The sequence below is a fragment of the Chelonia mydas genome, chromosome 9, assembly GCF_015237465.2.
Source record: "Chelonia mydas isolate rCheMyd1 chromosome 9, rCheMyd1.pri.v2, whole genome shotgun sequence".
Lineage (NCBI taxonomy): Eukaryota > Metazoa > Chordata > Testudines > Cheloniidae > Chelonia > Chelonia mydas.
Window position 1 is genome coordinate 96,934,532 of NC_057855.1, and position 576,716 is coordinate 97,511,247.

At 44.1% G+C, this 576,716-nt stretch overlaps 4 protein-coding genes and 3 long non-coding RNA genes across 20 annotated transcripts; 4 read left to right on the plus strand and 3 right to left on the minus strand.

Annotated features, from left to right (window-relative positions):
• Positions 1-259: 259 nt before the first annotated feature.
• Positions 260-51,020, minus strand: PHF6 (PHD finger protein 6). 11 transcript variants are annotated; one of them, XM_037908439.2, is made up of 13 exons: positions 38,357-38,511; positions 37,855-37,977; positions 33,046-33,085; positions 32,144-32,326; positions 31,826-31,927; positions 27,991-28,124; positions 27,669-27,712; positions 13,254-13,420; positions 12,942-13,085; positions 8,733-8,837; positions 7,374-7,507; positions 4,934-5,063; positions 260-4,644 (listed from the first exon to the last, which is right to left on the minus strand). In XM_037908439.2, the coding sequence occupies exons 4-12, from the start codon at positions 32,279-32,281 to the stop codon at positions 4,934-4,936; spliced, it is 1,098 nt and encodes a 365-aa protein (XP_037764367.1). In that variant the 5' UTR covers positions 32,282-32,326; positions 33,046-33,085; positions 37,855-37,977; positions 38,357-38,511; the 3' UTR covers positions 260-4,644. The 11 variants fall into 11 exon arrangements, with proteins under 11 accessions (XP_037764367.1, XP_043378072.1, XP_037764376.1 ...); XM_043522137.1 differs by having other exon boundaries at positions 13,254-13,417; positions 38,357-38,510; XM_037908448.2 differs by lacking the exon at positions 33,046-33,085 and having other exon boundaries at positions 13,254-13,417; positions 38,357-38,653.
• Positions 51,021-56,746: 5,726 nt separating this feature from the next.
• Positions 56,747-60,395, minus strand: CCDC160 (coiled-coil domain containing 160). The gene is made up of 2 exons (XM_027818502.2): positions 60,279-60,395; positions 56,747-57,736 (listed from the first exon to the last, which is right to left on the minus strand). The coding sequence occupies exon 2, from the start codon at positions 57,716-57,718 to the stop codon at positions 56,747-56,749; it is 972 nt and encodes a 323-aa protein (XP_027674303.1). The 5' UTR covers positions 57,719-57,736; positions 60,279-60,395.
• Positions 60,396-86,134: 25,739 nt separating this feature from the next.
• Positions 86,135-100,145, plus strand: LOC122461803. The gene is made up of 5 exons (XR_006283994.1): positions 86,135-86,232; positions 89,979-90,116; positions 95,098-95,246; positions 96,604-96,831; positions 99,695-100,145. It is a non-coding gene; the product is annotated as an uncharacterized LOC122461803 (long non-coding RNA).
• Positions 100,146-145,928: 45,783 nt separating this feature from the next.
• GPC3 (glypican 3) lies at positions 145,929-416,044 on the plus strand. 2 transcript variants are annotated; one of them, XM_043522567.1, is made up of 8 exons: positions 145,929-146,244; positions 161,570-161,731; positions 271,266-271,960; positions 314,079-314,212; positions 318,477-318,602; positions 336,541-336,661; positions 367,306-367,462; positions 368,585-370,281. In XM_043522567.1, exons 1-8 carry the CDS (start codon positions 146,097-146,099, stop codon positions 368,638-368,640), a joined length of 1,599 nt encoding a protein of 532 aa, XP_043378502.1. In that variant the 5' UTR covers positions 145,929-146,096; the 3' UTR covers positions 368,641-370,281. The 2 variants fall into 2 exon arrangements, with proteins under 2 accessions (XP_043378502.1, XP_037765106.1); XM_037909178.2 differs by lacking the exon at positions 368,585-370,281 and adding an exon at positions 414,063-416,044 and having other exon boundaries at positions 145,944-146,244.
• On the minus strand, positions 202,429-214,403 carry LOC122461695. Its single transcript, XR_006283799.1, has 3 exons — positions 214,392-214,403; positions 207,238-207,242; positions 202,429-202,544 (listed from the first exon to the last, which is right to left on the minus strand). It is a non-coding gene; the product is annotated as an uncharacterized LOC122461695 (long non-coding RNA).
• Positions 352,184-354,461, plus strand: LOC122461694. The gene is made up of 3 exons (XR_006283798.1): positions 352,184-352,246; positions 353,248-353,341; positions 354,210-354,461. It is a non-coding gene; the product is annotated as an uncharacterized LOC122461694 (long non-coding RNA).
• Positions 416,045-457,201: 41,157 nt separating the features above from the next.
• GPC4 (glypican 4) lies at positions 457,202-564,875 on the plus strand. 3 transcript variants are annotated; one of them, XM_037908985.2, is made up of 9 exons: positions 457,202-457,621; positions 512,748-512,906; positions 531,497-531,888; positions 547,232-547,397; positions 556,911-557,041; positions 557,681-557,827; positions 558,363-558,499; positions 561,114-561,289; positions 561,672-564,875. In XM_037908985.2, exons 1-9 carry the CDS (start codon positions 457,447-457,449, stop codon positions 561,881-561,883), a joined length of 1,695 nt encoding a protein of 564 aa, XP_037764913.1. In that variant the 5' UTR covers positions 457,202-457,446; the 3' UTR covers positions 561,884-564,875. The 3 variants fall into 3 exon arrangements, with proteins under 3 accessions (XP_037764913.1, XP_043378420.1, XP_043378421.1); XM_043522485.1 differs by lacking the exon at positions 457,202-457,621 and adding an exon at positions 458,501-458,807; XM_043522486.1 differs by lacking the exon at positions 457,202-457,621 and adding an exon at positions 458,501-458,669.
• The last annotated feature ends 11,841 nt before the right edge of the window (positions 564,876-576,716 follow it).

The window sequence follows — 576,716 nt, forward strand, 5'->3', positions numbered from 1 at the left end:
AACTCCACAAATCCTGGCACATAAACCCCCATTGATGCTGCTGCGTCTTGCCCGTTATCCTGCAGCTGAAGTTTCCCCCTGCACATGGCGAGCTATTAGTTTCTGCAGTGAGACTTAATTACAATAATCAGTCCTCTAAGACTCTCATTATGAAATAATATATCACTAATGAGATCCATTGCAGTTATGCATGAAAGTGACATGCGGAAGTGTGCAGTTTTAACATTATGCTTTCATAAAAAGGAGAGCCACACAAATACGAAATTCATAACTCATTTATTGAATATATAGGCAATGATACCAATAAAAGAAACTAATACTGCAAACTACAACTTTGGAAGTAAAGCCAATATAACAAGAACAAAATATACATTATAGATAGGAATGGGTTTACCCTCTTTATACATTCCTTGTCTTGACATCTGATGTAAATGTATGCTAAAGCTGGTCTAATTGGAGTGCTTTTCAATAAGCAACAGTCCTCCAGAATCCTTTCAGGGTTGAGATGTCTCTGCTGACTAATGAGTGTGCATACATAGAAACTGCTTCAGCAAGTATATATAAAATCAAGAGCTGTGCTCTGTTAATCTCCATCATTACTATGGTGGAACCTGTTTATAGTGAAATGGAAGGAGAGTTACGATTTGTTGAAATATACTTTCAGTCCTCTAATAGTTAAGTTTCACTGTGCTTATAATGAAGGTTAATTCCACTAGAATATTGGTTCAACTTTACTGATCTTCTTGGAGTATAGCAATTATCACATCAGAGAAGTGTGACATTTCCGGGGGGTGAGGGGAGGAAGAGATCATCACTTCCTCTGCTCTGGTCTAGTATAAGAAGTTACTTCTTCCTATATGGAACAGTAAGAAGCAATTCCTGGCTGCTGGTCTTGCTAGAGCTGCTGTCCACTAGAACAGTGGTTCTCAACTGGGGGTAGGTGTACCCCTGGGGATACACACAGGTCTTCCAGGGAGTTCATCAAACTCATCTAGAAATTTGCTTAGTTTTACAGTAAGCTATATAAAAGCACTAACTAAAATGTCATACTGACTTGTTTATACTGCTCTATATACTGTAAGTACAATATTTATATTACATGTAATTTATTTTATGGTAAAAACGAGAAAGCAAGCGCTTTTGTATTTTTCTGTCTGATTTTGTAAGCAAGTAGTTTTTAAGGGAGTTGAAACTTTGGGTATGCAAGACAAATCAAGACTTCTGAAAGGGGTACACTAGTCTGGAAAGGTTGAGAACCACTGTACTAGAAGGTGAGATTTAGGGCCAAATTCAGCAAAGCTGGCACATGGAGGTGTAATTATACCTCCCTGAATCAGCAAAGTGCTTGTATGCAAGGGACATTCATCTTTGTGTCGTGTAAGTGGTATAGTCACTGCTGCCCTCTATGGGTGTTGGCAAGTGGAACTCCCACCAGGGCTCTAGGAACAGGTTCTCCTGTTGACGAACACCTGCTGAATTAGTGAACCCTTCAACCACAGTGCCCATGTCCCCTTTCCAGCCAGTGTCACCTACATTGGTGCTCGGCTTCCCTCACAAATAAATCTGTGGCCACTTTGTGCCACTACCTGGAACCTCTTCCAAAGTGTATAAATCAGAGTCTCAGGGAATTTTGCCAATAGCCTTCTAGAGCCCTTCCTCCCCCAGCTGCCAGTATCCTGCAACTGCTCAGGTAGACAGGCACGGCCAGCACTCCCTGAGAAAAGAGCAGTAGAAAGGATCTTTTTAAAGGCAAGCCCTTTGCTGATATAATGAAACTGTTTAATATATTATTTTGTGGAAAAAAATCTTCCATTATAGGAGGGTTCCATGAGTCTCTTGAACAGAGACACACTGTTCTTGTGAGCAAGAAATGCCAAAAAGGCCTAAATTAACTAAATTCAGTTAGATCAGTTTCATAAGACAAGTTCTTAAATTCAAGATTGTTTTCCGATCGTGAGATGAAAGCAAAAGCTGCCTATTTAAAAAAAATTGCCAGGAACAAATAAACCTTATTAATTTAACTAGTTAATTTAAACAAGGTCTATTTTACCTATAAAGCACGTTCGTTTCTTCTAACTTCTGGGAAGGCAGTAAATGCTGCAGAATAATCTTCAATATATGCTTGCAAAAGATTACATTGCTTTACAAAAAAGACAAACCGTCCAAAATTTCAAGCTAAAATGCACATAAAGAGACAGTAATGGCAGTATTTTGTCTTTAAAAAGTGTAAGTGTTGTATACCTGTCATACATTTCCATGCCTATTAAAGCTACAGTTAAGAACATCGGAGATGTACAGTAAATACACTGTTGAGGTCCATTTTTTCTAAATATTAACACCACAACAGAATTACTCCCCAGCCAGTGATACTACTTGGGAATGTATAAATACAATTTTTACATTGTAAGGCACTTTTACCCAGCATACATGACAAGATGAAGTAAATAACATGAATTTGAGGCTTGTACCAAAACACGCTTTCGGTATTGACTTTTTGTTTCCATGAGTTCTGAATTAATGATGGTTTAGTCAGCCACTTGCTCTTCTGCTACTCAAAGGTAAAGTGTTGTTATGGTTGCTAGTGGCATGCGGAGAGATAAATGATTTTATCCATAATGAATTAGACTGAATATTAAATCCAGCAGTTGACACAATGTGAATTAGAACTCAGTGAAAAATACAATGATTATATTGGCAAATCTACCCCATTGTACCTTTCATTCTTCCTTAACCAAAAAATACAGTAGTTGCAAACAATAAAGTGCCTTTATTCCATGGGAAGGCCATGTTTGAGGCACGCAACCTAGAACCTAATCTAGGCAGTGTGACAGACATTTTGCATTCTGAAACCCTTCCGCGTAGCTGAAAAATTTTCATATTCTAGAAAAAAAAGCAAACACCTTGATAAACAATCTCAATCTGTCATTGCAATTCAAGTCATGCCTTTAATTTTGAAAGTTACAAATACAAAATAAGAATGATCAATGGCATGTTTAGAGCAGTAACTGAATATTTTCTGTACACAGTAATATTACTAAAACTGCATTCTTCCCCAAAACAGATTGAATTCTAACATGGTAAAATGTTAGAAATTTAATATACAACAGTTGAGTCCCTTGAGACATTAAGGAAACACATGAAAAGACAATGACATGTTAAATCTTTTAAAAATACAAGTAAAAAATGCTACAGAAACTTGTTTCAAATGAACTGCTTCTTAATATCAACTGCAGATGAACCTTCACTGTTTTTAGTCAAATTGTCAGAGTATCTTGCTTCCTGCTTTACTTCAAATCTAAGTGGTTTATTGGGTATTCAGAAAGAGCCAGAACCCTTCCCAAGCAACGAGGTGCCCTGGAAGCATTAGAAAGACTTACTTACTGGGTTAAGTTTTTGATTTTATTTTAAATGAATCTGCTAATGTGCTTCAATAGAACCAGCAGAAGCAGCTATTTATTAGCAACTAGACATGCCAGAGCTGTATGAAAAAAGTTAGGGAACTGAGCTGGAAGATTTGGTATAATCTAAACCTGATTATTCTCTAATGGAACATCGACCTCTAGACATATGAAGTGCCATGGCATGATCGTTGATTTGACAAGAAAAAAAAATCAAACGCTAAAAGCATTAAGAATGGTAAGTAAATAATTTTATATAGTGGTCACAAGATTCAAAAATAAATACTGATCTACCCAAAAAAAGAAAAGAAACAAAGTTGATTCCTCCTCCTCCTCACAGCACACGGGATCGGTGTCTGTATTTTGGACAAAAGATGAAGTGCTCCACACAACACAGAGCACTTGAGGTCTGGATGTCAGATAAGGTGACTAAATTCCATAGACGTTAAAGTAGTAACCCTCTTCGAAATCTAAAGATGTCGGGTTGCAGCTTCCAAAAGTTAGAGTCACTTGGTACATTAGGAATATAGAGGTGGTGGACTATTGGGGAAAAGAACAAACTACAGCCCTTTGGCATGAGTACTGAAGCTTGCAGCTTGTAACCAACAGCTGCTCAAGTAAATCTCCAGCAAGGAATGCTGGGCGGTAGGAACAATCACAACAGGAACAAACTGAAAGGTTCAAGCATGCTTCTGCATGCACGGAGTTCTTTTTCTACTGTGTGCCTTGCAAGCAAAAACAGAGCAATTTGCCCCCACACACATTTATCCTCCATATTTTGTATAAGAAAATGCAAAATTCATGAGTTACCAGCTTGTTGCCACCATGGACTTGTCTGTCCACGTTGTGAATTAATCTTACTAAGACTTTCCCTTGGTGCATGAATCCACTAAACAACTTACACATTCCAAATCTTAGATTTTTATTCAGTCCAGAAATATAGAGCTTACTTCATTTCAATGTCTGCCTTAACTTTTGACACTGTACATATTACATATCATTTATATAGTGTTTCAATTTTTTTCCAGACACTGCAGACTACAAACTACATAATATTGACATGTAAAACTCTGCCACTTATTGAAGGCTCACACACATGAACGTTTCAGGCAGTTCAATGAAATTTCTAACAGAATCAGGCCGTAAAAAGTTACTAACCCTTTTCTGATCTTAGAAAACAATTTAAAAGAATTAGTAGTTATGGATGTCTTATTCATTCCCAGTTCTCTAACTCTGTCCCTTGAACCTGTTTAAAAAACGATGAAAACAATAGTAAATTTAAAATCATATAAAGAGCAGAGCATCTAACAGATCTGACATTACATCTACATTTATCAACAGACATGAGGCCTCCTTTCTAATGTTATTATAAAATCAGCTGAAGTTTAAAAAAAGTTCCCCATTCTTCTGCAGTACACCAATAAAAAGCACTGATCTGCATATACTAGATTTAAACATTTTACTGTGATTAACTACATCAAATGTATGTTGTGTCTCAGTCTCAGTAACAGAGCTGCCAGGAGTAACTTCCATACCTAGTTTCCATTGAGTTGCTGCTGAGGAATGCTACTATGGTCAGAGCCTGATTTCCCACGGCTTTTGCTTTCTCTTTCTTCATCCTCTTCATCCCTTTCATCGTTTCCACTATGGTTTTTACAATAGAGTCTAAGACAATAAAAGAAACAATGGAGGATTTACCAGGAAACAAGGAACAGATATATATTTTAGAACATTCTGGGCTCTCTCCACTAGTGAAGATGCTCCATTTTAAAATTTTGCTGAATTAATGTATAAGGCACCTGTCCGACATCTGACATTAGAAATAAAGATTAGCTAGGCTACTAGATCACTGGCTAGAACCAAGGGCTCCTGTTACAGGGGCAAACCCAAGATCACTAACCAAACAAAAAAGGGAACAATTCTCAACTGACAAAAGTTAACAATGAGGGGTTAAGCACAAAAACAAAGACAGAAGCCCAAAAAACAGTCAGCGGTACTCATTACTGTAACAGCCACTGCCTCATGTCCTAAAAAGCACCCAAGGAAGAACACCAGCAGACCTCCTTCTGAGAGAGTTCCACCGCCAAGAACCTGAGACTGAGAAAGCTCTATTGACCTGTGCCAACCAACCGTAACAGCTAAGCTGAGAGAAAGATTTAGTTTATGATAGCATTAGCAGATCCTAACAAAGCCTACTTACTCTTTTTTCCTAAAAAGTAACCACTACCTATTACAATAGCAAGCTTGTTCCAATATAGATAAGGCTGTGACAGCATTTTCATTACTTTCAATGGTTTACAACTTGCCTATGAAAACTGACTGAGATGTACCAAGGCATAAGCCTGGGACAATTTAAAAAAACCCCCACTTTAGACAAGAATCAAACTGATGTTATTTTAAAATGCTGTATGAACTGTCTAGGTGTTTAATGATTGCATAGGTAAAGACCTACTTTCTCGTAGCTCTACCATAAGAGAATGAACATGGTTAGTAGTACCAGTGAGTTCTAAGAAGTTTTGTGATAGACTGTCTAAAATCTACATAAAATGGATCAGAAACTCTGTTCTCATGAACATTTACATAACAAAAACAAATAGACACTCCAAGGGAGCATGGGCGCTCATAAAAAAAAGTATGATTTTGTGTGTGTCAATTTGTAATCACTTTCCATTTGTTCATGGATCTTAAGCTATCAATCTGAAACCAATAAATAAGTTGAGATAAGCAGAGGAAAGCCAGGCTCCAGTGCAGTCTTTATAGACTAGCATAAGCAGAAATTTATTTAAAACAGATCACTTCTAGTTCTCAGGAAGCAGGATTGTTATCACACTGCTCACAGAATGCCCCCTTGTGGCCAAAATGAGATGCAACCGGTCAACTTCAATTGGAGTAGGTTTGTGGTAGCAACTGGGAAAGGAGGTTGGAACAGTACAGAAATATGAAAAAAAGATACAGTTATCCCTAAGAGAGTATAAACATGGCAGGAGTTTACCTGTGACTTCAGCAATTTGAGTTACAGATTTTACTAATCAGGGAGAAAAAATTTTTTTTGCTTTTTTTAAAAAACATTTCATGTACTTTCAAGTGGGTATACGGAGGTTCTGAATTAAGCAGGATCACTAAAATATTTTCTATACGTGTGAAAGTTATTTTGAAAATTATATGAGTTATTTTCATTTGCACAATATTTTTCATGTTTATGATAAACTTAACAGAAATACTTCCACTCTTGCATATGTATTTATCCTCATCTGACTTGGTAAAATGAGCTTAAATAGCTTCAGGTTAGAGAGAAAGAATATGAAGTCAGTCCAGTGGTCTAGTGTCAATGATCTACAATGCCAGAAAAAGCCATGGTGTCAATTAGTGGTCCGACTCTATTGCTCCCTGGGTTATGAAGGGCTCAGAGCATTCCGACAGCAGTATGCTGAGCCTCATTGAAGAGGAAGAGCCTCAGAAGTCAAAACAGCAAGACTTTTGGCCAATCAAGTCTGTTGACAGGAGCACCCATCCAATTCTCCTAATTTGTTTGAGAGTGATGATGCAGGGCCTTGGAACAAGAGGAAACGGAAATTAAAGTGGGAAAAATATGAAGAGATTCTCTGAGTTCTGTGCAGAGAAATCTATTTTTGCCTCTGTTATAGGACAGGATTTTTAAAAAAAGTTCTAAAAACTCTACATTTATAACAGAACTTGATTTAATTTTTCTGTGATACTCAACTTGAACAAGATGTTTGAAGTAACAAAATTGATCTTGCACAAGCTTTTACCTTACCAGCTTTTGAACTGCAATATAATCACCTTATCTGAACTTCCAAAGATGTACGATAGTTTTGCCTAGTGCCTGCAATGCAGCTGAGTGATGTGTTAATCAGCATTACTGCATGATCGGAATGTTTTATCTGAACAGAAAAGCAGTTCACAGAGGACATCAGAAAAAATGGTCATTACAGACTTAACTGCTAGGGTTCTTACTTGTAAATGCCTCGTGACATATTCTCAATGTATTTAGCTTTGTCTTGTACTCCACAGTGGTAATGGTAAGTCTTGATACAGGCTTTAATTTCACATCCAATAGTAGCCCCAGGCTGACTGCAAAGAGTGCATTTCTGTTGAGAAGAAAGAGGACAGTACTCTAAATTGTGATGTTAATCCATTTAATCTCTTATCGATTAATGCTCACTTTGATGTCCCCAAATTTTAGCCATAAACATGAAGTAATTTTTCTTGTAGCACAAATTTATCTTAATTTATAGTAAGCCAGAAACAGATTTAAATCTGCATCAATATATATGAACAGAGAACTGTTTTACCTGTCTGCTGCAAAAGTAACTGCATGATTTGTACACATTGCTGCAGTTCTAAGTTCTATTTTGTTGCTGTTGTTGAAGTTGAAGCTAGCTTTTCCAAGTACCTAAACTCATTGAATATTAATTGTGTTATAGTAAATTATTATATTTTTTTCAGATGGTAACAGAGTTCCATATATTAATGAATTCTAATATTCATGAAACTGTGTGCCATATTTTACTTATAAAACATACCTGAGTGCCTGTCACATACTCTGGGGCCCGTATATAAGATTTAGTTTTCCACACTAAAATGTCATGACATACTGCTCAGACCACTCAAAAATATATGAACCAACAGACAAACTGACAAGACACCTCCCAAGTAGGCATCCTCATCCTCATTAAAAGTCCTTCCAGAGGCATGGGAGAAAAGATTGGCCTTGCACCCCCATGCCCAAGAGATTAGCAAATCTGGCCCTGGACCGACTAAGGGCATGTGAATTTGAATCCAAGAGCCATGCTAGTAGCTCCCTCTCTCCTCTAGCTGAAGACTTTAATAAGGTAATACTTTTGGGGCCTTTGAGACCCCAAAACAAGTATTTAAAAGATGCAATTTACCAGAGATACACATGAGATTCATCTTCCTTTAACTGGCAATACAGAGATTCAGTGTCCTTTTAAAGAGTGTTGAGAATGAACTAGCCATCATTTAAAAAAAATGAAACAAGTCAATAATTACACAAATTGACTCCCATAACCTATTTAGCAATTTCATGCCATACAGATTCTGTGGTATGGAAAACAAACCGTCAATTCCTTCCTTTCTATTATGGTCCCCAAAGAGCCAACATACTGCATTCACAAAGTATGCTGTAGTTAAAAGAAAAAACACCACTACCACAGTAACTGTTGAGACACTTTATATCCTGATATCTAAGAATTTAAATTGTTTAAGAAAGTGGAAAGATTTGTTCAGATAAGGAAAAGAGAATCGTACATATACTCCCAACCGAAATCACTGAAGCATTTCTTACAAACATACCATTCTTTTCCCTCTCTTGATCTCCTGGAGTACAGTTTTAATATCAAAATCACCGAACTCTGCCCTTGATGTTGTTGTTAGCTGCACAGTGCCAGAAGAGAACAACTGTAAAGCAAACAAATGCACAATAATGTTAGGAGGTTACAGATGTGGCCATAAGAAGATTAAGGAGCAGGAGCAACAGAAGGGGATGCACTGTACTCAGTTATCTGCTGGTAAACTGTGCATTGCCAATGAACTAGAAAAAAAACTGCAGATTGAGCATATCAGTAATTTGGATATTCCTTCCAATGCCCACTTGATTGCTTCAATTATCTGTGACTGCGTTTCAGAGGATTTTTTTTGAATGACAAAGCAGTAGTTAAAGGATGATGATAATGGAATATACGAAGCAATAAATGAGTACTGCAGTCAATTAAGACACTGAAGACATGCCTTGGTTCTGTTAAGGATATTTCATCCCCACTCACTGCCCCCACCTAAATAATTCAGCTTACTCACACTGCCAATATCAGTGCCCCTGGAAAGCCTGAAATGGTGACAATGGGACATTTCCAAGTAGTTGCAAACCACATATGTTTCCATTACCTGCAGCTTTTATTGGCTGAATGCATTTCCTTTTATATAGTTACACTAACATCACTCACAAGATGTAACTATATAGTATATGCAGTAAAAGCTCTTGGAGGAGGACTTCAGCTAATTTGGACGTTCAAACAGAGGTGGAAAAGAGGTAATGCAAAAGTCCAGCTCAACTTTCAGATGGGGTAATTCTTTTCTGCTTACCTGCTATCTCAGTTGGATGTGTGCCTCTATTTGTAGGGCAGGAAAGATAGTCTTTTTGCGGGTACTGGGATAGCAGGCTCAAGCCCATCCAAAACTAAAGACCAGCCCCCTCAACCAAGGGGGAGGAACCACAAAACCCTGGCCACAACTGAATTTGGGGGACAACAAATGCAAAAACAGGAACGGGAGTGGGGGTTGAAGGTTCATAATCACAGTTTTGGATGGAGACACTGACCAGAGAACGCTGGGCAGTGCCCACTGCTCCTCAAAGTCCAAGGAATCACTCAAAGCCACCCAGAGGAACTCTCATGGACTTGATGATCACGATAATCCTTTTTGATCTTATAGTCGGACTCCGTTCACATTGCAAGCCACCCACTCTTGTAATAGACCCCAAACTTCTGACTGAGTTACTGAAGTCCTCAAATCATGGTTTAAATACTTCAAGGTACAGAGAATTCACCATTTATACTAGTTTAAATCTGCAAGTGACCTGTGCCCCATGCTGCAGAGGAAGGCAGAACTCTGCCCAGATACATGATACAAGGGATTGGAAACAGATCACACAGTTGCAGAGCATCCCCATCCAAGCAAGCTTCCTCCTCCAGGTCTGGTGGATGACCACCTTGGCCAGAGCCAGGAGTAGGCTGACGAAGTCTCGTGACTCTGTGGGGCCCTGGATAGGATGTTTGTATAGAAGCAGGAATGGGTGGGAAAAAGTGCAACCAGAACCTCAACAGGAGGTTACAGAGGAGCCAGAAGAAGGGCTCCAGTCTGACACTATGTAGATATGCACCCGGTGTCCCTGTTGCCACAGAAGACGCAGATGTCGGGGGACTTGATAAACATACCAACTACACACCCGTGCTCACAACACCATGAAAGAGCCACCAAGTCTCATATCTTATGGGTGCTGTAAGACCAGACTAGAGTACAAGCTGGCCACTGAAGTTCCCCTCCATTCCACAGGTTGCAGCAGGTCCTGCCACTTGGTGTCAGGGCAGGACACGAGGGCGAAGAAGTGGATGGTACAGAGCATAAGCATGCAGAGATATTCATGTGATACAGTCTGGAGATGGACTAGCTGGATGGTGTCCAGCCGACTCAGGTGGTATATCACAAGCATCTGGGGGTTGCAGGGCAGGGGCCTCATGACAAGCTCTAGAGGGACGGGTGAAGGGTGTGGAGAGCCCTTCTGCAAGATCTGCCCAAGAAAAGCGAGAAGGGGGATGGAGGGCAAGGCTGCCCTCGCCTCCTTAAGCACGCAACAGGGTATGCACAGGTTGGGCAACCCCATGTGCTGGCCAAGTACCACAGGCTATACCCATTTCCTCCAACTAGCCCAGGTGGTCTCAGATTCTAGTGACAGCAGCCAGGACCAGCCTCTGGTGCATCAATGGGGACTCCAACACCCGTACATGAAGATTGAGGTTGTGTACCAGGGGCTCAAAAGCCAGGAGGTATTCCCCCTCAGTAGCTGCTACAGACCTAGTTGCTGAAACTAGCTTCTGGGTCCTGTGGAGGTCCTGGTAAAAGGCAGCATCTCAGAGGGGTCTCAGGGGAGACCTCTTGGGAAGAAAGGTGATCTTATGTTTAAGGCAGCAGAATGGGATGCAGCAGGATTATATTCTATTCCTACCTCTGCCACAAACTATGTGACATTGGGCAAGTCACTTCATCTCTACCTGCCTCTGTTCCCCATCTGTGAAACTGGGGATAAAACTTAGAGGAATAAAAGGCTCAGATTCGATGGCTAGTGATGGAGGCCACAGAACTACCTAGATCAGAGGTTGTCAATAGACTGCACGCCAAATCTGGACCATCAGATGCTTTTGAACAGACTGCAAAATTTTTTTATTTACTTATTATTGCGGTGTGAAAAATGCTTCTCTGGAGTCTGGATCTTGACCAAGAAATTTGGACCTGGACCAAAACAACAATTGACTACCCCTGCCAATCTCCTATTGGGAAAATGTATGGTCTATTACTACTGTATGCTATTAAAAACAGCGGCTTTCACTTCAGAGATGGATGCATCAATTCCTTTATGTGGTGTTTTGTGATCATTTTGCATGAAATGAACTGTAGTATGGAGGTGCCAGTTTTGCACTTAAAGCACACATTTACTCGGTTATAAATGAATGTCAGTATTATTGTTAAAATATCACTGTATTTTCAGTTTAATCTGCTTCTCAGCATTGCAGCTCTTCTTCCCCAAAGTCATGCATACAATAGAGCAAAGAATTCTCAAAAGCTACAAAAGGTGTGGCTCTCTGCTTAGTGAGACTAGCCATAAGGAGGAAATTATATATATAAAAAAAAAAAATCTACCAGCTGCATTGGCTACTTATTTATTTCCAAGTACAACTCAAGGTGTGGACTTTGTTTTGTACAGCCCCACCTGGATCAGGAACATAACATAAGAATGGCCATATTGGGTCAGACCAAAGGTCCATCCAGCTCAGTATCCTGTCTTCCGACAGTGGCCAATGCCAGGTGCCCCAGAGGGAGTGAACCTAACAGGTAAAGATCAAGTGACCTCTCTCCTGCCATCTATCTCCACCCTCTGACAAACAGCCAGGATGGGTAAGGAATGGTGTCCCTAGCCTCTAATAGCCATTAATGGACTTAATCTCCATGAATTTATCTAGTTCTCTTTTAAACCCTGTTATACTCCTAGCCTTCACAACCTCCTCAGGCAAGGAGTTCCACAGGTTGACTGTGCGCAGTGTGAAGAAGAACTTCCTTTTATTTGTTTTAAACCTGATGCCCACTAATTTCAAGGACCTAGCCAAATGAAAAACTGCATTCTCTGCTCTCGTTCTTTCAGAGCCCCTGAGATCAGTTGATGCACATGAGCTAATAGTTCCCTAGATGTGATCATTTAGAAGCAGAGAGTTTCCAGTGGGGAGCCACTGACTCTGGAGGTCACTTCCCTTCCTCTTTTGATACAGCCTGAATCAACTGATCTTCGAAGCATTGTGCAAAGCTCATCTGTTTCTGCAGGCTTTTTTTTTTTTTTTTTTTTGGGGTGGGGGGGGAGAAGAGGCCTGGGGTTAGAGGGCATTAGTAGTATTTTATTTTGGGGTGTAATCTTTATTTAAAATTATTTAATGTTATTGGAGTTATATTTTTGTTGTTTAAACATTGTACGTACATGCACCTAGGTACAATGAGATCTGTAATAAGATGGAGAGTCTACCTGAGCTAATTCCTCCTTCTCTAAACAGTCAACTTTCATCAACAGTGCCTCTGGTGAAAATAAATGAACTGCTCAGCTCACAACACTTTAGTGGGTCAGAGAGATTACTGGAAGCACAGGCTGTATTAATACATAACTACATGTTCAGGCACTGTACTAACAATGTATCATATAGCAGGACAGTTTAGAAAAATTAAACACTAACCCAATATTCTACTTACCATGCACTTATAGTGTGCTGCTGCCTTTTTGGCATTAAATATATGAAGCTTTCCTCTAGCTTCATTCTCTTCTTCACCTGCATGACAGAATCCACATTTAGGTTTTGTATCACTGGGACTGCTTCTGTGGGGAGACCTGTCTCTCTGAAAGAAAAATATTTTACTAAAATATACTGCTGTGTTCCAAGTAAGGTCATAATTTAACAAGTCTCTGGCCACCAGCTGGATACTCAAACGCCAGTTTTAATCAAAATCTTTAATTTCAAAGACAAACTTTCTAAGAAGTTTAGCATATTTATATTTACTGCTTACATAGGAACTGCTTTCTATTTCATCTGTCCCATGTGAGGATGTAGATCTAGTGTCTTCTGACTGCCCTTTGAGATTTGTTTTTCTTGGCTTTCCCTTCCGACCCCTCTTTTTTCCTTTGGGAGGTAAAGGCTCCAATTCGTGTTCATTGACACCTTCTTCTAAATCTGCTTAAAAATTAGAACACAACGTCAAGTAAATCTCAAAAATGAAAACGGTTTTACAAAAAGATTCTCACCATTTCTTACTCATGTTTATAAAAATTATTTCCAATTCATTAAAATTGTTTTACAATCTTCAACCATATATATGTCATTGAATAGAGCTCTTAAAACTACTGTCTAAAATGTTTAAAGTTTCTTTACAATCATACACAATACATTTAACATTATATCAACATACCATTTCAAGGCTAAAATCTGACTTTAGGTACACATGCTAATCTCCCACTGAAGGTAATGGGAGCGGAGCAAGTATCTGAAAGCAAGAATTGACCATGTCCACTGGTAACCTAATTTCTTCAAGGTAACCTGCTGCTCTCTATTGAACAGCTGAACTACTACTTTGAACCAACAAATGTTCTTTGCCAGAATGAAACAAACACCAATGTAAGTCGCATTTTATCTTAAGCCATTCACTAAGGAATGCCTCTCTCCTTGCTTTAATCCTTGAAATCTTCACAGCTTGTTTAAAAGGAAATTTCACCCATTCTGGTCATTTCAGTGAAATGACCATTTAGAACTGTAAAAATCATTTATTTCCCTGAATAAATTATAAAACAAATTTGAACATAACATTTTAGTTACAACATACTTTTAAGTCTGATAGTGGCAGCAATCAGCTACCTGGAGAGCAACCTCCCGACACTGGAGGTATTACAGCCCAAAGACTTAAGTGGTTTCTATAAATAGACATTTTATATATTTTAACACAAATATGTTAAAGCTGGTTAATGTTGTTGGATTTTCAGTCTTCACATTTTTTGATCCTCCTCTCTTGACATATGGGTACTGCCTGTTCTAAGTAGCTCAACAATCTTATAACTGCATTACCAGAAGAACTTAAAGGAAAGGTTCCCTTAAAGTGATAAAGTACTAAACTTTTAAAAATCATGTGTTATATATTAAGCCTGGGTTCTTCAAAGGGGCCTAAAAGAGTTAACCATCCAACTTCCTCTGGCTCCTTGGAAAACACAAGCCTAAATGTTCAATTGCTTCAGCCAGCTGTAGTCAAACACTGAACATCCCTTTGATTATTCAAAGTGTGTAGTTAACACAGACCTAGGGCAACCCTTTCGGGCTTGTTTACTTTGTTGCCCAACTGACTTGCATTTAATATTAAATAGCCAGTTCTTGTACTTGGTTGCTAAGAGCTTTCCTGACAGTCAGCCATTGATAAAAATCAGTCTTTTATAAAAGACCAAAATGGAGATTCTACATCTAGATTTCTGTGAAACCATGCGCTGTACACGTTGCTAGACCAAAAACAAAAAAACACCACACACCACAAACACAAAAAAACAAAAAACACCCCACACGAGGAGCACTTGTGGCACCTTAGAGACGAACAAATTTATATGGGCATAAGCTTTTGAGGGAAAGCTTATGCCAAAATAAATTTATTAGTCTCTAAGGTTCCTCAAGTACTCCTTGTTTTTTTTGCTGATACAGACTAACACGGCTACCACTCTGAAACCTGTCACCATTGCTAGACAAGCTACTCTTCACAATCCAAAAAACAAAGATGTAGATAAACCCCTAAGTGGAATGGAGTCCAAAGTCAGAAGGTCTGATCTCCCACTTTTTACAATAGTGACAAATGTTGTGTTTTTTTATTTAGGCATTTATTTAGGCATTATTATTATCAGCAGGGTACTCTAGCCTCAATATCTAAGCAGGATATTCCTGTTTCAGGACTAAACACTGTACCACAAATCAGAAGATTCCAATTTACACCATTTTTGTTTTTTCCAGTCCTAGGTTATGACAAAACCTAGTTGCATGTTATTCTACCCTGATGGCTAACCTAATGTACTTAACCAAGGCTTACAATCATCATATCCCATTGCTATCATAATCTAGCATAGATGACAAAGTCATTGGCCTGAGACTTAACATATAATTAAACCATTCCTATCCTACCCTTCCTACTGTAGCTGTTGCCAGTCTCCAATAAAACTAGACACACTTGCACTTCTCTTAAATCAGGAGAAGAGACTAATCCACATGCTTCCACCACAAGTTAAATATAAGCTCAAATATAATGCCTAAAAAGCATTTTTCTGTTGTATATTCTGAAAGAGGCCAAAATTTGAGAAGCTATGTAATTCTCACAAGTTTCTGTAAATCCATTTGGATTAGATTTGCCAGGTTTATCAACAATACACATTTTTCTCAAAACCTCTATGTAAACTTAATGAGTCAACCTAGCTCAACATGACCTACTTTTTAGCAGGTAATATGTTTTATTGAACCAGCCTCTGTTGGTGAAAGAGACAAGCTTTCAAGCTACACAGCTTGTCAAAAGCTTGTCTCTTTCACCAGCAGAAGCTGATCCAATAAAAGATATTACCTCATCCACACCTTGTGTGCCTCATCTTCTAGGACCAACACAGCAACACTGCAAACTACTCTTTAGCAAGAATATATGCCACATTCCAGAGTTTAAGATACAGAGGGGCAACAGAGCAGCACATTATATATATATATATATATATAATTAACAATTTCATTGTTAAGAACAGTTTGACAGCCACAAAAGATGACTGCCATATTAGCCTAGTTTATTTTGCATTTCAGATTAACTGTTAAATATCCACAATCAATACGGTTGTGCAGAGATGAAACCCAAAGGAAACATCACGCTCCAGATTGTGTGTGACAAACTGAGTCCTATACATTTGAGGAGCTCTTCTAAAGAGTAGAACCTTATTTTATTGTGTCCCTTCTCCCATGCATATAATTCTGGGTCCTCTGCTAAAATACTGAAGTCTTTCAAATCCTAGCCTTTAATCTTTCATTTATAGTAATCCCAGGTGTTTTTTGTAACAGTATGTAAAAAAAATTCAGACAGATGTGTAAACTGGTGTCCCTTTAATAATATCAGTGTTTGAAAATTTCAAACTGTTCCTTCCAACGTGCATTTGTCTACACTGGATTTCACCCGCCATCATGCAGTCCATTCACCTAGCTTTGTTAAGTTTTACCAGAGTACCTCAATATTTTTCAGTCTTGACTACCCTCAATAATTGCTTGTCAGCCACAATGTTTTCTACCTCTACATCCACCCTCTGGTCCCGATAATTAACAAATTTGTCCTGATAAACATTCTTGGGACACTGCTCTGCTCAGTACTTTCAGTGCTGAAAATAGGACTATCAATAATTAGAAGAAAATGAACATACATGATGAAAACCAACTTATTTATAAATAACTGTCACAGGCTTGTGACAGAATCCTTCCTGAAATACTTATTTTCTACTTTATTTGCTCTTGTAATAGTTGTTTTAATACTAAACATTTAAACAGTAAATAGACGATACATTTAAAAAATGATTATAACATATGAATTCTCAGCTTTCCTCAAAAACAAGCCCTCTCTGCCCCAAACTAGCATCTCCAACAAAGTTCAGAATTCACTGAAATCCACACATTGTTTCCCCCTTTCCTGAAGGTGGATCTAAGTAAATTAAAAAAAAAAAAAATCCAAAACAGATTTAAGTCTCAATCCTACAAATAGTGTGAACCTGGGGCTTGATTTCGAAGGGACTCTACACAGATGCAGGGGCTTGTGCTAGCACATCTAGTTTCAGGACTGATTCCTCGGGAAATGACAGTTTCTCGCTTATTAACAGCACTGTGAACTAGTTTAACAGTACGGAAAATAAAAACCTGCAACCAGGTTTAACACAACAGCGCCTTGGACAGTCTTTACTATTTAATAGACAATTTGGTTTGTGCCCTATCCCTCCCCTCAAGCCCACTGCCAAGCTTACCCTGTTTCCCTGGCATCTGATGGTTGGGTGTTTCCAACTTCTCATGTCAGCTTGAACTAAGGGAAACACAAAAAGTTGTTCAACACCTCCCTGACCATATGAAGTGTTATCATGGGCCCCACCCATATTGTGAAATCCCCTAAGGTTCCCTAGATGTTCTTCACCTGCCCCCCTCCCTGCCCCATTAGCCTTTCATAATAAATTCTTATGTCTGATAAACTGCCCTCAAAAGTACCTAAAATGCTGTATCTGAAGAAGTGATTCTTACATGCCTGATCCAGTATGTGCTCTCAGAACGACATATTCCAGAGAAGAGAGAGTGCATTTTCAGATGCACTTAAAAATGTTTTAATCAAGAACATACTAACTTCAGATCAGCTATGACAAAATCCAGGAGTGAGAGAGTCCCATATTTGTAGCTTAGAATTCCACTATCATTACAAAGCAGTATAAAAGGCGGATTTATATAACAGTTGACTCCCTGGGTTCTCAGCCTGGAGATCCCAACTCTTAAGCGGTTGAAGGAGTGTCCCTTTTGTTATGGGTAGAAGGAAACTCGGTCCTGAAACTTTTTCCTGTTGTAATGTGGAGTCATGATACTGAAGAGGTTGAAATCCACTAGTTTATTCTTTATTGTGTCATCCTTAATTATGTTGGGGATTTCCTCCCCTTCTTTAAAATCTACTGTTAAAGCAAAGTAACACAGATAACTGTATTAAAGTAATTTTAAGATGGTGACACAAACCAATATAAAGGAGGACATATAAAGCGGAGGCTAAAGCTACTCTAACTACCAAGGGGGGGGGTCTCTGCACGGCAATACATAGCACAGCAGAGCAAGTTACACAAGAGGAAAAAAGACTCAGGATGATAAAATAAGGATGGTACTAAGCAAAACTGATTGGTAGAGTTTTTAGAAAGTGGTACTGTAGATATGTGATTCAAGTTAGATATTGTGGAGATGTCTGAGTGTGCTTACTTTTATTAAATCTACACAAAGTATATACATTTTGGTTTAAAATTGTTAAAGTGCATTACAAGTAAAGAAGGATTTCTAGAAATCAGAGCAAGTCAGTATTAAGTTCTACAAAATAAAAGGGGTTTAAATTAAGGAAAGTATAAACTAAACGATAGCCAAGGATAATAATGTGATATTCTTTAATCTATCAGAGGACTGAAAAATAAAAGAACCACAAGGTGGCAATGTAATTATTTTTACTGGAAAAGAAATGGCAGAAAAACTAAACAGTTTCTTTGCAGCTGTATTTGATAATGAGACTGACTGCATCCACAGATACTAGTGAGGATAAATTAGGAAAGATTGACCTAAAAATAGTGGAATGTATGTATTTGAATGCATAGACACAAATCACCAGGTTACATCTATAAGTGATGCTAAATTACAGATGAAAATGTTCAACTGCTTATTTTCAGGAAATTTTTTGATAATGGAAAAAGTTTCTTCTGGTCTATCAATATGATTCTAAAGTGTAGAGAGATTTTCTGGGGAAAAGGCTTAAAATTCCACACCTGCAAGTCCAATTACTATTTTAGATTTTCAAGTATACTAGATTCCTCATAGCAACCAGTAATGACATGGACCTTGACCAAAATAATTTATAGCCTGAACAGCATTTATATTAGGAAGTGTTTGAGACTATTTCTACGTATAATTTAAGGATGCTTTTGTAAAGTTTGACACTGCTGTCTCACCTGAGAGAGGTGGCAGCAGACTAGGATAATTTGTTAAAATGATCCGAGTCCTTCCTGAAAGGACACTCCCAACAAGTAATGATGCCGTGCACCTCCACTAGTAGGCCCCTCACTCATGGGCTTCCACAAGGATCAGTTCTCTTTCTGGTCCTTTTCGATATCTACATACAACTAGTAGTCACTCTCAGACTCAAGTGCCAGCAATATGCAGATGGCACACAGCTGTGCCTACCCTTCATCACATATAACCACACCACTACCAACATGATGGCCCAATGCTTCAGTGAGATCAGCTCATGGATGAAGTACAGCTGGCTGAAGTTGAACTTGAGCAAAATAGAGGTGATGCTGGATGGAAGTATTTAGAGGAGTTTGCAGGCACCGTACAGTCTCCTTTGGTTGAAGGTTCACATCCACAAATGGTCATTTCAGTCTATAGTCTCGGAGTACTCTTGGATTTCTCACTGACCCTGAGCTCTCTCACTGCAACATTTGTGAGTAATGCTTTCTATCATCTCCAGTTGGCCAAGAGACTCCATCTCATCATGGCAGATGAAGAGCTGGCATCAGTTATTCATACCTTCAGCATCTTTTGGCTGGACTACAACAATGTGATATACCTGGGCATGAAACCTTCAGCACTTCGGAACCTCCAACTACTATAAAATGCTGCAGCAGTCTCCTCAGCAACACAGGCTGCTATGAACACATCCTACTCTCTAAACTGACTCCGGATAGAATTTTGAATCAAGTTCAAGGTATTGGTCCTTATCTTCAAAGTGTTCCATGGCCTGGGCTCAAGATACAAAAAAAATCTCAGAGTTACAAACACCTTGGGAATGGAGGTTTTTTGTAAATCTGAACAAAACATTATGGTTGTTCTTCCAAAAGTTTACAACTGAACACTGATTTAATACAGCTTTGAAACTTTACTATGCAAAATAAATGATGCTTCCGTCCCCTCCTCTTTTTTTTTTTTTTAAAGTAGTTTGTTTAACCCAGTACTGTAGGGGGTGGGGGTGGGGGTGTGTGTGTGCACGCACGCGTGTGCGCGCGCTTGCTGCTGCCTTACGGTGTACTTCCGGTTCCAATGAGAGGAGTAGTTGACTGGTCAGTTCGTAATGCTGCTGTTCCTACCTCTGAGGTTCTACTGTACCTAAAAGATTGTCTAAAGGTCTGGGATTAAGAGACTGTGGTTGACACCTTTGCTCCTCTGGCACAATGGACCTCTCAGCAGTAAGAGAGTAAAGCTCATCTGTGTGAGAGACAGATCCTTCACTAGGACAGTTCGGAGACTTTGGAATGAACTCTCCCACAAACTAAGGATAATCACAAATCTCCCTATTTTCCAATCCAAATGCAACACACATTTGACCTTGCCTAACAGGTATTTTTAAAAATAAATTTTAGAGCCCCTACTAAAACAAGACACTCCACTGCACTCGCTTGTTCCTCTCAGGAGAGGATGAGAGGACAAACAGCATGTGACAAATGTGTAATCTCATTGCTTAATGCACTACTTGAAGGCACTCAGATACTACAGTGATGAATGCAGTGTAAAAAAAGTGTCACAGATTCGAACTGAAAGAATTATGTAAAATCTTCCATAAACACAATGCACTGTTCCAATATCACGGTAAAAGATGCTTCTTTTCCTCTAGTTATCGAGTGGACTTTTTCCATAGGGAGAAGTCTTTGCAAATCAGACTATTAAAACAGTTGCTATGAGGATGTTTGTTCAGACTTCTAGGATGCAGTAACTGCTTTTTGATATAAGAACATGTAGACATTTTGGGGGCATATTTAGAGGAACAGTCTCCAAAAGATACAAAACAAGGTGGCTCTGGTTAGTTGGGCCTAATCTGTCTTCCGCAGAAAGACTATGCAACCTCTCTGCAGTAGGAATGGAAAGACAAGAGGACCTGACCTTGCGAGTTAGGATGCCATTGTAGTTTTTATGTGACTAGAGAAGCGCGTGCATAGTGAGGCAACTATATGGGGTGAAAAGTGTAGTGTGCACCTGACATTAAAGAAAATAAGGCTGTCTCAAGAAATACTTCTAACTAAAACACAAATCTCATCCCAGATGAATCAGAACATTGCCTAAATCTGATGCCAATATGTCTGATGTTTTTCTTGTTGGCATCTGGTTTATGCCGAGCATGGAATAAAATAATTGCTTTGGTACAGAATGTGCTATTTCTGAATGGGTTTTCTACAGAAATGTTGTCCTCATTCAACTCCCTGAATTACGTGAGATTACAAACTTCATATTTGATCCAAAGAAATAAAAAAGCATGACTACTAAGGGAATATTTAGATTTCCATTAGTGGAAAGACCATTCCCCTTAAATCCCCGAGAGCTTTGGGTGCAGCAACAGTGGTAATAATGGACACTTCATTTTCTGACCCCACAGCGTCCAGGCATCTGTTCCAAACATTAACAATGTGTACAGTCATATGGTCTCTTTTATTACAATGTAGCAGATGTAAAAGGAATGAGATGTAGTTGTTTCTTTCTTGAAATATTGCTCATCAGTTAAATAAGTACAGTTTGGAAGGGCTAAGACAATCCATTAGGGGAACTGAAGGATACCAGAGTTCATTTTTGCCCATCAGTAGGTCCCAATAAACAAATATATTTAAAATCATAACTCAACAACATATCAAAGGTATAGGGCCAGATTTTCAGAAGAGCTCAGCATGCAGCAGCAACTGTTCTAATTGGGATGCTGAGCACTTTTAAAAATCTGGACCATATTCTGGAATGAAGAGGTAAATTTACCATCTTTATAGTAATACTAGCAATCAAGGCTATTGGCAAGGAATTCCTCTGAGAAAGCTCTTGTCTACATTCAGAAAGGAGAGAGTTAAATTACTGAAAGTTCTTTTCTTATTCTTGAGGATATTCACAACAAGGTACTTAAGTACTGATATTCAGTAAGCCTTACTTTAGGAACGTTCCTGGAACAGAACACAAGCACCTCAGATAAGTATTGTCCTGGTTTTATGCAAGACCAGGTACTTCTCTGCAATAAAGAAGTGATATCTGTGGGTTGGTTGCATAAATTAGAATACCAGTAGCAAACAAAAAGTGGACACCTACATTAATGCCCTGAAAGTATTAACTGGTTCTAGAAGTAGGCTGTCAAGGATTCTAACCCAATGGCCAAAAACAACAACAACAACAACAACAAAAAACACAAAAAACAAAACACCACACAGATAAGGAACAAGCTTGCAGGAAGATCAGACTGATAATCTGATATGAAGTAGAGTATCGACAATAATTCCGTTAATTTAAGAATATAAAAGTTTAACATTTGAAGGACCTGTAACTGCCCTGAGAGTAAAGCATACAACTGACAATCTTGGTTCTATTCTTGCCTTTGACACTGATTTACTGAGTGACCTTGAGCACATCACCAATTATGTTCCTTAGTTTCCCCAGTTCACTTGGAGATCTGCAAATACAAGGTACTAAAGAAAAATTATTTTTGAACCATACCATAGAAACAACCAAAATGACTGACCAAAACTGCAACTAATGAAGGAAAATAAGTTCGAGTCAACTTCAGCTCTAAACTTCTCAAAAAATAAATACAATTGTGCCAAGTTGCGTAACAATTCGACTAATGAAATACTATGATAACATTTACAAGCCGAACAGAACAATGATAGCAACTCCCCCATGATGCTGGGGGAAAGAAGAAAAAAAAAGTCCACTGTGTTTCCTGAACAGAATGCTTAATGGGGTTGGATTTTATTTTATTTCCTAGATAAAAGATTTCTAAGCAGTGAGCGAAATGAAAACAAGAATCTAGCCAGTTTAGAGGACAGCGCACTTCAAATAGCTCTCAATCTGCTCTTCTGAATAGCTGCCTCCAAACTACTTTAACTGACATGCTCTTCTAGTTAGTTGGAATACAGCATGTAAGATTCCAGCTTGGTCTCTATCCCTATGCAGTGACAACTAGTTAACCCCGGAGATGTTAGATTAAAGATACTGTGCAGAGGCACGCAACTATCTGGTGTACCATTTGGATTTTATTGTGATTACTTCTGCATCTGAGTGAAGAGAAGAAAAATAGATTCATCGCATATAGCTCTGATATCATGTGAATGCAGGACCATAAAGAAATATTAAAGGAGGTCAACAATCTGCAAAACTAGAGAATGACTATGTATAGCTTCTTGTGCCACCAAGCTAAATTTAATAAATTCAAAAACAAACAGAAGACACTTCATATTTCTGGGGGAATTCTGCACCACTACTCATGTACAGAATTTATGTCCCCGCAGATTTCTTTGCTTCCCCACAGAAAAATGACTTTCTGACAGGGAAGTAAAGGGAAGCCACAAAAGCAGTCATGCGACCCTCCCCAGCAGTATGTTTCAGGTACCCAGAGCAGCAGGCAGAGAGGTAAATCACTGTGGGCAGGGGGTGGGACTACTGAAGATCCAGCTGGTGGCTCCCACCCTGTGCCAGTCTCCGCTGCTAGCCCTGGCTGGGCTGGGCTGGGCAGGGCTTCCTCTTCCCCTGCATGACACCCAGGGCCGGGTTAGACCCACTTCCGGATTTCTCTCCCAGCTGGACAGAGAGATCTGGGTCTGGAAGTGGGTCTAACCCGGTCTAACCCGGCCCTGGCCTGCAAATTCCCCCCAGCATTGCTCCTCAGCTGTAGGGGGAGGGATCCCTGCACAGCGAGCTGCTCCCTCATCTGCCCAACCCCTGTGCATCCAAACCCCTTCATACCCAGACCCTCCCACCAAGCCTCACCCCACCGCACTCAGCACCCCAACCATGAGTCCGACTCCTCCTGCACCTGGATCACCCAGATCAGACACCCACACCTGGATCCCTACCCCATTGAGCCCCAACTGGATCCCCACCGCCTCAGCATCTGGACCCTCCACTGAGCCCCAAACACTCTACAGGGATGTCCAGATGAAAGTATCATTACCGTCACACCCAGAACCCCACAACAAGCCCCTGTGCATCCAGATCTCCCCTGCACCCAAATCCCCTATTGAACCACTTGCACCCAGACTGCCCCCCACAGAACCCTCAGCCCACATCTGGATCCCCCCACATTAAAACCCTCCACACTTGGACCCTGCATTGCTGAACCTGCATGCCCACACCTGCTGCACCTGGCGTGGAGGGGCAGGGTCCTGGGGTGTTTCTGGGGCAGGCCCAGTTCTTGCACCATGTGAGGGTTGGGTGTAGCCTCACTGCTGAGTCAGTGTCTCTACCACCTCTACAGTGATCTATGTGCTCTCCAATGCCATGCTCGAACCTCCACATTTGACAAATTAAAATTCTACAGTTTTGCAGAATTTTAAAATAGTGTGCAGAATTTTTTTGGTGCAGAATGCCCTCAGGAGTAACTTCAGCATCTCCTCCCAGACATTAAATGAACAAGATATTGCATTAAATCATGGATTGGTCTGGAGGAGGGAAGCATTCAGCATAATGAATTCTTGGCCCTCTTGGGCTTCATGAGAGATTTGGACATCAAAGAGTAAATATTCATTAGGGTGAACAGGTTTTTAGCTGTTCAACTTTAATTAAAGTAATTTAGCCAAACCTCTGTGCACTACACTGAAAGTTTCCTCAACAGGTACCGGATGGCATACCATTCCTCCAGAAAGGAGAGGGGGACTTGGTAGCAGGAGCATACATTGGTCTCTAACAGCTGTTGGCCCACTAAGCTGGAATTGCTAACAGACACCACAATAAGTACCTCTCAGGCTTTAGCAAGAACTCCAAAGAGAACAACCATTTTGTAGATAAATGAGGAAGAATAAATGCTAGTCTTAATAGTTATTTTGGGGCAGCACTGTCCACAGAATTTAAGTCCCAATCATTTGATTGTCTAAACCGGACATGACCCAAATGAGAAACTATTATTCTATTAAAAATATTATATTCCAACAGCTGCTTCCAAAAGAGCTAAAATAAAAATAACTGAACTACTGCAATTAGATTAGGACACACAACCAGAACTGCTCTACACTGATTAAACCCCTCTCCCCCAAAAACCCAGCCCGAGGGGCAGGGTTCATATCCTTCCTTCACATCTGACTTTCAGTCCCAGTGCCCCACACATAAGCTCTGAGGCACATGACCACAGATTAGCATTAACTGTTCTGGTATGCAAACCACCCCAAGAGTGGAATTCATGAAAACAAAATAATAAATGACAAAAAAGTTACAACAGCATTTGATTATTCAGTCCAATTTGCTTACTCTTCTCTACTTTTCTAGTGTGCCAAGCCCTAGTTTCACTCTACACATTCAACTCCCTCCTTGACACTCACTTTTTCCATGTTGGCCACAAAAAATAAGCCAACAAAATATGTAAGAAAAACTCTGGGCTTCTCAGTATGCCATGTCTTTTTGTGACAGACTCTATATGTGCCTGTTCCAGTCTTGAGCACAATGTCAGCACTTAAATAGTAAACACAGGAGATCCTGTAAGCCCCTTCTCAGAGTGCTGAGGACCACCTGATCTCTCATTCTTTTCAAGACACAGCAACTATCTCTCAGGATATAAGTATCTAGCAGCTACTCTATAGAACGATGTAAGGTGTTTCTTTGCCAGAGACTAAATGTGCTTGCTTTGTGATGGTCATTTGTATATGGCCTAGGAAAATGGACCCCATGCCTGACAAAAAAGTTACAACAGCATTTGATTATTCAGTCCAATTTGCTTACTCTTCTCTACTTTTCTAGTGTAGTAGGCACTACCAAAATACAAACTATAAACACAGTACTGTTTTGTCAGTATAGCATACTCAGTCCCCAGAAGCCTGAGAAGAGAGTCTGATTTTCAAACTTGGGACCCTAGCTAGAAAGAGCGCACACACTATGGCAAAATAAATACTTTGGCCCAAATCCTCCATTTCAATTCAATGGAGTGAAAAATGAAAATCTAAACAAGATATATGGGGTTTTTTGTCTTCAACAACTCAGATAGCTTTGGTTTTTAAAATAGGTTTAAGTCTGTTATACAAAATACTGCTTTTGTATTTTTAAAAAAACTGCAATCATTAATATTTGAACAGCTCTTGCTCTTCTGCAATAATTTTTTTTCATGTCCTTTCCAATACAAATATCCATATTAAAATACAGAGCTCCTCCCAGTAAAGAGTGACATACTAGAATAGGCAGAAACAGCTCTTACAGACTCTCAAATACTAGCACAGACCTTGGCCTTGCAAGGAGCTCCACAAAGGAGCAGAGGTCCACTCCCATCGAACAATTTGCAGGATTAGGACCACAATTAGCTATTGCCATCTATTGAAAAACCTGTGTGCCAACAGTGAGTATATGTACATTATGTGTCTGTCTAAAATAACTATTTAGATGAGAGACTAGTCTAGTCCTTCACTCCAAAATCTTTCCATAACAATTTTCATCCTACAACACTGTTTATAAAAAACCACAAAACAGAAATTAAGATACCAAACTACACTAAAGTAACTGGATCTAGTCTATTTTAAATCCATTAACTATTAATACAAATTCTGTGCTGTTTCTCCAGTCTCCTTAAATAAAGCCTTGTTAGTTAAAGAAGTCATAGTGCAGTGCATGTTACATGCACTGCACTCTATGATATTTAGGTATAACTGGATAACAAAAATCCAGTTTTAGCCTGGAGTTTGATTTACATTGTGCAAAAGGATTTGAGGGGCGATTAAATCAAGTCTCTAATAATTATTTAATATGAATGGCACAAAATAATATGTATATGCTAAATAAAATGCATTTGGTAGAAACAAAATGACATTTACAAAAATATCAGTAAAAGACACAGTAACGCATTTCTTCATTGTTTCAATTTGAGGTTACATTTCAATTTCAAAAGATGCAAAGGTAAACTAATTTCTACTTACCCAAATTCAAATACTATAGAAAAAAGGCAAAAACCACCACCACACAATTGTGCAAATAGTTTTGAATGTGAAAATACAACATATTAAAGCTATTTTTAATGCATTGCCCAACTGCATCACCCATTCCAACAGTCTCCCCTGAGTTATGAGACTGTTGCATGAGTGCTTTCATACAATTACTTGTGTTAATCAACTCAATTGGTCAGATAGCCAAAGGGAGCATTTCAAAGGGTAATCTGATCACAACTCCTTATACATAATACCAGAGCTCTTTTCTAATTTATGAAAAAAATTATCAGGAGTATTACGAAAGGAAGACCTAAAGCTTAACCTTGCAACAGTTAAAAGAAATACTGTGGTTTTGTAGGATTTTCTTACAAACAGCGTAAGATCTAGCCATTGCTTGACAAAACTGACGCATTTAAGATGTAGAATACTTACCTGCACACACAAATCAGATTCTTCCTAAAAGAGACCCTCTCTTCCCCAAGAGGGAACACATTACCTTCACAGAATCTTTATTATGACGGAATATCAGAACTCCAGAGCATTCTGCGATTTAGTTGGGTTTTTTTTTAAAAAAAAAACCAGATGCCTACCTTTTAGCATCTTAATGTCATATGCAAATTCCCTATATGTGTTCAGCTTCTAGATTAATTCTTTCAGAAATGCATCTAATTCTAGTCTAGTCTAATTTGCCCAAAACATTGATTGCATTTTAAATTGTGGAAAACATAAAAGTATCCGTCTTAAAAAAAAAAAAAAAAAGGGGGGGGGGGGGGCGGGGTAATTACATTGAATAGTTTTACCTTCAGAGTTACGTGTAGTTTTCTTGTGTTTTCGGCATAAAATCCTATAAACAAAAGTAGTTGAAAGCTGTCAGATAAGTCATGATTTAGAGCTCATTTAGTTTAATTTAAATAGCAGTACATTTCACCCTATTTACAAGACTCTACAATTCCAACTTGGTGAATATGGAGTTTAATATAACAGTGTGCTAGACTGCAGTTAAAAATGTACACAATTACAAACTTTTTTGTAAAGCCCAAAATGTTTGTAACCCAATGATAGTTTTACAAAGAGGATGAAATATAAATACAAGCAGAAACATGGTAGATAAATAGTAGTTACATGTAAATGCCTTGTGAGGGTTTCTCTCTTATTTGAGCTTTATCATGCAATGCACAGTAGTAGTGATATGTCTTGTGACACGTTTTCACATCACAACCAATGGTTGCTCCTGGACAATGGCATAAAGAGCACATCTATAACAGAAAGGAAGAGAAAAACAGAATTCATGCTAGCAGCAGTTTAATACTTTTGGCTTTGGAAATAATTGGAACTAACAGGCATAAAATAACTCCCCTCCTCACCAAACAGATGGCATTACTGAGAGCAATGTATTTAGTCATACGGTCTTTATCCACATTTTTCCCCAAGTGTCATTTTAAATTAATTTTAAAAGGAGAGATAGATGTGTCAGCTACTCAGTTATAAAATATAACAGTAAGATAATTTTATCATCTTAATTATTAATGCAGTGGAAAAATAATCCAATAACTTTAGCTAAGCAAGAAGTGCCATGCTGGAACAAACTTAATTTTTCACTTAGATGTTATGCTTCCAAGAGTGGGCTATACCAAACACTGATCAACTGTGGATTATACGATGAAAGGAGGAGAGAAAAAGGGACTTTCTTGCTGACCTTAGCTGGCAAATCAGTTTATTCCCTGAAGCATAAGGACTGAATGCTTGAAATTTTACCTTCGTTAACTGCAGCTGCCTCTTTTCCCCCCTACAAATGTCTAATCCTCTTTTCAAATAATTTGCTTCAGTCATATTCCATGACACTATGGTACACAAAAGGAATGTCTCATTCGTATTAATACCACCATCTTTGTTTTTATGCTGTAGAAAAGGCTACATAGAGGGCAATTGCTTTACTCTTCCTTTTCCAAGGAAAGGCACTCTCTCATTTGAGAAATACTTCTTACGCTTTTAACATCTTCATGGCCCTTCTTCATGTATTGAATTAAAGGGGAAAAACATACAGTCAATGTATATAATGCCATTAATATTCATCATAATTTTTCTAGCTTCTTAACACTGCTCAAACTCCTAGAGTTTGACTGATTCTGAGGTATGTTTACTGAGCTATATTTATTTATTTTTTCCCTGCAAATAATCAGTGTATATTGTTCCTTACAATATACATTACCTTGCATAAGGCTACGAAGAGAAAAATTACCCACGCATCCACCATGCCTAACTACCTTGCTTATCATGTCTTTCTACAGTTCTTCCAATTCTTCTTTGGCTTGACTAACCTAAATAAACCTGCCACCAGCAAGTTTTGTAACCCCACAGTTTACCCCATTTTTCATAATGTTAAAGTTAACTGAACAAAACAAAAAATGAGCTGAATCTTGGATCATCCTGCTATTTACCTCCCTACAAATTGAGAAAAAACGGCTCTATTCATACTGTTCCATTGCTCTTAATCAGTTTTTAAATGCATGGTAGGTGTTTAATCAACCCTCTGTATTTCAAGTTTCCTAAGTAACTTCTTGTGAGCAACTTTATTAAAATGTATTTACACTTTCAAAATAAACTTATCAGTTCCCTTTTATCCACTATTTTAATTCTTTCATATATTTTAATAGGTTAGACAAACAATTTACTCTTACATAAGCTGTGAAATCTCTCTAGTGAAATGACAAACTGGAAGAACCTTTATATTGATTTATTGATCTATTTCCCTTTGAAATAAGTTTTTAAATTTGTTGGAATGATTTTTATTACCTGATTGGCTTGTAACATGTTTAATTCGCTAGGTACATCAGGCACATGAAAAGTTCTAAGCACAATAAAAGACCACATTTTAAGGGTTTCTCCTCACATACAGCTAATAGAAGTAATAATGACCTCAGATCAGTGCATTTACTGGGAATTAACAACAAGCTGATGTTACTGGCCTACCATTATAGCTTAACCCCTCAACTATCACCAGAAATATTCTGCATTTCTCCCATCATTGCTTTAATATGCAGAAGTAACTTCAAGTCCTCAGTGCCCATTTGCTAAGTAATAACATCTACCAAAAGAGGACAACTACTTAAACTCTGCCTGCCAGCAAACAGAATTTAGTAAAAATTACCAATATGACTATTAGATTTGGAGAACCACATTGAGTGCTTTACTGCTTCTCCTATAAAGGACCAGTCAAGAATGGAAAGCAATCACTAAGTGCAAAACGTTTAAAGAAAGACAGTGCACATTCAAGCTTATCAGGACAAAACCATTTAGCCTCTTCATATAAAACTTGGACCTAGTTCAAGTGCCTGGTTTCTCTAGATGGTGTGCTTTAAGAATCCATCCTCTTCCAACATGTTACTGATAGAACAAAAAAGATTCAAAAGCACAAAGAAAAATCTATATTCTCATGAATCCCAAACATACAAATCTGGTAAAACCATTTAAAAAGACTTAATCGTCAAGAAGTTTCTCGTTGGCCCACATAGCCATATGCTACTCTGCTCTTTATAAATATCAAATCTCCAATCACACCTATAGTCTCCAACTGCTATAGCTCAATGAACACATAATATATATAATTAGAGCAAATAAAACTCCACACTGAAAAAGTACTGTACTGTTTAGTGATGAGGCTGTATGTAGAATGAGGTGCATCATGTAACTTCAGCCTCCAAATAAAGCATCCCTGGTAGAACCTCTTTCCAGACACAGCCCCCCGCCCCCCCCAAAAAAAACTGAAAGTGTCTAAGGACTGTTTTAGTTATACTATATCACTTGTTAGAAAATATTTGCAAAAGCAGTCATCTCCCAGCTAAGAAAGATGATTGTAATAATACCTAGCTCTTATATCAAACCGAAATCAGCCTTAAAAATTGAGTAATGCCTTGCAAACAAACGGCCCTTCATATCACACAGCTCCATAGCAGTTTGGCGAGGCTATGATTAAACTAGTTTTCAGTATGTGCATCTCATGAAAAATCTGCATCCCAAGGCTCTATCAAATCATTAAAAAAACTGAAGCAATAAGTATCTTGGCAGTAAAGGCCAGTTTTTGGCAGTGAAACCAAGTGCTGGTAAAGGAGCAGTGTTACACTTGCATAGCTCCCTGGAATGAAGGGCTTTGGAGCGGAGCCCACGGAGCAGCTCCAGAGCAGCGGAGCTGCAGGTTTTTGCCTGGAGCTGGAGCGGAGCCGGAGCACAGCTCCAAAGCCCTGCTGGAATGTGCTTCCATTGTGAAATCTGTCTGAAAATATTAAATAGGAAAGTAAATTTAAGAAATGCTCGTTTCTCTTTGTATGCAGCCCATTAAAAAGAACACGTAGTTTATTTTGTTTATGAGTTTTAAAACTTGATTGGAAAAATTATGCCATATATTCACTATAACCATCTTTATTTGTTGATAACGTAAGTACAGTGCTAGTGAAAATATTAAGATTTGCAGTTCATTTTTAGTAATTCCAAAAGTATTCCACAATCTCCAAAATAACCTATTTATATATTTGAATTAGACTATACACATTATGATTAAAATAAAAACAAACTGATTGCTTTAAAGACACTTCCCACTGTTAGTCATTTGACATTTAGAACTCAGTCCTGTTCCTATTGAAATCAACTGCAAAACTCCTATTGATTTCAATAAGGGATCACACCTATTGGTGGCTATCCATCTAGCTACCACCCTACCCTTTAAGATTTACCCCCCCCCCTTTTTTTTAAATGCGTGACCAGTTTTATCTTAATGACTCCTCACACGGGTTAATTACCCATTACACTAGAGGTCACAGACAAAGGGAAAATATTTTTTTTTTTTAAAAGATATGATACAATAACTAACTTCAGTAGTACACTGAATTAGTTCATTAGATACTTTGCAGAAGTTAAGAAAATGCTACTTTTCCATTTTCAAGAGGCAGAATTACAGACTTACCAGTTTAGTGCCTCTTTTTATTTCCTTTTGAACATCTTCAATAGAAAATCCACCAAGACTCTCATTATCAGAGTGTGAAGATACCAATGCAGATGAAAATAGCTGCAAGTTGTGTAAAAACAAAACTTAATTTTAAAGGGTTTCCCGTAATATGGAATAATTATATTTGTAATAAGGAACAATTTCAAAATACAAACAGTGGCATTAGTAACTTATATACCACTGCCACAAGTGGGCTGAAATTATTCAGGATTTTATTTGTTTACATAATGCAGTTAATAACTCACAGCTTTAACTTCCTTTTCCTCCATTACTTACCATACATTTGTGATGTGCTGCCACCTTCTGGTTTTCAGACATCAGTAATTGCCCACATTCATTATCTTTATTAGACCTACAAAAACCACACTTCCGTTGTCTTGAAGACCCTTTTTTCTGTCCAATTGAGCTTGTCATGATTTTTAAAATGGCTTTAGAATGACACTTCAGTCCTCACAAATGCTACAGGGAATAAAAATGTCCAATAGTGATGTTAATTTCAGCTTAAATCAATTTAAATTATATTTACTCAAGTTACTTTGTGTTTCTCTTAAAATACCCGAAACATCCACTACGTCTCAGAGTGGAATATAATTTGTCTCATACACACAGCTAGAGTATAATATATGAACAAACATGTATATCGCAAAAGATGTATTTCCCAAAATCTTTAAGAATGTGGCAACAAGATATATAATGATCCCCAAAGTAAGAGAAGTAATAAAATTTATACAAATGTAAAGGCTGAGAGAGGGGAGGGGAAGGGGGAAAATGAAAAATATAACAAGTACAGGAATCATTTAGGGAAATCCTGATGCAATATTGTCTCTCATTCCATTTATTCATTCATTCATTCCAGAAGCACACTGCACAGGGAGAGCTTTACCTTAGCATACAATAAAACCCATTCTACTGAACTCCTTTAGAATCAGCAATAAAAAAACTGGGCTACCATCCATAAAAACTAATAAGTATTGAATTTAAAAATACTCATCTTCAGCTTTACAAATATGAGTAACTGTCCTTATGAGATGAGAAGATAAGATGTTACCATTTTAGGTATTACACAGATACAATGTGGCTAGTTAAAGTCACGAACAAAGTTTTAGAGGTGAATATTTGTGACTAATATGCTGCAATAAAAACCCTTTAAGATCCAGGGTTGTTTTTCGCAATCTTACCCTAATCCTTAATATGTGCATGACAACAGCTGTTCTTATCCTAAGAAAAGTAATTTAAAATTAAACTCCACATAAATCACATGCTTGTAAAACATAAAAAGTAACAGTTAAAAATACAACACCAAGGACCCAGTTCAGCAATGAGATTCACATAGGTGGATCCACTTCAATGAGGCTTCATACATGAATCTGCCTATGTGGATCTCATTACAAATTGGGTGTTTTAGGGCCCAAACATTCAAGGATACACACTTTTTGGACCCATTTTAAAGTTGAGGTTTGCATCCATTCACCTTTACATCTCTAAAAGAACAAACATGCTATAATTTATATAATTAAATGGTCTAATTTAGAGACCCTAAGTAGTATGCTTGTTTACTGCTTTTCCTCTCTGAAGAGCTGGGTCTCAGTATCGTTCTGGTCACATATGCAATGAATATGGGTTTCTCAGCCTTCGTCTCCAGTAGACGCCCATTTAAATCAGGAAGACCATTACATAGTTCAGAACTTCTGCTAAAAAGAGGTCCTTGGCTACAGTGGCCGAGGCGTCATAGGTCAGGACTGAGTTGCAATGGTACTACTGACTGGTGAAATTTGTATAGTCCAACTCTGCATGGTTCTTGAAAGTGCTACAAGTTCCTCACTTTCCTAGCCACTAATATCACTCCCTATTTTTATAACAGAACGTTGAGGAACACTTGAGTTAATGAAGATCCTTTTAATTCTCATGTGGTGTTATTCACAAATTTTCATAGATATAATTTAAAAACATTTTTTCTTGCCATGCTAATACAAGATTCGTATATCAAAATGTAAATGTATGTCTTATCTCTAGTGCTTGTTCTTTTTACTGTTTCATTTACTTCCATTTTTAAGTATAAAGCAATTTACTAGATTGGTGACACATACTTGTAACAAGAATGCACATATTCTAGATCTAGCTGATTTACACACAAAAAGAGTGCCATGTGAATAAATGAGTCACACCCTTTTGCAGTGGCAACAGAGAGCCCTTAAACATTAAGCACAAAAAAAGTACTTACTATATTCTTCTAAAGAGAAATCAAAATAAGATAACTCTGCACTCCATTTATTAAACAGAAAGAATAGCTGGCTTTTGAAGAAAGTAAAGAAAGACTTTCAAAATGTTCTTTAATTCTTTAGAATCTAAATGAGATTTTGGAAGCAGGGAAAAGGGCTTCAGAAGAACAGTAGGAAACTATATAAAAAGATTTTTTGTTCTTAGGTCACATTCAAAAGCTTCACATAAATCATGCAATAATGGGTTGAAATACTGTAACAATTTAAAATGCAAGAACAACTTCTGTTTTGATATAAATTAATATTACAGTAGTTATATATACACATGTACAAGAGGCTATATGCATTCACTGTGGGTTAGCTTTAATTTGACTTTTCTTTCTTTTTTTACATTTCATTTAATTTTTCTTACTTTATTTTCTTATTCAGGAACTAATTCTTGTAGCAGCAACAATGACAGTCCTAATAAAAGTAACTTAAGACATTTACAGTCAAATTCTGTCCTTGGATGTGTGTTCACAAAGTCCCATTGACTAAAACAGGAGTTATACACACAATCATATGGAGAATTTGGCTTTAGGTATGTCAATTGCTCCTGCTGCTACATCAATAGACTCTCCCTTTTAATCTCTATCTGAATGGCAAACTATAAGATTTTGGAAGATTTGAATAATTCATAACAACCACGGAAGTCAAAATGATTGCTCACTTTAATATTTTGCTTCTTGGAAGTTACTGATAAAGAAATATGTTCACAGGTCACTTGGCCTTCAGCATTATGTTGTACAGTGCATCTAAGACACACACATATAATAAGATACATGATTAAAAGGGTATGTTTGTACTATTGTTTATATTACCTCACTCCTTGAAGTAATTTTGTATTTTTCACAACTTAGAAAATGATGGTAATGTGTGCATAGCAATGTTAGCATCTGTTAGCATAGCAATGAAAAGATGCAATTAACTGGCTGAAATTGTGTTTTGGCATGATTATTCAAATACAGATATTTTTAAAATGCAAGTACAACTAAAAAGCAAAGATTAGGTCAGAAAGGAAACACATTCCTAACAAAAATCAGATTTGATTATTCCCAAAGCATTTTTAAAGGAAACCTAAAAATGCTCTCTAATTGTGCTTTTTGTTTGCACGTGTTTTCTGTATACCTAGGCATTTGTACATTTATACATTGTTAATGCTTGCAAAAGAAATTGATTAGTATCAGAAGTATTTTATCTATACTACTGACTTTAAGTTACATTTGTTCACCCATGATGCATATTAATGCATTTTCATTACATATGACAATCTGGTATGGACTGGAAATTCTTTCCTTCATATCATAGGGTGCACATGGCATCCTGTTCACATGTATATATTTTTTCATAAATTCACATCACAAACCACCATGGCTTGCAGTGAATGTATATTAACATATGTTAAGAACGAGTAAGCTACTTAGCAGAGAAAAACGGCTAGGTTTAGATTTTCGATAAGAGTACTTACAAATAAGAAGTGTATCTGACAGTGTTTCAGAAAAGCAGAAACCTTTATATTTAGCTCTATTTTAACTAATTTACATTTTCTGAAAACAGTTAGAACCAATTGCCCTGCCACATTACAGATCCATAATCCTGAATGCAAACATTTAAAATCTTGCCATTTAATTTCTTATTGAAAATAGTTTATGTCTAATCCAGATTACTGACTAAACACCAACCTACTTCTCACTTGACCAAAACAGGCACAACTCAAAATCAGCAAAATATTCTTCCAATCCACTTTTTAAAATAAACTATAAACTGGGTTGTTTTTTAAAAAAAAAAAAAGTGACGTGTACACATATCCTTGGACTGAAACCTTAGTCGCCAAGTTTCAGTCAGAAGCAAGATTTACAATTATGCTATAAACCCTGTAAACAGAGGTATATCACAGAAACATTGACTATGGACATCTGTACTAGTAATAGCAACCTATTTAAGAGAGACAAATGAGTCTTTTTTTTTGGAGCTGTACTGACAATACAATACTAAGGTCATGTCAGTATCTTCCAAGATCCTATCTAAAGGGGTACCTAATTTCACAATAAAATCTCTTATAAAATGAAAAAAGAAAAGGAGTACTTGTGGCATCTTAGAGACTAACCAATTTATTTGAGCATAAGCTTTCGTGAGCTACAGCTCACTTCATCGGATGCATACTGTGAAAAATACAGAAGATGTTTTTATACACACAAACCATGAAAAAATGAAAGCTGTGATAAGAGATTCTCAGCTACAAAAAAGGATTCTTTTTGTAATTCTCTCTTCAGAATTTGTTCATCTGTGCAGTTTAATTGATGCATATTAAGACAGTACTCAAGGTCATCTTTTCCTTCTTGATATCTTTTTTATTTTTATAAGAGTTTTTCCACACAAACTATGTTAAGCCCTGCACTCTAGTTTTATTGCCATCTTCTATAGGACTAATTCTAAATGCACAACAAACAGGCATACTCCTTGTCCTCACATGAAATCTTGCAAAAAAAAAAAAAAATGAGTTTAGGAGCTTGAATTCATAACTTGGCCAGACACTAAAAATCATGATCTTAATAAAGACGCTCAATTTACCGCTTATTACAACAATCTAGAACTCACTAACCCCTCCTTTTATCCTATGTCTTCAAGGATGTTAACAGGCCACTTCGCCTTGAATGGTCCCTTAGAATATGTGCTAATGACTTATAGTAAACTATCTGTTCGATCTTGCATTTAGCTGTGACACTGAGTACCTTTCCCAGACCTGAGGAAGAGCTCTGTGTATCTTGAAATCTTGCCTCTCTCAGCCCAACAGAAGCTGGTCCAATAAAAGATATTCCCTCATCCATCTAGTCTCTCCAATACTCAACATCTCTCAGGAAAAAACAAGGAGGGCACTTTCTCAATATATGAAACATTACTCAGCACTGAGGGAGGAAAAGACAGATAAGAAAGGAAGTTCAAGAGCTTTTCTTCATGCTCTATTTATTAGCTAAAGTCAGGCCCAAGCTTGCTATTTCTTACATAAAATACTGGATTACAGTTTATATGCAAGGCTCTCTACAGTAAAGTTTAATTGTTTTGCTAAAATCTCTGGATTCTTCAGAATTAGAGGTGCTATGCAAACACAGGATTGTTTTTGTTTTAAAAAAACATGTAACAGAATTTGAGACATGGGAAAAGCACAAGAGAAACATGCCTTGACATTTTTCATTTAAACTTGTTAGAAAAGGGATTTTGGATACTTTCAGATGAAAAAAATAAATATTTAGGCAAGTATTTTTACAAGTGACTGGTGATTTTGGGTACTCAACCTGAAGTACTTTAAAGGGGCCTAATCTTCAGAAAATGCAGATTACTGATCCTCTGCCAATAAGCCTCTTTAAAGTATCTAGTTGAACAATGAGCACCCAAAATCATTAAGCACATGAAAATCTCGGTTTTAAGGCATATGCAAACAAGATTTGTTAGTCTCTAAGGTGCCACAAGTCCTCCTTTTCTTTCTGAAGATTTTCCATGTACCTCATACCTAGCGAAAACACCGAAGGCTGGTGTAACAAGCCTGCAGCAGATAATTTGGATTTACTTTCAGGAAAGTCTGGGGTTCCCACCCATGAAGGGGGCGTGGAGGGTTTGATCAAGCCATGATGCGGGGCATCCACCTCACAGGAGGAGGGTTCAACGCTGGCTTGAATAGTCTGGTGGGGCAGGCAGCTGAGTGGGGTCCCCCTTCTCAGAAGGAAGAGTTACCTCTGCCGTAGCTTGCAGTGTCCCTGGGGTGGGATTCTCACGCGGAAATCGATCCCGACGGCTCCCTGCAAGGCAGGGGCGCTTCCCAGCTGGATTATTAACGCCAGGAGAAGACGGGGGGCCCTGAGAGACGGGAGAACAGTCTAGGCTTGGAAGAAAATGGCCCCCAGCTTTGGGGGTCCCCTTACAAGACGGGCACGAATCGCACCGGGCGCAGGGGGGACCGCTGGGCCCTTCGGGCGCTACCCCGGGACGGGCTGGGGTCCGCCCCTCCAGAAGGGCGAGCCCCCCGCCAGGCTTGGGCGGCTGTTCCCCGGTTAGGCCGGCGCCTCAGGCCTGAGCCCCGGCGGCCCCCCACAAGCTGAAGGGGCGCTCGGCGGGACGGGCTGGGGGGTCTCTCCTCAGGCGGAGGGGCCGGGCAGGGGCTCCTCCGCCGCCCGCCCGCAGGCGACTGGGCCAGCGCCGCCCTCAAGTGTGCGCGGCCGCTCGCTCGCTCACTCACCCAGGTAGGCGGGGCGCCGGGGAACAAGGACTCGGGGGCCCCGCGCCGCTGGGCACTCAGAACCGCTCGCTCGCTAGCGCTGGGACCTTCCCTTTCATTCGGGGCAGGGGACGCTGCGCCGCCGCCGCCGCCGCACGCACGTCTTCGCGCTGGCGCCAAGACGTCACGGCGTTCCAACCGGCGCCTGATTGGTGCACGAGGCTGCGAGGCGCGGCCGAGGAGAACTGGTCCCGGAGCGGTCTGCGGTGCCCACGCAGGCGCACACGAGCAGCCGAAGTCGTCGGCTGCGGAGAGGGCGCTGGGGGGAGCGCGCGCACAAGAGAAGCCGCGCGTGCGCAGCTCTCCCTGACAGCTGGCGGGGATGGGGAAAATGGAGAACCCGCGCGTGCGTAGAATGCCTTTTGGGTACAAGGAAGGTGACCCGCGCATGCGTACAGATCATTTTGAAGGCTGCTATGGGTAGAATGAACTGGAGGTTAGGAGGCTGCGCGTGCGCATGGCGGAGCTGGCTCTGAAGAAGGGCTGGAGGGCATAGTCCCTCATGCACCAGAGATGGGCATTGCTTGTGGCACTCACACCACCAGACCCCCTTAGGGCCCCAGGGCAGGGGCTGTGCTCTTCCTGGGTACAGTTACTTGTAGGGCCTGTGCTAGGTGCTGTACAAACACAGAACAAAAAGGCAGCCCCTGCCTCAAGGAGTTCACAACTTGCCACCCACCATGGCTCTTGTGTCACCTGCTGCTGCTAGTTACATTAATACAATAGCTTTGCTTAGTGACAGATCCATTGTCTCAGGACACAGCCGACCCAACTCTTAAAACCGTGTCTAGAGGAAAAATCTGCTTGCCTTGCCTGCTTCCTGTTTTGTTGGTAACATGCTCTAATACTGGGTAAAGGTTTTATTTCCATCTCCAGTCAATAGCTATCAAAAAAACCAACACCACATAGCCGAGGTCCATTAAACTTGCACTCTGATGCAAACCCTTAACAGTGACCTCAAAACACCCTTGCATCAACAGATCAGCACATTTAATGATCACATTTCCTGGGTATTTGGGAAGTTATTCTGCATTAACATTGCTGAGGTTGCCACTAAGATTTGGTCTTAGAGTGCAAACTTGAATGAAGCTGGAATAATATTTTTTAGTATTTGGGTCACCTGTGTCTGCCCCTGTGAAGCCTACCTTCAGACTTGCCAATGTACGACAAACAAGTGAAATGAAGTATGCATCACACCATAATACACAGATTATAGTAGTTTTTAGGTTAAAAAAGATGTTTTCTTACTGCATCCCCCACTGTGGGCTGTTAACAGGGTTTAACCCTGGCATTTGAGACTCAGATCAGTACACTTGAACTACAGGAGTAATTACTAGTACGTGAACTATCTGCTAGAGGACTTGATACACTTTCAGTGGGTTGGTTGCACAGCTATTTGTTAGTAATAGAATGGAGGTCAGGAATCCTAGGGGCAGATCCACAGCCGGTGTACATTGCATTGAAGTCAATGGAACAATGACAGTTTACACCAGCTGAGGATCTGGCCCCTGGACTCTAACCCTGGTTCTGGGAGGACAACATGGTGTAGTAGTGGTTAGAGATAAGAGAATCAAAGCACCTACATATGGATGAATTGATCTTAAAGGCAACACAGCTAAAAGTCAGGCCTAACCCCCTTCAGGGCTTGTCTTCACGGCAAAGGTTAGCTCAAGTTACTCCATTTGAGCTAGCCACCTGGAGTGAGAGAATCCACACTGCAAAGCTACACAGAGTGATTGGATTAGAAACACAAATGTGCTAACAGCTCACAGCCAGTAGCTACATCCTCACTGCACTGCTAGCACTCAAACTTCAGTCCATATCCCTTGACAGACCAGCTAGCTTGAGTTTAAAGCACCACTTCACTTGAGCTGGAGATGTTTGTGTGTAGACAGGAGTCAGAGTGGGGTGACACCCAAATTATACATTGAGCTGACATTACAGTTAATACAAGACCTCAGAAACTTGAGCTGTATTCCCAATTTATTATTAATAATCATGTTTACTACCATAGTGCTTAAGGGACCAACCTAGAATGGGGTCCCATTGTGCTAAGCCAGTGGTGGGCAACCAGCAGCCCACGGGCCACATGCAGCCCATCAGGTAATCCGACTGTGGGCCATGAGACATTTTCCGATGAAGTGAGCTGTAGCTCACGAAAGCTTATGCTCAAATAAATTGGTTAGTCTCTAAGGTGCCACTAGTACTCCTTTTCTTTTTGCAAATACAGACTAACACGGCTGCTACTCTGAAACCCATTTTGCTGACATTGACCATCTGCAGGCACGGCCCCTCACAGCTCCCAGTGGCTGCAGTTCCCCATTCCTGGCCAATGGAGAAGATTGTGAGGGAGGAGCAGGCAGAGGGTTGGAGCAAACAGCCAATCAACACAGGGCAGAGAAAGTGCATTCAAAACCATTATTGTTCTAAATAGCACAAGTGGAGTAATGTGTAAGACAAAGATCAGATCCCAGAAGGTTACCCATTTTTGCTAAAAGATTTAAAAGAGGTGAAACACCCCATGGATTTCCTAATGCAGCATTCTGTCAGATCCATAGGCATTAAGACCGGTGATCTCTCGCTCTCAGACCTTGACTATGCAGATGGTGTTCTTCTAGTACGAAGCCCTGACAGCAGAGGCGGATTAGAGATTTGTGGGGCCTTGGGCCAGAGCAAGTGGGGGCCCCTCCCCATCCCTTCCACCTGCAATCCCTCCCCTAATCCCCACCCCACACTCCTGCTTGGGAAACAAGGTTGGGGCACGGGGACTTCCACTGCCCCACAGGAGCGCCAGGCAGGCAGGGGGTCAGGGAGTGGGGTCAAAGCATGGGGGCTTCCTCACTCCACCCACCCGGCACTCCTACCAAGGAGCGGGGTCAGGGCACGGGGGCTTGCCCTGCCCCACGCACCCTGCACTCCTACCAGGAAGTGGGGTTGCGGCGCAGGAGCTTCCCCTACTCCTGTCAGGAGTGCCAAGCGGGCAGAGCAGGTCAGGGCACGAGGGTGCCTCAATTAGCCGGGGCCCCTGGGCACGGGTCCCATTGGCCCAGTGGCTAAACTGCCACTGCCTGACAGATTTTGCAAGGCACTCCAGCAAATGGAGGAGTCTGTTAAGGTTGGCCTCCACATTTTGCAGTAAAGGACAAAGCTGCAAAATCTAGGATCAGGTCCACCCTAAGGATGTAAATATTGGTTTAAAAAGTTAACTGGTTAAACAATTAAAATTATATTGTTTAACTGGTTAAAAGAAAAGGAGGACTTGTGGCACCTTAGAGACTAACCAATTTATTTGAGCATGAGCTTTCGTGAGCTACAGCTCACTTCATCGGATGCATGCTGTGGAAATTTCCACAGCATGCATCCGATGAAGTGAGCTGTAGCTCACGAAAGCTCATGCTCAAATAAATTGGTTAGTCTCTAAGGTGCCACAAGTCCTCCTTTTCTTTTTGCGAATACAGACTAACGCGGCTGTTACTCTGAAACCTTTAACTGGTTAATCATTAACCAGGGTCACTCCGGCTGGCCTGGTGCAGCGGAGGCTGGGGCTGGGGTCCTGCCGCATCTGCAGGGCTGGGGTACGGCTGGCACGGCCAGGGCTGTACTGGCCCGCCCGCTGCGGCCAAGGCTGGGGTTCTGCTGGCATGGCACAGCCAGAGCTGGGGTCCCACTGGCACAGCGTGGCTGAGGGCAGTCCAGCCTGCCCGGCGCGGATGGGGCTGGGGTCCCGCCAGCCCGGCCAGGGCTGGGGTTGCTCTTGCCCAGCGCAGCCGAGGCTGGAGCTGTTCCATCCCACCCGGCCTGGCATATACAGGGCTGGGGCCTGCTAGCCCAGCTGGGGCTGGTGTCCCTCTGGCCAGCCCGACATAGCCAGGCCTGCTCCGGCCAGCTGGCCCAGCACAGCCAGGGCTGGAGTTCCTCCGGACGGCCAGCTAGGCCAGCCAGCCACCAGGGTTAACAGTAAGCCCAATGCTTACCGGTTAACCATTTAACCTTTTACATCCCTAGTCCATTCATGACCCCAATCTCTTTGAATAATGAAACTGTTGAAAAAATCTCCAGCTTTTGCTATTTGAGTTCTATACTTACCAGTTTCTCCAACTCTCATATGGAGGTTCTCCACTGGATTGGCATCACAGCATCTGTCATGGGTCATTTACAATTATTCTGTGTATATTAACCCCAGGTGCAGCAAATCAAGATAAAAAAATTCAAATATAATGTGAATTTTAATGTTCATGTTTCATCCACTGCCACTTTTAAAGCGTTTCTTAAAAATAAAGGTTCAACATTCCTGTCAAAATGAAAATGATGCTGCAACCTTAACTATGGCATCACAATCCCTCCATCATAACATTGTCATAAAGAAAGACTCCATGTGAAATCCCCCAGGGTTGTTGTCTCTTTCAGGAGCATGAGTAAAGAGGGCTGGCATAGCTGGTTATAATCAAGCAGAAGAACTTTGAAATCAGGCATAGCCAGAGCTGCCTTGAGACTTGCCATGAAGTCCTAGCTTCCCTCCACCAGTCCCCTAAAACTGTTTTCTAATGAAGACTAAAGTGAACTCCTCGCCCTCCTGCAGCTGCAAACAATAGCCAAAGAGCTATCAAAAGTCAATTAAAAACCCCTTTCTTTCTTGACCTTTCCATGTTATGGGTTGCTATGATCAAGATATCCTGGAGGGCTCATGTGTGGTATTGAGGCCTTGAATGATTATATTTTATAGTTGCTTCAGAAGCAAAGTTTTTATGAGCTTAGATTATATAGCTCAGATTCCTGAGATGCCTCTACTATACTCCAGCATCTCCAGGCACTTTGGGGTGGAACGGAGAAACATGTGCAACTCCCTCCCTTGTGTAATTGCAACTACAGAGCCCAGTAATCTTATTCCAGCTGATGTTGGAGGCTCCTGGTGATTATGCAATTGCCTAATAGAACTATTCTACAAAAATTCGCAGTGGTGAATGCAAATGCCACTAGACATTACTGTACTTGAGGTCATGCTTGATTTTTAACTCAACCAGTGAAATTTAAACCATTTTTTTGCTCTGCATTGATATTATCCCTGTAAAGTTCCATGATATTATTCCTAACTACTCACTCCTTTTTTGAAATGTACATCATTCACTGGGGTTTGTGTTTATCGTCTGCCTACAGACTTTGTTTTACTTTGAGATTCAGTTCTTCTTCAAAGCAAAGACCAAGTTTGTTTTCTGCCTTTTTACAGGCCTTTCTCTGATTTTATGAGGGAAGAGACCCACAGTACGTGTTTGGTTCAACTTATTTAAGGGTGTTATTCTTTTCCAAAGAGAGAAGGAGAAGCAGTAAATTAATTTTGCTGGGCAAGAGGGGAATCTGAGGCAAACCCAAACTGCTGCTTTGGTTTTGGGTGTGAGCCTGGAATTCCAAAATGCATGGAAGATGGATGAAGAGACTATCCTAGAGCACAGGTTAATTCTCCATGGGAAGGCTTTCGACAGAGACCCATATGACATTTTCACAAGCAAACTGGGAAAATGCGGTCTAGATGACATTACTGTAAAGTGGGTTCACAGCTGATTGAAAGACCATACTCAAAAAGTAGTTATAAATGGTTCCCTGTCAAAATGGGAGGGCATATCTAGTGGGGTCCCACAGCGGTCTGTCACTATTCAATATTTTTATTAATTACTTGTATAATGGAGTGGAGAGTATGCTTATAAAATTTGCAGGTGACAAACTGGGAGGGATTGCATGTATTTTGAAGGACGGGATTAGTATTCAAAATGACCATGACAAATTGGAGAATTGGTCTGAATTCAACAAGATGAAATTCAATAAAGGTAAGTGCAAAGTACTTGACTTAGGAAGAAAAAACCCCAAATGCACAACTACAAAATGGGGAATAACTGGCCAGGTGGTAGTACTGCTGAAAAGAATCTGAGGGTTATAGTGGATCATAAATTGAATATGAGTTAACAATGCAATGCAGTTGCAAAAAAGTCTAATATCATGCTGGTGTGTATTAAGACATGGGAGGCAATTGTCTGCTCTACTCAGCACTGGTGAGGCCTCTGCTGAGTACTGTGTCCAATGCTTGGTGCCACACTTTAGGAAAGATGTGGACAAATTGGAGAGTCCAGAGGTGAGCAACAAAAATACTAAAACATTTACAAAACCAGACCTGAGGAAAGCCTAACAACAAAACACTGAGCACGTTTAACCTTGAGAAAAGAAGCCTGAGGCGGGACCTGATAACAATTTTCAAATATGTAAAGGGCTGTTATAAAGAGGACTGTGATCAGTTGTTCTCCCTGTCCACTGAAGGCAGGACAAGTAGTAGGTTTGATCTGCAGCAAGGAAGATTTAGGTTTTCTAACTATTAGGGGAGTTAAGTTCTGGAATAGACTTCCAAGGGAAGTAGTGGAATCCCCATCATTGGAGCTTCATAAGAACAGGTTGGACAAACAACTGTCCAGAATGGCAGTTTACTTGAGACAAGGTGGGTGAGGTAACATCTTTTATTGGACCAACTTCTGTTGGAGAGAGAGAGAGAGAGAGAGATGCTTTTGAGCTTTCATAGAGTTCTTCAGGTCTGGGAAACGTACTCAGAGAGTGACAGCTAAATACAAGGTGGAACAGATTGTTGAGTGTAAGTAGGTAACATGTACTTCAAGGGACCATTCTCTCTCTCTCTGGCACAAGTAGTCTTAAAACCTTTAAAATATATAAGACAGAGATGACAGTTGTTTTGATGTTCTGCTTCAAGTTCTGCACAAGATCATACTATGCATCATGATGCTATATAGTCCAGGCAAACTTGGGGAGAAAAATGGTGCCATGGAGTCAATTAATTTCTCGTTCCAGTTCAAAAGATGAGATCCAAAGGTGGAGGGGACATTTTATGTGCAGGTCTCAGGCTGATATTTGGCCCTATTTTATTTTAAATTTTGCAAACACTAGTGTCTCTACCTCTGCTACTAAAGGAACTTGAAATGAATGTAGCATTTTGCTTTACTTTCTTATTGTGCAGCATTTAAGAGCTCTCTTTGGACTTGAGCCTTCCATGAGTAGTAAATTCTGACAGTTTCTCTGAGAAGCTCAGCAAGGAGAATGAATTAATATTTTATAATCTACATTTTCAGAGCCAGAGATTTTGAGAGTGATGGTCACTTGAAATAGTGTTAACAAAGGTATATTTAAGTTGCTAAGGCTACCAGACTATGGCTGACTGATTGATCATAATGACTACATGACAACACAAGGAGATTCTAACTGTATGTTAACATACATTGACTACACTGGCCAGGAGCCCAGTGAACATTAACAACAATGGGATCTTCTAGAACTTCTCAGTCTATTTGACAAGCTCAGTACACGTAAACTCATTTATTTACTCTCTCCCATTTCAGCAGAACGAATGTCATAATCAAGCATCTAAAACAAGTTAAATTATAAGGCAGAGCTGGTCATTTGCTCACAGACATAGCATTAATCCAGTTGTTTTATACACCACAGATTTGTATGAACAACATTCATCTTCCATCAAAGACATGATCAGTTTCTTTGGATTTTCTATAGGCCAGCTATAGGGGAATACATTTTACAGGAAATCTAGTGTGTATATATAACTTTTGATTACAACAATGGGAAAGAACGCATACTTTATTTTCCTCAGAGTAATGGTTGATTTAAAGAAAACCCCATTACACAGTTCCTTCAGAACATACCAAAAGAGCTATTAAAAGATATTCTGAGACGTTCAATCAGCCTGAAACAGTTACAACTATAGATCTACTTAACTGAAATAAAACTCTGAGCAGCTGGCTTCCCCACCATTTTTCAAATACAGTACACATAAATGGCAGTGGATCAAATCTTATCCCCATCTGGGATTTGGCTTTATTTACAAGAGTAACTTGAAATGAAACATCAAATCCAGCCAAGCCTTCTCTCCAAGGCTGGCAGCTCTCAAGGATCCTCCTCAAAAACTGCTCAGCCCATACCCTAGGTCCTCATTATAAAGCACTTCTACATCCTTTATATTTGTATGAGTATCAACAGACATGCAATAATGAGTCAACAAACCTCACTTACCATTTTCCTGCCAGAAAAGGTGTGTTCTTAACTCAAGTGAGCTAACTCGAGTTAACAAGCGTAGTTAACTAACTCACGGTAAAATCCTTGTAAAGATAAGCCAGTTTGTAGTTTACAAATGAATTAGGAGGTCAAGTTAAAGACAAGCACCCTCACTAAATTTCACTGAGTCTGGTATTTTCTTTTACACAGTCCCATTTATTTACAAGGAATGTACAAAGTCCTGCTTCACCAAATGCAGGAAGCACCAAAAACAAGCGATAGTGTCTTTGCTTAGGGTATGACTACACTACAGCTATGGAGAATCTGCTTACAAGAGGAGACTCGAAGAGTTTGGCTTGTTTATCCTAACCAAAGGTTGAAGGAAGATAGGATTGCTCTCTGTAAACACATCAATGGGATAAATAGCAGGGAGAGAGAGGAGTTATTTAAGTTAAGGGTCAGTGTTGGCACAGGAACAACTGGATATGAACTGGACATTAACAAGTTTAGGCTTGAAATGAGACAATGGTTTCTAACCATTAGAGGAGCATAGTTTTGGAATAGCCTCTAGTAGAGTAGTGGGGGCAAAAACCCTAACTTGTTTCAAGACTGAGCTTGATAAGTTTATGGAGGGAATGGTATGATGAGGTTGCCTATAATGGCATATGGCCCATCCGTGACTGCTATTAGCAAATATCTGCAACTGCTGGAGATGGGACTGTAGATGGGGAGGGCTGAGTTACTGCAGAGAATTCTTTCCCAGCTGTGTGGCTGGGCAGGAGGAGGGGTCTAACTCACATGCTCAGGGTCTAATTGATTGCTATATTTGGGGTCAGGAAAGAATTTCCTTTAGCTCAGATTGGCAGAGACCCAGGGTTTTGTTTTGTTTTGTGCCTTCCTCTGCAGCGTGGGATATGGGTCACTTGCTGGTTTGAACCAGCGTAAAGAGTGGATTCTCTGTAACATGAAGTCTTTAAATCAATATTTGTAACTCATCCAGAGGTTATAGGCCTATTATGGGAGTGGGTGGGTGAGGTCCTATGGCAGAGGTGGGCAAACTACAGGCCGCATCTGGCCCACCAGCTGTTTTAAGCTGGCCCTTGAGCTCCCGCTGGGGAGCAGGGTCAAGGGCTTGCTCCACTCCAGCACGCCAGCTGGGGTGCAGGGTCGGGGCCCGCTCCATATGGCTCCCAGAAGCAGCCGCATGGCCCCACTCCAGCCAGGGTGCAGGGGCAGGGGCGGTTGCACATGACTCCCGGAAGCTGTGGCATGGCCCCCCTCCAGTGCTCCAGCTGGAGAGCAGGGTCGGGGGCCGCTCCACACTGCTCCCAGAAGTTGCGGCATGGTCTCCCTCTGGCTCCTGTGCGCTCCAATGGTCCCCTCCGGTGCTCCACTGGGAGCTGCAGGGGCGGTGCCTGTAGGTGGTGCAGCACGCAGAACGACCTGGCCATGCCTCCACATAGGAGCTGGAGAAGGGACATGCCACTGCTTCTGGGAGCTGCTTGAGGTAAGCGCTGCCCAGAGCCTGTACCCCTGAGCCTCTCCCCACACCTCAACCCCCTGCTGCAGCCCTGATCCCCCTCCTGCCCTCCAAGCCCCTTGATCCCAGCCCAGAGCACCCTCCTGCACCCCAGCCCAGAGCCCACACCCCCAGCCAGAGCCTGCACCCCTCCTGCCCTCTGAACCCCTCAGTCCCAGCCTAGAGCTACCTCCTACACCCCAAATTCCTCATACCCAGCCCCACGCCACCCCACTCCCCCACCCCAGCCCAGAGCCCCCTCCCAGATCCTGAACTCATTTATAAAATGATCAGCAATGAAATAATTTAAACAACAATATTGTAAATATCTTTAGGTTTAAGAGTTATCAATCCAATGAAATTAATTGGTGGTTCTTACTTCTCAGAGTTACTGTTTCAAGCTATCTATAGCCTCAAAAGGACATCATTGCATCATTTTATGGGTGGTACATATTGTTAGGATTATTTTCACAAACATAAGGGCTGGGGAAATTTAATTAAAGCTTAGATTCTGGAGACCATATCTGCAGCAAGGGATGGATTCTACCACTGAATTTGTGGCATGTACAGGGCCCTGTGTTTAAAAGTACTAAGAAAATTATTAAAATACATACCTTACAGTGAGGACAATAAAGACAGACTATTATGACAGCAGCACTGATGTAAAAAATTAAAATCAGACCCAAAGTGCCTCAAGTTAACCATCCAAAAGTTAGTGGACACCTCTGAAACTTTTGGTCTAAGCACCTTGCTCAAGGTCACAGATCTGGGACTAGAATCCAGAGGGCGGATCCTCAGTTCATGTAAATGATCATAGCTTCAGCCTATGATCACTTTCCCCAGTTGAAGATCTGCTCCCACATGTCCCAACTCTTGCATTAATCCTAAGAGTCACTGTATACTAGTATGGGACTAGAACCTTCACCCACACAAAAGGGCCATATCCAGCAGGTAGAGCAATGGAGTCCCATTTCTTTTCTAGGCTTTCCCATAGACTTGTCAAGTGTCCTTGGGCAGGTCTCTTAAATTCTGTGCCTCAATGTTCCCACTTCTGGTACTGGTGTAATACTTACTTTATAGGAATGCTCTGAGGCAAAATTCATTGGGCCAGATTCTCAGCTGCTGTAGACCCATTGACTTCAGTGCAGTTACTGCATTTGACAGCAGTTGAGGATCTAGTTCTGTAATACTGTCCTCCGCTACCACCTAGATCTTCAGTTAGTATAAACTGTCATACCTCCAGCTGCAGATATGTCCCCTGGATTGGACAGTGGTAGGTGCTTCAGAAGTGCCTTGATTGGTGCAAGTGCTGTAAGAGTGTGAAGTGTATCACTGAGGATTAGAGTTCTAAAGCCATTTAATATTCAGCAGCTACGTAATTCAGCAATGCTGGATCCTCTTGGAGAATCAGACTATTGTTGAGCTGTGTTTTTTAACCTCACTGTACCTTTTCCTTTTATTTATGCTAACCCTAGACAGAATGTATTATACCTTTATTTATTCACCTTAATGTCATGGAGTATGGTCATAACATTTTAAACACTTTCTGACACAGGTCTTTACTTTTGTAATTAGCATGTAAAATGTTTGGTTTTCGTACCTGTAGCACTGGACTTTCTAATGTGTTGTACCAATACTATTGTATACCTTTACGATTTACTGTGAAATACAATGCTGACGGAACTGTTTCCAAATTTTGTCTGAAATGTTTCCCCACTTTAAAGGGCACTTAAGTAGAACGGCCAAAAACTAAAATAAGGGGCAGCCTTCAGTCTTCTGTTCATGTAGAAAGATTCAGAAGTGGATATCATCACGAACTACTGTCTGGCAAGCAGCCAGCCCTTTGATAAAAGGTGCAGCTAAAGTGATTTCAGTCATCTCTGACAAAAGTCCATAAACAGCAAAATAACAGTCTTTGGGCTAAAGCTCACTGATATTTACACGCAGTATCATATACGTCATGTCAAATAATTCAATGAGGTCTCCAACATACTATAAGAACACTATAGTTTAGGAAGCCCACTAGACAAAAGTTAAAAGATTTTTTTTTAAAAAAAACCCACTCAATGCAAATAAACTGTGAAATAGATGTGGAAAAACAATGTACCAGTTACAAGTGACATTTATAAGCCTACTTCTAGCAATAACAATCATGCTAAAATATGGCATTTGGGACTCTGACAATATTCAAGCTCAATATACTCTAGCCTGAGGCCTGTAAGGAAGTTTAGCATACTAAAGGCCTGTATAGGAAGACTATAAAGGAGGTTTTCAAAAGTGAAGCATTTTGAATAAATGTTAACATTAATTTTTCAATTGTTAATCCAATACTAATCAAGGATTGATAGTGGTTTAAAGAGTGGAGGGCAGATCTTCAGCTGTTATAAACTGTCACAGCCCTGCTGACTTCAGCAGAGGAGCTGCTCCTCTGAGACCTGCAGACTCAGACAGGGCCACAAAAAGACTTCAGATTATTAGGCTAAGCAAAACATGGGGCATTTTGCATTAAAATATTTACCCTCCATCATGGGGCACATCAATCACCATCAGCCTGGCACCTCCTCTTGTTCACTTTCAGGATTAGCTCAAGGTTGACACCCACATCTGCAGTCTGCACACCATCACTCCTTCTCTGCAGTCTGCCTGCAGCCCCTCTTACAGCATTTAGAACCGCAGCATCCTCTTAGTGACACAGCCCTCAGCCATGTCCCTATCAATGTTCCCCTGACCGGGGGAGTTTAGCTCCTAGTCCAGCAACTTCCCCAGTAGCAACTGTAGTCGATTGTCCTGCCACTTCCCCAGTGGTGAGTGGGGGGACCCAGGCTCCCAGACCAGGTACCCTCCAAATCACAGTCACTTACTGCATTCCTTTGCTTCTACTATCACTGCATTTCCCTGGGCCACTTCCCTGTGGCCACAGCACCCTTCTCAGTCTCAGCAGCCCATCCAGAGCACCTACTCTTCTCCCCGGGTTCCTGCCTGTCCAAGATGCTACTGGGTTACAGCTTACTCCAGAGACAATCCTCCCTCCTCAAGTTCCAAGCAGCTACTAAGCCTGCTTTGCCCTGAGGCTCTTTTTATATTGGCCTGCTGGGCTGACTGGCCACTCCTCACAGCCCCTCTCCTATTGGCTCTATTAACCCCTTACTGGGCAGTGTGGGGCAGATGCCCCATCACACTCTCCTTCCCTCAAATATAGGGAAAGCAATACTGTAACTTATGTTAAATATGTGTTCATCCTGGCTACTTTATCAAGACTGGTTTGCTAAGACACCCAGTCCATGAACAAAATAGCACAGTGCTACAAATTGATCTACTTCCTTTTTAATTAAGTTGGATTATATGCGTGTTTCATGCCCCTCCCTCAAGGACAAGCTTGCTGGAGGGACATGAAACTTATCCTTAAAAATCCTGCACAGAGTACATACTAGGCACTTTTGATCTGGGACTCAAAATTAAAACTGGCCTCCCATGTCCTTTAAACCATGCAAGCAAATTGGGATCCTTACTGTCCCTCATAAAACACATTCACACTTAACACTCTTCCCAAAGTGCTGCATGGAGCACTCTGGCCAAAAAGGATCAGAAAATAACTTTTGTACAGCTGGAAGATAAGAGGCAGAGTCAGCCAGTTCTGCTGTTCAGTGGTGTTTACAAGGTAGAAGGCTAATTTTCATTTTTGGCCTCAAGTTGGATATGCTGCTAAATTAATGTACCCAAATTTAAGTGCACTTCAAGAGCTTGCCTGGTAGGGAGTAGGAAAGGAAGGAGAGAGACAGTAAAAAGGATCCTTTTGCACTGGAACAGGTGCAGTTTTGGTGCACAAAATGAGGGCTGGAGACTGGATGAAGCAGCATCCAGCTCTATGCAAGGTTGCTGCACAGCAACACACAGGGGACAGGGCTTACACGTGGGACAGAGTACAAAGGCCCATGGAACACATCCATATTCACTCCGCAGTCTCCCTCCCACTTCCTAGACAGCAACCATCTCCAAACTTGACTATTCAGGACAGCCATCAGGCAGAATATTTGAATCTACATGATTAAATGTCACTTTCCTGGACCAGGTTTTTGATTCTCTCAATCCGCTGGATAAAAGGGTTCTTCCCAGCCTGCTTTGGAAGTTTGGGAAAACCACTCAGACCCCCATTAACAAAGACATAGCCTCTACCCTTAGGATGGGTTGCGACTATATTTTTACAATTGTATTTATTTATTTTAAACTAGTTATACTAGTACTTAAGTCAATTAGCAGAAACATTCCCTAGTTTAAGGTGGCTTTCTGCACCCCCTCTAAGCTATTCAGTAGAGCATTCATCCAAGGTACAAAACTGTGTTGAAACTTTGGGAGTTGAATGGACCACTCCAACAGAGATTTAATTTCCATTAAATTCCTTAGTGAAAATGCACTCACTCTTAGATCTGAGGGACAGGCAAAACCTGGCCAATACCTTTGAAATGGGTTATATTTAAATGTATCCCCCATATAAATATAAACCACTGAACAGAAGCCCAATATGAACTGTGTAAACGAAACTTAGTTTTAGTGCTTATCTCTGCAGCAGATTAGAAGCAGTCTTTCTGTCAATCAGCTTCTGAGTCCTCCCCCTTTGAAGTTTGGCTCTACCGATGATAGGACACAGAAAATGGCAAGAATTCTGCAGTCCCAGCAGAACTGGGGGGGGGGGGGGGAGAGATAGCTCAATGGTTTGAGCATTGGCCTGCTAAACCCAGGGTTGTGAGTTCAATCCTTGACGGGGCCATTTGGGATCTGGGGCAAAAACTGGGGATTGGTCCTGCTTTGAGCAGGGGGCTGGACTAGATGACCTCCTGAGGTCCCTTCCAACCCTGATATGCTATGAAACAAGCCCATTCCCTACAAGGAAACAAACCTACTTATTACAAAAGAATAAGTGTTGGAGATACACAATATAAAGTACTTCACACTTTATTATAGTGTGTATTATTATTATTATATATTCCAGCAAAATATTTTGGGATGCAGATATACTTGAGAAACAAATGGTTAGAGTTAAAGGAAGTATTTTTTCACACAATGCAGTCAACCTGTGGAACTCCTTGCCAGAGGTTATTGTGAAGACCAAGACTATAACAAGGTTCAAAAAAGAACTAGATAAGTTCATGAAGGATAGGTCCATCAGTGGCTATTAGCCAGGATGGACCAGTATGGTGTCCCTAGCCTCTGTTTGCCAGAAGCTGGGAATGGGCAACAGGGGATGTATCACTTGATGATTACCTGTTCTGTTCTTTGGGGCACCTGGCATTGGTCACTCAGAATACTGGGCTAGAAGGACCTTTCGTCAGACCCAGTATGGCTGTTATGTTCTAACTTTTTGCGTGTTATAACATATAAACAAGTAATACTTATTGTTTGGTTGAAGGTTTAAATAAGCTCAGTTAAAATTACATACCACTTGCTTGACTGATGTAAGTTACATTTATAACCAGACAAAGCATGAGATTTTTCAGGGAGAGTAAATCATATTTAGGTGATAGATTTATAGAAACTCCTAGCCAAAACAGGTAAAATGCTACAATAAATTAGATTTTAGATGTAGCAGTACCCCAATATTTGACATTTTAAAAACACGTAAGGCAACAGGTTTCAGAGTAGCAGCCGTGTTAGTCTGTATCCGCAAAAAGAACAGGAGTACTTGTGGCACCTTAGAGACTAAGAAATTTATTTGAGCATAAGCTTTCGTGGGCTACAGACCACTTCATCGGATGCATAGAATGGAACATATAGTAAGAAGATATATGTACATACAGAAAACATGAAAAGGTGGAAGTTGCCATACCAACTCTAAGAGCCTCTAAGGGTATGTCTACACTACGAAATTAGGTTGAATTTATAGAAGTCGGTTTTTTAGAAATCGGTTTTATATATTTGTGTGTGTCCCCACAGAAAATGCTCCAAGTGCATTAAGTGCATTAACTCGGTGGAGTGCTTCCACAGTACCAAGGCTAGAGTCGACTTCCGGAGTGTTGCACTGTGGGTAGCTATCCCACAGTTCCCGCAGTCTCCGCTGCCCATTGGAATTCTGGGTTGAGATCCCAATGCCTGATGGGGCTAAAACATTGTCGCGGGTGGTTCTGGGTACATATCGTCAGGTCCCCATTCCCTCCCTCCCTCTGTGAAAGCAAGGGCAGACAATTGTTTCGCGCCTTTTTTCTTGAGTTACCTGTGCAGACGCCATACCACGGCAAGCATGGAGCCCGCTCAGCTCACTGTCACCGTATGTCTCCTGGGTGCTGGCAGACGTGGTACTGCATTGCTACACAGCAGCAGCAACCCATTGCCTTGTGGCAGCAGACGGTGCAATAGGACTGGTAGCCGTCATCGTCATGTCCGAGGTGCTCCTGGTCGCCTGTGTGAGGTCGATCAGGAGCGCCTGGGCAGACATGGGTGCAGGGACTAAATTTGGAGTGACTTGATCAGGTCATTCTCTTTAGTCCTGCAGTCAGTCCTATTGAACCATCTTACGGTGAGCAGGCAAGTGATACGGATTGCTAGCAGTCCTATTGCATCATCTTCTGCCGGGCAGGCAAGAGATGAGGATGGCTAGCAGTCCTATTGTACCATCTTCTGCCGAGCAGCCATGAGATGTGGATGGCATGCAGTCCTTTTGCACCGTCTGCTGCCAGCCAAAGATGTAAAAGATAGATGGAGTGGATCAAAACAAGAAATAGACCAGATTTGTTTTGTACTCATTTGCAAACCCCCTCCCCTGGCCCCCGTCTAGGAGACTCATTCCTCTAGGTCACACTGCAGTCACTCACAGAGAAGGTGTAGCGAGGTAAATCTCGCCATGTATCAATCAGAGGCCAGACTAACCTCCTTGTTCCAATAAGAACAATAACTTAGGTGCACCATTTCTTATTGGAACCCTCCGTGAAGTCCTGCCTGAAATACTCCTTGATGTAAAGCCACCCCCTTTGTTGATTTAACTCCCTGTAAGCCAACTCTGTAAGCCGTGTTGTCAGTCGCCCCTCCCTGCGTCAGAGCAACAGCAAACAATCATGCATCTGAGTTGAGAGTGCTGTCCAGAGCAGTCACAATGGAGCACTCTGGGATAACTCCCAGAGGCCAATACCGTCGAATTGTGTCCACAGTACCCCAAATTCGACCCGGCAAGGCCGATTTAAGCGCTAATCCACTTGTCAGGGGCGGAGTAAGGAAATCGATTTTAAGAGCCCTTTAAGTCGAAATAAAGGGCTTCATCGTGTGGACGGGTGCAGGTTTACATCGATTTAACGCTGCTAAATTCAACCTAAAGTCCTAGTGTAGACCAGGGCTGAGAGTTGGTATGGCAACATCCACCTTTTCATGTTTTCTGTATGTACATATATATTTTTACTATATGTTCCATTCTATGCACCCGATGAAGTGGGCTGTAGCCCACGAAAGCTTATGCTCAAATAAATTTGTTAGTCTCTAAGGTGCCACAAGTACTCCTTTTCTTTTTTCATAAGGCAACAATTAGTTAATAGTCATTTCATCATTAGGAGTGAATAGAACTGCATGATTCATTTATTTACCCAATTAAAATTCAAGAAAATGTTATAATGAAGAGGAAAGAAACTATAGGAATTATCCTATACCATTCTAGATTTCTACACTTCTAAATTCCAGAAACTATCCTGAGAGCAGTTTTTTCAGCTTTTGAGAGTTATCCTTTTGAGCCAAAATTAAAATGAGATTTTAAGTGACTGTGTATACCGTACACATCAATAATCAAGATACTTTATTAAATAAATCATTCATATTCATACTCTCAGTAGAGAAAGACCATAGTTATAACACACAGACTGTTGAGAAAAAATTCACTAGCTCCTCTCACATGCAGGTGCACTATTTAATAATTAAACATTTAGTAGTAATATTATTTCAAATTAAGGTATAGATTTATAATGTTCTCCAAAAATCAACACATAATTTTAACATGAATTTCCAAGAGATTTTAAAGAGAAAAAACTTTGTTACAGCAGTTATGAGCAACAATATGAACTGCAAACCGGATGCCTTAGTAACAGCAACATGATTTTTAGCAAACTGTAAGAAAGTAAAATCTGGGTACAGCAGATTTTAAAGGTTTTAGTGGAATTATGCTTCAGAGCTGTGTAGACAGTACACCCTGCTGGGTAATCAAAGGACCTGCATGTGGTATTGTCTAAAGGATTGATACTGTGGCAATGGATACCCGTTCAGACATGAACAATCACAAGCTGACCAAATGGAAAGAAAATCAGAGCTACAAGTCAGGACTATTATATTAAGGTATTTCTCTTAGCATTTAAGATGACTGGAACATGTCAGAATTTGTTTATTCAGCATTTGTCAGTTCATACATCTAAAGAGTGAGGGATATAGAACCCGGCATTCAAATTAAGTATCAAACCCATGATTTATCTCAATACAAACTAGTGTTTCCTCTCTACAAAGCAGTTCTCCCGGGAAAAGGAGATGCATATTACTGCAAGAAGGGTGTAATGGATGTCAGTGGCCTGAAGACTCACAGGGATGCTCTTGTCAAAGAATCAAGGTACAATTTCACTCAAACAAAACTCTGAACAAAGCTATTTTAAAACTAGATAGTGTTTTAGTGTCACACTTGACTGCCTTAAAACTTGAAAATAAAAGTTCAACATTAAAGCAAGAAGAGTTTGAAAAGTAGAAAGTCAAGTAAAACTGCAAATATAGTTACTAGGGCTTTTTGACTACAACTAGCAAGGATTCTCTCTCTTTGTTTTATTTTAAAGAAAATCTACTCTCAGGTTGTCAAATGTATTAGATAATGGTTGGGCTGAAAAATGTTTCCTAAGTATTTCTAAAGCCTTAACAGTCTTAGCATGCAAAAGCTTTTCATCACTCAGCTCACTTTTAACAGCCTCCAGTTCTTTTTGTATGTTTCTTATTTTGAAATCATAATGCAGTTTCACCTTTTCTATGGAGGCCTTATTTCCAAGATCATGTTGCCGTTTTAACTTCTTAACTTCTTGTTGTAAATCCTTGTTCTTTAGATCCAAACTCTGAATTTCTTTTCTTGCCTGAAGCAGCTCTTCATTTAAGCTTCTTATGTTTGCTGATTTTTCATGTAAATGTTGTTTTAAGGCTTGAAGCTCAAAATCTTTTTTTAAGCTGTCCTTTTGAATCTGCTGTAATTGGGTATTTTTGCAGCGAACCTCTTTTCTGGAGTTTAGAAGTTCTTGTTCAGCATTTTCAAAGTCCACTTGTATTTTTTTGCATTTAGCTTTCAATTCCACTAACTCTGCATTCAAGGTGGACAGCTGAAGTTTCAGAGAAACTTCTTCCACATGGTTCTTGTGCATTTCTTGTCGCAAATCTGCTAATTCCTTTGCATTCCAGATACAATGACCCTCTGTTTTCTTTAAGCTTTCTTCAGTCCCAACATCTAAATTACCAGCTCCACAGCAGGCAGAATCCCCTTCTGTTTCCTTCTTTGAAATGTTTATCTTTGCACTTACTATGTTTGGTTCATATTCTTGTACAATGAGTTTGGAAAAACATTCTTTCCTTTTGAGCCTTTTTTCTTCTTGATATTTTTTAATTGCTCTATTGTAGATTTCTTCCACTCTCTTTGCTCTTGCTAAAGCCAATTTTTCAAACATCAGAGATTCAGGCTGATAGACTTGACTAAAAATATATTGTGCACTAAAATGAGGAGAAAACAACTTCTCCACCCAATGTTTACCTTTGTTCTCCATTTCTAAGATTTCCACTGCCTGTTAGTAGAAAAGTAAAATCAATACCTGAAGGAACACATTTAAACTTTGATGTGAAGTTTCATCTGAAAGAAACTAAATTTTTACAAATTATAATTACTAATAATTTTAGAGGGCTAGCTTCAGGTACCTTTACTCATGTTGGGTAACATCTTACTCATGACTTCAGTGGGCCTACTTTTGGAGTAAGGTGCTTTTCAACATGAATAAGAGTATCAGAAACTGGTCCAAAGTTACTAGTGCCATAACATACTAACTATACGGAAGCCCTGCTCTGTTTTAACTGTCTATATGAAATTAAACTAGATTGCTTTGAGGAAACATTTTACAGATTGATCCTGCTAAAGAAAAGCTTATACTGTTCTTATATGGGGCAAATCCTAGTTTTTAAACCAGGTAAATTTTCTATTACCTGTAATGAGAGATTTGCCTGAATCATATTTTCTTTGTTTGTAAATTGTTTTTTTTTAAATTGTATCACTACTCAAACTCTTTAAAGGTGCTTATTCAGTTAATATATAGACAAGGATCTGAATATGTGACGCACTACAGTACGTAAATGCTAAGTGTTTAAAAATTGTGGAGATGTCAGTGCTTATTAGAATAAATTAGTGAAAATCTGCACATAATATGGAGAGACTATACACAGAGTCCTGCAACTCTGACAATTGCCCTGCAAAATTCCTGATATTCCAGTCCTCATCCTCTCTGAGCACAGACTATCAACTGTGTAACAATGGTTAGTTTTGCTAGGAGAATCAGTGTTTTAGGGACAACAATAAGATTCCCAAATTCTTTTCACTAGACACTAAATCAGAATTTGACTCAAGATTGCCAGAGGTGAAAGATTTATGGATTAGTCCACTGTGCTATTTACTCCATGTTTCCCTGCACTATTATTACTGAACTAAGAAGATGAATCTAGGTTTACGCATGGTGCTAGGAATATTTAAGACAGTGACCATTTTTATTTGGATTTACATTGAAATCCAAGAACAATAACATGAGGCAAAATATATTGAAAAGAGATTATGTCAGTTAGCTTCTCTAATGATTTGACTGTCTAAACGTATTGAAGAGTTTTATAAAACCAAGTAGGAATATAAATTGAATATGGACAAGCTATGTCTCAGGCACAAGGGATAAGTTTGTGGAGTAAGAGAGGTAATAATGATACTAGAATAGTAAAAGCACTAATATTTCATTGATTCAAATTCAGAACAGCTCAGTAGTGACTGAAAGATCCCCCTAATTCAGAGGTGTCTCAAGGATTTTCTCATGGAGTCACACTGACTACGACAATAAGGTACTGAATACATAATAAATTGAATTTAATTACTACATGAAGGCTGTATTCTGCACTTGATCTTTGTACAACGTCCCGCTGACATTAGGCCGCGATCTGCCATAGATTGAGGAGAGTATGAAGTTTTAAATTTTTATCCTGGCCCAAAATCCATAATTAAACATGGAACAGGCCTTCTCCAAATAAAGTTTGACCCTCATGATCTAATGGCTATTTGATGAACTATGTGAAATGAGCTTGGTGGCCTCAGTCTAGTTCCTTGTGGACAGGTGTCCATGTCACAGCGAGACCATCACTACAGCTGTTGCCAGTGACTAAAAAAACCTGGAGAGAGGGGCCAGGCATTAACTCAAAGAGGCCAGGAACTTTATAATCATGGAGACAGTTACCCTCTCATTTGAGGTTGTCCCTCATCCGTGTTGAGGTACAGTGGCAGGGCAGTTTGGGTAGACTTACTATGCATTCTGTAGATACAAGTCATCAATCTCCACAGGATTGGCAGCATGGGAAATGGGCAATGGGATGGATCACTTGATGATTACCTGTTCTGTTGATTCCCTAGGGCACCTGGCATTGGCTGCTGTGGGACGACAGGATAGGGGGCTAGATGGATCTTTGGTCTGACCCAGTATGTCCGTTCTTATGTAATAAGTACGGGGGACGTAAACCTGTTTTGGATAATTGGGAATTTCAGATCTTTAAAACAGTACTGTATCCTATTCTGAGGATGAAGTTTTCAGAGTGGTAGCCGTGTTAGTCTGTATCAGCAAAAAGAATGAGGAGTACTAATTTCATGCATATTTATGTGGTATTTCAAATCTCTCTTTTTTAACTCCTGTGTTAAATTGCCCCACATTTAGCACCACTGCGAATCAATGCAGCACACGCCTGAAGAACAATTATTATTTACAAACTGAAAGAGTGCATAGGCCAGATGCAGGGAGGGATGACAAAGGGGACACAAAATAACGTTGTTGGACTCGATTAAGTGATTTTTGAAATTGTTGGGGAAAATCTAGGTAAGCCATACAGATGTCCTGAAGCTACAGACAGAGCTAAATCTCATGCCATCATTAAGGTCCGAATGCTGCAAACTGCTCAATACATGCACATATGAAACCTCTTTGAAGTCAATAAGAGTCTGCCCATGTGGCTGCTCAGAGGATCAAGGTCATATTTAGCAAGTGATCATGAAAACCACATAAACTATGAAGAAAGAGAAAGGGGGAATATTACCTGGAGCTGGGAGATTCTTGATGATATTGTCTAGCAGGGGTGAAGTTTCCTGACATTCCTTTCTCTAACAATATAGGAAACTTTAGGACAGAGACTCATATTAGCAGTTTACCAGAAGCCAGAAATGTTTGTTCATATTTTTACTCCCTTTAAAAGATAAGCAGAAACTGCTTGTTGAGAAGGTTCAATGGGGGTTTGTCCTCACCCTGTGGTTACCCATCATGAGTTTGAGGGTGATAAATGACCCAAGTTCAGGGGATACACAATGTCACAGCAGCACCATCCAGCATCAAAGGCTAACCACAGCAGGAGAAGGGGACTACTGCTTCAGAGGGGGCTACCCAGCACCCCACCTGACTAGCACTGAGGCAACAAAGCCATAATAATGCTAGGAACATCGAAGGGACAGAGTGCCACCCAGCACCCCCAAGCTGTAGGAGAAGCTAACTAGATATGGTTGAGGCACCCTCCAGCACCCCAGGCTATAAGGAAGGGGGCACCCAGCACCCCAGGCTGTAACCCCTTTGGGGGGGGACGCCCGGCGCCCCAGGCTGTAACCCCTTAGGGTGGGGGCGCCCGGCGCCCCAGGCTGTAACTCCTTAGGGTGGGGGCGCCCGGCGCCCCAGGCTGTAACCCCTTAGGGTGGGGACGCCCGGCGCCCCAGGCTGTAACCCCTTAGGATGCGGGCACCCGGCGCCCCAGGCTGTAACCCCTTAGGGTGCGGGGGCCCGGCGCCCCGGGCTGTAACCCCTTAGGGTGCGGGGGCCCGGCGCCCCGGGCTGTAACCCCTTTGGGGGGGGACGCCCGGCGCCCCAGGCTGTAACCCCTTAGGGTGCGGGGGCCCGGCGCCCCAGGCTGTAACCCCTTAGGGTGCGGGGGCCTGGCGCCCCGGGCTGTAACCCCTTAGGGTGCGGGGGCCCGGCGCCCCGGGCTGTAACCCCTTTGGGGGGGGACGCCCGGTGCCCCGGGCTGTAACCCCTTAGGGTGGGGACGCCCGGCGCCCCGGGCTGTAACCCCTTGGGGGGGGGACACCCGGCGCCCCAGGCTGTAACCCCTTGGGGGGGGGACGCCCGGTGCCCCAGGCTGTAACCCCTTTGGGGGGGGCACCCGGCGCCCCAGGCTATAACCCCTTAGGGTGGGGACACCCGGCGCCCCGGGCTGTAACCCCTTTGGGGGGGCACCCGGCGCCCCAGGCTGTAACCCCTTAGGATGCGGGCACCCGGCGCCCCAGGCTGTAACCCCTTAAGGTGCGGGGGCCCGGCGCCCCAGGCTGTAACCCCTTAGGGTGCGGGGGCCCGGCGCCCCGGGCTGTAACCCCTTTGGGGGGGGACGCCCGGCGCCCCAGGCTGTAACCCCTTAGGGTGCGGGGGCCCGGCGCCCCAGGCTGTAACCCCTTAGGGTGCGGGGGCCTGGCGCCCCGGGCTGTAACCCCTTAGGATGCGGGCACCCGGCGCCCCAGGCTGTAACCCCTTAAGGTGCGGGGGCCCGGCGCCCCAGGCTGTAACCCCTTAGGGTGCGGGGGCCCGGCGCCCCGGGCTGTAACCCCTTTGGGGGGGGACGCCCGGCGCCCCAGGCTGTAACCCCTTAGGGTGCGGGGGCCCGGCGCCCCAGGCTGTAACCCCTTAGGGTGCGGGGGCCCGGCGCCCCGGGCTGTAACCCCTTAGGATGCGGGCACCCGGCGCCCCAGGCTGTAACCCCTTAGGGTGCGGGGGCCCGGCGCCCCAGGCTGTAACCCCTTAGGGTGCGGGGGCCCGGCGCCCCAGGCTGTAACCCCTTAGGGTGCGGGGGCCCGGCGCCCCGGGCTGTAACCCCTTTGGGGGGGGACGCCCGGCGCCCCAGGCTGTAACCCCTTTGGGGGGGGACGCCCGGCGCCCCAGGCTGTAACCCCTTAGGGTGCGGGGGCCCGGCGCCCCGGGCTGTAACCCCTTTGGGGGGGAACGCCCGGTGCCCCGGGCTGTAACCCCTTAGGGTGGGGACGCCCGGCGCCCCGGGCTGTAACCCCTTGGGGGGGGGACACCCGGCGCCCCGGGCTGTAACCCCTTGGGGGGGGGACGCCCGGTGCCCCAGGCTGTAACCCCTTTGGGGGGGGCACCCGGCGCCCCAGGCTGTAACCCCTTAGGGTGGGGACACCCGGCGCCCCAGGCTGTAACCCCTTAGGGTGGGGGCACCCGGCGCCCCGGGCTGTAACCCCTTAGGGTGGGGGCACCCGGCGCGGGGCGGGCTCCGGCCCTACCTGGTGCCGGGGGCGGAGTCTCTTCCGCCGGGCAGCAGCAGGCCGAGCGGCCCGGCGCAAGTTCGCCTAGAAACGCGGCCTGGAAAAGCGGGGTTGCCAGGCCTTCGCTCGCGGCCGGCTCCGCCCCCGGGGGCGGGCAGGGGAAGCGGCTCCCTTCACACTAACCCCTCTGAGGGGGACGGTGGCTGCTGGCAGGTCCCCCAGGCCGCGCCGCGGAGGAGGGGACGCCGCTCCCGGGCCCCTCGTCCTGCCCCCGTCGGTGCCCAGAGGGGCCCCAAGGGCGGGGACCGGCTGCCCTGCTGTTCCCTCACGGCCTAGCCACGAGCCTGGCCCCCGTGGGCGAGGTGTCAAGCCAGCGGCTGGGGCCCCGGCAGAGGAGAAGCCCAGAGCTGGCTTCTAGCCCTCCGGCCAAGGGCTCAGCACCCAGAAGACAAATAAACAACCCAACGTGGCTTCCAAAACCCCACAATTAACCTCCTCATCCTTTCCCACCTGGTCTGGCACTGCCTCCCGGGCTCCCCTCCTGACTTCTGAGTGCTCCCGGTTGGCGCGTTGCTGCAGCGGGCGATGCCAAAGGCGCCAAGCAGCGCTCCAGGGCAACTGCACTGACAGGGCTTCGTCGGGAAATGGGGGGCCCACGAGTGACGAAGCTGCCCAGGGCCCTGTTTACAGAGAAATGCTGCCCCATTACTGCCATGCTCAGACAGCTCAACTGGCTCCCACATTCATTTGAAGATTAGTAAGTAATTGCCGTTTCCTAAAAACTCCTCCATGGATTTGCTCCAGATGGCCTCGGCACTTCTTGTCTACTCATCCACATACTTCAGCTCATCTAGCCATGGTAATCTCGGTCCCACCTCACTAGGTTCTGTTAGAACTGGAGGGGCGTCCTCGTTTGCAGCTTCTGCCATCTAGAACAGCCTTCTTGTATCTCAGCCTCAGTGATTCTCCATCTTATTTCCGAGAACCCGTTTTTCCTCCCTGTCATTTCTAATTTATCTTTCACTCTGCTTATTTAGCTCTGCAAGCAGTTTTTTGAAACATACCATACAAGACAGTGTATCACAATATTCAGATTGCTGAAATACTGTGTAGGCAAGGTTTAATATTCAATCAGTGGCCACCCACTGAGGTAGCTGCCCCCGTGCAAATCCCAGTGTAAGCAGGGAAGACTGCTATAAATTAGGATTTGCACCAGTGCATTTTAGCCCAGTTTCAATCAGAAATAAACAGCATTGATGCAAATTGCTTATAGCGGTTTATCTTGTTTTCACTAGGGGTGGAGCTATATGGGTGGCACTGATGGCTGTAACAGGGACAAACTCCTAGTGGAGTTCTTGTATCATCATAATGCCCTGTCCACACATCTCCATATGGAACTTCTCACTTTCTTCTATATTTTCTACAATCCATTTAATGTAAACAACTTTGTGAAATCAGAAAACATCACTATCTTGCTGTTCACATCCTCCTCCAAATATATTTAAACAGCCCCAGCCTCAATACCAACCTCTGGAGGCAAAGCTATTCATCTCCATTGTGAGAAGCAGCCATTCTGTATGACTTTCCTATCGCTAACCAGCTTTTTAATCCATGATAATACTTTACCCTTTACTCTGTCATCTGTTTATCTTCTCTAAATCTTTTATGAGAGCCCTTAGTAAAAGCTTTTTGAAAATCCGAGTATATTTTATCCCCTAGGTCTCCAGTAGTTACTATTTTATTAACTTGAATCAAGTCAGAGAGGCATAATTTTGTCTTTGAAAATCAGTATTGGTTTGATCTTATCAAGTGAGGTTTATCCAAGTATTGGACTATTTTATCCTTAGATTCCAAGTACCAAGGTAAGGCTCACCAGTGTGTAATACCAAGAATTGCCCTGGGCTTCTTTTTTTTTAGAGAATAAGTACCCTGTTTGTAATTTTGCAGCCTTCTGGAACAACTGGGATTTTAAGATTTATTACATGCTTTAGCTGTGTACCAACTATGGCTGCAGCTGCTTGCACTGGTTGTCTTGGAGTTGACTCAAGGTGAGCAATGGACTACCAATCAAGTATTATTATAATGATACACATAAATGGGTAGAGGTCAACAATATGTAGCAAATCTGATCTACAACATATTAGCCCTCTGAAGGGAAAACACTAACAGCTTCAACTGGCCCATTCAGGACCCTTTCTTGCCTTATTAAGGACAAATGAATCATAAAAATATAGTTTGGAAGGGACCTCGATAAGTCATCAAGTCCAGCTCCCTGTGATGTGGCAGGACCAAGTAAACCTAGACCATTGTTGACAGGTCTTTGTCCAGCCTGTTTTTAAAAATCTTCAGTGATAGGATTCCACAGCCTCCTTTGGATGCCTATTCCAGAGCTTAAATACCCTTGAAGTTAGAAAGTTTTTCCTTATATCTAATTTAAATTTCCCTTGCTTCACATTAAGTCCATTATTTCTTGTCTACCTTCAGTAGACATGGAGAACAGTTGATCACTGTCCTCTTTATAGCCCTGAACATATCTGAAGAGTATTATTAGGTGCCTCCACAGTCTTCTTTTCTCAAGACTAAACATTCCCATTTTTTTTAACCTTTCTTCATCGGTCAGGTTTTCTAAACCTTTTAGCATTTTTCTTGCTTGCCTCTGGACTCTTTCCAGTTTGTCTGCATCTTTCCTAAAGTGTGGTCCCCAGAATTGGACACAGTACTACAGCTGAGGCCTCATCAGTGTTGAATAGAGTGGAACAGTTACCTCCCTGTCTTACATACAATGTTCCTGTTAATACACCCCAGAATGATATTAGCCTTTTTTGCAGCTGCATCATATTGTTGGCTCATATTCAGTTCGTGGTCCACTTATAACTCCCAGATCATTTTCAGCAGTACTAGTTCCTAGACTTGCTGATGAGTCCCACTTTGACGACGTGGAAGTAGGCTACACCTACTACTGGATTGGCAAGGCCAAAGGTGAGCCAACACAGTTGGGAGTAGGGTTCGGCATATGGTCTGATGTTGCCTGAAAGTTTGACTTGCTCCCCAAGGGAGACGACTGACTTATGGTATCCTGAATCAACTTACCCAGAGACCAGTATGTCACCATTCATCAGCGCCTACACGCTGACAAGATTCATACAGACAAAATCAAGGAGGCATTTTATGAAAGTCTCAGGAGGGTCGTCAGAGGGATGCCACACCAGGACAAACTTGTTGTGCTTGGAGACTTTACTGCTTGTGTGGGAGTTGACTCTGATAAATGGAGCACGGCACAAGACCATCATGGCATTTGAAGGTCAAATTCCAATGGCCAACTTCTTCTTCCAAGTATGCCAAGTTCAATCTCACTGTTACCAACACAGTCTTCCAAGAGGCAAACAAATATAAGACAAGATGGATGTCTCTGAGGTCAAAACAGTGGCACTTGTTGGATTATGTAATTGTATGGTCTAAAGACATTAAATATGTGTACATCAGTCACTCTTTGAGAAGTGCTGAATGCTGGTCAGACCATTGGCTTGTGCGAGAAGCATCACATCGCTACATTTCTCACCAAAGCATTCCAAAGATTCCTCAGACCATCCAAGAAAATCAATGTGGCTGCCATGAAAGACCCCAGCAAACAAACAAAGTTGGAACAGAGTTGGAGATTGTGGTAGCTGATGTCCCAGAGAACTCCACAGATTTTGAGGCAACCTGGCAGAAGCTAAGAGATGTCACAAATAATGCAACATCCAAGGTTCTTGGCTTTGTAAGACAAGAAATCAATAATGAAGAAGGCCAGATATATCAGACCAAACATATACTACAAACCCGATTAAGGCTAATGAAGAGTCACAGGTAGGAGCAGAAGGCTGCAGAAAGTGGTTGACAAGCATGGCATGAAGGCCCCCCATGCTGCGTATGGCCCAAAATCCAGTGGTACAGTCCCTATCCTCACAGATTGTAGCAGATTGTAATTGGCTGCTCACAGAGAAAAAGTTATATTTTCTGTCATTGAGCAAAGCACTTTGATAGTCTCCTGAACTGTCAATCCATTATGTTCAACGAAGCCATCGAGTCACTCCAACAGTATCCTGTCCTGAAGGAGCTGTCTATGGACCCTTCTATAGATGAGGTTACTGAAGTCATCAAGCAGCTGTCCACAGGCAATTCTCCAAGCCCTGATGGCATTCCCCCTGAAGTGTACAAATGTGAAGGTGCCCACCTGGTCACGAAATTCACCAGTCTTTTCAAGACTATATGGGAACACAGTATCGTGCCCCGGGAGTATATAGATGCTTTCATAGTCCATCTATACAAGAGGAAGGGAAGCATAGATAGCTGTGACAACCATTGTGGAATCTCACTGCTGTCTATAGCAGGAAATATCCTTGCATGGCTTGTCCTCAACAGGCTTGTCTCTCACCTAGTTAGGGTGACCAGATAGAAAGTGTGAAAAATTGGGATGGGGTGGAGGGTAATAGGTGCCTATATAAGAAAAAGCCCCAAATATTGGGACTGTCCCTATGAAATTGGGACATCTGGTCACCCTACGCCTAGTGCACCAAATGTATCAGAGTCACACTGTGGCTTTCATGTTGGCCATGGCACTATAGAGATTTCTGCAGCCTGACAAATACAAGAGAAGGCTGGTGAACAAAACAAGGACCTGTACATTTTGTTTGTTGACCTGACCAAGGCCTTCGATACAGTGAATTGTGAGGGCCCATGGAAACTCCTTCATAAATTTGGTTCCCCAAAGAAGATGATTGCTGTCATCTGCTCACTTAATGATGGCCAGGGTGATGGAGTGGAGTGGAGTGGAGTGGAGTGAAGCCTTCCCTGTAACCAACTGCACCAAACAAGGAAGCATAATGGCTCTACTCCTCTTTGCCATTGTCTTCTCAGTCTTGCTCTTGTTCACATTGCAGGACTCTGATAGAGGCATACACATCCAGTTTAGATTGGATGGGGGTCTATTCTATCTACAATGACTCAGAGTCTGTATTAAGGTAATCAAAGAGCTATTAAGAGAGCTCCTGTTTGCTGTCAGCTGTGTTCTCATTGCACACATGCTCAAGGACATTCAGTTTATTGTGGACTGCTTTACCTATGCTACAAAATGCTTTGGTTTCACAATCAGCCTGAAAAAGACAGAGGTCATGTACCAGCCAGCACCAGACCACCCGCATCACAAGCACCAGGCTCCCATTGTCACATTTGAGAATACGTCCCTCAACTCGGTCAGCAAGTTCTGCTACCTGAGTAGCATACATTCCAGCAATGCTATGTTGGTTGATGAGATCATTCAGCACCTGGCAAAGGCCAGCTTGCATGGCATGTGAGACGTGGACGCTCTACCAATGTCACATCAAATAGCTGGAGAGTTTCCAACTTTGCAGCCTAAGATGCATCTGCAACATCAAGTGGCAGGACAGGATCTCCAATACTGAAGTCTTTGAGAGATGCCAAATCCCTGGTATTGAGAATATGCTCATCAGGGCTCAACTTCACTGGGTTGGACACATAGTCTGCATGGAGGTTTCTTGTATACCAAAAGCAGTGTTCTACAGCTATCTGAGCACAGGAACCTGCTCTAAAGGTCAAGTCAGCCTCAGATATAAAGACACCTTGAAGGCCAACCTCAAAGCATGAAAGATAGACATTAAAACCTGGAAACACATTGCGCTGGACAGACCCAGATGAAGAGGTCTGTGCCATGAGGCCATGTCCTCTTTTGAGGAGTGGTGCATGAGGTCTTTGCAGGAGAAGAGAACACATCATAAGGTCAACTCCTCAAAGCCTCCCCTTAACAATGACTACATTTGCAAGACATGCAGTTGCGTTTGCAAATACGGGATTGGACTAGTTTCCCACGTGAGAAGCTATAAAAACAAATAAACCCAGAACTTAAGTCAGTATTAGCTGAACACTTCCATCAAAGTGGCGGGAGAATCAATTACTGCCTAGCCAATTTTTCCCTATTTTGTAGTTGTGTATTTGATTTTTTCCTTCTTAAATGTAGTACTTTGCACTTTACTGAATTTCATCATGTTGAATTCAGACCAGTTCTCCAATTTGCCAAGGTTGTTATGAATTCTAATCATGTCCTCCAGAATGCTTGCAACCCCTCCCAGTTTAATGTCATCTGCAGATTTTACAAGCACACTCTCCACTCCATTATCCAAGTCATTAATGAAAATATTGAATAGTTCCAGACCCAAGACTGACCTCTGCAAGACCCCACTAGACACACCCTTCCAGTTTGACAGAGATCCATTGATAACTACTTTTTGAATAGTCTTTCAACCAGTTGTGCACTCACCTTATATTAACTTCTAGATCACACTTCCCTAGTTTGCTTATGAGAATGTCCTGTGGGACTGTGCCAAAAGCCTTACTAAAATCAAGATATATCACGACTACTGCTTCCTTGCATCGATTAGACCAACCCTGTCACAGAAGAAAATTAGGTTGGTTTGGTGTGATTTATTCTTGACAAATCTATGCTTGCTATTCCTTATAACCCTATCATCCTCCAGATGGTACATCATGGGAGTTTCTGACCATGGTGCACCATGGAAGTCTGGCAGGGGAACCTGCCCAAAGAGGAGAATGGGGGCCCTGAGGCTACTTGTATGCATCAGCTTCCACTGTGAATGCTTGGTCTGGGTCCAAATGTACTAGAATGGAAGTGATGGTGAAAGTGGCTTTGAGCTGGTCATAGGCATGGTGAGTTTCAGGCATTCAAACAAATTTGACAGCCTCACAGAGAAGATTTGTTATGGGGACTGTTTGCCTTGAGAAGCCAGGAATGAATTGCTGGTAAAAATTTGCAAAGCCCAGGAAGCACTGTAATTCCCAACAGGATCTGGGCACTGCCCAGCTGTGGATGACCTTCCACTTCTGGGGGATTCATCTTAATTTCCTCTGGGGAAAGGATATAACCCAAATATTCTGTGAAATATTGGTCAAAGGTACATTTTTCCAATTTCATGTACAGACTTTGCTTCCATAGTCTTTCCAGGATTGAACAAATGTGGTAACAATGCTGCTCAGAGTTATTTGAAAACACAAGTATGTCATTGAGATAGATGACTACATACTGGTCCAGGATGTCTCTAAATACCTCGTTCACAAAATGTTGAAAGGTTGTGGGAGCATTAGTTTGACAAAATGGCATTACTAAATATTCAAAATGCCTATAGCGGGTTCGAAAGTCAGTCTTCCATTCATCTTCTGTCCTAATGTATAGTAGCTTGAAGGATGAAGAAGCAGTGCAGTGCATCCCTGACGAGCAAGAAGAACACGATGACGAATCAGAATGTGGTGGGAGTGATCTACTGTTGTGTTGGTCAGACAGCCACCCTCCACCCCCACCCCAAAAAAAAGATTTTTGCAAAAAAAAACCCTGGTTAAATGTTAGAAAAGGTAAGCTGGGTTGCAGCATTGGTGCAGAAGTACTGCCTGTCTCTTGGAGATGAGCAGAGGTCACGGCTTGAGGATTGTTAAAGCTTGAACTAATTCTGATATTTCAAGATATGGGGACAGAAAATTAAAACAAATGAAGTCTCTGGGAAAAAAGATATATGAGCACAAAGTCTCAGAGAATCAAAAAGCTGCAGAAAATATTCAGAGTGAGGCAGAGAAAGATAAATTGATAGCATGTTAAGTGCAAGGGCAGTCGCAGCATATTGAAGCTATGTGCAGAGTATTCCGTACTGTGTTACAAACTGGCGAAACAAAATTATCCCTCCTATATTTTGAAACAGAAATTGATCTGAAGTTAAATGGACTAAATATGGGGCGAATTCTGAACCAAAACGTCACCTGCAGTATCACACAGCAGCACATTGCGGAGAAAATGAAGAAAAAATATTTTGAAATATAATATCTTGTAAGTGCAAAATCACAGTAATGATTGATGAGTCAACTAACTTTGAGCCAGGCTTCCACTCTTATCGTTTACATATGATTTGCAATGGAGGAGATGGAACAGCGTATAAACCTGTTTGTTGACCTAATTGAGCTTCCAGCCACTGATGCCTCAACCATTGCCAGAATCTTGCTGCAAAAGTTGGCTGCAGTGGGGTTCACAGAGGCTTACCTGAAGGAGCACTTGATGGCTCTTGCTTGTGATGAAGCTGCAGTCGTGCGAGGTCAGAAAAGCAGAATGGCTACTCGGATACAGCTGTATTTTCCAAAGGTAATTGTCTGGCACTGCTCTGCCCACTGATTGGAACTCTCTGTTCATGACATCATGCAGGATGTTCATGGAGTCAACCACTTTAAAGTGTTTATGGACAAATGTACTCTCTGTACTGTGTCTCCCCTAAAAATGCAAGGGAACTTCAAGAACGTGCGGCAACTTTGCATGTAGAAATCTTGAAAACTGGGCACATTCTGGGAAATTGTAGTTTTGGTGCCTCATGCTTCCATTATCCTCTATAGGCTGGCCTCCCTGGTCAGCAGGGGCACCGGAGCCTTCCCAAAAGTGGGAGGGCTGGGGGCCACAGCTTCCCCCAAAGTCCCTGTCCCCCTCCCAAACTTCCAGAGCCCCCACCCCAGCCAAGCCAGAAGCTGGAGTGAGGCTGGGGAGCCCGCCCCCGCCACCCCGCCTGAGGTGGGATGAGGGCCAAAAGCAGCCCCCTTCCTGTGTCCCTGACCTCGGGTCCCCTGCCCAGGGCAGGTGGAGGACCCACGCTCCCCACAGCTGCCCACGTAGCTCTCCCTGATCCAGCTCTGGTCGCGAGTGGGGCATCAGTGCTGGAGCCCAGCCATGATCAGAGCTGCAGAGGCAGCTGTGGGGAGCCGTGGTGGACCTTCCATCTGCCCTGGGTGAGGTACCTGAGAGCAGCCCCCAGCCTGTGGTGCTGCCCGTGGCGCGGCTCTTACCATGGCCAGGCTGAGGCTCCTAAGCACCTCCCCACCCCCCAGGCTGGAGCTGGGTCAGGGAGAGCCACATGGGCAGCTTTGGGGAGCCAGTGCGGAGTCATGGACCCTCCACCTCCACCTGCCCTGGGCTGAGCGAAGAGCCTAGGGGGTGGGGGACATGGGAGGAAGGCTGCTCTCAGCCCCTCCCGCACCGCCGGCAGGTGCAGTGTCTGCGTGTGCAGCTCCCACAACTGCCCAGGCTCCATGCCCCGGCTGGGCTCCATGCTGGCCTGGCCAGGGGGAGGAACTGGGGAGGACCATGGCTCCCTGACTCCCCAGTTCCGTCGCCACTGCTGGTCAGCCTATATCTCCCATGATGCACCACAGTCTCCACTCTTGGAGAGGAGTTATGGCACATCGTGGGAGCTCTTGACCATGATGCATCATTGAGTTCTGGTAGGGTAGCCTCGCCCAGAGAGGGGAATGGGGGCCATGAGGCACCCTGGCAACATCTCCAAATTGAAATATTTTGGTTTTCATGTGTTCATTTTCTCAATGAAAAAAAATGGAAATTTTCCATAGAAAGCACACACTTTTCATTAAACATTTCATTTGGTCAAAAAAACAGTTTTCCATCAAAAAACAATTCTGATGATAAATTTGTGACCAGTACTATTACTGAAGCATAAGGGAGAGCCCATGTCCTTCCTCTACTGCAAGCTCCAGTCCTGAAACCCTAAACAATGAAGCAGCTGTCCATTCCAGCTTCAAGCATCCCTGATTCACTCTCTCCCCATTCTCCAAGTTTCTGTGCTATTCCCTAGGTTTGCTTTACTTCTCTGTCTCTTAGGCCTTCTCCCCAGACCTTCCCTGGCTTCTCTACATTGCCATTCCAGACTGTTATCCACATAACTCTCCATGGCCACTGTGGTCTCTTCACAGGAGGGTCACCACCAGCATCTGTTGCTCTCTCCAGGTCTCTTAGAAGCTCTTTAAAAACCTCTCCCAGGCCCTTTGGCTGGAGAGTACCAATAGCCAGTCCTTTTTTTTTCTCATCTATCCAGCTCTCTCTCTCAGGGTGCAAGGGGGAAGGAGCTATTTGATAACCTTCCCCCTTTCTAAAAATGCATGCTGCTAACCCTTCAACTTCCATGAATTCTGAGAATTACACCCCCTAGAATTCCGATGTTCTGGGCTGAAAATTAGAACGGACTCCACTAGGCCTGTACCCTCTCCCTGAAATGGCCACCCATGGAAAGGCCTGTCACTCATAGATGGTATTAGAGAGATGCCACTGACTTATCCTACAGAAAAGTGTTGTTGAACTATTAAAGAGAGATTGGTATCCCTGTTAGAGGGATAGGTAATATTAGGCACAGAAATATTCAAAATCAGAACAATTGGCTTTATTCCCAGCATGGGTACACCTAAATAAGAAAAGGCACTGATATCTTTTTAGAAAACCTCCATAATGGGCTGCTGAAATTCCTATAAGAATCTCCATTTTCTTTTTGAAACAACAGAAGGGCTTCTAAGAGCTACAACCCTAAATGGTTAGAGAACAGATATAACCAGGGCTGTTGCGAGAAAGTTGGGGGCCTAGTACATCATGTTCTCTGGGGCCCACCCCCTCCCATTTCTCTTTATTTACACAGATGTTACTGACATTTTGTGGCTGGTATAATTGTCCCTTTTTTCTTTCCCTCTTGTCAGCCGTGGATATAACTTCTCATCGCTTTAACACATCTTAATAGCATTTAAAGTGCAACATCATAAAACACTTCTACAATAATCCTAGAAAATTAAATAACAATTTTTTAAAAAAATTATGGCTAAAGTTGCTTAGGTGCTGCTCAGTGAGTTATTTTTGTTGCGTGGTCTTGTGCATTTGTGTCAGGATTGCTTCTGTAACCTTTGCATGTAGTTTCCATTTTTTTTAAATTTGGGTTTTTTAAAGGACATATTTAAGGACATCTTTTCTTTGATTGCAACCTTAACTGTATTTTAACAAAAAAATTTGTCACTAAAACCAAACATATATTAAAAGCTTTTCTTTAAGCCATGCACATTCTTGCACTTAAAGCGGATCAGATATTTAGAAGTGTTGCAAGAGATAACATAAAACGACTCTTCCACCAGTAGTGGCATAGTTGAAAAATATTAACTTTACATTTAATTGCATGGAATTGTTTAAACATTTCTTCATACAAAGTTTTGCAATACAAAATACACTCCTCCAGGTCTTAACCAACTTTAGGGTCCTTTAGCTGCCTTTTTATACAAATTTTAGGTTAGGAGGAACAAAAGGATGCACTTTTCACGACCTTGGAACCCTGTGACCATTGGGAAATCAAAAGGTTGGTGACACTAAGGAAAACTATTGTCTAGAAAAATAAGCTCTTCAAGGGGCACCAGGAATGCACAATAAAATCCCAGTTGCCTTTGTGTGGCTGTTTATGGCTATGTCTTGGATCATCAAAAAGCTCAACAAAGGCTCAAAATTGAAAAGGAATCTTGGTTTCCAAGAAAGTTCAGCATTTCCTCAAAACCAACTAAATTAAAGAGAATGTTTTCAGAAGCCACTGTCTCTTAACATATGAAATGTGTAAATCCAAGGTAAATAAAATCCTAATTGCTGCTCTGTGGGAATCACAGAGGTAAATTAAATAAGTGCTTCTAGCAAATAGGAGCAGATGGGAATAACCTGGTTTGTTAGGAATGGAGGATTTATAGAATTCATCGTCTTGTATCTTTATCCTTACTAGTACCCTAGGAGCTTAATTACTGAATGAGTTCTTCTTTGACCTGAAAACATTTCAAATACAAAAAGAGGGACCAGCCCTGAAAATCTTGATCAGGCCAAGCTGCCACTGAAACCAATGGCTTTTTTTTTCATAGAGGACTGCAAAATTGGACCCAAGAAGCAGTAATGTAGAACAAGAGCCATACTTAAAAAAAGGTTTCAGAGTAGCAGCCGTGTTAGTCTGTATTCGCAAAAAGAAAAGGAGTACTTGTGGCACCTTGGAGACTAACACATTTATTTGAGCGTAAGCTTTCATGAGCTACAGCTCACTTCATTGGATGCAGCTGTAGCTCACGAAAGCTTATGCTCAAATAAATTTCTTAGTCTCCAAGGTGCCACAAGTACTCCTGTTCTTTTTACTTAAAAAAAGAAATCAGTGTGACTCCCACCCTACATTTTCACAGAATAAGTTTTGTGTAGTTTCAAAATATGTTAGTAGGTGTTGTCATTTTGAAAATCTCACAGCGTAACCTGCCAAAATTGTTTCTCAAGAGTCTTATTCAAATTCTGTGGAAGTCAATGGAAGGAAATACTCACACTCCTATTGATTTCAGTGGGCTTTGGATAAGACCCATATGATTAAAGGGACATTGCCAGGTAGTTTATGCATCAAATTTAGGTTTCTATTTAAATGAAGCAAAAATCTATTACTGGAAATGTTTACAGCTAAAAATGTTAAATTAAAACAGTTTTATTTGGATATAAACAGTCCCCTCCAGCTTTAACTGCTAGTTCACTAGTTATAGGAAGTGAAAATTATCTGATGCTGTAAGCAAAAGTGAAACTGACTAGTGTCCTCACAGTTTCAAAGCCTAGTGAAGTAATAGCAAAAAAGTAAACAAAAGTATATTTGGTGAAAAGTAGTCATAAAATATTTTAGTTTTACATAATAGGAAAGGTATTTTTTGGAAACACATGATTTAAAACCTGACAGTTTCCCTTTACACAGCATAGACGTAATCATAAAAATTAAAAAGAATACACAAAAATAATTTATGGTCATTTTAATTTTATTTCTGAGGAACAATGCCAAGGAAAAGACATTGCAAAAAACACTTATAAATTCTGCTGTAATTTTTGGCCATCTCTTCAGAAACAAGTAAAACTGTTAGTTTAAAGGTGAAATCCATACCCCTGTCCTGGAAACAGGAATTCTTTGTATTTATGATGGCGGTGATTCTTCTGTTGCAGATTATGGAATGGCATTATATTTATTTGGCAATCCATTTTACAGTATACAAAAATGGTTGAATTGATTATGGAAAACAGAAGAAATAACATGAAAGTACAGCCTACCATAAATAATGAAAACTTAGTAATAATACCCAAAAATGACCTATTAGGCAACTGACACTTTAATCTGGTTTGGCAGGCAAAAAATGTATTAAAGAAGAACTGTGCTTACACCTTTTGCTAGCCATCTTTTCAGATACTGTTTTAGTAGATTTAATATACTTCCCATCTAAGCAGAGAAAAAGTTTATAGAGAATTCTATGTAATCTTGCTAGAAAGGGTAAGGAAAAGATAAAGAATAGAAATACTCCTGAAGGATGACACACTTTTCTCACATTTAATCAAGAGTTGATGCTACTGAGGTCAAAAGGAAATTGCAAACACAGGCAAATCTTAAGGGAAATTTTCAAGTTAAAATTCTTATTAATCTCACTGAGTGTTCAACCTTCATAGAGTTCTGCTTTTTCCGATCAGCGCTGAGAGAAGCCATTCATCTTCTAGGCAAGTTAAGCATCTTCATAAAATGCAGTGAGCCACAGCAATGATCAACACTTTGTACTACAGACAACCACAACAAGGATTTAAAAGAAGAAGCATCATTTAAATGACCACATTTTCTGGGGTAAAAACAATCAAAAGAAGAAAAAAACAAAAAAGAAAAGAATATTGTTTTAATATTTACATTGTAAATATGTTTAAGATACAGTATCACTGATTACACTGAACTTTTAAATGGTACAGAAGTTTATTTAGAAAGTCCTATTTCGGAATTCTCATTTCAGTTACATATGGGAGCACATATGGTGACTTTAAGATATAGCTATATTAATTGTATTCTTGCAATTTGCCTTTACATCTCACACCTTTCCTTTTTTTTTCAGGTTTTTAGTCAGACCAGCAAAATTCTAATACAGAGATACATGACTGTAAATATATTTAAATTACTAACGAAAGTTTTTTGGTGCCTTTTTATATACAATTCTAGGTTCATTATAACAAAAGGATGCACTCTGCACGACCTTGGGAGCCTGTGACCATTGGGAAATCAAAAGGGTGGTGACACTAAGGAAAACTATTGTCCAGAAAAATAAGCCTCTCCAAGGGGCACCAAGAATCCACAATAAAATCCCTGTTTCCAAGAAAATTCAGGCATTTCCATCAAAAAAGACTGGTAAGATAAATAGAATGTCCTCATAAGCCACAGATTCTTAATAATACAAAATGTCTAAGTCCATGGTAAACAAAGACCTAACATCTACTAACTCAAGCTTCTCAAGACCTAGGTCATGACCCAGTGCCTAGCCACAAGATACCTCAAAAGCATTTCTTTACTGAAATGGTGAGGAGTTTGTTTTGTATAATATATATTCCAGCTAGAGTTTCACTGCTGTGCAGGATCCATAAAATCTTATGATTTGCTATAAACTTATTCTTATTCACAACTATGATAAGCATGATTTCATTGCTAATAATTGCTGCTGCCATTATCTTTAAGTAGTGTTAAAATGTTTTATGAGGCATTCAAAATCATCAGCAACTGTAATTTGCTAAATTTAATAATGAGTATTTCATTTTAAATTATTTTTTTCTTGATTCTTTTAAGCTCCTTCTAATGATTGCTTGGAAGAAAACATAAAATGTTGCCAGTTAACTGAAATATTAGAACATGGCGTATTTCTAAGAGTAAAGTTTGACGGTTATAATTAAGTATTTTGCAGAATGTATGACATTTTCAGTTTGGGTCACCCCTGTAATACTAACCTAACATTCTTCTCTATGAATCATGTAGAAAGCAGAGGTCAACAAATCTTTCCCTTTATTTTTACAAGGCATGAAAACATTGCAGCTATTGAGTATCATGTTTTTGAGACTCAGTACTGCCAAGAATTAACCTGTAGTTGCTGGAATATAGAAAGTTATATACACAGACCTTTTATAGTTGTTTGTTTATTGAACAATTTGAAATTTCGGAAGCCGCTATAAATTACACACTTAAGTCCCAAAGCTGCAAACACTTACTCATGTGATTAACTTTATTTACATGACAAGTCCCATCTTTACTCACCTACATAAAGTTACTTATGTGTTTAACTGTTTGCAGGACTGGTCCAGAGTGTCCGTGAGATTCTAAGCAAAAACTATTCTCATATGACTTTTCTTCACTAACTACATTACTTAAGAGAAATACATAATCGTAAGACTTGCGAATGAGTTGATTGGTTTATTAATTCTAGTAAGCAATAACTCTCAGTAGGTAACATTACTGCTTCTGAGGAACTCATACATTTGGAATAATCTTTATCCACTGCTTATCCACTGGAGTATAAGAGGGCAAAATCTTATGTTTAAAAAATATATTTTTATACTATGTATCTGCATTTGTTTCAGTGGTTGAAATGTAATAATCAAATGTTTTTTAAAACCATTTTTACAAAGTCTCATAACTTCCATACGCTACTTGCAGCTTAGCTTTGGCTAGCCACATCCAGCTTATTTTTAACTATCAACAGAAACAAATTTAGTATACTGTACGTAAAACCCACCTTTAACAATCGCTGGAATTTACATGGTCTTTGTTGTATATCACTTAAATTAAAAGCCAACTTTTTATCCAGATAAATCCCATCACTCCAGTCCTATTTGGGTTAACAAGATTATCATGTACAAGTCTTAATTAGTTTTAAAATAAGACAGGTAGGTTTATTAATACAAAATGGATGAAATTCATACAAGCACTGAGGGGCTGCCCAAGACCATCCTCACAACTAAAGTCTCAGGATGGGGCTGTGCGGGGAATGATGGCAGCCAATCTCTCCACCTGATGGAGGCGGTTCTGTACCCTCTGAATGTTGAGCAGGAAGGCTCTACACCAACTCTGAACAGATCAGCACAGACCACAGGAGTGCACTGTATCTGAACTTATATGGCCCCAGTGGCTGGGGACACCCACCCAAGGAGATGCAGAGGAGTTGTTGCCTCTATTCCAGACAATAGTTTTAACTATCTGCTGCAGAAGTGCTGTACTACAGCCCTGCAGCATGTTCACAGGTTGGAGGTTGAACTCCATCGCCCGTATTGCTCATGGAGTTCCATGTACCCCAGCTTTGTGGGAATCCTTTCGGCACCGAGAGCTTATATCCAAAATGTTTTCTCCTGAGGTATTTACTAAGAAAAAAAATGCTCAATGTCACTTAATGATTGGAATGCATTGCACTTTTTTCTTAATGATGCACTTCACCCTGCTTGCAGGTTGGCTCAGAACAAGACTTTGAAGCCCACCTGCTGAAGTTCCCATCTATAGAGACAACTTCTACAGGCAGCCGGACAATTTCATACTACTTTCCTAAATTAGAGATTGTGTCACTTTACATAGAAAAACAAAACAGCCTCTCCTGTTGCAGAGGAAGGTGATAATTTCCACTAACAAAATAAATCTGAATCTCTGGATGTCAATTTCCATCTCTGTGTCCAGGCTGGGCTAAATCTGTGGACCTTATTATGCAAAGAAAGGAAATTTTCCAGTAGGCTCAGATAAAATGTTCCTATTCTTCATTGTGCTAATGTAATACCTGGTGGCCGAGGCGGATTAGGGCACAGTCTAGAACAAGTAGCCAAGTGTGCACGGGTGGTTGGGTAGCTAACAGGTCAGTCTGTTTCAGAGGCAGCTTAAGGCAATGGTCTGAGTTCTCACAGGGCTCAGTAGCCAGAAGATCCAATCCAAGGGGCCAGGTCAAGGATTTGGGAGGCAAGACAGCAATGCAGGGCAATCTGGGGAGCAACCAGCAGGTTCGGGTCTGTAACTCAGACAGCATCCTCTTCCTACTGAGACCTTTATATTGTCCAGGTACCCAGTGAGAGTGCTGCCTGTCCATCCAATCAGGGGCCTTTAGCACTAAAGCTGTTGGTCAGAGGCACCCATCCAGTGCATCACTGTGGTGCAGTAGCTAAGGCTGCTGCCTCTGGGACTGGGTTCAAGACCAGTGTCCTGACAGCTAAGGTCCACAGATTTGTTATGATGGGATTGTCATAGCAGCATTGCTCCCGAGTGGAAAGCAGGCTCATCCTTTAATTATGGACATCCAAAAATGTGGCAAAATATATACAAGTCATCTTCTCCTTGGTGGAGCATAGACGACGCTTCTACTGACAAGTAGTGTTAAATACTAAGGTTGAGAGTCTGTGCTATGCCTCTAAGCCCAAAGGGAGGGTATAAGGTAGCCTCAAGCCATTTTTGTGCCCTCCTGTCCTGATCCTGTGCTGCTCTGGGGCCTGGAGAAGCCCCTGGTGAAATTCCGATAGCCCTCGCGAGGGCATCTATTTGTTATGGCTGCCCTATGAGACAAGCACTGACCAAAATCTATGAGCATGGGATGCTTGCCCCCTCCTCCAACATGCCCTCATGCCCCCAGTGCTGGGGCTTGCAAGTGGGACCATTGAAGGGCAGCCTCATGGCTATCTTTTAATATCTGCACCAAGGCAATGCTCTCCTGCCCAGATATGGGGCTTTTAGGGCTGCTTTACACTGCTCTGTCCCTCTGACCTGGGTAAAGGGGCCAAGGTGGAGGTGAAGATCTTGTCCTAGATGACCAATCTGGTGAATGTATGTACTGATGACTATATGGCTACCTTCAAGTCTCCTAGGAGATGTGACTTCTTTGCCCCTGAGATTGTCAGTGGGGCTACTCACGGATGTAAAGTTAATCATGTTTGCAGGATGAAGGCTCTACCAGAGCCTGCCTTTGTATTGCAGTTTGCTTTTATGGAAAGCATGATTGCTACCCAAGAGATAGAGTTTTACTACATTATATAGCCCTCATTTAAGTAAACTGCAGTTTTAAAAGCCAGAGTGCCTAATTCATTTAGAAGTTTTGATCATCATTTGGAATATTTTCTATTTTTAACACCAAAACACATTCTTACTAAATATAGAGAGAGAGACTATAAGAATATAGACATTTATACAAAACCTAAAGAAAAATCAGAACATACACCATTAAATACCAAAATTAGTTTTTGCAGCTGAGTAAATATGATATATTATTACAAAATACATAATTCAGAAGTAATACTTGAGGGAAATATACATATAATAGACTATTTGTTATTATATGCAGCATTGTTGTAGCCATGTCGGTCCCAGGATATTAGACAGACAAGGTTGGTGAGGTAATCTCTTTTATTGGACCTACTTCTGCTGGTAAGAGACAAGCTTTGGATCTCACACAGAGCTCTTCTTCAGGTCAGGACAAAAAAACAAACAAAAAACCTTTTGATAAGAAAAACAATTCTCAAACCATGAGATGCTATAAAAATGTATAAAAGACTACGGTTTGTAATTTAGAGAGGTATAGTCAATGAAGTAGAAAAATAAATAACATGGATGAAAATATATTTAAAATGGAGACATTAGCTTATCTATTCAGAATCCAAAAGAGAAAACACAGGGCCTGATGCTGCATTCCTTGTGCATCCAAAACTCTTAACTGGCTTCAGCGGGATATTTGAATCGGCAAGGAATTCAGAACCTGCTCTACATGGGTTGTATTTTCAAGCACAGAAGTTCAATAGAGCCCTATCCTGAAAAGACAACATGAGTAATTTAGTCATGAGCATAGTAGTACCTTCTTGGGGCCATTCACATACCTGTTTGCAAGATTTAACCCATGACAGTCTGTATCCCCACAGGTCTTAATCCTGTGTGGTTCTGAGTTCCCCCAAAGTCAGTGGGAATTAAGTGCACTCAGCGCCTTGCAGAATCAGCCCCTATAGCAACCACATTTCCATGAAAGAGCAGTTCAGAAATCCCTAGAAAAGAATATAGAATACAGAATAGAACTCAGGATTACAGAGAGCTGCATGCAGATTTCTAACTTCTAACTTTCTAACTAATTTCTAACATTCTGCCAAGCTATGAAAATAAATACAGGAAAAAATAGTGTTTTCATGCTTACCATTTCAATTTTGCTTTCATAAACATACATATCATAAACTTACCAAAGAGTTCGTTAAAAATAATGGCTAAATATTAATATGCAAAAATACTTTAAGGCATATCAGATATGTATCAAGTGTTATATTACATATCATAGCAGCCAATAGTATAAAAATTCAGTCTAAAACGAGAAATGAACTCCACATTACTATGTATACATTTAGTTTGTTTTTCAATTATAATAAAGAACATCCTTTGCATTTAGATTAACTTTATTTAGTAGAATAAAGATTGTATTGTTCCTTTGAAAGATAATAATTCACTTTGTAAAAAATTCCAGGTAACTTGTATGTTAGTAGTATATCATTTTATCCCTAACTTTTGCTATTTTAAATAGCTTGGTCTACAAAAAGAGTAAGGTAGAGTAGATGAAATAGCAAGACAAAAATAATAAATTAGCAATTAAAGGACAAATACAAATTTAAAATCTATAATACAAAAAGGTAACTTCATTCAGTATTTCGTAGAGAATTGTACAAACTATATTTTTAATATATTAAATTGCTCAGAAGTCTAAACATGATTTAATACATTTCATTTTTAATTGACACTTAAGAAAATTTTGAATTATAATCCCAAAATATTTGTTTTTACCCTGTCCTTGCAAAGGGAAAAGTTATTTGATTCTTAATCAGTTGCAACTGAATATTGTTTTAAAACAAGGTAAATTCAGCAGGACATGATACCTCAGACATAGTTTACAAGAATAATTCTTACTGTACAGATATGGTGCAAGAGTCCAAATACGATGTTACTCTCCTGGGCCCCGATCCTGCAAAGGTTTACACACACACACTTAACTTTATTAAGCACTGTGCGTGAAATCCTGGCCCTTCTGACTTCAATGTGACTACTCCCTGTTTGTAAAAGTTAAGCATGTGTAAATCTTCACAGGATCAGGGTCATGGTTTAGATATGTTTGACCATGTTTTATGGACAATGGTTAAAGTAGTAAATCGAACAGTTTTTTAATTTTGTTTTTTGTGATGAGATGCCCCTTGTTGGATACTCCTTTCCAAAAGTAGAGTTAAACTGAAAGACTGCAGACATGACTATAAAATAATCTGGTTTTCTACGGATTGCTTTTATGTGTTAGTTCTACAACTTTAGAAGAAGTCCTTTGTTTAACTTGTAAATATTCTTAGTTTTAAGAAGCAAAGTAGATTCCATTCACTTGACAAAAACATAGTCTCTTCTTATCAGAACAGATATGTATCTAATAAGTGTAGTTTGATTTGAAAGATGATTTTTTTATTCACAGATATTAATCCCAGCTATTTAAATTGTTTCTAGTTTTCACTTCTTTTCTTTTGTGCATCTGGATAGTTCAGCACATTTCACTCAGCATTTCTCAGAAGGTCAGACAATAGTACTAATTCTTGAAGGAAAGAGAAGTGGAGGAGACAGTCCAAGGGAATCTTGAACCTAGCAGTTAGGTTATGAATCAGTAACCAAGCTGAGACAGAACATAAGAAACTATCTGTAACACTGAAAAGAAAAAAGAGCACTGAAAAAAAGTAATATTGCCCTATCTTCTTCTCTGCATGTGTGCAGGTATATAGCTAAATGATATAAAATGCTAAGTTTCTGTATATCTGGTACAAGGAAAATAATTAAACCTAATATATTCACAATAAATTCTGAATATGATGTATAAGTAAACATTACCACCATGTATACAATTAAATGCCTCACTTAATCTTCACAATTGTTTTCTTAATTTAGGACAAAATATTACTTTGGTAAATAATGTATTTTAGTAATGTCACTTTTGTGTGCAATAATCTATAAATCATATGTGTATTTGAAAAGGGCGTCCACAAAGTGCATAACTTTCTTCTCAACTAATTTACACAGCCTGAATACTATCAGTGGACAAAGCTTTATATTAAATAGTCTTCACAGACGTTTTCTGTGATTATTACATTTTTGTAGTATGTGATATATTTGCAATACTAGTGGATTCCATTCCAAAAATAAAAGTTAAAATTTAGCAAAAGGGTGTAAAAATAATGTTAATACCATTTAACCTTATCTGTGCAACATTTTCATATGGATTTATTTCACTGTCTTTCATCTGTGTTTGTTGAAAGTATAAGTTATTTTTGAACTGACAGAAAACAGATGCGTAATTCTTTTTCAGTATTGTGCAAAGCCTGTTGTTCTTATACATTATTTTCTTCTTTGTGTGTCATGTGGCAGAAGAATAACATTACGAGAGCAAATGTTCCATAGAAAATAATTTCAGCTCTTAATGCAGAGTATATGCTACATGCTATTTGTGTGTATTATGTAAAAAAGAAATACTTTCGTTGGATACTTTCTCTGTGGTGTGTGTCCTTCTTAACAATATTTACCTGCTACAAGTTTTAAAAAATTATATTTGACCTTGTTACAATGATTCAGGTTATACTTAATCTTTATTTAATTTTTAGATGCTTTCTATAATAAATTTGTTGAACATACTTGTTAATTCATGAACTTTTGTGATATGTTCATACTTTGAATTATTGTATTTATATCTTACTCTGTTTATGCTGATGTACTCCTAAAATAACAAATAAATATGCCCATGGGTATGTGTTACATGACTGACTTTAATTTAATTAGTTAATTTTTCTTTACCATTGTTGGCTTGTGCTTTCATAAACTTATTTTTAGCTTGTTATAAAAACATTCAGAATGCTACTCTGAGTTGTACAAATATGTTTGCAGTTCAAAATGAGTGGATAATTAATTTTTAGTATCTACATGAGCTATGTTTTAGAATGAATGATTTTAAAGAGCACTTTCACTTGTAATGAAGACACAAATTGCTGTTTCTGGATCAAATAACAAAGTAGCATCTGAAATATTTTTGCTTGTAGGGAGCCCTCCCATCTTGTTCAGGGAGTGCTTTGATATGGTTGCTTTGTTTTAGGCCTCACACACATACTGAAAAGTAGTGAAGCTCTGCAAAACTCAGTTAAAATGTAAAAGAACTTGGCTCTAGAATTTAAAAAAGAAATTAAACAGTAGTAAAAACAAGCTGAACAAAAGCTCTTTTCTAATTGTGTAACCAACATAACACTGATAGATTACTCTCTGGTTTCCATGGGGACCTTTTTGTTCTAAGTTAAGATACCAATGATTAGGGTTAAATGAAGCACCGAATATTATTTCTGAATCACATGGAATGGTTCTCCAACTGGGTGAAATTGTTAATTATTTATTGATATTTTTAAAAGTGATTACATCTAATCCTCTTTAAATTGCTGCCTCTGGCAAGGCACAATTAGCACATTCTTGATCATTCTTGTAAAGTTAGAAACAAATTTAGATAAAAGTTTACAGAATCCACACTTCAGATAATTTGCTGTCAGATTTAGAAATACCTTATCACAAAAGATAAAGGGGATTCTTGTACTCTATGAAGCATTCAAAGCTGAACAGTCCTTATTACATAAAAGGTTACCGATTCAATTTAATCAGATTCTTACAGGAATTTCATGTATTCATAATTTGGAAAGCAATTATCAGCAGAGATGAAATTTTAATGCCTCTTTTAGCACTTATATAACATCTGGGGCTCTATGGGATCAAGTGCTCACAAACACAAATATAGTTTGATTGTGTACAACCTGTTTTAGACGTGTGTGATGTGACAAGGGGGCTGCCAGTTGCTGCTCCTTTATCTCTGTGAGTGCCTAAAAAGTATTGTCCCTGCAACAATTCAGGGAGCTGGCTGCAGCCTGGTGGGAGCTCTGGGCTGTGGTCTGGGGGAGGGGAGAAGGGTTGCGGGGTCACAAGCTCTTAGCTTTTAGCCTCAGCATGACCACAAGTTTTTAAAGCATGAGGAGATCACGTGCTTTACTTTGGGCTGTTAGTTATTCTGAACACATTTTGGTGGAGAATCGCTTTGTTCTCTCTATTTTTCGATTCCCGAAATATTTGGCTCATCCTTTACTGATGTTTAATATATTTCAAGGCGAAAGACAAAAAAGAAAAGAAAAGCAACCTCACTATCATTTTCTCTAAACTGGATGTTCCAAAAAGTGCCCCCCTTCAGCCCACATTTTTATTCTGGTTATTTATCCGGACGACACTGAAACCCATGGGGGTATAAATCCATTGGCATGGGATCTAATTAAGTTATTCAATGTGTTAGTACATGCATGCATTTCTCCTGACTTCCAGCCTTTCCAGATAAAATGAAGGAGCTGCGTGTGTATGTGTGTTGGGTATTGTTCCAGTTCATTGCGGGAGGGAAGTGCTGAGCCGAACACACAATGCCTATTCTTCAGATCATTCCAAACCAGTGCAGTGAGTGAAACCCCTTTGCCCTACACGCATTGCCCGGGAAGGGCATGAAGTTTATATAAATACAAACTAATTTCAAAAGGGAAACATAATCATTAATTGTGGTAAAACACTCCACCAAAAAAATAAATAAATAAAAATCACATACACCCCCTGGATAATTAAATTGCTCAGAAGCTCGGTGCGTTTTTTTATTTACTTTGTTAATGTATTGTGAGGGAAGCAATATTTGAAAAATTTCCAAATCAGAGTAATGTGTCTTTTAAGAAAAATGTAAGGAAGGGGAACCCTGAAGGAGGAGGAGGAGGAGGAGGAGGAGGTTCTGTTTGCTCCCATTGGCCTGGTAGTTTGGGCTGCAGCTGCAGGACACAATTAATTATGCTAATTGTGGAGGGGGGGAGCGGATGTGCTCCCCCCCCTTTATTCCTCTCTCTTCTTTTTGGCTGGTTGGTAAAGGGGAAGGAGACGCCCTGGGCTGGGATCACATGATATTGTCTTCGCGCCACTTTCGTAAACCCTTTTTATTCCAGGTTTCGGCTCGAGCTAAAAGGTAACGTGTTTATCTTTCTGTTTGCTCGACAAAGCCCGCTCCGGGCCGCTTGTCCGGCGCGCTGAGCGCCCGCGGCGACCCGGGCAGCCCTGCGCAGGGCGGCAGAGATGTAATGGTGGGTCGGGGGGCTCCACAACGGAACGCGCCTCTGGGGTGCGGCTCGCCGCAGACCCCCGCGGGGGAGCGGGCTTGCCGGGGCCCCCGGGTCTCGCCCGCCCGCCCGCGGCCGGGTGCGGGTGCGGGGCGGCCCGCAGGCTGGAGTCCGCCGCTCCGGGGCAGCGCTGGGACGCTCGCAGGGCGGCTCCGGCTGCAACGGGCGCAGCGGGGTGCTGGGGGGTTTGCATTCACGCTGCCCGTGGGGGGGGGGGGGGTTGGAAAGTTTCGCGGGGGGGGGGGGCGGCGGGATCTGCGCGGGTGCCCGCGTGGGAGCCGCCGGGCCGTGCCAGGGGCAGCCGCTTTGCGGCGCGACTCCGCTTCCAGCCCCGCTCGCCTTTCTTTTGTCTCCGGCCTCTCCGCGGCGCGCGGAGCCGGCGGCCCGGGGGAGCCCGGCCCGCGCGCGCTGGGGACGGGGCCCCTCGCTCCCCCTGGCCCCGGGAGGGGAGGGGGGCGGCGGGAGGGGGAGGAGGAGACTGGGGGGTGGGGGGGGCCCAAGGCGAGCACATGGCGCCAGGGGTTAAAGCCTCTCCCCCCTTCTTCAGGCCCTTGGAAAGGGCTGGCGTCGCTCTGGGAGCCGCTCACTGCGCATGGGCGGGGGGCAGGCCCGCGCCGCGGGGCACTCTGGGGCGTGTAGTCCCGGCCTCCCGCGCGCCGCGCGCAGGGCAGCAGCAGCGGCGGCGGCACGCGGGGGGCGGGGGGAGCCGGCCATGTGCGGCGCCGGGAGAAGCCGCGCGCGGGGCTCCTCGGGCGGCGGCGGCTCGCCCCGGGGCAGAGGCGGGGGGCGCGCGCTGATCCAGGCGGGACACCCGGCGCGGGCTGCGGGTAAATGGGAGCCGGCGCTGCCGTGGAGACGGGACCGCGGGGGGGGGACCCAGCCTGGGTAACTCGTGGAGACAAAGGGCCCGGAGGGGGAGGGGGCTCCTGCATTGGACACCCCCCCCCCCCGGTGCGCTCCAGGGGCGCGCGGGGCCCGGGGCTGGAACTTCTCCCCGGTGCGAAACTTTCCCGAGTTCGTCCCCGCGGGGCGAGTTCCCAGCTCCCGGGGCGGGGGGGGGGGTTCCCCCCCCCCCGGGACTGGCCATGGCTGGGGGGCAGGCGGCCGGGTCCCCCGCCACCAACAGGTGGGGGGGGGCACGAGCTGCGGCCACGTGGGGCGAGGGGGAGCGCCCCCCCCCCGGCAGCGGGGTTGGGGGGGAAAGAGCTGCACGGCGGGGGTGGGGGGCGGGGCGCGGCTTGGCGCGTTTTTGGGACTTTGAATGGAGGACTCCATTTCCCAGCATGCCTTGCCCCTTTCTCTTTAATCGCCGCGGCTGCAGCACGAGGGCCGGAGCGGGCCGCCCCCGTGCACGTGGTGGGGGGCGGCCGGGCGAGGGGTGCAGCGCCCGGGCCCCCCCTGCAGCTCCCGGGGAGGGGGGGGCGGCGGGGATGCAGCCCGGGTGCAGCGATGCACGAGCCAAAGGTAACGGCGGGGGCGGGGGCGGGGGCGGGGGCGGGGGGGGGGCTCCAGCCCCCCGGGAGAGGAGCCGCCGCCGGGGAATCCGCCCTGGGTCGCAGCTCCCGGCCTTCCCCCCGCTCCCTTTCCCCCGTAGCTGTGGGGCCCACAGAAAATGGGGGGCAGGTGCGGGTCCGATCGCTGGCCGGGGGTGTTCTGCAGAGAACAGGCGGGTTTTTTGTCTGCGGGGGGGGCGCGAAAATCTGCCCAGGGTGCGGGGAGGTTTTTGTAGTTTTTTTTTATTGTCCTGCATCTTTTTATTGTATTTTTATTTTTTGTTGGGGGGGGGGGCGGTTATCTTTAATTCAAGAGAGGGAGCAAGGTTTGCAAACTGAACTTGTGGGTGGCCCTATGAGGGAGGTTTTCAGAGATGTGAAGGACGCAATATTGAATAATGTTATCTGTCTTTTGGCACGAGGGGTTAACCTGGTAGTGTTTCTGAAGCTCTGCAGGCAGTGTACAGCTCTTACCCGTAACACATAGCAACGACAACTTCGCAGCTAGTGAAACTTTTTAAAACAAAACAAAAAAAAATAAATAAAAGGGGTAAAATTATTAAAATCTGGAGGCAACTTTTTTGAGATCAAGTCAACTCTTCATTAGAATTTAAATTTATTTTAATGTTGGCAGTGGAATGTGGCGAGTAGGTCCCTGTTTTACATAAGTGATCTAATGTGGTCTCTCTTTATCTTAAATTATTTAGGCAGTTGTTTGATAACCAGCGCTAGGTAGCTGAGGTAGCATGTGATTGTGTAAGGCATTAAGTGCAAGAAGTGTGCCTCTGTTCATAGACTGAATCCACAGCCACTATAATGTATTCATTTTATTCCATATTAATCAAAACCAGCTTTTCATTGTCACTTAACTGCGTGCAACACTACACCTTCTACTTTATAACCTTTTAGCTGAAATAAATAGCTAGCTGTGGGTTTGTGCTGCGAAATAAACTCGGATATGCTTATTAAGCACTTATTTTATTTAGGGTTGTGTTGTCTTAGTGTGGGTGCACCCAGCTCAATTGAGTGGTCTGCATGCACACAAGGAATAATGCTGAATAATCTCTCTTCCCCCTCCCCCGCCAAGCAGATGGTCAGTCTGCCATGAGATAACACTTATGGCAAGATATGAGTGCCTCAGAGCCTTTGGAAATGGGAGAGGCAGAATGGCTAATGGGGAGATAATGCCCTGTTGGGGGATGGGGTAGGTATTCTGCCCTCATGTGCCTAATTGAGGAAACTGACCAATACATAATTATACTACTATTAAACTTCTGGTAAGACTCCCTCTATTATAGTTCTTAATGGAAAAATCTACTCAAAACTGAACACATCTGCCATATGCTGTATTTAGATTCTAGATAAACCAGATCTGAGGGCATCTTGTCTTCAGCTTCACACTTATACGTGATAATGTAAGGTACACAACCGTAACTCTTGCCTATGAGTCTTACTTGTATTGAGAGCATAGCTTTTGCATTAATTTTAAATAACAGAATATCTGAGGGGTCATCTTGGAATTCTAATCTGTTGTAATTAGCTACAGATGTAGTCCAGTAAATTCTGTCAGTGATGGTACAATGAACGAAATCACATGGCAGAATTTTGTTCAAGCTGCTGGGGAAACAATTATTAACTTTGAGCACATTGGTCAGGATGAGTAAAAGGTAGCTAATGCTAGTATTGGAGGCACTTGGTCAAATTAAAGTAAAATATTTGCTAAGTATTGGGTTTCTTACTGGGGGGGCACCTAAGCGTAGGTGTAGGCCAGAAGACTTAAGAGAACATCACCTGTTTTTTAAACTCCTCAATTAAAAAATAATAATAATAATAAAGCAAGCCATATGATGGGCTTTTTACTTTAGCTTAATTTTGGAATCCGCTTCACTAAATTCCTGCTAAACAACCTGGTTCGACTTTACTGGGTAACTTGACTTTTACTCAAAACCTAGTTCTGAATCTGCACTTGAATGAACAATGGGAAAAGGTTGCACTGAATCCTAAATTCAGCAATAAATTACTCTCAAGGTCTTCTGAGAGTAGGTTCTTAATTGCTATAGTTTCTGTGTGTGGTGTTAATGTTCTGGTTTTTCTCTTGGCAGGTGTTGTCCTGAATGCCACATTGATACTGAAACACGTTTCTACCTGATCTTCACTGTGCTGAAAAAAGACGACCGAAGTCTGAGGAGCTTCATCCTGGTGGAAGGGCCTTGAGTTGTGCAAAAGTGCTTACAGTGCAGGTAGCATTTTGGTATCTACTGCAGTGGAAGCACTTCTAGCATTACAATGGCAGTTCAGTCCCACACGTTTGTAGGATTGTAGCTGTCCCCATAATCGAGCCTGCTTTATGTCTGCTTTGCAAGTGTTCCTTGTGTTAAGGTGCATCTAGTGCAGTTAGTGAAGTAGCTTAGAATCTACTGCCCTAAATGCTCCTTCTGGCACAAGCTGCCTACTGTACATCTTGAAAAAGTTTGTTCATCCTCCATATATTAGATTAACCATTAAAATAGCCTGTAATTAAAACCCAGGGTGTTTTCTCCCTTAAGGTTCTTACAAAAGAAACAAAACTGATTTTTGTCCTAGCAGTATCAAAGTGCTCATAGTGCAGGTAGTTTTTGAATTGGATCTACTGTAATGTGGGCACTTATAGTACTGCCAGATAAAATGCATCTTGGCCAGTGGCTGTCATGAAAAGATAGTGCTGACTACAGTCAGTTTTGCAGGATTGCATTCCAGCTTATTCCAAACGCTGTGCAAATCCATGCAAAACTGACTGTGGTTGCATTCATTCGGTTGCGAGGAATAGGTTTCTGAACATTTTTTCGACGAAGGCTTTTGCGCTGGTTTCTCCATGGGTGGGGATTTGTTGCATTACTTGTAGCTATGTGTAGAGTATTGCACTTGTCCCGGCCTGTGGAGGAAAGGAGGACTTGTCGCCAATTCTGCTGTTTAAAAGTTGCCTGTGTGCTAAGCTTTGTTTTGCTGTTGTCGGGTGGATCACGATGCAATTTTGATTAGTTTAGCAGGAGAAAAATTGCACGGTATCCATCTGTAAACCGCAGGACCTTCATCGCTGACAATGTAGTTTTTGTCAGTACTCAAATGTAATGGTGTGAAAATTGTAGTAATTTGTCTCAAATGGTTTTGGTTTTATTTTGAAAATTGAGGCTTTATGAGGGGGTGAGGTGGAGGGACAGTTGTCTCAAAATTCCATCACTAATCCACTAATAGAAAATTGGATGCAGTTAGGACTGTCCAAGGTGGAACTCGCATGTGAAGAATGAAGTTTGTATGAATACTGAATGTAACTGGCGGTGTAGTGGACTTGTCAATAAAGTGGATTTAAAGAAGTCTTGTCTTTAACAACGTGTATCATTCAAGTGGTTCTGCTGCAGCAGATAGGGAGGAAAATGAGGGAGTCCCCCCTTGGTCGGCCTTTACGTTTGTCTTGCAGCCCCTCCTTCTGTCTCGCCTCCCCAGAAAACTGGATGCTCCCTGGTCTGGAGGAAGAGCCTCCTGGGAAAGCAGGAGGGAGGCAATGTTCTGAAGACTGAGCCGCTGCTGTTACTGCAAGCTTCAGCCCAAGTGGTTCCAAGATGGGAGAAGAGAAGTGCTGGTGGTTCTCTCCCCCCCCCCCCCCCAAAAGGTCAAAGCCCAGGGAGGGAGCTGCAGGACAGATATTGGCAAACAGCAAAGTTGGCTTTCTCAGCACTGGCCTCTAATCAACCTTGTGCTGTCCTTGAGAGGAGGGTCACAGAAATGGTGGCTTTTCCAGCCCCCTCTTCCAAGGTTTAATATGGGTACCAGATTCTTAAGAGGCACAGGCACCTTCCCCCTGCTTAAGACATCAGGGTAGGTACAAGGAAGGCATTTATTTCCCCATATAATGCCTGGCTGAGAGACACCTCAGTCAAAAATATTGTCTCCTACAAAGGTATCTTGAGTGTGTGCAGAGTTTAAGGTTGTCTGGATTCCCCCAGGGTTTTTGCTCATGTTACACAGAGTAAGTATGAAATTAGTGTCTTTTAGGATTTGAGTTTACCCAAACTCCTGGCACGATCAGGCATTTCAAAAATGCCTTGGAAAAATACTATTCACTGCAGTGGTTTGAAATAGTTTGCTTAATTTTAGCTTGACTGTATATGGCAGTTTTGGTATTGTCCTTACTGGGACAATAGAAATTCGTGAGTGGGGTTTTCAGAATTTGCTTATACAACCTGGACTCTAATTGTAGGTTTACTTTCTAATCTTTGTGTAAATGGAGCACTTGTCTGGAACTTTCAATCCACTGCACAAATACTAGACCGTGTTCCTCTCTAACTTTAGAGCATAGTTGCTCTAGGCTTGTTGACATCAGAACAATTGGCCACAATATTCACTCATCGTAACCTTTTTTGTCGTGGAGAAATTGCAATGTCATACACCTCAAACTGATGTGATTGCTAGGCTCTCCATTAAATTACAAGGCACTGGGGGGTGTTCATGCTTAAATAATAAAAATGAACCCTGTCACCATCCTCACCACATTTTAGTATAGCAGAAAAATCTTGATACCAACACTACTAATGGAGAGAGTCCAGTCTAGTAGCAAATGCATGAGACCAGTGCTCAGCACCTGACATTAAATGGAACAATATTTCCATTTAGCTGCTGCAAGACCTCACCATGTCTCTATTGAGCTTTTTTTCCTAAATGTCCCTGCTGTCCTTGTCCTATACATTGCTTTGCTGACAAGGTTTAAAGTATGGGGTGAGATACTAAAGCCACTGCATTCATGTAACAAAGTTGAAATGCAGCCGACAGTTGAAGCTACTGAGGAGCATGTGGTAACTGAGCTAGCTATCTACTAGGTGTTCGGTTCTAAATGACAAGTTCACACTTCTGCAATTTTGGTGTGTGAGGAGAGCTCACTGTCTTTTTGCTTGCACTATTAAAGTCTCAAATGTTGAACCTTTCTCCAGTCCTAAACTACACTGAATGAAGGTCCACGCACTGATGAGTACAATAGAAAAATCCAAGGCTATGTTGCAAGAGGCTTCTGCAAACTGCTTGCCTCGATGTACCATTTACATAACATATGTTTTTATTGTTGGATTACACCATTTAAAGCAATCTAAAGCAGATCAGAATGTTTTTCTGTCCCTGTGTTTCCAGGACTTGTATTCTGTTAGCGGTTGCATTTATCAATGGTGTCAGTTACTAAATGGCAATGTGGGACCAGAATTGCAGGGTATTGGAATACTTTGCAGCAGGAAAAGGGATTTTAAAGTTAAACACACACACACACACTGCTGTCGTCATTCTTTAAAAATCTTTAAAGGTCAGTGAGCAAGAACATTTTTATTCAGAAGCTGTAAGCTTCCACATTAGTTTATCCAAAACACTTGTTTATTTTGTACACTCCAGCTATACATATAATTGGTTAGTCACAGCCTCCTTTAGCTCTTAAAATATGGAAAGTTTAATGGTGTGCTCCAATGAACAGTAGACTAATGCTGGCTTGCTTAGCACAGTTTTTCAGATTCAAATATGCAATCGATTTTACTCCAATCAAAATATATTTGGAGATTTATTGCTGCTGGCAATAGATCAACCTTTGTACTCTGTGCAGGGTGCCTTATGTCCAATTTGTTAAAGAGCTGTAAAAGATGGCTTTATTTTTATGCAAATATTTTGGGTTTTAGTTTTTGTGTTTAATCTGATGTAACCCCAGCAGGACCAAAAATTCAGAAGTTAACCTGAATAGGTATGTTTATCTGAAATCTCCCAGTTTTGTTGTATTGGAAGTAGTTGGGCCCTATGGATCTTCCATGTTTAGTGTCAGGTTTCAGAGTAACAGCTGTGTTAGTCTGTATTCGCAAAAAGAAAAGGAGTACTTGTGGCACCTTAGAGACTAACCAATTTATTTGAGCATAAGCTTTCGTGAGCTACAGCTCACTTCATCGGATGCATACTGTGGAAAGTGTAGAAGACCTTTTATACACACAAAGCATGAAAAAATACCCCTCCCCCACTCCACTCTCCTGCTGGCAATAGCTTATCTAAAGTGATCACTCTCCTTACAATGTGTATGATAAGGTGGGCCATGTTTAGTGAGAGTTTATCATGGGGAGCTATGAAGGTCATCTTACATTTAGAAAAAAAAAAAAAGTGGAAATAATAGAACCTCAAATGTTCCAATTGCACTGAAACTACTCAAAAGACTGAAGTTTCTGTGTATCTAAATAGGAAACCTAGATATGGGTATTTCTTTTCAAAGCTATTCCGTGTCAAAAAGCCTAAATCTAGGTATACCATTGAACTATACATTATGTAGAGGAAAGATAAACTTGTGCTTGAGGGTTTTGTCTGAACACAAAAGCTGGACCACTTTATAGTTAAAAACAACCATGCTGGGTCAGACCAGTGGTCCACCAGCCTGGTATCCTCACCCTGACAGTAGCCAGTACCAGATGCTTCAGAGGGAATGAACAGAACAGGCCAATTATCGTCAAACAACATCCCTTGTTGTCCAGTCTGGCCTGCAATGTGCAGGAGGTCAGACTAGATGGATCATGATGGTCCCTTTTCACCCTAATGTCTATGAGTCCCAGCAGCTGGGAGTTAGAAGTTTAGGGACAGTTAAACCAACATCTCGTGAATGCTGTTACATTGGTATAAAGGTGCTTTATGCTGGTATACTATCTACCCCTTTACACTGGTATAACTGGGCCCACGAGCGGTTGTACAGTATAACTACTTTGGTTAAAATAAATAAATTATTTTTAAAAATTGCACCTGTAACCAAAATGGTTATGCTGGTACAAAAGCTAGGCCGAAGATACTGGCCTGGACCCAAGAGGCTAGATTCAATCCCTGGCTCTCTTACAGACTCCTGTGTGACTGTGAAGTCATTTCATTTTGCTTTGCCTCAGTTCCCCTCCTATAGAATGGTGACAATGCTACTTCCCTGCCTCCTGGGAGGTTCTGAGGATAATTTCATCAATATTTGTGAAGTGTTATGGTGCTGGGAGCCAGATTGCTATCAAGACATCCATCTAGATACCCAGGGCATAGGAATGGATAATTGGGCCTAGCACTATTGCTTTGGCACAGTAGTGGAGGAAGAAATCTTTGTATTTCTACTGTCCTTATTCTTGTAAATTATTTTGCTGTCTGGTTTAAGATATTTATAGTTGCTTTTAAACAAAAATATTTCAAATATATAATTCTCCATTCGAGGTATTGAAGATAATGGGGCTATTTGACATCACCAGTGCTGGACTGTCGGCTGGATTTTAAATTTTAAAAAATGTTTCCTATTATGGAGGACAGGACATCAGGAAGAAAGGCAGGCACTAGGACATTTTGAAGAGAATAAATTGAGAAAGGTACATATTGTTTGAGAAGTAAAAGCTACTTGGACAGAAACTATTCTTGTTTTGGGAATCTCAAATAGCATCTAAAATACAACCTGCAAGCCTATTATTACAGACTGGGAAGACTTCTGTATTATTATTTTCAATTTCCTTTCTTTGAAATGGTGCCACAAAACAAAATCCTGACATAATATACAGATATTACCCTACCCTAGGCTACATTTTGTCTATCAAGGCTATTCACTGAATACAATTTTTTTCTATTAAAAGAAACTGTTAAAATTACTCTTAATATTTCCTGACTACCTTTGTTTTTAAAATGTCTGTTGCCGGTCAATATAATCCTGCCTAAATCAGTGGGTTAACCCTGGGTAAACTTTTTTTTTTGAAGTGTCTTTCAGAATTTATATCTGGTATACTTGCCCCGGTTCATCTTGCATTGTTTCCAAGTTGCCCTGTCCAAAGTAATTACAATGTGTTTCTGTAATAACTGGTTTTGATTTTCGGAGTAGATTACATTTAATCAGACTGTAGTCATTGGACATAAAGGCGCAAGTATTTCTAATTTGCTCAGTCGTCTTGGTCACTGAATCAACTATTGTCCGGATCGAAGCCAGATCTGAGCCTAGTCGCTTTGGAGACCCAAAGGTTCAGGCAGTAACTACGTATTACATCTATCATTACTAACTCTTTTGTGCCTTTTTTCTCAAAAGTTTCATGGTACTTAAGAGTTAATAATCACGTGCAATTATAACATTCATGTACTTTAGTCCTTTTTGGCTTTGTACAGCTACCTATTGTTTTAAATTACTGTGCTTTTGCTGTTCTGTAGTCAAGCATTTCAGCTTCTCTGTTGCATATTGACCACCAGTCACCGGTTAGTTTGCCCGGTATCTTTCCCAGTGGGGGCCATTGATTGTTATGTCTGCTTCTCACCTTTTTTCATAAAGTGGCAACTTTTCAGGCTAGAAAAGCTGTGAAGATACAAACCCCGCACTGGGGGTATAAACACTGGGCCTGCCAGGAAGGAGTTGCTCTGGGCCTGCCAGATGTGCAAGTCATGTCCAGAGTGGAGGAGGAGTTTGAGAAGGGAGAAGGTCAACTGAGGGGTGGGCAACTCTGGGAGGTGAGCAGAGTACAGTATTGAGCTTCCCAGCTCCCAGGGAGAGGCCTGGCGGGGAGCAGAGTCCACTCCCTTGCCTTAAAGAAGGCCCAGATTCTCTGAGGTGAAAGGGGCTGTGCCATATTCTCCTGCTGGACTTTGAGCCTGACTTGGAGTGGTCCAAGGCCCCTCTGAAGGAAGAGAGCCCAGCGGCCCACCTGGGACTGATTGTATTTTCTTGTTTTTGTTAATTTTCCTGTTCCTCAGTTTGTTTGTTTTGTTCTCTGGGACGCTGGAATGTCAGAGGGCTGAGAACCTGTCCCTGGCAGAGTGCTACCGAGCGACCAGACCTCCAGTGAGCGTACAACCCTGTCAAAACTCCAAGGGGATGCTACTGATAAGAGACCACTGTGATCATCTCATCTGACCCCCTCTGAAAGGGAAGTGCCTGTATAATACACACGATGGGGAATCATTATCCTGAATCACGAAAAGGTCAGTCACTAAGGAAATGGTTTTATATATAATTTTTAAAAAATCCCATGAAACGGGAAATGAGCATTTTATTAATCTGATGACCTAAAGCAGGAGTAAAGTGACTGGTCTGTGCATGGAAATGCTGATTGCAGCAGGGGCTCTATTTGATGCAAAAGTAAATGCAAAGTATGGTGCCAGTCTCTGCTGGTAGAGGCAACCCAATGAGTGTCATGAAACGGTGGCAGATATGTCTAAGATTAATTCCGAAACTTTAAAGAAAACGATTCTAACAAATCTGTTGCTACTTAACGACTTCAAAGGTCACTAGTCTTAATGGCACATTAAAGACTAATAGATTTATTTGGGCATAAGCTTTCATGCGTAAAAAAACACTTCAGATGCACCTGTAGATTGCACCGGACTCCTTGTTTTTGGGGATACAGACTAACATGGCTACCCCCTGATACTAGTCTTAATGAGCATTCAGCTGGCAGCCTCAGATGTGAGGAGGACTCGAGCTAGAATACTATCCCCAGAAATAAGAGACATGCTTGAGTCTGGCTTGCACTTTCTGGGCATCTATTGTTGCTGTTTCTATGGATTTGGCTTCTGTTACTTTGGCAGATGATGGTAGAGCTGGTCGAAAAGGTTTTCTTGACAAAAATTCCTCTTTGAACAATACAAAATGTCATGAAAACTTGTATCATTTTAATTTTTCCAATTTTTGACTAAATGAAATTTAGTTTGGAAAATATTTGATTTGGAGGGGAGGGGAAGGAGAGAAAAGGAAAAAGCTCAGCCCACAAGAAATTTGTCTTCATTCGATTTAATTTGGTTTATTTTGCCTCTTTTTGAAAAATTAGAAAATGTGGGGGGAAATTTCTAACGAAACAAAAACTTTTAATTTCATTGAAAAAAAATGTGTAGAATTTTTTTTCCATTTTTTTGAGCAGCAGCTAAGGTACAGGAAGTCTGTATCTTAACCACGTATTTCATTCAAAAGAACAACCAGCAACAACTTAATTTGCGGATTCAAAATGTTTTACTTTATTTGTTATGATGGTATCAGTGGCAGAGATATAGCGGAGATTCTGAAAAGGCAGCATCATGAAAAATCTCTATTTTCAGGACATTGCATCTTCCAAAAAAATAATCCTTATGCTAATTCATATCCTGGAAGTACTTTAGTTTTTAACAAAAAAACAAAACAAAAAAACAAAAACAAAAACAAAACTGAATTTGAGAAACACACACGGGGAAAAAACTTAAGGCTTCTTAACATTCAGCTCAAAATAGCTTAAAAATCTTGGCAAATACTTAATCTTCAGTTAGAGCCTTTGCCATGCTTGAAGAAAGTTAATTTAAAACTAATGAAGTTATGAGTATATGAAAAGAGTGAGCAGATTTTTTTAATGAATTGTGTAAGAACGCATCAGGATGCCATACTCCAGCTGTTCCCGTGTATATTAAATAGTTAATGTTTGTAAAGCACTATATGAGGGATTAAGTAGATTAATACATTACAGACTCTTCAATTCACAAAGGACTCTGGGCGCACCTGAAACTAGGCTGGCCATTCATCTGCTTTTTGTGTGGTTTGTCCCCCGTCCAGTACTGATATAAAACAGGACGTGGTTTTGTCTGGTGTCACGTATGGAGGACACCATTTTGAAGAGTGCATTGCTTCATCCCTGCTGGTATGATGATTGTGTGCGAATGTCTAGTATTCTGGGGATGTGTCAGGGGCCACTGTACCTGAAACCTTAAAAAAAACTGGGGATTCCAAAATTAAGGGTGAAATCCTGGCCTCCGTTACTTTAGTGAGCCAGGATTTCACCCTCCCGGTTGCCCTGAGTTTTACAGAAAACCAGCCAGCTTCTCCAAGGAAGATGTATCGTTTTCAGAACATCAAGCAGCAGTCCACTTAGTGCAGTATCCTGCTTTTGACTGGCCAGGACCAGATGTTTCAGAGGAAGATGCATGAAACCCAACAGTGTGGGATAACCTGGCCCTAGGAAGAGTTCCCCCCCCGAGCTATAAGTTAGTTTGGTTTAAATTCTGAAGCAGGAGGGCTTATATCCTTTCCAAAATAGTTATTGATGTTTAAATTATAACTCTGAATATTCTTGTTGTCCTTAAATGCTACAAGCCTGTATTGAATACTTATTTCTTGCAAAAATGTGGAAGTCTGGTCTTTTTTCTCCCCTAGGTGAAAAAGTCTGAGATCTTAACCAAATAGGTCAAAATTCTCTAAAAATGTTTTCCTGGGCTCCAAGCCTGTATCAAAGTATAGTTGGGCTGACTCATAGTGTCTTGTAAGCAGGTTGATGTGAATAAACCACACCTCCCCCACCCCTTAGCGATATAAGTTACACCAACCTAAGCACTTGTGTACACAGCGCTGTGTCGGCAGGAAAGCTTCTCCTGCCAATGTAGCTTCTGCTGCTCACAGAGGTGGATTTTTTTATGCCAACGGGAGAGCTCTCTCCCATCTGCATAGAGCATCTTCACCAGATGTGCTGCAGCTGCATCCGTACAGCTGTGCCCCTGCAGCGCTGTACGTACGACATGGCCTACGTATAAGTTTGCTAATACAACAGTAAACAAAACATCACCCTTCAATTAGTGCTTTGAGACAGAGCTTCTCTGATAAGGCAGTTCCCAGCGACTGACACAGTGAACAGACCCATTCAAAATATATTTATGTACCCAAACTCTGTTTACGCCCGTTCAGCTTTACTCTCCAGATAGAACGTGTGCCTGGTTTGTTTTAAAAGGGTGATGACAAGTCGATAAAATGGAATTGGAGCCCATGCTCATGGGAGGGCAGGTTTATTGCACTGGGTTTGATGGAGGCTTACAAATGTAGTTTGTGTTGCAGAGCTCCCCAGTGCTGACGTTCCAGCTGCTGGAAGGTTGTCAGCCAGAGAGAAGCACTGGTAGGCCTTTGAACTCCACAGACATGGATTTGGACTTCGAAAAACATTCCCCAACAGAGCAACTCACAGAGCAGAACCTGGTCTGTCGGAGGTTGCCAGGGAACTTTGAGAGCAAGCTTTATCCATCAGATATATGGTGATGAGGGCGGTAGAAGAACATGAAGAGAATAGAATAGTAGGAGGGAGATTGTTGCAACAAGACCATGTGCTATGGTTCTTTGCAGTTTGTAAGAATACTTACAATCTTCATTAATCTTGACAAACAATGTTTATGGTATCTTCAGAGTGTTTTTAAAGGCATTACTATTAATTAGTATCTTGGTGTATATTGCTCCTACGCTACAAAGATGGGATTGCTGGGGGACAGATTGCCGTTTTAAGGACAGGTTTCAGAGTAACAGCCGTGTTAGTCTGTATTTGCAAAAAGAAAAGGAGTACTTGTGGCACCTCAGAGACTAACCCCTCAGACAGAGACAAACACCTACAAGATCTCTATCAAGCATTCTTACAACTACAATACCCACCTGCGGAAGTGAAGAAACAGATTGATAGAGCCAGAAGAGTTCCCAGAAGTCACCTACTACAGGACAGGCCTAACAAAGAAAATAACAGAACGCCACTAGCCGTCACCTTCAGCCCCCAACTAAAACCCCTCCAACGCATTATCAAGGATCTACAACCTATCCTGAAGGATGACCCAACACTCTCACAAATCTTGGGAGACAGGCCAGTCCTTGCCTACAGATAGCCCCCCAACCTGAAGCAAATACTCACCAGCAACCACATACCACACAACAGAACCACTAACCCAGGAACCTATCCTTGCAACAAAGCCCGTTGCTAACTGTGCCCACATATCTATTCAGGGGACACCATCACAGGGCCTAATAACATCAGCCACACTATCAGAGGCTCATTCACCTGGACATCCACCAATGTGATATATGCCATCATGTGCCAGCAATGCCCCTCTGCCATGTACATTGGTCAAACTGGACAGTCTCTACGTAAAAGAATAAATGGACACAAATCAGATGTCAAGAATTATAACATTCATAAACCAGTCGGAGAACACTTCAATCTCTCTGGTCACACAATTACAGACATGAAAGTTGCGATATTACAACAGAAAAACTTCAAATCCAGACTCCAGTGAGAGACTGCTGAATTGGAATTCATTTGCAAATTGGATACAATTAACTTAGGCTTGAATAGAGACTGGGAGTGGCTAAGTCATTATGCAAGGTAACCTATTTCCCCTTGTTTTTTCCTCCCCACCCCGCCCCCACCTTCCTCAGACGTTCTTGTTAAACCCTGGATTTGTGCTGGAAATGGCCCACCTTGATTATCATACACATTGTAAGGAGAGTGATCACTTTAGATAAGCTATTACCAACAGGAGAGTGGGTTTTTTTGGGGGGTGTGGGGGGTGTGGGGCGGGGAGAAAACCTGGATTTGTGCTGGAAATGGCCCACCTTGATTTTCTCCCCCCGCCCCCCCCCCAAAAAACAACCCACTCTCCTGTTGGTAGTAGCTTATCTAAAGTGATCACTCTCCTTACAATTTGTATGATAATCAAGGTGGGCCATTTCCAGCACAAATCCAGGTTATCATACAAATTGTAAGGAGAGTGATCACTTTAGATAAGCTATTACCAACAGGAGAGTGGGGTGGGGGGAGAGAGAACCTTTTGTAGTGATAATCACCCATTTTTTCATGGTTTGTGTGTATAAAAACATCTTCTGTATTTTCCACAGTATCCATCCGATGAAGTGAGCTGTAGCTCACAAAAGCTTATGCTCAAATAAATTGGTTAGTCTCTAAGGTGCCACAAGTCCTCCTTTACGTTTTAAGGATCAAATTCTGCCCTTATATCTGGCTGGCACGTTCCATGTGAAGTCACTGAGAGCTCCTCTGCCCCCAGCCTCTTTAGCCAACCCCATGATCGGTTCTCACATACCTTGTGTCTTAGGTGGGGGCATATGCTTACGGTTAAGTGAACTGAAGGACGAGTTCACACCTATCAATCTCAATAGGGTTTCAACTCAGCCCATAGCAAGGTTTCACCCAGCTCATAACAGTAACCTCTCTGGCTCTGGAACGGCCTCTCACTAAGTATGCATGCAGCACCTAGCACAAGGTGACTATTCTCAGCTGGGGCCTCTAGGTGCTATAGTAATACACATAATAATAATAATGTAAAGAATGAGGGTGATGGTCAGCTGAAATGTAAACAGTTTAAATCATTCCATGGAAGTGGGTTGGGATGGAACCCGAGCACTGGGAATGGATTAATGGAAGGCTAGAGTGCAACTGGGAAGAGAACACTGTGGTACAGCACACAGACGGCTGGTGGGACCACTACAATTTCTAGTCTGTTCTGGCTTGTCTCCAGTGCAGGCAAGTAGCTGTAGCCTCTCCCTTGCATAGGGAGAGTGTTCCAGCCCTTTTTCTCCCCACCCCCAGTCACAAACACAAGCATGTGCACGCACTTGTAACTATAACATGTTCCGCCTATTCATATATTTTAAGGATTGTCTAGACTAACCTGCTTACCACAGATAACTTCTGCAGCAAGGCTGCAACGTCTGTTTGAGCTTTGGTATGTCTTTTTAGAAAGACATCCAGTCTTGATTTCCAGACTGCAGGTAATGGAGAACCTGCCATGTCCGTAGGTAAGCTGTTCTATGGTTACTTACCTTCACTGTTAAAACATTTGCACCTTTTCAGTCTAAACCTGTCTACCTTCAGCTTCCAGCCACTGGATCTTGTTATGACTTTTCCTGGTAGATTAAAGAGCCATTCACTGTCAGAAATCTCTTCCCCATGTAGGTACTTGTGGATTGTGATCAAATCACTTCTTAATCTTCTCTTGCATAAACAAAATCCATTGAACTTTTTTAGTCTCTACCAGGCAGGTTATCCAGATCTGGAATTATTCTTGTAGCTTTCTTCTGAACCCTTTCCAATTTGTAAACACCCTTTTAAAAAGTGTGAACCCCAGAACTGGACACAGCATCCCAGTAGTGGTCTCACTAATGCCATTTATAGAGATAATACTACGTCCCTCCCTCTATTCGATATTCCTCTGCTTCTACCTCCAAGGACAGTGTTCACCCTTTTAGCTAGAGCATCGCTCTGGGAACTCATGCTCAGTTTCAAGTTGGCTTTCTTCCATTACTGCAAGTTCGTTTCACTTCATTCCAGAATACTGTCTTCCATCTTGTGCATGTGAACTATCTGTTTGTTCCTAGATGCATGACTTTGCACTCGGCTGTATGAAAATGTATGTTGAACAAAGGAGCTGTCTTACCAAGCACTGCAGCTCAGGCTGCATTACGGACCTGGATCAACCATTATTTACCAATCCACTAATTTTTTGTGATCTGCAAATTTTACCAGCAATGATTTTATATTTTCTTCCAGATTGTTGATAAAGATATTAAATCGCATTGGGCCAAAACCAGGTCCCTGCAGAACCCCACTAGAAATACCCCCATAGGAAGAGTGTACCTCATTTACAATTACTACTCAGTGAGATCTATCACTTAACCAGTTTTTAATCTATTTAATATGGGCTACATTGGCATTATACAAAAAACAGTTTTTATCAGAATGTCACATGCGACTAAGTCAAATGCCCTACATAAGTCAAACTGTGTCAACACAGTGACCTCCTTAACCCACTTGTAATCTAAACAAAAATGAGCCGGACAAGGCCTGTTTCCCATCACGTACTCGAATGCATTGTATTATCACCATAGACACACATGTCAATGGAGATATGCCCAGTTACCTCAGCTGAGGATCTGGCCCATTATTTTGCACAGTCAGTTATGGGTAACTGATGTCTGCCCAAGAGCCGGCAGAGTTCCCTCGGGCCTTTTGAAGGAAGAAGGCAGCATGTCTGCACCCAATTTTGAGAAGCGCATCGAAAGGGGGCAGCCTTTTGCTGTGCTCTCCTCTCCGCTGAGTGAAGGCAGAACTCCAAACCTGAGTGCACGGGAATCCATGCTGAGTAGTAGGGATCCTCTAACACGTTTTAAAAAAAAAACCCCAGGCTTATCTTCATTATCCAAAAGAGGGTACTTGACTGTCACTCAGAGGCATATAGGAAAGGTAGGTGCCAGAAACCCATTTGGGAAGGGGAATAGGCTCAAGAACAAGAGGGCAGAAGCCAATACTCCTACAAAGATTAGGCATCCCATGAGTTAGAGAATTTTCTGTGTGCAGAGGGACCTGATCTTGACACGGGGAATTCCCAGTGAGGGCAGTGGGAAATTGGTCTAAATAGAGATGGCAGCAGGGTTAGTACCAGCTTATGTACCTCCAGAGGCTTATGCATTTTTAGGCAGAACCCTTCACTGATTTCAATGGGCCATTCTACTTAAAAATCGCTATGATACAATATGGGTCAAAGACTGCAATCGATGCTACAGCAAATGTGTATTATAGAAGAATGAGGGAAGCACTTGGAACCAAGGAGCGGGCACAAGATACAAATATTAGATGGACTCAGGTGATTTCTTTCTACTTCAAACTATTACTGTGCCAAAAAATGCATTCCCGTTGCAGTTCAGATGCCTAACATATCGTTTATGCAGAATCCCTTATGCTGTAATGCATTCGATGTACAACATTTCCCATGGATAAAAAGCCATCAGTCTTTTCTCATGCTCTTGGTTTTTTCCACCACATGAGGGCAGGCTGTTTCTAAATAAAATACACTAAAAATCCCGTCTATTTTGTACAAGAAAAGCTGTGGAGCCCCAACTTACCCTAACTCAGGGCAAAGCCCTGCTGCAATGAACTGGAGTGCTCCCTCAGGATTTCAGGAGTGGGCCCACACACGTCAAGCTGGTGTGTAGCCCACTGCCAAGCCGTGGCTAGAATGCTGCTGCAGATTAAATGTTTGTGTAAAGTGTTAGATGAATGGCATAGAGGCTCAAAAAGAAAAGCACTCAAGGACTTTGGTAGTAAATGTCGTACTGCTTCATTGTTCCTCTCGGCAAATGTCCTAATGGGACTATTTATGCGTAGTAAATGCATTTTCACATCACATTGCAGCACAGGTTGTATGCATTCATTTAGCCACTACATAAATAATAACGTATTGTATTTGCAGAATGTAGGCCAGGGGTGTAGACCAGAATTATCAGTGGCCCTCTTTCCTTTAACTGCTTTTTCAGACGGCCAACAGACCCTCCCCAATTCTCCCCTTGTAAGGCTACTGACCCAGTAATTCTCCCAAAGTGATGTCACCCCATTTCACCATGAGGACTTAATGTCAGAATGAGGATTTACTTTCATAACCCTCCTGCAGAATGAGTGACAGTAATTAAAAAGAAAGGGCATATGACAAAAGGACACTAAGTGGTGCAGTTTTCTTCTTGAAAACTGTTCTCTCGGGCCGCATCCAAAGCCTGTTGAAGCCAATGGAGCGAGAGACTCCCATTAGTTGCAGTGGGCTCGGCTCCTACAAACAGGATCATGGGGACTGCTAGAGGCCTGAATGCCTCATGCTGCTCGTCCTTGCTCCCTAGGGTTTCTAGAGCCGCTGCCGGCATTAGAGTCCGCTAGTACTTGCATGTCTGTAGTGTGAGGACTGAGACTGGGCCTGCCCCTGGCAGAGGCAGAAGGCTGTGTATGTGTAGACTCTTTGTACCCTCTCCACCTACATTTGCATAAAGTTAGGCACAATCCAATCCTCTGCAATTACTTCTGGTTCTTTATTTTCCCCCTCACTTGGCTATAAACAGACATTACAGAGCCAGAGCAGTGGGTGGGTCTGAGCCAACAGGATCTAAACATTCTGTGTCAGGGCAAGGTGAAGACTACCAGATGGCTCAGAAAGTATTTACGGCCCTCTTATGGGGTAAGAAGCCCCAAACAAGGCCTAGCTTGTGCGGGAAGGGGAGTGCAAGCAATATCCAACACGCTTTATAGGGCAGATCTGTATGCAATTTCATCACTATACCTTCCTGGCATGGAATTTATGAGTGTTTCAGCTCCATTACATTACCTGGCAGTTGAGTGATAAAAATGTACAGCTTCTAAAAGAGCTCTGGTTTTCCCTTCCCACGCCATTGGCTAACCAGGCTTCCAGCACATGGATCTTTTTGAGGTTATCTCAGCTAGGAGAATTTGGGAGGGGGTGACCTTATTTCTAAGGTGAATCACCCCATTAAATGGTCCCTCTTAAAAATAAACATCTAGGAAAGCTTCCTCTCCATTCAGCCCCATGTCCTCCTTGCCATCTGTAAATGATTAGCGCTTGTGGTCACTGAATTTAGTTAGACTCCCCATTGCCCAGGGCATTCCTGATTCTGATCAGTGAGTCTCTGTGTTAATTGGATCAACTCCCTTCCAGCAGAGGAGGGGTCACTTCCTGATATAACGCTGAGTTCTGCGAGCTCCCTTTTCCCTTCACAAAGGTGCGAAATTTCAGAACTCCCAAAGAGCCCTTAATAGGTTTGGCTGGAAGGCCACAAGGTCAGTGCAACCCTGGGCTTTCAGTCAGAGAGACGTTCATTTTAGCTTCAGGAAAACAAGAAGGACAAAAGTAAAGTCTTCAGGAGGGCGCACAGCCCGTGTCCCTCTTCTGCTCGGACGCTGACAATTCTGAAGGCAAAATGGCTGTTGTCTGTGCTGACCCAGGCTGACCTTTCAGAAATGCCAGGGTGCAGTGCACTTAAAAATCATAGCATGGCTGTTCCATAGCTACATCGATCCTGGTGATGGAATTCAGCCAGGAATATAGGGAGGAGTTGCAGGCAAGTTGGGCGAGAGGAGGTAGCCTCCAGCCACGCCTTCCTCTGAGAAATCTGGAGCCTTGGGGAATCTTGCAGGGCAATTGTGGGATAAGTCCTTCCTAAATAATTGAATATTTATCACTGCAGCTTAGAAACTTCTTCTCAGTCTTCATGTTCGTCTATATTCTTTATATTATTTTTTCCTTCCTTCCTTCCTTTCTGTTAAGGGAATAATAGTTTGTACAGTGATTGTTATACAATGTATTCTAACACAAACGTTTCTTTGCCTCCCCATTTGTCTATTGCCATTGCTTGCGTTTTCCATCCTGCTCGTGCCCTATAGGCTGCTTCCTGTGTGTTTCTCTTCCCCCTTTCTGCTAATTTGAACTGTGCATCACAGCTGGCTTTCCCTTCAGCCCAAGTATTGATCCCCCTTTGTCCTGTAGCTGCCCAGCTGTCTGTTGCAGAAACCGTCTCAATGTTCCAAACCCTACAAACCATCCTATATTTGCACCTGAATTTTACTTGTGCATTTAGATTTCTAATTGGTGTATATGAGTCTAACCTGTAGGATAGCATATTAATACAGCCCGAAAGTCCTTCTGTTTCACCATACTTCCTGCTTACAGGACAGTGTTTTATACTATATAGGTTCTACACCATGCTCATTGTACAGTATGGTGTGCAGGGTCTGTAATCTTCTTTGGTTTTGGCTTTGGTACGAGCATGAACCAAGACTATTGATTTCTTCCCAGCTCTTGCCTGCAGCTTTTCCATCTGTGGATAGCTATAGATTTACTTATTTGACATTTGGTACACTTAAGCCAAATTCTGCCCTAGTATAAGCAGACAAAACTTCCTTTGATTTCCAAGGGGGAGGTTGATACTGTTAATGGAAGTTGGGTCTTTTTATGCCACAGGTAAATTGGTTACAAGAAGTTAAGACAACTGTAGAAATATTCTGCACCTGACTTGAGTCTTTTTGTCTTCCTTTCTTAAATAATCTTACTTTTTGGGTGGAAACATAGCTTGTGAGCAATAACAGTAAACATACAGGTGGGAATATGTCACTGAGGGTATATAGACACTGGAGCTGGAAGGGGTAAATTTCAGCTCAGGGAGACATACCCTTGTTAGCTCTGATCGAGTTAGTATGCTAAAAATAGAAGTGGTGGGAGGGGTTAGCCGCCCTGAGTACAATCCCATGCGAGACCCGAGTAGGGTTGCCAACTTTTTACTCACAAAAACTGAACATTCTTGCCCTGCCCTGCCCCTCCTGGAAGACTCCGCCCCTACCCTGCCCCTCCTCTGAGGCCCTGCCCATACCCACTCTATCACCCCTCCCTCTGTTGCTTGTTCTCCCCACCCTCCCTCATTTTGACTGGGCTGGCTAAGGGGGTTGGGGTGCTGGAAGGGGTAAGGGCTCTGTCTGGGGGTGCGGGCTCCAGGATGGGGCCAGAAATGAGGAGTTCAGGGTGCAGAAGGAGGCTCCAGGCTGAGACAGTGGGTTGGGATGTGGGAGGGGGTAAGGGCTCTATTTGGGGGTGTGGGCTCTGGGGTGGGGCCAGGGATGAGGGGTTTGGGGTGCAGGCGGGTGCTCTGGGCTGGGGGGGGTGGAGTCGAGGGGTTTGGAGTATGGGACGGGGCTCCGGGCTGAGGAAGGGAGTTGGGATGTGGGACGGGGAATGGGCTCTGGACTGGGGGTGCAGGCTCCGGGGCAGGGTCAGAAATTAGGTGTTTAGGGTGTGGGAGTGGGCTCCCGGCCGGGGCAGGGGGTTGGGGTGCAGGGGGTGTGAGGGCTCTGGCTGGGGGTGCAGGCTCTAGGATGGGGCTGGGGATGAGGGATTTGGGGTATAGGAGGGTGCTCTGGGTTGGGGTTCAGGGGGAGGGAGGGGGATCAGGGCTGGGGCAGGGGGTTGGGATGCAGGGGGGAGGGGGAGGGCTCTGGCTGGGGGTGTAGGCTCTGGGTGGCACTTACCTCAAGTAGCTCCCAGAAGCAGCGGCATGTCTCCCCTATGGCTCCTATGTGGAGGTGCGGGCAGGTGGCTCTACGCACTGCCCCGTCCGCAGACGCCGCCCCCGCAGCTCCCATTGGCTGTGGTTCCCAGTGCTTGGGGTGGGGGCAGCGTGCGGAGCCCCCTGGCTGCCCCTACACGTAGGAGCCAGAGGAGGACATGCTGCTGCTGGCAGAGCCATGGCAGGCAGGCAGCCTGCCTTAACCCCGCAGTGCTGCCAACCGGACTTTTAATGGCCCAGTTAGCAGTGCTGACTGGAGCCGCCAGGGTCCCTTTTCAACCAGGCGTTCTCATCAAAAACTGGACACCTGGCAACTCTAGACCCTAGGTACTCACTTGGCGCAGATAGGTCCTCCCATCACTTGCACCGCCTTGGCTACACTTCTATTTTTAGTAGGCTAGCCCAAGCACAGCTAGCATGGGCATGTCTCCTCGAGCAGGAATCTTTACCGTCCAGCTCCAGTGTAGACATAATCTTAGAGAAACGCTGCTGCCTTATCAGAGCAGCAAACAACAGCTAAGACTACGTGACTGAAAAAAACAAAAACCTTCAGGTAAAAAGAGACTGGAAGGATGATGCCCTGGACTGGAACTGGGGGATATGGTTTCAGGTCCTGCCTCTTCCACAGACTCCCTGTGTGATCTAGGGCAAGTCACTTAATCTTGTTATGCCTTAATTCCTAAACTGTAAAATTGAGATGATTCAATTCCTTTTCCCCACCATCTTCTGTCTTGTCCATTTAGACTGTCATTGTAACCCACTGGTGAATGTGGGTTATAGCTCCCCCTCTGTGCTGATCCACAGGGGATCTGAATGGTTACATCCCCCAGTTACAGAGCTTTGGCTCTTTAATGCATGCTGCAGCAGCTCCAGCTTTTAGCTCTGGAGCTCCTGGTTCAACCAAAAGGGCGATCACTGCATACGCTCCTCATGATAAAGACTGTCCTCTTCCTCTGTGTTTGTGCCACACCTAGCACCATGGTCCCTGACCTTGGGTGGGTGCAAATGTAGTAAACTGCTCAATAAGAATTTGTTTGCAGCTCTCCAAAATCCTCCTTAGGTCTGTGACAAAATGTTTAGCTCTGCAAGAACTTTGTGAAGGGACAAGGTACAACTTACAGTGCATAGGAAATCCCCCAACTCACAATCGGATGATATGGTGACTGGGGTCTGATAACATGTTAGCAGAAATCACAGCAATAGACCAACAAGAAATCAAGATAAAATCCAAACCCAGAGGACTGGGTGATGTTATAGCCCGTGGAGAAAAGCTTATCAAATAGTTTTATGCTTGAAAAAATGGCATGCACATCATTTGGCTGGAATAAAACAAAAGCTCCAATCAATTACTTTGAGCATGATGCAGTCAACTGATACAGATGGGAATCCCAAATGCCACGGACCTGTCCAGCTCTCCAAGAGCATGGATAAATCTTTTGCCTTTTACAATTTTGTAACGTCACTTCAAAGGAAAAAGATGAAATATTCATCCCTTTGTAAACAACTCCTCACAGAAGGATTTACCTCTTGGCTCCTACGCCTCGCTAAGCTGAAGTTATAGGACTAGGGTCTATCATAGTCTTTTTCTTCAGCTAGGGGATGTGTAGGCCAAGATTTTCCAAAGAGGCTGTGGATTCTGAGGGCCCCACTTGACACCTGCAATGGCTGACTTTTCAGGAAGTGCTGGGCACCCACCTATTGAAAATAGGTCTCAAGTTGGGCACCCAAAAATTGGGGCACTCCAAATCATTAGTGATCTTTGAAAATCTTACCATAAAGACTAAAGTAGTGCAACTGCACGACGACTCGCTACGGGCCCCATCCTGCCATCCTCACTTAGCCAAAACTCTCATTGGGATCATTCATTGACTTCAGTCTGAGCTCTTCCTGATTAAAGACAGCAGCGCTGGGATCTCATTTCTCATTTACTCAGCGTTTCATTTGGATTCTGTGTCTCAAATGCTTGGTAATCTTCCCTATTCCCCCAATAGTTCAGATCCTGGAGTCAGATCGGCCCCCACCTGTTTTAAGCAGAGGTAAGAAGTCACAGCTCCCAACTTGGTAGCTGAGTTTGAGGGCTTGTTTGCACTGGAATACTTGAACTGATGTAAATAAATAAAACCCCTAATGTTAGATGTGCTTAAATTGGTTTCACTTTGAATACTTAGAATGGATACAATGCTAAACCATGCTAAACTGGTTTAAGTGTGTCTACATTAGGAGTTTCCACTGGCGTAAGAAGCAGCCCTTCGTCAAGTTTTTATCATCCTTATTACCATTAATGCAAAAGATTTCTGCCGTTACCAAAAGAAAGTGTAGCTTTGCCTGCTTGGTCGCTTACCAGAGAGTAGGTTCAGGTTAAGGCAAAGTGTTTCTCCTGTTTATTCGTTAAAATTATTCTCTAGGGTTTGTAAAGTGCGATCAGGGTGCTATGCAAACAGGAAGCCGTGGACCCTGCCTCAAAGGAATTGCAATCAAACTCGCACACGCGTACTCCGGGCCGGATTCTGATCTTGCTGATGGTGGCATAAATGGGGAGTAACTTCAGAGGAGCTGGTTCTCTATTCTCTCACAGCGTGCGCACACATTTCCAGCTGTGCAAAGGGATTGTAGAATCTGAGCTAATCAGAACGGTTGCATTTGACATTCACTTGAATCAAAGTACATGACAACTCCCAAGGGTGATGCAGTGGGGAGCTGGTCGCAGTGTGACTCCAACGGCCTCAAAACTAGTGTCCGATCAGAAGCGGGCTGTACATGGAGGCACAAAGGGGTGACAATCATCTAGTCTCAGAGCAGTGCACCCACCAGCTCTCTCACCATTAGTGTGTTGCTGCTGGACGGGCCTTTTCCTTCCACAGCGAAGATTTCTACACCTGTGCTTTAAACCTGAATTTGTCTGAATGCTGCTGCTGCTGCTTAATCATCTGTAAAGGAAAATAATTCTCCATGGCAAGTGATCTGAGATCAGGGGCATCCTTGAAAACAGACATCCTGCCACTTGGTTAATATGCATCCTGTGCCCAGGGAATGTTCAGCGCTACAGTACTAATTAACTATCCCAGAGCTTCCCGTCAGGGTGAAGGAATCACTGTTTTAAAACTAGTCACATCACTGCAGTTAGACCCTGGCTGTTCCTCTGCTGAAGGATGCTCTGTGCTGGAAGCCTCAACTCAAATCAGAATGGTTTGATAGCTGGTTACTGGGCTTTTTGCCTCTGAAATGGGGGCTCAATGTCTCCCGCTATCCAGACTGGACCCTGTGAACAGGCTCAGTGTGTCCACACTCACCATTCCAGTCTACTGTACCAGTGCATTGTGGGTCCTCTGAAGTGTGGATCCCACAAGTCCTGGTGCAATTCCCTGAAGTTAGGGCTCATGGGAGTTGCAGTCCTCAGTTGAAAGTGTTGTAGCAATTTTAAGGGGGGAGGCAAGGGGTAAGTGTTCCTTATAAATTAGCTGTGTTCAGTGTAGCAGGTATTTTTGTAACAGAAAACCACTGGTTTTGCATAAGATATCCCTGTCATGTTTCCAGGACACAGCAGACTCAAACTGGCATGGGCCCATGCAGCAGGACTACAGTGCCACCCAGATGTGTGTACCCTGGCTCATGAGCCTTAGAAAGGCATTGCCAACTACGGCATCTCACACTAGTTGAAGGAGCTGGATGGCTGTCCACAATCCAGAGGACATTAGCTGGCCAACACCACCCCCTCCCACCTGGGGAGGGAGTCACCACTGCAGGAGATGGGCATTTTCTTTCTTCCTCTTGAAGTCAGATCAAAGACCTGAAATCCTGACTCCATCCATAAACCTCCCGCCACCCCGCTCCCAAAGGCTGCTTCTGCTGGGAGGCAGGTCTGGAGCTTGGCTTGCCGCAAAGGAAAGAAGGCCTGGAGACTGGAGTGCTCCCTTTGGGGCTGGTAGTAATTTAGAGCAGCTGCTGGGCTGCTCTAAAGGCCTGATCTAAAGCCCATTGAAGTAAAGAGGAGTCTTTCTATTGACTTCAATGGGCTTTGGAACAGGCCCTTTACTATGTTGGGGTTTGGACTGGCCCCATGATCAGGGAAAAGGAAAGGTGGCTTAGAGCATCCACCCTACAAACCTCAGCTGTACTGAGGTTATTTTGGCCACGATTGAGGGTTTGGCCAAGGGATAAGATATGAACAAAAGTGGGCTCTACACTCACATTCCTGGGGTTCAGTCATGTGTGGTTTTGTAATTGTAGGAATTTTCTGTGTGTTTTTTGGGGGGCTCTATGGGATAAGCAGACACCTGGCTTTGGTTAGAATTACAGTCTATTTCGAAAAAGGCAACAGAGCTGAGAAACTGTTAGTTGTTAAAGACAAGCAAATGGAACACAGGAGTGTCATAAACGCTGGACAGCAGCACAGAGTTTTCCCCAAAGTCGCCATTTATATTAAAGAAACATTTACTCTTGGATACATTTTGGTAGTGTACACTTCATTCCGGATGAATTATGAATCTTGTGAGCTGTAGCTGATTGTCTATCTCCTTGCTGAAAACTGAAACCGGAGACTCTTATGAACTGTTTCATGGGAAGCAGTGCAGCCGGTTCTAAATGTCTGTGCGTGTGGCCGAAACCAGTAGAAGAGTTCTCTTGAATCTCCCAAACACTTTAAAAATGGAATATAATTTCAATACGATCACACTGTAAAGTCTCTAGAAGCAGAGTAGCTTTCGTATAACTATAGAAACTGTTCACATTTGATCCTTATCTTCCGTAAGTAAAAGTTCTGTGATTTTTAGCGACACTGATTACAACCAGGGAGGACTGAAGGTATCACACTCATTCAGTTTGTTTAAATGGTCTTTCCGAAGGTTAGGTTCATGACAGCTGGCATGCATACACTAGGCAAGTTGCTATAGGAGAGTAAAAAAATTAGGGTACTCTTAGTCCTGTCTCTGCAACATGCCTCTGATAGAACTGAGTGCAAGTACCTGGGAAAATCTTGATTCACTTTTTTATTCAAAATATGAGATGGCTTTTTTTGTGTGACTTAAAAAACCAAAAATCCATAGTAACATTTTTCTGTTCATCACTGTTTCGTGCTGGGTGCATGTTTCCAGGACAGAGCAGACTCAAACTGGCATGGGCCCACGAACATAGCTAATTTATTGTCAACCTCAGGAGTTTAAAAATCATGAGTCAGGCCTCAAAGAAACCACGAGACTAGATACAAATAATGAAAATTAAAAATGCTAAAGCTGGAATTCTTCTTCTTAGTTTCTGTGCCTGTAGGTCACATTTTCAAACTTTGCTCCGCAATTAAGAGAGCTAGAAATTTACTGTTTAAAAAAAAATGGGGGAGGGGGAAAGGGAGGGGAAGAAAAGAAATCTTAGATTCTCATGTAATCACTTGACTCCAGTTATTGGAGCTATTAGAAACAAAAGCTCAAATATCACAACACTTGCAACCGAATCACAACAGTTGCCGGTAGCAGGTGTGTAAAGAGCAATGCAGGAGAAGACATTTGTGGTGCACAAGAAGTAGTTCTATGGGTCCTACAAAACTCAACAATGCTACATACTCTTGAGTGCCTTCTACGTGCACCTTAGGTATTAACTCACTGTTTACATGTATATACAGGCACCTCTCTTCTTTAGAACACTTCTGTAAATTTGACCAAGGGATCATTGTAACGTCCTCCTTAGGCCACTCGGAACTGTTGTGTTACCTTTCTGCCTTAGCAAGAGAGAGCTTTGCTGGAACTTAGTTTAGTAATAAAGGACAGATTTAAGTAATACTAATGAAGAGAAAAAGCAACAGCTATGGTTACAAACAAAACAATACAGGCTTTCCAGTGACTAAAACTTAATGTTAGCAGCTTACAGTCTTTGCTTAACCACGTTTCTTACTTGCGTCAAGTTACCAGCAATTCCAGGCATTCAGGTAGGAGGATCCACTTTTCACAGACTCAGAGAGTACTGTTCCTTAGAGTGTCTTTTTGCTCCCCTTATATTTCCCGAAGTCCATTGTCTTTGCCTCCAGAGCCAGGAAGACTCCTGGAGGTGCAGACTCTGTCCACTGCTGTGCTGCTTACTAAACTGGTTTCTCCACCACTTGTTATCTTGATAGCTTTGCTTAACTTATCTGTAAATGTACTGTTGTTGTATGCTGCCTGTAATCAAGCCAGTCAGACCTGGACATCCACATTCCTTTGTCTAGGGTGGGCTTGATTCACGCTCTGTCTCCACACTGCATTTTACAAAGGTATTTCCAGCACACATTCATAATTCTTTATATACAACCTGTACATACATCACACAGTGATATTCCTGACCAGTGGGTCACCAGTTTACGTACAATACCTTACAAGATCCCTCTTGGGTACATATTATTTAGAACAGAATGTTGGGGATAGTGTGTGTGTCAGGCCTGATAGGAGTTATGGTATACACATCCAGTCATGCTAGGATCTCTCTTTCCAGCTGGTGTGTTGGGGATGTGATGCTAATGGCATTTACCTGTTGTAAATCCCTTAGGGTACGTCTACACTGCAATAATCAACCAGGGGCACCGAGTCTCAGGGCTCAGGCTTTGGAGCTAAAAATAGCAATGAAGATGTTCGGATTCTGGATAGAGCCTGGGCTCTGAGACTCTTTCCCTGCTCCTCTTGCAGGGTCTCAGACCCTGGGCTCCAGGCCACGCCCGCAGGTCTATATTGCAATTTTATAGCTCTGCAGCCCAAGCCCCATGAGCCCCAGTCAGCTGATCCAGGCCAGCCACGGCAGTGCCACGTGTCTTTTATTGCAGTGTAGACATTCCCTCTGCGAAGGACGAGAGCAGACCCTGACAAATCAAATACAGTCAGCAATTCTCCTAAATATATTTAGATACAAGGTGCAATTAGGCAACATTTAATTTTTGCCTCTTAAGCAGCTTTTGTGTCCAATAGCACATGGCATGGTAACTTTTCCTTCTACTTGCCCCAAGGGTTAATTTGTCTTCTCTTGCACTGACTGCCTCTGGAGGGGTTTGATCCAAAGTCCACAGAAGTCAATGGGAGGGTAGGTAATCACTGGAATAACTTAGCAGGCCCTCTTCGGTGAGCCCTATACCAAAGGGACAGGCTATAAAATCCGTAGTTACCCAGGTGAGTAATCACTCACCTGAGTCTATGGACTCAATGTGACAACTTGAGTCAATCGCTCTCTGTTCTGAGCTGAGAATTCACAGTCTGGCCCTGTGTCAGAAGTGAGCCCTTCAGTTTTTTTTCCTGGTGCTGATAATAGCCCACCTTAATTGATTAGTCTCGTTAGAGCTGGTATAGCAACACACATTTTTCATGTTCTCTGTATATGGATATATCTTCCTACTGTATTTTCCACTGCATGCGTCTGATGAAGTGGGTTGTAGCCCACGAAAGCTTATGCCCAAATAAATTTCTTAGTCTCTAAGGTGCCACAAGTACTTCTCATTCTTTTTGCTTCAGTGCCCTGTTTTGCTAAGGAATATTATGCTCTTGGGATTGTTTTTGGCAAGTTCTCTGGCCTGTGTTATACAAGAGGTCCAACTAGATGATCACAATGGTCCCTTCTGGCCTTGGAGTCTATGGAACTCGAATAGAGACAGTCATTGCCTTGGTGATTTCCTTAAAGCTCTGGAGTCTCTCTAGTTAAGTGTGGAGACACATACTGCTGTCATCGGTAAGAGTCTCCAAGACTGCTTTGTAGTAAGATAGGATGTTGTTTGTAATCTGGGTTATACATGTAAAGGGCTTATGGGAAGATGTGTAGCTTTTGGATTTGCAGTATTTATACCCAACCAGTCACGGATGGTAGAAGGAGAGTGTCGTACAGTGGAGTGAAGATTCACATCAGGCACACAGTTATGCACCCTTTCTGATGATACATGTGGTGATGTACCCTGCTTGCAATGAAACAGATTGCATAAAATTGTTTACAATGTTTAGATTGCTCTGAGGTTATTGCGTTGCTTAAGCTGACGGTCTCGTCTGCGACTGCTGTAGACAATGACTTCTTTAAATGCTTATTCTTGTTCCTCTTTGTTCATTATGTTGGTACAAAAAAAATTATACATGTGATTTCTCCCTCCCTCTCCATCTTCAAATGCATTAGAACAGACATCCTTGATACTTACTGTGAGCAGAAAACGAAAATGATAAACTTCAATTTCAGTTCTAGGCAGGCAGACATTACGATCAGGAGTTTATCCGTTCCTGGCCTCAGAACTACACGTGTCTTACGAAGTTTACTTGGTTAGTCTTTCCTTACAGCTCTGTTACAAGAACTTAATTCTGATGTGCAGAGCCCATCTGGCTTTGGATTGTGTTTTGGGATGGGGTGTTTCAAACACAGAATTGGAGCTATGAGTAAAGGAAAACTCTAAACAGCTGTTTGGAGGAAGTAACTGGGATCTGTTGGAAGAAGAAGCCCTTGGACTTTAATACCTTGACATCAGTCTAGCTGTGGAAGCTTGAACTGTGTGCTTTTGCAGTTTAAAATCCAATTTCTAGTCAAAACCTGATTACATCCGTAGGATCTGTTGAGGTTTTATTTGATAAATCAAAGTAGATTACCATAATCCATTAATCCTAGATTTGATGGCAACAAATTTTCTCTCTGAAAAAACCCAACCTCTTTCTCAGATCCCACTGTGCTAACCACTTGTGGTGAAGTCCCGCCCCATTGAAGTCAATGGGATATTTGCAATCATTTCAATGGGACCAGGATATCACAGCATCCAGAATGAAGAAAGAGTACCATGGAGATTTCCCCTATAAACTACTTTATTATGGGAGAAATAATGGGATGTGTAAATGATCACCTGACACATTTAACTCATAATTCCAGTGTTCTTTTGTCTTGCACTAGCTAGCTTGGCCTTTCTCTTCTCATTTACAGTGAAGTGACTCCACTGGCTACAGTGGAGAAAAACCTCACACTGGTGGTATAAACTAGGATTTATTTCACTGAAGCCAGTCAGGTGAGACTGGTGGGAGTGAGAGGAGAATCTAACTCTTTCTATTTAGCTGTGCCAATTTCCCTGCTCTGTCCATCACATCCTCTCTGAAGCATTTCAGTTTTTTAAAAGATTTCCCCCCCCCAACCCCAGCTATACTGAACAATAATGCTCCTCAACTGCTAATATTTTGAAGTGTCTTCTCCTTTGTCGTGGAACTGATGTGCTGTCACTATTCCTGTGGAACGAAGAGGTTTCACTGACTGCTTTAGTTCTCTCCATTGTGTGCCATCAGTGTGGTAGGTTAACAGAAGTTCAAGACTGAAATGATCAGCTAGTCAATTTCATCCCTCTACCAGGACAGGAAACAGTCCCTCCTACAGGGGCAGTAGAATTTTTTTTTTTTTAAGGTAATTCGTCTCTCCCTCAGTTTAATCGCTCCTATGGATTTCTGGTGGCAAACAGTTGTCTTATCTTGCTAGAGTTTAAGAACTACATCTGAAAATTTCAGTTACAATCCTATCAGAAGAGAGGCAGAGGGGAAAAGGCTAAGTTATGCTGAATGTTTGCTTTTGAGAGTCAAGATTTTATTTTTATTTTTAATTTCACCCCGGCCTGTCACTCTTCTGAACACGCATGTTAGCAGCAGTGACAGCTGGAAGTGACAGGTTGTAACGCATCTGTAGCTTTTCCTCAGTGGAGTCCCACACCACTGAGTGTTATTCAGTATGTGGAACTTCACAGCGCGCTCTGCTTTACCGTTAACAGATTGAAACTTAAAACTTTTTGTTTTTCTTCCCCCCATCAATATTAACAACTTCTTCAAATAACTCTTCAAAGGAAAGCCCCCTTGCAAATACAGGTTTCAGAGTAACAGCCGTGTTAGTCTGTATTCGCAAAAAGAAAAGGAGTACTTGTGGCACCTTAGAGACTCAGCAATTTATTTGAGTATGCATCTGATGAAGTGAGCTGTAACTCACGAAAGCTTATGCTCAGATAAATTGGTTAGTCTCTAAGGTGCCACAAGTCCTCCTTTTCTTCTTGCAAATACATTGGGTCTACTAACAGATAAACAGCAACAGTAATTTGAAGTTTCCGATAGTAATTTTAAAAGAACCACCGTTATTACAACGAACAAATGTCTCCTGCAAAATATATAATCATGTAACAGCATGTGTGGAAATGAGGTTATTCGTATTGCAATAAACAAGTGGGACTGCTTGGTGTGAACACCTGCGTTGCAATCACTGTTGCTAAAGATGACTCTTCCTGGGGCTTACAGTATAATAGCTATATGTGTGCTGTTTTTTGTTAATAGTTTGATATACTGAGTTTCCTTTCAGAGTAGCAGCCGTGTTAGTCTGTATCTGCAAAAAGAAAAGGAGGACTTGTGGCACCTTAGAGACTAACAAATTTATTTGAGCGTGAGCTTTCGTGAGCTGTAGCTCACTTCATCGCCTCAGCTCACTCACTGAGCTCACTTAGTTTCCTATTAGTCTGGTACATTGTTAAGGTCTTTTGAGCCTGATAGCTAAGATTTACAATCTAAAGAAGTAATAAGAACAAAATTAAGTAGGAAATAAAACATAGCTGAGCGACCTTTCTAAGTGGAGGAATACTTTCCATGGACTACTTTGGGTAAAATTCTGGCCTCCCTGACATCAATGACAAAATTTCCATTGACTTCAACAGGGCCAAGATTTCATCCAGGGTAAAGCTGGGTTCTTAAGAGTGGATTTAAACTCTGAGCCAGAAGCCAGCTGAGCCAGTTGATATTCAGATCTGAACTTCTCCGAACTGACTTGCAGTTGCAAGAAATAAAACCAGATTTAGCCACATTAAATCTGACTCTTCTATTCTATGTAGGCTCTAATGCTGCTCCCAGCACCTTGGTAGGTGAATGCCTTCCAGGCAGTATACAAAAGCTTTTAAGAGTTTAAACCTAATTTAAGATCCGTGCGCAACTCCTACTGAATTCAGTGAGAGCTGTGTATGCTCAGCTGAGGCCCTCCCTCGGGTAGGAATAGGTTGGACATAAAAAACAAGATCCTCAAACTGCTGAGAAACTGGCATGTGCCTGAAAACCAAATCTAGGCAGGCAAATAAGTACCACTCTCCTGTGCAAGGATATAGGATCATCACACATTTTTAGAGGGGGTGTGTGTGCAAATCTAAGTGGACAGCAATAAGTCTATAGCCTGTGGAACTCACTGCAACAAGATATTATTGTAGCCAAGATCTTAGCTGGAGTTAGAAAAAGTCTAGCTATTTATACAGAGTAAAAGAATAGGGGAAAAGATTCCAGGCTCTTTTCCAAGGGGAGGATTTTAGCCTGGGACAGAATGTAAATTCAAGTTTATTTTCCCCTTGTTTCTGTGGCTTACAGAATTACAAGTGATCAGTTGTGTTTTTTTCTCCACATTTACTAAAATCGGCAGGGAAATGGGAACTATACAAGTTCTGAAAAGAAATCCATGGTTTAGATGCTGTGAGTTTTCCTGGATTTACTGTTACCTGAGGTAAAAACTGGGGGGTTGAATTTTCAATGTAATCCAGGTAGAGATTGCTGGCCAAACAGAATAGCACTGCTAATATTCTGACCCTACTCAGGCTGTGCTTAGACATCAGAAAACAAAAACCTATAAGAAGTAAAATGTGGAAATATTCTTAATGGTGTAGTCTTTGCCTGTGTGTAGTCTTCACTAGGATAATATATCCATGAAATTGACATAGAATTGATGAGGAATTTTTAACTTGAGTATATACTTTTGGCCCTCACACAGAATTGGTTGATAAAATGCAGGTCAAGGCCTCTAGTTCAGTGTTAAAATCCAACATGATCGATGTATTTTATTTTATCCAATGCAAATAAGTGTTGCTACAAGGTCTTTTAATATCCTATTGTTGGTGTAACCCAGAAGTCGTCAATTATTTTTGTCAAGGTCCAAATTTCTTGGTCAAGGTATAGTCAAGGTCCAGACTCCAGAGCAAATAATAATAATAAAAAACAATAATAAGTAAATAAAAATATTTTGGGGTCCATTCAAAAGCACCAGGGTCCATTCAAACCCGGATTTGGCCTGCGGTTTGCCTATTGACTACCTTTGGTGCAACCCTACTTGACCTTCCCGGGTAGCCAAGATTTCGGCTTGTAGGTTGTTTCTGTTAAGAAGATAAATTGATGATGGAGTCAAGAGTATCATTGATGCAATCTGCTTTGTTGACAATGAGTGTGCAAAGTCCTGTTTCCCTGAACCTGAAGGAATCAAACAGGAGGCACTTTCTTTGCTCACAGTTCCAAGTCTCTTTCCAGCCAGTACTCTGCCCCAAAACTTCCTCTTTTCACTTTCTCTTTGGGCCACATTTCCAGTGCTTCTTTTGCTGTCTGCTTGGCTTTTTTGGCTGCTTCTCTCTGCCTGTTCTTTGGCTGCTTCTGGGTGCTTCTTCTCACAGACGGACACACCCCTCTATCCAACAATACTCTCAAAACTTGCTCCAAAAAGGAGCTTAACTGCTTCTTACTTTTATCCTGAACTAATGGCAGCTGTCTCACCCACCCATTTCAGTGTGGTTTCCCTGAACCTCCATCATAACATGGGCAGATATTCCACTGATAAGTCATCACTCAGGGACCACCACCACATTTTAGGGAAAGAAAATGAAAGCAGAACCCCTTGAGTAATTTTTTAAAGGCATTTAGGTCTATAAAAGGCAATAGTAAAACGCGTACACAGCCTGGGTTTGTTCGCATGTATCACAGTCCGACTGCTGCAGGTCGTAAGAGGCAAACCAAGCCAGGATAGTTACTGACTTTTTCTGCTGTAAAGGTTGTGAATGATCCATTTTAATATTTGATATCAGTACAGTTCAAGGCCCTGACCTGGCAGCCCACTGGGCTCTGCCCATGCCTTGTCACTTGCAGAACTGGGGTCTGAGTCTGCAGAACTTCAAATCAAGTCACTGGTCTCTGTAATTAAGTTAATTAAACGCTCAGTTTTCTCAAAGTGCAGAATGCTGCTGCCCAGTAAATTGTCATGCTACTGCAGTTTAATAAACTCAGTGGCGTTAATCATTATTCTCCACTGCCACAACAGATGTTGACATTTTGCTATTGTTCCAGAATTAAATGTCAAGGTATTCCCATCCTAAATCTACCATTTAAATTTTCAAAGAGTCCATCTGCAGCTGTATTTAGAGTTGACTGGCTGTTTGCAAAAACAGCATTGCTAAGCAGGTTTGTAAATGGGTTGCAGTGGGTTATACATGCATTAGAGACCTGCCTCGGTTAATTAATTCCATTTCCAGACATTATAACCCACACAAGTAGGCCAGCTGGAGGGCAATGTTTTCTTTGAAATCAGTAATTACATGCATTCTGGGATCAAGTTTGGTTTTCTGCCTACCTCTGCGCTCGGATGTGCTGAGACCTATGGATTCAGTGCCATGGGAGGCTTCCTTCACGCAGTGAGAAAGCGAAGTGTAGAGAGGCCGAGCTAGGAAAAGCTGGTAGTGGAGAGTTTAAAGATCTAAACGATACGTGTCCATGATTCATTTGAGGCAAGTTATAGTTCTATCCAAATGCAATTCAAAAACACCTGGCACAGCTTTTAATTTTGTTTCATCTTTTCACTCCTTACATGATTTTAATCTCCAGCAATTTCCCTGAAACGTTTCTGTGCCCTGTGCTGCAATTGCAGCACTTACTTCCAGATGAGAGATCAGGTAAATAGCTCTGTGGATCATCGGGCCGGCGGAAATGTAAGGTATTCGGCATTCACCCGTCGACACAGAGTGCCTGACTGCTGCAAACTGCCCGAGCTCCTTTCCCAGGGTTGTGCTCGGGCCCGCTCAGGCAACATGACATCGGACACATGCTCTTTGCTCCCAGCCTGGAATTTTTCAGGAGACCTCACCCTTTTCCTTGGCAGTGAGCGGTTTGGGGAGGGAGAGAGAACGGAGCAGGGGTGGCCAAACTTACCGACCCTCCGAGCCACATATGACAATCTTCAGAAGTCTGAGAGCCGGAGAGCACCTGCCAGGGCTCGGGGCTTCAGCCCTGTGGGGAGGGGGATTTCAAAGTGTCAGCCCCGCTCCTGCTGAAGCTCTGAGCCCCAGCAGGCATGTACTGTGGGGCTGACGCCCTGAGACTCCCTTCCCTGCTGGGCAGAAGCCAGAGGCAATGCATGGTGGGACGTGGGGGGTCATGAACCCCCCCCCAGATTTTTGCCAGGGTTTGCAGGCCCTACTCAGTCACATGGTGCTATCGGGCCCCCTCCCTGCATGGCAGCTGCTGCAGCTGGCAAGCTAGGAGCTGCAGCTGTGGGGAGAGGCAGCAGGAAACACCTGGGAGCTGCAGGGAGGGGCCACATAGGGTACGAGGGGTGTGTGCGCCTGGGGGGCCCGAACCTTTAAATTGTGCTCCCCCACTCTCAGCAGGCACCAGTAGCCTCTGGCAGAAGCCCCTCGCCCCCGCCCCCCAGCCCACCTCAGGCTCCCCGCCCCTCCAGTCTGATAGGTGGAGAATGGAGGGGTCGGGGGGGCTCCGGGAGTCACACTTTACCTGTCAAGGAGCTGCATGGGGCTCATGAGCTACCATTTGGCCACTCTTGGAATACCGGCTAGCGAGTGAAATCTACCGGGAAGAGGGAAGTGTTGGGCAGTGATTGGCAGGAGCAGAGCGGAAGCCATTGACGCAGGATGCTTATTCCTAGTCCAGGCCCCAGATAAGCACTTTGCCTCATGAACCATCGGTTAGCAGGGACGCTACCACCGTTCTCAGACGTGCACCTCCAAAGTGCCACTGTGCGTACTCAAAGGAGGGCGCGGCTTTAGAACTGCCACCTAGCTGGGGGGGGGGCGGGGGGTGATGGGAGCTCAGAAGCGACCGCTCTTTGGAGGCGGTGCCTGGGGAAATCCATCCGCTTCGCTTGGCCGTGGGGGTTCGTGGGCATGGAGTTTTTCTGTGCTGGGACGTCTGATTCCTTTAAAGGAGGCATGCTGCCAGGGCCATTGTGTTGGGGGAACGACCCTCTGGGATGTAATGGCATGAACTGCCTTTGAGGAGGTAGCATGTTCCACTGGGATCACTTATCCCAGCAGGGTGAAGCATCATTTCCTTGGGCAGTAAAACTTTGCATGACAGATGCTTCCTCTCGATACAGTATCAGCCTCATCTTAACACCTCACCATTCCTTCTGTCCCTACGAAGCTGACACCAGCGTCAAGCTGAACTGAGGCAAAGCTCCTGCTGCCATGTCCTTGAAATTACTACGATATCCGAGAGTAATCCAGTAGCCTGACTCACTTCATATGTTTTTTTGCTGGGAGTCAGGTCTTCAGTTCCTGGAGAATTAACCTTGTGGTCTCATCCTCTTTCGGTCCCCACTTGCTGTCTGATGAAAGTGGAGCTACAAGTGGAAAGCAACGGGGAAACCCTCCCGTGTTTTCTGTGTGAGCTGGGACAAAGGGGGAGGGATGGCCTGCAGAGGTTTGTTTTCAAGAGTCTCCTTCCGGCGGACTAGATTCCTAATTCCACTTGGTGCAGCCAGCTGCCCCACATCCTCAGCATATGTCCCGTGGCAAGGGACAGAGGGGCCATGTCAGAGCTCTGTTCCCTTACATCAATCCTCTACTCTTTTACGGCCCTTACATCAACATTATATGTTACTGCAGCTCTTAGGCTCTCTAATGTGCCAGGGCCAGGCTGGCATAGGCTCAGGGAGCCGAGCGGATACAGCATGGGACTGGGACTCAGGGTTCTGTTCCTGGCTTGGCAACTGGCCTGCTGTATGACCTTGGGGAAATCACATCAATGCTCCATGCCTCGGTTTCCCCAGCTGTGCAATGGGGATAATGGACACTGACCTCTTTTGTAAAGCACTTTGAGATCTACTGTTGAAAACCGCGATATATTTGTTTTTATCAAGACCTTCTATTGGATCATTGCTTTGTTTGTGGGGAGCAGCCCATCCTATTTTGTGTTTCGTTCAACAGCCCTGACAGCCAATTTTACAAAAAATCTTAACAGATGTGAGAGAGAAATTTTATTCTGACCGTAATTCCCTTCCTCAGTTTGGATCAGCTCCTCTGTGTCATGCATCTTCACAGGGAGAAAATGCCCAATGCTAAGGGCTTTTTATGCTAGCAGAGAAAGCAGAAGAAGGACCTATGGCTGGCAGTTAAAGCCAGGCAAATTCAAATTAGAAATCAAGCACAAATTTTTCAGTGAGAGCCATTAATCATTGGAGCAAACTGTCAAGGGGTGGCTTCTCCTTCCCTTGATATCATCAAATAAGGACTGGATTTCTCTCTGGAAGATCTGCTTTAGTCAAGCACAAGTTACTGGACTCAATATGGGGGTAACTGGTTGAAATTCTCTGGCCTCTGAGATGCAGGAGGTCAGACTGGATGATCGAATGGTCCCTTCTGGCTTTAAAATCTATTAATTAAATGCATTTATTTGCAGTGTAGCGATATAAGCCTGAGGTTCTGACTCATAAATACGTCCAGAAAAGAGACGTGTCTTCAGCTGCTGGGAGCTGGTGTCGCTGCAATGGAACTGTGCCAGTTTATATCAGCCGAGGAGCTGGGCCCTGTGGGTGTTCCTGTCTCAGGCAGAAACTCTCCTGTCTTTCCGTGGGACTTTGGGGTGAGCCATGCTCAGACACACCAATGTTTTCTCTTTTCTGAGTGTGATGTGTGTTTAAAACCATTGATGCTGAGATGAGAATTTCTAATTTTTTTTGTTATTAAACTTCGTAGTTGTCGCCTCAGCGCTTGATGTGTTTTTCCACGCTCAATCGGTGAGCTTATGTTACCCAGCAAAAAGCTATAGTTTTCTCAAAGGATTCTCCCTTTCATTTTAAATGGCTAAATTACATTTTCAGGTTGATGGGAGCGCTCTCTTTCATAACACTGACGCTCCGCTAGCCGGGCCCCATTTCAGAATGCCAGGCTATTAGGTACACTGGTTTGAGCTACGTTACTCTGGTTATATCTGGCGCACATTTCTATCAGGAATACTTAATACATTTAGAAAGCCATTTTGGAAACAAGGGCCATCTGCTTACTGTTTTCAAAACCTCAAGTAATTTTTCCTGGCTTCCAGTGGCAACCTGAATGCACCCAAACAGAATATCCTCTCTTCTGAATGAATCTGCAGCGTTAGCTGGCATGTTCAGTAGCTTTATCGAAACCTTTTAAATGTATCAGAATCTAACTCTCCTAATTGTCAGACTGCTGCTAAAGATGATCTTATTTATCTACGTTAGTAAGTTGAAGGGGACATACCTGGTATGTTGCAATTGGGTTGTCATCAGTGTAGGTAATTCTATCACCCTCTTCACTGTGGTTACGGGACATTGCAATTGGAAGAGTCAGTGGGGAAATGGCTGATCTTATTGACAACACTAGGGCCCTTCAGTGGGCAAAGCAGAGTTATGTGCATTCCTGTGGTTACGGGGGAGGGACCGAAGGATGATCTTGATAAGGCGCTGGACCTTTGAGAATCAGGCTTTAGTTTGGCAACACCCTTACACGCATGCTTAACTTTAATAGGATTACTCACCTGCTTGGAGTTAAGCACATGCTTAAGTCCCTTGCTGCACTGGGGCCCCAGAGTGGGACACTTAAGGTCATTCATGTTCCACTCCTCACTCCACAGAAAGTGGAGCTGTGTCCTGTGCTCTGTCGGGGGGGAAGGGGCGGGAGAGGAAGCTGTTGACATCTCTGTGGATGGTGAATGCACTGATTTCTTTTCACTGCCATGCACTGCAAGCGAGAGCTGTGCCGTGCTCCCTCCGCTTTCAGCATCCCTGTCGTCGTGAGTCAAACAAATTGTCAATCTGCTAGGGTTGGGGAGACAGTCTGGAGAATTTACCGGGACTGATCCTGACCGTGTTTTTTGCTCCAGATAAATGGTTTGTGTTGAGAAAGTAACTAGATATATTTTCCCACTAGCCATTTATTTTCCCGTTAAGATGGAGTGATAATCTATTTCCTTGCTAAAATCTTTCCTGGTGACATTACAGTCCCAATAAGGCTGTTAGCATTCAACTCACTAGAACAAAGGCTCCAGTAATGCGCCTTCCATAAGCCAGGAGTGTCATGCACTCTGACAGGGAAAAGTAACTGCCTGTTTCTTAGCCAAGATAAAGCAACACCCTGACACTTACTTTCTGGTGGAGGACAGATCAGAATAATCAGCATTCTCCCAGCCAGTACTAAATATTCGTAATTGTCAGCAGCAGGACAGTAACAAGGTCTTCCTTGTCATGCAGTATCCAGTAATTTTCTTTGTGAGAGCAGCTTTTACTACAGCAAAACATATTTCCCTGTAATGTTTCAATCCCTAGAGTGATGGGCTGTACAAACCCTGCACCGGCCTGGTGAGGGTTAGGGAACTGTTATGGGCTCAAGCAGCCATGGCCTGCCACACCTGAAAGGCCAGGAAGAATGGCCTATGAGAGGGGAAACCCAGATCAATTAGTGGCCAGGCTAGCAGAACAGACCTTCAAACCTCCTTTCCCAGAGTGCTGAGTCTCCTGTCCCCAGATCTATGCTGCTGACTGCCTGGAGACTGAGGACTGGAGGATGGGTGAGTACAGAGCCTGGTCACACCCCAAGGGGGTGCTGTGGGAGGCCAGGCCTGTGACACATGCTCACGTTAGTTGTCCGACTGAAGCCAATGAGATGACTTGCATAAATAAGGCTGACCTGGATGAGGACATGCATGACTGGGCCTGCTCTGCTGAAGTCAGTGGGAGTTTTGGCGCTGACCTCAAGAGGAGTGGGACCGATAAGACGGCGGAGAAAAAAAGTTCACTTTGATTTTAAGTGTGTGTGGCTTAAATTATTCAGACTTCTGTTAAAACAACCACTTGAATAATGCATTGTATTTACTTTCAGTCTAAATGCTTGCAGTTAAACTGAAATTGCAAAAAAGTCTTGCAGGGCCACTCATTTAGGATGCCACTCATTTGTGGTACTGCCTTTAAGTATGTGCCCAGTACTTCCCTGATCTAAGCAACTCCCCCTCTCCCCCAGAAAACCCTCTAACCCACCTGCATTTTAAGGCTATAGATTTTAAACATATTTTGGGTTGCCAAACCAAAGTGTTCAAAAGTCATGAGCCACCCACTCCCCAAAATCATGAGATGAAAAGAATCCAAAATGTGGTGTTCGTTAGTTGCCTTCTGGTGCTTCGGCTGTCAGGGATCCCGCTTTCAGCTAGGATGGCTAGAAACACTTCTGTGTTAAATAAAATCGAGGACTTTCACATGACTCTGGGGCTTTAATAAAACACCAAATATCATGCAACTTGCAATTAAAGTGCAAGAGGTGGCAACACCGTGGTTCTGGCTACAGAAGCTCCACCAATCCTCCCCCTGCCCCCGCTCTCTCTATGCTGGATGTAAAGGTCGGAGCGGTGTAAAGAAGCTCTAAAAGACCTGGATCTGGCCCAGGAAGGATGGTCTGGGCACAACTGCTGCAGATGACAGCCATAAGGCTGCCCTCTAAGGACCCCCTTTGCAAGCCCTGGGGGCAGGAGGGGCATGTCCGAGGGCATGCCATGGAGATTCTGGGCAGCGCTGAGGCTCACCGGGGGCCAGGGAGGCTGCTGTAACATAGACTAGTCACACAGGGCTGCGTTTACACAGCAGTCGGAGCTGCGGCTGCTGCTCACGTGAGCGTACCCTTGACTCGAGTTAGCGAGGCTAAAAGGAGCGGTGAAGACATGGAGGTGCAGGCCGCGCAGTGGGCTAGGAATGTGGACATGTGCCCGGGGTTCTGCAAGGGTGTTGCAGCCTGCACTGATGCCCGTGCTACTGTGTCTTCACTGCTCTTTTGAGCAGCGCTAGCTATATTAAAGCTAGTGTGGGTACGCCTATCCCAGCTGCACTCACACCTCTCATTGCTTTGTTACACTGGGAGCCCCATCCTGAAATGCGCAGAGCTCTCTGCTCCTGACGAAGGCCATGGCAGCAGAGGGCACTTGGTTTCTTGAAGGAGGCATTCAGCATGATGCCAGATCAGGCCCTACGTATCCCTCTGCTGAGGAAGGTATTTAGGTTTACAGAGGCCTCTGTTGTCCTGCACCATGTCTAGTCATTCACACCAATGGACGTAGAACCCTCTGATTTGGGCTACAGTAACACACGGGTTTGGCATGGAGCCTGATCCAAAGCCCATGGAAGACCATTAGAAAGACTCTGATTGCCTTTAGTGGCATTTGGATCCAGTCCTTGGTGCCTGCCAGCCAAAGATGTTGCGGGAAAACAAGCTCAACACTCCAATCCCGGTCCCATTGACATTAATGGGAGTTTTGTCATTGACTTCAATGAGGCCACGGTTTCACCCAAAGAGAGGAAGGGGCAGGTGCCCCTTCGCAGAAGGAACAAGCTTTGGGTGAAGAACAAAGACTCCTCAAGCCCTGGGTGGCACAAGCACCAAGGCAGGTTGGCTCGGGCCGGTGCAAGCTCCGGTGCGCTATTTACAAATGAGCAGTAGTCTGCTGGGGGAAGAATGTCCCTGGCATGGGATGTGTGTCTCTCCTGATCCAAAGACGGCAGGAGCAGCGTAATGTGCTCTGTGTGCAGGGAAGACGTTGATCCAGGGAAGCGGGTTGGCCACGTGGGAGAATCTGCTGCTAGAAGCCTCTTGGAAGAAACATCTGTGTGTAGTGAGCACGTCTCTGCACAGGATGCAGTGAAGGGAACAGGAGGAAGATGGTCAGGACAGGAGCACTGGACAAGACAACAAAAATACCCAGAGACCCGTTTACCTGTTGGCATCCCAGGACCTGGTCACCTCTCACGCTGCTGGCAAACAGGAGTAACTCCACTAAGCCCATAGGTTCTGGAGATGGAAAAGCCCTGACAGACGATCCAGGCCCCTCCCTGCCAATGCAGTTCAGACTTGTTGCTCTTTCTGGGCTGGTTACTGCGAGGTGCTGGGCACCAGGAGGCGCTCAACCCCTGTTGATACCTGCCCTTTGGTCTTTTTCTACTGGATTTCCTGTCTGATGAGCGAGATCCGGTGTGTGAACCTCCTTTAAGGCAGGGCAACTCGTGCAGGTGTTTCACTCACTGTATCCATTTGATAGCCCGTGACTTAGAGAAAGAGGGCCACTGTCCTCAAAGTCTGTGCTACATGCACTCATTCCTTTCCTGCCAGCTGCACCAGGCAAGAACTGAGCAAAGAAAACAAGCTGTCTAATGGATGGAGCACTGGCCTAAGAGTCTGGAGATGTAGATTCTGTTCCCAGCTCTGCCAGTAACCTACTGTGTGAACTAGGGCAAGTCACTTCTCTTTCTCTCTTTTTTTTTTCCACTGCATGCATCCGATGAAGTGAGCTGTAGCTCACGAAAGCTTATGCTCAAATAAATTGGTTAGTCTCTAAGGTGACACAAGTACTCCTTTTCTTTTCACTTCTCTCTGTGATTCTGTTCCCCATCTGCAAAAGGGGAATAATGATACTTTACCTCTCTTGTAAAGTGCTTTGAGATCTTGGTAGGGGAAAAGAATAATATATATAATCTGGAAGTTCCTATCATGTGGGATTTGCAGTCAGCACAGAGCATGCTTGGAAGTGAATGCAATATATGAGCTTGCCAGCATGTGAATTAATTTTTTTGTCTCACTAGAACCACTGTCAATAGCCAAAGATCTCCATCTCGAAGGGGATTAAAATAAACACAGCATTTATCTACGGTCCGTGACTTGCGGGAAGTCTGTGATAAAGTTGATAGCACAGAAGGATTCTTCTGCAAGCGGTCAGAATTTCTGCCCCAGACATGCATTGGCTGTCAGGATGGGCTTGGCTGTAGAACTTGGATCTGGGTTTGGAGCCAAACCTTTTCAAAATTGCTTTTGGGGGAGGCGAGGGGTGGGGAGAGGAATGGTTTCTGCTTCAGACTCAAGTATCAGAGGGGTAGCCGTGTTAGTCTGGATCTGTAAAAGTGGCAAAGAGTCCTGTGGCACCTTATAGATTAACAGATGTATTCGAGCATAAGCTTTCGTGGGTGAATACCCACTTTGTTGGGTGCTTCAGACTCATCTCTCATCTGATTCCCAATCTGGGCTAAACTTGGAATTATTTTTAAATGCCTTCTGTTTGCCAAACCCAGCGTTTGTGGGTGGTGGATTGAAAAACTGTAGTATTTAAAAACCACCTAAACCTTTGCGTGTTCTACGTTGGTGTCGCTGTGTGAAGATGAGACTCATCTGAGAGTTTAATGAGGTTCCTTTTAAAACTCCCCTCGTGATGATATGCTGTCCTCCTCCATGGGGGGATGAAGCTCAGACATGCCTCTGACATTGTAGCTAATAGGATACTGCAGTAATTAGTGTATGTTTGGAAAGCACTTCCAAAAAAGCACAAGTGCTAAATCTTACTGTTTATCTTATGAGATTGTTTTCTTATCACACAAACCAAATAACCTTAACGAAACCCTTTGAGATCTGTTAGTGTCCTTCCAGATAAAAGCAAGGATACTAATAACAGGAACTCCAAAGACGACTTTCAGCATGTGTGCATCTGACTGGCCATGAGGAAGATATTGTAGCAGCTCATTACTTAGCTGGCACTCAGATCACTTTGGAGAAAGGTCAGGCCATAACTGAAGCTTGATAGGAGTTACTTGCCACTAAAACAAATTCAGAAGTCTAAGGTCATGGCTTTAGAATGTGATGGGACGGAAGTTGTCACAGGGCACCAATGAGTTACTGGGTATCCACTGATGGCAAACGCCATCTCTGTGAATTGCTACAGCATTGTCCACTGGTGAGTACTTGTAAGTTTGGCTCACTCAGATCTACATTTGGAAAACTCAAGATTTTCTGGACCTGATTCCCCCACCCTGCCTTGCATCTTGCACTACCATTTACACCCCTGCCAAGTGGGTGTAGAACACAGCCAGGGCGATCTGGAAGCACTTAGCACAGATGTAAATGAGGCAGTGGTGAGGCACACCCCCCATGGCTAAGCTATGTTAGTCTTTTCAAAGCATTGGCTAAATGTGCTATTCTGGGGGATATAGGCCATTGGGAACATAAGGTTTTAATATGCACTAATCCAGCTCGTCAGAGTGATGGCTGTGTTCCTGTGCATTTGTAGAGAACTTAGTACAGTGGGTCCCCAAGCCCAACTTGGCTATTGGGTACCACTGTGACACAGATAATCAGTAATAACTGGAGCAAGAGGACTGTTCAAAACTCTAAGCTATTTCTGGGGACTAGTGCCAGAGCCGCTGATTTCTGTAGGCCCAACGTAGGTGCTTAGGGACGACGGCACAGCCAGCCTTTGTATTTCAAAAGCAGGATCTGGAGAGTGCAATTTACCAGTGTCAGAAAAGCCTGGCATGCCAGCACTGGAGAAAACTGAAACCAGGTGCTGTCATCTGAAGGCGGGGGCTGCTGGGCATACATGAAAAGGCTGGAGGTTGACCTGACAAATAAAGGGGAGCAAGGGAACTTGCATTTCAAAGATGGCCTTGTCACACACAGAACATCCTGGCCATAAAAATACCCTTTATTGTCAATTTGATTGAGACTGTAGGGCCAAATTTTCCCTTTGTGCGCACACATATTGGGCTCTACTTGGCTTAGCTGGAAACTGTGGATAAGCATCCTGAAAATAGGGCTTTGATTGTGGGTTTCCTGAGAGAGACCGTGAGACACAATGCATTTCAGGCTTCCTGGGACATTCAGTGAACGGAGGTAGCATTCTTGGCATGAGCCCTTCAGCTTCTGTTGTCACTCTCGGATATTCTGCGGTGGGGCAGTAGGGAGCGTAAATAAGGCCTAGCACCAGTATGGAGACAAAACCACCTTGGGACTGACTGCTGGCCAGGCCCTGCTTTGGCCCTAGTGACTAGTCTCTGCCAACCAGGGACGACGTTGCCTCTAAGAGGCTCTGTTGAAAGCCATCTGAAGATGAACTTGATCAAGGGCTGTGATGTTATCCTCTCTGCCAGGGAACCTACAGCATGTCTGACTCAGCACTTGCCAAGGAAGTGAAGGAGGACACGGATTTTCAAGTTGTGTTTTTTTTTTAAAATGAATTTTAAATCTATGGATATATTCTTTGGGGGACCAAACCCTGGCCCCGCTGAAGTAAATGGGAATCTTAGCCACTGAGTGCCAGGAGATCAGGATTTGGTCTCTAATGAATGGAGACAGTATAACTGCTCAGAGCTCCGGTATGAAACTGCACAAAAACTTGAGAGTGTTTGGATTAAGTTTAGAAGCATGAGCAACAAGGGTGATGTCATGGTGGGAGTCTGCTATAGACCACCAGACCAGGGGGATGAGGTGGACGAGGGTTTCTTCTGGCAACTAATGGAAGTTACTAGATTGCAGGCCCTGGTTCTCATGGGAGACTTCAATCACTCTGATATCTGCTGGGAGAGCAATACAGCGGTGCACAGACAATCGAGGAAGTTTTTGGAAAGTGTAGGGGACAATTTCCTGGTGCAAGTACTGGAGGAACCAACTAGGGGCAGAGCTCTTCTTGACCTGCTGCTCACAAACCAGGGAGAAACCCTTCAAGCCGTGCCCATGAAACCCACGGATTCACATCAGTAAACGCAGCTGCATTTCTGCTGCTATTTCAATGCAGTGTCACGGGGAGGTTTGATTTAACACTGGAATTCAGATAGTTCCAGCTCACAGAGTTGGGACTCCCAAACGGTCGCATTTTAAGGCAGCTATTGCCATTGTTGGGCAGACTAGACGCCAATCACAGCCACCTGTAACAGGGTCGTTTGCCCCATAAGGCCAGGGCGCTAAGCTGCAGGAAGATGGTTGGCTCCTGCAGCTGTCCTAGAAGGTGAAGGGGAGATGCAAAGGGACAGGCCTCTGGGTCCCAGCAACCTACCGTGATTAGGGGAATAACTTTGAATTTTGTAGTTGAAGAAAGGGCCTGAGCAGACTTTGTGATGCGCTGAGGAGCCAGCCGGCAGCCTACGTCACAGCACTAACGCTCCGATGGAAATGCTCCGCAGGGTTTCAGTTCACTCTAGACGGCTGCCTGTGTTTCTTTTCATTCCTTTCATCACTGATACCCTGGAAGATGCTGCACACTCAGGTTTATGTGCGGCCTCATCCATACTCAGGCAACGGCTGTACTGGCCAATTTAGTCTTCTAGAGAGTGGGCTGGGGACTGGTAGCTTGGGAGATGGTCAGAAAGGATGGGGTTGCTCCCTCTCCTATCTCTGAAGCAGGGGAGAGGATCTGGGGTCCCTGTGCTCCCTGCTGCTGAAATTGCCCCATTAACACTTCCACAAAAGTTTTGCTAGTGAAGAGTCACTAGCAAAACTCCCCAGGCAGGAGAACATCCTCCCTGATAGTGAACTGCGTTACAGGGAGAAAAGCTAATTACCCTACAGCAGCGTTTGATTCTCTCCCTCTTCCTGACCCACATTTCCAGGGCCCGGTGCTGACTGCTTTGCAACTCCCACTCAAGTCAGCATCTCTCAACATGTGAGCCCGAGTGCATACACGGGATGAGTGGATTAATGCAAGGTGAAACTGGTTAGGAGTGGATAATGCTGCTTTGCAATAAACAAATTAAGTATGTCTAGATAATACTTAGTCCTGCCTTGAGTGTGGGAGACCGGACTAGAAGACCTCTTGAGGTCCCTTCCTGTCCTATGATTGTATGTAATAAAAATAAAGCAGCCAATAAATGTCATCCATCTGGGCTAAAAGAGGAAGCTCTTATCTGCCCTGTAGCTGCTCAGACAGACTCTGGGGAGCTCAGATAAAATGGGATCCATAGCAGATACAGTCCCACATGTTGGGTGTTTTTTAAAGTAAAACCATCCTTGTGTTTGTTTGTCTATCAGACACAGGCATCTGAAATCAAATACTGGAGTGAAACTAACCAACTCTGCTGTGAGACACGTGTCCTGGCCCAGCCATCAGCAGCTAAGTAGGACTAACAGCAACACTTGCTGCTGGGGGTTTTGAACAGCGCATGGGAAGGAGGCAGACAGCCTGCATAGAAAAATAGATACAATAGAAATTGATCGTCATCCCCCTACATGACGCTGCCAGACACTGGCACTTGGCTACATTCACTCAGAAGCCTTCCAGCACAGGCTCTGGGACGTGTCAGGGCCCTATGGGGGTCCACGCTCAGGCCCCGCAGACCATTAGTGGTTATGTTTATCCACCTAGGGGTGGGGCAGTCTTTTGTGCAGGCTTCCCTTTTACTGCTACTGTGTTGCTGAAGAACCATTCTGGGTCTTCGCCTTGGCAATTAAGCTTCCTCCTCGTGCCGTGGGATGTTTTGATTCTAAAAATGTTCTGAGAGGGGTCAGACCAGGAGCCAAAGCGGCAGAGAGAGTGCACTTGGTAAAAGCAGTTCTCTTCCAGGTGCCATAATGAGAATGTGTCCCTGCCTCTTCGGGCATCTGGTGCGTGTTTCCCCATTGCTGCTGAGAAAAAGGTAGGGGGCAGGCTCTGCACAGGAAGTTGAGCTGGTATCTCTAAAGGACAGAAATAGTTGGTTCCCTCAACTCGTGCGGAAGACTCAGTCCTACGCTCCTTCATCTCAAATGGGAGTTTTAGCCAAGTAATGGGCAGTGCTGAGTTGGTGATGAGTTTACACTACAGTTCTCGTTTGGCTCTACCATTCTGAGGGTTTGCCGTCGTGCATTTTTCATGTTCTTTTTGCTGAGTACTTGAGTAAGCAATACACCTGTCCTGTTACACACCGGCTGTCTGCACTATCTACAGTGATTGGCCAACAGCTATCCTTCCCTGTCTTCTTTAATTAAACTGTGACCTGCTGGCGAATGTTGAGGTGTAGGAGTTTTCTCCCCTGGAAAGCCTCTTGAAAATATTTGCCACGTGGTGCAATCTGGGCCATTCTAATGGTGGTAAGTGCATCCTTCAGGGGTTTGACTTCCACTGGTGCTGAGCACTGCAGCTCCCATTGTAAAAATATTTGTATGTGCTCCAGAGATCTTTTGTCTCTGGCAGGACCCACTTAACAATAGGTCTCAAAATAGTAAGTAGCTTTTGCAGACATTTTGAAATAAACTGACTGACATTTTGGCATAAGACCTGATCCTGAGAACAATGCATTGATTTCAGTAGGAGCTCAGCAAAACTCGGCATCAAAGCCATAGTTAACGCAGCAAGATTATTATCAGGGCGAGAAAGCCAAAGCAAAACACTCCCACCTCTTAGAAGCATCAGTACTTTTGGAACACCACACTAAAAATATAGCTCAGGGATTGTCTGCTGTCCAGCTGTCACAACGGTGAGAACCATAGCTCTTTACAACTTTCACAAGCCTCTTCTCCCAGCATGAGTACAAAAGGACTTCCTTTGCGGAAGGCAGCTGCATAGGTGCTCTCTGCACCTCAGGGTCCAGAGCTAGTCAGTCCCTGTAGAAATGAAAGAGAAAATGGAATGTTTTGGTGAAATGTTCTGTGTCACCATGAATTCCTCCTTCTCCGTTCTTTCTTCTTGCTCTTTAATTTTCTCTGATGTTTTCCCAATAGAGACCTCAGTAAGATCAGATCAGCTACACATGATCCTGCCTCTTGTTAGCAGGAGTCTGGCGGCCGGTAGACGATTAAAGGAAATTCTTATAGTGCGAGCAGTTATGACAAGGAAAATTATCTTCCTAGATGTGAGACAAAGTACCCACCAGCAGGCATTTGACAGTGTGACTTTTTCTCTGATCTTGGAGGAAATTATCTACCTTTTTCACCAGGATAAACTTGCACTCACCGCAATGACAAATGAAAAGAAAGACATGCTCTTTGGAAAGCAAGCTGGTTTTGTGGCTAAGGTGCTGGATGGGGACTCCAGAGAGCTGGGTTCATCTGACTCTGACATAGACCCCTTGGGCGTATCACTTCAGGTTTGATCCAAAGTGCACTGAAGTCAGGGGAGAGACTCTCTTATGAGTGGGCTTTGGATCACAGCCTTTAATGTCTTTGTGCTTCAGTTCTCCAGTTACAACATGAGGATAACAATAATACCTCCTTTGTCTGTCTTGTCTAGTTAGACTGAAAACTTGTCAGGGCAGGAACTGTCTCTCACAATGAGTATGTGCGGTGAGGAGCCTATCACAATGGGGTCCCAATCTTTGCTGTGGCGTCTATGTGCTATTGCAATATAGATAATAAAGGAGTGGGTGGTACCTGGAGATGGCAAAAGGACACTGAATACAAGGGCACGTGTGACTGACTACTTTGGGGCCTGAAGCATAATACTACCTATTTGGGTCACCGTGTCACTGATGGGCTAAAATATATAGCACTATTGATCTTCCTAAATTAAGAATGGATGGGCAAGGAAGTGCCCGTAATAAGTCATGAGAAGCCCCAAACAAACAATCCCCTGCAATCAGCCTATTGATCTTACTACTCCAAGGATAAATCAATAACATGATTGTGAAAACATGTCTGAAAGCAATGAGCAAAAACCATTCGGCTAAGAAGGAACTTTTAGCTAAAAGTTGAACAAAATTTTATAGTAAACTTTGGAGACGCTGTAAAATAATTGCTCAAGACAAAGAGGTTGCCTTTGGGGAGTGCTCTTTACTAGAGGTTTCATTGTATGTTTTCATCAGTTTTCTTTAACTCATTTCTAACATGAATTTTTGTTGATAAATAAGCTTTATTTTTGTGGAGAAAGTTCCATTGTCAAGACGATATCTGAGCAACTCCAGGCCTGTTAGTTTGACCTCAATTGTAGGCAAGGTCTTAAAACAAATTTTGAAAGAGAAAGTAGTTAAAGACATGGAGGTAAATGGTAATTGGGATATAATCAACATGGTTTTATGAAAGGTAGATTATGCCGGACCAACCCGATTTCTTTGAGAAGATTAACTCATTTTTGTAGACAAAGGAAATGCAGTAGATCTAATCTACCTGGCTTTCAGTAAGGCATTTGATACAGTTCCACATGGGAAATTATTAGTTAAATTGGAGAAGATGGGGATTAATGAGAATTGAAAGGTGAATAAGGAACTGGTTAAAGGGGAGGCTACAGTGGGTCATACTGAAAGGTGAACTGTCAGGCTGAAGGGAGGTTACTAGTGCAGTTCCTCAGGGATTGGTTTTGGGACTGATCTTATTTAAAAATTTTTATTCATGACTTTGGCACAAAAAAGTGGGAGTGTGCTAATATAATTTGCAGATGACCCAAAGTTTGGAGGTATTGCCAATATGGAGAAGGACCGGAATATCATACAAGAAGATCTGGACAACCTTGAAAACTGGAGTAATAGAAATGGGATGAAATGTAATAGTGTAAAGTGAAAGGTCATGCACTTAGGGGACTAACAAGAAGAATTTTCGCTATAAGGTGGGGCCTTGCAAGTTGGAAGAGACAGAGGCTAAGAATGACCGGGGTGTATTGGTTGATCACAGGATGATTATCAGCCACCGATGTGATACGGCCATGAAAAAGGTTAACACAATCCTTGGATGCATCAGGTGAAGTATTTCCAGGAGTTATAGGGAAGTCTTAGTACCATTATAGAAGGCATGACTGATGAGACCTCTTCTGGAATACTGTGTGCAGTTCTGGTCTTCTGTGTTTAAGAAAGATGAATGCAAACTGGAGCACGTGCAGAAAAGGGCTACTAGGATGATCCGAGGAGATGAGATTTAAAGAGCTTGGCTTGTTTAGCTGAACCAAACAAAGGCCAAGGGAGGTATGCTTGTTGATAGAGAGAGGTAAATAGTGGTGTCCCCCAAGGGGTCTGTATTGGGACCAGTCCTATTCAACATATCCATAAGTGATCTGGAAAAAGGAGTAAACAGTGATGTGGCAAAATTTTGCAGATGATACAAAACTACTCAAGATAGTTAAATCCAAAGCAGACTGCTAAGTGTTACAAAGGGATCTCACAGAACTGGGTGACTGGGCAACAAAATGACAGATGATATTCAATGTTGATAAATGCAAAGTAATGCACATTGGAAAACATAATCCCAACTATACATATAAAATGATGGGGTCTAAATTAGTTGTTATCACTCAAGAAAGAGTCCTTGTGGATAGTTCTCTGGAAACATCCATTCAATGTGCAGCGGCGGTCAAAAAAGCCAACAGAATGTTGCGAATCATTAAGAAAGGGATAGATAATAAGACAGAAAATATCATATTGACTCTGTATAACTCCATGGTACGCCCACATCTTGAATACTGCGTGAAGATGTGGTTGCCAGATCTCAAAAGAGATATATTGGAATTGGAAAAGGGCAACAAAAATGATTAGGGGTATGGAACAGCTTCTGTATGAGGAGAGATTAAGAAGACTGGGACTTTTCAGCTTGGAAAAGAGATGACCAAGGGGGGCATATGATTGAGGTCTATAAAATCATCACTGGTGTGGAGAAAGTAAATAAATGAGTGTTATTTACTCCTTCTCAAAACACAAGAACTAGGGGGTCACCAAATGAAGTTAATAGGCAGCAGGTTTAAAACAAACAAAAGGAAGTATTTCTTCACACAATACACAGTGAACCTGTGGAACTCTTTGCCAGAGGATGTTTTGAAGGCCAAGACTATAACAGGGTTCAAAAAAGAACTAGATAAATTCATGGAGGATAGGCCCATCAATGGCTATTAGCCAGGATGGGTAGGGATGGTGTCCCTAGCCTCTGTTTACCAGAAGCTAGGAGTGGGTGGCAGCAGATGCATCTCTTGATGATTCCCTGTTCTGTTCATTCCTTCTGCGGCACCTGGCATTGGCCACTGTCGGGAGACAGGATACTGGGCTAGATGGACCTTTGGTCTGACCCAGTATAGCCGTTCTTATACATCAGAGGGATAAATACCAGGAAGGGAGAAGCATTATTTAAGTTAAGCATCAATATTGAGACAAGAACAAATGGATATAAACTGGCCATCAACAAGTTTGGGCTTGAAATTAGATGAAAGTTTCTAACCATCAGAGGAGGGGGGAAGGATAGCTCAGTGGTTTGAGCATTGGCCTGCTAAACCCAGGGTTGTGAGCTCAATCCTTGAGGGGGCTATTTACGGATCTGGGGCAAAAATTGGGGATTGGCCCTGCTTTAAGCAGGGGGTTGGATTAGATGACCTCCTGAGGTCCCTTCCAACCCTGATATTCTATGAGTGAAGTCCTGGAATAGCCCTCACAGGGGAGCAGTGGGGGCAAAAAACCTAACTGGCTCATTTAGCCAATCTGCAACTCCTAGTAGCAAATATACCCAATGGCCAGTGGTGGGACACTAGATGGGGAGAGCTCTGAGTTACTACAGAGAATTCTTTCTCAGGGGTCTGGCTGGGGGTCTACCCCAAAAGCGCAGGGTCTAACATTGCCATATATAGGGGCGGGGAGAACTTGTCCCCAGGTCAGATTGGCAGAGATCAAGGGTTTTTTGTTTGCTTGTTTTTGTTTTTTTGTCTTCCTCTGCAGTGTGGGATATGGGTCACTTGCTGGTTTGAACTAGCATAAACAGTGGATTCCCTGTAACTTGAAGTCTTTAAACCATGATTTGAGGACTTCACTAACTCAGCCAGCGTTTAGGGGTCTATTACAGGAGTGGATAGGTAAGGTTTTGTGTCCTGCAACGTGCGGGAGGTCAGACTAGATGATCATGATGGTTCCTTCTGGACTGAAAGTCTGAGTCTATAAAGTCAGATCCTGTAAAGAACAATAGTAATCTTTCTTCTACTTGGCTTGAAATATTACAGCACTATAGACTCTCAATAGCTACCAAAATATTGTATATTGTGTACTATATATAATCCCTTATTATAATAGCATGCTTCACAATAGCAATTTACTTATATGAACCAGTATAAGCAGGCTATATTAAATGTATGCATCAGGCATGAAAATAAATACTTGATATGCCTGAACACTTTATAGACCACTATAATTCACACCATAAATATGATATGGATTGCAATATTGCATATAAAGCAATGCTTTAAATACCAATCTTTGCATTTTTGCATTTCACATTTCAGTCTAGCTGGTTCCTCATCAAACCAAACCCTATGGATATTTTGAAAAGCAATATATGATGTAAACATAATATTATCTCAAACAACTTATCATTGTGCTAAAAGTAGAAAAGATTAGATATCTTAGATATCTAAATCAGTACAGCTCATGCAAACCAAGGCATAGAGCAGATCTGATCTTGCCTGAGAATCAGGAGGGAGCTGATTCTCATCTGATGTTGCCAGTTGAAGTCAATAGAGCTATGCTAATTTACATCAGACGAAGACCTACTCCTAAGCCTTTAAATGAAGTTCCCAAACTGCTCTAAGATCTGGCGAGTGTTGTATTTTTACCGGCATGACTAACGCAAGTCTTGTTAGGCATGTTTAATAGATGCAGTGAATGTACAGTAAAGAATGCAGTCTCTAGACAGAAGCAGAGAGAGACAATCCATTAACCAATGACAGAAGCAGCTCATTCTGGTTTATTAGTCTTATATCCGTAAAACATTTTAACAACCTCTCCCGAACCAGGCATTTCCCAGGAACAAACGTGCAGAGCCCGACTTTCATTTTTCATTCCTTTTGAAAATTTGGGAGTAAAAAATAAAAGCTGCTTGGGGAGCCACTTGCAATAATTTGATTCTATATCTGCAGTGGAAAATTTTAAATGGATTTTCTCTGCTCACCCACTTACATTCAGACCCTAATTGTTCTTCTCTCTGCTTAATAGCAGCAGGGTTAGGGACTGGGGTGAGTTTGCTCGCATGAGGAGGAGATCTCGGAGGAAGTCCCACTAACGGGGGCAAAAAAAAAAAATCCAATCTCAATTTGTACATATCCTTAATGTGCACAATTCTGTTTTACAATGGAGTCTTCATTAACTGGAAAGGAACACAACACCTGGCAGAAAAGAATACAACTAGTTCTTTAGGATTTTGCAGGTTCAGGAACATTGTAGACAAAGCTGGTCAGACTATTTGTTGTAAAAAAATGTTTGTGTTGAAAGTGACCCTTTTGACTGATTGCAAATTGTCCACACACAGATTATGATTTTTACAAATGTGTTATTTATTCCAAATTGTTTGATGAATATTTTAGACGACCACATGTCAGTCAGTGGAGTGCACGTGTACTGTTTCTATCGAGTTTACATTTGATGATCTGCCATTTGGAATTTGCTACCTGAGCTGTATGGTTGATCACTAAAAGCATGCAGGATTGGTTGGGATCACTGAGTGGGTAACCTAGCCTTTCAAACTTCTTCTGCCCAAAACAAAGTTAGCTTCAGCACCTATTAATTTCAGCAATGGGCCCAAACTTCACTTTATTTGAATTTTCACAGGAGCAAACCTGTGCTCATACGAATGTTTGCAAAAAGTGAACAAAAACCGAGGTGCTCAAAATAGGATTTCGTGTCCATAGACATGTCTGCAAATACTGTTTCCCGGTATGCCCCCAGTTTGAGTCCTGATCCTGGCTCACCAGGAGGCTAACAGAGCACCAGAAAGTCTGATATGTCAGTCATGAAAGCAAGTAACACCAAACCTACAGCCTTTAAAATGGCCTCAAAACCAGTTTCTCCCCAGTATTGGACTTTCAGCTGTGTGACTCAGGGTATGTCTTTGCTGCAAAAGAGATGTGATCTCAGCTGGGGTTATCTAACTCATGTTAGCTCAATTGGGTTAAAACAGTAGTGAAGACATGGCAACTTGCCTTTTAACTTGGGTTAGCAGCTTGAGTTAAAGCCACGAGGGGTGCCTGGACTTGAACTTGAGCTGCCCACCCTAGTTAAAGCCAGAATTGCAATGTCTTTGCTGCTATTGTAACCTCAGTTAGCTAACAAAGGTCAGCTAACCTGAGTTAAGAGCACATCTTTTATCTGCTGTGAAAACATACTCTTAAAGTGCCCTCTGACACTTCTGGTAATTCCTCAACTGGTGAAACAGTGTCCCAGAAACCTCATTCCACCACGGTTTGCTAGCCAAGGTGTTGCGTGCACCTGACTCTCTCCACCACCAGCTGAGAGGAGCTGGCAAAGAGGAGTGTGGACTGACACCTTTTGTCAAGCACCATTTAAGGAACTGTGAGGACAGCTAGAACAGGGCCAAGTCTGACACGGCCCAATGATGGAATGCTGTTAGTTTGTAACAAGGGTTTAGGGGTCAGAGAGGTCACTTCAATCTCCTGCATTTGCTTCCTTTGGGAAGGGCTATTAGCATGCCCATAAGGTGAAAGTTTCAGGGCTGACTGTTCCACCACTGGCTTCTGGGTAATAATTGACTTCCCCACCTCTCCTTTCAATATGTTGCTGGGATAAAGTTTTGTTTTCTTGTTCCCAAATCTACAGTATATTTTCTTGTGTCAGATTGTCTCTCCAAAATGGCTTGATCCAATATGTTCATACTTTACATCAGTGATTTTCAACCTGCGGTCCGCAGACCCCTATGTTTCAGATTTCCAAAGAGGTCCGCACCTCCATTTGAAAAATTTTAGGGGTCCACAAATGAAAAAGAGGTTGAAAACCATGACTTTACATAACTAGCTAGGTATGTTTCTGATACCTTACTCAGAGGCTGTCTTTGCAAATTTGCAATGATCATTTTTACAAGGAACCCCACCCGCTCCTCAGTTGACTGCAGTTCTAAATTTCTCTAATACTGTTGAATGCTCCCAAAGACTCATCTACAACGAGAAGGGTGATGGTTAGTGGTCTTAGAATAAGAAGAACTATGGTCTAAGTGATGTGATGTTAGATTAATTAGGGGGCCTGGATTCTATTCTTGGTTCCTCCACTGACCCATTTTGTGACTTGGGGGCGAGTCAGTTCTCTCTGTTTCCCCTCCCACCATTGTTTCTGTCTTGTCTATTTAGACTGTAAGTTCTTCAGAGCAGGGACTGTCTCATATTGTTTGTACAGGGCTAGCACAATGGGGCCCTGAGGTCAGCTGGGGCCTATGTGCTTTTATAATATAAATAATGATAAATAGGCCTAAGAGTGAGGAACTCCTGGGGTTTTAGCCCTGGCTTTGATATAGATTCCTTGGTAGCCTTGGGCAAGTCATTAAACTTCTCTGCTTCAGTTCCCCCACTGATAATACAAGGATCCTTGCCTACCTTACAGAATAGTTAATGTTAGTAAAGTCCATAAAAGTGCCAGAGATGTCACAAATCTCACTTAAGTATGAAAAGAAAAAGAGTACAGGCCAAAGGAGCAGTGTGTGGGCATGTAGAAAGTTTCTATATGCAAATCAAACAGGTGACAGTAAACAAGGAGCTCCTGAGGGCTTAGAAGGAGATGTAGAAGCAAGGAGAAAAAATGTTTCTGGAATGATGGACACAAGAAAGCAAAGGCTTGATTGGCAAGATGTGTCTATAAGTGCAAACAAGAAAATATTTATTCTTCAAGTTCTGTTCTCAGTTTCATAGATTACAGAAAAAACCTCTCTCTTTCTCACCCTGTCTCACCTGCCTGTTCAGTCTGTGATGGCTCCTAATTTCACATTCCATTCTAAATCGTTCTCTTTATAGCTAAAAGTGCTGGATCCAGATGTTTAAATCTGCATGTGTACATAATTTGTGTGCGCAACTGGTACATTTACAAATACAATTCATTAGTGCAGAAACAATGCAACTGGTCATTTACCTCTGCAAATTACTCACCTTTGTGGAAACTGGATTCTAATATCAATACCTATTTCAGGATCATTTCCCGATGGTAGAAATTTTAAATAGATTTAAAAATAATAAATGAACTATTTAAAAGCTATACATATATTTTTGATAAGAAATGGTTATTCCCTATAGTGCATCATGTAGGACAGTCTGTACACAAGGTACAGAGAACAGAAATGACTCTTGGGACCTGTTTATTATATATTTATGCAAGCCTAGTTAATATGAACAGGGATGTTTGCATGTATCTTTTAAATGGCAAAGAACACAGTTCTGTTTGGATTTAACATTTCCTCCTGAAATGGTGTGAACAGGAACAACACCATTATACTAGAGCCTGAAGGAGAAAAGTGACCAGAAAGTCACTACCATCAAAAGCGAAATTGACCCATGTCATTGTTTGACTGGAGCATAAAATGTGGACCAAGTTAACAGTCTAGATGCTGAAAAGGAGGTTCGATTTGAAAAGCTGGGCTGTAATAAGGTAAGGGGTGGCCACTGGCTAATGACCAGGGCTGGCCTTACCATGAGGCAAACTGAGGCAGCCGCCTCAGGTGCCTGACTGTGGTGGGGCACCACTAGGACCCAGAGTTTCAAAGTTTTGGCCCAAGCGAGGGTGCATGGGCTCCTCATTTGAGCTCCCTGCCTCAGGTGCCAAAATGTTGTGGGCCAGCCCTGTTAATGACAAGGGAAAGAACTGACAGAATCCCTGATAGTCAAGATGGGGACGGGGTTATTGTTCAAAATTCTTCTGTTGGAGGATTTGTTGCACACCCTTCCAGTGGCAGCATCAGGCCTTTAGGGAAGGGTCACTTTCACATTAATTGCACCTTTTCAAGTCAGCCTTTTGTTCCCAACACTCCTTTTGTTTTTTGGAGGCTTATCCTGGTCCCGAAGTCCAATTTGTCTGTCACCCTGGTCCCCTCATAGTCCAGGGGACTCTGCTGTCCCCAACTTCCCCCAGCTGGCTGGAGCTCGGAGCAGAATTCCACCACTGCCCAGGGAGTCCCATAAAAACTAACAGATTTATCTGGGCATAAACTTTCGTGGGTAAAAAAGCTTATGCCCAAATAAATCTGTTAGTCTTTCAGGTGCCCCCGGACTCCCTGTTGTTTTTGTGGACACAGACTCACACGGCTACTTGACACCACTGCCTAGCTGTAAGAGACTCGAGCCAGCACCGTCTTGGCGCTGGCAGGAACCAGGGTGATCCCCGCCGCTTTTTGCTTCGCTTTGGTCAGTTTTACTCCGTTCTGTCAATACGACAGAGCTCGGGTTTCCCAGCCACGGCGGAGCTGAGCCCAGGCCAGGCGCTGGCTGGGCGCCGGGGATTTTTAAAGCACCGATTTCAGGCCCTCTCCCTGCCCCGAATCCATCTGTCCCCGGCTGCAGGCGCTCCCCGAACTCCTCCCGCCTCTCCTCTAGCCCAGCCGCGGAGTTTTCACCGCAAAAAGAGGGGAGGGCGCGGGACGGGGGAAGGTGTCTGCTGTTCCCCATCCCGCTCGGCTGCAGAAACACGCTGCGGCTTGGACCGGCCGGGGGGCGGCGGGCAGCGGCAGGCGGGTGCTGAGAAGGGGAGGCAGGTTATACCCCCCAGGGTCCAGCCCCTCCCGCCTGCACCTGGCCGGGGCTGCGCGGCCCGCAGAGGCTCGGAGCGGGCGGGGAGGCAGCGCCCCCAGCCCGGGGGTGGTGCCGGGGGAGGGCTGGCGGGGCCAGGGCGCCTGCAAGCGGGCGAAGTCCCCGGCGCGGCGGCCAATGAGCTTGGCGGAGGGGGCGGGCCGGGGAAAAGTTTGCCGGGAGCCAGTGGCGGCGCCAGCTGGCCGGGCCAATCAGAGCGGGGCAGCCCGGCTGGGAGCGCCCGAGACCGGGCCGCCTGCCTGCGCCAGTCGGGGGAGCCGGGCAGCCGCCGAGCGCTCGCCAGCCCCAGGGCGCGCGGGGGGAGCCGGGGCCCGGGCGGCGCTGAGCGCCCGCGGGCGGCTGTAGAGCGCGGCGCCGGGCCGGAGAGGATGGCCGGGGGCGCCCTGCGCCTGGCCCTGCTGGCCGCGCTCTGCCTGCGGGGCTGGGGCCACCCCGACGCCACCTGCCAGCGCGTCCGCGCCGCCTTCCAGCTGCTGCAGCCCGGAGCCAAGGGGGTGCCCGAGAGCCCGGTGGCAGGTGAGCCGGAGCCAGCCAGGCGGCAGGAGTTTGGGAGCGGGGGGGTGGCGCAGCGCAGGGTGCGGGGTGACAGGTGCGAGGGGCCCCGGGAGCTCCCCCCCAGAGGCGGCTGCATCCAGCCTCCTGAGCGAGCCCCGCTCCGCGGGCTCGGCCGGGCTCGGAGGGGGCAGGCGGGTGCCTGGCTCGCCCTGCTGGGGGCTGTGGAAGGAGAGAGGCGGTGAGCGGAGCTCGGCGTCCCCAGGGAGGCGGCGGTAGCTGCGCACCCCTCCCTCCCCCGGAGAGCTCGGGAAGCAGCGTGGCCATCCCCGTTCCCTCGGGCCTGCAGGCGCTTCCCCGGCTCCTGCCCGCGCGTCGCTGCGGGGAAAGTTGGTGGAAGTCTCCGGTCCCCTCCCGCGGGCTCGCAGCGCTGGGTCGGGGTCAGTGCCCGTGTTCCTGGCTCTGCTTTAGCGGCAAACCTCGCTCAGGGCTCGGGCATTCTGCGTGCTCGGCTTTGGGGCCAAACGCGCCCCGGGTGCAGCCTCCTTACACCGGGGATGGAGTTAGCCCTCCGGCTTTGGGTCTCTTCCCCCGCTCCAGTAACTCCCTGGAGCCTGGGGGTGCCGGCTTTGCTGAGAGTGACCTGGGCTCGGGCGACCAGCAAGGGCTGCAAGCGGGTGGGTTTCCTCTCCGGCCGGGTGCGTGGCTCTCCAGCCGCCGGTCCAGGTGCGGGGCACCCTCCCTCTGCCCGGCCGGCGGCAAACGAGCTGCCGCGGCTGCTCCGCGCTTGGCTACTCCGAGAAAACCAGGCGCGTAGCTACGGGAGCGAATTCGGCGCGTGGAGGCCGGAGGGAGAAGGGTTTCCCCGCGTGCGCTCAGCCCCGCACCGCAGCCCGGCGTCCCCGCCCTGGCTCGCTGCTTACCCCGGAGTTACACCGGGCTCTGGCGGGCGGGCGGGCGAGCTCTCCGCCTTGAAGAGCGAATTCGTGATGGACCTGCCCCGGGGCGGGCGCGGCGTGCCCCGAGCGCCCCCGGCAGCCCGCGCTTTGCAGGACCGAGCCCTCCAGCCCCGGCGTCAGGGTTGGGGAGCTGCCCCACGCACTCGCCCCCATCTCCCAGGCTGGAGCCCGGGTCGGCAGCCGCGGAAGGCGAGTGCGCCGAAACGCCCGACCCGATCCCATCCGGGCGTGCGGGGGGCACGGCGGTCTCCAGGCCCGCTTGCCACCTGGGCTTTCGCTTTCCATTTTTGGGGTTGACTAGAGAGTGCGGGGGGCGGACAACAAGGGCGCCCTGCTCTGGACCAGGTCTCTAGGACAAGTCCACGGGAAGGGTGTCGCGCCGGAGATGGGGAATTGCTCGTTCGCTTCACGGGGGCAGCCGCCGCCTTTGAGAGACGTTCTCTGACACTTGCAGAAAACGGGGACACCCAGCTCCCCACGCTCTTAACGGGGCTGTGCTCATTGTGTGGAGGGATGGATATAGACACGGGTGACCAGTGGAGAATTGCCTTGTCTGGGGCTTTCTGCAGTGTCCTGCCTATTCTGCGACCTTGTGTCCTGCGCGGAGCAATGTGTTGGGATGGAGATCGCTTTGATTCCCCTTCTGGAGTTCACAAACTCCGTGGGGGAAAAACACGCTCTTGGAAAGCTTTCTTCACTGTATATGCAATTCGTACAACATCCCTTTCTTGACAAGCACTGGAGAAAAAGCCAATGTTAAGTGTGGGGTTTCAGAGTAGCAGCCCTGTTAGTCTGTATACGCAAAAGAACAGGAGGACTTGTGGCACCTTAGAGACTAACAAATTTATTTGGGCATAAGCTTTCGTGAGCTACAGCTCACTTCATCGGATGCATGCAGTGGAAAATACAGTGGGGAGATTTTATATACACAGAGAACATGAAACAGTGGGTGTTACCATACACACTGTAAGGAGAGTGATCAGGTAAGGTGAGCTATTAAGGGGGGGGAACCTTTCCTAGTGATAATCAAGGTGGGCCATTTCCAGCAGTTGACAAGAACGTCTGAGGAACAGTGTGTGTGTGTGTGTGGGGAATAAACACAGGGAAATAGTTTTACAGGAAGAGGAGAAACAGAATGAAAACCTGCCCAAAGGGTTCATCGGTATTTCCCAGTTCAGTGTAATTGCACAAATTACAGCGTAGCCAGGGTGTAACGAACTCTCTTGTGTAACTTCAAATGGAATAGCTATTCTAGAGTTTGTTGCTATTATTTAATAGTGAGACCAGAGCTGCAAGTTACATGCTAGTTTTTAAACAGCACAGTGCCCACTTGGCTCATATACAACAGCACGCTAATAATGCATTCCTAAGTATGTTGAACTGGGTCAAAAGAAAGACTTTTAAATAATTGTCATAAAATGGAATTCGTGATAGATTAGCATATTTTTTGTAAAAGCTGTTTTAGTTAGGGAAGATTTGGATTACCTGTTAATGATGGCTATTTATCTCTTCTTTACCCAGTTCTTCTATTTGATGTCCTTTATACAAACACTGAACAGCATAAAAACCATGTGTGAAATTAGTCCCCCTGCAGAGCAACTCGCTGCAACCAGAAAGCGACGCTGGGCTCTGACGCATGAGTGAACAGAACACTTAAAAGTCACAAGGTCTGGTTCCCCTGTGGTGATCTGGAGCACCCTGTGTCTTAGTAGTGCCCAGTCACATCCCCAGGGGTCTTGAACCTGTCATCATGTGGTCTAGCCACCTCTTCAAAGGCGATGCTTTGTCTATAAGAATGTTTGCTAGGTGGCAGCTTGGTACATAAAATCAGTACCCAGGAGGAAATCTTTATTCGCAAAGCATCAGTAAGATTAGCCCCGTCATCCCTTCTTTAAGCTGTAGGCAGAGCTCAAGAATGACTTCAGTTTTGAAAAATGAGACTTCGCAAATGGTCAGTTATAATGTGACCTAATGATTTCTGATACTTCAGATGTATAGAAAGAGCGAATGGAGAAGGGGACCTCTTGATCCCGGGTTCTTAAAGTTAGGGGCATCCACAAGAGGGGCCAAACCCAGAACATTTACATCTTCAAGGTGGCTACTATGAATGCATGGGGGACTCCTTCTCAAAGCACTTCCTATGGACTCTTGCTGAGCAGCGTGCAGTGCAGGCCGGCAAGAGAAATTATAAACCGGGTGAAGCTGCACACGAGGAGCCACGGATGCATTTTAGTGCTTACATACAGCTCTACGCATTCAGATTAGTGCCAGCCTGAAGTAGAAGGGCTGAGGCATACCTTTGTCTGAACATGCTGGATTAGTACGTGATAGACTTTTATACATAGGAAACAGCTGTTCAACCCACAGTGTACATCGTACATTTGCAAAATTGCCTGGTTATTCGTTACAGATGGCAATGGCTGCAGAGGGCCTGTTACTCTTCTTCTCAACTCTTGCACTGTGAGAAGTCTCTCTCCAGTTTTATTTACCTTTTTTTTTAAAAAAAATGTAAATGGGGGGGGGAAAAAAACCTGAAATTCACACGCTTCAAAGTCCCACTTTGACTCTCTCAAAGCCAGTCTAGCTCTCTACCTGTCCGGGGTTGCAGCACATAAGGTATGCTACCTATGGTTTGGGGAACCAGACAACAGTGAACCTTAAAATACTATTATTGTTTGTATTACAATAGCGCTTTTGTGCTAGGCACCATACAAACCTATGGCAAAGAGACAGTCCCTGCCCTGAAGAGTTGGCAATCTAAGCATAAAAGACAAGAGACTCCAGGTGCAAACAGTAATCAGGTAGGGGAGTACAAGGGAACAATGGGCTGATCATGAGCAGCATGATAAGCAGTGGTCAGAAATAATTATGCTGTCTTATGTTTACATAGCACTTTTCATTGAGAGTTTCATAGCACTGGCTGTACTATAGATATAAGAATGGCTTCACCTATCTCTGAAATGCAGAACACTTCACAGCCATTTGGGACAGGAAGTGGAGAAGAATACATTTGCATCTAGTTTGAGGCTTCAGAGTATTGGTCTTAATCCCTGTGAGTTCTGAGTCCTTAGCTAGATAGACCTTTGTCATTTTTCAGCGATGTCTTAAATGTGTGATAGTCACTGGAGAGAACCTAGACCCAAGTACCGGTGAGGTCAGGACACGTTTTCTCTCCTGTCTCCCTTCCCCAGATGTTTGTGCTGTCCTGCTGATGTTCCCTTCAGAATAGCTGCAGAACTTTTGCTCCTGCATCCCTAGCTTTTTCATGCGGTTGCACCTTTTGAGGGAGTGTGTTTATAAGCCATGCATGACTATAAATTAATTTAGGACCTCTTTTTATATTTTCTAGTCAGAAACCATGTTTGTTTGAATGGCACTTTCCTCCAGGTACTTAAAGGTAATTATCTGCATCCAGTAGGTGTAATCTGGCTGACAGGCTGGGCTTTGCAAATCCTGCAAACTCTCTGAAGTGTGCTAAAATGAGTTTATATAGATAACAAATGTGTGGTGGGTAGACAGATAAACTAGAAAAGGCTGCAGCAGCTAAGACTGGGCAGAGAAGCAAAGTCTGTTAAAGAGAGGAAACTCTATCCCGTATTGCTCAGCCTGTCAGTCTGAGAGCAGAAAAGATAAGAACCACCTTCTTTGCGGACCATGGGATGTATTTGGAAATCAAGGCCCTGATCTTGTAATGTGCTTCTACAGCCCTGCAGACAAAGAGGGCCAGCTGCAGAAAGCTCATTTGATGTGTGACGCTCCCCCAAGGTACCCCTGGGGGGGAAGACACCTCACCAGTACCTGTCCTGAGTATGAAGGAGTTTTGTCTGTGCCTGCTGTGGATCAGTTCCCTGAAACCACCAGCTTCTGGCCACATTAGCCCTGCCTTCCAAGCCCCCACTGGCCTCGCTGTCACTGTACCGGTAGCAACAGCCACCTGCTGCCCCCCCCACCCCCCGAGCTTTCGGAGTGTTCCCTGAAGCGTCCAGCCCATTTTCTACTGATCACACGCAGAATGACCAGCCCTGCTGTTCCCAAAGGCGCAGGATGCACCCGCATTTGGTTTAGCTCCACAGCACTGAGATATATTTATAGTGAAAAAAATTAATTTATTATCAAAGGCTAGAGAATCAGGTGATAGTGAGTAAGGATATTGGAAACAAATGGCTATGTATAAAACAAAATCATAACATGCTTTCTAGAGACTAAATGTAACTAATAGGCTAAACTCTTGTCTAAAGAAATTTCTCTCACCCAAAGTTCCATTCAATGTTTTCAGCCAAAGCTGGCTGAGACCTTGCTTTCATGAATGCAAACTTCCTAGGTGCAGAATGACAAGGTGTCATTTTTGCCTTTTAGAAATCCCTCCAAAGTTCGTTGTCTTTATTTATAGACAGTCTAACTGCTGATGGCTTGTTGTTTTCCTGTGTACTCCTTTCCTGTAGATTTCACATCTCTTCATCATCAACGTTTGACTTTGTGTGTGTAAATGGAGATCCATTGTGTTAGCTTACGATGTTTAATTGACATCCTGATGGAGAGCTCGATCTTTTGCCTGACGGAACACCTGTTTTCCACCTCTGCTGGTGACTAATGCCTTAATACTGACTCTAAGAACATATTTTCAGTGTGTATATATACATCACTTCTGTGACCTAGTATCTGTACATCCATTTCACCATGATATTCATAACCAGCGTGGCACTGGCTTTCACTGGAGACCTCACTTGATGTTCTTTGGTGAACCAGAATGTACATACCAGAATCAAGTAGTTCTGTAACCCCCTTGCCGGTTGGGGTCACACCAAGATCAGGACCAAAGCTTGTTAGTTACTTGCCTGGAGTTGTTGATGGCAGATTGCTAAAGAGTGACCTCTCTTGTGATCCTGGTGGGTAGAGGGCTCCTTGCAAGAGGCTATGAGAATACTTATTCCTGCCTAGGGAATACTTGTTTCAGAACTGGTGGGAAAGCTGTAAATATTTAGATACAAATGTCACTAAGCTGCGTGGAGAAGAAACTGTTCTACTGTGTGATGGCAGCTCTCTTTAATCTCTGTTCTGAGCCCAACTCTGTGAGCCTTAATCAAGCAATGGAAGTTTCATTTGTGGAATTTGGCTCTTGGGTATTAGGCTGCTGACTTAAATCAATCAGATGCTTGGGAATTGATGGGGAGTGGCTGAGGACTTCCCCTTCCCTCCCACACTGTCCAACCCCTGACATTGTCATGCAGTGGGCAGACTTTTTTTTTTCCCTTGGCAAGCGAAAGACCAGTCAGCCAGGAAAGAAATGTTGAAGAGAGTGATAAGTGCTAGCTCCAAATGGTCTCCATCAGGGAGACAAATTATGTGGCCCCAAAGATTACTGTCTTGTGCTATAAAAATCTGGCATCTGCATAAGAGGCTTCTCCTGGGGAGCTTTTCAGCAGCCTAAAGAAACTTCCCCTTTCTAGCAGGAGATGAGAGAGAGGACTCGCATCTGGTCCTCTTTCCACTGGGGAGCTGTGTTGCATGGAATTCCAATCAGCTGTGTGACCCCAGTGGTGCGGGGAGAGGAAAGGATCAAGCCCAGTCTCAGGAGTGGCTGAATGCCAGGAGAGGGGTGTTTACTGCCCCCTGCAGTTCCTTAACATCCCGGTGCAGAGCTGGGTTGTATTTTGTTCTTCTGTAGCAGGATCAACTTTCCCTGGACAAGCTGGCTTTCATATGCCAGTAGCCATGGCTTTGAGACCTTAAGCCACAGATATGGATGCAAAATTGGTTCATAAATTTCTTCCTATATATACTGCTCGGTGAGCAGGCATTCTCCACAGTGTGCTCTGCAAACACAGTTTACATGCTGTATAGAATCCAAACTTGTCCCCTTTCTGGAGGTTGAATTTATTAATAATGAAATCAATAAAGTAAGTTCAGGTCTTTCATGCTCCCCAGGCTTGGCTGCTCCTTGAGGTTTCTCCATCCAGACTGCTCTGCCCCCACACTAGATCCTCTTTCCCTGAAGAGCCCCTTCCACCTCCCTTATATTCAGGTGGAGTAAGGAGCTGTTTACTTTGGTGAGTCTGCAGAATCTGCTTAACTCTTTACTACCTGGACCAGTAACTGCTAACAGAGTGGGTGTTTACCTGAAACACTGCCCACTTCTTACAATCACAGAGTTACAACTTGTCAGCTGTAAAATGGATTTTCTGTATGCCTAAATACAGAAACTGGATTATAATTCAAGTAATGACTATTTGCGTAGACTTTGGATCTGGCCCATATTGGGTGCCTCTAGAAGAGTAATGACATGTCAGAGCACCCTCTGCTTCTAGTGCCAGCTGCATAAATCTCTCTAATACAGGAAACATCACTCAAGTAGTATTTTCTAGCCTTCTGTTTATTGCTTTTTTTCCCTTTGTACATCTGTCAATTAATTAAAAAAAACAACAACCCAAGTTCTGAAATTCCCAGTCACAAGTCACCAGAAACTGCCTATTTACATTTAAGATCAACTTAGAGAAATTGAGTATTTAAATAACTTACCTAAAATACATTTTTAGAGCAAACCAGAAACAATGATTTCTAGGAACTACGCTTTGCTATATGAGCAGTTGTATCTCATGGCAGACATAGAAGAAATACTCTGGTGTTAGTACTTCAGAACACTTAATGTTACAGGCCTGGGGTCTCTGGATCCATTGTCACTTTGGAGGAGTGCCTTGAAGGGACAGGTGTCCATGCACATAGGCTTGGTTCCAGGATCACACTCTGGAAATGTAAATAAGTTACCCATTGTAACTTTAATACCTCTCAGGAAACAGAAGCAATATTAATTGAAGGCATCCATTAGAGAGAAGAAAGGTGGAGTAAGCTTCCAAATGGCATTATGTTTTGTGTGACACCAGAGCATGTAGTGGTGTATTTGATAGCACTTAGAGACCCTCCTGACCTAGCTACCATCAAAGGGAGTTTATTACTCGAGGGAGTCGCATGGACTAATTTATGCCAGAATTTAGATTTGATTTAGAGAAGAAATTTTTTTTATGTATTGGGGAGTGAGGGGCAAACATTGAACACTAGGGCCTCTCCAGGAAAATCTTAAGATGCCAAATGAGTTTCCTCTGATGTAGAGAGATTTTTAAAGATCTTTTTGAAACAAACATTGAATGCCAAACATGAGCTGATGTGGAATTCTGTGCTGGGATAACTTACATCACTGTACATAAAACAGTAATAAGTAAATTAATTGTCTGTCTTATATATTTTCTTTCTTCTACTATCTTTGTTTAGCTCTGTCTTTGTCATTTTTGTGTCTATCTCTCTCTCTTCCAGTGGTTACTTGGATTCCGTTTTTTGCAGGTGTTTTTAAACCTTTCAGGACAGTTTGTGGATAGGTTGGTGGATTGGAAACTTCTGCCAAAATTTACTGATGTGGGTGTCTGAAGTTAGACTCGTAAAGCCATATGTAGGCACCTGAATAGAAGTGGTCTGATTTTTTTATTTTGTTTTATTTTTTTAAAAAAGTGCTGAGCACCTGTAGCTCCTAGTTACATCAGTGGGATTTGTGGGTGCCTAAGTCAAACCATTCTTATGTAGGTGCCTAAATATGCCTTTTAGCTGTGGGTGACCCGGCTTAGAAAGCTTTGCCTTTGGTCACTAATGCCATATTAGAACATCATCTAGTAGCCACCCACAGGAGCTGTGCCTGCTTAGTAAATAACGTAAATGGCTGAATCTGCATGTTTCACCCAGTTGGGTCTGAGTGTTTAGACTCACTTTCTGCAAAACCACAGAACTCCTTTGAACTTTCCAAGTGGAGAGAGGTCCGCTCCCTGTCCCCTGTAGAAATAACCTTTTCTGACTCCTGTGAAATTTGCTTGGGAATCTTGCCTTTCCTTGCGTGCTGCTGGCAATCTTAGCACAGACACAAGATGTGGGAGGTTAAGCCCATGTTGGTTAGAAAACAGAACGTGGCTTCCTAAAAATGTAATGGCCCAGATCTTATCCCAGTTCTGGTGCAGCTTGCGAACTTTCCTTGGTGGGTGGTCAGTGAGGAGGAAAGAGGGGGGACTTTGAGCCATATGTATCTCAGGGGCACAGCTTCTAAAAATTGTGCAGGGGAATGGCTCCTCTTTCTTGGGATCCCTTTGCCTCGGCCATCCTGGCATGAGCCATGCTGCTATTACATCCCCCAGTGGGTCTGGGCCAGCCCCTGACCTCTCCATCAAGTCCCCTGTGATGGAGTCAGCAGTAACTCCATTGAGCGTTCTCTTGTGGCTTTAACAATGGTAGTCCCACGGAGTCGCTCTCCTTAGGCAACCTACTAAAGCAACAGAGCTCGGATGCTAGGGAGGCCTTCGGTGAGCTCTGTGGGAAGGGGATGGAGTTGCATTGGACCCCCTCCCGTTCCTCTGGTGGTTTTAAGAGTGGGATTTTTGCTCACCCTCCCCACCCCCTCCCAGTATGCTGTAAAGTGGGATGGAAGGGTGGAATCATCACCTTCCCAAGAGTGAGGGCGTGGGGGAGTTTCTGTCTTGTTCCCCGTAAAGGCTGAGGAATATCTATCTGGCTAGAAATATTCATGAGTGATTACATTGTCTTCCCCTCCCTTCATGGAATTCAGTTTCCAATGCTCCTCGGTCCTTCCCTTTGAGAGAGGCAAGCACAGAGGAACTCCGAGGAGGTTAACACCTGGCTTTCTGGAATAAGGTATTAAAAGTGGCGTGCTGAATGGAAAGCCTGGGTTTGTGGGCATTGGAATGGAGCTGGGGAACAGCTTTAAACAAACGTTTCCTGTTGGCCTCATGTGCCATCGCTCGAAGGCGTGCTTGCTTTGTACCCTGTGTCTTTTTTTAAATCTGAGTAGGACTAATGATGCTTTCATCCAGGCTACTTTTCCATTTAGCCTAGCATGATAGTTTAAGATCTTAGTTTACTAGATAATTGAGTTTCTGTTCTTAATTATTTCAGGCCTGCAAGTTGCTCTCTTGATAATGAAGAGCAGGAGCAGAACCCTAGAATTTAGTAACCTCCTAAGGCAATCATTTTATAGTGAGATCATTCCCCCCCTCCACCTTTCCCCCCCCTCTGCTGGTTAATTTTAACAACGTCCTGAATAGTGGTGTTCTGGGACTTTCAGATGCCTCTAGGACACGGTGTGTTTGTGTAATTAAAATACATATGTTGTGTACGCACACCTGTAAATCAAACTCCATGTTCTTGAAGGTATAATTTAAAATGGGCATGGGCTATTGTTGAGTAGAGAAACATAAAATCAGTTTACTTATGTCTTTCTTTACAGCCTCATTAAAAATGCTTTTTATAGCACTGTCATATTTTTTGGCAATTGTGTGCCCAACTTTGCAAGACTTGAATAAGAATCCAGCGTCAGACAGCCCTGCAAAAGAGAAGATAGTAAGGGATAATAAATATCCCATGTGGTAGCCATACTGTCCCGATTTTAATCACCTGTTCAGTGAGGTTGGTTTATAATTTAGATCTTTTTAATTAGGTTTAAAAAAAACAGATAAATGGGCACTTGACCTGTTTTCTGAACAGCTGCATTTCCCTTCTCGCAATGTCAAGCATTAATAGTCAGTGACAGATGCTGAGTCCCTTTCTCATGTGATTTAAATAACTTTTTATTAAAAATAAAATACTGCCCTGGCAAGGGGAAAAATATCCAAACATAAGTTGTTAAAAGTGTGAGCCAGGTTTGTGTCTCTGACTAGTCACACTAAAGTATTCAGAAGAAGAATACTCCTTTTGTGCGGGGTTGGTAGTAAAAACAAGACCCATAAAGGAATTGACTAGAGCCACCAGGAATTCCAAAGCACCAGAACTTGGTGCAGTGCCCCTGACGCTGTGTACAAAACCCTCCTTGGCCTATTGTCTGCGAAGGCTGTTGCAGTGTAACATTGTTCAACTTTTAGGGCCAGATGCTCATCTTGTAGCCTATGCGTAAACCAGGAGTATTTTCAGTGTGGTTACTGTAGCTCTAGGCCATGATGCTGCAATTAGATGTGGATGGACAGATGGATGTTGGTGCCCCTGTAAGCCCTATTGAAATTAGTGGTCTGTCTGCCTGTCTCTGATGGCAGGATTGGGGCCGTACAGTGCTGTGACCAAGATCAGAATTTGGTCCTTAAGCCCTTAATAAGAATTTTGCATCAACTGCATGGAGATGATGTGGCTACTGTAGCCCCTGCTATGCTAAACGCTTCTCCATGGATGCAGCTCGCTCTCTCAAGGAGAATTCGAATGGCGTGCTGAACAGCAGTTGATTGAAGAGTGAATTTTAAAATTCCTGTGTCAAAGTGGGGAAAGTGATAGCGGAGATGGCTGCAGCTCTAGAAATGCCGTAGTTTTGTTTGCCGTGACTGTGTGCAAAATGACTGGAGCGTTTACGCTGCTGTTCCCCAAGATGGCATAAATGCCACAGCACTGTAACATTCCTTCATCTATATACACATCTATCTACCTACCTATGTGGCCAGATCCTGCAGCCCCTTAGCCACATGACTAGTGTTCTGCAGGGTCAGGCGTGCACACCTAATATTGTCCAGCTAGAAATAGAAAAAGATGAAAAGAAGATCAATACATGAACGTCTAAATGTGTTTTTAAATAAACCTGTCAGGGTAACTTGCTAGAGATTTTTCTCTCCACACGAAATTGTAATGATCTATAACAAAGGGAAGAGCTCATTTGCAGTGGCTGAGAATGGCATTACAAGGCGCAGTGGTTTGAAACTTAAAAAAAGGAAAAATGTTGCTTGGAAGATAAAACAATCTGAACTGTAAGGACCATTAAGCAATGGAATGATCTTAACTATCTCCCTAGTCAGGAGTCATCACTGGAGATATTTAAGAGTTAGATAAAATACTTGCAGTATCAAATTTGGAGGGGGTTGGGTTGGATGACCCATTGGACTTTTTACCCCTTTCATGTAGGTCTCCAGGAATATGCAGTAATATATTAAATGCATATCTGGGTCTGACCTTACGCTTGTCATATGTTGCCAGATGTTCATCCCCTCACATCAGTACATTGTTGAATGAGCGGTTCTTGATCCAGACTTGTGTAAACAGCATTTTATGCAACATCAATAATACAATGGTCTTCTGTAGCCCACGCAATTTGTACAGCACCTCCCGCAATGGAATCGTGGCCCACGGCAAGGGGTCCCCTGCAGTAGAAATAAGAGAGGGTCTCCAAACTCTTCCCAAACCAGCCTTAACAGCTGTGAGGTGGAAAAATAGTTGGTTCACCTAGAAAATGGGGATACTAAGGAAGTTGACAGAAGATTTTTCAGTGGCACAGAAAGCAGTTAAATGCTCAGTTCCCGTTGACTCCAATGCTCCTTCCCCCAATTGACTTGTTCCATGTTACACAGCAAGACTGTGCCTGTCAAGAATAGTACCCGAGAGCACCTAACTCTGTCCCATACTGTAGCCACTAAACTATACCCCCACCCTTTGGGCTGTAAACAGCAAAGCCCTAAACCTTCGCGCATCTCACTCTGAAGTTTCTATCCTGCCCTTATTGACCTCCAGGATAGCTAATGTTGTTGGCTCCCACCAGACAAAATTTTGGGTCATTCAAATTAACTTCCAGCCTTTCCCCTTTGTGTTCGCTTTCATGCGGGATACATGTGTCATTTGCTTAAAAGTGTAAAAAAAAAAAAAAAACAAAAAAAACCCAATTCGAGATATGAAATAGCTCAACTGATCACAGTGAGGAGGGGAGGTGCCTAGATGACATTGCTGGTTTCCATTCATTTCTCTCCCTCTCTTGCACAATTCTCTTCACTGCTAGATCTTAGAGATTTTTCTGTATTAGTATCAACTCCGTTTTGTTGGACATTAGAGCACTAACTTACACCCTGGTTTTAATGAACGAATGTAATAGAACTAAGCCCTGTGTTAGCAGTACACTGAAAGCTATGCAGTAGAGTTAAACATATCGTGCTATGTGCTTTGGGTTGCAAATTGACTGGGATTTAATTCTAAACCACCTTTATAAAAGTGCCTTTATGTAACAGCTTGTTTTATTCATATATTTTTTCATATTTCATTCAGATATTTTATTTCATAATATTTTAGTTCTTTAGGCAATTTTACAGTCTGTTAGTTTTCTGCACATACAATAAATGTCATTGTGTTCCCATGAAGTAATCAATCCTACATGTCATTAATACACTTGCATGATATTACTACTTTAATAAGCCTCAGTTTTAATATAAAGTGCAATATCTGTGTTAGTAAAAATCTTCCCTGTGCATAAAACGTGCATTGGCAATGAAATGTGTCAAATCCCCTTTTATAGTGGGGAAAATGTTTCAATTTTCGTTGAATCTCTCTTCTTTTTTTTTTTTTAATCTCCTCTTAGGAAAGTGGAAGATCACGGTTTACATTAATATTTATCTTGTTCTTTAATCATTTTTTTCAGAAGTGATTTTTGACACTTTTCCGTGATTAGTTGAAAAGTGAATATAGTAGTGATATTAAAGGAAGAACCCAACAAATATAAGGATGATTAATCCTCAGATCAGAGTGATAATTTACTCAAGTAATGGCAAAATCAATCAGAACTTGCTTCATTTCCATTTAAAAAAACACATCCTACAGGCTAAACTTGAAACCACTCTTGTGAAACGAGTGGAACTGCTATGTATGCCTTTATTAAGATTGCAGAATCTTTGGGCCAGGGCCTGCATCTTGGTACTGTGTTCGTCAAGTGCGTAGCGCAATGGGAATCTAATCCTTGCTTGACAGCCTCTAGACGCTACTGCAGTACACGTAATTAATAAGTAAGACTTTTTTTCTGGGAGATGAAGTCAAAGGTTCTCATTGACTTCAGTGGTGGCTGGTTTTGGGTCTCTGCACCTCAAGTTGCTTTTTAACAGACAATTAAGTGCTGTGTACCCACCCCGTATTCTAAACTGCAGCAGTGGATTAGATGATTTTTATGATCAAGGCTTTTGATTCTGATAGGAGCTGTTTGTTCTGTTTGCTCTTGTGTGCCTGCAAATGGCTGTTGGAACATAGTTGAGTTAGAGTGAGGGGCGTGGGTGCGTGTAGATATGAATGTACACACACACACACACACACACACACACACACACACACACACACACACGCTTATATAGACCTACCAAAGTGACTTGGTTTTGCCAGCCTCAAGCAGTCATAAAATCATGAGACTTAAACTCCCCCCCCCTCCCCCGCGCCCCAATGATTTAATGAGCTAAAAATGTTGAGTTCTTTTTGTATCGCACGCCCCTAGGAGCTGGGGCTTCTCCAGAATGCCCAAATCGCATGGGCCTCCCGATTAAACTAGGAGACATGGCGCCACCAAGGAGGAGTGTTCTGAATATTTGGCTGGGGATACTGCAAGGGGCTGTACTTCTTGAGAGCAGGAGCTCAGCCTTTTCCAAAAATCAGGCTCCCCAAGAATGAGGTAGCTGAAATGACTCGTTCCTTGGAAACCGGGGGCATCTATTAAATGGCTTTCTGCTCCGGGCATTGCAGTACAAGGCTGCCCAGCGCGTGAGTACTGGTTTTCATAGACTGTGTTGTACGCGCAGCTCTGCCTGGACTTTTGCAAGTAGGCCCTGATCCTGCAGTTGCGTGTGTGGAGCCCACTGACGCTCTTACGGTGCTCCATGTAGGCGTCAGGGTCCATCCACACACATCCTGTTGCCTTCATGGGGCTGGCATGAGCTAGGCAAGCTGGATTTGGCCCGTAATAGTGCTAACACAGTAGGAAAAACACTATATTTGAATAGTCTTCTCTTAGCTGAAAAATAATTAGTTTGTCCTAAGCCCATTCCTGTTAAGGCTGTGGGCTTGGAAGGCGGGGGAGCACATTCAAACAAGGTAACGCTGGGATTTGTATATTCAGTGATTCGCATTACCCCAGTCACCCAAACTCCCCTCTATCCAATCTTTGCTCCTCTTTCCTGTCAAACCCCTCATTTTCCCTGAATCCTCAACCCCGATCTGGTTCTCTCCTATCTCTGGCTCCTTCCACCTATGACATGCTCCCGGCATGCCCACGGCCGTAGAGATGTGAGCAGAATGATGCTCTAACATCACTTTGCCCAACCCAACTGTAGCTATGTCGCTAGGGCAAAGCAGGATGGGGGCCTATGCTTTAAGCAGGGTTTTGGTGACCACTATCCTCAGATGGTGGGGTTCCCCTCCAACTATATCCACCTTGCCTAGAATACCTCTTCCCTCAGCTCTGCAGCTGCTTGGAAGCCCAGTAGGGGATGCACAAAATTGAGAGCGTCACAGGTAAATCAGGAAGCTGAATCGATCCACCTGAAGCAATTACTGCAATGGCACCGGACTATGGAGCGGATTTCCTCTTCCATGTGCTAAGGCCAGCTTCTAACGCTCTCGTCTCCACACAGGGGCAGATCTGCAGGTGTGTGTCCCAAAGGGCTCAACCTGCTGCTCAAGGAAAATGGAGGAGAAGTATCAGGCAACGGCCCGTTTGACCATGGAGCAGCTCCTCCAGTCTGCCAGCATGGAGCTGAAGTTCCTCATAATTCAAAACGCCGCCGTCTTCCAAGGTAAGCGTTTGGAACGACTTTCCCTTGCCCGGCCCTCAGGGCGCGTTATGGCACCCCTGGGTGCTCGGCTTCAGGAATAACGATTAAAGCTGAATGGGACCTTTTGCCCTCTGAGCTCTGCTAGTAGCAGTCCTTGCTGCCTCAGGAAAGAGCAGTGTCTTACCCTAAAGGAGGAGGTGGGGGATATCAGCGGGGCACTGGCTGCTTCCCTGACCTGGGCCAGCACCCGCCTTGCCCGTCAACCCTGCAGCTTGGAGCGTGCTAGCCGCAGCATTCTGCGTGGGGGATGGGCAGAGAGAAGGGGGTCCTCGTGGGCCCCCCCCCTTTCCCGCCCCCCTTTAGTGCCAGTGGAGGACAAGCCATGTAACTTTTGCCTAGTTAGGGCACCTCACTGATGCAGTTCTTCTCAACGGTGCTAGGGAAAGATTTGTGGTGCTAAAGCGCTGGGAGAAGGTAGTCGACTTCAACATGCATTGTTACACCTGTTCCCACCACCCGGAAGGGATACGTCCAATAGCCTCTCTTTGAGGTGGAGTCTCTTTCAGAGAGATCCTTGCTCCGTTCTTTGCGCCCTGGAAGTGCAACCGTGTAGTGCTTCTGAGGCTTTGCTGCTGTGTTCAGGGATCTCTCTTTGATAGTGACTGAAGCATGAAATAAATGCTCACGCGGCTCAGTCTGGGCTGTGCCTTGTTGCCGTGCTGCAGTAGCTACGTGGTCAAAGCACTGTCGGTTTTCAGTGCCTGGCTAATTAATTCATTGTGACAATCTGCTGGGGAAACAGTTTCTTTCTGAACTTTCACGGCGTGAGGTCTCGAACGATCAAGCAGCACAGGCCCCAGATGTGACAGTTACCACATGTGGAATAATTCACCATTGCCAGCGAGAAATGACAAGGCCCAGTAGCCGATATCTGAAAGAGCTACAGGCTTCTGTGCTCCGTTGCTGTTGGCTTGGTGGAGGAAGCGTTATGTAGCTTGCAAATAAACAGCATTTTGAGCCCCAAAAAGCAACGAATGGGGCTTCCTTGCCAGTATGTCTTAATTTTGTTTTAAATCCCCTTTGTCAGATGCTTTACGCCTTCTGGTTCCTGCCCCTTCCATAGGAAGGGTGACTCAGAGCACTTTTGACCTTTAGGCGGGGTTGGGGTTAGAGGGGCAATCAGCCGAGGCAATCAGGCAATCAGCCCGCCCCCACGCTGGTGCTGGAGGGAGAATCTTGCAGTGTTGGAGCAGATTTTGGTGGGAGATGGGGTGGGGAGCATTGTGCGTGGCCCGAGAGATTACCCTGGGGTAATCTCAAGAGTTTTCTTCGTTGCTAATCCCTGTTAGGTGTGGAGAGGGGGTTAGGATGAATGGCTAGGAACCGGCTTCTCTGAGGCACATCTTCTCCACTTTCCAATCCAAATGGGCTGCTCCATACTAGATTCGGTTTTCGCTTCAGAACCTCGGTAAAATTATAAATAGCCTCTAGTTTGTAAAGCGTAAGGGCTCTTCTGCGGCTAATATAGAAGCTGCCCCTGGACCAAGAGGACAGGAGGAGACTATCCCAGGTGTTTCCTTGGTTCTCGTATTGCTGTGGCAGTGATTTCTGATGTGGCAGGTTGGGACCTGTGCACAAGTCCCCTAACCAGGTTTGTTTCCAGAACTGTGTTTGGGTGATGCTGGTGGTGCACCAGCCAGGATGGCCCTGTTTGACACTTTCGTAATAACTTTCCTCTGAGGGTCCCAACGTACTTCAACAGCTTTAACTACTAACACTGAACAGTGCTCCTCTGACCCTATGCAAATAAGTACTGTATTATTCTGACCTGACAGATGGGTAAACTGAGGCACACAGAGCAGAAACGATTTGCCCAAGATCACAAAGCAAGTCCGTAGCAAGGTCATTATTCCTGACTCCCAGTCTCTGGCCCGAACCACTTACAAACACAGTAATTTCAAAGGAGTAAAAAGAGATTTGATCATCCCTCTGATCAAAACAGTGGGTACAGATTCTAAGACCAAACATCTTTCTGTGGCGTGCAAATCAGTTAAAAATCCCTTTGTTTAGAACTAAACAAGCTGGTACTTGTACAGTTTTCAGTATAGTACTTCATAAACCCACCATTAAAGTGTGTGTGTGTGTGTGTGTGTAATAATTTTGCCCATACCTAATTCAGGCTGCAGTCCAGAATGAAAGTCTCATTGAAGTAGCTAAATACTGTCTCTGCCCATGGGACTAGCGTGTTGCTCTATTCAGTTACCCATGTTTTTTCCCCATCTTTAATTTGATGATATGTTGTTTTCTCAGCAAAACTGACCTTTGATAAACACATTTCATTGCTAGAGAATGGCAATTGGTACAGTCATTTATGTTTGCAATTGCTCTTCATGGGCTGTCGTCAAGAAAAATCGTTTTTTCCATGGCTAATGTGAGATGAAATGGTTGCGCGAATGATGACCAACATAGTATTGGTATTAAATCATTCTAACTGAATAACTTTTGTGCTATATTAAAAAGAAAAAAGAAAAAGGCATGAGCAATCAAGCATTTTCCCAGCATGCTAGTATTCTTTGCAGAGTAATCTGCTAACGACAGGCATCTCGTTTATTTTTGACCACGTCTTGCTAAGGGCCAGATCCAAAGCTTAGTGAAGTCAATGGGAGTCTGTAATGAACTTCCGATCAGACCTGAACAAAAGCCCTGCTCCGATCCAGTACTCAGCTTGTCAGTGCATGTGCCACACTTCTTACTTCTCTGAAAAAATAAATGGATAGAAGGGTTTTTGGAGCCTTTTAAATGAGACTGTATCTTATGAGTGCTAAAGAGAATACGGTAAAGCTCCTGGGAGAATGAGATGACGTGTACAGGAGGAATGCGAAGCATAGTCAGAAATGGTGCATAGCTAATGAATAGGACTGGCTGGAAAACAAGAATTTCCTTTTGTGACAAATTTTGAGATTTTAGAATCTGCTTTCATTCTGGGTTGGAATGGAACCAAGATCTTTCAAAAAATTTTCACAGGGAGAGAAAAAGAGCAAGCGAGAGAGAGACACTGACTGCTTGGCCGACCTTTCTTCTACTCCTCTCCCCCAAGAACAGCTGATAAGCGAGCAGCGAGGAGATTCATCTGGACATGTGGAAGATCCACCTCTGGATCAGACAGAGTAGGGACTTGGGTGTGGGAGACCTGGGTTCTAGGTGATTTCCCTAACCACTGTGCTAGGGGCTATTCTGGGAGGTGTCTCTCTTTCATTTGGACCAGAAACTTCATCCTGGACCTGCAAAACCGTCATGAAGAAAGTTCAGCTGAAATTGACATGGATCCGTGAAAAGTTTTAATTTCAATGAATCGACGTTTCCTGATGAGAAAACGTTTTGCTGAAAAATTCCCAACTAGCTCCACTAATGAAACTAATCACTGCTAGAGCAGAGCTCTGGTGATCCCATTATCAAAGGGTGAATTTCAAGCTGGAGTCCAGGAGCAGCTCAGTTTAATTAGCTCTGTATAAATTATTTTGGACTCAAAGAAAACCGATTTACCAATGTTCAAAATTGGGTTCTTTACTTGCCTTTGGATTTAAAAGCTGATATACATTTTATTTATTTATTTTTTTTTAAAGTAGAACATGGGTCTCCATTCCTTTAAAAATATTTTGGTTGGTGAAGCACCGAAGGTTGTGTGAGCTGCAAAAAGTGGGCCTCGACCCCACGTATGGACTTGTAGGCCAAAGAAGCCACAGAAAGGCTGGCTCTCTCTCGGGCAGGAAGCTGTGGAGGTGATGGGGAAGAGAAGTTTCCCAGTCTTTTCTAGGGTTGTACTGCTTAGTGCAGGAGATTTTTTTTTTAACGCGCCCCCCCCCCCCCCCACCAACCTTCTGATTCCCAGTCACAGCTGTGCAATGTGTCTGGAGAATCTGCCATGGGATGGGTGTGAAAGAACAGAGATGGTGGGTTGTCCTGCTCCTGGTGTTGATTACTCCACGAGCAGAGGGCTTTAGGCCTGATTTTTTGGGTGGTGTTTAGGCACCTGAAGGTGCAGATACATCTCTAGGGGCTCGGTAAAATCCACTATGTGCCTATCGGCATCTTTAGGCATCTAAATACCACTTTAAAATCTGTATCTACAATCCATTTGTATCTACTTGGTCCAAAGTGGACTTGGGGGGTGGGGAAGAGGAGGGTTCCATGACTCTGCGAGCTGTGGGTTTTCAAGAAAAAAAACCCAGCATTGTGAGATTTGCAATACAATTGTGAGAGCTGGCAACACAGTTAAAAGAAAAAGCTGAAGTAATGTGTAGAGATGGCTTTAAAAAAAAGTTATTCTGAAAAACTGTCCCTTGTCCTCGTCAATTACTTTGACAAAATATCACAGATTCCATGGGTCTGACCCGCATGTCTCCTGGGAATGGTGTGCTGGGAGGAAATAATTGTGCTCTTGCCTGAAGCGGTGTAATATGTTGGTATGGGAACACATCCTGCCCACTCACAAAGAAGAAGAAACCCTTCAGAGTTCATTTTAATATTTTTAGTCTGACATCTGAAGGGACTGTTAGCCTGACAAACAGTATCTAGCCCAGATGTTATTATTTCGCACTAAATTTAATTTCTTCCTGCTGAAGCTCTAGCAGCTTCTCTGCTGATAAAGATTGGGGAAATTGTCTGGCATTCACAAAAATCTCATCCAGGCATACCAGTTACAGTGTTCACTCAGCAAAATTTATTAGATTATTAGAGTTTTAGACCCTTGAGCTCTTCCTTTATTGCAGTTCTAAGAAAACACAGCAAAAAAAAAAAAAACCCCAAAAAAACCCAGAGCAAAAAAACAATCTTCACCAAATTTAAGTGGTACAATTAGGCCCTGGTCTTGTCTTACAGGCATTTTTAAAATTATGGAGGTGATTTAAATCGTGTTTGTTACCTTAGAAACTTGCTGGGTTTGACCGCATTAAAATTGAATGGAGCTAGCATCCACTGTGGTGTATTCGTGTTCTAGGATTTGTAATGGCAGATTACATACAAAGCAGGATTGTGCTGTGTTATCTGTTACCAAGCACATGTAGACCCTGTGGCTCAGATCCTCAGCTGGTGCAAGTCATTGTTTCTTCATTGTAGTCAAGGGAGCAGTGCTAACACACTAGCTCAGGGCTTGGTCCAGTGTGTTTCAGGCTGCTTTTATTGTCGCACTACGATCTGCGTATTCTAGATCTGATGGCTAATGCCGTGATGGTCCTATGATGCTTGGTGCTTCCCCTCTCCTCTGGCTTCCTGACCTGTGGATTCCAGGTTCCTCTCAGGCCTGGTCTACAGTATGCGGTTATTTTGGAATTAGCTGAGTTACCGCTAAATAAAACTGTCCACACGACCAAACCAGTTTTTTCCATTTAAAGGGCTCTTTATTCCAATTTCTGTACTCCATCTTGGCAAGTGGAGTAGCGCAGCGCTAAAATCGAGATCGCAGTTCTGGGTTACAGGTACTGTGGATGCAATTTGACGATATTGGCCTCTGGGAGCTATCCCAAAATACTCCCTTGTGACCGCTCTGGACAACACTCTGAACTCCAATGCACTAGCCAGGTAGGCAGTAAAAGCCCCGGGAACTTTTGAATTTTCTGTTTGGTCACCACCATCACAGGCGACCATCAGCACAGTCCACCATCACAGGCGAGCTCCAGCATGGTCCGAACGGGAGGTACTAGATCTCATTGCATATTGGGGAGACTAATCTGTTATGGCAGAACTACGTTCCAAAAAAAGGAACACAAATATGTACGCTCAAGTCTCCAGGGCCACGACGGAAAGAGGCTACTCCAGGGACACAGAACAGTGTCGTACAAAAATCAAGGAGCTCAGGCAAGCGTACCAAAAAGCCAGGGAGGCGAACGGACGCTCTGGGTCACAGTCCCATACATGTCACTTCTACCATGAGCTGCGTGCATTTATGGGGGGTGATGACACCAGTACCCCACCACTGTCCGTGGACACCTGCAAGGGGGGAGTAGCACGGAGTGAGGAGGATGAGTTTTTGGAGGACGAAGAGGAGGACAGTGCACAGGCGGCAAGTGGGGAATCTGTTTTTCCCCCTAGCCAGGAACTATTCTTAACGCTGGAGCCAATAGCTTCCCCCTACTCCCAAAGCATGCTCCCGGACCATGACCCTGGAGAAGGCACTTCTGGTGAGTGAGAGCTTGATCGGAGCCACTCGGTAGGGGGAAACCCAGCTGCGCTGGGCTGTTCACGTTTAGTTTAAAGGGCTCATCCCTGGTCAGCGCCTCATCGGAGCCCCGCGGTGGGTGTGTGTGTGGGGTGGGGGGTGTGTGGGGAAGAGGGTGTTGTGTGAAGCGATCATCCCAGAGAGCCCGCAGGCTGCCTGCAAGCTGAATTCTGTTGCCCAGCTGTGTGTGATGGCTTACTCACACCAAAGTGGCAGGCACTCCAGTATAAGAGGCAAAGTGCGACCTTGTACAGAAAGACTATGTGCTGTGTACTATGAATTGCCTGTTTTACTGAGAAACAGTGTCCGCTTTGTTCTCTAAAATGTATCTTTTAAAATACTACCCTCCCTTTTTCTCATCCTGCAGCAGGTGCAAATGTTTCAACGTGGCCCCTATCTACTCCATCCCAGAGGCTGGTCCAGACTAGAAGGTGGAAAAAATGAACTCGGGATGACATGTTCGCCGAGCTCATGCAGTCCTCCCGCACTGATAGGGCCCAGTTGAATGCATGGAGGCAAACAATTGCGGAGTCGCGTAAAGCGTTACATGAATACGAAGAGAGGAGGAATGCGCGTGATGAGAGCAGGCAGGATGCTATGGTCAAGCTCATGGGGGAGCGAACTGACATGCTCCGCTGTATGGTGGATCTAATGCGGGAAAGGCAGCAAGACCACAGACTGCTGCTGCAGCCCCTGTATAACTGCCCTCCCTCGTCCCCAAGTTCCATAGCCTCCTCACCCAGACGCACAAGAACATGTTGCGGGGGGGCTATGGGGACCCACACAGTCAACCCCAGAGGATTGCACAAGCAGCAGAAAGCTGGCATATCCTAAATTTTGATTTGGTTTCTGGACTTGTCCTTCCACCCTCCTCCACCCTCCTAACCTTCTAATCGCCCTGTTGTCTGGCTGTGCGAAACTGGCCGCCAGGCAAGTTGCCTCAACCTCCCACCCGCCATAAATGTCTCCCCCTTACTCTCACAGATATTGTGAAGCATACAACAAGCAGCAACTACAATTGGAATATTGGTTGTGCTGAGATCTAACCGAGTCAGTAAACTGCGCCAGCGCGCTTTCAAATGTCCAAAAGCACATGCTACCACCATTCTGCACTTGCTCAGCCTATAGTTGAACTGCTCCTTCCCACTGTCCAGGGTGCCTGTGTACAGCTTCGTGAGCCAGGGCATTAAGGGGTAGGCTGGGTCCTCGAGGATAACTATAGGCATTTCAACATCCCCAACGGTAATTTTCTGGTCTGGGAAGTAAGTCCCTTCCTGCAGCTGTTCAAACAGACCAGGGTTCCTGAAGATGCGAGCATCATGCACCTTTCCCGGCCATCCCACGTTGATGTCAGTGAAAAGTCCCTCGTGGGCTTGCAGCACCATGAAAAGTACCCATTGCAGTTTACGAACTGGCCGCCCCAGTGTTCCGGGGCCAAGATAGGGATGTGCATTCCGTCTATCGCCCCGCCGCAGTTAGGGAACCCCAGCGCATTAAAGCCATCCACAAAGGTCTGCACGTTTACCAAAGTCACTACCCTGGATAGCAGCTGGTCAATGATTGCGTTGGCCACTTGCAGCACAGCAGCCCCCACAGTAGATTTCCCCACTCCAAACTGATTCCCGACTGACCGGTAGCTGTCGGGCGTTGCAAGCTTCCACAGGGCTATGGCCATTTGCTTCTCAACTGTGAGGGCTCCTCTCATTTTGGTGTGTTTGCGCTTCAGGGCAGGGGACAGCAAGTCACAAAGTTCCATGAAAGTGGCCCTTCGCATACGAAAGTTTCTTAGCCACTGGGAATCATCCCATACTCGCAACACTTTGCAGTCCCACCAGTCTGTGCTTGTTTCCCGGGCCCAGAATAGGTGTTCCACGGCATGAACCTGGCCCAACAGCACCATGATCTCCCAATCGCCCCATGCTGTGTCGTCTGTGTCCATGTCCTCATCAGTATAGTAATGGCGCTGTCGTCGCTTCCTCGCCTGGTTTTGCAGGTACTGCACATGCTGCTGGATAATGCGCGAGGTATTTACAATTGTCAAAACTGCAGCGGAGATCTGATTGGGCTCCATGGCTATGGCGCCTGCACTGGTAATCCTGGGAAGCTGGTTCATGGCTTTTGAACACCTGGGCATGGCAAACTGTTCTATTTCTGCACATTCTCATGCTCCAGATATTAGCTTCCTAATGGGCATGTACATTTGGCTCTAGAGAGGCCTATGTGTGTTGGGATCTCGGTATCCATGGTAAAAATTTTATGTGGCTTCTTTTTCTGAAAATGCTTGGACCAGAATGTTTCCCACGCTGGAGTGAGTGGCCTGCTCCACTGAGTCTGGTGGACCACATATGGAGTGTGTTTGGACGCTGAGAGGATTTTCCGAGCAAATGGTCAGTCACATCCAGGTCCCCTAAGGGCTTTGGGTGCTGGGTGCTCCCAGGGTACAGGGCTGGGGTGTGGCTGAAGAGCTGGCCTCTCGGCTGGGACTGGGACAAGTGCTTGGAGCAGCCACTGTCTGTGTCAGGGATTGGCCGTGCCCATTGAAGCACCAGCTGCATTTCTTGTGTTTTTGTGTGTGCTCTGTGTGTGGGTGGGGATTATTTGCTGATGGTGGCCACCCAGACCTTGCCTGGCTCTCTGCAGTGTGTTTGGGGCCGGGTGTGGCACCTGACAGCAGGTGGACCCAGCTGCGGGTGGATACTGCAGCTTCTTGCAAGAGCTGGCTTCTGAAAATTCAGGCCCAGAACAGGGGAGGAATTTATCTTCCCGAGCACAGACTTCCCTGCAGAAAGATTAACAGCTAGGTTAGTTTGCATTTCCTTAGCTCCCTTTATCTTGCAGAAGCTGAAACCGCTTTACAAATGTAAACTGATACGCAACCGTGCTTCCCTTCAGCCCGCTACTGAAACACAACGGCCCGATGGTGAGATGCGTGAGCGGTTCAGCAACACGCCGCAACACTGCATGGCCGAGAGGACAGCGCGTCTAGAATATGGCGTTCCGCTGGAACTGCAGCAGGGGCATAGGGAGGCAGAACGTCGTCATCTGATTTGGAACCTGGCCAGGGTGCTGCAGTTAACTTCTTTTAGGCCAAGTCCGTCAGTCTTGAAGTGCGGCCTCACCTGGCTCCCATTAAAGCCAGCAGCCATAGTCTCACTATTCTTAGTCGTAACAGAACCGCTGACCTAGACTCCGACCCCACTCCAATTGGTTTCAAAGGGGATTTTGCCTGAGTAAGGACTGCAGGCTTTGGGGATGTTTGAGTATAAGTACTTGGGACCTCTGTTAAGATTTACCCAGAGTTCTCTAGTCTCTTTAAGATGACTATGACTGACTCAGCCCAGATAATCCAGGGCTTTTAATAAAGGGAGAAGAATATATTTCTGACTCCCAGACCTGTAATCTCTCTAGATTGTGTTTAAGCAGCTGCTATAAAGAGGAATCAGACTCATTCCTCTTTGCACTGCAGTAGGATAAACAGAGAGCTGTAATTCTTAGCCCTATCAGGCAGCCCAGAGGGCTGTAAATTTTCCATTAGGCATAAATGCAGATATTTTGGTTACTTATAGTTATTTATGCTATAACCATTCGTATCTGTCAGGGCTGAAGGCAGCTTTGACATTGCGAGCTTCTATCAGGTTATCTTTTATCGGTTTAGCAGTGCCTAAGACACACACATACACATATCAAATAGCCAATCCTAATGTCGGAGTCCTCTCAAGTATGACTGAATTATTTATTTTGTTATGATGAAAATGTCTGGGCTTTATTGGGTTTTCTTTGAAGAAGTTGATTCTGCCTGAAGTCTGGAAGATAAAAGATCAGTGATTGTCTCTCCAAGATTCTTCTTCAGTCTCCTCCAAGGCTTTTCATTTGTCACAAGCTGCTGTTACTACTTTAAAGTGAAGGTGAGAGAGTTAAGCCTCTAGAATTAAAAAAACCACATTAACTATATGAAAAACTCTTATCTTTGCTAATTATGCCTTTTACTGGTAAATCAAAGATATCTGCAGCATCAATTAGGTAAGAAGCGATCAGGCTGGATGTGCTTTGGGGAGTTGTTTTAAGTACTCTAGTCAATCACTGCAGAATGAAATCACTGGTATCAGGGCTGCTGTGTAGCAATCACAGCTCATGATTTGGTATAATTTAATACTCCAGCACTTTAAAACCAATTATGTTTGACAATACAGGAGGGTGTTTCAGGTGTAGGCAGTAGGAAGACTCCTGTATGTACTTTAGTACCACATTTACTGTACTTAAATGTTGAAAGTTTTCAAGACTGTTGCTTATTGGGTTGAAAGGGAAAAGGGTGGCAGGGGGGAGGCATTGCCTGAAAACATGTAACGAGAAGAAGAATTTAAAGTGAAACATAACAGAGGTGACAATCCCAGAGAATGTGAGAGGCCAGGAATCTGAATTAGTCCTGAAGTAGGAAGATCAAGGTTGCAGTCTGGTTCTTTTACCGTTGGGACCAATCTCTGATAGCCATGCAAAACTAACCCATGTTACAAAGCGACTGCACTGACCATGCTGAAAGGGAGTGTCCTGTAGAGTAGACGGGACTGTTGTGCTTAGGAGATCCAAGTCTCTTGAGCGGTTTGTGAGATGCTGACAGCTGAGTTGAACGTCCAACAGAATTTTAGATTTGGTGGCAACTTTGAAAACTCAAATAAGTAAATAATTTCAGGTCAAATTAAACATTTCGTGTCGATAGAATCAGTCTGGGGCTTTGTTTCAGTTTTGACCACTTGGAAATGTTTACGAATTTTTAAAAATTTGAAACAAAAAGACACTTCAGACAACAACAAGGAAAGAAATATTTGGTTTTCAAAAAGTTGAAATTGAAATACCTAATTTTTTTCAGGCCCGCCCCCCCCGATGAACAATGTGATGAAATGGACCCAAACCATTCTGGGGTTGCTGAATTTGCATTTTTCATTTGGGAAAGCTGTGCTAAAGATGCGTAGTGTACAAACGCTTTGAGAACCTGTCGGCTTCTCCAGCCATGTGGACGCAGAGCTGAGGAGGAATTGGTAGGAATTGATTATTTGTATCACAGCAGCACCTAGTGGCCCCAACTGAGGTTGTGGTCCCACTGTGCTAGATGCTGTACATACATAATATCGTAATCGACAGTCCTGGGTTGTGGTGGGCCTGGGGCTGTTGCTCCACTCTCTGCTGGAACTGCAACCATAGAAGGGCTGTGCAAGCCCATGCACTGGCTGCTGTTGGGTGTGGATTATTCCCCTGCCCCACTCTTTGGTCTCCTCCGCATTGGTTTCCAGTGTGTAGGGAGGGTTGAATTTCATTCCCAGCGAAGGGGATGATGGTTCTGATTTTGACAATGGTGAACAAGGGGAAGAACTGGTCATAGAATGGAAAGATGCCATTTCCTTTTCCACCTGGATCTCACCACGGCATTGCCCCTGCCCAGGGCAAGAGAATATCAATATCTAAGACAAATGTTGCAAAACTTTGTTATCCCTGAGAAGATTGAGAAGGCTGTAATTGATCTGCTGCTAAGTAAACATAATATAGCATATGTAGTCAAAAGAGTAGGGGATTTTTAAAGGATAAGCACTAACCTTAAAAAAAAACAAAAAAAACCCCTCTTAGTTACAGTGGGTCTGTCGGGGTCAGAAACACAGCTGTGTTGTGAATGGTGCATGCTGAAGTGAGAGGACTATCTAACTGCTATCCCTCTTGGGTCTTACAGAGCATGTCTGGCTTCTGTAGAAAATAGCAAATTCTCACTGGTGGACAGTCAAATAGTGACTCATGTCATCTTCAGGTGGAGAGGAGAGAAACCGAATGAAATTTATTTTTAGATGACTGTTTAAGTCTCAAACTTGTGCATACAAATATATAAACATTGTGATTTCATCCTCTGTAGGCCACCCGCTGATTTGTATACCTTTATTGTAGCCCCTCTGATTAGTTTAGAAAGAAATTTAAACTCTTGATGCCTCAGTATGTCCTCATCTCACCAGTTTTGCTGTACATCTCTGAAACCCTCCTGTTTGTGGGGTGTGTGAGAGATATAAAGCATAGGAATGGCTAGTTGAGATCAAATCAGTGGGCCATTCAGGCCAGTATTCTGCCCACGTCTTGTGGCAGATGCTTCAGGGAAAGGTGCAAGAAACTTGGTAGTGGTAAACTATGGTGATGGGTTCCACAGATTGATTAATGATTGTGTTTAAAAAGATGTGTAGATTCGTGTTTGTATAAACATATAACTGGTTATAAGACTGACTGGGGGGAAATGTGACCATTCCTTCCAATAACCAGAACTCCTTGTTCATAAATCAAAGGTAATCTGTTTTTTACAAGTCTAGTACAGTCTGAAATGCACTCTAATGCTTAGCTGTAGAAGCAGAGCTGGAATTGTAACAGCAGTGTCAAATGATTTGAAATTTTGGGCCTCAGCAGAATGCAGAACTTTGTTGAAGCCTTGGGCTTTAAGAAATGACTGCTGAGAATTGATGAGCTTCTTTAACAAATTGTAAAATCCATCATGGAGGAGTTAAGGCTGCGTAATTGCCCTCCTGAGTCACATAAAACTTATATTGGATGTATTGCAAGACTATGCTCACTACTAGCAAAGTAGATTTTAAAGGTATTTGTTTCGCATTTTCTCTGCCTGGAATTTACATTGCTGCGCAGATAGCAAAGGTATGGGCCGACAAACACTACAGACGAACATCCTGGACATCTCTCTGCAAAACTGGATGTGGTAGGATCCATGAGGGCTGAAAAGCCAAGGCCCTAATTTCATTGTTTCGGAGGGGTTTCCTTTTTGGTACTCTGCAGATAGGGTGGAAGCTTTCCCTAGCTTCCAACACAACATCCTCTGCTGCTGCTGTTCTCTTCTGTGGGGAGGGGAGCCAAGTGTGTTTAGCACTTCACGGTTCCCTTGTAGACATGGCTCCTGTGGCTAGAGGCTGCACTGGATGCTGAGCAGGGGAGGTAGCTGACTGTGCTGGGCTCGCTACAGATTCGCCGCTAATCACAAGCGGACTAGATTGCTCTGCCCCCAGTGACCCAAATCAGTCTGGAACACTCTCCAGTGCTTCCCCCGGGGCCTGTTTCCATGAGTTTTGTGGCTCCTAAAGGCCAATCCTGAGTGAGGGGGTAGGGATATTGGAAAAGGGAATTATGAATATACAGAAATCTCTGAGGGTGAAAAATTAGCTTAAGAGGTTACCCTGACATTGTAGGGGTCCCAAGGCAACGCAGGGAGAGGGACAAAATGAGCCTGGCTTCTCAGAATAGGGATAAAATATACAGCTCAACTCTCTGTTGAAGTCACAGCGGAGTCCGGCATAGACTAATGGCAGGGTACTGCCCTTTTAAATCTGACAGAGCCCCGGCCTTCTGCATCTCCACCTCTCTTGCGTACTGTTGGGGTGCGAGGCAAGCATACTGCTGCCTGGATAATGTGCAGCTTCTAGCAGCTTTCTGGCAAAACGTTGTCTTCTGCACATGCTCCTCTGTCAGAAAATGAATTGCTAGGTGGTGCTTGCAGAGAGAGGGAGCATTGTACGTTCGTTTGAGCTTTCTGCTTTTGGAGCATTTACAAGCTCAGTTAACGGTCTTGTTTTCTGTAATTACGTCTTGAGTCAGGAGTTATCGTCGATAGTTCAAGTATTAACACATCTAATTCCTCCCCTTAATGCTATAAAATAGTCAAATTATGTCTTCCAGTTTGCACTAGGCAGCCATAAATGTCACGCTACCATCCAGCGTGGTATTTATGGAACTCCACGGGGCTGTAATTTTTGGTATCCCCAATACAAAAATGGATGTGCAAGAGTTTTTCATCGCCTGGCCTGAAAGGATTAAGGAAGGAGATAAATTTTCCCACTGTGCTAAGTATTCAAAATGCAGAGAGGAGCCAGTGTGTAAACATTGCTTTGGAGAGAGGGAAAAAAACACCTAGACCCAGCAATAAAGTCAAGGACAGGAGGCCGCTTGTGGAAAGGAAACATTTCACTAGATTGTCATCTACCTCACTTTTCAAGCTGCAATAAGATGTAGCAATAAAAAGGCCAATGATGCATTTCATCCAAGTGATATGAACTCTTGCTGAGCCAATTAAACTGTCAATATGCTATGGTTTCAGATTCTTTCTCACAAACTGGGTCGCCTCAGGTCTGTTACTCACTTATGTGACTTTTACCGCTGATGCAAAATCAATTTTATCAATTTATAATCTTACATTTAATTATGAAAGTAGATTAATTTGTGAAAAGAGACGTTAAAGTAAAACGTGGGCAGATGGGACCCTCCCCCTCCACTGTGGCGTGCCGAGACATTGTGGTCTGTAGAGTAAAAGTGACGCCATTAGCCAATGTTTGCAGGTCACCGTAATTCTGAGGCACAGTGGAATGGGCCACGGTGGCATCAAATTTTAGAGCCAAATCTTTACTCTTTGGTAGGTTTAAACCGGGTCCTTAATGACTTTTTAATAAGAGAATTTTTTTACTCTGATCTGTCATTAATTTTAAAAGCTTAAAATGAGCTTTACTCATTCCACCCCTAACAAGTACCTTTTCTCTTTTATCAAAGAGGAATAAAGAAACATATGACAGATTCTCAATATGCAAAGCTTTTTCGGGGTAGGAGAGAAACCTGCTCTCAACAGATCTGTGTAGCATTAGCTCTAGTCTAGAGCAACGCTGATAGAGTGGGGTTTGTTCTGTAGATGCAGCATCTGGATCCTGTAGCCCAGATTTGTAAAGGTATTTAGGCTTCACTACGCTGTGTGGCAACGGTTACCTGATTTAGGAGCCTAAATCTCATTTTCAAAAGGGATTTAAGCATTTAGGAGTCTTCTCTGAAGTGGTTAAGTCCCTTTTGAAGATGAGACATAGTCCTGGTCTATGCTTAAAACTTGGGTTTATCCAAGCTAGGTTGCTTAGGGCTGTGAAAAAATTCGCACCTGTGTGATGAAGTTAGGTTGACCTACCCCCATTGTAGGTACTGCTAGGTCACCGGAAGCTACTGCTTCTCAAGGGGGTGGATTTATTACAGGGGTCTTCCATTGCTGTAGCAAATGTCTACACTGCAGCTGTGCCACTGTAGCATTTGTAATGTGGACACACACCCGTAGGCTCCTAAATCAGTTGGGGTTTGCAATTCTGAGTGCAGCAACAATTTTAAAATGTAGGCCTTAGTGCTTGGAGTAGTAGTTCTAATTTAAATTTCCCTCCAGTCCCTGTGAAGGGACTGCTAGCTGGATTGTCAGTCCCAGCTGGTGTGTCTAAGGAGAAATGTCAGTCCAGTCCCAGGTGCTCATCTCCTCAGCGTTCTCCAGATTTTGAAAAACAGGTTGTTGCACCATGAGATGCAGTATCAGGAGTGGCAGAAGGTCCCTAAAAGTGGGTGTGGGGTCAATGGTGGCCCAGTTATGGTCCTGCCACTGCTCTGCCTATTCTCCCTGAGGCTCCCTAGTCCCCCCTGTTCCGATGCCCCTGTGCAACACCATCATTTTGAATAAGGTGATGACTTGCCCAGTGAAGTGTGGGCATCTGGGCCATTTGTCTGATGTGGAAAAACACCTCTTAGATCCTACCCTGGGTACCATAATGGCCACTTTTCAGGTTTTCTATTGTGTTTTGATAGTAGATGTGGGGAGAGAACCATGGAAACGATGCTGTTCTGCTGAAGCTCCCTCTCTACCCCGGCCCCCATGACATTTGCTTCTCCATGAATAAATGACAAGCCTTGACAGCTTTATGGGCTCCCTGAAAATGAACACGTGTGCCCTAAGGGAACTCGGGGCCCTGTTTATCATCTGTGGAGTCACTTAGAGTTGCCAGACTGAGAAGTAGCCTTGCCCGAGAGGGAGGCCTGTGGTTCTGTAGACTGACTTGGGGATATGATCTGCATCGTGTCTGGGCCTCCCTTTTAGAGCCTACTTGCAGGTTTCAGGGATTCTACAGCGACTGGCAGGGAGGGAGGGCCATGTTAAGTGACAACGCTGTTGTAATTTGAGTGCTGTGTTGGCGGGATGTCGATGTGATAACCCTAGCAGGGCAACCTTGAGTTCTGCTAGCTCTGTGTGAAGTTGTTAGCCCTGTAGGAGTTGTTGAAAGATTCTCCCCAGCCCGGCTTTTAACATACGTAGTGGTTTGAATGGGTCTGCGTCATCGGAACACATCAGCTGTAACCTTTGAGGGAAAAGGAAGCCTTTTGTGTACATCCAGTGATTACATCAGTGCAGTAGCTCAAGGGAACAGAAGGCCTCTGACAGGAAGAATGCCCTGGGGCAATGTGGGAAATGCTGTTCACCATTAGGGCTCTATGCTTGAGTTATGCTGCAAGGCCCACTTGTTTCCCTCCAGCTTTTGGGAGGGAAGGTGCCAGGGATGATTGATTTTTTTGCTGCAATTCATGGAGAGTTAGCTGCTGCTTCATCATGGATTGGTTTTTCTACTTGCTAGTGGTACTAGGCTGGCTGTGTGTGTCTCCTTTCTGGTCTCTGAGCACCCTCTCTCAGGGATGGGGTCTCTTGCCCTTATCCATTTCAGAGTGAGATCATGATTCTTATCCACTTAGCCTGGGACCTAACTACACTGGCCCAGGTTATATCAATTGTTTATCACCCTGCAGGTTTGACTGGGTATCCTCCCTTTGTGAGCCACTGACCTACTGACCAACAGCCTTCTTGAAACAAAGGATCAAAGAAAAAGTATTTTAAAACCACAAGCAGCCTACACTCATTTAGTTTAATCTGATTCTAACAACTCTCTCCAAGCCAAGTTAGATAGGCTTTCCCCTCAGACTATGGGAACAGAACCAGTTTACATTCTTGTAGTCAACTAGATCCTCTCGTGTCTGTGGGTCTCTGTCTGATTCTCTCTTGTTCAGACTGGTTTGGGTGCTCCACAAGAGAGTGTGACCCATCAGTGTAAACCAGTGGTTCTCACCCAGGAATATGCAGAGTCCTGGGGATATGAAGAGGTTTTCCAGGGGGTACTTCAACTCATCTAGATATTTGCCTAGTTTTACAACAGCTACATGAAAAGCACTAGCAAAGTCCGTACAAACTAAAATTTTATACAGACAATGACTCATTTATACCACTTTATATACTATTCACTGAAATGTAATGTGACAAAGCTCTGTCCTTGTCTCCGTGGGTCCCACATTTCCTGGCGGATTTTGCTAGCCTCAGAGGCTCACTGTGACCCTCCACGTAACCCTTCTCTCTCTAGAGACAAGGGTCACAGTCTACTGAGCCATTTTCATAATAAGCCAGCAAGGGAGGTGAGGAGAAGCTATCCTCCCTTGCACAGTCTCTGTTGTCTCCCAGTCTCAGTGATTAATCGGGGGGGGGGGGTAAAGGGAGGAGCCCAGGCCCGCCCTCCACTCTGGGCTCCCGCCCAGGGACCCTAATAGTATCAGCTATAGTAGCTGACCTTTTAGAAACATGACACGTACAATTCCCTGGGGTACTTCCCCACAGCAGCCCCCACTTCCTCAAGCTCCACTTCACCCTTACCTCAGGGCCTCCTTCCTTGTGCCTGATATGGTGTGTACTACTCAGCCTCTCCAACAGCGCAACTTCCTCCCACAGCTCCTGACATCCGCCCCCCCACCTGACTGACTGGGAGGCTTTTAACTAGTTTCAGCCAGTCCCTGATTGGCTTCAGGTGTCCCAATCAACCTAGCATTCTCCCTGCCTTCTGGAAAGTTCTTAATTGGCCCCAAGTGTCTTAATTGACCTGGAGCAGCTGCCATTTAACTTATCCTGGTACCAGGGATTTGTTTAGCCTGGAGCTAACATATCTATCTCCCACTACTTTTCTATAGCCATCTGGCCTTGCCCCGTCCCAGTAAGTACTATATTTATATTCCACTTGATTTATTTTATAATTCTATGGTAAAAATGAGAAAGTCAGCAAGCTTTCAGTAACAGTGTGCTGTCACATTTGTATTTTTATGTCTGATTTTATAAGCAAGTAGTTTTTAAGTGAGGTGAAACTTGGGGATACGCCAGACAAATCAGACTCCTGAAAGGGGTACAGGCGTCTGGAAAGCTGGAGAGCCACTGCTGTAAACGGCTTAGTGACTATTCTTACCTCCTCTCGTGATTGCAATGTGGGAGCTCTCCAGTGGTGGCAGCGCTACCTGCATCAGCAATAAACACCGATAAGCACGCTCCCGCTGAGTGAAATTCCCCTGTGTGCAGAGGGCCAGTGCAAGACCCATACCCTGCTTAAGTCCTGATTTCAGACTACCCAGTGTGGGTATAGGGAGGCATAGGCCTAGGCTGTATTTCTGTACAAGGGTGAATTTTCCCCACTGTGAATAGTTAGTCCCAATGCACTACAGGTGTTTCATCTGTAGCATCCTCAAACCTCCCCCACTTTCCCCTCCAATACAGTGTTGCCATCTTTTGCCATATTACAGCGAGTCTCTCCATGTTTAGTGTCTTCTTAGAGTCCCAGCTGCTGGAGAAAAGAGAGAACATAAGAGTTACACCTTTAATTGAAAACGGCAAGTTCCTAGCTCTCATGGTTGCAGAGAAAAGTTCAAAAATGTGACCCAGGTGCACCCTGAAGGTCAACGTAAAGAACCCTGACTCTGTTATTAAAACCAAAGCAAACAACCTAATGGTTTGTGGGCCTGCCTCAATTTTTGAATGCTTGGGATTGGTCACAGAGTTCCAAGCTGACAATCGCAATAGTGAAATTCACTCTCTGGTTCTGATTATGATGTTTTCTAAGCCAATTATACAAGACGGGCTTCGGATACTCCCTTCCCCATTAACTTTACAAAACTTCTGGCTACAAAATCCTGATGCTGAGTTTCAAGGATAGTGCAGCCTATCCCAGGTTGTACGCGTGCTGTGTGCTAATGATGTGGCCTGGGTGGAGGCCTTGAAATCAATTCCAATCAGCCTACAGTGAATTAAAGGCTCGCTTGAGAATATCTTCTTCTTAGTTTTGCATTGCAAATCAATTCACAATTGCTACAAAATGGAGATTGGTGACTTGTGTGCTAAAGGGTAAGCGTCTTTTTTTTTCCTTTCTGTGCTGTAGTGCTCAGAAGTGATGTTGGCTGGACTGTAACGTTTTGGTTGGGCCAGATCTTAAATTTAAAATGTTGGCAGGAAAATATCCCTTGTCTATGGACATGAGTGTAACGACTGTTCAGCGGCAGCCACAGCAACGGTTGGTTTGAATGTCATGCTCCCTTTCACTTGCGCTCAGGGCTGGCTCTGTCTCTGCAGGAAGTTTAGGGCCCCATCTGTAAGTGGGCCTGTGGCTCTGTGATGGGTGGGTCAGTTGTGTGCGAAGGGGGCTGGTTGAGCGGGACCGTGTGTGACCGCAGAAGTGGTGGAGCAGAGGCACCGACTTTGATTTTGCCGGGGGATGCTCAACCCCCTCTCTCTGCCCCAGGCCTGTCCCCACTTCACCACTTTCCCCAAGTTCTCACCCCTGCCCTGCCTCTTCCTGCCCCATTCCGCCCCTCCCCCGAGCATGCCTTGCCCTCCCTCTGCTTCTTCCTCCTCCCCCCCCCCCCCAGCGCCTCCCACCTGCTGGTGAGTCAGCTGATCACCCGTGGGCGGGAGGCACTGGGGGGAGGGGGAGGAGCTGATCTGTGGGGCTGCCAGTAGATGCTGAGCACCCACTTTTTTTTTCTCCCCCGCCCCTCCCCCCCATGGGTGCTCCAGCCCCAGACCATCCAGGGAGTTGGCGCCTACGGGCGTAGGCCTAAGGCCAAAACTGCTCCTGGTATGTCACAAGAAACTCTGCCCGCAAAATGCTACATCGCCGCTGCACCTTTTGTGTGTGTGTGTGTGTGTGTGTGTTTCTTTCCTTTTAAGGAAACTGTGAACTGCTGCTGATACGGCTGCAGAGGGTGCGAGTATTTCCAGATGCTTTTCAAAATGAGGGTTAGCGTAAAGTTTCCAGACTGGATTTTGGGCTGGACTTTGCCTATGTTTGCAAGCCTCTGACTTATACCGGTGCTAAGCAAGGTTTGCGCTCAAGCCTGGCATGCTCAAAAGTGCACATGTGCTTTTGAAAAGCTTGCGTCTTGCACATTGTCAGTAACACGTATCAGTGTAAGGTCAATTAATTAACTAAACAACTCAGATATTATTTAACCAAGTCACTAGAAATTGTAACATTAAGAAGTAAAAGTAAAACACACCGGATAGATTCTGAATTGTCTGTTTAATGTCTTAGGTCAAGATTTTCAAAAGTGGCGTCTGGTTTTGGGTGACAAATTGGATACTCCTTAGGAGCCTGATTTTCAGAAAGTGTTGATTAACCAGCCTCTGAAAATCAGACCCCATTAAGTCGTCAATGGGGCCCTCCAAAACGGAGACACCCAGAAGCACTAGCTGCTTCTGAAAATCTTTACTGTAATTGCATAGCAAATGAATATAGATCTGTACAAAATGAAGATATCTAATAGACCCATGAATCGAACTAATCTTTTTTGCGATTGCTATTCCTGAAATGTAGGCAGCATTAAATATTTGTGTCTACGATTTTATTTCAAGTTATTAGGAATTGTTGTAATCTTAAAAGTTGTCTGAATACGCCTGAAAAACCATATTAATCTAATGGCCAAAAAGCAAGGATTTTAAAAAGCCAAAATAAAGCTATAGGAAGGAAAACATTGATCCATTGTAAAGTGATTCTGTTGCTGATTAGTCCTTCCAAAATTTATTATCTCCCAAGTCAGAAAATCTATGACTAAGTGTCATAAAGAAGTAATTTAAAAGCAGTAGAGAGCAGTAAAGCAGCAGCTAGGACCACAGCTCATAGATTGGATATCCTTTTTTTAAAGGAAATTGGTAAGTAACTGATTATTATAATGCAGCATATTTGTACTGCTGTAGTCTGTCAACTTATTATTATTTATTATTATAACAGTGAAAAATGATGTTCCTTTTTAGGCAAAGGAAATTAATTTGCTTATTAAACCCATGCAGAATCTGGCAAGAACAGGGCTGATAGTGCAGAAATACACATTCCTAAGAAGTGCTAGTCACAAAGTGCTCATGCAAACACATCCCGATATCAAGTGGTACCAAAACATCCCGATACCCAGGATGGTACCAAAACATTCCCTAAGGATAACAGGAACACACTGACCTCTCCTAAAACATAAGGTCAGGATGACAGTACACAATGGAGCTGTATTGATCTAGCCAACATGTACAAGGTGATGGGTGATAACTAGCCACGCCAGGGGGCAGTAACTAGATATGTCAAAGGGGCAGTATGTAAGTTATTTGTATCGGGTATAAATATGTATCTCAGAGGGAGTGTCTTTTGTCTAGCGTAGGGAGGAATGGAAAGTCCTGCCATTCACTGAGCAGGTCCATTGTTACAGGCATACATGTATTAGCGGTCTGGTAGAGTCTACAGGATACTAGTACTGTGTTTCTTCGACAATAAACCTGGCCTGGTGCCTTCACCCCTTGATGGATCTTGTGGTCATTGGGCTGTTTGCTCAATGTCTGCTGTGCCAGCTGTCTGCACAGAGCTGGAGCAGTGCACAGGGAGAACAAAGAGAACACACACGCAGTCGAACATCTAACCACAGCTGGTTCCTGCTCAAACCTCCACCACATCTACACTGAGGGCACAGCACTGTTCCACTCCTCTATGTCAATTCCCACTTGTTGTATGGTTCCCTAGGGACCATAGCCAACTGTTTGAAAGTAGAGCAGTCTCTAGGCTGCTCTAGCTGGCGTTCGCACAGCTTGAGGATCAGGGAGCTCTGATGGGCACCTCCTCACTTTCCAGCACCAAGCGTAGCTTGACACAGGAAATAATCTAGCGCTCAAATAGGCACCTAGGCTGGTAAAATGCCCATTTAAGATGTGGGGAGGGGCAGCTTGGATTTGCCATGTTTGGAAATTGGGATCAGCATGCAGGACTAGGAAAGGAAGGATGGGTTTGTGGGCACATGCACACGCACCCACTTGTAATTCCCTGGTCAGTGAGTGTTTTCCATCTCTCTCTGAGCCTGATCCATAGTGAACATAAGAACGACCATATTGGGTCAGACCAAAGGTCCATCTAGCTCAGTATCCTGTCTTCTGACAGTGGCCAGTGCCAGGTGCCCCAGAGGGAATGAACAGAACAGGTAATCATCAAGTGGTCCATCCCATGCCGCTCATTTCCAGCTTCTGGCAAACCGAGGCTAGCGATGCAAGTCTGTGACAGACACTGCTTATGAATCTCTGCATAATTAGCTTAAGAGCCAGACTCTCAAGTGAAGAGCTGTACAAGCCTCATCCTTTGTAGGGGCTGGAACACACTCCTTTATGAGTTGGGCACAGAACACGTTGACCGACTAGTGGGTAAAGCACCTCGCTTTAAGTTGGAAGATGCAATATAGTAACAAATATGGACAGCACCTGTGTTTGAATGGGTAGCTAAAGTTGGGGAAGATCTGCTGCTCGTTTGTGATGCAGCTTCACGTGTTCTCTGCATAGTTCAAAGATCTGTTTCAATATCGGCTGTTGCTTCTGGTCTGGCTTTAAAAAAGGTTATTTCTTGAATATTTTTTAACCTCGTCTAAAAAGCAGCATGTGCTATAGATGTGAAGGGCTGACACATTTTGTTGAGAAACAGCCCCTGCTGTGCTTTTTAATGTGCAGCGGCTTTAAAGTTGGAGGTGACAGGCTTTTCTTTTTCTTTTTTCTTGATTTATCTAAATAATCGATCTGGAAATTATATTTGTAACCATTTCGATCAAATTCTGCCACAAGCAAAGAGTAAGCAGCGTAATTGACATTCTCTCCCCCCTCCCCCCCCCAAATATTAAAAAAAAGACACGGCTCAGACTGTGATTCTTGAACTGATGGGCAGTATAACCAATTTTTTCTGCTAGGTTACATGCAATTTATTTTAAAGACACAATATGAAGTGCTGTGCCTGACTAGGATTAAGTAAAAGCAGATGTTTAACATCTAATGGGAACGGAGTTTTTGACTGGTGAGAAACTGAAATCTGCTTACATTTCTCACCTTGTGATGTTTATCTGCAACATAAGTTTGCCAATAAAGAATAAACTGTGACTATGAAGTAAATATGGGTCTTGAAATTGATCTTGATGAAGAATCAGACCTGGAAGAAGTTAATCTGTCCAGACACATAATGGGTCTCTCTGAATTCTGACACACTGCAAAGTGCTGTAGAAACAACCTGATTCTGAGATTACACACAACACTATGTTAGAAGAGCATTATGAAGGACGAGAAGTCAGCCATTCGGAAGCTAGGAAATGCCATGATTAAGATTGCTTGTGCAACCTTCGTTTGCCACCTGGCGTGCAGGCATTATGATACAGTCCTTAATTACATGATCACATACTATTTTCCCATGTCTCATTCAGTGCACAGAATGGAGGGAGCTTAGAGAATGAGCAGCTATTCAATATTTTGTTTTCATAGAATATCAGGGTTGGAAGGGACCTCAGGAGGTCATCTAGTCCAACCCCCTGCTCAAAGCAGGACCAATCCCCAATCAAATCATCCCAGCCAGGGCTTTGTCAAGCCTGACCTTAAAAACTTCCCAGGAAGGAGATTCTACCACCTCCCTAGGTAACGCATTCCAGTGTTTCACCACCCTCTTAGTGAAAAAGTTTTTCCTAATATCCAACCTAAACCTCCCCCACTGCAACTTGAGACCGTTACTCCTTGTCCTGTCCTCTTCTACCACTGAATAGTCTAGAACCATCCTCTCTGGAACCACCTCTCAGGTAGTTGAAAGCAGCTATCAAATCCCCCCTCATTCTTCTCTTCCGCAGACTAAACAATCCCAGCTCCCTCAGCCTCTCCTCATAAGTCATGTGTTCCAGACCCCTAATCATTTTTGTTGCCCTTCGCTGGACTCTCTCCAATTTATCCACGTCCTTGTAGTGTGGGGCCCAAAACTGGACACAGTTTTCTCCTGGTTGTTCAAAGTGGGGTCCGAAGTCTTATTTACAGCACACTATACAAATCCTGCTCTGAAGGCAGAATTATTAGACTCTTCGTGGGCTTTTCTATGGCACTTATCATTACAACATCCCAGTGCTTCACAAACTTTAACGAGTTTACCCTCACAGCGCCGTTGTGAGGCGAAGGGGTAGTACGACTCCATTTTACAGATGGGGAGCAGAGGCATAGAGAGAATAAAGTCAAAAGTATCCACTAACTTTCAGTACCTATTCTGAGAAGCCTAGACCTGAGTTTTCAGAGTATTAGCATTATCTAGCACTTCGTATGTTCAAGTACAGCTCCTATTAACTTCAGCGGCAGCTGTGAGAGCTCAAAGATTCTGCAGATTGGACCCCAGGGTATCAAATTGGTCACCCAGAAAATGAGGAATGCACAATTAGCGACCCCATGTGAAAAATTGGTTGAAGTGACTTGCCGAGCATCGCATAGGAACTCGGGCAGAGACAGGGCTAGAATCCAGTTCTCCAGGGCAGTATCCAACTGCCTTCACCATGAGTCAGTCTTTTCTCTTCCTGCCATCCCTTGCCACCTTCAAACTTCTGCAAAAAATGAAGCACCTTTTCTGCAGACAACAGCGTCCTTCACAACACAATCCTGATTCATTTCCAAGGCAGGTCCGTTCTGTGCACTGAGTGAGGGAGGGACGCTGTGGAACAAATGTGTAATTAAATGCTGTATTGTACTGTATACACACAAGTATACACGCAATGCTGTATTGTACTGTATACGCACAAGGGGGCCGAAATAATGTTGCACAGGCAACCTTTAACCAGGCCATCTCCTACCTTTTTGAGTGGTTGAATTTGTGACCTTCAATCATGTTCCTTTAGTTCAGTGTTTGGTGGGTAATTTCCTAGGTTTTAGAAAAGCAAACTATAAAAACAAATTCCATCATGTGGTGTCATGTTGATGCCCCGTTTGTTCATCAGCAGGGTTGGAACCTGTAGATCCACTGTACTGACGCTTGCTACTTGAGCTATTGGAGTAGGTGGTAGCAGTAATAGGTTGTTATCCTCTATGTGGACTAGCGGGGAATGTGACACACACTTTGCCAGTGGGTTTCACAGATGGTTGCTGACTGCAGAGGAATGGTGAGACTCAAGAATCTTGGGTTCCTTTCCAGGTTCTGGAAGGGAGTGTGCTCTAGTGGGCACAGACTCTCTTGTGTATTTCCCTTTGAGTATGACCTCTTCTGCCCTGTCCTGGGCAACCTGGCCTTGACTGGGACAGGGACAGATTCTGGCTTCTTGTTCGAGCCCCATCCTCCTTGCAGTCCCAGTCTGCACTCCTCAGGCTTCTCAGCCCAGTTTCTGGGCTCCTCCTGTAACCTCAGTCTCCCCTCTCCCTGGTTCCTAGTCCCAGCCTTCTTGTCCAGCCCGTCCGTCTCCCACAGCTCCTTGTGCAATCTCAGCATCCTGGCTCGGCTCCCACTCTCTCCATCTTGTGTCTTTCACAGCCCCAGCCTTCCCTCCCCACTGCTTCCAATCTGAGTCCCTTTCCCCCAGCTCCTCATCTGAGCTCAGTGTCACCCCTCCATCATCCATCTCCTGTTTCCCTCGAGCTCCCAGTCGCCTTGCCCAACCAGGTCCAGGTAGGGCTTCCAACCATCCAGTATTGGCCTGGAGTCCCCAGGAATGAAAGATTAATCTTTAATGAAAGATTATGTCATGTGATGAAATCTCCAGGAATACATCTAACCACAATTGGCAACCCTAATTCCAGGCCCAGTTTCTCTTACACCCTCCCCCGCATGCCTCCAGTCCCAATCTCGCCAGACTCCTTGTGCCAATCTACTCCTTGCCCTCCCTCTGGTCCGGCTCTTGTCCTTTCTGCATTCAAATCAGCTGGCTTCTTGCTCCATGCTGCCCAGTAGGGGTGGTCACGGAGATCACAGGAGGGACATGTTCCCTGCTCTTGGTTCCAGTGCCTGGCCTCACCTTAGTCTGGAGCAGAGCAGCTACAGGGAAAGTCCAGCTTTGCTGTGCAGTCCTAGGCTGGAGCATGGTCAGTTACTCTGTGGATGACACATGCACAGTCTGGAGCTGGACAAAGAGCTGTGAGGGATGGAGCATACTCAGTGAGAGTGAACATCTTCTGAGATTTTAGCAGCTAAGATCTAAGCTGTCTCTACTGCGCCTGTGTGAACTGTGACCTTGCAAAGGTTTATAACTTGGTCAAGTTTCGGCAGATTTTCATGAGCACCGCAAAAGATACATCCCTGACACAAACGGTCATCTTCTCCCTGCCTCATCCATCAAAATTCAAGTCCCTGCCCCAAAGCAGGGGGTGCTAGAGTTGTTCAAAGAAAAGGTAGCCAGAATTTATTAACATGAGCAAAACAATGTACTTTTCTCAAGTCTCATTCTTGGAAATGGATGAAACCAGTTTGGCTGAAAATTCCCCCCCTCTCCCCAAAATAAACTGCCTGAGGCAGATACTTGGCATGTATTATTTAAACGCAAATGGTTAAAGTTTTGTCAAACTTACAAGCAATTGAAAACAGGGTCTTATGCTGCTGCCAGCTCCACCTCTAATAATAATTCTAAAATTCAATCTAAATATCTGTTGCCGAAAGCTCTTCTATTAGCTGTTGCAGTACAATCATGGTATTGAGCCACAAACGTGATTATTCATTTTGAGGTTTGTCTCAGAGACATGCATATGCGTGTTAAACTAAGATTCCTTGCAAATCCTAGATGGATTTTTATACTTAGTATTTGGAATATTAGTAGGACATTATTTAATAACTAGACTTAGTTAAAACAGTATGGCTCTGCACCACAGATCTTTTCAGGGTTTTTTTTTTTTTTTTTTTTTTTTTTGCTGCTTTAGTCTCCCTGTAACTGTCCTGTGCAGCGGACTGGGCTTGATTATGACATTTTAATCTTTCTTTCACTTTTTACAGCTGAGCGAGTAGCATATTCAATTCAAATGTTAGCTCTGATCCTGTGAACACTTAAGCATGTGCTTTACTTCACTCACAGGAGTAGAGCCAGTCTAGTCAACCTGCGTAAAGTTAAGCATATATGTACTTTTTTTTTTTTTTTTTTTTTGCAGGGTACTGGCCCTAGAATCCAGCACTGCAACTGTCGTACTGAAGGGAGAAAACCTATGTGAGAAGTCACTTCAAAGTCAAGGAAAGATTACTTATGTAGGCAGTTGTAGGATTAGACCATAACATCTACATAGTGTAACTCAAAATGCATTGAGTGAAGTAATGCATTTACAGTCTATTTTTTAAAAGAGAGAAACAGAGTAGAGTAGGGAGAGGAGAGAAGCTGAGTTTATTTTCAGAAGAAAAGGGCAGAGATAGCCATGCCAGTTTCCGATAGCAGGTGGTGTGCAAGAAGGCTCTTATGTAAGCACTGACATAGTTGTATGGTAGGCTAAATGGGCTGAAGTCCTAGCTGCCACCCTTGCTCAGACTGAGCAGTGCTTGACAGCATGAGTAGAACTTCTGTGCAAGGAGTCAGGCTCTCATCAGTGTGAGTAAGGATTGCAGAGCTGGGCCCCAAAAGAATGGAATGGCTGTCAGGCAAGTTGGAGCAAATCTGTGAGAAGTGTTTGAAAACAAGGAACTGCATTTCAAGAAGTTTGCTGTTGGTTGGGTGGGGGGAGAACAATAAATAGACTTGAGCTAATCTGCTGTTTTCGTAGCAGTAATGCAGGCTTTTGGTAGTAAAACCAACAATTAGCTGCACCTCATGAAGAACTCAAGCAGTGGAATGAATGCTCAGTTCTCCAGTGCTGAAAAGTGCTTGTTCCCTGTAAAAATGGGACCAATGATCTCTTGTGGAGACTGATGAGTAATCTGTGCCAGTTGCTCTCCAGCGTAGCTTTCCGTGTGCTTGTATGAATATATCCTCTCTTCCTTTCAAACCAACATTTGCACTGTGGTTTGAAAATGTGTATAATTCATTTTCAGGCACAAAGAGGAATGACTGTGCCCATGTTGGAGCTGAGATTAGTGTAAAGCAGTATGCAAATACATTTAGGAACAAAGGGGACTGAGAGTCCTGAGTTCTGGTTGGAACATGCCACCATCTCTGCAATCTGCACTGTGTATCACGGTCCTCTAGAGGCAGGATCACCAAAGGTAACCTCCCTAATTCTATTACTGATTGCTAACGGCAATGGTTACTCTCTGTACTAGGCGGAGGGCTACGTTCCGAGCCAGTAGTGTTACCTCTGATGTCATGTGTATGCGTTGCAGCTAGTAAACTGTGTGTGTGTAGCTGTTCCCCTGAGGTGGAGGCTCCACCGTGGTTCTTGCTACTTGGCATGACTTCTCCTCTGTCCTTGCATGAGTTGCATCCTGGGATTCTTTTTTGTGCTTCCACCCAGTGTGACTCCTCACTGTGCCAGAGACCCACGGGAATGCTGCCCCTCGGGAAAATGAATAATGGTACCACTGCGGGCTGGGAGTATAAAACGCCGTACACATGAAACAATAGAACGCATCAACACAAACCTCAGCGGAGAAACGGCACACCAAAACCACCAATACAACAATGGGGGACTTGTAGGAAAATGGGATCTGGGATGGAAAGGGTTAGGGTTCTCTAATAAGTATTAAACATTAACAACGCAACAAGTTCTCCACTTCCCAACCTGCAGTTTCTTCCCTGGCACCCTCCCAGGAAGGTACCACACTGGGGATGAGTCCAGAGAAGTGCTGCAGCATTGTGACCACTGGCTAGCTTAAACAAAGAGAGTTCTCTTACGGTGTCTTCACCCTTGGGTACGGCAGGGTCCTCTCCTGGCTCCCTGGCCTGGAGTCCTGCATGGGTCTCGGCTGGCTCTCGTTAGCCAGCACTGCAATTTCTGTCACTCTGGATGCTGATCTCTGCGGAGCTGGAACTGCCTGACCCATGCACTAGACCTCTCTATAGTTCAGTATCTACCTTTTGAGGGGGGGTGGGGTGGGGGGAGATTAATCAGAGACTCCCCGAGCTGTTCTGATTCTCGCTCAGCTCCAAACCCAAACAGCCCCACACTGACACTAAACCTCATCTCTTTGTCCACAGAGGGCCGAGCCACCTGGGCTCAGCATTGTCTCAGCAAACTGCTTATCCTGATCACCCCATGCAGAAGCCTCCCAGCTGGCCTCGGCCGGAGTTCCTAGTCTGTTCTGTCCCCACCAGTGACTCCAAGCATGCTGGGAAATGGCATCAGAGGGTGCTGGTAGCCGTTATTGTTGTGGCCTATAGGGTTGGACCCTCTAGAGGCTCTGTCTGGCACTCCAGGAGCTGGCAAACTCCAAATGACGGTTACGTATATCTACGGGTTCCTCACATAAACAGTGTGCTCCCCATCATTGGGCTGACTTAGATCTGTGCTGAAATGGTAAGCACAGGTATAAATGAACTGAGCTAAGTGCCTTTTTCTTTCCGTTATTTTTGTGTGTGTGTGTAGAACAGCAGACTATTCACATTGATTTAATTCACTAATAGTTTTCAGGGGCTGTACCTCTTTGTGGGGAGCTAGCCTTAGGTTCTAGTCTAAGCTGCCATAGGTTGGTTGTACTAGGAAGCTTCATGCCGTCCAGCAGCAAAGAGAATTGGCCAAGGTGAAACCGGTCATTGAGAAGGGACCGTGTCACTTTCAAGCATTCTGGGGAGAGAGCAAAACCTCAGCACAGGTGCTGTGTGCTCGTGTGGCTAGGTGTCTGGTCTCCTTCCACCCTGAAAAAGAGCTGTTCATCCCTGACAGGACATTCCGAGGCACGTCCTAAAAATGGGGGAGATCTGGAAATGGTGGGCGTGGTGCCAGCCACTGGCACTTCATGCCAATTCAGATTTCAATAAATGGTCATTTTATACATTATCGCTCTGAAGCGAATTCTTCTCAGCCCAACTCAAGGCCCAGCTTTCTCTTCCTCTTAAACCGCTCGAATGACTAGAACTTAACACTGACTTTAAAAAGACACAAACCCTGCCCTCGGTTACAGACAACCTGAGGAAGTGGGTACACTGCTCCAAAATAACAAAATTTCCTCCTTGTACGTGAAGGCCAAAGGCATAATAGGTTCATAAAAGAATTCGATAAGTTAATGGAGGTTAGGTCCAGCAATGACTATTAGCCAAGATGGTCAGGGATGCAACCCCATGCTCTGGGTGTCCCTAAACCTTTGACTGGCAGGTGTTGGGATTGGGGATCAATCACACAAAATTGCCCTGTTCTGTTCACTTCCTCTGAAGCATCTGGCACTGGCCACTGTCAGAAGCGGGATACTGGGCTAGATGGACCATTGGTCTGACAGCATGGCAGCTCTTATGTTCTTTATATACCAATATTTTTTCCTGTCGCTACGGTTAAATATACCTGGAGTCAGAGAGGAAGGTGAAGGCTGAGGGCTAGGACGCAGGAGATCCCGGCTCAGTTCCCAACTCTGCCACAGACCCCCTGTGTGCCCTTGGGCCTGGATTCAACAGAGCACTGAAGCGTTATGCTGAAAAGGGATGGACTTTATTTTGTGCTTCGGTGCTGTGCTCTGAACTGGGGCCTTAACCTTTCCATGCCTCAGTTTTCCTTTCTAAATGAGGATAGTAATAACACTTCCTTTCTCCCACATTTGTCTGTTAAGACTTTAATTTCTAAGGGCCAGGGCTGTACCTTACACGATATGTATGTACAGTGCCTAGTGCAATGGGGTCTGGATCTCTGCTGGGGTGCTGCTGTAATATAAATAATTGGTGATAATGTGTAAAGACAAGGCAATTTTTTTGCACACCATTCTTAGTTTGTTGAGTGTAAATATTTGATTTGATACTCTTGATTTTATTTTTTTGAAAATGAGTTGCTTTTAAAACCATCCACTGGCCAATATTTGTTAGTGAGCAGTCATTTCATCTTGCCATGCTTTCCTTTCTTCCCCCTCTTCCAGCGGTTGTCCCTCCCTCATCCTGTCTCTCAATGGGAATGTCCAGTTTTCTTTCACTAAGTGAAGCAGTTGAAGAGGTCATGCAGTATTAATAGGAAAGCAGAACACTGAATTTATTTCCACTCATACGTTCTGACATTTTTGACATTTCCTGAAGTGATAGATGTTTCAGAGAAAACAACAACTTGGCTTTTACTGAAAAATTAATTATCTTGGCACTTTCCTCATCACGATGGGCTTTTGTAAGAGGACAAAACCACTCGAGAGGGAAAAAGATTAGATGGTAACAGGATGACAGTAACATTAAAAAGGTCTGCATCAGGGTAAAGGGATCTAATTAAGCATTGATTATCAGCATGGTGCTACATGATGTAAACGCTTTTGGAAAGTGCTACACTCCTTGCAATTATCGTATTGAGTGAATTTATATCCTAGAGTTTCATTTGCATCATAAACTAGTCTTTTCTCTAATTACAGTTAACAGGGTATAGCTCTCATATTCTCCAGTGATGTCTTTCTGTATTCTTGCTGGCCTCTTTACCCATCAAGTGTACGTGGCTGGATGGAAGCGTGTATTACTCCTTTTGGACATGCTTGACTTAATATTATGAGCGATAGTGATGGAAAAACAACAGCTGTTTTAAAGTCTCCAGAGATCTAATTTAGTAAAAAATTCAAGTAGAGGTAGCAATATAGGAGTGCCCTGGTGATCCATTTTGACCTTTTTTTATGCTCAGTTGACTTTCCTTAAAAGAAAAACTTCACCAGAGGGTGTCAGCCCATTATAACTATTTTTAGATTTATATGAACACTAAGTACCAAAATAATAAGGTAGGTTCTTGTTCAAATGCAGGGGTTAGGTGTTACTTGTCCTCTTGAGTGTTGTAGTTTTAGAATACAAACCTTATACACACAAAGTATATAATGCTGTATTATCATATATACTCGACATCTCTTTAAAATGGTCCACTGTTGAGAAATAACCTTAAAGAAGAAATTACGAGCCATTATACAGAATAACAGGATGAGTTCAGAACAGAGTGGCAATTCGTTTTCTGACTTTAGCGTGTTTGTTTGGAACCTTAGCCTATTAACTTTCCCCTGCTTCTTCGATATGGGTGGAGACTTTTAGGCACTAATCCCTCAGAGCTGGTTCATAGCAGCATCCCAAACTGCCCACCAGTTGTGGGAGGAAACTTTGATGGGAGAAGGTGCCCACAGGGAGACATATTGAGACAACCTTAGCTTTGTTTACATTCGAGAACAAACTAAACCAATTTAAGCCTCCTCTCTAGCCACGTGGAATCTACTTCAGCCCTGTTGCAAGTTCTCCCCAGGTCCACGTAAGACCTGTTCCAAACCCTTTCAGTTGCTATGTCCTCTGGGTACCTATCCCACAATTCCCTGCACAGGGCCTCCACAGCATTGTGCTCTGGATGATGTGACAAAGCCACAGGTTCACGGTGTAGAACGGGAATGGAAATCTAGCTGAACTGTTTCATTTTTGTCCCTGTCTATGCTGGTCCAGATTGACTTAGTTAGGATTTAACTATAATTACTAAATGTTTGTTGGTGCTAACCAGATATAGAGCATTTAAGGCCTTTTTGTGTGAACACAATGTTTTACAAGTAATCTAGGGGTTTAAGGAGCATAGTTTCTCTGGTGTGGATCAGTTTGCACAGTTCCCCTTTATTTGGAGCATAAGATGACTAGTGCAATGCTTGTCACAGAACACCAGCAAGAAAGAGTGCCTCTAGGGAAACTCGTGGGTTGATCTGCATGCAAGGCAATGCAGGTAATTAGAAGTAGGGGGTCCTCCATGAACCACAGATCTGATGCCACACTTGGGAAGAAGTGTCTCTGTTCAGCTGATACTTGACTGTTTTGCAGCCAATTCATTGTGACCGACACCTCCTGTATAAGCCTGATAGCAAAAGATATACCTCCCCCGTGAGTTAAAATCCTCCCCTTCCTGTTCTCATTGCTGTGTGGATATCCTGTGATTGGGCGTGCATATTTGGTTTGCTTTGTACTATTTAATAAACTTTTAAAATGTGAATGGAACATTATTAGCATTGTAAAGCCCTGCTAATCACCATTTAAAGCTACAGGTTAATGAATGATTACGATAAGGGTTGTCTAATATGATTGTAGGAGCTAAATAATTAACATTTAAAAAAGGCAATTTAACATCTCTTTGACACACTGCCCAGAGAGTAGGCAGCAGTCTTGTTTTAATCACTTAATGGCAATTTAACAAGTACCACAATGTGGTTGATGTAGGGGAGTTAGGAAGTGCAGTATTGATGGAGTATTCAATTGGATTAAGAGACCGGCTTAGTAATAGAAGTCAGGGAGTGATAGCTGGACACCTGGTGGGAGGGAGCGCAAAAGGGAGCAGTACGCTTATGCTGTACATCAGTGATCTGGAGGATGCAGCTAAGTGTTCAGATGTGAAATTGACTAACAATGTGAAACAAAGGGGACTGTCCAAATTGGATAAGGGACCAGGAAAACAGGAGCAAGAGCTGCCCAGTGACTGACTGCCTTGTAGCGTGACAAATATCATATTGAATGAGGATTGGGCCAAAATTTAGTAAAGCAAACCAGAACCAGAGGGCACAGATCAGGAGAGGTGGTTAGAACACTGTGAAAAGGGCTGGCTGGAGGGTCTGAGCTCAAGTTAGGTGTTTACCGTCACTTATAAATAAAGTTAGTCAGGTTGAAGATCTGACCCTGTGGTTTAACCCTGGAGTACTGGGAAAATAACATTGCCAACTACAGTGTTAATGCCCAGCGGTGTTGTGTGTTGAAAGATCCTACTGCTGGGTCGCCCACGCTGGCGTGAGAGTGAGATGCAACCCATAGAGCACTAAACCACAGGTAGGAGGCCTTCTCGTCAATGCAAGATGAGGACAAAGTTGCTCAGCTGTAGCTATTTGGTGCTATTGAACTAAAATATCAAGCCATTTGTATTCATCAGTGAAAATACCATGTTGCCCAGTCTTGTAAATGCTCAGCATTAGAAACTGACTTACTATATATGGAGCACTTGCAGGATTGGGGCCCATTATGGTTCTCTGTGTGTGTCTTTTTCCCTAGCCTATATCCATGTCACTGTGTGAATGATTGTCTCGTATATAAAGGGTCAGGCCAGTCCAGATCTTGGTTGGGAGATCTAAGTTCTCAGGGAAGTGGTGATGTTTTTGGTGTCTACACTGGAACTGAAGGTGTAACTTCCAGGTCAAGGGGACATACCTGTGTTAGCTCTGATCAGGCTAATGTGCTAAAATAGCAGGGTAGCAGTGCCTTCTCAAATGCCTGCAGCTTAAGCTGGAGCGTTGCCGTGTCTGCTAATTGAGCCATGCGGCTTGCTGCACCTCATTTAATTTTATAGCTTTTTCTCTTAAGTTTTTAGTTATTTTTCTTTTTCTTCTGTTTTTTGCACAGTTGTCATCAGATATTATTGTGGAAATAAATTATGTTCAATCTGCCCAGAGCATGGGACCGGAGGTGTGTGTGGGGGCATGTTTTATGAATCTGTTTAAATAAATCAGGGATTTTCCAAAGAGCTTAAGGGAGTTGAGCGCTCAACCCCCATTGAAATTCTGTGGGAGTGGGGTGGCCAGTTTCCATAAAAACTTTGGCAAATTCCAGCATGAATAAATGTCCATGGGAGAGGGGGGGCTAGTGTGTGTGGTCATTTTTTGGTGGGCTCAGGAACTCCAGGTAGTTCTCCTCACCCCATGTGCCTATTCCACAGACAGTAATATTTCTGTGTCTACATGTGCATAGAACATCCAGAAGTTTTGTTGCAGATTTCCTCAGCCAGCTTTATTATCCCAGAAATTACTACTGTAAGCACTCTTCCTTTTAAAATCTCTCCCTTTCCTCTCTGTTTGTCTTCCCTTCTCCCCTGCTTGTCTCGGTGGTGCCTGTTTAAAGCTAAAGAGAATTATGCATGTGCATCAAGGGAGACCAGAGCCTCCTGAGTTGTGGGGAGCTCAGCAAGAAACTGGCAGGCCTACAGGCTTGTGATCTGATTACGCATGGTTAATTGCACATGGCAGCTAAATGTGTTTTCAATATGTTTTACTTCAGAAAATTGTATGAGACACAAAGCTGTTTTGAGACAAATGCGAAATGAAACTTGTTTTGGGTTTTGTATCTATTTTTTTGTAATAAAAAATGGCCTTTTAATGCTGCTGTCTGAGAGCTGAAACTCAGACCCAGCTGGAGTGTTAGAGGTGAATAAGATTTTAGGGTAGAATCACAGCTCTGTCTACATGCAAAGTGAGAGAGGCAACACCCGATTTGTGTGCACAGGACAAAAGTCAGTTGTGCTACCTGAGTGCAAATGCAGGTCTGCATCCTGCCCTAATGGGCCATGTTTGGGGAGGGGGGGGGGGGGGGGGGGGAGTGCTATACCCCAGCTAGAGTGGCGTGGAGAACCTGCTCCCATAGTTGAAGTGCGATAGTGGCTCTGCTCAATATGCTCCCACAAGGTTCCCTGGAGGCATTTACGCCTTACTAAATGCTGGTGTGTATCATTACCACCATGTCCGGGAAGGTTTAGCTGTATGTGTTACTATTGGGGATTACATCATCATATAATATAATTTTCCTTGACATTACAGCGAACGAATGGAAATGAAGCCAAGACAGTGAAATGAGTCAAAAATGCAAACCTTTGGCTTTTGTTGTTTTTTTGTTTTAAACCCTCCTTTTTCTAAAGGAAATATTTTAACTTGCAAGTGGACAAAATCCTGCAGTCTTCTCTCAATTCCCAGAGCAAGCATGGAAAGATTTGGCCCTTTGTATTACTGGAAACCATACATGCTGTCTGCACGTTTCAGTCTTTACCCTGCTGCTCAAAACTCAACATTATTGTGTTCTTTTGCAGTGATTCAATCCATAGAATTCATCCAAATTCCTGGAGAACTAGTTACATCTGAACAAAAAAGCCAGCATGAAAATATATGGCCTGATTCTTATTTCCTTTAAGTCCCCTTTGACACTGTTCTGGCAGTGTGAAAAGGGTCTTAATTTGTGGATCATTTACATTAGCATCCACTTGGAGGGCCTTCTACATGGCAGGAGCAGTGTAAACGGAAATCATGCTCTTCATAGTAAATGTATGTTAATAAAGTTAAATACAGCCTTTTTCCCGGGGCATTATGGGATGGACATTAGGCAGGGTCCTCTGTGCCTTTACTTTGACTCCCAAGGAGAACTGTTTGTAGCAGAGGGGATCCTCTTTTTGTAGAGGGCCTAACTAGACAGCCTTGTAAGGTGAATGACGGAGAAGTAAACCGTCTCCAAGATATCTGCTCCCTTGCCAATTGGAGGTGAGATCTGGGGTGTTATGATTATTGGTATGGCCCAAATTAGGGCCTAATCCATAAAGTTCTCCATATATCGGTCTCCCATTGAAGTCAATGGCTGCTCTTTTTGGAGAGCTTGCAGGTTTGGGTGCTTCATCTGCAAGTTCCTTGGGGAAGGGAGACAGGACAGTGTTGTCTTACACCTTATGGGTGTGCAGTATGGCGCTCCCAGCCACTGCTCCATAAATATTCCATTCTGGAGGCTCTTTATTAATTCCTCCAGGCCTCAATTCAGGTAAGGCCATGCTTAGAGAGAAACGTGCTTAAATGCTCTCCTGAATCGAGGCCTTTGCAGGTAGAGTCTATTGATACTTGCTTGATAGCTAGCAATAGACTGAGAAAGATGGACCTCTTACAACACATGTGGAAAAACAAAATGAAGATGAATGACTGAGGGGAAAACACACACCACACACACACCACACACACACACACCCCCCCCCCCCCCAGCAGGAAAGCTGTGTCTGTCTATCACAGCTTTTGTATCCTCTTTGAATATTACTCTGCCAGTTCCTATTGTTTTTCTCCTAATGTAGTTTTTTCATTCTAATCAGGTCATATACATATATTTGTTACTCTTTTATTATACTTTTTAATTAACGATTTGAACATAATGGAGAAATTTTGTAGATTTTTTTTTTAAATGGGGAGCCCCTCAAATAAACAGTTGAAAATTAGCACCACAGGTTCATGTTTCTGCAGTCTGCTTTGTGCACCTTTCATCAGGCTTATGTTCCGCTGCATTTTTTGCAATTGAAAATTGGATATATTTTTAAAAGGACTTTTCTTTTGTGTCAGAAGTTTTGCAACTGATAGTTTAAACTATGTGGTTTTTAAATCCTCATCCGTACTTTATTTGGTATTCTATTGGGAGGATAACAAAGGTTTCCTGCGTTCTGGTAAGAGCAAATCTTTCGTTTTAAGCAACAATTAACAGTCAAACAGATTTTTCCATTTACAGCAGTCCACCTGATTTAAAGCTTTTCATTTGTTTCCTTGTTAAACAAACAACTCCCCCCCTCCCCTCCTCCACTCTTCTGGCAAGTTAATGTGATGGTGCTTTTAAAGTTAAGCTCTGCTTCTGAGGTCAAGTCACTTTTTTCGATTTGGATACATACTCTGTGAATATGTATGGGATGCAACAACTTTATAGCCGAGGCATTTAGCAGCGTAAGTGGCATCAGGCTATCAGTTTTCCTTATGACAGACCAATCACAAATTCCAGACTGCTTGCATATCAAGCTTAGTGCAGGACTCACTGCTCTGTTCCTTAGAGGTTCAGTGTGATAACACATTCTTGCCTGTTTGGATTTCCAGAGAGATAAAACATTAAATGGAACTAAAACAGCATTCAAATCCTGAAAGCAGGGATAAGATTTTTATCTTGCTTGGGACTGTGTTGTCTCTGGTGTTGTCTTACTCTTGGAGCCCTACTAAGTGTTTAATAGGTGCAGTGGCTTCTGAGATTACGAGTGCTGTGCCGGAAACCCCATTTTGTACACTGATATGCCTTTAGGGAAAGCAATGCTTAAGAGACTGGATTCTATTTCACTTTTCCCATATTATTACAAATCATATTATCTTAATGAAACCGGGATCTATGTAATATAAATTCTGTTGTGTTTGCAAAAATTAAAGATGCATAGGAATTTTGATCATTTTGCAATAATTGCCTGAAATGTAACATTAATGCTTTTTCACTTCACTTGGTCCTTGTTGATTGAACCTTTTCTGTAGACTGTACATCTCAATGGTTTTAGTAATAAAGATGTAAATAGCCTAATGTTTCCAAATGTGGCAGAACTACATTGTTTTAGGAAATGACAATTTTTCATCAAAAAACCAAATCCAAACAATTGAACGTAAGTGACAACAATTTAACTGTAAAGTGGTTTTATTATAACTAAAGCCTTGATTATTTAACTGCTTTTACAAAACGCCGGTTCAAAATTCAAAAATCAATTGGCATAGCATACAGTAATACAAAACCGTGTCAAGATCATTGAGTCGAATCACCAATATTCATTTTATACAGAAGTATCAGAGCTGCAGTGGGAACTTATCTGGGAACAGAGCCACTTGTGCAGTATATCTAATGCAAATGACACAGCAGTGTAATGTCAGTCATGAAAGATTCAGATTTTCTCTCTTTAGTTGAAAACGGCATTTTATTTTGGAAAATCTAGTTTTCCCCTGAAAGCAGGTATAGGAAACAATCTAACTGCTAGCCGGATCAGCTTTCACCACCTGTCTGAGCATTAGTGCAACTGCCACGGTGTTCCTGGTGAAGGTGTGCTACGTGGAACACTTGAGAACTGGGTGGGGTGGTGCTGGAGGAGGGAAAATGGAGAGAGTTGTGAGCGGGAGATCCATGGCTGTGGGTCTCACTCCTGTTGCTTTGATGTCAGAGCCTGAGCTATGTCTTCCAAAGTGTGGCACAAAGAAATGGACACAACCCAGAACCTGCATGTTGGATCTCTGGGTGCTTGTCTGGATCCCAGATGAGAAGAGGGCCCTTTTTGGGTTTTAATTTAGATGTGATCAGAACTTCACAAGGACAGCTGATCTCATAGAATTTCTACCATCTTAAGGGCCAAAATCTCATGAGAACAATTTGTGAAATTGTTGGTGTTGTCTAGTTTGAATACTAGCCATACATCCTCCAGACCCAACGATACCTTTTAGGGTCAAGTTCCAGAATAGAGGACACTGTGGGGGGGACGAGAGGGATGGGGTTCCCAACTTTGGGTTGATGAATTCCTGGAGGTTTCATTACATGACATTGTCTTTAATCAAAGATTAATCTTTAATTCCTGAATTCTCCAGGACAATCCTGGAGGGTTAGCAACTCTAGAGAAGGAGGAGCTGGAAGGGGTATTTGGAGGGCACTGGAGGGGGTACCTTGGCAGGGGATCCACTGGAGGTGAGCTGCCAAGTGCTGCAGGGGAAGGGGGAGATGGGCTGGCTTAATAGGGGAGTCCCAGCTGCCGCCCCATTTTTGCATCCCTGCCAGCTCTGAGCCCCGGGCGGCTGCCCCTTTCATCCTGCCCTGCTGGGAGCTTACTAAAGAAACAGCCCCAAAGGAACGGACTGTGCATCTTTCAGCTTACGAAAGTTGAACTTTCAATAAAGATTGGGTGTCTTTCTAAAAGAGATGCTCGCGTCCAGTGTGACATGGGCTTGATACAGGAATCGTTGGGTGACGATCCATTGCCAGTTGTCCAGGCAGTCAGACTAGGTGATCACAAAGGTCTCTTGTGGGCCTAAGTTCTGTGAATCTTCTGGATCTGCTGTGGCACAAAATGAGTGGCATACACTGGGATAAGAGGAGTGAAAGAGCAAAATGCTGGCCCAGAATGGGGCAGCTGAGTTGCATCTCCACGTTCTTCCTCTTCCCTCTCCGTTTCCTTTTAATTTCTTTGCTTCTGATGCTGGCGTGGCTGTGGATGGTGGAAGGGGCTTAATATTAAAAAGTTGGTTTGGATGTATCATGTTAAATAACATGCACCATTCTTCAGCTATGGTAGTGGGCTCTGGAGGTGTGATCCCCAGCTGGTAGTTAAAAGGGAAAGGACATTACACTGATTTACACCAGCAGAGGATCTGCAGTGGGTGACGTGGGCTATGCTCAGATTTTCCTTTTCATTGCCAAATTAAACCTTAAAGCCATCTTCAGAACTGGAATGGGTAGGTTAATGGTGAACAGAAAGATCTGAAATTCTCATCTGGAAGAATTCCATATGGTTTAAGAACATGAACGTGTTATCTAGGCAGTCCAGCCATCATTTTTGCCTCTGTGTGTGAAACAGTGGTTAAGCCCATGATTTATTGTCTTGCTTTTTGCTGATAGCTTCAGTACAAGATTTTAAGAAGTAACAAATTGTTATCCTGCAGCTATCCCTAAGGCAAAGCCCGGAAAGTGACTGTTATTTTCAGCTGTTCTATGTGGGGAGTGAAAAGTATCCAGTCCTTTGGAACTACTGGGTTTTTCCAGTTCACTGAATGACAACTTTGCTAATGGTGGGTATCTAACAAGTAACGGCTGCTAGCATACCCTAATCCAACTGACACTATAGCGTAGCCATGCGAAATGCAATAGCGCCGGGTTTTGAAATCATCATTTGTGCAAGGTTAACATAACACTTTAAACATCTATTTTAGTAATGCCAGTCGGTCTGCCCAACGAAGGGCTTGAACGCTGTCATTTCTAATGCCATTGTACATTCTGAGGGGTGAGTGTGTGATATACACTGGTGTGACCAGATGTCCCAAGTTATAGGGTCAGTCCTGCTATTTGGGGCTTTGTTTTACATAGGCTCCTATTCTCCCCTACCCCATCCCAATTTTTCACACTTGCTCTCTGGTCACCCTACTATGCATATATATATGTATCTGTTTATCATACAGACAGACATGTTCAGTTGAACTCTGTCATAGCTCCAGTGACAAATATCAATAGAATGGAGATCCTCGGGACCCTCAAATATTCAAACTTGGGGTAGCAGAAAGTTTGCTCCCCATACGTGTAGCTCACCATGTAGTGTGTCTTTATAGCCCACAGCTGGATTTGAGTGCATGCTGTTTTTTCTTTTAAGTAGAAGACTGTGCTGGAGACTCTAGAGAATTTAGCCTGAAGAGTTTATACCCTCTTCAGGCAAACTGTTTCCTTATCTGCAGCATCTAAATTCTGCAACCCTTGTCTTACAAAGTGTGTATATCAACCAGGCAGCAGTACCCAGCAGATCCCTGTTTATACAAACCCTCAGTTACTGGAATGTGTTTTATTTCCCTGATGACAGATTTCAGAGTAGCAGCCCTGTTAGTCTGTTTCCGCAAAAAGAAAAGGAGGACTTGTGGCACCTTAGAGACTAACAAATTTATTAGAGCATAAGCTTTCGTGGGCTACAACCCACTTCATTGGATGCATAGAATGGAACCTATAGTAAGAAGATACATATACACACATGCAGAGAAGGTGGAAGTTGCCGTACAAACTCTAAGAGGCTAATTAATCCTGTTCTTTTTTTAATTTCCCTTTTACGATTACAAGATGTTTGCCATCCCTTTTCCAGTGAAGTCTGTGTAAACTGAGTTCTCTGGTCTCTCTCTCTGTTTTATGTGGTGACTCTATAACAATCTAGAGGAGGGGAGGGAAGTAGGGACAGACAGCGGAGCAGCGTGGGGTTTTACTCTTAGCTCTGAGGACTTGCGGTAATGGAGACAGCCAGAGGAGACTTGACACCAATGAAAACTGAGATGGGGGAGGGAGAGGAATCTGGCTGAAAACAGCAGAAGTCCTGTAGGGAGAGGAGAACAAATGAATGGGCTGAGAAACATCCTGTGAAACTTTTCCATTAAAGCAGGAACTGGAGGATGCTAAAATCCCTGATCGGCGGCATAAACTAGAGGAGATGGCAGGGGGAGTGAGCTGAGCAGAGCAGCAGTGACTGTGACAAGACAAGGGTGGAAGAGAACAGGAGAATACAAGAAGCAACCAAATGGAAAAAGGAGCCCAGCGCAAGGAACAGAAGATTAAATAGTGACAGATTTAGATGAGCAAAAGTGAGGTAAAGTGCACAGCAATAATGAAGAACCGAAAGGCAGAAGCAGGTGGAAATAGGCACAAAACTATTCGGAAAGCAAAGGAAGCGAAACAAGCAGGAGAAAAACGGGTGTGAAATTGTAAATCAACTCAAGTGAGATGAACAGTGTTACAGAGTGCCAGCTTGAAGGAGAGCAGAGGCTTGGAACTGGGACCAAATTAACAAGATCACTGCAATAAGTGACACGCTAACTAGCTGACTGAGACTGTCAGCCAGTTTCGCTAGGGCCTGGATACTGTGGTAAGGTCCAGGAGGCTGGACTCTCTTCCCAGGCTGACTTCCATGGACCCCAGAGAGTGTCTGTGTGGGTGTAAAAGTCAGTCCATGCATGCAGATCCCATTGGAGTTCCATAAATCTATGGCATAGGACTTGGTTCATATGGGCCTTTGCTTAAAGATGGATATACCTTTCCCAATCCTGCATGTGGGTTCTGATCAGCAAGAAACTTCTACTCTGTGGCAGTAGTTTATCATATGTCTCCCTACACCTTGACACAAATACCAACTTGGAAAACCTGAACTGTAGGAGGAGAGAAGACATGAGTTTTGGGAGTACTAGCCCCAGAAATATCTATGGGTTGTGTTCCCTCAGGAGCCTTGGAAAACTTAAGCTTATCTGAAGTAATGAAATGTTTGTTACACCTACACGTGTTCTGTGCTTGGTCAGACAGTGGCCTCAGGGACGACCCAAGTGCAGTTAAGGTGACACTATCCTCTTTAAGAACAAAAAATCAACTTTTACCGAATGCCCCTTGCGTTCAAATTGAAATCAGTATCTGAGTCAAAGTGGGTAGAGCTGTAGTTACCTAGTGGCACTGTTACCTCTCACTCCCTGGCTGGCAGTTGATACCCTTTCATGTGGGCAGAGGCAGAACGGGTGCTTTGTTCCTAATGATAACGGATGGGCTCCTCTCTTTATGGTGGGGAAGAGCCACAGTCAGGCAATGCAGGGATTTCTGTACCCTGAAAATGCCTGTTAGCATAGCCATTCATTGGCAATGTCGCTGCATTTGGTTCAGCCCATCAAAGCCCGTCTGTTCACCCTATACAAGGATGTCACTCTTCCTTGGTTAGGTTTCTGTTGCGCTTGGATGAGGTGAGGAATAGCATTGGCTAGAGCACAGGCTAAAAGTCTCCCTACCCTGCTCCTGTAAGTGCCTCCCTTCTGGCTAGTATTGCCCCTGTTGTATCCAGAGCTGCTGCTGACCAGGGACCCTTCATTGGACCGAAGTATTCTAGACTGGTCAGTGTGCTGGTGAGGGGCACCGGCATTCATTCCTGCTGCATGTTGGTTTTTAACCAGGAACTAATCTCACTGGGGAGGGGGCTGCTGTGGCCAGTGTTGTTTCACCACCCTGCCCCCAGCTTCATCCCCACTGTTGTCCGGATGCATGCTGTGCGTCTTCCATCTGTGCACAGGGGGAAATGCAGAGCAGGGGAACCTCTAGATCAGTGGCTTTTTTACTGGTGACCCCTTTCTTATAGCAAGTTTCTGAGTGCAACCCCCCATATATATATATTTTTATATATTTATATTTTTTTTATATATATTTAACACCATTATAAATGCTGGGGGTAATGCAGGGTTTGGGGTGGAGGTTGACAGCTCGCAACTCCCCACGAAATAACCTTGTGACCCCCTGAGGGGTCCCGACCCCAGTTTGAGAACCGCTGCTCTAGATACCGGAATATGATTCCTTGATCAGGCTTTGGCTCTGTGGAACTGAACTGTGGCAGCCCATTTCACCTCTGTGTCTGGAGCATGGGCACTCCAGACTGGCTCCACTGGAGAGTTTAATGCACTGGAATGAGCCTTCTCTGGTTTGAATCTGATACTTAAATGCGAATAAATTTTTATTCGTATTTCCTGGGTATTTCTGTATTTTGTGAGCATTTAGTCTTAGATCATGGCTAGAGATTCACCACTAGAAGGTAAACAATGCTGATATATGCATGGGACAAACATCAAACACTGCTCTTCTTGCTCCCAGCCGCAGTGCTACCTGATGAAGGTAAAAGAATGCTCATTAGATGCACTGTACATTTTCCCTCTAGACCAATTCCTCATTGTTATATTTATAATCTAGAAGAAATATGATTTTTACTTGCTGCTTTTGCAGCAGGAACACACTGCTGTCAGAAAATCAAAACTCCAGTCTGTTGAAAGAGCATAAATCGGAATTTGCTGCGAAGTTCAATTTTGTTCGTAATGATACCAATGTGTGCTCTGCAGATTGAACACCAGTAACCTAGTAAAACTTAATGAAAAGCTGGGGAAAAGCTCCTCCACTTCAAAGAAAATTATAGCAATATTATTCTAATATACGATACCAGAATTTTATAAGCAATCTAATATGTTGAACAAGCATTGTTAGGTAAGCTGTTTTAGGTGTCTTTTTTGTTGCGTACGCTATCATGAGTTAGAGAGAGAGCTCTTCCCTCCCCCCCTTGATAAATGGGCTCAGAGAAATAATTTCTTATATTTATTTAAAGATGCCTATTTTGCCTGCATTCTAGTTATATCCTATATTTGCTGTCAATTTACGTGCTGTCTAATAAATGCTCTTCTTTTGAATCCATAGTGTAAAACATCTTTGGTGCTTAAAAGATGGCATTTTGATTAGCTAGACTATAGATTTGCATTGTCATGTCATTTTTATTGTTCTAAAATGTTCTGACAATTCTATTTATATCTTTGGCAGCCAAACAAGCAAATTTGTACATAAAGCCATTGTTCGTTCCAGAAGTGTCATTGCTAAATGAGGTAGATTTTGAGCATTTGATTTGGTTCGTGCAATTGGTACATGATGGGAGGTCCCTTTCTCAATAATGAAAGCAGAGTTTTCGTGTGAGACTCAATTAAACTAAAGATAAAACATAAATCAGACCTGAGCTCTTGCTGAGTCCCCATATGTCCCTATGGCTGCAGTGATAGGCACAGAAAGCATTCATTTTTCAAAATGGTTCTGTTTCTTGATTTTTTTTTTTTTTAATCTAGTGGGCTGAAAAGGATCATGGGATGCAAAACCGGTTTTTTGCAACCTTCTATTTGGGCAACAGCTTTTGACAATTGCTCAGACGAGGGTGAAAAGAATGGTGAAACTCTACTCCACATTCCAGAATATCTGGGGATTTCTACTGAAATATGTAGCAATAGTAGTAAACAGCGCTGATTTGTTCCATGGCCATCATTAGGGTTCAGAGTTGATGACCCATTGAGATGAATGGAGACCGTTGAGCCCTCTTGGAAAGCTAGAATAATATAATCTCTCTAGCTGCAGACTCCACACTGCACATACTCCGTAATGGTTAGAAACTTTCACTTTAAAAGCAATGTAGAAGTTTAATTTTTAAAAGTTTAATTTTCATGGGGCCATTAAGAAAGTGCCATTTTGGCCTATTGCCACAAACTGCCTCAATCCATCCTCTGTTTTTGACACTAAAATTCTTGAGTGGTTATACATTGGCTGAGAAAACGTTCCATCGATGATGGGTGTATTGGGGCTACAGGACATGTCGGTCAGTGCTGTGACTGGTCATTCCTGATACTTTGTAAAATTGGCACTTAGTACTACCTTTGGCGTGCATTTCCTCCTTCTGCTGTGCTAGGCTTCCCCTCAACTCTGCAGAAAACCAGTTGTAGGGGGGAAGATGAAGTAGTGATAATGTAAATCACTAAGTGCGTAATATTACTTCAAAATACTCTTATTATGTTAAAAAAAAAAAAACCAAAAAACCCCCCCAAACCCTCAGAATAATCTGGAAGAGACAGAAATTGTGTTTTACATGAAGGCAAGATGACTTCTGCTCCTACAACTCGAGCTTTGCTGTTGACTGAATCACATGACACTATGAACAAAAACCAGATGCCTCAACACAAGCTATATGAAGCTGGAGAACAAATAAGGTCAGAGCATTTTTAAAAGCAAATAATGGGCCAGCATTCTCTCTCTGGCCTTACTCCACTGAGTTCTGTAGAGTTACACCAGGAATGCATTTGACCTGCTGTACGTAGACTTTACCTGGATAGAACTGTGCTGGGTGAGTTGGCGAGCTTCACTGGAGAGACCGACTGGGAATTTTAGTTTAGAGAGAGAGAGAGAGAGAGAACAATTATGTCTCTGGGTCAGTGACCTCCAGTGAGTAATGAGGCTTTCAGCCTGAGGCTTCAGGCATTACTTCACACTATCAGTAACTTTTTAATCTGGAGACCCGTGAGTTTCTGCTATAAAAGTCCAGTAGCCTTGTATTTGGATTAAAATACACTGATAACATGCATCTCTTCAGCGAAAATGCCAAACTTCACAGCGGATACCATGAAGCCTGTTTGCAATTGAGGAAGTCAAATTCTCCCCACACCTTGACAGAAGAGCTCAGAGTCAGGGTCTTGGTTGCACACTTTTGGTTCACACTCATCTCTCTGTGAGTAGACGGTAGTAGCCCATAAGACATCATAATTGATTGAGTCGATTATGTTCTGAGGGAACAGTAACAGAAAATTAGGAGTAGAAGGTTTTGTCTGAGGCATGTTGTGGCACTTTTAATCCACTATAGTTCAGAGGCGCAACCCTGCCTTTGGATATCTGTGGATACTTAAGACACAAGTAGATGTTATGAAGAACATGCTTCAAAGATGGAAAAATTAGAACTGCCAGTGCTGAAAGTGGAATAGACCAGTGATGCTCTAGCTCAGCCTTTGATAAACATGAAATTCAGGACGAGCAAGTCGAAGTCAAAATTTGTCTTTTTTGCGGGCTGGAGAGACACGTGATACTGTGGTCTCCGATGTATTCTTTCAATCCCTGTAGAATTAGCTGGAAACGTTTGTTTTTTTGTTTTTTTTTTTGTTTTGGACATCCTGATTTCTGCAACCATCACTGCCAAAGCCAACAAACTCATTTAAGATTATCTCGAGAATTTTAAAAAATGCCCTTAGTTCAGCTGTTTGAAAATATTGTTTTCTGTGTTAGTGTAAAATATGAATGGCTAACAAGAATCTATCGGTTAGAATAATCCAGAAATAGATCTTGGAATATCTAGTTCAATTATGTTGTGTGCTTTTAGTGGAGACTATAAATTTTAAAGAATTAAGAGAGCCATAAAGATAGGTGTTACAGGGGAGCGTCTCACTTTTCACCTTCAGAAATTAAATATTCAGTGTGAAATCACACATTATAAGGGTCACTGCATTGCGAGTGGTCATTAATAGCAGCAGTAGGTAACAGTTTGAAGAGCTAAAGGAGACCACTTCCCATAACAGTGAGATTTAAATGTGCAATTTACTGAAAACCCCCTCATTAAAATAGAAAACTAATGCCAGATTGTGCACTAATGGAGACTTTGCTTTATATTTAAAATCTGCATATGCACATGCCATCTACAGTTGCATTTGCTATGTATGAAATAGATAAATTTATGTAACATGAGGTCATTCTATTTTTTTTTAAGTTTGTCCCATTTAGATAGCTGCTTTCTCCTCTTTATTATTCACACTTAACAAAGGTGTAAATATTTGCATATAAGAGTGGATAAGTAGCCCAGATAGGCTGTCACCTATGAAGAAATAACTATCATGTTGTGTGTGTTACGCGCGCTCTCTCTCTCTCTCTGGTCTGCTATTGCTTAGCTAAAATTTGCATGACAAGTAACAATTACTTTAGACAACTACTTATATTGCTCTAAAAACCGCCCCCAGACGTTCATGTAACAACATTTTCCACTAGAAAGATAGTAAAACCAATGAGGCGCATCATGCCTAACCTCCTACTTGCGTTAGAGAGTGGGATGGAGGGAGGTTGTTGATGCAGTGAAATAAATTGCATAATACTCCTAATTGTGTGTGAGAGTTACTTTAACGTTGTAACCATTTTTGCTAGACTTTTGGATGCTGTCTCTGCAGCTGCCATCTTGTTCGCTTGCTTACAGATTTTTACGGAAATAGGGGAAAAAAAGATGAGCACAAAAGATAATCCATGTTAATAATCCCTCTCCCCTGAGATGCAGGCTTTGTGACCCTCTGTAGCATTTATCCCCTAACTTCATTTTTTATAGGTGAGGAGGAAGGGTGCACGATTTACATCAGAATAGATATGATTGATTTTAGAGGTGGTGCTCCCTATTAAGGATGGCATACTGTAATATCCAAGGTCCTCTAGTCATTTCATGGTGCTACGCACCATGGCCTCTTGAAACTTCATGGCAACAGCAGGGGTAGAACCCTGCTCCACCAACTCTAAAAGCAGATGCCCCACCTCTTCCCCTAAAGGAGAATGCCAGGCATAGAAGTCAGTTGAGTAGTTCTGATACTATCCAGATGAGGGCAGAAGTGCATGTAGTCACACACCTACGGATTTTCCAAAAGGAAATGACAAGAGAAGGGGAAATAATTCATATCCAGTAGTTTATTTGGTGAATTTTGTGTCTCTGTGAACTGACAGTGATCAGATTGTGGTGTCCCGCAAATGTATTTGTAGAAATTATTCGAATAATTTCTAACAATTCTGAGTCCATAGATCGTTTGCTAGTAGTTTGTGATGAGCATTTGATATTTGAAATTTAAGCTGCATTGGATGGATGATCTGATCATGTGATCTGATATCATGTGATCAGATTCTGCCCACGTTCCCTTCCTTGAGATCAGTGGGGGCCAAGGATATTGAGCCCTCGTGGTATTGGACCCCATGTTCATACAGCTTTTGTACACATGATAAAAGACTGGGAAGATGTGAATGTCCAGGAGCTTGAAGTAAACACCATTAGCAGTCAGTTAGCCCGTGGCTGGAAAGTCAGGGCTTCTGAACAGGGCAAAGTTGCTCCAATTTAAAATCACACTTTCAGTTAAACCAGAGCAAAGGGCGTTGTGGACACTCTCTTATTTCAGTTTAAAGTAGTCTTACTTAAGCTAAACAGAAGTTTGTTTGGAGCTGGTTTTAAGCTTCAACGGATCTAATCCCTGATTCTAGTGAGCAATACCTTAAGCACACATGGCATTGCTAGAGCAATTTTGTAAAGGATTTTTGGGGTGAAATCTGAAGATTTTGGTTGGAATGGCTGTATCTCAGTGTCTGACAACAATTTCTTTCTCAGGACTGCTCTCCCCGCTCCCCCTGCGTAGAGATTTCCAAACATCAAGTCTCGCATTCTCATTCTACACCCTGAGATTTGTTTTTACTCTATCCCTTCTGTTTCTCATCCTTTACTAGTGATGCACATGAACATGTCAGTCAAACTTTCCTTTTTCTCTGTTTGTTATTTCTTGTAGTAGGTGCCGCATGGAGGTGTGTGTGATAAAGACTCATCCAAGTCGTTATTACGATATATTTATCTGTGCTCAACTGTCTATTTAATCTGTAAGTCTTTATTCGATCCAACTCTTTTTCTTTCTGGCTACTCTCCTCATTATTTACTTTCCTACAGCATCCACTCCTGACTAGGACTCTTATTTTCTACTGAATTTATGAGCCAAATATAATATTAATATTCATGCTTTTCAACACAAAATTCATACGTGATTTTTTATTACTTTCTAAGATGAAGAAACTTGTAAGTAATATTAGAAAAAAATTAATTGCTTGATCTTTATCCGCATTCAGTGTCCAAGTCAACTGGAACCAGATAATCATTTGCAGTCTGGCTGTAACCCAGTGCTGATTCTTGACTGCGTTCTTTCATGGAAAGGTTTGAATTTTGTTCTGTAATGGGAAAATGGCAAACTAAAGTTACTTAATGGTTAAACTTGGATCACTCAAACAATTGTTTAACAAGGAACATCTAACGGAATGTCTTTAAATATATAAGTGATGCCCCTTCCACTATCTCCCTTTGTGCACCCAAGTGGTGTATGGTATCAGTCCTAGAATGAAGGTTTGCACTGCATCCAACAGACAGTAGCAGGTGCTCAATACCATGGATAGTTCTGTAGCTGCTCAAAAGTAAGGTTTTCCTGCTAAGTGTCCATGGACTGGACAAGGTGGCCCTCAAAAGTGTCTCTGTTCTTAAACATCTGTATATCTAATCACTTGGTGTTGGCTGGAGTAAGTGGTAGACTCCACAAACAGACTTCCACTTGTGGCAGGTTCTGTCGTAGTTACCATTGTTTGATGTAGCTTCTTTTCCAGCTATTACAGCAGCACTCAGCATTTCTTGGGTCTCTGTCTAAATCATTTTGCCTCTGAACAAGGCAGCTGTTCTAAATTACAGTGAGGCGTAAGAAGACCGCTCCGACCATCATAGTCCTAGATTTGTGTACTTCATGTTCCGTAGCAATCTGACATGCAGAGCTAGAGCTACTCCTCCTTCGAAATACCTCGGGCTTGTACAGAATTGGGAGGTTTTTACTTTCCATTTTCCCCCACAAGGATTACAGAGATTTTCGCAACAACGTGTGATTTTGGGCAAGTGTAAAAAATGTTGTGTCTAAGATGCAATGAGTCTCTTTGGTGGACTTGACAGAAGACTATGCAAGCCTTACGAAGGGTAACGCAAAGACTGAGTTCAGGTTTCAGAGTAGCAGCCGTGTTAGTCTGTATTCGCAAAAAGAATAAATGGACACAAATCAGATGTCAAGAATTATAACATTCATAAACCAGTCGGAGAACACTTCAGTCTCTCTGGTCACTCGATTACAGCCCTAAAGGTCGCAATATTACAACAAAAAGACTTCAAAAACAGACTCCAACGAGAGACTGCTGAATTGGAATTAATTTGCAAACTGGATACAATTAACTTAGGCTTGAATAGAGACTGGGAGTGGATGTGTCATTACATAAAGTAAAACTATTTCCCCATGTTTATTTCCTCCCCCTCCATTCCTCAGACGTTCTTGTCAACTGCTGGAAATGGCCCACCTTGATTATCACCACAAAAGGTTTTCTTCCCTCCCCCCCCCCCCCCCCCCCCCGCTCTCCTGCTGGTATTAGCTCATCTTAAGTGATCACTCTCCTTACAGTGTGTATGGTAACACCCATTGTTTCATGTTCTCTGTGTATATAAATCTCCCCACCGTATTTTCCACTGAATGCATCCGATGAAGTGAGCTGTAGCTCACGAAAGCTTATGCTCAAATAAATTTGTTAGTCTCTAAGGTGCCACAAGTACTCCTTTTCTTATTGCAAATAAGACTGAATGTGTCTGATTGGCACTATTGTTTGTACCCCCAGTGGGGATATACTGTGGCAGTGTGACTGGATCTGTCTTGAAGGTTTGTTTTTATATATATTTATATATATATGTATTAGTTTTTATATTATTACTAAATTATACATATATATGTTGACTTGGTCAGACAGCAAACTACTCCACGTTCCAGACTGAGCTTGAAATTTGTCCCTGTCTCTTCCACCGACAGAATTTGGTTCAGGAAGAGAGAGAATCTCAGCCACTTTCTAATAGCAAACATGGTCAACTATCTGGATACAGTAGAACAGTATGTTCGTTGGGGAATGATACATGACACAAATTTGTCCTGTGCAGTCCAGCTGAAGCCATGGTTTAAAAGTTAGAGGGAAACATATGAGGGTTCGTGAATTCTGTCATTTGAAGTACAAGTTGCAAAAGTAATTCAAGTTCAGCTGCTAATCTTAAAACTTTCTCCTAGCTGTAAAAACTGAGTAGACTTTTACTCTGCAGATCAGTTGGGCCGCTCCTAAAGCTAAGTACTACAGTTGTGAATAAAGGGTGGCAGAATCTGGCCATTGGAGAGAACTGTAATTTAGTTTGAACAGTGCTTATGTAAACAGTGCTGACCACTCTCTGCTTTTATCACATATCTCATGATATTTGGTATATGTATGCAAGCCCCAGCTCCCCGATTCATGTGATTACAAGAGAATTTTGACTTTTCTTAAACAAAAGAAAGTTTTTAGCCCTCATGGCTGCAGAGATCCTGACCCAAATGCACCTTACAGGCTCAAGTCAGGTGGCGAAACACATCCACAGGGTTTTAAAAAAGCTCATGATTAAGTCAACCTCATGTTTTCTGGGGGGGCCTACTCATGATTTTTTGAGAGCTTGCGGATGGCAATACAGTAAACAGAGACCTTATTTATCATAAGCCATCTGAGGCATTTGCTTGACTTTTTGCCTAATATGGAATTTCTGTGTCTCTTCTGAGCTTACTTTCCTCTGTTTATATTCTTAATTCTGGTGGGAGGCTACTGAGCGTTGTTAGAACCTACGTGATTATACCAGTGCCTTCCCCTGGCACTCCCATCTGTTTTGCTTTTAGTGGCGACAAATTTGCAGATGGGAGGTGATTGACTAACTTGTGTAATGAAGAAAAGAATGATCTATGCAAACTCTTCAGCTGTCCAATCCATAAGGGATTTCATAGCATACTGAATACGTGACCTTATACTTTGTCGTGGGGAATAATTCACGGTACGACTTAATAGTACGAGTAGCAGGCTTCCTACTGTACCAGTTCACAGGACGGCCAGTGTTAATGGGTCAGCATTATTGGAAAGTTGCTGGTAGGGCGGGTATATACCGTGTCAAGGGGTCCACTGGCCTCTAGCAGCACCTCCTGCTGGCCGTCCTGTGAATTAGCTCTGCCAGGATTGCGCTTCCCCTCCGGTGGTATCTTCCCTTGTCCCGTCTCACGGTGCAGCATCTCTCACTCCAGGGGCTGCAGTCTCCTCTTCGTGGCTTGGCCCTCTGGCCAGGTCACTAAGGTCTCTGTCTTCTCAGGAATTCAGTCTTTCCAGACCTGCTGTTGGGCTGGTGTCTCCAAGGCCCAGGCCACTTCCCAGTGGCTGGTAGGGGAACCCGGGGGACCCGGGGACCCTCTAACAAGGTGCCAAGGTCTCTGTAACGTCCTGCCCCTTGCTGCTGTTTCCTTAGTTTCTTCCTACCTCTCTGGGTTTGCCAGCCTACCCACTCCTTCCACTCTGGGTGCGACTGTGGCCTACTTCCCTTTCCCAGCTGCAGCCCCCATGTCTGTAGCAGCTACCTGGCTTTATACAGGCCCCACTTGTTCCTGCCCAGGTGAGCCTGTTCCTCTAACCAGGGCTTTCCTCGCAGCATTCCATCTACTAGGTTAATGGGCCCATCTGGCTTCCATTAACCCCTTCCACTCCTGGGCGGAGTGGACACCCCATCGCATGCTGCTACGTCTACGTTTTTAAAATTGCAGGTCGAGGTATCACCTCTGAAAATTGTACTTATAAGAGTAATACTACAACTTAAGCAAATGCCAACTGAGAGATGCTGCGAAATCTTTCTAGGAAGAACCGTGGAGTGGAATTTATTACGTGTTGTGTATGCACCCCTTGACTTCCTGTTCCCAAAGTGAACCCCAACTCCACCCTCTGTCAGCTCTGGCTCTTGGTGTACTGGTTGAAAGTGGACAGTAATGCTAGATGCACTGGAGGCCCAGCAACATCGTTTGGTTTATTAAGACCAAAGGGAGTTGCGCGGCTACTGTTCTCACTTTGACAGATGCCGCACTTCAAGCGCTAGGAAAATTCATTGTGGTTACCTCTATTGAGAATGCTCAACTGGAGTGTAAAACCCCCCCAAACAAATCTGAACAATATCCTAGCCTGCCAAAGTAACAGAGTGCTGGTGTAAGGGGAAAAAATCCATGTGAAGGACAACTGCCACCATTCCTCTGCTTCATCCTTCAGTTAGGGCCTTTCTGTCACTAAAATTTAGCAACACTCAGAGGCACTCTCAGTCCAGTGCTGCTTCTGGAAAAGTCATGCTTCCCGTCTGTGCCCAAATACCACAAATAGTTGGACATTTGTCACCCCGGGATCCTTCGGCAGTCTTCCTGGGGCTTTCTAGGAGAAATGGTCACAGAAAGAGAAATGAAGAATTTATCTCTCATCTGCTCCTAGCTGCCCAGCTCCTGATAACCTCTCACTGGAAAAATAAAAATAGCTGAACCACAGAGAAATGGTTCAAAAAATATGGGAGGCTGTTGCTACAGGAAAAATTAACACATCAATTATATAGCCAGCAAAATAGTCAGAGGAAAATAGAGATTTGGTTACCTTTTTATTCTGTGCTCAGACAAAGTACACTTACTTGCAAAAAAAAACCTCATTGCGCCTGTCCGTTTTAAAAAAATATTAACATTTGATAGCTTTGCTGGGTCTGTTAAATGTGTGTAATGAGAGATGTCGCTCAATTTCATTAAATCACCTGAAAGATGTCAGAGGTGATGCTTGCTCAGTAATATGGTAACACCTTCTTAAACAGAGTGAGCTGACAACTGTATTTCTGTATAATGTCTTTTTATACAAAAGCTGGCTGTTGTAATAATTATTTTGGTTCTGATATTTACATGGCGAGGATTTGTAAACCTGTTACTAGTTCCTCAGTCAATAAATAGGGGGTTTTTAAAGTCATGCTTCCCTAAAATAGAGTTTCATTGAAACATTTTTTTCCCCTCAAGTCTGCATTCGAAATTTGTGGCTACAGGATACATAACGAGTTGCGTCTCTCTTGAGCACCAAAAAGTTCACTGCACAAACACTAAAAGTTGAGTTGGTCTCTCCTGTATAAAGACACAAGGAATTCTGTGCATTAGTTTGGAGTTTCTCAGCCCTTAAATGGCTACTAGTATTGGAACTACAGAGAAGACTAATGCATTCCAAACTTAGGTTTAAAGGTACTTTTATAGAGTAGAAGTACAGATGGAAAATGTGTGTCAAATTCTGCCTTCATTTACACTCCAAAAGATCAGTTATGTCAATTTTGATCCCTTATGTTGGGCAAAATTTGGCCCATAATCTGGAATTATACTTAAACAAACAGCCTTAGTTTCAGAACAAAGGACAACTATAACAAACGTATTGTTTTATGCTGTTATGTACACATAAACCTTCTGCTTTTGTTATAAAACTGAAGCCTCATCACTGATACCAAGGGAATTTCTCCAGGTTTACCACAGTTCAACTCAGTGCAGAACTTGGCCCATTTCTCTTCATTTTAAAATCCCCTACCCAAAACTTTTCCTGTTTTTTTTTTTTTTTTGGCTTGTGATTCTCTTCATACTTTCCATATCCAGTTGTCTTATTTTTGTGTGTGTGTTAGTTAAATGCAGTTTTATTTCTAGCTGGTCAAGAATCTGTGCCGGTTTGAAATCAAGGCACTCCTTTTCGAAGTACTTTACTTGAATAATGTAAATTATAAGAAGAAAGCTTTTGAATCAAAGCAGGAATCAGCTCCTTTTCAAGTGTTATAAATAGGTGTATAAGACCAAATTTAGAGGAAGAGATTATAAATTACCATTTTGATGAGAGAGAAAAAAATACTCTTTACTGCAGATGGCCAACTGCAGTGAAATGCCCCATATGTGGTATCGTTTGCAATTACACCATTTCATCTTGATAAGTTTCAGGCATTTATGTAGCTGGCTGGTTGTCATTTCCCCCTCCCCTAAATAACCAGGTTTTTCAGTAGCATTTTAGATTCATGTTCTTTTTGGTTTGAAGCAAAGATCTTGGTGTGAATCTTTGGAATGTGATCTGGGTGTTGATTGTTTGTAGGTTTAAAAAAAAAAAAAAATTTGGATAGAAACTCATAAATGTTCCTCTCCGCAGACAGAGCTAGCCTGTCAGTCATTAAGCCCAGTTGTGGGGAGCATGTCTGAATCTGATAATGGAATGCACAAAAGGAATGTTGGGAGTAAAGTCTCTGCTTTAGTTCTGAAGTCTTGGTTTTAAAATGTGATCTCAAGTCTCAAGTGTAGAAACACGGTAGAAAGAATCCATCATCTGTAACTCACAGGCACAAATGTAATACAGCATGTACTGTTTGTTTGGGATGGATGAACTGCTATTAAAAAATAGGGAAAGAACAGAACTCCGTTCCACATGCTGGGAGATGGAAGAGCAATGTGAAGCAAACAAAGGACGTGGTTATCTGAATCTCTGCTGAAAGAAGGTGATTTTTGGAAAGCAAGGTGCATTATTGTACTGGTCTTAATCCAGCCCAGATTTTAATGTAACACATTTATGAGTGGATGACAAAAAAAGCAAACCCATCTGTCTGGCGGGTAGGTGAAGGAACACAGGAAAAGTAGCACAGAAAACACAATATGTACTTTCTCTACCCATTAGGGTGACCAGATGTCCCGATTTTATAGGGAGAGTCCCAATATTTGGGGCTTTTTCTTATATAGGTTCCTATATAATCATATATATAATATTATATAGGTTCACCACCCCCCACCCCACCCCGTCCCAGTTTTTCACACTTGCTGTCTGGTCACCTTACTACCCATACACTATAGGGATAGCCTTAGTCCTCCAGCTGCAGAAAGTTCACTTTGATAAATAAATACCACAGGCCTGTGTCCTGGCCTATATTTTAAATACAGATACATAATTTTTCCAGCATATGATTTCTTCTTCATCCGCCTACAAGTTGGAATGTGGATTTTTAATGCCATTACTATAAAGATTCCATTTTGTCTGCTTGCATGTGGAGTGTGCATTGTCTGGGGTAGTAGCAAAGGTTATATTCTGTCTTGGGCTTGGAGTAGGAGAAGGGGTGAGAAGGCCCTTCTGCAGGCAAGCGGCACGGCAGGCTAGCTCCAGAGTGCACAAGGGTCCTGATTCTCTGTCCATTTCCTGACTTGATGTGTGGGGGTGAAGGTGACTTCAACTAACTTTTGCACTTGCCGCATTCGGGGGCCTTACAGGGTCCTATCTGGCCTCTGGTGTAAGTTGCAGCAGCCTTGTAGCTGCTCTAATCTTATACTCTGCTTCCCTTTGCCCCCGCAGGCTCGGGTTGCCAACTTTCTACGAGCACAAACACCGAACACCCTTGCCCTGCCCCGCCTCTTCTCAGAGTCCCCGTCCCCGCTCACTCCATTTCCCCCCTCCCTCCCTCTGTCGCTTGCTCTCCCCACCCTCACTCACTCGTTCATTTTCACCGGGTGGGCTCAGGGGGTTGGGATGCAGGAGGGGGTGAGACCTACAGGGTGGGGCCGGGGATGAGGGCTTCAAGGTGCAAGAGGGGGCTTCAGGCTATGGCTGAGGGGTTTGGAGGGCGGGAGGGGGATCGGGGCAGGGGGTTGAGGCATGGGAGAGGGTCAAGGGTGCAGGATCCAGGCGGTGCTTAGCTCAGGCAGCTCCTGGAAGCACCGGCACGTCCCCCCTCTGACTACTACCCAGAGGCACGGCCAGGCGGCTGTGCACTGCCCTGGCTGCAGGCACCGCCCCTGAAGCTCCCATTGGCTGTGGTTTCCAGTCAATGGGAGTTGCAGAGCTGGCGCTTGGGGCGGGGGCAGTGCGCGGAGCTCCCTGGCTGCTCCTACGCTGAGGAGCCAGAGGGGGACATACCACTGCTTCCAGGAGCCGCGTGGAGCCATGGCAGTCAGGGAGCCTCTCTTAGCCCCGCTGCACTGCTGATAGGACTTTTAATCACCCAGTCAGCAGTGCTGACTAGAGCTGCCAGGGTCCCTTTTTGACCAGGCGTTCCGGTCGAAAACTGAAGACCTGGCAACCCTAATGCAGGCTCCGCGAAGCAAAGAATAGTGGCCGCTGAGCCTGAATGTCTACACAGCAACTTTGCAGCCTGAGCCCTGCAAGCCCCAGTCAGCTGATCCGGGCCAGCTGTGGTTGTTTAATTGCTGTGTAGGAAACTCTCCACCATGCAGGGAGAGGTGTGCTGGACGTATTCTCAGGGTGCTGTTTCTGCCTGCTTTGCAGTCCCTTTATGCTGGCAGAGTAATGTAAGGGGTCCTTAGTGTAACTGAGAATTGTGTCTGATGTGCAGAACTCCCGTTGTACTCCTCATTGTGGTGTGGTGGGTCAGTGTGAGCTATGGGCCCATTTCTCTGCTGCCCCTATGTACCAGAAAAGAGTGTCAGCGAAAAGAGCTTTTTCCCCCAGTGCTCAGCGTGATGGGATGAAGAGTCAATGGGTCTGTGGCAGATACTGTAGCTTCTGTAGCTACTGCCATCTTCTAGCAGAAGTGTGTCGTAGGGGTTGAGGGTTTTTTGTGAAAATTAATTACACACCATTCCATTGATGCCCTGCAGATCAGAAATTGTCAGGAACTTTTAAGTGTTATAATAGCTTTAAAAAACAATATTTCTAAATGTCAAGTTAATGTGCTGTGGGAGTAATGAGATTCAAGGACCCAGTGTGAGCATCACATTACATCTGCTTTCACAAGTACTTTTGGGATCCTTTCGGGCAAAGGCAGCAGGAGCCTGGTGGGTTTTTTTTTTTTCTATTCTTTTTAAAATCCTTTTTCTTTTGAAAAGAAAGAGTTTATTTTCCTGTTACCTCCTTTTCTCTCCCCAAATACAAACCAAGAACTCTGAGACAGCAGATTAAAAATGAGACCTTCATGAATGAGAAATGCAGCTTGCATTTTTTTGTGATGGGGAACATGTAAACCCATAGAAAGACATGCATATTTTAAAAAGAAACTCAGATAGGTGTGATGTAGCTATTTGTAAAATTTTAATACCAAAGAAACAATCTACCAACAGATTTTAAACAAAAAAAGTCTCTGACTTTTAGGCAATTAAAAATGATTGTTTGTTTTTCAGAGTGGAAGTAACATGGTTTTCAGCTAGCCTTTGGAACACAGCCATTGCTGAATAAAACGTTCAAATGGCGCATTGTATTTCTTCAGTGTAATCGCACTAAATGGACACACTGTGACATGCTGTGTGGATTATAACGAGCTTGAAGCAAAAAGGGGGGAACCTCCCCATAAGCCCCAACGATGGATTTATGACTCTTTTTTCACTGAAAAGAAAAGTTGGAATCAGGGATCCAATAATTGGTAATGTGCATAGTTTATTATAATGAAATTGGTGGGATGGGAGTGTTCCCTGTAAATGGTCAGATTTAGAACTTCAGCACGAGGATGAACCTTATATGAAAGTTTGGGTTCCTCCCCCTACTTTTGGCTGTGATTTTCAAAGAAGGCTAAAGGAGTTAGCCACTGAAATTCATCGGGAGATGGACACCTATCTTCCTTAAATCTCAGCCTTAAACTAAAACTGCATTGAAGAACAACAGGGTTACAAACTCAAGCACACACAACTTAGCATATGCTAGAATTAAGGTTGCTCAATTCACCCCTCTTGAGGTATGCATTATGGTAGCCTTTTTAATTGCATGATCTCACACTTTTCCCTCCCACAGCCAGTCCCAATCTTCCCTCCAGCCCCAGCTTCCCATCACAGTTTCCCCCCCCCCCCCCCCCCAACTCCATACCAGCCAACTCTCAGTTCCAGCCTCCCTGCCTTTCTCTCCCACAGAGAGTCCAGGCCTTGTTTCCTCTGCATTCAAGTCCATTAGTTTCTAATTCTTATTCTATGCCATCTGGGCACCAGCAGGGGAAGCATCAATAGCTTAGTGCTACAATGGCCTCCAGGAAATGGCAGAAGTAATTGCAAGCAAAGTCCTGTGCAGTGTCAGGATGGAGCATGTTCAGTGCAGACAGAATCTTCAGAGAATTTAGCAGCTGAAGTTGAAAAAGTCTCTACTGAGCATGCCTGAAATGAGATTTTTTCAGAGGGTTATAACTTGATCAAAGTTGGGCAGTCTTTCATGGGGACAGCAAAAGACACAGCCTGGACACTCCCGGCCACGTTTCAAGTTTCTGCTCCACAGCATGGAGGTGCCAGAGCTTCTCACTTCCTCCCCGCCCTGCTCATTTTGTCTCTACCCCCTGCTCTTTTTGCACCTTCTTCACCTTCCCAGAATCCATCGCCATCACCATTCAGCCACTCTGCCGTCCCACCTCACCGGCCAGCTGCGGTTCTTTGTGTCTGGGTTGTTCTCCGTGATGTCTCCTGTGCTGGCTGTGCGTTGGGTTGTCAGCTCCTTGGAGCAGGGATCCGTACCATCTGCAATGGGCTGGGCGCACGGAGGGGCTCTCTCAACCCCGCTGAATGCTCCATGCTGATTTCAGCTGGCGAAAGCAGAGCTGCCAACTTCTTGGCCTCTCCCACTCCTCCCTACCTGTTACAGTCAGCATGACGTGCTGCTGCTCACCTTCCTAGCTTGCCCGCAACACCTGTGGACAACAGCGAGTTAAGGGTGCAGGGTGAACGGGGAACCTGACTCTTGAGTATCACATCCTCCGTAAGCCAAAACCTCTGTATCATTTCAGTTTGGTGGAGCTCTGACAGCACAAGGCTGACAGCCCTGGAGGTCTTACCCCAAGAAGAGATACAGCCTGAAAATGGAGCCAAAGGGCTTCCACAGTGTCTGGAGGGAGCCTGCTGCAGAGCCGTTGCTCTCCTACCTCTGGGGGCTCCTTTGGAAAACCAGCTCCCTGATGGTAACTCTGGCCTCGTCTGCACTACAGGGTTAGGTTGATGTAAGCTGCCTTGCGTCAACCTGGCTCTGGAAGCGTCTTCATTTAAATTTTGGCTCCGGGCAATGTAAGTGCCTCTCTGTCGATTCAGTAACAGCACCTCCCTGAGCAGCGTAGAGCCATGGTCGGCGTAGTTAGGTTGACCCTGTGTCAGTGTAGACACTGCATTGCTGATGTCGACTGTCATTGGCTTTCAGGAGCTGTCCCACAGTGCCCCACTCAGACAGTACAATTGATACAAGCACTCTGGTGAGGACACGTGGCGCTGGCACAAGGAGCCAAGTATGCACAGACACAAGTGATTTACTAACTGGTGGACGTAAGTTAAGTCGACATCATTTTGAAGTGTAGACGTGGCCTCTGATAACACCAGGCTGCGTACTGTGACTTCCTCTCTCCATGTCGCCTCCACTCCTCTGAGTTCCTGCTAGCGTGCAATTCGTTACATCTGCCTAATGCTCAAACAACTGGAATTAGTGCAGGTGAAGAGAAAGGGATAAAGCCCCCAATCCAGGGACAAGGCGTGGGACTGCAACACAGCCCCCCTGCAGCAGCTACTTCATCCTTGAAGGGCGTGCATGACGTCTGCAGCCCCTCCCCCACAGTTTGCATGGGGGTGGGTTGTTAGGGCCCCTGGATCCATGCGCGGGTTGATTGGAAGCCGTCATTCCTCCCCATGGTGAGCCTTGCCATTGGCTTATATGGGACTGTCATGGATACCCCTACTAATCTGCAGGACCCTTCTTTACTGTTCCACTAGGCATTCCTATCCACCAATCGCTACCATGGAATGTAAATGGGGCAAAGGGGCTTGGGCCGGCTGTGACCAACAGGTGAATCTGTGCTTCTGATACTCCCTACTGGTATAAGATGGGAAGAATGGTCCACTGGTTAGGGCATTAATTTGGGTTTCGGACAACCTGGATTCAATTCCCTGCTCCACCGCAGACTCCCTTTGTGTCCTTGGGCAACTTGGTCTCTCTGTGCCTCAGTTTCCCATCTATACAGCGTGGGTGATAACATTTACCTTCTTCACAGAGGTAGGTTGAGGACAAATATGGTAAAGAAATGCAGCCTAGGGGGAAATGTAAATTAGGGAAATGCAACCTAGATGGAGCTACTATAAGGTGGGTGCATAACTGGTTGGAAAACTGTTCCCAGAGAGTAATCATCAGTGGTTCACAGTCATATTGGAAGGGCATAAAGAGTGAGGTCCTGCAGGGATCAGTTCTGGGTCTGGTTCTGTTCAATATCTTCTTCAATGATTTGGATAAAGGCATACAGAGTACACTTATAAAGTTTGTGGACTATACCAAGCTGGGAGGGATTGAAAGTGCTTTGGAGGATAGAATTAAAATTCAAAATGATCTGGACAAACTGGAGAAATGGTCTGAAGTAAATAGGATGACATTCAATAAGGACAAATGCAAAGTACTACAGTTAGGAAGAAACAATCAGTTGCACACATACAAAATGGGAAATGACTGCCTTGGAAAGAGTACTGCAGAAAGGGATCTGGGGGTCACAAGCTAAATGAGAGTCAACAGTGTAACTCTGTTGCAAAAAAAGCGAACATCCTTCTCGGATGTATTAGCAGGAGTGGTGTAAGCAAGACATGAGAAGTAATTCTTTGGCTCTACTCCATGCTGATTAGGCCTCAACTGGAGTATTGTCTAGTTCTGGGCACTACATTTCAGGAAGGATGTGGACAAATTGGAAGAGAGTCCAGAGAAAAGCAACAAAAATGAGTAAAGGTCTAGAAAACATGGACTAAGAGGGAAGATTGAAAAAACTGGATTTGTTTAGTCTGGAAAAGAGAAGACTGAGAGGTGACATAACAGTTTTCAAGTACATAAAAGGTTGTTACAAGGAGGAGGGAGAAAAAATATTGTTCTTAACCTCTGGGGGTAGGACAAGAAACAATGGGCTTAAATTGCAGCAAGGGTGGTTTAGGTTGGACATTAGGAAAAACTTCCTAACGGTCAGGGTGGTTAAGGACTGGAATAAATTGCTTGGGGAGGTTGTGGAATCTCCATCATTGGAGATTTTTAAGAGCAGGTTAGACAAACACCTGTCAGGAATGGTCTAGACCAGGGGTCGGCAACCTTTCAGAAGTGGTGTGCTGAGTCTTCATTTATGCACTCTAATTTAAGGTTTCGCATGCCAGTACTAACATTTTAACATTTTTAGAAGGTCTCTTTCTATAAGTCTATAATATATAACTAAACTATTGTTGTATGTAAAGTAAATAAGGTTTTTAAAATGTTTAAGAAGCTTCATTTAAATGTGAATTAAAATGCAGAAGCCCCCCGGACCGGTGGCCAGGACCTGGGCAGTGTGAGTGCCCCTGAAAATCAGCTCGCGTGCCGCCTTTGGCACCCATGCCATAGGTTCCCTCCCCCTGGTCTAGATAATTAGTCGTGCCAGGAGTGCAGGGGACTGGACTAGATGACCTCTCGAGGTCCCTTCCAGTTCTATGATTCTAAGATTGTGAGATGTTCAGATACGGCAGTGATGGGGCTGTATAAATATCTGAGAGAGAAGAAAATAACTCTGAGTTTTGCTTACCTTTTAATTTAAAATCGGGACCAGCCCAAATGTAAATTCCTAAAATTAGGTCCAACCTCTGCATATATTTACGCCCACAAGCCCAGTGAATTCAGTGCAACTGTTCATGTGCAAAAAGTTAAGCACCTGCATAAACACGACTGGAGCCTGAATCTTCCTCCTACCATTACACAATGAGCAGTGCTACATCAAGAAGGCTTCTAGACACTCGATACATTCAGAGATGGTGCAAACCAGCTGGATTTACATAATCCTGTTTGTCTTAATGTTCCAAAGGCAACCTTCTGTTAAAAGTGAAATTTCACTTTACTGCACTGGTCAGCATTGTACATGAAGCTACACCGGTTAAAAGACTTTTGCATCAATTAATAGTGATGGGCAATTTATTTTTACAGGAATAATCAACACAAGTCATTAGACTTTCTTTCCATTTTTCCCTTTTTAAAAATGTATCTTTTTTTAATCTTTGTTAAATGCTTGAGCCTAGCTGCCTTTTCACTAGCTGCTCCAAATGCATATTAAGGAGACACAGTGAGCATGCAAAAATGAAGGTCATATAAATTAATAATTTTCTGAGTGCCTTTCCTCTAACTGCCTCCAGAAAAAACTTCAAACAAAATGCAGATAAGTCTCCAGAACTAGCTTTCTGCCCCACCTGTTTTTGCTGCAGTGTTTAATCTGTACTTTGTCATGTATTTCACTGTCATGTTGCCTCTGTTTGAGCTAGCATGTGAGTTTTCCCTTCCAAATTTGTCTGGATTTGTATTTCATAGAGTACAAATAGATTAATCACGAACCACACAGAACTTGTCATTATCAGTACTTAGAAAATGGATGATGTATAAATCATGACTTGTCCTGGTTTTTAGCAACTAATTAAGTATGTGAATTTAAGCTGTCTCAGTGTTAAGGGTTTTGTCTAGAAAATTTCAGTTAATAAGTGTCACAGAAATGCTATTAATGAAGAGACGGTTTGCTCATAAATTCTTGTTAAGCCCTCACTGGATTTGTGAAATGTTGGCATTACTGGAGTAATTAGGGTTGTGTGTTTGTTGTTGTTGAGTGGAAACTTAAAAGAGAGAGCTGGCCCAATGCATTATTTCTGTGGGACCTTCACAATATTTTTGTTGACCCCTCGATTTGATGTATACTTGAGTGGTATAGTGCAATTTACGGTGAATGTAAGATAGAACTTAAAAAGGAAAAATAGTGAGGAGCAGGATATCTTTTGCTGCTAGCTCAATTGGGCATTGGATTAGGAACTCATGCTTAAATGACTTGTGCATTGGGGCCTAGTTGAATGCCGACTTGTGAGCAATTTCAGATATTGGCAGAAAGCTCTCCTTTAGCACAGAAGGTCTGTATAAGATGCTGTAACAGGTGACAATCCACTGGTTTCCTGTGTACATACATCCCATTTATTTGCACACTCATCATCTTATGTGGTCGTTCCTCCATGTACCACCACTGGGAGGTGTTGCCTCTTACTGCTGTCCGGTCTTTCTCTTCCTCCGTCCCTGCTACTGTTTCTTGCATCTTCTTTCAGGCTGGATGGTAAATGCTTCAGGGCAGGGAGGTGTGTGTGGGTAGAGTTGCCTTTCAGTGGTGTATATCCCAAGATGCTGGAGGGTAGGAGGTCAGTAGGATTCTGGTTTGTCTACTTTCCTGGCTAATGCCTGTGTAAAGCCGGAAAAGGAGCTCATGAAATGTTTTGGCTTGCAGCAATCTGCAACTCCGTGTCTGTTTCATGAAACTCAGATTCTCCTGCCTCATTTGTCTGCCAGTACCTGTCTGTGATAGGGATCTGGATTACAGAAAGCGGTTGTGTGACCCAAACCCAGTAAGGCAGAAGAGATGTGGATTGGCAAAGGAAAACGTGTCCAGGAACAGGCAGAGGTGGTATCGTCCATTTGTGGTTGTCCAGTTTTCAGAGAGAGTTTGCAGCCTCAGAGTCACACGGTCTGTCAGTAGACAAAATAACATTTTTCTTGAGGAGCAATAGGAATTAGGAGCGGCTCGGTCCTGAGCATTGCTAGCTCTGAAATTGTTTTGCTCAGGTTTTGTTTTGCTGCTTTAGAGCCCAGCCCTGCTCTCACTGAAGTCAGTGGCAAAAGTTACACTGGAAGCAACTTACGTAGGAACCACCCTTTTCTTCCATGTTTGGACAGTGCCTAATGCAGTAGGATCCTGCTCCATGATTGGGTGACCATGGTGCAAATGCTGTGATTAACCATAATTAAACGGCCACTGACTTATTAGGATCAAGAGCAAAACCATAGACTTCTGAGGGCAGAGTTATGATGTCTGCAAATCTGTTCTCTGAGGGCTCTCAGATGGCCAGTATCCACTATTTACGCTGAAATGTCAGCAATTCCCAACCAGTACATTGGTTGGTTAGATGCAGGAAACCCAAGGTTTTTTTTCAGTCCAGATCCTTGTTATTTCCCAGCCCATTACAACGCCAAGTATACCGGTGAGGACACTAGGCAACCTTGCCAATGCCTGTTGTAATTTTAAACCACTTTGGTAATGTTCCCCTCAGCTTTAATGTTACACGTCCCTGAATATGTACCTTGGTAATTGAAAGGGATATTGGGTAAATTTGATCTGTCTAGCTTTGACTTATGCTGTCCTTATCTTGGCCTTCATGTCATTAAGAAAAAAATTGGTATCGATCTTAGACTATCCCACTACATTGTGCTGCAATTTTTCTTCCCTGCTAGTGGAATATAAATCGATAAAGGCAGCTGCTTGAGACACAGGCTAGCTATGGTGCTGTCATTTATATATTGTAAATCCAATGATAGCTGATCAAATCAGTGCTTCTACTGTTCCAAACCTGACATGATTGAATTGTCAATAAAAAAGATTTTACAGTAAGGGAAGGAGAGTTGACAGTGTAAATGCCTGGAAGCCCCCACTAAGTTTGATACAAAGTAAACCAGTAAGCCAGGTTATTGTGTTATAATTTCCAAAGCAAAAATATTTGCACACTCTTGGAACTGCAGAGAGAGCGCAGGAAAAGAAAACCTTGCATTATAATTTGTTTTCGAGTATAATTGTTCGGAGTCCATGAAATACAGATGGCTTTCACTGGGAATCTGTTAAGGGCTAATAAAATTGTTAATTTGCTGTAGGACTTCCATACTAAAGCTTTGCAGTTCCATTGTATTGGGAGAAAGGACCAAGGTCAGTGTTACTGTTTGTTCACAAACAAAGGGGGCATTACAGGAATGTGTGGGATTTAAAAGAAACGCTTGCTAAAACGAGCCTGATTCTAGTTTCATTTACTGTCTCAGTGAAAGTGAGATCACAATCTGCCATGAATTGTTGTCTGGGCTGGGAAATGTACTTGTTTATAGCAAAGAAGTGTTTAGCTCTGTGTTCTGAAGTCCTTTTGGGTCAGATCCTTAGCTAGTGAAAGGTGACTGCTGAACATACGGCGGAATGTGGTGAGGTCGAATAGTATTTTAAGGGGAATCCTATAAACGACTGACCGGATACTGCAAATGCTTTCACACATGCTATCTTTGTCCCCTTGAAGCGACCAGAGTGTGTGCAGGACTGGACCCTCTGTCTCTGCAGCTCCTGGAAGAAAATGTTCTTTGTTTTATTTTCTGAGATTATTTTCTGTAATAAGGACAATCAAAATACTTCAAACGTAAGAATGCCTACCCCGGGTCACTGTCGAATGTGTAACTTGGGCAAGAACCCCCTCTCGGTGCCTTGGTTTTCCCAGTGCTTAACTGGTAAGGAAAGAGGTACCGGGGCTCAAGCAATTAGGTGCTGGGGTTCAAGCAACCTTTTTACATTCATAACTGATGCAGCAAGCCCAGAGATGCCGGGGCTGTGAACTGCCAAGCCTAGAGGTGCTTGGGCTCAGCCCTGGCAAGCCCTGGCACAAATTAAGCCCTGGGTTTTCCCAATCATTAAGATGGGGATAACGATACTTAGCTCTTAGAGAAGGAAACTATTATTCTATATGTCTGTGTGACTGATTAAAAACCCAGAATTTATACATACAACATCTCCATATTGTGCCATTCTCTAGTGTATCCTTGATTTAACCACTGACAGTACGTTCTGCATCTTCAAGCCCATGAAAGCTTATGCTCAAATAAATTTGTTAGTCTCTAAGGTGCCACAAGTACTCCTGTTCTTTTTTCAAGTGTGTGATATGTTTGCATGCACAACAGGGCAATCATTTAATAAGTGTTGTTAATTCTCACAAGCCTTGCAAACTCTGTTGCATCCGGGAGGAGACATAGCCCACTGGTTAGGGCTTGGACTTCGGAGACCTGGATTTAAGTCCCTGCTCTGCCACAGATTTTCTGTGCATCTCTGGGCAAGTCACTGAGCCTCTCAGTCCCCCATCTGTACGATGGGGATAATAGCACTTCCCTCCCTGACAGGTGTGTTGTGGGGATAAATACATTAAACACTGTGAGATGTTCAGACGCTATACGGATGGTTGGATACTGGCCCACGCCAAAGCCCTGGATCCTCATTTTTGCGGCTAGAGCTTATTCTTAATTTCAAGATGTAATGTCAGAGCCATAGCTGTATGGTGGGGGTGGGGGTACACCCTGTTGGTGCACCACATGAGCAGTGCTTGTCTGTCCCGTTGCTGCTGTTGTCATTTAGTACAGTGGCTCTCAACCTTTCCAGACTACGGTACCCCTTTCAAGCATCTGATTTGCCTTGTGTACCCCCAAGTTTTGACCCACTTACAAAATCAGACAGAAATACAGAAGTGTCACAGCACAATATTACTGAAAAATTGCTGACTTTCTCATTTTTACCGTACCATTATAAAATAAATCAATATAAATATTGTACGTACATTTCAGTGTATAGTATACAGAGCTGTATAAACAAATCATTGTCTATGAAATTTTAGTTTGTACTGACTTGGCTAGAGCTTTTTATGTAGCCTGTTGTAAAACTGGGCAAATATCTAGATGAGTTGATGTACCCCCTGGAAGACTCCTATGTACCCTCAGGGGTACATGTATCCCTGGTTGAGAACCACTGATCTAGTACATAGGATGAAGACCTAATGTGGGGGAGTATTGACATGTTATGTGCCATGAGGAAGAGCCATTAGAAGGGAGAGCTGTTGTAGACAGCATGATGGCTTGGGAAGAGAACAAGATTGGGGGGGGGAGACAATTACAGAGAGATACCATTGTTTCAGCAGGAAGAGGAGTGAAGAGTTTCTGTGGCAAGTCCCAGGGTAGAGAAGGAGTCAATGGATGGTCTGTTCTGCCATATCATCACAATCTGAGTTGGTTTATTTAATATGGGACAATTCACACATTAATGCCAGTTTTCTTGTTAGTTCAGAGACCTCTACCGTAAGGAGTTTTCCTTTAAAACATGCCAACCCGTATTGCTCTAACATGTGCCTGAAAGCAACAACTTGCATTAATAGAAACTTTAGTTTAATGTTTCACTTTCACTTATTGACCTGACCCATCCATCGACAAGCTCTCCCAGTTGTTTTTATACTGCACCAAGGTACAGCAGACCCAGATACCCCAGTGTACTGTGTTGACACATGGTTCAACAGACCTTTCCCATAAACTAGTCACCTTGTTTGTCATTACCTACCTGAAATGCTGCAGCAGCTTTATTCACTTGTATTATTTATATACATTAGCTCCTAGAGACCACAATTGGGGATCAAGGCCCCATTGTGTATCAATGTAACCCTTGGATGGGCTAGAGATTACTACCCTGCCTTTCTCCTAGTCCTTCAACACAACTCCTACAGAAAAGCATCTGGAGACCCAGAATTCAGTCATTGAGGATTTTCAGCAAGAATTGTACAGGGTCGGCCTCCCTACAATCAAGTCCAAAGGAAACAGAAGAAATGAACTGAATGATAGAGATATATACTAGTAATTTCTACTACATAACAAAGCTGCTTCAGAATCCACATACATTATCTTCACAGCTGAACATAAACAAAAGGAACAAATGAAAACTGAACAGGTCAGTCCCCAGACACACAGTAAGAAGTGACTCAGCGGTTGCAGAAGCTTAGGTTGAGTTCATCTGAGTCCGTTAGTCTTTTGTTCCTCAGCTTATGCAGGCTGCTGAGCCGAAAGCACTGAGGTAATATCTTCCCCCGTGCTTGAGGAAATCTCTGGCTGGATCACATGCAGGCTCCCTCTCCTTCTCTGCTGGACATAAACACACTAAAAAGCTGGTTCCTTCCTTAAGGAGCTTACAGTCTGGGCGCATGGCAAGATCCAGGAGCTGGGGGAGGTAAGGCAGGGTAACCGTGACAGAAGTGGGTTTGCGTAACTGAGCACAGGATAGCTCACCATTCTGAATTACAGCAGTCTGGAACCGCGGTGCCGCACCGCTGTTTATCCCTCGCTCCCATTGAGTGTTCCACGTTGGAGAGGGGAGCTCTGGGTGTGCCGTCAGGCTGCTCTACTGGGCAGGTGAGGCAGAGGAAGAAAATTACACGTGACCTCTAGTATTCTGAATAAACAGCCCCCGTTCCCCGTGAGATGTGCGTGCAGCCTTGCTAACAGGCCTCTCTCATTCCCTGAGTGTTGCTCTCAGCGGGTTGCATGGCATCCTGCTGTTTACTTTTCTTTAATGCTCGCTCGTGCTTCCCATCCTTCCTTCCTCTCTTGCTGCTGCTGTTGCCATAATGTCCGCACACAAAGCTGTACCAGTCCGGGGGGTTTTCTCTTGTGGGTAGGAGAAACAGCCCTGAAAGAGAGGGCGACGGCTGGAGAAAATGCATTGGGGGAAGGACAATCTCTTGAGACCCACAAACAATGTTGGGTTTGTCCAGCTCCTAAGTTCTTGCTCTGGCTAAAGGGAGAGGTGCTTTCACCCTGTTTCTTTTCTGGTGCCAGTGATCCATACACTAGAGTTCCTGACGGCCAAATTAAAGATCAATTAAATCCCATTGTGTTTGGTCCTGTACAGACGTAGAACAAAGACAGTTCCTGCCTCAGAGACTCACAGTCTACACGGCAGGCAGGGTGCAGCAAGTGGCCAAAACAAACTAGGGCAGGGAAGAAATTTGTGTTTTGTTTTACATCGGGCCGTATCTGCACGCACCAGCTGCACCAATTTAGATTAATCCTAAACTGATTAAGTACTCTTCAGCTGATGTAAGTGCGTCCACATGAGGCATTTGTAGTGAGGTAAGAAAATCCAGTGCAATTTTTGGCTGTAAACAAGGCCTTAGAAATTCAGGTGGTGTCTGGGCTGGAAAACTGAATGGTGACTGGAGAACTTGTGCTGGACTGCGGACACCATGGAGTCAGGGGTGTGGATGCAGAGCAGGTGCGAGAGGAAGGGATTTTTAGTCAGACTATTAAACATTGCTCTGTTTTTGTTAACACACATTTAACTTACTAACCAGTCTGCGCTGAGGATGCAGACGCTCACCCTCTCACAAGCTCACGGTGCACGTCTCTGAAACCTCCAAGCTATTCTTCAGCAAAACCAAGCACATAGCCCAGAAGAGGACTAAGGAGGTTGGCTCCTGTGACCAGCCCTGGTAGAAGAGAGAGTCCCAGAGGGGAAAAGCCCTATGAGTCACACTTTCTCTTGCATCCATGCTGATGACTGGTTCTACTTGATAACAATCCAAAGCAGCGCAGACCGACGCATGTTCATTTTCAACATCTGAGTCAGATGCCACCAGCAGAAGGTTGATTTTCTTTTCTGGTGGTTCGGGTTCTGTAGTTTCTGCCTCGGAGCGTTGCTCTTTTAAGACTTCTGAAAGCATGCTCCACATCCTATCCCTCTCAGATTTTGGAAGGTACTTCAGATTCTTAAACCTTGGGTCAAGTGCTGTAGCTATCTTTAGAAATCTCACATTGGTACCTTCTTTGCATTTTGTCAAATCTGTAGTGAAAATGTTCTTAAAATGAACAACATGTGCTGGGTCATCACCCGAGACTGCTATGAAATATATGGCAGAATGCAGGTAAAACACACAGCAGGGGACATACAATTCTCCCCCAAGGAGTTCAGTCACAAATTTAATTAACGCATTATTTTTTTAACAAGCATCATCAGCATGAAAGCATGTCCTCTGGAATGGTGGCCAAAGCATGAGGGGGCATACGAATGTTTAGCATATCTGGCATGTAAATACCTTGCCAGCTACAAAAGTGCCATGCAGATGCCCGTTCTCACTTTCAGTTGACATTGTAAATAAGAAGTGGGCAGCATTATCTCCCATAAATGTAAACAAACTTGTTTGTCTTAGTGATTGGCTGCACAAGAAGTAGGACTGAGTGGACTTTTGGGCTCTAAAGTTTTACAATGTTTTGTTTTTGAGTGCAGTTATTTAACAAAAAAATCTACATTTGCAAGTTGCACTTTCACGATAAAAAGATTGCATTACAGTATTGTCTGAGGTGAATTGAAAAATACTATTTCTTTTGTTTAAAAGAAATAGTGCAAATAGTGCAAATTTTTACAGTGCAAATATTTGTAATAAAAATAATAGTGAGCAGTGTACACTGTGTATTCCATGTTGTAATTGAAATCAATATATTTGAAAATGTAGAAAAACATGCAAAATATTTAATAAGTTTCAGTTGATATTCTATTGTTTAATAGTGTGATTAAAACTGCAATTAATCGCAGTTAATTTTTTGAGTTAATTGCATGAGTTAACTGCAATTAATCGACAGACCTACAAAAAATTCATCCTGAAAAGCAGAGTGGGTAATCGCACTGCTCTGATCTGTGGTGTGGCCATTCAAAGCAGTAGGATGCCCCTTCAATCCAAAAGGCTCCAAGAGGGAAAGGGCCTCTGTGGGATTTTTTCCCCATGTTTTCTCTAGCTCAGGTTTATCAGTCTGACTAATTGTGGGACTCATGCAGATTTTTGGCCTAATGGGGCAGAGATCATGGTGAAAACCAATCTTAAAATTAAAGGTAATCCTGCAAAATGTTGTGCTATCTTGTTAAACTCTAAGAACGTGGGTTTCAGTATTGACAACCCCACGGATCAAAAGTCATGATTTCAGGCCCAAAACCCCATGAACTTGGCGGTAATCCTGCAAAATGTTGTGCTATCTTGTTAAACTCTAAGAACGTGGGTTTCAGTATTGACAACCCCACGGATCAAAAGTCATGATTTCAGGCCCAAAACCCCATGAACTTGGCTTAAGTCATAGCACTTGAAAAATAATACATTGTGGGTTCTTTTTATTTATTTTTATTTTATTCTTTCTCTTGTTTTTTAAGCATTAGGGGGTCGCATTTTTAAGCTTTTCACTGCATCCCTGAGGGCTATAGTCCACTGAGATTTTAATAATTTTTTGCCGATACAGACTAACACGGCTGCTACTCTGAAACCTGAGATTTTAATGTAATCACCTGATTCCAGGAGGTGGGGCTTTAAGAAACAACAAATATCACAGAACTCGTCATAAAATTGTGAGAGTTGGCAATAGTGTTTTGCCAGCCGTGAAACTTTTCTGTATCTGCTACTATGACTGGAGTGAGGAAGAGAGAGGCAATTTATACTTCTGGTTTTAATTCTAGCCCACTTTAAGTAGGACATTTCGCACAGTAAAACATAGTACTAAAAGCATTTTAACATACAAAGAAGAAGTTTGCTCATTAACGACATATTTCATCTCGATTTGTGTTTGAGCCTGCAGTGGGGAAACAGAGAATCTGCCCAGCGTATGTACAAACCAGGACATAATTAAAGCGAAGTTCACAATAGAGGCATGGAAACGCAACAGTTGCTTTGGACAACAGAGATGTAGATGTCAGCACTTCTTTTCTTTTTTCTTTTTTCTTTTTCTTTTAATTGCTGCTGCTTTTTTCTCAGTTGCACCCTCTCTTTACCTTGATGGCTAATTCATTCATATGCAATTAAACAAAGAATGCAGACTGCATGGAGACAGCCCGTAAAACACAAAGCTTAGGAGACCTATTAGCAAGGTTCATCTGTGTGCCTGAGGTACAGGGGATCTTTACAGCTTTAACTTAGTGTGTCTCTGAGTGTTCTTTGTTTAACAGATAGCTACTAATACATGTTGTGCCCTTTTACTGGCCTTGACCTTTTCAATTAAAATCACTTAAACTGAAAGCTTTTATGAGCAGATCCTGCAATCCTGACTTCCATGGGCTCCTTATCTGAGCAAGGACTGTGGGCTCTGGCTGGTATTTGGATTTAACACAGCGTTGCATGTTTACTGACTTTAATGACACTCACTGCGGTGGGATTTTTCTGTGGTGGGATTTTAACAAATCCCCCCATAGGCAAAAAAAGCTTTTTCTGTAGTTTTTTTTTGGAGGGGGGAGGCGAGGAGGGGGTCATTGTCCTTTTTATTGTATTTTATATTGCTGAAGCATATAAAGTGCCATTAAATCAGCGGCAGCAAAGGAAGAAAGGTATACACAAATAATAAACATAACCATGGCAAATCAGGCCAAAATATACACAACACAAACAGGTGCTGAAAGTCACCATTTTGTTGTATTCTTTAGAGAGAGAGGATTCATTTTCACAACGAAGACAGACCCTTGCAATCCACAGAGGGCCTGATCCAAAGTCCACGGAAGTCAATGGCAGCTTTTTCTTTCGACTCCAGTGGACTTAAGTGACCATTATCTGTCTTCATTGTCCCTGAGTATAGGGATTGGGTAAATCATTGTCGGTGGCAGAATTCTCGTTTAGCCATGTATTGTATGTACATGTACCTTCGGATAAACTAATGTACATGGTTTTGAAAGGTTTCAGAGTAACATCCGATGAAGTGAGCTGTAGCTCACGAAAGCTCATGCTCAAATAAATTGGTTAGTCTCTATGGTTTTGAAAAGTACCTACAAATTATGCTGCATATGGGCTGACGCTGTATAGAATGTCCGCACCAGCTTCTTTGGGTAGAGGAGAGGCGTTGCCTGTTTTTGGGTCAGTTACAGTGTGATCTTTAGCAGCTGTTGTTCTGAATATGCATTTATCTGTGTATTTCACTGTCTGTTTTGCTTGCCAGCTTTCAAATGTGCCCAGCTTTCCCTCGGGGATTGTTAGGGTATATGCTAAAGGGTGTCACATTACAGAAGTGTCCAGTATGGCACATTTCTGAGCCTCTTCATTTTCAGTTTAAACCTATTTTTACTGAAAAATTCCTGGGTTTTACAAAAAGTATTATTCATTTTTTTTCTGATTTTTCACCCTTCTTTTGTATCATTAAAATATATAAAAAATAACGTGTTTTATTAGGAAAATACAACACATTGCAGGAGATATATGTAGAATGATAATACTGTGTGTATATGCAAAGCTGTCTGTTGAAGTAAGGCTCTGTATTAGTCTAGAAGATACACAAACAGGCCCGTTCACAAGCTCTGGAGTGCATGCGTCTCTGAACGTACTGATGAATCTTCCAACTGGCCCACCATGTAGACGTTTCAGGCTGTTAGCAGATAACGGTTTAAAGATTTGACACACAAAAATGGGAAGAAAATGAAAATCTGTCTCGGAATATGTTCCAGAACACAAGGAAGTATTTGAAAGTTTAAAAAAAAACAAAAACAGGAGGAAAGGATGAAGTTGAGTGTATGCGCTGCAAATGATGTGGCCCAATTATTAAATAGAACTATTAGCCTATAAATTTTTACAAGTCTACAACAGTAACCTGTTTATTCAAACGAAAAGTTTTATTTGGGGGCTAGACACATGTTTTCTTAAACTCAGAGGTGGCGTTGTGTGTTGAGTTTTGTGTTTGTTCTGGGGCAAACCACATTGATGAACAGAATTCAAAGCATTAATCTACTGAATACCTCCCCCCCGTCTTTCCATCCACCAAATAAACCCTAATATTTACCCAGAAAAATTATTAATATTTTTTGCACTGATTTTCACTTGTTTTTGTTGTGGTGGTAATAAACATGGATAAATTCCTGGAAAAATTAAATAAAATAAAAACTGAAAACGAAAGGCCATACATATTTCATATGATGAATTTTCAGTGTAATGCAAAATTACATCATATTCAAAGTTTCCCATGTCCGTACAAATTAAGAGAGAGCTTATTTGGAGGAAAATTGAAATAGGAATTAACAGCTTTTAAATGTTAAACTTTGAAGCAAAACCAGGACCCTTTAAGGAAGATGGCTTTTAGTATCAAAATGCAAAAAAATGAAATTTTTGCTGTGAAAAATGGCTATTCTCTGAAAATGGTGCACAATATTTAAATTTGAGGTAAATAAAATTACACAGCATAGCAATTTTTGCGCAGAATTGTTTGAGGGGCAGCGTGGTCCAGTGGAAAAGACCGTAAACTGGGATTCAGTTCTGCCACAGACCGGCTTTGTGACCTTGAACAAATCGCATCACTTCTCTGTGCCTCTGGCCCACACTCACGCTTTGTCTTGACACTTTTGGATTGTAAGGCTCTTTCACACAGAATCTGATCCTCTGTGTATGCACAGCTCCTAGCAAAATGTCACCCCCCCCCCCCCTTGGTAAGGCAACTTCCGTCTTTTCATGTGCTATGTATTTATACCTGCCTCCTGTATTTTCCACAGCATGCATCTGATGAAGTGGGTTTTAGCCCACGGAAGCTTATTCCCAAATAAATGTGTTAGTCTCTAAGGTGCCACAGGGACTCCTCGTTTTTTTTGCTGATACAGATTAACAGGGCTACTACTCTGAAATCTGTGCTGATTAGGTATCAACTGGAGTGTTGTGTCCAGTTCTGAGCATCGCATTTCAGGAAAGATGTGGACAAATTTGGAGCAAGTCCAGAGAAGAGCAACAAAAATGAGTAAAGGTCTAGAAAACGTGACCTATGAGAGAAGACTGAAAAAACTGGGTTTGTTTAGCCTGGAAAAGAGAAGACTGAGAGGGGACATAACCATTTTCAAGTACATAAAAGGTTGTTACAAGGAGGAGGGAGAAAAATTCTTCTTCTTAACCTCTGGGGAAAGGACAAGAAGCAGTGGGCTTAAATTGCAGCAAGGGAGGTTTAGGTTGGACATTAGGAAAAAATTCCTAATGGTCAGGGTGATTAAGCACTGGAATAAATTGCCTAGAGAGGTTGTGGAGTCTCCATCATTGGAGATTTTTAAGAGCAGGTTAGACAAACACCTGTCAGAGATTGTCTAGATAATACTTAGTCCTGTGATGCGTGCAGGGGACTGGACTCGATGACCTCTCAAGGTCCCTTCCAGTTCTATGATTACACATTTATTTGTGAAAAGTGAATTGTTCTTCTTAATTCCTGTCACTGTTGCATAGGCCATTTGGAGACAGGAGAGCAGCCCTGTTAATTTTCTTTAGCATTTATGGTTTGCTTTTGGAGTTTTAAGGAGTGCAACTGCATGAAGGGAATATGGTCATAGACTGGGATGGTTTATGTTGATACTATTGTGGTTGCAAACCTCCCTATCTACAATCATTTGTCTTTTCTAAAATAATCCTAAAGCCTTAGACCGGGCTTTGTCTTCTTGACTCTGTCTTCTCCAGTTGCACAGACCCCTAACTTTGCTACAGCTTCAGGCTCCGGGGATCTGAATGCAGGTATTTCACTTTCTACAATCCCATAAGTCAGGCTGAAATAATGAAGGCTTTCACAGATTCTCAAAGACTTGGTAGAAATGTCCAGATAACTTCTGATCTCAGCTTGTTAATTTCTTTCATTTTCACCCTTCTTTTTCGTATGCTTTGGGTCAGACGCTCAGTAGCAACTCCTCGGTGACTGATGCTGACAGGGATCCACGAGTTTCCTTTTGCCAGCACTAGTGGAAGACAAACAGAAAATGATCAGCTCAAGTAGCGCAAAATGGGTCAGTCCTTCTTTTTTCCTCCAGAGGCTGTGAAAATTCTCATCACTGTTACCAAGAAAAAGCCATCTCCGGCTTGCCTGAGTTAGTTCGTTAAGCTCAGACCTCTCAGCGGATATGAAACTTTAAATTCTTGACAGCAAGTCGACAAAGAATAGCTTTGCGGGTTCCTAAGAAACATGTTCTTTAAAACATCCTTGCAGGAGCAAGACAGTGCTTCAAGTCTGAAACACAAACAGAATGTGGAGGGGAGAGAGCGCTGACCTATACATCAGGAGCTCCTGAATGCCACTCTTGGCTCTGATACTGGGTTGTTATGGGCCTGCCTAGACTTTTAAGAACGCATGTGCCTAAGTGTGCATGTGTGTAACTGGTGCTGCTGAGGTAATATCATGGAGGGCTCTGTTACACTGAGGTGCAGGAAAGGGGTGTGTATCTGTGCTGAAGCCACAGCCCAGAGTCCTGCCTTTTCAGAGAGCATTCCTCGGGGGTAAACCTCAGGGCTGTTGTGTGCAAAATGCTGAATGGAGGTTTTAACAGCTCTGTAATGGTCCCTCACTCTCCCGCTCAGAGGGAGGCCACTCAGTCCGTTCTTGTCTGGCCAGGACCAGAGTCCACAGGACAGCCATGAGCCCACAATAGGGCTGGGCAGTCAATAGTCCCAGGCAGGCTTTAGCCTGGTTTTGGGTGGCTCAAGCTGTCAGCCCTTAAGCAGAGTCTCGCAGGGCTGGCTTTGGCCAGGGCGGAGCTCAGGCAACCAGCAAACAAACAGTCTATCAGGGCTGGTAAGGGAAGCTCCTCTTGAGGGCTAGAGCCTCCTTGCACAGTGTAGGGGGTCAGCCACCCTGGGATGGGGTGGCAGGGGGACGTGGGCCCACCCTACTCCACTGTGTTCCAACCCAGGGCCCTGGGAGGGGCAGGATTGACTGCCCGCACGTCAGTAGGGATCCAGCTGCAATACACTGACTGAGCCACACCTGACTCTGCAGCTGGCTGCTCCGTGGCTGACCATGGGCCGCTTCCTGCCACCCTGGGGTTTGGTACCTCTGGCGTGCAGGACTCTTCCGGTTCCTCCGGGCCAGTCCTCGTCAGCGTCTGTGGATCGGGCACAGCCCGGTGAGGGTTCCTCTTGGGGACACGGCCGAACCGGCAGAGCGTCCTTCTGCTCTGCAGGCTCCCCTCCAACTGTGCTGCAGGGCCGGCCTTTTATACTTCTGGCCACGCCCCTGTTCTTCTGGCGAGGGGGGGCGAGGCGATCTAGGCTCCACCCTCCAAAGGGAGTGTAATGTTCCCTCGCTCTCAAAAGAGAGAATGCAGCAGTTAGGGCACTAACCTGGGATTTAGGAGAGTGCTAAGTGCAATTCCCTTCTCTGCCACAGTCTTCTTGTGTGACCCTGGGCAAGTCACTTTGTCTGTGCCTCGGCTCCCCAGCTGTATAATGGGGATAACTGCACTGTCCTCCCGCACGGGGGAGGTGTGAGGATAAGTACGTTCAAGTTGATGATACTGAAGTCATGAGGGCCATATAAGTACCAAAGCCCGAAGCATTTTAATACACACACAGACACTGTAAACCACAGTTTTTGGAATACTTCTGAATAGCTTTTAAACATGAACTGTTAAGTAGTCAATCTACTGACGTGTCTTAGACTTCCTCCATGCTGCTGCTGTTGCATGTATTACACGGTACGGTTTCAGTGTAATATTTACACTTCAGCATGTGCGCGCGCACACACATTCGCATTCCTCTCACCTTTGTTCAGAGCGGGGATCTCCATTTCTGTAAAGGGGGCCTCAGACTGGAGTGCATGTCATCTGGATTCTCTTTGAGGCGTGAGAAGAATGAAAGCTTCTCTCTTCTGTTTCCAAACACCTTGTCCAGGAGTCTTGTCAGTAAATAAAAATCTGGGGGTCCCTGTAGGGTGACCAGATGTACCGATATTTGGAACTTTTTCTTATATAGGCACCTATTATCCCCCACCCCCGTCCTGATTTTTCACGTTTGCTATCTGGTCACCCTAGATTAGGGTACAGCACTCTAGCCCTTAGGTGAATAGTTATCTGGTCTCCTCGGTTTCTGGTGTGACTATATCCAAAGCGATGCGGATACCGCAAAGGACTTGGCGGGGAAGTGGTTTTCCAGTCCCATGAAATTTATGAGATTTATAATCTTTCCTGTTCCTCACTGGGATGAGCCAAGACCTTTAAAAGATTTCACCAAAAAAGAGGTGGGGTCTGTGTATGATGGAGAGACCGCAAAATCGCCAATGGCCCAGCGATTACTGCACTCATTTGGAGCAGGGACTTAAACCTGAGTCTCCCTCATCCCAGTTGAGTGCCCCAAACGCCGGACTTCCTCTCAATCTCTGTTGAAGAGAGACTGACTTTACAGTCTGGTGGCTGGGAAACCCAAGTTCAAGTCCAGCTCTAACTGGGGCCCAAGCATGAGAACAGACGCATTACTTGGTCCTGTTTCAATCAGCCTCTGAGTACACAGCAGGGCTGCCTTTAACTCCTCCCCTGCACTGAGCTCTGATTAGCTCAACTCTCAGTGACTATGTGTGGGGCCTGCAAGACTGCTTGCCTTTAATAGCAACTTTCTAAACCGCTTCAGAAACAGCTTGTCTGGTAATTGCAGCACTCGTCTTCTGGCTGTTTCTGGCTCAGTTTCTCTGTCCCAGTCTCTGAGACACAGAGGATTTAAACACAAATCCATATCTCCTCCTCCTGCTTCTCTCCATTTCTTGGGACTTAAAAATCCACTGTTGCATCCCCTGATCTGTGTTTTCAAATACTTGCATGTGTGCACTTACCCCTATGGGGCTTGCTTGCCTTGTTACCCAAGTCTTCCCTGAAGGAGGGAGTGCTCCTGAGATCTTTGAAGGGTAAGACATGGAATTAAAAAAAAATGTTGAACGTGGGATTGAAAACACAAATAAGCCTCTTGCTCATTACAGCCCCAATTCAGGAGAGCATCCGTATTCAGAAAAGTTGTAAGCAGATGCTAAAGTTCCATTGAAATCACTGAGATTAAGCATGTAGTTAAACACGTACTTAGGTGTTTTCCTGAATCAGGGCCTTCTTGTACCTGGGGTGTTTCCGCTACTGTGCGGTCATGTCTTTGAAAGGACCCTCATGGACTGGCATGCCAGCTCTGTCCAGCAATAAAATAATTCCTGGAATTAACAGGAAAATTCTGTGGAGTGTGAATTTCCAACATAAATAGATCTACAGTAAGTTAATATTTTTTTTCCAGCAGCTGCCTTGCAATTTGTAGTAGCATTTTAAAGTGCACAATTATTGAAAAAATTGTGTATTTTTCATGCCGAGCTGAGAAAAAGCTTTAATAATGAGCATATTTTCAGAATAAGGGAATGTATAATATCAAAGTATTCAGTGCAGTAGTGCTTCTAAATAACAGTTCCCGCTGAAAAGAGAGAGACAGCAATCGTGGAACATTTTTAGGCAGCAGAAGAGACAAGTTGTAAGTAGTTTGAGGTGGATAGTGATGACTGAGTAAAATGTCCAGTGTAATGAGATGAACGTAGTGTGTTGTGAAGAAAACATCCCTGCAGTGGACTGTAAACAGTACAAAACAATGGTGATGGGATGTTAAGGATGAATCGTGATGTGCTCAAGAGTCAGGAAGTTCAACCTTAACTCTGACCCCCGAACGTGTTTGTGATGATATAGTCCTCAATTACATCCCTGCCAGCGGTTTCTCAAATGGGAAAAGCTGTGTGATCATTTACTACAGCTTCAGTTACAAACATGAAGCACCTTGCCTCTTTTATGTTTCAATTTCAGTTTCACTGTCACAGTCATCTAGTATAACTCTAAGTTCTCTTGTCCCTAAGAACTGGAGAGCAATGGGAGCCTAGGCGGGGAACAGCATTGGAGACGTCTGAGACAGAAAGCGTTAGATCACTGGAGGGAGTGGGGTAAGAGAACGGAAAGAGAAAGAAGGGAGTGATGTAATTAGCAGGAAAAAAGGGTGCTGAGAAAGGAATAGAGCTAAGTCTGGCTTTGCTAGATGCTCTTTTTGGGCTCAGCACTGCAAGGTGCTGAGCACTCTTGCCCTGACCCAGCAAAATGTTTAAACACATGCTTAACTTTAAGCATGTGTGCGGTCCCACTGCGTCAGCTCTGTGTGTTTAAGGAGCTTAAAGTTAAGCAGGTGCTTAAGAGCTTTGCTGGAGCAGGGCCAGCATGCTCAGCACCTTGCAGGATGCAGCACTGTACAAGCTCAGAGGAAAATGATTGCAATAGGCTGTTCAGAGGCACTTCTCCATGTGGAGGGAGACTTCCACGCCAACTTTTCCAACCCTTCAGCTCCTGAAGCCGAGCTGGGTTCCAGTACTGTATGTATGTATCACGTGTGGGATGGCGATTATTCAAGAGAGAAACAGAATTTATCCTGTATTTTTGACTTCTCCACCTATGGTCATTCAAACTCATGCCAGCAAAACCCCCATAACTCATCATGTGTGTCTGTGTCTCAGTCTCTGAGTCTCTCTGTGTATGTAAAAATATCCGTTTTCAGTCGATAAATATCTGCTGGGTTGCTGTGCATATTATCAACCATTTTGCCTCCACAGTAGCAAAATACCTGAATCTGAACCTCTTAATGATGGAGATGAATATTTAACACTGTTTAATAATATATTCTGTTGGTTTCCCCACACGTACTTTATGAAATATGCATTCTTTATTTTGACAGGATTACATTTTAAAGCATCAGTATCCTTTTGGAGAAGGCATTTACTTTTCCCACCCCTTTTTGTCCTTGGTCTTTTTGTTAGAATTATTTATAAGTCAAAAGGTGTATTGATCTGGAGATTATACATTCAACCATGCATGATCAGTAGTTGCTGTATTACTGGGAAAGCTGGCAGCCTTATAATCGTGGTAACATATCGATTGATATACACGGCACTTTTCTTTAGAGAAAGACTAAGCTAAATTTTAATTTACTAAGAACTTGGCCGAACATGCAAGCTCCCAATGCAGCAAGGGATTTAAGCCGGTGTATAATGAGTAACACCATTAACTTAAAGAGGAATATTTATATCTTTAAAATAGACATGCGCTTAAGAGCCTCTCTGAATCAGAGCTATCGTACTTCCATCAAAGCACCTTCTGGGCAGGGCATGGGTGCGCCTTAATTTTAAAAGCGAAATGGAATGTTAGGCTCAATGTGTAAAAGCTGCATCAGGTCAGAGCACAGTGGAGGGGAAGAGTCAGTAAAACCATGTTTTCCTTTAAGATTCAGCAAAGAATAATTCCTGTATTGAACTGGACTGAGTGAAACCTTAAACAGCTGGGATGGGGATGGGAGGGCATAATAACTGTTAGCAAAATTGGGGCGCACGAGAGGAGGTCGTCTCACCTTTTGGCCTTTCCTCTGGCTGCAGACCTGCCCACCCCGTGTACTGCTGTGGGTGGAGACTCTTTCTGCTCCCTCGACCTGAGGTTTTTGAATGCTCAACATGAGACTCCATCAAGGAGCCTGGATTGTTCAGAAAGCTTTGAGCACAGCTCCGGAAAGCCAGGTTCCATTTATAGGTCTCAAATGGGGCAATAGTGAGGCACCCCAAAATAACTTTCTTTTAAAAATCTGGAAAAATCAAGAAAACAGAACAAACGTCCTGTTCAGTTTAGGAATAAGAGTGTGACAGGTTGTCCCCCCTTCTGGGGTGGGTCCTAATGTGCTGGGGGCCCAGCTGCAAAGGCACATAGACACTGAGATCAGCTCTGTGTGGGAAGACTCAGCTCGGGGATTGCCCAGCACTCAAGTGCGCATCTCCTGTGGGGTGCAAACCCAAAATGCTATTATCTTGCGCTGTATAGAGATCTGCTTTGAAATTCGCTCCCTCCCTCAATGTGGAGGAAGATATGCACATGTTATGTGCCCCGCCCCCAGTTATGAATTACAGAAACTGGTTATAGAATAAATAAAAAAAGTTTAACTACGAAAGGTAGATTTTTTTAAGTGATAACAAAGCAGATCACAGAGCAAATAAAACTAACATGCAAACTAAGCTCAATACTCAAAAGAAACTGGCTACAAACAGTAATTTCTCAACCTAAATGTTGTTTTGAGCAGATTGCAGAATTTCTTTGTGGACAGACAGCTCTTGCTTGCAGCTTAAAACTCCAGGAATATCCTTCACAGGCCAGACTCCATTCCCAGCCTGGGTTCAATACTTCCCCCCCGCCACTTCTCTTTTGTCTTTATTTCTTAGATGTCTCCAGCAGTCATCTTGGGTGGGGTTCAGTGAAGAAAGAACCAAGATTAACTCACTCCCCAGCCTTAAATAGGATTTGCATAGGGCGGGAATCCTTTGTTTCCCAGTTTGACTCCCACCCCCTCTTAATGGAAAAATACTAGAAGTCCAAGATGGTGTCCAGTACCCGGTGACATGATCACCTGACCCTGCAGTGTCAAAGCAGCATCCCAGGAAACTTCTCAGGAAGGACAGAGATTAGCATCTTCAAAGACCCATTGTTCTCCCTAATGGCCCATCCAGGCTGTTTGCATGCTGTTTGCTGGGCGTTCCCTGGGTGAAAACACAATTGTAATTGTTATAGAGTCAATATTCCTAACTTCAGATACAGAAATGATACATGCATACAAATTGGATAATCACATTCAGTAAATCATAACCTTTCCAATGATACCTCGCATGCCCCATCTTAATTATGTCATATTCATCTCATGAGCATCTCTCTGAGGAATATGGGCTGTAGCGTCACAAAAAGCATCCCAGCAATGTCTGCTACTTTCATTGTGCACGTTATTGTGCAAAATGATATGTCAATTTCAGATGAGCAAGAAGGAAAGAAGCTGGAATTCAGAAATTATGGGCCCGTGACCAAGGACACTTAAGCGGTCAATAGGTGCTGTTAATATTAGAGTGTCTCCTTCGTACTACCGCCGGGGTCAAGAATTTTAACTGCTGCTCTTTGCTGTTCATCAGACAGTTGTGAGTGAACTTTAAAAGAGAATTCGGCCTGGAGAGATAAGAGAAAAGAATCTGCTTCTTAATTGTATCCATCGTCTACAGCCAAGCTCTACGATACAACCGCATTTGCTCCAACCCCTCAGACAGAGACAAACACCTACAAGATCTCTATCAAGCATTCTTACAACTACAATACCCACCTGCTGAAGTGAAGAAACAAATTGACAGAGCCAGAAGAGTACCCAGAAGTCACCTGCTACAGGACAGGCCCAACAAAGAAAATAACAGAACGCCACTAGCCACCACCTTCAGCCCCCAACTAAAACCTCTCCAACGCGTCATCAAGAACCTACAACCTATCCTGAAGGATGACCCATCACTCTCACAGATCTTGGGAGACAGGCCAGTCCTTGCTTACAGACAGCCCCCCAACCTGAAGCAAATACTTACCAGCAACCACACACCACACAACAGAACCACTAACCCAGGAACCTATCCTTGCAACAAAGCCCATTGCCAACTGTGCCCACATATCTATTCAGGGGACACCATCATAGGGCCTAATCACATCAGCCACACTATCAGAGGCTTGTTCACCTGCATATCTACCAATGGGATATATGCCATCATGTGCCAGCAATGCCCCTCTGGCATGTACATTGGTCACACTGGACAGTCTCTACGTAAAAGAATAAATGGACACAAATCAAATGTCAAGAATTATAACATTCATAAACCAGTCGGAGAACACTTCAATCTCTCCGGTCACTCGATTACAGCCCTAAAGGTCGCAATATTACAACAAAAAGACTTCAAAAACAGACTCCAACGAGAGACTGCTGAACTGGAATTAATTTGCAAACTGGATACAATTAACTTAGGCTTGAATAGAGACTGGGAGTGGATGTGTCATTACATAAAGTAAAAACTATTTCCCCATGTTTATTTCCCCCCCACTGCTCCCCAGACGTTCCTGTTAACTGCTGGCAATGGCCCACCTTGATTATCACTACAAAAGTATTATACAAAAACTATTTCCCCATGTTTATTTCCCCCCGCCCCGCCCCCGCTCTCCTGCTGGTAATAGCTCATCTTAAGTGATCACTCTCCTTACAGTGTGTATGATAACACCCATTTTTTCATGTTGTGTGTGTGTGTACATAAATCTCCTCACTGTATTTTCCACTGAATGCATCCGACGAAGTGATTGGAAGCTCATGAAATCTTATGCTCAAATAAATTGGTTAGTCTCTAAGGTGCCACAAGTACTCCTGTTCTTTTTGCGAATACAGACTAACACGGCTGCTACTCTGAAACCTGCTTCTTAATTAGTCTGCTCTCCATTGTGCCAGACGTCACAGCTTGAAAGAGGACTACGTTCTTAAATGAAAGGGAGGCTTGAAAAGCCAGTTTCAGATCGGTGCCTGGCTTTAAAGTTATTGAGGCCAGTGCTTTTCTTAGAACAAAAGATTTTGAATAGAAGCTAAACTTGACTAAGTGGCTTGATTTATCTTGATGAGCAAAGCAATTTGCTGCATGTGCATTTTTCAGAAAGTGCTAATAAATTTTACCTCAAAATAAATTAAAAAACCATACAAATTGATATGCCTGACTTTAAAAATGCTTGGCTATTTAGGAATGCTCAATCATGCTTGCTGTACATTTTTGGAAGGGTATGTAAGGAATCACTTTCCTTCCAATTGCTGAAAATTAGTTAATCATTTAAGAGGCAGTCTTCTTTCTCAATATTATCTTTATAACTCTATTATGTGGGGGAACTGTGGATATTGTCATCTCCAATTACTAAAATATTGCTACAGGATTTGACCTTACAGATATAATTAATTGGCACAATGAGACTGGTGCTGCTGCTGGTTTCCATGGCTTTTGTGCGTGCTCTTTTCAATTCAGAAACACGTCATGCTTGCAAAATACAGTTCTAGTGGTTAGTGAGTGATAAGACACATGGGCCCAGAATGCTCTGGCTATGCTGGGGAAAAGCAGGTTAAACTTCCTGCTGTTTCGTAACTTATTCCTGCTAGAAGGAATGGAAGGTCATTATGCTTGTGAGGATCTTCATAAATGATTTGGGTAATGGCATAGAGAGTGCACTTACAAAGTTTGCGGATGATACAAACCTGGGAGGGTTGCAAGTGCTCTGGAGGACAGGATTAGAATTCAAAAGGATGTTGACAAACTGGAAAAATGGTCTGAAATAAATAGGATGAAATTCAATAAGGACAAATGCAGAGTACTAAGGAAAGAATAATCAATTGCACAAATACAAAATGGTAAATGACTGCATAGGAAGGAGTACTGCAGAGAAGTATCTGGGGGTCATAGTGGATAACACACTATAAGATAAATAAGAGTCAAAGTAATACTGTTGCCCCCCTCGCCCCCAAAGTGATCCTTGTTTTGGGCTGTATTAGCAGGAGTGTTGTAAGCAAGGTATGTGAAGTAATTCTCCCAGTCTACTCAGCACTGATAAGGCCTCAGCTGGAGTATTGTGTCCAGTTCTTGACATCACGCTTTGGGGAAAGATGTGGATAAATTGGAGAAAGTCCAGAGAAGAGCAAACAAAATGCTTCAAGGTCTAGACAACATGACCTATGAGGAAAGAGAAGGAGTACTTGTGGCACCTTAGAGACTAACCAATTTATTTGAGCATAAGCTTTCGTGAGCTACAGCTCACTTCATCGGATGCATCCAATGAAGTGAGCTGTAGCTCACGAAAGCTTATGCTCATATAAATTGGTTAGTCTCTAAGGTGCCACACGTCCTCCTTCTCTTTTTGCGAATACAGACTAACACGGCTGCTACTTTGAAACCTGACCTATGAGGGAGGACTGAAAGCACTGAGTTTGTTTAGTCTGAAGAAGAAAAGACGGGGGTGGGGGGGGGGGAAATGACACCTGACAACAAGTACATAAAAGGTTGCTCTAAAGCAGAGGGAGATAAATGGTTTCCTTATCCACGGAGGATAGGACAAGAGGCAACAGGCTTAAATTGCAGCAAGGGAGATTTAGGTTGGACATTCGGAAAAACTTCAAACTGTAAGGGTAGTTAAGCACTGGAATAAATTACCTAGGGAGGTTTTTATGAACAGGTTAGACAAACACCCATCAGGCATAGTCTAGATAATACTTAGTCCTGCCTTAGTCCTCCCAGTGCAGGGGACTGGACTAGATGACCTCTCGAGGTCCCTTCCAGTCCTATGTTTCTATGATTGCTGTGGCATGGTGAACTCCAGCCATACTCTTTGTCCTCACTGAGGATCTGGCCTCAAGCGTGCAAAGGAAATAAAACCTTCGTGTGTTGTAAAGTCTGTGAAATCTTTGCCAATGAATCAGGGAGAGATCTGAAAGGAATAAAGTAAATACCTGGAATAAAACATTATGAAGGCAAAAGTTCCCTGATGAGCTACCATTCTTTCTGAGAATGCTATTGAAATAATTATAATAGAATGGAAACTCTTTGGGGCCATTTCCAGTTATTTATTTTCTATCCTGCTAAGTTGTTTTAATTAATTTTTCTTAGAGGGAAAGAGGAAAAGAGATTTTTTTTTTTTGGGTGGGGGTCTCCAAAAGCAAAATCTTGTTCTGTCAATTTGTCATTGCCTGCACACCATTCTATTCTGCTGTTTAACCGTTTGGGTTTTCCCATGGGGTCTGCTTCAGGTAGGTCGGTCACTTTGAACCCAGACTTCATGTGGAGATTAGCAACGTTCCTCCTACTTTCTGTTGTACCAATTCCTAACGATCCCAGGAGCCCTGAACAAGGATTAAAAGCTTTTGCATTTGCAACAAATCCTTGCCCCATATATACAGTATACTCCACATCAACTGGGCCTGGGTTGTTGGGATGACCTGGACAAAAGCCATTTTCCCAATCCAAGCTGTGTTTCCACATGGCTTGTGCTGTTGCATAAGGCAAACCGCTAAAAGCGTCCTCCTGCCCTCACAGACACTCTTTAATGTATTCTCACATCCTCTGGTTGCGTCTCTTTCCAACTGTTGTGCTCCTTGTTGCTTCCTGGGATCACTGTCTAGCAAAGCCAAGTCATGTGGACAAATTAGGCAGCATGTCACCATAGCATGTTATAGCAATGCAGGGTTTTAACACTGCTCTTAGAGCCTCATTTTAGGCTTTGGTACCAGGACTGAGGCCATGGCATTGCTAGAACAGGGTTAATCGGGTAGAAAAACTGGTGAAAATCCCTCAGAAATATCCCTCAGAAATGTTGTTCTTCACTGTAAATTGCTGGCTGGCTGGCCCAGGCTCCATCACTTAGTTCCCTAATTGCACATTAGAGAGGGGGTAACAAATTCTTCCTTCATCTCCGAGGGAATGAGATTCATGGTCAGCATGACTGAGCAGAAGACAAGGCTCTTCCCCTGGGCAGTTAGACAAAGGCCCCACTTAACTTGGGACGCAGGAAGTGAGAGTCACCCTGAAGGCCTCAAAGATAAATCTCTTTACACCACTGGGGGGGAGGTATCCCATATTCTGTGTATTTTCTCTGCAGACTCGTGTGTGTGTGTGTGTGTGTGTGTGTGTGTGTGTACACGCCGCCGTTCTCTGGACACAGTGTTGAATGTGCTCATGAATTTATTGGTTCCCTTCGTGTTGGCTTAGCTGCTCTCTTAGCTCGCTTCCTAGGTGAAGTCCTGGCTACAATGAAGTCAATGGGAGTTTTGCCATTGACTTCAGCAGGGCCAAGATTTCATCCCTTGTTCTCTGGGGAGCAGCAGGTCTTGCCTCCTTCCCTACTTATGTAAGCAGTTTGCTGGCCACCCTGGCTTGTGGTCTACGTTCTGCAAGTGGCGTGTTACACAGTGCCTGAGAGTAGGGTTGCCAGGTGTCCGGTTTTCAGCTGGAACACCCGGTTGAAAAGGGACCCTGGTAGCTCCTGTCAGCACAACTGACCAGGCCGTTAAAAGTCCAGTTGGCACGGGGCTGGCAGGCTTCCTACCTGGCTTCGCGCAGCTCCCTGGAAGCAGCAACATGTCCCTCTGGCTCCAAAGCGCAGGGACAGCCAGGAGGGCTCCGCACGCTGCCTCCGCCTGACCACTGGCTCCGCAGCTCCCACGGGCTGGGCACTGCGCATGCCGCACTCCCCGTCCTGTACCCAAACCGCCTGAGTCTCCTCCCACACCCAAACTCCCTCCTGGACCCTGCACCTCAACCCCCTGCCCCAGCTCTGAGCCCACTCCCGCACCCAAACTTCTTCCTGGAACCCAAACCCCCTCCCACACTCCGAACCCCTCGTCCCCAGCCCAGAGCCCCTCCTACACTCAAACCCCTCATCCCTGGCCCCACCCTAGAGCCCGCACCCCCAGCTGGAATCCTCACCCCCTCTCCTAGCCCAGAATAGAATATCAGGGTTGGAAGGGACCTCAGGAGGTCATCTAGTCCAACCCCCTGCTCAGAGCAGGACCAATCCCCAACTAAAGTATCCCAGCCAGGGCTTTGTCAAGCCAGACCTTAAAAACTTCTCAGGAAGGAGATTCCACCACCTCCCTAGGTATCACATTCCAGTGTTTCACCACCCTCCTAGTGAAAAAGTTTTTCCTAATATCCAACCTCCCCCACTCAACTTGAGATCATTACTCCTCGTTCTGTCATCTGCTACCACTGAGAACAGTCTCGATCCATCCTCTTTGGAACCCCCTTTCAGGTAGTTGAAAGCAGCTATCAAATCCCCCCTCATTTTTCTCTTCCGCAGACTAAACATCCCCAGTTCCCTCAGCCTCTCCTCATAAGTCATGTGTTCCAGTCCCCTAATCATTTTTGTTGCCCTCCGCTGGACAATTTCCAATTTTTCCATATCCTTCTTGTAGTGTGGGGCCCAAAACTGGACACAGTACTCCAGATGAGGCCTCACCAATGTCGAATAGAGGGGAACGATCACATCCCTCGATCTGCTGGCAATGCCCCTACTTATACATCCCAAAATGCCATTGGCCTTCTTGGCAACAACGGCACACTGTTGACTCATATCCAGCTTCTTGTCCACTGTAACACCTTCTTGTCCACTGTAACACTGTAACAGTTTTCTGCAAAACTGCTGCCTAGCCATTCGGTTCCTAGTCTGTAGGGGTGCATGGGATTCTTCCATCCTAAGTGCAGGACTCTGCACTTGTCCTTGTTGAACCTCATCAGATTTCTTTTGGCCCAATCCTCTAATTTGTTTAGGGACCTCTGTATCCTATCCCTACCCTCCAGCGTATCTACCTCTCCTCCCAGTTTAGTGTCCTCTGCAAACTTGCTGAGGATGCAAGCCACACCATCCTCCAGATCATTAAGGAAGATATTGAACAAAACTGGCCTGAGGACCGACCCTTGGGGCACTCCACCTGATACCGGCTGCCAATTAGACATGGAGCCATTGATCAATACCTGTTGAGCCCGACGATCTAGCCAACTTTCTATCCACCTTATAGTCCACTCATCCAGCCCATACTTCTTTAACTTGCGGGCAAGAATACTGTGGGAGACCGTGTCAAAAGCTTTGCTAAAGTCAAGGAACAACACGTCCACTGCTTTCCTTTCATCCACGGAGCCAGTTATCTCGTCATAGACGGCAATTAGATTAGTCAGGCATGACTTGCCCTTGGTGAATCCATGCTGACTGCTCCTGATCACTTTCCTCTCCTCTAAGTGCTTCAGAATTGATTCCTTGAGGACCTGCTCCATGATTTTTCCAGGGACTGAGGTGAGGCTGACTGGCCTGTAGTTCCCAGGATCCTCCTCCTTCCCTTTTTTAAAGATGGGCATTACATTAGCTTTTTTCCAGTCATTCGGGAGCTCCCCCGATCGCCATGCGTTTTCAAAGATAATGGCCAATGGCTCTGCAATCACATTCGCCAACTCCTTTAGCACTCTCTGATGCAGCGCATCCGGCCCCATGGACTTGTGCTCCTCCAGCTTTTCTAAATAGTCCCGAACCACTTCTTTCTCCACAGAAGGCTGGTCGCCTCCTCCCCATGCTGTGCTGCCCAGTGCAGCAGTCTGGGAGCTGACCTTGTTCGTGAAGACAGAGGCAAAAAAAGCATTGAGTACATTCGCTTTTTCCACATCCTCTGTCATTAGGTTGCCTCCCTCATTCAGTAAGGGGCCCACACTTTCCTTGACTTTCTTCTTGTTGCTAACATACCTGAAGAAACCCTTCTTGTTACTCTTAACATCTCTTGCTAGCTGCAACTCCAGGTGTGATTTGGCCTTCCTGATTTCACTCCTGCATGCCCGAGCAATATTTTTATACTCATCCCTGGTCATTCCACTTCTTGTAAGCTTCTTTTTTGTGTTTAAGATCAGCAAGGATTTCACTGTTAAGCCAAGCTGGTCGCCTGCCATATTTACTATTCTTTCTACACATCGGGATGGTTTGTTCCTGTAACCTCAATAAGGATTTTTTAAAATACAGCCAGCTCTCCTGGACTCCTTTCCCCCTCATGTTGTTCTCCCAGGGGATCCTGCCCATCAGTTCCCTGAGGGAGTCAAAGTCTGCTTTTCTGAAGTCCATGGTCTGTATTCTGCTGCTCTCCTTTCTTCCTTGTGTCAGGATCCTGAACTCGACTATCTCATGGTCACTGCCTCCCACGTTCTCATCCACTTTTGCTTCCCCTACTAGTTCTTCCTGGTTTGTGAGCAGCAGGCCAAGAAGAGCTCTGTCCCTAGTTGGTTCCTCCAGCACTTGCACCAGGAAATTGTCCCCTACACTTTCCAAAAACTTCCTGGATTGTCTGTGCACCGCTGTATTGCTCTCCCAGCAGATATCAGGGTGATTGAAGTCTCCCATGAGAACCAGGGCCTGCGATCTAGTAACTTCAATTAGTTGCCAGAAGAAAGCCTCGTCCACCTCATCCCCCTGGTCCGGTGGTCTATAGCAGACTCCCACCACGACATCACCCTTGTTGCTCACACTTCAAAACTTAATCCAGAGACTCTCAGTTTCATACCAGAGCTGTGAGCAGTCATACTGCTCTCTTACATACAATGCAACTCCCCCACCTTTTCTGCCCTGCCTGTCCTTCCTGACCAGTTTATATCCATCCATGACAGTACTCCAGTCATGTGAGTTATCCCAATCACATCATAATTCCTTGACTGTGCCAGGACTTCCAGTTCTCCCTGCTTGTTTCCCAGGCTTCTTGCATTTCTGTATAGGCACTTGAGATAACTTGCTGTTTGTCCTGCTTTCTTAGTATGAGGCAGGAGCCCTCCCTTCTCGCGCTCTCCTGCTCGTGCTTCCTCCCGGTATCCCACGTCCCCACTTACCTCAGGGCTTTGGTCTCCTTCCCCCGGTGAACCTAGTTTAAAGTCCTCCTCACTAGGTTAGCCAGCCTGCTTGCGAAGATGCCCTTCCCTCTCTTCATTAGGTGGAGCCTGTCTCTGTCTAGCACTCCTCCTTCTTGGAACACCATCCCATGGTCAAAGAATCCAAAGCCTTCTCTCTGACACCACCTGCTTAGCTATTCGTTGACTTCCACGATTCGACGGTCCCTACCCCGGCCTTTTCCTTCCACGGGGAGGATGGACGAGAACACCACATGCACCTCAAACTCCTTTATCCTTCTTCCCAGAGCCATGTAGTCTGCAGTGATCAGCTCAAGGTCATCCTTGGCAGTATCATTGGTGCCCACGTGAAGAAGCAGGAAGGGGTAGCGATCCGAGGGCTTGATGAGTCTCGGCAGTCTCTCCGTCACATCGTGAATCCTAGCTCCTGGCAAGCAGAGCCCCGTCCCACACCCCGAACCCTTCATTTCTAGCCCCATTCCAGAGCCTACACCTCAGCCCAACCCCCGTCTCAGATTGGAGTCCCCTTCTGTACCCCAAACCCCTCATCCCTGGCCCCACCCCAGAGCCAACACTCCCTCCCCCAACCGGAGTCCTCACCCCCTTTTGCCCCCCAAACCTCTGCCCCAGCCTGGTGAAAATGAGCAAAGGAGGGTGGGGGAGCATTAGAGGGAGGGGGATGGAGTGAGCTGGGGGTGGGGCCTCGGGGCAGGGATGTTCGGTTTCGTGCGATTAGAAAGTTGTCAACCCGACCTGAGAGGGGTAACTAACATCTCACTGTTACTGTTAATTCACCATCCGTGTAAAGCAGAGCCCCCTTGTAGCTGCAGGAGAGCTACGAATACCTCCAATCTCTCCTGTTATGTGTGTATCATCTCCCTTTTGGTTTCTTAGGCACCCCGTGGTAATACTGGGTCATGGACACTTCTGTTTTTGGTGCCCTCATTCATCCCTGTCCCCATGATTCTTTTAAAGAGACTTGTGTTCTTTTACCATTTACTCCAGAATTGACTCTTTGCATTTTTAACTTACTGTTTATTAAATTTTCAACACATCCTCACATCTGTTATACACAGAGCAGAATATTGTTTGTCGTTAGGAAGACCAGGTTTCACAGGAGACATGTACCCCATGCTAATTCAAAATGGCCATGCTGCCAAATCCAAATATTGGGGAATAAAACCACAGGAAATATGTTTGGTATCAGAGCCTCTCCTCAGAAAGCTGGTTTTGTTTTTTGTTTTGGTTTTAAGTGTACCTGTTGTGGTGCTCGAGTGTTAAAACTTTTACACAGGGACATCTGAGAAGGGGATATCAAAGTCATACCTTTTTCCAAACAAGAAATCAATGCTCTGCCCTCACCTGGAATATGGGTTGTCGCTTTCTCTCAAAAGAGAGAGCATAAATAAAAGGGGCCTGCAATAGTAATTAGCACCATGGAGAGACTGCCTTACAAGAGGAGAGAGAACAGCTTGGACCAGCTTCCTGTAGAGATGGGGCATTGGGAGAGCACCCAATGTTAACGAATGCTATAGAGCAGTCAGGTGCCTCCTGTTTAAAAGTTCTCATAATAAAAGAATAAGGGGACATTCAAGGACATTAAAAAGTGACACATTCAAAACTAAAGTTGTTGCTAACTGCTCCATGTGTAATTAACCTGTAGAATTGTGACACCCCCCGGGGCACAAGCTGGACTGTGGGACAGCTGTGTCCCCTTAAACACTCTGGACCAGGGTCCCTCTGACATTGCTCTGCTAGTGACCACCAGCCCTTTTAGGCTTCTCTCTCACACAGCCAGTAGTATGTGAAGGCACACCCAAAGTGTAGGCAGGTTTTCACAGCCACTCAAACTATACACAGGGAGACCCCACCAAATCCCCCCCAGCTCCAGCCTTACACTGCTCTAAACCTTCTTGATCAGTGTAAACTCATTAGTTTGTCACTCCTTCAAAGGGTAGTGGACATGCCCTAGCCTCTGTAATCTGAGCAGATTCCCCACTTTAGACAAAGTAACTGGTAAAGATAAAACATTAAAATAAATTTAACTGCAGAAAGATGGATTTTAAGTGATTATAAGTGCTAGGCATAGAGGTCAGAGTTAGTTACATAAGAAATAGAAGATAAAATCGCAGTCTAAATCTGAAACTTTATCAGACTAAGCAAGATTTGAATCAAGCAGTTTCTCCCCCTACTGGATGTTGCAGGCAGAATTCAGTTCACAGTTCTTAACAAGGTTTTTGTTAACAAATTTAAAATCACACGAACTTGAAAGCCTAGGACCATCCCTTCTCTCCAGTTCAAGGAGGCATCCCTTTGTCTTCCAAACGTTCTTACTTCTAGGTGTTGAGATGGGGGAGGAGAGAGGCCCTGGGTTGATAGCACAGTCCTCAATTGATATCGCCAATCCATATGCATGGAAAGATACTGTCTCAAACATGGAGTTGGGGGTCACATGTTCTATGTCTACACTACTGCAGTAAGTTGACCTACGCTACGCAACTGCTGAGTCACTGGACCTCCATTGTTTACGTGCTCATGGAGGAGTCTTCGGGAGGGGCCCACTGGGAGAGTGGATTGTCCTTAATGGGCCATCAACACATGGCTGGCTAGTCCTGATGTAAATTTGTCTTGTAGGTCTTAGTTGCACCTTTGTTGCCACTGAAAGGCCAGCAGTGGGTATTTTCCAAACTCACACCATATTTCAGTAACACACGCAGCAAAACTTCATAACTTTACATACAACAGTAATACGTACAATGTGATAGGACAGTAATGCTCAACAGATCATGACTTTTCAGATGATACCTCACAAGGCATTGTAATAGAGCCAGACTCACCCGGCAGCGCCTCCTGCTGGTTGTCCTTGGGAATTAGCTCATCAGCCTCTGGAGCGCCCTCTGCCCTCTGGTGATCCACCTTACCACCGGCCCCAGTCCCTCCCAGGACCCGGTGCTGTCTCCCACGGGGGTGCTGCCCCCTGGCAGTAAACCCCAACAATCCCTGAGGGTCTCCCCTCCCCGGGGAACCCCCACCTCACCTCTGCCTTGGCTACTGCCAGTCATCGCTTAGCCCCGTTCCCCAGGGCAGACTGCAGTATATCAGCCACTCATCACAGGTAAGGAGGTTTGGACCTGCTGCCTCTGTCTACCAGTGGGCTGCCCCCTTGCAACCCCAGTACCTAATAGGCCCTAATCTAGGCCTCGCAGCCTGGGGGTTTCCAGACTGGAGCTCCCTTGTCCTTTCCTCCTCAGCCCTGCCCAAATCTAGGTATTCCCTCAGGTCCCTACACCCAGGCCCTTCCCTCTCTGAACACAGAGGGAGACTCACTAAGCTTCAGCCTAGCAGCCCCTGTATAGGCCCAGCTGCGGCCATTTCCCCAGTCAGCCTAGTCTTTCTTGCCCTTAGCCCTAGCTCTCTCTCAGGGCTGGCTTTTAAGCCCCACAGGGCAGGAGCGGGTAACCACCCCACTACAGGCATGCATTGTACAAAACATATAATCCTATAACAGTGGTGAATATGTGCATACAGAGTTCAGAGTAGCAGCCGTGTTAGTCTGTATTCCCAAAAAGAAAAGGAGGACTTGGGCCACCTTAGAGACTAACAGATTTATTTGAGCATAAGCTTTCGTGTAGCTCACGAAAGCTTATGCTCAAATAAATTGGTTAGTCTCTAAGGTGCCACAAGTCCTCCTTTTCTTTTTGCATACAGGGTGTTATTTTGAGGTATGGTGTGTCACAAGAATTCACTGCCAAAAATTATGTTCACAGGAGTCAAAAGAGGATTCGATGTTGTATGGAAATTGAGAACATATACATTAGATAGGGTATAAACCCTGACATGTTAGGGCACAAACCTAGCTTTTACTGATGAGGCCAGGAAGAAGATTCTCTCATGGGCAGGTTATTCCATAACTGACCTCTCAAGGTTTGCTTGTACCTTGCTCTAAACTAAAACATCTGGCGCTCGCTACCGGCACAGACAGGATGCTAGACGAGGCAGACCATGGGTCTGTGCCAGTATGGTAATGCCTGTATTATCAAGGCTTTTGTTAACAATTTTAAAATCACTTTTTAGTCCTTCAGAAGCTTAAAACTGAAATGTGTCCTCCTCTAGCTGTTTTCCCCTTCATCATGTGCATAAGATAGTCTGGCTGTAGAATTGCTGAGAGCAGCCACAGTTCCAGCTGCTATCCGTGGGAGCTGCTAGGGTGCAACAGTGCTGAAAACTGGACTCTAACGGGTGTGTGCTCCAAACTGGTAAGAAGCTGAGAAATGGGATAAGCCTAGCATACGTTCCTCGTGCTTGGTGCCCCTCTCGTAGGCCATGTGAAGGGACAGTGGATGTGAGGATGAGAGAAGGCTGGAGCTGCTACAGCTTAGGATCCTAGGAGGAAATGCCCCTTCCCACCAGTGGGCGGCTTGTGTCCGACCACCACTGTTACAAACCACGTCACAGTGTGCCAGCAGGAGTGTAATGCTTTCCTAGTTAGCGGGAGGGCTGGCAAAGGGATTTGCTGGCGTCCTGTCAGCTTCCTCAAAGTCCCACAGTCCCAGGAATAAGAAGAGGCAGTATAATAACCTGTAAAAGAGAATGTAACGGTAGAACATTGGAGGCCCAGCCATGCAACCCTTACTCATGGGAGTAGTCCCATTGACCGTAGTGAGACTACACGCTTGATTCCGGATTGCAGGATCAGGCCCTCTAGTGTTAAAGCTGTGTCCAGGATTTAGGTGTAAAGCCACAGATCCAGCTGATGCACCATAGATTCCTTGTATAAGGCAAATACAGACAAGACAAGCCGAGGCCTAATTAGCGCTTGTGAAGTGCTCTGGGATCCCCGCACGGCAAGGCTCGGAGAAGTGCGGGTTGCTGCTGCTGTTATTTGGTAGCGTCCTGTTTACTTCCCAGCGTCTGGCTTTATTTAGAGTGTCTGCAGTTAACATGTGCAGAGCCTCAGTCGTGTTCTCAAGGGAGGAGATTTTACTCCCTGCTCTGTGATCTCCGCCGCCAGCTTCTCTGGACTTGCGACAGTTGGTTCATAGAAGGAGTTAAACCCTTTCCCTGAAGTGCCTGTGGTGTCTAAAATAATCTGATAACTCGTGAAAGCTCAGCTCCGTGAGAGCTCTCAGCCACAGTGACGCAGCTTCCGCCGAGGCAGCGCCCTCTCGAGGAGGTGAACGCAGCTGAAAACCGGCGGCTGGCTGATCTCGGTGGTGGTGTTGATGTAGCTGATACTGACTTTACCTAACCAACACCCAAAGGTCAGAAGCTGCCCTTGGCGGCTCCCGTCCTGTACAGCGTCTGCTGGGCCCAATTCTGCTCCCGGTTGAGGTGAATCCAGAGTGACTTCAGTGTAGCCGCTCTGGTTTAACCGTAGCATGTTGAGCGTGAAATTTGGATGCCTTGGAAATGATGCGAGTGTTGATGGTGGGATGGTCTTGTGGTTAAAGCAGTGGGCTGGGACTGAGGAGATCTGGGTCAGTTCCTAGCATCCCTACGGGCTTTCCGATCTGACTTTGAGGAAGCTGCTTCACTGTGTTCTGTGTGGTGTAAGAATAAGGAATAAGAAGGCTTCCCTACCTCCAGGGGTGGAAGTACAGTGATTTACACCAGCTCAGAATGTGGCCCATAGCAGTAAACATGGTTGGAGCTAAGGTTGCCCACTGGCTGCTCCAGATGAGGCCGGAGAGACATGGGCTGTTGTTGGTGGAAGGGGAGTTTGCAGAGTTTGAGACGAGACTGTTGGAAAGCTGACTCAGCCGCTTACTTCCTGGCTCGTACTAGCTTGTGCTGGGGGCTGGAGAAGTCTAGCGGCCTTAACTCGACATAACAAAGTTTCTGTGTGTGGGATATCAATAATAAATGGATGAACTACAGTGGGGTTAATTGCCTAGCAGTCAGACGGTTGCCTAGACTATAATGGGACCACATTTTTAGTGTTCCGAGTGGACCTAATGAGATGTTAACACACTATTTTTATTAGAAATTTCAGGGGCTGTATTTCAAAATGTGGGGCACTGTACGAACTGAACAATTAGAAGTAAATGGCTTCCGAGCCTGCCGTGAGGATGGGCAGATATAATTAGGGGAAGAACATTTCTGACCAGAGAATAATAACAATCAGAGCAAGAGTTAGCTGCAGCTGCAGGAGGCGCTTGCTTTCAAACTTTTTGCTTAGCTCTTAGTGACAAGACGTTGAACCAGGACATGGCTGCTCTAGTGCGGATGAGCTGGTGAGGGAGAAGATACAGGGAGCCCTTCTCCCTAGCTAGTGCACCAGCATGGGGAGCAGACAGAACTTAGGCTGGGGGCTCTTGGAGGTTCATGGTTGTAGACCAGCCTGGTGGTGTCTGGGTGTCACTGGGAGGGATGCCGGGGAGGGGCTGCAAAAGTGAAGCAAGAACAGCCAACTCATTGCATTCACCCTGGCTTCTGTTCCAGCTACTTGGAACCCTATAGCTACACCTGCACCAGGCACCAGTGTCGGTGGCAGGTAGGGTGTGTGTAGCTACACACCACAGTGAAAAGCAGGCTGCATCCATGCTGTGGTGGGTAACTACAGGTACCAGTGAAATACTCTGGCAGTGAGAGACTAAAGATAGCAGGGAGGCATGGCTCAGGTGAGGAGGGAGCCCTGTAGGACACACAGCCTTACTGTCCTAAGCCATGCCTCGCCAGCCACGCGGCTATTTATACCTGTGTGAGGGGGACTCTGGGGGTTTGTATATTACACGCCACCCATAGCAGCATGCAGTGTATACGTACCCTATGAGTGCTGCTCGTCGCTTGCGTGAGGTCCACGCTTGTGCCCAGCAGATGTAAGTGGTGTGTACGTCTCGTGCAGTCCCTCTGTACGGGGTGACTTTCACCTGGGTGAATATAGACGCACCCCGTAGCCTTTGATTTGGCTTCGCAGTCTTGTCCTCTTGCATCTCAGCTGATACCCCACTCTCATAGCCCTTGCCTCCACCTTCTCTATCCTCTTTATCCCCTTCCTTACGTTTCCACCGTAAACCCTATCTTTTGTACCTATTCCTGTTCCTCCCTGTAACATGACTTCTCAAAGAGGTGCACAAATACCCAGATATATGACTTCAGCAGCTCACTAGAAAGTGTGTCCCTTTGCCAGGGCTCCTATGTTGAGCTGGGGTGGAACCGGAGTTATGGGGTGAGCTTGGGAGCAGCTGTAGGAACTCCTTCTTTGCTACTCCCTTGCAATGGGCTGGGGATCATTGGTAATTGCGGAAGATGGGGGAGCAGGTGGGGAGCTCTCCATCTAACTCCTCAGCTCTGTGGACCCTTGCATGGGGCCAGGGAATGACTGTAACTGGTGAAGGAACAAGTCCAGGGGGAGCCCCAGTCCTCCCTTTCCAGATTCCTACATGGGCCTAATGAGAGTCTGGGGAGGGCAGGTGTTCTTCACAGCCCAGGTCTCTGGTCAGGTGTCAGGGAGGAGTTTAGTAAGTATCTTATCTGTGTACAACTGCTGAAGAGGCCACACGGGAGGAGTGGGGAGAAGGAATGAGTCAGGGCATGTACGGTGGCTTTATCTGCCCATTCTTCCCTGCAGAGAAGACCCTTATAAACATCAGCAAGGCAGCAGAAACCTGCATACAACTTGTAAACACTAAGTGAAACAGCATTTGAGGATTAATCATGGATGGAGTGATCTGTCTCAAACTCAAATTCTTAGAATTATTCAGTGCTCCTTTTAAAACACTGGTAGAGATTAGATCTTGTTTTGGATTACACCATATTATGCTCAGAAAATGCAGGGATTACAGGCTTTTAGATCCGAAGGAACAAGAGCAAACATGAATTTTCAATACAAATTTTTGCATATGTAGGAATAGGAATCGGTAATGAAGCTTTCAGTTCAGCCCCGATTCGGCAAGGTGCTTAAGCACATGTGTAACTTTAGGGCTGTGATTAGTGCCATTGAAGTAGATGGAGCTACTAATGTGATTAAAACTATATATTTTCAGTAGAGACAGGGAAGTGTTAGTACCATTATACAGGGCACTGCTGAGACCTTATTTGGAATAGTGTGTGCAGTTCTGGTCTCCCATGTTGAAGAAGGATGAATTCAAACTGGAACAGGTGCAGAGAAGGGCTACTAGGATGATCCAAGAAATGGAAAACCTACCTTATGAGTGGAGACTCAAAGAGCTTGGCTTGTTTAATGTAATCCTAAGAGAGATATGATTGCTCTCTATAAATACATCAGAGGCTTAAATACCAGGGAGGGAGAGGGGTTATTTAATTTAAAGCGCCAATATGGACACAAGAACAAATGGATATAAACTGGCCATCAACAAGTTTAGGCTTGAAATTAGACAAAGGTTTCTAACCATCAGAAGAGTGAAGTTCTGGAGCAGCCTTTCAAGGGGAGCAGTGGGGGCAAAAAACCTAACTGGCTTCAAAACTGAGCTTGATAAGTTTATGGAGAGGATGGTATGATGAGATGCCTACAATGGCATGAAGCCGACCTGCGACTACTAGTAGCAAATATCCCAATCGGTCGGTGATGGGAGGCTAGATGGGGAAGGTTCTGAGTTACTACAGAGAATTCTTTCCCAGGTGTCTGGCTGCTGGTTTTGCCCACATATTCAGGGTTTAATTGATCGCCATATATGGTGGATTCTCTGTAACTTGAAGTCTTTAAACCATGATCTAAGGACTTCAGTAACTCAGCCAGAGGTTAGGAGTCTGTTACAGGAGTGGACGAGTGAGGTTCTGTGGCCTGCGATGTGCAGGAGGTCAGACTAGATAATCACAATGATCCCTTCTGGCCTTAAAGTCTGAGTCTAAAATCTATATGTTTGCTAAACTGAGGCCTTAGTTTTTTTAACAAAGCAGTGAAAGCGGCTGGAGCTCTTAACTAGTTTTAATTAGGTTTTCATTTTTGCTAACTTGTTTTTTAGCCTTTTAAAGAATTGACTGGCGACATGACTCTGTTTGTTTCCTTCCATGTTAATGTCCTAAATTATGACAAGAATTTTCCTCCTACAGAAAACTGTAAAAATTAATTAGGACTTTTTCTGTTCATTGTAACACTGTATGTTAATTAGACCAGAGAAAAGCAACATAAAGTTTTATGTCACAAGAATGTATCTTTTAAAACTTTCTGTATTTGTGTCCATTAATGAAATAAAACTGATCCAAGGAATTCAACAGTGATTTAAAAACTGTTTTTGGCATACATGTGAAACCAGATAACTACACCCTATGTGATGACAAGTGTGAGAAGAGGGAATCCAGACTGGGAGCATCCGGCTTTAATCATGGGAATTAACATGCATGCAAATAGCGCGTTGTTCTGTCATAGCAAGGGGGCACCAGGTCGAAATTTACAAAGATCCTTTCTTCACTGTGAGGCTATTCTGAGAATGAGAAACGGGATTCTTGTACATTTTAATATATAGCCGTTGCCACTGAAAAAAGTCTGTATTTACCGCAGTTACTACACTACCCTGTTCCCTCTTCCGGCCATAGGGAAAGGTAGGCAGTATTGCTCTATGGTAGCTGGCTTAACTTTTTAATGGCAACCACTCTACTACCCATCCACCAGAATTAGCTTGAGAACTGCAGAGAAAAGCACGACAATCATATACCTGCTCAGACACCAGAAAGCAAATCAGATAACCCCAAAGTTGCTGCTTTTTAATTTCTCACAATTAGCTAAACAATCTCATGATTTTTTGGGACCTGACTCTTTTTTTTTTTATGTTTGGGGTTGGCAGTAACGGAAAAAGAACTGCAGCACAGCTGACAAAAGGCATTTTTCTTAGATCTAACACCCAGTGCATGAAGAGAAACGAAATTGAAAAGACCATTTGCAATAGTAGCCCCATCTGGTGACTTTCAATAATGTTACAGACAACGTAAGAATATTATGCCACATATGAGAGGCATAACTTTAGCCTTGCCTATCTGGACGGTGTCCTTTTTAAAAACTTGCAGTAGAGTGTAAATCAGAATGGAACAAGTCTGTTGAATTTTCTTTTATTACTGCCAAGGGAAACATTCTTGGGCTTTATTTCCTTTCTGTTCAGTATATTGAAAACCTTTTCCAAGTTTGTAACTAAATATTTTGAGCAGCTTGAAAAATGACCAGCACTGGATCATACATATTGTTCCTCTAGCAGCCTGGTTATTCTTGCCAGCCATTGTTACTCTCTTAGTAGGGTTTTGTCCATGTCCTTCTGTAATACAATCCTGAGCAATAAGTCTGAAGTTGTCTAGTTCATCAGATATATTGAAGAAGTATTTCCTGCTTTGTCACTCTTCCCATATGATTTTTGCTTTGGTTACATCCTCCAACCTAGAACACTGCAAAAATATGCCCAGTCCAGAAGTTATATTTTTTGAGAACTGCAGAGAAGAGCACTACAATCATATACCTGCTCAGACACCAGAAAGCAAATCATATAACCCAAAAGTTGCTACTTTTTAATTTCAGAAATTAACAAATTGACAGAAAGCAAAACGTTTGGGCATTTTCATGATGAACAGTCAAGTTTCCCCTGTTGAATACATTTTGCTTCAACTGAACATTCACTAGGAAAAGTATCTGTGTTGAGAGTAAATTAATTTCACTGGTGAATTTTTCTCCAACTTTCTAACCCTGAAGCAAAACCTCTGGTTGTCATGAATGATCTCTTCCATGGGCTAAGGAATTCCCAGGGCCTGGTTCTGTGCTGACGCAAACTGCAGTGTCAGTGACAAGGTAGAGAAATGTGAATTGATTTGGCATTCCCTGGGTGATCAAAATGAGTGTTAACGTCGAGGTGACAGAAAGTGTGGCTCAGCAGGGAAAGCTACTAATGAGGGGGCATAAGTTAAAGCAGAAGAGTCCTAAAAATGCTAAAATTTGCCTCTGGGTTTATTACTTGTTCACTGAGGCCGGGTTTTTCAAAAGGGCAAAAGAGTTAGGTGCCCAAGTCTCATCAAATTTCAATGCGAGTTTGGCTTTTAACTCTTATAGTCTCCTTGGAAAATCCCAGCTTGAGTTTCTGATGCAGTTTGAAACAGCCAAGACACAAATCCATGGAAGAAGGATACCCTAATTCTAGGGAGGCTGCTGGGTACTCTCTAACCAGTGTGTATAAATTAGCCATCCTTTGGCCTGTATTTATGTATTTATTTATTTTCATGCTTGTAGAAGACTGGATGGAAATCAGAGGCAAAAAGGCTGTTGTGAATCAAAAATAATCCCTTAGAAGTTAAATTGCAGATTATAAGCAAAGCTAAAAGAAAAAATGTCATGCATTGGGAAATGTTTCCCATTGTTACTACGTGATATATATTCACGATATATTGTTGTGTGGGGGCTATGTCACTGGTGAGGTGTCCAAAATTTGTTTTGTGTTTAGTAACGTTTTATGCACCAGAGCTAGGAAAGTAAATGCACTTGTAACGAAAAACACAACATCTGTTTGTTCGTCCAGTGCATAACTGAAAGCTGCTTATGAATGCCCCATTTATGCACCTGTTTATGCAGGTAAGTAACGTACGCTAGGATAGTTTCCATCTGCAGGACCGCATGCAATTTTTTTCTGCAGATTTGCAAGATGCACCATGTTTGGTGGATTGCTTGTGCAGCAGGCTCTGCTAGAGGTGTTCCCTCATTGTCTGTGCACCTTGTAAATAAACGCTTCAGTGGATTCTGTTTGGTATATACCGAGTAGGAAGTGCTGTACATGTGAATCTACAGTAGTGGAAGATTTTGTGTTAATGGAGAAGTTATCTTGGACCACATAATCAAGAGCATTGTAGTAAATCTGCACAAGAGGCAAGATTAAAGTCACAAGTGCACCTTTAACTTTGGCATTTCCTGACTTTTGAGCAATTAGGTGTGTCACCTTAATGCTTTCTTATGCAGGTTTGTTAGGGTTTATGCAGGGAAACTTCAGTGGATTCTCTTTTGGGACTATAAAGAGGGGGAAACAATGATCTGAGGTTGGGATATTGGAAACTGGCAACAGTATAATTCTGGATGGGATTTATTGTCTCTCTGATTTTAACAAATGTATCATCATTCTTTGACATCTCTTCAGCATTCCCGGCAGCCATATTGTTCCCAGTCAGCTGTAGAAAGATTGACAGGTCCAGTCTTTTGCTTCTGAGCCTTTGTTGCTGGACCCCATTTTGGGACCTGCTCTACTTCCAAACCCTTGACGAGGGAAGACCAGTTTCTCCTGTCTCTCTCCTCCCATCCCATGCCCTACAACCTCGGCAAGATTGCAGCCGGTGTGTACTTCTGAACTCTACCGGAGCCTGCAGCCTGTAGAAGTTGTCAAGATCCTGCCAGTTTAATCCTGAGCCATTCTGACTCCTGCAGCAGACCTTTTAAGTAGCTGCAGCTCAAGGGAGCACCTACCCTTTTCAGAAAAGCTGGCTTTTCAATTAAGCAACATATTTTTATGATCTGAGCTGAGAGCAGAGTGATTTCATGCTTATGTCAATACTCCCCACTCAATGGACCGTTATGACCTTTTTTACTTATTTTCTTTTTTATCATTTCCATTTCATAATGGCAATATGACACTCAATGCGCCGCATTTCTGGGGAGTTATTGCACTTAAGTAGCTGAAGTCATTCAGACTTTGGCGTCATGCCTCACCGTCTACCTGAGCCTTGCAGTAATTCTCCTTAAATTGCTGGATGGAAGGTCTGATTGCATAAATAGTATGTCCATTCAAACCAATTGTTGCCTGCTACCTTCACTCTAAAGTAAGGGGTCAGCTGTTTTTGTAAGCATGTACTCTGCCATCCATGATAAATTGCCCTTTATATCATCCTATTTGTATTACTGTAGTCAAAGGATCATACAGCATAAGTGCATCAAATGTGATGCTGAGGGCTTCGTCCTCAGCTGACAACACTGCTGCTAACATTCTGTCTGAATTCCCTCCATATTTCAATTGGGTACAGCAGTGTTCTTCACTTCTGACCAAAAGTGTCATAGTGCATTGTTAAACAACTCCCATGTTTTACCCCAGAGCTGGATGAAGTGCTGGATGAAAGTGACGTCAGTGTATAATTTGCATATCTATTTGTAAAGCACTTTTGGATATTTTTACATTAAGCATATGCACAACTACTGCCCTGATTAGGGTGACATTCCTGAACTGTGATCCCCTGACACCGGAAAGATGGCTCCATGGCCATCTTTAACGCCTGGTGTTTGATACAATTATTTCTTGTCAGAGAAGTAGTTTAAAAGCAGATTAAAAATTGCACAGCATGATCAAGGTGTATTGTCTGTGCCTTTCGGAATTTATGGTGATACCCGAAATAGAACTTCCCCCTTAAAGAGTCGGTGGGCCATATTTTGTCCTTTGATACCCATGTCCATTGGAAGTTCTGAGGGCATCTCCAAGCACAGAATTTGTGTCACCGCTGTCAGCTCTCAGGGATTTTTGTCATTGTTCTGTTTACAGAACATTGTGCCGTAACTAGACCTGCAAGCCACCCTGAGCTGGTCTCTTAGAAAATGTTTTAGACAGCTTTAGAAAGTTAAATAAAACTGTCTTACTCCAACTAAAGTTGCAAGAGTTTCAACCACCCCATGTCCTGAGCAGGACTACTTTTACCATCAGCAAACCCAGGTCACTGAATTTGTTGGGAATGAGAAGTCTAGGGATCTGCAGCATTACTCCTCCCTTCCACTCTCCCTACTGATCCATTCTTGTGAGCTCACAGGGGATCGAAGCTCAAAAGTTTTCTCCTCTTTGAAGTACTTGGAATTTGACCGTGGGTCACTTGCTGGCGTCAGTTTTAAAACTAGCTGGGGTTTTGGAGGAATATTTTAAAACAGAAAATGTATTGTTATTTTTTTAGCGGGGAGCTGGGAAAGAATAATTTGGATCTGTGAGCCTTCACTGGGTAACTTTTTAAATTTCCTAATGTGGCAGCAGGATGCTGATCAAGGTGCTGACGTGTCCTCAGCTTCCCTATTACTTTCTCAAAGGGGTAAACACAAAGGTTCCAAGAAACAAAAAACAGAGACTCTTTGCCAGTTGTTATGAAAAAAATTAAGTAAGTCTCTTGACCTTAAAGCAGCGGGTCTCTGAGTGCTTGCTCTTTTGTTACACCACTCTCCCTGATTCCTCTCTGAAGCATCCCTAGCTGTAGGAGGTTTGTATAAGAGTTTTGAATATTTTCTAATCAGTGAATATTCCCCTAGCTCTGATGCTAGCTTGCAAAGCACAGAGGTATGGGAAAAGGGAAGAAGGATGACTTTTCTGAGGCAACCAACTGAGAAGAGGTTAAAAGTGAACGGTGAGACACAGCATGAAAAACCTGGTCAAGGTTATACAAGGCGCCCAAAGACATTGGCCCAAAAGGTGCTTTGTAGTTTTTGTCAAGGCAGAAGCTATTTGCCGTGCTTTATTCCAGAATAAAGGAAAAAAGTTTCTTCATCTCCGTGCCCTATTTAAAGAAACTCTTGTTTTCAGGCATTTCTACTGGCACAACCTTAACTTGTCCTCCTTGTGCAGAAGCATTATGATACATGTGCTCTGGGTTGTATAGGGCCCCTGCCATAGGTTGCATCATGAGAGGGACACCAAGCAGTGCAGGTTCTCTTCCTGGCTGTGCTGCAGACATCTTCCATGGGGCTGGGTAGAACTCTCATAATGGATTAATGCGGGTGTGGCTTAAGGTTGCATACGCAATCCTAATTTGGGCATTTCCTAACCTTTGGGGTACCTGAATTTTCAGCCTTAACATTTTTATAATGTAGGTTTTTGCATAGACTTGAAGATTTATATCACAGTAGCATTTACAGATCTCAGTTGAGATGAGGGCCCGAGCATGCTAAGTGCTGTATATACACAGATCAAGATACAGTCCGTGCCCTGAGGCCCTTACAGTCTAAGAAATGATCTCTTTAATATATGATAGTGCCTCTCCCCCAAGTGGGCCCATCTCCTGGCAGAGGGCTGGTCGCTGATCTAGCTGATGGCAGCCATCTTGTGGAAAAGTGACGTAACTTGTGATCCCGCTGGTATCGAGAGCCAGCATTCATCGGTTTCCGTTCTGCTCCAACACAGATTTAACAAATGGGAAAAGAACACTATGGATTAAAAATTAAAAATTTCCTTCAATTATTAAACATGAATAATTTTCATGCAAATCGAGCCTGGATTCGTGTTTCCAGACGGACGCAGATCAAAGCTATTATGCTGTGAAGTATCAGCGACCTGTGAACCAAGAGGCTGGTCGTTATTTTTATCCTTTTATTAATAGCACTCTGGAGGATGAGGGACCTAGAACAATGTAGCTGTTTAGCATAAAAAAGACTTACATTTCTGTCTGCGGGGATCTGTACTCCTCTTTAACTTGTTCATTAGCATACCGAGAGAGAGGAACTGGGGGTGTAGCACCTTGATACCATTTGAGCAGGAAAATACTGATCGGTACACAATTAGACCGCAACGGCTAAGTGAGCCCATCGCCGGAGGTGCTTTTAATTAGTCCTGTTTGTGGTGTGAAGGAAATACATGCAGAATGTCCCTGGGTCCTGGAGAGAGGATGGGAAAATGTGGAATTCTGACTCCAGAAATACATATGCAGCTTTCATGAAGTCAGTGGGAGTTGTGTGTGTATATCTGAAGGCAGTTTGGCCCTGAATACAGATGTCTAAGTACTATATTGAATCCTCTCCAGATAACTTCATCTGAATGGAATGAATAACTTCACATGGAAAAACTTGAAAGGAACACAAGGCGGGAGGAGTTGTCTTTTCAAATAAAGAAACATTAATAGTTCGGTGAGCTCCTCATGTTATGAACCCTTGTTGCTTTAATATTTCCAGGCATTCGAGTAGGACACCCCATTTTGCAACGTAATTCGTGAGGGCTCAGTCTGTTGCTCCATTCACAAGGGCTGGGCTTTCACAGGTCACCTGACTCTAGTTGTCTGCCTGGGGCTGGAAGGTTCCTAAGGAACTCGCCTGGTGGAAAGCAGGTAAAATCCAGAGTGCAAGGAAAGCATGGGAGACACCTTCTGAACCCGGGCAGCCGTTTGTCACAGTGCTACCATTTTGGGCCTGATTCTGGATCCTTTTCTTATGCTGAGTGGAGCCTCACTCTGCAAGTAGCTCTCCCTCCACCCCTCCCACATGCACCAGGCAGGGTTCCCTGAACGCCACCTCTCACTCGCTAGGGGACGCTGCCTTCCCTAGACCTGTCCGCCTCTCACACCAACAGCCACCACAACACCCACTGCTGAGGAGACCGTAGGGGTAGAAGAAGCATTGATTTTTCTCTCACTTGAGAAATGCCACCAAAACCTGGGCAGCTGGCTGGGGTGGGGTGGGCAAGGCGTGGGGTGGATTTGGAGAGGAAGGGAAGGAAGAGTATTTTCCCCAGAAGATGTCACACATGGAAAGTTTTTTTTGAGGAGAGCCCCCTGTTATACTTTCAGCAGCACTTCACTGATTGGTGAACTGAGGGAGACCCTAAACCTCCAATTGCAGAAGCTGGGGCTGGACAGCAGGGGACAGATCACTCAAAATTGCCCCGTTCTGTTCATTCCCTCTGAAGCGTCTGGCAGTGGGCGCTGTTAGCAGACAGGATACTGGGCTAGACGGATGATTGATCTGGCCATTCTTATGTTTTCATGAGCAGCATATAGAATTTTGTTTAACATTTACTTCTGCTTAATGTGACATTAATGTGGTTTAGGGAGCTACAGTGAAATTCAGTGGTATTGGGTAGCCTTTTCTGCTCTGTCTGAACTAATTGGTGGTGTCAGTCCAGAACCTAATGGTGAGCCTCACAAAAATTCACCCTCGTGTTTGGCACCATTGCTGGTTGTTTCCGTAGAGGGATCAGCGATGGATACTCAGCTGACTTCTTTCTAGAAATGCTCCTTCATTGGCCTGTTCCGTGGATAAACTCCTTTTCCAATGGGGAGGAAGTGGAACTGGATACTTAACTGGTATGAATCCAGTGAAGTCAATGGAGCTGTGCTGATGTACACAAGCAGAGAATTTAGTCCCCAATACCTTTCACAAGAATTAAAGTGACTTAAAAAAAAACTCTAAAGAAGAATCAGTGCAGAAAGTTAAATCCTGATAACCATTATGAACCTGTAAATATTTTCCTTTCTGTGGCAGAATGTCAGCATTTAATATTTCCTGATTTGACATACTGTACAGTTTGGTGTCAAGTATGTATCCATCTTAAATTAAGAGACTTGATATAGAATTCCTGTTAATTTCAATTCAATATGAGAGAGAGAGCGAACTTGCAATCCTAGCCCATTTTTGTAATCAATATTTTCTTTAAAAGCTGAAATTTAACTAGATCAGAGCTTTTGTTGTTTGAAATGTAACTGGTGTTTAAAGAGTTTATAGACTCCTCAGATCTTATACACTCCTCTGATCTGATATAGTTCCACACTAGCAGTGACAGCTACAGATGTGGATAGGAGTCAGTGGATGAACAGCAGTGTGAATAGGACCTCAGTCTTAGCAACAAACATATTACAGTATTTGTTCTCCCATCTCAGAGTTTGTCTTTTAATTCCTTGTTTTGTTTTTATTTTCAGAAGCCTTCGAAATTGTAGTACGGCATGCAAGAAACTACACCAACACCATGTTTAGGAACCACTACCAGAAAATGGGGTCCAGAGCTCTTAAGTTTGTTGGAGAACTTTTTACAGATATCTCGCTTTATATACTGGGCTCTGACATCCATGTGAATGACATGGTCAATGAATTTTTTGACAGCTTGTTCCCTTTAGTCTACTCACACTTGAAGAACCCAGGCTTCCCTGACCCCTCCGAAGAAATGATAGAATGCCTGCGGGTAGCAAGGCGGGACCTCAGGGTGTTTGGTAACTACCCCAAGATTATGATGACCCAGGTATCAAAGTCATTGCAGGCCACGCGAGCCTTCCTACAAGCGCTCAACCTGGGGATCGAAGTCATAAACACCACCGACCATTTAAAATTCAGCAAGGAATGTGGACGCGCGCTGCTGAGGATGTGGTACTGTTCTCATTGCCAAGGGCTACTGATGGCCAAGCCTTGTGCCGGATACTGCAGTGTTGTGATGCAAGGGTGCCTGGCCAGTGTTGTGGAGATAGATAACTACTGGAGAGAATATATTCGATCCCTGGAAGGGCTGACCAAAGGCATGTATGGAATCTATGACATGGAGCATGTCCTGCTTAGTCTCTTCTTGTTGATACAAGACTCGGTCGTGTATGTCCAGAAGAATGGAGGGAAGCTGTCCGCAACAGTGAGTTCTTTTAAATATTGCTATGTCCTCTTTGCTACAGCCATCTTTTTCCATGTGATCAGGCTATCCATTGAACACATGGAGCCTCATGTATTTTAGAAAAACTTCCATTAAAACAAGCAACTCTTTCCCCCAGGCTCCCTCCCCCGATTCGTTCTGACTTCTAAGACTTACCTGAACCTGCCATATCGCAGAACTGGGGTTAATTCCCAGCTCAGGCTCTGGGTTGTCAGGAGCTGGGAATGTGCAGTGGTGACTGAATCCCACTTTGGATCTCTCAGCAGCAGTTCCCATCTGTTGATTTCAGGTTATATGAGACACCTGGAGAAAGGAGCTTCGTTCAGTCTGTGTCAGTCTGAGATGTGTGACTGTGATGCTGAACATCTTGGGAAATGAATGGGGGATCCACAGGATTTCAGCCGGGGTGTGAAGCATGGCAGATGGTGGAGGAGGGACCACATTCCTTCCTAGTTTAACAGTAACTGTCTGGTGCCTGGTTGCTCCAAACACCAAGGACGGCACATCCTGTATGGTACAGTCCAGGGCGGTTACAAATCCATGATTTTTTGTCTTTCAAATTTCTTTTATTTAAATGAGATTTTTTGATGTGGGTGTTTAAATTATAATGTTTTCTTTTTAAAAACTAACCCTGTTTCAAATGAAATCTGAATTTAATATAAAATATGTCAAAGCCTAAACTACTTATAATCTCTTACAATATTTACGTAAAAATAAATATGCGGAATCCATGAGCCTCTGTCAAAACCTTTTGAGTGAAAGGTTGCTTTTCTGTAGAAAGAAAGACTGCGGGGCAGGGAACATCTAGTTTTATAAATATATCCGAGTAAATCACATTCTTGTACTAAGGGATTGATCCTGTGAGGGCCCCAGGGTCTGTGCTATTCGGTACAGAAGACTGGCAAAGTCCACACAGGCATTGGAACCTGGCCTCCGACCCCAAGAGACACCATCTTGTCTCTCATTGGCGTCCTCCACTGAGCCCACCCGGGTGGTTTCATACTCCTATTTTATAGCTTCTCCCTATCTGAGCTCTGATTGGCTCAGTTCTCAAATTATGAATATTTATGACTACACCCACCATGGAAACTTTCTCTGCAGCCCATGGAAAAACACGGATCTGCCCAGTAACGACCCGGGTAGATGGTTCTGGGCACTTCAAGTAAGTGGCCTTGCTCTGTCTCCTTGCACATGTACACAGAGAGACACACAAGCAGAAATTCATTAATTTCTGAACTGCCTCCCTCTCTGTCTCTAAACACGTACAGTACTGCAGCGCATAAGGCGTATACGCTACATGAGCAAAAGTCTTGGATTGTTGTTAGTTCTTTTGTTTTCCTGGCGGGAGGGGCGCGGGAGTTATGTAACAAGGGAGAAGGAGCGGAGTGTGCAGCTGGAAAGGAGCAACAGTGGTGTGAAAGCTGTGGGAAGAAGGGACAATATTCTTTAGAGCGCAGCCTCTGGGATTGATTGCAACACCTGGGAACTGGAGAAAAAGCCTGCTGTGTCTGCAGGTCATAGAATCATAGAATATCAGGCTTGGAAGGGATGTCAGGAGGTCATCTAGTCCAACGCCCTGCTCAAAGCAGGACCAATCCCCAGTTTTTGCCCCAAATCCCTAAATGGCCCCCCTCAAGGATTGAACTCACAACCCTGGGTTTAGCAGGCCAATGCTCAAATTACTGAGCTGTCATAAAGAGACCCTCTCTGGGAATATTTTCAAGAATTTCCTGTACATCTGGGTGAAAAAGGAACGGGTGTAATATAAAGTTTAAATGGTGTGCCGAGGAGATGTAAGGCCTGGCTGTCAGAATGAAACAGCATTATGGAAAATGGTCCTCAGATGGCAATGACTTTGAAGATGATGATGTGGACGTGTCTGAACAACCTGAATCAGCTGGTTAGTAAACTTATTTTTGAACCATTCTTATGGACTGCCTAACATGTCCTTACTATGCTAATAGACGATAACTTAGATTGTGGTCATAAGTTTGTGTTTTAAGTGGATTGATTGATTGCTTCTGAATTTCAAAATGTTAGTGTTCAGAATATAATGGGTATGTTAGTTTGTGGGAATATTTATCAAGTACATTTGTACGATTACTGCTGGACTTCTGACATGATTTTTTATTGCTCTATATAATCAAACATCTTAGGTGAAGATAACCTGTTTAAAAGTAAAGTTTTATTTAGGCCTTTATGAATTTAAACTTTTTGAAAACGTTTTTTTTCTGAGTTGTTTGGTAAGTTGCTACAAATAGATTTTGAAAATCCTTATGATTTATTATTAACTGGGTTTAGAATAAATTAAATCATTGAAACAGTGGTACAAACAGCTGCAGTGGGAGGAATCTTTCATTTGCAATCCCATTTTTTAAAGCAGCGCATTGAGTAATACTCAGGGAGTGAGAATGACTTGTTGTTATGATTTTGTTTCAGAGCCCATCTTAGACATAAGAGGTTGTGAATGTCCATCATCTGCAATGTGTGCACTTCAGAATCATCTGCTGCAACTAAACAGGTGTCAAACAGTAAATTACCTGTATCGAAAAAAATACTTTCTTCATCATCCAGTAAAACCATGGCTGAGTTCGTAACCAGGACCGTCAAATTCCAGCAGACTCCTTAGATGAAAAGATTGCTGGGTTCATTTATGCAATAAATTCTCCTTTTCCCCTTGTTCAGAACAAACTTTTCATTGACATGGTTCAAGCATTATGACCAGGTTACACTCCCCCTGGGAGAGAAGACATTGCTGGAAGGTTGCTGGATACAGGGTATGAAAAGGAAACGGAACAGTGTGCAAAAAACATTGATGGGAAAGTCGTTAATCTGAAGGCAGGTCTACGCTTAAGACACTACAGTGTAGCAGTTGCACCAGTGCAGTGAAGCACTTCAGTGAAGACACTATAACGCTGACAGGAGAACTTCTCCCGTCGGCGTAGTTAATCCACCTCCCTGAGAGGCAGTACCTATTTCAATAGGAGAAGCGCTCCTGTCTACACCAGGGGATAGGTCAGTATAACTACTTCGCTCGGGGTGCGGTGAGCGATGTAGTTATACGGACGTAAGTTTATAGTGTAGACCTGGCATAAGCCTTGATGTGTGGAGCAATGTACACAATGATCCAACAATAAGTGCTGGTGTGACAGCGGAAAGAGGTTTCAGAGTAACAGCCGTGTTAGTCTGTATTCGTAAAAAGAAAAGGAGTCGCCGACGTGCACGGGCTGAAATTGTGGAAAAGCAGCATCACTTGCCCCATAACCTCAGCCGTGCAGAACACAATGCCATCCACAGCCTCAGAAACAACTCTGACATCATAATCAAAAAGGCTGACAAAGGAGGTGCTGTTGTCATCATGAATAGGTCGGAATATGAACAAGAGGCTGCTCGGCAGCTCTCCAACACCACTTTCTACAAGCCATTACCCTCTTATCCCACTGAGAGTTACCAAAAGCATCTACAGCATTTGCTCAAGAAACTTCCTGAAAAAGCACAAGATCAAATCCGCACAGACACACCCCTGGAACCCCGACCTGGGATATTCTATCTACTACCCAAGATCCATAAACCTGGAAATCCTGGGCGCCCCATCATCTCAGGCATTGGCACCCTGACAGCAGGATTGTCCGGCTATGTAGACTCACTCCTCAGGCCCTACGCTACCAGCACTCCCAGCTACCTTCGAGACACCACTGACTTCCTGAGGAAACTACAATCCATTGGTGATCTTCCTGATAACACCATCCTGGCCACTATGGATGTAGAAGCCCTCTACACCAACATTCCACACAAAGATGGACTACAAGCCATCAAGAACACTATCCCCGATAATGTCACGGCTAACCTGGTGGCTGAACTTTGTGACTTTGTCCTTACCCATAACTGTTTTACATTTGGGGACAATGTATACCTTCAGATCAGCGGCACTGCTATGGGTACCCGCATGGCCCCACAGTATGCCAACATTTTTATGGCTGATTTAGAACAACGCTTCCTCAGCTCTCGTCCCCTAACGCCCCTACTTTACTTGCGCTATATTGATGACATCTTCATCATCTGGACCCATGGAAAAGAAGCCCTTGAGGAATTCCACCATGATTTCAACAATTTCCATCCCACCATCAACCTCAGCCTGGTCCAGTCCACACAAGAGATCCACTTCCTGGACACTACAGTGCTAATAAACGATGGTCACATCAACACCACCCTATACCGGAAACCTACTGACCGCTATTCCTACCTACATGCCTCCAGCTTTCACCCTGACCACACCACACGATCCATCGTCTACAGCCAAGCTCTGCGATACAACCGCATTTGCTCCAACCCCTCAGACAGAGACAAACACCTACAAGATCTCTATCAAGCATTCTTACAACTACAATACCCACCTGCGGAAGTGAAGAAACAGATTGATAGAGCCAGAAGAGTTCCCAGAAGTCACCTACTACAGGACAGGCCTAACAAAGAAAATAACAGAACGCCACTAGCCGTCACCTTCAGCCCCCAACTAAAACCCCTCCAACGCATTATTAAGGATCTACAACCTATCCTGAAGGATGACCCAACACTCTCACAAATCTTGGGAGAAAGGCCAGTCCTTGCCTACAGACAGCCCCCCAACCTGAAGCGAATACTCACCAACAACCACATACCACACAACAGAACCACTAGCCCAGGAACCTATCCTTGCAACAAAGCCCGTTGCCAACTGTGCCCACATATCTATTCAGGGGACACCATCACAGGGCCTAACAACATCAGCCACACTATCAGAGGCTCGTTCACCTGCACATCCACCAATGTGATATATGCCATCATGTGCCAGCAATGCCCCTCTGCCATGTACATTGGTCAAACTGGACAGTCTCTACGTAAAAGAATAAATGGACACAAATCAGATGTCAAGAATTATAACATTCATAAACCAGTCGGAGAACACTTCAATCTCTCTGGTCACGCAATCACAGACATGAGGGTCGCTATCTTAAAGCAAAAAAACTTCAAATCCAGACTCCAGCGAGAAACTGCTGAATTGGAATTCATTTGCAAATTGGATACTATTAATTTGGGCTTGAATAGAGACTGGGAGTGGCTAAGTCATTATGCAAGGTAGCCTGTCTCCCCTTGTTTTTTTCCTGCAAAACCTCCCCCAAGACGTTCTGGTTAAACTTGGATTATTGCTGTGCACATTGTAAGATGAGCTGTTGCCAGCAGGAGAATGAGTTTGTGTGTGTGGTTTTTGGGAAAAAGGGAGGGTGTGGGGGGTGGGGGGGGGTGGGGTGAGAAAACCTGGATTAGTGCTGGAGGTGACCCACCTTGATTATCATGCGCATTATAAAGAGGGGTTTCAAAGGGGGATGGGCTGTTGCCAGCAGGAGAGTGAATTTGTATGTGTGTGTGTGTGGGGGGGGGGGAAGGGTGAGAAAACCTGGATTTGTGCTGGAAATGGCTCTACTTGAGGATCACTTTAGATAAGCTGTTGCCAGCGGGGGAGTGAGGTGGGAGGAAGTTTTGTTTCATGGTCTCTGTGTGTATATAATGTCTTCTGCAGTTTCCACGATATGCTATGCATCCGATGAAGTGAGCTGTAGCTCACGAAAGCTCATGCTCAAATAAACTGGTTAGTCTCTAAGGTGCCACAAGTACTCCTTTTCTTTTTAGCGGAAAGAGGGGGTCTGTCTTACGGAAATAATTGATACACCAGGAAATGCCCATACAGCAGAGTACTTAAAAGAAATATCAGTGAAAGCTGTCACAAACTGTAAACAAAAATTCAAGTGTCAGTTGTGTAGCTTTGTCACAGACGGTGCTGCAAATGTAGCAAAGATGAGAAGAAGTCGAGAAGAAGATAACAAAGGGAACCTGAAACTTGTAACATATGGGTGCAGTGCTCATTTGATGCGTCTTTTAGCTAGCGTCTTGTGCTGAAATAGCAAAATCCTTACAGGAGAACCACTCTGCTTCAGCCTCGCCGAAGAGAGGAGGTGGAGCCAGACTAATTCTCCCCCAGGTTGTACAGTGGAATTCAGTGGTCGACTGTTCTGAGCTGTGAGTTCAGAACTGGCCCATTGTGATGAAAATTGGGACCAAATAGATGGAACTACCACAGCCAAAGAAGCCAACAGTAGAGGAGAGAGCCATGTGGCAGGCACGCTGAATACACCGAAACCTGCTTCCAGAGCCCTGGACAAACTGCAGGGAGATTGCTGCTGTGTTGCTGATGCCGCTGACATTTGGAAAGAACTTCAAGGGGCCTTGACAACAGAAGTACCCAAGACCACAGTTAACTGGCAGGCAGGAAAGAGGCGGCTGGATCAAGCAAAGTACCAGGGTAGATGCCTAGCTGCTGGAGAAGATGCTGCTATGACCTGGGCATCTAATAATCACCAGCCACTCGTGCCGACCATAACGCCTTTCAGGGCGGGAGGTGCCATTGGAGCAGTCCATGTTTGCTGACGCTGTTTTGAAGCAAGTCACACCACTGAACCTGGGGGAAGTCGCTAGCTAAGCACCCGAAACCACAGGCCGTTGAAGCGCTAACCCAGCTTTGGACAGCAGGAGCCTGTTCTGCAGGCACAGAAGGAATATTTACTTCGTTTGGACAATTCATTCAAAGTTGAGAGATTGATTGGGAGTTGAAAAAGAGGAAAACATGTCTCTCTCTTCCAGTCTGTGAATAAAAATGAGGAGAGAGGGGACGAGATCTCCTACTTTTAAAAGTTTGAAGGGCAGCCTAAGTAACTGAGGAGACTGTTGTTTCATTTTTCAAGAGACTTAGGCGACAGGAACTTAAGCTCCAGTCACTCTCTGTTAGGCATATTTGAAATTTTTCCCAGGCTGACCTGAAATACTCAGTTTAATTCACTGACTACAGTAAATCCCTCTGTTTACTAAATAGTTTAATTGTAAATGTGAATCATGTTTTTATAAGAGAAGTTTAGGTATGCAAACATTTAAGGTTGTTTTTCTTTAATAAAAATAAATTGTAGCTGCTGTTTGTGTGTTTAATTAAGTTCCAGTTACCATCCCAATGCGGCTTGACACAAATTGTGAGCCAAAAAAGAGTTAATTATCTAGTAAATAAGCAATAAATCATTCACCATTTTCTAGCATACTAAATATGTGCAATCAATAAGGATCTGACATATTCAGCTATATAATTGCTTCGATAAATGTATATGGTTATAGTGTACCCTGATAGGTTAGCCCTCCCTCCCCCAAGTACCCAATCTAGTGTAAAAGCTCTATTTAGTTGTAAGTCAACATGGTTTAATGGTTATATCAACCAATGAGAATGCACCTCTAATTAGAAAATAACTGAAGTACAAAAGGAAAAGTGGACTAAAATAGAAGATTTAAATCCAACCACTCTGGTATTCTGTGTTCTGCATCACTACAGTAGGTAAGGGGTCCTCTCTCCTACTAACGCATTCCCAATCTTGGCTACATATCTCAGATGTGGGAATGTTTTATTATTTACTAGAAGTGACCCGACTTTTAAATTATACTGTGTGAATTTCTGAACCTCTCTGGAAACTGTGAGGCTTTCTTGTTCAGAAAATACCATGGCTTTTTTTAAACACCAGGGACAAATGGAATGCAGTAATATGAGACTTGTTTTGCAAAGGAAAGTTGTAAAGACAAGATTGAATTGCTCAGCACAGGTATGGTAGAGTGTATGAGGAGATTGTGAGAATCGTATCCTTGTTTGCTTAAAGCCAGTTATAAGAAGGCCGCTGTTAGCTGTTTGTTCCTGTCATTCTTGACTGCTGTTTACAAAAGAGCTGTATTTATATAGGTCATTGTAGTGCTCTCACTGGAAGTAATTCTTGTCTGTTTTGGGGCCATGAAAATAGATTTTGAGCTGTGCTTGGCATTGTGCCATTTTTACTAATTTAAACTGTGTTACGTGCCCCGTTTGCTCAATGATCGCCTAGCCCTTATCCGTATGTCGCAGATTGAATTCCCCCAAGCACGAAACATGACACGGTCCTAATCCTGGTTGTGAAACTGTGTGGTAGGACCGTGCCAATCCTGTACCTTTTTGTAGTTGGCACAAATAAGGTGTGGCCTATTCCCACTTCTCAGCCAAGATGTAAGGGTCTGACCTAAAGCCCATTGAAATCAGTACAATATTAGCCTTTCCTAATAGCATAGGGGCTTAGTGAAGTCTCCTGGTACTAACTGTGGTCTAGATTGTGCTTACATGTGGATGTGTGACGAGTGTGATGAGGAAGGTAGAATCTCCTATTACCAGTGGTTCAAGGGACGATAGCACCTCCTCCCCCCACACCTGCAATGTCCCAGGAACAATGTTCAGTATATCTTATTTAAAGTTTGTTGCAATTGTCACTGCTCTAGTGTATCCAAGGTCCTCACTGGTGGCAGCCGCAAGAGCTCTCGGATACAGACCGTGCTACAGTGTACTGTATGTAACAGCAGATGTGGGCTAAGCATGTCCTTGCCTGGGGTCAGTGCCTTATTACTGACGATAAAATGGGAAATCCTGCTACTGTACTGCAAATGTAAATAGCACCCTGCCGAGCAGCTTCATTAAATGACGGTGAAACTAACCTGCCAAAGCCTGAAATTCCGAGTTAGGCTGGACACTTAGGTTCTTAATCGCTAGTGTTTGGCTAAAAGGAGCAACTGTATAAATTGAACGCAAAAGCGTTGGCCTTGATTCTTCCGTGCCTCTTTCTTCTGTGAAATTCGGTTCCTGCTTTCGCACCATAAATGGAATTTTAACTAAGTACCAATGAGTTTAATCTTTGCAGCCCCTCTGAAAGCAATGGGGTTGCTAAGGGTGTGTCCGCACATTAACCACGACAGCGGCATGGTGACTCCGCTGCAGCTGTGTCGCTGTAGCGCTTCCGTGAAGACGCTAACTACGCCAAAGGACAGGCTTCTCCCGTCGGTGTAGGTAACCCACCTCCCCAACAGGCAGTAGCTAGGTCAGTGGGAGAATTCTCCCATCGACCTAGAGCTGTCTGCACTGGGGGTTAGGTCAGTTTTACTGTATCGCTCAGAGGTGTGGATTTTTCACACGCCGGAGCGACCTAATTTTTCCATGCTTGAAGGCATGTGACATGCAGAACCTTTGTTATAGATGGTGATACACAAGGAAAGACTCCAGCTTGCCTCTTGGAGCCCAGCTTGAGCTTCCATGGCTTGAAGTTAGAGGAAAAGCTTATTTGTACTTGTAAACTGAGCTCATTTGACTTGGAAATAATGGAGACAATAACCATAGAACCCCAGAACCATAGTGCAGGAGTCGAGTGCCGCAGGAATCTGCTGGCCGCTGCTTCCCGCAGCTCCCATTGGCTGCAACGGTGAACCGCGGCCACTGGGAGCTGCGGGGGGCCGTGCCTGTGGATGGTCAACGTAAACAAAATGTCTCGTGGCCCACCAGTGGATTACCCTGATGGGCTGCGTGCCGAAGGTTGCCGACCTCTGTCATAGAGGGAGCACATTATAAAAGGTTGGCATTTCAGCTGGGGGCACAAGTGTGCCTTTAAGAATATTGCACACCCTTTTTGCACCTGCAAACCTGGACATGCTCATGGGAAACTGCCAGGGCAACTCTCCCTGTGTGAAGGCCAGCTGTGGTTTTGCAGGCATGTGCAATGTGTGTGGAGATTTGTGGCCTTGGTAATTTAAGCACCTAATGACCTGGGTTTTTTCTTCCTGATTTTTTTTTTTTTTTTTTTGCCACAGGAGAGATTTATAAATTGTAAGGCCAGAAGGGACCACTGGGATTGTCTAGTCCGATTTCCTGCCTAACACAGGTCCTAGGGCTTCTCTGAATTAATTCCATGAAGTATCCAGTTCTGCCGCAGAATATGCATTTATCCAGTGGCAGAATATGGCTCTCAGTAATACTGTTAAACATGTAGGTCTTGTCCTTTGCCTGATAGCACACGCCTGTTTGGGTGACTGCGTGGGTGCAGTGTCCCACTGAAGTCGATAGTGGGTGAGGGCAGCAGTACAGTAGTCCCTTTGTGAAGGATTAGAGCCAAAATTTCCTTTTCTAAATTAAAAATCCTGGCGTATTACAACTCCCCCTCCCCCCCAGTGCATAGCGTGCCAATTCTTCAACTCCGTACATAGCTGGACACTTCTGTGAAGTTCAATTTTTCTTAATACCTGAGTGATTTTTTTATTCAGTGAAGACGTGTTTGAATGATAGGAACACAAAAGATAGAATTGAATCCCACAAGCCCATGGCCTTGTAATCGTCACTGGAAAAAGGTTGGCGGGGGGTGGGGGTGGGGTGGGGTTAAAGTTTATTTTTAAAACATTGCTTCTGCCCAGCTAAGACTTTTTTATGTCAAATCCGAGCCCCGAGTAAACGACTGCCAGGGAAGGTATCCGCTGTTCAACAGGTTTATGAGGGAAATGCTGACACAGCTTAACTGTACCCTTGCAAATTGCCCAGCTTTGATACTCTATCTGCATCTGAGATATAGATCTTTTGCCCTTAAGTGATTTAACAATGTTTAAATGGAAGTTTCCCTGTTACATTTATCAGCACACATTGAATTTCAAAGAATATCCCTGGAAGCAAACAGTAATATTTACCGTACCCTCTACGTCTGATTGGTTTTTAGACACTGTTGTCATATCGAACTATAAAATGCCACAGGAGTACTCTCTGAAAGTGAGGGGCTCTGTTGAAATGCTGGCTGTTCACACTGGTAACCTTTATTATTCACTTTGGCCACAAATATTTTTGTAGCCACTGTTCAGGTTATTAAGGATAATGACAAGCAGTTTTTATTTAATTTTCATTGAGTTCTCCATGATTTCAACTAATTTCATCTCCCATGCACATAGGCCCGGATTCACAAAGGTGCTTAAATGTCTCTCTCTGTGGCCCAAAACCTCTAGGTATTTGAAGCTGTCCACTGTGTATAAACTCGTAGAGTCACTGGGCCAGAGAGAGTGGTGGGAGGGGACCCAGGGCCAGTCCCCATCAGCATCTCCCATAACTCAGTTGTTGCAGCAAGGGGGCAGATCCCTGTTCAAATCCTTTCTCCCCCTCAAGCACATCCCAGGCACTGGGCACCACCACCATCCCCTCCTCTGGCCATTGTGATCGTCACAAGAAATGCCCTAGGTTCCAGGAGATTCGTGCCCATTTGTGCATAGCTAGTGGCGGTAAGCACTTCTCTGCAGTCTGGATTTAGGAGCCTATCTCCATGAGAGGGCTGGGCTGAGAGCCCCCCTCCTCTCATCAGCTCCCTGCCTACCATGTTGGCTTTTGTGAATCCCATTCTCAGGTGTCTGTCCCCGTGCATTACATAGGGAGCTTTATGGATTGCAGAGTTGTCCTGGGATTTTTCTAGGCAACTCAACATTAGGCATTGCAACACTCAATGTCACAGTGGCTAAGTACCTTTCGGAATCCAGGCCACAGTACTTAGTCTGCAGAAGAGAAGAGTAAGAGGGGATTTGATAGCAGCCTTCAACTACCTGAAGGGGGGTTCCAAAGAGGATGGAGCTCGGCTGTTCTTAGTGGTGGCAGATGACAGAACAAGAAGCAATGGTCTCAAGTTGCAGTGGGGAAGGTCTAGGTTGGATATTAGGAAACACTATTTCACTAGGAGGGTGGTGAAGCACTGGAATGGGTTACCTAGGGAGGTGGTGGAATCTCCATCCTTAGAGGTTTTTAAGGCCCGGTTTGACAAAGCCCTGGCTGGGATGATTTAGCTGGGGTTGGTCCTGCTTTGAGCAGGGGGGTGGACTAGATGACCTCCTGAGGTCTCTTCCAACCTTAATCTTCTATGATTCTATGCTTCTGTAAAGAAGATGGTTTTGTGGTTAAAGTACAGGACAGGGGCTTAGGAGGAATGGTGTTAACTCCTGACTCTGCCACATACTCGTCATATGACCTTGGACAAGTCACTTCATCCCTCTGAGCCTCGGTTACCCATCTTTGAAATGGGTATAACACTTTCGCCCACCCTATTGTCTATCTGGATTGTTGTAAGCAGGGAATGACTCCTATGTCTATGTATGGTGCATGCCATAATAGGGTCCTGATCTCGGTTGGAGCCTGTAGTTGCTGTGTCATGCTAATAATAAATAATACCAGTGGCTTGGCACATTCACTAATTTGATTAAATCAAGGGATGGTAGCAGACTATAAAGAAACATAGGATATTTCTGATTACAATACTAATAAATCAAACAGAATATTAAAAAAACCAAAAAACAAAACAAAAAAAAACCCTAACCAACCAAACCCTGAAGATGCATGAAGGAAACTTCAGTTCATCCACAACTGTCATACGTGTGTGCCTTAAGTTAGGCACCTATATCTTCATTTTGGGGCCCTATATCAATGGTCTAATTTTTTCGGACATGTTGAGAACTAGGCAGCCCCTGTTGAAGTCTGGGGAAGATGCTGAGAGCTGAAGGTGGTCAGCGTCTTTGAAAATTAGGCCACTCATTCAGGTGGCCTTAGACAGTCACATCTGAACATTTTGGCTAGTCAATACTGCCAAATCTAAGCATTCACAAATCCTGAGTCAGCCCTCCTATGAGCTAGGTTACTTCAAAACAATAATAATGTGGGGTTCTTTTTATTTGCCTGATGATTTTTGAGTCTATAGGGTTCACATTTTCAAGCTTTTCTTCTTAGCCAGGAGAGCTAGAAAGTTAATTTTTGAAAAGGAAAGCTGAGATTCTCATGTAAATAACATGAGTCCAGGAGCTGGTGCTTTTTGTAAAATAGCAAAGATTCATGATGAAATTGTAAGATTTTGCAGTGCCGCCGTTGTGTCCATCTCATCCAGAAATAGATTTGTTGTGGTCCTTGAGGGCCAAATCTTGGTCTCTTTGGGCAGACTGAAAAGTGCAAGGAGGAAATGAAAAGAGATGACGAGGGAGGTGGAGCTAAGTTGTGCAGGGCCTTGCAAGCAAGGATGTGCTGCTTAAATGTGGGGTGAGAATGTGTGGGAATTTCCATTCACATCGTAAATATAGTACACTTTGGAGCGGGGATAAAGTGTGATGAATACTTGTGCCTTACAATAGCTCTCTAATTACAAAGCATTATCTAGAACAAAAAGAGGAGGAGACTTGCCGTTCTGCACTGGGATTAACTCACGGATGAATTGCTGGAACATCAAGGTAAACAAAAGTCCAGATGGATAAATACAGCAGAATATGGGTTCCATCTATTGCAGATACCATCAGGAAGCAAAGCAAGCATATACCCTAGAAAAGGTATACAAAGTCCACACGGAAATATCAACTTTTCCTCTTAAATATGCTGATCAATATTAGGAGCTTTTTTGATTGATAGATCCCAAATCATCTGCATCACCCCAGCCACCACTAAAAAGCAGCCACTTTTGGGGTAAAAGGCAACAGCGTGTGGCAATGCTACACAGCAGTTTCGAACAGGAAACGAAGCCAACCTGAACTGCGGATGGGGCAAAGTTTGGATACAGATTTGGAAGTGTTAGTGTTGGTGGATGCACACTGAAAGATTTGGTACAAGCCTATATATGGCCTTAATCAAATGAAACTGCAGGGGGGGAATTTCAGGTACTCAGAATTTAATTGACCGAGCTGCAATTACTCGGCGTGGGAGGCGGTTTCCTTGGAATCCTGATGGGAAGATCATGAAAGTGCAGAAACGAGAGTTACTGTTTTGGTGTCAATGGCACCACTGAAACGTGCTTAATGCTGGCCTCAATTGGTCGGGAAAGTTGCCTGGAAACTAAATTCAGAAATACTAAATTAAAAGGACTTCTGTAGGCAAGGATGAAAATGTCATCTGTCGCATATGGTGATTCTAAGGTATTTTTGGAGCTGTCGGCCAAGGAGCCTACTGTTCACACAATGGTAGCGATGTAATTTTCACCAGCATTCATTAGATGCTGATTGCGCCTTTTAAAACGTCTGTTTGACTAATCTTCCTTTTGAGATGGCTCTCCTGGTGACCGGGTAGAAGTTGCATCTCTTCTAGGAGTAGGATCACAGTGCCAGGTGTGATCAGTGCACAGCAGGGGCTCTTACGAGTTTCCCTCTCTGCTAATAGTTAGATTTTTCTATACTGGAGTTTGTGAGAAACGTCTAAGGAAAGCTCCAGCAACTGCTTTGAAATTATGGCATCGTTCAAGAAGTCTTTTTTCCATTAGAGCTTCTGAGATCAATTTCTTTGTGCTGTTGCTAGTGCAGGTTCCTTTATATTACATTAGCTCATGGAGTTGTGAGTTGGCCATACTGCCACGATACTTTCCGTTTCATTATCGGAAAGGTTTAATCTTCGAACTGCTCTGTAATTAATTTGTGCAGCTAGTTCTGTTCACTGCAAATACATTTGAAAAATGTGGGATGTTTCAGTGTTCAGTATCCCAGCACCCATTCACTGCAATTCCCAGGTGGGTTTTTCATGCCTGGTTTTGTTGGTCACTTTGTGGTATATCTTGTAACATGACCGATGTAACAAATATGATATTAAAGCAACGTCTGTCAACCCAGCAGCATGAAAAATAAATCTGGTCTTTGAAGACAATCTCAGTAAAATTCCTGTTGCTTCAAAAATATCTTGGCAATGTTAAAATTATTTAGTTAAAGAAGTTTTGATCTTAATGATTTTCTTAAATAAGTATGATAGCACCTTGCAAACACAGTAAACTGTAAGGCATTGATTTTGACCTATAAATTCCTGCTTTGTTTGGGTCCCAGCCAGGGCAGAGAGAACAATGATTGGAAAATTATTCGTGAATACTTTTGTGCAATCCAACATGTTGGTATAATCTTTTTGGCACTTAAATCTTGAGTAAAATTTTTAAAAGCCTCTAGGTGACTTAGGAACAGCAGTGCATATGTCACTTTTGAAAATGGGATCTATCCTCCTAAACATCATTGGCTCCTAAGTCACCTTTGAAAGTGGGACTTGGGCTCCTATGTCACTTATGCGCTCTTGAAAGCTTTACCCCATGTCTAGACTGAGGAGAGAGGTCATTGTTCATCCACCATTGGCTATCAACCATGACTTTGACCCTAGTTTACACAGAATTAACGCCTTTTAACATGCAACTGTTGGTTGTGCTTAATCCTATGATCCCCTGTCCAAAAGCTCTGATAACGCCATCATTCAAATACCCCCTCCCATTACCTCTTTCTTGGTTCCTGATGAGATACACTCAATTCTAATTATCCTTCTTATACCCTTGTCATTTAGAGAACACTAAAAGTACCTGGCTCTTTGGACCTGTGCTGCAGAGAGGGTGCAGTGCATCTGAATTTCCGGTGGGTCAGATTGGACTTATCTTACTTTTGTTCCTGTTAGTGCTAACGTAGTTGGGACGAAAAAGGAGAGGAGTCAAGCTGTGTTTATGACTCCTTTGTTTTGGTTGTGCATTGTACAATATACTGTTAAATTGTTTTTGCGGGATACCACTGCTAAATGATGATTAAACCTGTCAGTATAAAAACAAATAGAGTGAGTTCACTGATAACACGTGTGATTTTTAAATTTCCATCTTAATTTTTTTGCTTCATTCAAATGTCCCCGTCCTTTTGAATAGAAGTGTTCTATCTTCTGAGACCTTGTTCCACTTGAATGGAGTTGGCAGTGGCAGCCACTTAAAAAAAAAAAAAGTTTATTTCTTTTTTTAACAGTAGCTTTTAGAGGTGTCTTGAACACACATCAAGGCCAGTGCATAAAAGTCCCTTTGTTGAACTCAGTTGGTGCCCAATCCAATAACCACTGAAGCCAATAGCAATCTTTCCATTAACTTCGATAGGAGTTGAATCAGGTCCTTGATGACATGCATATCTCTACTAATTTATGCAGTAAGAATAAAAACCGCTTCCAGAGGCTACTGTATTTTAAGGGACAGTGTATCTATCACTTTTTAAATCAGGCATTATGTGCAGTAAGTGCAAGGTTGTGGTGTTTAGGTGCTGCTTTTAATTATTTGAACTGGGAGCACTGGCTGTTGGGAATCTGAAAGGACAGGAAACAGGAAGTAGGGGGGTGGGGAGTTGAAGGGACTGAGTGAGAGCTACCGAGGGTGCAGCAGCAGCTTGGTAAAGAGGTTCCACTTTAAGAATAAAGGCCTGTTGAAGTTTGTTAGTACCTTGCCTGGTTTGTTGCAACAAAGGTGCATGTAGGTTATAAAGAGCAGGATGCCTTGCAAACGTTCCCAGCTAATGTCAGAAGGAGCCTATGAATCCACTTTAGTTTAAAGCTTTTTTTTGGATCTGTGCAGTCATGCCCTTTCCAGTGGCTAAGGAGAGTCAGAGTATACTGCCACTGCTGCTTTACACTTAGATCCTAAGCATTTCAGAAGCTCTTTTGTCCTAATGTGCTCACATTTTGTGGTACGATGTTAGCTTGCACAGCTGTAGACCAGGCTAGAGAAGGCGACTCTCTGTGATATAAAGCAAATAAAAATGTCAGAAATGAAATGAATGTGGTTTTATTGCACAACTTCTTGTACACTATCCAACTGCTTTCACCACATAAAACAAATTTTTTTCCCATCTCATGGTTGTATTTTATACACGGAGACAATTTTGGCTCTCCCGCCCCTGATCTCCCTCCCTCTTATAACGTGATGTAACTTGTGCATTCCTCCTATTGCCCAGGTGGGAAAGGCATTCCTCCATTCCCACTCAGTGAAACCATGAAGGAGGGGCTCCTATAGCCCTGGCACAGGACCCCAGTGAAGTACCTGGTACAGTTCTGTCCCAAGGACTTTCTTGAACTGAAGTCTCCCGTAGTACTGGACTAGTTTGGACTAGTAACCCCCAGGGTTGACCAGAATGACATATTTAACGGCTTGTTTGAATACTTTTGCAGCATTTGAGAAGCTTTATGATTTTGAAAGATTCAGTTATGTTGTCCAATCAACTCCAACATTTTGGGAATCCACCCCATTCAATGTATGGGCCCAGAATGTTCACAGGTGCTCTAAGACATTGTGAGCTTTGCCTACCAGCTGATTAATTCAGGGAGCTTGAAAGCAAGTTGAACAGACTCTTTCGTTCTTCTTTTGGGAGGAAGAAGAAGCAGAAAGAGATTGGGGAGAGGTTAGGGTTAAACAACTGGAGAAATAAATGACTAGGGCTGTGAAATAGACTCTGCAGGGGAGTGGAGGACCATAGTGGGAAAGGGCCAAAATTTTCAGCCTCGGGTGTCTAATATTAGGCACGCAAGGGCATAGTTAGCCACCTAAGTATCTGCTCTGATTTTCAAGGGTGTTGAGCATGCACAACCTCACTGGAGCCAAGAGAAGCTGTCAAGGTCAGCTAATCGGGTCCCGTATTTAGATCTCCAAACTTTACCAAAGTTGTTTAAAAGATGATCCTAAGGGAGATCCTGAATAACCAACTCATCAACTTCTCCCACCTGATTGCCCTACACATTAACAAGCACCCTCGGAGACCCTAATCCCAAGTGCTCACCTGTGGTGTCCATTGGATTCGGGGGGCTTGAAGGCAGAAAGCAAGTTTAGAGCCAGGGATTCTTGAGGCAGCATGGTGTGGCGCTCGTCCCTTCCCTTTCACGCCAGCTGCACAGCTTGGAGCTCTAAACAAACCCTAGCTGTGTGTGACAACTAATGTAGTCAGTCACCTTTTTATCCTCTCTCCTGAGGCTGGTGTGACTATACTGCCTTATGTTTCTTAATTGCCCACATATTCTTTTTTCAAAAAAGGATGTAGAAAATGTATCAGATGCTAATATAGCCGAACAGACAACATTTCTGTGGTTCTCATCCTAATAGCAGTGACCTCCCAATATCTCTATTAATACACATTGCCTATTAAAAATATAATAATAATTAAAAAAAATCTACTTCCCTTTTGTGAAGATTTTATCCCTGCTAAGATCTGCTGCTTTGGAAAGCTAGACTCATGTTCATGAATATCCATCTATTTATGCTTTTTACACTAAAACCTCTTTTGGCCTCATTATCTATGACTGTAATTTCCACTAAGAATTCCATCTGAGGTCAATCACAGGGCATCTCTTGTGTTAGCTGCTCTGAGTTTACTTCCAATGACAGTAATCCCCAGGAGTGCTGCTATCTTAAAATATAACTAACTCTCCAATTAGCAATGCTGCCAAATACGCCCAGAACAAAACAGAAATGTAAAAGTGGCCCTCAGCAATGCAAAAAGAGTATACAGCGCTGTCCACGCTGAGTGGCAGAGTTTTTTTTCTTTTTTAGTCTCTAGAAAATGAAGTTCTGAGTAGCAATGAATTTTCCATTTAAATTAAAATTATCTGTAGGAGTGGCTTGTGTTCAGCACTGTAAAATGTTCTCTCACTTTCCACTCTGATTGTAAAGTGGTTCGAGAAACTGCACGAAAGACATGACATACAAATAAATTGAAATAAAGGCTGGGAAAACAATAAAGGTTGGCTTTCCAGTTATCCACAGCAGTAAGTGCGGGCTCACTGCTAACAGAATTCCGGAATAATCTCTCTTGATTAGTGCCAAATGAGCTCTGAGTTTCTTCGGTGCCATTTTTCATCTCTAACCTGCTTTTGCCCACTAATAAACCCTCGGGGGTGCAAAGTCTCCCCTCAGATATGTGCATGAGGGCAAAGTTTGCCTCTAACTGCATTATTCTTTGACGGGATCGTTTGGTTGAGATGTGACTTCAGGAAGCTGGGTCTATAGCCTACAGCTATTTTGGAAAAGCTATTTCCATTTTAAAAAGAGCAGCCGCTGAATTCAGCAATTATTTGTGCAGGTGTATCTTTCTAACCTAATCGGTTTTCACTCCTATTTCTCTAGCACTCTGGCTCCCCTAGTAGAAATAATGCTTTCTAAGCACTGAGCTGCAGAGACAGTGTGCAGTGCATGAGGCCAGAGCCTTGTGGTTAAGGACAGGAATGCATGGCATGATTTAAATTGTTGGCATTACTTCTTTGTAGAGTTTATTTACTCTTAGACTGCATATTGACCTGGAAATTGAATCTCTGTGACAGTGATTTCTTTGTTTTTCTTTCGTAACTAACTTATGCTGTTATCTCTTACCAATAGGCTGTGGTAGGCTTTAAGGGGTCTGTCTGATCCTGTGAGGTGCTGAGTGTCCTCCACTGCTATTATCTTGCAGTGGAATGGAACATCTTCCAGGATATGGGCCTGGATTTTTCAGCAGCTCTTTCTGATGGTGGCTATGGATTGCTAGCATGCCGTTCTCATATTACATCCCACCACTTTTTGATTTTTATATGAGATAGCGAGGGGAAAAACGGTGCCCATTTCGTTTGGTTGTCAAAGCTAAACACTATTGAGGTTCTAAGCAACCGCAAGTGAAGACGTCCAATTGCAATAGCTTCTTTATGCCTTTCAGAATGAAAGAGAAATGTTGGCTAAAATAAAATAATCAAGAGTTAGTCTGGCCCAGTGCCAAGCCCCTGAGAAGGCTGTGTCCTTTGATCTTTTCAAGCCAGTATAGGAAGAAATAAATGAGGAATCTCTGGGGCAGAAATAGCCAGCGTAGCATAAAAACTGATGTTAGCGATGGTAATATTGTCTCCATTGAAATCAATGGAGTTACAGCAGGGATGAAGCTGACCTAGTGTTTCTTATGTAAAGACAATAAAAGCCATTGACTGGGTGCTTTGTGTCACTTGTATGATTCTGTATGAAAAGAACAAACATGTTTATAAGGTTATAAGCTGGGTTTAGTATTTATCTCAACACATCTACCTTTAAGCAGGTCGAGCCATATAGGTGTTCCCCTCGTACTGCTGCTCAGCCCTGTGTAGTCAGTGGGATTGCACGGGCTCAGCTAAGGTCTCATTTGATTCTTGTTCTATTTTAATAGTGAAGGAGCAAATCTTGCTGGTGGATGTATGCCTTGAGCTCAGAAGCCATGATCGGAGCTCTCTGATGGGATAGACAAACACCGCACCTGCTAGGAAGGCCTTAAAGAGCAGCCCTGAGCTCATTTAGCCGGGCCTGACTAGAGCCGTGCTCCGTGTTTGACATAAGCGGAGGAAACCCAGCAGTCGAGGGCTGTTGGTGAAGGAAAGCAGACAGGCTGCGTTTGTGTGGGATACGGGGCCTGGCTCAGGCATGGGGCGGATTGTGACCTGCTGGATCCCTCGGGAGTAGGTTGGGCTGGCCTAGACGATTTGGCTGGAGAAGAGCCATGGGAGCCAGTCACCGAATGGACAGCTATTGGAGCTGGGTGTCTACCTGCATGGAAGGGGCTGACGCTGAGCCCGTCTGGAATTTGGTTTAGTGTGTTTTTGGGATTTGGACCAAGTGACTCAGGATCTGTCTACACTGCAAAAAACCCCCTGCAGCAGTGAGTCTCAGAGCCCGGGCCAACTGATGTAGCTTGGCGCTATGGGGTTAAGAGTAGCTTGGGCCGGAAGCTGCGCTATGAGACCCACCTCCCTTGACCCCCGGCTGGGTTTCAGAGGCTCAGGCCTCAGGCTCCAGCCTGCGCAGGCATGTCTACACGGCTATTTTTAGCACCATAGTGCAATCCCGAGTCAGTTGACCCAGGCTCTGAGATTTGCTGTCACGTTTTTTTTATAGTGCAGCTGTACCCTCTGTTACCCTGGGCGGAGCTGAATGTGTTAAAGTGACCCGACCTGAGCGCCCAGTCACCCCTATGGCTGAAGCAGACTGAAGATGGTTGTGGGAAAATTGAATTAGAGACCGGGTTCTTGCATGTATCGTGCCCACCACAAGGCGATGCTCAGGGACAGATGCATGGGGACAAATTGGAATTGTCACAAGCGCCCAGGGAGGTCAGTGGAAGCCAGTGGCAGAAACTGGCCCACACCTAACAAGAAGCTTTGTCAAAGACGAGTCAAGTTTGAAAGGTCTGACGGTCCGGGTCCCACTGCAGCTTGAGTGGGATCAAATTGCAGCGTAAGTGGCTCCGTTCCATTGTGTGGGGCACAAGGAAGTGGGGTAAGCCGTGCAGGGGAACTCAGCCCCCGTGTGCCCTTGAGGTGAAGAGCTCCACGGTTGGTGTTCTCTACAAGAAGGGGGAGCAGCAGTTTATGGCCAGCGGGTCTGTGAGCTGTGGCGATATGCTGGTGAGTGGGAGCACACCCCATGGGCAGCCCTAGTTTGTGCTGGTGCCCTCTCTCTGGGCTGGATTCCCCCACACCCCTCAGGCCATTGTTCTGGGCAGGAGTCTAGAATCCCACCTGGAGTTATAATGGGGAGGCTGCGGCAGCTCTGATGAGTAACCTCAGTCTGAACCCATTGGTATCCGTCTGCTGTGGCCTAGCCTGCAGAGCTGCCCCATGCTAGGGAGCGCGCGAGAGGCCTTCTCCCTCAGAGAGACACAACGCTGCCTAGAATTCCCCTGATGTCCGGGAAGGGGAGCACGGCACAGAACACCCCTGCGTCGTCATCCCCTCAGCGCTGCTGGCCCACATGGAGGGCGTGGAGCCATAGCCTGCTAGCTGTCTGCCCTCCGTCAGGTAAAGTGCCCCTGGGGTGGCAGGCTGCCTAAGCAATGACTGCAATGTGTGGTATTGCAGAAAGGCCAGAACCGTTCAGAACTGGCCAGAGGTAGGTTGTGCAGCTGTAATTAATTCAGGAATGTAAAGCCCTTGGATAGCTTCAGATGGAAAGTGCTATCTGTGCAAAGTGCTATTTTCCAGCTGGTCAGCCTGACAATTGCCCTGACAGAGGCAGGGGGGTGGGGCACTCCATAAAAGTGGCTGGCTGGTATTCCAAGTGTAGAAAATACGCATGCATGTTTTCTATCCCAATAACCCTGATCAAAAACCCTGCAATAAAATTTTCCTCAATAATGTACAGGTGGGAAATGTCATGGGCAATGTGCGAACTGAGTTGTGGCTAAAAAGATACACACAGATTTAAAATTCCAGTTTATCACTGAGGTTTTTCCTCTCAGTCCTGAATCATGTAACTAATACTGATTTACTGGAATTCACTGTTGCCAGTTGGGTTTATTACTTACAGGTTGATAAAGTTAATAAAGGTGCTATAAGAAAGTCAAATCCATCTTCCAAAACAGTCGCACGCAAATAGCGTGCTGTTAAGTGTGAGTCACTTTTTATGTCTTAATCCCCTATGCGAGACAGCACCGTAACAAGGTTAAAAGCATGCACAGCTTTCCATTATAAAGATATGTTCAATCAAGCAGAACCTAATCTAATGTTGTATGTCATTCTGTAATTCAGTTGTACTAACTACGGAACACATGAAAACAAGATGTGTGACAACAAAGTCTGAAAAAAGCCCCTAAGAGAGAAACATTTGTATAAAATAATTATTTACATTTTCAATAAACTGGATTTGTCTTTGAAAAAAGAATGAATCCCTTTATCGTGAAAAATCTAATACGTCTTTTGTACCTTGTGTGCCACATTTTCAGTACATTATCTCTGTACTGACCTTTAATTGGATTAGACTGGAACCAATTTTAAGAAAAAATATTTTTATATAGATCTGGTAGCTTCAAACATAAGAAAAATCTTTTTCCATAGGTTCTTTCTTTTTTTTTTCTGTTGAATGTAGGCTTTTGATAAGACCTTCCTTGGCCCTGAATGGATTAATTTTACCAGCAGCTAATCGCTGTACTGAGATTTTTACTATTTTGCATTATTCACAATTGCGACACTTCTATTTTAGGCTTTATTTGGGAAGCATACCTCAGAATAATGAGAGGAACAAGCACCCCAAATAGGGTGACCAGGTGTCTGGTTTTGGACCGGAACACCCGGTTGAAAAGGGATCCTGGCAGCTTTGGTCAGCACCTACTGTGTCTTACACCTGTTAATACATTCCAGAATCATATTAATCTTCTTTGCAGCTGCCTCATGTTGTTGACTCATATTCAGTTTGTGGTTCACTATAACCCCTAGATCCTTGTCAGCAGTTATTCCCCATTTTGTAATTGTGCATTTAATTTTTCCTTCCTAAGTGAAGTACTTTGCACTTCTCTTTACTGAATTTCACTTGTTGAATTCAAACCAATTCTCCAATTTGTTAAGGTCATTTTGAATTCTAATCCTGTCCTCCAAAGTGCTTGCTACCCCTCCTAGCTTGGTGTCATCTGAAAATTTTATAAGCATACTCTCCAGTCCATTATTCAAGTCATTAATGAAAATATTGAATAGTACCAGACCTAGGACTGACCCATGTGGGATCCCACTCAATACATACACCCTTCCAGTTTGACAGAAATAATTGATCATTCCTCTTTGAATACGGTCTTTCAACCAGTTGTGTGTCCACCTTATAGTAATTTAATCTAGACCACATTTCCATAATTTGCTTTTGAAAATATCATGCGTAACTGTGTCAGAAGCTTTATTAAAATCAAGGTACATCACATCTACTGCTTCCCCATATTGACTAGATCAGTAAACCTGTCAAAGAAGGAAACGAAGTTGGTTTGACATGATTTGTTCTTGACAAAGCCATGTTGACTATTCCTTATAACCTATTATCCCCCAGGTGCTTACAAAATGATTGTTTAATAATTTGCCCCAGTATCTTTCCAGATATTGAGGTTAGGCTGACTGATCTATAATTTCCTAGGTCCTCCTTGCTCCCCTTTATAAAGATAGATATTCTGTTTGCCCTTCTCCTGCGTTCTCGGACCCCTTCCATCCTCCAGAATTTCTCAAAGATAATTGCTAATGGCTCCGCGATTGCTTCAGCCTGTTTCTTAAGTACCCCTGGATGAATTTCATCACACCCTGTTGCCTTGCATACATCTAATTTATCTAAGTACTCTTTAACTGTTAAGATTTAAAATTTTGCCACAGACGCCTAAGCCCCCCACTCCACCCCTTCCCCAAAGCCCCACCCTGCCCCACCTCTTACTGCCCCCACTCCACCCCTGCCAGTTCTCTTCCCTGCCTCTTTCTGCCCCGTCCCCCGTGTGCCCCCATCCCTTTCCTCCCGCTCCCTCCCAGCACTTCCTGCATGCTGGGGAGCAACTGTTCCATGGTGTGCAGGAGGCACTGGAAGGGAGGGGGAGGAGTTGATCAGTAGGGCCGGGGGCCTTCGGTATGATTCCGCCCCCTCCCCTGAGCGCGCCCCCTCACCGCTCCTCCCCCTCCCTCCCAGCACCTCCTGCATGCCGGGGAACAGCGGCATGCAGGAGGCGCTGGGAGGGAGAGGGAAGAGTTGATCAGCAGGGCCCACGGACCCCCTGGTCCATGGACCCCAGTTTGAGAGACACTGCTTTAACCTGTTTCCCTATTTTGGCTTGCATTCCTTCCCCTGGTTGTTAATAATAATTGTATTGAGTAACTGGGGTCATTAACCTTTTGAGTGAAGACTGTAGCAAAATAGGAAGTAAACACCTCATCTTACTTGATGTCATCACTTATCAGCTCTCCTTCCCTGGTAACAAGGGGATCTACACTTTCCTTCATCTGCCTCTTGCTCCTAAAGTATTTAAAGAACCTCTTTTTATTGCCTTTTATGTCCCTTGCCAGGTGTAATTCGTTTTATGCCTTAGTCTTTCTGATTTTGTCCCTACGTACTTGTGCTGTTCTTTTCTACTTCTCCTTATCAATTTGACCATGTTGCCAGCTTTTGTTGGATTCCTTTTTGATTTTCAGGTTTTTAAAGAGCTCCTGATGGAGTCATAGTGGCCTCTTACTATTCTTCCTGTCTTTCCTTTACATTGGAATAGTTTGCAGTGTGTGCCTTTAATTTTGTCTCCTCAAGGAACTATCAGCTCTCCTGAACTCCATTTTCCCTTAGATTTTCTTCCCGTGGAACCTTACTGTCCAGTTGTCTGAGTTTGTTGAAATCCTCTTTTTTGAAGTCCATTATCCTTATTCTGCTTCTCCCACTTCTTCCTTTCCTTAGAATCATGAAATCTGTCATTTCATGATCACTTCCATGCTTTGCCTTTCATAGACGTGTAGGACTGGTAGGGACTTCAAGAGGTCATCTAGTCCAGTCCCCTGCACTCAAGGCAGGACTATATAATAACCAACCCATTCCTGACAGATGTTTGCCTAACCTGTTCTTAAAAACCTCCAACGGCAGCGATTCCACAACCTCCTTAGGCAATTTGTTCTAGTTCTTAATTACCCTGACAGTTAGGAAGGTTTTCCTAATGTTCAACCTAAAACTCCCTTGTTGTAATTTAAGCCCATTGCTTCTTGTCCTATCCTTAGTGATTAACGAGAACAATTTTTCACCCTCCTCCTCCTTGTAACAACCTTTTATTATATTTGAAAACCGTTATCTTGTCCCCCCTCAGTCTTCTCTTCTTCAAACTAAACAAACCCAGTTTTTTCAATCTTTCCACATAGGGCATCTTTTCTATACCTTTAATCACTTTTGTTGCTCTTCTCTGGACTTTCTCTAATTTGTCCACATCTTTCCTGAAATGTGATGCTCAGAACTGGACACAATACTCCAGATGAGGCCTTATCAGCGCGGACTACAGCTGAAGAATTTCTACTCATGTCTTGCTTACAACATTCCTACTAATACATCCCAGAATGATGTTTGCTTTTTTAGCAACAGTGTTACACTGTTGACTTATATTTAGCATATGTACTAGTACTTCCAGTTCCTTCTGTTTGTTCCCCATACTTCTTGCACTTGTGTATAGACATCTAAAATATTGATCAGATTCCCCCACTGATTTCCTTCTTGTTTCTCCTTTGACCCAGTTGCAATTTTCCAGGTCACACCCCAACACCGAACTCTTTGTAAAGGTCACCTTTTTTTATACTTACCTGTGGGCTTTTGTCACCTGCCCCCATGGAACCTCCTCCCTAGGTGCGCAAAGATGTTCTTCCCCTTCTTGGGCAAGTGGATCCCATCTCTTCTCATACATACATACATCTGAGGGTGCAGATACATAATATAAAACTGAGATCTCTTTTTACTTGCCTGTAATGAAATGGCCAGCTATGATAGAGTTTAGCTGGTAAGCCACACTTGAGCTGTTTTATATAAATATGTACGCTTGCTATTAAGTTGCTAATCGACAGAAAGAGAGAGAACTAATTAAGAAGATGGGGTATCATCAGTAGCTTTCTTTCTCTGTGGTTTTATGAGCAGTAATTTGAAAAGAGCCTTATTAAAGTCATTGGTGAACAAGTTAATGCTGCGTTTCCGAGAATATTTCCCTTCTACCTGAAGATTATATTCAATAATAAAGAGTGTACAGAAGGTAACTGCTAGCTACGTTATTAAAATGGCCGCATGCTTTCAAAACTGGATCCATCCAGTTTAAAAAGAAAAAAGCCATGAAGTAATTTAGTTGTTTAAAAGTGTATTTCTACTGGAATCATTAAACCTCCCATACTCTTTGTATGGAGGAGCAGAGAGGAAGTGTTGGAGCTAATGAACACAGGCCAGCTAGAGCAGATTGTGTGACCGTGTTGACTCTGCTGTTTAATAATCTCTCATACCCCGTTTCTAGACGTCTGGCTCGCATTTCAGAATGGAATGAGATGATAGAGATCTTCTTTTCTTCTTTAATTTAAATTGCTAGGAATATACAGCTCTTTAGTGGGGAAATACAACTGATTAATTTATAAACTGCTCCTGTAACGCCCTAGGCACCTAGATGATACAATACTAGAAATGCACAAAAGATGTGCAAAGGAAACCACCACTGGTAACAAACTCACCCATAGCTAACTTGTCTCCTGTATCTCTTTCCATGCTCTTTCTCCCACCTGCAGGAACAGACCCTCCTGCCCCAAAGTTCTCACAAGCACTGAGAGACACCCCCTGACACTCCTGCCTCCATGTGAGAGTGCAGCCTTCTCATCCCTACCCGTTTGCCTCCTCATACCTACCTGTTTGCCTCCCACACTAGCTATCCTCTCTGCATGGAGGTGATCTGCCCCCAGGTACTGTGACGCGCTTCGCTCTCCTTTCTGCTTCCTGCTGTGAGACAGAAGTCAGGAAGGCCCAGATCCTCAAAGGTTTTGAGGTCCCTAAATTCCATTGATTTAAATGGAAATTAGGAGCCTAAATACTTTAGTGGATCTGGGCCGAAAGGTTCATAGACCTAGTGTTCTGTCCTTCTGATGTCTGAAATATGTTGCTCTACAGCCATGTCTAACACAGGCTGTACTTGCAACATGTGCTGAATTACCTGCGGTCAAAAGGGATAATTGTCTGGTCATGTTTACTTTGTATGCTATAATTTAGCACCAGGCAGCAAGTGGAAAAGCAGAAGGTTATTTTGGGATACTTCTCCAGTAATCCCTTAGGTGAATTTCCTGCTGTGCTTCTCTGTCTGTTGAGATAGGAGGGTGCTTTTCTTACTGTAACTAGCAGTGCAGATATCTAAAACATTTAACATCCTCGCAGGAGATTTTTTTCATTATTCCATGTCCACATTTCAGAACAAGTGGGTTATTTTGCTGATAATTTTAAGAACATAGGCTGAGATGTTCAAAGCTAGGGGATTTGCGGCTTAAGACACCCAACTACGTCCCCTACCCATCTTTGAAAATCTGTGTAAATATAAATCCCCCCTCTTTCCACACAGTTACAGCAAATCCCTTAGTCCCTCTTTTTTCCACATCTGCCTCTGAATCCCACATCTTGTCTTCATTCTGTTTCAGTCTGTTGGGCAAGAGTGAAAAAAGGTAAGAGACAAAATATCATCAGTTTGATTTGCTTAAATCTTGTATACTGCCAATGTACAATAAAATGGTAAAATGGAAATATTGTAATAAGGAGCCCCAGTTCAGAAAAATGTTTCTATTCCAAAAGGATATTTAAGCATGTGCTTAAAGTTACATACATCCTCAAGTGCTTTCCTGAATGCAGGGCTAAAATACTAATTTCCGGAGCTGCCTGTGATAAATACTAGGAATAACCAGGTAGGTCACAGGCTGCATAGTTTGCCAAGTGCCCCCAGCCATGAGAAATGAAATATCAACATTTTGATATTAAAGAGGGCAGTGACCAAATGCAAAAGCACTATAGGAAATAGACCCTGACTTCAAATGTCTTGCTTTTAATTGCATTTGCAGCATAATATATTGGTTGCAATGATTATCAATGCTGTGAACTTTTATTTCCGTCAGCAGATCTCCTCTGAACAGCTGGCTTGTCAGGCCAAGATGAAATGCATGCGTTTGTCCTGCAATAAGCTGTGATGCGATAGCGGAAATATTTTGTTTCAACCTACATAATAGGAAAAAACAGACTGGACTGGAATGAAATTATTTATTGTGAAGAATGTTTTGATCATATTAGCAGGGGAAAGGCAATGAGCATAAATTTAAACTAGCGTGCCTGAGTATGTGGACAAAACGTGGAATAGAGGGCAGGAAATTAAACTCGCAGTTATTGAATGACCATGAACAAATCATTCTGCTTCTGTGTCTGATTCCTCAACTGTAAAATAAGAACCAAGCTGCTGCTCCTCCCCCTTTGTAAAGTTGTTTGAGATCCACAGATGGAAAGTGCTGTGTAAGTGCTAAGTATGAGGATGATTTCTTGGGCAAACAGGAGTCATCTGGATAGGCACCAGGATTCCCAGCTCCAAATGGTCAAAAACGAGGAGTCAGTCTCCCAAAAACTATGAGATTGGCTTAAAATGAGATTTAAAAAAAAAAAATTATAATAAAGTTTAGACTCTTTTTCTTTGCCTCCTGGTTGCTGAGCCTTCAGGGGGCACTTGGATCTTGTTTTTATGACTTTCTCTGCTACCAGGAAGACTAGGAATGTATTTTTTTTATATGAAAGCAGAAATTCTCACATAACCTGACTCCAGGAGTTGGGGTTTTAAACATCAGCAAGGGCAAGGCTAGCAATGCCATTGTAAGAGTTGGCTCTGGGTGAGCTATCTTCAAGCCCATCAACCACTTCATTTGTATCATAGTCTCTCCACATAGAATTCAACCATAAAACAGTGTAGGAGCATCCATAATGGATCTAAAACACTGAAAATGGTGTCCTCCGCCCCACACGCTCAAAAGGAAAAGACTTACAAAGGTAGAATAGAGACAGAGGCAGTCTCTCACTGCCTTCTGCCCTGATCAGCTGCTGCCCAAATATGCAAACGCCACAGGACAAGAAAACCGCAGGAATTAAAAATCTCTTAGCAGCAAGTGCTTCTTATAATCAAGCCAGCAGCGACATGGAGCCCTGGAGAAATGGTGAGATCTCATTCACACTCTGAATTGCTCTTCACCATTATTATTATGTATTTGCATCATTGTAGCACTTAGTTCCCGAATCCCAGCCCCTCTTTACTTCTGCAGAGGAGACCTGGCTCCGTGGCTGGCAGATCCTGCCGGGAACAGGGACCGTAGGGGAGCCCTCCCAGCACACAGCCCCTAATACCCCACTCCCTGCACCCTGAGCTATGCCCTCCCTGCACCCTGAGCTACCCCCTGCCTGCACACAGCCCCTAGCCATCCCTTCTTGCACACACAGCCACCCCGTGTGCACACAGCCCCAGCTATCCCCTCTCTGCACCTTGAGCTACCCCCTGTCCTCACACAACCCGTAGTTACCCCTGCCTTGCGCCCTAAGCTGTTGTCAAACTTTTTGAACTAAGCCCCCCACCTTTGAGTTATAATTTTTGATTGCAGACAGGTGGGTGGCCTGCTGAAGTGAGTCAGGGGCTGGAGGTGGCACTCCCTCCCTGGACCCCCCCACAAATAGAAGTCAAATTACATCTATGCCCAAGGCCCCTGCCCCGAACCCCCCACCCCTGCTGGGCCCTGGAGTTTTTATAGCACGTCGAGGGAGGCCTCAGAGAGAAGAAGGTTGAGAACCCCTGCCCTAGGTCACACGGCTTTGGGAAGTAGTTGGGAAGAGAAGATAGCAATTAAATAAGCGGAGTTTAGCATAATAAGCAGAAGTCTCAGCTGGCCTTCTTTTAAAACACACAGTAGTTTTCTCCCTTAGTTAAACCCTGAATACTGTGGACATGGAAAAGAAGAAAAATCTTGTTTACATCAAAGACATTAAAAAAAAAAGTTTGACTCAAAATGAGGTCACAGTCCTTGGAACAAAAGTCCATCCTCTGCAGTAGGATAATCGGGTCGGTCTAGGAGTCCGTTAGAATCTCAAATTAGTGTAGACATGGGTCACAGAAATCAAGGGAAGTTTAGGGGTTTCAGACTTTATAGGGGCAGCAGAGCTGAAATTAAGGATTTGAGAATCTCTCAGGGGAGCCGTGGTTTCTCTTAAGGAGAAGGATAACTCCAGCAGGAGTAGAAATGGAAGGGGAATCTCTTTGTACACCTATCTTAAAAAGAAAAGGAGTACTTGTGGCACCTTAGAGACTAACCAATTTATTTGAGCATAAGCTTTGGTGAGCTACAGCTCACTTCATCGGATGCATCGGATCATCGGATCCGATGAAGTGAGCTGTAGCTCACGAAAGCTTATGCTCAAATAAATTGGTTAGTCTCTAAGGTGCCACAAGTACTCCTTTTCTTTTTGCGAATACAGACTAACACGGGTATTACTCTGACACCTATCTTAGTTATTCAAGGCCTGATTCAGTGGAAGCAAAGATATCTGGCTTCAACAGGCAAGCACAGGTTTTCGAAGCCCTTAAGAAGTCCCTTGCGTTCTCCGCTGCTTTTTTGACTCACTGAATTTGCTTCCTTAAATAGGCACCGAAATAGAGTGATTCTGTCATATGCTTAATGCAGTTAACCTTTTAATTCTTTCTCGGATGTCAGTGCTATTGTCATGCAAATATATGCAGTAGCCTAATGAGCAGTCGCATCTGGGCAGCGTGGCAGGATAAGTGCAGAGCAGCCCATTCCTTACGCTTGAGGAACTAAAGCCTTTCTCATTAGCTGTCAAATTAACAGGCGCCGAATGTTCCCCAACCCGTGTCCTTGCTTGCTGGGCTAACAGCATACACAGCCCAATGTAAGGGAGCTAGAGAAGACTCTGATGTTGATAAACTAGGGGATGTCAACACTGCAGCTGGGAGTGTGGCTCTGCTCGAGCTAGCATGCTAAAAATAGCCGTGCTGATGTCGCGGTATGAGCGGTGCTGCGGACTAGCCACCCAAGGAGGGCCCGAGTAGATTGGGCAGGTTTGTATCAGCTGGCTAGACCGTGACCGACATCCATGCTGAAGTAAGAGACTGCAGACTCCTAACAGTGTGTCTGGCTCCAGGAAAGAGCTAGATACTGCTCGCTCAGGGGCTGATCCTGCTTCCTCTGAAATCACTCATAACATGGCTTCAAAGGAGAAGGATCACATTAGGGTGACCAGATGTCCCGATTTTATAGGGACAGTCCTGATTTTTCGGTCTTTTTCTTATATAGGCTCCTAGTGCCCCTCACCCCCGTCCCGATTTTTCACATTTGCTGTCTGGTCACCCTAGATCACCTCCTTGTAGCTTAACCTGTAGAAGAAGGGGAAAACTTATCCAGAAACTCCCTGAACTGCTTCCCTGGAGCTGCCTATGAAATCTCCTCTGGAGGGAGAGGGGTAAATCCGAAAGCTCCCCATGCTGTTTGCAGGATAGTCCCACTTTGCCAGGGAAAAGATGTATCCTCAGAAGGGGCTTTTCTATACAGTATTTGGCACACTGGGGCTCTGTTCTTTGTTTGGGGTCCCTGGGCACTACCCTAATAAATGCAATAAAAACGTGATTGCCTTCAAGCTGCTCCATTTGAGAAGAACATATTTTCCTCTCCTTCTGAGTCCCTCCTCTCTTAAAACACCTCTGCTTTCTATTCCCCACCCCCCTACTCTGGCTAGCTGCGAAGTGTCTACTTTGCATGAAAGGAGCTATATAAAAATGAATTGCATGGTAATATTTCCTCCTATTTAGTACCTGTCGAATCCCACTTCAGTCTGTAGGAGGTTTTAAAGCTGTGTTGATGATCTACAGGGCAACCTAGACCCATATCTGTGATGGCCACTGACTAGCTGTAGCGCATGTTGGTAGCGTGTATTAGGAGTCACTGCGTGAGGTGGCATGACAGAAGCTGTGTTATTCTAAGCATTTGTGTTTCTATGCATTTGACATGGTTAGTGTTGCATTATTTAAGCACAATGTATTATTGAACATTTATTCCTAGGTGTGAAGACGAGGTCACTTCCTCTGATTCCTGATTTGGTGTCCAATGTTTAGGCTACTCTCTCTTAAGTAATCTAAAAAAGAACAGGAGTACTTGTGGCACCTTAGAGACTAACCAATTTATTTTGAGCATAAGCTTTCGTGAGCTACAGCTCACTTAACCCTAACCCTAAGTTGCATCCGATGAAGTGAGCTGTAGCTCACGAAAGCTTATGCTCAAATAAATTGGTTAGTCTCTAAGGTGCCACAAGTACTCCTTTTCTTTTTGCGAATACAGACTAACATGGCTGCTACTCTGAAACCTGTCATTATGTAATCTATGCAGTGATATCTGTATCACTGCAATTGCAGTGCACTGAAGTTTGTTAGTAACATTTGAGAGTCAGTTAATGGGGAATTCCAGTGAAATGTTTGTAGAAGACGACATTTGGATTATCCCACTCGGTTTGTGTCTTTTGCTTTAGTGCTCAGTGTGAGAAGAACAATCATTAGTTAATAATGATGTTCTTCTTAAAATAAAGCATTATACATTCATTTTTATGCCCACAATCATATTTTCTGTCAAGGGGGGAAGACTGGGGAACATCTGCCTACCTCATCTTCATGACAAAATATATATGATTACAAGCATATAACATGAACGTTAGCCCTAGTGTTTATTCACTTCTGTTAATCAGTATTCATTTGAGAGCGTGCCATGCAGTTTGTGGAAAGCAATGCAATCACTTGAGTAGTATGGTAGATTTAAATCAGCAATAAAAGCTCTGGGGAAATTAACAAGACAAAACATTAACCACAACTAAACATTAACATATATTAGCATTTTTATTACACCTGTAGAAATGTTAAATGTGCTTGGTTACTACTATTAAAAAGTTTATGTTCTATATCACATCATTTCAATGTTATATTTTGTTTTAAAGACTTTTGGAGTTTAATTAATCTGATTTATATAGCAGCATTTGAGTAATAGACTTCAGGTTCACTTTTATGGTAACTTTAAACATAAGGAACATGCTTGTTTTGTGTTTATCATGCTAACAATACATCTAACATTTAATAAAGTAGGTCACTAAAACAGGGGGGAGGGGGAAGGTCTTTGTTTTATTGAAATCCTTTGGATTTCTAACAGCAAGAAAATAAACAATAGTCTGAGGGCAATGAATCCAGTTCTATAAATACAGCACATTTTCTTGACGTCTGTGTCAGTCAGTTGTGTGTGTGGCAGAATTCTCTTTCAAATCATCCTTCAAGATACTGTATTCAAATCAGTTCCAATGGTTAATTGCTTTTCATTTTAATGTGCAGTTTCTCCCAGAAGAAACTCAGAAATAGGTATAAAATGACATATGTGAACTTGAGAACAGAGAAGATTGCAGGAGGTAATCTTTAAAAATGAGGCCATTCCCTTGAGGAATAAAACCCTGTACTTTCATGGAAAAGAATCTATAAGCAGGAGAAATTCACACAGAAGACAAATGGAAACTCCATGTAAAGTTTAAGCAAAGGTCAAATGTTGCAAGTTATTCTTTAGAGCAAAGTGAAGCTCGTGGTCTGAATAAAAAGGTAAAATATCAAACATCTAACAGTCCACTCATTTCAATTCCAGGGGAAAGCTGATTATTTTTTTAAAAAATAGCTCCTAGAAAATTACTTTTAAAATGCACTTATAGTCTCTAGAGCAAATCTCTCAATGGCTTTAGGAGTTACAGGTGGATTGTTTTGCAATGATTTCCTTATAAAATTTGCTTGATTTATGAGTAAGACGACTTTTTCCCCTAAACTACCAGCTCTTAACTTGTCCTGTGATCTGAAAGTCAAGCTTGGTTTTCTGTGGCTCACGCGCTATGGGACCAATCCAGAGCTGATTAAAGTCAGTGGGAGTCTTTACACTGAATTCAGTGGACTTTGGATCAAGCCCTATCAGCAGAAATAAAGATTCTGCCCCTGGAAGTTAGTCAACAATCCATTCTGTATTGATGGTGCCTGGAGCTAGAACACAATGCATTCCTGGGCAGATACAAGAGGCCAGAGCTCTTGTACATCTGAGAAATGTGGAACCTTTCAACAAAGGGGGTTGAAAGTCTCTGGAAACTGAATATAGGTGAGAGAAACTTCTCTGAACAGAAAACTGTAGTTTGGTAAGTTGAGTTTTAGTCTGAGGCTACGTCTACACTTAAAAAGCTATAGAGCTGCACCCCTGCAGCGTGTCAATGTGGACACTCACCACACTGACGGGAGGGGTTCTTCTATCACTGTAGTTAATCCAGCTCCCTGAGAGGCAATAGCTAGGTCGATGGAAAATCTTCCATCGACCTAGTGCTGTCAACGCTGTGGTTAGGTTGTTACAGCTACATCTCGTGGGTGTGGAGTTTTCACACCCCTGCGAGGTGTAGCTATGCTGAGGTAAGTTTTCAGTGTAGACCAGCCCTCAGCGGTGTGTTTTTACTTTGGTTTGTTTGTAATCCTTTCTGTCCGTATTCCTTTTACTTGGTCTCACAAATACCTGTGTCCCTTTGTTAATAAACATGTTTTACTTTTACCGCAAACCAGCTCAGGGCTTTGATTGAAGTGGAGGGTTGGTCAACCCCAGTTAAGTTAATAAACTGCTATGTTATGTCTATTGAAAGGAGCAGCCAACTTGGTAAGGTTTGGTGGGTACTATGGTAAGAGGGGCTTGACCACTGCAGAGAGACCCGTTTTGGGGAAGAACTCAGGGCTGGAAGGATGCTGGTGTTACCCTGCAAAGTGAAACCGTGCTGGTGGAAGCCCGGGTGAGGTCAGGGTGCTGGGAGCAGGCTGTTGGCATCAGGCTCTTAGCCAAAGCTGCACAGCACAGTGGCTCCCAGGGTTACAGGGCACATGGTGACACAACCACTTGCTGTTCTGAGTTGAACCCCAAAGCATTGCAGCCAGGGAAGTGCAGGGGTTCCTTTGAGGGAGAAGTCAGTAGCTGATGGGTACCCAGCATACTGCACAGCAGTGAAGACAAGGGACGAGTGTTTGGGAATTGACCAGACCCAGTGAGGCTTGCAGTCCATGGTAGAACTAGTTTTTAAAAAAACAACATTCTTTTGCAGCCATGACTGGCACCATCCTTCTTTTCTCAGGTTTCACAAAAAGTGGCCCCTCTCTTTGCAAATGCTTGTAGAGAAGTTTTCTTCTGTACCAGTTTGCATTTTCCTTAATGTCAACAGGAGGGGCGCAGAACATTCAAATTCAGCTTGCTGTGCCTCTTGTTCGTAGAGCTTGTCTACAGGGGTACTTGAGAACATAAGAACGGCCATATGGGGTCAGACCAATGGTCCATGTAGCCTAGTGTTCTGTTTTCTGACAGTGGCCAGTGCCAGGTGCTGCAGAGGGAATGAACAGAACAGGGCAATTATTGAGTGATCCATCCCCCGTCGTCCAGTCCCGGCTTCTGGCAATCAGGGGCTTTGGGATACCTAGAGCATGGGGCTGTGTCTCTGACCATCTTAGCTAATAGCCAATGGTGGCCCTATCCTCCATGAACTTTTCTAATTCTTTTTTGAACTCACTTATGCTTTTGGCCTTTACAGCATCCCCTGACGACGAGTTGCACAGGTTGACTGTGTGTTGTATGAAGACGTACTTCCTTATGTTTATCTTAAACCTTCTGCCTGTTAATTTCATTGAGTGACCGCTGGTTCTTGTGTTATATGAAGGGGTAAATAACACTTCCCTATTCACTTTCTCCACACCAGTCATGATTTTAAAGACCTCTGTCCCCCTGAATCTGTCTCTTTTCTAAGTGAACAGGCCCCGTCTTTATAATCTCTCCTCATGTGGAAGCTGTTCCAAACCCTTAATATTTTTGGTGACCTTCCCTGTACGTTTTCCAATTCTAATCCATCTTTTTTGAGATGAGGGACCAGAACTGCATGCAGTGTTCAAGATGTGGGCATACCATGGATTTATAGAGAGGCATTATGATATTTTCCATCAGTTTCCTAATGGTTCCTAATATTATGTTACCTTTTTTGAGTGCCGCTGCACACTGAGCAGATGTTTTCAGAGACCTATCCAGAATGACCCAAGGATCTCTTTCTTGAGTGGTATCAACTCATTTAGACCCCATCATTTTGTATGTAGAGTTGGGATATTTTTTCCCAATGTGTCTTACTTGATATTTATCAACACTAAATTTCATCTGCCATTTTGTTGCCCAGTCATACAGTTTAGTGAGATCCCTTTGCAAATCTTTGCAGTCAGCTTTAGACTTAACTATCTTGAGTAATTTTTATTGTCTGCAAACTCTGCCACCTCACTGTTTACCCCCGTTTCCAGATCATTTATGAATATGTTGAACAGTACCGGTCCCACTACAGATCCTTGAGGGACCCCTCTATTTACTTCTTTCCATTGTGAAAACTGAACATTGATTCCTACCCTTTTCTTTTTTGTCTTTTAACCAATAACTGATACATGAGAGAACCTTCCCCTTTATCCCAATTTGCCCAAGAGCCTTTGGTATGGAACCTTATCTGAAAGTCCAGGTATACTATATCAACTGGATCACCCTTGTCTACATGCTTATCGACGCCCTCTAATAGATTGGTGAGGCATGATTTCCCTTTACAAAAGCCATGTTGGCTCTTCCCCAACTTTGTGCACGGCAAACTGAGGAGTGAATCTACAGTGCACTAGCCTGCAACACTCTTACTGGCCACGTGGACCCGGCTTCTATATGCTTAAAGTGCCAGACAGCAGTACATCAAAGTTCAAAGTGCACTAGCGAACTTCTAGTGTGTGGTAGCAGGGTCCACCCAGCTGGTTAGCACGTGGCAAGCTAGTGAGCTGTAGATTCACATCCTGGCTTGCTGTGCACAGTGTCTCTGGGTAGACAAGTCCTAAGAAGAAGGGTTAACTTGAGGGATGCAGCTGTACTCAGGCTTTGTCTACACTGGTGTTTAGGATTTGATTCCCTACTCCCCCTGCACTCTGGTATATCTGCTGCTGTGCAAACCTCTAGTGTAAACCCACTGTACTGATGTGGGTTACCTCACTTTCCAACTAGGGTTTGCATGGGTACTCCTGAGCATGAGCCACCCCATAATAGGTTTCACCCCAGTGCAGCACATGTACACTAGAGGTTTGCTGCAATGCAGTTATATGAAGGTAGCTTTGCTCACGCAGAACAACCCCAGTGTAGGCAAAGCCTTAGAGACCCGCAGGTGCCTGGCCCCTTCTGTCTTTGAAGAGCTCTCCTGGGTGACGCCATTGGCACCCCCCCCTTCATTATGCTTCAGCGTGTTTTTATCAAGTCCTTGATCCAGCCTTACTCGTATCAGGATCAATAGCGTTCACGGACTCAAAGCACAGAGCTGCGAAAGGAGAGGGAATTGCACAGTGTCAGTGAAAAATCAAAGTTAAGTTCTCACAGATGACTGCTTAAAATACCTGACCTTTACCTGCTCCTCTTCTTTGCTTTAAATCCCTTACTGTCGGTGCAGGGATAGCGGTGGACCTTCCATATTTTGTAAAATTACGTACCACATTGCATTACACGGGCACTGGTATGACAGTGTATCCGTGTTGTCCCCTTCTTTCACTTTTCTGCCCACTGCTGTTGAGCAAAGTAACTGTTTTGAAATGTTTTGTTCTGCATGTGGCTCTGCAGGGAAATATACGCAGTGTGTCCAAGAGAAGAGAGAGAGTGCTGCCAGAATGGCTAACTCACTTGCTATTTTATTGTAAGTCTTATCGTCTCTGATTGCCTTCATAAAGCCCCAGCTCCTGGAGTCATGTGAGCTTTTTTAAAATTAAGTTTCTAGCCTTCATGCTTGCAGAGAAAAATGTGAACCCAAAAGGCTCAAAATCCAGAAGACATAACAAATAAAAAGGCCCTAAATGCATTACTTTTTAAAAAAAACATGATTTTTAAGACAGTTTCATGCTTTTCTGGGGGACTGACAGGTGATTTTTGGGCACGTGGGACTTGGCAAGACTAGAAAGGAAGCAGCTCGAAGAGCAGTGGAGTGAAAATAGGGAAAAAGTTAAGTACCAGCGAAGCAATGCCCCAAGAGCAACAGCAGCGGTGGGAAGAACAACGTCAGAAATGGGGACAACAGCGGCAGAAAAGGCACCCGCGACAACATGTCATCCCCGTACGCCTGAAACCAGCAACGAAGGATCCAGGCTCGTGACGTTCCTGGGAGGTTTATCTCTTTCTCGTTATTGTATTGCAGCCTGGGCAAACAAACTGTGCTGCTCTCGATAATGAAAGAGGTGACGGTACTAATTTATTTACCAAGCGAAATGTCGGATATAATAGAATGGAATTAATCTCTTCTTCAGCTTGCTCGTCAGGTGGCGGTAGCACCAGGCAGTGGGTGTGCTTTTAGCCTCGAGCTTGTTGCTAGCTGGTAGTTCAGCTGGCTAGCTTAGTTCACTGCAGTGTGAAGATAAATTAGGCAGTCCTAACAGTATAGATTTAGGAGCCTAACTCCAGGCCCCCAGCTGCCCTTGGAAACAGGATTTGCTAATAATTTAAGTGCTAGCACAATCTGAACTTGAGTGACATTCACCCAGTGTCACCCTCTCAGGAGCAGCTGGATAGGGAAGGCCTGGAGAACGGGGATCACAAAATCAATGAAGTCAGCATGTTGTCTCCATGAATGAACCCGTGGAACTCTTGCACAATAAGTAACACATTATGATTTACTGGCAAGTCCGCTGATGTAAACAAGGAAAACAGAGGGTCAGGGCTAAATGAAGTTGGGACAGGAAAGCAATCTATTACTTTCCTGTCATTCTTCCACAGAGGGATAAGGAACAGATCTCCGTAGGTGCTGTTTTAGAGCGGTCTGCGCTCTGACGGGAGGATCTTTGCCTCATAATGCACACGACAGCAGTGCAACTGGTTCTGTGCTTACCGAGCGACGAAAGTAGCTGCTTTCGTGAGGGGAGAACTGGGCAGGGATGTCAATTTGTGGAAACCGAAATGGTTCCTGAGAAAGGGTCAGTTTCGAGTCATCTTCTGATTAGAAAAATGTTTGGGGTGGGGGAGTTTCTAATTGTCCAAACATCCTGTATTGATGTTTTCAAACCAAAGTTTCATTTTTCAATTTTAAATGAATTTTCATTTTGAAATGTAATTACCGGTAACTGATACTAAAAAAGGTAAAAATCAAAATGGAAACAAAATGTTGAAGACATGTTAATTGACCTGATCAGAATTTTTTTTTCAAATGATCAGTTCATGTAAATTTTTAAGATTTCAACTTTTCATCCGGTATCCAAATGGGTAGAAAAAAATTCAAAATCTCAACCGTTCATGGGATGGGAAAATCACGCCGTGCCCGGCTCTACTTGAGAGTACGTGAGGCACCTCACTTCTTTTCTTGCTACTTGCCCCGTTATCAGATCAATGTCTGATGAGCTAATCTGTGATGTTAACACAAGAGTTCGTGCAGTATTATTTGGCTGCAGCCGTGCTGTTTAATGTATTTATGGTACCAAGTATTTTTATTGGTCAGCATATGAAATACAAACTGAGCTCTGATCTCAAACACCTGTTCCATGGACTTTGGTGTGGCTCTGCAGAGGTGCAGGGCAATCAGGTTGCAGAATCAGGGTTGTATGTTGATGTGAGGAAAACCCTCACTCAGTGGCCACTTCAGACACTAGGGGTTGATGCATATGCAGTTGCCTCAGGGAAGTGGAGATGCCCCACCTTTTAGCCTGCGGTGGTACTGTAGAGTTTTACTGCTGATCATGCTATAGAAATTTCTATCACCAGAGGCTGACAAATTCAAAGAACCAGCACATCTACCAGTTCTTCTTTTTGCCTGTCATAAACTCGTCTAGTCTGTCATTTACTTCTCTCTTGCTTTATCTTTTACAACATACTTTTTTTTAAGTATTTAACCCAGTCCAAACTTCTGCAGTCGGTTGGTCTCACATGAAACCCGTTATCCCTCCAGATTTATTGTCTTTAGCTGGTGTCTTCTTGCATTGGTGGAGAGACCTGCATTATCAAACAAGTCAAACTTATGGCCTCCTGGAAACCAACCAAGCAGTCAGAGAGCAGCGGATGCTGTTCTGTGATTTTCATCTCTAGTTATTTCTGGCCACATTTTCCATACCATAATTCTATCCCATAGGCAGCAATAGGCTAAAATTAGGCATTGTGGCTCTGTGGTTCCTAAGATTCACTGGTTGGCTGTAGAATAGTTTTAAGTTGAAACTTTCCATCGTCACATTCCCGCAAAGTTAGCATGTAATCCATGCTAGTTGCAAAAGCTGCAGGCGGATTATTAGCAACACTGTGACTAAATGAGTCAGATAACTCATTGGTTTGTCATGAGTCTTGCACTTGTTGGTGCTGTACTTAAAGCCCCACCTCCTGGAGTCTAGTGATTACAAGCCAATTTCTGCTTATTTTTTGTTCCTAAATAAATGAAAGTTTCTGGTCCCAATGGTTGTAGTGGATTGCTTAAAAGCATGAATCCTAAAGGCTCGCAAACCTGGAAGACTAGTAAACAGAACCTGAAATGTATTTATTTATTTTTTTTAAAATCTCAGGATTTTTAAGCCAGTCTCATGGTTTATTTGGAGCCTGACTTGTGATTGTTGAATGCTTCAGATTGACAATTGTAATGTCCATTGCGTGAGCCAGGGTGGATGCATGAGGCCCTTCCCCCTCTGCTGCGCTGATCCCATATAAAATAGAGCACTTCTGGTGTAAGAGCGCAAGCTGCAGTTATGCTTTCCAGGGGTGTTCATGTGAGTAACAAGCGAGCACAGCCACAGTGAATCCATTTCTTCAGTCGGAGTGAATGTATGTGGGGAAACTCTGCGGTGTTCCCCCAGCTCTGGTAACAAGCCTGTTGGCTCATGCATGCCCTCATCTGGCCAGACTTTCCAGAGCATCCTGAAGAGTGAAATCCACCCTTTTCCTCTCAGATCCCACTCAAACTCTGTTTTGAGGGCGTAAGTGAGCTTTCAGGGAAGCACAGTCCTTCCACACAGAGGTGAAGCATCAAAGGGGGCGTACGGTCTCGTGGGGAGTGGCTACTGATTGTGACAGGAAAACAAAATGATCTTTTTAAAGGGGTTGACAACCAGAAATATTAGTTCTTCTTTAACTCTGGCCTGGTATCTGTATCTTATTTTGCTCTGACTTTCTAAAAGAAAGTGCAGAGGAACTTCTGAAGCACCACGGCTGATAACACAGAGAATATTTAACTTGTCAGTTTGAAATTCTGCCAGGAAAAGCTTATAGCTCGGGGTTTTGACAGCTGATTGCTCTCTGTGCATTGCCTTCGATCCCACAAGGCCGGTATCCTTACAAAAGAACTATGTGATCTTTACAATTCTCTTTTATGAGCTTATTTCAGTCTTGGAGCAAAACATACTTCCAAGATTGGAGCGCTGTTCAGATGGACTTGTTAAAAAGAAAAACTAGCCCTCAAAGGGCCAGATCCTCAGCATACCTCTGTTGACTTTAATACTGAGTTACTATGGCTGAGGATCTGGCCCAGAAAGGTTAGAAAGGTTAAAAACACCTTGCACTTGGAAAACAGAGCTTTATATTTCTGACCAGGAACTTCTGTAGAGAGGCACAAAACGCATAATCCTTTGACTTTTCCCTTCAGGCTCATTCATCATTTGAGAAAAAGCCTTTGTTACTAGGTGAGAACCAGGACTAGGTTGAGTCCAGTCTCCACAGTGGAAGAAATTGGTTGACATACTTGTTATTCTGCTCCAAGTTCTTTTGCTTTACAAGTTACCCCCACAAATTCCTCTGGGATGAGGCAATGGGTAAAATTTTCAAAAATGCGTAAGTGACTTGGGAGCCTTCATCCGATTTTCACAAGTGTGACATAGGCCCAGATTTTTAAAGGTGTTTAGGCACCTAACTCCTTATTGACTCCCAAGTGCCTAAGTCACTTAGTAGATGTGACATTGGCTTCCAAGTCACCGAGGCGCTTTTGAAAATTTTACCCTGCATCTTTATCATGCTATTTTAAAAAATGTATACGTGTGGTGGACAGTACATCTCTTAGCCTTTTGCTTCTGGTGTGTTGCTTGCTGCAATTTAGCTCATCATGCTTTTGTGTTGCATTTTCAGATTAGCAAATTCTGTGGCCATTCTCAACAGAGACAGTATAGATCAGCTCATGACCCTGAAGACCTTTTCATTGACAAGAACGTACGGAAGGTGGCTCACACAGAACATGAGGAAACCCTGTCCAGCCGGAGAAGGTGAGACCGTTTTGACTCTGAGTATTCATGGCTGCTGTCTTTATGAGGCAGGAAACTACTCTGATGTAAAACTCTGAAATATATCCATGTGGGTGAGGGTTACATGTTTTCATGGCTACTGTGTAAATGTCAATGTGTTTTTCTTTTAAGCATAAAACTGTCTCCTGATTCCCATCTTTGATATTCCAGGGGCTGTACAAAACACTGTTTTTAAAGGTTGCCAAGGCAGATGTTAACCTTAGCCTGAAGCATGGCGCACAAGGTTTCCAACCTTATAGTATGGAGGGATTTTTTTTTATTTAACACTTTAAAAACATCAAGGAATGTTCACAGCAGTTTTCTAAGTGTTTGAAAATCAGAGCAGGCGTCTGTGTTCGTGGCACGGAACCCAGCACTTGTTCCAGCTAGGTTTAACTCGGTAAATAGAAGCTGTAATTTAGTGGGATCATATTGGTATGAAGGGAAAAAGCTCTTCTCCCTCTCACTGATTTTTAAAGCAGACTAGGAGAATTTTGCGTGCATGTGCTTATGTATTTAAATAAAAGAAGAACAGCTGCAGAAATGAAATGAGAAAATTTGATTTTTTTTTGTAAATGTGGAAACGCTCAAAGACAACGTGAACAAAGTCACCTGTAAATATTTACTGGGCCAAATTCTCATTGTCTTTCGGTCGGGCCGTACCAGGGTGGACTAAGAGGAGACTGCTTGTAAGTGTGTTATAAGCATCTTTGTTCCTCCATTATCTTCCTGTGTTGTGGGGGGCACACTGCACAGACTCTGGAAGTGATGCATTATTGTCATTTGAGGAGCATGGGATTTGGAGAAACCCACTGCAATGTACTTAGGGCTTTAAGAGAGGCTGTACGTACTGACATTGGAAACGTTTCTCTCCTTCACTTTGCGACTGATGTCTCCCATCCTTCTGCTGTGAGCAGATGATCACCTGCAGCTTCAGCCGACAGAAAACATTATTCCTTCCAGTGCTCTTCCTGCGGGATCTGGTACCTCAGTCTACATAACAAGATGGGAGCTGCTTTCAGGACAGGACCTGGTAGGAAATTGACAGCTACAAGATGAGAGACCATCCTGGTTACACACGAGGGGAAATGAAAAGGAAGGAGGGATGAAAGATTCTGGAACAAATGATCAAACAATCTGTCTGTAAGACCGAGAGGATAATCAGGTGGTAAGGAATAGCCAACATGGATCTGTCAAGACCAAATCATGTCAGACCAACCTAATTCCTTCTTTGATAGCGTTACTGGCCTAGTGAGTTGGGGAAAGCAGTAGATGTGCTATATCTTGATTTTAGTAAGGCTTTTGACACAGTCCCATGAGACATTCGCACAAGCAAATGAGGGAAATGTGGTCTAGATGAAATTATTATAAGGTCAGTGCACAGCTGGTTGAAAACCATACTCAAAGAATAATTATCAATGGTTCGCTGTCAAACTGGAAGGTTGTGTCTAGTGGGGTCCTGCAGGGATCTCTCTTGGGTCCAGTACTATTCAATATTTTCATTAATGACTTGGATAATGGAGTGGAGAGTTTTCTTATAAAAATTTTCAGATGACACCAAACTGAGAGGGATTGTAAACACTTTGGAGGACAGGATTAGAATTCAAAACAACCTTGACAAATTGGAGAATTGGTCTGAATTCAACAAGATGAAATTCAATAAAATTCAAAGTACTTCAATTAGGAAGGAAAAATCAAATGAACAACTACAAAATGTGGAGTAACTGGCTGAGCAGTAGTATTACAGAAAAGGAACTGGGGATTATAGTGGATTTCAAACTGAATACGAGACAATAATGTGAGGCAATTGTGAAGAAGGCTAATATCATTCTGGGATGTATTAAAAGGAGCATCATATGTAAGACCTCGGAGGTAATTGTCCCACCCTGCTCAGCAATTCAGCACAAAAATCCCATGAGAAGAATCTTGACTTATTTTGGCCTCCCGGATGGCCCCATGAAGAAAATAAAGCCCCCCAGGAAATGCATTAAGAACAAATGATGAACACAAGATATTCTAGTGCCTGCCGAAAGTGAAGACATAAATCTTCCCATGTATTTTTGCAGGGAAAGATGTTCAGGCTTTGTGATGTGTTTTTAATGACATTAGTAAGGCTTTTCTCGTTAACTAAAGCTTGTTTATTGGTGGAGATGAGGCGATAAATAGCAGCACTGACATCTTTCAATAGCCAGAAAAGCTGCATTATGAAAAGGAGTACTTGTGGCACGTTAGAGACTAACCAATTTATTTGAGCATAAGCATAAGTACTTCTGTACTTTCCACAGTATGCATCCGATGACGTGAGCTGTAGCTCATGAAAGCTTATGCTCAAATAAATTAGTCTCTAAGGTGCCACAAGTCCTCCTTTTCTTTTTGCAAATACAGACTAACACGGCTGTTACTCTGAAAGCTGCATTATGTTACTTCCCATCAATACTGTAGGGGAAGAAAAGGGAATCCTCTTCCACTCTATCTCTGTTAGTTAGAGAGGCTGTGTGCACCGGCTGTGTGAATCTGATGATGGGTGAAAAGCTGCATGCCTTATTAAAAATAAAGAAATAAAAAATAAAGGCTCGCTTTGAAAGCATCCAGACATCTTTCTCTTTGTTTTGTCTGCCCCCAGCTGGGTAGGTTGTAGCTCACCGCTAATCTCTGTAACAGCTTACTTCAGTCTGAAGTGGATTCACTGCTTTTAAAATAAGGAATGGTACGTGCCAAAAGGCAGACCATACCAGTCCAGGGATGATTGACATTGCACGAGTGCCTGCAGGCTCCAGGCAGGTTCAGAGGCCCCACTGTGCCAGGTGTCGTACAGACATGCACAAGATAGTCCCTGCTCCCAGGTTGACGACATGCTTACAGATCAGGAGACGGCCAAAATACAAAGGGGGAGAAAAAGGGTGGGAGGAAGGGCACCATCGGCTAGGGGTCTGATGCATACGCCTTGTAGTTCAACAATATCGATGGAAGATATTGAGCAAATCTCAGTATTCCCCCGCCTTCCTTATGGAGCTTAGATCTCCACCTCCTCACCTGGCCCATTAACAGAGCGCTCCTGCAGCCCCAAGCCCCATTGCTTTATAGGCTATGCACTGGTTGTATTTCATTCATTGTGCCTTGATTTATTTTAGTTATTTTCCATTTGTTTTCTATTACTCCCCCTGCCCCGAGTTAAACACACTACTGCTCTGCCCCGGTTCTCCCTCCACCCTTCGACAACCCCTCGGTCCCAGCCTCCAGTCCAGAGTCAAAGGTGCGCTTTGTGGATGGTGCCCTAGGGAGCAAGCAGGAGAGCTTATTGCCACCGCAGGACTTAAATGGAGGTTTCAGAGTAGCTTAAATGGAGGAGGAGTCTCAGTTCTGGGGGTGGAGGGAGGCAACAGAGACGGTCACAAAGTACCCCAGAGCCTAGGGGAAGGTGTGCTGCTCTGAATACAGCCCACTTTGGGAAATGTGTCCAGTACTGAATTTGGCTCATTGTTACATATTAGGTAGCGTGCATTGTCAATGGACAGTAACTGCCTGTGTTATCAACTTCTCCACATTTTACTACAGTAGTTCGTTACAAATTCGGACCGTCACCTTGCAGACACAAGCGCTTAACTTTACATGGGTGAGTAGTCCCATTGACTTGTGAGGCTACTTGTGTGTAAAGTGAAGCACTTGTGTAATTGTAACCTGCTGGCGAGTGTGTGTTACATGTCCCAGTTACTGAGCTTTAACTCTTCAGCTCAGACTGTAGCAGCTTGTGCTTTTAGCTCCAGAGGTCCCTGATGGAATCCTCACCGTGTCAGCCAAGGGGATGACTGTCACCTAGGTGTTTGCAGGATCGGGGCCATCGGGCCCACTGCTTCTTGCAGCCTTTGAAACCAGGGGGAATTGTGCCTGACTAAGGAATGCTTGGATTTGAGAATAGCTGACATGACATGACAAAATGACATAGAGGGTGTGATGCAGAGTGGCAGAAGTCTCCATAAACAAGCCTGATGCTTCACCTTTAACTTGCCATGGTGCTCCTGGCAGGTAGGAAGTTACGCATGACTTCTGGACACATTGATTGCTATAAGCAGCCGTGTGAGGCCTGCTGGTAAAACCTGCTGAACCGATGATAATCTAACATTGGTTAGTCTCTAAGGTGCCACAAGTCCTCCTTTTCTTTTTGCGAATATAGACTAACACGGCTGCTACTCTGAAACCGATGATAATCTGTTCCTCTTTAACTTATACCTTTGTGCTTTCTTTTCAGGGAGCTCATTATGAAACTAAAATCTCATAGCAGTTTTTATAGCAGCTTGCCCGAGTATATCTGCAGCCACGGTTCTGCTGTTCAGAATGACACCCTTTGCTGGAATGGACAAGAAATTGTGGAGAGGTGAACAATTCTTTTTTTCTCCTCAGTGCTCCTCATAAACAGTTAAATGTGCATGTAAGTGTTTGTAGGACTTGGGCCTACTGAATTCATTGATGTCTGAGATTTCACAAATAGCTTCACTGGCGATCTTCGTTATTTATACAAAACTTAAAAACAATCAGGCCAGAAGCTGAGTCTGCTGCGTGATGTTTAGCAGAGCGATGGAGCAGAGGGGGGCCCAAAACTACCTATGGGAAGGAGCAGAAGGTTACTCTTCATGCTTTATTGAGATGTGGAAGCCACTCTGTGTGAAACACACGCTGCTGTGACCCAGTGGAGAATCGGGTGTGTGGGTGTTGACCAGTCAGGAACAAAGATGCGGAACAATTGCTTTACTAAGCAACACTCGCTCTGGAAAGGGTATAACTCAGTGACAGTTTGGGTATCAATGAGGTTGTAGTTACCCTTTTACCTTTGGTGTGGCTTCACGCTGATGGTCATCTGGGCTACTGAGTTTTGGTAATACATCTTCTGGGTTTGTGCTGACTTTCTTCCAACTTGAACATCTGACCTTCATTCTAGAATGAATCATTAACATTAGGAAATAGACAAATGCCACAGTATTACTTGTGGACATGGTAATATCTGAAAAACACTCAATTCTGTCCTCAGGTACACTTCAATGTGGACTGCATAATGCAGGTGTGCATGGAATTCGGTCCAAAGTGTGCAGTTGTTTTCCTTTGCATGATCTACTTGCACTGTAACCAACAGGAGGTTTCTACTGATGGGTCTTTAAATAAAAAGTCTTAAGTGTTGGGCCAAATTCATCCTTGGTGCAACTCTGGGATGCCAGCAGAGTATCAACCACAGTGGTTCTTCCCCATTCTGTTTTCTCCTGCTTCCATATATAATATATTAAGTATATTCATTGCTTCTCTGGGTGTTGTGACAATTATCTGTGAGATTAATGGTGAATGACAAATGCAAGGTTAATATTACAAAGGAAAACGTGTTAATGAAAAAACTTTTTTTTTTTTTTTGGCAAAACATTGGTCCCGAGAAATGTTCAAGAATGTATGAACTCAGCATAGTAATGCTTATTATAATTACACGTAATATCACCAGACTGCTCTTCTAATAACCCTACTTTGCAAAATGTCCTTTACTATTAAAGTAATTTACATAAGGAAAATAATAGAAATAATGTCAAGACATGGCAAAAATAACATAGAGCATAAAGTATGGCTGCTTCTTGGTTGGTAACCTCAGGAAATAATTAACTTGTACTTGCAGTACTGACCTGAAACACTGAAGGGACCAGAAAACGACATCAAACTATTTTTTAAAAGATTACTCAAGCATTGCCGATTATGCATTTAATAATATGAAGTTACTTTGCCTCAGGAAAAATGTGCCCTCTGTCTGTAACTTCTTTTGGAAAAACTTTCATCTCCATGCCTAATGAAAAGTACAATTCAAAAAGGATTAAAAAAAAAATATTTCTCTGCTTCTTAATTAAAAAGCACATGAAATCATGCTATTAAATACTACAGCCTGGGTAATGTGAAACGTTTAAGTACAATGAGGTCTTTGCAGATCAAGATTGAAATTCTATGTTCTTGGTCCTACTGTCCTAACTTAGACCACACAGAGTCCCAGTGAAGCCAGTGGTGGACGACTGTGTTGTCAGTGTGGGTCCTGGTTTCAGACTCAGATGATGACCCATGTGGGCAGGATCAATATGGCTCTGTACGATGGGATTTCTTTTCAGTTTAAAATACCCAGACATGTACATTTAAAAAAAACGATGTTAAAATGTCACCCAAGTTGCAGAGTCACTCACTTAGAAATTAGGAAATACCTGAATGAAGGTTGCCTATGCAATCCTAATTTGGCCTCCTTGCGTGTGTGCATCATGATGCAGTCTTCAATTACAGGCTTACATAGTGTTTGTTCTACAAGACACCTGCCTTAGTCAGGGCACAGGATGGACAATGAATGAGATGGAGGGTTGCAAGAAGAGAAGGGATGCCCTTTTGTGGGTAAGGCATCAGCCCACCGAGAGAAGAGCTGGGTTCTAATCCTGGTTCTTCCAGGCTCTACCACAGATTTGTGATGAGCTATTGTGTACGGCTGTATCATATGGGTAGGGACAAAGGGGCCAAATAAAGGGTGAACAGGCAACCCTAATTCTGACATTTACTTGAATGCTTGACTTTGGAACCTGTGTGTAAATTCTATTATGGCAGTGCCTAGGAACCCCAATCAAGGATCAGGGCTCCCTTGTATTAGGTGCTGTATAGATTAAAACAAAGAAGCCCATCTGTGCCCCAGAGAGCTTACAGTTTTGGTGTAGGACATGACAGGTGGCTGAAAAAGGCAGACAGGATAGGGAGTGGGGTTGGGAGGATGGAGATAACAGTAAAGTGAACAGAGTTTAGCAAAAACCCAGAAGTTTCTCTTCCCACTTGCCTGGCCACTGAATTAATAATGAAATGAACAACTTTGCAGTACCAAGAGCAAAGCTATCTCCTGCAGTGCTCCTCCTTAAGTGAACACACTTCTATCTGCTGTCTTCTCCCTCCCACTCTGTCTTGTCAAACACACACCACCTCCTCTGCCAGCTTATCTGAAATATTGACAACAACCCTCTTCAGAGCCGAAGTTTAAATTTTTCACTCCAAGCCAAGTGACAGCGATGGCAGATGAGTGCGAAAAATCGGATCCCCTTGCAGAGATGTCAGTGGTGTCCTCTGGAGGAAAGACCAGCTGGTCTGTGTAGCAAACCACTTGCTAACTAGTCGTGAATTGGTGTGGATGGCGGCTTGCATAGGGGCTGCTTTGCATCTGTCCTGCTGGAGAGGCTGTACTGAGATGCACAAAACCACAGTGAGGGCCGAGGGTTCATGGAACTCACATACACAAGCAGAAAATAGGTCATCAACATTGTATCTTAGATTTATTTACCTCCTTCCTGCCTCATGTTTTAAGCATATACAACCCTAACATGTCCCGGAATGACTGTCTGATTTCTCACTGGGTTGGGAGTGTGAGTAGGACCCAAAAGTGTTTCCCTTAATGGAATTAGAAATAGAAACTAATCTGAATAAAGTCACACTAATAAAAATAAATGCCTCTTCTCTCCTCATTCCCATTTACAGACTGAGTTTTAAATTGAAATAAGAATCATCACATCGGTTAATTACTGTATCTAAGGTGTTCAAGAGTGATAGTGATTTTTCTTTTGTGCTGCCTCAATTTTGGGGTTACCCAAATTGGGATCCCTTAAAGGGACCTGTTTTCAGAACATGGGTGCTCAGCACTTTCTGAAAATGAGGCCCCTTCAAGGTGTGTCTAGCTGGGCTCCCAAAATCACTAGTCACTTTCAACAGTCTTGGCCTTTATTTTCCCCAAGCGAGGTGAAACCTAAAAACATCAGCTGTATGCTCTAATTCTTCCGACATAACTTCACCTGTCCATGTGCTAGGCTGATGCTCACTTCTGATTTTCCCCAGACCTGGCTTTCAACTTTTTACAAGAAATACTGGGTTTCATGAACCTTGCAGTCAGCTTCCGGATATTAGTCATTTATTGGCTGGTAGCCTACTGGGAGAGCTGAGAAAAGAAAGTCCTGACCTGGGGTGTCCATGTGTGTAGAATGCAAAAATTCTGTGACCTCAGATTTATGTGTCTCTCTGTTTTCCTGGCTTTTTAAGGCTGTAACCCAGATGCAGTGTTCCCCTGCTCAGATACTCATGAGTGAAGTACACAGCAGGCTGGACAAAAATAGACTTCCTTCCTTCCTTGTAGTTAACCTGTTCCATGTACAAGAGTTGGACTGGAGCCAGCAGAGAGACATTCATAACTGCTTCATTGCTAGAAGGGTCCTGATACTACGGAGAAAATTGTCTCGGTTCAGGTTTTTCGATTAATACTTAAGCCTTATCCACATTAGGGATGTTTCATTACAAGTGTCCTACCCTTGCTAACCAGGGGTCGGCACCACCATGTTGTGAGACGGACAGGTGACAGAATTACTTTACTTACTGACGGACATTGGCGGGGGGGTGGGCTGCAGGAGGGGTGGGTTATGTCATTCAGTCATTCAATTTTTTGAAAAGATTACCATGGACCTCAAAATTTTTAGCACAGATACTTGTGTCCATGTACGGACACGTTGCTGACCCCGGCTGCTAACGCTGGTGCATCCATATAGATAAAGGTTCTATGCCTGGAACCGTTCTTAATTCCATGTCGGTTAAAGCTGCTTGAAGCTCTTCTGATCAAGGTGGTATTTAAAAAGGTGCCTGTCCAAAGCCCCGAAGGGGATTGAGCTACTACCCTGAGTGCTGGGGAGCTGTGGGCAGGTGATTCAGTTCCTGGGCTATGATAGCCGCACAGGTACGTGATAGGTTTATTTATCACAGCCATGGATTTTGTATGTGTGAGCATGTTTGTCTGTGGGTAGAGATAATTTCTATAGGAGTTGAGGTTGCTGTAGTAGCCACGTCTCTAATAGGTTTCAGAGTGGCAGCCGTGTTAGTCTGTATCAGCAAAAAGAACAGGCACCTTAGAGACTAACCAATTAATTTGAGCAAAAGCAACAGCTCACTTCATCGGATGCATGCAGTGGAAAGTACAATGGGGAGATTTATATACACGGAGAACATGAAACAATGGGTGTTGCCATACACACTATAATGAGAGTGATCAATTAAGGTGAGCTATTATCAGCAGGAGAAAAAAACCTTTTGTAGTGATAATCAGGATGGCCCATTTCCAGCAGTTGACATAGGACCATCATAGGACCTAATCACATCAGGCACACTATCAGAGGCTCGTTCACCTGCACATCCACCAATGTGATATATGCCATCATGTGCCAGCAATGCCAGCCCCTCTGCCATGTACATTGGCCAAACCAGACAGTCTCTACGTAAAAGAATAAATTGACACAAATCAGACGTCAAGAATTATAACATTCAAAAACCAGTTGAACACTTCAATCTCCGTGGTCACTCGACTACAGACCTAAAAGTCGCAATATTACAACAAAAAAACTTCAAAACCAGACTCCAACGAGAGACTGCTGAATTGGAATTAATTTGCAAACTGGATACAGTTAACTTAGGCTTGAAATAAAGACTGGGAGTAGATGGGTCATTACACAAAGTGAAACTATTTCCCCACGTTTATTTCCCCCCCTACTGTTACTCACACCTTCTTGTCAACTGTTGGAAATGGGCCATCCTGATTATCACTACAAAAGGTTTTTTCTCCTGCTGATAATAGCTCACCTTAATTGATCACTCTCGTTATAGTGTGTATGGCAACACCCATTGTTTCATGTTCTCTGTGTGTATATATATCTTCTTACTGTATTTTCCACTGCGTGCGTCTGAAGAAGTGGGTTTTAGCCCACGAAAGCTTATGCTCAAATAAATTTGTTAGTCTCTAAGGTGCAACAAGTACTCTGGTTCTTTTTGTCTCTAATAGGGTATCTTAGCATTAATTCTGTTGGAAGGGGCCTCTAGGCATTTGTCCAGTGTAACCCCTCTGCATTGTGGCAGGATTTATTGATTATTCTTAACCCATTTTGACGTGGGAGTATCTAGTCCAGCAATGAACAGCAATTCCATACCCTCCCTTGTGAGCTTGGTCAAGTGCCTCGCTCCTTAGGATAAACTGGCCCTTTTGCTTCTTAAACCTCTTCACTTCTTGTCCTCTTGGTTAATACTGGCTCTGTCCTATTTATAATATTGCTTTATGTATTTGCAGACCGCTGTCATGTCCCTCCTTTTCACAGGCTAGATATGCCCAGTGTCTTTAGCCTTCCCAAAGGCTCTCATTTCCAAAACCATTTATCAAAGTTTTCATTTCTCCTCTCTTAACTTCCTCCAGTTTGACTGAACACGACACTCCCATTTTGGCCTAATTATTGCTTAGCAGGGTGGACTGTTTGTCTTGCTTTTCCCTCTGGTGTTCCAGTTAATGCAATGGGACATCGCCGTTGTGCTTTTTACAGTTACATCACGTGGTTGACTCATATTCATCGCTACCGTAGAATCTTGGGAGTGGCAGAGAGCGGTCTGATTGCAGGATGGGGAGCCAGGAATCCCTGAGTTCTAACCCCAGCTCGCATACTAGCTCATTTTTTTGGTCCTGGGTATTTGCCTGAGTTTCCCCATGTGTAAAATGAGATAATAAATACAGTGGATAAAAATCTCATCTGCTATAAGTCATACCACTACTGAAGTCAAAAGAGCTATGCTTATTTACATCAGCTGTGGATCTGACCCAACATTTATCTACTCATGGGAATGCTTTTAGGATTAATAAATTGCTGTGTAGATGACAAGCACTGTCGATTATAAGAGTTTAGTATTCCATTGACTGACTCATCCCATTTTGCATATTGGATTATTCCTTCCATTGTGACCCACTTTGTATTTCCCTTTATTGAATCTGATTTTATAGACTTCAGTCTGTTTCTCTTATTTATCAAGATAGTACTGTCCCGATCCGAAAAGAATTTGTTCTCCTTCCTAAGTTGGTATCATATGAATTTGATTAGTGGGTTGTCATCCTGATGGCCCCTCTCCTTGTCTTATTTGTGTAACATCAGCTGATGCAGCGCTATCAGGAAGTACATGCATCTTGCAAAGATGTGCAGTCTTTGAAAGAAGTTGATTTTCTAATCAGATGCCCTGGGCATGGCCGTCTTCAACTGTGCAGTTGCTACACAGTAGGAGAAAATATGCTGCAAGTATTAAGAAAAAAGAAACGCATAAAAAAGCACTCCTTTGAGGTACATTAAAATGTGTTAGACATTGATGGGAAGCACACCATTCACAGAAAAGGCCCATTTACTGCGCACTCACCAGCCTGTGAGAAGTGTTGCTGGGTTTTATAGAATAACTTTCTGATTTAAGGTTTTTATACAGTGTGTCAAGATTTCACAGCATTTAATTTGCAAAGCCTATTAAAAGTTCAGATTCTTAAAGTTTAATAATCTGCTTATACTGGTATATTCCTTTAAAGCTCTTGTGAATAGCACGTCGGACACATTATCCTTTGCAAAACTTTTAAGCAAATTATGCAAGTATTATCATTTCAAAGCTGTACAAGACAAATTCTACATTAACCTAAGTTCTCCGTGCGTCTCTTAATCCTCACTCCTTTTATACCATATCCAAATTAACATATTCTTAGCATCCCGTTAAACTATCCTGATTTCACTTCCTGCAGGAAAAAGTTTCTAATTTCCTTTTTATTGCCAATATATTCAGGGTTTTTTAATTGTACAAATAATAAACAATCAAAGCACAGCAGGATGTCCGAGAGAAAACGTGTATATTGTAACAAGGATGATTCCACGCCAATAGTGAACCTTCAGCTCATGAAGAGGACAGTTATTTCTGGCGGTGTTACAGAATATCAGACACAATGGCGTCCCAAAAAAGGAAGGGGATTTTATAACTTTTTAGATACATAAAACAAAGTTTCCTAGCATATGTAAGCTTTACTTAGGCCAGTGTAGTAGGTTGTTCCCAGAGAATTTTAAGAATGGAGATCATGGGTCTCTCTCTAGATATATTAAACATACCTGTTGATCCAATGGCCGACCAACACTTCCATCATTAGTATGTCTCGAACGGTATTGAACTAAAGTGAAGTGAAGTGATAAAGGGTTTGTACCATCCCCAGTGTTGCCAACTCTCATGATTTTATTGTGACTCTTGCCATATTTGGTGGGGTTTTTTTGCTAAAAGCCCCTGCTTCTGGAGTCAGGCTATTATCTGATAATCTCAGCTCTTATTTAAAAGAGCGTAAGGAATACTTTACCAGCCAACATGTGATGGAATGGCAGTGCCTGGCGGGGGCAGCACACCCCCCCTTGCGGGGCCGGCCCACCACAGTTTGGCACATGAGGCGGGGAGCTCAAATGACGCCCCCATGCCCCCTCGCTTGGGCTAAAACTTTGAAAGGTCTCAATTCTGCCTTCTTCCCGTTCTACTCCTCTCATGGTGCTGCTCTGCTACCTACCCCAATACAGGAGAACTAACAACTTAAAATGCCTTGTTCAAAAATTGTAAGTAACACTTAATTTTCAAACGCCTGAAAAGCAAATGTAACTTTTCTTGTCTGCATAGCAAACACTGGCATTTTTATCTGTTTGAATAATCAAAGTGGTGCTTTCCGTGCTTTCTGGGTTGCAAAGATTTGAACTGCTTCCTGCTGAAGGTTCACAGTCTGGGCCAGCTCATGCTCTATTGAGATGGTTGCAAGGCCGACCAGCCTCTCCTGTGTCATTGTGGAGCGTAGATGTGTTTTTATTAACTTCAACTTGGAGAAGCTGCGTCCTCCACTGGCAACTGTTACAGGAAGTGTTAGAAGTATGCGCAGAGCAACAAAAGCATTTGGAAAGAGAATGGTCATCTTATTTGTGCACATATATTCCAGAACAGCCTTTGGAGTTGATCCTGCTGAAATGTATCTTGAAAGGGCTTTCAGTTCATCACCTAAATCACTCGCATCAGTATCGCGCATGTCATCAGGTGTCAACACTGTCTCTAGTGCCCTGCATTGCTGGTGTAGGTCTTCTTCGGGTATAGCGAGGAGTTTTGGAATATCATACAACATCCCAAATATACTGCTGTGTTCCTTGAGCTGCACAAAACGTTCTTCAGCTGACTGCATTGCACAATCTGGCACCCGGTTAAAGAATTCAACTTTGAATTGTTGTTTGGGGTCTCTTATGGGATTATCCCGTGCCTCGTAATCAAAATGTCTTCTTTTTCGGTGACTCTTGTATTCTTGAATGGGTGGGAAAATAGCTTCAGTGTGAAGTTCCTCTGCCAACTTCTGTGCACTCTTCAGAACGTTTTGAAATCCCTCATCTGACTGGTAAGACTGTAGGTATGACTTTGTTTTGTCCAGTTGTTCCACTGCTCCAGATATATCAAGGTCAACACCTTGGAGTCTCTTGCTTACAACATTTATTTCAAACAGTATGTCATGCCACAACACTAAGCCACACAGAAATTTGAAGTTATTTATGTTTCTGGTGATTCCATTTGCCTCTGCCACTGTTCTCCCATGAACAGTTCCTGTCATAGCATTATCCTCCAAAGTGGCAACTATGGCATCATCTATCTTCCCAATTTGGTGTTTGATAGGCTTTATCGCCTCCACTCGACTTTCCCATCGTGTGGCACTCAGTGGTTTCAGTGTCAGAGAGGATGTTCCGAGATGTTGCTTCAAAATATGCCGTTGATGAGTTGATGCAGAGAAAAATACATAGATGCTTTGAATTACATTAAAAAATTCAGGAGCCTCACTAGAAGCTGGTGCTGCATGAACTGACCAGTTCAATGAATGATAACTGCATGGGACAAAAAAAGCTCAAGGGTTTATCTCTCGGATCCCTGTCTGCACTCCTCTGTTCTTTCCTCTCATGTTGGCACCATTATTGTAGCCCTAACCTCTCATGTCAGCTATCGCAATTCCCGTATCTTCCAGCTTTTTAAGAAGCACATTTGTCATACCAGCTCCTGTAGTATCATCAAGGTCAATAAATTCTAGAAAATGCTCTCTGACAATCACCACTGCAGGGACATTTTCTCTGGGTTCTGTTGTTACAAAATGCACCAAGTCGTTTGTTCCATATGGCTGATGTCAGGTGTTCAGTCCAGAATAACAGAGTAAGATCTTGCTGACTTCAGATCTGCCACAATCTTCTGTTTGACTTTTGTTGCCAGTAACTGTATGATCTCATTTTGAATTGTTTTCCAAGGTAGTGGGTGGTGACTTCTTAGATGCTCCTGGAGTACGGCATCAAACTCAGCCATCAGCTCCACAATTTTAAGGAAGTTTCCATTGTCTGGCACATACAGCTGATCTGAAGTGCCACGCAGTGCTAGGTTTTGGGTACCAAGCATTCTCACAATGGCAATGAGCCTTTTCAGAACATTTTGCCAGTCAAGAGACTCTGAAGCAATCTTCTCTTGATGCTGATCATCTATGGTGGCCTTTAAAAACCCTAGTCTCATCTCAAGCTCTTTCCACCTATGGAATGCTCTCTGGTGATTTAATGCCTTCTCATGGCATGCTAGATTTTCCCAGTCCTTTGTTCCTGTAGAACCCAAAGTGTCTGGAACATTAGACTGGAAGAGTTTGCAACAAAAACAGTATGCAGCATTCTGGGTTTTCGAGTACATAAGCCATGGCCTGTCCGCTTCGTCCCCATTGGGGATTTCACGCCAGCAATGTGTTGGATGGAAACTTCTATTTTCATTGTCTTTGGGGAACATGAAGTTTTTCACTTGCTGTGCCCAGGAAGTCCCTCAGGCTACTGCTCAAGTGGGTCCACAGTCCTTGATCATTTAGACTTAAGGAACTAAACTCAGCAGCAGCTGTTTCTTGCGCCTCCACCACCCTCTTCTCTGATCTACACTTTTCTTCAGGAATGTGCATGGTTATATCCATTTGAGATGGAGATATGGATGCTGAAGTAGCTGCCAGGTCACCTGCACTCTGACTAACTGGAAGATCGGGCATCTCCTCACTGGGACCGGAAGGCTCACCATGAACATTTGTGTCTATGTGTCTCAGGAGAGCTCCTTCCTGCTTAGTTAGAAAAGCTTCCTTTGCTTTCTTTCTTTTTCTGAATGCTGCCCCAGAGGGACATTTTCTTCTTTCACTCAAGACTGCTGTGCTGTGTCAGCTATAGTGGCTCTCAACACTCAATTGAAGGGGACAAATAAGCAGGCTGGTAGCAGGGCCTGAGCGAGGGAAGAGATCAGCATCTTAAGGGCCTAACTGGCTCCTACTACTTCAGTTGACGGCCTGTTCTCCTCAAGTGGGTTCAGGAAGCAGCAGGAAACAGGAAGCTCCCTGAGAAGCTGGTGTTAATCAGTCCAGGTTCCTGGGCGTGCTAGAGAGGTACATAAGAGGCTCCTCCTCTCTCTCCCTGCAGCTCCTGCTGCTTTCTGTTATTCCCTCCCACATTTTCTCCTGCCTGCCTGTTCTCTCACTTGTGCCCTCCTTCCTCCAGCACAGCACTCCCCCATCTCTGTGGGTCTAGAGCAGAGAGAATCCAGATGCACAAGCAGGAGACACAATTTTCTACACTCTGGGTCCTAGTGGCACCCCGCACGGTCTGGCACCTGAGGCGGCCGCCTCCGCTTGCCTCATGGTAAGCCCAGCCCTTCCCCCTTGGTCGCCCTCTTGCGACAGTCAGTCAATGGGGCTGTACGTCTGAAAAGAGAGCTTTTGTTTGGTGGCCTGGGTCCCTGCAAGAGGCTCTTGGTGTGGCTGACTGGGACTCAGGGCAGTTAATATTACCAAGCAAAATAGAAAAGAACCGCCTTCCAGTTTTGCTCGAGGTCTGGCAATACTGTATCCCACAGAAGAGGGTGAACACTTTAAAGATTCCAGGCCAGGCTCTCAGCTGGTATAAATCGACATAGCTCCATTGGCTAGAAGAGGTCCTGCAATGCAGAGCACCTTTTGATATTGCAGAATGGGTTGCTGCTGTTGTCTCAGGATCCATTCCTATGGGCCCTCTTTCCTTAAAAGGCTTACCTACACGTGGAACGATCGGGTTCTATTGCATTCAGTCCCCCCGCATCACCAAGAAACTAAGGTTCAATGAGCAGCATCAAAGTGAAGAAGTCAAAGAAGACAGAACATTCTGCTCCCCTCTAGCAGGCTTAAAGTGTGCAGCTGCATTTGAATAAATACTTTGTAGCCAGGAGGCAGGCGTAAATTAATTGGTGTTTGAATGAAAAGGTTACTTTCCTCTTTCATATATAGTACTTTACACTTGACTTGCAGGATTATTTTCTGTAAATCATACATTGCACTTCAGTAATTTATCTCCAAACTTAGCACAGCCAAGTCGGCTGCAGCTGTCTCTCTGCATTTCAATGCTAAAGCAGATTCTGTGGGGAAGGAAACACACCAGTACATTTATTATCATATGTTTAAAAAACATTTTGCTGTCTGGACTCCCGTGCTCTGAAACGAAAATCAGGAGGTAAAACTTGTTGGGAACCCCATTGGTTAAATCTAATTGAGCTGGAGTGGGAAAGTATTTGCAAAGGTGAGAGTTTTGGATGTGAGGGTTGGGGCAAACCCCTTATTTGAGTTTAATACCAAATATGTATGACTTACGAATGAAAGAGGAATATGTAACCCATGCAAGGCTTTAGCTTGGTAATGTTTTCATCATGTGATTATCTTTAATGATCTTTAGTGACAGCCATGTATCAGCACACTTTACAACAACGTGACATTTCTCCTTTTGAGATTATCTTCTCACAAACAGTAGCTCCTATCCAGGGAACTATGGGAGGGAAACCCGCCTTACTCTGCTGAATGACATCCTACTACAGGGTACCACATCTGAGGTAGGGATCTTTGGTTTTGTGCTGCTTATGAAGTGGAGGCTGGGCACATGCTCCTGTTATAGCATTGGTGTTTCAAAAGGCAGGGCCCCAGTTGGAGCTCGGAGGACTTTAATAATTTACACCAGTTAGCAGTATATTAGTCAGTGCTGACAGCATCCTTAGAGGACGGGATCTGTATCAGGGCTTGTTAGGGCTCATGTCTGGAACAGAAACATCTGCAAAACAGCTCAGATTCAATGGAGACACCTACACTCTGTAGAGGTAAGTTGGAAACATTCTGCATCCGTCACTAGGTGCCTTTCTTGTAGCTGTCTTGCCTTCATCCCTTGGTCAGTTTGGCCAGGAGACTTCCCATTGCTGTCACTCAAGGCAATGCGGGAACAACCTGGCCCTCTTTGGTCCAAGTTCAGCAAGGCACCTAAGCACAAGCCGAATCCTGCCTCTGCTCCACAAAACACTTTATTCTTAGACGATAAGTTTGCTGTAAATCTATAAGATGAGGTCATGCAGTCCCTGCTTGTGCCGTACCGTGGCCACTTTCGTGCTAATTAACACTCGGTACGCTCACTTGCTGAGTTGAATGGAAAGACAAAAAAGGAAGTTTCTGGCAGGATTCTTCTAACAAGTCACAGAACCCTGGGGAAAAGTAGGGTGTTTTTGCTGTTGGCTTGCCTATACTTTTCTTTCCCATGAGTATGGTCGCAGGGCTGGCTTTAGGACCCAGTAAGCCCGTTAGCTGCTGATGGCTGTCAAGTGGGCGACACCTTGGGAGACCATGCTGCAGGGATGGTGCCCGCTGCCCTTTCCAGGAAAGCTGGGATTTCAGGACTCTTTTTCCTCCTTCCCTTACTGAAGCTAAGTTTCAAACTCTTTTAGCTCACACACGATCTTTGGGTGTGCTCAGAAAAGATGCCCAGGCTCACTTCATACAGTCCTGCCATGCCTTAGGTGCAGCTAGGCTTCGGGAAAGCCATAACCCCTATGTTCTGGCAGTGACTTTCCTTCCAGCTGAACTGAGAGAATGAAAGCCCCGGCTCCGCAGTCCAGCCCTGTTCAGCAAAGCACGCTAATCACAATGAGGAAGATTTTCAAAAGCACTGAGTGACTTAGGGACCTGTCTCATTTTCAAAAGTGACATAGGAGTTCGGCACTTAACCGCCGTTTGTGCCTTTGAAAATCTGTCCCTGAGGATTACTCAAAGTCAGTGGGACTCAGGCTCTTAAGTCACATTGGCACTTTTGAAAATTTTACCTGAGGTGCTTAAAGTTAAGCATGCGTTTAAGTGCTTGCTAAATAGGGATGGAGTGAAACGTGCTTAAATGCTCTCAGAGAATCTGTGTCATTGTCTGCCTGGGGGACCTGACTCCATCCCTAGGCCAAGGAAATGCATTTGGGATGTCTGTTTTCTTTGTGTTAATGATACTTTCACCTTCAGAAAAGCAGGAGATGCACTTTGAGCCTCACAGCTCTGATTGTCAGAGTCCACACTTCCCGTCGGCTCCAATGGGAGTGGCAGAGATTGGGCTCCCTGAAAATCAGGCCTTGCATCCAGTGGGATATGTGGGCTTTATAAACGATTCCTAGATTCATGGGGTAAGGTCAGAAGGAACCAGTCGATCATCTACTCTGACCTGTCTCCTGCAGGCGAGAACATTTCACCCACTTACCTCTGTATTGAGCCCAATAACTGTGAGTGAGGGGGTGACTCAGCCTCTGTCTTTGTGCCTTTCCTCCTTTGCTTTCCTGTTGCCATGTCCTTTTGCATAAAAGCAGGGAATTTGTCCCCTGACAAGGTGTGTTCCCTTTTCCCACGGGTGGAGGCCGGGCTGATCTGGAGTGTAATAGCAGGGCAGGTCTGGATGCTCGTGAGCAAACCAGCTCTCTTTAGGTTTAGTTTTGTGCCCATGAATTCATTGCTCAGGAGAAGGAAGGGCTGCATTGCCTACCCATGGACTGAAAGCCTTGTGCATCTGGGTGCAGCCCAGGTATCAGGACAGTTCTAGGGAGAACCCCACAAGGGGAACATCCCGGAGTTTCCCCCCAACATTCAGGTCCTCTCTTGTGGGTTTTCCTGTGCAGGAGGATGGCTTCGCCATTAGGGTATGTCTACACTGCATCATAAACCTGAGTCTGTGGGACCTTGGCTTGTGGACTCTGTGTTCCCAAGTGCATGCTTGAGCATCCTCACTGCATTGCAGAACTCAGGTTTTACAATTGCTGGACCCACAACTGTGCTAACGTCCATTTTGTGCGATGTAGACTTTCTGACTCGGGTCTGCAGCTTGAGCAGGGTCCCCACTGCAAAATACAGGGCTTGGACCCGAGTCTCAGCAGGACTCAGGCTATGACTCACCACTTTAACACGGTCCTAGGACCCAGGTCCTGAGTGCTTACTGACCCAAGTCAGACTGATTTGTGTGTGGATGGAAGGGGGGCTTGGGCTCAATCCTTAGTGTGCAATGAAGACATATTCTTTGTCTCACTGGTAGCCTATGACTCCAACCCTGTCTCTAATGGAGGTAACCAGGGCCACTCACTGTGCCTTCCATATTCTCCACATTCACTGAATGTTCGCCACTGGACATTATGTCCCATGGCCCTACCACATCTACTGTGCTCCATCATCTATGACATACTAGAGTGTAGAGAGTCTGATCTTGCAGTCCTTGCCCAGACAAAACTCCCATTGACTTCAGTGTGAGTTTTGCCTACTCAGGGATTACAAGATCAGTTTATTTGCATTTGTATTACACTATTCCAGAAGAAATGTATTCCTTTGATTTAGGTATGCTCCAGACAGGGGCTCAGTTCTGCTCTCACTGAAGTCTACAGAACCCAGGAGTTAAATCTCACTGAAACTCCAGAACGCTTTTCAGCAATGTACTTTAATGTTCTGTCTCTGCATTTTAAAATTAGCTTCACATAATGACAGCAAAGGTAGCAATTTCTCAGGCATCTAAAAAGTCCGGCCTTTACATGTTCATGTAGCCAATGAGTTTATAGTTTTATAGACGTGTTGGCTTGGTTTAGTAGTGTTCTGCGATTGTGTGATAAAACAACAGGTCTAGCACCTCAGTCCTGCAAACATTTATGTGTGTAAAGTTAGGCACAGCTCTTGCAGGAACAAGTGTTTATGAGTGTAATAATTGAACTGCAGTAATGCGTCTTTCCACAAGATGGTGCCCTGAGAATATGGATTCTGCTGTAGTGCGTGTTTGTTGAGAGCCAGCTATTTATTTAGAAACGTTTGTTATTTCAGCCTCAGTGGAAATCATGAGCTCAGTCCAACAAAGCATTTCAGCACACGCTTAACTTTCAGCAGGCAAGTAGCCCCTGCTCGTGTGCTGGGCTGCGGTGCAGCGGTGCCTATTGTTTTGTGTATTTGGTACTTTCCCATCATGATTATCCTGCTACAAGACTTTTCAAAATATAAATGGAGGCTTGTGCATTTAACATTAAATGCTGAATCCCACATGAATCGCACTGAAGTTCATTTTTTTAATAAAAGTCGTTCAGGAAAGACACATGATAATTTAATTGTACTTTGGGTAACACACCGGTACAAAGGTGGCAATTCGGAGTGCTACAAGAGCGATTAAATGTATAGGCAGGGTGGCCTTGAGGTGAAGGCATTAGATGGGGACTCAGGAGATCTGCTCTGGCTCTTCACAGACTCCTTTGGCCAAGATACATGGGGCCCAACTGAAGGCCACTTAACAACGTACTTCACTTTTAGCGCGAGCTTCAAGTCAAGCGGTGATTAAGCGATTTCCAGAGTGGTGATCGGTTTTAAAATCGGGTGGAAGTGCATTCTTGAATTGTGGCCTTTCTCTCTCTGCCTCCGTTCCCCATCTGTAAAATGGAAACAGTTGTCTTGTTTGCCTGGCCTTTTTCTGCCTTGTCTGTTTAGGCCGTGAGATGTTCAGTGAGACGGTGCTTCAGGGTACGTCGACACTGCAGCTGGGAGTGAGCCTCCCGGCCCGGGTATCCAGACACACACTGGCTCCGCTCAAGCTAATGTGCTTAGAAATAGCAGTGTGGATGTGGTGACCTGGGCCAGCCACCGGAGGGGTTGGGTGGGCTGCCGCAACCTCCGCGCTTCCCATTTTAGCTCGAGCAGAGCTGGAGCGTGGCTGTCTGCCCGGGCAGGAGGAAACGCAGCCTGCTGCCGTGTAGACATCCGCTGACTGACTCTGGCTATGTCTCTGCACAGCCCCTGCCACCGGGGGGCCCTGGTCTCAGCGGCGGACTCTCATTAACACTACTGTGTGACGGATCTCGCATCAATCAAACGAAGGCAGTTCTGAATAGCCCTTGTCCTGAAACCTGGTCCCTGTTGTATTTGAAAAGCTGCTCAGATTTCAGGCTTTGGGGCCGGGTTCCTAGTGCACTGCTGTAAATCTGGAGGCACTCCAGTGGCCCTGGGGGAACTGAGCACAGACTGTGGACGTCATGCTGTTAACTTGGCCAAACCCTTTTCTGAAGCCCTCTCCCACACAGCGGAACACCCCACACTCTCCCTGTTGCGAAGACTTGTGACCTGGTGTCATCTCGGACGCCGTTCCCCTCACATCTGGCTTGCGTCCAAATCTTGCTGCTGCTTCCTCCGTACTATTCCCAACCCCTGGCCTTTCCTCTCCATCCACACAGCTCCCAGGCCTCCCATCCTGACTGCCGCAGCATCCTCCTCCCTGGGCTCCTGACACCCGTGTCGCTCTCTGCGATCTGCACAGCTCCGACCGTCGCCCCTGCACCTGCTGCCATCCCCGCTATGAATTCTCCGCTGGCCTGGCTCCCCCTCTCCGCTGCATCTGAGCTTCTTGTGATTGCCTCCCAGGTCCTCCCTAATGCCGCCCCTCTCTGCCCTGGTCTGACCTGGTGCTGCCAGCCCCATGGTGGTATTTGCCTGCTTCTCCTGCAGGGGGTCTCCTTGCTTTCTTACGCTGCTGCCCCTGAGCTGGCCCCACCTCGCCTCCTTTAAATCCCCTCTGAAGTCCCACTTCCACTGCAAAGTCTACAAGACATGTGCTGACTCATCCATTCGGCCCGCTCGTTCCTTTAGCCAGGGAACCATTGCTGTGGAGGGAGGGGGCTGGGTCACTGGGGTGGACTCTGGGCCACAAGGGGGTTGAACTGTACAGTGGGAATATTTTTCACGTTTAACTTAAACCAGCACCACAACAGACTTGGACCTACATCAGACACCCGGCGGTCGTCACCCAGCTAACCTGCCTTGTGTGTCGTATCCCTTTCCACACCTTGGGCTGTCTGTCCTCTTAGACTGCACCTGGATTGGAAGCTCTTCAGGGCAGGGCCCATCTTTTTATTCTGTGTTTGTGTAGCGCCTGGTGCCGTGGGGTCCAAACTGGGGTCCTAGGTGCTGTGGTTAGAGAAATAATAACGTCCTCTGCTTCTCAGGGCAGGGACCGTGTTTTCCTCTGTGACAGGAAGGCAGCTAGCATGCTGCGATCTAAGCAATAAATAATATGGATTGCTGAGTCCAGTCCATCACCCAATGCTGTCTTCTGTGTTCACTCGCGCAGGTACAGTCACCAGGCAGTGAGGAATGGGGGGAAAGCTCAAGCTGGCACCCACGAGATGAAAACAAAGGGTCCCGAGCCAGTAATCAGCCAGCTCATCGACAAACTGAAACACATCAACCAGGTGGGTGCGAGGGCAGGGAGTGGGGATTGCTCTGGGGGGGAGGTGGCGTGTTTCCAAATCTGCCCTGCTTTGCTCAATTAGATACGTTTCTTGGATTTTATTGGCATGTGCAAATGACAGCGAAGGAGTCATACGATGTCAGTGGTGAGTATGGGACCCAGGGCCACGACACACGCGTGTGCCCAGCTCCACCACCCTTATGGTCCGGACTGGAACTTGGTGCAGTCTCGAGGAGGGGTGCTCAGGGAGCCAGGCTTTCAGGCAGCTTTAGTGGCATTCATGGGCACAATTGCACCACAGAGACCCCAGAGCTGTATCTCTTGTCCCAGGGGACTCAGCCCAGCTCCCTGCGCTGGGCATTGCAGCCCAGGGACACTAACCACCCACAGCAGCACCACAACCCTCATCCCAGCCCAGTGCAGAGGGAGGGCCCAGCAAGCGGTGGGGGTTCAGAGCAAGCTGCCCCACACTCCCCCCGACAGCAGTGTCTGGTCTCAGTTCTCTAGAGCAAACCCCGCCATGCTCAGCACATTTGATGGCAGTTCTGAGTTGTGCGGATGAGGCTTGTGAAGATAATTGTTATCCTTTGTCCGGGGGAGTGGATCTGCAGAATCTGTTCCTGCATGGAGGCCATGCTGTCAAACACTGCAGCTGCATCTCCAAGGGGATGGGATGGTTTTATGACTGACACATTAACGTAAGGAACATGCTAAGTTTGGGGTAGCAAAACAGTCATCAGATCTCAAGCTTCATGTCACAGACTGATCACCGCAAGGGCCAGGAAGGAATTTTCTTGCCTTGCCCAGTTTTCCTGGTGCTTAATGTGAAGTTTTCATGTGCACCTGGAGTGTTGGGTATTGGTCCTGTTGGAGGCAGTTTATCAGGCATGATGGCCCCAGTCTGAGCTGATGTTTCCACTCTAGATATTCTTCTTGTGACAAATTAAATCAGAATTGCACCGATAGAAGCAATATGGTTCCATTAGTTATTGGCCGTCTTCCCTCTTGCTTCCATTTGCTCTGCCCTGAGTTAGCGGGATGAGGAGTACGCGTCCTTAGCACCACCACCACCAGTCCGTGCCCCAACAGCTCAGGATTAGGTCCTGGGCTGGTTTTCTTTAAGATGACCACTTAACTTCCCCATGTTCTCTCTCCTGGTGTCATGGTTTCTTGGCTTCCTGCCTTGCCCCAGACCAGCAGAGCTCCTGTCCACCCCTGGACTCTGCTCTCATTGCTGTGACACTAGTGTGGAGCGATGTGTGGTTGTTTTAAAATGCAGCCGGGGGCTTATGCCTTTGCCGTTTCTGGGCACAGACTGTTTGGGGGCCTTGTGGGTTCAACTATCTAAGTAATAATAATGTGCCCTGTAATATGGCTGAGTTACCCAAATTAGACCGAAAGCAGAGTCTATGCAGGGAGAGCTTTCTTGTGAGCTTTCTTCCTAAGCTTTTGAACACAAACAGGTTTAAAAAAAGCTCAAGGAGTCTAAACCACACTTTCAAGGCTGGCCTGCAGGTTGGTTTTGCTCTTTCGGAAGTTCCTAGCTGAGGTGGTTTGCTGATGACTTCTTCTTTTCTGCTTCAGTGAACACCAGGGCACTGTATTCATAGCATTCCCTGGCTTGAGTCTTTAGGTCCCCAAGACACACCTCTGTTACCTCCCCTGTGGGTGTAAGTAGCAGGCAGTTTTGCTTAGGAATTAACTCTTTCTGTGCTCTTGTGACGGTGAGCCATGTACACCCTGACACAGAATAGCAGAGCTTACTGTTGGGGTGCAGGTCCAGTTTTCCTTTACATTCATACATGCCAGCTTGCAGTACTTTACAATACAGGGTAACAGGTCTTGCTTATTAAAAGGAGAAAAAGGCATAATCAGCTCCCTATTAAACTGTGAAGAAGGCAGGTTTCAGCCTGCTGCTGGTGGTGATATTTTGCTATTCACAGTGAGAAAGCCACACTGAACAAAACATGCTTATTAGCGTTCTTGAAACTGCGGCTATACAATGATTGTGAAATGCTGGCTGCCAGATTGGGTCAAGTCAGGTCTTTTGCTGATCAGTTCAGGCTGCGGGGAGGCTAAGTTTCCTGGACTAGGAGACCAAGGGTAAATTAGTCACTTGAACTGAACTGTGTACTGGTAAAGCTACAATATATGTAGCTGAAAAAACCAAAACAAAAAAAAAACTCCCAAATTTTTCAGTTTTGAAACTGAAAAAAAGAAATTGAGAAAAAGGAAGTGTGGAAAGCCCAGTGGGGAGCTGGTCACAGGATAGCCACTTACCACTGCTATTACCAGACCAGTAGATGGCAACCAAAGTCTGCAGCTTTACCACTATCTAGTGCAGTTCAACTGCGCTTTTTTAATACATGTAAATATACAGAATGTGAACACTTTGAAAAATCAAACACCTTTGTGAAAATGTTAACTTTTGGGGCAAGGCCGTTTGTCATTGGAAAAGAGTTCAGAAGAAAACATTTTGAAAGCAAAAGATAATACCTGAGAACTAGCTATGAACCAGCTATTCATGCCAAATACGTTAAGCCAAGCTAAATGGCTCAGATCCTGGTAAAAGGAAATCTGGATCTTTCTTAGACTTGAGATTTTGTGGATTGAATCTCACCATTGTGCTTAGTTCCTTGGCCCAGGAAAGTTTCTCTGTCTCATTCACATCTGCACTGACAATGGGCTCCCAAAGAGGAGGAGATATGAAAAGCTGCAATTCTGGCTGGATCAACAGTCATGTTGTAGAATGCAGTGTGGACTCCCAAACTGGAAGAGAGACGAAAAGTAGCTCATCTGCTCTACTTAAGTGGAAAGCATCTTTTAAAGGAGGTTTCTTCAGGCTTTCAGTGTCTGTTGGAGAAGAGGGGCAATGAGTACCACTTTTCAGTGGTTAGCTCTTCGTGCTCAGGTTTCTGAAATGCATTCTCTGTAGGTATCCAGCAGATAGCAACAATGTCTTTCAAGTGGCTCCCAGTCCATTGTTTTGATCAGAGGAGATGCAGCTTTGATCCCAGAGACATATGTAGGCTCCCTTTCCAGTTAGTTGAGATCCAAAACATTTTCTTTAACTCTTGGATGTTGCTAATAGATGTAATTTATGTTTTACAATGTTTTAGCCTTTATTTATTATATGCTGTTCATGCTATAAAAATGAATACTTTTCCAAAAGCATGACAAAGCTTCAGAATTCTCTGGAGATGGTTCAGGTTTGATGAATAAATTGTATAGTTCTGTCACTCATTAATCAATCAGTTTTCTCCCTCTGAATCTAAATAAATGGGTTCATAGCCTATAAAGCGCCCCCCTCCCCGCACTCCACAAGTTGTTTTCTGTGTTGTAGAACTTGCATGCTTTTCAAGCAATCATGTGGACCTCATTCGTACACTAGAATGGAATGCCCAGAGGTTGGAAGGAAAGCAGCCAGTTAAAACTATACAAAAGGGGAAATAAAAAGGTCTGTCTGAATTTATTAGGTTTGGTTTATGGTCTTTAAAAAATAAAACACACAGCAGTTTGAGTAAGTTTAATGTCTCAGGTCAGATCTTTTTGGGGTGAGTGACATTTTCTGGAGCATGATTCCTGATAATAAGATTGAAACACAAAACAGATTGGCGGGTCTTTTTAATGTGTGATTTGTGGGTGGCTCTGTTTATTGTGGGTTGGTGGGTGAGCTGGTTTATCATCATCATCATGTTAGTACTGGGATTTTTTAGATTTCTTTGCCTTTAGACCAAGTTGTGATTTGAGTTGCTTTCACTCTGTGCCCAGAAGCATGGATGGCTTATACATAAACATTAGTGTTATCACATTTGGGAAGTCAGGGATCTTTTTGACGGAAGTGAGTTTTAATTGATCCCTATTTTTATTTCTCAGAGCACCCTGTGAGGTAGGGCACTGCTGCTGTTCCCATTTTGCAGCTGGGGAACTGAGGCATACAGAGGCTATAATCCCTCATGGAGTGTCTGGCAGAGTAGGAACTTGAACACAGGCATCCAAAGTCCTAGGCTAGTGTCTTAACCATTGGACCAGTCATAAGCTTTTCAACCCCCCTGCCCCGCCCCCTTTCTGATGGGTCTATCTCCAGGAAGAGGAGCATTATTTTGAAACAATACTTGGTAAGAATTGGAATAAAACCCCTAAAAGGAGAATAAGTGGGCAAGATGTCATTAGAAAATTGAGAGGCCTGGAAACATATTTTAAATTTCCAGACACTGGAGTGCAGGACTCATTTAAAATATTTCAAATATATTGGAGCTTGACAGATCTTTGGTTTGCACATCAAACAGTCTGTAATTTATTACACTGTGTAGGGACTGTGTTTTTATCATATTGCATATTCTCTAGCCAGAAATATAACAGCCAGCTAAGCTCTTGAAAAAACCCATTTGGGAATCACAGTCCAGGCAATAGGCTTTCACAAACCCTGGGAAATTAACTTTGATTGATTCCCTAGAATATAGAGAGACTATGTGATTTCTAGGAATATTCTTGTTTTACAAGGTGAAACCTTCGTGTCTTTTTCTCATGTCCAGTTTAAGGCCCTGATCCTCCAGTCAGGTCAAGGTATTGAGCCTTCTGGGGTTCTGCAGGGGGAGCTCCCAGGTAGGATCAGAGTCAAAATTTGGAAGTGCAAGAGGCAGTAAAACTCAGCGTTCTCGAAGGGGAAAATCAGGCCCGTAATGATGAGAGGCAGCGCAGTGGCCGACACACACAGAGCGTTTGCAGACCGGGAATCGAAGCTCAAACAGGTTTGTTTAAAGGTAGTTGGATTGACTAAGATTATGTATTCGGTACTTGCTGAGAATGGTTGCTACGGAGGCCGTGCTCGCATGGAGTCATTTGGAAAGTGGCCAAAAGGCTACGATGTTACGGAATCTAATATAAACAAAACAGGCCTGGAAACTGTATCACAGTCTTATGCCTAAGTGTCCTTCTATCCCCTGATGGAATGCCTGAGTCCCAAATAGGGTGACCAGACAGCAAGTGTGAAAAATTGGGATGGGCGCTGGGAGGTAATAGGAGCCTATATAAGAAGACGACCCAAAAATCGGGACATCTCGTCACCCTAGTCCCAAGGGACCTACCAAGGTGGGTTTGTTAGCTTCCCTCCAACTCCCACCTTGGTAAAGCAAGACCATACTGATTTAGTAGCTGGGAATACATCCCTGGCATATACCATGGACACCGAGTAATGACAGCAATGCGTTTGCTGAGCAATTGCTGCACGTCTGTAGGCAAAGGAAGTCAGTCTGTCTGCCCCACCTTCAGCAGATAAAAAACCAGCAAATATGGTGCCCACCCAGTGTTGAGATTGCTGCTCTCCTTACAAGGGCTGGCAGGTGCCATGATGCTACTCAGGGGGAAAAGGGTGGGGTGGACTTAGGGAGACTATCATTTCCTGCAGTAACTGTAGCTCTCCAATGTAAAGTCATCACTGCATTCCTGCAATAATCAATGTGGTTGCCAGGTGTCTGATGTTACCCATTGCAGTGCGTGTGCTGTTGATGATATTTAAGAGGGACCCGTGTGGCTGTTGTAAAAATGACTTTACTGGATAATGTCAGTAGATGGTTTCAAGTGGGTGTCTTGTAAAATGTGTTATGGGAGACCCTGAGGATTTCACAAGTCTTTCAGAAATGTGTTTTCCACTTTGGAGAGCTAGAGACAGATTAGATGAAATCCCCTCCTGATGCATTGTATTAGATGTTGCTATATCTCCCGCTAACATTGCATTTTAATCTGGTAACCATATGATAGCATAAATAATTAACAAAATGTGTAAACTGCCTGATTTTAAAATAAAACGATACCCAATATTTATCAGTGAACATACAATATTTAACAGCCTATAACAAAAGGAGTCCCGGCTGGCTAATTTACCAGTTTTGAAATGAATGTATTAGTGCTACAATACTCAGACTGCTGCATGTACAGAATATAGTTGATCAAAACCTCTCAGGAAATGTAATAAACAAAATAATGATTTGGGCATGCCTTTTGGGGCACCCTTATGAAACTGTTTGTAGCAATTAAAATATTAAAATCACATGCTCTTGAAAGCAACCAGACGTCATAATTATTTATATTTAAAGCTACTAAATAAAATGACAGAAGATTTTTTTAAAATGTGTTTTGGAATGTATCAGCTAATTCCTTTTTCTACTACATGAAATCATCTATAGCTCCACCAAGTCTAGGTCTGGTCTGTAAAGGCTAACCATGTGGTCCTTTTGTGACTCAGAAGCTATTCATTGGCTCTTGTTAACACACCATTGTAAATATTCGCTCACCAAGTCTGACTGCATATGCAAGCAGCAATTACAAGAGATCTGCTAGGCCAGTTAAATTAGGGGATATGTGACATACGTGAATTAAAACAAAATTAGGTTTGAATATATCTGATTTTTAATTCCAAAAATGTTCTTCTTTCCTTGGATATTTTTGTAACATTGGCTTTTACAAAGTATTGCCACCTGTCAGGGCTCTGTCTACAAACATCCCGGCTTTACTGGGTTTAATGTGAGAACCCTCTAAGAATAGGTCACACAGAGTGTTTTGTTTTTTTTCTAAATCAGCCTTGAGTTAATTGAATTGATTTTTTTAAACTACTATTGACTAAGGAATAATCTGCCTCTGTCTGACTTTGTAGTCAATGTATTGAAACTTAGGTTTCTTGACTGTTGTACTTACTATCTTCCCTTACGCGTATACAATCATAGAGTGCTTGCAGCAGTTAAATGTTCTCTGGAATTTGAGGTATTTCCCATCCTAAGTCTACGGGATAGTACAAATGCCATGGTAAACATAATACTATGCCATGGGGCAGTGAACAGTCTTTTGTTTTTGTTTTTTAAACACTGTTCACTAAGGGTGAAGTTCACCCCTGTGCAGAGGACTGGTGTGAGTCCTATTCACCACTTAAAGCCTACTTAGCGCACACACTAGGATTTTAGTGGTGCGCATTCCTCATGTTGGCCCTCTGTACGCATGTGAATTTAACCCTATAGCAGTGAGAGGTAGAAAAGACCAGGGAGGAACCCACTCCTGCTATCATTAAAGTCTATGGCAAAACACCCATCGACTTCAGTAAGAGCAGGATCTGGCCATGGATAGTTTATTTCCTACAAGGATTGGTCAGGGGTTTTGGAAAGAAATAAACATGTCGGATTTTACCATAAAAACCCAAAGCACTTTGAGCCGTTGTCACACCCAGAGTTTTTTACATAATGAGCATGCAGAGGTGGTTTTTAATAGGTGAAGGAAGTATCCTCTTCGGTTGCATCTGCCAAGAGCGCTTTCCCTCAGAATGATCTTCAGAAAGGGATGGGAAGGGACCAGAAAAGGGACAGTCCTGTGCTTAAAAAAAACTAAAGGCAAAAAAGAAAAATCTCAAGTTTTTCCCAAATATTTTCAATCTCGCCTTGTCACAGGGTTAACCACTCACTGTTGGGGTGCCTCCTTGTGGCTCATCTGTGGATTAGTTCTCAACCGGTCTGACGCCCTCCCCCCCCCCCTTGGGTTGCTCACCCTTTCGCCTCTCTCTCTCTGGACTCAGGGTGCTCCCCCTTCGTGACTCAGCCCTCTGGCCAGGTCACTATAGTCCTCCCCTTCCGAACCCGCCAGCCAAACGATCTCTCTGCAGTCTCAGACAGTCTTCCAATCCACTTCCCGCTCTGGGCCACTTTCCCAGTGGCCAGCAGGAGAATCCGGGACTGCCCACTACTCCAGGTTCCAACCCAGAGACCCTATGCCTAGCAACCACAGTCTGCTCAAGTGCCAATTGAGTTCTTTCCTACCAGTCTTCCCTATCTTCTGGCCCATCCCGAAGTTGCCACTGGAGCTTCCTCACCCCCTCTCGGGTTCTTGCCAGAGTCTGTAGTCCAAGGCAGGGCCCCAGGACTTACTCGTTCCTCCCCAGATCTCCTCTTTGCACCTATCCAACTGCCCTCTTCTCTAGGGAGTGACTGCTGCACTCCTCCTGGCAGCCTTGTCTTACCACCAACTTCCTCTCTTTATAAGTCTATCCCAGCTGGCCTTCTTCAGCCATTAGGCCTCATCAGTCCCTGGCCTTCCTTCAGATGCAGCTTATGAGGTCAACCTGCTTTATGTGAGGTGGACGCTCCATCGCACCGCTTCTTGCTAATCACGCATTCCCTTCTGCGGATAATTTGATTTTGCAAGGATTATTTGCCTGTAGCCTAGGATCAAATCTGGATCAATGATTTCTTAGTGGATGACAAATCAATCAATCTTATTTCATTTTCATGGCAAAACCAATATTTTACTAAGCCGGCATGCTCAGAGGGAATCAACAAGGGTTGGATTTTGGGATATAATAAAACTAGCGTTTATAGGGTTTCAGCCCACAGACACCAGGGGAGTAATCTCAGCCCCATGGAAGTCAGTCAGCGTTTTGCCATTGACTTCCGTGGGACCAGGATTTCACCCCATGTTGTTAAGTTTGACATGTTAACATATTACTAGTTAAGCCATTTCACCCTATCACGGCGGCTAATCTATATTGCTCTGTAGCTAGATAATAGCATGAGAAAAGGTGAAGAACTCCATTTTTGTGTTTTCAGTTCTAATATCAGCTGTAGTGCTTAATTGCTGCTCACACAAAGACTGTCAGGTGCGTCCTGAAGAGTGTGTGCTTGAAACAATACAGTGGAAATCATTTGAAAAAATACCTTTTAAACTGGATTAATTTTCTTTGCATCAAAACATGCAGCTGATGCACAATGGCACTGGAAAACAAACACCAGATATCCTGTAAGTATAAGTGGACTTTATCCTGTTATGAAGGAAATAAACTTGGCAATTATTGTTAAATCACAAATCCCACCAACAATTGGATGCATAGATGTCCAATTAAGAGACTACAGTAGTTACTATGGGCCCAATTAATCATATCAAACAGCTTCTTGCTCTGTGTCTAGTCCTCATAATTTAGAATAAAGTTCTCATTGATACTGTGGAAGATAGTTCATGTGATGGATAGCCTCTCAAATGATAAATACATACTTGAAAAACCAGATCCAATAAGCAGCCATATTTGGTGCTACCTTGAGCATGGGGGTTTCACTGTATTTTTGTCCCTAAAAAGGCTGTTGCTTCAGTCAATTTTGACTTTCCAGTAGAAATGATATCGGCTAGAGGTGGCTGGGGAAAACTGTCACAAACAAATGTTGTGGACTTTTTCAACCATTTTCTGTAAACATGAAAATTTATTCAAATTATCAAAATTTCAGCTAGTTCTAGAGTTGGTTAAAAATGGAGATTTGCTGAAAATTTTCCAAATTTAAATTGGGTCAAAATGTATAAGTGTTGACCATCTCTGGTGACTGAATATTTTTGTGTGGAGCCTGACAGCATGGCTGTGTGTTATTGCTCATGGCCCAGGGTGGGCCTGTGTTGCTGTCAATCTGATTTCTTACATTCTAAAGAAAGAGAACCAGTAACAGGAGTAATATTTTTTAAATGAACTTGATTGCATATTAGCCAGTTATTGCAATCGGTTACTCTTAACAACTAGTCTCACGACAGCTGCACTAGGGAGAGCGAGGGAAAAAGCAGGGATGTCCGCTCTCTTCTCAGCAGGCTGGGCAGAATTCACCTGCAAAGTTTCTAAATACTTTCTGTTGCTGCTTCTGGGTCTTTTACTGGGAGACTGCCACATTTAAGAACATAAAAACGGCCACACTGGGTCAGACCAATGGCCATCTAGCCCAGTGTCCTGTCTTCTGACAGTGGCCAATGCCAGGTGCCCCAGAGGGAATGAACAGAACAGGGAATCATCAAGTGATCCGTCCCCCGTCGCCCATTCCCAGCTTCTGGCAAAACCGAGGAACCACCACAGGGAATGGGTCAGGGACAGCCCAAATGGGACAGCCCAAAACTCAGAGTGTCACACTGCAAAGCTAGGCCCCGAAGACAAGCGATAGCTTAAGTTCTGGGGTTGGGGTTGGAGGAGAACTCTAGTTGTGCATGGAGACAGGAAGATTGATGCTAATAGCTGCTTACAACACAAAATGGGTTAGAGGAAGGAGCTGTATGTCTTCATTTTTAAATGTGGTAGGTTTTCTAGTAAATCTGAGTAGGAGAAACTACATAATGATCTGTAACCACACACATACACAGACAGCCCAGCTGTCAGCTAGCTTCATACTTGTGGCCTTGGGGATAAAACCAGTGAGCGTCTGCTCCAAAAGAGCCTTCTGCCACACCTTCCACTAGATCTTCCAGCGTTTATCCTTTCTGTTCTAGTGGCTGGTGTGACAATCCCAAACTGAAACACTAGAATAGGCCAGACCTGTTCCCTCCTCTAGAGGGTTCATTCACAAATCTTGAATGAATGAGCTATAAATCTCATGAATGTGATGTGTCCATTCCTCTAATTTATTCTCTGGTCAGCTGGGGAATAGAATGAGGCGAATTCATGTCTTTCCTGTTCCAGAAACAGTAATATGTATCCTTGTTTGGTACATACCCACATGTCCTTTCCAGATGCTAGCAGGGAATGTCAAAGAGATGAGTCCACCTTCTGGATTCTGTCTAATAACACAGGCTGGTATTAATTTGTTTTAGCTATTTATTATTTACATTTATATGGGCCTTTCATCCTGAATGATCTGAAAGTGCTTTACTAACAATGTATGTTTGCAGTAATCACTTCACTTTAAAGAAATCCCGCCATCTTTAGGGTTTAAACCGTGCATGGTAGGGCTACGCACAGCTTGGGAGATGAAACGAAGAAGAATACGGTAAAATCAGGATTGGATGTTTTTCTAAAAGATCTGCTCTAGTTCAAACAGGAATTATTCTGGGGAAGTCCTATGGCCTATGTTGTACAGGAGGTCAGGCTAGATGATCACAATGGTCCCTTCTGGCCATAGAATCTATGAATCTACTTTAAGCTTCTGGGAAAAGGTAGGGAGGCCAGGACTCAACAACAGCACTCTTGCAAAAGGTGTCATGATCTCTTTAATGACCATACGTGGTCGAGAACTCAGTTTAGTATCTCATCCAAAAACCTTCTGCTCCTGAGCCTGATGCTGAGTGTTGGTTCAGTACTGACTGAGAGAAAGTGTGACACCTATTAAAGAACTGACACCACTTTCTATAGCATGGAGGTTTCTCTTGGAGGTATCCTCTCTACATACTGATCAGACCTGACTCTGTTTAGTTTGTGAGACCTGATCAGATCACAGCCTGAGGTGGAATGACATCAGCCATTTAAGTTTCCAGCCAATCCATATTGTCACCAGAGAATGAATGGAAGTTTTTTCAATGTCTAGTAATGATTGACAGTATTCATGTTCTTATTGTGACACCAGCATATCTCTCAGGTATTTACATTAAAGCAGGTGTTTTGAATCATAACTGACACACTAGCTACTCAGTAAGTCCACTGTAACTTTGGACTTTAGTATTTATATATTACACATTTTCTATGTGTGCATGTGTATCTCTCTCTCACACACACACACCCACCCCAATTATCTTTAAGGCACTGGCGTATACTACCCATAAATATTTTTGCATTTTAACTCTTCAGCTTGGTTTCAACTTTTAACCAAGTGCAAAAGCCATTCATGATACTCCAGTGCCCACGGTATTGGAATGTATGTAGCAGTAAATGGCTTTTGCAGTTGATTAAACTCCTTTGCTTGGTCTCAACATTTAAACTGCAAGAGCACTTATTACCTGTATATGCCCGTGCCTTGAGGATTATTGTTATTGTACAATATTTAAATGACTAATTGTGTTTTTATTGGTTGGTCTTTCTGAGAGCATGTATAAAAAGGCTCTGTGGGAAACACAGAGATCTCTCTGGCTGTGGGATAAAATTGCCTGGGGGATTATACAAGATGCTCCTTAAAGTAGCCAAGAGATCTGATGATTAGCAGGAACTTTTTCATATACATTTCTTCGTGGCCAACTCCTGTGTGTGCCCAGGTGATTTTACTAACCTTGTGCATCAGCAGATTCATTCTCTAGGGCTGGGTACAGGGCATCGCTCTTTAAGTGCCTTTGTTAGTGCATAAGCGGAGGGTATAAAGTCACCAGCACTGAACAGAAACAAAAGTCTGAGATGTTTCAGTTGGATGCTAAAATGATGAGAGCATCAGCTTCCTAGCTGAGCGGCTTGGCTCTGCTCCCATGCATGCAGAGTCTATTTGTTGGGCCTGATTTTGAAAAGGGCCTTCTTTTTGGTCAACAAATGATTGCACCTACAAGTGACTGTGAGAGCAGATACTCGTGCCTAGATGCCGGTCTCTCTGATTTGTGGATCCATCCAGCAGCCCAGTGCTAGCATTTGCACCTGAGACGCTGCATCTATAAAGAGACAAACTGTTTGTAAAAAACAGTCCCGTAGGGTGCGAAAGAAGACTGGGTGATCCCGTCCAGTAAACGGACAAGCTTGTACATCAGCCCTCTTTACAGTTCAGATCGGAAAGATAAATGGATCCATTTTACCCACTCACTTAATTCTAGATCTGTTATATATAGATAAAAGATTATATATATATATATATATATATATATATATACACACACACACACTCTTTTTATCCCCTTCCTGCAGCCCAGCTACTGTACTAGTTGGAGAGCTACTTTTAAAGCTAACCTTGCCCTGGCATAGTGCCACTCTCATAGTCTTGGAGAAAAGAGGCATGACTGTCGGCCAGGCCAGCTGGGTGCATGGAAGACAGAAGGCTTAGACTGGAGGCCCTTGTTTTGTGGAAGAGGATTGCCAGTAGAGCAGAAGGGAGATTGGGTTATGGCGTTCCTATTGGTGAGACTGGGGAGCGTGGGAGAGAGCACAAGTTTAGGATCGCTGGTATAGATCTGATTGGTAAGGAGTGCATGCACCTGTTAGTAGTAGTAGTTATTAGTTAACACTTATATTGTGGTAGTATCAGCAGGCTACAACCAGGTTGAGCCCCGTTGTGCTAGGAGCTGTACAAGTATATAACAAATGACAAGTCCATGCCTTAAAGAGTTGACACGGTGAGGGAATTGCCTCCTCTCCCACTTCGTGTTCCTGTGTCTGATTGTCTAACCTGAAAGCTTAAAGATGATGTTCTGATGCAATTTAGAAACTGGTCAAAATCTAACTGGGGAAGAGAGCCTCTGAAACTATGTCAATTTTGGCTTAATCAACTCTGCCCTTCTTGTGCAGATGTCAAGGTCCAGGAGTCCCCCACAAGTAAAAATTAATGTGGCTTCCTTATCCCCATATATCCAGATATATGGGTAAGACCAAGCGACATCTTAGGCCCAATATAGCGGGTATGTGTAAGGACTGTAAATGAGGAGGAGTTAATCTGCCATGAATAGCACCAGACTCGGAGTGATATGTACAATTTTGTATACTATATTAGAGGAAGGACACTGCTGGATATGAGAGGAATAAAAAGGGGAATAAAGACAACCTGGGGCATTACAGACCAGTCAGCTTAACTTCAGTACCCAGAAAGATAATGGAGCAAATAATTAAGCAATCAATTTGGAGACACTTAGAAAATAATAAGGGCTAAGTAACAGTCAGCAAGAACAAACCATGTCAAACCAACCTAATAACTTTCTTTGGCAGGGTAACAAGCCTTGTGGATGCGGGGGAGTGGTAGATGTGATATATCTTGACTTTAGTAAGGCTTTTGATGCTGTTTCGCATGACCATCTCATAAACAAACTAGGGAAATACAACCTAGATAGAGCAACTCTAAGGTGGGTGCATAACTGTGTGGAAAACTGTTCCCAGAGAGTAGTTATCTATGTTCACAGTTAGGCTGGACAGGCATATCAAGTGGTGTGTCCCGCAGGCATAGGTGCTGACTCCATGGTGCTCCAGGACCACAGAAAAAAATTAGCAGATGTTTAGTTCCCACGGGCAGCTAAGCTCTCCCCTTCCCCCCAGCAACTCCTGCCTGCCGGTGGCCCTGCTGATCAACTCCTCCCCCTCCCTCCCACTGTGCAGGAAGCACAGGGAGGGAGGGAGAGGAGTGGGGAAAGAGGGTGCTCGTGGAGGGGGCGGGAAGAGGTGGGGTGGGGGTGGGGCCTTGGGGAAGGGGTGGAGGGAAGCAGAGCAGGGCTGGGAAGAGGCAGGGCATAGGTGGGGGCTTGGAGTGGGGGCGGAGCCTGGGACGGAGTGGGGGCTTGGAGCAAGGGGTGAAGTGGGGGCAGGCCTGGGGCAGAAGGGGAGTCAAGCACCCCCTGGATAGTGAGGAAGTCAGCGCCTATGCCTGCAGGGATCAGTTCTGGGTCTGGTTCTGTTCAATATCTTTATCAATGATTTAGATAATGGCATAGATAGTACACTGAAAGTTTACAAACTATACCAAGCTGTGAGGGGTTGCAAGTGCTCTGGAGAACAGGATTAACATTCAAAATTATCTGGAAAAACTAGAGAAATGGTTGGAAGCAAATAGGATGAAATTCAATAGGGACAAATGCAAAGCACTCCACTTAGGAAGGAACAATCAGTTGCACACATACAAAATGTGACATGACTGCTTAGGAAGGAGTACTGCGGAAAGGGATCTGGGGGTCATAATGGATCACAAGCTAAATATGAGTCAACAGTGTTACACTTGTAAAAAAAAAAAAAAAAAAAAAGCAAACACCATTCGGGGATGTATTAGCAGGAGTGTTGTAAGCAAGACACGAGAAGTAATTCTTCTGCTCTACTCCGTGCTGATTAGGCCTCAACTGGAGTATTGTGTCCATTTGTGGGTGCCATATTTCAGGAAAGATGTGGACAAATTGGAGAAAGTCCAGAGAAGAGGAACAAAAATGATTAAATGCCTACGTGACGGGGCAGGACTCACCCCTGCAGCGCCTCCTGTTGCTAGTCCAGGGAATTAGCATTCCAGCCTCCAGAGCACCCTCTGCAGGCCAGTGTCCCACTTGCCGCTGGGCCCCGAGTCCCTCCCGGACCCCGGTGCCCCTTTCAAACCAGGGTGCTGCCCCGTGGCAGTACCTCCACAGATCTGGGTCTCCCCTCCCAGGGGAACCCCCATCTCCCTCCTCCTTGTAACAACTTTTTATGTACTTGAACATTGTTACATGTACATTCAGTCTTTGGCTACTGCTAGTCACCATCTAGCCCCCTCTCCCTGGGATGGACTGCAGTATAATTGCCACTCATCATCGGCAAGGAGGGTCTGGACCTGCTGCTTCTGCCTACCCTTGGGCTGCCCTCTGCAACCCCAGTATCCTTTTCCTAGGCCTTCATCAAGGCCTGCAGCCTGGGGGTTTCCCAGGCCTGAGCTCCCCAGCTCCTCTGGCCTTTCCCCAGCCCTGCTCCACTTTAGGTACCCTGCTTAGCTCCTAGCAGTCAGACCCCCTCCCTCTCAACATCTAGCGAGAGACTGTGTTCTCCTGGCCCACTGCCCTCTTCTAAAGGCCAGCTGGGCCCTGATTGGGGCATGGCCACAGCTGTGGCTGTTTCCCCAGTCAGCCGAGGCTGGCTGCTTTCCCTAGCAGCAGCCCTCTTGCAGCCTCAGCCCTCTCCCAGGGCTGATTTCAAGCCCTTCAGGGCAGGAGTGGGTGACCACCCCGCTGCAGTCTAGAAAAGGTGATCTATGAGGAAAGATTGAAAAAATTGGGTTTGTTTAGTCTGGAGAAGACTTAGGGGAGGAGGGGACACCTGATAACAATGTTCAAGTACATGAAAAGTTGTTACAAGGAGGAGGGAGGTAAATTGTTCTTGTTAGCCTCTGAGGATAGGACAAGAAGCAATAGGCTTAAATTGCAGCAAGGGTTGCTTAAGCTGAACATTTGGAAAAACTTCCTGTTAGGGTGGTTAAGCACTAGAATAAATTGCCTAGGGAGGTTGTGAAATCTCTGTCATTGGAGATTTTTAAGAGCAGGTTAGACAAACCCCTGTCAGGGATGGTCTAGATAATACTTAGTCCTGTCAAGGAGTGCAGGGGACTGGACTAGATGACCTCTCAAGGTCCCTGTTAGTCTTACGATACTATGATTCTATAAAGTATAGTGCAGCCCATACAAAGTAGTTAATGGTTTGGTAGATGAAGAGAGTGGCCAGATTTTTAGGTTAGCTTGGAGAAAGGAAAGAAGAGGGTGTCTCCTAGGAGCTGACAGGATCCTGGAAGGAAAGGCACCAATGTGATTCCAATAAGCTGCTTGCATTAGTAGCTCATTTGAAGAGGAAAAGTGCATGTAGGACCTGATCCAAAGCCCATTAATGTCGGTGGTAGGTCTTTCCATTAACTTCTGTGGACTTTGAATCAGGGTCAGGCTCCAGGTAAGGAGGAGGAGACGCATACATAAATAAGGCAGACATGAGATGGAACAAAGTGCCAAATGGAGCATTAAAATCAAATACTGTAGGAGAAATAAATGAGAGAGCGAGAGCATTGCATTGTTCACAGGGAGAGAGGACACTGCTGCAGCTAACACCTTGGACTAGAGCTGAGGTCCAGATGATGAATCATGAATAGATTTGTACTTCCTGGTTTTGTAGCAGGACTGGACAGGCCATATGGCCTCTTTCCTTATCCTTAATGTTCTCTTCTTCCTTCCTATCTTAACCCCAAAACAAACCATAAATAGACTTTATTCACAGACATGGGAAGAGAGATGGCAAGGGTCTGGTGATTCAGAATAATGGCTAAGAAAAAGTGAGTGAGCTGGTCGTAAATCCCAGGTAATCTATTTTTCTCATGTGCCCCATGATGTATCACTGTGTGTATGTGCTGGGGAAGTAACACCTTCCCTGTCTGAGTGCAAGGACAGCCAGGATTAAATCATCCTGTTTGTAAAGGTGCCAGTAAAAGTTAACTAACCATCGCTTCCTTGGAGAGCAGTAATCATGTCCAGTCCCCTCCATCACTCGCTGGTGAGAGACAGTGGATTTCATCGAGGAGGAATTGAGAATGGCTTGTCAGCTCCTCTTCCTGCTAAGATCAATTTAAACAACCAATACGGACTGATTTTAATTAGCAGGTGTATCCATTTTCCTTGACCCGGGGGGATGTTGTCAGTTTCAAAAGCTAAGCCCAAATTAAGCCAAGGACTCATAAAAACAATGTGTCCATTTGGCCAGTAAATCACCACCATTATCGGCATCTTCATGCTATCAGGAGAAGGCCAGAAAAATCAATTTACCAGCAGTAGGTGGTTACCCTGCCCCACGGCTTGGGGAGAAGACAAAGAAATAGAACCATTTACAACAGTAGCACCTCACCTGAGCATGCCTATCCTGCTGTGCTAGCAGCAGAGAGCAGAGCCCATGTTGGTTTGTGTGGGGTATGGAATTGGACCAGTGACCTTGTCTCAAATAAAGGGAGTTAGAGAGATAGGCACTGGAAACGATAAACAGGGGTGAGCTTGCATTGGAAGAAAGGTTGAAAAAGAGTGGTTTAGAAGGAGACAGCTAGGAGGGGGTGAAATAATGCATGGTATAAAAAGGATAAATTGGGAACTTCTGTTTACTTTGTTTCATAACAAGGGGTCAGTCAAAGAAACTGAAAGACAAATTTCAAACTGACACGAGAAAATACTTGTTTTTACAGAACACATCATTACCCCATGCAACTCATTGCCACTGGATAGCACGGAGGCCAAGCAGTCAGTAAGATTTGAGAAGGGATTCTCCATCTATACACGTAATGGGAACAGCCACTGTTATATGGGCTATAAACCTTTGTGCTTCAGGGTATAAGCCAACCTCTCACTGAAGGTGTTAAAAAGAAACTGTGTAGGGCAGGTTATTCTGTAATAGACCAATGTGAGGTTTCTTGTATCTTACTCTGAAACAGCTGGTATGAGACCAGGTACTGGATGAAATGTGTCAGTGCTTTGAGCCAGCCTAGTCCAAGTTCCTACTCCAAGGAACACAAGTTGGTGACAAAGATGTTACAGGTTGCGATTCAGCGAGAGTCTGTTTTTCATCTGAGAATGCAAACATTAAAAAAGGGTGTTCTGTTAACCTGTGAAATAGTCTATAGAGACTCATTGCAAAGCATTCATCAAAGAACAAACTGGTATTGTGGAAGAGACCATCAAACCCTGAATGAAAACTTCTGCTGGTTCATTAGTGAAGGCCTCGTTAGCCAATGTTTTTGTTTCGGGCTGAGGGCAGCTAAAATTACTTCTTAAAATTAATTTTCTCTAAGGAACACAACATAAATCCTAAACTCCTACTGGGCAGAGTATAATGCTTTGTGGCGGGTATTAAAAAGGGAATCTTGTTATTTTGACTGGAGTCTACTGAAATGTGAAATTCCTTCAGGGAAAAATTTCCATTTGTGTGATATGTCATTTCATGATACCATTTGGGCATGCAGGGAGATAAACCTTGAATTTTGAGAAATAAGTGGCAAGTGAAACAGTGATCTCTAACTTAGCAGAAAGATGCTTTTCTTTAACTATCTCTATGTAATTCAAACCTGGAGATTGCTAGCAGATTTCTGTACAGTGGGCTAAGGGTGGGTGTCGTGGGTAACAGCCAAGTATTTCCTTTTAGAGCAGGTGAAAAAACAGCTGACATTCCTGGTTGTTTTCCTTAGTGCTGAAAATGACTTTTCCAGACCCAGTGTCTGTATCCATTTTATTAACATTTGATTAGCAATTACTCCTTACTGTGCTGAGTTTGAAATAGGAGTACAATTAGGAACAGGTTTCTTCTCTGCCTCTTATATACTGCCAAGGTGTAGCAAAGTAAAACTCCCCCAAGTCAACCACAATTCAGACCTCTCCCAACAAAAATGAGCTCCTTGTTGTTTTCTTTATAATGACCCACCCCCTGCTTTTTTGTTTAGCGCATGCTGCCAATGGATGTTGAGTTTAACATAATATATAGTTAGCTGTCAGTAAGACTGAGCAACGTCTCTGGTTTAATAAGTCATGCTGCATTATATACATTGTGCCGCACCAGCACAAAACGACATTGATGGGCCCTCGCATGGGTGCAGGATTCTTCCCACGCGCAGTCACTTGCAGGATCGGGGCCTCCGTCTGCAGGGTGGATGATCTGAGTGGAGCCAGTGAATGGGAAAGGAATGGAGTGAAGGTTATTCTCTCCCCCCACCCCCCCCGGCTGGAGCTGGTGGACTATATAATGCTAACTGGTACCTGTGAATAAAAGAGCCAAATTTGGTTCTTGTTATTTCTAGGGCTAGTAGGTGGTGGTGGGGGGGTAGAAGGATTGATTCTTTTTGTTACATGCTTGTATATGATCAGGCCACAACGCTCAAAACACATGAGTGTAAAAAACAACTGCCTCTTTTGAAATGGGTCGCTTTCCTCCAGTCTTGCTTGTGATCAGATAATTACCTCTGTAAGCAGAACAGCCGCAGCTGTGTTTCATATATATACTCCTGGTTGATAGACTGAGCCTCTAAAAGGGGAAAGCATTACATTGAAATCTGCAGCTTTCCCATGATTCAGCCATGATTTAAATACCCCCATAAATTATTGAATGTTGCAGGTTTAAAGGTCAGGATTCCATGCACAATCTTTTTTTTTTTTTTTGAGCAAAGTAGTGTTTTCAGAAGCTGGGTATTTAAGAGAAAAACCCTGACTTAATGGGCATTTCAGGGGTGCTGTACAAAATACTGTCCATTTGCATTACGTCTTTAGTAGTGAGTGGGTATAGGTTTGTGATAGGTGCAAAAGAAATCCTAGTTTCATAATTTTAAAGTACCCTTGAGTCGCCTAGAAGAAGCCACCCAAAATTAGTGGATGCTATTGACCATTTGGGTGCTTAGATCTCCTGAACCCCATTGCTGTGACTTATCCCTAGTATGCCCTTCCTTGAGGCACAGTGACAGCATCAGCAGTGGAAGTGAGAGTCCAGAATGAGGACAGTTTCTGCATTACATTTTTCTGTAATTGTGTAGATTTGTTTATTAAATGTCCACGATAATTCTGAATATTACTTTAGCTGCGTGCTCAGTTCAGTCTTTTCCAGTATGTGTTTGATCATATTCCAAAGGCTTACAACAAATATGCTAAGAATTTCAGCAAAACTCTTGGAACATTTTTATTAAATTCTTTCAGTCATGCAAACTAAATTAAAGGACAGATATGTTCACCAGAAGACTACAAATATGAATTCAGACTTCCCTCGGCTCCTAAGGGAATTTTTCGTTTGACAGAAATCATCTGTATTCACCCTAATAAACAATTCATTTCACTGCTGAGTTTGTTTTATATTTTATTTTTTTAAAACTATGTTGCAATGAATATTTTTGGCTTAACAGGGCAGGGTAGATCTGGCTCAATTTTGGGATGTCATCTGGGTTTGTAGGCATGATTTCAGTGTTTGTTATCGTAAACTGAAGTGGGTGGTGTGCAGTCCTGTGAATCTGGAGTCTAAAATAAGAATGCAAAATTAGGCTACAGTTTAAGGAGTGGAATACAGATTTCTGTTTAAGAGCTATAAGGATATGATTACAAATGTGTCGTAACTGTTAGTGTGCTTACATTTAAAATAGAAAACACCAAGGGCAGGGTGGCTTGGGTGGTTGGTCAGGTGGAAGGCTCTGTATAGAGCACTCATTAAGAAGGATGAGCACTAGAACTTTTCACCAGTGGCCAGTTCAAATCCAGCTGGGTCATTACTCTGGTTGTGTATTTGCCCCTTCTGTTTTTGTTTGTCAACCTGGTCACTATGCAATTATGAATTATCTGTTGATTAAACCTATAAATAACGTACAACAAACTGGAATGCCTTAGACCAACAGTTCTCAAACTTTCGCGACCCTGTTTTAATGGGGTCGCCAGGGCTGGCGTTAGACTTGCTGGGGCCTGGGACTGAAGCCGGAGTCCCTCCGCCCGGGGCTGAATCCCAAGCTCAAGCCCCTCTGCCCAGGGCGGCAGGGCTCAGGTTACAGGCCCGGTTCAAACTTTAAAGCTACTGGATTATTTTCTTCATATGTGTCCTGTCCCCTCCTGGGAAAGATACAAATGGGTCATATTCTCAGCTGATGCAAACTGGCATTGGTCCTTTGAATGTAATAGAGTTGTGTTGATTTTCACCAGCTGAGGATGTGGCCCATATGTATCTTTTGTCAGTTACCATGTGTGCGTGTGTGAATATAAAAGGAGTACTTGTGGCACCTTAGAGACTAACCAGTTTATTTGAGCATGAGCTTTCGTGAGCTACAGCTCACTTCATCGGATGCATATGCATCCGATGAAGTGAGCTGTAGCTCACGAAAGCTCATGCTCAAATAAACTGGTTAGTCTCTAAGGTGCCACAAGTACTCCTTTTCTTTTTACGAATACAGACTAACACGGCTGTTACTCTGAAACCTGTGTGAATATAGTATGCTTATAAAATTTGTTGATGACAGCAAACTCCGAGGATGGCACGCCTTTTGGAGGACAGGATTAGAATTCAAAATGACCTTGACAAATTGGAGAATTGGTCTGAAATCGACACAATGAAATTCAATGAAGAGAAATGCAAAGTACTACACGTAGGAAGGAAAAATCAAGTGCATAACTACAAAATGGAGAATAACTGGCGAGGCAGAAGTACTGCTGAAATGGATCTGGAGGTTATAGTGGATCACAAATTAAATAGGTGTCAACGGTGCAATGTAGTTGTGAAAAAGGCTAATACAGTATCATTCTGGGGTGTATTAACAGGAGTGTTGTGTTAGGATGCAGGAGGTAATTGGCCCGCTCTACTCAGCGCTGATGAGGCCTCAGATGGAGGGTCCAATTCTGGGTGCCACGCTTGAGGAAAGATGTGGACAAATTGGAGAGAGTCTAGACAACAGCAACAAAAATGATAAAAGGTTTAGAAATCCTGACCTATGAGGGAAGGTTAAAAAAAAAACTGGGCAGGCTTAATCTTGAGAAAAGAAGTCTAAGGGAGATCTGATAGCCTTCAAATATATTAAGGGCTGTTATAAAGGAGTCGGGGATCAATAGTTCTCTATGCCCACTGAAGGTAGGACAAGAAGCAATGGGCTCCATCTGCAGGAAGGGAGATTTAGGTTAGATGTTAGGAAGAGCTTTCTGCCTCTAAGGAATCCCCGTCACTGGAGGTTTTAAGAACAGGCTGAACAAACACCTGTCTGGGCTGGTCTAGGTTTGCTTGGTCCTGCCTCAGCGCAGGGTGCTGGACATGACTTATAGATGTCCCTTTGAGCCCTACATTTCTATGATTCTATGATATTATATATATATTCAATGCTTACATACCAAGGGGATAAGTGCCTTACAAATACATATAACATGCATGCATACACACACACAAACACACGTGTGTGTGTATGTGTATAAACACATTCCCACAATTTGTTCTATATTTTGGATTGGGTGCATTGTAGAGCTGTGGTGTATTTTTGTCATTATGGTTTGGCAGAGACGTGATCGGATATGACTGTAAACTCTTACAGCTGGATAAATTGTGCTTAAGTTAAAACTTGCTCATTGTAACATACTACTTTACTGATCATTACACTGTATATTTTTCTGCCTCTTACCATAGACTTGAAACCACAAGATGTGAACTAGCTTTAATGGCAGGGTAACATTTAGGTTTAGTTGCTATTTAAAGAGGAAGAAACTATGTTCAGTCCACCAAATATAACTTCACAAAGCATGTAGACTGTAGTAATTGTTACTTAATGACTTGTGGATGTTACTTTTGCAGAAGCCAAAGCACCTAACGGTATTCACATGGGAGCTGTACGGTATCAAAGGGATTTTCAGTGCTGGCCTCACGCTGCTCCTAGAGAAGTCGGTTTGTGTTTTACCATTGACTGCAGTGAGAGGATAGGTAGGCAAACACTAAATGTTTATGCCAGCCCCACCCATGCCTCTTCAATGGTGTGATTAGTGGAAACGTCTGCTTAGACTGTAAACTCTTTGGGGTGGGGAGCATTTTTTGTTCTGTGCCTTACAGCACCTGGCAGCCTAGGGTCTAGTCTGTGACTGCGGCTCCCTATGTAATACAAGTAATAAAACTTAGCTTGAGTTGAAAACAGCTAAATCAAGTGCTGCCTAAAGGCTTGTCTCCACAAACAGGTTGTGTCAAAGGGGTGCTGGCCTGCCGTGTGCTAAGTGTCCCCGTGGAGCCTGCTGCCGCATGCTAAAAGTCCCGGAGTGTGCTTTGAGCTATCCTGCTTGGAAACAGGAGGCGATTAAAGTGCACCAGGGAACTTTCAGTCAGTGGCAGTGGGGACCACCCAGGCCCTCGGTGTGCGGCAAGGTAGCACGAGGTAGATTTACGCCCCAGTTTGCTGCAAACTAAGGGCTGGTCTACACTGGGAACTTCCATCAGCATAGCTACATCTCGGAGGGGTGTGAAAAAACCACCCCCCGAGAGATGTAGCTATGCTGACCTAACCCCTGGTGTAGACAATGCTCCCGAATTCTTCTGTCAAGCTAGCCACCACCTCTGGGGGAGGTGAATTAACTGCAGTGATGGGGGAAGCCATCCTGTCGCTGTAGTGAGAGTCTACCCTGAAGCGCTAAAGTGGCACGATCGCTGAAGTGTTCATGTAGACAAGCCCTAGGAGAAATTTCCTGCTGCTCTTCTGGAGCAGAGCTGAGCTACAAAGAAGGGTAACAAAACTTGCCTGGGCAAAATCCAGCCCCCTCCCTTAGAGCAGTGGAGGGCCGGCTGGTGGCAGAGCCAGTGCCGTTCGGCTGTGCACAGTGGGGTGCTAGACGTGGAGATCCTTGCTGAGTGTGCATTGTGCAGACCTCTTGCCTCCCTCTGGCACCCAGAACATCACACAAGGGTTTGGGAAGCCATCGGGAAGGGGGGAAATATTCTCCCTTCTGAGCAGTCCTGATCTGCCATTCCCTAGCCTGGCTCCTTGAGCCAGTGGTAAGACTGGGGATTTGACTCAGATTGTTGGCAGCTGGGGGACGGGCAGGGCACTTGTGCCTCCTGGCTTCTGGGAGAAGGAGGAGGAGATAGATGAGGCTTCTGGTCTAGAGGAGGGCCCGCGGATTTAGGTGAGAGAGAGCATCTTCTTTCACGCGCCTCTGAGCCCGCTTTCTGGCTGCCGTTTCCTCTGTCCTCACTCCTCTCTGTGGCACAGGGAGGTGGAGCCTGCTCTCACGTGAAGGGAAGGGCGGGGAGACTCTTGTGTGGATCCTTCGCCTCTACTGCCCTTTACACCAAGCAGCCGTTGGCAGCCTGCTGGCCCCGTCTGACGCCAGGCGGTGCCTGCAGAAAACTTCTCAGGTCACTCCTGCGTCTCAGAGCCCCCGTCCACAGACTCGGGCTTGCGCTAGGTGTGGAGATGTTTGGGCTCTCACGCCCACACCCTTCAGCTTCAGCGCCCAAGCTGCAACGTCTGCACGGCTAGTTTGAGCGCTGTAGCCTGAGTCTGTTGCCTGGGCTCCAAGACTCGCTGCTGTGGGGTTTCTTTTTGCCATGTAGACGTACTAGTCGTGTGTCGTGTACTCGCAACTTGCAGAGAGGTTTGAGGGCCCAGATCCTGCAGGGCTTGCTCTTGAAATAGTCCCATTAAATGAAATAGAAGTATTGCCTGAACTCGGCAGGGTTGTGCCCATTCTTTGTCCATTTGACTGCCTCAGATCAGGATCTAGCCCATCAAGCGTACAACTTAGCACTGGTTGGTTGCACTAGGATCTTTACGGCCTCGTGGTTAAACTGTAAAGCATCCTCTACTTGTTCCTATCAGGCAAGAATGGCTGAGCTGAGTTAGCTGACAGCATTTAACGTGAGCCTTGCAAATGGTAACCCCAAACTCTTTCCCTAGGATAGGGCTCTGATTTCATCCGCCCTGGTAGGAATCCAGTACTGTGCTCGCATTTCACATTCTTTCCCCTTCCACCCCGTCACCCCCTTCAAACCACCCATTGTGCAAAGAGCAGACGGGATATACTTCCTCATTATTTGGAGCCCCGTGTGCCTAGAATTACGGCCCCTCGAATATCAGCATTCAAAGTCAGGACTCTCTCAGCATTTCTGGCAAAGTTCCTGTTACGTTATCACTGTAAATCCAGAGAGATTAAGCTATTAGTTTCCTGCAGGCTTCGTCCTCCCCCCGCAAAAGGCAGCTATTTAGGAAGTCCTCCATAATTTAATATTTGAAAACACACACTTGAGACCATCTCATCTTTCCATTCCTTCCCTAGGACAGCTTATTAACATTGAACGTCTCCAAGGGCTTAATTCCCTGCCTGAGAGTTTCCCAGGCTTTTAACTTTTCAAGTAAGTAATGAAAGAAATGTCTCTGGTGTTGTCCTCCAGGCTCCGGTATTTTATAACTCCAGTCTAAAGGCGTGTCCATGGAGAACGTTTTGCCTGGGAGAGGCCCTGACTCTGCAAGCTGCTCCGTGTGAGCAGAGCTGAGTGGTTGCTCAGGTGTCTGGAGCAGTTGGCAGGACTGGTACCTCGCTTCGTCCTTGCAGCATTGTGTGTCGCAAATGAAAGACCCCCCCCTCCCCATAGTATCCTGTTTTCAGAGTAAGGGCCCATTAGTGACTGCGTCCTGGGCCTGATCCTGCCGTCCTTCCGCGGGGACAGCCTTGTGGCTCCTGTGCACGGCGTGAGTGACCCAGCTTTGCACTCAGGTTCTCTGGGGAGGTCAGGAAGGATGGAGCCGTCCTCCATGCCCCCAGCCTGGAGCACCAGCAGTGTTGCTCTGTGCTCTCAGTAGGATTTGCTGGCTGGTGCTCCCTCTCCAGGGAGTGTAGTTGACCAAAGTTGTCTCGGATGACGTGGCAATACTCAGCCTAAGCCTCCAGCCATGCTGCACCAGGGGAAATCTGCTTCAGGGGTGCAAAGATTTCCCTGGTGCAGCCTCGCAGCAGACTGAGCTCCTTCCCTGAACAGCCAAACTGCCATGGCCTGCTGGATTTACGGGGTGGGAACTCTCCTGCCCATGGAGAGGTGAGATTACAACATCATGTGGTTTGGGTTTTGTGTAGTTCCCCCTCCCCCGCAAATATCAGCTGCAGGATTTGGCTCTAAAGTTAATTTCATTCAATCATCTGCGAGGTTGTGGGATGCACTGTGTGTGAGTCGTCATGGTTGTTACGCAGTGCACCAATTTCTAGCTCTTAGACTCATAGGGTATGTTTACCCTGCAAGAAAAGACCCATGGTACGGCGTCTGGCCTGGGTCAGTTGACTCGGACTTGGGCTGTGGGACTATAAATAGCAGTGTAGATGTTTGGCCTCATGCTGGAGCCTGGTTCTGAGGAGTTCTGGTTCTGACGAGTTCTGGTTCTGACCTGCAAGGGGGGTGGGGTCTCAAAGCCTGGGCTCCATCGTGGGCCCAAACATCTACACTGCTATTTTTAGCTCCACAGACCCAAAAGTCAGCTGACCCAGGCTCTCAGACTTGGTGCCGTGGGTTTTTAACGCAATAGCGTAGTGGTCCATGGCTGTTCCTCTCCATCAGTCTTGGGCAGAGGCCACACCCCCTGACTGTGTTGTGCCTATGGATGCAATGCTCAACACCGGAATGAGCCGTCTAGGGATTCTGGCCAGGATTCTGGGCAGGGCAGAGCAATAGGCAGTGTAAAGGCTCTGATCCTCGGGATGGGCTACAGCGACAAGCAGTCTTAGGGCCCTGACCCTCTGGGCAGCACAGAGCAACAGCGAATGCAGGCCGTCTGGCCTAAGGTGGGGAGGCTGCCACCCACAGGGTGGGGCTGGCAGCAGGGGGCAAGGGGACATGGTCGCACCCTACTCTACCAGGTCCCAGCCCAGTGGGGATCCCACTGAAACCTGCTGACCTAGACTCTGGCCACACAGCCAGACTAATGTCTAGTATCCCTGGGCTACTTCCTGTGACCCCATCTGAGTGCGTCCCCATCTCCCTGGGGTACACTGCCAGCGGCAGTCCCCGCAGCTCCTCCGGATATAGGTCGGTCGGCAGTCCTGGCACCTCCTCTGGGTCCTCGGCACAGCAGAGCTCCGTCTTGGGTTGAGGGCTTGGCAGCTGAGAGATGTCTGCTTCCTTCGCTGGCTCTCGAACAATTGAGTTGCAGGGCCCACCCCTTAAACTTCCCGTCCCGCTCCTCTGCTTCTGGCAGGGGGTGTGGCTTGCCTGGCTCTGCCCGCCAAAGGGTGGGGCCAGGTTTCTCCTCTCAGTCTCCGAGGGAGGCCATGCCCCTCCACTACACATACGCATAGACTTTAAGGCCAGAAGGGACCATCATGATCATCTGGTCTGACCTCCTGCACATTGCAGGCCACAGAACCTCACCCACCAACTCCTGATAATAAATATACTGATTCTGCTCTTGCAAAGTGAGGTTATTTCACCCACCTCTGAGAATGGACTGTACACACCAAATTAACATACCACTCTGAGAATACTCTAGGCCAGTGATATACCTACGAGACCAATATTAGGAGCTATTACGTGCTTTACTTTTTTCCTAAGTCCTTTCCATAACCACTTTTGAGTTGGTTTGGAGGGGAAAATCTATTAATCAAAATAAAGGTGTAAGGGCCTTAAATGAGCACAATATACTCTTCTATGTGAAATCTTCCCTCTGCTATGCCCATAGCCACAACTGCTATTATTTTAGTGGTCGTGCAGTTTTCCGGGGAAAGAGTTCAAATGTCTGAAAAATAGGTCTTCGGGAACGCCCATGGAGGGCCCAAGCCAAAGTCTGTTAAAGTGAATGGAAACACCCCGTCTCTCCCCACTCCCCTTGACTTCAGTGTGTTTTGGATCAGGCTCCAAGTATGTGACAAGATGATCTGTAGGTGCCGTTGAAAGGCTATATGAAGTCATACCGTTCCAACAACTCAATCTTCTCCGTTTTCCACAGTAATTTATTAGTTCACTTTGAGTCCTTTTCGTGGCAGTCTTTTGAAAGCCGTATAAATTAAAAAGGAAAAAAAGTGGAAGGGAAGGAGAGCTTGTTGAGAAAGAAGAGCAATGATGTGAAACCAAGGAGCAGATGGAAGTATATCTGATGTGGGAGTTCTTTTTGGTGTCACCATATGGGAGTGTACCCAGATAGCTGGTACTTTAATAGAGAGCCATGCAGACATCAGCTGTGACAGGTGATCGTCTTTCTATAAATGCAAGGAGGTTTATGAACTTCACGGTGTTCCATCTGTAGGTGCTTTTTTTTGTATGAGGCATTTCAGAATGCAGTCGCAACACCCCCAGCAAAGCGGCCTATTTAATTGCTCAAAAATGTCCACCTTAATTTTTTGTTTCAGCTCCTACATATCTCAAATATTTCACAGCTAGTTTCCATACATCATATTTATAAATATGGGATGCAAACATTTTTTATATTGGTAGTTATTAAATGTGTGCAACATGTAAATATGGGTGGCATGCAATGCAAAAATGAAGTGGATTTGAGTCCAAACCATTTGCTTTTCATTAGGTTATGCAACTCTAACAGAAACAGTAACATGTGTGTTTACATTGCTGTGGACATGTGAAGCCAGACGCTGAAAACATTCCTCTAAGGTTGTATAAACTCCAGCAACTAAATATTTTGGGACCTGTTTTCTAACGCCAGCTTAATAGTTTAAAAGTATAACCTGGATTCCAGATATTAAAAATGCCTTGAGAGGTATGCATATCACTGCAGCAGATGAAACTAACTAAACCTCTAAAGTATGCAATAAGCTTCTATTTTGCAATATCTTCTCTGTTACTTTTTTTTTTGTGTCAGGAGATTAAATTCAAGCTTTTAGCTATGTAGTGGTAGAGATGGAATTTTTCAGCATATATGAATGGGCTGACTGAAACTTTTCAAAACAAATCTGTTTATGATGGAATAGTTCAGTTATTTTAGAAACAGTAAATGGGAAAGATCAGCAGGAGGAAACCAATAACCCAAAATGTGCCCATTTCCTTCCACCCTGACTAATGGGACAGTATCAAGAATTTCCAAGCATATGTTTGATAATAATCTTAGTCTTACATTCATTAGAGACATTTGATTTTACTCAGTGTTTTTAATGTGGAACATATTCTGATTAGCTAAGGCCAGTGCTTAATTTGCACCAGGGCTTGCCGGGGTCGAGCCCTGGCACCTCTGGGTTTGCTACATCAGTTATGAATGTAAAAAAATTGCTTGAGCCCTGGCACCTCTTTCATTACAAATTAAGCACTGGCTAAGGCTTTACACAAAAATATCTAGGCAATTTTACTGCTTGAAGATATTTTCAATTACTTTGGATAAATTAAAAGTTCTTTTGCTACGTTATTTCTACCATATATGTCAGGTTCTGTCTTGACCAGTCACTTTTACAAAACATGCTCCCTTGATGGGACTTAGCACAAGGCTGCATGCTTCTGAAAATCTCACCCTTACGTGCTAGGATCTGCCATTTAACCAGGCTAGAGTCATTGCGGTTTTCTAGTATCCCAGGATAGCCAAAAACCCACTCTGGACAAGTGAAATTATCCAGTGCCAAAAGCTTCTCACTTGCTCTTAACAATCCTGGGTGCATTGAGTGACCAGAACAGCCAGCCTAAAGCTGAAAATGAACATGGGGCCCCTTTTCCTTGCATCCTCTACCAAACAGCCAAAGAGCTGGCTGATTTGCCCATCCGGCCTGCTGGTTTTCTGCGTTCCTTCTCTGGCCCATGTCACCTGTACTGCACATCGGGAGCAGTGCACACGGCTAACTTTGCCTGGCTCTGATAGAAGAGCCTGACCCTAGGGTGATGGGACTTTTGTCGCTGACCTCTTTGAAAACGAGATTTGGTTCTAAAGTAGGATGGCTGCCTTTTATTGGACAGTTGAATTCTGACAGCCAGGTTATCCTTAAACCAGTTCTCCCTAGCTGTAATAGTATTGTTGGTGGGCCTGACTTTCTGAAGGGCTGATCCCCTGGACTTTGATTGGAGTTGTCAGCACTTCTGCGTATCTGGGCTATTATTTTTGCTTATTTACATAGCACAGGCAGGGCACCATGTGTCTCCAGCCTGGTGATGCACAAGGATAAAAATCCTGCAAGATCTATCCTTTCTTTTCATACTCGTTACTTCCGAGTGGGGCAGTTCTCTCTCCAGCCAGCATTTTGTCATTTTCGTAGAGATCTTTATTGGGCTGAGAAGACTGAGAGTCCAAACTCGCAGGTCTTTGCATGCACAACACCCACTGACTTCTTCAAGAGTTAACTTAGGGTTCCAAACCACTAGCTCTGCTCCCACTGAAGTCAGTGGGAGTCTGGCTGATTTCAGTAGGAGTTCAGTAGCAATGCTGAGTGCTTTTCTGAAATCCTACTCTTTGGGGGACAAAGCCCCTCTCTGACACAGCAAAGGGGCCATATGTAGCTGGTTTAGAACGCCTGTTTAGGAATTCTCCTTGTGGCATGTAGCCCGGCTTAGGCCAATTCCTCTGTGTAGGGAGCATGTTTGGGGGCAACTGCAGGGCAAAATTCTTCAGTGAAACTTTTTTTGCCATTTGGCTCATCTCAATTGTGTACACGAACATCCCTGAGCTCTTTAACGAGCTGACACTTGGGCTTGATGAGTAATTAACTTTCCCTCCTGCCTGGCCCATTCCTCCTTCATGCATGTCTCAAGCAAAGGGTGTGAAAGGAACTGAGGTTATTAAAGTACGATTTCTGCTGTTAAGAATGAATCAACACTTGAGATGGGGGAAGCCCTGCAAAGTGGAACAATGGTGAAGGGGGCTTTCCCATTGTTCTGTGCCACCTTGTGTCTTTCAGCTGTTGAAAGGAATGTCAATATCCCGGCGAAAAGCTCCAGACAAAACCACGGATGAGGACGAGTCAGAAAGCGGAGACTGCGATGATGAAGATGACTGCAGCGGCGGCTCCGGAAATGGAGAACTAAGGGTTAAGAATCAGCTCCGGTTCTTAGCAGGTGATGAGAATAATGACTTGAGTTTTCGTTCCCGCTCTGAACATTACCTAGTACTTGGGCACAAGGGTCCATTAACACCGAACTTAGTGGAATGATGCTAGGGATGAATCCGGTCCCGGGAGTGTTTTGTTCAGCAGACACGTGGCAGATTTTTATATGTAAGCCTCACTGACACTATAAACTGACACGGCTAGAATAACTCCCCAGTGACCTGGGAGGAGAGGACACAAGCTGCGTGCTTTCCTCTACGCCAGGCTTTCTGGGGAAGTTGGCTGCTGCCCAGCTGTCTGTAACTGGGAGGCCGTTTGCATGGCTCCTCTGAGGAGGCTCCATTACACCCATGTGTAGCTGATTTCTCCCCCTGTAGGTGTGTTGTGTATTCCACTGCATGGAAAGGGGCAGTAGCCACTGAGTGAAGGGAAAGAGGGTTTGGGGCTAATTCTCATTTACACTAAGGCCCATGTACACTGCTCTGACAGTGTAAGGGGACCAAGTAGATGTCAATATTATGTACCCCCCCCACCACTCCCCCAAGACCATTTACACAGCTTGGGGGGTGTAGGATGGCCTCAGTGTAAATGAGAATCCAGCCCACTGTGTGTGGGAAGAGGCCATTGCCTTGAAGTGGTGCTCCTCCTTTTTTAAGGCCTGTGTGTACGAGTCGCGTTCAACGGGAGATTTTACATGTTGTTATGCATAGGTGGTGACCAAAATCCAGTTCTCTACCCAACCCCTAACCCCTGGTGCTCCCAACACCCTGTGGAACTTGGGACTCTGTGAGATCAGTTTTCTGTCTGGTAAAGGTATTGAAAAGAGGGAGGACCCCAGAGTGGGTCGCGTTCCCATTTTAATGGGGTTGCCAAAGCTGGTATTGGCCCTGGGCCTCAGCAAGTCTGAAGCCCAAGCCCCACCACCCAGGGCTAAGGTTACATACCCCCTCCCCAGGGCAGAAGCCCTTGGGCTTCAGCTTTGACCCCCCCCGCACCACCCGGGGCGGCGGAGCTCGGTCTTTGGTCCCCCCTCCTGGGGTAGTGGAGTAATTTTTGTTTTCAGAAGGGGGTCACGATGCAGCAAAGTTTGAGAACCTCTGCTCTAAAACAAACCAAACTGTTTCTATTTCAATCTGGACTGCTACAGCTCCATTGAAAGCAGCAGCTCCAACCACTTCCCTGATGTAACTGAGACCAGAATAGCCATTTAGCCCTGATCTGGGGCAGTTGAAAATTGACCTTTGGACTTTGGTGGAGCTACACTGACTTACACCAATTTAATTCTGTTTCGAGGGCTGTAGGCTTCCCTTCTTAAAGACCAGACAACAGAACCTGGATAAAATCAGCCCTGCGGCTTTGAAGTTTAAGAGGCAAATTTGGACTCTTAAACTAAGCCCAGATGTTTATAAATTCCCTTCCATTGATCTGGGACAATTAAAATATCCCTAACAGAGTGGGGGATGAGAGATTTAATAGCAGCCTCCTGTCCAAGATTGTGTTTTTTATATAATATGTAAATAAAATATTTATATTCAAATGTCAGTTGAGACAGAAAAGATTTTTTAAGTCATCTAGTCCAACCCTAACTGATGTTAGACAACAAAATAAAAATCTAATTCAGATAAGGATGAAATGCACTTTCTTTCATCAAACACTTAAACATCAAGGTATATGTAAGGGAAATACAGCTGATTCAGCTATGCCCCATTGTATCAAGCTAAGCCTGGAGATGCAGGTTTCATCCTATATTAAATCTTTGTGTCACAGCTTCATGTTATTTCAGTACATTTTAAATTTCCTTTTATGCCCTTTAGCCTAATAGTATCACTGATCTCTGAAGACATGCATAATCCTTCGCTACCTTTTTCCATCTCTCTAGGCTGGTCTAATCACTGTATTGATCTCCCAGATACCCTATCTGTCTAGGTGTTTATATCTTTCTTGTCACCCTGGTATGTGAACACATTAAATGAAAAAAGGAACAGAAGGATTCTCTCTCTCATTTTATCTGGCTGAAGGGGTATTTGTTGCTCACTTCTGTGGTGTATGGAAAACTGTTAAAATGACAAGCTATCTCTTTAATTTGTAAGGGGTTTTCTGGCCCTGTGTGCAGGATAGGGGGCTCTGTAGGGAGGCATGTGAACTGAGTAAGTCTGCAAAGAGCCAGTCTAGGGCAAAATGGAGGTGAGTTGGGCCCCTCTGCCTTAAGGAGCAGCCTGCATTGTCTCTCTCTGATTTTGGTTCTTGTGTGTTACGGTTCTGGATTTAAAAAAAATAAATTAGTGTTATGTTGCAACCTTATAGCAAGAATATTTAACATTTTTTATCTAACTTCTCTGTATGCCGTGAACTTCCTTCTCCACAATAGCAAATATCACTGGTAAAGAGTGAAGTCTTAGTGAGATGTTCTTGGCATTCCACTCTCTTCAGGCTTCACCCTGCAATACAGGAGCCAGCAAAGCAGTTAAGCACATGAGAAGTCCCATTGAAATGGATGGGGCTGTTCTGGCATTTCCTAACTTTTGAGTTCTTGCCTTTGCAACCTTAATGTTCTTTTAACGTAGCTTTTTGGATGTAATATAACTTTAGAGTATACTCTGGTTGGAGAAATTTCTGTGGAAAGATGTGAAATGCTTTGTGATTTGGGCTGAAAACCAGAAAAAATGTTTTGAAATCCCGTTTTGACATTTTCAGAATTAAACGTTTAGATTTTTTTTAAATGACTTTTTGTTTTGAAATTTGTATTTGCTATTATGTGATATTTATTACGTATTATAATCTAGTAGAAAATTTAAAAAGTCAAAAGTAAAACAAAACCTTTTGATTGACTCTCGTTGAAATGTTTTTAGAACTTTCCGATATGAGTTTTGAACTGTTCAGTGGCCGTTCTGATTTGAAACAGAGCCGGATTCTGAAATCTCAAACTCTTCCATCCTCGGCACAGCTTTGCAAATATGTGCATGCATCCAGGACTGCAGGCTTGTGTGGGTTTATCTCCCTGCCTACCGAGGAGGGTAAAGAGGCACAAGGAGGGTTGGTTTCTCAAATTATTGATGGCTCCCCTTTTTTTAATTACTGGATGCTTTTATATCGTTGAAGATGGGGGAAGTCTTCGGGTGTCAGAATGTGCCGTTATTCCTCTGCTTTGTGGAGTATTGTTAGGTTAGTGATCAAACAAGTCAAATAACTTAAAGTGGATTTTTGAGGTCTTGTTTGACCTTTTCTGGTTCAAAATCAGCGAGTGACAGTTTGGCAAGTTGTTTTTCTTTCTTTTTAACTTGTTCTCCAAAGTAATGTTCAGTTCAGCTGATACTCTCTTTCCTTGTCCCTGACGTCTAATTTGCAGTAGGGTCAACATGCAGAAAGTCCAAATGCTACCAAGAAGCATGAGAACCTTAAATAGAATGGTGGCTTCTCCCTAATTAATTAAATCACAAAAGGAGAGATGATGCACCAGCATACCATTATGGCAGTAGATGGTTAAAACCCTAGGAAGACACAGTGGCTGGTGATAAAAGGCAGAATCCTGAGCAGAAGTTAAAACAAAAGATGATCACAATTTGCCAGCGAGGAGACTCTCCCTGAAAGAAGATTCAACACCTACTGACCTTTCAAGGAGCTCAGTTTGATTGTGTGTAGATACTGGTGATCTAAACCTCTCCTGCTCACCAGTTACTCATATGCGGGGTACCTCTGGTTCTAGCAGTTTCACTACTAACAGCTGCTGACCGCCCCTTTCCCTACCAGCTGTCACCCTGAATGGTTTTGAAAATCAGGAGAAACAAAAACAAACAGAGAAAAAAACACATTATTTCCAATATACTAGTTTTGATTTATCTCCTGTTCTATAAAGTGTAACCTTTGTTTCTTATTTGTAATGACCCTATAATAGCTGCATGGTCAACTGAAACCTTAAGGATTTAAACACACTTGTAAACTGTCAAGTCAAAAGTTTGTGAGTGACTATAAGCATATGCTGGCAAGCTCAATATGCTAATAAATTCATTATTATGTTGCCCCACTGGAAAAAGCACCGAGATAGAGGGATTTTATGATAGACCTTTTATCCTTTGTCACATCTGCAACACATTAAAGATTCTGAAGGCAGATAATGTTTACAATAGGAGAATGATTGAAAAGCTTCTAGATCAATGAGCAGAACTTCCTGTTTTTCAGTGGGAAAGCCCTGGAATCTGCACCATGTACACGTAAACCCTAAAATAGATCTGTACACACACACACACACACACACACACACGTACGCCACACCAATGGCAAGTCAGGTCTCCGAATAAATTATAGTATTCCCCCGCAAATTGCGAGGTACTGCGAATGTGTTCCAGAGTTGTGTATTCACCCGCTTCTGAAATCAATCATTCTGCACTTGTACCCACCAAAGCAGACAGGCTGGTTGCTTGCTGGCAAATTGCTGACATTCCGAATAGCCACCCACTAATTAACTCACCTCTGGAATTCTCTGTCAAGACGCTACTTATAACCAGCCAGCCTGCTGCCAGGAAGCCTGAAAATAAAACATGAGTACTGGAGACAACACGCCACGGTGAGTGGCTTTCACGTACGTGGAGCATGAAGATCGCCTTTTGCTGTGTTTACTGAGGATGGCAGCCTGGCACACTTCGCTTGCCCGGGGTGACTTGGCAATTGCAAGCTGCCTGGACAACGTCTGAGCACCCCCCAAAATAGCAATTGCCAAGAGGGATAAATAAATCCCTTTTAGGACCCGTCTTCTGGGAACACTTAGGAACATACCTGCCAGTTGGAGCAATCTAGCGGATTCCCAGGGGGATGGGGGAAGGGAAGGTTCAGAGATAGCCTAAGTTGTCCCTGAAAGGGAGAAGCTGAGCAATATGGAGTAGAAGTGAAGCCTGTCATGGGCATGGAAATCTGCTCCATCCCATCTGCAGTTCAGACAGCCGTAGGGGTGCGTGTGAAGAGATATTGACATAGATGTGTGTGATAACGATATATGCAGCCTGTGTATAACAATGCCATCTGCTGGCTGGTCCTGCTGCACCCGTGGAGCTAATTAATCTCCTTTGATCATGCCGCCTGCCTCTTGGTTGTTCCTGCTAGGATCCACAGCTGAGGGTCCAAAGTGTCCATCCACCTTGTCACCGCTGCGCCATGGATTCTTTTGCTCCAGCAAGCTCTGCCGAGCTGCCAGTTTTAAGTCTCCCTGCGTTTCCAAAGCAGCAGTGTAGCCGGTGGCCCAGTTTCCTCGTCTTGTGTTGGAGACATGTGCTCCCTCTTGCGCATTCAGCTGCCTACACAGGGATAAATCAATGCTTATGGTGGGAGAGGAGCAGAACTGGCTCTGAGAGCTACGGGAGGATCCAGAGCACCAGGCAACACCCAGCCACCCAGTCTGGGCCCATCCTTGTGTTTTTGTTATTTGCTAGAGGTGTACTTTGCACCCAAGCCTAGAGACGTCTATGGAGCCTCCCTTATTTGTATCAGAGTGGCCCATAACTGGGCTTGGAATGATCAGCGTTTTATCGGTAAATGTTGATTTCACCGTAACCCACCCAAACTGACAAAAAAACGCTTCCATCAATATTAACTGAAATTTACGGATAGGCAAAGCTAGAAAAATGCTACTTGAGAACTTATCAGAGTTTGACTTAAGGACACTTACTGTATATTTTGATGTGACGTTGACAATTCATATTTTAAAGGTTATAAAGCTGTAACTTTTTGAAACTCAACATCTACTGTCATTAAATAATTCATGTCTGATCTCCCCATAATTTCCTTCCACTATGAAAATTGAAATTGATAAAAATCAGGGGGAAATGCATAAAGGCCCATGATGTTCTGCAACTGTGAACATTTAAATTGATACAAATAAAAAAAATGCTTAAAAATAAACATTGATAGTATCCATCAAAATGATAAAACAAATACAACGTGAATTGTGCCAAGCCCACCCATACCTCATCTCTGTAATGCCTATTATTTGCTCTGCCAATGATTTAGCCTTTGCATGGGGATGCTGAGAAGGACACTGTCAAGGCTTCAGGCTTAAAAATTGCCAGACTCTGCTTGCCAAGAATGATCACTTATTAAAGCTGTTCATTTGAGGGATCCCTGAAACAAGACTACAGATTGAATGTTACTTCTAATGAGATGTGTTAAATAATAAAAGCAGCTGTGTGTTGTTAGATTCCCAGCCAACAAGCCAGTACTTGTGTTCAGTGTTAGGGCATATGCTTTGGCTTGTATAGTGGCAGAAGTAAACAAACACACCTGAGCTATTCTTCCTCTAGGCATCTTCTTTTTAAAAGCTTCTTCAAAACCTAAGTATATTATGCATAGTAGTTTTCCCAGTCCACTTCTAAATGTCTCCAATGATGGGTCTTCCATGAGACTGTCCCACAGTTTAACAGGTCTTACAGTTAAGACATCATTCTTGATACTCAGCACAGATTTTTCCTTTAATTAATTTCATCTCATTAAACCCTCAGCCCCTAAATGTCTCGCTTTAGGTGCCATTGATCCAAGCTCTCTATATTCACTATTGCAGCAGGGGCCAGCAGATGGCACATGTGGTCTTCTAGTTTGTTTTTCTGAGCACATGAGAGGATTTTCCAGCTTGGGAAGTCATGCTGTGGAGGTGTTAGTTTTTGTTGTTCATGGTTCTGTGTGGAGGCAGTGGATCTTGAATGGGAAGCTGTGTGAGAAGCAGGGCAGTCTGCTCTCTGCCTGTGCCTGTGATTGGAGCCAATTTCCGAGGCAGAGTTGTCCCCTGGAAATTGGGCATTGATGTCGAGCTGAGATCCCCTAAAAGAAGTGGTTGGCCTGAATGCTGTTTGGCCATCTCTGTTCCAGGACTGATATGTGCACCCGTAAAACAAGTTGCACATAGAATGTACCCAGATTCCATGTCACGATCTCTTCTCCACTGGGAAGCTGGCTTGTAAGGCCCAAGACACCTGCTTCTGCTCAGCAGAGGGGTGTTGCCAATTTCAGACTGGGGACTGTTACGCTGGAAGAAGGGCCTACTACGCTGTTCTTAATTTTTATAAGATAATCTTGTCAGGTCCTTTATAATTTTGATTGCTCTTCTGTGAATGCCTCTCTGCTTGGCCATATCTTTTGTGTTCTGAGATGTTCATTTCTGAAGACATTTAAGGAGCCATTCTGCTTGATCTGGAAATGAATCCAGATCTTCTGTTTAAAAAAAAATTCCTTGGATGTTTGCCTAGGAAGAGCCTTTCAAATACAGTGTAACTGACGGGCATCTGGAGATGCATTGTGACATTTTATAGGTATGCATGTATTACCAGATCAGATGAACTGTTCAGATTGGAGTATCTACATTCTCTGCTCTTTTCCTTTCCACGTTGTTGAATATTTTGGGGGTTTTAACCATAATCTACCTAGCAGCAATTTTAATTGTAAATTAATTCAGTTTTTTGTCTATCAATGGCTTAATATTTGAGTAAAGTGATAATAGTACAGACATGCTGTTCTACAAGACATTAATCCTGTCCTAGAGAGGAAAAAAATGGTCCAAATGCCAACTAGATTATTCTGCCATGAGAACTGAATCCAGGCCAATTACGCAGTGCAATGGCACTATTACCACTATTCTAATGCAAGTGTTTGTGTTTGTTGGGATTTCTGTTCTCCTTTTAATGAGGATTTGGTTGGAAGTCAAAAATTCTATGTCATTATGGAAGATGAAGGAGGCGTCGCATGTAATAATGTATTGAATCCCTAATTGTATCAAGTGGCAAATTCATTAATTCACTTTTGTTTTGCTTTTTAAATTGAAGGCTATAAGACACATAACAATGAATTTTAGTGCAGTCAACAAAAAAGTATCCATTTATTGACAGGCTGACACAATTAGCAGTGGCTTTCAGAGACAGGGTCGCTATTAGCTTCCCCTTCAGTGGCGTGTGTTCAGTGCAATAACATGATCAGGCCAAATACTGAGTGTAACATGCATGTGTTTTACACGTTTGTTGTAACTCTTACATTGCCAGGCTCTTTAGAGAAACATTGAGTCCATAGTTTACCAAACTGGAGAGGTGAGAAGTCTGTTATAATAAACTTACAGATTAGACAGAGAAAGTATTTGCGCAGAAGCATCAGTTATATTGACAAACAAATCTGCGGTTCGTTTTAATTTTATATTCCTTTTTGGTTCTGTTGGTCATTTTTAAAAACCCCTTCAATGTCAAACAGGGCTGAATATTTTTGACTAGTTTCTCTCTAGCACTTCTAGGCATTAGCTAACAGTGGCAGCTCCTTAGCCCATTTAACGTTAAACCAAGAATAATGTGCCATTTACTTGAAAACCTAGGTCAGTAGGAGACGTTAAAGTCAGTGAGAATCCCATGACATAAACCCTCTGCACGTCACATTTAAAACTGGTCAAATAACACACTGAGTCCAATTTTCAAACAGGCATGTTAAAAGTCTATCTATATCCTGCTTTCTCAATTTGGCACATACAAGATATTGAACTCAATAGAAGGGTAACAGGGGGAATTTAATAGCCTATGTCAGTGATTTTCAAATTTTAGCAACCCGAGGACCCCCATTTTGTTTTAAAAATTTTTGGGGACCCCCAAGCCCCACAGCTCAGCCCTTGCTCTGCCCCCCTTCCCCAAGGCCACACCCCCTGCTCACTCCATATCCCCTCCCTCTGTCGCTTGCTCTCCCCCACCCTCACTCACTGTCACAGGGCAGGGGGCTGCAGTGCAGGAGGGGGTTCAGGATGCGGGTTCTGGGAGGGAATTTGGGTGTGGGCTCTGGGAGGGAGTTGTGCAGGAGGGGGTGTAGGGTGCAGGCTCTCGGAGGGAGTTTGGGTGCAGGAGGGGGTGTGGGCTCTGGGAGGGAGTTTGGGTGCAAGAGGGGGTTTGGGCTCTGGGAGTGAGTTTGGGTGCTGGAGGGGGTGTGGGCTCTGGGGTGGGGTAGGGGGTTGGAGAGGGGGTGAGGGGTGCGGGCTCCAGCCGGGTGGCGCTTACCTTGGGTGGCTCCTGAAAGTGACTAGCACATCCTTCTGGCAGCGGCTCCTAGGCAGGGAGATCAGGGGGTCTCCATGTGCTGGCCCTGCCTGCAGGCACTGCCCCCGCAGCTCCCATTGGCCACAGTTCCCAGCCAATAGGAGCTGCAGAGTCAGCACTCAGGGTGGGGGCAGCACATGGAGATCCCCTGCCCCCCCACCAGGACCGCAGAGATATGCTGGCCGATTCCGGGAGCGGTGCAGAGCTGGGGCAGGTAGGAAGGCTGCCTTAGCCCTGCTGCACCGCCGGACTTTTAGCGCACAGGAGGTGCTGGGAGGGAGGGGAAGGAGTTGATCAGTGGGATCCCGGACCCCAGTTTAAGAAACGCTGGCCTACAATATAAAGGAGGTCAGACTACGTGATCTAAAGGTCTCTTCTGCCCTTAAACTCTGTGGAACTATGACACAAAAGGAAGGATTTTGATGTCCCGTGAAGGCTTTGAAAAGAGCTCCCTGAGATGGCTCATCCACCTGAGATGTATAAATGTTTGTAAAACCACTTTGCTGCTGCAAAACACTTCACCTTCATTTCTGTTTGAACACAGATAGTTATAGCCTGTATATTACCAGCGTGTTTTCAGAGATGCTTTTCAACGGTGACGTTTTGGGGGCTGATGTGTCTCTATTACTTGTTATCAGAACAGAGTGTTTTGCATGACGCAAGGCTTCAAAACAATTTCAAAAATGTCCCTCTGTTTTGCAGATGTCCACATAGTTGCAACATTTGAAGTCCACCGGCATCTTCAAGGAATCACAAATATCTTGTTCTCTAGCTGAAAATAACCAAACCTCCTCGTGCTAGTTCAGTTTTCTCCTAAGGATCAGCTCAGCTGGAACCCCGGCATTTTACTTTAGGCCATTTTCTTTTGGAGAACAAACTAATGGAGCAGTCTTTTTGTTAAGACAATGCTAAAGGAGCATTCCAAACAGATGCAAGCCAGGTGCTGCTTGCTAGTGGGCTGACAAGACAACCTGACATAGATAGCTTGGTGCATTGTGCTTGTTTCAGTCCGATGTACAAAGAGGAGTCTGTATGCGAGCTTGATAACAATACAACCCACTGATTGACTCAGTGTATACGGATAGGGCCTCCCTTTCATGCATGACTTGCCTTTTCCTAATGCCTTCTTGCAGGTAAACTGGCGGATCGGAGTAATTGAAGGAGAGTAATAAAAGGGGTCCAGGCACACGCAGGCCCTGCCTGCATGAAGCAGAGTTCTGAACCCATTTTTGGGCACTGCCGCAGCTGCACTGCTGGTGCCGTCCGTGTAAGCACTAGTGTAGTGCACACGGGCATTCGTGGGCATCTCGCCCCCCGGGGAACAGCCTTGGCTGGTCAGCACTAGAGTTGGCACCGCTGGCGGGATGTACACAGCTGCCCCACCGCTGAAAACCAGCTCAGGCACTCCCCAGTGCCGAGAGCCCCAGAGAGATTCCTTCCTGTGCCCGTGGCACTTTGAATTGCAAGGGAGTGTACTTGCTCTAATTCTGCTGAGCTCCGCTTGCCATTACTAGACTCTTGCTTGTACAGCCCTAGGGCTCGATCCTGCACCCGTTCAAGTCAATGGTGACACTCCCCCCGACTCCCCTGGGGGTACCCTGACTTTATGCCTGCCTCTCAGGGGGTGACACTGTCTGGGGCTCGGCAGCCTTTCCCTGAATCCGAAAACAGGCGATGCCCCCGGCACGTGGAATAAAGAAGCAGGGTTTGGTTTTGGAGGTAGCAGCAGTTCTCTGTTAGTGGCAGAATGCTTCCAGGGGCCTCTCTGCGGCTAAAACCTGCGTCTTGCTCTCTAGGAGTTCCCTCTTCAGCCCAGAGTGCTTGGTTCTCTCCAGGAGTCGGAGCTGCCGCTCCTTGGCCAGGCAGCAGAAGCTAATCCTGATAACTTCCTTCCCTCCCGGGCTGGCCTGTGTATAGAATCGTAGGGTGAGACAGGACCGCGAGGGTCACCTAGTCTGAACCCCTGCCAAGGTGCAGGGTTTGCTGCACCTCACTGCATCATCTGCAGCTCTGTTACCATACAGAGATGAATGAGTGAGAGCTGCTTGCCAATCACAGAATCGTAGGACTGGAAGGGACCTCGAGAGGTCGTCCAGTCCAGTCCCCTGCACTCGTGGCAGGACTAATTATCTAGACCATCCCTGCCAGGTGTTTGTCTAACCTGCTCTTAAAAATCCCCAGTGATGGAGATTCCACAACCTCCCTAGGCCAATGGGAGCTGCGGGAAGTGGCGCGGGCTGCAGGAACGTGCTGGCCGCCGCTTCTTGGAGCTCCCATTGGCTGGGAATGGTGAACCGTGGCCACTGGGAGCTGCGGGGGGGAGGGTGGGGGTCGTGCCTGCGGATGGGCAACATAAACTGTCTCGTGGGCCGTGGGCTGAAGGTTGCCGACCCCTGAGGTAGTGGGTGGGGCTTAGTCCATGAGATTGATTCCTTTCCTGACTGGAAAGACTTCAATGGGCTTTGGAGCAGGCTCCGTGAAGAGACCTTCCTCTTATGTAGTATATTAACTTGTATGTCGTATATTAGACTGACAGTTAGAGCTCACTCTCTTGTGATCACTGGACTCCACCACAGCCACATGCAGACTTCTGCTGAAAGAGCCCTTCCTTTCTAGCCATTGTCAAAAATACAGTTGAGAGGAAGAGAAATGTTCCAGCGGTGAAATCCCTGAGAGCCTAGTTTGGGATCCAGATTTCTCTTTCACCTTCCTGGATTAACCGTAGTTGTGTCTTGGGGTATGCTCCACAAATCACTCATCGGTCCTGGACGTGATCAGTTACTGAGTCAACATCTTTCTGTTCACTTTCAATGTGCTTCAGAAGCTGGGGAATTCATCATTCGTCAGGAAGAAGCTCTCCTCAACTGTTCTGAATTAGCTGCGACCTGCTGCACAAACATCTGTCACCCTTGCTGAAGCTAACACCAGTAGTAATGTGAACTGAACCAGGTGGAGCCAAATGCTGGGTCAGATAATTCCCCTCGGAATCTCCGCCACAAGGAGCCAATCCTCCACCCCTCACCTGGCCCAGACAAGTGGGCTGTGGACTGCAGGGAGGTGCAGCCCTTCGCATGAGAGTTGTGCAGGCGTTGGACCCCCTGAGTGCTCCAGCCTCCCACATCCGAGCTGCACAGCTTCCTCTGTTATCAGCGCTTTTGGAGCCCACAGGGGAGGGCAGCAGCAAGGTTTCACCTGGATAAATAAATCACGTACAATCAAGTACTAACAAACTGCAGGAGTCAAGTTTGCAAGCCCTTGCTGGATCTTTTAGGCATTTGGCCCACCTCACTTGGGGGCAGTAGCATCCAGCTCTGTCATTTAGGGCTTGTCTACACTCAGGAAAATTAATCCCAATTAACTAAAGGTATGAATTTAAAGTGGATTAGTTAAAGCTGCATTAAACTCCTGTGTGGACACTCTCATTCAGAATTAAAATAGTACTTAATTTGGTGTACCTTAATTCAAACTAAATAAAGGTAATTTAAATTCTGAATGAGTGTGTCCACACAGGGGTTTAATGCAGTTTAAATAATCCACTTTAAATTCACTCTTAGATTCTTGGGGCTGGTCTACACTAGGGAGGTTTAGATTGGATATTAGGAAAAACTTTTTCACTAGGAGGGTGGTGAAACACTAAAATGCGTTACCTAGGGAGGTGGTGGAATCTCCTTCCTTAGAAGTTTTTAAGGTCAGGCTTGACAAAGCCCTGGCTGGGATGATTTAATTGGGGATTGGTCCTGCTTTGAGCCGGGGGTTGGACTAAATGACCTCCTGAGGTCCCTTCCAACCCTGATATTCTATGATTCTAGGTTGACCTAGCTATATTGCTCAGAGGTGTGAAAAATCCATACCCCTGACCAACGTAGTTAAACTGATTTAAATCCCGCTGTAGACAGTACTAGGTCAGCAGAAGAACTGTGTTGTCGCCCTAGCTACCCTCTCTCGGGGAGGTGGATTTACTACAGTGATGGGAGAACCCCTCGCTCCAGCTGTGGTTACTTAGCATTTTAAGTGTAGACTTAGCCTTGGTGTTGCTTTTAGGGCTGATCAAAAATTTTCCAACAAAACTGTTTTTGCCGTTTTGTCACAATCGAAGCTTTCTCTAGAAATGTATCTGTAAGCAGTGTCAGGATGAGCTCCACCCTGACATCTGGTGGTGAGGTGTGGCAAGTTGTGGAAAAAAACTTCAGGGGCCGATCTCATTTGCATAGGCACACCCACCCCGCCTAGACTGAGGCCATAGCTGCCCAAATGGTCACTTTGGCTGCTGTGGGATCCCCAGTGTCTCTGTTATTGGGGCAGGAAGAATAAATTGTTATTACCCTGATTATGGGAACTGTGCTTGGAACTGTACTTGGCCTTTTGTTATGATGGAGGGACTCACCATCAACTAAGTAGCACTCGCTAGGCAAGGGTCATGGGTTCCAAAACTGTGTGAATAGAGAGAAGTTGGGGACAAGTATTAATACTTGGTGGCATGGGCCCCTTGGTGAGGGTCTTACGTGCTAATTGCACTTCCTTCTCTCTCCACTGTGGAATATCAGAGCTAATTTTGATTTCATCAGAAGTTTAGTTACAGGCTGCTGAGCTCACTTTGGGCTAATAGTGCACCAGCACTGAGGCTCCCCTACTACAAGCTGAATTCACCAAAGAGTTGAACTGACTAAGAGCTGAAATCACTGAGCATTGTGTTAAGTAGTGGGGGAGCCTGAAGATATATCGTGGAGCAGTTTGTGGGACAGCTGGAGTGCCTTGTGGACAGGCTGGCGGAGCAATTCATAGGACGGTGGGAGCTGTTGGTGGGACGCGGAGCAGTTTGTGGACCGGCTGGTGGAGCAGTTTGTGGGATGGCGGGAGCTGCTTGTGGGCCGCGGAGTGGAGCGGAGCTGAGCTGAGCGAAGGAGTTCGTGGGGCGGCTGGCAGAGCGGAGCGAAGGCCTATGGAGCTGTGGGGCGGTCAGCTTCAGATCGTGTAAGGTGCCTCTTACCCCCGTCCCATCTCCACCCAGGGTGGGAGGTAAAGCTCCGCAGATAAACTTTCGAACTCTGGGGCTGCCCTGACCAGGGACAGAGACTTTTGGGTCATTGGACTTTTGGGACTTTGGGTGATTTGAGGTTGCTGGACTCAAGAACCAAAGGGAAAGGGGCATGCCCCAATTTGCTTGGGGTGGGTTTTTTTTTTTTGCTCATGGGTTGTGTTATGAATCCTGTTGGTGGTGTTTCCCCAACATAATGCCACGTTGTTTCTCTCTGTTATTAAAAGGCTTTTTGCTACACTCAGACTAGGTGTTTGCGAGAGGGGAAGTATTGCCTCTTGGAGGCGCCCAGCGGGGGTGGTATATATTTGTCCCAGGTCACTGGGTGGGGGCTCGAGCCGGTTTGCATTGTGTTATTGGAATGGATCCCCTAGATATTGAACCCGGCCCTTGTTGCTGCCAACTCTGATGGGCAGAAGGGTTACATATCAATTTTGATTATTTCATTGTTTCATTTAGAACTTTAAAAAAAAACATTGTGATGAGGTTGAAACATTCCATTACAACCTTATTGGAATGCAGTGTTTCAATTTTGCATTTCAAAAGGGCTTTGTTGAGAAATGTTTTGTTTTCATTATATTACAAATATAACATTGAAAAAAGTCAAAATCAGACTGAAAGGTTTAGATTTTATGGAAACTGAACATTTCTGTGGACCTGAAAAAAAATCTAAAATGTCCTTTTTCAGGAAATTCTAAATGTTTGGTTTTGTTCAAATTCAGAACAAAACCACATTTTAAAATGTCTGAATTTCCCACACAACGGAAATTCTAAGTTTTCATTAGCTGTCGTTGCCTTGGCAGTTAGAGCTGTCAGAAATATTTTGCCTCTTCCATTGTTTTTTTGTTTTCTTTTTTGTTCTTGAGGTGTTTGAGTTTTGCCAAAGGCTGGAGCAATGTGCTGCTTTTTGCTTCTTCTAACATGGTCTCACTGGAAGTGGAGCTGAAGCTCAACTCTGAGATGGAAGCTTGCACTGTCCATTGGCTTCAGTTCGCTATGTGGTCACTACTAATGCGGAAGGGGAAATAGGTGTGTGTGTGTGGGGAGGAGATGGAGTAAAATGCAATGATTGAGCTTCCCGATCACTAGGCAGAAATCACCAAGCGACCCTTTAAGGTTTTGACCTGAAGCTGGGAATGGACGACAGGGGATGGATCACTTGATAATTCCCTGTTCTGTTCATTCCCTGGTCCGTAAGGAGCAACGCATGGGCTGTACCGAGAGAAGGCCCTTCCTGCCCATCCGAACTCTACCCTTGCTCTCTCTTCAGAGCCTCAAGATAATGAAGAGCTGTTGCTTTTTGTGGGTGTGAGTTTTGCATGCCCTAATTCCACCCAGGGGAGGGAGGCTGGGCCTGGGCCCTGCTGAAACCTGAAATACAAACCCAACCAAAGCAAGCTGATTGGCAGCCGTGCGTTTCCTCTCCCAGAATTTTTTTTCGCAAAGGCTCCTTCGTGTGGATCAAAATCTCCTATGCCCTCAGCATAGTCAGGGACAGGGGCCCAAAATTCTGGGCTGAAGAAGGGGACAGAACAAGTCCAGAGGGGGAGGGGTGGTATGTTTTTCCTTCAGCTGAGTGGCCTACCTGTTCACTCAGCAGTAGAAAAATCCTCACTTTGCTGGTTGCCTGGGCAGCTGCTGTGTTCATTGCCCGGTTCTCTTGTGTGCATGTGCATCTTACACTATTCTTTGCAGTTCAGGTTACTCACTGGTGCACGCACCGTCTGATGGCTGTTACACATGGCTGCTTTGGGAACTCATTTAATCTGAGTTGTAGCTGGCTTGGCAGGTAGCCGGACTGAAAGGGCATATGCCATCATCTTTTGTCCCGTCAGGGAGTCCCAGCAGGATTCATAAAATGTAAATTGCAACTGCAACGTGATACACATCTTTTTCCCCCCTCCTTCCTTCCTGTTTCAGTTCAAATGTACTTTGAGGCCTGTGTAGTGTTGCTGGAGTTGAAGCTATTTTGGAAAGGACTGTGTCCCCTGGATCCCGGAGACATTTCCTGTCCTGGGACACAGCCTCTCACACATCTGTTGCTTGCAGCATATTTTTGGACTTTGGGTCCTTTATATGGGCTGTAGTTGTCAGGTGGGAGCTGGTGGTTATCATCATGCTTTGAGTAATATCCTTTGCTTCTACTGATGTCTCCTTTTTCTGTGATGCTACTTTGGTGCCATAAGTGCACTGATCTGTTCTTTATTGACAATTCCAATCAAAAGTCATTTAAAAAAAAAGCCATTCTGAGCTCCCCATCCATCATGGTTTTCGCTGCTCTCGGTTGCATTCTGAGATATTTCTTCATCTTTAGTTGCCCTCATAAATCTTGCATTACAGCAATCATTGTACAGAATCTAATAACATGTATTCCTACCAGATATTCTCCTGTTCCCCATGTCAGTCAAGCCAGACTGTCCACCACCTGTGCCACTTAACCCCTTCAGGAGTGGCGTTCACCCCCTCACATCCTGCTTTGTATCTTGTGTGCCTGTGTGGTTGCGGTCCTTGGCTTCTCGTGCTTGTGGACATGAACTGAGTGAGGATGTAGCTGGCAACGTACATGCTATTTGTGGGGACAGTGACAGAGTGTCACCCTGGTACGGCTGGGCGTGGTGTCATTTGGTTACCTGTATTTGAGATAGCCACAGCTCTGGGCATCATGTTGTGTGTTTTGAATTAGACTTGTAGAAATTAGGGCTGGAAGAGTCTTATGAGGTCAGCTCGTTCATACATCTGCTAGTGTTTATCGTTGGCCTTGAGCTGATGAAGACCACGGTGGGGACCTAGTTGACTCGGAGGCATCAAGCTTGTTTAGTCTGAGATCTGACTGATGGAAGGAAGGAGGAGGGAGCTGCCATGTTTCCTTGGCTGGTACCCTCCAGCAGTAACCAAGCCCTTTTATGCTGATGTTATTTGTGTGTGCACAAGCAGAGGGGAATGCAGGGTGTCTGGTCTGGGGAAACCTACCTGAGGAGGTTGGATTTGAATGTCAGTGTGGTCAAGGGTCCATCTGTTGCTAGAACATTGATGCTGAGTGTGTACATAGCAGCCTAGCTCCCAGAGGATCTCCTCCTGTGTGCTCATATAGGAGTTGTGGCCAGAGGAAAGAGGGTACCACCCGGGCTCCTCTCTGGGAATCTTCATCTGCCACAAAGTCCCCTTGAGGGCACTGGCAGCTACACAACTTTAAAGTAGCCCTCAGGCTGCTCTAACGTACTCTGGGAAGAGCAACCCCAGGATTGGGGAAGCACAGAAATGACGTTTGTGCCCCCATGCTGCCATGCAAAGCGCTTCTGGGCTGCTGATGAGGATCTGGCCCTCCAGAATACTCATGTCCACATTCCAGCTCATAGGAAGACACGACAACATGTTACCTCCATCCTCAGACAACTCCTCTGACTCCCCGGCCTTTTTGAGCTCCACCTCCAAATTGCCGTCCTTCTGTTTTAAAAATCCCTCCCCCCCCCCCCCCCGGCTTTGTTCCATCAGACCTCCCGGACCTTGTCTCCCTCTGCTCCCCACACCCCCCCAGTACCCTCCATTCATCACTACCAGTTGCCGCCCCTTCAAAAATGTCATCACCTTTGGTGCAAGAGCCTCCTGCTGAGCATCTCCTGCCATCTGGAACAGCCTCCCCGTATCCTGTCTCTCTCCATCACGTTTCCAGTCTTGGCTGAAAGTAACGTTTTCTCCTTTGCCGCCGTCTCTGAATTCCCTCTTCCTCTGCCATAACATTGTGTCACTTTACTGAACTTTCTAAAGTGTTTTAGGATACAATTTGTACACAAGGCGCTATAGGAAACAAAGCTGCCTCGCATTTAATTGAAATGTGTCGCTCCCAAGTGATGGCAATGCCCGGGGTCTGTCATTAGTCATACTAATCTCGCTCTTGATGGATGGTACCAACTTGAATGGATTGCCTAAGAGTGTGTTGTACAATGTAAAATAAACAGGCTGATATATTTGAAGATATATACCAGTCCGTTTGCCTTCAAGCTGTGCAGAAACAAGTGCTTTGCTGAGTGCCTTGTAACTAAACAATAAAATTAAAATGCTGGCCCAATCCTGCAGAACACACGTGGTCTAGCAATGGATAGATCTGGATGATGGGGGTCGTAACTTACCTTCTGGTTTTCTTTCTAAACATTTAACAGACAGACCAGGTAGGGTACAAGCAGCTGCAGAGCAAAGGCATTGGAGGCTGATAATGGTCCCGATTCAGCAAGGTATATATGGGCCTAGCATTCCTGCCTTAAAACATGAGTAGTCCCACTGAACTCAATGTTCAGGTGCTTGTGAAGTTCGGCACATGCTTAAATACCTTGCTGAACTGGGGCCAAAGTTATAACGCTGTTAGCGATGCTAAATAGGTTATTTAGTGACCTGAATTTTATTAAATCTGTCAGCAATATTCTAGAAAAAGTAGTACCAGAAAAGAGAGCAGAGAAAGCATGAAAGGTGCCCAATTTCTGCTGGATCAGACCCCCTGAGAGCCGTGGGATCTGATGCATTGAGGGGGAATGTGGTTGCCTGGATTCTGACTCATAGCAGATGTGCCCAATTTACATTACAGCTTAATACCTTTGTTTTAAAATGTTATTTCAAGACAAATGTGTTAAAGCAGATGTTTCCAGTAAAACAAATATTTGTGTAATTTACAAACAACTTCCTGCTGCCAAAACTCATTAGAAAATGGGGGAGGGGAGAATGGTTCTCCATACCAAAAAAAAATAAATCAATCTAAAAATAAAATCCATCCCGAGAATGCATTTCCACATGTTGGGTGAAAATAGCTCCAGAGCGTTGAGGAACGCTGAGAGAGAATAAGTGGTTTGAGAACGGTTTATGGAAGCCTATTTAAAGACAACTATCCCGCTCGTGTGAATAAACAGAAGGCAAATACCCACAGATTATACGCATTCAATAGCACAAATCTTAATGTAAAAATGCTGAGCCAGCTTCTGTTTTGAAGGGCAATCACAGAAAGGCAGCGTGGGATTTTCGAAGTCACCTATACACTTTTGAGAATTCCACCCCCGGTTTCTAAAACGGTTTATTTACTGTATTGAATTTCCACCTGATTTCGGGCCCCTTTCCTAATTCAGTTGTGGCTGGTGGCAGCCCGCATCTGGGCCCCGCTGTACTATCTCAGACTGATTTTACATGAAAATGAACCCTGGAGAGTTTCATTGCCCATGTATTAAAACAGCCAATAGGGGTAATCATCTGAGATTCATTCCTGGGCACCTTGCTCCCTGTACCCAGCCCCACCCTGCGAGGGCTGCTCGGAGCCTGGGGGTGTCTTTGGGGCAGAAGGAATGGCGTGGGCCTTCCTTTGGACCTGAGATTCCCCATTAGCCTTTTGTAAAGCTGGGTTACAACCCTTTGCATTCCAGAAGGCCTTTGGCATCACACTGATGTATGGGGGGGAGGCGGGTCTGGTGGCTGAACTGCCTGGTGGTCAGAGTAGATGATTGAGTGCTCCCCTCTATGTCACAAGACCAGGGAGTGAGGAGAGCTGGGTTCCAGTCCTCGCTCTGCCACAGGCACTTTGGTTCATCTCTCTGCATCTCCGATTCCGGACAGCAGGACTTCCCTGCCTCCGCGGGCCGGCGTGCGGTGCATGGTGATTCATTCGGGCTTGGTAAATGAGTTGAGACTTGTGTGTGGGGGGTCTAGGCATCTTCCTTGTGACGCTGGGTTTAGCTGCTCTGTTAATCTGATGGGTTTGGCATTTAGCCCCAAATCCTCTCCCCCGGGCACATCCCGAGTGTGTACTGAGGGCCTCTTGGGGGGCCAGGGAGGAATTCTTCACTGCCTCTCCAGTCTCAGAGCTAAAGTAGCCTCCACCGCACATGCAATGCCTCTCTTTCCCCACGGTGCGTAGCATCCACTCCCCCAGTCCCTCCCATGCTTTTCCCCTAGGCAAACCGAGGGAGGGGTCTCCCTGGGAGGCTGCACTCACTGCTGGAGCAGTTCACTATGAAAGTGAAGCAAACAGACCTAGCTCATAGAGCGACCTGCGCAGTGCGAGCAGACGCATGCAGGGCATTCCTCGGAACAGCTGGGATCCCTCCCCCATGCGAATCTGCTTTTAGACATCACATAACTGGGGCCAAGAGACCATTCCTCCGTCCGTCTCATTCTGCCTTTCCCTTGAACTATTCCCCAGCCCTTGTACGGGCATTCGGCCAGCACGCAGCGCCTTTGTGTTTCCCCTGCCTTGTTCTGCGTGAGTAGCTGTTCGCGTCGCTGGTGATGCCCATTCACCTTTCCTCCTCGCAGCTCAGGAGCAAGGGCACCTCGAAGATCCGTCATAGAATATCAGGGTCGGAAGGGACCTCAGGTCATTTAGTCCAACCCCCTGCTCAAAACAGGGCCAATCCCCAATTTTTGCCCCAGATCCCTAAATGGCCCCCTCAAGGATTGAGCTCACAACCCTGGGTTTAGCAGGCCAATGCTCAAACCACTGAGCTATCCTCCCCTCCTAATATCCAGGCCATTCGGGTCCACCTTAGGCCCTGCTTCCGGTGTCTATTTACAATGAATGCCTGCACGCTCGACACTCATGTTACGTACAACTTGACACCCGACTTGGTCTTTCTGGGTTTCCCAGGCTACAGCCGCTGTACGAGTCGTGGTTTTGGTAGCCACAAGAGCTAGCAAGCCCCTGGCCTTCCATTTCTCCACTGCAGGGGTATTCATTGGGGCACACACGTGTGAACCTAATCTCTTGTCAGCTGAGAAGGCAGTTACTTGTAGCGTCGAGCAGGCTGCCCCTCTAAATCCATCATTGCTGGGCACCTGTGCCGTAGACACGTGGCTCCACCACTTCGGAGAAGACCCAATGTCATCCAAACAGGTGGAAATAAGGGTGGGCAGCCAACAACCCATAAACGAGCATTACAGGGGGAGGGGGGTTCTGCTGGGAGGCTGGCTATCCTGAGCTGACTCGAATGGGAGTCATATAACCTTGTTTGCTGATCTTCGGTAATAAAACAGCCTCGGTGCTGAATATCTCAGCCACTGTTTCTCCATCCCATTTCAGTATTAAATTCCATGTGGGTGGGGCCACCAGAGACGTGCCCTTGGAGACCACTGCCGTTGCACAAGCACACGAGCTTGGCCGCATGCAGCTGTGCAGGTTCCCCTCCATGCAGATTGTGACTGCCCAGGACAGGGTTAATCTGCCAGGTGTGTGTGCATGTTTTGAGACCGGTCTCCCACCTCAGGACGCTTCTCCAGGGTGCCTGTGGAGTGACCTCTCTGGATTTGGAACAGATCCTGAAATGGGGCAGAAAAACTCTGCCTGTTCCTTTCTCTTGGCCTGTGACTTTTCTGGCATGGACACAGAAACAGTCACCAGCCGGAATGTGGCTCTTAGGACCCAGCGTATGGAGGAGTAGGGAAGACAGAGGCTGATTTGAAGGGCTTCTGTGGGCCTCATGGTGCCTCCCTTGTCCGACACGGAAGTAGGCATTTTAATCAGCCCTTTAATCTTCACCATGATGATCCCCTAAACTCTCCCATACGTTTGTATTGTGCTGCTGTCGGCAGCTCTTCAGGGTAGTCCGGGTAAGTGCCGGTGCAGAGGATGAAGTGCGCCGGCCGAGAAAGATGAATCTGGGAAGTGGGAATTACACTTCTGATTCATTCCCTTGTGTGTGCTGGATTTTCCCTTTGTTTTCAGGAGGACATTTTTGCACAAAATGTTGAGTAAACAGGCTTTTCAGACACATTGCTAAACAGGCTTGTGCAAAGGAGGTGAAAGCAGTCAAGGAAGAGATGCCTTCTTAGGACTCCTGGATACTATTCCCAGTTCTGCCATGGGCAAATCACGTATTGCAATCTCTTCCTGCCTCACTTTAAACCAGCTGTAGATGGAGACCAGTGGATGGCACCTATCGTAAACCCTACCTCTTATCCAGCCCTTTTCATCCGTAGATCTCAAAGTGTTCACAATGGAGGTTAGTGTCATTATGGAAACAGGCACGGAGAGGGATGTGACTGGTCAAAGGACCCCATCCACTGTTCTTTTTTGTGGGGGACAGTTACTTAATGTTTGCAGAGGGCTTTGAGATGGTCAGCTGAAAGGCAGTATTGTAAAGGCAACGCAATATTATTATGATGTTTCCAAACCACAATGTAGATAGTTGTCTATGAAAATCGTTATAAATGGGTGACAGCCGCACCTTGGAGAACAGTCTGCAGAACCCATACACACCGGCCATGCCTGTAATACTGGGTGGTGCGTGTTAGTTTGTTGCACCACGTATTGAAGGTCAAGGCTTCCCTTGCGTGCAGGAGGTACAATTAAGAAAGGAGCATTGTATTTATTGGTAAAAGAACTCAGAGAAATACAGAGGGCAAGGGATGAAATAAAACAGCAAAGCACTTCGAGGAAAGATGACGGTTATCAGAGGACACAAGTGACATGCAAAATCAACCTGCCTTATTCCAGTCTGGAGTGAATTGTAAGCCAAGTGCTGTACCCCTCACGCTGGAAGTAATCATGCTTTTTAGGGGATACGGGCAAAGAGCAGCAGTATTGTCCAGTGACTAGAACACTGGCCTGGGAGTCAGGAGGCCTGGAATCTACTCCCACCTTAATCACTGTGTTAACCTGGCCAAATTACATCCCTGTCATGCCTCAGTTTCCCCATCTGTAAAATGGGGTTGAGGATTCTTCGCTTTGTAAAGCGCTTAGGAATCTGTGGATGAAAAGCACTAGACAGTGGTGTTGTTTAGGCCAGTTATTTCAGTATCTTCTCCCATTTGGGCTGCCTGCTGTCGGGCAGCTGTATGACCTGGAAGCAGGGTAACGCAGGGGTGGCTTGTCTGTCGGTAGATCTTGGAGTGAAGTGTAAAGGCGTTGAGTCTGCTGGAGTAAGTGCTCATGGATGCCTGGGTCTGCGGTGCAAACGGCTACAGGTGTAAAACTCAGGGGACCCCGTGCAAAAACAACCCGGCATTGGTGAGTAAATGGAGCTGCCGCCACATTACAGAGACCTTGCTCCTGCAGAAATGTTCCATTCCCTGGTTTTGTTATTTCTGCCATGCTTTGTAATAGGGCTGCAAAGAGAGGGCCCAATCCTGTGGACGTGGAAGTCAATAGCAAAATGCCGCGTGCAGGATTGGGCCCAGATGTTTTATGTTTCAAAAGCTGCCATGTGGCATCCCTGATTAGGAGCTTGTATAACGCACCTAGTCAGACACTGCTTCTTTCCCCCAGGAAAATACTGCCAGCAGCTTTCCAGCTTGTCTCTGTGCCCATCACTTGAAGACTCTTCCCCGCCCCCACCCCAATCCAGCAGGCTGCTCCTCACTGGCCCAGGGATTCCCTGTACGGGCCAGTTTGCAGGAGCAGGGCCTGAGTTTCTCCTGAGCAGGCCTAAGACACAACTGGGCCGATCCTGTGCCTTGGAGTTTTGTTCATTGACTTGAATGGCTGCAAGTATTCCCTAACCCATACTGAGATGGAAGTCCTTTTTCTCTGAACACAGGAGCTGGTGAGTGTCATAGAGAGAGGCAATGAACTATGCCCACGTGTGCGCCAAGATCCCTGCATGGAGGGAACCCCCTGAATGTGGTTCCCCACTGCCACTCCTATGCACAGAAAGGGGGCCCGCTGCCTCTGGGGCCGTGTCTCCTCCCCTGGGCAAGGCAGGGTGCGTGGAGGAATTCACTATGCTCAGCGTGCTCCCTGGCGACCTCCTGAGGTGCTGTGCTTCCAAACACAGCAACTGCAGGTATCCCCCCACCCTGTCTCCGAGAGAGGAGAAATGCGCAAGGCATCCCTTGATCACAAATTCTAACCGTTCTCCCAAAGGCCTCTAGCCCCTCTGCTAGAATAGTGAAGTCTGTCAAGGCGGGTGGGTCTGTACTGCACTTTGGTCTTCAGAATATCAACTAGAGGGTCACCAAGTTTTTGGACAGCTTCTCTAGGAGCCGCTCCTTGAGTCTGTCATTTCCCCCGCTTCGTAAGGACTCCCCATATATTATTAGTGCAGTGAGGGCCTGGTCTGATTACTCCTTCTAACCACCATTACCATTCTGGCAGCTAGCATGGCAAATTGTAGTAGGGACTTTGAGCCTAGTCTAGAGAAATCTTCCTTGCTGCCCAAGAAGGAATGAGCAGGGAACAACTCCATCTGCTTTCCAATTATTTCTCTGCAGGGTTTTGTAATGTGGTCCCCAAATGTATTTATTTTGCATCCATCCATTCAAACAAAGGGACATAATTACGAATAGCCCTTCAGCACTGGCCTGATACTATATTGCTCCTCAAAGGTTAAGTAAACTGGAAAAAATATTGTATGCCCTGAGATTTTACTGATATGTTTAACTGCAGCCAGAAAAAATTTGTTTGTTTCATTTTTTTCCATTGTCTGTACAGCTTTCCCTTTGCTAGACTTCATAAAGATCATCATTTTTGTGGGTGTTAAACATCAAGGAGAAGAGAACAGATTGCATGTACTTACAGTTCTAATGCAATCAACTGACATTATGTAAAGGCGATGCTTTTAACAAAGCCTTTTAAATTTGGTCTCTTGTTCGTAAGTTCTGAGGTATAAAATTAAATGTTAGACAGAATCTTTATATGACGCACAATATACAGACTGTTATACAAGCTACACATTTTGTCACTTTGGTGTGATCCACTAACATTTTACAATGCTTGCCATGGAGCATTAACATAAATAAATTAATGTTTTACAAGTGTAAATGTTTTATTCCACATGAGTCAGTGAGGATATTTTGAAGGGAAAGAAATGTAAATAGAATGAAATTCTTAAGCAAGATTATTGATATGACAGGACTAAAGAGCTTGGGATTCTGTGAAAAGTGCCTCTTTTCATCCCTTTAATAAGTCCATTACTTGCACTCGGGAATATTTTAAGGCCCTTTTCATGCTGAATCTAGAGTTGAGCATGCTTTGCATTTCAAGCTTTGTCTATGAATCAGTAGAAGCCAAAGTTATTTCTGCTTTAAAATAACAGGAGCAGGGAACAGCTAATCTCTTTTCATTCTGAGTCCTTACATTATTTTACTGGACAGAGTTTGTGTTGGCTACAAAACAGGGCATTCACCACATCTATGAGAAGGAATTTAGGGTAAGAATGAAGCCTAGATTGCAGTATGCATAAAGACTCCTTTTCCTACGGCCATTAAGAAATTCCAAATCTGCGCTATTTTGAATAGTGACATTAAATTAGCCTTGCTAATTTCAGTAATTCAAGCTGATAGCTGAGTTTACAAATCTACCAGATGAGACATTCCCATAATTACAATCTGAATGTGCTTTTCAGCTAAGGTGAGTTGATACAAAAAAAGAAAAAAAAAGAAAAAAAAAGGGAAAAATACTCTCTCTGTTCTGCCTTTTGAGATTAGTATCTCTAAAGAGCAGTTACATGGCTGTACTACATCAATAAGACATTTCCTATAGCAGGCTGCTAATTCATTTTTCCTGTAACATGTAGGTGCTAGAACATATGAGACAAGATTTTTCACTGTCTTGGATTTTTTTGGTCATATTTATTCTTTCAGCAGGACATTGATTCTGCTTTTGTTGATGTATTTTGGTTCACTTTTTAATTGTGCACTTTTAGGTAATGATTTTGGGGGCTTTTTCATGGGCAAGAAACATTCTTTGATGGATGAATTAGTGTAAGAGCTGGTGGTGTGACAATGAAAAGCAGTGCAAAGCCCAAGAAGGAGAAAAAGGGGTGTTTTACAGGGCTGGAAATTCACAGCATGCTGGAGGAATCTGCAGAGTAAATTTTCAACACCATAGGGGAGGTGCTCACACAAATTTCATCAAAATATAGGAAAATTATACACTTTATTTGAAAGGATATTAATTTTATTAGAACAGTAGACTAGCTAATTTAGGGATTAGGATTTTGTATCAAATGTAACGCCAGCTGAAAGATTCATAAAAATAACCATTTGAATCTTCATCTGAGTATTATAATTCCTATCCTGGGAGCAGTATGCAAGGGAATCTAAGCCCTGCATAGAACATGCATTGATGGCCACATAATTACTGTTACTAGAGTTTCCATTGCATGGAAAATTCTGACATTCTGACATCAAAAATTTTTTGATTCCAAATTGGAATGAAAAGCTGAAATATCCTGTGAAATGAAAATTCCACCCCAAAATTTATTCTGGACCATCGAAACATTTTGTTTGACTTTTATATTAGAATGATTTTAATAAAATTAATAATTTAATATGAAAGTTTTAATGAATCTAAACTGTAAAGCTGAAATGAAACGTGTTCACTTTTTCGAGTTAAAAACTTTGTTGAAATCAGCGTGCTCCTGTGAACTGTTTCAGTTTTATTGAAACAGTTTTTTTTTATGGGAAACTGATTGAACCCGATTCGGCCAGCTTCGCTAGCCTGCGCTACCTCTGTGTTCGCAAAACAAAAGCGCCTCGCTGCTCCTTCACTTGAAATGGGGTTAAACATTCAGATACGAGGAAGACAGCACCAAAAACATGCCAGGGGAAGTTTAGAAAACTGGCAGGCATTTCTTAACGGAACATTAAAGAGCTCTTCCAGGTGTAAGGAGACTTCAGTATGAACCAAATGCAATCTGTTCAAAGGCTCAAACAAATGAAGCACTCCAGATAATGTCCTCCTCTGAGCTCAGAGCTTGGTTCACTTAGGGGAAACCCGACGGTAAAATCCAAGCGGAAAGGCCAAAGAGCACGTCAATATGAAGTAATCCTTTCTACCTGAATATTCTAATAGAGGCAGTTCCTGCAGTTAGCTCAGTTACCATGAGAAAACGGCAAGGGAAAAGCAGTGCTAATTCCAAACAGTAAACAGAGTATCTGTTGTTAGCTGGAAAGGAGCTCTGAATCCTGGCCCTAGATGAAATCAGCTGTCCAGAGCCTTACTATGGCCCAGCATTCCAGACTGCTCTGTCTCCATGGTCGGGATGATAGAAGGTGACCATTCACCAGGAAGAGAATGTGCTTGCTAGCTGCACCGTGGTGAGATCTTCTTAGGCACGGGCTTGCTTTTGAGGAAACTTTATCTTTAATCTCTGTAATCCATTTTATAAAGGATTTTATATTGTTGTAAAGGATTTACAAACCGGTTTACACAGACTCTTTATTTTGATTTTCCGTTGGGATTGTGGAACTTCCCCTACCTCTGCATTCCAAAGACTGACCCCAGAGCATCATTATGGACATGATTCTGGAGAGTGTGGTTCATTTATTTTATTCGCACCTTTCAACCAATGAGTATTGTAACCACATTGCTTTGCAAACTCTCACTGCTCTGCTGTCATCTCTTTCGTTCATCTTTCCCCATTTCTCAGTTTAAGAACTTTGAGTAAAGAAACTTTGTGGCTTTTCAGCATTCCTGGTACCACTTTAGTTTCATAAAAACAGTCAAAAGTTCATATTGTTTTGTGCCAGGATTTTTAGATAAGATACTGTTCACAAGCTGTCCACACATGGGACACGGTCGGGCTCTTCAGAACTCCCCAATTTGTTCCTTTCAGAACCCGATAGCCCCCTTCCCAGTTTATCCCCAGATGTGTGTAAATATAGAGCTTGATCCAGTGCTCACTGGATTCAATTAAAATATTCCCATTGATTTCAGTAGGTACTGGATCAGGCCCATAGAGTCTGGGAGCTGGCTGATTCTCTCTTCATTTGCTCCGCTTCTTCTGTTCTCTCTTTGGTTTCTTTTGGGAACTGAAAATACAGGGGCTTTGGGGCTGCTCAGAAGCAGAGACTGAGCCCAGCCTGCACTGGGTTAGCACCCTTCTCCATCAGATTGCTCTTATCTGGCCTTCTGAGCAGAGTCAGGTGCTTAAATAGGGAGGGGAGGGGAAGTTTTGGAGGAGCTATCCCTTGCGCTGAATCTGAAGCTGAGAAGAGCAGGAGAGCGTAGTCTTGGTGCTGCAAGATTGCCAGGAAGAAGAAGGACTGACGGAGTGGCCCATTTGCCCCCGTCCACCCAGTAATGCAGAGAGGAGAAGCTACAGAGTCAGCCCAGGAAGTTGAGATGGGAGCATAGAAGGTGGGTAAAAGAGGACAGACCCAAAATGCAGAAGTGTGTCTGGTATTTGCCGGGGGCGGGTGGCTGGTGGAAATGATCCACTGAAGCCTTAATTAAATAATTAACCTGAAGTAGTTGAAATAGCCATTATTCTAGCATCTCTAGCACAGAAGAGGCTGAAGGAAATGAGAGAGGTGGGAGCGGGGGATCGAGAGGAAGAAAGAATCTTGCAAGCAGCTGTTCTGTGTAGGAAAAGCAAGGGCACTTTTAAAACAAACACACAGCAAAAGAAAAGGAGCCTCCCTGGCACCTGACGGTTCTTAAGCTCTGTTGGCATTGAGTGCAGTCAGTGTCCCCTAACTCCAGTGTAACAGACTACCATTTCTGCCTTCAACAGGTAGCTGGCTAGCGTGCCCAGAGGCATCCGAGGCAGCGTGTGTGTATGGTAATGTTCTTGTGGTCATGCATGGGGTCAAGATGTGCTCGTGTAACGCCCAGGTCGTTGGTGGGCAGGATCGAATCTGGGACCTCAGTGCATGAGCCTCTACTGCATGAGCCAAAAGCCACATGGCCCTTATCCAAGGCTGTAGAGCAGACTCATTAATCTCTCTCTAAGTGGTCTTGGTGCCTCTAGGTGGGACAGAACACCACACCCAGGAGGTGTGTGGGTTACACTTGCAAATAGCTGCACACATGGACACACAGAGTGGGGCTGGGCTTCTAAGATGAAGCACCTGCCACAAAATAAAACAGACCCATGAGCCACCCACTGGAGAAGTTTCCAAATGTTTAGTGGGTCATAGACAGCCGAGGCACTGCATGCTGGTGCAACAGGCTGAGCTCTGCAAAGTCAGATGAAACTCAGCCCATCTTGGGTTCATTTATGGCCGCTCAACCAGATCAGTTTTGTTAACCTGGCGTGACTGACAGTCTCTGGTCAAAACTAGAACTAGGAATGGGCCCCAGCCACAGAGTTCCATTCTGGATTGCAACACTTCCATAGGTTGGAGGTGAAGGGAGGTTCAGAACCAGGGTTTTAGCTCAGCCCATTGCAAAAGTTGGAAGCACCTGCAAAGCTCAGCTCTGGTTCTGGATCAGAACTTTCCAAGACTCTGGGGAGCAAGTGGTTTTAACTTGGGTCTATCTGTCACTGAAACCATGCAAAACTACCTGGTTCTGATCTGAAACCAGGCCTCAGCTGGGGATCCCATGGGTTTCTTTCAAACCTCAGACAAAGTCTGCAAACTGAAACTGAGGAATGGTTCCCGTGAGCAGACTGCTGAGTTCCACACGGCTCTTTCTTTACACTATTTCTTATCATTTATTTTTAAAGGGAGATTCCTCTGAACCCTCCTCTTCTATATAACAAAGGGAAGTCAGGTAAAGAAAAGGTTTTATGCTGCACTTGGCATTTCTGTGTGTTTGTAGATTGAAGTCAGCTGCTTTAACATTCTTTGAATACAGGGTGGGGATTTTTCATAGCTTAATACTGTTTAAAAAGTTGTGCATTATTTTAGCCTTGCAACTCCCACTGACTTTAATGGGCCACCTGCTGCTTCTACCCTGCACAGAGCTTTGAAAACGTACCTCCTGGTTAGCCTGGCTTTCCAAAAGTGAATAGAAACCAGCTTTATCTTCATCCACTCAGTTGATCCGGTGGGGTTAAGAATACCAAGAACTCCTGGAATGTTTCAGTAGCTGAGACAAAGCTAAAGCCTTTAGCAGATGTTTGCATACCACTATGCATGAGCTTACCTGCTGGCAGGATATGTAGGCTGAGCAGGTATGTCCTTACCCAGCTGGTTGTTTACCATCCTACATACCTGGGTCACAGTCCGAATACTTAACATAGATATTTTCCTTGGCATTGAGCATTCTAGCTCCTTGGTATCTGACGGACTGATTGTCAATGCTAATTATGCATTTTAGGAAGTTTATTTACGTGTATGTTCCAACATGTAGCTATGAAAAGGTCGCACTTATAGATTTTTCCTTGCAAGCAGACGGGGATGATGGATGTTTATGGGTTTCTGATGAAATCTACACATTGCATAAAGTCTTGGGTCCTATTGTATTAATTTAGGTGGAATAAAGGACCCAAAGAGTCAAAAGGTATTGACATGGCCCTGTGACTATCCAGTAAAGAATCCTTATTGAGGTTACAGGGACAAACCATCCCAATGTGTAGAAAGAATAGTAAATATGGCAGGCGACCAGCTTGGCTTCACAGTGAAATCCTTGCTGATCTTAAACACAAAAAAGAAGCTTACAAGAAGTGGAAGATTGGACAAATGACCAGGGAAGAGTATAAAAATATTGCTCGGGCATGCAGGAGTGAAATCAGGAAGGCGAAATCACACCTGGAGTTGCAGCTAGCAAGAGATGTTCAGAGTAACAAGAAGGATTTCTTCAGGTATGTTAGCAACAAGAAGAAAGTCAAGGAAAGTGTGGGCCCCTTACTGAATGAGGGAGGCAACCTAGTGACAGAGGATGTGGAAAAAGCGAAAGTACTCAATGCTTTTTTTGCCTCTGTCTTCACGAACAAGGTCAGCTCCCAGACTGCTGCACTGGGCAGCACAGCATGGGGAGGAGGTGACCAGCCCTCTGTGGACAAAGAAGTGGTTCGGGACTATTTAGAAAAGCTGGAGGAGCACAAGTCCATGGGGCCGGATGCGCTGCATCAGAGAGTGCTAAGAGAGTTGGCGGATATGATTGCAGAGCCATTGGCCATTATCTTTGAAAACTCATGGCGATCAGGGGAGGTCCCGGACGACTGGAAAAAGGCTAATGTAGTGCCCATCTTTAAAAAAGGGAAGAAGGAGGATCCTGGGAACTACAGGCCAGTCAGCCTCACCTCAGTCCCTGGAAAAATCATGGAGCAGGTCCTCAAGGAATCAATTCTGAAGCACTTAGAGGAGAGGAAAGTGATCAGGAACGGTCAGCATGGATTCACCAAGGGCAAGTCATGCCTGACTAATCTAATTGCCTTCGATGACGAGATAACTGGCTCTGTGGATGAGGGGAAAGCAGTGGACGTGTTGTTCCTTGACTTTAGCAAAGCTTTTGACACGGTCTCCCACAGTATTCTTGCCAGGAAGTTAAAGAAGTATGGGCTGGATGAATGGACTATAAGGTGGATAGAAAGCTGGCTAGATTGTCGGGCTCAACGGGTAGTGATCAATGGCTCCATGTCTAGTTGGCAGCCGGTATCAAGTGGAGTGCCCCAAGAGTCGGTCCTTGGGCCGGTTTTGTTCAATATCTTCATAAATGATCTGGAGGATGGTGTGGATTGCACCCTCAGCAAGTTTGCAGATGACACTAAACTGGGAGGAGAGGTAGATACGCTGGAGGGTAGGAATAGGGTACAGAGGGCCCTAGACAAATTAGAGGATTGGGCCAAAAGAAATCTGATGAGATTCAACAAAGACAAGTGCAGAGTCCTGCACTTAGGACGGAAGAATCCCATGCACCGCTGCAGACTAGGGACCGAATGGCTAGGCAGCAGTTCTGCGGAAAAGGATCTAGGGGTTACAGTGGACGAGAAGCTGGATATGAGTCAACAGTGTGCCGTTGTTGCCAAGAAGGCCAATGGCATTTTGGGATGTATATGTAGGGGCATTGCCAGCAGATCGAGGGACGTGATCATTCCCCTCTATTCAATATTGGTGAGGCCTCATCTGGAGTACTGTGTCCAGTTTTGGGTCCCACACTACAAGAAGGATGTGGAAAAATTGGAAAGAGTCCAGCGGAGGGCAACAAAAATGATTAGGGGACTGGAACACATGACTTATGAGGAGAGGCTGAGGGAACTGGGGATGTTTAGTCTGCGGAAGAGAAGAATGAGGGGGGATTTGATCGCTGCTTTCAACTACCTGAAAGGGGGTTCCAAAGAGGATGGCTCTAGACTGTTCTCAGTGGTAGCAGATGACAGAACAAGGAGTAATGGTCTCAAGTTGCAGTGAGGGAGGTTTAGGTTGGATATTAGGAAAAACTTTTTCACTAGGAGGGTGGTGAAACACTGGAATGCGTTAGCTAGGGAGGTGGTGGAATCTCCTTCCTTTGAGGTTTTTAAGGTCAGGCTTGACAAAGCCCTGGCTGGGATGCTTTAGTTGGCGATTGGTCCTGCTTTGAGCAGGGGGTTGGACTAGATGACCTCCTGAGGTCCCTTCCAACCCTGATATTCTATGATTCTATGATTCTATGAACATTAAACAGTTTTAATCAAGGTTTGGGGTTTGATATACAAACACCTGAGCCTGCCTAGTACAATGGCAAACACACCATTAAAAGTCTTTTGGACTGTTTATTAAAAATACAGGAGAGAAGGCTGGAGGGAAGGTTAAAGCATTGAAATGTAAGGTATTAGGTAAGGCTTTCATTTTAACCACATCCCTTGTTCCCTTTCCTTTTCTCTGGAGAGAGCCTTTAGAAAGAACCCCCCCCCCTTGTTTGATGGTAAAGATGATGATAACTGTCCTTTGAGGGAACAGAGAAGAAGTTAGTTGAGATAAGCTGGAGCTGTTGTTAAAGTCTGATCCTGCTTCCTTTGAGACAAAACAAGATGCACACAAATATAAGAGGGAGGGGAGTGAAAAGAACAGCTAGAAAATGCAGCTTCTGTCTCTGGTGTTGACTCTCACTTGCAACCTCGCTGCTGGAAAAATGCAGGCCCAGCCCACTGTCTTATCAGTCACTCTGAGATATGGCAACCTTGCACCAGCCTCGGGCTGGGAAAGGCATTGCATTTAGCTGTCTTTCTGGTCATGGGCTTACATCAGAGTTGCAAAATATACAGTCTTGGCTGACTAAGCCGGACTCTGGTTAAACAAAAGGGAAAAGAAGAGGGCTAGGAAAGAAAGGAAATAGGGTGGGGAAGGAAAAGGATGCACAGGTTGTGTGCGCGTGACAAAATCTCCTCTTCTGGGTGGTGTTTGGGATTTAGTCATCTAGTGGACAAGGCGATTTCACATGACTCCGTCTCTCTGGCCAGGTCTGTTCAGGACATCTCTCAGGATTAAGATGAAGAAGGTCCAGGGTCCCAGTAGATGGTCGAGGTGGAAGCCGTGATGATGGATCTTGCCCTTTCCCCTTCTCTTGTCTTTCAGTCAACCCCTGTCACAGAAGCTGGCTTTTCCCCCTTTCTTAAGGACGCGAAAAGGCAGTGATGGGTGGAATGGCCCATCCCCTCACCATTTTGTCCAACAATTAGGCCTAATTTCTGACATAACCCATTTGGTTAATTGATTTTCATTCTTATACAATCCTTGAACTAGATCAGTAGGCCTTTGGCCATGGAGGAATTCAGTCTCTCATTGTCTTTTTTTTAAAATTTAATTTAATTTTTTTTGCACCCTTTCCCATCACTGTTTATTGTTCTAGGTTATTGTGACATTTTATGAACTTTCCCTTATTTTTCACAGTTGAGCACACAATTAGGGTAAATATGTAGGCCCAATTATTACAACGGTCCTTTTCTGATTAAAAAGATATTCTGGTTACCCGTATATTATACGTAATAGCTCTAAGAACCAAAATTGCCAACTCCTGGGCAAGGCTCGAGTCTCCATGTATAACGAGTCACAAAGAAAAATGTCAAATGTTCATGGGTTCAGTGGAACCATAGTAAGTTTCTTGACCAGGAGCTGAGAAATGTTCCTTTGCTTGGAGGGGCTGGTCTCAAGGGATGACACCTGGAGTTCCATAAGACTCTTCCAATTAGGATTCATTCCTCTGGAAGTTTAGCACATATGTTCATTTCAGAACTGATGAAAGGAAACAGTTTTTCACACGATATGCAATTAGACTGTGGAACTCATTGCCACAGGATGACATTGAGGCCAAGAACTCAGTAAGACTCACAAAGGGATTGGACATTTATATGGATAACAAGAATAGCCAGAGTGATCATAATGAATAACAGCATTATTGGAAGAGATATGAAATCTCATGCTTCAGGACGTAAGCTGATCTCTGGTTTCAGAGTAATAGCCGTGTTAGTCTGTATTCGCAAAAAGAAAAGGAGGACTTGTGGCACCTTAGAGACTAACCAATTTATTTGAGCATAAGCTTTCGTGAGCTACAGCTGACTTCATCGGATGCATACTGTGGAAAGTGTAGAAGATCTTTTTATACATCTCTGTTAGAGATCAGGAGGAGGTTGAATGTCAGGGGCAGATTATCCCACACCTGGTACTGCAGGATTCTTACACCCTTCTGTGGCGCATCTGGTGCTGGCCGCTATCGGGAGACAGGATACTGGGCTAGATGGATCTCGGGACTGATCCACTGTGGAATTCCGATGTCCTGTCAAGGCCCACCCCCTGCATGCTTCCCATCTCATCCACACACACTATGCTGTTGTGGTCATCACATCTCCATTTGGTTTTCCTTTCATTTATCTTGTCTTTTCCCGCCCTTTCTCCTGATCTCTCTTCCCCGCTCCCCTCCTTCTCTTTCTGCTTCCCATGTGTACTCTTGTGTTCTCTCTCCCCGACTTCTTAGTTCTTTCTCTTGCCTATTTGCCTCCCTCTTCTGCTTCTCTTCTCCCCCTTTAATCTTTAACATGTGCAGATCAGGTAGCAACACTTGCACCGGGAGTGCACCTGCACCTCTGGCTGAAGACTGCTGGCCTGTGTTGTTACAACACGCGGACTCCGGAGCTTCCAGTTAATGTAAATGGCATTTGTTAATTTTTAATAGATTACACCAATTCCTTTTGCTTAAACCTGTTTTCATTAATCCACTCTGCGGTACAACTCAGGAGCTCTGTCACTCACTGCCAGAGAAAAATCATTAATGCAAATGCAGGTGCCAGATTCTCTTCAGGGTAAATCGAGAAAAAGGCCGAGGGCTGAAAAACAATGTCACAAGTGCTCCTTGCAAAGTAAGCATGGGAGTAGCTCATAATGGATAGCTCTGGAGGCCAGAGTGGAAAATGGGGTCGTGTGATATCAGAAGGAATGGAGGTCGCTGTGTGATGCATTTATAATGGAGGTCCAATCAAAGGATGCACGAACATTGCTTAAATAATTGGTCGGTCGCTTAGTGTGAAATGCACTTTACCTGCATAAAGTCAGAATAATAGAGCTTTATGTTGGTAAAATGCACGCACATGCCCCCCCCGACCCCCAGTCAGGACAGGACTGCAGTATGGTATCCCCTCCCCCACAGCCTTTCCTCTGGACTAGGTGGGGAGGGGAAGCAGTAATAATAATTATACGTAGCACTTAACGGCGTAACAGCTGCAGCCCTTCTGTTCCACTTGAACCATGAAATCTTGGGCCAGTGGGTGCCATTGTCCCTCCCCCACCCCAGAGTTGGCTCGAGGGGCTGGGTGGATACCTCTTCCGCGGCACATGAGGGGTGTGGAGACCCATTGTGTGGCGTCTCCACCTGCAGCTCTCTTGTGCAACTGCCAGGTAGGGCAGAGGTGTTGCTAGGGCATTGCATTTGTCCTGGGTGATCTTCACCCAGAGTCAGTCGTGTCCTTGAAATAACATGAGTGCCCTTCGGGTTGTCCGTAAAAACGTGTTCTAAAGGGCAGTTTGCACTTGCTGTGGACCAATCAGAAGCTCATGATCTGTGCATGTCCAAAGGGGCTTTTGGTTTTCAAATCAGTTAATCTGAGACCAGTTCACATGGGTTGCTTACCAGGAAGGCAGTTTTATTTCTCATCTCACCTCTGAGCAGGAGTTTCTCTGGCCAGGTCACAGATGATGGATGAGTGGTGTTTAGCTGTTGGTTCCTTCGTTCCCTCTCCTCCTGCAGTGGCTAGATGCATTTTTATTTTCTCACCATTAACCAAGAGGAACACCCTGTAAATTGGTGCTGAGGCGGTGGAGAGACGCAACCACAAAACCACGTAGATGCTCTGTAACAGTCTGGATGCTCATTCAAAATATGACTAGACATGTACAAGAATCAGGACTGGCACAGCATATGCCATGCCCTCAGCTAGTGCATTATAACTTTCTAGACAATAAGGCAGTTAATAAATCTGTGGGAGCTCTAGGATCTGAGCGCTAACAGCCTGCGGCGTAAACTCTCCCCAGTAAAATACAATCATTCTTGTCTAACTGTTTATGAACTTTCAGGGTCTCCTGGAGGAGCAGATGTGCAGTGGTATCCTACTGTATCATGGTACAGCACAGCTGGATAACTGTGTGTGTGTGTGTAAAGAATGTACAAGGAGCCTACTTGGCATCGGTTTCATAAGCCAAACGTGCAAATACATACTCCTGCTTAAGTATCTGTTTGTATTGGAAACCAGGGTGTTGTAATTTTGGGGTAGGAGTGAGCAGAAATTTTGGTGTTCTCCACAGTACTTATATCTGTTTAATGTAAGAAGTGGAGTTTAATGAAATTGTCTATTTTTATAAGTTGTGGATGTGTGCGTGTACGTGAGACATACATACATAGACATCTTACAGTAAATAGGGTCAATAGAGTCCTAGATCTTAAGGCCAGAAGGTCATCTAGTCTGACCTCCTGCATCTCATGGGCTATTAAATTTCACCCTGTATTGAACCAAATAACTTGTATTTGGCTAAAGCATGTCTTCCCAAAAGGCACCAGTCTTCATTTGGAGACATCCTGAGATGGAGAATCAATCACTTCCCTGAGTAGTTTGTTCCCTTGCTGTTAAAAATGTGGGCCTTTTTTCTAATTTGAATTTGTCTGGCTTCTGCTTCCAGCCCTTGGTCCTTGTTCTTCTTTTCTCTGCTCGGGTAAAGAGCCCTTTAGTGCCAGTGTTTTCTCCCTGGGAAGATACTTGTACATTGTAATCAAGCCATCTCTTGATCATTTTGATCAGCTAAACAATGAGCGCTTTAAGTCTCTTACTGTAAGGAGACTCGGGGTACTGCATAGTGTCATACAGTCAGAGAGCTGTGACAAGTAACAGGTTCCCTGCTCCCAAAGACTAGTCATGTAAGACCACAAGCTGGTAAAGTGCAGACCCATACAATCACCAAAACAACTGGTTGATGGTCAGTGTAATGTTAGTGCCTTGAGAAACAGGTGGGATTTCAGCTCCTTGAAGGAGCAGAGCGAGGAAAGCATTACATACATTCTTTAGGGTGCTGTTCTAGATCTAAGAGATGACATGGATAGAGGTGCAAAAGAAACGAAGGGCCCAGATAGGACTGAAGAGCAAATGAAGAAGGCAGTGGTGTAGGAGAAGATAAGGGCAGAGCTATTGGCAGGGATACAGTTATCTACAATGGTTTGACTTTTCTTTCTTTCTTCTTCACTGCGGAGGTTGTGGGCCACCACCTTCAATTTTTCGCAGTCACGACAGAGTTGTAAAACGTCCACTCTCCTTTGGATACCGGTTCATCGGACGATACTTCCAATGTAACTGGCTGTCTTTCTTCCTCTTCCTGGTCTGCCTGCAATCTTGCTGGATTGTATGAATATGGAAGCGAAGCGTTGTACGATTGGTGAGCTACGTGTCAACAAAAAGATGTTATTCTTTTACTGAGGGTCTCAAGTAATTGTGTTCTTTTTAAATTCATCCTTCTCATCACCACTTTGTTTGTAGTTTTGGTTATCCAGCTAATTTTTAGCATTCTTCTATAACACCAAAACTCGAATATTCTGAGTTGTCTCTCAGTGTCCTTTGTATGTGTCCAGCTCTCAAAACTGTATGGGAGAGTTGACCCTATGTAGCACTTCAGCAGTCTAGTGTGGATATGCCGTTTTAACTTTTGACAACATAGAAGTCTTTGGAAGTTGCTGAATACAGTTTTTTCAAGCTGTATTCTTCTCTTGATTTCTTTGTCACATCTTCTGTCCAATGTAATTAGATTCCCTGAATAGGGAAACCTATTCACTTGTTCCACCACTCGACTGTCAGGCCATAGGTACTTACTACCTTGTCCATCACTTATCATATTATTTGTCATGATACTAGAATATGTGCTCCTCTTTAATGGGACCTGAACGTTTGTGCCCCAGACTTTACCAAACTTTTCCTAAGTGAAGACCATATCTTAATCTTGCCTAGGGACATTGTGGAATCTCCATCATCGGAGACTTTTAAGAGAAGGTTAGACAAACAGTTGTCAGGGATGGTTTAGATAATACTTAGTCCTGCCTTGAGTGCAGGGGACTGGACTGGATGACCTCTTGAGGTCCCTTTCAGTCCTACAATTCTATGAATAAAGAAAGTATCTTGTAGGCCATCCTATCTTAGTTGGGGTCACGTGGGAAGCTCCCACCCATCCCTGTTACAATCTCATAACATCCATCTGGCAATGACAGCAAGTGCTTACGTGGAGCAGTAATGATGGCAAAGTGTGTGGGGCTGGCTTTTCCAGGCTGACCCTCTTGCTGTTTCCGGCTGCTGTTGACATCCTACACGTTGTGTCCTCTCTGAAAACATTTTGCCACACTGTTGCTCTCCATTCCCTCCCGCCCTCGTGTCTGCTGAGTTTCTCTCATCTGCAAACAAGGAGAGCTGGCACCGCGTCCCCAGCAAGCTCTTTGTGCACCACCAGTGCTCCACAGACCCCATTTTAGGAGCCGTGGTGTTCGACAAAAATAATTTTGTTTCAGCAGGGAGAGCTCACGCTACACCCAGCACAGTGCTAGGGCACTGACAGATTTAGTAAATGCCCCACTTTGAGCAGTTTTCATGCCTGGACATCAGTTATTAGGATGTTACTATATTAGGTCCAACATTGAAGCCATCTGCTGGTGCAGGCTTGGCAGCCAAAGGCCCAGATGCTTGGCTGTGGAATGACATTCTCTAGCTTTGGCATCTCGATAGCGGCTCTTCTTTCCTGGCTTTGCTCGCGGATCTGCCTGTTGGTCTGGGTGAGCCTGCTGTAGCAACGCATTGTCCTCTTTGATGTCATTTTCCTTTGCTTGCAAGGCATTTGCTTCCAGTTATTTGCTTAAAAATACGTTGCCTATTTATGGTGTTTCACCAGGCATAAATATGGTTTCTTCATGAGAGTGCATGCCTGTTGTAATGCTGCCTACGTGCCAATGCTTATCCTCCTGGCTTTTTTATGCCAGCTGCAATGGAATTTCTTATGCCAACTCAAAAACAATCTACTCTGCTTTAACTGACTTTGAAGATGCTTCCAAAATGACTGCCGTTCAGGAAGGAGGGTGTTTTAATTATTTGTACCTGATAAACTCGTGCAGAGATAACACACATCATTCTAATACTAATCCGTGGCAGAACTTCACTCCTTCAGACCCGGAAAGCCCATATTTTAAAGTTTACGTCATTTGTGGGTGTCATCCGTACTGCATGTTGCAGCAAGAATGATGATTGCAGCTTTTGATGTGCTAGGAGCAAACACACAGCAGCTCTGTGTTAGAAGTAGCTTTTGTTGCAAAAGATACTTACGGGGGAGTCAGTTGTGCTCAGCTGGAGACGTTTCGTAAACTAGGTAAGGACTGTAGATGACTCTGTATAGTATGTCCTGTTTGCATGTAAAAAAACAACAACACCCTCCCTCAGAAACACTAGCACTGCTAATGATTGACTATTATTTTAAGCAGATTTATCTAATCTGCAGCACAAAGGACAAGAAGGGCAAAAAACAAATGAAGACTGAGTGCGTAATTAGTACAGATTGTTGGAAATACCCTCTGGACAGCGTTGGACTGATTATAAGCAGAAACAGATTTTTGGAGTGTATATGAAAAAATCTCTTTGCTTTGTAGCAGAAACTGTTGCATTTTACAGGGTGCATCACAACTCCAACAGTTTACAAGCATGAAGATGGGGATAGCTAGAAAGTGCAGATTAAAAGTAGGAAAGTTAATAAGAAGCCTATCTCTGGTTATTTTACTGGGGTAAATACAGACCGATTGTTTAAGGTATGTATTTGGTTTTTTCCCCTTTCCTTGAAGGTGCCTTTTTTTAGATACTATAGGTCTCCATCACAGGTTTGCTTAGCATCAAAGTCATAGGTGGCACTGTATATACCTATACTAATGTGAGGGCAACAGTCCTGATCAATGCAATGTCCATTTTTGCCTCTCTTAGGGGCCATTTCAGGAATTGATCTGATTAGGGAAAATAGTTACTCTGGCTTCTGTGTTTCAGAACTTCAGTTTCATTTGTTATGCTTCTTTTTAACAGGGTTATGTCTGAAATTGGTTATCTGGTAAGCCCAGAGACACCCTCCTGATTGTTTGACGAGGGTGGAGAAGTAGATTTTATGACATCACATGTTTATTGGAAGTTAAGCAAAATGGACTCAGAACAGCAAATATACACTTACAGAAATACTATTTGTACAAAAATTAGCTATAATGCCCTATGTCATGAAAATCTGGCAATAAAATAGGGGCAAAAATCAACAACAAAATCAATCAGCCACAAATAAACCTAGAGAAGGAAACAACACAAAGTCTGTTTAAAACAGAAGCTTTACCCAAACAGAGAAGTTGAAAAGTAGCTGGGCAGTGGTAGAAATTTGCCACACAAACCTCTTCACACAAGTATACTGCCATCCTCCATGAGATCCTGAAGATAATCGCTAATGATTTTGAGATTGCTTCATCTAGTTCCTTAAGTACCCGCAGGTGAATTTCATCAGGCCCTGCTGACTTGAATATATCTAACTTATCTAAATATTTTTAACCTATTCTTTCCTATTGAGGCTTTTGTTCCTCTCCACTTGTTGTTAATATTAATTGTGTCAAGTATCTGGCCACAATTAACCTTTTTAGTGATGACTGAAGCAAAATAGACATTAAACACCTCAGCCTTCTTGTTGTTATTCCTTCCCCACTAAGTAGTGGACCTCCATTTTCCTTCGTCTTTCTCTTGTTCCTAACATATTTATAGCACCTCTACTTATTGTCTTTTATGTCCCTTGCTAGGTGTAAATCATTTTGTGCTTTAGCCTTTCTGATTTTGTTCCTACATATTTTTCTATTCATCCTTCGCGATTTGTTCATATTTCCGCTTTTTGTAGAATTTGTTTTTGATTTTCAGGTCATTAAAGAGTTCCTGATGGAGCCAGATTGGCGTCTTACAATTCTTCTTGTCTTTTCTTAGCATCAGGATAGTTTGCTGTTGTGTGGTTAATATTATCTCTTTGAGAAACTGCCAGCTCTCCTGATCTCCATTTTCCTTAGATTTCTTCCCATGGCACCTTACCTACCAGTTCTCTGAATTTCTTAGTCTGCTTTTTTAAAGTCCATTTTTTCCTTTTAATTTGGCCAAAGGGGAACCATGACATTTGGTAAAGACAATGGCTGTGCAGCAAGTGGAATTTCCATTTTGCAAGAAATTCTGCCATTTCAAAATTGATTCTGTCCAAACTGGAACAAAACTATCGAATTTCAAAATTTCCCATGAAAGAAGATGTTAATAAAATGTATTCAGGTCAATCGAAATGTTTTGTTTTGGTTTAGACCTTTAACTTTTTATATTATTAATTATAATGTGAAAAATCAATTTATAAAAAGTCATTTCAAACAAAAAATCAAAATATTTTGCTCCAAGAAGGACTTTATTAAATCTTTTTTTTTAATTTTTGAATGAAATTCTGTCAAAATCAACACATTTGTGTGGACACTTTCAATTCTGACAGAAAAATATTCCACTGAAAAATTTTTTGACCAGCTCTAGTGAGGACTCTGCCTCAGCAGTAGAGAGGCGTGGACCACCGGCTGGAGAGGCACTTTATTGTTTTTTAGAAAACTGTGCAATGGAATATATATATTCACAGAAGCACCAGAGGTGGGAGTGTGGGTGTACATGAGAAGAACCTTCAGAAAATAGCAATTACAGGTAAATATTTTCTGTTCTTCTTAGCTAGATATTCATTACTCCAGTGGAATAATGGACCAGCATTGGTGTCATTTGATTATTCCATAAAAGGCTAACTGCAAAGTAGTGTAATTGCAAATTTATTAAATCAAACCATGTAATCATTCCTCTGAAAATAGGTTGCAAATTAAGATGTAAGTTGCTGGCGTTTAAGCAGATACAGCCATACGTCTATGAAACCACATGGAAATATGATCATTGTTTATTCCAGAGTGGTATTTCATGACTGAAAGTCGACCGTAACCGTTGCCACTGATCTGACAGAGAACACAATTCATGGTGAGATATCCCATTACCAAACTTACAGGCACAGTTTTCAGAGATTTTTGTCTTGTTTGCTAGCTTAAAGTTTTGCTTTGTTTGAACATTCCTCAGTTATTTACAGGGAAGCTGCCATTTTCTGTGACAGGGAGAAGCTAGTGTTTCCTCTCCTCCCACTCTCACGAGGATGCTGCAATCTATACCTGCCCCTTCCCAGCATTCACTATCCTCTTGTGCAACAGTAAACCTTTCTCCTACAGCCTGAGCTTGCATCCTAGCTGCCTACCCAGCAGGACCTCACAGACCTGCCTCCTAACTCACCCCCAGACACCTCCTTTACCCAAGTGAGGTCTTCCTGGAGAACCCGCTGCTTTCCAGCTCATTTTCCCCTCCTCTTCTTGACAGCCCTCCTGGACAGCTACCTGTATATCCTCCGCCCTCCTCCAAACTGCTTGAGGGGCCCTTCCTTAGAAGAGTGGCTCATGAGTAAGGCTGCAACCTCCATGACTTCGGCCAATCCCGGCTGGGAGCTGCAGGGTCCCCTGCTGCTGCCGGCATCCGGTGAACCTCCTGCCACTCCCAGCTGCTGCGGGCAGCAGGGGCATCCCCGGAGCTCCCCGCCACTCCTCGCAGTCCCAGGTGGCCCAGAAACCACCGCAACTGTTCACCTGGGGGCGGGGCAGGAGGGACCCCTGGAGCTCCCGAGTTCGGAGCCCCCAGTGGGGGGGGGGGGGAGGGGAAGGGCTGGAGCTCCCAGCCCACCCACAGCTGCCCAGAGTTCTCATTTTATCATGGATATTTTTAGTAAAAGTGAGGGACAAGTCACGGCTTCCGTGAATTTTTCATTGTTGCCTGTGATTTGTCCCTCACTTTTACTAAAAATATCCATGATAAAATCTTAGCCTTACTCATGAGCAGAGCTCCTGAAATCCTACTGACCTCACTCGCACCCGCGCCTGCACAGAACATTCTGGGTAGGACGTCTGTATTTCCATATGATTCTAGATCTGCTTCAGTCATGGATCCCAGAATTTGCCATGAGGAATAGGATCTCTCATTGTTCTCCCAGTCCAGGGTCCATGTGAAAGGTACCAAATGGTCAGTTCTGTAGACTAAAATGCCTTATTTCTCCACAGAATAGATATGGTGGAGGCAAGAGCTGTGCTATCTTCCCGCTGTGACTCAAACCTGACTGACGGGACCACCTCTTGGTGTTCCAGGGCACTAAGCTACGTGTCTTCACTTTCAAAGCCCTTCATGGTCAATCCCCACTCTACCTATTGTCTCTCCTTCAGTACTGGGATGTCAGCGCCCACCTCCCATCGGCCCATGATGCTGGCTTCCATCGCCAACTTGTTAGAGCTTCAAACAAGCCCCTTTACGCTTTCTCCCCTGCTGCTCCTCCTGACAGGGAGGTGATTCCCATACACATCCACCAAGCTGCCTCCTTCAAATTCCTCCTTAAAACTCTCCTTTGCCTGAAGCCTACAAAAAACTTGACAACAGTTAGGCCGCTCATGTGTTGAGATCCCTGTCTGTCACTGATACCGTACTCTTACCCCCGCATCAGTCTGTCTGCCTGTCCAGTGGCTGCCTCTTGTGTTTTACTTAGATTGTAAGCCATTTGGGGCAGGGAGTATCTTCTTGCTCTGTGTTTGTACAACACCAGTGCAGTGGGGACTGGGTCCATGAGCAAGGCTCCTAGGCACTGTGGTAATACAAATAAATATATACCCATTCGCTCCTTGGCCTGTCTGCTGAGACTGCCCGGGTTCTTGTGGATTTTATCATGCAGACGCCTCTCCAATGAGACCTGAACTGAGACCATCAATTTAGCTCAACGTAGGTCACCAAAGAGTCATCTTATAGTGACGATTTTTGGTCACTACTGACCTGGGATAAATTTGAACTATTTAAGGTGAAAGGTGCTATCTCCCATTTCTTTGTCTCCCAAGGGCCTGAATACTTAAAGCAGCAAGGCTGATGGAAGCTTTATTCTTGCAGGGGACGGATGGGCTTTATCTGCATATCAGTTTCAGGATAGCAACTCTGCTTGTGTCACGCGCTCCTGAATCTGCACTCAGCTCTCTGGAGGAAGAGAGCATATAGAAAAGAGGACTGCGGGAGAAGACGATTTGGGGGCAATCAGTGGGAATCTCTTGGATGAGTTAGAGAGAGACTGACACTTGGCGTTCGCTTGCGTGTGTGTGTGTATGTGTGTGTGTTCCCTTTCAATAATTTTTGATCCTCCTTTGATGACTGACTCACTTGCCATGCTAATATCTTTATGCTTTGCTTTGCTGTGTGTGTGGGTACATTGGTTAAGACGTATTGTCTGGGTCTTTGCTTTGGCAGTGATGTTTATTAGGTTGATGGGGTTGGGTTTTTTGCTGGAGTGTTTTAGTCTCTTGGATTCTCTCTCAAGGAGGGGGTGTTTTGATACTAGCCCGTAAGTGCCTTGGTCTGCCTGAGTGGTGATTCAAACTGACCCTGACTTAGGGGACTGAGCCAATCCACTGAATGGATTGTGGGCCAGAGTTTCAGCTGGTGTAAATCAGTGGGACTCCACCTCTAGTGACACGAAATGGGACCGTGCAAAATCACTATTCCCTAGCAATGGTTTCATAGGCTCCCAGTGGACAGTAGATCATGGGAGGCTTGGCCCCAACTGCAGAGATGGAGGGAAAAGGCAACAACAAAAATGCCAAGCAGAAAAAACTGAACTGGGGAAACTTTGCACTCCCTCCCATCTGCATAGCACAGAAAACTCCACATCCCCTTCGCACTGAGGGCCTGATTCTCCATTGCTGCAAATTGGCTCTAGGTACGGGAGGCTTTTGTCGTCGCTGGCCAAATGCTGCCTTTGCTTTTTCTTGTCTAGCCTTGTATTGCAAAATGTTCCCTGTTCGGGTTGTTCTGTCTGGCTTTGTTGTTGTTCTTTCCCTCTGTCTCTTCACTGCAAGTCTGGCACCTAGGATTTACTGCTCAAGGGGACTTTGCAACCACTGTCAGGGGATAGGCGCTTTTACCAGTCAGTGGGCTGGTCCGTTGGAGAGAGAACTCTGCTGTGCAGCTCTCTCCAAGATTTGAAGAGGGTTTTCTTTTACATGGGACATTGACTTGAGAAGAATTCTTCCCCATCCTTTGAGTGGGAGGCAGTTAGTCTGGAGGTTCCTGTATTACAACACTAGGTCCTGCTTTGCCTCTGGTCATTGACACTGTCCTCACTCTAACTGCCCTGCGTTTTGAAAATGCGTGCAGGCAACGTAACAGGTGCATGAAAGATGTCAGAGATGGCATGTTTGAAAGCTAAAAAAGAAAAAGGGGGTGAAATACACCCCTGTGCAGGGCCTGAGCAGAGCACCACTTCCATCCTGCTTAAGCTCTCCAAATAGGACGGAAGTGGTGCATCGGCCATATGCTGGACTTTCGCTTTGAACTAGCGTGACTGGGATTTCTTCACTGCTTCTGCAAACATGAGCGGTGTGGAAGCCAGATGCGATTTTTGTTTTAAACAAAGCCCAGCTGATTTGCTTTGGAAATAGCTCTCCAGTGACACCACCACCCCCGCAGCCCCCGACTTCCACGGGGACAAACGTTCTTGGCACGTATGTTCGGAAAGCGCTGGGCAAACATGGAGGGATGAATGCTTCTAACACCCTGTGGTGGGAAGAACAAAGGACATTAAAGCTCTCGTATGTGAGAAGCGCACATTGGGTGGTATTTTCAAGTGTGCCCAGTATTGGCCCAGCTCTTCTCCCATTCAGATCTGTGGTAACCTCTCCCCTCCTCCCACCCCCCAAAAAAATCCAATGGGAACAAAATGAAGCCAGCGCTGAGGGTTTTGTAGACCCCACCCATTGATTCCCTGGCTGCTGCGGCAATGTTATGTTAATGTTGCCAAATATGCTGCCAAAACTCTGCAAGGCAGGGCCTGGTATGAGATTAACATCTGTTATGCAGGTTTTCAACGGGGGACCTCCACCCTTGAGCTGAGAACTAGTTCAGGCTCTAGCTGCCACTTAGGTCCCCCTTACGCCTTGTCTTGAGACTTGAGCAGAGCATAATCTGTGCTGGCCTTGTTCACAGAGGTGGATTTCACCCATTGTGAGCATCCTGAGAGATCCCTAACTACAGGGAGTTTTCCATAGGGGAAGGATGGCCTTGTGGTTGGCACACTGGAGTAGGGCTCAGCAGATGTGTGTTCAATTCCTGCATGTCCTTGGGCAAGTCACGTGATCTCTCTGTACTTCTTGCCCATCTGAAAAATGGAGTTAATGTGTTTTCTTTTACTAGGTATTAGTACAGCACCCAGCACAATGGGGCCTCGATCCCAGTCAGGACCTCTAGGCCATTCCATAATAATATAGAATCCATACATACAGTCAGGCCAGATGTTGGTACACTGTGCTCAGTAACAATCTTTCTCTCTCTCCTTTTCAGAGCTGGCTTATGATTTGGATATGGATGATGTTCCCTCAAACAACCAACTTTCGAATCAGCAAAGCAAAGGTGATACAGCGGTTCACAACCTGGGGTCAGGAAATACCACATGGAAGCATGTTCCTGTCACTGCTATTTTCATGGCAGCCTTCCTTATGTGGGCCCATTGACTTTGTACAGTAGCCACAACAGATTTTCCTGGGGATCAACTTCTCTCCTTATTTCTTTCTGAAGAAAACATTCTGAACTGTGCTCCTCCTGCCATATAGGCACGCTTCCAAAGATTAAGTGAATGACTTACATTTGTTTTGTAAAATAAAATGGTATCTTTACCACCAGGGGTGGTTCATGGTGAATTTTAGTGTTAGTAAATCCAAATAGTGCTTTTAAAAATAATTCGGAAGGGTGATACTACGTTATGTTCATATCAGTTGACGAAGGCTGAATTTTCATTCCTGTTAAGCAGAAATCCATATTTTGTTCTGAGTTCATTTAACATGCATGAGCTAGCGTAGCATCTAAGGTTTAGTGAATATTATCACCAAAGTTCTTCTGACCCCCATTCTTGTCTGACTTAACCCCGGTTTTTCTGTAGTTTAAGTAGCATTGGCACCGACTCCAAATTTAATACTCATCCCTGGGAAACTTACCAGGCACATAATGGTGAGGTCATGGGGGTGCAGTGAGAAACACAGTGCAAGTCCAAAACGGGGAAGGAGATTAAGGAAGAGAAGGGAACCACTGGCCCAACTGATCAAATTTCAGAAATTCTCCTCTCCCTGGTCCTGATTCTGCAACCTGTGAAGTCAGTAGGAAAACTCCCATTGACTTCATAGGGTGCAAGGGTGGTCCCTAAACATTTAGGGGTAGCCTGTGACTACGCACTTACACAAGGGAGTAAGAACCAGACTTCCACCTGCAAGGCCACTGCATCTTGAGTCTGGAGACCCAAGAGTAGGTGCTTGTTTATCTCCCGCCCACCAGAGCAGGTGGGCAGGAAATGGGTGGAGCCAACACACCAGCCAGCACGGGGAAAACAGGAAGCCAGCGACTGGTGGTGGAACTGTGTCTGAGGGGTGGCACATTGCCTCCTGGGGCTATTCTTGGGCTGAGCCTAACGACTAAATTACCCTGGAATGAAAGATGGCTAAATCAAAGCAGCCCTGCTGGCAGCAGGTTGTTTTGGGACATGGTATCTTTGATCATCCTCATGGTGGCATGGGAACACTCGGACCATGCCACTGTCCTGTGTCCCAGGAGGATGTATTGGCAATGGTGGTACGTGAGGAGAGCAGTGCTTCTCGCACGAGAGGGCACAACGTCAGCATGTTGTGTTTCGGGCAGTTCTGCTGCTCGCTTCCCATGAATCCAAACAGTTCCTGGGAAGCCCCTTCTGCGGCAGCCAGCCAGTCTGTCTCACAGTTCTGGGTCAGCTGGACCTGGTGCGTACGTCTTGGCAGCACACTCCAGGAACAGACCCTCTTCTTCCTTAGGAAATGTGCAAACACAGCTCCAGACAAAGGACAGAGGGTGGTGCTGTGCCATACTTTTGCGGGGCTGAATAACTTGCCTCCAACCCATTGCGTAGGTTAAAAGCAAGGATTGGCAGGAGACACACACACAGCACAATAAGACGTTTATTTGAACATTCTTGTGTATGTTATTTTTGTTCCAATAATTATTTTCTTGGTGGACAGCATATCAAAATCCCTCTTTCACAAATTTAAAGCGTAGGAAAGTTTTAAATTGGAAACTGGAACTGGCTGCCCTGGAGAAGGCCATCAGCGACCCAGACTGCTGGTCTTCAGAGCACAGTGGACAACATATGCTTTTTGGCTAGAACCTAATGACATTTTTGGGTTAGGGGCGAGGAAAGTTTGTCTTGGTTCCTGGCCAAAACAGGCTGTATATTTCAGCTTAAGGTGTTGGTAGCCTTAGCACTGTATTGTATGTGTGCTTTAAATACTTTGTGTCTCAGAGCTTAAATGCTTTAAAAAGGTACTAAGTAAATATCTTTCTGAAAAGTGAACTGCAAAGATTTTTTTAAAGGATACCTTGAAAAGGTGAAAAATATCCTGTTACTTTAAACTGATGAGCCTGACCCTGGTATAAAACTCACTAACTGCAATGGAATTGTTCCTTATTTATACCAGGGGGATAGGAGCATCAGGTTGTTAGCACCAGTCTCATGGTTTCTCTGCCTGGGTGGGTCAGCCTGTGGTTATGGTGCTTGTGCCATAGAAGATCCATTCTGTCCTGAGCTGGCAGGTTCCCTCCTGCAGAACTTTCCCAAAAAATTCCCCCTCTCGTGCTCAGGCTGAACTCAAGGGTGAACTTTTGGGGATGTTTGCACAGAAATTGATTGCACATAAACATCTGCTGAAAGGTGATCTTTTCAAATCATGCTCTAGGTCCCCGTCTGTCCTCCCCCATTTTGGAACTATTACAAAGCAGCTTTTAATGTTTACAAAGCTTTTAATTATCAGCAACATCTTTGCAGTTCGCCTCCAGAACGTTAAGGACTTTCACAACTGAGGTTTTGTGGCGCTAAACTGCATTTGTTTCTACCCTTGCAAGCAATGTCTTATGAGTGAGGGTCCGATGCTACCACCCCCTACTCTTCTTAAACATCCAAATCAATAGGACTCAACTGCTAGGTGTGAGAGTGGATGATGGAATCTATCCCGCAGTGATTTACATCTTCCAGGTGAACGACAAATTCCATAATATCAACCAGTCCAGAGATAACCCTTCCAAAGGCAATGTTCTGACTCAGTTTCTGACCCTGAGGCTTCTTTCTCATCTTATTTTACTGGTGGTCCTGGGTTCCTATTCAGATTAGGGGGCTTTGAAAACTAATCCTCAGTATAGCAGGAGTCAAGCATTGTTGTTTTCTTTTCCAGTCTAGCCTTTCAATTATTTGTAAACTTTCCTGGCAAGGCAGTCTGAATTCCCAATGCTTCTCTCACTTGAGTGTAGTAGAAGCCTGGTTGAGAGATTTCAGCCATCTTTGTATAGCTGGAGTGTTTATTGCCCTTTCAGTTTAATACATTTTTCACTCCTCTCATTTACTCTAGGGTGAAATTCACCCCCGGTGCTGGCCTGCGGCACAGGGGCAAATTTCACCCCTTAGTAAGCCACGCTACAGCCTGGCCTTTGCTTTTAACACAAAATCCCTTTTACTCTATTTCTATCAGGATCACGGCTGCATACAATGTCGCCTCTGCGTGCCCTGTTTTTGTTTACTGACACTAACTGATAGTTTCCGGTGTTCGTGGATTTAATAGCCCCAAATGGTAAAGGCTACTCAGCTCCCTCTACATGTGTCTGAAGACAATATCACTCAACAGAGTATTCACATTGAAGGAGCCTCTAGCCTCCAGAAGGCAGGTCTACACTCAGAGTACAAACACCGCACACGTGTAACTAGCAGCATAAGACGGTGAGGCACTGCTGTTTGTATCCGTGTAGTGTCCCCTCTGCATCCCCTGGCCAGAGCCTGTCCTCGGGGCAGTGAAAGGCTCCGGCAGCGGGTAGCTTCCAGAACTTTCCTCGCTGTCTCCTCGCTGCTAAAGCCTTTCACGGCTGCATGTAGCTACCCACCGCAGTGAGGGTGGGCTCTGCCTGCTCGCTGCAGCGTGTGACTCATCTACCCTACGCACCGCCCCCAGTAGACAAGGTCCGAGTATGTCTCTGTTAGGCTGAAATCTAAGAGCAGTGTCTCCTCAATGAGAGAAGTCTGGGCTCTCTGGCTACAGACTGGCCTGGGGAGGAAGCAAGGCTGCTGGACTCTGCCTTAAACACACATCAAATACTGTTTGGCCTTTATTTCTCACAGCTGTTTAAGAAGCTCAGATAGTTCTAGGAACAAGAAACAGGATTGCCTTTTCCCATTCATCCTCCTCCTGTTTGCTTGCTTTTTTAAACCATACCCCTAAGGCTCACTCCAGAGCGCAAATTTCTTCCCAGTTTCCAAGGCTGCTCTTACAAAGGCCCTGATCCTGCATGTTACTCCACACGGACAGGCCCCAGTGGCTGTGCAGAGCCTGCCCAAAGTCAGCGAAGCATTGTGAGTAAGGGCTGAGGGGTCCCCAGCCCTGGGTTTTGACGTGCAGGAGCAGATCTAAGTACCAATGCTGGACTCAGTTGCACTGCTAAGCACAGGCCATAGGAAGGGCCGTGCAACGCCCCTTGCCACAGGGAGAGCACTGGGAGCCACGGTGTGTCTCAGGGCCTGTGACAGCCAGAGCTCCGTGGGTGCATTGAGGGGTTAATTTGCTACGGCCTTTGTAAAAGGTGCAGCAACTACCTACCCTCCACCCTTCCCTGCCCCACTTCTGCTGAGCTGCTCCCAGGAGGGGGCAGTTGGGTAGCAGGGCCTGCAGTTCTGTCCAGCCCTTAGTTGGGCTTTGCAATGGGGTTGATGAGAGGGGAGTTCTTATTCCCTTCGCCCAAGCTACGCCCAAGCCACATAAGGGCAAACCACAATCTAGTCCACTTTTCAGCAGAGTGCCTGTTGGCTTCAGTGGGGGGGGACCTCCATGTTCAGCCATATTTTTTAAACAGATTTGTTTCTTAACCCTCTTGCTGCCCCCTGCTCTTTCTGACCTGGGACTGACACTGAAACAGACCCCGTGCGAAGGGCGTGCCTTGTGGCACGCAGCCCTGCCTCTCTCAAGGGGGTTGGCTGCCAGCGCCTTCGGGCCACCAGTGGGCAATCCAATTCTCCCTCCGCTCCTCCTTCTCCCAGCGCTCCTTTTGGCTTTGGGGGTTTGGAGCCTGGAAATGGACTATTCTTTTGGGTTGGACACTGTGTGTTGGAACCTGCCGGCTGTCTAATAATGATGGTGTGTTCCAAAGCAAGGGATTGCCCTGGGCTTTTCTGTCTTGACCAAAATGTTCTGTATGCTGTTTCTTGCCTCGCTAAGTAGTGAGACAGCATGGTGTGTGACATCAGCTTTTCAATGACGAGACTCTGATGTAATGTATTGCTTGGTAAAGTGATACCGACTGTACCTTTTTCTGTATTCCGTAACGCCTGGCTAGTAATCCCAATCTGCAATGTGATAGTAATACTTGTTGACAGTCTGTTCTGTAGCATGCTGATCCTGTTTTTCCTTTGTACGGACATGCTGTTAAGCGAAGCCATCTTTTCTGAAACTGTGTTATGGTAATAGATCACAAAAACCAGTCCTTGAATCCTGTATCTGCCAAGGTTCTAAAACCACACATTATAACCTTAGAAAGACGGTTGAATTCGCCCCTGTGGTGTTTGTGTGTGTGTGTGTGTGTGTGTTAACAATGATTTTGGAATGTTTCTCATGGATTTTTCTTTTTAACAAAAATGTCTTGCCATTGTCAAAAATAGTCTCTGAAACCATTGTAACGCTCCTTCAAATTACCCTTTAAACTTTCTGATCACTGACTGTGGTACTATCCGCTTCCTGCTCACTCAGCTCTTTGCAATGCGCTAGCCATTGAGAGGAAGTCAGAAAACGAACACGTTTGAGCTTTTTTGATTTTCTTACATTTTTCAGTGAACATCGTGCTGGTGGCAGGGGCCAGATTGGGCTGTGAGTTGCGCAATCTCCCCCTGCTGCCCTGTGAATGTGTCGTTATCCTAACTTTGAATGGGCAAACTCCAGTGTTGAGCGTAATTGTCATGCCCTTTCAATCTTTGCTCTTGTTGCTAAAGATTCCCAAGAAAGGTGCAAATGGTAGGAATTATGATAGGACTTTTTATCCAGTAAGAACTGCATTGAGACCACCAAGTCTTCGTCGGCATCTGGCACGGTGTAATATAAATAATAGTGCAATAAAGCTACTGAATAGCCAGCAGCGGGTCATGTTTGGTTACTAGCAACCTGGTCGGAATCCATTGTTTATAGTTACGTCTTTAACAATAGAGCACAGAGGCACCAAGCTGGATCTGGGCCCCATTGTTCTGGTCTTTGTCTCGCACACACATAAACACAAAGACCCATTCCCTGCCCCAGAGCTCACAGATTTAATAAGCAGAAGATAATCTTTGTTGGGTTTGTTTTTCTTTCTTTAAAAGTTATGAACTCATGTATGACCCAATTCCTAGGTGTTACACTTACAGCTTCTGCAAAAGCTACTGTAAGAAGGAAGAAAATTGTTTTTCTAAGCAACCACCCCTCTCCTTTCACTGAGCAGCAACTGCTTTATTACAGCAGACACACAAATCTACAGGGAGATAAAATCAGCTAGACGTGAGTAAGTGAAGCAGGGCTTCCTTAGAGAATACATGCAAATAACATCACTGAGTAACAGCCAACTGTCCCAGAAAGCCTGGCCTATAAGAAAGATTCATAGATTCCAAGGCCAGAAGGGACTGTTGTGATCATTTAGTCTGAACTTCTGTACAGCACAGGCCACAGACCTTCCTCAAAATAATTCCCAGCGCAGAGCTCTTAGAAAAGCATCCAATCTTGATTTCAAAAAGGTCAGTGATGGGGAAGCCACCATGACCTTTGATAGGTTGTTCCAATAGTTAACTCCCCTCACTCTTTAACATGTATTACTTCCGGTCTGAACTTGTCCAGCCAAGAGATTGTGTTATACCTTTGCTTGTGTGTAGATAGGGTCCCACGCTCCTATGAGTTCACTCAGGAATTATTCTTGCAACTCTTTCTAGTGTCACTGGGGTTGAGGTACAAAGATCTTCCATGCACCCACTGACAAACAGACTCCATGGGCCAAATTCATCCACAAGGGCATGCAAGAGAAATTCTCTGGAGTGGGGTTGTGTTTTCAAAGCACCCAGGTGGCTAGGAGCCTAAATCCTGTTTCCAAAAGTGCCTAAGTCACTTAGGAGCCTCAGTCTCACTGGAAGTCAGTGGGACTTAGGTGCTTTTTAAACATTTTATCCTAAATAAGTGCCAAATCTAGAATGAAAGCTCATGTCAATGTTCTCATCCCCTGTGAAGAAGCAGAGTTGATTCTTGCCTCTTCATTCTCCATTTCCAGAGCCTCCACCAGTCAGCCACATCACGTTTCTTGCTTTCTGACTTTGTCCTTATCGAAGGAGATACGTTGCAGAACTGGCATTCTGTCTAACAGCTGGTTATTGAACTGCTGACCTTGCTGAAAAGGGCTCCATTCCATATTGCTGCATCCCAGAGCCACCCAGCATGGCTTCGGTGTCTATTTAAATGATGTTGCCCAGTTTAGTTCTTGTTAAACTACAGTGAGCCAGAACCGCTGCCGGGGTAAATGGGTGTAGCTGTTCAATTGCAGCCCAGGGAGCTACGTCAGCGTACACCAGCTGAGCATCTGGCCCAGTATCTGCATTTGATGTAAAGGGCCATAAATAAATCGCAAAGCACCCTATGCACACACATGATTTCTCCACGCAGGTTTGCAAGCTTCCTTAAAAAAAGATGAAGGACCCAGCATCTTTTTCACCTGGTGGCAGCTATTTGAACCAAACATGTGCAATCTGTTTATGTACTAGCCAGGCATAAATTGGAATTTAAAAACAAAACATTTTTGTTGGAAGGGAAATCCTAGTCCATTAATCAATTGGCTAATTTTCTAATGCTAGAGACTTCCTAATCTAACAAATTTAACAGCTGCTCGAAACAGCTGGTGCATACAGCTCTTGTTTCTGAGAACTAAAATGCTTCCGTTCTGTTTTTCAAAAGTTGTGTTTATTGTGCTTTGCTAAGAGCTTCACATGCTGAAAGGACCAAATCAAGCAGCATCCAGTGTCTTAGTAAGTTTAAAAGGGTGATGACATGTAAGGCTAGATTCACCAGAGTGCACCAGCTGTTTTGCACCCCTGCAGTGATGTAACGTGGCGTGGCTGCTTTGTGGCACTGGAGTGGCCCAGAGTAGCCAGAGCAGAAGAGGTATACAGAAGGCATTTGTAGATTTTAAGGCCAGAAGTGGTCGTCATTATCCTGCACAATACAAGCCAGTGTTAGTTGTTCTGTTTCCTTTTGATCCGACAGGCATTTTTCAAATTGCTGAAAGTAACTGTCTTTGAAATCTGATTAGGAACAGCAATCACATTACAGCTGATGGCCTCATTAAACCTAAGGATAGAGTGAAATTACAGGCCAAATCCTGCTCTCAGTTATACTGCTCAATAGGACTCCTCATGCAGCCACAAGGCATGTGCCTAGATGTTTGTAGGATGGGGTCTTTAGTGATGGACTTGCCAGACGTGAGCGGATGTCCCAACCTGCAGGAAGGTGACCAGGTGCAGACCTGATTCTGGGTACTCAGTTTAGGCCCACACCCCAGGAGACCGATTTGGTTTCTTTCTTGCTTTGAAGAAAAAGAGGGGAAAGAAAGAAGTGTGCAAACACCATGAGCTCTGAGGAATGACTTCAGTAGGTACAGCTGGCCTGCCCCGTAGAGTTTGGAAGGACTGGTCCACGCAGAAAGGGCAGCCTGGAGAAGGCAGAATGACATTTGGGAGAGAAGGGGATGGAGAGTGAACACAGGGGCTGTCACAAGTTCCAAAAGCATACATACAGACCAAACCTTACAGTACCAGAATTGCTTGAAATAGACCAATGAGCTTTCTTACTGCCTTTGTTTAGATACATCCATAAAAGCCTGCCCCCAGCATAATGCTGCTGACATGCCCAATGCGACAAATTAAGAGATTCTCTTCAAATGTTACAAACAGAGCAGCCGCATCACCACTTTGACCAAGTGCGAGATGAGCCCAGGGGCTCAGAGTCCAGGGAGAGGACCACGACCAGAGTTGCTGTTCTTTGCCTAATGGAGCAATGGAGGCAGGCGGAGGCCTGCTCTGAACAGGATCTAGGATTTTCAGAAGCTCTCCGTGCTGGCCCAACGCTAAGGCCCAGATCTACCAAGGGACTGCAGCGTTTCAGGTGAAATCCATAAGCCCTGAGTTAGGTGCCTAGGCTCCCTTTCCAATGCATGGGGAGAGGTAGGCGCCTATGAATGGGAATCACAAAAACCAGCACACGGGGGGCAGGGAGGAAGCTGCCTAAGTGAGTCAATAGCAGATGCCAACGAGAGGGGTGTGGCCTAAGCCCCACCTCGCAGGGAGTTAGACACCTATGTTCCTTTGTGGATCTGGGTCTTCTGAAAATCCTGCCTTCCATATTCCCCACCTTACCCCCTTGCTGGGCTTTATTGCTAACTCAGCAAAATATAGAGCTCAGCTCAACTTTCCCCACAAGCTTGCCTGATCCTTCAAAACCTCCTCCTCCTCCGTGATGGCCCCTTGTGTAACCTGATTGGAGTTAAAAAGATGCACATTCCACTCTGAGGTGGCATAATTACCCTCGTCCTTACAGGCCATTCAGCGAAGGAGTCCTGCATCGCCCAGCTAGGGGCGCAGAGCCGACTACTCCTTTGCAGGTGGGTTGTTTTTCATTCCATTAGAACTGTTGCACGATAGAGTGAGCAGATTTGTTTCCAATGTAATTGTCATTTGCTCCGAGAGGGGGAATATTCAGTGTTTGCTCCCAGTGTTCCTATAACTGAGTGCCTGTTTCCTACCTCACCAAAGCCCATCCTCCCTGCTCACCAGAGCCCATGTTCAGCAAGCCCATCCTTGTTCCTCTTCTTCCATTCTACTGGAAACTAGCAATAAGGGGCCAGTTTTGCTCTCACTGCCTCCAATCCAGCCTTATTGAGTTCCAGGGGTGTAAAGGAGAGCTGGCCCAACATGGGCTGAAATACACAAATGTGTCTACCCTTATGGCAAAGACCCACAGAATAGACTGGCGAGGTGATTTTTTCGATAGAATTTTTGCACCCGCCTAGAGCATTGAATAGACAATTTGGGTGAGCCAAAAAAGGCTCTTGTCCCCTATTCAAGTCTTTAGGGTTGCAGAGTAACATCTTCAAATAAGCTCCTCCTGGTCTCCTCCCAGTTCCATTCTGATTACATCACCCCCGCCTCACTCGGCTGTTCTCAAACTGTGCGTACTGAATCAGCCTTTTCCTTAGACTAATGTCATTTTCTCAGTCTTTCCTCAGCTACTTCCAGTCTGGTGATTAATGCATAGCAAGGTCCACAGGCGGTGTACTGTCTTCCGGAGCCCCCAAACGTGCTGCTCCCAAATTAAAGTCCCCTGTAAGGACACAATTTTTCTTTCCACACAGTTACAGGCAGGTGCTGGAGGTGGGACTCCCCTGTTCTCTAGTCTGATTTGGCCGTCCGTGTTGGACCCCATCATGGGTTTTGTTAGCACATACATCACTCCAGATGCAGATCCTGCAATTCAGAGTTACCAGTAACTCAAAAACAAGTAATGGTGGCTTTGTTGTAGAGGGCCACCGCATCTCTTCTACCCACGCTCTCCTTCCTAAATGGATTGGAACCAGGGGGTTTACATTCCAGTTGTGAATATCATCCCACCAGGCTTCAGTGATGCCAATTCTATCACATTTCTTCTCAGCAGCGAGAACATCCAGCTCCTCTTGCTTGTTACGCAGCTTCCTGGCTTAAGTGTTTAAGCAACTGGAAAATGGCCTTTCTCATGCTTTGCCACCTCAGTTCAGTTTGTCTGCGACACTCTACATCTGTACTGCGGTAGTCTCCTTAGCATCTTCCCCTTCCAGGGCTAGTTTAATGCCTTCCTAGCCAGGAGCAGATTATCCCCCCCCCAGCGCCAAGACTTGCAGCTGCCCGGTCTCCATCCAGCCTATGAACGCCACTGAGTCACCGCAGGGCCTCCCAATTGGCCATCCCACCGGGCTGAGCACGCCTGCACTTAAGCCCACCAACAACAACTGATTTCTGGCTGCCAACGCTTACACCTGCAGCAGTTGTCGCTCCTCTCCCTCCCTGCCTTGTCCCCAGCCTCTCCTGCCCCTGTCTGCTCCAGCCCTCCTTTCCTGCTGGCTTCCTGACTTCAATTCTGACCAGTAGGCCTAGCTCCTGCTCCAACCATCAGGCCTGACCACCCACGTCCCGGTTCATACCATGCAGTATTTTCTGCGTGTGACTTGCTTGTAGGACTGGAAGCATCTCTGAGATTATTTGGACTTTCCTGTTCTTTGCCCGTTGCCTTCTTCAATTGTTACTCACACTGGTTCCCCTGGATGTCTGTGTCTTTGTTTTCTCAGTTGCTCCCGCATCAACTGTATCCAGTAGCTGGTGCAGCGCCATACCTAAACCAGAAGGGATCACGCTCTCTTCTCCAGGCTCCCTCTGTTTGCCTGCACGTGCCTTTAAGGACGTCACTACACTCACTGACCCAATGAAAGTGAAGTTACACCCACACATAGGTAGGGCCCTAACAAATTCACAGCCATGAAAAACACGCCCCGGTCTGGGAAATCTGGTCTCCCCCTGGGAAATCTTGTCTTTTGTGTGCTTTTACCTTATACTATACAGATTTCATGGGGGAGACCAGCATTTCTCAAATTGGGGGTCCTGGCCCAAAAGGGAGTTGCAGGGCAGGTCCCAAGATTATTTTAGGGGGGGGGTTGCGGTTTTGCCACCCTCACTTCTGAGCTGCCTTCAGAGCTGGGCGGCTGGAGAGCGGCGGCTGCTGACCGAGGGCCCAGCTCTGCGGGCAGCAGCGCAGAAGTGAGGGTGGCAACGCCACACCGGGCCATCCGCGCTCCTGTGCCGCGGCTGGTGGAGGCGGCTGCTGGCTGGGAGCCCTGCTCTGAAGGCAGCGCTGCTTCCAGCAGCAGCAGCAGGGACAGAAGGGGAGCAGTACCGCAACCCAACACCCCCCGCAGCTCCTTTTTGGGTCAGGACCCCTATAATTACAACACCATGAAGTTTCAGATTTAAATAGCTGAAACAATGAAATTTACATTTTAAAAAAATCCTATGACCATGAAATTGACCAAAATGGACCGTGATTTTGGTAGGGCCCTACTCAGGCCTACTGGTCAGGCCTGGGTATTTGCCGGGCTGAAGCCTTAAATTCCTTATGAAAAATACTCCATGGTAAATTCTCGCCTCAGATACGTGAACGGTGGTCAGCAGGGTGACTCATGTATCAATGGGCAGCAGCCGGTCCCTAACGCTTCCTTCTCAACCAAATGTCTTGCTCCGTAGGATTTTATTCCTCGTCCCCAAGTTCTCATGCGGCACAAACACCTTCATCATTACCAGGGGCTGGCTTTTTGCTCTGTATTAGGGTAGCACTTAGCGCAATTGGGCCCTGGTCCTTGACTGGGGCTACGGGAATATAAATAATAGTTAATAATAATAATATTTGTGTTATGGCACCATTGAGCAAGACACAATGCACAATCTGTGCCCCAAGGAGCTTAACATCTAGGCTAAGTAATTTTTTAAACATAAAAGTTTGTTCCCAAAGTACCTCAATTTACAGAAAACCATTTCTTTGGCCTTAGAGTAAAACTGCAGCTTAGGGATTGACAAAAGTGTTACCAAATTGCACCCTAATACGTGGAGAACTGTCAAGTACCAAATTCTAAGCCTGGAAACTGGTGTTTTATAATGCAAGCTGTGATAGATCCTTAAAGTAACTATGTGTGCTGCCAATGTAAGTAAAAATCATACTTGTGTTTTGTTTGTTGTTTTAGCTAGTAATAACAGGTCCTGTGCCATTCTCCAGTGGGTGGGTGCGGTGGGATGAGTGGGCGAGGTTGCCTGGAATGTTTAGGGACACAAAATCTCTCTGTCTTTGTGGGATAGGTTCCTGAAAGAACAAGAAATAAAAATGAGAGAGGAAGCAGAAATTTCAAGAACAGATGTTAAAAGAGGAGGGAGAAAAGTATTGGCAGATTAGGAAAACGTGGTCCAAATCTTCAACTGTAAACTCCCATTTTGCTCATAAAATGGCACGTGCAAGGGGTGAAGTCTGGCGCATGTATCCATTTTGCACAAACATACTGACTCTTGTGCCAGTGCTTTGGCAAAAACACCAATGCAAGGATTTTTGTTTGGGGGCAAAATCAGAAACTGGATTGAAGTGATTAGAAATTTTGGACCATTATGTCCAAGGAAGGACACCGGGTTGTTTGGCTTGGTTTGGTTTTTTTCTTCACAAACATGAGAATATTAGGAAGCCAATTGGCATAAAGCAAATGTGGCACCGAGCAAAATATTCAGGCTCTATGTTTTAGGAGGGACAGTATGATTAGTGTGGCTGGCTCCAGCCTCCTTAATCTTCACTGAAGACTAGGACTCATTCTTCATTGTGGCAAACCTGATTAATAAGTAAAAGCAAAAATTTACTAAATAAGCAAATTCTGAGCAGCCTGTGACAATGAGGACATGCCCCAAAGAAGAGGCCACTGTAAGCCGATGAAGAGCTCGTGGCATGTTTATATAGCTCGTGATTTTACTATGTTTTAAAAAATAGTCCGTGCGAATCAAACATGGTTTATTTTGTTTCACATTGGGCCCCTCTGAAAATAAACATCTTGATGCTATTTTGCTCCACGCACGCTAGGGTGCGAGGGACACGGTTATGCATTTTAGGCCGAAAAGTGCCATGCCACACATTGTTTGTTACAATTTTAAAACCATTCCCTTGAAAAAGTTTGTGGTGTTCTCACCTTTAAAGACATTAAGATTCTCTCTGAAAGATTTTTATCTGTGTTTCTTAAAAGTAACTCCTAAGATGGCTGTAACTTAAAGAGAGAGAGTTTAAAAACATTTTCCTTTGTTTTTTTCGGTTTGTTCCCCTTGTACACTACGTGTAGTGTCCGTTTCCAATTTCTTCGGTATGGTCACCCAGTCACTTTCTTCTCTGTTTTACACAGCAACAAGGGAGGGGAAACGTGAAAACTGGAGGATGTGACTGTGAAATCACAACTATTGGCAGGTGCATTATCAGAAAATCCTTTTAGCTTTTTGTTTTTGTTTTAAGCTGAGAGGACCGCTTTAAGCGAATCTTGGCTTGTGAGCATTTTATGAGTCAAAGAGAAATAAGATATGGCAGGATGTGATGGGAAACTGGGTTATTTAGAGGTCATGGTCAAATTATAAACCAGTTTTAATGTTAATGAAAACAAATGTCTGAGGAACACGATCAACTTAGTGCCTCAGATAACTTCAGTGTCATTTTGGAGCCGTGATTTTCAAACTGCTGCTTGCAGAGCGGCTTCTGTGGCAGTGGTGAAGGCTCTCTCAGACTTCACACGCTGATGTTTCCTGTCAGCCTTAACCACAAGCCTTTCAGTTTCAAGAGGCTTTTTTTGACCAGCCCCTATCTCTACCCTCTGTCTTTCTTCAAGCGTAGCCCTGTCTGCAGCTGCGTTTCTCTCACACTGTTGAATAGCTGCTATCTTTTCAACACTTTTGTCCACCAGCTCCTTGCTCTCTCAGAGTTACAGTAGCTCCGTTATAAGCCAGAAGGACTATCCGGCCTTTTCTCTGACACTGCACTGCATTCGCAGCGTCCAGAAATGGAGCCTTTTGTAGCAGAAGTACTGATCCAAATCTCCCACAGACCTCTAGGTTTGTGGCAATTACCATTACAATAAGGGCCTCGGGAGTTGATTCTTTTTATATTATCTCCAACACATTTCATAACTCTGGGACTGGTTTGCGTTTTCCAGGGTCATTTCCCAGTAATTATCTGGGTATTTAAGACCCCTCTCGCCACCCCACCTCTCCTCTCTTCGTCACCCCCCCAGAAAGAAATAACTGATGGATTTGAGCTGAACCATGACAGATGTAGAGTCCACATCCTTATAGGCCACAGGTTTTGCGAATTACTAGACTGTCTGCAGCAGCCTGTATTCCTTCAGTGTCATCATATATTAAAATCCACTTTGTTACCAAATGGGAAAATAAACATGGAATGAATACCAAACAGAGAGGCTGTTTAATTACATATGTTAAGCAGAGTGACATCTGTGTACATTCCACAAGGAAGTGGATTAAAGCCGTGACCTTTCACTCGGTGTGAAACTAGTTTGTTGTGGCCGTGCAGACAGCCATGTCAGGTCAAGATCTGCCAGACATTTTGTTGCCTCCAGTGTTTATGTTTAATATTGGATGATGTCTATGGAAGCTAAATCTTAACGGCCGAGGCTGTTTTCTGAGCAAGCCTCATCTGGAGTATATCTAATAAACTTGCCAGTCCTTGCCTGAAGTTCTCACTGTTCGGGGTGTTTGTTCCAGCTTGAAGGACAGCTGGAAAAAAAGGAAAGTAGCAGCATAAATGACTCAGAATGTTGATTTTTTTTTTTAGTGGCAGACCAGACAGACAGCATGAATCTGCATGCTACATGTCAGGGCTTGTATGACAAGTAGCTAATTGCCACTGTAGCTCGAGCAGAGACAGAGATGTAGACATGGCACATGTATGTAGATCTGACCTGTCATTATTAATCAGCTTTAGTATGATAGTTCCTCAAGGTCCCAAATGAAAACGAAGGGCTAAATAGATAAGACAGAAAAATGGTGGGAGGGGAAACTGAGGCAGGGAGCAGGGCAAGGATGTGCCCAAGGACATCCTAGCTCAGTGGCAGAGCTGGGAACGTAATTCACTCAGGTCTCTGACTCCCAATCCGGTGCTCTATCCACTAGACAATGCTGCTCCTCCTGATATGATCATAGACTGATCGCTGCTAACCCACCTGGCTCACAAATTACTGTATTTTTTGGTGTGCAGAAACTCTCCAGGCTGCCTTTGGGTTTGAAATGACATTGAGTGAAGCCCAAGAACATAGTGCAGGAGCTAGGGGTTCAGGAGGTCAAACTGGCTGTTATAGGGATCCCAGAACCATGGTGGAATAGCACTCAGCGCTGGAGTACAGGCATTGGAGTGGATGTGCTGGTTAGGAGAGAGGGGTGGTGGGGTAGCCGTGTACATCAGTGTAACCTGTAAAGAAATAAGACGGGATAGTATGGACAAAACAGAATGTTTGGGCCAAAACCACTTTGGGGAGGGATGGTAACCGGGGTTCTATTGGGGTAGTGTTAGGGGTCTGCTAGAGAGTACCCTGCCCTGCCCCTCTTGGACTTGGCTATGGATAGAGGTCTCTTTTATATTGTTGGGACTTGTGTCGTAATGGGAGCCTTTAACTTCCCACCTATAGATTGGAGAATAAATGCTACGACTATCAGTAGGGCCCAGTTATTCCTGGGGAGTTTCTTTGTCAAATCATCGCTGACCCAACAAGGGGCAATGCAATTTTAGACGTGGCTTTGGAACGCAGTGAGGCCATCACAGAAAAGCTGGTGGTGGGAAATAACCGTGGCTCGAGCAATCACAGACTGATTCTTCCATTTAATTTAAAGTGAATCATCAAAACCAGTTCATCAACTATGATTTTGATTTCAAAAGGGCCAACTGTGCGAAATGAAGGGAATTAGTTAAAGAAGTTAAACCTGCCTTGAGTGCAGGGGACTGGACTAGATGACCTTATGAGGTCCCTTCCAGGTCTATGAGTCTATGATTCATTCTATGATTCTTAAGTCAGCTGGACTGAAGAGCTCAAAGACTTAAATGTGGAGGAGATTTGGCATTTCTTTAACTCGTCTACACAAAAACTAGCTGCAGTTTGAATCCCAAGCAAAAAGGTTGTAGGGAAAGTCTCCAGACCCAGCTATTCTTAGGAGTAAGCAAAGCCAATAGCGAACGGGGAAAGGGATGGATAAACTACTTCTTGGAGTTTAGAAAATGTAGGAATACGGTGAACATTGCTAACTGTCGAGTTGAATTAGCTCGTGCCAAGGAAATTAAAAGAGGGTTTTTAGATATATAAATAAGGAAAAAATAAGGAAGGATGTGGTTGGGCTGCTATGGGGTATGGATGGGAAGGAGCTTAAAGATAATCTAGGTCTGGCCCCACAACTCAATGAATACTTTGCATCGGTTTTCAATAAGGATGATCATATGGACCATGGGCATGATGGAAATGACTGTACAGAAATGGAAATGACTACATCTGATGGAAGACAAATTTAAGATCTTAATGCATTCAGATCAGGGGGACAGGATAATTTCCATGCCAGAATACTGAAAGAATGGGCACATGAGAGAGAGTGTTCGTCGGGTAGCAAGGATTTTAAATCAATCTATTTGGGGGTAGTACCATATGACTGGAGAACAGCTAATGTCAGACTTATATGTAAGCAAGGGAAAACAGGTGATGCAAACGATTCCAGACCTATTTGTCTGACCTTAGAACAAGGCTTTAGAACAAATGATGAAGAATAACTAAAATCATGGAGGTAAATACAAAAGGGGACTTAATGCAACAGGGGTTTGCCAAAAATAGACTGTGCCCAACTAACCCTATTTTCTTCTTTGAGAAAATAACTGATTTTGTTAGATAAGGGAAATGCAGCAGATCTAATAGTCTTGGACTTCAGTGAAGCATTTGACATGGTACCATATGGGAAATATTGGATAAATTACAGCAGATGAGGGTGAATACAAGCATTGTGTGTGGGTTGATCACATGATGATGATGAGCCTCTAATGTGATGTGGCTGCAAAAAAGGCAAATGGCTGTATCAGGCCAGGGATTTCCAGGAGAGAGAGAGAGAGAGAAGTGTTCATGCCATTGTACAAGGCTCTGATAAGACCTCAGCTGGAACACAGTGTGCAGTTCTGGTCACCCATGTTCAAGAAAGGTGAATTCAAACTGGAACAGGTGCAGAGAAGAGTTACTAGGATGATCAGGGGAACGGAAGCCCAACTTTATGAGAGGAGACTGGAAGACCTTGGCTTGTCTAGCCCTAGCCAAAAAAATGGATTAAGAGGGGCTGACTGCTCTCTATCAATACATCAGGGAGGTAAACACCAGGAAGGATGAAGAGCTAGTTAAGCTAAAGGACAATGCTGGGACATTGGATGGGGAGGACCAGGGCTCTGAGGTGAGCATTCTCTCTCTCAAGTGCTTGTTCTGGCTGGTTCTTGCTCACACGATCAGGGTCTAACTCTGGGGTGGGCAAACTTTTTGGTCTGAGGGCCACATCTGGGTATGGAAATTGTATGGGGGGCCATGAATGCTCACAAAATTGGGGGTTGGGGTGCAGGAAGGGGTGAGGGCTCCGGTGGGGGTGCAGGCTCTGAGGTGGGGCCAGAAATGAGGAGTTCAGGGTGCGGGAGGTGGCTCTGGGCTGGGGCAGGAGGTTGGGATGCAGGGTGGGGGAGGAGACGGGCTCTGGCATGGGGCTGGGGATGAGGGATTTGGGCTATAGGAGGGTGCTCTGGGCTGGGACCAAGGGGTTCAGAGGGCAGGAGGGGGATCAGGGCTGGGGCAGGGGGTTGGGGTGCAGGAAGGGTTTGGGGTGCAGGCTCTGGGTGGCACTTACCTCAAGCAGCTCCCAGAAGCAGCAGCATGTCCCCCCTCCGGCTCCTATGTGAAGGCGCAGCCAGGTGCCTCTGCGCACTGCCCTGTCCTCAGGCGCCACCCCTTCAGCTCCCATTGGCTGCAGTTCCCGTCCAATGGGAGCTATGGAGGCAGTGTGAGGAGCCCCTTCGCTGCCCCTATGCGTAGGAGACAGAGGGGGGAACATGCTGTTGTTTCTGGGAGCCACGTAGAACGGGGCAAGCCCCGGACCCCGCTCCCCATCTGGAGAAGCAAGAACTTGAGGGCTGGATTAAAACATCTGGAGGGCCGGCTGTGGCGCCCGAGCTGTAGTTTGCCCACTCCTGGTTTGACTGATTGCCCTGCGTGGGGCTGAGAAGGAGTTTTCCCCCAAGTCCGATTGGTATTACCTTGCCAGGTTTCCTCCGTGCTTTGCAGCGGGTGGCTGTGGGTCACTTGCCAAGATTCTCTGGGTACATCTCACTTAATGATTTCCCTGCCAGTGCGGGCGCCTCAGGCTCTGGGGGGCCTCGACCGCTCCAGGGCTCTGCCTGTGGCACGGAGCAGGCTAGTCTCCTGGGGGCTGACGCTTAGGTCTAGTTTTGGTGGCTGGGTTAGTGTGCGGGCGCTGGGGGGTGTTGGTAGCCTGTTCTATACAGGCGGTCAGGCCAGATGCTCTGGTGGCCCCTTGTAGCCTTCAACCCTATGACTCTATGCAATAGTATAGTGCCTGATCCAAGGCCCACTGGAGTCAATGGGGGCCTTTCCATGCATGATAGTGGGCTTTGAATCAGGCACTTTCTGCTTGAATTGCATGAAACGCCTCGGGCCAGGTGGTGGCCATCTCTCTTCACTGCACTGCTATCAGCCACCATTAGTCGCATTTGTTACCAAGTATCACAGTGACCGTTCGAGAGGGCAAGTTTACACTCCAGCGCTATCAGGATACGTGCGATGTGAAATCTTCCACCAAGGAAGATCTAATCCCTTATAACGCTCAGTATGCAAAAGAAGAAAGAGAGACGGCAAAGGCAGATTTAGCTTCTGTCTGAACACCAAACCGGGAGGCCCTGCCTAACCTGGGGCAGTAGTTTCCAGCTGATGTTCATTGTGCTAAGACCCAGCTTCAGCCAGGCAAAGAGGCTCGGAAAGGAAGTAGCTCACTGATGAGCCATTGCGCTACGGTACCTACACAACGTATTTAAAGGGTTGATCAGAAGCCATTTATGAAGGCTAATTTCCTAACAGATGATGGCAAAGAGCGTGCTGCGCTTCCCCTGATTGATAGTGGTTATCAAGTTATGCGCTGGAAGAAGTTCACTGAATTTTGGCAGGCTTATCATCGGCTTCTCCATCCGGTAAGTACCTGCGTTGATTTGGGGGTAGGCCTTGTGACAGAGCACTTAGGAGGGGTGGGTTTGGTAATCAATGCACTAGTTTTTAAGTCCTCAGGATGCCTGGAATGTCCCCGCTCTTGGTGTCAACCGTCAGAATGGTGGGGCGTTATAATGACACAATGTTCCACGCCCATTGCTGCTCCGGGATCAAATGGTTTGAACGCCCCGTTTCATGCTCACCATGTAGCCAGGCCTTGTTTAAGGCCAAAGCTTGTCCTCATGTGGCAGGAGAAGGCATCTCACTATGAGTCTGGTTGCTGACCCCGTCTAGTCAGCGCACAGACATCGGGGCGGGTAGGTTGGGTCAGTGAGGGGCAGCGTTTCTGGTGATCCCTCTATTCCTCCGGTCTCCGTTGTCACCGGAGGAGGGGAGGAAGAGGGGCCCAGAGGCAAGAGGCACTTGATCTGTTCTGCTGCTCCAGAGCGAGGAAAGGAGTCGGGATGCAAAGTGTGCCAGTATCTTATGACCCTGTTGCCATAAAGAGTGTTTTGACATTGAAAAATAGGGTCACTGTGGCAGCCCTTGCAAAGCTCCGGGAGGGAGGATGCCAGAGCTCCAGAGAGTGGGTCAAAGCTGGAAGTCTGGGGATGCTCAGCTGCAAGTGCAAAGCTGCTCCTTGCACCAATGTGTCACGTCCAGGTGTCTCAGGTGATGCTTTTGAGACTGGCTAGAGCCCACTACGCTATTCTACACTGCATGACGCTGTCACATGGGCCAGGGACTAGAGCTTGTGGGAACACAGAAAGGAGCTTTGGCTAAAATCGTCTTGATTTTTTTCATTCTTTTTTTGGCAAAATTTTGTTTGGACAGAAATTTTCCGACCCGTTCCCTTAGGCGCTGTATTGGCAGATGCCTGATAGACCCCAGTCCTTAGAGACCAAGGCCCAGATTTTACAGGTATTTAAGCGTTGATTCACTTAATGCTGCAAGACCGAGGTCTTATTTCCAAAAGGCACTTAAGAACCTATGTCTCACTGAGAGTCTATGGAATGTAGGTTCCTAAGTGTAGGTTCCTTAGTCACTTAGGACCAGAGGCTCAGAGGTACTCAGGTGCCTAAATACCTTTGAGGCTTTGCAAGGCTGAGCAGAGCAACAACTAAATGCCCTTACCGCTCTGGGCCGAAGAGCGTGAGGTACGCTGTTTGTGGAATGTCCTCTCTTCATGAGTCCTCCCGGTTTGTGGAAACATCTTCCGCACAACGTGTAAATGTCACTGCTGTGCGTCATGACTGCACTAAGAGCATTGCTGGGATTCATTATTTTGGACTATTGATCTGCAGGAACCCTGAGGGAACCATCAGAAAGAGGATGAAGCCAATTTGCCATCCTGTTAGAAACAAAATGGGAATCATTCTTTAAGGTCAGACATGAGGGGGTAGTACAGATTAATTTACAACTTCCCTGCATCCACTGTCTAAAGGCAGCGACCAGCCACTGACTGAGTTAGGGCACCATAAAACGTAGCAACGTGTGCCTCCAGAATACTTAAATTGACAGCCACCTTTGTTACAGATCAGCTCTCGATTTCAGCACAAGGAGTACATTCTGCGACCGCCACATAGACTGTGCCTGATCTCCACGTTAAGCAGCGTGATGGGATTGGTGTGGGGTGTGACCTTTTTGCTCTTTAGTGTCCTTGTTCGCTGTGAATCAGGTTGCACACGCGGCGTAATGCTCAGCTAGGAGCCGTGCTTTGTGAAGCATGTGGCTTGTACCTAGCGTCTAAATCCAAAGCCAAGCCAGGTGCATTTTTCACATGCATGTTGTTGGACATGCGAGCAAAGCTGTGATTCTGAACCAGCCCTGATCTGTGTGATCCATCAGAGTGCCCCTCGTTGGTGAATTATATTTCCTGCAATATAAAATAAATCCATTTCGTACACTTCACAGGGTCTCGCGTTGGGCTTGGCACACTTGGGGAGGTGATGGGCAAAAGCGGCTGTAAACCACCTTTATGCTCCTGGGGCCATCCAGGAGTCTTCCAGTCCCTAGCTGTCTGTGTGCCCTGGGAGTGGTTCCAGAAGGTGGAGAGCAGCCAGACGCTGGCACTGCCTCCTGTACCAGAGGCTGGTGCTCAGGGGAGGCACAGCAGCCATCTGGGGATTCTCCGAGCTGGGTAGAGGGGAATCTGGCAGAGCGGAGGGGCCATTAGTGCACCACGACAAGCCAGGGGAGAATGCCTGCGGGGCGGGCACAGGTTAAAGCCTTAGAGGGGGTTTCACCTTCCTCTCCCGCATCCACCTTGCGTGTGGGTGCAGGTCACTTGCCAGAATTCTCTGGATGTGTCTCACTTAATCGTTTCCCGGCTATTGCTGGGGCCTTGGGCGCAGGTGCACCTTGGTTCATCCAGTGCTCTGCCTTTGACCTTAATTGTCTAGTCTCCTGTGGGCTGTGATACTTCGGTCTGATTTTGGTAGTTGGGTTTAGTGTGAGGGGGCTGGGTGGTGTTGGTGGCAGGCGATACACAGGAGGCCAGACTAGATGATCTAGTGGTCCCTTCTGGCCATGAACTCTGAGCCTAGAACCACTGCAAGTGGCCCTACCCTGCCTCTCCCCACAAGCACCGATGCAGTGCGGCGTATGTCAGATCCGACTGGGGTGGGACGGGCCAGGCCTGTCACATGTGGTGCTCTGGGAATTCCGGGCTGCCTGCGGCCAGGCTGCCAGAAGCACTCCTTTAACTTACACCAGGGGCTGTTTTAGCCCCCAGAGCAGCCCAGAATCTGAGGGAGAGGTGTAAAGCACAGAATCAGACCTGGGGTCTTAAAGCCAGTTCTGTGGACGTCACCTTAACAATGCTGCCTTCTTGCATGTTACATTCCATGTTGGATATTAGGAAAAACTTTTTCACTAGGAGGGTGGTGAAGCGCTGGAATGCGTTACCTAGGGAGGTGGTGGAACCTCCTTCCTTTGAAGTTTTTAAGGTCAGGCTTGACAAAGCCCTGGCTGGGATGATTTAGTTGGGGATTGGTCCTGCTTTGAGCAGGGGGTGAGACTAGATACCTCCTGAGGTCCCTTCCAACCCTGAGATTCTAGGATTCTATGCTCCCACATGTTACCAATGGAGCCGTCTGCTATGTGGCTGCAGAGGAAAGGCTGCTGGGCCTTCGATCAGTCGTAGTGCCAAACAGAGGGGTAAGTGAACGTTGCCTCCCACCTTCCCCCTGAGTTGTGTTTCGATTTAAGCTTTATGATGAACCAATGAAAGGCAAACACCTAGACTGGGGACGCAGACAGCTTAAGAACCATGACCACGTGCTGAGCTGGGTCTTGCCGGAACGCAGATCGTTTCCATTTGAATTTAAAAGGGTTTGGACTCTCACCGGTGACTTTAAGTGGCCCACCATGAAAGGATCCTATCAAAGGGAAAAACCTGCATGAGCGTCCCAGACTTTTCCCATAGACCGACAGAAGGACCAGCTGGGAAAGTAACTCGGCCTGCGTTACGGGTTCCGCCGGCAGCCGAAGCGACCGCGTTGCGGTCATTCAAGAAATAGACGTGAGCACCATGTGTGTCAGTTTTCCAACATCGCACGCCTCAGAACGGCGACGTGCGCTCTGGCATGGGCCCGCGGCACTATTCAGTGTTAGATAAGCTGCGACACATTTACTGAAGTTGCCCTGCAGACAGTAAACGTGTGACTGCAAAGGAAGGAACTAAAGCAGGGACTTCCTCCTGTCAGCAGTTCACCTGCCCCAGCATCTGTGGTGATGGTCAAAGGGAAGCTATTGTCTGAGGCTCGCTTCCTCTATCACTGTTGCTGGATCATCATGAGGCTGAGGTTTGCTGGCTAACGATCCTTGCAGGCCGACAACCAGTAGCACCAATGGCCACCAGGCATCACAAAGTCGGTTTGTGATTGAATTCCTGGAAAGAAAGGAAGGGCAGTAGAGCTGAAGGTAAACTAAGCACCTTCTACTCCCAATGGGCAGAGACTGGCAAACGGCAGGATTGGGTCCCAAACACAATGTCTCTTCTGTAGAGCACAGGGATTTCTGGCAGATGCTGCCGGGGGAGGTGACGCGACACGTCAGGGCTTCTCAGTGATTCTACCTCGGAAGGCTGAGTCAACCCAGGCCGGGAGACAAGCGAGTCTAAATGGGACAGTTAGGTCACTGTATACTCCTTTCAGAGTAGCAGCCGTGTTAGTCTGTATTCGCAAAAAGAAAAGGAGGACTTGTGGCACCTTAGAGACTAACCAATTTATTTGAGCATAAGCTTTCGTGAGCTACAGCTCTGATGCATCCGATGAAGTGAGCTGTAGCTCACGAAAGCTTATTCTCAAATAAATTGGTTAGTCTCTAAGGTGCCACAAGTCCTGCTTTTCTGTATACTCCTTAAATTCAAGTCGGGCTTTTTGAGCCTGTGCCGTTTGTAGGGGGTTAACCTCAACTCTTGCCCTGCATGTTCACTTGGGACCTGACTCAGCTCCCACTGAAGTCATTGCGAACAGGCCTCATCTGAATTACGAGCCCCCGGAGTTCTGACTCCTCCAGTGCCAGCAGCTTGGCCTCTCCAGCGTCCCTTGCTACAACTCTGAAGAAGGGCAGGCTCTTTCCCCAAGTGGGGGCCGTTCATGAAACATACCGTGTTGTCATCCAGCTGAATCCATGTTCCAGCCTTGTGGACTGGGGTGAGGGGTACGTGTGATGGGAAACAAACGCAGCATTATAATATAACTATGTGCTATTGTATACACCATCTCTATATCCTCTGCACGATCTGGCAAATGCAGTTCCCACGGCTGCCAGACTGAAACGTTCTTGTTTGCTGATGCTGCTCCAAAATTTAAAAATGATCATTTTAATTGTTAAAAAAATGGCAGGTGTCTTATAGCGACTGTGACTTACCCTAACGGCATGCAGCGGGAGGGGCTGCCGGAATTAACAGTTGGCAAATATTTGATAGAAGCATCTGCGTATTGTGATTTCAATCTACTAATCCAATTTATAACTGAATAATGTAACGCCTTTCTGTGACTCTAGTGTCTGATTGTGAGAGATAAGTACATTCCCCAGACACTGTTCAAATGGATCGGAGTGCATTTTAACGAGGTCTTTTACATTGCTTCCCTCAATATTTTGTTCAACTTTCTGCAGTTTGTTCTTGACCTTATTTTGATAGCGTGAGATAAAAACGTAGCTACCACGTTTTCTAGCGCTGGCAGAATTGCCTGGCAATCACATCTGGATACCGTCCATTAGAAAGAGGTTTGCTTCTGTTCAAAAATCTCTCTCTCTAAAGCTGCTGCTTCTTAATGTTATCATGAAACCTGGGGGCCAGATCCTCAGCTGGTTCAAACTGGCAAGGCTCCATTGTAGTTAAAGAAGCCCATCATAGCTGGGTTGGTAGAACTGTTCCCTAAGCCCTGGGTTTTTTTGTATTTTTGTTTCCTGAGAACTAAGAAATTGATTGATTCTAGTTGGAAGCAAAATTCATTGGCAGTGAGAAGTTGTTTAAAAATCTTCTGCTGTGAGTGACTCTCTCTAGGCCTAACTATCCTACACAAAATAATAAACCACCCGCGAAACATTTTGACGCAGGTTCAAGTGCTACAGGTTTTCAAGGTAGGTCAGGAAGTCTCATGTAAATATTTACAGACTTCACTTCTTCTGCTCTTTGCACTGTTATAACTCCATGGACTGCAATGCCTCCCAGTGTAAGGGAGAGAGAAATGAGGCCCTGAGTTTTTCCAAAGGGTGTCCTGTGTGTACGTGAGAGCCGCTTCCTTATATCTCTGCTAGTCCAGCACAGCAGTCTGAAAACCACTCCTGCCAGGGCCTCTTCGTTCTGCTCACCAGAGCCCAGGGTGCTAATTACCTTGATAAATGAAGCAAAGGTTACTCAGATAAATGTGATGTTTAGCAAAAGGATCTGTATGATAAGCAGCATTCCTTTTCCATTTCTGCTATTTATTTTAATTATACTAAGTGCTAATCAAAAGTTAATTTGCTAAGCATCCCTGGGTGCAATTAGCTATGGGGTTCTAAGCCTTTGCAGGAATTACAAAGGTTTCTCTCCTCCCTTCCCTCCCCTGTTATATTTCAGTTCTTGCTTGGTAATCAATGTTCTGTCCTTCCATGGGGATGGATTAACCCAGTGCAAATATGTACCAGCACTTTTTTCCAGGCTAATTTGAACTTTGGTTCTTACATTTTCTAGAGCATCTTTTGAAAGGTTTTGTCGGAAATCAACACAAATATCCAGGATGCTTCTCTTTTTAAAACGTTTTCATTATGGTTTGGGGATCGAGCAAATACTCCCATGTCTGGGGAATTATTACTGCGGCAACAAAAGCATCTGTTGAAGAGCTTAGTACTTTTAACAGATAAAGATGCTGAGGCAGAGTGGTACAGGTGGTGTGACCCACACCGCAGTGGGCATCCATCTCACAACTCAGGAGCCCTAGACTATTCCTTATGGCTTAACTGTGCTCTGCTGCCGTGTAGATGACTTGCTTTCGATCCCAATTTTCTTGGCTTTTCAGCCTAGCAGGAGCCATGTTAGACCCTTATATTGTTATTCAACAAGGAGTGAATCCCCTAACTGATTAAGAAGTGGCACTGATTGACTTTGCAGAGAGTCCCATCCGCTCCTGCTCAGTTCAAACAGCTGTGATGCAGAGCTAAATATCAGCTTCATTAGGGATAGACAGAAGAAACCCTTACAAGACTAAATAATTGGCAAAAGCTAGTAAAAAGGAAGATTCAAGCAAACCGAGCGGGAGCTGATGGTTTAGCACAATGTGGGTATCGAGTAACATAGCTAGAAAGACTTGATTACAACTTTCATAAAGAATAATGCTCAAAACTACCAGCCAAAATCCAGCTTTTCTCTTGTGAAGGATCCTGTATCAGTCAAGGTGCACAGGGGTGAATTTCAAACATAAGTGCTCAAAAATCATGAGTCAGGCCTCAAAATCTCATGAGATTGTCTTAAAAATCCTGTGATTTTTTAAAAAAAATGTGGAGTTTTTTATTTGCCTTTTGGTTTCTGAGCCACAATCTGGCGATGTTTTCAAGCTTTTCTCTGCAACCGTGAGAGCTAGGAAATTAATTTTTTTAAAGAAAGTAGAGATTCTCATGTGATCACAGGACTCTGGGAGATGGAGATTTAAGAAAAAGCATTAAGTAGTGCAAGGCTCACAATAAAATTGCAAACATTGGCAACACTGGGTATCATACCCTTGTTAGAGTAAACATTTTTGTATGCATAAAGTGGCTCATTAGAACCTCACTTTCTTACCTCCACATTTCTTATGTTCAAAAGCCCATGGACCAGCAGAAAGTGCACAACAGTGCAGAGAGAATTTGACTAGCCAAAGAGCAGAACCTCACTCAGGGCTCAATTCTGGACCTATTAAAGTCCATGGCAAAACTCCCAGTGACTTCAGAAGGGCAGGATCCATCTTTGCATCCCACCAGTGACTGGGGGACCTGTGTGAATTACCAAATGGTGCAAATTGGCAAGTATGTGAGCGCAACACAATAAAGTGAGGATCACAAAATGTACTTCATGCATAACTTTTAATTGTAGCTTAGTTCAGTTTTTCTCAACCTTTTTAATAGCAGGGACTGGCTTGCTGCCTTCCTAAACTGTGTCAGAGAGATCTCAGGAACCAGCCCTGGTCCACGGACTGGTCATTGAGAAACGCTGGCTTAGTTTACCTATGGTCATAGTTCATAGAATTATAGTCATTCAACTGCAGTCTATGTTGGGAACAAAATAACTTTTAGGTAACGTGGGGCCTCATGGCAGCATCTGCTATTACATCTTCCCTGAGAGGCTAGAAGAGTGCAAGTTTACAAAGAGAAATTAGGATTCAGTGAAGCGAATTCTGCTATGTTTCTTTCAGCCCAACAGGAGCATATGACGAAATTACAAACCCTGGGAAAGGGGGGTTAAAATGAAAGGGATTTCCTATCTTTAATCAAAACTGGCGTTTGCAAAAGCTCATTGAGTGACTTAGAAGCACGTTGCAAGACGTAGAGAAATTCTGCACTGGGTGTTGCAAACTGCACTGGGTGTTCCAAATAAATGTCTCAGTATTGTCACCCTGGCACATTCTCAAACCATGAGTTAGGCCTCAAAACATCAGGAGACTGGCTTAACAATCAGGACATTTTCAAAAATAATTCATTTGGAGATTTCACTTTTGCTTTTTGGTTTTTTTCACCTTTAGGGTTCATTTTCTCAAGCTTTTCTCTGCAACCAAGAATAGCTGAGATTCTCATGAAACTTTATGAGCTGGGACTTCAAGGAAAACATTAAATATCAGGAGGCTTGTAATAAAATCGTGAGAGTTGGCAACAATGATTGCAACTCTTAGAGCAAGATGTATAGAAGGAGGATATGATGCTTTACCAATGCTGGGTGCATTTCAACAAAGATATTGGTGTGTCACTGAACAAAATGATCCATCGATAACCGCCACCCAGTTGTTCATACCAAAAGCAATTGGATGGGAATTTTTTCTCTGGTACTTTCACAATCAGACAACAGCAGATGAATGATGTCCAAGAAACTCTGTGTGAACAATATCCAAGAAACCTGTGTGCGACTGTTGGGTGGAGAAAGGCTGTCAAGCTGTGATGGTTTTAATGGGCCATATTCCAGAACAACGAGGAATGAAAATTGCAACAGCTCATGAAAACAGCAAGGGAGAATAACGAGGCACTTTGGAATCTGCCTGGATGCTAATTCAAACTGAGGAAGTCCCTCCTCGAGCTTCCATGTTCTGAATAAGGGGCAAACTCGATTGTTCTCATCCTGAGACGTGGGTCATGCTGCCCTCGTATTGGGATAGAATATCATGTGGATAGTACACGTGCACCAAAGACCACTTTGAGACTTGTGAATAAGCTTCAGGGATGGGGGTTCTCCCCAATAGAATCTGGAGGATGATCCCTCGAAGGTGAACATCAGCTGTCGGCCCTACCGAACGAGACTTGGAGGGGCTGACAGAACTCCTCACGGTTGCTTGTTGCCGATTTGGGGATTCAATCTCTTCCCCCACCCAGAGAGGGGTTTTGCTCTGCATTTCACAGAGACAGTTGTTGTCTTGCTTGTCCAGATTGCCACAGCTTGCCCCGGCCCTGAAAGCACTCATACCCACCTGGTGACAGAACAGCCAGAGAGGCCTATACCCAGCTTGGCCTAAGGGAATCTTCTTTCCCTCACCCACCCTCCTCTCAGTGCCCAAGAGAAAGGGATCTTCCCAACAGTGACTCCATCCCTGCGGGGTCTATGTGGCCACTGTCTGAGAGACGTCTTCCTTCCCCTCCTGTAGCTGCAGGCTGGGTTTGGTCACTGCCTGGGCAGAGACGGAACAAAAGGGAAGCTGGGCAAATGCTCCCAAGGTGCATGGGCTGCTGAGGGCTGTTCCCAGGTGCACTCTCTTCAGTGGGACTCTGCATGCAAAGCTGAAGGAGGTGGTTACGGGTGGGGGTTCCCTCCTCTCCTGGATGTTTTTGGAGGCGCTGGTTTCTCTTAACACCTGGTGTAGATTTTCAGAAGCACCAGAGTAGATTCCGGGCTGCGGCTGCGAAGGTCGGCAGGCGCCTTCTTCATGTGCCGGCCTCGTTCGTTTGGTTCTCTGGCTTGCTCCTTTCCACATCTGGTGAAACCTGCACTGAGAGGCATGTCTGCTAGGCCCCGGTATGCCCTCTCCTGGAGAGGGCTGCTCAGGTGTGCTTTAGTGGGCTAGGACTCCCGCGACCAAGATCTAATCCTAGCCCTGCCATTGGCTGACTGTGGGCATGTGCCTCTGTTTCCTCAGGTTGGAGTGTAAACTCTTCAGAGCAGGGACTATCTGGTACTACAATGTATGTACAGTACCTTGCACACCAGAGCCCTGATCTCTGTTGTGCCCTCTAGGAGCTACGGTAACACCACTAATGCTACAGACCTCACCATTTCTACAATGTTCACCACGCAGATGTTTATCACTATCAAATAATTCCCGGGACTGGGGTATTTCCTATGAATTCTGCAGCAGCATGAGCTGTGTGCTTGCTGTGAATGGCAGCCTCGGAAGCCACTGGGTAACAAGCCACTGACTTTGTTTCAGGATCAACAATTGTCGTAAATGGCCGTTTTGTTTTCTCCCTCTTCCTCCCTTCCGCTTCTGCCCAAACCAGAATATTGGGTAAAAAGTATTATCTGTGAAAATAAAGAACAAGTAAGTGTGTACATCAGAGTCACGCACCCTGGGGCATTCTGTGGGAGAGAGAATTCAGGACAGCCATGGAGCCTATTATCGGCAGGATAGCAAATGCCAACACTTGTGAGTGTACTGGCCTCTCGAATGTTTCCTGGCACAAAGAACACCATCTACTGTAGATTTCAAGACAGTTCAAGCAGTCTGTTGACATGTTGCTCTCAGATTTCATTCCTGAAAATCGGGAACTTTGTGCTGTACGAACAACACGATCTTCCCCTTCATCTGGAAGGGATAAAAGCAATTGTTGGCAGGTCTAGCAAATCTCTCTCTTCCTCTCCTCCCCTCTCGCTTTCCCCACAAGCCCTAACTGGTTACCCACAAGTCAAGACTTACAGACTTGCCTCTGAAGACTTTGAAACTGGAAAAAATGAAAAGAAGGTTAAAAAACAAGATTTGTAGTGGCAACACGACTGCCGTCGAATTCTGTAAGCTGTGGCGTCCCCTCTGCTTCTGCCCCTGGGAGGGGGAGTCCGATCCAGCACCCCTTCACTCTGGGGGGCCAGAGAAAGGGGTACACTTCTCCACCCACTTTCCCTCACAGTGTAGAGATTCCATGGAGCTCCTGCTGGGTTTGTGGAAGGGCCAGGCCATGCTGAGAAGGGAATCTGCGCCCTGTTCCCACCCCCAAACCTAGAAAGGGCAACCTAGTGTAACGCAGTGTCTGTGGCTGCTTGTGAGGGGGTGTCCTCCCCACACTTGCCCTGAAGGGCTTAAGGCAAGCCAGTGGGCCGATTAACCTATTAGGCGGCAAGCTGGGAGGAATTAAAACAGAGAGAAGCCTTAATGAGAGGAAGCTCACCTGTGCGGAACCAGTGGAGTGTATACAGGCCAGGAAACTGGCGACTGAAGGAGCTGCTGGGAAAGGCTGCAGTCACTCCTTGGGAAGATGGAGGTGTGTTTGGAGCCTGCAGAGAAGGGAGCGGTGAAGCTAGCAGACCCAGAGAAGGAAGGGAGAGCCAGAAGGCTAGGACAGGACTCAAGGATCAAGGTCTGGGATGGAACAGGCCTTGGCTGTTGCCTAGAGTGCCCCTGAGCTGGAACCCAGAGCAGAGAGCGGGCCCAGGTTCCCCAGCCAGCCACTGGGGAAGTGGCCCCCGCAGGGCAGTGCATAGGAAGACTGCCTGAGTCTGTCTGGGAGGAGACACTTTCCTCTCCCCTCTGTAAGCAGAGTCAGGATGAGCTCCACCCTGACACCTGGTGGTGAGTTGTGGCGGGTTGTGGAAAAGAACTTCTGGGGCTGATCTCATTGGCATAGGCACACCCACCCCTGCCTGGGTCGTCACTTTGGCTGCTGTGGGATCCCCCGTTTCTCTATTATTGGGGCAGGAAAAATAAAGTGTTATTATCCGGATTATGTGAATCAAGGACAGTGGAACTGTACTTGGCTTTTTGTTATGATGGAGGGACTCACCATCAACTAAGTAGTACTCACTGGGCAAGGGACACGGGTTCCAAAACTCAGTGAATGCAGAGAGGTTGGGGACAGACATGTGCACTGTGTGGTACAGGTCCCTTCTGAGGGCCCTAAATACTAACAGCATTTCTTCCTCTCTCCCCTCTGTAATAACAGAGCTAATTTTTATTCTACTAGGAGTCTTGTTACAGAATGCAGAGCTGAATTCACTTTGGGCCAATGGTGTACCAGCACTGGGGCTCCCCTACTATGAGCTGAAATCACTAAAGTGCTAAAATTACTGAGTATTGTGTTTAGTAGGGAGCCTGAAGATCTATTGGTGAGCGGCTTGCAAGATGGCTACCGGGGAGGAGTAGCTGATGGAGAGGAGGCAGCTCGCAGGACGGCTACTGGAGAAGAGCAGCTGGTGGAGAGGGGCGGCTGGCGGAGAAGGCTGCAGCAGAAACCCATGGAGAGGCAGGGCAGTCGGCCATTGGAGCACGTAAGGTGCCCCTTTACTCTCCCCTCCCCATTTCCACACAGGCTGGGGGTGGTTAAAACTCTGCAGATGAACTCTGGACTCACCAAGGACAGAGACAGAGACTTCTGGGTTGCTGGACTTTTGGGACTTTGGGTGACTTTTGGGTTGCTGGACTCAAGAACCAAAGGGAAAGGACATGGCCCAGTTTGCTTGGGTGGGTTTTTGCTCATGGGTTTGTGTGATGAATCCTGTTGGTGGTGTTTCCCCAACATAATGCCACATTGTTTCTCTCTGTTATTAAAAGGCTTTTGCTACACTCAGACTCTGTGCTTGTGAGAGGAGAAGTATTGGCTGTTAGAAGCGCCGGGGGGGAGAGGCGGGTTGGGGGGGGAGGGAGGGAGGGCGGGCGGGGTGTATGTATTTGTCCCAGGTCCCAGGGTGGGGGCTCGAGCCGGTTTTGCATTGTGTTATTGGAATGGATCCCCTAGATACCGAACCCGGACCTTGTTGCTGCCAACTCTGACAGGCAGAAGGGTTACACCTCAAAGGGGAAACCATGATAATGACCTAGCCCGAGGGCTGAGTCATGAAGAGGCTGCAGCGGCCCTGGAGCGAGAGCGGGGCTGCAGACAAAGAGACAAGCACAGGGAGAGGTGTTGACCTGGTGAGCTGTTCCCCAGAGCAGCCAGGAGGAGGCGCCCTATCTGCAGTGAGTAGAGCACCACATCACACTGCCCTGCGATGAATGCCCATCCTGTGTGAGGCTCAAGGGCAGTAGCCCGGGGGAAGCCCACGGTTGTATGAAAATGCTTGCCTTCACAGTCTTCTCTGCTCCGGCCCAACGCGGCACCTTGGGACACCTATGGCATTTTGCCTGCAGTAACAAATGCAAGATTTGTGGCTCCAGTCCAAAACCCATTGAAGTGGATGCAAAGACTCCCATTGACCTCAGTGTGCTCTGGTTCAGGGCCTAGATTCACTTGTTAGGGCCTCTTCTTTCATTAGTTACATTTCTGATCTGTACTGTGCAGATGGAAACCTGTGGGAGGGAGGAATAGCATCCTCAGGGCACTCTCTCCCCTTCCTTGGGGCCCCACAGGGACCTCTGTATGGGGTCTTCCCTCTGTGGGGCTGGAGCCGGGCGCTGATGGCTCTCCAGGGCCCCGTCCTCTGCGGAGCGAGCAGATTTGCATGTGGAAATTCCACTGGGAGTTGCTGCTGCTGTTCGTTCCAGCTGTCTCCTCTGGGGCTGCGGTGAAGCAGCTGCAGGAGGGCTCAGCGAATTGCAGCCTGGCTTCCGCTGGAGCTGGTGGAGTTAGAGGGGCAGCCATCTATGCGGCGCGGCTCCTGTCCCCATGGACCTGGGGGGTGCCCTTCCCTATGGATGGTTGGAGCCTTTCCCCTCTGCTAAATACGTGGGCTCCCAAGTCCTGCCACAGTTTCTCAGGGGCTTTTTGTGCCTCCTGGGCTGTGACATGGGGGGGAGGCGAAGCATCGGCCCTGCCCCCTCCCTCCCTGTCGCTCCTGGATGCGCCGCCCTGCATCACCTCTGGAGACAGGTGGGGCACAACGCTGCAGGAGCAAAGTGAGTTCTTGACCCACCCCGCGGGGAGGAGGTGGGGCTTGGACTTTAGCCCGGCGATGGTTGGGGGTCAGGCTACGGTAGGACTTCGGGGGCCTGGCCACGGGGATTCGGGCACTGACTCCTGGCTCCGGCCGCATGGCGGTGGGTGCTGACCCCCAGCTCTGGCCATGTGGCCCTGGCCTCCAGCCGCAGGGATTCAGTCTCCGCCCCCAGCTCCAGCTGCGTGGCAGCTGGCACTGGCCCTCTGCTCTGGTCCAGGGCTCCAGCCCCCAGTACCGACCCTCAGCCCTAGCTGTGCAGCAGCAGGTGCCAACTTCTAGTGGCAGGAGCTGGCCCTGGTCACATGGCACCGGGCACTGACCCCTGGGTCCAACCACGTGGCAGTGGGGCTCACTGCCACCCACCCCATCACCCCTGGCCCCTGCTGCCTCCCCCATCCAGGGTTTAACTTGTCCTGGGCTTGCTGAGAAAAGTGATCTTAACAAACGTGCAAGTATGATTTCTCATCCCAGCCTCCCAGCTAGCTAGTAAGTCTGCTGTAAACGATGTATGTTTGTTAATATCACTTATCACAGCCTCCCAGCTAGCTACTAAGTGTGCTGTGAAAAGTGATATTAAACATACAAATATCACTTTTCACAGCATTACTTTTGTTATTGAGTCTGCAAAAAACCAACCCTACGTAAATAAATTACAGTAACTCGTCACTTAAAGTTGTCCTGGTCAATGTTGTTACCTTGCTGATCAATTGGAGAACGTGCTCGTTTAAAGTTGCGCAATGCTCCCTTGTAACGTTGTTTGGCAGCCGCCTGCTTTGTCCACTGCTTGCAGGAAGAGCAGCCCGTTGGAGCTGGCTGGAGGGGACTTGGAACCAGGGTGGGCCAGCCGCCACCCTATCAGCTCCCCTAAGTTCCCTGTGCGGCAGCCTCCCAGCAGGCTATCAATTGCCGGCAGTTCAGTTAACATCCTTTTGCTTAAAGTAGCATTTTTCAGGAACATAACTACAATGTTAAATGAGGAGTTACTGTACAATGACTTGGACACGTGTGTGCTGATTTATTTGTTTTTTCTAAAGTTAATTAAGTATTTTAGAGAAGTGTCAGTGCGACCACCAGCAGGAGTTGGTGGCTGCACTCTAAGGCCACCAAATTTGTTGTGAGAACCCCTGGCCTAGAGCAGCTGTGTCCTACAAAACTCTGGGAGGGGAGCCTTACAGAGTGTCCTGCTCCTGGGCTGTGTTTCAGAGTTGCCTACAGCTTATAATAGAGACTGGGAGTGGCTAAGTCATTATGCAAGGTAACCTATTTCCCCTTGTTTTTTCCTACCCCCCCCCCCCACACACACTGTTCCTCAGATGTTCTTGTTAAACCCTGGATTTGTGCTGGAAATGGCCCACCTTGATTATCATACACATTGTAAGGAGAGTGATCACTTTAGATAAGCTATTACCAGCAGGAGAGTGGGGTGGGGGGAGAGAAAACCTTTTGAAGTGATAAACACCCATTTTTTTCATGGTCTGTGTGTATAAAACATCCTCGCTGCATTTTCCACTTTATGCATCCGATGAAGTGAGCTGTAGCTCACGAAAGCTTATGCTCAAATAAATTGGTTAGTCTCTAAGGTGCCACAAGTCCTCCTTTTCTTTTTGCGAATACAGAATAACACGGCTGCTACTCTGAAACTTATCTACAATGTTTTTTATGCACCAGATGTAGCTACGCGGGGGCAACCTCCTCTGCGTAGATTGTGACCCAGGAATCTTAGTGCCAACTAGCAAGGGGCACAGAGAGTGCACAGGAATCTTCTGACTCTGGTATTTACATTTTAGCTCCCCCAAAGAGTGTCACATGAAGTCTTGAATTAGCACCTGTGCCACTCTGATCATCAATATTGTTGTGAAATTTCTGTACAGATACTGTGTAAGCAACGAATGTCTGCATATACTGACACTTCTTCCAGTCTGTGTCTAGGTCACTTGCAAAGGTGAAAAGCAGGTTTCCTGTCTGTCAAGAAATGTGCATCTGTTTACATGTAAACTGAGTATTGTCTCATTCACAGTGGGTCTCCCATGCCCAGTCTGAACTGAATACAAATGAAGGATTGTGGGACTTCAGAAAGAAACTAACAGGAAGAGAAAAAGTGTGTGTGTGCGCACGCACGCTCAAGTGTGCCCTGGCACCCTTCCCTGAGGCAGTAATAGGACAGCAGTTTTGCTTCATGAAAGCAGGGTTCTCAGCCAGGTTTGGTTGAAAACATTGGAGAGATCGTTGGGTGAGAGGCTTCTTTACGCCAAAGGTTAACCTGCTAGTTACTTTTAGTCTCGAGAAAATGAGTTATGATTTTGTTTTATATGTAGCCATTTGTTTCCAATATCGTTATTCACTATCAGCTGAATCTCTGTTTAAGAATAAACTTATTCTGGTTTTCACTATAAATGCATCTCAGTGCTGTGGTGCTAAGCCAAATGCTGGTCTGGAGGTGACTCTTACAAGCGAATGCATCCTGCTCCTTTGGGAACAGCAGGGCTGGTCATTCTGAGTGCGATCAGTAGAAAAGGAGGGCTGGACACTGCAGGGAATGCTCCGAGGGCTTGGGGGGTGCCTGTCCAGGGAGAGTGAGGCCTGCGGGGGCCTGGAAGGCAGGGCTAGTGCAGCCTGGCGCTGGTAGTTTGAGGGCTGATCCTCAGCAGGCACAGGCAAGGCTCCTTCCTGCTGAGGGCAGGTAGTGGTGAGGGAGTGTCACCGAGTTGTGCTGCACTGGTGTAAAACATGACTTTCACACACGCAGCTAACCTCACTTTGAAACTGAGGTGAGATGGATCAGTGCCAGGCCAGAGCACCGCATCTACGCTAGTGCTTTGTGTTGGTGCAGGGTGCAAAAAACCTCAGTGTACACAAGGGCTTAGCTAAGTTAAACATGCTCAGTGTTCCACACCTTTCAGGGCTGCTCTGGACAGCTGATGACAGCATCTGCCTCCTGCAGCCTTTCTGAGATATCCCTGCACACCCAGAGTATCATGGCATCAGGCCGGATCTAGCTCTTAAAATATTCCAAATGCGGTCACAGTAGAGGAGAGAATATGGCAAAAATCACAAAAAGGATCATACTTGTGCTTTCTCTGAGCTCTTTCCACAAACCCAAGCAGCCTGAGGTGACTCACAATAGATGCATGGCATTGAAAATATCTGATGCTTAAAATGGTCACCATTTAATGTGAATTTTTTCTGACAGCTTTACTGGCACTAGGATTTTTCACTTCATGGTTACAAATTCCTTTGAAATAACCTTTTAAACCAATCAGTCCAAGGATATTGTCTGAAAGAATCATCATGTCAACTGTGAAGGAAGTGCTGAGCAGACTATTCATGCTTAAGAGATTTTTCAAATGTAATACACAGGACTAGATACCAGTAACTGCTGTATTCTCTGCCAGGAACTGCCTCTGTGACCTTGACTAAGTGGCTTAGCCTCCTGCCTCAGTTTCCCCAACTGTAATACAGGGTTAATGCTTACATACTACCTTACGGGTGTTATAGGGATTCATAAATCATGCTCTGATCCTGCAGAGAGAACCTCAAGGCAGTTCTATGCACCCACAAGTTCCAGGGGTCCATATACGATGTTCTTATTGCTGCATAGGGGACTGAGATTGTAAAACGCTTTCACGAGAGATTATATAAGCATCTGATGTAACTAGAGTCTCAGTACTTTTCATTTACATCTCTTCTGAACGTCACTCCTTAGCTCCATTGCTGGGCAAGGAAAACCGAAATCAATTTCAAACTGTTTCAGCTGGTGTGGATAATAAATCAAAATGGCAGCTTTACAAACTGCGTCCACCCCTTTAGAATTCGCACGTTCCAGCAAGAAGGAAGAAACATGCCATTGAAATGTGCCAACGGGGTGACTGCATCAATCTGGGTAAGAGACACAACCTCCCGGTCATCAAAGAGACCCCTGATTTCCCCAGCTGCTTTTCTGAGATTGGCGTTCTAGCAACTGCTGGCTGCGTCTGCAGAGCCACAATCTTCCTACCTTATTCCCAGCCTCTGCAGAGAGGTTTTCTACATTATGGCACGGGGGAGCTCCGTGGTCTTATCTTACCTAATCCATTTTGCTATCACCATACATATCTATCTAATCTATCTCTCGTCATGCATACTAATTTATCTAATCTATCTATCCACCTCAGTAGTTTCTTATCTACCGTTCATCACTGTCGTATGGAATTTTTCACTTCTAAGTCATACGTTCATATACAGCCTAGCTCAGTCGTGATCAAAAGTCATTATGGTTTAGTTTTTGGGGTTCACTTGAACTATATAGTCTGAATCCTGTTGGACATCCACGCCTGCATCACCAAAAAGGACCCCTCTCCCACCAAGCCTCTCCCGCTTTGGAGAAGTTTCTCTGACGTCCTCTTCTGTATTCCATCCCCTGGGCTGCATACATCCCCGTCATCCATTCTTTCTTCTTTCAGGCTGAGGTGGGGCCCTGCTAGTGCTAGAGAAGCATGCTGCTTGCCTGACACGCTCACAAGTGAACGATGACTAGCCTCACTCAGCTTTTGTGGAAGAAACTAAGAAAATGTGGAGCTTTGTTGGCCCTCTTATTGGGATAGTCACAGTCATGGTAAGGGCTGGCCTTCTGCATGGTTGATGCTCCTCACCCATAGCAAGATGAGCTAACAGAGCTGTACACCAGCTCTTCTCTGTAGTTTGCATTTGCATGGATTCCTCTGACAGGGGTTTGGCTTTTATTTCTTTATTTTTAGTGCTCTTCTCCAGGCTTCTGTTTATTCTGCATGCCTTAAAATATTATAAATAAGAAAACCACCCCATAAATTAACAGCTGGTACTAAGCTGGCACTTGTAGCCCAGAGTCCAAAGCCGGCATGCACTATGGAGACCAAACTGCCTTTTACCCAACACAAAGGTCCTTCCAAAGGGCAGGTGGTGGCATGAGGGGAAACTTGCCCCGCTACCCCCACACACCTTGTGCTCTTCTGTGAATTTGGACGGAGAATCAACATTCCCAGCTGTAATTCCTCTAGAGAAGGCCCTGGGCGGGCTTTCCAGGGCAAATGCAGCTACGCAGCAGTATCCCAGATTGCCACCCGGCCTCCTGTGCATCAGCTAGATGTGTCAGGAAGATCATACAGCCAAGAGACACAAGGCCACCCAGAACGGGGAGGAGACCTAGAGCGTGCGTGGCATAGTCCCCCGCTAAAATGGTGCGGCAAATGGCCATGGAGGTTCCTGCTGACTGAGTCAGCATTATTTCCCCTCTGCACGTTCTCTGAACCCCATCAGAGGGGGCACAGCCTCTTAGAACTGCTGCTAACCCTGGGGCAGAGCACTCTGGGGAACAGGGATCCATGGGGGTTTCATCTGTTGTTTTTGCCAGCTGCCCTCACAAAGCTGGCTGTGGAGGGGATCAGGGGGCGGCCGATTGTGAAGTGGCAATGGTTGACATTAGCTGGCAGAGGATCTGTTCAATCAGCTTCCTGCCTGCTGGGTGTAAACACGACACATGTCAGAGCCATCTGCCACCATCGTTTCGTGAGAGCTGGTGAGCACAGGAATGGAAATCTGGGAAAGTGAATACATTTTTGTACCTGCCAAAGAAGTGCATTCCTGGGTCTCCGCAGCAGTGGGTCTGCAGATTAGCTGGAAATGCCACTTCATTACAACGCTTAGTGGGGAGACAAGCCAGAGCATTTCGTAAAATGGACAGACGGAGCCCTGCATCCATGGCAGCAAACCAAGTTACCCTCATTCATTAATTTAAAATAAAAGATAATTTGGGCCCAGCAAACTGGGTGTAACCAACATAACCATGTAATCTTATTATTACAAGCCTCACCCAGCCTTGCTCTCTCTCCTGCTCTGGTTCGTCATGCTCACTTGTTGCATCTTGTCTCAATTTAGACTGCAAAACTTTTTGGGAAAGGGGCTCTGCCTTCCTATGTGTTTGTACAGCACCTAGCGCAACGGGGCTTCAATCCTGAGCAAGTGTGTGTTTAAAGCAAATAATAAATAAGGGCCAGATAGTACACCCCTTTCCCAACTGGGGAGTAGTTACTTGCATGACGCTTCTGCTCACCGTGGGGCTAAAGGATTCACAATCTAACGCTACTGCAATAGAAATTAATTAGTTCACCTCCAGACCTTCTCATCCCCAAACACTGGGGGCTAGTGATGGAACATACAAATCCCACACTGGTTAACCATGGATTAAGCAGGATCCTGAGCAAATTAGACCCCTGACTGGCACCTGGAAGGGTGTTAGGCCTAGCTGATGATGAAACCCAGCTGGGGAGGAGCTGGATCTTTCACAAGGTCCAAGTGTGTCTTGGTCTGGGGTATCATCCTCTAATCATATGACCGGAAGGGACCTCCAGAGGTCATCTAGTCCAGTTCCCTGCGCTCATGGCAGGACCATTCGTAATCATGCTAATTAGTCAAGCAAGACTTAGAGCCTGATGTGTGTGGTGTTTGGGGTTTTTTGATGTGCAGAGCATCTGCAACTCACTGAAATCACTGGGAGCTGCAGGTACTCAGAACCTATGAAACTCAAGCCCTCCATGTCCAGGATATGTTTCATAGAGCGGATTGAGAAGTTGGAAAGTCAGGCGTGTGGACAAACGTTGCGGGGCTTTCCCCAGGTTAAAATCAGAAAATTTCAAGCTGAAAAACACAACCATTATTCAGTTTTCAAAACTCAAACCCCAATTTTTGTGTCGTCCCCCCCCCCTTTTGACACTTCGGGAAACAAGGAAACCCCATAATAGAGAGGCTGGACGTTTTGGACGTTTGGGGAGTGTTTTCTTCAAGAAATCAGATGGCGGGGGGGGGGGGGGGGGGGGGGGGGGAGGACAAATTTCAGGAAAAAAACAGTTTTGAATGAAAATTTTTGACCAGCTTTAGTGTTTTGCTTCCATCTTTGACATAGGAACTTGCTTAACTCTCCAACAAACCCTTTGGTGTTTTTCAGGTGGTTTCTCATAATGCCATGCCCCTCTCTCCTGGATTTAGGAAGCAACAAATGGCAAGCTGTTTCAGACCCTGCAGACTTTCTCACCCTCATTTTCTCTCTCACTTTGGGATAAAAAGTACACAGCTCCCTGCTGAGTTCTGTTTAAAATTTCCATTGTCTCTCCAAAGAAAGGCTGGAATGGTGAGAAGGTAGTGCTATGAAAAACAGAACTTGCTCATACTTTGCAAGGAGCAAATGCTAGAGGATTTTACTCTTATGACATTAACTTTAGGAGAATTTGTGGCCCCGTTTGTCAGCCCACACATGAGAGAGCAACTTCCCCTCAAATAATGGTGAGATGCCTATCCACCTGCAATGTAAATTTCAATTGATTTAAAGAAAAGGAGTACTTGTGGCACCTTAGAGACTAACAAATTTATTTGAGCATGAGCTTTCGTGAGCTACAGCTCACTTCATTGGCTGCATTGATTTAAAGGGAAGCCTGAGCTGAGTGAGAACTTGGGCCCTGGGCCTCCAATGAGTTCCCTTGACCCCCTGCACTGCTCATGGCAGCCTCAAGGCTTTGGTGACTCTGTGACAATTGGAGGATTTGCCCCAAATGTTTGAAGAAACTTCATCCGCACTAAAAATAAAACATGGCTTTACTGGACGGGTGGGGAGGAGTTGCTTAGGCCATTATCACATGCTAGCCAGCTGAAGAAGCTTTGTTCTTTACTATGCGAACAGTGCAGCAGGTTGAGGGCAGCTCAGCTTACCTTGTCCTTTCCAACCAGAACACCCTGCCATGCGATAACAAAAGATGGGGTCTCCTGACTCCTGTTATCCCAGTAGAAGCTGGTGGGAGCAGAATGGCTTTCTGCTGCTTTCGCTTTAATTCCTAGTTTACAGTAGTCCCTGTTACACAAAGTGCCCCACACAAGATGTGCACTCTTTGCCCATGAAAAGCTTGGAGCTGAACAAGCATCTTGCTCCCATAGGGGGTCACTGATAGGGCAAAATGGCAATGCCTTTACTGTACTCGTGGCCCAAGGCAGGGGAATGAATAGAGGACTTCATCTTCCAATGCCGACAATCTCTTAACCTTTCACAGGCATTACATTTCACCTAACAAAAGAGAACTTTTTTTTGCTGCTGTTTTTCAGCCTGTGCGTGGTTTCCAGTTTAAAAAGATGTTAGAGAGAGAAGGACAGAGAAGTAGGGATGGTGGGGGGGTAGGGGGGGGGAGGAAATCCATGATGTATGTGAGTTAGAGCCATACTGTTACGTACGTTGTACAAAACACTACGTTTGTTTAATAAAATGACGCCCGTGAGCCATTGCATCTTAATGGGGCAGGAAACTCATTCCTGGTCATACTGAAATATGCAGTTTCCAACTGTACCTTGGGGTGAAGGAAGGTGTTACTTGCCTGTACGGCAATCTATTATTATGTAATACAGTAGCAATAAGGGATATTTACACAGCTTGCGGAAACGAGCCTCCTAGCCTGGGTCAATAGGTTCAATGAGCAAAGCCTGGATGTGCTAGGCATTGTACAGACTTATAGTAAGGAACAGGCACTGCCCTGAAGTGCCTGCTATCTAGTTAAGACAAATAAAGGGTGGAGGGAGGAAGGAAGGAGCCTTACTGACATTTTACAGAAGAATCACTGAGGAGTTCAAAGACTAAGTGACTTGCCCAAGGTCACACAGAAAGACCCTGGCAGAGCTGTGAACTGGACCCAGCACCAGCCTATGGCCTTGTACACCATTGTCTGTAACAAGGGCATTGTCATAAATATCATATTGATGGAAATGCTTTGAATGTATTGTACCTTTCACGAGAGGAGCTCAAAACGTTCTATGATGCTGGGTATTATTGTAAGAGAATTGGGGTTTTTTTGGTCCTTTTAGGAATTCTCTTTATTAATAGAATATTTTAGCCTTTGCTGTAACCAGAGTGTTACCCTTTGAACAACACCAGTGTGTAAATGCTTTTTTAAGTTGAGACCCTTATATGTCACATGATCTTGGCAGTAGCATGAAACATTTTAGGTTTCTTTTAGTAAATAAAAGCAAGCAGCAACTACATGAATATAAACTGTCTGGGGAGGTGTGGAGTGTCCAAGCAGCGGGTGTCAATGTTCAGAGCCCAGTTCCACCTCCCCAACAGAGGAGGGTCCCTGCTAATAAAGCCAGTTTTAATTAGTCTTGAGAAAATTTTCACAGGGCAAGCATGCAACTGGGCGTGCTGAGGTTCTCCAACCTGGCAGTGCTCCTGGTCCAGCCTCCCAGCAGGGCTGAGCCAATTTAGGGTTTGAGGTAGAAAACCAGCATTTTCCACCTCAAACCTTGCAACTTTGCTTTAGGTGTTGGGGTTTGTCAGAGTGAGAGCTGGGCCTGAGCCCGGGTGTGAACCTCCCCCAAGCTTGAGAGAGTTTGGATCCAGGGGGCTGGGCCAGCTCCACCTTGCCTAGAGCCAGGCCAGAGCTGAGACGTCCTGGTCCAGATCCAAAGGTGGCGGGGGGCCCAGGGCCGGTGTCCCGGCCGGATCCAGGGGATGGGGCTGGGCCCCAGCTCCAGGTCCCCCTGGGGCTCTGACCCTCCTCCAGCAATCAGGGATTTTGCTTTGGGGCTGGGGTTCTGGTTCTGCCCTCGCCTCAAGCCGGAGCCTGAAACTCGGGCCGGGGGAGCCCCGCGCAGCGCAGGGCCAGCTGCCCCAGTCCCAGGGGGCGCGCGCACACACACCCCCTTAGCTAGCCCCCCCCGGCTACTCCGGAGTCACGCCGCGGGCAGGCTCCTCTCCCGGGGGACGGGCCAGGTAGGGAGCAGCCTTCCCCAGGCAGTGGGAGGGGACAGCCCTGGGCCGGCTCCGGCTCCGCCCTGCCAGGCGGGCGATCCCGGCTCCTGATTTTCCTGGGGGCCGGTCCCAGCCCTGCGCGCCCTCCCCTCTCCCCACCTCCCGCCCGGCCCCCGCTTCGCCCAGCGCCGCCGCCGCCGCACGCCGGGCCGGTCAGTGAGCCAGCGAGCGCCGGGCCCGGAGCGCGCCCCGCTGCTGCCCCCGCCCCGCTCGCCTCTTGCTCCCGGGCCGGCTCCCGCTCCACCATGCCCCGGCGGAGCGCCTGCCTGCTGCCCCCGCTCCTGTGCGCGGTCGCCGCCTGCAGCCTGCCGCTGCTGCTGCTGGCCGCCGAGCTCAAGTCCAAAAACTGCTCCGAAGTCCGGCGGCTCTACGTCGCCCAGGGCTTCAGCCAGAGCGATGCGCCCAGCCACGAGATCCACGGTGAGGCGGGGGGTTGCAGGGGAGGCGGGGGGTTGCAGGGGAGGTTTTCGGGGGGGGTGTGTTGCATGGGGTGCGGGGGGGGCGCAGGGGAGGTTTTCGGGGGAGGGGTTGCATGGGGTGCGGGGGGGGCGCAGGGGAGGTTTTCGGGGGAGGGGTTGCATGGGGTGCGGGGGGGGTTGCAGGGGAGGCGGGGGGGTTGCAGGGGAGGTTTTCGGGGGAGGGGTTGCATGGGGTGCGGGGGGTTGCAGGGGAGGTTTTCGGGGGGGTTGCATGGGGTGCGGGGGGGTTGCATGGGGAGGTTTTCGGCAGAGGGGTTGCATGGGGTGCGGGGGGGTTGCATGGGGAGGTTTTCGGCAGAGGGGTTGCATGGGGTGCGGGGGGGGTTGCATGGGGTGCGGGGGGGGGGTTTTCGGGGGAAGGGTTGCAAGGGGTGCGGGGGGGGTTGCATGGGGTGCGGGGGAGGTTTTCGGGGGAAGGGTTGCAAGGGGTGCGGGGGGGGGTTGCATGGGGTGCGGGGGGGGTTTTCGGGGGAAGGGTTGCAAGGGGTGCGGGGGGGTTGCATGGGGTGCGGGGGGGCGCAGGGGAGGTTTTCGGGGGAGGGGTTGCATGGGGTGTGCGGGAGGGGGGTTGCAGCGATGCGCGTCGGGGGACACCCGCAGCCGGGGTCCGGACGGGGGGGGTCCGTTCCCGTGGTGGCTCCGGGCTCCTTCCCTTTGTCAGCCCGGGCTGGGCTCCTCGGCTCTGGGATTCCTCTGCCCTCGCTCAGGAGCGTTCCCAGCGAGCCGCCGAGCGGCGCGGGGAGGCTCCGGGGCAGGCTTCGCCTCCCCCCCCGGAGGAGAGCCGTGCGGGAAGAAAGTTACTTGGGAGCGTGCAGGGTCTCCCCGCCTCCCCTTCATGTTCTTAAATCGCTGCGGGAGGGTGGGGGGTGGTGGTGTTTTTTGTCTAAGGGGCATAATCAGGCCCCAGCTCTTTGCACTCAGGAAATACTCGGCGGTGGCAAATGAGTTGGTAGCTCTAAACGGTGTGGTTATAATTCCACCCTGCAAAGGTAGGGAAACCCACGCCAGGAAAGAGAGAAAAAGCGAGCGGGGGGGGGGGGCGCTTCTCTGCCTGCAGAGTGGTTTGAAAGCTGAGTCAAAACCAGCCAGTGGAAAAAGCTTGAAGAATGTGGACAGAATTCAGGAAGGTATTTTGAAAGATTTTTCTCCTGACCTTCGGGTTAATTGCACACGCAATTACGGGCATTTGAAAAGACGGATTGCAGGAAATCTTAATCTTTGTTTGGAGATAGTCATGCAAATGAGGAAAGTCTAGTCCTGCTCACGTTTTTGCACTTGAGGTGTTTAGAGAGAGCCCTTTTGCTGGGGGAGGGGGGGTATTTACGAAGACTTTTTTGCGCCGGGATATTTTGTGAGGAATTCCCAAATCTCTTTCACCCCCCCCCCCCCCCTTTACTACATGATTTAAAGCAAATTGTGAGGATGAATTTATGGATGAAATCTGTAATAATTGATGCCATGAAACCATGCCCAGTCCACACTGGGTTTGGGTTCTTGACTCCAAAGTGCTTCAGAAAATCCTTAATCTTGGTTCTGACAGCAACAGGTTTAAGAAATGTTCCAGGAGTTTTGAGAACTACACTTCCTTGCAGTTAGTAAGAGCCTTTCCCAGTTTAACCATGGTGAGGATGGAGGAGAGAAAAGAAATGAAGACTTTTCAGTGATTTCAGAGTCCCTGGAGTGGTTTCAGAAGGAAATAACGGAGTGGGATTTTGTGCCCACAGAATGCTAAATCCCACCATTTTTACTTAGTAGTCACAGTTTCCTCTAGTTAATGAAGTTCTTTGGGGACTTGGACTAGCAAAGAGAGCAGCTGTTTATTAGACAGCAAGATGACTTTTTAAAATGTGACTGATCAGTCCTCTTTTCCCACATTATGTCACTTTGCTCTACCTTCCAGTTACCAAATGATTTGTACACAACCGATTAGGTGCTGTTTGCCCTTAAGCTGTCTTTCTTTTAGCAAACTCAGATAGGTGCTGGTGTTGCAACAACTTAGTAATTACTTAGTCCTGAAGGCCGTTTTCAGCCCCTCCCCCAGCAAAAGTGGAGATAGCCAAGATTCACCCTGGAAAGCAGCGAATGCATTTTTACCCTGGATGCATTTATAAACAGTGTTGGCTTTAAGTTTGTGTCTCATTCTCACGCTTCAAAGAGGCGATTCTGTTCAAGTTGCATGATGTCAACAGGGTGGATTTTGAATCCTTGACTCCTCTTCATGAGAAAAACATTAATTGTTGCTCAGCTGCTGGCCGTGAATGTACCTGTGTTGTTTTGTCTAGGCAGAAGTCCTTAAAACAAATCAATATGCACGAAATGTCTCTCTGCACTCTATAGACTAAGGTTTCAGTGACCGCATATGAAGTCAGACTGTCCTTTTTTGAAAAATGACATCTCGAGAAACAGTTTTGCACATTGGTCCCCAAATACTTGCCCGTCCAAGGGACAGGAGTGTTATTAGTAGCCAGCAGTAGGAAATGGTAGTTAATGTGCTCACACCCAAAACATTTTATTCTTTTTGTTTCATCCTTCATCTCCCTCCCAGGGCTGCTGCTTTTATTTCCCCTTTTGAATGACCTACTGGACTGCATTCTCCTGAGGAACAAAGGAAGTGCTTTTTTAGCTGGAATCCTTGGGAGACCACCAAAGACTCCAGCTCATGAGCTGCAATTTCGCACTACTTTCAACAATAACAAAAATGCATGACTGAATGGCTCAAAAATGTGGAGAGTTAGAGGCATTCATTTGAGTCTAGGACACTGTCACAACACAGACAGACCCAAGTAAATACCTTTAGACTGCTAATATAGAAACAGGGGTAATCTTTACCATCTCTGTGCCCTTCAAATATGCGTATATTATCCTCTTCGCTGACACAAACTCAAATGATTTCAGTCAGTTGCACTTTTCTGTTGTCAGTGTCATGAGATGCATTTAGCATACAGCTGTTGGAATCAAATCATGGGTCTTTTTGCTTCTTCAAGAAATGTTTTAATGAGAAACACCCTCATGCTTTGAGTTAAAATACACTGCTACCGCCCCACCCCCCTGTGCTTTTCAAAAGGGCTTGCACAAAATAAGGTTGTGTTGATTTAAGATCAGTACTTGGGTCAGTGTAACACTAAGGGTTTGCGCAGGCTTCCCAGAAGCCACTGTATCTTGAGGATTTGACCTCGCCTTCATTTCTATATCATAATTAAGATGATTTGATGTGCTTTGAAGGGTGTCAGGAGTACATCATGCAGACAGGACTTCCATTTGAGGTCCTAACTGGGCTGTCAGTTTGACCCTGTGCTTTTGAAACAAGACGTCAGAGAAACGGGATAATCACACGAGATTATTCAACAAAAAGAGGGTGACCTTGTTCAACTTACTCATCAAAAGTGTTAATTAGGTTATGTCCCGTCTCCCTAAAGATAAATGAAATCATGGCATCAGGCCTTAGTCGCAAAGCGACAATCCTTGGAAACTTAAACCATAGATGTCATCTTAATGCTAAGCCTATTTAGAGGAGGCAACCAAGAATCTTTTAAAAAATTTTTTTAATGAGTTGTCTGTGAATATTGTAGTGCCTTAAAGGGACAGTACACGTTAAAATCCAGTCAGTTTTAAAGTTAAAACTAGTTTTAGATACTACACCTGCCTAATCTTTGTATTTAAAACCTCCCCTCCCCCCGTTGCTGTTTCAACGTCCCACACAAACAGGGTAAACTGAGGTCCCAACCTTGCAGTCAGAGCCACACAAACATATCTTTATATGACCCCTTGGAGCTCCATCCACTGTCATCTTCACTGGGTCTCCCTGCTGGTTAAGGATCTGTCTGCATGGATCTGATGTAGGATTGGGCCCAGGTGATAATTACATGGAAAATCGTGAATGTGACGCGGAGCGCTCTCGTATGAACACAGTGGGTAAAAATAGAGGTTGCAGTCATCTTAGAGACTACTTGTTACGTTTTCAGATAGGGGCAAGTTGTTTTAATTTTTTGTAACTCTTTAAGAGTAAGTTACTTTGGCAAGCCCCTGATATTAATTTGCTTGCTTTAGAATGTACAAGGTGCATATTTTCATCACTCATAAGTGTAGTGAAGAAAGGGAATTGAAAATGCCGTATGCAAAATCTTGGCTACATGGCAAGAACCAAGTTTCAGCAACACAGTAATTTTTATATATAAATCTTTTACCCTGTATCCCATTGGGGCATTTATGAAGACTACTCAGAGTGTTGTCTGCCAGAATGTAACAACTCACTAAAACATGTACGTGGAGGAAGGGATTTAAAAAGGTGTGCTTTGGGGGGGCAAAATTTTGGGGCTGTGATGTTGGGGTGGTGGTTTACAAAGCACAGAAATAGAGCAGTTTAGTGCCATGCTGAATTTTTATTATTGCAATCAGTTAGGTTATTTTTACCAGTCACTTGCAAACTTCTTGCTGTAGTAGCATAGACAAAGCTTCTGAAATGTTTCCTGAAAGTTGTGGCGTGTGTGGTGTTTGTTTGTTTGTTTATTTTTTTTGTCGTGCCATCTCTACAGTCAAAACAGTGGGAGCTTAAACCAGAAGACTCTTAGGCCCTGAATCTTAAAAACACCACACCCAACAACAACCCAACTATGTGGCTGCACAGCCCCTGGGGGCTCAGGGACTCAGTCAGCTGCAGGACTGGGGCCTTAGAGAACTGCTGTGTTGAGTTTCTGCTGGAGTCAATTCTGCACCCAGTTTCAGGACGCCTTAGGTCAGTGATGGGCAGCCTGATGGCGGACCGTGAGTCATTTTGCTGACATTGACTGTCCGCAGGCACGGCCCCCCGCAGCTCCCAGAGACGGGAAGCGGCGCGGGCTGCAGGGACGTGCTGGCTGCTGCATCCCGCAGCTCCCGTTGGCCGGGAATGGGGAACCTCAGCCACCGGGAGCTGCGGGGGGCCGTGCCTGCGGACGGTCAACGTCAGCAAAATGTCTCGTGGCCCACAATCAGATTACCCTGATGGGCTGCATGTGGCCTGCGGGCCGCAGGTTGCCCACCACTGATGGGTGCCTTGGAGGAATGAAACAGAGATTGGATTGTGAAGTTTGTCTAGGTTTATTTTGGTGGTTTGATATTGTTCTCAGCTCATCTGGCTGAGCGCCTAATTTGCACTTTCAGCAATTGTTAAAATTAAGGATGATCAGTTAGCAGTTATTAAATTAGTATAATTCTGTCAAATAAAGCACATGAAACTCACATTCTTAATAGACGTGCATATAAAATGATTCTCTAACTTAGTAGTGTGTCATGCCTGATGTATATATTCTCACTGTATTTATGTCCCATGGGAGAACTAGGCACGCTTGCTTAATTGCTCTTTTTCTCCATGTCTTCTAACTAAAACAAATTCTACCAGACAATTTTTCCCCCTTTTTTTATCTGCAGCATTTTATTCTACATGATATTAATATTCACTGGGTATTGCTTGTTCATATTTACTAGGAGTTGGATCTAAAATTGGTTTAGACCAAGTTTAGAACCTAATTACAGTATCCATAAATGGCAGATTATTATCTATGAATATAGTGTAATCTTTCTTGCTAATGTAAATGGTCACGTCCTTTCAGCAGGTAATATGAAGTAATACTTGTAAGAATTTTGCTGCTGACCAATTCATATTTGCTTAGTGCTCGGTAAAAGCTGTAGAGTGGAATATATGGAACTTTTCTTTTTATGTTAACTACCTCCTTTAGATGTAACAAAATGTGACATAAAAATATTTATGGAGGCATTCCATGATTCCCTCTGCAGATGGCTTTGCTCTGTGGAATTGTATCAATGAGATTTTTAACACCCTATTCCAGATCCCACCTGTCGCCCCAACAGTGTTGTTGCTGTCTTGAAGCTTATGGTAGGAGTAATATGTAAAACATCTATTCTGTTACTGGACACCCCAGTAATTGTGGGATTAGGACTCTCCCTTTGATTCTGACAGAATTGCCAGTTTCTGAAACTTGTTCTTTACATTTAAAATAAAAGGTGGCTCAGAGAGAACACAGACTGTAATTCACTCGTGGCTTCACCGATGACACACATCACAAGAGTGCAGTTTGAGTATAGTGGGAATGGATGGGGAGCCCTGAGAGCGAATGCAGTCCTGTACTCAGCCTGCGGCCATGTGTTTATAATATATACCTTTCATATATTAAAAAAAAAAAAAAAACAACCACCTAAAATTTCCATGTCTATCCTTAGCTTTGCCTTTTCCTTTTTACAATAATACTAATGGCCACCACTGTATTTTCTGGTTCACAGAGAAACTGGTAAAGGTGGTTCACTGTGTAATGTTCAATGTGAGAAATAAGAATGATGGATGGATGCATGTTCTGAGGCTCATGGTGATGTCAGATGTAGGTACACTCTGCACAAATCAATTCTGGCGTGTATTTTGTTGGTGCAGTCCGACAATGATCCATTTCTGAAAATGTAAAGCCGTGGCCTGAAGGTTGTCAGGGATAGAATTCTCGTAACATGTCCCTTGGACGGGTTCTGCGTCTCGTGCTCTAGAGACCTTCTCCAGTGATTATTTCTAAACCGTCTCTGGCAGGGATGCCACCTTTCCTGTACGTGGCTCATAAAGATGCTGTTGAAGTACAAATGCCTTCTTTTTTTTAATTAAATTTGACCGAATGATATAGATTTTTCTTCCTTTCCTGAGGAAAGGATACTTTATGTTACGATTCTGTTCCTACAGCACGTTGCAAATCTCTTAAGTTCAGACGCTGAAAGTATCGTTCAGTATTGAATCCGTGTGGTTGTACATGATTGCTATTGGTTAGTATGGCATTGCATTAGAGTAAGGAGGGGTTCTTGCTCCCAGAGTGAGTCACTGCTCGTGGTCGGGGTGGGGATGATCAGGCTTGTCCCAAGAAGTGTATCAGTGGCTGTGATGGAAAATTGTGTTTTTTTTTTTTTTAATAAGATGTTCTCTTCTCCCTGACCCCTGTTATCAGGTCTGGATGTAAAACTCTTCTGCTCTTCACCTTTTTAATTTTAGGAAGTCATTGGTACAACATGACTAATTTCTCTGACTGTTGTTCGCATTGAACTGTACTTTCTCCACTTCAAGTTTTTGGAGTAGTGTTTTGTTAGACTGCAGCAGTGTGTGCCTTCGCAAACTGCAATGTTAAGCATGTGGTTCACAGGGACTGCTTGCAATGGTCCAGTCTGAGTGGGAGTATCATTTTCCTTGGCAGGCACTTTGTAGAAAGTACTGTTTCTTGTGCCAGAATAAGCAGTTATTATATTCCATGCAATTTATAGTCAAATTATTATTTATTGTTAAAATTGCCTGAAATGATTAGATGTGTCCTTAGATATGTAGCTTTGGTTAAGACTGAATGACAGTGTGCATGAGGCCTCATCTACACAAACAGTGTTTTTTAATATTGTCTTGTAATTTCAAGGAGACTTTCTGTGGCTTTCATATGTCGAGAGGCTTTTTTATCCTCCCCTAAAAGTGAACTAGAACAAGGCCAGGACAGTGGCTAAGCACCCGGCATATTACGGCAGAAGCAGGTTTGCAGGCAGCCTTGGGATTCCGCTTGTGTGCACCAGTGGAAGGAAGGGGTGCTTCTTGGGCAGTTGAGGACAGAAGTGGTGCTTTGCATTGCAGTTTCAGACTCACAGTGGCTGCACGTGAAACAGCATTGCATTTTTGGTGGCTTATTCTTTATAACTGAAGAGGGGAAATGAAGTCAACACAAGACTGTCATTGAATGAGCAGCAGCGGATGGCAATGCTGGAAATACCCTTGAGAGAAGCACCCCCTCTTTCTCACCAATAAAGGCTGTGGGGGGCAGGGGTTGAACAATAGCAGAGACCTCCATCCCACGCAGCCGGGAGGCTGGTGTTCAAGTTGTGGGAGACCCACTTCCTTCTACTGTACCAGTCATAGCAGCCAGTAGGTTTTAGGGTTCAGAATGGCAGGTGAGAAGTTCTCCTCCCTTCCTGCAGCTAGATCGGGGAAGGGGCTTCAAGGTTATCAGTTACATCTGAGCAAGAGGCTAATACAAAAGATAGGGTCCCATAGCAGAGCCCAAGGGCTCAGCCTGATAAGAGTCCCAAGGCCTTTCTCCTTCCCAGCAACTTTGGCATTGCCCTAATAGACCTCTGGTTAGATGTGCATCTCCACCTGTGGCTAGTAGGTGTTCGGTAAATTTTCTGGAGTACAGCTCATATAAAATGAGTTGTTGGTTTCCGTAGCACACTGGAGTTTACATGGAGGAAAAAACGGCCTTTACAGTTGATACCTTGGTCAGCAGTAGGATGGGTAGAGAAGCCAAGGTTTGAAGGGATGTGGGACTAAGCTGCCTTCTCATTCCTTGAGGGCAGAGTAACTTCGGGATGCTTGTTCCCAATACAGTGCAAGTGGAAACTAAGGTTTCAGAGTAACAAGTAAGTACACCCTTTGCACAGTCAGGTAACTGACCATTGGAACGGATTATGGAGGGATGCGTTAAATTCTCCTTCACTTGGTGTCTTCAGATAGAGCTTGGATGGCTTTGTAAAAGAGAGAGACTAGTTCAGTTGCAAGTTGTTGGGTTAGAGGCAGGAATCTCAGGGTGGTGGTCTCTGACTTGCGTGATGCAGGAAGTCCATCTAGATGATCACAGTGGCTCTGAACCGTAACATCTTAACAACTGTGATTTTAATACATAACTTCTCTGTCTAACATTTGTTAACCCAGCACCTTTCACAAGCAATGACATTTGCTTGAGCAAAAGGGATGACAGCTATGTTAATAGGCCCCACTTCCCTGGGTACAGAGAAAAGAACTCAACTAGGTACAGTTGGGTAGAGAACTTCTTTTGTGAGCACTTCAATGATTTTGTTAATGTTAGTCAGTAGGGGTAATGATCTCTCAACATTTTTCACATTCTTTGTGCTTTTCTCTTGGGATTATGAAGGTAACTCCCCTCTGTTGTTTTTTTTCTTTTTCTTACCCAAATCTCTAAAATATCCATTGTACTTTGCCAGGTTCCCTTGCGGCATTCAGCCCATTGCCTGGGAGACGACAATGTGCAGTTCGCTGTAATCGGTGCATTTAGGTCTGTATTGTGAGCAGCCTTTGCACAGCTGGGTGGGATGGGGGTTTTGTGCCTGCATGGCACCATAAGCACTAGCCACAAAAGGCCCCAAGCAGGATGGAGTATAACAAGGAGGGAGGGGTGAAATTAGGCTAAATAGCGAGTCTTCACAGTGAGATCTATGTAATTGGAGTCCCCCAAGAGAAATGGGAAAATCCCAATGCCTGAGAATCTTAAAGCTAGACTGGAAAAAGCAGAGTATGAGAGTAAATTAGGGAACTATCCTGCACTGGCTGGAGAATGGACCAAATGCCCTCAAAGAACTTCTCAATCTCTACATTTAAAAGAAGCGAGAGGGAACGCACTGTCTGAGTATTGTGTAATTGTGGAGATGGCAGCATGCTTGCATCTCTTTAAATAGATATTGTGAACGTGTATATGATGTATTTTTTAGGGTTCCCCAATACTGATTTTACTATTAAAAACAATATTTTGGTGCCTAACTTTTCAAAGTGAAACAGATTTTTCTGGACTCAAGAAGGGTGTAAGAAACGAAATACTTCAGCTTTTTTTTTTTTTTTTTTAGGTGAGCAAAATACGTCCCTTCAACCTTGGCAACGCACCTTTTTATAGAAATTTTATCTACTGTTGAATTTGCAAACCAGAAAGAATAAATCGTATTTGTGTTCATAGTAACTGACTTTGACTTTCTTGAATGTGCCCTTTATCGCTTAAGATAAGGGAATGCCTTCAGACAAAAGCAGTTGCTCCAGAATGAAACATTTTGAGGAAGTATTTCTCTTCACGTTGACCAGTTGAGAAAATGAGAATTGTCTGGTTTTTTAAGCAAATGCAGATGGGTGCAAACAATGACAAAACGTGTAAAATATTTTCTAGCAGTTTGTGGGACTAAGGATTCTTTTTATAGAGAATACCCTGAAGTGTTCAGAAAGCGAAAAGTCTGTGAGACTTCCACATTGTCAACATTGCGTGTTCATTTTAATGCTGCTGGTTTTTCGTGTATTCATAGGAAATTGGCTTTGGTAATTGAATTTCTAAAGAACCACAGTAACCAATAGCTGTTTTCTTCTAAAGGTCACTGTTGGGTTAGTGAATATAGTAAGTAATGTATTTAACTCCTCATGGTGTACTGCTCTTCCAGAAATGTTGACCTAAATTTTCAAAAGCGATGAATGATTTTGAGTGCCCAACTTGACACCCCTGAAAGGGACCTGATGTTGCAGAAAGCACTGAGTCACACGTTATAAAAATCTGTCTGTGCCCTCAAAAATTGATGCACCCTTACTAATGAAAATTTGGTCCATAAAGACTTTACCAATTCTTTTGAATGGAGGTGAAATCAAATGTCTGCTTATTCCACTACGCTGACTTATCCCATCAGAACACCTCTGTGCCCCGCCAGTATTGTCTTCGCACAGTTCTGTAACGTCTCTGTGTGTCTGATTCTGTAGGAACAGTGGCACATCTGGTTTTCTTTAAGCCTCCAAAACATGATGTGTGCATGTTTTGTGTGTGGGGGAATCAGTGGTGTCCCACTGAATACACCTTAATGACCTGACATGCACTGGAGCTGTTCTGAAGGTAGGCAGGTCCAAGGGTGGGTTATTGCTCCACGAGTGAAGGAACAAGAACAGAGTGAGTGCTAATTAAATATGTACAGTAGAGAAGAGTAGTGCTGCTTGTCCTCCATGTAATGGGCACCCCAGATACTTTGCCTGTGGGTTATTGCACATGGGAGAGCTCACCGTAGCAAGCATTCAAGCTTCTTCCCTTCCAGAATGGTATGGGAATAGCCGCTATTGAACACAGCGCACAAACAGCTGAGCATGGGTGAGAACTTGGATTGTTGGCAGTGTTTTGCAAGGGGGATAAGACGACAGGATTTTTTATGGAGCCAAAAATAAAAAGGCATCTAAAACAAAGGTCCAAAGACAGCTAAAGGCACCACTCTACTTTCCGTAGTTTCAAATGGCAATTATTTGTCGGGGGTGTGTGTGTGTGTGTTTAAATGCAATGGATGTAATGTTCTCCTAACAGCTCCACGTACCCTAGGAGTTTAAGGAATTTGCTAGCCAAGGAATCTAACTTTACGAAAGTATAAGTTGGAATCTTCACTTGGTGGTTTCGACAAATTGGTATAGAAAATTTCACATTCCGGGTCTCGATGGGAGGTTGCAAATCATGCTCAGCTGATGCTGCGGGTTCTAATAATGGCATTTTAAAAGATTACATGGATTTCAGTATGAATGTTTCACTCCTTTATACTGTCCTTTGTGGGCTTGCTTTTTTTTTTTTTTTTTTTTAAATGGTTGAACCTGGTTCGATTCAGCATTCTTGGAACATACAGACCACATCAGGGTTTACCGGCTGGAATGAAGTTACTAGTCCTCCTAAAAACATGAGACTCTTGTTTGAATGTCTTTATAACCAATTGGCCAGAAATAGTCTTTTTACTAGGAATACTTTTTTTTTTTTAAAGGAGGCTTTATCCATAGAAGATTAAAGAGTAAGTAGATGCACTCTACTCAAAATGAGCATTGTTAAAAGGAGCTAAATTTGGCTATAGATTTGGCCATTTGGTAAATTAAAGATACAGGTGTTTCCCCTCCTACAGTTATAAATGCAAACTCTTGGGCCATTCCAATACAACAAAGAAGGTGAGAAGTTATTTAGTCAGGGAGACTGGAGCAGTTGTGAACTTGTTACAAAATAGTTCTTCATAAACTGCAAACACACACTAAAATGTACAGTAAAGTGGTCACGACAACAGTGCCTTTTGTCTTAGTGTGTGTGTACAGTATATATTTTGGCTACCGCAGAGGTTTGCACTCCCTCCTTCCTCTTCTCCTCCCCTCCCCCCCCCCAAAATAAAAAAGGTCTGTCTGAGGTTAAGCCTAAACTTCATACAAGAGAACACTGAATTTGTTTTGAGCCAATTGTTCCAGTCTACAAACGCAGGCCATCTTTAGGGGAATTGTCACTGTGCAAGACAGCTATGGGAAGGTCATTGCAGGGAAGGGACTGTGAGATCAGAAAAAAAAACTCTGTGTAAAGGGGTTTACTCACTGTGGGAACGTCTCATTGTGGCCAGGTCTCTCTTCTGTAACTCGGCCCTCCAGCCAGGTTGCAATATTTATGTCCTTCCCTGTTGGGGTAACAAAGTTTGACATAACAGTCTAATGCCTTTACAACATGTCTTTCGCATCAACTCTGGGACCCATGATCTAGGCACCCTCTTGGCATGTCCTTGTGCCCTTTGGTCAGGTGGCTTTATGCCACTTTCCCCGTGGCTGGTAGGGGAACCCCAGACACTCCCTCTACACTGGATTCCAGCCCAGGGATCCTGTAACCAGCTGCCAAGTCTCCACAGTTCTACTCTGGGCTTCTTCCTTCTCAGCCTTTCTCAGGATTTCTTCCCCACAGCTTCTCTGGGTTGACCCTTCTTTCAGGGCTAGGATCCCAGGCCTTACTCTCCCCTCCCCGCCGTCCTGGGTTTACTGCTCATCACCTCTCTGTTCCCAGAAAGTGACTGCAGATTCCTTCCCTGTGTCTCTCTTCTGCTACAAACTTCCTCTCTGTATAATAGGTCGTTTGCAATATTGCTGCAGCCGTGTTGGTCCCAGGATATTAGCGAGACAAGGTGGGCGAGGTGAGCTTTTGAGCACCCCGGAGCTCAGAGGTCACCTGAAGACGATGTCTGTGTAGCTCGCAAGCTTGTCTCTTTCACCAGCAGAAGTTGGTCTAAAAAAAAAAGGATATTGCCTCCCGCACCTTGTCTCTCTTTATGATAACCAGCCTGCTGCTGCTCAGCTGGGCTTCGTGTTCAGTTAAACCTGGCACTCCCTCCAGGTGCAGCCAGGTACCACAATTGACACCTCAGGCTCACATTAACCCCGTCAGGGCCTGTGTGGGGCACACACCCCGTCATACTTTGTCATTCATTGTCCTGACTGAGAGAAATAAAGTACTCTGTGTTCTCTCATAGGGCCCTTTCCTTGTGGGGAACCATGATGGTTGCATTGAGAGCCTTTTGAGCAAGAGGTAACAAATGCGGAGGTGCTAGTCTCTGCACAGTTCTCACATGGACACGAGCTTCCCCTTATAAATCCAACCTTGAGCCCCACCTGTCTTCACCTGAACCACACCAGTCCACTGGAAATGTTTTAGTTCGATCACGAGTTATTGGCCTTGATGCAGGAATTGGTGGGTTAAGCTCAATGACCTGTTCTGAGGAGGAGACCACACAACATGATCAGAATAGTCCCTTAAGATCGCAGCCTGGAGTAGATTTGTTCTGGCAAATTTGAGGCCTGTCAGAGAAGATGTTGGGAGCTATAGTGGGTTTAATATAGATCTTCAGTTTTTGTTTTTAAGTTTATCATCTCCTCAGTGGCTTGACCATTCACCTCAGACTGGCCTAGTCTCTTCCTTGGATTTCAGTGTGTGATGTTTTGTTTTAGACTTAAGTGTGTTCTTGTGAACTTCATAAAGTCCATATGCCCCAATGGGTGCTGCAGAAAGTCTGTGTGAGTAGTGCGGGTTTCCTGGAGCTCTTCCTGGCCCGAATGCAGACTGCGACAAAGGTGGGGACAGTAGACAAGGAGGGGAGCATGTTTGTATGTGGAAGGTAGGAATAAGAATAAAAGCAGCCAATGAGCAAAGAAAAGCAACTTAATCCAGGGGTTTGGGTAAATGGAGCCACCATTTCAGATTTCCAAGGGTTTTCCTCCTTTGGGTTTATTTTGTGGGAGATGGCTGTCCTTAATTTGTTACTTGTTTCATAGCCGTTTGCCTCAAAGAAGGTAATGATTGAATGGGGCAGGGCTGGAGCAGCCAAGGACCTGTCCACACTAGGGTGAAAGGTGTGATTTTTAAAATGTGGTAGCTATTAGGTTTTAAAATTCTACTGTAGACTGGGCAAATTGTAGGGTTACTTGGCACCACTGGGCACCACTCCACTTCAAGTTAATCTCAACCAGCCAACACCTGTTAAACTACAGCGGGGGGCCAACACTGGAATCCTAAGAGGATCCGTGTTAGGAAGGGAAGAGAGAAGAAACTCATGGCGTATGAAACGGGCAGAAACCAGCATACAGATGAGGAGTAAGCACTGTACGTCATTGATTTTTATTTATTTTTCCTTAATCTGAACTCCCCATTGATTAGAGTGTGTGGTTCTGATATAAAATTGTTGGCACCATAAGACCCTACATTTTTCTTCTTTTTTGCCCAGTGGAAAAATAAATGCTCCAGCAGCATTTCCAGTAGTGATTCAGTTCTATTTACATAACAATTCTGGTTTGCTTACAATCGCTCTCATAATGAGATCACTTTCCCTTAGCGCAATCATTTGTTGATTGAGTTCTGAATACTCCCATCTCCTCTCTCTGCTCTGGAACTTTCGTGTTTCAAGTGAAAGGATGTTACTTTTTGCTTGCTGGTCAGACAATCTGTAAGTGCTTTTGAGTCTTAACCTCCCTCCCTAACTCCCAAAAAACCCTGGCTAAAAGCTCAAAACTTTTAACTGGGGGAGAGGAAATGAGTTTGATATTGTTTTAAGCCAGTGGTTCTCGACCAGTGATATGCTAACCCCTAGGGTACACAGAGGTCTTCCAGGGGATATGTCCGCTCATATAGATTAGTGTTTCTCAACCTGGGGGTCGTGAAATGGGGTGTTGCAAGAGCAGGGCCAGCATTAGGGGATGGCAAGCAGGGTGCCCCGTGAAGCTAAATGACATGCTTCAGCCCTGGACGGCAGGGCTTGGGCTTTAGACTCCTGAAAGGGGTACAGTAGTCTGGAAAGGTAGCGAAGCACTACTTTAAGCAATTTCTGCAAGACCCAGGTATAATTGCAGAGAATAATAGTGAGTTATATGGAGTTTAATGTTAAATCCACTTTGCGTAATTTTTCAGTGCAGTTCTAATCCCTTTATAATAAGCTCGGTTTTAGCTCCTGTCAATCGAGAGGAAATCCATTGACAAATTTCATCAGCATGTAGGAGGACAGTCTGGTAACATTATTGCTGCGATCCACAGTTTCAGAAACACTAATCTTTGACAGTTAACGTACATCGTGACTGCTGGACTAGCTTTTACAGCTTGGCCTTGATATAGTACTTGTGTGCTCGCTGTATCTGAAGAATTTTGAATGGTGGTGTTATGCTATAGGTTACGATTTGTAACCTGCAGCCAGAAAGTGTAAACAAAAATGGCGCTTAGTTTAGACAGGGATAGGGTAAAAATCTAAAATAGCTCATTTATTATTTTATCTAATAACTCACTCACTTTACAGTATCTGGAGTGAGACTGTGGAAAGATAGGTTTCTTCATAACTAATGTTTAGAGGCTAAGAACGGCAACAAAATGATGGTAAGTGAAAACCCTTTAAACATTGGCTTTCCCCCCCTACCCACTGGTTTAAATCCTAAAAGGCGTTTATGATTTGAAGCTAAGAGAAGTGCAGAGTTGCAGGGGGTTGGGAAAATGAGATTTTTAACTCCAGTTTTATTTCTTTCTCTTGCAAGGTTTTCAAAATGCCAGTAAACGAGTATCAATGAGTGGGAGTCTTATCAAGGTGCTCTGTACTGTGCCGAGGGGTGGGATGAATCACTTCTGATGTGGTGGTGGCAGCTGACATAATGTATGTTGTTGGAAAAGCAGATGCAACGCTGGAAGTACTTAACTGTCAGTTTTTAAATGACTGCTGGCCTGAATCACAGCGGCCATGCATCTTCCTTCCTTTGGCATCAAATGATCTTTTATAAATATATTTGGAACAACTTGCTGCCTGTGATAGATTAACAGCTCAACTATTAAAGGGAACGGGTTTTTTTTTTCTTATGAACACTCTGTCTATCTATAATGTACCTCATCTGTTGCTTCAACTCTACTCTCTTGTCTTGTCTGCCACAGACTCTCTCCTTTCTTATGTAAGAAACTTACTGTCCGCAGTTCTGTTAATGTTTAATAAAAAGTTAGTAACCCGGGTCCCAAGCCTGCAATGAGCTCCGCCTCGACAGAGCACAATGCGAGTTCGGGGCCTCCCAGACGTGTTCTATTTTTCTCTCCGGGTTGATTGCTTTAAGCAGAGTCCCATTTGGTTCCGAACAATCTAATAATGACAGGGTTGAATGCAGAGTTGAAATCTGAGAAGCACAGAGATCCTATGGATATTAGTGTGGTATCTTGTTCTGCTGCTGACTCTGGCCATCTGCCCATTCCTGAGAATGCTGATCAATTAAGGAAAGGAACTGCAAACATAAGGGACGGCAGAAATCTACTGGCGGGGAAAAAGAATTTAACAATTATATAGACTCTTTGGCCCAAAATCTGCTTTGTTGCCCCAGGGGAAATTGTGAGCCTCCACACTGGGCATCCGGAGTCACTCCGGTCCAGTGACCCTGTATCTAAACAGGGTAATGGAGAGCACTAATTGTCTCTTTGGTCACTCATAACCTGAGCCTAAAACAAGCTTATTGGTGAATATTAGGAGTGATTTGTGAAATCCTTCATGGGGTGGTGGGTGGTGAGAACCCTGCACAGGGCGTGAAGCTGCCAAACAAGGAGAATATTCTCTCCTAATACAGGCCCTGATCCTGCAGGCTGTTTCCCATGTGGGAGCCCCCACGGAAGTCCTAATACTTTGTCAAAGAGTCCGACTGAGTGGATACATGTAGTGACCTTGCAGGGATATAGCTAATAAAATTAGTTGAACTCATTCCTCTACTTCTTTAAAGGCTCCTTTTCCATTATAAAGCAGATGTCATCACACACACATCCTGGCTTACCAGAACAGCCAGCCTTTTCAGAGATCTGAAACTCAAGGTAGCTACCAGGAGAGCTGCCGATAATACCTGAGTGGAGGTGGGACTGCTTTTATACTTTACGTCTTATCTGTTGCCGTATCAGTTCCTATAATGCTGTATGTAAGTAGCTTAGTCTGTCTGATGTGTCTGGAAACAGAGTGTCCAGTGTTCAAAGCATTTTATACATGAGAGTATGATCCTTAATTTCTTGTCTTTATAGCTTTTCTGCAAGAGTGAAAACCTAACAGGAAACTGAAAAAAAACAGTTCTGGCGAATAAAGGTTAATTTCTGAAGAGCAAAATATGCACTAAAGGATAAATGAGATTTCCTCCTTGTTAGTGAATTATAGCTTTAAAATATTCACATTCTTTCCTGAAAGATTTAGGAATAATTATACAGCGCTTAAAGGCCAGGCATTGTCAGATAAACTTAACAACACTATAGTTTGTACTCGAGGCAGAGTTTCCTGTGAATGATAGCTTTGTTTAATTTGATAATGCCACTTCAAAATGTGTGCTGGTGAAGAGCTGTCAGGTAAATTGGACCTGTGAATTTGGGATGACATTTTGTATATACACTAAAAACTCCTGTTCGGCTAACCCTTCGCACTGGGCAGCCTTTTGTTGACTGCTCCAAGTTATCCTTTCCTGTACTTTACCACGAACCGTTAACTACCTGAGTGAAATACATTGAGCTGGCTTCTCCCGTGTATTGTATAAGCTCCCTTGTGCTACCCTGGGATATTTTTCGACTGTGGTTTTTGAGTTTGAGGACAGGAACGCTGAATAGGCTCAGCACACATACTTTATTTCCATTACCCAAAGTAGGAGTCATGCTTAGTTACAGCCAGAGACACTTCAGCAGCTCTGGGGATAACAAGATAGCTGACAGACTGGAATGCAGATTTATCAGGGGCAAAAACGGACAAAATTCCTCATTCTGATTCTTTTTATATAGGCCCTTCATTCTCTAGCACGCAACAAGCGTTAACCCCTTGTGCTGTCCGCCAGTACTCTTGGTAGGCATGTACAGCAGAGCTTAATGTGTGTTTTCTGTGATTAAGCTGTTCTGCCTCAGACAGTGGTTTGGCTCACATTTCTCTGTGTGTGTGTGTCCCCCTTCCAGAACCATTTTAAGGGTTTTTATTTTAAAGAGCAGGTCTTTGCTCCAGATGTCTGGGTGAACAGCCACACAATGTAAATTTTGCTGCATGTTGCCTTTGGACTGGTGGTTAGGGAGGCTACTGGGCAGTTTAAAATAGGAGTTTTGTGGTATGAAATCAACTTCCTTGGGATTTGATTCACATTTGTTTTGTTTTTTTTCCTTCTGAGCAGAATGGTTTATTGATTTCAGTTACATTTTGACATAGGCCTGTTTTTTGGCCTTTCGTAATACCTGGAAACAACTGGATTTCTTTTGAATAATTGGAGTAGCTTACGCTGTCTGAGACAGAACAGTTTAATCACAGAAAACACACGTTAAGCTCTGCTGTACTTTTTTTTTAATTGAGATTCTGTTCTGATATCGTGAGCAATTCACATATAGAAAAACAGATGAAACATGAGAACCCTTCTTTTAAAGTTAAATAGATAGATAAATGATATGGATCAGTGAATCGAAGGAGATAGCTTGGTTTGAGTCTACCAGACCTAAGTATAACTTACCCCCAAGCTGGGAATGTTGAAGTGTGAACTCTAGCTTCAGTGAATTTACAAAATTCTCATTGAGCAACTGCTAGAGGACATGCAAATTCTGCTATGTATTAATCCAGAACTGGAGGCGATAGAGAGGTTCTGGTCTCTCTTCTCTTCATGAGAACATAAATAGCTGTGTGTAAGTGAATGTGTTGTCTTGTGCTCATAGTTATGTTGGTTATTATGCTTCATGACTGAATGAGGAACAAGGAGAATTGCACCTTTTTCTTTTTTTCTTTTTCTTTTTAAAGTATGTCTCTTTAGGAATTGGATGATGCTTTGTGTGCTGGAAAATATTGAGGTGTGAAAACAGCGTGGAACAACATAGGGTCTCCGGTTATGTACTAGTAGCAGGAACAAGAGCTTAAATTGTTTGCTTACCTGAAGGGCATGGGTCAGTTCTTATCTGTGCTTCAAGACTTTTTTTTTTATTCTTAGTGCAAATATCCATGCTTCTTGTCATCAAGTGCCAAGGCCAAGAAATCATACTCTTCCCCCTGCTGGGTAGGGGAATGGAGAAACTGATAACAATGAAATTGCTGTGAGTAGTGGATAGAAAATTCATGTTTTACCCCTCCCAAAATGTACTAATGGTCAGCATTTGGATTCACATGAAATGAAATGGAAAGCTCTTTGCCCCCTTCCCCTCCCATTTGGTTGGATTGCTCAAGCAGCACCCTAAGATAATTTAAGAAGAAGGAACTGTTTCAGGCTTTTGACTGCAACAGCAAACGGCAAGACCAACTTCTGTCATTGAGACAAAAGAAGGAGGAGTTGTTGCAGTGACTGACAGTGTCACTGCAGCAGAATTTCCATTATAAGCCTCTGGTGTCCAGGATTTATAAGTCGGCTATAAAAACTCACTGGGCTGAAACTTGGCATTGGCTTTACTTAATAAGTGGAAAAAATTGATTTTAGCAGGTGTATAACTATTTCACAGGACCCGTGTAACTGGACTGTCCTACTCTCTGCTTCATTTAAGTAAACGCGCTCCTATTAACGATCAATATTTACCATGGTTAGACCCAGTGCTGCCCAAATAGGGAGCTCGCTCTTGTGTGGCGGTAATCTGTGTCTTCCCAAGTGCTACGTGGGTAGAGGCAGTGTAGGGAGAGTAAAGTGATTTGGAGAGACCATATTGTGTCTCTTTTTTTTTTTATCTCTTTCCAAATGGAAACGTGTTTTAAAGTGGAAAATATGGTGGTTGCGATCAGTCATTCAAGTTGGTGAATCCTGCAGATCTCCTCCCACCCTGCGTGCAATGAGCCGGTGCTGTATGGAAACCCCACCAGTACCATGAAACTGATTAGAGTCACCCTCCTCAGTGGCGGCTGGAATGGTAGCACTGGCTACGTTACAAAAGCACCACTGTGTAGGAGCACAGATACCAGCATGCTGGGTGGTCCTCCTCTGCCTGTTGGCTAGGACTAGCGATAAATACAGTACTGTAAGTGCTACCAGCAAATGACCTTTTAGACAGCCTCTCCTTCACAGTGGCCTGTGAAAGGAGCAGACTCCCCCCCCCACACACACACATTTTTTGCCTCCTTCCTGAGTTTCCAACTCCAGCTGAGTATCAAAGCCTTGGAAACTGAAATTCAGGGCTGATCCTGAGACAGACTGTACGTTGAGCAGGTCACGGATGGTAGGAAGAGGAGAAGGGCTTGCGTTTTGGGGGCAGAAGTGGGGTGAGGTTCAACTCGCAGTTTAAAAAAAAACCCCCCAAAAACGGAAGAAGATCAGTGACTTCCTCTTTTGGGTGTCCTGTTTCTCTGTGCGGTAAGGTGCCTTTCAGCATTGTTTGCGATCAGTTTGCATTATGGCAGTTCCCATGTGCTCAGATCAGGATGACGGCCCGTTGACTCGGTGCGGTATAGATGTACAGGAAGATGTGACCCCGTCTGAAGCATTTTACTGTTAGGCCAGCTTGGAGCCCCATTGAGCCACGTCCTGGTGCGATGGGAGGCCTGGGAGTGCAGAGGCCTCTTGTGTAACTGATCTTTGAGAGTTTGTGTCCTGAAAGACGTAGAGACGAGCTCATTCTTACGGCGTTTCCTTTAAAAAAAACCCAAAGGGATTTTCTGTACTACAATCTTGCTGTAGGTGTTTGGGTCTACTCCTTGTGGCAGCTCAATGGATCCGTGTGTGATTCAGGACTAGGACGAGATTAACTTAATAGGTGGTAAAGGTTTGATTCATAATAAACTAATATACTGCCCAGCAGTGCCGTGTAAACAGGCAGGTTAAGAATCCTAGTCCCTTTTCTTGCTGGGGGGGAAGCATTGTCCGATTATGGTTCCACCTTTTCTGGGGTAGAAATAGTCATACTGGAACTGTTCAAACTCCGGCAAAGGCTGTTTCTTGGGAATGTCTTGCTGATACTGACCTAAGCTCTGCTCATGGCCATGTACTTGACCTTTCCAACGCACTGACCTTCAGAAAGAAAACCCCAAACTTATGGGAATGACAACTCTCCTCATTCTTTATCATGAGTTTGACCGTCCATTGCACGGCTTCAGCTCTGTTGGCATCTCTTTGGGTACGTCTACACAGCAAAGAAAAACCCGCCAGTTGACTCGGGCTCTTGGGGCTTGGGCTGTGGGGCTGTTTCATTGTTGTGTATTCTTCTGGGCTGAGGCTGGAACCTGAGCTCTAGGATCCTCCTGCTTACAGGGTCCTAGAGCCTGGGTGCCAGCCCGAGCCCAGATGTCTACACGGTAGTGAAATAGCCCCGTGAGCCTGAGTTGGCTGGCACTGGGCCAGCCCTGGGTGTCTAGTAGCTGTGTAGACGTATGCTTTGTCTTGTGTCATGTGGATCAGTACATAATTCCCTGCTGGGGTGCTGCTCCCTTCTCTCCTTTTTCTTTTTTAGTTAAAAACTTTTTTTTGGAAGATCATCTTAAAAATAAATAAAAGACAAGTCAACGTGAAAACAAAAGTGGGGCTTTAAACTAGGTTCACCAGGGAAAGGAGACCAAAGCCCTGAGGTAAGTGGGGAAGTGGGATACCGGGAGGAAGCACGAGCAGGAGAGCGCAAGGGGGAGGGCTCCTACCTCATACTGAGAAAGCGGGAGGATCAGCGAAGTGCCTATACACAAATGCACGAAGCCTGGGAAACAAGCAGGGAGAACTGGAAGTCCTGGCACAGTCAAGGAATTATGATGTGATTGGGATAACAGAGACTTGGTGGGATAACTCACATGACTGGAGTACTGTCATGGATGGATATAAACTGGTCAGGAAGGACAGGCAGGGCAGAAAAGGTGGGGGAGTTGCATTGTATGTAAGAGAGCAGTATGACTGCTCACAGCTCTGGTATGAAACTGAGAGTCTCTGGATTAAGTTTAGAAGTGTGAGCAACAAGGGTGATGTCGTGGTGGGAGTCTGCTATAGACCACCAGACCAGGGAGATGAGGTGGACGAGGCTTTCTTCTGGCAACTAATTGAAGTTACTAGATCGCAGGCCCTGGTTCTCATAGGAGACTTCAATCACCCTGATATCTGCTGGGAGAGCAATACAGCGGTGCACAGACAATCCAGGAAGTTTTTGGAAAGTGTAGGGGACAATTTCCTGGTGCAAGTGCTGGAGGAACCAACTAGGGACAGAGCTCTTCTTGGCCTGCTGCTCACAAACCAGGAAGAACTAGTAGGGGAAGCAAAAGTGGATGAGAACCTGGGAGGCAGTGACCATGAGATAGTCGAGTTCAGGATCCTGACACAAGGAAGAAAGGAGAGCAGCAGAATACGGACCCTGGACTTCAGAAAAGCAGACTTTGACTCCCTCAGGGAACTGATGGGCAGGATCCCCTGGGAGAACAACATGAGGGGGAAAGGAGTCCAGGAGAGCTGGCTGTATTTTAAAAAATCCTTATTGAGGTTACAGGAACAAACCATCCCGATGTGTAGAAAGAATAGTAAATATGGCAGGCGACCAGCTTGGCTTAACAGTGAAATCCTTGCTGATCTTAAACACAAAAAAGAAGCTTACAAGAAGTGGAAGATTGGACAAATGACCAGGGATGAGTATAAAAATATTGCTCGGGCATGCAGGAGTGAAATCAGGAAGGCGAAATCACACCTGGAGTTGCAGCTAGCAAGAGATGTTCAGAGTAACAAGAAGGGTTTCTTCAGGTATGTTTGCAACAAGAAGAAAGTCAAGGAAAGTGTGGGCCCCTTACTGAATGAGGGAGGCAACCTAATGACAGAGGATGTGGAAAAAGCGAATGTACTCAATGCTTTTTTTGCCTCTGTCTTCACGAACAAGGTCAGCTCCCAGACTGCTGCACTGGGCAGCACAGCATGGGGAGGAGGCGACCAGCCTTCTGTGGAGAAAGAAGTGGTTCGGGACTATTTAGAAAAGCTGGAGGAGCACAAGTCCATGGGGCCGGATGCGCTGCATCAGAGAGTGCTAAAGGAGTTGGCGAATGTGATTGCAGAGCCATTGGCCATTATCTTTGAAAACTCATGGCGAACAGGGGAGGTCCCGAATGACTGGAAAAAAGCTAATGTAATGCCCATCTTTAAAAAAGGGAAGGAGGAGGATCCTGGGAACTACAGGCCAGTCAGCCTCACCTCAGTCCCTGGAAAAATCATGGAGCAGGTCCTCAAGGAATCAATTCTGAAGCACTTAGGATAGAGGAAAGTGATCAGTAACAGTCAGCATGGATTCACCAAGGGCAAGTCAGCAGTTCTGCGGGGGGTAGGACTAGATGACCTCCTGAGGTCCCTTCCAACCCTGATATTCTATGATTCTATGTTCTGAAGATGCCAGCCCTGTACTTACAAAAGAATAGCATGACTAATGCAAGGAATATATCCTTTAGAATTGACCTGAAAAGGGCTTAGGGTAGGAATATAGCAGTGAGGAGGGAAATCTATTGGTCTTACTGGCCTATTTTGAGGGCAGGCTAGTTGTTTACAGGCTGGCTTTCGTAGCTTCCCTAAAGGGTAATGGTGAAACAAAGGTAATGCTAGAGTTCAGCAGGGCTTATGTGCCAAGCATGCCTGCTGGCCGGGGTGGGGATGTGCTTTTCTCTCCCCGTTGGCCTGGGAGGGGTGTTGAGCACAGAGAGAAGATTAATTAAATAGTCTAAAAATCCAGTTTTCCCCCGATATAGCCCCATTTCTTGAAGAAATTCAAAGTACCAAGAAATGCCATTATTACTAGGTTTGCTGTGTGTATTCCAGAACATAAGAATGGCCCTACTGTGTCAGACCAAAGATCCATCTAGCCCGGTATCCTGTCTTCCGACAGTGGCCAATGTCAGGTGCTCCAGAGGGAATGAACAGAACAGGTAATCATCAAGTGATCCATCCCTGGTCACCCATTCCCAGCTTCAGGCAAACAGAGGCTAGGGACACCATCCCTGTCCATCCTGCCTAATAGCCATTGAACTTATCTAGTTCTGTTTTGAACCCTGTTATAGTCTTGGCCTTCACAACATCCTCTGGCGAAGAGTTCCACGGGTTGGCTGTGCGTTGTGTGAAAAAATACTTCCTTTTGTTTGTTTTAAATCTGCTGCCTGTTAATTACATTTGGTAACCCCTAGTTGTTGTGTTTATGAGAAGGAGTAAATAACACTTTATTTATTTTCTCCACACCAGTCATGATTTTATAGATTTCTGACATATCCCCCTTAGTCGTCTCTTTTCCAAACTGAACAGTCCCAGTCTTATTAATTTCTCCTCATATGGCAGCCGTTCCATACCCCTAATAACTTTTGTTGCCCTTTTCTGAACCTTTTCCGTTTCCAATCCATCTTTTTTGAGATGAGGCGACCACATCTGCAGGCAGAATACATCCCTGTGACTCCTCGCAAACACCACGGGCCGCAGCGCAGCAAAGGCTGTTAACCTTTGCGCTGAACATTTAGTGCTCTTTGGAAGAGGGGTGGCAAAGGCCTGGTCTACACTTAAAAAGTTTTACTAGTATAACCGTGCTGATTAGCGGTATGTTGTTTTTTTGTTTTTGTTTTTAGACTGACATAGCGGTGCTAGTAAAAGCCTTGGTGTAGATAGTTATAGCTCTTACTGTTAGAAGGCGCTTTATGCTGCTCTCGGTTATTTTGCTTCTCTGAACTGGAATAAGCATGGTGTATTACTGCACCTACGCTCCTGTACTTTTACTTTTTTAACTGTGCTGGCATACTTAAAGAGCCACCCTTTTAAGTGTAGACGAGGCCAAAGTAGATTGCAGATGTTAGGAAGCTATCATGAAAACTGCTCCATCTCTGGGCTCGCTTTTTGAAAGCTACCTTCTTGTATTCGTCTCTCCCAAGTTGACTCTTTCCAAGGTTGCCAAGAAGATGGCGTGCTCAATCTGATTTCAGTGCAGTTCCTTGAGTAGCGAGACTTGTGCAAGGACTACAGGGTTTGTTGTTCTTCTGTGGTTGGAAGGCAGACGTAATCTTTGACTCTGTTCCTCCTAGTAAGGGGAAGAGTTTTCGTGCTGTCCTGGAACTGTATGGGCCCTGTGAGGGTTGGGTTTTGTTGCATGATCCACTTAGCGTGTGAACTCCATAAAGCCACCTTGGACTGTGGGGTGCCCAAAAGAAATATTTCCTCTTTTGTGTAGTCGCAGAGCAGCAGCTGTGACTTTCTCTTCTCTCCCCCCTGAAAATAAACCTTAGGCTTTTCATTCGGTAAGTGTGCAATGACACACATTTGGTGGGGGGTGGGGGCCTGTCTGTGGCCCTCCCAAATCAGATGAGTGGGGTGATGCAAAAATGACTTCCATTCTGGCTCTGAAGAGCACCAGTGCCTACAAGCTTTGGAGTGAGGACTGAACCTTAGACTCTCACTCTTAGACCGTCCTTCCCCTCTGTAGGGCTGGTCAGTTTTAGTTTATGTGAAGGGAAGAACTATCAATAGACAGCCGAATGCTTTGCTTGAACACTGCGGTGTCTGTCCTCAGGAAAACTTTTTTAAACACATTTTGAGGCTGAGAAATGACTTCTTAATTGTTGTAAAGATGTTGAGATTTCTCTGCCACAATTTGTGTGCTAATATGAAGAGGAATATTCATGGTGCATGCTAACCTAACAGACAGCTCCAGCTTGGAGCAAGAGAAAGTCTAATTGTAGAATGCCTGATAGAGCTCTTGAGCATAAGGCATAGATTGCTTAGATCAGGGGTACTCAAACTGGGCGTCGGGACCCCTCGTGTAATCACGAGGTTACATGGGGAGTTGCGAGCTGTCAGCCTTCCCACCCCCCCCCCCCCAAATCCCGCTTTGCCTCCAGCATTTATAATGGTGTTAAATATATAAAAAAGTGTTCTTAATTTATAAGGGGGGGTCGCACACAGAGGCTTGCTATGTGAAAGGGATCACCAGTGCAAACGTTTGAGAACTACTGGCTTAGATTCAGCAGAGAGGTTAATTTTGCAATATTTTACTGAGTCGATTTTTTCCTTTTTCTCTTCCCTAATTTCGATTAAGCAACACGGCCTTATGTTTGACTAGAAATACTGTAATCCTTTTAGATTAGGACCAGAGAGTATGACAGGCCTGTCCCAAAGGAAAGTTGGTTTTTCTGACATTGGTTACATTATCCTGGTAAGTACAGTAAACTACTTGTGTAAAAGTTGGATTGCTTATATAACTGATGCCCCGGCAGTGAGAGAAGCAGTGCCTGCTGGGAGTAACTGGCAGGAATTTGAGCACATTTCCCAGGTAAAAAAAACTTAAAACTGTAGCTGCACTTGTAAACACCAGGCTATGACTTACAGGGAAAAGGCCTTAAGAGAACATTGTCGTTCTCTAGAAACGAACAAGCGAAACAACCTGCAAATATTCCCTTTCCCCCAGTAGGTTGTTGAGATTTAGCTGTGGTGCAGTTTGTGTGCTGGTATGCTGAGGACACTTGGTGGCAGACATGCCAAACCCAGGGGAAAAAAACTACAGAAATTAGGCTTCTTTTTGGCTTAATTGGCTTGTGAGTTGCTTGTTGGCTAGTTTTTTGGCTTGTTGCTTGTTTGGCTTGTAGCTTATTGCTTGTACTGTAGCTTGTTGCTTCTTTTTTTTTTTTTGATCGGCTCCTGGCAAAGGGGGCCAAGGGGGGTAGAAAGTCGGGGTGCACCGCGGGCCCACCGCAGTCCCAGACTGCACGCCGGGGGGATCTAGTCACATAGAGTGTTGTGGTTCTTAGGGATTGGTTTGTTTTGGCCTTGTTTAGAAATGGGATTAGCTTGATGTTTGGCTTATTGTGAAAGTCGGGGTGCTTATTTACCACGTGAAAGTTGGCAACTGTGCTTGGTGGTGGTGCGTGTGAACTGGAGTTGGAGTTGGGTGTCTCTTGCTTAGCATGGGTGAGGACAATGTGCTGGAGTGCTTCACAGAGCTGCCGAGCATGTAGTTACAAGTGCCTTAGTCCATTCCTTACTAAATGAAGTTTAAGACAGGTTTAAATAGATGTAAGTGTGTCCATGCAGGGGCTTGCACTCCTTTGACTAAATTGGTCTTTAAAACGGCTTTAAGTGGTGCAACTCTGTGTGTAGACAAAGCTAGAATGTTTCACACAGATGTTTAAACCCCCTAATTAGGGGTAGGCCGTGTGTGTGTGTGTGTATCTTGATCCAGGTCAGAGAATGTAGCGGGGAATCTGCTGCCTCCCGAGCCTATTCCTATAGATTTTATGGACGGATCTGGGCTCAAGGGAGGTCTTGAAATTACAGCTAGACCTACCTTTTAGTCAGTTCTGAGTGCTGGCCTTGGTAAGGAAGTTATGCAGCAGGGGACCTCAACAGCAGATTGTAAGAGTTCAAGTGTGGTCTTGGATGCTAACTGCCCTTTAAAAAAACCGTGAGGAACCCGGAGGTCATCGGGGCAGACGCTAACAGCAAGAAAAAGACGACACAAAACAGCAGAGGCCTATTTGTGGAGACATCTGCTGTCTGGTTCCATGCTGGACACTTGGGAAGGAGCCAGCTCGCTGAGCAGCACAGTGTGATCCTCAAAAGAAATAGGCAGTGGGCAGAGGTGAATGCTCCCTCGAGACTTGTTTGGTTAATTTGTTGCCAGCCGGAATTTAAGGCTCCTTTTAAGAAATGAGAGGAAAATAAAGACGACAGTGTGTTACTTTGGACTCCTCAAGCTACTGCTGTTCCGGGTGCTCTGTACATCTTGACGTGGTCGTATACAGGATGCTCAAATGGCTCTTAACGAATGAGACTGATCTGAGATACAATAGATATAGTCACATCCTTAGAGTCAAGCCCATGCTTTTAAGTGCTTTGCTGGAACAGGACCGTAATATCTCTGTGCCTTAGGTTTCCATCTGTACAATGGGAAAATTCTTCCTTTGTCTTGTCTGTCAAGACTGTCAGAGCAGGGACTGTATCTTGCTCTGCATTTGTCCAGGGTGTTACATCACAAGGCCTTGACTTCAGCTGGGGTCTCTGTGCATTTTTGCAGTATTAATAAATAATTGTTATGAGATATGCTCATTGCAAGTCTACTCTATAAAGCACTAAACTGGACTTAAGAATCAAACTGCAGTTTGTGATGCCTTCTCAGTGGTTCTTTGGTTGTTCCCTTTCTCAGTAACATGCAAAACACTCTGTAGTTTGCAAGGGGGTCTCACAGGTACTAGTGTGAATGAAGAAGTTGTACTGTGGTTCGTTACTCTGGTTGGGTATCATTTTGTTTGTTGTGACCGAGGATGAAGCTGGCAATTCCTTTCCTCCCACCCCTACTTATGCATAATGACCCAATTTCAGGCCAGTGTTTCAAAGGTCCTGGCAATATAGCAGCTTAATTTTTGGTCCCCTCTTTCCCATGTCTCTTCTTCCACTGCTTATTTGCCTTTCTCTTTCTGAAATTTCAAGTTCAGACATGCGCCTTCTCAAAGATTTGTCATATTTACACTAACGGTCTCAGAAAGTTCAGCTTAAAAGAACACTTTTTCCTCCAGAAAAATTAGTAACCATTAACCTGCAAGCTTTGTGTATAAAGTTGCCTTTCTTTCTTTATAAACAGTGGCTTTGGGGCAAATATATGATGACCCTGGTTAGATTTAAATCTTATGCTTTTCAACGTTTTTTGGTGCTGATCTTTGCAAAAGGAAAACAATCCCCCCCCCCCCCGTCTTGCAGTAATAATTTGCATGAATTCTTAGCTTTGAAATTGGAAAGTGATTTTAAATTATGGTGTTATGATTTGAAAAGAAGCATATGTGTTTGCTCAGAACATTACAGAACACAAATTGCTTATTGGCTCCCCCATCCCATTTCTCCCAATGGTTGTGGCAAACTGTGTTTGCAAAGGGGCAATGTAATTGTGGTTCTGAGGCTAGACGTTGAGGGAACTCGTATAAAGAATTCTGCTGGTGGTTTAGATTGTTTTTCAGGAAAGCTAGGAAGTCAAAAGGTCAGTTTGCTGATTTATTCCATCATTCCTAGATGGACAGGAAGAAAATTGCATATGATCTTCTGTTGCCTTCTGAAGTTATTAACAGTATATGGGAGACTTCCTAGCAGCTAGTTGTTTGTCATTGAATTAATATGGGCTGTGGGTCCTCCCAACATAGCAGAGCTGGTGTATGTAATGGGGCTGCTGGTTGATCACAGAACCCATATACTCTTTTGGACTAATATCCTCTTTCGAGTAGATTTGGACATTCACTGTCTTGCTAGGTTTCAGAGGAACAGCCGTGTTAGTCTGTATTCGCAAAAAGAACAGGAGGACTTGTGGCACCTTAGAGACTAACCAATTTATTTGAGCATGAGCTTTCGTGAGCTACAGCTCACTTCATCGGATGTAGCTGTAGCTCACAAAAGCTTATGCTCAAATAAATTGGTTAGTCTCTAAGGTGCCACAAGTCCTCCTTTTCTTTTTACTGTCTTGCTAGTCACTTCCCACTGTGTAAGGTTTGCCAAATTTTAGGAGCAAACGTTAGCGGCTTGACATTTTTTTAGGTTGGCAGAAACAGATGCAGCAGCAAATCCCAGCGGTGTGGGAACTAGGGGAGTGGAAGGTGCTGTAGCACCTCCAGGGTTTTGTGTGGGGTCGTGGCCTCCGACCCCATGCCCAGGGTCCCGGTGCTGCCGTCCATGCTCCCAGGGCTCTTTTCTGGCTGCCGGCCCCGGTTCTGGAGCTCTGCTCCTGGCCCCGCACCCAGGGTCCCAGCTGCGGCTGGCTCATGCCCGGGGTCCCGACTGCCACAGGACCCATGCCCGGAGCTTTGCAACCAGCCCCGGACGTGGGTCCTGGCTGCAGGACCCACACCTGGGGCTCTGCTCCTGGCCCCAGTTGTGGTCCCAGCCTCAGCCCTCTTACTCCTGTCCTCATCCCCCCAGCCTCCCGGAGCCACAGCCCAGTCCTGGCCCCAGCTCTGGGGAGCGGGGGCGCAGAGAGGGGTAAGGGGAGCACCCCCTACTGTAAAAAGTGTTCCGGCCCCAGTGGCAACACTTCCAGTTAGTCAGTGAGCTCTGAGCGCTCTGCCTTGCCGCATAGAGCCCACAAGTTCTGCTGGAAGAATTCTGGAAGAAATGGCATCATCTGTGGATGCAAAATGATACCAAGTAATGTCTCAGGTTAATAAGTCAGCAAACCAGGTGGGCTCTGTGGAGAGTCAGTTACTGCTAATGGACTCTTATTTTAAACAAAAATAACAAGTTTGTTATGTTACTTTATTCAGCCCATAAAGCCTGTGAGTACAGCATGGAAAATCAAATGTGCCACTAACTTAAGGCTTGCTGACTTAATGTGCAGGCAAACCAGGAAAGAACTTAAGGATATGAAAAGTCTCTTTGAATGGCGCCACTCATGCTCAGTTACTCCTGTGCTTAAAAGTTTTGCTGAATTGGGGCATTAGGTGGTGAAGAGGATCAGATAACAACAACAAAATATCCTCTAGAAGCTCCGATGGCAGACCCTAGAAGTGCAGGGGTTGTAATTCTGGGCCTGTCTAGGGTAAATGCTAGTGACAAAATCATCGTCTAAAGAGGAAAGGGACCTAGGTAGAATTTTCAGAAGTGCCTGAGTCCCATTTTCAAAAACAACTTAAATCTGAATGGCTAAGACGCTTTTGAAAATGGATTCCTATGTCACTTGTGATAATCAGGTCTACAAATTTACTCTGATTGTGAGCTCAGTTGGAAAAACTACGTGAAAGTTCAGAAGATGTCGCAGTAATCTGTAATAACAAATGTTAATAGGGAAAGGTGCTAAAAGGAGACAGACTGCATTAGTCTAACGAAAGGCCTCCAGATATAACTCAAATGCTTATGCTTGGTAAATAAGAAAATGGGGGTCTGGAAATCAGTGAACTGACACTGATGTGTTGGAAATGAGGCCTAACTGAGTCACAAAATAACGAGGGGAAAGGCTGTTCCATCCATCACTCCCTTTTTGGGTCCTTAAAGAGAGAGACTTTGGGGTGGAAATGTGGAAGAACAGATGGAGGCTACTGGAGTGAGCTTCACAATCATGGCTCCCCATCTCCTGCGGTCTCAGGCCTTCTTTGTACTAATCCTGGGAGCTGTCATGACCAAATGGACACAGGGAAAGGCACCCAGATGCCATCGCCAACTCTGTTAGCTCTAGCTGAATTCCAAATGCTGTCAGATGAAGTGGGATCAGGCTTCAGCATCATCAGCAGCTGCAGCCCATTTCAACTAACTTCTTCTCTTTTACCAAAAAGGAAAATGATCATCTTTGATACCATCTCAGAGACTGAGAGACGGGTTTTTTTCCTTCTAAAAACACGCTCCAGCCAACAAGGGATGTGGTTAAAATGAAATCCTCATTTAATATGTTAATGCTTTAACTGGTTTTCCTTTTTTTCTTTAATAAAAGGATTAATAGTGTCTTTGCCATAATGCTAAGTAGGCTCAGGTCTCAGTATGCCAAATGCCTTGTTTAACACTGTTTAATGTTGGATGTTGACTGGGTGACGTTAACACCTTTGGCCCATTTATTCCGTCTAAATTAATACACCACCAGCTAGGTACTTTTGAAAACATTACCCCTAGTCTGCAACAGAAAACATCGCATTATCACCCTGGCCACAGACACCAAGTCTAAATTCAGACTAAAAAGAGGGTCTTGCTTCCTTTTGGGAGGGCTTTTGCCAATCTCAAGGTTGAAACGGCTCTTCTTTTGAGCTAAACTTAGCCTGCTACATTGGTGAAACAACTGGGGAGCTACAGCTTACGTTGTTTATCTTATTGCTATAAAAAAGTCTTGTAGAAAGTTATCCACTTTCTTGTAATCCTGTGTCTGTTTCTTACCCTCCCCTGCTTTAGGACAGAACTCTTAATTCGACTGTAATTTGTTTTACAAGCAAACAACTACTCAGCGTACTTGTAGATGGTTAACTCTCTGTTCTGGAGTTGTCTCCTTGGATTCTTTGGAGGTCGCTACATTGCAACGAGGCAAGGCGTGTAGGGAAAGGTTTTTTCAATGGGAACTTTAGTGTGGTGAGCACTTTTGAAAATTAGGTCACTTTATCTAGGTACCCAATGGGAGCAGGCCTTTTTGAAAATCTGTCCCCCAGTTGTACGTGCTGAACACTTCTGAAAATCTGGCACTTTGTATGTGCTTGTTGTTGGTATTTCTTGACTTGTAATTGATTCAAAAAAAGTACAGACGTAAGGCTGCTGCACCTATGAGAAGCTTCCTCCATCACGAGCTGTAAAGGCAGCTCATGGTTTAATTTTTTTCTCCTAGACAAATACAGGAGAATTAGTGTATACTAACAACGTTATCTGTTTCAGAGTAGCAGCTGTGTTAGCCTGTATTCGCAAAAAGAACAGGAGGACTTGTGGCACCTTAGAGACTAACCAATTTATTTGAGCATAAGCTTTCGTGAGCTACAGCTCACTTCATCGGATGCATTATCTGTGGATGTTGGTAAAAGAGCAAGCGGTAACTGAACGTAAATTCAGTTATTCCTGGTTCTTGTATAAAAGACAAAATGTGAGGGGGTTTTGTGTAAATTTGTTGATACTTATAGAGACTTCTTTACTAAAACCAAGTGGAGTACAGTGTTTTGTGCAAAGGGGAAATATTTCGTTGCTGGAGGGAAAAAATCCTACAACAGGATTTTGCACACAGGAAACAAAAGGATCAGCATGCATGTCATAGCTAATAAAGTTTGCTTGGATCGTAATTGTTCTGCTTCAGTTCGCAAAGTAATTGAAACTTCCTTTTTGCTGCATTTTTTCCCCCTCAAATGAACTATTCTTAAAAGAATATCTTTTGGTCAATGAGTTTGAGGAACTTGGTTCAAAATGCAGAGAAAGTTCCGAAATGAGTTTACCAGGCGAGTGGTCAGTCAGAGCTTTACAGGGAAAATTACTTACATCTGCAAGTTGTTTCTCTAAGTTGAAAAACCTTTAGACCAAAGAAGCCCTGAAAGCGAGGTTTTATAGAGACGCTTGGGCATGTAAGTGAAGCTCTTGTAATCACTGGGATCTGATAACCTTTTTTTAAAAATAGGGTTCCTATAAAATAAAGAGTAGTTCAAGTTGAGGTGATAAAACCACATCTGGTAAACTTTGCTTGGTGCATCCTGGTGTCCTGTGAAATCGACAAATAATTCCCTTTCTGAAGAGCGATGGTGCCAGATTCTGAATTTACTTAAATCCGATGCAACTCCACTGAGTTCAGTGGGGGTTAGCCAGTACATTATTTGATCAAGGGCATACAGAAATCAAGCACTCTGCCCACAAATTAGCATCTAATGTGCATTGAAGACTAAGATGGCTATTTCTGCTTAGTGGACAAAACCGGTCATTGTTGCGTTGGAACGTAAATAAACAAGCCTGCAGTCATAGGCTATGTCTACACTACACAGCTTTTAGCGACATGGCTGTGTTGCTACAGATGGGCTGCTAAAAGTCGTGCAATGTAGCTGCTGTTTCTTGGCTCTCCTGCCGACAAAAAACGTCCGCTCCCAATGAGCGGCATTAGCGTTATTGGCAGGAGAGCGCTCCTGCCGACAAAGCGCTGTTCACACTGTGCTTGTCGCCGGCAAAACTTTTGTCTGTCGGGGGACGGTGGGGGGTGTTAACAGCTCTAAAAGACAAAAGTTTTGTCATTCAATTGCCAGTGTAGACATAGCCTTAGTTAAAAGGCTGAACACTGGGAAAGGCATTTGACTTTTGTGTTTACCACAGGCAGTCTTTAGAATTTAATCTGCTAATAGTGTGAAACTCACGCATCGTTAAGTAATTTTTTTCCTGTTAAACATGGCATCTTGGATTTAGAGGTGACAGAGTGAGGAGGGGCTAGAAAATTGAAAGCAAACATAAAAGCAGCAACAATGGCAAATCCCCAAACATGGATCAGATTTTCCAGATCGATTAGCTCAATTTTGTTTGTTTAAAATAAGATACCAAAAACCAACAGAACCACGTTGTTTGGTGTTTCCCAGTTTTGCTAATGTGTTAATTGCTTGTGTTTTGAGACCATTCTAGATAATCGGTAACCAAAAGAATTATTGTAAGAGTATTTGGTTTCTGTTTTTCGGGTTCCTCCCTGCCCTTATCCCTCCAGCTCAAAAGAGCATGGTAAAGGATGCCCTGCAAGGACAGATTTGAATTCTCCAATTGCATGTACTGGTCTCCGAAAGACTACGCACTAAGTGATGTTGCTGCTTTTGCTGAATTTTAACAGGAATAGAGTGCTCCAAGAAAGCCATTGAGTTTTGCTGCTGTTGAAATGTTTCTTCCACGTCCTCTGTTGGACATAGACTTGAAATATGTCAATTTTTTTGGGGAGGGGCTCCATTAAGTACCCCCAGAGATCTTACAGGTGCTTATAACAAAATCTTTTTTATATTGAGGTCTGAGGATGTCTTGAAGGTATTTCAAACTGAGAGATGATTTTACATGGAATTTCCCCCCTCCGAGTAAAACATCAATATTTTCCCCAAGATTGGGTGAAATACTAACCCTTTAAAGTCAATGCCAAAACCTGCCTGGATTTTAATGGGGCCAGAGTTTCACCCATAGCTGGCAACTGTCTGTCTTCCTCTAATTTATTTGGGCTTTAACGTGCTGATTGTATTCTGGAATTTCTAATCCAAATATTTTGTGTAACATTCACATGTTGCAAGAACATCTCTTAAGGGAAAACATGAATTCCTCAAGGTTTTTCCTCTCCCGTTTTGGAATAAACAGTGCATACTGTGCATGTTGCTGATATTATCTAGCAAGTTATTGACATCAAAGGCCTGTGGGAGTTTCCAACTGCTCAAGCGTCCCGGTTTGGATGTTCATATTGCGTTCAAAAGTGATTGTTTATCTCCAGCCAAAGGCTTGGGTAAACTTCCAAAATAAATTAATGCATCAGTTCAACTCAGTTTTTTTAAAAAGATTTTCAAATATTATAAATATTCAAGTAGCTCAATTTGAAACGCTCTGTGCTCTGGACAAAATGTTCATAGATATTTCCTAAAGCAGTAGAGGGTAATATTTGGTTTGATTTTTTTCCCCCTTCATTTTTCCCATGTGTTGGGACGGGCTTTGAGTTCACGTCTGACTTTTGGATGAATTAATAATCAGCTGAAATAGATTAGTTTGTGAGAGCTGTAACTTTACAGAATGATACAGCACAGACAGGAACTAGAGGTCAGGAGCCTGGGGGCAAAGGGAGGTCATGACCTTTCTTGGAAAAGGCAGACTTAACCGATACTGGTTTTTTAAAAGGCAGTTGATTGCATGAAGGAATGTGGTAACAGGATTTAAAAGAAACATACAGCACTAACAAGGATTAAGGCTAATTGTTTGCCCTGATTTGAGGAGAAATGTCAGGATGTGGATAGGTATGGAATTATTCCACTTTGTAAAAGGGCAAATACAGTATTTAAGTCTTTTCACATTGGATAATGTAGTTTGGGACTGATTTTTGTTACGTGGAATGTAGCATTTCATCGCCAAATAACCATACTTTCAGAAGAGTTATTTTATCTAAAAATTTGAAACTTGTTAAGCAAAATTTCCGTTTGGCAGCAAATTTTATTTAAACGATGAAGATTCTGAATCAAATTATGAGTGTGCACTGTGGGTGAGCTGTTTTTCTCTCTCAAAAAATCCAATATTTTATTTTCCTTCAAAAAATTTAACTAGAAATCAGTTTAGGAATGTATTAGACTAATCCATCTGAGACCCACTTCCCAAATCAGGGTGGGAAAACAAAGCCCCTCTCTAAGTCAGCATCTTTGAGAAAGTAGGGGGAGCATTACAAAGACAAGTTAGGTGCCTAACTGCCCTTCGTTCCTTTTGAAAATCTCGTCCTTACAGTCTAAAGTGATTTCTGTAGACTTGCAACGCTTATACAGCAAGCTTCGCTAACACGGAAGAGGTGATCCACTGCACAAAAATCAGTGAAATAGCCTTGTTTTCTGTTGCCCCAAAGACAAAAAGATTTGAGCTATGACATCCTTCCAAGCGCTTCCAGAAAGGGCTGACCAATCACCTGTTGAAAATGGGGTCCCTTTGTAAAGAGCCTCAAATTGGGCAAAACTGAGGTTCCTAGAGTCACTAGTTACTTGTAAACATTTACGCTTTATTGTGTAGAGCTTGCTATAGACAAGTCTTCAGGATGCAGGCAGAAAATGGTGCAGCTGGAGAAGGATGAATGGAACTATACTGATGAAATGAGTTTACAAGACGGTGTTGAAGGCAATGATCCATTACGTTAGTGAATAAAACGAGATTCTGGGAATGACAGTAAAGCAAAATGTCAAGAGAAATGGAATACTTCTTGTTTAAGTCACTTTGCTTGACACCACAAGACTGTAAGTTCCAGTTATACAACTAGTGAAAACTGAGTAAGACATGCTAAGATGCCACAATCCAATTTACTATTCTATTTGAGGGCTCTTTCAAGGCTTGTTTGCAGTGTTGTAGCCACTTTGGTCCCAGGATATTAGAGAGAGAAGGTGGGTGAAGTAATATCTTCTGTTGGACCAACTTCTGTTGGTGACAGAGACAAGCTTTTGAGCTTACATAGAAGTCTTCTTCCCCTGACCTGGAGAAGAGTTGTGTGTAAGCTCGAAAGCTCTTTCACCACCAGAAATTGGTCAAACAGAAGGTATTCCCTCACCCACCTTGTCTTTCAAGACGTGCCTCCTATGGAAGGGAGGGACATTAAGTGAAGTGAACTGAGGGAATGTGGATTTTCATTGCATTTCTTTAGTGCAAAGAGGCAAGACGCCTTTCAAAAATGGGATGGGAGGCAGCTCAGAATTTTGTGAATGACTGTCTGAAGGCAGAGTGGAAATGGATCTTTTTCCAAATCAGGGCTCAAAAAGAACGCTATAGGATTGTGTCCAGTTAAAGATCAGCACGTACCAGTAGCTGGGGCTAAGTTATCTGCAGCTATGGAAGTGGAGCAATATCCTAAGGGGACAAAGGCAGCGTCTTCTGTACTCGAGTTTCGGCCTGCGGTGCTAGGGAATCTTTGGATGACAACCAGTATGTTGAGGTTCATGTTCCTTCTGGCTGGTGGAGCCCAATGGGGAGGTGCAGGTCTGGTATAGGTGGAGATGGTCATTGTGTCTGCTGGAGAGGGTTAGATGCTGTGGGTCCTGATAGAGATTTGCGTGCACCCTTTGCTCAAAAAATCACCTCTTTAAATTGACAACCTGGCCAATTAATAGTTGGTTTCTAATCTCTTGTGTTTTATTTTTTTGGAGAGGGGAGGGAGTTGCCATGGTTGTGGTTAGATAATTTCTAGCTGCCTCAGTTCTCCTTGACCCTTATCAGTCTGGTTGCAGGCCTGGTTATGTTGCATGCAGAAACTCCCCTTGTTACTTTGTTCAGTGAGCCTCTAGCAATGGACGTGATTCAGTGACGAGATCTGCGTGCTGTCTTCAGTCCTGGAGATTAGAAGGTGTTGCTGACTAACCCGTGGCTATTTATGGGAGTAGTGAATCAATTCTTTCCTGGCCTCTAGATTTCACCAAAGTAGCCCAAATCTCGTCACCTTCTCTGTGTCCCGTCATGTGCTACAAGGTCTGTCTTGTTTATCTGGAGTCCTTGGAGAGCGGGTGGGAGCTTGGAGAGGCAGGGTTCGAGGTAGAGAGGGGTATTAGTCCGACGGGATGATTGGATTGTTTAGATTATCGCTGGATTTTTGTTAAGGGTGAAGCTCTGGGGTTTGCATTAATATGTATGTGCTCTTAAATATGGCAGAGCTTCTTTTCCTTATTTAACAAACCTAAATAAAATGAACAGTTTGTGCTGATCAGAAGTATTTCATCTCTCCAGTTTGTCAGGTTGGCACTTTGTTTTAAAATACCAAAACCCTACGTGCTCTAGGAATGCATTGATCTTGGTGATGAAGTGCAGTTGGATCCCAGACGTTGTGTGGCGCACACAGAGTTGTGTGGAACGGCGTGTCGGGGAGGAGCAGCACGCTTCAGAAAGGTGCACTGTTCTCAAGCCTAAATGTTTCCTGAATTAACTGCCCATGAGGTGCAGAACAATGGACAGAGTGGAAAGTATGTTTTGCCTGCCTTAGGGGAAGATGTATTGAACGCTCACTTCTGAATGTGCTGAGAGTTGATCTGTCTGCCCACTGAGGATGGCAGGATATGAGCCACAGCTGCTGGATCAGGAGAAATCAACAAAGATCTACACTCTGTGCCTTCTAGACCTAAAGATGGTTACGTAGGAACATGCTGCTAATTGTGATTATCTGCTGTCCATGGAGCCGGGCTTACAAATCTGTTCAGAGATGGAAAGGCTCAGACAGAAAACTCTTGGATGCTTAGGATTTGTAAAGTGCTTCCATACAGCGGCAAGTGCCATGCTGTCTCCTCAGTTTGCATGGTCTCCATTCCAAAATGAAAACTGTCAGGGAAGGAATGCCTGAGAGCTTGTTCCTTGGGACTAAGTTAATGTTAAGCACAGGCAATCTACCTTTCTCTCTGGGACCCTCTCGCCCCCCACCCCCAAATAAATAATAAAAAACCCCACACGGAAATTAAATGCAAAAATCTTGTTTTAATCTAATATGAAAATGTAAACACCTGAAGTCAAGGAAAAAGTAAAGATTCTCAGTAATGCTAACTTGCATGCCTTTCACCACCTGTATGTGTCCATGTTTACAAGTCCATTTTAAGTCTAATAAAAATGTACGTTCAGCATGGGTGAATTAATATTCACCTTTTAAATGTCCTGATTCCGGTGTGCTTATAAGTTTTAGTATAGCTCTTTGCATGTATTTTTTTTTAGTGAATAAATTTCCTTAGTTTTGCAGCATGCTGCATGCTTGCCATCTATATGTGGTTTATGAAATAGAGAATTAATCTCTGTGAAAGTTAATTAACCTTTTTCATTTCTTTTGCATTCCAGTTTACAGATTAGATTTGGTTCTTGTATAAAGTCCAGATTATCTTTTTTATTATTGTTATTTATTATTATTATTATTATTATTATTTTAAGTTTAAAACAGGAAATTGTGGCTAAATTTTGTGTGCTTTGTTTCCTATTTAAGGAATTCAAAACATCTTTGGCTTTTTTTGTTCTCGTTTGGGTCATCACTCCCAATTTAAACGTTGCCGTATTTTTGTGGGTTTAACACAAAGAAATGTTTGCTTCATTAAGTGAAATAGCTTGTGCCAGCTTTGCTTTTACAAATGGAAAAACTCCAGTTTAACTTGACTTCCATGCTGTACATCCAGAAAGTAGGCAGAGTAGCATATGGTGACACTTGATTCGTATGTATTTTTCAATTCTTCAGTCCTTTTACTGACGTTTACTGGTTACTTCATTCTGAGTGCTTGAAATTAGTGGAGCTGTGTAGATTTCAACTAGAAAAATATTCACCAGAAAGAGTGCCTTTATAAAAGCAGTGACTGCAAAAGCAAACTTGTATCCATGCAAACATCTGTATGAAATCTATGGATTCTGTCAGCATGAAGCAGATCTCTGAGACTGTGGTAGGTTGGAATCAGATTTTGGCAATGGCCATGAATCTCTGACGTTCTCTTTCACTGCAGGAGTGTTTAGGTTTAGTTTAGTCAATAGCTTTTAGTCTCTTCTGACACAGGCCAGTGAATTCAGTGGACTCTGTGTGTGTGTTGAATGGGAGAAGTGTTTCAGAAGAAACTCAGCCCTGTAATAGAAAACCAGATAGCTATGCACCAAAAATTATCTGGGGAACCGAGCGTGTTTTCCTAAACTGACCAACTTGTGAATATTGAAATCTATGTTGACCCTTCAGCCTGAACTCATGTGGGTCTCTGTAGGGTGCACCACAGCTAGGGTGTTGTTTTTTAAGAATGAAACACAGGATTCTATGACTGTGTTCCTCTACTTGGATCTCCTCTGCCCACATCTACTCCATATTTCTCCCAGGTTCCACCACGGTGTTTTCTGTCCCTCTTACCCTTGCAGGCTTGGCCCTGCTTATTTGTTCCTCTGTTCAGTCCTGCCTTCTTCCTTTGCTCCTTTACCGCCTTTATGGTCACCGTTGTCCTTTTCCTGGAGCGTCAAGGCATTAGGGTGCATTGGGTCAAGAGCTGAACTGCTTGAGGAAAGAGAGGAGTAGGTCAGATGAACTGCGGGTGTGTTTACACGGCCGCTGGGATGATGCTCCCCAGTCCAGGTGGATGCACCGGCCCTCGCTCCGCTAGAAATAGTGCTAAAAATAGCCCGTGGCTGTGGTGGCCCAAGCAATGGCTCGGACTAGCCACAAAGGTACAATCCTCCCAAACCAGCGGGTTACGTATGCAAGTGGCTAGCCTGGCTGGCTGCAGCTAGACTGCCATTTTTAGCACACTAGTTCTGCTCGAGCTAGTGTGTATCAGTCTACTCCGGTGGTTCTCAACCCACAGCCCGCGGGCCACTTGCGGCCCAGTCAGCACACAGCTGTGGCCCATGTGACGGCCTGAGGGCCATACAGGCAGTATAAATATTGTGTGGATGCGGCCCACGTAATTCTGAGAGACCCGCATATGCGGCCCACAATAGTAAATAGGTTGAGAACCACTGGTCTATTTGCACTGGAAAGTACACTCCTAGCTACTGTAGATACACCCTCTACACCGTCCTTTGACATCAATTATTCTTATTTTGAATATGAAATAAAGATCTTGGCTACTGGCCACACAATCTAAAAACAAACCAACAGCAAGGACCCAGGTACTTCAGAATCAGCCATGTTAAAAAAAAAAAAAAAAAAAAAAAGTGGACAAGCTATTTCCTGTTTTTTCTGCCCACATTTGTGTGGTGTGTTTTTCTGACCTGTCACCTTATCTTAGAAAATTACAGGTGTGTTCATTGTAGATGATTCTAAAGATGACAAAAATAAGGAGACTGAAATAGCGTTCCTGGGAAATAGAGTTGGTCAACGCTTTTTTTTTTTTTAATTGAAAAATGGGTTTTTGATCAAAATGAAAATGTTCATGCTAAGCTTTCATTTGTAGTTCAATTTTTCTGGTTTTTTGGACAAAAAGAACATTTGTAATTAAATTTCAGGTTTTGGTTTCATTATTTTGTGGGGAATTTTGGAAAAATGAGGAATTTTTGGACCAGCTCTAATTTCCTAACTGTCCTCAGATGGTGACTCTAATTATTCTGTGTTCTCTCTCCCCATCAACATCTACTGACTCTGCTACTTGCATGCTGTCTTGGGCTCCCTTTAAAATACTTTGGGGCAAACACTATCTTTTTCAAACCGTAATGCCCGGTCACTGAAAGACCCTTTACAGCTCTTTACTATCTTTATCTGATTTACAGCTTGTCTACACTTTGAAAATTAATTCAGATCAAATTGAAGTGTGATAGCTATTCCTGAATAACTCGTCGTGTGGACACTCTCTTATTATGGAATGAGCCCCTTGTTTCTGTTTAGCTTACTCCACTTTCAAAGCAAGTTAAGCCAAACAGGAACAAGGCACACTTATTCTGGAATAAGTGTGTCCATAGATGGAGACAGGTTTCAGAGGGGTAGCTGTGTTAGTTTGTATCAGCAAAAACAGCGAGGAGTACTTGTGGCACCTTAGAGACGAACACATTTATTTGGGCCTAAGCTTAGCCCACGAAAGCTTATGCCCAAATAAATGTGTCGGGACTTGTCTACACTTACATTTTATAGCGCTCGAACTTGCTGGCTCATGGGGTACGAAAAATCACCCCCCCTGAGCTCAGCAGGTCTGAGCGCTTTAAAGCGCTAGTGTGGACAGGCTCAGAGTGCAGGGCGCCGTGCTCCCAGCGCTTGGAGCTAATCCCCTCGTGGAGGTGGATTACCAGGAGCGCTGGGAGACCTCTCTCCCAGCGCTCGCGCGACCACACTCGCACTTCAAAGCGCTGTGCCGGGAGAACTCCTATGGCAGCGCTTTGAAGTTTCTAGTGTAGCCATGCCCTTCGTCTCTAAGGTGCCACAAGGACTCCTCGTTGGTTTTCCGTATCTGGAGTTACTCAGGAACAGCTCTTTTGGAATAGTGGTCTGTAATAACTCCATGTGTGGACCGGCCATTATATATGCTCTTGGGCATTTTGGAGACATTTTTTCATATGTTGCCAGATTTACTGACCAACAGTTTGTCTTCGATTTTCACACTAAACTTCTGCCAGCAAGTGGCTGATGGGAGAAGAACAGAAACACTCCTGACTCCCAAAATAATCCTGGGTACGTAACTTTTGTTGTGAGCTCTGTCTGTCTCCATCCAACATAGTTTTTTATGTGAATTATCCATTCCGTAGCACATCCCAGGTTAGATTTGTATTCACAGGTACATTGTGAAAGCTCTTTGATGTCTTTCAAATTCAGCAGTGATAGGGACAGAACCTTCATTCTGTGTTTTCACTTGACAGTGCAGATTTTACTTCGTAGGTTTCAGTGGCAGTTAACAATATTCTGATCTCACCATAACTGGGATAAGGAAGACACTTTTAGTTGCACAATGCGGAAGTTATTTTAGTATCGCAGCTACCATAACAGATGGAGAACGTTCAGAAGTTCTAATCACCTAGAATTCACTCTTCTATTGTTCTATTTGTATGTTCAGGTCTTTGTGTCCTCTTTATCTCTTTTGATGTTATCAGGAATAAACAACTTTACTCTCATCTCTGGTTTACATTTGGTGTTCCACCAACTGAGTCAATATCATCTGACTTGAAATGAAAGAGTACCTTATTGTAACATATTTATCAAGGGTGTAAGATCTTACAGTATTTTGCCCCTTTAGCAAAGGAAATGATTGTTGTACTGAGAAAATACAAAACTGACAGTATATTTTCCAGGAATGTAACTTTTAACTATGCAAGATCATTTAAAAGCTTGCAAAAGCTAATGAGAGCTCTCTGTCCCTTACTTAAATTTTCATTTATAGTTTCATATGAGGAGCAGAACAATAAGTATAAAAATACAATGCAGGAGATGAGATAGAAATATATAAACTTGAATCTGAAATCAGATATGGCTTTTGAAAATAGGTTTCTGTTTTTACTAATACTCTAACAATCTTTTGAGATGCAAGTTCTTACTGAGTTGAAGAATAAAGTGCATGGCATATTGGGTCTTTGATTTCAAACTGTCAAACCAAATAGCCAGTCATAGCTATTCTCACAGGGAAATGGGAAGCTAACTCATTTTGACCATGATGGATGGTGAGTTCTGCAAAGCCAGGGTAGTACTAGCTTGTAATTTTCTCAGTCCAAGCGCTTTGGTGAAATGTGTTGGATTGCAGTGACAGTTTTACTTGAATTCTCCTTTAGCTTTGCTTAAACAGATCTTTAAGTACCGGCTTTCAGTATTTTTTTCCCACTTTTCTCCGTCATTAGTAATGTGTTAACCTAAACACGTGTGTTTTTCCTACCCAACGCTAATTTGGTTGTGTCAGGAATGGAACCCAAATTAACCTCCGATATTATATGTCTTATTTCTGGTTGTACCTCTTCTGTGGAAGGCTCCCTCAGTCAGTGGTAAATTTCATTCAGCAGCAATTTCACTGAAAAGATCATCTCAAGGGGGAGGGTGCAGTGGAATATAATAGTCAGTCTGGTAGTGAACATTCAATAGTTTGGATTTGTAAGAACAAACAAAAAAAGGCACTTATCCTAATCTCTGATTGCAAAACCATTTCTATTCTCCGTTTCCTGGCTTCACAGTTAGAACTTTCCAAAATCTTTCCTTGCTTGCTGTGAAATCCTGGCCCCACTGAAGTCAATGGGACCCTTGGTCTCTGCCTGTTGCTTTTTGATGTTTGGTGGAATACTTGCATGACATCTTAGATAAAGAAAAATAAATTAACAAAACCTGTAACAAACAAAATACCCCCCGGAAGTTTTACCCCAAAATGTGAGGATGGACAGAGACTGCATGAAATCCACTAGACCCTTTGCTATTGCTATTTTATCTGGAAGATCTCAGAGACGGGCAGCAGGATAACACCCACCCTCATGCCCTGGAAGTGAAGGAAGGTAGAGGAGATTGTTGTTTCTAGCTGAAAGTGCAGAGGGGATGGATGTAATTTCTTTAATTTGAGTTTCCCCCAAACACAGGCATTAATACTGTTCATGAGTGTAAGCTTAGGACATAAGAATGGCCATACTGGGTCAGACTGATGGTTCATTTAGCTTTTGACCGTGGCCATTGCCAGATGCCTGGGAATGAGCAGAGCATGGCAGTTTGTTGAATGATCCAGCCTCAGTCTCCAGTTTCAGCATCAGGCAGCCGGAGGTTTAGGGACACACAGAGCATGGGGTTGCACCCCTGACCATTTGAGCTAATAGCCATTGATGGACTAGGCTCACTGGAACTTATCTAATTCTCTTGTGCACACACTTACACTTTTGGCCATCACAACATCCCCTGGCAACATAGGTTACTGTGTGTTGTGTAAAGAAGTATTTCCTTATGTTAGTTTAAAACCTACTGCTTGTTCATTTCATTGCGTGACCCCTGGTTCCTGTGGTATGTGAAGGGATAAGTAACACTTTCTTATCCGCTTTCTACACAACATTCATGATTATATGGACCTCTGTCATATTCCCCCTTAGTTGTCTCTTTTCTAATCTGAACAGTCCCGGTCTTTTTTAATCTCTCCTCATATCAAACCGGTCCCTGCCCTGATAATTTTTGTTGCCCGTCTCTGTACTTTTCTCAATTCTAATAGATCATTTTTGTGATGAGGTGATCAGAACTGCAGGCAGTATTCAAGGTGTGAGTGTACCATGGATTTATATAGTGACATTAGGATATTTTCTGTCCCTTTCCTAATGGTTCCTAACATGGTTAGCTTTTTTGACTGTGCTGGACATTGAGCAGATGTTTTCAGAAAACTATCCACGATGGCTCCACGATCTCTTTCTTGAGCGGTAACAGCTAATTTGGACCTCATCCAAATTAGGATGTTTTCCAATGTGCATTACTTTGCATTTATCAGCGTTGAATTTCATCTGCCATTTTCAAAAAAGAAAAGGAGTACTTGTGGCACCTTAGAGACTAACAAATTTATTTGAGCATAAGCTTTCGTGAGCTACAGCTCACTTCATTGGATGCCATTTTGTTGCCCAGCCACCCAGTTTTGAGAGATCTGTTTTGTAACTCTTCGCAGTCAGCTTTGAACTTAACGATCTTGAGTAATTTTGTTTCATCTGCACATTTTGCCACCTCACTACTTACCCCTTTCTCTAGATCGTTTATGAATATGTTGAACAGCACTGATCCCAGTACCGATCTTTTGGGGTACCCCACTCTTTACCTCTCTCCATTCTGAAAATTGACCATTTATTCCTACCCTTTTGTTTCCTATCTTTTAACCAGTTACTGATCCATGAGAGGAACTTCTCTCTTCTCCCACGATTGCCTACTTTGTAAGGGACTTTGTCAAAGGCTTTCTGAAACTACAAGTGCACTGTATTCCCTGGATCAGCTTCGTCCATATGCTTGTTGACCCCCTCAAAGAATTAAATAGATTTGGTGAGGCGCGAGTTCCCTTTACAAAAGATGTGTTTACACTCCCCCAACAAAATCATGTTCTTCTGTGTGTGTCAGATAATTCTGTTCTTTACTATGTTTCAACCAATTTGCCTGGCACTGAAGTTAGGTTTGCTGGCCTGTAATTGCCAGGACTGCCTCTGGAGCCTTTTTTAAAAGTCAGTGTTACCTTAGCTAGCCGCCAATTCACATTCCTAGCTTAGCTGGGGCTTTAAACTGTGCATAGTGCCTTGTGCGCGTTGCCTGGGGCAGCTTTCACCGTAAGTCTCGAAGTGAGACTGAGAACCGTAGTTATAGTGAGTTTTAGAATAATTCCTGCTTTGGAACATTTGTGACAGAGAATGCAGGTGGCAGGAGAGGAAGCCAGTCCAGTGTTAATTGTTGATGCTAATGAAAACTGAGGTGATGCAGGGGCCAAAGTTTCCTTGGTTGCTTGTGAACTGGAGAGCTGGGCTGCAGACTAGGGTAAATTCCCTGCTGGTTTGTCTCTGACCGAGGGCCTGATCTGTAGACATAACTTCACCCTGCTCAGGTGGTTAGCATTGACTTTAGTGGGCTCTGCTGGCATCGGTACAGGTACTCACATGCACGTGCATTGAAAGGGCTGTAAAATTAACTTTGCAATGGGAATTTGGCCTTCAGTGAGTGGAGAGGAAGGATTTTCTCTTCATCCTAAATTGCTCTTTCCAGAACAGAATTTAGGTTCCTAATGTGCATTTGGCTTAACATACTCATGCATATAAATCTCTCTTGTTCTCTAACCCTCCTGGCAGTAAATTTCTGGACCCAAAGCTGTCAACAAAACAAAATGGAAAAATAAAAGCCAGACAGACCTTGGTTGTGTAGGGTATTTTTAGTAGCTGTATGTACACACTATGGAAATAATTAGGATTGCTTGTTGTGTTGAAGGGAGGTATGTCTTTGGAGCATTGTATACACTGCAGTTCTCCAGGACTGCAAGGTAAATTAGCAGCTGCGTTAACAGTTGCAGTAAAGCATGACTGAAAATAGTTCGCCATTGTTAAGCAAGGGTGAAAGGCCTTTGGTTTTGGCATCAAAGGGTATGGTTTAACTGCTTGGCATGTCTACAGAAAGTCATTTCAATATTACTGGCTTTAATGTGTTTGGGGAATTGTCATGTGCCGTCTGGGTAATCGGCGAAAAGACATGAAAAGTATTTTGATTAATAACTGAAATAAAAAATGGTACAAACCAGCAGCTTACACATTAATAAAGCAAACAAACAAACACACACACAGAACGATGCTAATTGAATGGGACATTATGGGCTGCACTTGTTTGTTGTTGTTTTTAAACAAAGAAGAGGGGGGGAAAGTCCCAGTAAACCAATGATTTGATGAACAACCCTAATGGTAAACTCCCTGCACAAATTGCACGGGATGTATTCGGTCTTAAAAACTACCGATTAGCTAGGAAAGGGGGAAGAGAAGAGGTAGGGAGCCCACAGTAAAATCATATAACCCTAGATCATCAGCTGGTGTAAACTGACCCTCGTTGGAGCTGATTCATAGCAGCAGAGGATCTGGCTCTGAGACAGGTGAACCATGTTGTGCAATGTAGACCCATTCGCTGTGTGTTCAGCATGGCTCTCCGTTGAATGTGCTTGTGTAGTGTCATGATGCATGGAAAGAGATCAGGTAGGGAAGAAATAGCAGTGAGCTGCCACTGACATGCAAGTTGTCTTTGGCCATTCGCAAGTGGCCACAAAGTGTTCTGAAGAGAGGGAAGAAAGCATGTTGGTGTTGAACTGAAATACCAGCAATGCTGTTAGCAATGCACCTCCGCAAGGGTGGCAGAAGAGGAATTTGATGACGTGGTGATCATTTGATGCACAAAAGGGTGACTCTTCTTTTAAAGGACAGCATGGAATTCGGCTCAGAGAAAGAGTGGAGGGGTGAGGGAGGGAACAAAGGGGATGCTCACAGAGAGGAAGAACAAGAAGGGGCTAGGAAGATAATCAGAGCAGTGTGTTTCTTTGTTAGTTCGCTAATTTGTCTCCCAAAGAGGGGACAATCTGATTGCCCTCTTAAGCTTGTGGGGGCCCTTCTGTCAGTGAGCTTATTAGCATATCATGCAAACGTAATTAGATCTCAGCATGTGTGGACTGCTTGGGAATTGCTTCTGCAGAGTTCCTGAGAGAAGCGGGGACTGCATCTCTTTTTTGCAAAAAGAAAAGGAGTACTTGTGGCACCTTAGAGACTAACCAATTTATTTGAGCATAAGCTTTCGTGAGCTACAGCTTGCTTCATCGGATGTAGTTCATGAAAGCTTATGCTCAAATAAATTTGTTAGTCTCTAAGGTGCCACAAGTCCTCCTTTTCTTATTTGCGGATACAGACTAACACGGCTGCTACTCTGAAACCTGTCATCTCTTTTTCAAAACTGATCTAATAACAGGTCTGTTTTAGTTTTGCAAACTGACTGTTTGTATGTACTTACTAAGCCAGTTGGCATGTGCAAATAACTGAACAAGAGCGCAGTCATCAGGAGAGCAGAGATCTGTGCCCTGATGCAGCAAGGTTTTTAAACAGAGGCCTAATTTTAATCATGGAAATTAGTCCCATTAAAATCAGTAGCTTAAGGTTCCGCACATGCATAAATAATTTGCTGACTTGGGGCCTCACAGAGCAGAAAAGCTAAGGATGAGCAGCCGTAGGTATCTGCTGAGGTGTATCTTTTGGCACCTTTGTGTTTGGATTTATATGTACTGTTAAAAACTAAATATTTTTTTTATAAAGAAAGGGAGAATGGTGTATCTGTGTTCAAGAAATGTACATTAGTCATTCGATGGATAGAAATCAGTGGCTTGGTAAAGGTGTCCTTTAACTGCAGATGGAACAGCTTGTACTGGAAGCTTTGGGGTCGATCCGAAATGTGGCCACTCAGGACAAGGGAAGATGCTTGGCACTTCAAAGACCCGAAATCCTTCAAGGTCGGTCCCCCAAAATTGGCATTGATAAAATTCAGGGACACTAAAATGTCTGGCTTTCGTGATGTGTCCAAAGTCTCACAGCTGATCAGTGCCAGAGCAAGCATTATAGGATCCCAAGTTTTCTTGATTCCTTTCATTCCTGTCGTTCTAGGGTGAGAGAGAGAGAGAAGAAGGATATTGCTTTTCTAATGTGTTTTGCCCTCTTCAGATTTGTAATATGTCAGTTATCTATGATGAGTGGAAGCCTAATATTTGGTGATAATTAGAACACAAGTTTAGTGTGAAATTGGATTAGAGTCCAGCATGACAGTCCTGGATTCTTTTGATGGTTGATTTTAGAGGAAGTGATAAAACTCTTAACAGTGATACAAGCTGATACGTGTAGAGAAGTGGTTTTCAAACTGGGGTACAGGTACCCATGGGGTACCTCAACTCTCTGCAAGGGGGTCTGGGGGGAAAAATCCTTTAATGACATATAGGCCAGGGTTGGCAGGGGCGTGGAAAGATCCATGCTAGTGCAGGCTCTGTCAGGCAGGACAAGAGGTTGCAGGGCTGGCCTTATGGGTGGACCATGTGGGTGACTGCCCAGGGTGCCGTGGTCAAGAGGTAAGGAACAGGTCGGCCCCGGGGCGTGAGGACACGGAAGGGAGCTTGGGACCGTGGCGGGGGTTGAGAAGAGGCAGTGCTTAAATTTGTGTTGCGGGGTGGCTGGAGAGCAGCGGCTGCTGGCTGGAAGCAGCACAGAAGTAAGGGTGGCCTGGTACCTCTTTCGTTACAACTTAAGCACCGGGGGGAGGCAACAGGGCCCGGAGGTGATGGCGGGCCCCAGGGGCGATGGAAGGAGCCCGTGGAAGCAGCGGGAGCCGGGGGGAGTGTCTGCCAATATCCCCCGCAGGGGAGCATAACTGTTGGTTGGTGGCTACTGTAGCTGCAGCAATTGGGGAGCGAGGCGGGCAGGGAGCCTGATCCTGGCAGCCGAGACCACCTGCACAGAGCCCTGTCCACTTTTCCTGCCATACAGAGGAGCCCCATCAGGTCTTCATGTCCCCCAGTAACCTTATTGCACCCCACAGTGTGGGAACCTCTGAGATAAACCCTGGCAGAGTTCTGGGGAGGGAAGGTGACCCTGCGTGACCCTCATGTGTCGCCTCTGCTAATTGGGGGTTGCGGGAGACTACGTTATTTGGAAAGGAGTATGCAGCCTAAGACGTTTGAAAACCACTGTGTTAGAGGAGAGAGAGAGAGACAATATTATGGGTCTGAAATACTGGCTGTACTTGCCCGGTCCTGGAACAGTATTGTCTCCCGAGTACTCAACTAACCTGTTACCGTGGAACAGCTGTTTCAAATGGGAATTGTGTCCAGTTGAAGAGCCTAATTAACCAGACCCTGAAAACTTAAATTGCCTGGCAGCTGTATAGCTTCTTTTGCTGAAAAGCGTGGTCTCAGTTGGGTGTGCCAAAGCTACCTTCCCACGGATCAGAAGCAAAAACCAGACTGGAAATAAAAAGCAGGATAGTCTGGATGGCAGGCTAGCATGTCAATCCAGATTTTGGTGAAGGGAGCTGTTTTTAGGATAAATGGGCCCTTTTTTGCCCTTCAGTAGCAAGTTAAATTGAAGGAACAAGTTTTCCAACACACTGCAAAAATCTATGTCGTTTGTGGCACCATTATAGTATTACCTAAATGCAGCACTTTTGTAATTGTTTAAAACCTAAGTTTATTTGACTTTTGTTTTCTGAGCTTTCTCTTGGGTGTAAGAATAGGCAATGTTCTAAACTCTGCCACTTGACTTTTTTAACTTGAGTAATATAAAAATACACGTTTTGAAGAGATACGTTGCTAATTAGCCCTCAAGGAAGGCTTTGTTAATCATTCCAGTCCATCATGTTGACAGATATGCGAGATGCAAGCAATTCTATATGGAAAATATATATATAAAAAGTCCACGTGACAGTAGCTATACTGCAAACATGTTGTAACTTTTCTTAAATTGATTTTGCAATACAGTTAACCAAAGTGGTTATTGTAATGCATTTTGTTGTATTGCTTGGTACGTTTAACTTGAATGGAAGCCACTGCAGAACTGTGTGACTGCAGGGCAAGTATTATAGGATAGTAAAAATAAAATAATAATAATAAAAAGCGCAGAGAGGTTTAACTTAAAACTGCATACAACATGAAGTGTTCTCTTACCTAGGCCTTGTTTGCTGAGTGTTAACTTAGAAAGGATTACTGCAGAATGTGCTTCAGCCATAATGTATTAAATCACTACTCATCTTTATTTATTTGGGTCTAAACAGACAATGTACATATATTTGTCCATTTTTTCTAGCTATAAGTGCATTGAAAAGCTGGCATGGTTCATTAATTTTGCTTTCAAGAAGTAACCATTTTAATTTCCCACATCACAAGTGATTACTTAAATCTCCTGTACACAGCTCTGACTAGTCCACATTATGTATTACCTCTGCCTATAGTTTTTCCAGGCTTTGTATTTTAATTATATTGCATGCAACAACAATTTTAATACAGTTCCACGTGATACCTTTTGTTTACCAATACATTGTTTTCAGTGTCCGATCTACAAAAGAGTTGTTCACTAGCTATAAATGTGGCTTTTTAGTGCTGATTGGTGTGAGACGTATAACTAGAAATTTTATGGACTCCCAGGAAAACCATATAGTGTTCCCATGGTTTGTATATGTGCACTTTGTCTCCACCCCCCTTGGTTTCTTTCCCCAGAAATTAATTTGTGTGAACATACATCACAGGTGAATGCCTAACAGAAACTGTATTTGTAACCCTTTGTTTCCAGAAGTAAGGCATGCCCTATGCTTTAATGGCTGATTTACTCAAAAAGCGTCAGAATGAAATTGCTCCCGAATGCTTTAGATCTGGATGCTCTTGTTAGGGCAGCAGGAAGCAAGAATGTGAAAATGTACTTGAATTTGGACCATGGAGATGCTAAACATAGACTTTCAACATTACAACAGTGGCTCAAAATCTTTAATGATTCTCACTTCCCCTTTGACAGAATACTAATATTTGGAAAAACAGCACCCAATCTCAGAGTATTTTTCTATACCATGGGTAAGAGGCTGTATCCTCCCCTGCATTAACACTTAATTTTGGGATCTCCCAGGCTCCAGACAGACCTGATATCTGGTCATAAGCCAAGATTGCATAGTGCTGACATGGCTGAGAAATATCTTCCATAATTAGATTGCTGGTCGGTCATTTTTGACTGTCTGAGTTTAGGTTGGGAGCGTGATTTGGTAATGATGAACCAAGTAATAAATCAAATCTCTATGAACCATAACAAAGAAGTTATTATTATTTAAATTTGCAAGTCTGAGACGAAAGTGATCACAGAAAAGTAGTTTCGTATTATACCTCATGCTGAAGAGAATAGTATTTCTGATTAAAATATTCTGAAATGCAAAATAGAATAAGATAATGGAAAAGGACATTTTAAAAAGTAGCATTATAATACTTGTAATTTCATAAATGGATCCAAAACTGCTTCATTGAATGAATATTAGAACTGATCAGCATTTGCCAGTTTATTTGTAAAATGGCTTTTTTAATGAAATTTTTTAAATGAAAAAATTGGTGCTCCTTCCCCCCCACCCCTTTAAAATTAAAAATATCTTGGAAATGTATCGAAATGTTTTGTTTACCATAATTCACGAAGGAAAATGTTGATAGACTTTTTCAATACTGCTTCTGAATTGTTTTTAAATAATAAAAAATTAAAATAAATGAAAAATGGGACGATTTTGAACACTTTGAAATGACCCATTTAAATTGCAGAACTTCTCACAAAAATTGGTTTTCGTTTTTTAACTTGCTGTAAATGCCATAACAGCAGCGTCTGTTGCAAAACAAACAACCCCCAGCATTACTTTGTTCTTTGTGTGTTAATAAGATATTTAAATAGATACTTAGAAGTTCGCAATCACATCTTTTAGTATTATGTTTGTTCTGTTCCATAACTCTGTTGCTGTTTTAACCTGTTGTTCGTGACAATATATTGTATGGGTAGCCCGAGTTTAACACCTCAATACAGTGCAACGCTCAAGCTGATATTTATTTATATAGCTCTACCAGCACTTTTCAAGACAGGTCTAATTGTGAAATGCTTCAGCAAATTATACCTTGTTTGGAAATTAAGTATGTTCCTAAATTATGAAGGGGAATGGGGGGAAGAGCAGGGCTGGAGTCCACCATTTTTGGAAAATAATATTTACCCTGGAGGGTACCTTTGGCCCTGTCAAACCGGTGAAAGTTGTATATTGAAACAAGTAGAGGAAAGATTCCTGAATAAGGCTGGTGAAGTTTGTTTCCTGAAAACTGACTCTTAGCAACATAGCTTCCTGTACTAACAAGACCCCGGGCTTTCCATAACTCAAGCTTGGTAGGCAGTGTTGTCCAATAGATCATTTGCTGCAGAATTATCTGTTGGCCAAGGACTCCTGTAATGCCAAAAAAACCAAACAAACAGTTTGTTTTTGCAGTGCAAAAGAAAAATAGATTTAGGAAAAGAGATTCCTAAGGATGATATTTATTTAAAAAGGCATTTTATAACTGTCTGAAAGGGAGACGTTAACACACTTAGGCAGGCAGGAAAGATGACCCAAATTGCCCACAGTTAGATAAATTACATATAAACATTGTCAGACGCTGGCAAAAGGAACATAAAATGAAGGAGAGTTTGTGTCAGCCAAGGATGTGCCAGCTCCATTCTGCGTTGAGCATACGTAATTTATTTTTTAACATTTTTTAATGCTTTAACAGATGAGCCGTTTTTCCCACCGTAAATGGTTATGACCACAGAAAACGCAGTGCTTAATCCAAGGCCCATTTTAGAGGCCATGTAGTCAGACAATCATGCAAACATGGCAGCCATGATTAACATAACTTTATGAACCTCTCTAATGATCCTTGACTTAAGGTTGCTGTCAGCCTGTGCCGTGTTCCCACTTGCAGTCTGATGCTAGAAAATTGTCGTCTTTTCTTTTCCATCTGATGCCTTAAGCCAAAAATCAGGGGAGACTGACCCTAAAGCTGTGTCTACACTGCCCTGACGTTCGGACTAGTGGGGTGTGAATATGTCCACCAAAGTGCTGCGAACTACGTTAATGCAAACTAAAATTCCTTTAGTTCACCCCTCTAGCACCCGGACAGGAGAGTTACAGCACTGCTCTTCAGTGTGCAATCAGAACTCTGAAATGAAGAGAGAAGGTGACTTAATGAATTTCCTGTGACGATGGGTTGATCTGATCACCTCTACAACCTTTTATAGAGATTGCCACACTTCAGTATTCCTGGATGCCACATCATTACATTGGTGTAAGGTGGAGTGATAAAGCACAATAGGAAGCTGGTATCTTGGTCCATGAAGCTACAGAAAAGAAGCAATTTACTAAAACCACTAAAATTGTATGAAATCTTACAAAGTGTCAGGATGTCATCTTTAACCACTAATTATACAGGGCCAAATTCTGTGTTCAGATACACTTGAGAATCTGGAGTCACTTGGCTGAAATTAACTGAGAACAACGTTTGGCTGTTAGTTGACATTTGAAGCACTCAACTTCCTGATCACATGGGAAAACATCTGGCCATCTTATTCTGTCCCTGAAGTTCTGAAGACCTTTTAAACGGCTTCCCTACTGCAAGCAATAATATATTAAGTATTAAGTATCTTGTGCCTGTAATAATTGAAAAAAGTGTGAGCTGGCTATTTAAATTACTGGAAAAACACATGAGCTGGTCACAGGGGTGAATATCAAAGGTTGCAATAGGCTTCAGAAACTGTTTTGCTGGAGAGAAGGGAGGTATCAATGGCCTTCTATTATTGAATTAGTTCTGAACAAACAAAATGAAACCAGAAAAAACCTATTTAAATTTTAGAATGAGGTTAAGGGAGGTACAGGTTGCTGTATATGGCTCTGAAGACTGAGCAGACTTCTAGGTATGACTTCTGCCATGGGGTTGTCATGACCTTACCCACTAGCAAACTGTGTAAAATGAGAGGGGTGGGAAACTTAATGGGTTGACCAAAGCATGTAATCAAACTACTCTGTATTTTAAAACCCTGGGCAGTCTTAAATTCTGAGAGCTAAATCTCCTCTTCATGGGGTTCCAATATACAAAAAAGACCTTTGTGGTCAGTGCTGCATCCATGCCTTTTTTAACGGAATGAAATGAAAGTAGCAATTGAAGAAATCAGTGTTTTGGGGGGGGTGGGGGAGAATATCTATCTATCTATCTATGTAGAGAGGCCGTTTTGGTGTAAATTACTGTCTAAAATTAATTTCTGCTGATTAACTCAATATATGTGCCGAGTAAATAAAAACTGAGGACAGGCTTTGTAGCATACTCAGCAATGGACAAAATTAGGGTCTTCACATAGGTACTGCTGAGTTTCTCCAAAGTGCGTTTTCATGGGTAAGGACTTGATCCTGCATGCTTAATTGATTCAAAATCCCATTAGTTTTAAGTGGTATTGCCAGAATAAGGAGTTTAGGCTTGGTGTGTATGCGCGCGCATACATTATAGCCTGTTACATAGTAACTTTCTTGTCTCTTTTAAATATTCTTTATGTAACTTTAAATTATTTGCTCTTAATTTTTCAGGTGACCATTTGAAAGTATGTCCACAAGGTTACACATGTTGTTCTCAAGAAATGGAAGAGAAGTACAGTCAGCAGAGTAAACATGACTTCAGAAATGCGGTAGTAGAACTTAGCAGTCACTTACAGACAACGTTTAGTTCCCGTTATAAAAAGTTTGATGGTAAGTACTGGAGCTTGGAATTTGCTGTCACACTGATAAAACTTAAAATAATCTCCGTGTTCCTTTATATGCAGTCTACTTGCACTGTGTCTTTCACTGTTGACTTGGGAAGATCATAACTCATGACTGGCAGTGGTGAGGTTAGAACATTGCTTGTTTTGCAATCCAGTGTAATAGAAGTATTTGCTGATTATGGCTGTTAGTTTCCCATAGCGATATATCTTTTGTTCCTGATTCATTTGTAGAAAATCCAGTGTGCTATAAATGTAGACCACAGTTAGTTTTGTTTCTGTGTCTCTGCAAAATGTATAATCACAATATGCATGTCTCTCAGCATGGATCTACATGAATGTTGACACTCGCCCAGTGTGATGAGAGCTAAAAGGATTTGTATTCATTGAACTTAGTCATCAGGGCTAAGCAGAGCAGTGAGCAAGATACAGTACTCCTACATATGGAGACCTGGGTTTAAGTATGAGGTGGGTCACAAGTGAAATGAATTTGGTCCTTATTTTATGCCCACTGATGTTTTAACCTTCAGGATAATTACGGATCTAAATAGAATAATCGCCCATCTTAACTATGTGAACTTGAGTCAATAAGGAAGCGGGGGAAGAACTGAAATTGCTGCCAAATTGACACTAAATGGCAGCTCTCATTAATAAGTGTTCCTGTGTGGGAGTTGTCATTTGTATTATAGTCCACCTGAAATGTGGCATACTGTCTCTTCAGACTGATCTACGTAGGGGCAGATAAAAGTCGTAGGAAACAAAAGAGAGACAACGCTTCAGGTATAGTGTATCAAATGGAGGAAATACCATCCAGAGCCAGAAAACTCTTGTACACCAAAGAAATCAGTGTACACCTGTCCCAGTCCCACTTCACCAAGGCTCACCAAGAGAATTCCTGGGTACATCACCATTCTGTTGTCTTCTGTCGATCAAACAATCCACAAAAGAGGTCCAAATAGCCTCAAAGGTGTGGAATTTGCTGCTCTTTCAAAAGCTGCCATGCCAGTTAATTTACTGGACCAGTTTTGTAACATAAGAGCTTTCTACTCTGTGAATATCTTGTTTGTCTGCTCAGAACTTGGAATGGGTACAATTTTTATTTTACTTACATATCTTTACTTATTAAACACACAAGGGAGTTACTGTGTATACTTCTAAAACACTGAAGAAGTAGGAGCACCTTGCTTTCAAAATATACCAGAACTTGGATGATTTAAAAAAGTTAAGAGGTGTTAAAATTGTCAGAAAGTCGAAGTGAAATTGCACAAACGGGCTCCAGCTAAACATTGCCCTCATATAACCTCATTTGAGGTTTCCACTGTCTTCTCTCTCTACCTGCTGCTGCACAGAGGGGGTGATAAACACATCACCGAAGTGTCTAGACTTGCAGACTTATTAAATGCAGGACCAGACACGAAATGGAATCCAGTCCATAGATAAGCCCCTAAAAGAGGACCAGACGAATAGCACCAGCTTCACCTCAGGGGACTGATGAGACTTTGTAAAACACTGTTGTAGCTGAAAACATACGTGCATATGCAATTTATCGTGTAACCCGGTGCGGTCACACCTATTGTCAGGAGCGCACTTAGGTGTGTCTGCCTGTTTTTATGATGTGAGGTGCTGCAGTGCTCTTTGGAAAAAATTAATATAGTTGGAATCTTCAAAGTACGAACTTTAGTACAAGACAACGTGCTTCAACACGAGTCCTTATTTTACGCCCGCTGAAGTTTTATAATTAAGGGTCTAAGAAGAAGAATCATCCTTCTTAACTATGTGAATTTGAGCTGATAACAAAGCAGGGGAAGAACTGTTGTAGGAGATGGATCATCCTTAACTCTTTCAGTGATGGATGAAGAAACATTTGCTGTACAGTAAATTATGGGAAACTGTGCTAAAATCTAAGGCCAAGTCTCTCAAACCTGCCTAACTAAAGGTGAGCCCCTAAGTCCATACTTAAGGGCCTAACTGAATGGCTTGATTTTTCAAAATTTGCTGAGCAGCCAGCAGCTTGCAGCCACTTACCTGCCTGAATTATGACCGTGTAATGCTTAACTTCACGTGCCCTTTTTAAAATATGTTGGCCTAAATAAGTAAAATCAATGAAGTCCATTTGAAAAGGAAAATTGAATGTTTCTTGTAATTCAAACTTGGTTGGAATTCCGGTGTCCTCAGATTTGACGTAATTGGTCCAGAACCCAAAATGAAAAAATCCTGGCCCAGAGATATGTACTGTCTGTGTAGAGTAAGATTTGAAAAGCAGGCTCTCCCTTGTCGAAGTTTGGTGTTCTTGCCACGGGTCCTTGCCCTTATTTTGATTATGTAGGAATTCCTGTAGGCTCCCTCATGGAAATTGCTAGAGGTCAACTAATTCAAATGAAAATAAGGTTGACAGAAAACAAACCTTGCATCTTCCTGTGCCTAACGTAAAGTCATCCGGTTAACAGCAGTTCTATTGACAGAGAAGGCAAGTGGGTTACTCCAAAGAAGCTAAATTCCCATAACAAAACTAGATTCCAGGTCACATCTGTGGAGCAAGCATTTCCAGTCAGCCATGCCAAAGGCTTTTCCTGTGTAGTGTCACATCGGTGGTGCTCCGGGAGTGAGACCTAGCAGTGAGCAGCAGCTTTCTTGTTTTGAACGGCTGTCTGTGTCCTTGACTCCAAACCCTTTTCGGTCTTTGGAAAAACCATTTTGGGTCGAGCTGCTAATCTGTTAGCCTTGACGTTCAAGTTTGAAAAGAGAGACCAACAAATGTAAAGTACTGCTGTGTTTTTGACCTTTGTAACAGTTGCCATAAATAAATGTAAGTCGCAAGAAGCAGCAGTGTCCCTGATATGGAGGATGAAATGTAAGGTGGCTCTTGGAATTTTTCTGTTAAACTGCCCCCTGGTACTAGACATGGTTGGAATGACAATCTGGTCGTCAGAATTGCATTGATCTGGCACCAAGTGACACACGTCAGGGAGTGGGTTCATAAACTTTCTGTGTCTTTCTTAGGCAGGAAAACAAAACAAACTTCTGATGTCCAGGATCTCTAAAAGACCAACCAGAAATAACTTCAGCTCCTTGTAATCTACATTATAAACTGGGATCGAGCTGTGTATGTTCTGAATTTTCAGGGGGGGAGAGCATGGAGATCTTATAACCGAATATCTTTATCTCCTATTTAAACATGCTTGTATAACACGACAGCATGACTGTCTGTTCCCCACAGGCCTTTTCTTTTGTAATATAAATCACTTTAACCACACTTCTGCATGTAATAAAACATAGAAATAAGGTACGTATTTTGAAAAGTGGGAATAATTAACCACCGGAACAACTTAATCTAGTGAGGCGATGGATTCCCTGTCTCTGGAATTCTGTACAGTCAAGACTGGATGTCTTGCTAAAATATATGCTGTCGCTCAGACAAGCTTTACCAGCTTGATGCAGAAATTATTGAGTGAGATTCTGTTATGCTGGAAGTCAGACTAGATGATTAGTGGTCCCTTCTGACCTTAAAGTCTATGAATCATAGCAGCAACACTGTGATTGGAGGTTGCATAAGCATTTAACCTTGCTTTCAGTTGCTTGCAGCTTTCGTAAGTTTCCATCTTTCAGGATGAAATTTTCCATGCTTTGGTCACTTCTCAAAGATAAATATTTGAGGGGGATGAAGGCAGGACTGGAGCAAAAATAGTCCAGTCTTTTGTGAGAATGAGGATGGGGTGGGAAATATTTATATGGGATGGTGGCCTCACTTAGATTATTCTTCCTCCGCTGTTCTGTTGCTCCTTAGATGAGGCTTGTTTTACTACATACATTTCTTGGAGGAGAGACAAGCCTTTAAAAATCATCACTGTCTATGGCAGAAGCTATGCTGATTTTGTTGCATGATGGTTCAAATGGCAGAGTTGTCTAATTTCCCTCTGTTCTACCAAGTGTGGTGTCACTAAATAATAAAATGTCATGAAACGCTCTCAGAACATAAGTTATAAAGAGAGTACAGTATGTCTCTTAGAATCCCAGAACGAGAGGAATGTAGAGCTGGAACGGACCTCGAGAGGTCATCTTAGTCCAGCCCCCCGCCAGACTAAGTAAACTTAGACCAGCCCTGCCAAATGTTTGTCCAACCTGTTCTTAAAAACCTCCCCCGATGGGGATTCCACAACCTCCCTTGGAAGCCTGTTCCAGTTCTGAATCGTCCTGATAGAAAGATTTCTTGGTACATTTGTCATTTGTAAGATGCTCAGGGCAGGGACCTAGCTGAGCACAATGGGGCCCTGATCATGATTGGGTCATCTGGGTGCTGCAACAATACAAGTAAGTAATATTAATGATGCAGTGAGTTCAATAGGCAGCTAATGATTTCCCTTACAAGTGTTTTTAGTGCAGTTAAATGATTGCCTCTTGACTTTTCCTATTATATATCGTGGCAAAGACTATGAAGACTCAAATCTCTGCGGATCTTCAGATGCTGTATTCAGGGCATCAGGGCAAACATGAAACGATCAGTTCACAGGCGGGATTGGCAGTAGATTGGGCAAGTCCAATGCCCAAGTGACAAAATAATTCCTATAAAACTGCCCAGCACAAGCCGGCATCTGGAAAGCTATTAAATGTTGAGAAGATCTCCTTCTGTATGCCCCCACCCCAAGTTTTCCATTAACATTTAAGATGAAACAAATATGAAGAGAGTAAAACGAAACCCTTTGGGGACTGAAACCAAGCAAATGGACTCCTCCCAGTGGTCACTGTAACTGTAACTCTAAAGTGCAAGTGGAGATCTCGGCTTGTGGCTGAGAATTCTCAGGTGCCTCACGCCCCGTTCACGTTTGAAGACTTGGCGGGGAGCGTGCCAGCTGGGAGCCAGGGGGATCCAGCAATCTAACAGTCATTACAGCTTTATTTTTCAAGTCTCTTAGCTAGATAGATTTCTTTTACTGAGGATTATTTCTTTTCTTCTTGCTAAAGGTCATTCAAGCTATTTAGTGACTTGGAGGCATATTTTTCTGTCATGAAGCCCCCCTGGAAAAATGGCAGACTGCGTTTTCTGGTGGCCGAACTGGCCATAGGGGAGGAAACCCCACTCCCTAGAGCAGAGTTTCAGTATCTGAGGAGTCAGTTGTGGATTTCTGCAGAAGAGGGGAGTTTCTCTGGTGGTGCACAATTATTTCAGCTACTTTGGTAATTTCAAGAGTCTGTCACTTATTGTGGGTACAGAACATAGCTCATTATCCATTGGGAGATAAGAGTTGGCCATGTCGGTTGTGCATTCCCTATTAGGCCAAATAATGCTGAGGGTTATTCCTGACCCTCAGGCTACTCCAGGAAGAACAGGGGGAAATAAAGAAACAAGCCAAACGGGGGCCTTCTGATCATGCACCATTGGCCATTCAGGCCATGGTTCCGTGGTAGTTCTCCTTGGTAAACTGAAAACAGTGACCCAAAGGAAGGGGGAGCATACACCTCTGCTGTCAGAGATTCTCAAATTGCAAATTTCTGTGAGAAAATCTCTGCAAAATGGAGAGTTTCAGGAGCGAACTGTTAAGCTCCTGCTTTCAGGCTGGAGAACTACAACCCATTAATCATTAGCCAGAGTTTATAGGGCCTCTTCCGTGAGCAGAATCTGAACCAAGAAGTAAAAATTCCTTCTGGGGACTGAAGCCCCTAATTATTAACTCTCCGTCCACCTAAAGTAAAATGGGGTGGATTCCTTTGCCACTATTCCAACTATGTTCCAGCCTCCCTTCCTAGGAGTAACCAGAGAGCGTGCATACCAATCAGGCCTCTTTCCCTTGCCAAAGTAGTTCTCCTTTTGGGACATGAATGTCGTATCAGACAATTGAACTTTGATGGACAGCTCTGGCTGCAGTATCAGAGATCCAAGGCTGAATCCTGCAAATCCATACTTGTGTGTGTGGCCCCCATAAGTGTCAGTGGGTCTAATGGCACAAGCAAGAGGTGCAGGATCTGCTAAACTAGCAGTATGCTGGCTTTAGTTCCCGTCTTCCAGTGTCTCTCAACTGGCTTTTTAACTAATGCCCATTAAGAAGGTTTCCAAAACAGTCCGCTCCTAGAAATCCTATGGCTGTCGCTGTGCATCATTGTATGAGAAACTGTTCTTAGTTAGGAGGAGATAGGGCAAAAGAAGTGGCTTCACAGGCCCCCCCCCCCAAAATAAGGATAAGTCTGACTGGATCCCTTCCTCTATAGCAAGTCTCGGGAACTAGAGAATAGTAAATCCCAGAGGTACAGGAAAAATGGATCATTACTCTTCAGTGTATAAGAACAGGCCACTGTAGGCAATTTTCCCTCTCATTTTTGACAGGCTGTGTGCGCAAAAAACTTCTTCTGTGCGAATTGTTGTGCGCGCGGTGTTTCGCTGTGTGCGCAGGGTTTAGGATCTGTGTGCGTGCGCACACGGGCACAGCTTAGCGGGAACAGTGACTTGTAGGTCTTTGTGATAATTCTGTTTATTTGGGGAGAATGCTACTTTTACCACTCAGTTGCGTCTCTAAGGGAATAGAAAGGATATGTGAGTGTACTAATAATACAGCATTAGAAAATGAAGTATATGGCTTGTTTTTCTTCAAGCCATGAACACGTGTAGCCCTCCCTTCTATTTTGTCCTGATGAAGGCAGGTTTCCATCTTCTCTTTCAAAAAGAAGGTGGCATCTCATGCCCTAGCAACCAGTATAGAAAAAGGCCTAGATCCCTCAGACTTTCATTAACCTAGGCAGACGTTTCCTCCTGTGGAATTGTCTTTAGGACTTCAGTTTGGACCTGTGCGTATTTAGGGTGGGATTTTCAAAGTGACGTAGGAGTTCAAGGACTTGGGAGACCCAGAATCACTTAGACTGAGTGGAATTTTTCGAAAGCGTCTTTTAGCTGCGCTTCCTACATATCTGAGAGATGTAAATATAGGAGAAAAGCACGTCTTTCATGAATGAAAGAATTGCTTTCCTTCTTTGTTTTCCCTGTTTCTAAGTCTAGCTTATATTTATTCTCAATACATTTCCCACTATCTTCTCCCTATCTGAGGTTATTTAAAAAGAACCAAAACCAGAACATTTGTGCTTTAGAGGCACATTGGTCTTTTCAGAATTTGTTTGGTACCAAATCATTCCCTGCGCTGAGCGAATCCTTTCTGAGAGTGAAGGGGATCTTGGTTTTGTGGTGTTAGAGACTGAGACAGTCGCTACACAGTATCCTCTCCAAGGGCAAAATGAATGTCCTGTCCACAGGGCGAAAAATATGGTTGTGAATTTCATAATTGTGCTGGGGATTTAGCCACAGCTAACTTCTGTGTAGGGCTTTGAACAATCTAACACTGTCTTTATTTTCCTCCAAGTAATAGAATTACCTGCTCTTCACATCACATAGTTTTTACCTATTTTTGTTGTTTGAAACATGTGGACAGCAGTCTTACACACACGGGGGAAATGTGAGGTTCTTTAGTTACTAATTGATACAAGCCAGTCAATGAGTCATTGTTTGTCTGTTTAAAATTAACTTTCCTTTCCCCCCTCCCTCTCCTTTTCTCAGAAGAAACAAGGCTAGAATTTGGTAATATTTATGCACACAAGTATGTTGCCTATAGGTTCTTCTGGACTCAGCATCCCTGCATGTTGGTTGAACAAATGCCATTGTGAGGGATCCCACAGAGAGTTTGTGAATTCAGTGGCTTAATAATCCATCCCTTATTAATTCCTAGAAGCCCCAGGCAGGAATCAGGACCCTATTGTGCTAGGCGCTGTGTAAATACAACTCAACGAAGGTCCCTGCCCAAATTGCTATCCCTGCCCAAATTTATAACAATCTAAGTATAACGCAAGATGGCTAGGCTGACAGTTGGCAGGGGAGTATAAGGAAACCAGATTGGTCAGCGTGACTGGCAGCATGGTGTCTGCACACCAGCTGCCTAACTGTCGTCTAATTTTTTGTAGGAGTCCTAGCAAAGGACAGTTTTGAGGAGGATTTGAAGGTGGATAATGAGTTCGCTTTGTGGATGTGTACGGGGAGTTCCTGCCAAGTGTGGAGCATCCAGGGAGAAAGTGCAAAGGGGCTTGCTTGAAAATGTATCAAGTGGGTGATGGAAGCTGGCCTCACGGGCCAATTGGAGGCCGGAGTAATGAGAGATGATCGGTAGGGTGAGGGATAGGCTGTGAAGGGTGGCGAAAGTGCAGACATGGAGCTTATGTTTGATGTGATAGAGAGCCAGTGGAGGGAGGCAAAGAGGGTGATGGGGTCAAACGATGGGCCAGGAGAAGGATCCTTGCATCAGCATTCTAAATGGCTGAGAGTGGGGTAGGATGGCATTTGTCAAGGCCGGAGAAAAGGATGTGGCAGTGATGGAGATGCAAGATGAGAGCCTGGGTGGGTGTTAGCTGTGTGACTGGATAGGAAAGGCTGTGTCCAGAGATGTTGCGTGGAAAGAATCTGAAAGATGTAGCTACAGCATGGATGGGAGGAGCTAGAGAAGAGAGGTTGGAGTTGAAGAGGAGGCCCGGGGTACTGGCCTGAGTGAGAAGCTCAGTGTTGGTGTTACCCAGAGTGATTGAGAGAGGACAGTGGGTCGTGGGAAGTGGGCGTTTCAGCTGTGTTGCCCTGGAGCTGACTGGAGAGGCAGGTTGAGATTGTCGTTTGGACCGAAGACGACGGGTCTGGAGAGGAGATGACCCCCCGCTGCAGCACTTTCGCTGGTACTCATCTCATAACTTTAAGGCCAATGTTTAATCCCGTCATACTCTCCTCACAGCAACTGCTGCGGCACAATTGCTCCTCAAATCAGAACGTAACTCGGCTCTGTGCTTTCTCTTCCCTTTCCACTAAACCTTCAACGAGCTGGGTCTTGCTTGACCCTTGTCGTTGTGAACTGCTGTTCAGCTCTTCTGTGCTCGCTAGGGTTTCAGCTGGAGGCAGATGTACCCAAACACTGGACCCACCAGAAACAGGAAGTGCCAGAAATCTCATGAGGGCCTTTCCTTAGGAGGTTTCTAGCACAATTTTTGTTGCCCTGCGACCTTTCAATAATTAAGTGAACTTCTGGTTGCTTTTCTGAACTCCGCCTCCCTGCTCTTTGAGGTTTGCCCATTACAAGGGCTCTTGCTGTGATACTGGTATGATTTAAGCCTAAATTTCTTCGAACTGTGTGGAAGAGCTCTTCCCATGTCGGTAAGTGCTAACACATGTTTGAAAACAGGACAGAGAAACGGCTCTCTGCCTTGCCCTCCCTTCCCGACTTCATATTCAATAAATGTGTTAACACTATGTATTCATCACATTCTCAACACGTTTGGCAAAAGGTCATTAAACTACAGTTTGTTTTTTCCCTGGTGGATATTACAAATGTGGTAAATGCAATAAAGGAAGTGAATGCATATTAGAAGTAATGAGGCACTTTTTGGGGGGGGTGGGGGGGAGGTTAGAATGTGGCATAGCTCTGGATTGTTTGCTTTAGAGATGAAACCAGAGCTGTGGAGCGTTTGTGTCTTTTCTCCAAATTCCTTTTATCTGTCTGGCTCAAACTCTGCATCGTTATTTCATATTGTAGAGCCAGCTGCAGGGTGGAGCCTGATCCCCAAATGCACCTTTGAGAACAGCACAAAGACATTGTGTGGTTAAAAAATAAAAAAACCCTTAGCAGTAAAATAGAACATAAGGGTGACTTCCGTGGGAGCAGAGTTAGGCTAAGAGAGTGCATTTGAAAATTCATGCTTCATCTTAGAGAGTGAGAGAGAGAGAGAGAAACACACACACACACACACACACACACACACACACACACACACACACACACACACACAAAATGGGAGCACAGGTTGTCTGTATATATTAAAAAATATGTGGCAATGCTATTCTGTACACAGAAAGTATAATCACCCATAAAAGCCAGAAAATTAAGGGTTTAGAGATGACATTACATCCTTAATTCAAGGTACTTGGTACAGCATGTTAAAAATACACCCTAAGCAGTGGGTGCCCAATTGTCTAAAGTGTTCATTAATTGTGCCCATAAAAATAGAGTGTATCCACTTTGCATGCTCAAGCCCTATGTTTTAATGTGCATTGATTAATTATATGTCTTGCTTGTATTTCTTTACACAATTAACTTGAACGTGCAAAGAAGGCCAGTTGAAAACATAAAACACACAGTCCTTAGTATCTGGTGTATATAAAACTTAACATGTTCTTTGCAAATATAAAAATGCAGTGTGTTGGCTTTTTGTCCTTCTTTGGAGTAACACAAGTTGAACAAAGCACACATCCAATGAATGAACTTGTCCACACTCTCCTCGCAAAATGTTTATCAGTCCCTTTGTGCCGTTGGGCAAGACACTTCACTTTTGGTGCCTCAATTTCCCTTACATAAAATGGGGGTAAGACTTTCCTCAGGTGTGGTGAAACCTAATTCATTAATGGATTTTAAAGTGCTTTGAAATCCTTTACTGGAAAGTGTGGTTCAAATGCAAGAACTATGTGCCAAGCAGAGGAAGGCTCCTGTAACTTAAATAAACGATGGTTTCTGTAACATTTATTCCTGACTATTAGAACATTGGGGGCAAAACGATTGTATCTGTATTACACTCTTAAATTTCTAGGCTATAAATGGGGCTTTTTAGGAAGAAGAAAATCCTTTTTTGGGGAACTGGATCTGTCCCATTTAAACTCTCTCACTGGAAGGATGTCAATTCTTCTGTTTTTCTTCTACTGTTGTGTCATATGCCATTTGAGTGGGCCCTTCTGAGCACTATTTATCTTTCCTTTGGGTCAGTCCTGCAAATCCGTACCTGTTTGAGTTAATCCCCATGAAGTCAGTGGGATTACTCGCATGAGGAAGTTGTGTAGAACTGGATGGCTTGTGTTTTTGGTGCTTGGATTCAGCAATCGGCTTTAACGGGCCTTCGGAAAGGAAAGGAATAGCTAAAAGGATGTTTAAAAGTTAGCAGTAGCTGACACTGACAGTGATCAACCTCTTTTGCTTCTGGCAACAAGAAACACAGGGCCCTGCAGTCCCTCTCTGTGTCTGGACCCAGGATGCGAGGTGGTGAGTGACCTCTTGCAAAGCTCGGAGAGATCCCTGCTATATGTCGTCCCACCTTCTCCACTGCTCCCAGCACCATATGCAAGATAGGAAGAGGGGAGCAGCGATGATCCTGTTTGTGCCTTTCTGGCTGAAGAGGCTATGGCTCTCAGGCTCGATTAACCTCACATTGGATTGCTGGATGTTTCTCTCTCCCAGAGGAGGAGGTCTGTAATTGCAAGACCAAAATCCCCACATGGGACCAGACAGATTTAAAGTGAATATTGGGGTGTGGCGGGGTGCTGAGTGAGAAGCACTTAATCAGCCTCTGCCACTCCAGCCCCAATCAAGGGAAATGGATTGGGGCTGGTTGGATAGCCCTATGTCTGCCTGTTAATGGGCAGCACCTGCCAGCCTCATTAGCCAGGGCTATAAAGGCTGGGAGGAGGCCAGAGGAAGGGGGGAAGAGAAAGGCCAGGCACAGAGGGAGGTGGAAGCTTTCTGGTCTGTTGCTGGCTAGGCCTGCACTTGGCAAAGTTGGCTGCCAAACCCGTACATAGGTGGAAAGTGGTGTTGGGAAAACAGTTGTAAATAAAGAACACTGATGCATCAAGCTGAGGCGTTCCTGACTGATGGGAGAGGGCAACAGGGACCGAAACCAGAGGGGCCCAGCGTGCGCCTTGCTACATGAGGTGAAGTCATTGTTGCTTCCATGGACCCCAAAAGACAGCTCAAGAAATAGAACTTATTCTACTGGAATATTCCTCCTTTGGACCGATGAGCGCGGGGAAGAGAAAGCTTGTCTCCTGTATTGAGGATCTGCTCAATGGCCTTTAGTTCACCAGATTCTGCATCCTGATCATCCAGTTTTAGCCAATGCCACTTTCTTTGTCTTGGCAGAAGTCTTCTCTATGTCTTAATGCCCAGAGGAAGATGGAAGTAATATTTATATATAATCTACCTTGTTCCGGACGTCCCTATTTAATGGATAATCCTGTTTCTCACCCTGGAGGCACATCACAATGAAAATCCCATCCCATTGTAACAGATCTGTGAATCTTTGCAGGAAGAAGAATATGTATCCATACTTACCTGAAAACTTCCTTTCTTTCAGTAATGAGATCCACACATACTGCCCACCCTGGAGACAAATGGGTCATCCAAAAATAGATGTGGAAATTGATGACATCAAAGGAGTTGAGTTTGTTGCTGTGCTTAAGTGGAATTTACCATGCTCTGCAGTGGAAGATACTGTTTTCTCCATGCCCCCCCCCCCCCCGGTATATTTAACACAATCTGTAATTCAGGAAAGTAGATTTGAATTACCCGGGCTATGAAAATTCTTATTTGGAGGGAACTTCAGGAGATGGGGGCATTTCCTTCTGCCGGGTCTGGTTCTGCCCTCAAGCTGTAAGTGGGCTGCCATACCCATTGTAATGGATCTGTAGACCTTATTCATTGAAGAAAGACATTTTCAAGTAAATGGATACATTTTCCTGTTCTTCCTTACAGTGTATAAAGGCAGATTTGAAAGGCTGGTTTAAAAACATAATTTATTTTTTACTTCAGAAATGTCAAGTCTGGTCTTCCCTGCTGCTTCAGGATGTCTCGGAGAACTTTCCCCAAATGTTAGTCAGTGAAATTTAAATAGATGCTAACAAAAACAAACAGAAGCTGGAGTTCTAAACAATCTGTAAATCCAATCTCTTTCTAAACTTTTAGTCTATTGACTTTTGAGATGTCACCATTTCTCTAGTTATCCAGGGTTGATATGTCTGAGTTTTCTTTACTTAAAAGCAAAAGCATTTATTTATTTATTGTGTATGTATATATAGACCGCCTTTTTGGGCCCTTGCCCATCGCAAACAAATCCCTCTGGCCTACTCCAGCACAGCTGCGGTATGTCAGACAATGATTCTAGTAGTGCTGTATCAGTGCGTGATTGGCAGTGATGCTGCAGTTCCATCAAACCAAATACCCTTTCGCTTCACTATGCCATCTTATCTTCTTCAATTTTTAAGCATTTAAAGCATTTAAAATTTAAGCATTTAGGAGGCAACAGCTAAGTTGATTTGTTAAGTAAATTGTGCAACTAGAAGAATTTAGCCTGAAAGAAATCTATAGGTGAGTGTTTTAAAAGCCTGGAAAGCACCACTTTGATTGCTGGTGTGCGTTGTAGTGAAGCTCTATTGACAGTGCAGTCACATGCTTTCCCACAGGTTACATCAGTCAGTAAATCCAGGGGCATCGTGCATAGTGAATACATGTATCGTGATCAGGACTGCTGTTCATTCATATTTTAGTTGGTTTGCAATGGTGGCCGCTCATGACCTTTTTGACAGGTGAGGCACAAATTGCAAAATAGTTATTTCCACCCCTGCCCAATGTATAATTAAAAAGCTGTCACCTTTTTGATAACGAAGCCGCAGCAGGTGGACTTGGGAACTAGAGAACCCACTGCCAGTGTTGCTGCCCAGGCCAGCACGGGAGTAGAGCATGAACTGGGCCCGGGCCTCCTCAGTGGCTACTGACGCACACTCAAGGGCACCGCCAAGCGAGGGAGGGGGCTGGGAAGGCACAGGGCACGGGCCCCATTCCTACCCCCTGCAGCTTGGGCTTAACTCCTGCAATCCTGCCGTGGCCTCACTGAGCCGTGGTTCCCTCAGCAACACCCTCAGAGACTCTTGTGCGTGGTCAATTGCCATGGTAACAAGGCAGCTCCTTGAGGCGCTATTCGCTATGCCAGGATTTGAGCCTCACGCAGCACTACATTCTGCAAACTTCCTGGCGCTGTGTGTCGCTACCGGAGAGAGTGAGTTGTGACATTTAAATCAAACCACCACGTGTCCTGAACTCTGTAGACATTTATCAATTCAATCAGAGAGAACATGCACGATGTCTTTCGTAGCTTTTGGGAATTCGGGGTTGGAATGGACCTCGCGTGCCCGGGCGAACTAGCCACCGCGGTTTGTAGTGAGATTACGTCCAAAGAACCGTTTCAAAGTAATGTCTTGTCTCCGTTAGGGCTGTAGCCACTGATACAGCTGCACTGGTGCTAAGCCCTAGTGTAGATGCGTTGCACTGATGTAACTTGTTTTCACAAGAGCAGCTCACCTCTGTTCCGAGCTGCACACGTCCAAATCACAGTTCATACTAGTGCAGTGGTAACTCCCTTCACTGAAAACAGAGTTAAATCCAGTCATCTCTCAAAGCATTGCACGTACCTCAGAGCACAAGGAGACGGCAAACTAGCTCCTGGATTGCAGAGACAGGATGTGGGCTTATTCCTTAAAAAGACTGTCAGAGTAATGTAAGCGTTTGCGATGTAAAATTCTGCTCTTCCTCTCCCCTTGAAGCAGTTAGCTTGGGTAGAAAACGGGACATTGCCTCTTCACTTTTAAAATTCCCACCAATATTGTACTTTTTTTTTTTTTTTGACAATTTATAGGTGGAGAGGGATAAACTCTTATTTAATTTACAGGGAGGAAAAAAAAGAGAGAGAGAGCCGGAGATCTCACTGGATAGCAGACTTTCTGAGAGAGCAGCAAAGAATGATTTGTTCTCCATGAAAAATGTTTGCATTTGACAGCGTTTCACAGGAAGTCTGTCAATGTGATAATTTAATGAGTACAGATTGCTTGCACCTCAGCTGTAAAACACGCGTTTACAATGCTGTAAAATGAGAAAGTAATCCTTTGTATTTAGGTTTTGTTTGAGAACAAGTCAATTTCTAACCCAAACGAAAGGTGGTAATTTATTTTCCCGAGCAAACAGTCAAGATTGAAGAGTGGAACCTGCCATTTCTTTTCTCAAGGTTGCAAGGTTAACTCTAGGTTATGTTGTAGTTTGTTAATCAGTGAATAGCTTGTTTCTACAAGAGGCAGGATTAATATCTAACTAGTCCAGTGTCATCAAAGCTGCTCGTATGAGCCCCAATGCCTTTAAACCAGCTTATGCTGCCCAAATTTCTAATGTGCAACCAGCACTCTAAATATATATGTAATCAGATACTACGGCATGCCTGGGATTTATTATTTTTGGCTGCAGAGCCCTTTGTTTTGCAGGACTAGCCACTTAATCAGGGATTCACATATCTTAATATATGACATGTGTTGCTTTGATCTTTTTTCTTGTTAATGCCTTTTAATTGTGAGGGAGTCCATTAACTTTACATGGGCAACTTAGCATCCCAAGTATCTGTTGAAATTTCAACAGGTCTCTCAAGGCCATTTTTTTCCAGAGCTGTCATCTTGTTTTGCGGTCACTGAGTGTATCCCAAGATGATGATCGTGAGGACTTTTTAGGGAGGTGAAGTGATGTGGCCATGGTCTTGTGCTACCTATAGACTATGGTACCTGTGTTATCTGCTAGAGACTCAGGCAGTCATTGAGCAATGGGACTGGTTGGTATTTGGAAATTTACTACTTTTAGTGTTGGGATGCTTTCATTTCCCTTCTTCGCCTTTCTCTTGGCCAAGGGAAGGTTACTATTTGGAAGGTTGCAAATATGCAGACGTTTGCTGCTAACTGTGATTACGTTTCTCATACTAATGGATATAGCTGGAAACAAAATCTCACAGATTCTCCCCCAAGTGGAAATCAATGCATGTTTCTAGGGAGCTGAACTGCCACATGCCCTGACAAAACAAGACTTGAAAAAATTCTAAAGAAACCCGGTATCAATTTGGAGTGTGAGAAATAAAATGAGTTTGAGCAGGAGAATAAATAGGCCAAGTTGGTATGAATTCATCACTTAAGATTTTTTTTTTCCTGGTTCGGAACAATCCTCTACATGCTCATTTGATTGACAGTTGGAAACATCTAATGGTTTTTAACAAAAGTGTCATTTCAGAATCAAATCCTTTCTGAAGTATTTCTTGATAAATGTTAGCTCTGTGCCCAGTTCAAGCGCATTTGAATATACAACCTATCTGATGGTTTTAAAGGCTCTGAAAAAATCTGAAGGAAAGGAGGAAGTAAGCTTTCAGAATGATTAAGTGAATTAGAAATTAATATACACCACCAAGCTAATCTCTATAGTATAAACTCAACTGAATAATCTTCCTAGACAGGAAATGCCAGTCATGGGAACTAAAGTAGAGAGTCCTGCTGATATTGGACAGAGGACATGTCGGGTTTTTGAAATCAATCTCCTCTTCACTGGATCATTTCTCTTGTACTCCTAAGAGGCTACATTATATACAGCTATGTCAACCACCAAGCCCCATGACTTTGCTAATAAGGAACTCAAAGAATGTTTCAGTTTTCCCAGAAAATGTTCTCTGTGTGTTAGTCTTTGTTTGTACTGGAGCACTTTGAAGACTAAAATTTGAACTTCAGCACACTTGATACATTTTAACAGCGTTTAAATTCAAACCGGGCCAAAGATTTTTTTTTTTTTCTCCTTCTAACAACTTCTGGCTCTAAACATGACTCCTTTAGGGATTAAAACGCAGAGGCATTTTATTAAAAATTATTTATTGAATGTGAGTCACCAAAAAGCATAGGTCAGTATTACAAATATCCAGTGGCGGGTGTTAAAGAATAAGGTTCCTTTTGCTTTTTACATATAGTATTAAGGGAAACTGGTTGAACTACACCCAAGAGTTCCAAAGGTATCTAAGGCCTTGTCCACGCTGCAACTTTCTCGCTCGGGTGTGAAGAAACACCCCTCTGAGCACTGCAAGTTTCAGCGCTGTAAAGTGGCTGCGTAGACAGCACCAGCGCTGGTAGCTATGCCCCTTGTCGAGGTGTTTTTTTTTTTTTTTAATAGCACTTGGAGAGCTCTCTCCCAGCAGTCACGAGCGACTACACAGCCTCGTTAAAGCGCTGCCATGGTAGCGCTTTACCGTGGCTTGTGAAGGCGTGCCCTTTGATACTGTTTGAGTTTAGGGCAAAAGTCAGTGCAGCCAGAATCCATCTTGAAGTTAGGATTCAAACTTATGTCCCATATTTAGCTATTTTTAGTAGAGATTTGAGGTTTTCTTCGTCAACTTTGCAAACTCCTTTGCCCATTTGCTTGGGGCGAGTAAAATTATTTTTGGCAGGTGAGTAAAATATCACTGAGTCTTCATTTTACTCAGTCCTCATAGTAAGGAGAGGAAAAGTAGATTTTAGATCCCTATCAAATTATCGTAGACTCCATGTAAAATGCAATATTGTCCCATAATGGCCAAAAACAAATAGATTTCACCCCTCCCTCCCTCCCTCCCAACATATCCTGTTCAGACTTTGGAGGCAAACAGTTTGCAACGATGTAACTCTTTGATCAGACCTAATAAATGCCATGTTTTCCTTTTCTTCGAACTGTCTCGCCACTTATGCAGGAACAGATTTGCTTTTGGTTGGTCGCAATAGCTGTATGTTGTAATTAGCCCATATGCCATATATACAAATTTTATAGCATGGAATATTTTTATGTAACTCTTCATCTTAAGTGAAACGGAGGCTTCTCCATGCATTCTGAGGTTCGTGTCACTAAGTGTGAGGGGCACCCCTCCATTCAATCCAAGTTAGAATTGGGAAAGAGAACGCACGCTGTAAGGCTTACAGCAAATTATAGGTTCTCGGATACCATGGTGCGGAGTTTAGTATATAAAAAAAAGAGGAGAATTGAAACTCTCCAAAGGTTAGATAATGGGTTCAGCAGTACAGGCATCCTGGTATGTCTCACATGCTAAGCCGCATCGGGCCTGAACAGGACCTGAATGAGAGGCCCGTACGGAACACCTAGGAAGTGATTATGGTGATTCAGTGGATGATGCACTCTCTTTTGAGCCAGTGGATCTATATGCTGCCTAGAGACGCTGAACTGCGGGAGAGGCTGGCTTTTGGATGAGATGAAACAAAAGGTCCTATCCATTTGCTGCGGTTAAAAATCCCCTGGCACTCTTTGTAAGCGTAGAGGGTGTGGCCTTTAACTCTTATGCCAATTCCAACTTGTGTAAATGCATTATTTTTTGTATTACGGTAGCATGTAAAAGCCACAATCAAAATCTGGGCCTTAAAGAGCTTACAACCTCAGAATCAGCAGGCAATGAAAGAGTCCCAAATGAATTTAGTTTAAGAAAACCTTACTTAAAGAATCTCATTATTTTTGCAGCCTGACTTGTGATTTATTTATTTTTTAAAAATTTGGGGTTAGCAATACTGAAATGTAAGAACCAGTTATTATGGACATCCATTTTGTGTGTGTGTGTGTGTGTACACGCTTCATGATGATCCATGTTTCAAAACAACTTTTTAAAGGAAACTGCAGTCTTTTTCCAGTTTGCTGGCTTTTTCTCTTGCTATTCAGTTATGCATAGAAAGGGATTTCAGTCATCCATGTCTTGGGATCTGTCCTTTTCATTTATCAGATATGAACAAAAAATTATGAAAAATAAGAGTACCTCTAAAGCAGAACTTCCAGCACTTAAGTGATGTTCCAGTGAGAGCTCTTAGCTTTCAATTTAATTTGTGTTACTGTCATTGTTGGATTATTGAAGGAAATATTTGAAAAGCTTGTATAACTGTGAAAATGATTAACCTGAAATTGTTTACTATGTTTTCATTTATCTTTTTTCCAGAATTCTTCAAAGAATTGCTTGAAAATGCAGAGAAATCCTTGAATGACATGTTTTTGCGGACATATGGTCGTTTATACATGCAGAACTCTGAACTTTTTAAGGATCTCTTCATAGAGCTGAAGCGCTACTATGTGGGTGGAAATGTAAACCTGGAAGAGATGCTCAATGACTTCTGGGCGCGTCTCCTGGAGCGTATGTTTCGATTAGTGAACCCACAGTACCATTTCACCGACGAATACCTCGAATGCGTGAGCAAGTACACAGAGCAGTTGAAGCCATTTGGAGACGTACCGCGGAAACTAAAACTACAAGTGACACGAGCGTTTGTGGCTGCCCGCACTTTTGCCCAAGGCCTGGCAGTGGCAAGAGATGTCGTTACCAAAGTGTCTGCGGTAAGCTAAGTTTGATACTTACTCTCCTACCAGGTGGAGCCTGGTTGGCAGGTGTTGGAGTGACATTGCTCACAATGGTCCCAGTTCAGCAAAGCACTTGGGCATGAACTTGAAGTTAAGCCCATGCTTAACTACTTTGCTAGCTCAGGTCCTATATGTCTGGAAATGGAAGGTAGAGGCTGAATGAGTCTGAGTTGAACAGTGTCATTTTATAGGGATATTGGCTGCATGGCAGTAGAGTGTCCGTTGCCAGGTAATTCAAATTCAAATATCTGATGTTGTCCAGCCAGTTTCTTGTATTCCCTTTGAACCCCTGACTTCGATTCCATTTAACAGGCACAAGTGGCAATTAAAATGACTGCTTGAAACAAAATTATTTGTGTAATAAGATTTCCGAAATACCACTCCTTGCATTACTCTGAAGCCTAAAATGTCTGTTGAGTTAGTATGAAGTGATCAAAACTGCTACCAGCATGGCTGAGAACTCTCTTTTTTGTTTAGATAATCCTCAGGTTTAGTTGTCACTGGGTTTTGCGGTCTGTTCCAGTTCAACTTTTAAGATTTCAGCCGTTTTAAGCATTTTTACACACATGACTTCACTGTGTGAAAGTCGGGCTTTCACTACTAGCAATTTATATTGTGATAGCACCTAAGAGTCCCGGTGATGGGCCAGGACCCCACTATGGTAGATGCTGTGCAAACAATGTATATGTTACTTTGAACTCCTCGAGTACAATCTCTGAAGGAATTCTTCAACAAATCTCTTATTTGAATATCTTGTATAAGAATTTTAAAGTTAGATTTGTGCATTACTTTCAAACGTTAAATGAAAACAGTTCAATGATTACTTCCATCGCCTTACATAAAACACTTTGGAGTGCTTTTTTATTGAACCTGACTTGTTAGAGGAACCTCGTAAAGCGTATAACAACAATTACCAGTGATTTCAAATGAAATGTAAAGTTTTTTCCCAGAGACTGGAAAATCTAATATCAACTCTTAATCACACAGTGGAATTCTCTTCCCATCTACCTTTTTACAAAGTGCCTGCTAAACCAAACTGAAAGCTGTTTGAGATACAAAGCAAGGTAGACAAGTTTGAATCACGCTACAAGTGACAGAAATTTTTAAAAGCCTCTTGAAATATCCTGTAGACTTGCTTAAAAGTGCAAATATTATATTGGCGGCAACACAAATTGTATTCTGTAAGGGAAGTGATCATTCAAATTGCTTTTACTTACAAGGACAATATTAAGATACAGCAACCCTAGAATTTGCTTCTGTACTCCTTTTTCTTAAGCAAAAACCAAACAATGGAAACTCCCTTAAATATATTCCACCCTTTGATAAACCTGTGTGTGTGAGAGAGAGAAAGAGAGAGAGAGAAAGGAAAAAATGTTAGTAAGGGAACATCTTGTTTTCCAAGTTTCAGAGGGCGGTTATAAATAAATTACACACAGTTTTACTTATTTGGACAGCTTGAAAGTGTCTGTTTTTACAATAAGGTTGATACTATATTATAAATTTCCCCATGGCATACACATTTTCTTTCATGGACGAGGTACTTTGCTGTACATGACTACAATATGGAGACACTTCTCAGTTGATGATAAATTACATTCGTTCATTTATTTGAGTCCATGTAGGAAAGTACTATTCAAGGCCTCCCATAACTTCAAATGGAAAGTCCAAGGACTGAATGGTAGGGGGAGACTGAGGTTCTTTCTCTACTCCAGTTCAAGGGTAAGGGATGTTGACCAGGTAGGATGGGGGAAGCTTACAAGTCTGCTGAGTGTGCTATGTTGGCCAAGGGCTTAAGTTTCAATTGCTTTCATTCTGGCATCTTTCAGTGTCACTAAATTCACTGTGAATATTATTTAGGTATGGGGGAAATGATGGAGAGCAATTTCCATGTTGTATAGTGAAGACTATTGGCATTGCAGTCTATGAGCTAACCAGTGTGGTATATCTGAGTAAGGCGTTCAGGATCACACCCTGACTTGATAGACAGTGAATGTGTCTGAGCGAGAGATGTTGTTTACCTTTTATATTCTATCTGATCAGAATTGATTGGAATGTCTTGTGACTCAACACCGTGTAACCACGGCTACAGTTTCTGCATCTGTTGTGAATCAAACTCATGAACTCAAGGTGGCAGCATGAATTTTTGCCTTTGAAGCTCCTTGAGTATAGAATTGCACTGAATTCTAGAATTAATTGCTTGAGTTTACAAGGTTAAGCAGGAAAATATTCAGCTGCAAAAATAGTTCTCTCCAGAGAATCACCGTTGGGTTACGTTTTAGAATTTCCCATTGTAAATTTTACAGCAGATTTCCTTTCGTAACCAATGATAGCAGCCCATGCTGATGAATGCCTTACAGTTGAATTCCAAAGTTGTATAGTTACTTGTAGCGATTCAAGGTGTAATACCTTTCTATACTATTTTGGTCTTTTTTCAGCAGAAACATAATTTGTTTCTGCAATATGTGGTAGAAAACTATGAAATAAAATATTTTTGTGAAATGTTTTCACAACATTTGGTGGGTTTTTGTTTTTGTTTTCCACATTATTTATAGATTAATTCGACATTACTGGGCTCTATATAATTGCTCCATTAACTTTTGTTGTTTGCCTCGTGTTTTACTAACTCAAGAGAAGATGGGGCATTTGTTCATAATGTAAATTAACTTGATACCTGAGGGTTAAATTTCTTCTATTTTTGCTGAACAAAAACGTCCAGAGTAGTGAAAATTAATACAGTCTTTATGCTCTTTTTGTGTAACCAATACACTGGAAAAATGTTTTGCTGAGAATTCTCCAAATGAGAGAAAATCACCATTGTGAAGTCCAGCTGTTTTCGCTGCCACATAGTGCTGTAGATGAGAGCAAAGAGACCTTTACTGGACTGTGGACTGGATTACTTTTTAAATACTCTATATATTTTCACATCTTTTCTAAGGAAGAAACATGAATTTGGAATGTGATTGTCTTGGGAAAAAAAGAGGTAACATTGGAAGGGGCCAAATACATTAATTTTTGAAGCCAAAATGCTACAAATAAAGAAAATTAGTGAAAACTTTTTTTCCTGAACCGAATGCATTGAAAAGCCACGTACTGCTGTTCTACTATAGCTATGATAGTGACGATGTCCATTTTCACAGGAGCATGTTTCATTCCTTTATGTTACATGTGCAATTTAAAGAGAGAAACTATAAAATCTCCAAACCGTATGTAGGAAATGCAGCTGATACTTCCCCTAGAGTCAGAGGGCGTCGCTGCTGAGGATTTCATCCTCTGGGCCCAAAGTACAAAATTCCCTAAATAGGCTCTGAATAATAGCAAGACAGAATATTAGCTGAGAAAAAAAGCCATCTGTAGGCGTAGGCAGCTGTTTTACTCTGCGGTTGATTTTTACCAGTTTAGCTATTAACAATTATAAAATTAGGCTTCTGATCTTTTGATCATCTCTCGAAGACTGGAATGTTCCTCTCTATCCTCAATCCCCTTCAGCAGCTGAGGGAGGAAAATCTGGCCATCGTGCAATTACTTGGCTATTATTGAGCCGGCTATTATTGAGCCTTTGACAAGCATTGAAATCAACAGGGTTAAATTGCTGCCAAACACTGACATTTCCTGCCCTAACCATGACAGCTTTTCTGTTTTTGTTTTTTTTTTAAGGGGAGAGGGGGAAAAATATAAGCCAGAGCAGTGGGTGACTAAGGAGGACTAGAACTTGATATTTTGCAATTCCTAAACTTAAGAAATGTTCCCTTAATTAATAACACATGGTACATACACACTCAGTGTCGCACTAAACGTCTTTCTATTATCCCACTCTTCTTGGCATGGTTCGTGATAGTTTGCTTATTTACCAGTTTGCTTGTGCAACGTTACCTTCAAAGGCAAAGTGCACCGAGGGATTTTAACACTTCACCAGTGGTTACATGCGCTGTGCAAATGAACAGATAGATAGTTAGCCAGAGAGAATTCAGTGGCTGTGGTTTAAGTTCACGTTGGCATGATGAGGGATCAGTTTAACCCACAGACTGAAAAACAAAAAATGGTTTTAGAGCCTGAGAGTCAGAAATGAGGGTGTATTAGAGACCCGAGGATAAAATTGAATGAGCTGCTGGTACCAAAATCATCGTTTGCAGAGCGTTGAAGAGCTGAATTCCCCATGGAGCTACACTGTGAGGTTTTAAAGTTCTGTTAATCATAGAATATCAGGGTTGGAAGGGACCTCAGAAGGTCATCTAGTCCAACCCCCTGCTCAAACAGGACCAATCCCCAATTTTTGCCCCAGATCCCTAACCGGCCTCCTGAAGGATTGAACTCACAACCCTCGGTTTAGCAAGCCAATGCTCAAACCACTGAGCTATCCCTCCCCAGCGTTCAGAAATATAATGTAAACTTTAAACAAAACTGAAGAGTTTAAAAGAACTTGTGTTGGATATGTCGTAATTCCTTTTAAAGGATACTTGAGTGATACCCTTGCATACGTTTCATCCAAGCTATCCGATAAACGTATCACCCTCTCCATTACTTTTTTAACAATGAATTCAAAATGAGTTAGGAAGTTGCTTCAATAAAGACATGGTTCTTAAGGCAGGTTTGTGATTTATAGTATCTCTTCTTTATATTGTACCTGTGGAAAAAATGTTTTTCTCCTTATTTGGTAATCACAGAAGCAATTTAGCAATTTGCTAGTTTGGCTTTTCAGTATTTGTTTTACAAGAGAAATGGCTGATCAAATGTTGTACCTTAGTGTCTTTTATCTGAATGTTCAGACGCAGTAAACTGTATTTTTCTGAGCGGTGCTACTGCAACCCTCTGAAAATTTTCATTGATATATCAGTTTTTCAGCATTTGCCTGCCACCATGGTATTCGACCTTTCCAATGCTTGTGGTGAATTATGAAAACAGAATACGTGCTCATATAACGTTTCAGCTGCAAATGTACGTGCTCTTGGAGCAGCAAGAGTTATATGTCAATAAAAGCAATTTTGTTGCTTGAAACTGGCTTATTCAGCCCTTAGGAAATCCTGTCTGTTTTATTTTAAAAACATAGCCGTTTGAATTTGTAGATGGAGAATTTTAGGTCAAAATTTTACACCAGAAATTGCATTAGAATTTGAAGTCCAGATGCGATGTATGGAATGGGCACAGTGTTTCTTTAAATGACATGCCTACCTTGTGACATCAGCTGATACGTTCAAGGAAATATAAGTGAAGAAGAAACTCCCACAATGCTTTGTTGGCGGAATGGCTTTGTAACTTGCAACAATAACATTAACGAAGTGTGTAGGAGGAGGGTGGAGTAAATTTTCTTTAAAACATCTATCTAAAATAGTTGTTAAAGTGCTAGCCGTTTGCATTGTAGACAGCCTGCTGGATTCTTTCTCCAAATTCCTCTGTCACAAACTGCATGGTCGACAATGAGGTATCCGTTAACTAGGAGGTTACTTGCTACACTTGGAGAGACAGCTGCTCCTTTGACCTCCCTAGACGCAGAGTTTGGAATGAATATGGCGCCAAAGAGCCATTTTGCTGGCGGTACTTTCCCCCTCTCCCTCCTGACAGCTGAAGGTGGGCCAGGTACTGACACAGGAAAGGAGGATGGGAAAAGGCAGAAATAAAAGTGCTGCTAAAGGCGACCGTATTTCCCACTTTGTGAGGCTGAATGTGCTCAAAAGGTGCTGAGTAAATAGGAACTGAAAGCTCAGTTACTGAACGGTCGTATCTTCCTCTGTGCAGCTCTCCCAGTAACTTTGGTTGGGATTCTGCTGTGGATTATGGGGAGTATGTCCAAAGCTTATTCTCCCCAGATGAGTCTGACAGATGACTTGACAGACAGAATCATACACTGGCCGGAGATCTCTGAGCAAACTTTCATCGTTAAATCACAATGGAAATTAAATGGTCTGGCCTTGTCACTTGGCTGCTTAGAAGAGACTAGCAAAAGCTGATATTTCGTGGGCAACTGAGCTCCAGAAAACCCAGCTGAAGGGACTGGAAGAAATCTGCCGATGTTGTGAAGGGCAGGGTCTCAATGCAAGGTCATTGTCATGTCATCCATGGCGCAAGTTGCAAGCAACAAAGCGAAATGGAGGGCAGCCGTGCACGAGGCATTGTATCTTGTGTGCCAAGGGCAAACATCAATGTAGAAAACAATACCAAGCAGGACTCCACATCAAAGACGACCCTGACTGGTCCTGCCAAGAATGTGGTCGCATCTGTGCCTCTTGTACCAGCCCTATTGACCATCTGAGGGACCATGCAAGGCATAACTTTCAAAGTATGTTGTAGCAGCAGTCATCGCGGATTTAATAGGCTACACGTGAGTCTGCGTGTACGTGGCTTGCTTTAGTTTGCGCTTTTATGTTTGTACTGAGGATATTTTGCAGATCAGGTTTTCTCTCTCCAATGGGCAAACGGGAGGCAAATGTTAAGCTTTGTCTCTAAAGCAGAATTATATTTTAAAGCACTAATTGCTCATGATGAAATTAAAAGGGAAGATTGTCTAGTCACTGTAATTAGAAGCGGGGAAGTATTTATTTAAAAGAATGCTTTGCTGTTGTTGAAGAAAACATCATTCAGAACAGCGACGTTCTATTTTAGTGGTGCAAGAAGTAGGCGTTGGCTTTCCTTATAGGTTTGCAAAAGCATTAATGGAATAACTTCATCTCGGTAGAGAGATTCCCTTTTCTAGCCGTTCAGAAGCATTTGCTGAAATGGCATCTGCTTCGTATTCTGAATCTGAGTTATGAGCTCTGATCTGCTTTCACATGGATTCTCGGGTTCCATCAGTAGTTGCCAGAAATTAAAGCGGGGAGAGAAGGGGATGCACACTATCAAATTTTCTAGCCTCACTTGCTCACATCACATGATTACCATTAAACACAAAATACCTTGGCTTGACTTTATAGTTTTATGTGAGGCAGGCTAAGACGATGGAGGCATATCAAGCTAACTGTCTATTAAGGTGGCGTGTTACTTTACGTAGGATGAAATAATACTAAACTAGGTGGGTAGAACAAATAATGTGTTGAATCTCAGGAGTTCTGCTATTTCTCTCTATCAGTTTGACATCTGCCTGCATAGAAAATAGAAACCTATAGGTAGGGAATTGAGCCTGATGTGCAGTATTGAACTGTCATGTACATGTTGGTGAGTGTAACTTAAAAAAAAAAAACGATGAAGTGAGCTGTAGCTCACGAAAGCTTATGCTCAAATAAATTTATTAGTCTCTAAGGTGCCACAAGTACTCCTTTTCTTTTTGTACTAACGGGCAGTGGTGTTAGTTAAATATTGCAAAGGAAGGTTCAGTTCCAAAATACTTTTACTGGAATGTGTTTTTTGTTTTTTTTTTAAATGAAAACATCTCAATCTTCTCTTTCGTGATGTATTTAACTTTGGGACCGACTTTTGACAGGACAGTGGCACTATACGCTACACACTGGGATAAGGAAAAATTGTAAAAGTGAAATCACATTCCTGTCTACAAAATGAAGAACATCTTATTTTTTGGCTACTTGCATAAGTAATGGCTGTTGGATTCTACTTTAGACAACATGGGTTTGGAGTTTATATAACTTAATTTCATGATTTTTTTTTTTTAAAAAACAAAACAGCTATTCATTTTGTAGAGAAAGGTGTTTCACTTTCCCAACCCTTGTCTCCGAGTAGTTCGTAATTTAATGGGAGACCAAATTTAGTTTTTGTAAAAGAGCTGGTTGAGGAACCCTGAAGATTAAGTGAAATGTTTTCATTGGATTTATTTTAAAATGTTTGATTTTAAATGTTCTCCTGCAGTATCTGCCCCCAGAATGGCAGCTCTGTGAGAAGCAATCGAAGACTAAACTGACAAATCTATTCTCCCTGCACAGGTTTAAATGAAACCCGAAAAGAAAACAATCAGCTTTATTGTGGAAAGGTTTTTAACATCCTGTCATTTTTATAAAACGTGGTGTTAATAACAGATAAGAGAATTTGTTAAAAACCTGCTTCATATTACACTGTCTTTTTAAATTTTCTGACAGATTTGTATAGGGTCAGATTCTTCCACTCGTACTCACTATTGAATAGTATCTTACTCTGCCAGTAGTTGCTTTGTGACTACTTGCTGAGTAAGGTGCTATTCAGTGTGACTAACAGAGTGGAGTGATTTAAATTGTTGACTTAAATCAGACTGAAGTTGTCTAAAGCCAGTATGAAAATTTGTGCAATTAAAATTTTAGATTAGAATTTATAATGAACTGAATTATAAATGTGGGTTGGTTTTTTAAAATGCTACGACGGGTAGGGTGTCTTATGAATTTTACAAAACTGCTATCGGTAAAAAACAAAATATTGAAAAATAGGGTCTTGATCCTGCAAACACTTAATCAGATTATGTGAGTAAAGTGACCTACTTGATTGACTTTAGGGGGATTACTTGTGTTAAAGTGACGCCTATGCATAAGTGTTTGCAACATCAGGACTAGAACTGTACCTTTATTGTGACGAAGGTCAGTACAAAAGAAAATTGTTTCAGTGTAAAGAAGGCAAAGTGATGTAGATTGGGACCCTTTTTTTAAAACACAGGCCATAAAGTTAGGTTGCTAACCCCATATTTAGCCATCAAAGGGTGAGATTTTTCAAAAGCATCAAAGTGATTTAGGGTCACAAGTCTCAAAGACTTCAGACTGCAAGCCCTGATGGAGTAGTATAGCCTGGTTGAAGAATTTTAGCTTTCTTGACTTGTGGAAGCTCAATCTATCAGAAGGTGGTGTTGGTTACATATATAGCCTGGGCTGTTTGCCTATTTGCTTTGTGTTTGAGTTGTGGTGTTCTCACAATAAGAGTGTTAATGCTTGTCTCTTTTCCGCCTAGGTGAGCATTTTAATGTGAAGCTTCTTAGCAGAAGAAATCTTCAAGTAAAATCAGAAATTTCACTAATAATTAGGCAATAAATTAAAGAAGCAAATACAAAATACCTGCTTTAGCAATTTAAGACTATAAAGTGGAAAGAAACTAGCAATCTATAAATAACAAAAGTTAAACACTTTTTTTTTAGTGGTCTTAAAAAGAAATCAATTTAACACCCCCCTCCCCCCCCGCCCACAAAACAAACATTAATTTATCCACCCTAGTGCTGATACAGAGAATAGATTAAATGTTTTTGAGTAGTTGAAGAATTATTTACTTGTGAAGCGTGTGTGTGAGTGAGAGAGAATCAGTTTGCAAGAAGCAAGCTTGTGGCCAGTGCTAAGATTGGTGACAAGACACATCTGATGTTAACTTTAAACCCTCGCGTTTGATAAAGTGTAGAGGCAAGGACAAATTGTAATTTACATGCTGAAACCACAGTGCGACAGGTTGCTGCTGTGGCATGAAACACCACAGAGAGTAAATAAATGTCCTGGGATAAAGGAAAGGGCCGGAGTGGATTGACTCCTATTGTCAGCTTTTACAAAGTGTATGCAGCACAATGTACCACCTGAGCTCCGATCAGCTAAAGGAAATCCTCTTCAGCAAATAAAGCTTTCTTTGGGAGAATCAGAAAGGGGATTATTGGTTTTGAGGGTCACTCTGGAGCAGAGTTTGAATGAACTGACGTTTCTTTCCAGGGTGTAAACAGACTCGGCACAGAATATCTGGGTTTACTGTTGTGTTTTAGGGGCTTGCACCTGGCGTTGCAGAGTGAGCATTAAAAGCTTGTGAAGAATTGCCACAACAGCATTTGGCACATCCTATTGACAGATCCGTAGGCTGGACTGTTGGGCTGGACTTGGTACTGGCCTTTTGCCAGCAGTTTGATAAGCTTTTCATTGCAGCAGTACCCAGCAGTTAAGCATTTGTTGTTGTGGCAATGAGGTGTAATTATTTAAAATCTCCATCCTAACAGTCTCTTATAAATTATCCCTACTTGTTTCTTTACCTTTTGAAAGTGTAAAATGCCAGAATTTGGATAGACAGATTCTACCCTTTTCCCCCCTGCGCCGCCCCGCCCTGCCCCACCCCACCCCATAGTGGCAACTCTAAAAACAATCTCTCCTCTGATGGTTCTGTAATATCTTAGTCATGACTTCCATAGAGTTCACTACGGGTTGGGGTTTAAATATTGCACTGTTTTTGTGTTGGTTTTCACAAGTTAAACAGATCTCCTCCATTCTATATTAGTCAGGCCTTCTGTTTGTGAAGATATGGAAGGAAGGATGCACAAGTGTGTTGACGTCTATCCTACTGAGTCTTCTGCTCAAAAGTGGAAAGTTGTGTGCAAATCTCCACCAAATACCAAACAGATGAAACATCAAGAGAAATATGAGATCAAGTGAAGTGTGTGAGAGAGAGGCTGTCAAATTCATATCGCAGCCACATGTCGCTCGAGTGGTGAATCGGGAAGTGCAAGAACTCTCAGGCGTGGGTACTGAAACAGATAAAATGCATCTTGAAGGTGGTTTGAGGCTTAATGATATCTAATGATTGATCTTTGACAGGCAGTGAGATGACACTGGTGCTCACCCCTGAATGGAATGAAACAAGGAATTTTTTGCCAAACGAAAAACTGAACTTGGTGATGTTTAAGTTCCCCATCTCTGGGTTTGGGAAGTTGGGTTCCCCCCAGAATAACCTTTTTTTTAATGGAAGTAGAAACCATCTGGCTAGCAGATGACCCCTTTACTGTTGTCTGTTCTTAGTTTTCCTACCATAAATCATCTGATCTGGTTCTTCCCTATTGCTCTAGCGCTTCCCAGTGTATAAATTGGCTCTTCTTTGAGGCACTGCTGCTTGCCTAAGAGACAGCTTTCTTGTGGAATATCGTCTTCTCACGCTAAATCTTTAAGTCTAGGTATTTTGAAGCATCAAAAACAAGTTGTTGTTTTTCTGCCAACCTCTCTTTGCATTCTGCTCTGCCAGATTAGACTAAGGGCCAGATTTTATATGGTATTTGGGGTTTCTGCATTAACACTACAGTGTCTAAGTCTTGTTTTCAGAAGGGATTTAGGCACTTGGAAGCCAAAATCATACTGACAGTCAATGGGATTTTGACTTCGAAGTGCCTAAATTCTTTTTGAAAATGACTTAGGCCCCTGAATCAGTTAGGCCTTGCACCGCTTAGCGCGGAACCCTCCCAAATACCTTGTGAAATCTGGGCCTTCATCAGAGTTTCAGAAGGGTGGAGGGAAGAAGTCTTCTGGGTGGGGACAAGTCAGTCCTCCTGCAGGCCACCAGTCGTCCATAAGTGCAGAAGAGGTATCTGAAGAGCCCTGTTTGCGCTGCGCATCCAACACCTGGCAATATTGTGTCGTGCTCTCTGAAGATCCTTACTTTTGTCTTCTGAAGAGTCTGATTCAGGAGATTCCTCTGAGAAGCACAAAAGATAAAATCTGTTTAGTTCAAGACATATGCATCTGTGGAGTGCAGGTAACCCTCAGGGCCTGGTTCCTCTGCTCATCTTCATGGAGTGCGGCCTGGGGGATAATCATCAGCACTGAGTTCCCCTGCTCACTTGCCTGGATTGCAGCATGGACGACATAGCTATAGACCCGCGCGGATTCCTGTAGGTGTGCATACACCACCTCCCACTCCTACCCCACAAAGGAAATATTTCCTCCTTAGCGGAGGGAGGTTAGTGCTCAGAGACTCAGATAGTAAAATATACTAAAAGACCTACCCAGAAGATAGACTCTTTCAGGCAAGAGTATTCGGAGTATTTTAAACTATGCTTATGGGTTATGAGAACTACAAATGCTCTAGACAAGCTATATATGCATGCATGAGGATGTATATCCCTCCTCATGCACCCTGGGAAGGTGTAAGCAGTGGGATAGACATTTTCCACCATGCTGAAAAGACGAGGAAAGTATGGAGCTCTCACTGTCGGTCACCATGTCCTAATGTCCAAGTTATTGCTCGTCTGTCTGTGTAGGTTCCCATTACCACCTTGTCTCCACCTAACCCCCCCCCCCCCCCCCCGCCGCAGATGGCTATGGAGTGCGGAGTGGGACAGCAGCCCTGGTATGGAAGAGGCGGCCTCGTGGCGCACCATTTCTTTCTTTCTACCCCAGCCTCCATTTTGTAAGGCCAGAAGGGTCCTCAGTATGCCCCATTTATCACTGCCAAGGATAAATCTGGCTACTCTTCCAGGTGGTCAGGGACTCGGCGTTTCTAACCAAGGGAGATGTTTATCACATACAGGGCCTACAGACGGCCAAGTCCTGATCGGCATCATCTCAGTCTTCTCCTTCTGACATGAAAACCATTTAGAATCATGTATCAGAATCCCGTCTTTCTGAGCCTTGTTCTGGAACGGAGCATCTGACTCCAAAGAGAGTGTTCAGAAGAGGGAATATCCATGCTTTTAGCTTCCAGAAAGAAATCTACTAAGAGTATATTCAAAGGCCCATTGGTATCGGGACAAGGGTCTCACCCTATGTCTACATCAGTACCAATGGATTCTCGAATTTCTTCAAGATGGACTCAGGCTGGGCCTGGCAATTTAGACACTTAGAGGTCAAGTTGCTGCTGTGTCCAGCATCCATAATGCAGTGGGAAAGTAGTGTGTTTCCTCTTGCACAGATGGCCAGCATTTTTTGCCGGCAGCATCTCTGCTACATCCTCCTGAAGTGCACAGACTTTCTTCCTGGGATCTTAACCTGGTTCCCAGTGCCATTGCAGGCTCTCCATTGGAACCACTCCTGAAGGTGTTTCATTACTTTCTAACCATTAAAATGGCCCTTTCAATAGCAGTTGTGTCAGCACACACGGTGTCTGACCTGAAGCTGTTTTTCATGGAATTTCAATCAATATTGCACCTTTCTTAAAGATAAAGTGGGTACTCGGAACAGACACCCTGTTCATAGCAAAGATTAATCCCAGGCTTCATAGAGCACAGGAAATGACTTGGAAATTGTCATTCCATCATTCTGCCCAGTTCTGTCACTCCCCATATAGAAACCGTGGCGTACTTTGGACATCCACAGAGCTCTCAAAAGAAAATCCACTGCACCACTCAGTTCAGAAAGTTGCGTGCGTTATTCGTGTTTTCTATTCTAGTGTCACAGGGAAAGAAAGCTTCAACGTTTTCCAGGTGGCTAAGCTATTGTACCTCAAAGCATAGAAGTCAGAAAGTGTAACTCCATCTTCCAAAATGAGGGGTGCTCTCTGAGCTGTGGCAACTTCATGGGTAGAAAGATCATATGTTTCATATGAGTAATTGTGTAAAGCTGCCACTTGGTCATCTGTTCATATGTTCTCCAAATTCTCCCAGCTCGATGTCCAGTCATTTGCTTCTGCCTTCTGGAGGGGGGTGCTCCTCACTGTAGGATCCCAGTAACTATTAGGAAAGGATAACCCCCTTTTGCATCGGTATGCAACTGTGGGTGGTTCCCCTGTTCCTCCCCCCAGCGGGCACTGCTACATAAATCCCAATGTCATGGCTCTGTAGACCTTATGAATAAGAATAGGAAAATTTATCTGTGCCTTACCTGAAAATTTTCTTTTTTGGAGTCCTGAGATCCACAGATCCAACCTACCCTGAGTGGGCTGCTAATTGGGAAGAGCTATAGGATTATTAATTGGCACTGACAGTTTGGTTGTTCATCAGATTCCTTGCTCAGCAGGAGATTTGCTCAGTTTAGTCTTAAGGCTTAATTTTCCTTACCGATATGGAGTGTTTAGAGATCTCCTTGGCTATTATCAGACATGGAGCCAAAACTCTTCTCCTGCTGATTGCCTGTCTGGTCTGCATCCAGTGCTTCATAGAGCAGAAATCCAGTGTCATCAGTCTGTGCACCTCATAACTCCAAAAAGGAAAAATTTCAGGAAAGGCACAGTTAAATGTTCCTATTCCTACATACTATAGTATCTGTTTCAGACATAGACATTTAGACTGGTCACTTCCAATGGTGCCGAGGTTTAAATAAACAACAATAAACAATTTATTCTTTGTTCTGTTTTCTGAGCCCCCCTTTCTTCCCCCAGTCGTCCAGTAGCTGATACTGGTTATGCCACTTCTAACCACTACATTTCTCTTCCAGTGTATGTAATGTTCATTCCTGGGCGAAAAAAATAATAATCCAGTTTTTTCCTGGATAATACTCAGTGTTGTTTGTACAGGCAGGGAAGGATCCTTTAATGCAAATGTATTAATCTGATCTTGCTTCGTTATTCCATCTGCATAATTCACCTGGTTAATCAATGCTTATTTATTCTTAGAGCTATATGCTCAGTTTGGTGTGTACCACTTAACCATACAATTCCATTGGCATTAATGCATCATGGTAATGTACCTCTTGATCACAGCTTTTAAGACTTGCTTTATATGTGAAAATTGTGTCATGCAATGATGTGAAACTTTGCCAAGGAGGAGTGACTAAAATGTGAATGATCATGAGTCATTTTTGAAAACAGAACTGTAAAGGATATCTGGGATTACCGTCGCCTACTTCAGAGAGCTCTGTTTGGATGAACATAAGTGGAAACTCTGGGATGAGTCAGTTTGAAGATTCATCCCCTCTTATCTCTGCCGTGTGCTATTGAAAACCTTGTAGTGGTACACCTCATTCAAATGGGGATGGCTCCAGGAGAGAGGAGGCCTGTTATCTAACCTAGATAGGTTCTAGATCTAAACTAACCCGAGGTATCTCTCGTAGAGCTGTTGTGTTCTAGGGTTGGAATTTGAGGTAAGAGAGCGAGGCTACCAGAGAGAGCCCTGCCCCATGGTACTCAAGGAAGAGTAGAAATGAAAACAGCACCAGCTGGAGGGAGGGAGCAGCGTTAGCCGTCTGCCTGTGTTAATGGTGTTCCTTGCTGGTTGATTATAGGTAAGGCTACGCTTTAGTCACAGGTATTTTTAGTAAAAGTCATGGACAGGTCATGGGCAGTAAACAAAAATTCACGGCCCCGTGACCTGTCCATGACTTTTACTCAAAATACCCCTGACTAAAACTTGGAGGGGAGGGGAGGGGACATGGGGGCGCCGCAGGTGCTGGGGGGAGTGGGGGCCGCAGGTGCTGAGGCAGGCTCCTTAACCAGCTCCTGGGAAGCAGCGGCCCCAGCTCCCTAGCTCCATGTGCTGTCTCTGCTCCATCCCAAGCCCCGGTTCTGTAGCTGCCATTGGCTGCTGTGCACACCCAACTGTGTGTGTGTGTGTGTGAGAGAGAATAAATATATTGTCCGCCATCATGCGGTGTTTCAGGTAGAACTACCGAACAGCAGAACTGCAGCGGGAAGCCGTAGCTGGCTGGTATTTCTGCTCCTCTCCATCAGTGTTCTTTCCCGCGCTGTTGTAGGTGTGGTGTTTTTTTCTTTTGTGACTGACCTGTAATTTTCTTCTCCTTTCCCCTTTTTCTTTTTCAAGGTAAACCCAACACCTCAGGGTGAGCGAGCGCTGCTGAAGATGATGTACTGTCCGTACTGTCGAGGCCTACTTACCGTGAGGCCCTGTTACAACTACTGCTTTAATGTCATGAGAGGCTGCTTAGCCAATCAAGGGGATCTGGACACAGAGTGGAATAACTTTATAGGTGAGACCGTGTGGATCGTGACGGTGCGTGTAAGCATGTGCCTGGCATGGCGTGTTCCCGTTGGCACTGCATTTGTGTGTGGTACCGAAGATGCTTCTTATCTAAGTGCAGAAATCTTTATCTTCCTTTCAGTGGCTCTGCTAGGTGGCAACACGGATCTTTTACCTTGTGACCCTCCACATGTCTGTATCAAAACCATTCTCCAGTCCAAATGATTTTCAGAATAAAATTGACCTACAGCATACAAGTCACCTCCTGGAAGCAAACCTGTGTTTTATTTTGCCATTTGTGTCTCCTGAAGGTTACTGAAATAGGCCAACCTTTTTAATAAGGGAAGGTAAAAAAGAGGGTGCACATATGGCACACAGATTTCATCTGGCTCACACTTCATCTCTGGACCATCACAATTCAGCTCATTTCCACACATGCTTCTCTCTGCTTTGTAGATGTGGGTAGCCTGAACCCAGCACAGTATCCAGGAAAGTGAAAGTCAAGTGTCTAATGGCCTCAGAGAATTCTCCACTGAAGTAATGGGGATAGTCTGTGATAGCGGTTTGCTATCTCTTAAGACTCTCTGCCCCAAGACACGTACCTCTTAGGTATCACACATTGCTCCGCTATTGCCACGGAGAAGCTCTTTCATCTGTTTAACATAAGAACAGCCACAGCGGTCCATCTAGCCCCCTGTATCCTTCAGAGGGAATGAACAGAACAGGGCACTTTTGAGTGATCCATCCACTGTTGTCCAGTCCCAGCTTCTGGCAGTTGGAGGCTTACGGACACCTGGAGCATGGGGTTGCATCCCAGTTATACTTTTAGCCTTCACAATGTCCCCGTCAATGAGTTCCACAGATTTGCTGTGTGTTGTGTGAAGAAATACTTCCTTTTATTTGTTTTAAACCTGCTGCCTATTAATTTCATTGGGGGACCATTGGTTCTTGTGTTATGTGGAGGGGTAAGTAACACTTCCTTCTTGACTTCTCCACACCAGTCATGATTTTATAGACCTCGGTCCTATCCCCCCTTAGTCGTCTCTCTTTCTAAGATGAACAGTCCCAGTCTTCTTTATCTCTCCTCATACGGAAGCTGTTCCAGACCCCTAATAATTTTTGTTACTCTTCTCTGTATTTTTCTTAATTCTAATACACCTCTACCCCGATATAACGCGACCCGATATAACACGAATTTGGATATAATGTGGTAAAGCAGCGTTCTGGGGGGCGAGGCTGCACGCTCCGGTGGACCAGCGCATCTGGCTCCGACACGCGGCTCTGAGCGGCGTGTTTAAGGGTGCTGGGCCGGGGCCGAGGGGTTGGATAAGGGGCAGAGGGTCTCGGCGGGGACAGTCAGAGGACAGGGAGCAGGGGGGGTTGGATGGTTGGGAGGTTCTGGGGGCGGGGCGGTCAGGGGACGGGGAACGGGGGCGTTGGATAGGGCATGGGAGTCCCTGGGGCGGAGGTGTGGATAGGGGTCGGGGCAGTCAGGGGACAGGGAGCAGGGGGGCTTAGATAGGGGGTGGGGTCTTGGGAGAGGTGGTTAGGGGCGGGGGGGTCTCTGGAGGGGGTAGTCAAGGGACAAGGAGCGGGGGGGGCAGGGGTTGGATGGGTCGGGGGTTCCAAGGAGTCAGTCAGGGGGCGGGAAGTGACTATTAATAACAGAAATGCTCGAGGCTAAAGCAAGTTCAATATAACGCGGTTTCACCTATAACACGGTAAGATTTTTTGGCTCCTGAGGATCGCCTTATATCTGGGTAGAGATGTATATCTTTTTTGGGATGGGGTGATCAGAACCACATGCAGTATTCAAGGTGTGGGCATCCCATGGATTTATATAGTGGCATTAGGATATTTTCTGTCTTATTTATCCCTTTCCTAATGGTTCCTAATGTTTAGTTTTTTTGACTGCTGCTGCACATTGAGCAGATGTTTTCAGAGAACCACCCACAGTGACTTCAAGTTCTCTTTCTTGAGTGGTAACAGGTAATTTGGACCCCATCGTATTGGATGTATAGTTGGGATTATTTTTCCCAACGTGAATTACTTTGCACATATCAACCTTTAAATTTCATCTGCCATTTTATTGGTCAGTCATCCAGTTTGGTGAGATCCCTTTGTGACTCTTGTCAGTCAACTTTGGATTTAACTATCTTGAGTAATTTTGTGTCATCTGCAAATTTTGCCACCTCACTGCTTAACCCCGTTTTCCAGATTATTTATGAATATGTAGAACAGCACAGGTCCCAGTAGAGATCCTTGGAGGACCCTGCTATTTATATCTCTCCTTTGTGAAAACTGACCATTTATTCCTCTCCTTTCCAGTGTCTCCTAAATTATCTCTGACACAAGAAAATGGTTTAATACTTGTGCTTTTATAACATGAAATTGCAGAGGTTGGGATAAATGAATGAACAGGTTAGACAAGAACCGGCATTAAACATCCTCTGTAATAGCTTGTTTTGCACCTGCTTTTCCTTTCTCTATCTACACAATAAATGCAACAATTTTTTTAAAAATACTATAAGGTCTGTAAGAATATACCAGAGCTCTTTAATACTAGGAAGAAAAGCTCTAACAAGAGGACAGAGTTCGAAAGATAGCTTCTAACCATGGGAATCCCCACATTACAGCCAAATGCATCGCCAACAAGTCACAGATGCACACTAGCGGTTGTGGGTGTGATTGAGAGCATGGAAACAGTTCATGTGTCTGAAGTGTAGAACCTTAGATTGACTTTGGAAATGGTTAGGAATTGTAGGGTCTGTGCACAGTGTAACTCCATGATCATCACTCTGAGTTCGCTCTCAGATCAATGGAGGGAGGTACCAATCCTGCAGTATCTCACAGCTTCTGAAGTCACTGTAGTTAATCTGCCCCCTCAAGAGATAGTAGCTGGATCAATGGAAGAAATCTTCCGCCAGCCTAGCAGCATCTGTGCTGGGGCTTAGGTTGGCCTGACTGTCTCTCTCTCTCCAGGGTGTGAGTTTTTCATTTCCCTGAGTGACATAGCTAGTTTTAGGTGTAGACCAGGCCTTAGACATTTTGTTAGTCGGGCATATACAAGATGCCTAAAACATGAGAAAACGAGACCACAGGGTGCCATTGAAACCTTGAGGCGATAAGGATTCAGGCCCACCGCTGGATCCACACCAGACTGGCTTCCACCTCTCCGCTGCATGGAAACCATTCTTTACCAGTCTCAAGTGATCTTTTCCTTGCTCAGGCTCGAGCAGTTGTTTCCATCCTCGTCTCCCTTGACCTTCTGCAGTTGGGGATACTGGCAATCACGCCTTCCTCCAGGAGCCGCTGCCGTCCTTTTGGCCTCCACAATCCTGTCCACTCTTGGGGCCTGATTGAGCAGAATATTTCAGCACGTCCTTAACTTGAGCAGCGTGCTGAAATATTTCTGTGAATACAGATGGACTTAAGCACATTCTTAGTTAAACCTGGGCTTGCTTCGCTGAATCGGGGCCAGAGTTCTCCACTTCGTTCACTGTCGCTCCTTCAGCACCTCTTCCGCCTTTCTTCCCTGTTGGAGTCTCCCACTCCTCTCTCTGTACTCTGTCCTATGGGTGATCTCAGTGCTCACCTGGACTGGGCTGAACTCTCACCTGAGATGCCCAAACACCTCTTCACACCCATTTTTGTCTCCTATGCCTCAGTCTCGTGTCCGGCTGACTGTGACACGTGCACGCAATCTGCTCTCGGGTGGCTCATCTCATGTTCAACATAAAGCCAAAGCAGGGCACGTAACCTTCCCTCCCAGAGATTCCTCCCTATCTTCAGTCTGTTGTGGTCAATAATACCTCCATACTCCCTTCTCATCCAGGCTCATAACTTACGGGGCATCTTTGCCTCCTGCCTCTCCCCTGCCCGTGTACATGATGTGCCCAAGCCCTGTCTCACTTCCTATCTATCCTTGCTGTTAAATTAACCATCCACACACTGACTCAAGCCAGCTTCTGCAACCTCCCCATCTCTGATATGTTTGAGACTAACCTGCTTCCTCTCCATTTCATTCAGATTGCTGCTGGTAGAAGAGTCTCTCTGGCCTGTTGTCACAGCATTGTTCCTCCTCCTTCCTGGATTTTGAGTCATTTTTCTGGCTGTCGGTCACATTGTGTGTCACAGTAAAACAACTTGGGGCAGATCCTCAGCTGGTGTAAATTGGCCTAACACTAGCCATGTCAATGGAGTGACACTGGTAAACTGTCCCTTTGTCTTTGCGTCCAAGGTCCTTTCCCATGCAGCCTCTCTCGTGTTTGGCCTGGTCTGTTTTCCCAGCACCCTCCGTGCCCCTTGATCTCCTTCGCTCTGCAATATGTGCATATGCTTTTCACCACGCCGTCCCTTTAACTTGGGGTACCATCCTCAAATCTGTTCATCAAGCCATCATTCACCACGCTCTTCTCCCTCCTAAAGCTTTAGTTCTGCCATGAAGTCTGTAGGAATAGCGGGGTGGTGAAGGTGAATTATTTGTTAGTCTTTGTTAATGACCGTGAGCTTCAGACTAGGCCCGTAGACCCACATCTTCCATTAAAATGTGCATGTGCCTTACTTGGTAACTCTGGAAAGTTATTACTGTTACCCGGTCCCTCCTGTTCCTTTCTCGTCCCTCTTTTTTATCGACCCTTTCTAGTAGTGATACCAAACTTGAGTTTGACATTTTAATTTTCAGTAAATGTTTTAAAGGAGTCTTGATGTCTGTAAAAGGATCCTTCAGGAGCAGCCCTCTCTCTTCGTGCAATGTGTGCTGAAGCGCACAAATGGTGCATGAGTGCCACTCCCAAGACAGTGGTGCATTTACATTCAGTAATAGCACATTTTAAAAAAGTATTTGGCTAGTAAAGGTTTTCTACTCTTTAAGTTGCACGTGTTAAAAAAAGGAATTGCTGATAATTACCATATTTTAAGCTAGCGTTTGATACACACACGTGTTGTCTACGTTAACAATGCGTGTGCATAATATTTTCTGATGAAAATTTTGCCTGCGCATTCCATGGAGGGAGCTAATTACCACTTTAACACTGTTTGAAAGTGCAGCACTAAATTAGGCTTTCAAGAGATCCTTTAGAATGCTGACTTTCACATGCGCTCACACAGATGTGAATATTAAGTGTTTCAGCCCCAGTAGTAGCTGAAATGGCTTAAAGAGTGGAAGACTTGCAAAGGTCTAGTCCAAGTAGAAAAGAGGAATCCCATGAAAGGGAAGGCATAATGCTGGAAAGCAGACAAAAGAATAAGCAGCTAATTGCTGCAGGTTGTATGCAACTGAAAATGAAACTTGGGGAAAGCCAGTGAATTATCTACACAATGATGTTCAGTAATTGCATACAAAAATTAAAATTATTAAACAAGGCAAAATAAGTAAACATTTCCCAGGAGGAAGTGTGACATAATTCTCTAAATGTTTTCTCCCCAGAATATCACCTGCCCACTCGTTACTTAGGTGTTCAGTGCTACACTTGCAAATATATATTTGCTGGCAACGCTGTGTGTTAGTTACTTCTTTTACATTGTTTGCTTGTTTTTGCCTGGAATATAGGAAATGAAAACATTAAGATGTGCTTTCTGTAGAAGCGTCTAAAAAAAATTCCACATGCCTCAAGTGCATGAGGAGATGAAGTGACTTAAGTGTAGCATGTGTGTAAATCTGTGCAGGATCAAGGCCTGAGATTTGTAAACTCTTCAAGGCAGAGAATTTTTCTCTTTTATGTCTGTAAAGCACAATGCAAAAGTTGTAACATGTTCAGTAAAGTTTTAATTGTCATCCCCACTCCGAATTAATTATAAATAATTTCCCCAGTTTTGAAATGTGTTCTTGACACAGTTATACAGGGCATACTTTGTTTCAAATGAGCTATTGGAAAAACCCCATATGAATGAACAATGTTAATCTCCAGTGCCTTTTCATGATTTTTTCACAGGGGTTTAATCTACGCTACGATTGTAGAATTCAGTCTCCATATACATCTCTCTGCTATTTTGTGTGAAAGGAATTTTTCCCTTTTTTAAATGATTGCTGTTAATGAATGGTCAAGGTTTCCCTGCCCTTAAATCAAATCTTGGGGTTAAGTCTGAAAACTGCCTTTTTGTTCTCCAAGTTAGACGCTGGAGATGTGGGTTTCTGATTATTGGTGGCACAATGCACAAGAATTGCTTTCCTTAGTGAGATTGAGTTGCTTTGTTGCTGAGGATCGTCTCAATGCCAGACGCGAGGACAAATGTATGCAGGAGGAAAATGGATGGAACTATATATTTTTCAAATCCACCTCTGTCTTCCCAAAACTCTTGCACTCAGTGCGTTCATAACAAATGAATAGATCTGGAGTAAATTTTGCATTATGCCAAAGTTTTGTGAGACAGATCAGACTCTCTGAACCACCTTGCAGTCATTTGTACAAATATCAATTATTTTGAACCTGAACCTTTGGGGGAGAACTTTTTCAGGAGGCCTGTTGCAATAAAACTATAAATTATGCTTAGGTGCAACTTGTTCCCCATCACATAGTGTAGCAGTGCTAACATTAGCTTGAATCATAGCCAACCTTATTAATGTCAAATGTTGCTGCCAGAGGGACTTTACTGTTAGTTATGATTGCTGGCGGGTACACCAGCCAATTCCTGGCAGGAGGTAGGAGCCAGTCGGATATCCCCCAAATAAAAACTGTGGCCTAGATGCACTTTTTTCTTGTTCTTTTTTTAATGAAAGTTTATTTTCATTTAGTGCTTCTTGTCAGCAGCCATCACTGCTGCTGAAGAGCTACAGTTGAATATATTCTCCAAGGCCAATTATTACTTTCCTTATCTTTTATAGCCAGCTTTGGCAGCTCTGCTGGAGGCCGAATGCATTTTCTATATCAGCAGTCAAAGCAGAGACTGCATTCCTTAGCTGTGATACATGTAACGCCATGGCACCAGGAGTAACAAAGACCCCAATTCGCTCTACATTCCCATGCTCTTGTGTATGGCCTGCCCAGCTCAAAGTTTACAAAGACGCCAAACAGCCAGAAGAATTAGGGTTTATGTTTCCTTTCAGTCTTTCACAAACACTTTATTGATCTGGGGCCTTTCCTGGCCACTCGGGGTATTAAGTAGTTACAAAATGGAAGATTTTCTTGTTAAAAACTATACATTTTGTGTGTTTATTATCTGTCTATTCATAATATTTTTATTTGAAATGAGCGGCTTCCTCCAAACTATGATGGGATGTTCTTTATGTGCGTGAAAACCCCAAAAGCTTTGACAATGATGAACACGTTTAAGCTGTGCTCCACTTGTTTACAAAAGTCTCTATTTGCCAGCACATCAAAAGCATTTTTCTCTCCTCTAGCACAATGGTATATTCATGCTAGCAGTCATTACTCAGAGGTTTGAAGCATCACTTTATTGGAGGCCACCACAATACAGTCTAAGACTCTTTATTTCATTTGTTATTACTGTCTATATATGCATTTAGTGGAGACCTGTTTGTAGTCCCTGATGGCTAAATTCCAGCCACACCGGTGCAGCAGCTCTCTCATTACTGCTGCTTCCGTTTGTGCTAGTGTGGTTCGTATAGATTGTAGCTTTCGTCAGATTTTGGTTCTTAAATATTGGCATCTTGGCTTAATTGAGAGAGAGCATATACTCAATGATGCCATGATTCTCAAGGTTAACGTTAATTGTGGTCTAAATTAATTATGCACTCTGAAGTATTATAATCTTTTTTCGATAATTTTTGAGATGTGCTAGCTAACGCCTGATCAGTCAGCCAGCCCGCAGAAAATACTTTTAAATATTTATTTGCATTTTTAATAAGTGGGTTTATCTGATCAGTATGCTGCTGCTGCATACGGTACACTGGTGTTTTTAAATGTACAGGTAGCTTAATTGTAGTTTGCATTTTTATTGGTATGTTTTAATTTAGTTGAAAATTAATTGAGCATAAGGGCAAAGGCCAAGAATAAATCTGTGTTGAATGGAGTCTCTTTATAAGCATGCATCCACCAATATAAATCCACAGGAATTTTCCGCTTCTGATTGGGGGAATGAGTATCACGCAAAATACTTGAATTGAGCAGATTTGAGTTCTTTGAATGAGAAACGCCCATTTCCACTTCCTGGAGCGGAACGGGCACATCATCAGAATGAAGAGGGAACCCATTCACAGACTTTTACGGCCCAAAGGGAACATTATGATTATCATGTAGTCTGACCTCCTGCATGGCCCACGCCGTAGGATTATGAGAATTAAACGACAAAAACAATTGAAAAATTACAAGTTTGTAGCTGTATCCTGACAAAATGAGGCGGGAGTTAATGAGAGTTTAGTTTGGCTAGGAGATAACTGTTAGGTAACACATCGTCAAATATCTGAATGGAGTAAACACCAAGAAGGGAGATTAGTAATTAAGAATAGTATAAGGGACATTGGGCATACCTGAAAATTCAAACTGAACATTACAAAAAGTTTCTTGCTGCTAATATTCCCAAAGGAAGTGGAGGAAACCCCATAGCTTGGCACGTTTAGTGCTACATTTGACTAGTAAATGTACAGCAGAGAATGATCCTGGAGTGGCAGGAAAACTGGGTTGATGGTTGCCTTAGGTCTCTTCCATCCCCTCACTCATAAGTGAGATGTCAAAGGAAATTTTTAGTCTAAAGCCTTTAGTGATAGTCTCATGCAGTTTCACTGTTCAACTTATGCTGTCTGCATAATGCTAGTGAGTATAACCTTTGGTTTTTTTTTCAGATGTGAAAAGTTCTCTTTAATATAAAAAAAATTACAAACTTTAGTGCTGTAGATTTTAATCTCTATCTCCTTTGCTTTCTTCATTCATGGTAAATATAAAGAAGCTGGTATTTTTCTTTCTGTCTTAACTGTGGAGATACTTTTAAAAGATACAATGGAGCCCTGTTTAAAATAAAAGTACTTGTAGTATCCTCTCTATAAGTAGAGATTAGTTCCAGTGGCTATTTGCTGATTGAATTGAAGGGAATTGTGATGATTATTCTCCCTCATTAAATATAGTTTTTGTAGTATACAGGTTTATTGTAACTGGTCCAACAAGCTTCCAGCTCCATCCCTTTACTAGCTGGAATAATTAAAACCCAGAAGTAGAACATCTTTTTTTAAAGATGCCTACCATGCAGCAGTGGAATTTCAATGGCTAATTTTTGCACTTGTGGAGTGGCCTGTTGTCCTTGCCTAGGCCTTCCGCTTTGTCAACAGGATGGGTCTCTAATCCTTGACAGCAGCTGACAAATTGAGTCCAGTGATACCTGTTATAAAAGATTTTGTGACATAGAGCAAAATGTTCATTTGAAGTTTCAACATGCAACTAACGGTTGCTTTGCTAAGAGTGTTACACTAAAGATACCTGAGTAGTATATGTGAGATTTTTCCTTCACTTTGGAGTAGGATTTAAATGGGCTACTTAAAGCAGAGTAAACCTAATCTGCTCTGTGCACTTGTGTGCCATATTTGAAGTCCCTCCACTAATTAAAACACTTAAAATCTCTTTTTCTGTATTAGATTCTATGTTGATGGTGGCTGAGAGACTAGAGGGTCCTTTTAACATTGAGTCAGTCATGGACCCAATCGATGTGAAAATTTCTGATGCAATCATGAACATGCAGGAGAACAGCGTGCAAGTGTCTCAAAAGGTATATCACCAGCATTTCAAAAAGAAAAAAGCTAAAAAGAAAATTCTGTTTTTATTCCTCCAGTATTTACATTTATCTATTCCCATTAAAAGAACTGTCTTAGGGGAAGTCTACGCTACAAAATTAAATCAACCTAAGTTATGTCGACATACAGCCACTGCAGTCATTACATCGCTTTTGCACGTCCACGCTATGCTCCGTGTGTTGGCGGTGAGCGGCCTCACCAGGAGTGCTTGCATCGAATTAACTGTCTGCATGGGGCATTGTGGGACAGCTTCAGAAAGGCAGCAACAGTTGATGTCAGCAACACAGTGTCTACACTGGCACTGCCTCGACCTAACTACGTTGACCTAAGCGCCACGCCTCTCGTGGAGGTGGAGTTGTTAAGTCAGTGTCGTGGGTGAATTACATCGGGGGGAGCTACATTTTAGTGTAGATGTTTACAGAGTTAGGTCAACGTAGGCTAACTGTAGCGTAGACCAGGCCTTAGCTGCAATTCATGTGTATTTTAGTGCTGTTTTATCATCTCTGTCTGGGGAAGGAATATTTGGTAAACGGTGTTTGGATAGGAATACTGAGGGGTGGTAAATGTCTGGTGTGAAATCGTGTCCTCTAAAGCTACTTGATCAAATCACCTAGGTTTTCCAAGGATGTGGACAGCCTAAAACGCTGACGCAGGGCCGGGCCTCTCGCTCAGTCTCTGAAAGTGGCTTCAGTGCTCGCTTTAGACCCTACAACCCGGAGGAGCGGCCAACTACAGCTGCTGGCACGAGTTTGGATAGACTGGTGAGTGCCTATTGACCTGTCTCACTGATACTGAACAAGGGCTGTTCATAATAAAAACACTGTGCTTTGTCACCCTCCCAGCTAGCTTTGGCAAGCTTAAAAGGCAGGTTGTGTAGGTGAGAGGCTGTAAATTGGGGGCGTCTGTGCATGCGCCCCAGTCTGTATCTTTGCCAGTCCATAACCTGATGATCTTTTTAAAAGTAGTTGAGGAAACTTGCAACTTTCTTATACTCTTTAAAGGGCGTAATCTGCGTACAGCTCTAGACAGGAGCTAACTCAGCGCTTGTATTTCAGGTAAGTGCCTCTGTTAGTGGTTTCACATATGAATAATGCCGTGTTTGAAAATCTTGTTTTTAATTTTGCATTTAAAAACTCTCCAGAGGCCACTGATTCTGATGAAACCCCATTGATTTGCACCAGCTCGGGATCTGGCCCAAACACGTCTCTTGTTTTACAAATCTATTTTCAGCTTTACTTTTGAGAAATAAATTTGGTTCACATTGATGTTCTATATTGTGCTTCCTTTTTAAAATAGGTTACTGATGTGAAAGAAAAACTGAAGCAAGCCAAAAAGTTTTGGTCATCTCTCCCTGGCAACATTTGTAATGACGAGAAGATGGCTGCTGGGCGTGTCATTGAGGATGAGTGTTGGAATGGAAGTGCCAAGAGCAGGTCTGGATAAGCTTAAATGAGCTAACTTCCTTCATGTCTGACCTTGTAATTCAGACCTTCAGAACCTGTCTGGTTGTGAGTTGGCTGATTATCTAGCTCAGGGTCTTATATGGTGCCTGTCACCATAGTACTGGAGCGCCTCACACTCTTGAATGTATTTATTTTCACAACTGCCTGTGAGGTAAGGTGGTAAAATGGTAACTGAGGCAGAGAATCTCTAAGGGTAACGCTTGCAAAATTGCCTTAGCAGCTTAGTCCCACTGAAAGTCAATAATAGTTAAGCACCCTAGTTGCTTTAAAAAAAAATGTGTACCTAAGTGACTTGCCCAGACTCTCACAAAGTCTGTGGCAGAGGTGGCAGTTGAACCCAGGTCTCTCAAGTCTTAGGGTAATGCCCTCCTCACAGGACCACCCTGCTTCTCATCTGGCTGACCTCTAGATTCCTGCTGTTCATACAGGTTCAGGGATGTAGGGTCCGTTCCAAGGATCATGGAGCACTTCTGGCAGGTAGGCCAGGGTGGGATTGCTGCTGAGAATCAACCCTGTCAGAAACCCGTGATGATGGTCAGCATGTTTTTCTTAAGTGACATGTCTCTTCTAGGGTTGGGAACCTACATGAGGGTTATTGTAGGAACAGAAATCAGGGAAGGAAAGAGACAAGTGAATTTGGTTGGCATTGTCAGTGTTTTAGGTCTTACCTTACACTCCTGAGGTTAGCAAAAGAACCCGTTGAAATTTTTCACACACTTTTTTTTTAAATGGCCTTTCTTTTTGAAAAAAGAACTTTTGGGGGGAAATTATTCATGTGGTAGAAATGGTCTGTCTTTCCCCAAAACTTTCCCCGTTTTTTTTAATTGACTTTTTATTTTTAATCCTGTATCAAAGTTTTTTGTTTACTGAAACCCCAAGCAAAAGAAGGAAGTTTTTTTAAAAAGTGAGAAAAAGTTGCTTGAAGTTTTGTGGAAAATAGACCAATTTTGAACCTGTGAAATGAAAACAGCGTGGAAATTTTTGCAGAATGGTTATCGGGGTTTGTTTTGGTTTTCCCCCAACCAATGGGAGTTTTGCAATCGACTTCTATGAAAGCAGGAGCAGGCCCTTTATGCAGAATTTAAATTTAATGAACCTCTATAAAACTCTGCTTCCCTGCGTTTTGGGTCGTCTTCTCAATAAATAGTGCCAGTATCTGCCTCTGCTGGTAGCTTATCCCAGGCATTAGATGCCATCGATCCTCTACTCACCAGGGAAACCTTCTAACTGGTCACTGGTGAGTAGGCCAGTGTAGCAGCTGAAAGAGGTGGAGTTTTTGCTGCATCAGCTGAGGTGGAGGGGGCATGTTGGGGAAGCGCTGGTCGTCCCAGCTAGGGAAAGTAGAGGATCCCTCCCCACCCTTTGTACCGCCTGCACTCTATACCCTTAATATGTGGATGTTTCAAATCCTGTCACCATCCTCCTATACTGCACTGCTCTGAAAAGATGAACGATCAATAAACTGTCACACCTAAATCTCCCTCCAAATTTTCTTCAGAACATCTAACCACAACAATGATGTTAAACACTGAACATTAAGGCCCAAATTCAGGACAGCGCTTAAGAATACACTTAAAATCCATTCCAATTTAGAACAGCATTTAAGTACAGCTCTTAATTTTAGGCATGTGCTTAAGTCACATTGACTGGCATCGCATGCTCACAGTCTAGGCAATGGAACATTTACTTTAGTGGGAGTTAAGCAAGTGCCTGGAGTTAAGCACATACTGCTGTCCTTGACTAAGGATGCTTTTCTGAATCAGGGTCTAACTTCTGATACTTACAAACATGAATTTTAAAGAATAAATAATCTTTAACAAAATTAGGTTAAAAAAGTTACTTTTCTCAAATTCTTCACTTTTGTTTTGATCTAAAGTAACCAGGGTTTGTATCTTCGCTGTACATCGTCGTGCTCTCAACCAGCATGTTCCCTCTAACCTCTTGTCAGACTGATTCTGGCCACCCCAGTGCTTGGGAAAGACTAATATAAATTCTTCTCCAATCTCGCCCTTTAAAACAAACAAGTAATATTGTTTCACAACATCTGATCTTACAAATCTGATTACACGTGTCATCTTTCTGCTAGAGTTGAGCAAATTGGATGTTCAGTCCCTCAGTCACTACATCTTCTGTCGATCTCCCCTATAAATCACTAATACATCCTTTGTTTATTGAGGAAACCAAAGTCTTAGCTTTCATATCCTGAGAAATAACATTCATGCAGGCAAATTCTGATCTCAGTTATGCTGGTGCAAATGTAGAGTAACACGGTTGCCTTTGATCCAGACTGACACTGAGCTCAAACTACACTGTGCTGACGTGTCATATAGCCATAAAGATGAAGGATCATGGAGATTCTCTTTATTGTCCAAAATGATGGCGAATCCTTTTGTGTCCTCACAAGCCATTTTTCTTCGGGGGACCTGGTATTTTTCTCTTTTTATACAGAAAGGAAAATCCTGTTTCTCAAAAATCCTGAGTGAAAACAGGCCTATATTCAAAGGGTGTAAGAGAACTCTCAGAACCTCTTAAAACACCTTATAACACAATGTGCATCTTTATAATGGAAAGATTTCCTTTTTAGGTACGTCTTTGCCGTGACCGGAAATGGTTTAGCCAATCAGGTGAATAATCCTGAGGTAGAGGTTGACATTACAAAACCAGATATGGTGATTCGTCAGCAAATCATGGCCCTTCGGGTGATGACCAATAAAATGAAGAATGCTTACAATGGAAATGATGTTGACTTCCTTGATATAAGTAAGTGTGGGTTTTAACTGGGTTGTTTGTACGGAGGGAGCTGGTTAAAGTTCAGGTGCACTATTGAGCATCTAAGTGTGCGGGGGCTGGAAATGAAGCCCATGTAATACCGTTTGGATCTGAACTTTCCTCGTACTTAGAATTCACCCCTACCCGGGACAGCACTTAAGCACAGGCTGAACTTTTGTGTTTACGTTTCAGTGGCTGGAGTCCGGTGCTTAGGTTCCACAGGCACGGGAGCATTTTACAGTTTAAGCAAATGCCTAAAATTAAACACATGGGGGAAGGAGTCACTGGACTTGGTTTTTCTGCTCTTTGGGTTTGGTGTTCTGGTTCAGGGCCTTTGAAAGGAATACAAGCAAAATCTATTGGTTTCTTATAGGTGATGAAAGCAGCGGGGAAGGAAGTGGAAGTGGCTGTGAATTTCAGCAGTGTTCTCCCGAGTTTGAGTTCAATGTAACCGAAGTTACTGGGAAAACTAACAAGATTGATAAAAACACGAACACTTCTGCTGCTGCTGCCAGTGTTGGTCTATCACAAGCAGCTTTGTTCTTTAGCATCTTATTCTTGGCCATGCAAAGACAATGGAGATAATTGTGCAACTTAGGGCGGAAAAGACTTTATCATCGGAATTAAAAGGCACCTGTTTTCACTTTTATACCATCTAGTGACTTTGCTTTTTAAGTTAATGGACAACAGTGTACAGTTTTTACTATGTGGCCACTGGGTTTAAAGTATTGATCTTTCTTTTTTTCACTTGCTATTCTGGAAATAACGCTGACGTGGACTGTTAGTCTGTCCTGTTCACCAAGAATCCATGTTAACGGTGGCTAACAAAGTGTATATACAGACCTGTAGTTAGCTATGCATTTGTGTTATTATCACTTGCCTTTTTAAAAAAAATTTATTTTACCACATTTCTTACAAGAAAAACAGGGTCCTATCTCGGCATGTAACAAGTATGTGTTTCTGAAATATGAAATATCTGTACAGAAGCAAGTTTTATTTATCATGTTATGTTACGGGGGGAAAAATAATAACCCAACAAGCAAAAGAGATGTTTCATGTAATTAACTTCCCATTTATTCATGTTATGTTAGTTGCCTTATCTGGAGAGAAGTGGAGGTAATTTGTCTTTATTCAATAGAACAGAATGTGAAGGCATAATTGGTCTATAAGCCATATGCCCCATTTGCATAAAGCATTAATACCAGGAGCAGGTTATACTTCCTTTACAGGAAGCTTGATTAAATTAGAAGAGACTACAGAGAATTCCAGTTTCACATAAGCTAAGAAGAGCTGTCAGTTGTTCCTCAAGACCCTGGTGATTAGCTATAAACCCCGTACACCAATTCTACACCTACACATACCCACACACACTCTTCAGCAGGTAGTGTTCAGTCGGATGCAACTCACATTGTTGCTGATGCCAATGCCAACATGTGTTCTGTCTGCAGATTTGTTTAGTTGAATGTTGATGATGTTTAGGGATCTTTTTTATATAAGGTGCTTTTATATGAGAGTTTGTTTCCCTCTGATCAGAAGGTCAAGGGTTAAGACTGGCCAAGTAGCATGGCAGCAGCACATTGCATCTGACAGACCTGAGTTTAGGAATGGGCTTGGGTGGGTGGGCTTGACCGATTCCACCTGATAGGAGAGTCCCATGGAGTCACTTCAGAGGATTGGTAGAGACCACACAGTTCTACTGGCCAAGGCACCAAGTGACCATAGTGTTGGCTATGCGGGAAGTCCCGCCTTTCCACGTTCCCAGCTGGAACGGTTTTGTGGTAAGTGACAACTCATAAATAAAAGAAATATATATTTTTAAAAGGAATGAAATCACTTTAAAAGAGTTACTGAAAGTCTGCAGAAAGACTAAAAATTATTCTGCAAATCTCTTCCTGCTTTTGGACAGCCATTAGAATCTGGCTGGATGCTTCCAGCCATGAGAACAATCTACAGAGAGAGGGTTTTGTTATATTCCAGCCTTGTGTTGCAAGGATAATTTTCTATTTTTATATTGAAACATTAACTACTTGTTAGCTCAGGGTCAGCATTTTATTCAACTTTATTTTCACACCAAATTTCTGCAATACTATAAAGATCGAATATTCGTGGCTGATATGAACAATCCTGGAGGTTTAATTTTACTAGAAGTAGCCAGTTATTTATTAAAACATGATGTTAGTAGAATATACATATTCTGGCTATATTTTTTCTTTAGAAAACAAATCACGGAAGCATAAAATTGAAAAGGTTATAAATTTATGTGTGGGAAAAAATGAATTGTAAATAGCTAAGTTGCCTTGTGAGGAATTGGAAAATGTGCTGATACTTAGAAACTACCTCAGTTCTGAGGAATTTCCTTCCTAGCTTTGAGTGCTATTACATTTACTTGGTAGAAATGAATCTGGTCTCCAATATGTAGCTAAAAGAGTTATCCCCATAGACCTTGTTAGATTGTTTTTAATTTAGAGCATTGAACGAAGGCCAGCTGTTTTCTTTCAGCTAAGTTCCCGAACAAAGAGAATTTCTGAATTAAATATTGCTGATGGTTTCCATGACTTTTACTGATTTGTTTGGTTTCGTGGCATTTTTTCTGTTGCCCTTTAATTATTTAAACGGTCATATTCATTTGAATTTTAATTCTGAAATAAACAAACCTTAGATACACTACCATTGTAAATCTGTCACGGTAAGGTCTGACTGGATAACCCTTCTGGCTTATACCCAGTTGGCAGATCAGAAAATTAAACTAAGAAAAAAATTAAATTCTTTCAGAGAATGAGATGGAACAAAAACCCTTGTATTCAGAACAGCTGACTTTTCCAAGATCTCCGTTTTTGGCATATAAGTGTTCAGATGTAAGAAAGTTACTTGTAAATTCTCCTGCTTTTGAACAGTCTGCCCACTATGTACCTAACAAAAAAAAAATGTTTCTGAATTGATATTTATCATTTTACAACTAATTGCTTACTAATTATTATTCATTAGTTTTGTAAAAGCGAACAATGCAAAGAACTGACACGAGTTTTAAACTTGTCTAGTGATAGATTTTGTTAATAACAAACCTCCACTATATAAAAGGACAAATTGTCATCTGGAGCCTCGGAAACCAGAGTAAACGTAAATGTAGAACGATAGAAAGTTGTGTTTCTGCTTTGATTTTGTGTTGCGTGTGGAATCGGTTTACAGCCCTAGGTACAAATTCAGTAGGCCTCTTAATGTGTGGATATACCAATTGAGACACGGCTTGCTGGTGAAGACACTTGTTTTACATTTGACCCAATTATTTTTATGTAAACATTAGGGCCTTTACTACATAACTTGAGTTTTTAAAAATAAATTCTTACCTCCACAATCATCAACTTCAAATTTTAACCATTGGAACAACTTACCTAGATATGTGGTAGATTCTCAATCACTTGAAGTGTTTGAATCACGATTATATAATTCTGTAAAAGGTCTGCTCTAGCTCAAACCGAAATTAGGGCTTGATGCCGAAATTGGTGGGAGAGGTTCTGTGACGTGTTATGCAGGAGGTTAGACGAGACGATCGTAATAGTCCCTTCTGGCCTTAAGATGTTTGAGAAATGAAAAAGTGACACTGTGTAATGGCATTCTTTTGAATGAAACATCCATTCAGAACCCTCTTTGTTTCTCCTGGCTTTTTAAGGTGGCTTCCATCTATACATTTATTAAAGTAATATGGAAAAAGACAAAATCACTGGCTAATTTGAGAACAATCAGTTTATCATTTTGTCATACCTCTCATATCATTTATCATACCTCTCTTCTTTGACAAAGTGGCCACAAGGTTTGTTGCAGTTTATACCTCTTCTGGTGCTCCAGAATCAAAGCTCCCTCCTGGTGCTCCAGAATCAAAGCTCTCTTTTAAAAACTAAACATTCTAGCTTTCATGGTTGCAAAGAAAACCCAAAAATTGTAAACATGAGTGCAAACTAATACAATGTGTGCCCTTCTGAGTTTGCAGATGACGGGGAACAATACCTCTGAGAGGTGTGAACTGCCCCTGGTTGTCTTGATAGGTTGTTAACTCTGAAACCTGAAGATGCCATATTTAATGTCAGCATTTTCTGAAATGATTGTTTTAGCAGGAACATGGGAATTCCTATATCGGATAAGACCAGTGATTAATGGACTCAGATACCCTGACAGTGGCCACTACCCGAAGTTTGCAGAACAAGGTGCAAAAAAACCTTGCAATTAGTTGAATATTTATAACCTGTCCCAAACTGCCTCACGTGTCCACTACCCAGCTACCAAAGCTGTCAGCTTTCTGCTTGACCACTTCTACGGCCATGCGTTGTCGATTAAAAAAAAATCTCTGGGACATGGAAAATTCAGTGTGTCGGCAATGTAAATAAACTAAATGTTGTCCAAATAAATAACACAGGGGCTATTGTCCTGGTGTATTATTCATATTCAGAGTTCAGGAAAATCCTGGATTTTTAAATCTAAAGGAAATGGTCATGGAGTTCTGGTCTGGTGCAGTGGCTGTTACCGAAAGTCCTAGCAGCCGTAATTTGAGTCCAGGTGCTGCAAAGAGCACTGACCTGCAAGGGAATGTGAATAGCAGGCTGTTTCATTACCGATGTGAATTTGTCATCTTTAGCTTTTATTAGGCTGTCTCCACTACGCGGCTTTTAGCGACAAGGCTGTGCCAGTACAGCCATGCTGCTAAACGGGGCACTGCGTAGCTGCTGTTCGTCATCGGGAGAGAGCTCTCCCGCCGACAAACAACTTCCACCCCCAACGAGCGGCGTTTGCGTTATTGACAGGAGAGCGCTCCTGCCGACAAAGCGCTGTTCACACCGGCGCTTGTCATCGGCAACACTGTCGTCTTTTGGGCGGGGTGTGCGTGTGTTTTTAACACCTCTGAAAGATAGCAGTTTTGTCATTCAGTTGCCAATGTAGATAAAGCCTTATGCTGTCCTCCTTGAGTGAGATCCAGGCCGTAGGGAAGGTAAAGATGTAATGAGTTAAAGGTGACTGCAGTGGCATGTCCTGCAGTTGGTAGTTGCAGCCCTGAAGCCTAAAAAACAGAGCCCTACCAAATCCGCGGCCGTGAAGAACACATCACGAGCCATGACATTTAGTTTCCCCATAAAATCCGGTCTTTGTGTACTTTTCCCTGGCTGGAGAGTGGCGGCTGCTGGTCCGGCGCCCAGCCCTGAAGCCGGCAGCAGCGCAGAAGTCAAAGTGGCAATGCCATACCAGGACCCCCTTATTTCTGCACCGCTGCTGGCAGTGGCTCTGTCTTCAGAGCTGGGCTCCCGGCCAGCAGCCCCGGAGCTTCCTGCAGCGGGGAGGTTTCTGGAGGTGGGTCTGACCCAGCGCTGGGAGCAGCCCCTGCAGGGGAAGAGGAAGTCCCATCTCTCCCCAGCCTGGCCAGGAGCCCAACCTACGGTAGGAGCCCTCAGCCAGGGCGCCCCCAGCCCTGCCCCTCCCCAACTCCGGGCCCAGCGTCAAAGGGGCCTTGGGCTGTGGGGGGGAATGACCACAGAAATCTCTTTTCTCCCCACCCCCCCCAACCACGTCGCCTACCCCGCAAAAGTGAGGCCCCCCGCATACCACGCCACCCTCAGCTCTGCGTCGCTGGTGGGGCATTACGACCTTCAGAGCTGGCTGCCTGTTGCCAGCAGCACAGAAGTGAGGTTGGCGATAACGCAAGGCCCCTACAATAGCCTTGCGACACCCCTTACCCCCTCCCCCATAACCCCGTACGGGTTGGGACCCACACGGCTACAACACCGTGAAATTTCATGTTTATCTGAAACTGTGAAATTTACGATTTTTAAAATCCTGTGACCGTGAAATTGACCATGAATTTGGTAGGGCCCTGCTAATAAAACTACTGCGTTTTCCATTATTTTAAGGCTACCCGTTAGCCACTTAAATGCCACTTCTGTGTGCTTTTTTGTCACATACTTACATGTGCAGCTGCCTTTGGAAATGCATGTTCTGTAGAATCTGAGCATTCACATATCCACCTCCAGGGGTGGGCAAAAGTCACTTGTATCCAGTTACAATTTGTTTTATGGTGTTTTATCTTATACATGGCAGGATCACATTAAGCTGTCCCAGCGGATAGTCAGAGTATTACAAAGAATGCCCAAAGTCTAACTTTCAGGTGTGAACTAACAGGTTCTGACTGCTTGTCCATCTGCATGCAATTGTATAGGCTGCTATACTGTGCTCATTTCATGGTCTAACCAAGGAACACAGCAGACAAGAGGGCCTACCCATGGTGATCTTCTCCGCCCCAGGTGTCTCTGAGAGATGTCCAAAAATTTTCTAGGAGGAAAGCTGTGTCAAAAAGGTGAGTCTTGCAATGTGTGCTAATGTTGGTGCCTTTTCACGGGGCGGTTTTAAAGTCCTGGATCAGTCACCAAGAATTCTATTCTGTATGGGTTCTTATACCTCCCTCATTCTAGACAGATTCTTATACCCTAATCAGCACCCTAGTATTGAAGTGCTTGAGATGTGATTTGCTTTCCCAAGGATACAGAAGCAATCACCCGGAAACAGAGGATTAGGATTCAGAACCTGCAGATTCCTAACCCTGGGTTCAGTCCTCTGGATCTCAGCCACCCTAGGAAAGGGAGAGAGAGACAATTTTGTTGTTTCCATCAGCTGTCAAGCGGGTGAGAGACTTGTGGTTATTAACGAGCCACAGTGTTCTTTGTAAGCATGGCTCCATGAAAAACAGGGAATTTTGCAAAAATGTCCATTTCCCCCCATCAAAATGTTGGTAACTTTGACCAGCTGTATCCATAAATCTCCCCGAGTCCTGCCCAAACTCAAGTAATTCTCCTCACTCCAAAAACCGTTCCTACTGTTTCAGGGTAGTGTGGTATTTTTCACTTCCTGCCCTAAACTGTTGTGTTAGTGTTGCCCTGCACTGTTGAGTCTCTGCCATGTCCCACCCCAGCAGTGGTTGCACTTCGGTGGCTTGAAGCGATCCTTGTATATGATTTGTGAATCATTTTGAGATGACATCAGTGGGGGCTACATAAATATAAGGCAATGGTAGCAATGATTTTCATGTCATGTCTTTGTTTGATTTGGGTGATGCTCTGCATCACTGTTGTTCAGGGAGCAGTTCTGTTTCCAAGCTGCAATTTCAATGCAGCATATTTAACACATTTCTCTGGCATAGATGGTTGAAAGATGTGTAACTTGCAGAGGCAAATGTAACTCTTTATGGGCATGCTTTAATGTTTGGTCACCTGTGCTTAAACCACTGAAAAGGATTAAATCAATCAAGACTCCTTTTTAATTTACTGATGCAAAAGCAGAGCAAGAGCCATTTAAAGGAAGAGAGGTCTGGCCACTGGCCTGTTTCCCTGCTCCCCATTCTCTTAAGAGATGGGATGGAGCATAGAAGTCCTGCCCAGCAGTCCCCCTTGAAGATGGAGAGCAACCAGATGATGAGCTCCAAAGGCCAAGGAAGGGTGCAACTGAGGCCAGAATGTAGCAGGAGTTGGGGATACCACGGCTCTCATGAAATTAAAAACAAACCTGGAGGTTGTGTGGGCTGGTTGAGAGCAGGGTATTCAGTAACTTCCTGCTTGTTTCAAATTCCTCCCTGTCAGGTTGTCTAAAGGTATTGGACATCAAGCCCTGATTCAGTGCAGGTGGATTGAAAGCAGGGTCCAAATGGTTCCTGCAGTGCAAGCAGGCATGCTCCTGTTCAGAGGAGACAGCAGTCAACTCTAGACTCTCCTAAATCCAGCTCCTTTCCTTTCCCCAACCCCCTCCTCCCCAAAAAGGGCAAAGACCCCCTCCCCTGAGTGGTGAGGAATTGATTCCCATAAGGAGCCCTTTCTTCCCTCTTCCTGCTTTGCACCCAGCCTGCTCTTCCTTTAGAGCTCTCTCCCGCATAGCAGGTCAGTCACTGCACTGTCATTCCTTTGTGTTTGGTTGCTGCTCTTTTCAGTCTCTTCATCCCCCAGACTGTTCTTTGCAATGGGTCCTCAATTAAAGACCTTCATGTTTTCATTCCCTGTGTCTCCAACTTTAACTGTTTGGGATGAAATTTTCCATGCAAGGTGTCTGCTTCAGGTTGATTTATTTTTTTCCAGCCAAAATGATTTAGCCATTTCTGAGAATGAGATTAGGGAGAAAATACCTTGTTTAACCCATGTTAAAAAAAAAATAAAATAAAATAAAAAATCATTGGAGTGTCTCAGTCATTTCTTTGACACTCCAGTGCCTCCTTACTTTGGAGCAGGGGCTTGAAATTTGGCTGAAGGGTTGCCTTTGTGTTCCGGAATGAGCCTTTTGTGTTCCTGTGATAAAATGCCCAAATTTGGCCAAGTTGTCCACCTCTGGGGGAAATACTTCAGAATGGGATATGGACGAAATAACATCTTGAGGTCCCCTCCAGGCCTACGTTTCTGTGATATCAAAACATGTTCTGTTACAGTGTTTGTTGTGGCACGTTGGCAGACTTCAAAAATATGAAACTAAACTACGGTGCTTACTGAGAATATAGTTCATAATGGGGTGATAGAACATTGAATTGCATGTGATTCTGAATGGTTGTGGATTATATTCTCTTGATATGCAAGCGTAACCTCGATAGGGTTAGTCAGTATGTGGAGTGTTGTATTCAGGCCAGAGGCCAAGGAGATAAGGAAGTATTAAAAACATGCATTGTCTTGGGATAGACCTTTCGTATTCTAGTTCAGTGGTACTCGGACCGCAGTGGTTTAGGAGCCAAATTAGAAATCAGCATTACCCCAAAGTAGTGTGAATTCATTGTTGAATTTTCTCTCTCTCTCATTCTCACAGCAAAATGACTGCTCAAGTATTATTTTATCAATTACAATTTGTTAATAGAGTAAAAGCATCCAGATAGCTTAATAACTTAGGCTGGTTAATAAAATCACAGCGTTTTAATACCATGTGCTGCAAAGAGCTGCAGGAGACGCATTAAAGAGCTGCTTGCGGCTTGAGAGCCTCAGTCTAAGTATCACTCCTCTTGTTAGCTAAAAGCTTTACTATTAAAAAAAAAAATTGATGCATTAAATGCCCTGGGCATTACATACAGCAAAACTCTGACGCTAGACATTCTGTTGAAAGCGATAATGTTGACACACAAGCTATATACCTTTTCTTTAAATGCCAAGATATAATAAACTCCCCATGGGCAGACCGATTTCATGTTTCCAGCAGATGGAAGGACCCAAGTGCTCCAGCGTGTACAGAGCAGATAATGGGAGTTTTCCTTCAGCAGAACCGGGAAGACATTATGTATACCAACAGGAAAAGATGACAGCTATGTAAGAATTAGGGAGTACTATGCTTGCTCCCTACACAGGTTAGGCAGCAGAAGCTGTCTGGTGAGAAGAGTACAATTAGTCCTGGGCTGACATGCTGGATCGTACTGTTTGGGGAACAAAGACCTTGCAGTAAGTCCATAAGACAGTGGATGGTGGCCAAGCCAGCACTATGACCCAGCCAGGCGAAGTACATAGCTGGTATCATTCGTTTGTGCTGCATTATGCTCATGGGTAGACAGAGGCTCATTCAGCCTTTCTGACTACTTTGAGGCAAAAGTGAAAATGTGTTTGGGCAAGGAGGGCACATATTACTGGAAACAAGTGGCCATTTTCTTCGCTACCTTAGGACCGCACTACCTCAGAACTGTGGTACATTGCCTCAGGTGAATGTTGACTTGTTGGAGTTTGGGACTGAAGGCTGGGACTCCTGGGTTCTGCCGCTGTTTTCCTGTGTGAGACCTTGGGAAAGTGATTCCACTGCTCTGTGCCTCAGTTTACACTTTTGTAAAATAAGACCAATACTGACATCAGTGGTGCATTGAGACTTGGGAAGAAATCCTGGCTCCATTGAAGTCAATGGGAGCTTTGCCATGGGCTTAATTGGGGCTAGGATTATTTCACCCGGTAGTGTTTTTTAAAGTGCTTGGAGTTCTTCAGATAAGTGTTCACTGAAGTGTAAAATATTCCCATGCTACAAACTTGGGGGTATTTTCCTCACAGTTTGTATAGATTGTAAGCATTTTGCAAGCATTAAGAATATAATCAGATTTGTATCAACAACTAAAGGGGCTGAATCCGGAACTGTGGTTCACTTAACTGTGTGCATGGCAATATAAAAGGTCTCTTTCATTAAGAAGAGGACTGGTGACTTCCTGGCCTAATCGGTGCTGCTTTCATTTAATACTGATATGAGAGAGAAACACGCTTCAGCGTAAGTTTGCCCCTCACCCTAAAATCCAGTGCAAAAAGGTAACCTTGGACGATGGGTGTTACTAGCTGTAGGAATCTGTTAGGTGGATAAACAATGCAACCACGGTTTTCCTCACCTTCCTAACTCCTGTGCTCCTCTTGCATCTTCTAGTAGCTTGTCTTCCACGGGGCAAGTGGCTGGGTGTAAAGCTATGCACATGGGTAAGTGGCCTGCAGCACCTCGAGGTCCCAGCCGAGACTGGAGAGCTCATTTAGTAAAGTACTGTGCAAACACCTGGTAAGAGACCGTTCCTGCTTGGAACAGCTTTCTGTCTAAACAGACAGGAGAGAGACAGGTTGGAAGTGGCTTGTCCAAGGACACATTTGCTCTGTGCGCTACAGCACACTGCCTTTCACTACCACCACCTTCTTCTCAGTCCATTCAGTGGAAATATGCAGGTATTTATTTGGTGTGAGTAACTCCTCTGCTGAGATGGGCTGGCTTGACCTCCTTTCGGAGCCCATAAAGGCTTCGCCTTGCTTTGCCGCAGAAGCCTGATGTGACTGAACAATCTGCGGAGTGATTAGCTGCTGTTGGCTAAGCGTCCAGCTGACCGACCTGCAGTCTATACATTAAAAAATGTAATATTCTTTTCAGCTAAATACTGTTGCTCTTAGGTCAACTTTCTAAAAGGCTCAATAGGTTACACTCTTAGCTGGGCTAAGTGAAGTTGAGACAATTGCATGCTGTAGTTTTCATACATTGAGAGTTGAAGTAAAGAAACCAAAAAATAAGGACCAGGAAGGGAAAAGACCCAGAGAATCCTGTTCTTTGTGCAGTCTTTAATCTCACTGCGTGACCATCCTCGCTCGCTGCGCTCCACCCATGGCATGGATCCAAAGACAATGTCATTTTAAACCAACCAAAACTGAAATCCTGACTGGTATCTCCTGACTTCCCAGCATGAGAGAAAGCTGAGAGAGATGCAAGGAAGCAGAAGCCAAAGGCAGCGTGGGCGGTTCTCTCTAGCCCACTTATGCATGCTGTGTTGGAGGCACATGGCTTTAAAGGCCTCCCTGTTCTGTGACTGGATGTTGGCAAATTTTGCTGAGCTCATTTATTTTCCATTGCAGCAGCAGGCTTTCTTCGAGCATTGCCAATCTACTAGTGAGTTTTGCAGTAATGCCCCATAGATGCATCATCCATTTTATTTCATGTTCCCTTAACTGGGTGCTGACCTTGTAAATAACACAAATGTTATCGCTACAATCCTTTTTGGGCGATGCTTTTTGTTTCAAGGCCATTTGCTCTTGGCATGTTTCCCAAAAACACATTACTGACACGTGCTTATTCCGAGCAGGTCTGACAATCATCATCCAAAGTGGGAGAGCCATTGAATCACAATTTGGATTTTAAGAATAAACAGGGGGGTCTGCGCCACGGGGGTATAAACCTGGGTGTCCATGAAAGGTTTCTGGCTGCATCAGATGGCTATGCAAGGAACTGAAGTGGATTTGAGGCAGCCTGTCATAACAAATATTCACGCAAATGTCGCCACCGGGATTAACTTTGCTAACAGATTTTGAATACTATTTCCCGCCCTTTAAATCATTAACAAACATTAAGCAATAGAAGCTAAAAAGCTATGCTCTGGTCTGGCACAGGAATCACTGGCTGAGAATCTATGGCCTGTGTTTTGCAGGAAGTAAGACCGATGACCATAATGATCCCTTCTTGCCTTAAACACTGTGAAGATTTAAGTACCTTCAAACCCAGCTGTCCAAAGAACGAATTAAACATGACATGGTGGGATTAATTTCTGGTGCTCCTAAAAAGATGGGTATTTCATTATCCATAAGCCAACGAACCCCATTGGCACGGCTAGGGTTGTGTTCCGTGGGCATTCTGGCTGAGTAAGCCTGAAACCTGCATGCGGGCCTTGTTAATTTTTTCCTTTCCTACTGATTTCTCCAAAAGCTTTTATTTTCCTAGGGATGAATGAGAGTGACAGCACTTGATTCTTTGGGGCCCAGAGCAGAGAGGTGATGATAGGGAATCTCCTGCTTACTAACCACAAGAGAGCTAATCGTTCAAAGACAGGCATTCTTCTCTGTATTATTGATGTGCTCATCTTAATATTTCTGCCGGTCCTTGTTCTTTTATCTCGGGTTAGAGATTTTGGAGTCTGTAAAACATGCTGCAAAAGTCAGACGACAGAACATCATCAGAACTTTTGGGCCAAGCACTATCTTCAGCTACCCTGGCTGGCCACACTTGGCTTCAGTTAGGTGCCCTCTTGGCTCGCCCGTTCTCTTCCTCGTCCTTTCCCTGCCTGGGTTTCTTTCTTTCTTTCTTTTTTTTTTGGGTGGCGGTGGGGAATATTGGCACTAAATAAATTTCCATCTATTTTCAAAGTCATGACAAACCAAATGAACTGACTCCAACCCCCTGCTCTAACTGAATCCAGGCCATGTTAAGGCTGTGCCTTGCACCTTCTGTGGACTCTCTTCCCCTTTGGTCTGTTTAATGTCACTTTTGCTGCTGCAGTAAAGGAAGTCCGGAGGCTTTGGGAGCAGTCTTGCAAGCCTGAGAAATCCCACTAAAGACACAGTCTGTTGGGTAACACCACTGACTTCAATGAGAAGGCACTGATGCAGGGGGGAACGTGACTAGGCCTTTTTCCTGCAGAGTTGGCCTCATGTGGACATGGGTGTTAAGTGAATGCAGTTAAGACCAATAGGATGTATCTTGGGATCTCCATAATGAGAGTAAAAAGTGGTGCTCCTGCTGAGAGTGTAGGTGAGTGTAGACAAGAAGAGCGGAAACCTCTTGTAAATAGCTCCCCAAGCAAATAACTGCAAACAGTTGCTCTCCTGTTAAAATGTAACCTTGATGGTGTACTCATCTGTTGAGTGAGGACAATGTTCTAGTTAAGCCTCTAATTTGCGGCAGTAGTTTCATTTCTGTCCTCTTCCAAGCCAGGCAATATTTGCATAACACGTCTGAGTGTTTTTATGAGAACACATCAGTTTAAATAGGTTTTCTTCTTTCAAAATTAGTGGCAGACTTTGGCCATCCAGGTTGCAGTTTAACTGCACCAGATGTCAAGTGCTGCTCAGCCAAGATCAGTGAGTAATCCAAAGGAAATATGATTAATTTCAAAGGAATGTGGTCAATATTTTCGTGTTTTTGGAACTTTTAATGTACAGTATATGTAGTGCTCCAGGTTGGCTTATTAACTTTAGCTTTTGAAGCAGTGATTTCATTAGTCTATTAAAATTATTAGTTTTAATTTATTTTAAAGTACAGGCCCTGGAACAATATTAGTTGTTTAAATGTTCTAAAACACTGCACCGTGGCAGGAGCTGTTAGTTTAGGGCCTGATCCTGCCAACTTAGGTTCATCCAATTCCAACTTAGGGACTGATCCAACTCCAATTAAAGTAAATGGAATGACTCTTACTGATTTCAATTGAGCCTTTACCATGGCCCGTTTCATGTAGCTTCAGAACAGGGCTTAAATGAAGCTCTTGTGTGATTCCTTCATGCTGGGGTGAATTTAACCCTTAATGAGCACATTGGTAGCCAAAGTAAAATATCTGCTCTGTTCCATCCCCAAATTAATAAATCATGCTACAATGGCCGTACCCAAATTTCAACCCTAATACTCCTGCTCTGTTACGCTTGTTGATTTCAGCAGAGTCACGGCAGGGAAAGGTGTAACACAGTTCAGATTCAGGCCCATTCATTAAAACCCATTTCTGTAGGAAAGTGAGACTAATGTCTAGATACATTAAAAATTGCATCAGCTTCCTGTAGTTATGAAATAGCTAAAAAGTGCTGGTAACCATTTGAGCCATACTGGAGAACTGGACACAGTTTGTGGAAACATGTTTTTTTTTATGATGATGATAATGTCATTTGAAAACAATCAGCAAAAAAATAATTATTTTTAAAGTGAGTCAAAAAATGACTTATCAAAATATTTCAAAGCTGGGTTCATTTTGACCTCTGCAGGATGGACCCATTTTCTGTTTTTTGCACAACAAAATAAAACTGTAATATTTTTATCAAGATATTTAAATCAAAATGTCCATTTACATTTAAGTTGCTATTGAAATAGTTTGATTGCAAAACCCACACTTACTAAAAACTGAGATATTTGGTAAAAGAGAGTAATTTGTATTTATTTATTTATTTTGCAAAATTTAGTTTTGTAAGGACTTTACTTTTCCAGTTTTTGTAGAAGAAAAGCCATTTTTTTGGTGAAAATTACCATTTTGTTGAAAATAAATTCTGTTGGAAAAATATTTAGAAGGGAAAATTTTTACCTTCTCTAGTCACACTGCAGGGACTGATGCCAAGGTGTTCAGAGCAGAGGAAGGCTAGCAGCCAATTAAATTTAACCTTAGAAAAGGCCTACATTTCAGAAGATTCATTTGGGAAAGCCAGGCATTCCCCTTCCTCCCAAGAAATCCAGGATTTTCCTGGTAAGCCAGGATGTACTTTCTCTAGGAGTAGAGTTAAGGCTGGGCTGTGTGTGGAAAAAGGCTTCTGTTGAGGTAAAAAACCATCCAATCAATGTAACATTTATTGCATATTTAATAGAAGGGGTGTCCTTTCAAATAAATCTAGCATCTGTCTTCATGCAACAGGCTTATTCACCAAATCCTCCAGCTGATCAGCGATGGCCCAGATACGGTCGACATTTTACATGGCACCTTTCAAAACTGTTGTTTGTTCAGCTGCAGACTCAGAATCGGGGCACACCCAGAAGGATATTTCTACTGGCAGAAGAGCTAGGAACATAATTTCTCGCGAAAATGAACAATTCTGCAGGAATCTGAGGCGAGGTCTTGAACCTGTGTTAGGTGCAGGAGCTCCATGCAGGTTGGTTTGTTTGCCACTGGCAAACAACCATCAGTGAGAGCAGGTGCCCCCCCACCCCCCCACCCACCCCCATGGAGTTGTGAACACTCTGGGGTTCCACATTTGATTTCTTATGGGCTTGTCACTCCTTTAATAATTTGCTGTTTCCCCAGATGTGCACTAGGTGGCATTGCCAACTTAGTTAAAGAGAAAACACGATTGTGTCAGATCAGACCTTGACCAGAAGCTGAAAACTGCTGCTGTCTCAAAAGGCCTTTCCAAACCAGGAGCTAGAAGCAGAAGCAGTTAGGGGCTTTGTGACAGGCTGAATGCTGGAG

Bases quoted from the DNA above. Each gene is read 5' to 3' on its own strand.
- PHF6 (XM_043522136.1), bottom strand. From the start codon at position 32,281: ATGACAAGCTCAATTGGACAGAAAAAAGGGTCTTCAAGACAACGGAAG. The intron at 28,125-31,825 runs GTAAGTCTGTAA...TTTCTGTTATAG, and splicing joins TAAAAAGAGGCACTAAACTG to ATGTGCTCTTTATGCCATTG. The intron at 13,086-13,253 runs GTAAGCAGTAAA...TTTTTCTTTCAG, and splicing joins AAATAGAAAGCAGTTCCTAT to AGAGACAGGTCTCCCCACAG.
- CCDC160 (XM_027818502.2), bottom strand. From the start codon at position 57,718: ATGGAGAACAAAGGTAAACATTGGGTGGAGAAGTTGTTTTCTCCTCAT.
- GPC3 (XM_037909178.2), top strand. From the start codon at position 146,097: ATGGCCGGGGGCGCCCTGCGCCTGGCCCTGCTGGCCGCGCTCTGCCTG. The intron at 318,603-336,540 runs GTGAACAATTCT...TCACTCGCGCAG, and splicing joins GGACAAGAAATTGTGGAGAG to GTACAGTCACCAGGCAGTGA. The intron at 336,662-367,305 runs GTGGGTGCGAGG...TGTGTCTTTCAG, and splicing joins AACTGAAACACATCAACCAG to CTGTTGAAAGGAATGTCAAT.
- GPC4 (XM_043522485.1), top strand. From the start codon at position 458,516: ATGTTCTTAAATCGCTGCGGGAGGGTGGGGGGTGGTGGTGTTTTTTGT. The intron at 531,889-547,231 runs GTAAGCTAAGTT...TTCTTTTTCAAG, and splicing joins TCGTTACCAAAGTGTCTGCG to GTAAACCCAACACCTCAGGG. The intron at 547,398-556,910 runs GTGAGACCGTGT...TTTCTGTATTAG, and splicing joins AGAGTGGAATAACTTTATAG to ATTCTATGTTGATGGTGGCT.